Genomic DNA, 414,724 nt, shown 5'->3' with positions numbered 1-414,724 from the left:
GTCGGAGTGCGCCGACTGTATGAGGGAGTCATCCGTTCTCGAGTCCTGTACGGGGCTGCGGTGTGGGCAGAGGATCTGATGAAAAGTCGACGCAATCTACTCTTGCTGAGGAGGCTTCATAGGACGACTGCCATCAAGATCGTAAGGGGATACCAGACGCCATGATATGCGTCGGCGACTGTCCTGGTGACGTCTCCTCCGATAGAACTCCAGGCCTTGGCGCTCCGACGAGTGTACGAAGACCAGAGGAGTCGAAGCTCAGGCTCCTTGGGGGGGGGGGGGGGAGAATTAGACGAGAGGTGATCCGGTCCAGAGACCAGATCCGGGACCACCGAGCCGTTAGATCGGTTCTGTCAAACTAAGAGGCTTGGAGAGACTGCGGAGGGCTTCCACTGTCCTTCCGGATGACGCAGATGCTCGCAGGACATGGAGTATTCGGGGAATACCTGAAGAAAATCGGAAGAAAGGTGACGAGCACCTGTCATCACTGCGGCGAGGGCGAGGACACGGTCCAGCACACGTTAGAATTTTGTCCGGCGTGGGAAGCCCCACGTCGCATGCTATGGCTGACGATTGGCGAAAGATTAGACCACTCGTCAGTTGTGAAAGCGATGCTAAGGGGGCGACATGAGCTCCTCGCAATACGCTCATATTGTGGAAGCGTAATGTTCGTAAAGGAACGAACAGACCGAGAGAGGGTGAGAACATCCCACTCTTGCAGGTTCCGCACCAAAGGACGGCCCTACGCCGTCCTAGGTGGTCATAGAGGCCGACACTACGAAAAGGATCTCCTCAGACTTGCATGTCGGCCCAGGGGATAGCGTAGAGAGGGGTGGTCCCTCCCAATGCCCGAACTAACCAAGGAACGACTTCCTCAGACAGGAAAAGACGCAGGAGTGCTCAGGCAGTAATCCAAACATTTTCTGGGTCCCGGGCATCCCAGCTGAGCGTCGGGCGGTCCACCGTGGAGTTTTAGTCGCTAGAGTCAGACACTACCCCGCCGCTTCCAAGCGTCGGGGGGGGGGTGTCCATGAGGATTTCCCCACGTATAAAAAAAAAAAGGTTTCTTGCTTGGGAAATACGAATTTGATATATTCAGTGAAAGACAACATTGAAAGACGAAAAGAGGTGAATCGTACGAAATATAGTATTTGAGTCTCACCTCCTGGAATCATTTCTCTTATAGATTTTTTACTAAATTTTGGAGAGTTTGAGTGTGTTTCAGAATCCATCGCCAGACCACCAGAAGAAGACACGTATCTCATATTATGCCCCATTCTTTCCCCTTTATCATATTTAGATCTTTAGATAGGTAGGGTCCACAAACAAATTTTTAGATTTTTAGATAGGTAGAGTCCACAAACAAAGTTTTAGATTTTTAGATAGCAGGTTTCATCAACAAACCTTTGGCTTGTGAGGCAGATAGAACAATAAATCTTCAAATTTGTATCTAGGTAGTATTCTATAAATAAACATTTAGGTGTCTAATGCTCAGAGTTTACAAAGAAATTGTTCAAGTTGGTTGTAGGTAAAAGTTTATAAAAAGAAATCTTTACTTGTAATTGGCAGAACTCCTACAGAAATCATATAATTTTTATGTAAGTAGAGACGACAAAAAAATCTAAGGTTTTGATGAAATTAATTTCAATTTACGTTTATTTCATGAACCTCTACAGGACCAATGGAAAGAAGATATTCTCTTATAGTATAATCAACATATTCAACATATTCGAGATCAAGGTATTCAGTTGTGGAAGATATATTAATTCCGTACTTAGACGCAATATTTTCTCTTCAATTTTATTTACTATATTGAGATATTTATGTAGATAGGATTCATGAAAATCTTTGAATGTTTGAGAGGCTGGTTAAATTAGATTTGTAATCAGGTAGGAAATTGAAATTTGATTTTTACTGTTAGGTAAGGCATTTGTGAATTAATTTTATAAATGAGATCTATGGTTAGGTTGGTCATTCTCAAATTAAAACCCCAACTCAGAATTAGGTAGATACTTAATAGAAAACCTAATAATGTTAGGAAGCACTGTGTCTCTGTATGTGTATGATAGATAGATAGGTCGTTTTGAAATTAAAGATGGTAATAGAAATGTAAAATTACTGATAAAGATAGGAAAAAGAGTCTCACATACAATTATACGATTAGTTTATGATTTAATGTAATTTTTATTTTCATGATTATCTTAAGATCTAATTCAATTTTTAGTTTTAGGTGGGTCTCCAATCGCAGCAATCTCCACTCAGCGAGACCCGGATGATCATATTAATATTTAATATACAATTTCTAATTGCATCAATTAGTAGCCATGATACAATTATGAATTGTGTAGTAAATGATAATATGAGCTGATTGGCTGCGATCGCGATTAGTTTTACATAATTATGTAGTCAAAATTTATTTATTATTACCTTTTAAAGGATAGTTAGTAATTGCCACGATTTACATTCCAAATTCGTTCGTAAGTTAATTAACTTTCACTCTGCCCACTGTTCTCAATTACCACGCGTCTAACCGAATTCGTCTTACGAGTGCAGCGTTCAATCTATGGCTCGTTGCAAATTAAGCAAAAATACGACAAATCTAACGGTCTTTTAGCTAAATTGACTTTTAGCTAAGTTAAGTTTTTTAGTTAAGGTAGAATTTCAGGAAGAGATTAGGGTGATATAATAGGTCATTGAGGTGATTATAGGAGTTGTGTGACGAGCTCTTAAATAATTCTGCAAATTGACGATGTCCGGATAATACATTTCTTCAAATTCATAATTCTGAAAATATAGTATATGCGTCATGGAATGATTATAATAAGGATGAGAATATACCTATTATCATTTCACTTATTTGGATATTTGATATCGATCAGTATATTAAAAAATGCCCAAAATATTCAAAGTGAAGTATTCGTCGAAAAATTGGGAGGGTGAAACATATCTTTATTTAGATATTATTTCTTTAATTATATTTGTTGAAGTAGTCACCATTTCTAAGAAAACCCTACATCTGGTCTTTTTAGTTTTCTCAAGCACTGAAGCCATTGACAGCGTATAGACAAAAGACTGCGACGAAGACAGACCATAAACAGTAGACAGGCGACGTTGGCTTCGGGGTTTTCAGTTATAGGGTAACACTGCTAGCGTGCGGATCTGGACCAGCTCAAATTGTATTCTTACTTATAATTACATTTCTGTATTAAAATATATTTTCTACCTTACAATTTATCCACGAGTTTCTCTGTTTATACATCAAATAACCTCAACATTATTCATAAAAATCTTCAACCTATCGATCGAAATTTCCAATTACCGTCAATTTTCCTAACTTTTGTTCGGTTTGTTAGCAGAAAGCTAAGAATTCGCGAGATGTCAGATAGAATCTTCAGTGTACCGATTACATGAACGTTTCTAGAAATTCATTTGCGTTGCCATTAGTTACAAATAGAACCACAGTATCTGTGGATGATTGGCTTTTGGTATCGAAGTAAATGGGTGGAGTGCTTGTTAAATAACTTTTCACTGATGACCTATCGAAGCCCGAAATTCATAAATTATCCAGGTCTCCAAGGTTCTATACTGAATCTTGATTCTTTATTGAATCATATTTGAAGTGACTTGAATTTCTAAAGTATCGTTGATCTCTCAATTGTTTCGAAATTATCATTCAGACGTTTATTACTATCTACGATTCCATCGTAATCGCGTTTCGATTTCTATTCGGAAGTAGTACTCAGATAGCATCAAATTTGCTACATCTACTATTTTTACGCTCGCTTGAACTTTACGATCTCCCGACGTTCTTGCATTCTCAATTATACTCGACGCTAATCCTCCCATTTGTTTGACGGACCGATGTTGTCGAATTAGAAAGTTCATTGTCTAGCTGTGACTTCTTAACTTTTGTCTTCCTTCTTCCAGCTATGCGGAATAATGACGAGGCGATGGAAAACGCGCACATAGGGCGTAAAATTCAAACTACTGGTGAGAGAAAAGTTGCGTTTTGTTTATGCAGATGTTGATGCTCATGCGGTTTAAGATTTACTGAGAGTATTCGCGATGCAGTGGTTCGTTGATTGGGGTCAAATCTTGTGAACGAATGGCTTTATTGAGTAGTAAAATTATGCTTCATAAATTTTGCAATTTTTTCGAAATAATAAAAATGAAATAGCTCTAATGAATTATATATTGTTGGAAATTTAACATTGAAAATTTTCAATTATTAACATGTACACGTTCTTACTAACACGTTGCTAATCTTGATTTATATCTTTATGTGTACTTTTAGTTGGGTGACAATCCATGTCTCCACAATGTATGGAATAAGACAAACATTTGGACTACGAATTAAGGAATTATTTAGTGAATCAATTAACGAATCATAGATTTCCTTCTCGACAACATGCTTTAACAATGAAGGTAATTTAATAAATACATTCTCTGCATCATTATGAACCTCTTTTTAGTCACCGCAAGTGTGAATACGTAACTAGGCTACGAATTTGATGGCTAAAATGCAGATGTTCATGGCAAATGAACACAAATCAGGTAAACAAAGAATATTAAAAGTAAATTATGTAACGTAAATAATAAATTGTATAAGTAAATAATTAAATAAGTAATAAAAGTTACAAAATTTAGAAGATACCACATATCCTGATTCAAGCTTTACTTCCACGTTATTCGTCGTTAAGGCGCTTATCAAAGATCTCACTTCATTTAGTCCAGTGTGATAAAATAATGACACAAAAATGCAGCTTAGAAAGTGAATGTGGAACATATTTACCTATGTCAATTGTCAGAACCTTCGTCGTCCGAGGATTAATCCTTTCACTGTGGATTAAGATGATTATGCGCTGTAATAACTGTGTTGTAGAACTTAAGAAAAATTATTTTATATGGATTTGATGTATACTCATTTGGCTATTGATTAGAACAGAAAATACATAATCGCCCATGTGTTGCAACAATTCTAAGCCTTAACAGTTTATATCGTCGTTAAAAAATTTTGAAAGCAGTTTAAACATCACAGCATAACGTATATGTAGAACGATAATCCGAACAAGACCATCGTTCACGATAAAAGTGCCCCGTCGATAAGGCGTTAATCGACTCTTGTAGATCTCTCTCGGGGCTCATTTTCTCCGCCATCGTCGTTCAATTTGGCGGTTCGTAAGCGTGACCGGCGTCTCCTCCGCAAGATGCAAAGAAAGAAGCAAATGGGAAAAGGAGAAAAAAAAAGCAACGTGGGAAAGAGAAAGATGCGAAGAAAGGGAGTAATTCCTCCAGTGGGATCTCGGCGACGTAATTCGAGAATCGGTCGGTAAGCGAGTCGACACGAATATCTCGGCGGAGACGAGTGAGACAGCTGGAAGGAGAAACAGACTTAGCTCATGAATGTAGGTCCCCCGATCGCCACCTATAATACGAACCTCCCACCTCGAGGGAGTTGTGCCACTATCTTACAGCTTCCTTCAAGAACCGTGCCCGTTCCATTGTCGAGTTCATTCAGTTCAGCCCGGTCAACAGGTGGACCACCTTATCGGGAGACTCGAAGCAAGGCTGACTTTAACAGGAATGTTCCAAGAGATAGAATCTTGAACGCGTACAGGATGTTTCTAAAATCGCGTCGAGCAATTCGTAGGAGATGGGATATTTCTCTGCTTCGTGGGCGGCAACGAAGGGCGGCATTAGGTTTTTCTTTATTGATTTCGACGTTTTTATTGGGATTTTTATTACCACTTTGTTGGTTCAAAAGGAAACCGAGGTTCTTAGTTGGTCGTATATTGGGATTTTGGTGATTCAGAAGGATATTTTGATATTTAAGAAGCGTAGAAGGTAAATTGAATGATTCTGTTGATGTAAAAAGATGTTTCGATTTTCGGAAATCTAGATACTTTAAACGATTCACTTTTGAATCAGTATTAGTACATAGTTTTTGTAAATACAAATTTCCTTTTTAAATGACATGACGTATTAGAAGATAGAAGATCTTTGAATAAAGAAATTGTTGTATTTAAGAAATTCGAACGATGAGTTAAATGGGATTTCTCAGTAAATATAAGCTTATAATCTGGCTTTTATTGTGGATTATTGCTATTATTGAAGAATCTTTAGAAAATGGAGTAACTATTAATCAATTAATATATCATCTACTTTAATGTCTAAGCCAATAGCATTCCTTTTGTAATAAATGGCGTTCCTACGGTGACAAAAATGTTGCTATAATATATTAAATATCTTTTCCATTTCTTCGATTAAATATCACAAATGCTTTCTTCGCTATCATTTCTTACTTCAATTTCAAATTCGCTTTTTCGATGAATGTTTATTCACTCGAACAGTTTATAGTGAAATCTTCGACCGAATATTTTACATGAAACTTCGAAAGAGATACCGCATAGGAGGGTCTTCGTTTCGGCATATATTACTGTTCTCTTTTAGAAAAAGTAAATTGAAGATCCATTATTTTTGAAAATAATTTTGTTAAGAAATATTCATTTATCAAACACTCGTATTCTATAATTACCAGACTTACGAATATATATACATTTTAAAATTAAAAATTTAATAAGTTAAATATTGTATACATCAAATAGATAAAATACTCAAACATAATCAACATATAGTTCAATCTTCAAATTGGATCTCTGAGAGTACTATTGTCGAAGGAATCAAAACAACTACCATTCATGCTCGTCGCCTATCATTTTCTCAACAATTCAGCAGCAGTTAATGGCGAGCTTGCGGTTTATCGTCACGTAAAATGATCAGGAATCGGTTCTTCAAATAGCAAAGCAGAGATTTGACAAGCAAATTAAAGCGAATGTAACAGCTGTGCCGACGTATTAAGTCACACTACTGCACCGGCTTAAATTACCACATAACGGGTGGTCCTGTAACACAACTCGAAAGTGGTGAAGTGGATAACGGAACGACTGACACGAACGACGGGTGAGTCGCGAAAAAGACGAAAAGGAACGAATCTCGCTGCACGAATTAATCGAGCAACTTTCTTCCGGAGTATTTTCCATAGTACTTAGCTACATGATGTTTAGTCTTTAATCGTACACAGATCTTTTCTGGAATTCTTTTTGATTCTGGTCTTTCGTTAAAAAACTCGTAGAAAATTTTGTACGAGATATCTCTGATTTCTGTGTACTTAAAATTATTCACTTTTCAACGTTATACCATTTCCACATTTGTATAGTTTCCAATTCCACGGCTACTAAGTTTCGATTCCAATATTTGTATATTCTTTTAATTACGCTATCTCTATGTTTTCCCAGTTCCCAATTTTTTCATTGCTCTTGTTCTTATTATTATTTCTTCAATCCACGAAGGCATTAAGTTGTAATATGAATTTGTCTCGCCTTCTTCGTTCATGTGGTAAATATACTATCATTTACACATTTTTCAACATTTCAATTTGTATACCGAAAGCACATTTCTTTAATTATATATCTTTAATCCCCATTTTCGTCGCCCAATAATTACATACCCACATGATACAGATCCTTTCGATTCTCCTTCAAATTCCTATCCCCCCCCCCCATTCTTTCTGCATCACCAAACTCCTACCTACTTCTACTGTCGTCCTTCCAAGACAAGGGTACTTCAAAGAGATGATATGCAAATATACATGCTCACGCGCAATTACAATGACAATAAAAATCTAACAAAGAGGAAAGTATAATGCGACAAACGATTTTTCTCGCCACGAAGAAGATGACGATAATGAGAATAAGAAAGAACCTGACCCACGGTACATCCGAGAAAATTTTAGTCTAAATAAAAGTAGCTCGGAAGTACTTTCGAAAAATAATTTATTGGTTTGGTTGACGACGCCTCCAAATCGTATGGTTAAATCGTAGATCCACAAATTTCATTCCTGTAAACTCAATTCGATGAAAAGCTAAATTACGCGCCAAGGATAATATTATTCAAATAATCATTTTCTAAATATTTTATCTAAATGATCCTTATAAAATTCCTACGATCTTATTAGTGGTAGAAAGAAAAACACATAATCATGTGTATAATCTACCATTCTATCACAGAGCTCCTATAGCGACAAATTTTATTCATTCTTATTCAATTTCCACTTATTCAATTCATTCAGAAGTCAAATTACTCAACAAAAGTTAATAACTTACTAAGGTTTAGGTTTCGTAAATATTTCATTTAAATATTACGTTATAATATATTACGTTATATAGTATTACGTTATAACGTATTACGTTATAAAGTATTAGGTTATATAGTATTACGTTATAAGGTATTACGTTATATAGTATTGGAGTTATATAGTATAGGATTACGATATGTAGTATAATATATAACGTAATGCATTAAACGTAATGCATTATAACGTAAGACTATATAACGTTATACATTATAACGTAATATTATATAACGTAATTCATTATAACGTAATATAATATATCGTATTATGATATAATATTTACGTAATACATTATTACGTAATAGAATATAACGTGATATCATATAACCTGATATCATATAACCTAATATAATATCATTATAGAATATAACGGAGTATAATATAACGTAATATAACATAACATGATATTACATATTTTAGTATAGTATGACGTAATATAATATAACGTTATATATTATTACGTAATATAATATATCGTGATATGATATTACGCAATACAATATAACATCATATTCAAAAGAAATTGGTATATTCCACAACCTCATGTTCGAATAAAGGATATCGCCTCATCGTTTACAAGGCTGCCATCGAGAGAATTTTGAAATATTGCTGTAAACCGTACGAGTCGTCCTCAATCGTAGGATCAGCGATGTTCTGTTGACAGAATACTAATGCAGATTCTTATATTCCTTAGCGCCATCGATAAATAATGACCCCTTCCCCAGGATGTGTCTTGTTTCTATGAAAAATCGCAATCTGGAATCAATCTTTCAACGCATGACATCGAACAATGGGATTTCTATTTTATTCATCGTCTACCTGAAATATATTAAAGGTAGTATCTGCAATCGTCAGAAGAAGACGAATATAGCAGAATATTTTCCTCCCTTGCATAATATTTAAATATCTCAGCGTTCCTGCCGTTATAGTTAAATATTTGCTCTTGCGATGTTGTTATCTTTTCTTTTTGTTAAACGTCTCGTTACGCATCGCATATCAAAGGATTTGCGTAACAATAGTGTGATAGAAATTTCTCGTAGAACGTATCCGATTATCGATGTGAATGTTGACGATAGCAAACATGAGCTCTGATTGATTCAAATGAAATGCTGCTGAAATGATCGAGGATTATTTGTTGCCACTGGTAAATCGAACGTAGATTACGTTAAGATGATCAATAACGTTTCGTAGTTGAAAAAGTTACGAATTTATATTCTGTATAGTAATAAAGTAATTAATCCGCCATCTATAATTTATAACACTCTATAATAGTTTGATTCAGAAAATTTCGTTGGTAACATCGTTTTCGAACAATATTTCATAAGTGAAACTCGAGTATAATAGATCCCCGGGAAACCATATGCATTAACAATTGATGAAGCATCTAGTACAGTTCTCGTGGGAATAGAGGTATCCCAAAGTGGATAGTGAAACTATTAAGTAGTTAATGCCAGTCGACACTTTTTGAACGAAAAACCAGAGGGACACGCGGTTCGATCGATCTCGCATTGTCTGAATTACGATTGATTCACCAAAAGTAATTCCTTTATCCGCGTTTTACGCTAAACCCGTTTGAACGGAAGCAAGTGGAATACAGGGATCTAGATGCTGTTAGGTTAATATCAATACGATAATGACTTTGTGCATACTAAAGTGGAGTTACAAACCTCGCGAAAATGGAATTGCAATTAAATCTTCGAACCTGGCTTAACGGTGATCTGTCTGGCCAACTGTTTCTTTTATTTAACAATCGATCGATCTAAAAGATTTAGTCTATATATTAGCACTGGCCTCTACCTTCTTTTCATTAGAAAGCCATCGAAGTCTAAAGAGAAAATTCGCAAATATGGAAAAGATAAAGATTACTTATTTCCATAAGATTATTTACATTCGGCACGTGATATATGTAATAATAAATTCTAAGGTAAAAAAGGAATAGTGTTTATAATATTGTCATTCTTTACTCTTCGTTTTACAGAACTGATCGATTTCTGAACGGTTCATATAATAGCTTACTGTAATAATGGAACATCTGGTTCTCGATAAAGCATCTTTAAGCTTTAAAGAAATTTTGAGATATTCGATATATTTTGTATATCGACACCGTCTAATGTACCGTATCTCAACGATTGTATCGTAATGGCTACACCGTAAAAACACTATCGGATATTAAATCTTAATGCACGCTATCCCATAAACCGACAGCAGATGACGCAACACACGCGGACCGTCTCCGTAACGGCGGCATTATGTCGACGGTGGATATCTCCATCCAGTTTTTCGATCTATCGGAACCTATTGGAACTCATTCCGGTGGGAATAATCAACGAATGAAACGAGATGGAAAAAGGAGGTTACAAGGGGACAATAATAACGCGTGTTTCAGAAGAAGCATAAAAAGGGAAAAGGGAAAGGGAAAGGGGTGCTGGTGGAAAGGACTGAAATACCCGGAAGCGTTTTTCCTGTAGAAGAAAAGAATGCCGCCCGTCGTGGCAGGACTTCTCTGCTTGGTTGAAAGATCGATGAACTTTGTTCTTACAGCGGTAACAAAGGGAAAAATAGAGAAGGAGAGCGTTGGCGTTTCGGGGGTGGAAAGCAACAAGCGAGAACTCGGAACCGGAAAAGAAACACAACGAAACTGGCCCATTGAAAGCAATTACTCCCGTGTATTGCGTTCGTGTGAGAACTTGTAATTTATTCGCACACTCACGCGTATACGTTAACGTAAAAAATGCGTAAATATTCGAATATAATCGAGCAATAAAGTAACCTAACTGCATGAAATTTTTTAATATCTTTTCTACATGAGATATTCCGAGAAGTAATAAGACAATGTAACTTGATAGCATCGTTTGAATCTTTTCTGCCCAAGTAAATGAAGAAGGATTGATCTAATTTTGTAACATTTGCTGCAAACTTTTTGCATAAAACAAGTCAAGAATATATCGCGAGAATGAAAGATATTCAGTCTGGATACTCCGCAGTGTTAGAGATGTTGAAGAGAACTATTTGGATTATGATTGAGATCATTTTTGCTAACGGAAGATTCATATCCATCTTTACATCTTTAGAAGTAACAACATCATACAGATGCCAATGTACTTGGTTGAGCCTTAGCGATTGGAAAAATGCATGAGCGAGATAATTGAAAGTCGTAGTGTAGAGTACACAATTAAAAATAAATAGCTGTGAACGAGGATATGAAAATTTAATTTTTTTTCTGAATTTGAGTCTTTTCCAACGACGAAATAAATTGATGTATTTTTTTAAGGGATGAAGAATAAGAAGAGTAGACAGCAGAACAAAGGGAATAACAATGAAAGCATGTATGAAATATTGAGGCAAAAGATTGGATTGTTTCATGTGCAATAATCGTGAAAGGAAAACACTTATGATTAAACGCGACAGTTTTCACAAGGTGACGCGTATATGAGAAAAATGCAAGAGTAGTATTTGCGAAGGATTCTCGTCATTTCGTACGCAACGGTAATTGCAAGCTGTAAAAGGAACGGCTGTAAAACCTTATGGATCAAAGGCGCAGTTTAATATTGGTCACAACCGTACGAGGATTTTCTGTAAAGGAAGGGTAACGTATAGTAATAATATTTTATTTATACATACGTTTATTAAAATCCATCGACGATTAAAATAACTCTTGTTTTTACACCGTTCATTAACAAATACGATATTCTTTTCACGTTTTAAAATTACATATGTAAACTCCATGTTCTTCATAGAGGAATTTAGTCTTTCAAAATCCAGGAGTAACTGTTACGTCACAAGAAATATTACAAGATCGCGATACTTAGAATCTCAGAATCGTTTCCCTTAAATTCTCTCGTATTACCGCTATTATTTAGAAGTACATTTCTAGGTTCATGCGCGGTAATCTCGACGACAATTTTCCTAATTTCCCACTTAAGTAGTGGTAGGACGGATATGAGACTGGATTTAAGCGCATTCCAATTGAGGCGGCGAGAATGAGGTATCCTCGGCCAACGTAATAAACCTCGAAACCTTACTAATGGAATTTTTAATCGCAGTCGGTTGATCGCAACTTTACTCAGATGTGTTTCCTATTACAGCGTCCAATTACAAGGTGCAGTATCACAGTTTTTGTCGAACATTATCTTTGTGCCGGTACGGAAGAAACGCGATACTTCGTAATTGTTATTCGTTTCTTATTGGCATCGACGTTTCGCTCTGCAGTGATACCGTTGAGCTGTATCGCTTGCGAATTATAGATTTGTTTCAATGGATTATCGAGTATTTTCGCAAATATCCATTGTTTGTGAGAATATACCGTAGAGGTAAAATGTGTCGTGAATATTTTAAAAAATCGGGAAACGTTTCAGAGTGGTGAAATATCAAATATACGTTTCAGACAAATATACGAGATACAAAATTCAACAAGGATTTTTTCTTGGATGATTTTCTGTTTTCACCCGCGACGGTAAAAAACATATGCTTTAATTTTGAATCTCTAATTAACAGCTCTTTGTTTCAATACGCTTTTCCCCTTTATTTTCGTGTTCACGAGACAAGCTTTTATAGCAGAGACAATGTGAAACCAGAGGAACGTTTCCAGAGAAAATTTTTTTTAACGCGCGGAGAAAGTATCTATTAACTGTAACGTTGCGAAGAAACAGTTTCTGTTGTTTCTAACGACAAAATATTTTTTCGAAAGCACTTCACTTGCAATTACAGGGCAGCCAATCGCAATTATCCGTATTTAGGAATAAAATTATGACGAACACTTTTATAATTGCATTACGTTTTGTCAAAAATTAATAAGTGTTTCAAAAATCATTCGCTCGCATATCCTTTACAGACTGGACTGTACGGTAAAGCAGTTATTAACCTATGTAATTATTTTTACTTGAAACAATTTGAAAAATATCATACACCCTGAAGTTCCTGTTACATTGATTACAAAACATGTTCATGCAATAAACATGCAATAAATTGCCCTCTTCCCCTTACTCCTTTAGATATTGCTATTGGCTCGCGCTTTAGTCCTTCGGTTCAATCATAAACCGTTAGCGATATTTTCTCCTTTCGATCAATGAAATTTTCCAACCCGTATACCAATCTTCTTCTGAATTCACTTAAGATTCTTATAGTTCTGCCGCTTTTATCAGATAGTAAAAAAATGTGAAAGTTTATTCGCCGCGTGATTCACGAAGGACGTTTTACAGGCCTGAAATTTAGATGGAAATCCATCGTACTGGATTCACGTTTCTCTCGCGAGAGCCAACTCCATCATCCATTATTCTTCGATAGGTACAAGAATTTCTTAGCGGTGTCACTTTACTGACATTTCGTTCATAGTGAAAAGAACCAAGGACAATTTCATGCTGAAGTTGTGCCATTCGACGGAAGAAGGGAAGAAGGCAAACGGAGCAGCATGTGATTCAGGACGAATTGCCTGTCGGACGATAAATCGTGGATTTCGGGATTTCATCGGTGAACTAAATCGAAGGAGCGCACGTGAATTTTGACATGGAGCATTTTGTCGATGTACGATTCGACATGCGCGTCGACTGGCCCGGTATATGAGCTCCATATTTGCCAGAGATGAAGAAACGCGGATTGTAAAAAAAGAGAGTAAAACGCTTAAGAGCCAAGCGATGCAGTGAAAGGTTATGGTCGCCCGACTGGTATAATACCGCTTTTACCACGACCTGGTATCATTCGACGAAACGAGACCCACCTGCTTCATATCTGGCGTTTCTCGCGAGAGAAGCACGTCCCTAACGTTTCACAGATTCAGCAAGATTTTCGTTCTAGTCAGAGAACTTTCCGTGGTTTCATTATGGTTACGTGGATTATCCTTGGAATCGTGTGTCGGACTCTCTGTACACACGAAATCGTTACTCTCATGACGATAAGTGTCGGGACATTTTCCATTTCTCTATTAGTCTTTGTCGGCTCCTTCCACTCGAAGAATTTTCTAATACGATCGGTCAATAACTTTAACATTTACTTACAACGAGATTTTTGAAAATTAATGGGATATCGTCGCTTTAGTTCTTAACTGTTCTATCGCCGCTAGATTGCAAACTCTCTAAGTAAAATTTTCGTTATATTATCACTGATTTCTATGCTTTATATCAATGTGACGTACGTGGTTTGGTTAATTACATTTTTTTGATAAACGCAGTTAAAACAGTAAAAGATTGGTACGAAGATATGGAATATAAAGGTTTATAGGATTTACAGGGTAAATGAGAGGTTTGGAAGGAATAAAATTTTAATGAATATTAATCATTCGTACTAAGCCACTACTTCGTACCCTCTTTCATCTCCAAGTTCCTATTCAGTCAGATTACCTTCCATGAATTTAGTTCACCTTAAATTGAGTATCTTGTAATTATAAAGTTTACATACTTCTCACGAAAGTTTGTAAAAAATTCGAATTAACGAAGGATTAAAGGAGCGAAGATTAAAGAAAATGTGTAATAGATGTCATACATGAAAACGCTTTTGCTAAAAGTTCAGCAGATTATTAACGAGAATTCCGTTGGTCAATGACTATCTTGATAATCCTGACTTTTAAACGAACTCAAGCCAACCTTAATTCGTTTCGAACGTAATGCACCCCGATCCGACGTTCAAGTACAGGTCCAAGAAGGCATAATTTACGTCACGGCATGCGCAAAGTATTCGATGGGACCCTCAATGTGCGACGAGTCACGCGACCGAAGAGACGCGAACGGCCTTGAAATTTGCGATGCAAATGGAACGTTAGTGGGAAGAAATTACGCGAAAGAAAAGTAAATCGCGTAACGATAAAACGACTGTAAAATAATCGACCGTCTAAGGATCGTTACACATGAAATGCATTGTGTGAGTCGCGCCAGTCTATTTGCTTTTCTGATTCTATTCGACTACTGATTGACGCCTCAAAAGGTCTCGCAATGATCCGGTGTTCCTCGTTTCATCTACCTCGTCTGCATATTGATTTCAAAACAAAGAAATAATTATGCATCAGATGCTTCAGAAATTACGTGACGAACGTTTTATGAGTTATTATACATAGCTACAGTATGTTTCTATGTTATACAGGAATTCTCACTGGGTTCATATTGTTATTAAAACTAAACAAAAGATGATGAAAGTATTTCCGAAAAGAAGTTACATTATTATTATTATTATTATATAATAAATGTGATAATAAATTATTACATATAAATTTTATAAAATTATTATGTAATAGAGATTATTTTCTTACCTACAATAACGATGGAAATAATTTGTATATTCAGTTTAAGAGGGTAATTTAAGAAAAGCACCAATAATTATCTCTATTACATAATGATTTCCAGTTCAGTGACGGCCTCGCTTTACATGACGACGTGACGCTGCATAAGCGGAACTATGATTTAGCGTCATATGATTGCACACTTGCGAATGATATATGTATCTGTTCGCATCAGTTGACTATGTAACGTACTTCATTCGTGAAACCAGAGAGTTGACATATACGTAGATGCGGAGTAACGTGCAAAAACATAAAATGCGGGACAATCAACTCGATTACGTTCCATTCCATCAGTCAGTTTATTAATTACATTATTTAATATAGGTACCGATTTGTATGCAAAAACGTAGGTGAACATTAACTCAGTAGAGTATACATTACCAGGAAATTAATCCAATCATAAATAATTAAATACTTGCTTTTGATTACCTAATAAGACTGCAATGTTCAAATTGAAATAAAGTTTGTGTCATTTTAATTAGAATAATTACGTGTATTAACTGAAAAATGGAGAACTTGTTTAAATTTGTTATTTCAATTATCGCACCAAAAGCATCTTAACGTTAGATGTACAGCGTACTATTTTTTTACGTAATAATAAACTTCGCAAATTTTATATGTTAAAATAAGGCAAGTAAAAACTGTGTCCTCTTGTATTTTCGCAATTATTCGAACGAATTTCAGACTCCGTGCAAACATGAACAGCTAGGTTCAGTGTTAACAAAGGCAGGAAATGAAAGAGAACGATAAAGAGTAAAATCAACAGCGATGAGAATGTTTATAGAACAGAATAGCTATAGTCATGATGGAACGCTCTTACGAGACGTAGTTCTTTTGCTAGATAAATTCGCACGCGTGAGGTTCTTCATTAGGCTTCGCCGCCAAATTAAATCAATGAAAATATTCCGTTATTGTCCCGAGCGGATGACAAACAAACACATTGCTGGTCCTACGATCCATATCCATACGATATCGATCTAAAGATATTAAAAGATAATATTTATCTCATGTATAGTCGTTAACGGAAATTTATTGCCATCGTAAAATATCGTAACTACGAGACGAAAGATTGCAGTCGTTTCTTCGATTCTTTACGAATCCCTGATTTGCACAAATTAATTAATTGCCTGCCCATTTTACAACCATGCTCGCAAAATCACATTTATGGAATTATTTATTCGCGAAACAGGAGAATGAACCATACACTCGCCATGGATCAATGTTATTTTGATGAAAATTTATTTGTCCCGTGGTACAATAATTACGGTGGGCCAAATATTATCTATTAATGGCTGGCTTCGTTAAAAGCAAATAGCGCGCGAAGGCATCAATCCCTGTCAATCGACGTGCTGGCAGTAGCATAGAAAATTTGTGTTACCATAAAATTACGGAGTTATTAATAAGCGACTATATTGTTTGTTATGGTATCAATAATACAGTATAGTCTACATTCGATGTAATCAGTTTACTTCATCGACAAGATTTAAAACGTATGTCGTCCGCAAAATTCAATTCAAAACCTTAATGTTAACTATTGGCTTTTATTAACCATCAATATGAAAGTGAGTTAACATTTTCAATCAGTCCCTGTATACTTAACAAATATTGCATTCAAACTTGCGAATAACGAACGATTGTTTATCGATCTTAAATTTTGACCGCATCTATTAAGTTGTGACATCGTTTCGTTAAATTTATGATGGATAGAGAGGTCGCAAATATTTCATACTAAAGTGCCCGTCGCATAGTGACGTATTATTAATGTGTAATATTAAGGTATAACCGCCTCGTGCATAATGTAATTGCTGATGTTGACTAGTTGATAACATTGTTTGGTGCCATATTTTCTAGCAAGACGATTATTTAAACCGAAGGAGATATGTACGACATAATGGTGTTGTCTTCGGTACTTTCATTATGTTTTTAAGAAACAGAGTTTAAATCTGACGTACGATACTAACGTTACAAATGCCTGAAATGGAAAACAAATCGCCTTTAGGCGATCCTTATTGTTATTTTCACCGCCAGTCAATCTTTTACAATTACTAAGGGAATATCAATTTTACAAAAACATTGTTCTCGACGAATACTCTTTAAATTACTTAATTGTGAACAAATTTGGGAGTGGTACAAAATCACTTTTCGTATTTGAAGATTTTCGTTTCTATCGATTTACAAAAGGAATCATGACGTGAAAGGTCATGAAGCGTAGAACGCGTTAATTAGTTTCACACAAAATACATTGTTCGGATAGACAATACGTAACAGATACCCGCTTGAAAAGGGAATTGTTCATTTTGAACCATACGATAGTGAGACGTGACAAAACCGAATATTACTGGGTAGTTAATTTCTTTCTTTTTTTTTTCTTTTAAGTGAACTGTGAGTGAAACAACTGAAAGCGATTTCTCGGGATTTATTTGGAATAAAATATTTTATAAAAAGATTAAAAGATTAATTAGTAAAAATTTTGCGCAGAGATTGCGATTTGTTCATAGAAGAATACATAAAAGAATAAGGTTATTTCAAAAAAATTCAATTTACTTTCAGATAATATCTATTATAATTTTACATTTTTTACTACTTCTAACACAAACATACAAGCGGTACAAGTTTTAGTTCTTTAGTAATCAAACGATAATTCTTCACTCTCACCCCACTGCATCCTGTTCGGTGAAATGCATTTCTTCGTTCCTTTAAATCCAGTTATATTAAAATCCATTTACTTGTAATGTAACCGAAAACGTACCGAACGTAACTGAAAACTAACTTTTCCACTTTCAGCGTTTAAGATATTCTTACGTTACTCTCGAAGTAACTTTTCTTGCTGCTTACGCGCTCATTTTCGGCGAAAACAATGTAATTCTTATCGCACAGCGTCGAACGATAATTTTTAAATAAAGGACGCCACCATGTTCATGAAGGCACCGAGAAAAAGTTAGGCTTAAACCCTTGGGAAAATTGAGGGAAATTTGTCTAATCCGCTGCCGCTCCACGAAACGTTTCCTTGAGCTCAGATCGGAACAAAAATTCGATGAATCCAGTTTTCCAGATATTTTGTAATCAGAATACAAGCGTAGAAACATTGTTACTCATCTCGAAATAAAATATCAGAATGTGCAATACGAAATTTGGACAAAATAGGTAAAGGAAAGGTATTGCTGAAATGCAAAAATGATTGAATAAATAAATCGACTTGATATGAATATGGAATGAGTAAATTAATATTTTCATCGCAAGGGAGAAAGCTCGTGGCGATTGTCCTGTGGAAAGTGACGAAAATCCTGCAATTCTCGGTTTACAAAACGTCACGTAGTAAGAATAATTTTCAAGCTTTGAATAACCCGGATAAATTATAACCTGAATTAACCAGCGAAAATCGTTGTTCCGTTGCGAAACGTGTGAATTCGCAGCGCTGAAGCAGTTGTTGATTGTCGTTCGTTATGATCCTGTTGCTGCACGAAGGATGGAATTGAATTACTTATTCGGCTAGTGGAAGTGACATATATTCTTGATCGTGTAATCATTAGTGGGATGATTGAATGACTTCTACCCTATTGAGCTTCGACATCGCCCGGTTGCTGTTTCAAGATCACGGAAGGTATGGTTTGGAATCGAAATAGAACGATGAAAAATGGCAGAGTTGCATAAGCGTTTCGTAGTGACGTATTTAGGATGTTCCGTAACCGGTGGAGCGTGCTTCATTTTCTACCGTAAATTGATCTTTAAGATTTTTTATCGTGAAATTTTTTAATAATGTTGGAGAATCTATTTCACTTACACAGAAGTATCAATTTGTTAGTTTACATATGAATAAATTTCCTATTCCTTGTCATTCTATATGAAAAAGTAATCAGAAAACACAGAATAAATATTTCTCACACGAGGGTTATTTTCTAGAAAATTGATCTAAATATTTATTGATAGTAAATAATAATGATTAACAATAGATTGTGTGGTGCAGTGTTAAATAATAAATAATTATAATTACTATGTTGCGTGCGGGATAAAATTATGTAGAATTGAAACAATGTAGCTATCGTATAACGCCAAATACTAAACTATGGAAAACTAAAGTATTAAAAACAGAAATGTTCTTAATACTTTGTGTGATGAATGTGATTCTTGTTGAATGTGATTCTTGTTGAATGCGTTTCTTGATAAACACTCATAAGGAAGACAAATTATAAGTGTGTTTAGATTATTATTTTTCTGAAAAATGTAAGTACATAACCATAAGATCATGCACTGTGAAGTTTCTCGTTATCAAAAGAGGCATATTACTGTTCTGCTGGGAGAAGTGCAATACGTGCACACGAATAACTATGCTTTCTTGCTTAATAAGCAATTATCATTTCAAGTTTCTTTCAGCTTTGACATTTACATATGTGGCAGTTCCTTCTTGTTAATGAAACTTGTACGATATATAACATTCAGTTTCGAGGAAGTTTGAAGTAATAACAAACCCTTCTCTAATCTTCTATGCTACTATACATTTTCTCCTCTTGCACTGTATTTATAGTTTAATTTATTCTGGGAGATCAATTTGCAAAAAAGCTGTACCTATCAACTTTTTAATTCGTTACAAACCATTCTCTTTATCCATGATTTTACCAAAAAATAATTGGAAATCAATGACAGTTTATGCAAAAATATTTCTAATCAATCTAACGCTATGTTAAAAGTATAAGACTCATTTATAAAAATGTACGAGAAATTTTTAGAAATCAATTTACTATCTTTCGCAGTACACAGTTTTATGTCAGTTATCGCGTTTCCTGCATCAGTTAAAATACGTGCTAATTCGCGGTATCACTGAAATTCTATGTCGTTCATAATAAGTAGCCACTAAACTAACCATCGAAAACCTGTAGGATTTCATGTAACGACGTAGCATTACTGTACGTACAGCTTATGAACGCAGCTTACAGCAACATGAACAAAAATCGCGGAGAAAGCGTAATATTTTTCGATATCTGGCAATTTACCTGTATTTCCTGTGAATATCTACTGAGTTTTTATATAACTGTTACTCGCAATATTTTTGAGCGTTTTTTATTAGAATTTTTAATTAGAATTTTTTTTACAAAACATCAATTTTTTTTTATCGCATTACTAAAACGCTGTAATTATCATTTCATTGAATTTATACGATTGGTGTGTAGTATTTCGGATTACAATACAGTTACAATACAATTAATATCGTTGAAAACTCTTTAACTTATTGTATAAAGATGACAGGTACAGCAGCACATTCACGATACTGTCCTGTCATCTGAATATTTCGATGAAAATCAGAATCTTGCAATAGGAATTTAATACAACAGCGGAAGTATCGCACATTGGAGGAATAGAATACTATATGTACATAGAAGGAGAGCCGTGCCACCAGCTTTCGTTATACAATTCTGTTACATGTGCTTTCTTAGTAATAAAAGTAGAGAATAACAACGAATATTGACGAACTGTTTAAGAAAAGGACATGTTAATATAAACATGGTGCAGTAATGAAGACATTAGGCAAAGAAAATAAGCGTTCGTACGGGACAAAGTTATAGGACATTAGTTTCAATTATGTGCCTTTAGTAATTATGCTTTAAAGTTATTGGGATCACAGAATGACAATAGATATCTTTGTAGAGGAAGAAGAATAATAATTTGAACAGGATGATTGTACTTTCCCATTTTAAAACGCTCGTTTTCTTAGGAAAGCTTAATGAATTATTAATTAATTTTATAATACATATATTATTAACAATGGATTATTTATTATATATTATGTATGTAAATAGAATAATTTAATTTCTTTCTAAACCTGTTATCCATTTACTTTGTATCTTTATTATTTTTAAATCACAATGAGTTAATTAGAGATTTCCAAGGTGTTAGAATTTCAATTTGGCGCGCGGCGTTGTATAGAACGCACACTGATCTCTCCACCAATTAGAAATTCGCATGGTAATGCCTCTGTAGAGGGCTACTATTCCGTCGTCAACCGTCGTTGCGATGAGACGTATTTCTTCGTGTCAGATCTGTAGCGTAATCTAACCTTTCGATGGCGTCGGTTTTTCATTACTATTGTATTACTGTTTATACGTTGTGATTAATATTGTTTAATTAATGTACGTTTACTTTATCGTTTACTAAACATTTTGGTACTAAAATCAGGTAATCACGAGACTTATTTTGTTCTTTTTTCTTTGATCGTTTATTCGATTGTCAGATTTGCCAGTAGCTTCTCGTGTCTCCTTGCAAGATAGTAATCTAGATCGGTTATCGTTTCATTTTATTATAATTGCTATTAATATCATTTGTTTGGTTAATTTCTTGGTTTTTTAAATATATAGATTGTTGGTTGATTGCTGTTAACTACAGAGATGTCATGAAAGAAAATGAAGCATAAAGAATAAACACCCCTGTCTTTTTCATGCAGATTTGGAAATGCTAAATTTATTAATTAAATAGTAGTTACAGATGTATGTATACTTTTTCATTAGATTATTGATAATATTATATATGTTTATTTCTTGATGTGCTTGTCATGTAATTTACAATTTCTTTTTCTTTTTATTAAATAACTTAAACGTAATATTTCATTGCTTCAATTCATATCATAAAATACAGTTAGAAAAGATGAAATAATTTATTTTTACATTTTTCTGCGTTTCGAACCCGACACTCTGCGGTAGTATTGATTGTAAATATGTAACATTTTTTCTGTCGGAAGAGTACGAGGTAACTGATACGTTCAAACATGTTTCAGCCAATGCAAGACCACACGCGGATTTTGCGTAGTGTTATTATACCTTGAGGCATGTTTTATTTTGGAATTTTGATTTCTTGCAAACGTTCTTGAATATTGTTAACGCGCGACATAGTTTATTATTACGAATCATGCTCTACACGTCCAAACTTTATAATTCATACAAATCAATCGTATTACATTTGCGATATTTCTGAATATTTGCAATAGTAGAAAATACTTTTTAATTCATAAATAATGTTTTACATATATACATATATATTTTTTATTCATACGTATATTTATGATATGTAGATATGTGAGTACACGCACACACACATATTCTATTTTTTAACAATATTTATAATATTTCTATTAATGGAATATGAAAAATAATCACATATTTTTAAAAAGGGGATAGTATTTCCCTAACAAACGCTCAAATACAAATAAGAAGGAAGATATGAAAATATTTTTTTACTTCTTTTTCTATTACATTAATTTACACTAATTCAGTTTTATGTCCAGAGGATTTTTATGATCGCGCGCAATATAATTGGTAGAATTACTGATTGCTCCGTAATAGATCTTCAAATATTTTTCAGAGCACACTAGCTCTAATTGATTATCGATTAGCGAAACTAGTTTTCAAATTTTATGAAGTAAATAATTTGTATGCGAAATGAGTCATTTCGCATACAATAAATGCGCGTGTTAAAGTCCTTTATTTTTTATTTTTTTAATATATATTTTTTTATAAAAATTCCTTTTTGAAATTAGAATCAGTGCTTCGTGCAAAAGGATTTAGTCTCTCCAATATTAAAGAATATAAGTATCTTGAATATCGTGCTTATTATTAACACTACTTTTTCTAAGAGCAAGTTAAGAAGAAGTAATTTATGTCTTGTTACAGACTTATTATCTGAATATCTACTTTTTATTATCTGAGAGAATCTAGCAATGCTTCAATATTTAAAAGCGTAAATATCTTTATACATTGCATTTGAATTAATTTTATTTTTTTTTTTTATAATCAAAATTTTCTAATAGTCAATACTGCCTTTAGAAATAATTTATAATATTTCATATTTTGTTAAAGATGGTCGACATACTCTACTTCTTCCTATCTTCTGGTGGGAATCTAGCTATGCTCCAGCAGCCGAAAGTGTAAATATCTTTGTATATCATATTTCAATTAATATTATTTCCCATCTTATCATTAAACTTTTCCAATAATCAACACTATATCTTTAGGGATAAATTGTAATATTCTGCATTTTGTTAAAGATGTTTCACACCCTTCTGTGCTTTTTCCTATTCTCTGGGGAGGATCTAATGGTGCTTCAGAAGTCAAAATTGTAAGTATCTTCGCATACTATATTATATTTCAATCAATCTGGCCGAAGTTTTTCTATTGATGTAGAACTCTCTGAAATAATTGACATTGTACATTTAAGAATAACTGTAACGTTCCACATTTTTTTAGAAATTTTTCACAGCCGTCGTCCTCGTCGAATTTGATGGTCCATGCTTGATAACGACCATCGTGATGATTTCTTCTGGGCTACTGCAATATTGATGGTAATATCCTCGGTGTTCAATGGTGAGTCGCATACATTTTTATTCTTCCAGTCATTTAATCATGTCGTAGGATGAAAGATACGAGTCGACACGTGTGATTGGCTGTATTTTTCGTCGAATTTTTTGCGAGCATACTGACCGCTGGTATTTATTGTACCCATAAATAATAACACATAGTTTTGTGATTTATTTATTAGTTCAGAATAGGTTTTGTTGCACATCGCGGTTTTTGATAGTTAATTCAAACGCATGTATTTGAGAATTTATAAAATTAAAACGTGTTCAATATGAATATTTATAAAAACTAAATATTCATGCAAATATACATCTATATAAATATAAATGGTAAAGTAAGCTATGAATATAAATCTAAAATATGAAATAAATATGAAATATCAAATATTGATGTAACTTCATTTGAGTATTTAGCAGCAGGGAAATAGGATACTTTCCGACTTCATTACTATCAAAGCTGCAATTATTACACGATAGCAATAACAATAGACACTATCGTTATTATTGGATGTAGTAAGTAATTTTCAATTTCATGTTTCTGTTTTATGAAACTATTGAGTTATTTAATTATTTGACTTCTACATTGTAAGCTTCAATAGAATTGAATACATAAAGATATTAAAGTTCAATTTCCGCCACACGAATGTATGATATTTTAAGTACAAGAAGAAATTTCGCGACAGCAATCAAAGCAATAAGTTTGAAAATTTCTTTTGTGTCTTCGAAAATGTACTTTAATGAGAAAATTGCCTGAAATTATTTTTATCAATATTAAATTTAGTATCAATTATCTCACTGATATTTGTCCTTCTTCTAATAAGTATATTTCTTACTTGCTGCTAATTTTTTTCAATTAAGTGTTAAAATTTCAATAATATAATAAAGTAGATGTAATTAAGTAAAATTAATAAGTTAGAGTTATTACAATGTAAAATAAAGTAATAAAATACAAATTTAAAGAATATTAGTCTGCCAAATACAAAGTATAATATAACAGACAAGCCAATCAGCTTTTTAATTCAAGATTTTTAGATTTAACCGCTTCCGTATCCGCTGTCAGGATCTCACTCACGTGTCCAGATGCTATTTGAGTGGGAGAAAGACCATAGGTACGATGATCATATATCGAATAATTTGCTAGGCCGATGATGTGTTAGTGTATCGTGCACGACATATTTTCCACATGTGTATCTGTGGTTAGATTATGGAATTGTGTCATTTTGACTTTTAATTCATTTACTATAATTTCAACCATAAAATAAGATTCATACAAATAATAATCTAATTGCAATGTGCAATAACAGTATCAGATCCAATATTAAATAACCAGATTACAGATAGCGATATTATTAATCGTATTATTATATTTTATATCATTTGTGTCAGTAATATAATTTTCTTAAGAATATGTATGAATACTTAGAATTAAAGTAAAGGTTTACACGGGTCTTATCATATTCCTTGCAATGTTTACTAGCCATCGTCAGTCGATTACAGGAAATAGTACGTGCATTAGAGTGTGCAAGTTGTTTGTTAAACTCGACGACTGTCGGAGGCGTCTTGGAACGTCTCTTTAATGAAAATCCTTATGCCCGGGCTATGTGTGACAACTATAGAACGAGTGTATTGCTGTGTCTGTCTCTTGCCATTTTGTTAAAAATAGGACTGAATGGGATACATAGCATACTTTCTAGTATGAGTGTTAAATCATAATTAGGTAGGGCCGGGCAGCCGTAGTCTTTGTTCTAGGCATGCTTTCGCGTGTCCAACCAGTCCCAGGAAATTTGAAGGTGAAGCTGGAATGAATGGTGCATGCCACTCGAATTTGGCTTTGCCCATCGATTCTTCGACTTTTGCGATCGTGGTCGTGAGTAGGATTCCAAACTAATGTTTATTTATTGCGCGAGCGTGCATGTGCGAACATACAGCGATCATTATGATCGTTGTTCGATCATGTGTCTTTGAATCGGTTTTCACAATTTATATTTTTATTCCTACTTTATAAATTATTTTTTGTTTCGCAATCAGAAAGCTTCGAACTAGATTTAAGTTTCAGCAGTCATTGCACCCGAAGAAAAAAGAGGCTACGACCCAAAGAGACCCGAAAAATTTTCCATAGAGGAGGATTTTGGATCATGCAAAGCATGGAAAGCCATTCTCATTACTATTTTGTTACTATGCTCGTTTTTAATATCTGCAGTTGTAGTATTTTTCTTCTTTTTTGGAGGAGGGGGGGGGCAATGTATATGTCTCTCTTTGTTTTTATATTTCTATTTTTTTTTGTTAGTGTTGTGAAATATGATAAAGTGTGGATAAAGACACATACACATGTGTATCTCATGCTATATCCATTTACCTTATTGTATTTAGATTCTTAGATAGATGAAAACCTTAAACAAATTATTAGATTTTTATAAAGATAAGGTGTATAACATTTTCAGATCTGTGATAGGACCTATACAATATTTTAAGTTGACAGAGATCCATGGTATTTCAGGATATACAGAAAGGTAGTCAAGCTTAGAAGGTATATTAATCCCACACGACACCCCTTTCCTTTTTTCTTGTTATAATTAGATACTTATATATATATAAGACAGTTCGGATTTATTGTAAAATAAGGATAAATTTATGGTTAGGAAGGATGCTTTTGAGTTAGAAGGCTAGTTATTTTATTGGTAGATGAGAATAAATTTAAAATTAAAAATTGAGATAGGTATTTTTTTGCTACAGAGTTGCTTAATAGTTACTTTTTAGTGGAGATCTTATATGATATGTATATTGTTAGGGAGGGATAAATTTACAGTTAGAAAATCTGTTTCTGAGTTAAGCAGTTAATGAATAGTTATTTTTTAGTGAAGATTTTATACGATATGCGACACGATAACTACTATTGCTATCTACTAAATACAATAATTAATTGTGTATTTATTTATGATATATTAATAGCTAAGTGCATGTGTAATTATTGATGGTTAGCATATGTAGTTAGTAACTAAGTAATGGAGTAATGTAATAATGTAATAAAGTAGTTAATAAATATATAAATCATTTGTAAAACATTTAATTCTGTTTTCCTTATCTTACACTCGTTAATTGTCAGTTACTCTATAATTTTTTTAACCGTGTATGAAACAGTATCTCATATAGAATTACATAATTAGTTTAAAATTTAATTTTTAGATTAGTTTTCCCTGTCAGTTTTCCTTGAATCTTCTTTTATTGCATGTTTTGCATAACGATCAAGAGACTGAACGTTTTGCAAACGCACGCTGTGAAGAGAATTTTTTTACATACTAATGTTCCAAATTTAGTTTCGATGTTTGCTCATAAAAGAAAGATGGATGGACCAGTATATCGTTATCCCAGTAAGCCCTTCGAGAGTCTCAAATCGCAGTACCTTCACTTGGTGAGACTTGGGCAATCGTATTATTACTAACACTATTACTAATTGTGTCATTATATGCAACCGCTTCCTTTAAGTTTATTAACTTAATTTTATGAAATAATAGTATTATTTCTCACTTTGTCAATTTCGTATCATCGCATTTGATGGGAAACTTTTTGTTAGAGATTATGGTTAATAGCCATAATACAATTAGGCATTTTATAGCAAATAATATGAACTGATTGGCTACGATTGCAATTATATTTTTATATAATTAGAATTCAGAATTATTTAAATATGTATTAAAAACCGTGAAGATTACATCAGTTGTTAATTAATTTCATTTCTGCAACTTTCGCCCCACTTTCATTCCAATATACTTCCTATCTAGTAAAATGGAAGTCACAGCAGAGATGTAAAATACGAAAACAACGGTAAATAGGATAGCATGTTGCTTCCTAGATAATTTACGAAGCTACTCGTGCAAATCGTTACCTCGATTCAAAAGATTAATGAACAAGCTTCGTCAAATTAGTTCCTCCCCATTGTATCCGGATAAACAGAGAAGATATAATTAGTTGGGCCGAAATAACACAGCCTTCGGGCGTGTAAACTTCTATTAGTCTTGCTGCTTTATGTTAATTAGCATTTTGTGTAATTCTACCGTGTGACGTATTCGAAATTATAAGGTTTTTCGTTAGATAACTATCGATGTAATCGCTGGAAAATTCTGTACCTTTTATACAACGTTTTCACGACGAAAGTTTTAGTTCCCTAATTTTCAAAATTTCATTTCATTCATTTATCACGATTCGTTGAATATCTTTTGAATATCTTTTCTTGTATTAGTTAATTAATATCCTCTTTCGGTATACACGGTAATAACATAAGATGTAGAAGCATAATAGGGAATGTTAATAGGAATAAACAGAAATATAGACAAAATAGAAGTTCGAAAGAGTTCAATAAGTATCATGGAAACGATACTTCTATTAGACACAGAGAAATGGAAGGTAATATCAGTGTATAAAAGAGGTGTAGCAACAAAATTATCGGAAATATTAGAAGAAATAGGGTAGCAAAAAGATACCGAAGAAAATCTGTTATTCAGAGGCGACTTTAACGCTAAAACGAGAGCCCAATGGGAAGTACTATGGAACGGTGAGAAGGAGGATAGACTCCAAGGAGGAACTCCAAAGATAAACACGCGAACGGCCAAGGAGAACAGCTCATAAGATTAATAGACAAGATGGGTTAAAGCATCCTCGGTGGTAATATAGAGGGTAATATTGACCGAGATCACACCTCTGCCGTGATAATGGATACCTCGGCAATAGATTATGGAATACCGAATGAGGAAACGTGGGAAAAGATAACGTGCAGAAGAGTAGCGTGCAGAATAGAATCGTTTTCATTTAGAAATAATTGCGAAGACGTTCATAGAGAAGAAAAGGGTGGAAGAACATTTGTCGGTAAACGGAATCAAGAAATGCAAGCAAAGATCAGAAATATTAAGATTCGAAGAAAGTGAGTTTTACAAGATGAAATAGCCGAACAAGGAGCATATCGATATTTAAATATCGTTGGACAAACAGCGTATAAAATAGTTGTAGGTTAATTTCGAATACCTATAAAACTCAATATATCTCCTCTATAGAAAATTGTTTTTCCAACAACTTTTCAAAATATTATAAAGCGATAGAGCTCGTTAAATAACGCTAATAACGAATCAAATCCACCATACGAATTTCATGTAAAGAGGAATGAGCAGATAGCACAGAGTGTGCAAGAAACAAATTGCATTTTCAGATTTATCCTCAACGAAAGAAGTGCTGCAAACAAATGCGCATCACGAAACTAGAATGATATTTCTGCGGATTCACATCCATTCCCACCCTTCAAAACAATCCCATTCCCGTTGGAAGAAAAAACAATGAGATAGAGAAAGCTTAATCTTGCACATAAAACTCGACCGCTTGCTCACATATGTACATATATAGAAGGAAAAATTCCCTCACCTCAGTGAGCAGCGGCAAGAAAGCTGCTTTGCATCGAGTAGAAATCCAATTTCGAAGCGGAAAAAGCGCCCGGAATCCGATTCTGCGAATAACAGATCGATAACGCGACGCCGGAACAAGTAGCATCTCTCTTTCACTATTACGTATCCCACTGATGGAGGACGAAAGAACCAGTTTTAATCTGGAAGGGACGGATCAAGTGTGATCGACAAATGTCCGATGGTGAAAACGTTCACACCAGGTTGGATTAGCGAGATTAGTTAAATTCGGGGTAACATGTGTCCCTCCTATCGAGTCCCTGATCACGAATGGTAGATGTGGAAATCCAAGTTTGAAAGCATATGTAACAAGAGTAAAAGTCAAGCAACCAGAGCAACCATACAAAAAAATTTGGACATAGTATGTAGTAAAAGATTGAGTTTTTTCATTCAATAGACAAATTATGAATACTGGGCAAACTTTGAGTTATCGTTTTCATAATTTAATAAAAAAGGTCGAATATAGTTAAAGGTTAAGATTCTTTTTATTAAATAAATAAAATGGCATTAAGAGTACTGGAAAACCTTTTAGTAATCATTTTTATAATTTTATAAAAAAAGGTCGGTTGTAATTAAATGTTAAGATCTTTTTTATTAAATAAAAAAATTGGAATGAAGAGTATTGAAAAACTTTTAGTAACCGTCTTTGTAATTTAATAGAAAGGGTCCGGCGTAATTAAAGATTAAGATCTTGTTTATTAAATAAACAAATTAGAATTACGAATTTGGGGAAACTTCGAAGACTTCGTCGAAGATACAAGATTCGTCGAGACTTTCAAACGTCATTTCGAAAAGTATCAAATTTTTCGCCACGTGTGTTCACATTCGAAACGTTTTAGAGCGATACGTATGTGCATACTGTTATTTCCGATATCGTGTAAATCGGAAATAATGAATGTAGATATGGAAGTTTGGAGAGATACGTGCCAGGGGTGAAAACCGTGAAAACGAGATTGCAACTGATCCAGATTGCGCCTAGGGACGACATCGAAGCTGGGGTATTTGGACTGAACGCGAATCACGTGTCACCAGTCAATGGCAGAATTCATGAAGTGTATCTGTAAACAGTGGGTGAGGGACTGAGGAGAGCTATCAGGAAGACGAAGAAAGGTGACAAAGGAATTGTAAGATCGGACGAAATAGTGAGGTAGAAAAAAGGAGAGGAGGGAGGAAAAAGAAAATTCGGAGCGATAAGTTTACGTAGGCAGCTGGAAAAGCACGCTCGAATAGCGGAGTCAGGAAGTTCGGAAATTCCAACAAGGTTTAAGTTACCCGAGATTTGGCCAAGCTTGACGGGAATTTTGATTTCGGCGAGCAAAGGAGGTGGGTTTCTTTTGACTCGACGGAAGCTGCTGGACAGAAGTTTCTCCTATGCCGAGGGTGAAGGATGGGATAGAGGTGGATAAGGAAGGATATCTAGTTAATCAGTAGGATTTTAAGTTCGGGTAGTTGCATGGAAAGATAGGGATTCTGAAAGCTTCTAAAACAGTAATTGTGTATTCTAAATTCAACATAGAATTTGATAGCGTTTTATTGTTTAATTGCCGTTTCGCGTAATGGCACTATTTTTCTTTGGAACTTATAAGTCTCTCAAGATGTAATATTTCATTCAATTAATGAAAAGTATATCGAACCAGAAAAGAATTTTAGTGAAAGCTTAAACTCAGGAAAAAGTGAAATCACATGCCAGAGACATAATTATAGTACGAAGTGCTAATTGTGAATTTATTGGTTGTCAGTTTGCAATATTATAACATACAGTTTCACCTAATAATTCGGTCTAGTGTGACCGAATAATTGCGGGTTGAAATTACAACTGAAATGTCGGTAATTAATTAATTTAAATGAGGTAACAAGCGGAATAATTCATGTCAAATTGAAATTCATTAACGAAATATCCTTCTTGCCGCAGAAATGGTTAATTTACAAATGTGGATTCGTTTCAAAATTCCCAAAGGTATAGATCCGAATTTGCCTTAAGCCACGAGGCAAAAATCATATGATAATGTGAGGTCCGCGCGGTCTTCTTTGTCGATACATTCATCGAACTTCTTGAATGCGCTTTAAACTTTTGGAATTTGTCGATCTCGGTGATTTGTCCTCAATCCTCGTTGCACAGCTTTTAACACCAGAATCACGTCTTAGAAATTCTTGAATAATTGCCAGCTGCTTCAATTCCGTATAAGAAATTAGAATTTAAAGGAAGGTGCCGAGGAGCCGCGAGTGTCGTAAGTATGTAAACTTCTAACGAAGATCTAGCAATAGCAGGAAATGCTGTATGCGTGTGTATATGCTCTGCTTCGAAACTTTAAAGAGCAAAAATAGAAGTATGAAGAATCGGATAATGAATATCGGAGTGCAATGCCGAAATTACGATTCTTATAAAAAAAAATGCTAAAACGCACGCGTTTTATTACATGAGTTAACTGAGAAGAAAGGATATTTTTTCGCAGTGTGCTAATTTTAAAGTTTCATGATGGAATGTAGTCATAGAAATTCTAGGGGAACGGTGATCGCTTAGATGAAAGCACAAAAGAAATATCTGATTGACAGAAGCTGTTCGTAAAACACGGAATCGAGTCAAAGACCTAAGCTTAGGCTCAAGGCAAGCGAGCCAAGTTAGTTTTATGTTTCTTCCGGAGGTAGTAAAGCGTAGAGAGATACGAAGATTGTTGTTTGACAAGTTTGATTCTATTGCTATGATTCGAATGCTATCATATGAAACGAAGAAAGTAACTCAGAATAAAAAAAGTTCCTCATATTTAGTTTTGAAATTTCATATATATAGATAATTTTTCCAATGAAACTTTCTGCACTTTTAAAAAGTGAATACCTACAGTAAAGTTTTTTAAACTTCATTCTTTCAATGTTAATTAAACGCTTTAAAAGGTCGTATCCTTTTTACATCGAAACTCTTCCACCGAAGTTTTTTTCGTCTTTCTTTCATTTGACTTTATCGAAATATTCTATGAAATTAAAAATCAATCAATCGTACAGTCATAAGCTTCGTTAAAGAATTTATCGTCAAGAGAACATTCATTAATGCAGAATCCCAAAACACCAATTGCCAACGCCCAGCTCGATCGTACCATTTTTCTATCAGGTTTTAATTGTACTTCCCATAGAGAGAATTCATTGGGAATTTATGAATACGATTCCTTGCAGGCAATAAAGTTCCTGGAGATTCCGTTACGACGCGTAAAATATAATACATTTGATGAAATACTGAAGAAAATACCAATAACTTCTTCAATTTTCTCTTATAACACAGAACTTTTTCAAAAGTGTAGAACGTTGTCAAAATTGACTAAAGGGTGTGCGATATTCTTCAAACTTCTCCCAATAAAATGTTTCTAATCATGTAACTAGTATGAGTAGAAAACTTTTAATCCTTGAAGATATATTAACAAGATATATTTGAACTTTTGTTCGTATAAGTTGATATTATGAAAGGGCATTGGAAATATCAAGTAAAATGAATTTTTATTCAAATATTTCACTTCTAAAAAATACGTATAATATAATTTATTGAAGGATTAAACTGAATACTCGAAATTTATATTTCCGAAATAGCCAAAATTTTAGTTTTTCTACAGTTTTAGTTTTCATATCGCATGTTTATTAGAAAATATAGAAAATTTTTTTATATTGCTTCCTATAAAGTTCCACTCGTATTGTTATAACGGCATATTTCCATTTTTCCGCTGCCTCGGGAAATTCCATTTCTTTTTAAAATATTGTATCAATCACGCTTGTGTTTCAGAAATGGGATTGTAAAATATGGTAATAATAAAATATTTTTACAGAATATTACAGTAACGCAGAATAGACGATTTGGTGAGTACCTGCAATTTTTTTAAAATTGTAATATATTGAAAAGCGCTGTTTGAAAGTTAAAATATCATTAAAAGGTGTCATAAATAATTCTAGTGACGTGCGTTCAATTTTACTTTAAAACTAAAGCTGAATCTAACTTGAAACTAACTGTTACGTCGCGTAACACTCTACCTAGCCTAGGCCACACACCGCGGGCAATATGGCAACCAGATGTCTTCGGATACTCACTGCGTACCCTCAACAGTCTCAAGTACCTTTCATAAATCTCATAGATTTCCTAGTAGAGGTCCTTCAAACCAAACAAACGTGTTTCCGAAGAATTTCCAAAGACTATTGTCTACCGCGGCTTGACAAGGGAAAGTTAGTTTTTCTCACGTATGATGCAACTTTCCTCCCACTAACCACTTTCTCTCGAGGGCGGGTAAGACCCTTCGTTTAACCAATTAACAACGAAGCCTATTCCCTCACTCTCTTAACTAACATCGGCGCCAACAAATCCGATGGTCCCGTGCGCTAGACACACCCATCCTTAGCTTTCCTCCGACACAGCATCGTCTCCCAAGACAGTACTGATTTTACATCCTTCGAACGGTCAACATCCTTCCACCGGGTATACACACCCGCAGATCAGTCACTCGCTCATCTCGTACATACGCATCAGCGTAACTGTCTTCGTTATAAGTTGTTGGAATAAACGGTGAAATATAACTTACTACTGTGTCATATTCATTTAACCACCTCTGTTATCTTAATCGAAACAGGGGAACGACTACTTCGCGGCGTCGATTCACCGAATCGTAGCGAGAATTTACGCCTCTCGCTGACGCGTTTTCCTCGCGACCGCGTCTCTCCGCGAACGGTCGTAACACTAACTGTATAAACGCAAACTAAGAAACAGAGATCCATTAAGAAAGAAGTTCAATTTAATATTTCCTAAAAATCAAAATCCAAAAACCAAAAATAACGAATAAAGAATGAATTAAAAAAGAGGAATTTAGTAATCAACCGGATCGTTACACGTATCTAACTCATGGTTTGTGCTCGGTAGTTTTATTAATTTCTTTATCATAATTGCGAATCTCACTTATGGTTTAAAATATATTATGGATTCTTTTTTGTGGCGTGTTTCCTACATTGTGTTTAGGTTTGCCAGGTTGGCACGAAATCCAGTACGGCTTCCGGAAGGGACGCTCGACGATTGACGTGGTCAGACGCGTGCGGGCACTCGCGGAGGACATGGTTTCTCGGGACGGCGTGGCACTGGCGGTCTCTCTGGATATCGTCAATGCGTTCAACTCCATGCCGTAGGACAGGATAGTGGCGGCCCTGGAGCATTTCGAGGTTCCCAGCTACCTCGTTCGGCTGATCCGAGCCTACCTCGACGACAGGTGAGTATGCTACGCCAGCAGGGAAGGGGAGGAAAGGCGGCCCGTCGAGCGCGGCGTTTCGCAGGGCTCGGTGTTGGGACCGATCCTGTGGATCATCGCGCACGACGAGGTACTGCGATGCCCGCTGCTCCCGGGCGCAGCCATGGTGTGTTACGCGGACGACACTCTGGTCCTGGTCGGAGGTCGCGAATGGCACGAGACGTTGCGCATAGGCGAAATCGCAACGGCCTGCGCGACTCGTGCTGTGCGCGGACTGGGCCTGAGGGTCTCCCCTGCGAAGTCGAAGGCCATCTGGTTCTACGACAAGAAAAGACGAGGGATTTCTCCGCCCGGTCTGAGCATAAACATGGCAGATGAAACCGTCGGGGTGGGATCGCGGATGAAATACCTGGGTCTCATCATCGACAGCAAGTGGACGTTCTAGCCGCACTTCGACTCCCTGATTCCGAAGGTGTCAGCGGCTGCCAATGCCTTGTGCGACCTGCTGCCGAGCATCGGAGGGGCCGGGAGTCGCGGTGCGCCGACTATAATAACGGCGGAATAACCGCCATCAGAATCGTTAGGGGATACCGAACAGTGCCTCACGCGTCGGCGACCGCTCTAGCCGCCCCCCCCCCTGCCCCGTGGGAGCTTCGGACACTGGCGCTCAAAAGAAGATACGCCCGCTGGAGAATATGGGATCCGGGAGAGAACTTGACCGAGCAGGAGGCCCCAAACGTCCTAGGAACCACCGAGGAGGACGCGTGGGTCCAGTGGCGATCCCAGCTGATCAACGAAGGAGGCGAACATCGAGGTGCGGAGACGGTCCTCCCAAACTTAGGCCTGTCTCGGGTTGTCTTTTCGAACGCTTCCTGCTTGCAAATCACGGATCTTCCATTTAGATTTATGAATGCTTTAATAATCTCAAATAATTAAAGCGGAAAGAAAACCGCGTAAATGGAAAGTTATTGCTCGTGGAATGCGAAAATTATTACAATCTTTCGCTTTTAAAGTACCTACACGCGGCACGGTTCAGGGATTTCCCACTGCCCATTTCGTGTTTTCTGGACTTGTGGATATGCCGCCACTTGTTTGTTCTACTCGGCCCAATTCGTTCATCGAAACTAATTGCTGTTTACTTATTACGAAGGGTACGTACGCAAAATCGCGATTAACATTGAACCGTAAATGTCATTAAAAACAGTCTAAATTTTTACTTCAATGCCACAATCTAATACAGTATCCAGAAATATTTCAATACATACGAAGAAATAAATATTCAAAGTAAATTACCCATTACGGTGTAACGGTATTTATAATATGATAACCTATATACGGTATTGTAGTGATGTAGTATTATAAAATTCACATAGTGGAAGAAATAAAATTTGAATGAAAGCTTGCGCTTTAAAGTTTGTGAAATTGTATACCGTGAAATGTGGTCGAGCTTCTGCTCTGGAAAAAAAGGACGTTTAAGCGAGGCCTATCATTATCCTTTCTCGCCGAAACACGACGTCCCAAAGCGGTTTAAATGCAAATGTGTTGTAAAGCCGACATGGTTCCGACTGCCCCGTTATTTGCACGTGAACATTGTTCCAATTTTAGTTTCAATCACGACACGTTATTTCTATACGTTTTTTAGAGTTACGATGAAAACGTTGAACGTTTACGAACAATGAAATTTTTCACTCTTCTCCTTAATTAATAACGAATATCAAAGAGAAAGGTACGACGGCACGCAGAAATTCACTTGTGCATTTCAAAGTGCCATATTTGTTTTTTGAGATTTTTGAAAGTGTTATTAAAGAGGTTTCATGATTGTGTTTCTGTGGTTGGAAACTCGGCGATTAAAATTTATACCGTTATTCATTTCCCTATACGAGTTTGTGATTAGTTTATAATTAATCCTTTGAGCTGTTAGTTTATAGGAACGAGTTGAAAAGCGTCAGAACATTTAGTAAACACATCGTACTGTTAGCCTGAGATGCTTGAAATAAATAATTTACTTTACCAAATTAATTTTATTCATACGAGGTATATCAGAATGATGTAGAGATATGTACATAAGAAAACAAAATTACAAAAGGAACACGACATTAGTGGCTCATCTGGAATCGGACGGTTGTTGAATTCGCAACTGCCAACTATAATATCGGCTTACCCAGACGCACGTTTCAAACAACAAACGAACATCCAGCTAATATCCCAAAAGTAATCTAGCGACAACCCTAAAAACGAGAGATTCCTCCCCTGATTAAGCGACGAAACAATCCCTTTAACGCTTTTAATCTTGTGGATCACACCTCCACGGACCAGTCCCCTGACATCTGACCATTCCATCTCTCATCGGCTGTTTATATTCGAAGATTAAACGCATTTCTTCTGTGCGAGAGGGTTTCGAGAGAAGGTAGTTTCGATGTCTCAAAGGAAATCTCATTAAACCCGTAATTACAATTTCGCTACCTTTGCTGTTGTAATAATAAAGTACTTGGTTACCGCATAGCGAAACGCGGCTTGGAAATCCACCTCAGCTTCTCTATTTCCATCCTCGTCTCTTCGTTCGTCGTTTTCTCCGGTTTCGTATCGCCACGCTCCGTCTCTTTTCCTCTCTTCTCCTTTCCTTTCTCTAATCCGGCGTTGTTTTCTTCTTCATCCCCGTAGAATAGTTTTTCTCAAGCTCATTTCAATTGGCGACACTGAGACTCGCTTTTGTTACACAAAATGACTCGTACTCCACCGATATTTCAAACTAACGTAAACGTTCGTATTTGCCATTAGATGAATAAATTGCAATCCGTATAAATACTAATGGCGCGGCCGCGTGGATCGTGGAAATAATGAAGCACATTAATACGCAATCAGGCAAACGCCGGATATCTCTAACGTGGTCTGAATAACATTAATTTTGTACGGCGGTAAGTGTCTCGGCAATTTCGTGATTTTTATATGCGAAAAATAGTAGAATTTTATAGGAAAGCTAGGAATTGATGGAATTTCGTTATGCTGACGAATTTTGGAAAATGGTAGAAGTTTCATTAGATTTCATTTTTGCAAAGTGATAGCATTGAAAAAGCTGTAGGATGGTAGCAATTTTATGACGCTGATGCATGTTCAAAATTGATGGAATTCTGTTGAACTAAAATTTGCTAGAATTTCTGGAATTATTTCTGGACTAATCTAACAAATCGTTGTTAGATTTCAATTGTCAAAAGTTTCACTTTGTATCGCGTTATAGGATTAAAGAAATCGTTGGGTTATTAAATCGTTGCACGTAAGCTGTAGCGACATTTTCGGTTATTCTGCGTTTCTTGGTAAAGCTGGACGATAATAGAATCTAATAATACTGGAATGCGTTAGAAAATGCTTGAATCTTATAGATGAGGATTTCATAATGCGAGAATTTCGAGTGAAAAAAATGAATGTTGTCCTGCTTCTGGAGAGGAAATATGACTCGATGTTGTGACGTTGAATTCACATGTTTACTATTTAATTAACAGTATGTGAAACTCTAAACTAGATCATCTTCCTCCGCTCGGACGACTTTAATCGTCGTTTCAATTACTACGTATTATCAGACGATATCGAAGCTTATCCATTACCTGAACATTAAATGCGCTTCATCAGAGCAGGACGCTTTCTACCAACGCACAAAAAAAAAGCCGAAAGAAATAATTTTTCTTCCGATCGAAGATTAATTTCCACTCTTGATTGCTCATAAGCGTCTATTTAGTCCTCGTCCTGACGCTTCTACTCTTGTCCTTGTTCTGACGCTTCTACTTTTGTCCTCGTCCTGACGCTTCTACTTTTGTCCTCGTCCTGACGCTTCTACTTTTGTCCTCGTCCTGACGTTTTTACCTTTACTTTTGCCAGACTTTTTTTATCATTTGTGTAAACGCGTGCCATTGTATTGCAATTATTACTGTAATTACTATGCCGATACCAAGAATAATGATTCTTGGAACTATTTTTCAAATCAACGGAAAGATAAGGATAGAAAGAAAAAACGTAATTTATATACATACATACGATGGGACGACAATCGTAGTACTATCGGCCAGGGAGCGATTCTATATGAAAAGATAAGTCGAAAGTATATAGATAAAATATTTTCCTACGACGCTCTCTTTCAGAGAAAATCGAGTCTAAAAATTTGTAAAGTATACTTTAACTTGGCTAAATACCAACTAGGTTGAATAAACAATTCACAAAAGGTTATTATACATGTGAAAATGAGTAAAAAATGTAAAATAAAATTTTTCTGTTTAAAGACTTATCAAGAAAATAAATTTTAAACGTGTTTAATTACGAACTGGTCTGGTACACGCACATGATACATTTTCAAATTTATTTTTCTTAAGAATAAAGCATCTTATGAAAAAATGTTATGCTACATTTGTTACTTATTTTCTAAGTTAGTTTGAATTTTTCTCGACTATTTATTCTTGTTCAGTTCGGAATTAGTTAAATTTTGTCAAGTTGATTTTCTCGAAAACAAAGCATCGAATGAACATATGTTGTAGCTAATTTATTTTTTATTTTTCACGTAGAATCACCACATGCTCGGTTGTACTACGATTACCACCCCACCCTGTATTTTGCTAAGATCACAATAAAGTTTGACATTTATTAATAGTAATATTAATAATATTCATTTATTTTTTATTCATGTTAATTGATGTTTAATAATAAAATTTACATTAAAAATAAATGGACGCATTCACCAATGAATTCCTTTTGAAGTTTCTAAATTTTCTGACTCGGATCCTCTGTCAATATTCTTTTCCTACCTATTATTAGATTGAAACAATCGAATGAACTCGAATTTACCGACGTATTTCAAGAGATTCTCGATATTTTCACGTCCTATACGTAGTATTTTTTGATTCTGCTTTTCGCAGAAATGTTTGAAAAGCTGGGATTTCGTTCCACTGTTGATTCAATCTACAAATCGATCTTCGATAATTACTTTCTACCGTATCTGAAGTACGTTTTACGCGTGAGGCGTAATTATTCAAAATTTCTGTACGAACAACTGTTTTGCAACTTTCCAAAACCATTTGCAATTGGTTTGTAACTGGGAATATTTGGCTTTCATAGAAGCGTTCACCGAGAGAGGCGGGATAAATGGCACGATCTCTTTGGGTAATTTCCAATTAAAGTCGATCTTCCCCCTTTTAGTGGCGGTTTTTGTGATGATAAATTTAGTTGGCAAGCGGCAGCCGCTGGAATGCGAGCTATGTAGATCGTAAAATTGCAGTGGCTTGGTGAAGGCCACGAAAGGGAAAGGAGAGAGCGATTATAAGGGTACAAGGAGCTTTCAGTGATAACATCTGGTCCCGGTATTTAGTTTTTCCGGAAACGCTCCATTTATGAAAGTGAAAATATTTCATCACGGTTTGTACCACTCACATTTAAGAATAAATAAATCTAGTGGAAGCGCATCCTTTTCGTCGTAATTTCAACTTCTTTGACTTGATATTAAATTGTAGTAATTTTTTCTTTCTAATTTTGATTTAGGAAATTCATCCTTTTCAGAATAATGTATTGGGATTTAATCTAGTTTCGCAATTAATCGTAAGAAAGAACTCGTAAGTCGTAAGAAAATAGGAAATGTATATTTTCCCATGAAAATAGTAGAGATATGACCCAATGGCTGAATTTGAGCGAAAGGATGATTAAGATCAAATAGAGCAGAGGGGTTGTTTTATTAAGAGACGATTATTCATTTAGTTTATTCCACTTCCACTACCTATAGAATATTTTCGTGTAAAAGACCACCGGTTGAAGGATATTGATCGGCCTGTTTTATAAACTACCAATTACCTCGATAACTTGCACGTGGCACTAACTTTCCACTAAAATTTCGAGAACTGCATCTCGCTAAAGCTTTACGGAATCAAAGAGCAGCCTTTGCTGAATTTTTATATAAACATCGTCTGCTCCTGTTCTGCACCTAGTCGAGATTATAGTTAATTTATGAGAATTATAAAGTAGGTGGAATATAGGCAAATGAAATATGTTAACACAATTGTTATTTTCATCTCTGATATTTTCTCATTACTACTCTTATAAAAATGGCTAAGAAATAGAAATAACGCAGCAATCTTTCGAACATTTTAGTATTTTCGTGAATGTACGGCCTTTCTCGACGTCAGTTACGTAAGTAGCAGCGATCCTGAAATATAATACGTGCTACTATATTCCACCCCTACAATATCCAAGGACTATTCTAGGGAGAATCGCTGGAATTTAATTAATAATTCGAGCATACGGGAGGGGGAGGGATTATCCGCAGCGGCATATTCGCGTAAAGATATGAGAAGGTAAGGGGAACAGCAAAACCGCAGAGGGGAGGGAGATGTCTTGTTGACGACCAAACGCGAAAGGAGTACCCTAAGCTTATCAAATTTCCATCAACCAAACGAAGTTTTCTCTGATCCTCATTTTCCTTCGTTCTTGAAATTCCTTTGCCCATCTGAAGTTTATTGAATTATCCTAAAAACACAACCTACCATCGTTTCTAGAGATTCTCTTTAAAGATTCCGAAGTTTTGATGAGAACATATTCTTCGCACATTCTTTCGCACAATTTTTGTATGTCGTTTACACCTTCGTATCGAAATTCCTTTTTCATAAATGGCAACTAACGAAGATATGTAGTGCTCGTTTTTTTTTTTTTTTAAGGAGATATTAGGAGGTTTGAGGGACCTGAATGGCTTTTGTTCAATTTAATAAAAATTCTTGTGAAGCGTGGTGTCTTTAAAAGACTCGAGCCCTTAGTTCTTTGGCTACCTTTTTACAGAAGAAAAATGTTTTCTTTTTGAGACATATTTAAAGTTCGAAATGTGTGTCTAATTGTAAATTGCTTCATAGAAAGTAAATACACGATAAAGTTAAAGTTATGAAATACAGTCGCTTGCCACGATATGGCAGAGAATGAAGAATCAAATTTACAATTTCATATGTAAACATTATACGTAATACAGCAAAAATTAATAATGATTCCCAACTATCAGCAACCTATAATTCAAAAATAATACTAAATATTTTAAAAATATTTAACGTGGAAAACATTGCTGTTTATTGGGTGTGGTTGCAGATGAAATGTTCGGTCCGCAACGTGTTAAGCGCTTTATCCTCAATGGTAGCTCAAATGCTTCTGCATCCGTGTGTTTCCGTACACGTACACAATACTAAATTCCGAATTACGGTGACCACAATCTCCTGCAGCGAAGGGACACGAAATGGAGCAGGGAAAAAATCGGCCATTGTCGACAGAAAAGAGGCAAGATAAGTGAATACCAAGGAAGTAAGAGATCGTGAGAACGCAAAGGGATGAACGGATCGATCCCCTGAAAGTCAAAGAAGGAAAAGGGCGGAAAGTCGAATTTTCACAAACACTAGGCCAAAAAGGCTCGATTTGTGCGTTTATCACGATCCATGGAACTAGGAACACAGGAGATAAGATCGAGAGTAAAAAGAAAAGGAGAACAGCGACGCACAATTAAGCAGACACAGTTGGAAACCTCGTTTAGATTACTAGAATTCAAGTCGCTATAAATCGTTTCACTTCGGCTGGATAGCTAATGAAAAATCGATAATTGATTTGGTTTTAAGAAAGCAATATCAACAAGCGTGTATCTAAAAATGACGTTACATTTACTAAGCAACATTACAATCTTGGAGCCAAGGAATAGTTGAAAGGATCTCAGTTTTACTTGAAACTTGACAAGTAAAAGTAACAAGTTCACGTTAATAAAATGGTTTTAAAATTGTCAAGTATAAACGACTTGAAGTCGGGAGACTCGAATAATGTGGCGAAGCTGAAGGGCCAAATATTCCGTAGCATTGACGAAACAGAGATTTATATTCGGGAGAGAACATTTGGCGTTCGCATGGAAGTCGCACGAACGAGGCTTCATTAGAAGATAATTGAGTTTCGTAATCGAGCTGAAATGACGAAATTTAATTAGCTGTGAACGAGATCGTATTTCGTACTCAATGATTCGGAATCGACCGGGATTTCATACATTTCCACATGACGTACCCTGATAAGGAACTTTTTGTGATTATGGTAATTTGATTCGGAATAAAAGAATAGTTTTCTCCGTTTCTTCTCTTTCTTTTTTCTTTTATCGAACCACTCAATATCCCGTCGCGTCGTTTCATCTAATATCGATCATCTCAGCTAATTAGCCGAGGAAATGTTGCATCGCTTTAGTTTTTAGTAAATGGAACTTATCCGAAATTCGTAATCTTTGTTACAAGGACAATGTCAATCGAAAAATGTTTTCTTTTCTCGCGATAAAATTTTATAAATTTTTTACGGTCCCAACCTGAAAATTGCAAAAACGTTACTTGATCTGCTTTTATCAAGTATATTTATAAATTTCTTTTCGTTCGTTTCATAGACGTACTACTACTTAGTGACTTAAACTAGGAAGAAAACATTCGAAAATTGTTAAAATCAACAGAATATCCTCGACGGACGTATTAATGGTTATTGTATGCTTTCTAAGCTTCTCTCTTATTACTCTATTCCTAACTTTGGCGGAAATGTACGAGACTTGTTAATTTTGTAACATTATTAACGATCCTCCTGGAGACCTATTGCTATGTTTGCCAGTTCGTAAAAACTCCAGGGAGCACTAAAAGCTTGTGGTAGTATGTTTGCGGAGTCGTATAATAATTCTCCATACGCAATAAAGGGATCGACCATATACATTACCGTAGAAGAAATATTTTCCCCTGTGAATTAAATATGTCAAATAATGTAAAACTTGTGGAAACAATGTGAATGACAAAAGGATATCCTTCTTCATTTTTATCTGTGCATCGTGTTTTCTCGACAATCACGGACAAATAGGAAATCTCAATCCTTCCCGTCGATTGTACCATCAGTCAATGTCCATAGAAGAGAATACGACAAAATTGGGAACGTTTTAATCTGTGGATAGATTGAATTCGATTGCCCTCACAAGGAAATGAATTGGCGTCGTGAGAAGAATGGCTTAGAAGGAGAACCGCGAATTATATGGATGTGACAAATGAACTGCTGCAAATATATGCGACGAAACAATTCTCTGCGTTCTAATAACCAGGAAAATTATTCAAAATCAAACGATCAAGAGTATTTTCTATGCAGAAAACGAATGTTCATAGGTCGAGACAGATGACCATGGGTTTTATGATTTTTCTGCCTATAAAATCGTGAGTTGAATGACGCATTTCAGATTCATATCGACACAGTTTTAAAGAATTTGCACCCCTGTTTATTTGCGATAAAGGAAGCTTTACTTTACACAAAAAAAAAGGATCATCCTCAATTAGTTTTTGTGTTTCCTGTTCGATGATAGATCATGCCAGTAGGCATATGTCTAGCTTTTTCGCTTCCAAGCGATTCGAGAAATAGATATTTATCACGTAACGTACGATTTCTTTGATCTCATCTCTTCTTACCGTGTGTGTGGAGTAATGCGGTATCTTTCGGAGTCACTTTGAACACGCAATGCCATTGCTATCAGTTCGTATACTGCTTCTAAAAGCGTGTCGAGGTTTCGACTGTGGCTTGTTCCAAGCATTCAGACACCAGTGAAAAGACATAGGGTCCATTTGGTACAAAGCTACGTCGTCAATAGATGTCTCAAGACAAAAATTTCTTAGTAGAAAGTAATATTAACACCGGACGAAGGTACTCGGATTACCCTCGCAGCGTTTCTAATTAAAATAAGACTTCGAACTTTATAATATTTATATAATGGACTAAGAAGTTCGTAGTGAATTAGTTACTTGAATTTTATTTGCTAAATAATCGGCTCTACCAATTTTGGGAGAGTGAACACAAAGTGTAAATACATTGGCTGCTGCTTTTTATCAAAAAAACGTTAGCAGTGGATAAGCCTCGACATAATGGAGAGTGGTGGTGACATGAATCAAGAGGCTTTAGCTAATACGCTGGATATTAATCACAATAGAACCTTACTGTTCCTATGAGTAGAAGAATGGAACAGGGTTTGTAATCTCGGATGCTGAGCTGGTGTGACGGTATTTCGGATGTAATTGTTCCTCCTAAGGAAGATTAACTCGAGCTCGTTGGATTTTATCGTGTGACCATGAATTTAGTTACTTATCAGTAGTTTAATATATCCGTTTACACACTTCGGCGAGATGTCTTGCGACTGCTTTCCGTTTGACTAACATTGTATAATTACAATTTTCTTATTTATTAATCTATCAAGAACATTATACCTTCAATTCAATTTCATATTGCAACATATTTCAATTACAATATAGTCGACAAAACCACAATTTAGTCAATTCCAGTTTGAATAATGAAAAACACGTTACAGAGGATGTTATATATGTATAATAAATGATCCTGTAACAAATTAAGAAACTGGATCAACGAATAATATAATTGCAAACATATCGGAACACGTGGATGTATAATGTTGATGCGAATATAAGTACGTCATTTAATTATTAAAATAGCTATCAAGCATTTAATCTGCTTACATGGGAAATTTGTTCCATATTACATAAACTGTTTATCTGTGCCAACGAAGCATGGAACTCAAGCATACTTTGAATAATTATTTGCCTCTTTCTTCATTTTCTAATCGAACGAATACTGTTTCCAATACTGTGTTTGACAATACTGTCGTAATTGGTCAATGTAAAACCTGTTGAATTACATAGTTTATGATCATAATACGATAACATAGTAAGAAGACAAGTTTTCCGGATGGCGAAATATGTAGGACTCTCGAGTTTGAGGTTTTGAGACTGTTATAGATTGTCTTCCTTCCTGGAGAATAGGAAACTCAGTAATTCCTTGTTTCGGCACGATCAAAGGCTTAGGCTAACAATTGCTTTACAGCAAGACAGTTCCTGGACTTTGATGACGCTCATATCGAAGGGATGTAGGGGGTGTTTGTATTATCAAACCTCTATACGTCAGTGCCCCTGTATATTGCGCGAATTAATCATTGATTTCATTACCAACTCTGGCTAGCTTCGACGAAATCTGCATAAATTTATTAATGTTGCTTGTATGTGACATCTTTATTCAGTGGCTCGCTTTCAAATTCCTGCTTGCTTCAGTTATTAAAATCGAATAAAATGTAATTAAAATCTTATAAAATTACGTGAAATTTATTTCTGGTTAGTGGAACATAGATTTTTAAATATTCAAGGAATGAAAATGCGAAATGAAAATTTTTAATATCCATTACATGCAATGAAATCAAATTTTAATATAAATCGCATGAAAATCTAATATAATAGATTTCAATAAACGTAGAGCTTAAATATTAATTTAATAATATTTAAAAAGAGTTTTATACACGTTCGCTACAATAAAACTCTTTATATCTTTTCAGTGACCATTCACTATTTTCATGATAATTATCGAGCAAGTTAATTGAAAATGTCAACAACTGTGAATTTGAAGTGCAACGAGAAGTTTTTATTGGTTGCGCAATGACACTGAATTTTGACGTCAATCTTTTTATAATTATATTTTATATTTTTAATGACCCCTAGATACCGTTAAACTGCTTGAAACCATTCACGCGAAATATGTAGAGCTTTCCAAAATAATCGTAATATAGATTTTGTCAAATTTCTATTTAGCTACAGTTTCATTACAAAGTGTTTGTTAATAAATTTACGATTCGTTTCGATTAACTAGAAATTGTTTAGAAACGTAGCCGGTAATAATACCAGTTAGTATGTCTTTTACTACAACTATTTCATGAATGTAGAATAACTATCTACAAAATTCATCAGTTCATACAAGGCATGTGCAATGAAAATTAATATTCTGCATTTCCTTTATTTATACCGGGAAGAGTTGCTTTCGAACAATGCATACCCGCATTTCATCTCTTTATTTCACATTTCCGCTTTAGTAATTATTATGTTAACAAACACAAACGGGTTTAATCAACTTGGAATTCTTGTATTTTGTTTTCCATCTCGCATTTGTTAAATCCTTTGGTATCTCCTGTCATTTGTGTCACCTAGTGTTTGTTAATCATAACTCTGACTTCACAAATTTGTCGTGCCTACACACGTAATATGCGCAACGATTTCCGAACAGTGATTTACATCAAATTAACGAGGCAAATCTCATCTGTTTGGTACATAAGCGACAAGATGAAGAAGTATCTCAATGGCAAATAACACAGATTCAGTACAACTCATTTGCCAGGATATGATCTGTTTGAATCTGATGATTGGATCTCGTATGACGCTGTTTATAGTTCGTGTTGAATAGAATATGAGTGGACTTCTCTGGTCTATTTACCATGATCAGTGTAGTGGTCGAATTTTGTATTTCTTGGAAAGTGAGATATACTATCGATTAAACTTGAATTAGAGGTAAGGATTCACGATAGCGAGTAGTAGATAGTATAAAGCGATAGTTGATAAATTTATGAAATATGCTATCATGAAGGAGGATCAAAAACATTATAGGCGATTTGCAGCCGATACAATTTTTAAGTTGTCCGATCAGTTCGAACTCAAAACTTTTTATCGTTGGTCGATAAATCAGTTAAATATTTTCTGTTGTAAATATTTTTGAGTATCTTTCATTTCGAGTTCTTTGATTTCAGTTTTACCAATTTTTATACGTTGTAAATCGTTAGATCTGACGTTGAAGCACTTATAACTATGAATCACTGTTTTTATATCGGACAACGAAGGAGCACGACAACAGGAGGCTCACGAACTTTATTCCATAAGCTTTGATGATGGTCAGTATACATAAATTTGCAACTCTGCTCTGTACGTTAGATTCTCGTAATCCCTGGCAGTAACCTGCGCAACGACCGAATCGTGAACTTTATAATACAAGCTTATGCTCTCATCTGCAGTAACTTTCGAGGTTCAGAGTCAACAGGAGTTTATCTCTTTGGGTGGACCTTCGTTCACCATTATGAACATACGTTTATGATTGCACTTAGGCATAGTATATCTACCCAAACAAGATGGACACAGAAAACATTTGCTTAACACATTTAGAGTTACTTGAGTTGGAATTCCAACAAATGTTCTTGAAATTTTCATCGGATTTCTATGAATATTTTAGTGAATTCGAAATTTTCTTTATAAATTTGTGAAAAGGCGTATGAGTTAGAAGTTAGATGTTAAACTTCTTTTAGATATCGCCTTTCCAATATGACGTTAAATATTTATTGTGATCAAAAACTCATGCACGCCGTTGTACATATATTTTCTATGTATTCACTTGCAAATGAACTAATGACATCAACGTCATTCAGCTTTTGTTTCAAATATTTTTACGTGAAAGAAGTAATTTTCGTATAATTTCCTGTCATTCGCATAGTTATTACCTGCATTTCACGTGCCAAGGAACAATTTCCTGATGCATCGTCAAAAGGAAAATGCTACCTCTCTATTAGAGGCTAAGAGACAAAAAATACTGTAAATAAAGTTTAAAGGCTAAGGGGCATCGTTCAATTTTTCAAAAGAACGAAGAATAATATTGGACACGGGGGATGAGTGTGCGATTATATTCCCAATAATCGGTTATTGGATTAAAGCATTTCATGAAAAGAAGCAGGAGCTTGGGATCATGGTTTTGAAGAAAATCGATGCAGCAGAAGCTTACCCCTTCAGAATGCAAACAACGAGTGCCGTCGAGTTTCAATCTTGGCAGCGGTTTACGAAAACAGATCGGATGTTGAACTTTATCAAGTTCTCGAAAAATGAATGGCTCTCTGCGGGTCCAACGACTGATCAATAAATTCAGCGGATGGCGTAAAAACATTCAGCGCCAAGTTTACCAGCGGAGAAAGTTTTAGGCACGTGTAAACGTTGGCCAAATTGCAAATTCTGAATAGTAGTCGAGTGAAACTTTGTCGAAGAATAAAGCATTTCAGCCACACGAGATATGGGATTAGTATTAAAATTGAGAATTAGGACACGTTTCATGAGACTTTAAGAATTTATGTCGTTGTTATTTTAAAAAGACGATTGCTTCCAAAATATCGAAGTAAATATATGTAAATTTCTGAACTTACCTCTTCAAAAATAGCAAAGCTTTACTTTACCAAGAAGGAGATTTATACCACAGTCGGCAAAAAAATGCGTCGTTTGGTTTTTACTTTGATTTACAATTTTCACTTTAATCCGGTAAGAACGTCGAACAGCGTAGATTTAACTGGCATTGGTTCTTCCTTAAAGGGGATAGAACTTTTCACTGTTAACGAAAGTTCCGCTGTATTCCACTCTGTCAATACTATAAAACACAGATTGTACGCTTTCACGCAAAAATGTCGACAGTTTAAAACATGTGTTACAAGGTAACAATGCCATTTCGTAACGTTCTAGGACGTGGTGCGCAATAAATTGTCTTGTCACAGATATCAAAACCTTCAGTATGAAATAATTAAAATACTTTTTAGTACCATATAAATGGTGAATATTAATTTTTCTCTTTCTCTCTCTCGTAGTATTCATTCCTTTTAGTGTGTTTCACTGTTGACATTTTATCATAAGATAAAACCGAAATTTTAATAAAATGTTTTATATAGGATCATGTATGCTATGACTATGACCGTATTTATTTCGAACATTTTTGACGACAAAAATATGTTTCCAACAAAAGTTAATCAGTTTTCAGTCAACTACAAATTGCAATATAAGAAATTTCCAAAAAACTGTTGCGATAAAAAATCAACATTACACTGGGTTTTTTTATGACACTGTGTATTTTTGGCTTCACGATGTCAACTTTTACTTGACATTTTTTTATCAAATTAAAATCAGAAATTATTCGATACACAATTTTCCTTCTTAGTAATTATTCGAAAATTATTGTTTGAACCGTTCATTTATTCTACTTTTTATTCATTATCGTTCAATTTCACCGTTATTACCCTGACACTACATTTTCCTCGCGACGTAAGCTAGGGAAACGACGTTAAAAGCGGAAACTCTTTCGTTGCGAGAATTTCTTTTTTTCTTTTTTTCACGTATGCACACACGTTTGCAGCCAACACGAAAGTGCTCAAAACCCAAATCTTTCTCCTGAAAGCTGAAACGCATCTCCCGTTAATGGTACCGTTCAATTTCGTGCGTCTTGATTCTTTGCTGCTTGCTCAGCTGTAAATTTCTCGTTGCTACTCGGCAGCTGTTGCCAGTTGTTCTTTTTCTCGGGGAACCAATCTTCCTGGCTTGTTTTGACTGTTTACTAGCGAAGAGGTCGAAAAAAGGGGGAAGAGAATTTTTGGAGTATTTCCTTAGCACACTGATCTTGGAAAAAATCTGAAAAACAATATGCTATGATCATTTACACTCGAAGGATCATTTCGTTTCTCATTGATTTGTGGAAAGCGAGATAAACTCAGGCAGCTTCTGACCTTATTTTTTCATTGGGTTTAACTCGGCGAGAATAGTCGTTTTACGAAAAGAGAAGTTTTGTCGAGAATTGTGCAAACTTCTCTTCTTGGAGGCCAGTTTACTTGATCTTCTTGGAAAAATCCGTAAACTATGATACTCTTTATCACCCTACGAACCAGTTACAAACTGTTTGCTACGGTTGCGCATATTCCGCTATTAGCTTTCTCTTACGTAGAATGGATAAATGCATTGTCATTAATTTCTATGTAGAACTTTGTGGAACTTTCCGAATCAGATGTGCTTTGTGCAGTTGACGGTGCAGTCTTTAGCTGTTGGTCGGATTGCTTTACTTTTACACTCGTGTTAACGATAATGGCGAAAATGGACGTATTTTACTGAGAAAAGGTAGCTAAACGAAAGTTAATTTCATGCAAATCTGACGATTTCATGGAACGGAACTCGTTTTAAAACATAAGATTTCGAGGTAACGTTATGTAAAAGCGGGTGTTAGGAGATGGAAATATAGATTGAGGTGGTACGGCTATAGCTGTAAATCACTGTTCGCGGCAAATAGGGGGCGAATTTATAGCGTTCGATTACGTTCATCCTTGGATAGGAGGGTGCAGCCTTTCCAGGAAAACCGAAATTCGTTTGTAAGGAACGTTCTCCTTTATTCACACGTTAATAATACACGCCAAATTGAATCTATCAGTGTCCCCTATGATTAACCTAGTGCCCTAATTGAGAAGGTAAGCAATGGAACTGGGTTGTTCATGAGCGAATTTCGTTCATAAGATTGATAGCTATTTAATCTGTTATGAAAATTTTCTAGTGGATTGTGTCCTTGTTACGTTCAAAAAGTCAATCTAAATGAAGATGAAAAATAGAGTAAAAGATGGAGTGAATAGATTTTAATAAAGGGGAGAAATATAACAAGTATGAAAGTGAAGCGTTAAGAGCTCGAACTCGTTCGAAATGTTACAAGTATAAAGTTTCTTCGTGAATAAAACTTCGAGAAAGTAATTTTGTACTCTTTGAATAAGAATTCGATTCATGAGAAATTTATGTTTTTCCTATAAAAAGAAAATGTCAAGATCTGGTTTTTGTTAATCAATAAATACCACCAGTTCTAAATTTACGAAAAAGTATTTATTTTTATGTTACGATGGAAATGTTTCAAAAATTTCACGAAATCATCATTTCGTTTAATACTTAACGATATCAAGTATCATCTTAAAGTGAAGATTAAAAACGTAAATAAATTCCAGTTCAGTGTTTGTAATTCTAATATTAATCAAATTATTAATCCAATTATTATTATTAATTAATTCAATGTAACGAATATAGATTAAGCAAGCAGGGCATGCGTTAAATGCTGTACAAGCTAACGTTCAGGGAAATGTTTTTATTCATTGAATGCATAAAACGATGTTCCGAGGAGAAATAGGGTAAATTTGAAATTTAAAACAATTAATGCTAAGAAAAGCGTCCGTGTACACATATATAATTGTCATCATTCTTAGTCTTAAGACGTGAAACAAGTTTTCAGGATTACAGAGATCGGTAAAAAGGTGTCGTTATACTCTTAAATCCTTTTCAATATCCTCTCAGCTTTCCATAAGTTTCTCCACTCTTTTAAAGAAACATAAAACCCCCAAACATTTTCTTAATTTTGACTATCGCGATACATTTCATTAGTACACACCATTGTACTAGCACAAAATAATTTACTTGTTCTCATTAGGCTGTTGACATTTATGCAAACTTGTATTTTATTTAATAACTCGTATTTAATATTTTTCTATACATATTTCCATACTTAAGGTTCCTATATTGCAGAATTTATTGTAATGGACTATACCTTTTTTTTCCTAAACTTCAGTTACAGCTAGTTAAATTTGGAAAAGCCAAAATTCTATGAAATGAAGAAGTATTGCGGAGCTTAATTGAAAGCCTTACATTTGGCAAAAAGAAAAGGGAGAAAATGAGAAGGTTTGTTGTTATTTCTATGAGGATTATGAGATATAAACCAGGATCAGAAGAAAAGTACCGTTTTAATTAAACAAATTGTTTCTCTTTGTACGTGTTATACGGATTTAAATTACAGCGGAATTTCCCGTAGCTTTTCAATGAAACGAAATCATCCTGAGAGTTAACGAAATTAACTCTGCGCTTTTATTCAGCTGCATGGGTTTAATCGAACATCGAGCAACGAGGCAGACCATTTTGATTGCACCTCCATCTGGTCGTATATTCTTTCAAACATCTGCTAGAATTAACTCGGCCGTACGTTCGTCTATTTGATTACTCCAAAAAATTGCGTTACTAATGAGTATAACAGAGGAATTTGAATTTTTCCAAATTTTTCCTCAGTTTTCATTTTGAATCAGAAAAAATATATTTGTCGGTTAAATTTAGTTTACGGCACGATCTACAGTTTATTGTTCGTCGAATATACAAAAATCCTGTCTTTCTCATGTTTAGAAACATAAGGATTCCTTCTATTACGTACCACGTGGTTTCTTCCATGGAATGCCGTGGAAAAATTGAGATCAAATAGCTATGAGCAAGGAATGTAAGCCGTTCTTTCTTCTGTCATCCTATTTATTTGCCTGATGCCGAACGAAACGTCACTCGTTATAAGATCGTAATGAAAATTCCGTACCACGATCATCGGTGCTTCTTCTTTACAGTTTTGGATCTTCGCTTCTAAATCAATGAAATTCTGGGAGACACTCTTTCCATTTTTCGTTTCCTATTTCTTCGTGGAATCCGATGTGGATAGAATACAATCAAGCATATTTCGTTCAAGATGCGATGTGTTTGTGTAAAGAATCGATAAGATAGAATGTTCTTCGAGTTCTTCAAATTTTTTGTCATTTTGTTAAATTCGATCTGAATAAAAACTTTATAAGTGTCTTTTATAAAGTCGTATGACATATTCTTATCTTTAATATTTTGGTAATTAATTGTCGGTAAATTAGAGAAATTATTTAAGTAATGAATAATAAAATGTCTCATTTCAAAGTTTCGTCCATCTCTAAAGTAATTTCAGACTGTTTGTTTAACTCTTTCAAACTCTTTGCTGAGAATGGATATTTACATCGTCCTGCATCCGTGATAAATGACGGTATCCTTCTGTGCTCAATGGATAGAGGTTTCCTCCTTCAAGAGAATTTATTGCCCGTTTTGGCCCGTATAATGTTGAACGCGTGCGGTTCTTAACCACGCCGAATGACTGAATTTCGTGAAATTCTAGGGAAATAACAGTTGAAATATGAAATAATAATACATCATGTTCGAAAACATGGAACGGCACAATTTAGCGACATTAGGACTTGTAACTTGTTCTTCGCCTGTTGTAACTTGTTGAATTAGAAAGTTGCAAATACTCTTTGTAGAGTTCACGATAATGTAACGATTCACTATATAATTTATTCTTGACTTCTCGGCGAGACTTGCAAGTTTTAATTAAGACGAAGAACCCCATTGTAACAGAGAATGTTAAGCGCAAGTGAGGATAATGTTGCTTGCGTCATTATGCGCCCTGTAACTGTCACGTCATTCCACTGCACCGGACTTTATATAACTTGCGTTTAATAATTTCCATGACAGAATATTATAATTTAAAAAACGAATATTACATCTAACAGTGATCGATGTTATTTATGTCATTTTAAAAGGATGTATTAACAAAATAGTTGGTAACATATGAACTGATTTTCTATAGAATTGTTCATAAAGTACGGATAAAATTATTAGACGTAGAATTATTAACAACATAAGTAGAATTCTAATATATGATGTTCTTAATGAACTCTGAAGCAAAGCATCCGCAACTATTCATGCACCGTTTTTGCTAACTTTTTGGCCACGCCTAACGTGAAAAGTAAACAAATATTTTTAACTACATTAAGTGGTTGGCAAGTACGTTGCAATCCTCGGTATGTACGGTCGAGTGATACTCGAGAAGCAGAGGAGAAACATTCTTTATTGTATGATACAAATGGACGTATCAACGCCAACGCGCCATAACATAGGGATTCTCGGAAATTTATCTCCGCGAAGAAAAACGCAAGGAAAAAGATGCACACAGTTACGCGGATTTTCGCTATTTATAAATGCAGGAAAAAGGTGTTCTAATTTTCCATGATTTGTGGCATGTAAGATCTTGTCACAAGTTTGTTACTCTTCTTTCTGGTATCATAACGCTGCATAATGCTGCATAATGCAATAACGCAGTTTATTATACGAAGCAATACACATGGTCTCGGGACAATATCATTCTTTTTCCAGAGATATGAAAGGCACGTGAAGCACAGCGACGTTGTGTCTTCGTGGTTTTACGGCTGGCGATAAAAATTTGTAACGCGCGCGACAATGTTGCGAACTCTCAAAAATAAACTAGCCAAACACCTGCAAGCTTCGTAAAAGATCACGGGGAAATTTGTACGATCGAGGTAAAAAGTTGCTAGAAATTTATCAAAAATGATAAAAACTTCTTTTTGTTGTCAGTAAATTCAACGAGCATTGGGTATTTATTAAAAGGAACTATTTCTAAGCTCACGGCTTAACTAGAAAATGTAAATTGGTCTTAATTTGATGGAATAACACTTATTAGGGAATAATATTTCATTAATATGCGTTAACAATAAAAATATTTATTAATTAAAGGAACGATAAGCGCGATTCATTTACACTTTGCAATTATTGAGCAACGATGCTGAGCGAATTCATAAATCGAACGTGTATTCATCACGCGTGTATTTTGTCGCGATGTAACGCAGCGGCAAACAGCATACTGATGCAATTTAATTCATATAAGAGCATCTGTGTGATATACATGTATATGCGCATCGTATATCGATTCCACGAGCAGAACGATGTGGTCATGCTTGAACTGAATATTTTCTCGGAGCTTTAGTCGTGCACGCCACAAAGGTGCATAAAAATTGTCGATCCGTGCAAAGCTTTTAGCACAAACTATGGCCGACGCGACGGGACATTCTTATCCTCGAATGAAAAGAAAAAAGCGAGAAAGATATCGAAGAGAGAAAGGGATCCTCTTGTATTATAAGGGATTTAATCCATTGTTTTTCTTCAATTCTTCAACAGCATTAAACGAGGGACCGCAGAATGGGCAGGGAGTTTTTCAACCTTAATACTTTCTAACCAGCAAATAGCTTCCACGAAGAACAAGACAGTTTAATTAACTCAAAGCAACCCCATCGTTCGTACACGTACACTTTGAAATTTATAGATTCTGAATGTAGAGAGAAACAAAGCATCTAGAAAAGTATTTGACTACTTTACAAGAAATAAAGACGTAATTTGGTAGATTTTATTTCTGGAATTCAACGGTGGTTGTTGATAATCGAAGAGAGGAGATAAAAAATGTTTTTAATTTTCATTTCGTGGATCATCCAATTTTCAAGATAAATTTAAGTACAAAACTTCAACAATTCAACGAATATAAACATTTCGATCTTTACTACTTGCAGCAAAATGTTGGGAAAATCTGCCAGCCATTTTCATCAGATTATGGAGCTTGTCGTTTCCTATGTTTATTCGAAAAATTTCAGTTGACAACAAGTCTCACCAATGCGATTTTTGCGTGATTTAAAGAATTAAACGACTCGACAATGAACAAAGCTCGTGATGCAGGAGGAAGGAGAAGCGACGAATGAAAATACAAAGACGTTGTGATATTCGCGTTCAGATTCGAAAAAAAAGGAATAAGAATTTCTGAGGCAAGAGCGAAAATTGCTAGAGAAAAAGTATGGCCTGACCGTCGGCTGTCGAACAATAGCTCGCCACCGTCGCAATTTGACGTCAAAATGGCATCGCTTCTGAAATTGGCAAACCGCCTGGTTCTAATGTATCGCCTTGGCCTATTCTTTCCAGTTCATTACAAATAAACAAAAGTATAGACGTGGACGAATAGAAAATTATGCGAGTTGTTGAATGCAAAAAGGTAAATAATGAATATAAGTTATATACGATAGCTAAAATACGGTATTTAAACTTGCCACGTGGTATACAATAATTACTCGTTCGAAAATAAGGACAATGTTTGTAAGTCTTTTTCACTAGATTAGCTTTCTGATAAATGTTGCGTTTTGCATAAATAAAATGGAGAGGTCTTGAAGTAAAATTGCTTTTAATTGCAAAACTAATCTCTTTAGAAGCCTTGAAAGATTAGAAATTAAAATTTTACAGAATTTAAAATATTACTCTTTTCGAGGAATTGTTTTCCTGACTTTTACAATTCTCAAAATTGTAAGAAATTATAGATCGTTTTCGTTCAAGGATATCGTGGAAACTATTCGTTCCTTTTTCTTGTTGCTCGATTTTCTTTTACCTCTTTCGTACACGTGATATTTCGTCTCATTGTTCCTGTACTATTATTCCACTGGAATTTTCTTCTACTTTCCTCTCTAGCGTATTTTTCTTTTTAATCTTGTACTGTATTTATGCTGCTGCCTTTGTTCGTTGAATTTTTCGTAATGTTCGTACTTTTTTCTTTTTTTGTTACTAGAATATCTTTATTCTTAACACCCCACATCGTGCTATTCTCCCGGTATTTTTGAACAGCTTCTTGTAATTTTCGGATAATCCCCTTATCTGGTACCTTGCATCTTGTTCTTAGGATTACTACATTTTTCTTACTTGGGAATCTGATCTCCGTTTTCCTTCCCTCTTTCCTTCCCTAGATTCTTCGTATCTAGCGAGATTGCTTCCTCGACTATGGAAAATTTTTCGAAATCCGAATTTCATCATGATAGAAAGAGGGCAGTAAACCCATGGCCGAAGGGAGGAAAATGTTCGAGAAGTGATAGATTATTTCCCTCCACTGATCCATGTGATGGTCGCTCTTCATGGAACTACTTGGAACCGAAAGTTTCTGTTACTCGTGTCAGGGATGATTTTGGAGAGAGTTGGTCGTAGAGATAATAGCGGCTGACCATTGATTGACTGAAGGGTGAAGGCATCGTCAACGATCAATAGCTGGATCAAAGGGTAGTTGATTAGTATAGAAGGGTAGTATAGCTATGGCCTTGAGCACTTGCAGAAATCGAAAACACGGTAATTGGATTGGAACCTTATCCGTCAAAAATGTGTGCACCTATCGTTCCGTGAATCTCGACGAACGGCGCTTATCTTGTGATAATTCGTGACTGGCGACACGTACTTTGACAGTCGAGCCGATTTGCCTTTAACAAAGTGTAAGTAGCAGTAGCAGTAACATCTTAATTGATTTCGTATCTCGGCTTGCATACGTAGTATGTGCCGATTACTGCAGATCGCTGTATTAGCCAATCGCTTTGACATTGAGGAAATAATTAATAAATCGATAAATGAAGTACACGGAATGAACAGGATATGAGCGATAGAGATACTCGAAACTTTATGGTCTTCACAGAGAAGTTATGTTTCAGTTTCTACTAAAAAGATGACTGTTAATAATAGTAATACTAATATTAGAATAATAGAGTATAAAAATAGTAGAATTATATTATACTGTTAATATAGTAGATATATCCCGTATTACATGCTTCTTAAAAAAGGGAGGAAATACAGAAACGTAAAAAGAATCCAACTGCTAGAAGCGATAAAAGTTTCTTACTTAAAAGTCTCCTTAAGCACAACATCGCGATCCCTGCTTTGCTGAATTCCATGGAGACACGAGGTAAACGACTTCCTTCCCCTTCAAACCTCTCGTCTGCTTTCTTTTTCTCACGATGCAACTTAGCACGAATGCAAAGCACATATATGCATTTAAAAGACCTTACACCTTTACGGAACCTGCAAACAGTTGGAAGAGATTGTCTCGATAGAATAAATTACGATGAGCTTCTCACGCGAGGGTTAAGTCACGTCGATATACTTGCTTGCATCGTTTGAGTCACGAATAGAATCCTTATTTTTGTTACACTGCATTCGCGAAGTTGATCGAATCAAAATATTCAACAACGAGAGAAAAATATTCTTAACGGAGAGATTTATGAGATTTATGAGATTTATGAATCGAACTAAATTATTTAAAAAGAGGGACGTTATAGAAGGTAAAATAAAGAGTTTGCCTTAAGGGCCATCATGGTCGAGCAAGATTTTAAGGTCGAGGCATTACGGATAGAACCTGCCTTAAAATCGCGCTCAAAGCTTTCTTCAGAAGTAGTCTACAGCTGAAGGAGCACTTTAGTTATAATGTACTTAGATTCAGGTGATTTAGTTGTCGGAGACAGACTTGCAGTCTAAATTCTTTAACTTCTTAATAAAGCTTATGCCTTGAGAATAGAACCTGCGTTACATCGAATGTTGAAATACGTGCAATCGATTTTCTACCGAAATCAGTTCACATTGGTAATTTCCGAGAATGGATGATGGCACAGATCGCCGCGATCATGTCGTAATAGAGGTGAGTCGAGGAATTTATCGTGTCATCGAAGCAACGTCGATTTAGCAAGAACCGTGTGTCGCCTAAAAACTTTTCACGGCGCGGCGCACCCGTAAGAGGGACTGATATTTTATCAATAACGATCTCCAGTGTACACAGCTCTAAAACGAATCCGCCTGTTTTATATTTTTATAAAGTCTACGCGTCGTCGTTGCTACGATTTTTGGAAAATTTTGTAATACTCGATACGTTAAAGTTGATCATTAGCGAAATTACAAGCTTTAAACGTCATCAAGCAAAAAGTAAGCGATTGCAGGCGAATAAAAATATTCATCGAGCATTGAACGGAGATTTTGAAATTTCTCTTACTACTTTTAAGTATTCGACTTTTAACGAAATTCAAACTCTCTGCGACGTTTCTCTTTTAAAATAGAACATCTTTGGAAAATATGATTGTAAGCGTATCGCAAACACATACAAATATCCATTCAACAATGAAACTCTGGGGCGATTTCTATAGAGAATTTTCTTTAATAAGAATACTTGCAGAAGCTATGAATGCTCTTATTAAACCGGGCAAAACTTTTCTTCACCACACAACCTCAAGATTTCTTGAATTACCTACAGAAACTTAAATGCCGTTCAATTGTAGTAACTGTCAGTTCACGTGTTATTGGAGCTAAAGCAAAAGTAAAAATCGTAAACTGACGTATCCTCGTCCGCTGGCTGATACAGTCACTTGCATCTGCAGGGTAGTTTCATAATATCCATAAAGAAATCTTAATTTCCATTTGAAAACGCCTGAAAGCGTCCTGTCGCAAACAGACGCTTCGGTCGCATTGTTTCCATCGTAACGTTGCCTGATTGGTTTCTGTGCCGTCGGAAAAGCCTGATGTGAAGAGTTTCGGTAAGAAGTTTCGTTAAAAACCATTATTTTACCGATTAGATATCTTTAATAACTTCGTCATTTGACAACTATTCATAGACGGAATGCATTGAACAATTTTTATATCTTCGTGATCATTTGATTTAATTCGACTCCTTTCAAAATTTTTCACGTTCCTAATTTTGTTCGTTACTTTTACTTCTCAATTTGTTTAAAACATATGGATCTCCTCATATACGAATTTCTTCATATTCTTGGACGAGACACATACACAGGTACACGACACAAAATATTGGAATATGGTAATAGTCCCTGAGAAACTGAAAGGTAGAAATGAAACGAGGAGAATAAGTAAAGCAGTTGGGAACTTCGAGATAGATCCCGCACTCATCTTATTTACGCTGTTATTGAACGAGTTCTTGCACTACATTTCGAAAATCATTATACCTACAACACGAAATTGTCAAGCGTTTTCAAACATCTCGCGATAAGTGTCGAGTTCATTGGTTGAAAGTAATTCGTACTTTCAGAGCGTAAGGCAATTGTCTTTCCGAGCGATGCGAAGCGATAACTCTACCTCGAGTAGAAGGATGACGTAAAGATCTTACAGGACTATTAAATTTAACTCGGTCGTGTTACATCACGTTATTGTGCAATCAACACAGTACCTTGTGAAATACAAAAGAATAGAAGATCATAAATACGTCCTCTAATCGTTCTATATTATTCGAAAAATTAATTAACGCTTTATGAAGCCGTACAAAAAATCAGAATTAAAATGAATCCTTAAACCGAATGTTTTCTGTATTATTTGCAAAACTAATTCAGGCTCCGTGAAATCAATAACTCGGTTTAATTTAAAGTCGAACATCGAAACATATCGAACATACGACATACCGGACATACGATCTCAATTTTAATGTCATAGTTGGAACAGCACGAATTGTTCGAAAAATGCCACGTACTGTGATCGTCCTACTCACAAAATTGCAACTGTACCTCTTTTAGTCTCGTTTGCTCAACTCTTGATTTCAGCAGAGCGATATATTAAAACAGAAGGCAAGAATATCCGTGATGACATAGAAATTTTACAGGGGCGTCTTCGATTTCGTCGCAAACGTAACTCGACTTCGTTTCACTTTATGATGAAACAAAGTTACTAAAACCTCCGATGCTATGCTTAATGATCAGAACGGCTTCCACTTTCTACTAATTGCAAAAGTTTCATATGTCTGTGCGCAGATTGAACGGTCTGCATGGTGGAAAGTCATATGTTTGTTTTCGTAAAAAAACGTAGAGTGTCACTTCGTAAATTGTTGCATTCGCAAAAATAATTGCAATACATTTAGAAGGAGCAAGGCGATGACACGTTCCGATTTCAATAACGAAATTAACGATAATACCGGTAATAATAATAAAACTACCCAGTCACTGATAATGGCTACAATATATGACTACATACCTTGTCTAATTTACATTATTCGCAAACAAAACACGTTCTGGTGAAGATTAAATGTACTACCTGACCCAAATCACGTGATATCGTCCGAATACACTAACACTGATGATACTTACATTAAAATAGCGTTCTACGGATCTTCGTACGTGAGCCTGTCATCCTAATAATCTTTTGTTTCGCACGATGCAAATGTCGAGTGAAACATACAAGAAGGAAAAAGAGAAGCGGCAAATTGATTGCCTCGATAGGTAGAATTTTACTCGAAGAAACTAACAATTACGCGGAAACTGGATTGAATTCTAGCTGTGACATTGTACTATAATTTTGAATTTCCTAAAAGCGAACAGTATTTACAGAAAAGTTCAGTTTATATTCTAATTTCAATTTCAGTTCTCCGGAATGAGGATCACTTAATAAAAGTTATTTATAATATTCCAATATTTTGCATCTGATGTGATGTTAAAGCAGTTAATAGGTTTTTAAACTATTGAGAAAGTTCATATACTACGAATAATGCTATAAAGTAAAGGTACATAAATACGATGAAAAATTTTCGATAATTTGTTTTTTTGCGTGATAGATTAATTTAGAAATATAATTGAATTTCTCTTCATTCATCTGCTCAATTAAAAAGATTTAAATGGGAAAGACGGATGCAATTGAAGTTAAAATTAGCGTAGTAAAGAATGAATTAATATTTAATAAATGAAGTGAATTTATTTAAATATTTAATGAATCAATAAATTGTTTCTGTATAGGAGAGCTTCTAGTTATAAAAGGAAACAAAATTGACATTTTATTGAACTTTATTTTTTATTTAATAAAGAGATAGAAGAAATTATCATCGATGCCTGTAGCACTAATTCCGAATTAGTATCAAAACTCGCAGAAGATTCATATCTATAACTAGGAAAACGATACCAAATTCAGAACTTCATTAACCGAAACTTTGCGAGGATTAGATAGTTCACCTGGTTAAGAGTTCTAGCTTAAGTTTCCCGCTATCTATGATTTCTCGTTGGAATACGTCGAATTTTGGATTCAACGTGCATCATTTCGGTTAATCAGGCATTAACTAAAATTTCGTTCGAAATAACTGAACCTCTACTGTTCCTGATCGACTGTACGTAAAAAATTAACGCATTCACACCACGTTTGTCATCTGTCACACTTTAGTAAAATTCCAATAATTTTCATACTTTTTATGTGACCGACGTGACACGTATGTTAATACGAAGGAAAAAAGAATTTGTTTCAAAACGCACGAAGGGACAAAAAATGGGAACAATATTTCTAGCTATTCATAGAATGCATAGGTATGATAATTCTCCCAATACTCGTCAGCAATTCACCGGTTCAGTACTTATGTGGTGAAGGGTTGGTTGAGAGCATGCCGCGTCGCAGAACAAGAGAAAATTGTCAGCAACTAATGACAACTATTCAGAGCATAATACTTAGCTCAGTTTCCGTTTACGAAACCGGGTTCCCTTACCGAACACGAAATTTTAACCGCTGAAACCATATCAGTCAGATCTAGCATACGGATTTATCGGTGTTTGATAATGGCTATGTCACACACGCGTCCACACCACAATTTGTAGAATACCACTGGTACTTGCAATCGAGATGCCTGTTAATTACTATGGCTTGTCGTATCCGCCTCCGATGTCGGTTTCCGTTAGAGAGACATTCACCTTGATTGACGAGAGATCTCATTTCCATTCGAGCCACTTCGAGTCGTTTCTGAACCGCCGTAACGGAAAAGCGAAAAGAGTACCACCTACGCGATGTATCCCGGCTTCTAAGAAAATCGCTTCCGTTTCCAACAGCCCACCATCGATTTGCATTACCTTCGTTCACCGTTCTCATCTACACGAACGTAAATTCGTCGTAGAGAGTAACGAAAGTTGTCGAACAACTGGGGAATCGAGACACAGGAGACAGCAATTTTATCGATATTGGAAATTTTTCATGAACATTTTGTTCGAACGTTTAATCTTCAAAGGGACGTTTTATTCGAAATGAGTTGATATTTTGAAAATCAAAGATTTGCATTTAGAAATACCTACCGGGCTTTCATTCTTTCCAAACGTGAAAAGAATTTAGATGATACCGGCGAAGGTTTTTATCTGTTGATAGCTTCGCACGATCAAAATTTACATGCACGTGTTTCCGGAGGAATTTCATCAAACTCAATCTTCTTGAGAGCAAAGTCTTACGTGAAACAATTCCAGTCCAAATTTCCGATTCATCTTTGCACGTGAAGCGAGTTTAATTTTGATCTTACCACTTCTTGTAGAACATATATCGTTGGTGATCGTACATCATGTAACAAGAAGGAAGAATGTATAAAATACCAGATATAGAATAAATTATGTAAAAGCGAAAGTCGGAAAAAATCGTAAAAATCCACTGAAGTAAATGAGAGTAAAATATCAATGGCTTTTATTAATTTTATCACGATATCTGTGTTGTAGTAAAAATGTAAAATATTAGATACAAGATAAGAGATATAAAAGCGAAAGTCAGAAAGAAATCACAAAAGTCCACTGAAGTAAATAAAAGTAACATTTCAAGGGCTGTTATTAATTTTATCGCGACATTTGTGTTGCAGTAAAAATGTAAAATATAGAACAATAGATACAAAAACAGAAGTCAGAGAAAATCACAAAAATCCATTGGAGTAAACAAAAGTAATATCTTGAGGACTCTTGTTAATTTTATCGCGACATTTCTGTCGCCGTAGGAATGTAAAACATCAGATATATAATAAAAGATACAAGAACGGAAGTCAGAAAAATCATAAAAATCCACTGAAGCGCACAAAAGTAATATCTCGAGAATCTTCGTTATTTTTATCGCGACATTTGTATTGTAGTAAGAATATAAAATATCTGATATAAGGAAAAAGATATAAAAACGGAAGAAAAGATCATAAAAATTTGCTGCGGTAAACAAGTAATATCTCAAGGATTTTGTTTAATTTGAATTTTTCTTAATTTCGCGACGTATATATTGCAACAAAAAGGACGAGAAAAACAACATTTTTCTTCGTTCTCTAATTTCTGGAAAGATTTTTTTATCCCATTTCATTATATATTAGAATATTTATTTCATTAGTTGTCATCGACACGCTACTTGGCTTATAATCCACAAAGTGTTTAAATATTGAACAGCTTGTGTAATTTGCTCGCCACACGGGCTTATACTATACAATGGCATTATCGTGCATCTTGTCTATAGCAATAAATCCTCCCCGTCTACCGTGTCATTAAAATAATTTTAGAAATTGCCGATGATAAGACTAATTATTTCGTGGTATTCTTGCACACAATCAACAACCTATGACTAAATACTAACACACGTATGAAATATAAATATATAAAACATTTAACACTCATAAATGAATGCAGTTTTAAGTCATACCAATTTATCTCGCGTGGAATATTTATAAGCTAGCGGTACACTTGGAAAAATGGTTAGTGATTCTATATCGATAAAAATCATCGTGTTAATTTCTCCAACAACATATTTCTAGTAACCACAAAAATAAAAGATCAACAGCAACTCCAATTTCTACGTACTCGTTTAGAAACAAAAATACTGTACTTGACAAGTGTGAGTCATAATTACCTCGTACGTAAGACACAGGCCAAGTACGAGTAAAATATTCAGACCTTCCGTTCAGCTAGAGGTGCTCTGAATGTCGATTTTTGAGGAAGGCGTCACTTCCAGGAAGGTACTCGAAGGCTATTTACCGTAACATTCGGAACAGGAAGCTGAAAGTCCTTGCCGGATATGTCACGTCCTCGCGTCTCTTCGGCGAACATCTTCCATTTCACGAAAGAAGAAAGGAGCCACGATTACGATCCTGAGTTTTCAATTGAAGTATTTCCTGCTAACGCCAGCAGCGGAATAATACATAGTGTTGATGGCCCCGATGATCGTTATTCATCGAACATCAGATTGCATCGTTGTAGGTACATCAAGTAAAATGTATAAGATGTATGGATTGAAACGAGGATAACGACGAGAGAATGATTAGTAGACATCCAGAGAACGTATTTGTGATGCCATTAATCGATATAATTTCACGTTGTATGTTTTGCCTTTGATTCATATTCCAATTGCGTTGCCTTTCAGTTAGTACAGATATTCAGAATGGCTGACAATAAGCTTTGAAATAGCAATATTACGAAAAAAATAGAAAAAATATTCTATTTAAATGAAACGTGTTCTATAGTCTACATTTACATTTCGTTATAACTTCGCATGGTCGTGGAGAATAGTTTGATCTCTGGAACGACAGTTTCACAGGAAAATATAAATTCCTCTGTTTTGAATCGAAAACGGAAGTTAACACGAACAGACTCGCGTGAAACTGTCACGTTGAAGTATAACGTCGTGTCGTTGGTCATAACGATTCGTCCATTTTATAACGAAAATCGTATTCCACTTTGCCAAGCTCGGATTCTCGCGTCTCTCTTTATGACAAATGTACCGCCTTAGGAAAAATCAAAGCCGGGTTTGCGTGGCGAATACGAGACGTGTGTTTTTATCGTACCGAAAGGAGCGCGAAAGCTTTCCCTCGATATTCCATAAAAATCACTCGCGTCTCGCTTCTCGATGCGATTGAATTTTAACTCAGCTGTTCCCTCGACTCGATTCAACAAGCTGCGTACGTGGCCCTTAACAGGCGAAATCGGCTCAACTGTAAAGAAATACGAAGTAGCTGACTCGAATGTGCAAATTCTAATCTTTCGAGATCAATAACAAGTGTGCACGCGTACGAAACTAGAGGAACCAGTATTACAAATTAAATAAAAGAAAATATCTAGAGAATATTTACTATAACTACGAAATTTGTAAATATAAAAATCCTCATGGCTGGTGAAATAAAACGAGGAGTATTTTATGGTGAAATAATTCGTAACAGGCAAGTACTTTCCAATTTAAATTAATAATATTAATAATTAATATATAAATATATGAATATATATGTATAATGATAATAAATAAATAATAAACAAGTATATATATAATAATAATTCATCTTAAAATAATTACATGTGTTTATTTTGCAACGTATGTAATAAAACACCGCAAAAGTGAATCTAGCCACTTGATATAGAACTTTTCGTGTACAACGAAATCTTGGTAAACAATCGAAATTATAAGGGGGAAAACTACCATAAAGTTTCCAGGAAGGTTAACCACTTTCTACCCCTCTGTTAATATCTTGAATGTTCGTAAATTACATTTCCAGTATCGACGCCTGAGGTTGGACGAGAGGGCACCTTTCAAACACATCGTAGATTTCGACCCTATACCAATCTTATCAGATTTCGTGCTGCCGGCATACGATAGGTTGAATATATAGGTTGAGCGTGGACATTAGAAGTTGAGAACTTTTTAACAGTGATTTGCCGCGAATATTTCACTAGCGCTGTAGCTACGAATACCCGAACACCATAGTTTATCGCGAAAGCGTTTTACCGTACGACAAACTCTCGACAACGACCAACTCTCGACCTGAACATCGAAAAATATAAGAGGAAAGCTTCCAATTTTTCCGGATTTATATTGGAAAATTTTGTATTTTTTATCTTGACTTTTTGGTGTACGTGCACATTGAAATGTGACGACTCTAGAATTGCTTGCTATTCTTTTTTTTTTTTTTTCAACCTGCTTTTAGTCTTTCAAAATTACAACGAAATCACAATTAAATTATAAAAAAGAAAAAAATAACATAGAAACGTTGTAACTCTTCTCTCGATAAAAAATAAAAATCTGGACATATTGTCGCGACACGAGAAGATTTCGAAATTTGGTTATCTCAAATAAAATTTTGTTATATTCCAGCCTGGTGGTTCAGCATTCAATGTAAAGATAAATGACAAGGGAAAACAGAATTTGGAAGGCATCGACTATATGGCAAAGTTGGACAATATTAAAATAAAAATCTGAAGTTATAATCTACAGTATTGTCACAAAACGAGAGGATTTAGAAATTTGATTAGTTCGAATTAAAGGTTTTTATTTGTCAGCTTGACGGTTCGTTAAATATAAACGTAAATGACAGAGAAAATAGAATTTGAAAGCCGCCGACTACATGGACAAGTCGGAAAATATCAAACACCGTGTGCCTTATATCACGATTGAACAGGCATGATTGTAATAATGATCCGATGTCCTTATGTAAGATTTGAACAGCTATCATGTTATTAAGAGTAATGCATCTTACATAAGATTGGAATTTTAAATGGCAATGCATCAATTTGTACTCGAAACCGCGTTTATAAATTTCAACATCGCCACAATTTATCTATGGCATCGATTAAAAATTAATTACAATCCTCTCGCGAATCAATAGCATAATTGAACGAAGATAAAACCGATGAAATATTGCAACCAATTACGAGTGTCAAACATTAATTTCAACGGCGATTCAAATTTTTCTCGTCACACATTTCACGTTGCATTTTTATTGTTTTTCAAACAAAGCGCACTATTTCACAAGGATGAAGTACAAATTATTCAGCCAGAGTTGAAATATGTTTGCAACACATTGTTGTAATGTTGTTACGTAACTCCGTTATATTATGGTATAACCAAATAATAAATGTAGGACTACAATTCTTAGGAAGTGTTACTCCAAGTGTTGTTCATACTGTGCATAATTTCTCAGACACTGCATTTCTTCGGCAGCTTTATTCCAAACGTTGTTAATACCATGCATAATTTCTCATAAGCTGCGATGGAGCATACTTTGTTTAAGGACGCTTTAATTCCGCTGTTTATTTTCAGCCATGATCTTCTTCCGCCAACGGAACTTGGATTAAGTATGCATTAGAAAAAGCTCGTCTCGAGGGATAATAAATAATAAATAGGACAATTATCATTCTACAATAACATCAAATAAGCTAAAAACTACTTAAATCTGTGTGTTTTACGTTAAATATTCCAAGGTTGCTTCGTCACTTTTTCCTAGGAACTTATACAATATTTGTAGTCAAAAATTCCCACCATATATTTGTCCATGTTACCGTAACATCCGCCTATTTTTCTATAAGAAAGAAATCAAAACTGACGGTACTGTAATTCCTTGAATGCGACCACTTAAAAAATGTCATCCTCTGTATTCCCTGAAATAAACTTTTTCTCGTGAATAAAGATAAGTCCGGTTGCAGAAAGTTGACTTGGTCAACTTTGTTCATTTTGATCTTGTGGTTCGTGCCAAGAACGTATTATTCATCGAGTGGCGTTTAGCAACTTAAAACAGATAGCTACAGCCGTCAGCTATATATTAGCTGTGATAAATAGCGTTTCCTATAATAAATTATTTTCAATTTTTTACGTAACAAAGAACACTAATTGACAGTTCAATTATTCTACAAGCATTCATCGTAAATAAAACAAGATTTATCCGAAGAATCTCGATGATTATCACAAATTTGCTTATTAATGTCTAAACCGTTACTGTTTTCGTGTGATTTACATAAACGTTGGTTAATTAACAGTGATTCTCCTAAACATAGTGTCAGATGTATCAGGTAAATGTCAAATAACGACCTTTTTACGCAAGAAATTATGAATCGTCATCGGATAATTGCTTGAACAGATAATTTTCTAAATAAAATAAACATTAGATTTGGGATATTGATTGATAATCGCGTTGTATTCTATTACGACAGCGTATGAGATATTATCTGCTTCCCTATAGGAATAATTCATTTTTTCTTCCTAATCTGAAATTCGTGAGCGATATTTACATGATTTACTATTGCAGTAATAATGATTTACTGTAATATCTTACACTCTGACATAACGACAGTGTAAAACGCGGCCACAAATAAACATTCTGAATAGCGTTTGTAATTAATGTAATCTAAAGAGGAAATGTTTGAGCTATCTGGAATACGTGAGCTGCTTTACGGTGCGAGGCACATGATAAAAACTAGTAAATGTTCTCAATAACGATGTTGTAACGAAAAAGATCGAACAGAATTTTGAAAAAAGTTTGTCGAAACGAAAGCGCCTTTGGTCTAGGAATCCGATTGTAAAACGTGGAATTAACACAGTTATGAAGAGTATGAGCGAGATATCAACTGCAATACATTTCATTTCACTGTATATTTTCTGACAAAAAGCAGATGACGGAATAAAATTATTATCTATAGAATTATTTATCTTTCTTTAACGAATTCTAAAGAAAAATAAAAAGTTCCTTATTCTATAAAATTATTATGTATCTTTATTTTCCAATCTTTAGTAAAAGTGAGTGCTAGAGTAAAAACGAGAGATGATTTAGGTATTTCAGTGCCTTAAGTTGCATCATCGATTCGAATCACGTATGGGAGCTTGTATTAAATCGACCGTAATTCGCGGTGCCAAAAGGGAGATGTCGAATAATATACAATTATTTACGTAATGCGCATACGTTCTCGTTAAGTAATGTTTAGTTTCAATTATGTATATTTCACGGACAAAATTAGAGGAAGACAATATCCGCGACCGTGTATGTAATAATAATAGGAATTAATCACAAAATTTGCCATTCACGAGTGCACGAAACATAAACAACGGATGTTTATGCATTAATTGGAAAAATCGAAGATACCCAAGTGGCTAGAACGCACGCGATACACCAAAATAAATAAATTACTAAAAATATAGTACTTGCAATATTTTGCGAATGAAATAAATTTCTGTTTAAGTTCTACTACTTTAATGCTACCTATGAAACTATAAATTTGCATAAATACCAACAAACTGTTTCTTAACTTCCAGTTAAGTGTAATTTGCGATACATAATCACATGTCAACTAAAATATTGGGTTATTCGTTTATTCAAAATAGAAAATTTATTCGAAGGGGAATTTAAAAAAAAAGGCGCTTATCAATGGTAATTGCGCACAGAGAACATGTAAAAACTACTATTGCAGATAAGGCATAGAATATTTAGACAAGTATATAAATTGTTGATTATTAAAAATGCTTTGCATGTTTCGCAATACGTCACAACAAATTTGTTTATCTTTTACGTACATCAAAGGAAAATAACTTCTGATTTTGTATTCGTTTCTACTTCCAAATTTGATGAAAACTTAGAAACCTACTTAGAAAATCATCGAAGAATATTAATTTTGAAGTAAATGTACTGTCAAATCTCTTCCTTTAAAATCATCAGTGAAATTTTCGTGATTATTAAGGTTCCGGCGGCGTGTGAGCGCACTAAAGAAAAACTCTAAATCTGTTCGTAATGAATGGATGCAACTAGCACAATTTTCCCATCGTTCCCGTTGAGATTGTCTAGTATCTTCTCGTTGACACGCTTTGTGGTTACTTGAATTATTCATGGGGATAAAAAAGATTTCCATGAGGTGAATGCAAGTTGTCGTGGAACGATCGCTTTTAAAGAGCAATTTGTTTAAACAGAGTAAATTACGGCACAATGTAGCAAACACTTTTTACAAATTACAAAGTACAACAAATATAACAAACGGTAATAAATTTTATACCGTGGGAGATGCCTTCGTTCAAGACTTCTTTTTTTATGGCAACTGAAAAAGAATCTAATTACGTCTAATGAAAAGCTAAATCGCCTGGAATGTCTTCTGTGAGTCTTGTTGGAAGAAATAAACACTTATACGGCAAGTTACGCGTTAAAATAGTTGCAGTCATAAAAAGACAGAAGAAAGAAGAAAATTATTCATCGTTCGAGAATATTTTTAATAGAAAAGTCGACTCGTTAATTTCTGTTCCCGTAGCACAACGTTCCTTGAAGCGGCGTTTCTAACTCGTCTCCAACGAAGCGTTAATCAGATGATATGATAATAATTGCAGTTCATCAGCATATAAGAAAACGAAATGATATAGGAGCAGTAATATTATGAGAGAGATCACGAAAAAATTTAATTTCCTTCCGTTCCTTAATAAACGTCCTGTAGCGTTTGAAAAGATTTCTTTTCACAAGAGTCGTTAGTCTTCTACGTTTCATACTTTTTCGCTTTGTACCCGGTTTTTCACATGTTGGTGAGAAGAGTCAGAAAAATGTTAAGATGAACGCGCACGTGACTCTTACGAATCGAATTTAGGTTTCGATAAATGACGAATTTGTTACGACACATTTCAGAAAAACGATGTCTGATGTAGGTAATTCTAAAGTCATTATCGGATCTGAAGAATTTTTAAAGAATTCTTAAAGAATATTGGGTCGAGTTTAATCAATAACAGCTACCCATATCTTATCGAATCAAACCAAACAAACTTTCGAGTTTTCAGTTAATATCAATGAACCGATTATTATAATCATCCAACTTTAACCCCGAAAGACAGTAAACATCATAGTATTTTCAGGATGTGCAATAATCATACTACACGTACCTATAGTAAAATCACTTAGGTCATCTGAATTTGATACTAGAATTCATTTATCTAAAACCTAGAGAGTGATAATTTTGTGCATCATTTGTCAAAGGCTGAAGTAATTGACGTGTTTTAGACAAAATTCCACACATAGTGAACTGTTACGAATAATTACAAAACATGATTAATGATTTTAAGTGGTGACATAAGGGATAGAAACCATTCATAAAATTCGAAAAAATTTCAACGTTCGCACGAAAGGGCAACAGAAAAAGTGACAACAGTAAAAATGACTGTGTCCAAGATGCAGATATTATCAAGCACAGTAATCATTCCTTGTCTCATCAGGGCCTGATCAAAATTCCCCGAAGGAACATTAAGACAAATTCGGATGAAAGAATCACGGACGATCCTTACGCGAGATCCTTGCACGATCGATCACAAATCCTTGTCACGTGCTGGCTAGGAAGAACAGGCAAAAAACTCTGCGTGAAGCCTTTCGCCTTGGTCGCTTAGAAAGATAAACGGATAGTCGTCGCGGTCGCAAAGTTAATCGACAGCCAATCAGGCTGGGGGAGTATTCCGGTGTCAGACCAATGAACAAGCGACTCATTATCAACCGACCAGACTCATATAACCGATCGCGACTTCCGTCAGTGTGCACAAAGGGTTCGGAAATTGAGGCTCCGTCGCGGGCTTCTTTCTCAGCGTTGTTGACCATCGTCTATTCTTGAACGATAAGAAGTGTAAAGTCGCGTGTCTCCGTTTACACATTGGTTGGTCGCTTTCGACATCAACAGTGTCCGAGCGAGCAGCCGTTTGCACCACAGTGTGTCTCGCGTGCTGCAACCGCAAGTAGCGAACTGTCAGCGGAAGGCCAAGCGCGATCGCCAGGAGCCGTGTTTGTAAGTGGCGCGCCACGCGTATCAGTCGGTCGGCTGATCGTCGAACGATTCGGCTGCGTGCTGTTGCTACTGGGTGAAAGAGTCTTGGGCTTGCTGGAAATCATCCACAGGCGTCAGAGTTGAACCAAGGGCCGAAGAGGTTCGTCGACTTTTAACCTGAGCTCACCAGCCGTGTGTGACTCCTTCCAGGAAGCACTATGCCAAGTGGACTTTTGATCGCTGTCGGCGTCATCGGTCTGATCGCTGCCTTGACCGATGCCGCCTCGATCGGACATGCCAGCGTCAAGGCCACGGACTGCTATAGGTGAGTGAAAGGGAAACAGCGAGCGTGTGCAAGGTGCCGCTCGAACCGCCTTCTTCCTGCCTGAAAAGCCTGCTTCCCCCATCGCGTAAGACTGCCAGCGCATGGTATACGCTCTTGGCCCATATACGCTTCCTTTCTTCCTACTTTCCCCCGATGAAGACTCGGTTTCTTTGTTCTTCCCTTTTCATTCCTTTCCTTTTCTTTCTTCAATCTTTTGTCCAGTATCTTTGTTCCACCACGTTTTCTGTTCTTTGCCAATCGGGAATGAGGATTTGGAAAAGGGAACGTGGATTAGGCTCGAAAAGTCGCGTGTACTTCTCGATAGATCAGGTAGAAGAAGAATTTGGGGTGGTCGATCATTCGGGCGAGTATTTTTAGATAGAGTAGGCGATTGTCTTGGTAATGGCTCGTGGGTTTTTCATCGGTTTGTAGAATTTCTGGGTATTTAGTTAAGGTGTTTCGTTCGGATTTACAAGGCTCCTGAGTTCAAGCGATTTGCTATCACTTTAACAGCGTATAAGCTGTTATTTACTTGGATAGAAACACGCTTGTAAGATTTTATCCTTATCCTTATTAATTAGTTGAATTAAGAATAATTATGCGTAGAAATTCATGCATGCTAATAACGATTACGAATTCATAAAAATTGGAGTCGGATTTACGCATAATTCTCATTCAAAATGTCGAACGTTCGATTAATTTTCATCTGTAACGTTCGTGTTTGTCAGTAATGTAAATGAGTTGACTGGAGCGAAAATACTACTTGTTCATTTGCATCGACGCAATCAATTATCGATACGAAACGTAAAGTCCCGTTCCTCTTTTATTAAAAGAAATATATATATAGATATTCCATTTTAATTTCACTTGAATCGTATCAATACTGGGTTTAAACAAAGAGAAACGAACAAAGTCAACGTCCCGTAAATACAACGATAATACTTGAAAGCGTATTTAACACAATAATATGTTTACATCAGTTTGTAATGCCGACTGTTTCTATATTTACGAGTGGTACTTTCCTTTCACCTTACTTGAAAAATATTTCGGCTGTCTATCGATGTGAATTTTTCTTACTCACGAATGGAAATCCTTTAACATCTACAATAGTATACGATACAAAAGAATAGACAGGGGCAGTCATTGAATTGCAATACATTGCCAATAAATCATCTATCTACCCCATAAATACACTAGTTCATATCGTAGTACATAAAATACAATGCTATTAAATCGTTTCTTAGAAAAATTTTGTCGAACGTAGAATTTAAAGTAAAATAAACACAAATATAATTTTACTGGATACGGCTAGTATATATTGCATGCTCGTACATGCTGGTTTAATTACAAACGATAATATTCGCTTTGCAATTATTATACAAGAACGATGCAAATTTCCATTTTTTCTAGTCTTTTTAGAACGAACAAAAGTTCCAACGCGTAGTACCGCTGAAAATTCATATCTAAACAACTTCACTTTGCATTAGTACGAATTATCACTATCTTATTCGTGGCCTCAGCAGGGAAAGCACTGAAACCTCAGATAAACTTTGTTAATCTACTTTTACGTACGTGCACGAGCCTGATTGGCGATAAAAACAGAAATTCTGATATCATCGAGATACTATGTTTTATAATGATGTGGGAAGTAATAGAATATGGTCAGCACTTGTGTCGATTGCTATGAACACACACCATGTGCATCATCCTTGCATTCATATATTTTCGTATTCTTTTTTTTCTTTTTATTAAGGTAAACGTAGCGATTTGCAAATTTGTTACTAATAAATCCGCACGTGTTTATATTCCGGAAATATTCTGAAAATTAAATGGATTTATTGTTCCAAAAATTTTCTTGAGTTGTTGGAACTTACAAAAATTTCAAACATGACGGTTCTGGAATTTAACACAGATTTATAAATTAAAAAGAATTTTCTTTCTAACGTACATTTCTTTGTCAAATCAATCGTAAGGTGAAAATAAATATCGACTCGATAAAATCAATTTCTCGTAATCTATTCTTACGATCGTAGTTCAACAAAAATAGAACTCCGTTTCAAGATTAGTTTCCTCTTTCAGAAATTTGATGAATGAATTTAATAGATTCCAGTTTTCTTTAGAACGAGTTAATTTACGATTTATTTATTGCATACTACGTCGATGCAAGGTTGGCATCCATTCCAATCCCGTAAATGCACGTTCGTTAGGAGCAGCATACTTGGTTATCTTTTTTACGCAATCGTTTCACGCATCCACGAGTATCATTATGCTCGGCTTTTTGCCGACATTAAACTGTATGGGAAAACAACAAAAAATGACGAGATAAGCGGAAACAGTATGAGTAGGCTAGTGCTAATGAGATCGATAAGATTACAATAATTTCTAGCGAAAGTACGCTTTGTACGCACTGCTCGTGGTTTTGAAAAGCCGCGATGATCGTTGTTGGACACCTGTATTTGTACCGTATGATGATGCAAAACAGATACACGATTTCGTTTATGCTCGTTATGAACACGAAAACTAAATACTGAGAAAATTTTTGTGCAATTTGTAGCTGTAAAAGAAAAAATTAATATTATGATATATTTGAAAAATTTGTATTTAAGTTCTCGTTATTTTATGTATCGCAAATCTGTTCTTGGAAAAAGTATTTTGTTGTAAAATACTGTACATTTCTTGATAATACCGTTATCGGAAAACATACTATAATTGATACAAATATCGACCTTATTTGTTTAATTCACGAGCGATAAATTATGCAATGATGCATTTTTGTGGAGTCATAGACCATTGGTATCTCCGTAGATAAAATGTTAGTAATGACTGCACAAAAGTGGCAGGAATAAAAATTATCATTAATATTTATTTTCCGGTATTATACCGGCAAGATAATATTTTCAACGATAATTTATTCAGTTCTAACTGAACAATGCCGTATAGTTATAAGGAAACAATAATATTTCTTCAAATGTTGTTCCTGATAACAACATATTTTCAGTCTGTTCTAAAACTTTCGAAAACACGTGTCCTTAAAGAACTCCGAATGATAATTTTTCTTTTATGCTGCCAGCGATTACTGTATTGTTAAACTGTTAAATTGTGGCGTTAAACTGTGTTGTTTAGAACTAGAATAGTCAATTACTCCGGAATAGATAAGCATACCATCTTCATCAATCAAATATCCCATCAGATCAATCGGTATGAGCAGCTCATTTTAATGTAACGCATTTCGAGCACGTGCATAGTATTTGACCATTCATGCTTGCATGCGACTCCTTGACCAAGGGCATGATATAAACGTTATCAATTTCGAATGCAGACAAATTATCATTAATCGTACGCCTCTGTTTATCTGTATTATCGCTTTAATGAACACATCGATGTTGCAAACAAAGAAATATTTTTTAATTCGTCCCCTTTTGGTTAATCTCCGCGACTTTATTACGAGAGATTTAAAGTAGTATATCACTTTCTTCCTTCTAATTGAATCTACTTTTATTCCTCGCTAATCCCATTCTTAATAAGAGCTCTACAACAATATATTTACCAAGAGAATTAGGTTACCCTTATCTTCGCAAATAAATCGATAATTATCGGTAATATGTCGTTTCTTCATTTTTATTTTTAACGATGATACTTCTTAGTCGCACATTCGTTTCGAGAAAAATTATTTCTTCAGTCGAACGATTGCTCCAATTCGATTCAGAATCTGATTTCTCCGATCAATGATCGAGCGAAAGAAACGCGAACGAGAAACGGCATGCGCGAAAGAACCGTAGTAGACTCGTTCACCAATGCAAGCTAAAACAAACGAGAGGCACTGGTACAGCACTTTCGACGCTATTAGATATAATTGAACCGACCTCATTATCGCACTGTGAATTCAGTTCAATGGCTTACCTTCGAGTTTAAGATTAATTCATAATTCGTTACCGACCTAATGCACGGTTTTCAACTTTTTCTTTTTTCACCCGTTTTGCAACTTTGTAGCGCAAAGGATACAAATTTCCTACTCTCCCGCGAGCAGTTTTAAGAGAATCATCGCACAATTCTACTTTCTTATATTCGATGAAATAATCGAGGACTGCAATTTAGTCGATATAGACTCTACAATCAGCATTTTTTGGCTAAGATATGACATTAAACTTATTTTTAACATTGACTTAGACCATCCCTATTTCACGTTAAAGCAAATTTGCATTCCTCTCTAAATCAATTTACCTTCGAATAGAAGTTTCTCCTAGCAAACACTGTACGGAAACATAAGTCCCAAAAGGCAAATGTATTCTCCTTAACATTGATTGTACGTAAGCTCGTTGTATTCTCCTGGAACCAATTTCTATTCCCCTCTGATTATCGATTCGCTCTCGAACAAAATCGTCCTTGTTCCTCGCCAACGAACACAACACGGAGACATATCTGTTTCCCGTAAATTTAAAAGCAAGTATTGTTCTTAAAGCATTGATTAAGATCACCCATTGAGTATTCACGAGAATTTTGATTCCCCTCTGGACATTCGATTCGCCTGAGTATTCGCTGAGCCATTCAACCGAACCGCAATGATGGTAGAAAGTTGGAATCTCGGATTTCCAGAGATTTCAGAGCGGGAGAATGGCGTAACTTCTTCAAGTCATCGTAGAAGAAAGAAGAGGTAACTTGTTCAAAAAAATTTCGCGTCGTTTCAACGGTTGAATTGGCGGCAGGATTTGAAAGCATCCCGGTTTCTCCTTTCATTTTGGTAGCACGAGACGTCATTTCCAATGGAAGTACAACCATTTCGGTCTGGTATAATGTCGCCATAAAGGGTCAGGTTTACGATCCCGATGAAAGCCGGCTCGTCGATATCCCATAAATTCACGACACAGGTTGTTGCCAAGGCAAAGTGTCCAATGATAACGGCACCGTTCGTCTCGTTACAAGTCAGATTATAATCTAAGAACCTATAGAATTTGTGTTTAATTCCGTCAAATGGATCGTAACACGCAGAAAGAACAATAAATTCGGATGATTCAACGCATGAAAAGGATCGTGACGAATAATAGTTATTAACGATAATAAAATTGAAAGGATTGATTACGATATTATTGATATTGGTACATGGTGATAGATATTGATTCCTTGGAGATGTACGGCCCCTTTCGCGAGGATTGGAGCGCTGCCATGAATTATTACGTCGTTTGAAATGAAATATTCATTATTTTATGACACTTCGTGTTCATTATCTTTCAACAGAGGGAATTAATTGAGTAGTTAATATTCTCAAGTATTAGTTGTAGTTGTGATATTACGTGCAATATATATGTATATATGTATATATGCTAGTTAAGAAGTATGTAATACTTCGCGTGCAAAGCATTCGAATAATATGGTTATCATCGGTATAGAGAAGGTGTGTGCATTTATATAACCAAGAATAATATTCCTTCTTGAAAAAAATTTGCCTCTATTATCGCGTAAATCACGCACTCTCTAAACGAACATATACCTACTTCATAACAGGATTTACTTTATATAACGCAGCTTCTCAAAACTCGATATAAGGGGTATTATTAAAATTCGAGGAACGACGTTCGCGAAACATTCTTTTTCAGGAATACATACTTTAGCAAGGGAAGAATACGTATCAGCTGTATAAACTCTTTACATAAATTTTTGTGCAAACTCGTGATATTTTACATTTATTCGAGAATCTTAGACATTCTTAGATGAAGAAATACCTTGGAAAAATCGAATATTCTTCTTCTTAAATGTTGGAATTCCCAGAATGATTGGAATAATTGCATTTGTAAAAAAAAATACTATTTGTACATTCGTGAATCAGTCTGACAAAATAACCTTTCTTGAATGCTTAGGCAGATATTTCCTTGTGGCTTGATATACGCTCGCTACGTACTAACGTAGAACAGCAATCATACGTCAAACTTTTCTCCATAAATTCACCGATTTGCTAACATTCAAAGAGATACAGGAAGGAATGTATTCATGTCGTCATGTATTATGGAAGAAAGCGATGAAGAACGGATTGAAGGTTGTTTCAAGAGGTGCGCACGAACCGCGGTATTTTCCTCGTAGGATCAAAGATGCGCCAATAAAAAGGACCAAGCACGAGTACATTGAAATTCTTATTACGTGACGAGCTCTTATACGCGAATATCTGTTCCTTTGTAGGGCGTTAGACTGTTAGAAATATATCGCGCGTCGGAAGAAGAAACGGAATGGACCGATGAAACGTGAGAAATAGAATGGACGAATTTTATTGCTTCGGCATGCTGAAGATATCGGTGGAAATTATTTCGCAGCTGTTCGAGCTCATAAAAACTTGCAGATCTATATGTCTTGAGCAATAAGCCGGTACTAGCAGTAAAATATGGTCCCAGCTGCATAAAGTGTCAAATTTAAATGAGAGCACAGGCAAATAAATATTATCGAGAATTTTCTCTTCAAGTTTCAACGTTACAGTATTTCGTCTATCTTCGAAGTCTTCCTGCTCTCCGAGATCTTGGCTGTGTAAAAATGTTTATAATTATGATTGTGAATCGATCAGACATCTAAAGAAGTGAAACTACAGGCATGTCCTTGTTATGAATTCGTTACGAAACGTTGCTTGTCCTACTCAACATAGGTAAGCAGCCGATAATGGCGTTTTATATTAGATTGTCTCTTAGAACCAGTCCATTGCGACATATAACGGCCGTTAATATATACTTGCACAAAGCTTTGTGTTGCTTTAATTATCCAGGAAATAATCAGAATCTCCCTGTGCTAAAGAATTTTTTCTTGTTTTACTTGATTATTTAGGAATTGCTTGAATCTTAAAACATTCGTGCGATTCGTGGAAGCTGCCAATATCGGAATTCAGAAATTAATTTAGAAGAATAACAGTATTTATATGTACTCACTTTAAGTCGATAATATCAGGATACCAAAATCCTGCACAATTTGCGAGGAATGTAACTAGGTTCGTCAAACGAATCAGGTTTGTAGATCAGATTTTCTAATAAGAATCTAGCCACGTATTAACACTCTGGAACGAGATCCATGGCAATTCCTGAAAATAGCGTTGCTCCAAAATGAGGAATATTTAAAGGGAACGTGATAAGGGTGCACCGAATGCCGGAAAATTGCTAGGACAAAATACAGGCTGCGAAAATAGAACGAAGATAAAAGCGGACGGTTAAAAAAAAGCAAAAAGAAAGAAGTAATATGAACCGTTGATTCTAAACCAGCAAGGACAGTTACTAATTTCTTGCTGTCTCTGTCGGTACATAAGGAGGCATAGTCGTGCAAATTTTTGCTAGGTTACGAAAAGTATCGAGCTTGAAAAATTTTAGGAAGCTTGGTTGACGCTTGGAAATTTCCCTCGACGCTTCATTTCTATCCGGCTGCTCGTCGTAACTGAGCTATCTGCTTTTCGATATACTCTTCGCCTTTTTGTTCCGCTGATAGGAATAGTTTCGAATATTTACACCGCTCATCTGTCCTTCAATCGAAATAACTTCCATTCAAAAGTCGGTGATCATTTAGATTTATCCGTATCGAATGTTGAATAATTCCAGTAATCAAATGGGAACCAATTTCCTTTTTAATGTTTTCAGCGTGATTTATTTAGATTTATACATTTCATCATTTGCAATTCCTGCTTTCAATTATAATCTTTATGCACTCTGCATACCATTTTTGAAATTCATTTCGTGCTCCGATAGATACGAACGCATGGAATATTAAACGATAAAGAAGAGCAACGAAAAAGAGATACGTGGATGAGGAAAGACTCCGTTTGTGGAAGAAATTTTCCATCCCGTGTAGCGGCGAAGATCTTGCTAGATCAATCTGTTGAGACTTTCGTCTGACGGTGGTTGATGAAGACAGAATAAATCGAAGGAAAATCGTCGCAAGAAGGAAAACTGAAGGAGAAATAGACAAGCGCGATCGACTCTTCAATTGACCCGTGAAACCCCGGAATAGTTCAATCTCGTATCGAGAAGGTGATAAGGCAGGGTGAAAAGGTCAAATTACTTCGATCAAGAAATCAATTCGATTTGCTTCTTGCCCGAGTCGATTCATAAAAAGGAAGTTAGTCTCTGGAGAATCTCGCTGACGTTCGATCGACGTTCGATTCGAAATTCGAAAAAAGCATGCGAAAACTCTTTAAAGAAATGTCACCAACCAAAATATGAAGGACCAAGTTAGAAGGGACTTCTAGAAAAATGATCGCTTCTTTATTGCAGGAATATTTAATTATGCGTATCTGTCTCGTAAATAATAACGCGATAACAATTTAATTACACACAATGATTCTTACCTTGCACGATAACACTCTACCTACGACAGTAATTCAATAATTTTTATTTTCTCTCTCTAAAAGTTCTGCTACTCACTTTAAGCTCTAACTCGACTGTAGAGAATTTCTCTTTTTGTAAAAAATCGAAAAGGAAGAGCAAAAAAATGATAAAGAGTACTTATATTATGCGGTTTTTTACAGTTGTCGTGAATTTTACGGTATATTGATTTGACCTAACAGCCCCGTGAACTTCTCTCAAAGTAAAATATCATTGGCAGCGAACGTATCGAATTCTATTATCGACTTAAATTTCTCAGTATTTTACCTGTTGCTCCTATAGATCCAGGTTTACCTGTACGATAAAGCACACTCAACTCACGTTACACACGGTGCATCTTTGAAACGAGTCTGGCGACACTCGAGCTCTTAAAGCTGAATATACAACTTTGTCGCGTTTTACTTGTTTTTCTTTTTTTTTTTTTTCAGCCACCCGATTCCTCAAAGACATCGTATCCGGGAAATCGACGTGCAAACAAAATTACAGAATTCTACCGAGCAAATTTACAACCATCCAATCGGATCGGGTGCTGAATACCGACCGATTACAAACGATAAATTTTTCGCGTGTCGCAAAATTATCCGACGAATGTAATTTCCACATTATCGATAGCATATCTTGTGTCCCTTTTCATTGGCGTCAAATTGCAAATCTTGCAAACAGAATTGCTCGAAAATTACTTCTACGTACATACATAATAGCGAATGAAATCGCTGCGATATAAAGCTTTCGCGAAGAATATTTGTTAAAATACGATTCGAAAATGCTTTTCCGAATTATGTTCCGTATCGCTGAGAAAATTAACGCATAATCAAATATAAATGAAAATTCCAACGTGTTTCATATAAAGTAATGTTATTTCAACGACGTACAAATTGCGTACCGATTCTCAAAGAGAAACAGCGAGCTTTACGTTTAAAAGGATTTCCGTTACGTGAATGGATAGCTAGTGTCCTAGGACACCGTTTCGAGAATTGTTCTATCAACGCTTTTATTCTCCGATTGAAGATAGGAGAAGATTCCTGATCTTGACTGTGTTCGGTAAAATCAGCGAACGATACACCGAATGAATTCTGCGAACGAACGAATTTCTGCTGTATAAAAGCACGCTTACCATAGAATCTTCATTACGGAAATTGAAAAGGGTGGCAAAGCTGTTGAAATTAAGTACCATACGACTAAGTTGCGCTAAATAAAAGCATAATTGAATGATTAATATCACGGGCTGGTATTGTGGTGTTTCGCAACGGTTTGTGTTGAGTTACTCAATTTTTGTGTAATTTATATTCTATTTGACCTGATTACCATTTTTCCACTTGTTGTATGAAAAATATGCAATCCGTGTAAACATCTTGACGTTTGGAAATATGTAGAGGTTGTTTACAAGTAGAATAATACTTTATCTGCAATTTTGTGATTAATACGTACTACTTCATAATTCTAACTATGTAGCCATACGACAATCGTGGAAATTGCCATTACCACAAGTGTACGTTCGATTATATATATACTTGCGTTTTAAGATTTTTTACAATTGAAGCTATTCAAACGCTGAGATCTTCCATTGCTATCTCCGTTCAACGTGAGATTAATCGAAACGAATACGAAACATATTACAACAGAATTCCCGAAAATGGAATATAACAATATAAAACAATACACCGGTGTTATATCCCAACGCTTTTTTCCCTATCAATCTGCTGCCACCCTCGAATCACCTTGTTTCTCTGAAATATATTGCCTTCTAGTTAGCAGGTAAGCCACAAAACCATTGTTCTTCGTGCAATTTACTTGGCTTACCAGCCAATTGGTCGCTTTAGAGACTTCCAATTACGTGAACAGTCGCTGTTAACCCTCCGACTTGATCCAATTCAGTTCATAGTTTTAATCCTCGCCAATGCTGGATATATTGATCTGTGTACCACCCCAGGATACTCTTAACAATAATCCAGAAATCGGTAATGGTTCCTTAGGCAAAGACCTTAAGCGTGTACGCATTATCCATAAATACGTATTATCCGTTAAATGAAAATAAATCTCGCTGTCCGTTTCATTGGTTTGTTTTATCATTCTCCATACAACGATGACGATTTACGAAACGTCCCACGAATTCGATATTCGGACGATATTCTGTAATTAATGGTACAATTAATAGCTTGAGGTTATGGAATAAAATTATTTTATAGGAGGTTTTGTTTTCAAGTAAATTCACTTAATGCTTGTCTATACGCTTCATTATGCCCTGATTTAGGAGTTCTCGTTGTTAAATGCTATCTCTATATACTTCTGCTTGTGTTTATTGCTTTAGATAATGTAGAACAACGCACGATGAATTTTATTAGCTTAGAGATTATTTAAACTGTTTCTATTCTATCGAATACGTGATACTTTCCAGTGCGCACCTTATTTTATCTCGATGCTTGTACTTTTTTCAGGATATACAATCGATTTCCTATCAAGTCGAGTGATAGCCACGATCGTCCAGATCGTCAAAAAAAATATCAACGAGGTAAAGCGAACATTAAAGTTGATTTAAAGAATATTATATAGCCAAAACAATTACAACTTTTGGGATCATGGAAGGAGAAAGTTTAATTCGTTTTAAGGCGTGAATCTTGGTAACTTGAAACGTCTATAGACGTTTCTGCAAGCAGAAAATTACGTCGTTTCGTGGATCGTGGATCATTTTACGAGGGAACGCGAGATTACTGGAATTCCGGTTTGATCGGAGTTTCTTAACGGTCCTGGATCGAGCTTCGCACTTAATTGACCGGTCGTCTTGTTGCTAATTTACGAGATACTTTGCAGAATTTGATGGTCGAATAAGTATGGTTTACACGAGTTGTCTGTGATTCGCGTTTTCATGGCGATTCGCCAAGAGCTTTTGCGTAATTTATGTCCGTGAAATTTACGATATCAGCCAGATTTGGTTTCAAGTTTAATCATTTTGAGCAAACGACTACGATTGACTCGCCGTTTGATACTCTGATTTCGATCAGACCATCGCTTTCTTTCAGTGGTTTCATGGTTTTCCAGATTGGTAGATAATTATCGTGGTAACAGGACTTTCCCTTAACTTTCTATCGTGCGGACTTTTCGTGAGAAATCAACGTCCCAAATTCAACAATTTTTTGAGGATTCTGTAACGAAATAACTAATATTATAGATATTAAATATTATATATTGTTCTGGTACTTATTATTAAATTCTAAGTAAAATTATTTATTTAAATAAGATTTTATTGTGCCCCCAAAGATAATTTTTAACTTTGGAATCGATGTAAATCAGAAGGATATTTTTATAAAATGCTTTTCCATTTCTAAGATTTAACATGATTTCCCGTCTTTCTCCCAGCTTGTCGTATAATAGCGTCGTGGGAAAATCCACCTTATAATCCCATAATCGTAATCACGGTCATTACAAGAATATATGAGAACGTGCGAGGTGTTTAATAAACGGACATAATAGCGTTATCGACCGTTTAAACACGGAAACAACCATAATTCAACCCCTTTGATACTTTTGTTTTATCGCAGCTAGAATTTCAAACGTCTCATAGGTTCATCTCCGGTGTTATATTACTTCGTTTGCATATTATTTACAAAATCACCTATCATCAAATGTGCGTGCTATGCTACTCTTGCTCGAACTTTCCTATCGTCTACTTCCAAGGGATGTAAAAGTATACAAAAGTCGTGATACTTGGCAAAGTTACTTGGATAACTTTGAATATTATTTACGATACTGTATGCATAATATCTTGACACAGCCCGCTGCATAATTCTTTAAACAGGAATATTTATCCCTTCTTGCTGGAAATAAGGTCATCTCTTACTGACGTATGCGCGTAAAATTTATTTTAGTGAGAAAATTTTTCTCTGACTCTTCTTAACTGTTAATCTTATTTTCAACTTTTTAAACGCAGATTTAACCATTTTCAGTCGCAATAAGAATACATGGCTCGACATTTATCTTTTTCAGAATTAATCTTATCAATTCGATTCCAGTGTATCTTTTAATGTTTACTTGCTTTTTCAACAATCAATAATATAATTCAACGATCAACAATATAAGAATCTCTTATGGAATTTGCAATACATACAAACATAGTACGTATAAATACATACAAAAGTACCGTGGTATTACCGCAGGCCAGTTTTAACCTTAGTCTTTACCACTTTTAGGTCAAGTTTTCATCATCGCTATCTATCATTCTAGATTCATGAAATATAAGTTGGCGACGCGTCTAATAAACATATAACCGAGTTCCTCCCGATCAAGGTAACTGACATAATTTCCTTGAAGGAAGTTAGCTACTCATATTTCAAAGTTTGAATGTAGTTCGTTGTTGAAAAGTACATTCCTGCCTGACCTTAAGCGGCGTTTCTCTGACAGAGAGCATCATCCGAAATTCCTCAGAGGCGAAGAGTTAGTCGCAGCGTGGAAATGTTGCGAGGGCGTGTATCTCAAATTACAAGGGAAAGCAGATTTAGTTCAGCGAGCAACCGTGAATCCTCATTCGCTGAAGATGTAACGAAATTTGTTAGACACGCGAAACTTTCCGAGATACTCGATTCAAGTCTACAGATTTGTATCTCGAAATTTGCCTTTAGTTGTTATTTAATAATTGCCTTCTCTCTTTCATATTAATTTTCTTTATTCGCTCTGACCGACGAGTATCGCGAAACTTTATCGATGTACCGTTGATAATAGATTTATAGAGGCAAAGAAGAAACGATCGAAAGAAAGAACAAGTCAAATACCCTAACGCGAGTAATTTGTCTCTCCAGTTGAAAACCATAATAAAGTGGACTGATAAAATATATTATATACAGTAACAAGCCAATTTTCTTGATAATTGTCATATGATATATGTATAGTGGTAATAGTGTATCACAAATTCTATGTAATCCCGATTTTGATTAATTTATTTTATACATCTTGTACGCTTTAAGTGGTAGAATATTATAAACATACTTCATTTCGAACCTCGCAAGGGACTCGAATTTAAGAGGCAATTTATTCTGGATTATATCCCACGGATCCAGATAAAATATGTGTGTGTGTGCGCGCGCGTGTGTGTGCGTGTGTGTGTGTGTATCAGAGAGAGAGAAAGAGGAGTGTTGAATATGTCGATTGAAGGAACCCCCGAGGAACCTTTTTTAAAGCGGAATTCACCATCTTTTCTCTGCTTGAAGCTCGACTGATGTCGATTTCACGAAATAACCTTAATTAATTAAGGAGAGCTCTCGAAACATTATCAGCCGGGCAAATAGACAAAAAAGAAACAAAGAGCCTGGGGGAAAGACATAATCGGGGCAGGGCTTCGTAATGATGATTCGTCGTTTGTTTTTTATTCAAGAATATCGGTTATCGGTATTGAAGGGCGATGGTTTTACACGAAACCATGCAAAACCCTTAAGAGCTCTCAGAAAATTGAGACAAAACCTGAAGGGAGCTTGCTAATCGAACATCTCGCGTTTCCTAAAGTTACTTTATAAATTTTCATACGTAGCTTGAGGGTTCATGAAACATGTATAGGAATTTTTATGACGGGATTGCGAAGAAATTTCGATCCCAAACGGGTGCATAATTCTCTATCGGACATTCACGTACAAGTTTGACGAAGGTACATCCGGCCAAACGATAAAACGATAACAGAAGAAGCAGGTAGCCTCTAAAGAAATTCATGGCTCGGGTGAAACGGCTTGCCTTATCCGAAATATTCTCGAAACGATTGAAGAAGTGGTTCCTCCATAGAGAGGTGACCACCCCGATATGGAAAGATCGTGATTTGTTTCATCGTCCACCTTCTCGTAGTATCCTCTATATTTTTATCTTTCTCTCTATAATTTTACATGTTCTACGCCGTATAATATTTTCTTACATTTCCCGAAGACTGTGGACTGTTAATAACGAGTTTTAACGCTTTGCTATTTTCAATCAAGAAAAATATAGTACCACGACGATAACGACAAAAGATACAGGAAATCTAGCATTACGTACATTTACTTTTAGGATTAGTACGTCCCATGGGAGAAAAACGCTTGGATACACGTATATTTTAACGTGCACACGTATCTGTCGAACTGTGAAAAAAGAAAAGTGTGTCATCCATTAGGAGTTTTGAAAGCTCGAGCAACAAGATTCCATCAATCAAAAGTAGACTTCCGATAGCTTTCTCTGAACCAAAGCCAAAGATAAAACGCTCGTATATATCCGGTAGAAAGGGAAACTGTAACAGAATGACGAAGGTCGACAACCTCGACAGCTCCGTAATATCTTTTTTTCTTCTTCCCTTTTCCTTTTTTCTTCTTTTGTGACTCGCGGTGGTTAGTATGAAATCTAGGGTGTAGCAACCAGCAGTAGTTACGTTATCGTCGTTGCTCTCTTTTCATATTTCGAAGGGAAGAGAGAAAAAATGCAATGCAAGATCAAAAAAGATAAAAGGATTTCGAAAGCTGAAGAGGTGGAGGACACTCGGTTTTTTTATTTCTTCTTTCTTTTTTTTTTTTTTTTCAAACGAAAACGATAACGTCAGGGAAAATCGGGCGATTTTTCTAGATCTCGGCACAGGATTCTTCTGTTTTCTTCTCTTTCAAGGAAATATTAAATTAAACAAGAAATATATCAATTGTACAGTGACAATGAAACGTTCATTGACATGGACCGGACTTCTCTACGAACAGAATTTTATAATCTCGAAATTTACCGTGACTTGTAGAAACAAACCTTTTTATTCTAGTGCGCGTGCATGCGCCGTGAAATTCAACGAATCTCCGGTTGGATGGTCTCGTGTGATTCGATGGAAGCAGATAAAAGTTGTTTCCAACGGCAATGTATTCCATAAACACGATTCTCGAGGTTTCGCTCTTTAAACGTCGTGTGATAAAGCTGAGATAAGACCGCAGATCGATAGATAAAACGAGCATATTAGTCGGAGGTAGAAACAATAGTTTTCTACCGAGATTGAATTGATCGCGTCGTAACACGAAAACGTATGTCGTAACACAAAATACTTACATTTCGTGTTTATAGCGCAATTATTCCCCATAGGGCGTCAATTATATGCTATTAAAATGTTAAATCATTGCCTTTTAACTATCAAATAACGTCAGAATCAGAGTCACGAAACGCAAATTGATTTATGTTTTATATATGCGTATGTGTTTCGCTAGCCTTTACGCGTATATACATGCATGTGTTCATCGGTAATAGCTATATAAATGTCATCTGTTTAATGTACCGTGTGTACGGTTGTAATAAAATGGAATTTGATTAGGATTTTCTAATAGACTTTGTGTTTATTCCTTGCCGAATGATCTTTCAATACGACCAAAATCGGATCGCGAGTTAATCGGTTTAGCGAACAGTTGATCAATGTAATCAGATTATCGATTCATGCTATTGTCTACGGCTGCGGCGATAACTCACTATAACTACGTTTATAATTCTGATATTACGTTTGAGAACATTGTTATCTAAGAAATTATGTAAGAATAGTACACAAGACAAATACGATGATTCCAGATCGATAGATTTGTCATTTATTTATTTTTATTTTCCAGTGAGATCTATTGTACCGGAGAACTACTGAAAACTGTGCAGCTATCTAATATCTACAGCGACAGCAAGACATTCGTCGATCTTCAACAGATAAACGACCCTGAAATAACTCTCGCCAAGTAAGTTCGACCAACGATTTTTTTAACGCAATTAAAACTTGTTGCTATCGAACAGAATTTCTTTTAATATCGTAAACGTTCCATCGAGTGTGTCGTATAATTATTATCAACTCAGCATAAATCAGTAATAACATTTCATTTTTCTGAATAAAAGAATACACACAAACGAGACAATTGCTCGATATTTTGTGATCTTAAATAGTAGAGTGAGCTTCATTTCACTTAACACTAGGTTTACGGGACCCGTCAATTTGACGGATTTCGAACTTCGAAATGAAATATCTCAAAAACCATAGCACCAATTTTAACCATTTTGCATCGTAAATTAATCATTTCATCTAAAGAATTTATACACAAAATTATTTTTTCCTAGGCTTTCTAATTTTCGAAATCTGTATCATATGTAGTATACCTATCTCTACGGGACCCGTCAAATTGACGGGTAAATGAAAATACGCATTTTTCTCTAAAAAATCGATTTATTCAAATTAAGTCAGAAAGGACAATATTAGGCTTCACATTTAAATAAATTATTAATAAATAAAAAGTCTTTTTTTAAATTATCACTAAAAAAATAACAATAACATTAACGGTACAGGGTAATCATATGTATTGAGCACATTTTTTGCAAATATACTGAATGTTGTTTGTGCATTTTCCGCATATGATCTTTTTGCAATATATACAATAATTATTACTTCTATTTTTTGCAATAACCCACTTGGCAACTTTTTCGCACTTCTGACTTTGAAGATGACAGAAATGAAGCGTCTGATCTTTGGCAAATGTTTTTCTTGTTTTCTCCAGCTAAGTCCTCGGCTAAACAAAATATGAATTCCTTTCTGAATAATTTCGATCTGATGCACTCTCTATATAATATCCACCCGTTTATCGCTGCCAAATCCAAAATATTGAAAAAGACTTGAAGGGGCCATCGGAAACTCCCTGCTTTCACACTATATTTGCGTGCCATTTGGTCAACGACGTCCACACCAAACTTTGTTTTATTGTAAAAAGCAATGGTTTCTGGAACACGATTATAATTATCTTCTCTTCGTACACCTGTATGTTTGGTGCTTAGAAGGAGGACTTTTACTTTAGGTTTACTTTTATACACAGTAAGCGTGCAGTTTTCTGATTTATATAAATCTGAGGAAAACAAAGTCATCTTGTCCTTTTTTTCCTTCGCTGGTTTTGCCAGTTCTCTTTTATTCGACCGGATGGTCCCAACCAAAGTTGTTTTTTGTGCTAGCAATTTTTTAGCTAGCGGGATGCTTGTAAAGAAATTGTCTGTCGTTATATTTCTGTCTCGTTGTAAATATGGTTCGACTAATTTTAGTGTTACAAACTCGCTCAACGGTATTGAGCATCGAGTTTCATCTTTCCTCATATAAGGGAAATCACTCAAAATATACTTTGTTTGGACGTCAACTGCTAACCAAAATTTAATGCCAAATTTATGGGGCTTATTCGGCATATATTGTGTAAATCGGGCTTTCGTTGGAAATAATTGCTCATCTATCGAAATATTTTCATATGGCTTATAACAAGCCTGGCTATTACTTATAAACCTGTTCCATAATTCGGAAAGTGCAAAATAGTTAAAATTAATGCTATGGTTCTTGAGATATTTCATTTCGAAGTTCGAAATCCGTCAAATTGGCGGGTCCCGCAAACCTAGTGTTAATGTTATTGTTATTTTTTTAGTGATAATTTAAAAAAAGACTTTTTATTTATTAATAATTTATTTATACGTGAAGCCTAATATTGTTCCTTTCAGACTTAATTTAAATAAATCGATTTTTTAAAGAAAAATGTGTATTTTCGTTTATCCGTCAATTTGACGGGTGCTTGTAGAGATAGGTATATACGAAACACCCGTAAACCTAGTGTTAAGGTAAAATTCCAATGTTCCTTCTTTCTTTCCGCGTAACATGAATAAGCGGCACAAAGCCGTCTGCAATTTACGATCGCTCCGAAAACGAAATCACGGTGACCAGACGCGTTTTTAAATTGTTCCTACGTTAAATCACTCCGTTTACTGGGACTTTTATAGTATCCAGTTTACGATACTCGGCTACGTTCGCTTTCGTCCACTTCCATCGTAGCGGATTACTCCGTGAACTTATCCTATCGTCGAATGCAGCCCAATTCGATCTTGCGATAACCATATCTATTAAATAACCGCTACTGCAAGCGAATAAAAGTTTTACCCGATAAAATAACAAGTACTTGGGGAAACTATAAATTCCTGCGATTATGAGATAGCTGAAACGTGAAATTTTTAAGATCGTTAAAATTAATTGTCTCGATAAATCTATCAGCAGTCCCCAGTTTTCTAAATATTGTCCTCTTTAACAATTTTCCCTGTCTTAACTCTGCCGCGATTCTGGAATCTTCGATATTTCAATACCTCTGTTTTAATTCGAACCAAGGAAAGCATTTTTAACATTTTAAGAAAATTATTCACATACGATGGAAACAAGTAATCACGCGTATCAATGATTCTTTCAAATCTTTCTCAAGTTGAAAGATTTCTCAACAATGGAAGAATACGATTCGGTTGAAAACGACAGAAAGCTTGTTGCGGCGATGAATGCACGATCAATCAATCTTTCTTCTCCATTCAACGATGAAACGTTCTCACGACATTGCGTTGCCACGAGAAAAAAGTTTGGAAATGCATAAAATTCTTACAATTCGCTACTTGTAGAATGTGGAAGAACGTATCGAGAACTATAGAACGTCTGCACCTTTTCGCAATTTTCTTGGTGATCAATTCGTTTTCCGTGGTCAACCCACCGACATAAAGCGAACATCATTTTGGGCGAATGTCTCGTTCGAGAGATACGGTTGGCAATTTTCGCTGGCTCGAACGAAACGCGAAATTCTCTCTCGTTTTATGAGCATTGTAAAGCGAATTCGGGAAGAACGTAAAGCTCATCGTAAGGTTAGTGTTAACGATCAATGGAACTGATCGTTCCTGTATCAGGAGCAAGGCTAAATTATGAATATATTAGATGTAGATAAAAGTTTTATTTTATGTCTTATACGTTTCTGCGAACAGAAATATGTAAAATGGAAATTTATAACACCAGCATGGCACTTCAATTACAATCTCATCCATTGCAGGTCATTAATTATTAGACTGTGGATTTTTATGCAAATTCATACTTTTGAGAAACCCAGTTAAAAGATAGAACTTTGATAGAAAATTGGTTTACCTACTAAATATTATGGAAACCACTATACTTTGGATGTTTTTTATATTTTTTCATATTATGTGTATTCTGTGTAATTTTCCACATTCCAATTTCTCAAAAGTGCATAAAAAATCTGCAGTTTAATAATTCTGGAGTTAAGGAATGCTATTTTCTCTTGAAGCGATCTTTTAATAAAAAAGAATATTTATCATCAGCATTATACTAGTGAATCTTTCTGATAGATTTTCTTTACATCTCATTATTATGATTGCCTAACTAGACGATCGTGTTTCTTTTCACTCCCTACAGCTTCTACGAGTTGATGAAAGAAACAAACAACAAACCGACTAAAAGCCAGCTGACTCAGTATGTTAATGAAAATTTCGTCGCGTCGAACGAGCTAGTAAACTGGACACTGTCAGACTGGACGAATAATCCCTCGATCTTGCAACGCATCCAAGAACCCAAGTACTACGAGTGGGTGAAAGATCTGAACGAAATTTGGAAGAAATTGGCGAGGAAGGTGAATCCTGAAGTTGCCAGGCAGCCGGATAGGCATAGTCTGATTTACGTGCCCAATGGTTTAATAATTCCTGGTGGTCGTTTCAAAGGTAAAATTTTCCAATTTCTAATACATTATACAGATTCCAGTAACTTTTACCGCTAAAGACCTGCTAAACATTAAATTATTTATTTGTCAAAAAGTTACTTCGTTTAGTAATTAACCGATCGTCTCTTTTTATTTGCTTGTAAAATATTACATTTGCAACAAATATTTGAATTTTAGTTTTTAACTATGCCTATTTTGTAATTGTAATGAAGATAAAACTTGTCGTCCATTGTACTTTGTGCAACTCGATACCATAGGTTCAGCTGTATGTTTCACTCTATTGTATTTCATGTTTAACATATAATCCGATTGACTCGAACGATCAGCTGATATACGACCGCCAGCGAATATATTAATAATAAATCACGAACGGTATGCAAATTAAGTAGCGGTACAAAGTATGGTATTCCGAAGTGGTCAGTTTTGAAACAAATTACCAAAAATTTGAAATTTTCACCGATGCAAAAATATACTTGATTTGACCCCTATAAATCGTAAGATTTTAAACGCGAATCTGTAAAAATGCCAGAAGTACTAAAATATACTTTGACAATGTTCTTTTATCCCGACAGAGTTTTACTATTGGGACAGTTACTGGGTGATTGAAGGGCTACTGTTATCCGACATGTATCAAACTGCCAGGGGAATGATAGACAATTTCTTATACATGGTGCAGAAATATGGGTTCATACCCAACGGTGGTAGAATTTATTACCTCATGAGGAGCCAACCACCCCTAATACATCTCATGGTACGTCATACCTTTCCATATTGACTTTAAACTCGTTTTCCTCTCTCAACCGTGTACATATGTACGTAGCATCCCAAATATGTAGGATCTATCAAATCGCAAACAGATTCGTTCTTTTCTTTTCTTTTTCTTTTTCTCCTTTTTTTTTTGTTTTGGCCCGTTAGCCATCGTTTTAACAATAACAAATATTTCTCATAATAATTTAAGAGAAAAAATCGTGCAAAATGTGATGTACGAATAAACGAACGATGCAATACACGTAGTTCGCTTAATTTTTGTGATTAATCGTAGCAACTTGTGCATTTTGTATTTTGGAATTTCTGTAAAATTACGTAACAGGTAACAGCCCCCTCGTTCTACTCGAAGATTTGTTTTCCCCCCGAAAATTCGCTATAACTACGAATCGACGAAAGGAATTATTTTTTTCACGAAAAATAAATCTGCTCGACCGCCAGGTCGAGTGGACGCCACTAAACGATAATGTTGTTTGGAATGTCAATTAGCGTCGGTTTTCTATCTCATCGAGACATATTCCATCGAATTTGAAGGTCATTTGACCGCGGCAGATAATAGCTTGTCCTTCGAAATTTCTACGAGCGACGCGAATGATACAGCATCTGAGGGTTATAATAGTCGAATCCTGCACTCGGTTTGTCGCAGAGACTTCGCGGGAACAAGAATTTTAAAGTTGCCTGAAACTCGACTTCCTCGAGGCAACATCGGCTAAAAGTTTTCGTATTTCCTTTCCTGTGGTGTGGCGAGACTAGCACTGGAAGATTTCCACACAATTGAGTTGGGGAAACTCAATAGTCGGAAAATGTCTGTAATTTAAGACCGAGATCGATATAGCCATAGTGGTCCTTTCATAGTGAAATTGTTGAATTTTCCTGTTTCTTTCTCTCCTTGGTGCAATGGAGTACCGTGAAAAAGATATTAATATCTCGCGGTTGACGAATGTCGGCTCGCTGCTATTATTATCGGTTTTGTTGTAGGTATAACGTTGCAAGGATTGAAATGAAAGAGAAATTAAGTTTGTCGGACTTCTGTTATAGGGAATTCAATAAGCGAACTTGGAGTCGAGTAATCTTAGTCGAACAAAGGATTTTTTAATTTGAAATTCAATTTAATTATATAAGAATGGTGAAACATTTTTTACCGCTTACCTTGACAAATAAATTTGATATTACCAAAAACAGAGAAATAGAAGTTGTTTGCACAGAAGCACGTGAACCGAATAACTTGAACAGGTCTTTGCATTTCTAGGAAATAAACGCGGCCTTTTATAAAAATGAGAAAAGGAGGAAAAGAAATATGGTTCGTGGCGAAGAGTCTAAGTCGTGAAATTTAGAGTCATTCTCGGTGCATTCGTTTGAATAAACTCAGAAAACCCGCGAGAGCCACGAAAATCATGCTTGTGCAAACTCTTTTAGTTCACGCGGAGAAAATTATTTCCCTCAGCGTATGAAGATTTCAGAATCTGGTAAAAAGATTGCCGTGAATGTATACGGTTCTTCCAACCAACTCTTTGACAAGACGAAGAGCATTCCTCTTGGAATTGTACTTCGGATATTTCATTTTTTATTTTCAGAATCTTTTAAACTCGATCGAGATAAAGAGGTTGGTCTGAAATTTTTTAACGCGATCTCTGTTGGATGTTTCAATTAAAAATATCGAGTCGTTTTACCAGAAAACGCTAATCGAGTAAGATAAATTTGATAGACTTTAATTTTTATAATTTTAAATGTTAATGATTCTTTGTAAAATTCGAAAACGGAAAATCCAGAGATAAGATAGTTGACGAGTTAATGTATCAAAATAAAAAAGTTCAGGTAACAGTGCTTTTATGGCGGGAAGAAGTGTTTAGTGAAACAAACCCGCTAGCCAAGACTATTGTAGTCTATGACGCGCGTTTCGAAACTTTGTTCCGTAGTACCGCACTCGAAAAGTTCGATACGGCAGAATTTCTACTTCCAAATGTCAGCCCCTCCAATGTGTTTTCGGTAAGAATAGTCTGATTGCAGCTACGCCTGTTTATTCCAAAGATATCGAAGTTCTGAACAACAATCGCAAATATCGCGGAAGTTTGCTGGACATGGACATATACCAACGTTTATAAATTACGATTTTGCTCGATTTATACTGGAGGCGCCCGAGTAGCGCTCAAATTACTATAGTAACCAGTTCGAATACTTTGATCATTCGTAATTCGAACTCAAGAAATGTTAAATAGCTCTAAAATATATATTAATTTATTACATATTTAGTTATGTATATATATAATATATATACATATTATATATATTTAAATATATATTTAATATATTTTTATATTTTATATTATTTATTATATAAATATATTATAAATATATATTTTATATTTTTTAATATATATTTTAAAAACTTTTGAAATAATTAAATGACCTTATAAAGATTGACGTCTGCAAGTGCCAATTTTGTTATTGCATAGTAGGTTCTACAAATGAATTCTACACTACAATTACGTTCTGTAAAAGATATTGTACATATAATAATGTTTGATTTTGACTGATAGGTATCAAAATACTTGGACTTTACTGGGGACTACGATTATCTGCGCAAAGTTATACCGACCTTGGAAAGTGAGTTTGCTTTCTGGCAACAGAAAAGGATGATCGACGTAAAAAAAGACGGGAGAACGTACAAAATGGGACACTATGCCGTCAACAGCACGAGACCTCGACCGGAAAGTTACAGGTTAATTTTTAATTTCATTTGAGATCGTTTTGGATATTTACATTTCGTGTATAAGCATGCATGATTCCTAATCTTAGATAACGAAAACCACGACGTTGCCATAGATAAAAATACAGTTTATCTTCCATAAGATCTCGAATGTAAACTTTTCCATTAACGAAGTATTTAATTCGATAAACCGACGTGTTTTTTTTTTAATGTATGTCATCTTAAGTTCGATCTACTTTCTTCCAAAGATAACGACATGACTTAGAATGGAGTGATCAATATGAAATAACATCCTACACGTCAATTTTATTGTTTCAATGTCAATGTATAGAAATGAATTAACTTTCGAAATGGATTTGCATAGTGGTAAACGAAATTACATTCAAAGCACGTACACTGGTATATAAGCTTCGAATTTGTTACGACAAATGCACACCCTGAAACTACAATGGAAATTATTCAAATGTTTCAGCTCCTTAGAACTGTTAATATGATGCGGCATAATCAAATGCAAATAACGGATTCACGAGTTATGGCCATATTCATGCTCCTCATACATGAATTTCGAATGCAGTTGCGTTCAAAGTTTGCCAAATTTGTGTTTGTATTTCGCTCACGTGGAAACGATGATCTTATACAACTTAGCATTTGGGAGAGAGTACTCTGAAACTGCTATACCTTTGACCTGATTTACATTGATGTTTGGCTTACGTTGTCACGACATATCGCGAATGATTATGATACCCGACGCGTAGCTGTGTTTACAGTGAAAAAATGTTTGATGGAAATCGAGGACTAGCATCTTAAATTTTGATCGATTGCTAAAAAGATGGTTTTGTTTTCTCAGTAAAGAATTATTGGCGATTATTTATCAGTTCAAGGAAATTCGTGAATCCGCCAATCCTGTCACCTCGGTATCTCTCGATTCTTCGCACTGTCGGCATTGGAATTTTTTGATTTTTCGATCTGTCCATCTGGGAATCCTTTGATTCCTCGTTCTTTAACCTCTTGATCCTCCGATCCCTCGATCCTTCGATTTGTCTATTTTTACTCATACATGCGTGTGCTTGTTTTCTTTTTTTGATATCAGGGAAGACTACGAACAGGCGCAACTACTACCCGAAAAGTCTCGGGATTTCTTCTACAACAATATAAAAGCAGGCGCCGAAAGTGGCTGGGACTTCTCCAACAGGTGGTGTATAGCGGACAACAATAACAGAACGCTCAGTTTACTGAATATCTCTACGCAGCACATTATACCTGTCGACCTTAATGCGATTCTGCAACAAAACGCCCGGCTCCTCGGCGAATTTCACAGTCTGCTTGGAAACAATGCGGTAAGCCGTGGAGCATTCATTGCGAAACCGAGCTTTGTTCAAATTCTCTCCATAAACTCGCCTGCCCGATGTTGTTCTAATATATTGGTAGAGTTCGAAGGGCTCCAGAGAAGCCTAATCCAGAGAAACTTATATGACAAGTGGATAAACCACCTGTCATAATCTGATTATTTAGAAATTTTATCCCAATGTAAAGAATCTAGAGAAATTATCATCATTAGAAATGTGATAATCTAAAGACTAATCTAAAGATACATCTAAAGAACCTAAAGAAGAATATCTACAAAAATTAGCTCTAGAAATGTTCTATTTACTGGAGTGAGATTATCATAATTATCCAATAAAATAGGATTATGTGGAATACACATACATAGAGGAGATTTCTTTACAAACTAACGTTGTTTGTTCATTATGTGCATACGTAGTAGTTTGTTCTTGAAATATGTAATTAAAAATTCTAACGCCATGTCTAGTATATCACACCTCGTTAAACCCGAGAGTGAAATGAAGAATGAAAATGGTATGCTAATTAAAAAAAATATGTGAAAGGAACGTGGACAAAAATGTTAATGGAAAACGTTAGATAAAACTGATTTCTATGCAAGCTTATGTAATATTAAATTTCTCGTGGTTGAGGTTGGTCGATATAATTAACATAATATTATAAGATCGTTATCTGAAACTAATTGAAGGGGAATGTGTTCGCACTCGGTTAAGTAAATTTAATCTTCTTTTGCTTCGTACTCTTTTTCTGATTGCAACCAATCTTTCTTGTAGAAACTGTATCCAATTTCTCGAAATAATTGGATTTATGGGAACTGGACGAAATAAGAAACAATAAGCTTTCTAAAGGTTTCAGTCATCTTAGGTCTTGTTCAACATACAATTGTACATACATTCTTTTTCTAGATATAAAATGTACAATGCGATGTACATATAGTATGGTATTTTTTAAATCCGCTTCTTTTATGATACACACGATACAAAAAGACGAAAATAATATATAACGTAGAAGTCAATAAATATTTATATAAATTTTGTATTAGATTTATATTAATATATAACTTGTAATTTTCTAGAAATCCCAGTATTATCATAAAGTAGCGTCGCAACTCCAAATGGCTATCGACAATGTTCTATGGAACGAAGAAGAAGGAACATGGCTGGACTACGACATGAAGAACGCGAAACCTAGGCACGCGTTTTATCCGTCGAATCTTGCGCCACTCTACACTCGAAGTTACAATCGCTTACAACGCGAGCGCTACGCGTTATCCATTGTGAAATATCTCAAGACACAGAATATCGACACTTTCTTGGGTAAGTTTTCGCAATTAAAAAGTCGAAGTCAGTCGCATAGGCTTTTATAAACGTTCGGTACTTCAAAGTGGAAAGAAATTTAACGAGTTTCATTCGTGTTTCAACCTTTTCGATGAATAATGGCACGCATCTTCTGGTGTCCTCCGCTTAAAAGCGTAAGGGGAAAGCGGCAAAGAGAAAAATACGAAGAATGCTTTTGAGGGATTTCACGGTTAAAGGTTTAAAAGTTTAAAAGGGAAGCGATGAAAAGGAAAATACAAAGGATGCTTTTCGAGGATTCCGTGGTTAAAGGTTATTTCCTATACGAATGAAATCGAATGGAATTGCGATAAGAGATAAAGAGTTGCATGCTTTTGCGTCTTTGGTTACACAAAAAGGAAAACCTTTATCATTCGTAGAATGCGCGAACAGTATTGTTAAACGTCGGTTTAGTCAGCCGCACACTGCATGTCATGCATCGAATATAGTTCCCTAAATTCTTTCTCTTATTTACTGTGTAAATTTAATTTTTGCGATTTCGTTCGAAACGGGAATATTTCATTTCTCCCTGCTCTACTACGATCATAATGAATTATTCGCTGCACGAAATGCACGTCGCTCTAAGCTCTGCAAATTATCATAATTAACAATTCAACCCGCGATTTCTGGTTAGTTACACATCACATTCATGCCGACACACCTTCCATTATCCAGCTTAACAGCTTCGGCTTTAAGCTTGAAAGTTCCCCGTTTCCAATTTCCAGTGGAAATACGTACGAAGGAACTTGAAAATTTTTGGCAAAAACCATTCGGCAAAATAGTAAAAAGCATGCCTTTGATATTGCTTTTTGTTTTACATCGATATTTCAATACCAAGATAGATAAGTTTAAAGCGTTTGCACTTAAGCCACGAGGGATGCTGAATCATAGCCTAATTCGCAGAAGCGTAATCTATATTTTTTTGTTTGGAGCGTACGTATGTCGGTTTGCGGTGGTAGTAAAAAGATGCTTACATGGCGTTTGTCACTGACCACCCTACAGGTAACACACGTGAGACAGGTCAGTGATGCGTGTGAAAACGAGAGGTCCGTACATGGTGCGAGACAGATACAAAAAAAGAAATGCACAAAATATTGGCTCGCTTTAACGACGATGTCTCGGGAACGAAGAGTCATATCGACATGAAATAGGAACGATTCTAAAGTGAAAGGTTTGCGTTTTCTTGCGAAGAAGTTTTATCAGAGTCGTGTAAGTACTTTGGAAACAGCGAGTGGTTAAAGTTCCAGTAACTTTAATAGCTTCAATATTGAAGATTCGCTGGATGTTTTCGATGTTTTGAATTCTATTTAATTTACTAGTTATCCTTTTTATTTACTAATATAGTTATGTTCGGTGAAACATGTATTTCTGGTTACAGTTTTAGTTACGTGTATCGCGCTATAAAGATTTTAATATAACATCGTTAACGGTAAAAAAGTACAGGACATTTTGTTCCTTCATATATAGATGTAGCAAATTATTTAGTGGCTAAAGGTAAATAATAGCTTCTGCGAGTTATCGTCATAGAGTTAGGGCAGCTCTATTAAATTGAAATTATTACGTTCATTTCAGTATAAAGGCAAATAAGGTTAATAAGACCGTGTTGATTAAACTTGTTTTCATTTCTTCCCCTGCAGGAGGTACACCCACATCATTAAATTACACGGGAGAACAATGGGATTTTCCGAACGCGTGGCCACCGTTACAATCATTTATTGTAATGGGTCTCTACTGGACAGGGGTTGAGGAAGCGGTGAACTTCGCCCACGAATTGGCATTTAGATGGCTTGGCTCCAATTACGCTGGCTACGTAGAATATAAGGAAATGTTTGAGAAGGTAAGATAAATATACATATCGATAGACGATTTTCTTGAAAAATGATGGAAAAATATAAGAGCTCAACGTAAAAACAAGTAACTCCATAATTCCTAAACAAAACTGAATAGATAATATTTTAAGTTTCTAAACTTCAGAAGGAAATCGGTGCACTTCTTGAACAAAAATAAAAGGTTGTTACAATATTGTCTATTCTCTTGTATTAGCGCCACATTTATTTATCTAGATAAGAACTCTGTAAATTTTAGAAAGAACTGTTGTTTTCTCGGCTTCCTGTCGGAATTTTAAATCTTAATTGTTAATCCTAGTTCCAACTAAAATCAGGAACAAAAGAAAAGTAATACACATCAGACCATGACTCAGAATATTGAAAGAGCCCTCGCTAAGAGTGATTTAATCAAAGCACTTTTTCACAATATCTGCGATAAAACACGAAGACTTAAGATAAGACAGTCCAATCTTTTCTACTCGAGCAGAAAAATGTTGTCCCGTAAAGCACACAAGGAGGATTCTCACACGTTGAATATCACCAACGTTTTCATTACTGTCATGACGATATAGAACATAAAATTAATTTGAATAATTCTTGGCATGGATCTGCTACAATCTCTCCGTTCGCGGTTCGCTTAAAAATAATTCCTGCATCAAACAATTTTCTGGATAGAATAGAGAACATATTCAACCTTTCCAATTGAATTTTACGTCTTGTTTTGATTCTGAATTTATTTTGATTAATAATTGACGATGAAACAGTGAATGATATTAACATGCCATATTCAAACTTCGAAGGTACAACGTTCCATTTGTCCCAACCAAATACAAATAGACACAACCTGTTCAATTTCGTTTCCATAAACGAAGCTTCGCGTCGTTTTGTTGACTGACATACGTATATCTGGCTCCAGAAAAGGGTCTATCAGATCCGCAAGATAGATGCATAAATTCACGTTCAAGTATTCTCCCTCCCTTCTACCCCTGTGAAAGAAAACACACTGGCTGCTCGTATACGTTCGAAAACGGAATGAATCACTGTCCATCATTTTTCACCCGTGGCTATGAATTTTCACGTAGTCAGAACCAGTCAAGCCTCGTCTCTTTCTGTCCGTTTTTTCTCCCCTATACGTTTCGCTCCTTCCCTCTTTTTGCCATCCATTTTTATATCACACGATCGCGAAAAAGATACTGGAACCGACCGCAGGAAACATCATAGACTAGAGAACCATGGAACGTCCCATACCTCATTTCGGCCATGATACCGTGACGCAGAGGGAAATTTATGGAGCTTGTTCGCAACGGGCAGCTTACCGATGAAAAATATCGATACGTTTTTTTGCCACGCATTTCTTTTTTGCACGTCGGGCAAGACAGTGCCAAGCTTAGGCGGCTGTGTTTCAAAAGTTTTCTTTCAACGGTTAACCGGTTTATTGATTCGAACATTGTACGCTCGAAAAAATAGCGAATTGTTACTCTCGCCTAGCGAAAAAGATAAAGAAAAAGATAAATTTGCAAACCGGTAGAAATTTTTCATATACAGGGTGGTTGGTAACTGGTGGTACAAGCGGAAAGGGGGTGATTCTACGCGAAAAAAGAAGCCGAGAATATAGAATAAAAATTTTTCGTTTGAGGCTTTGTTTTCGAGAAAATCGACTTTGAATTTTCGCTCGGTACGCGCGCGGTACGTTATAACGAATCTCACTGTAAATCGTTATCTCGATGGAAAAATAAAAAAATAAAAAAATAAAAAAAACATTTTTGTTCTATATTTTCGACTTCTTTTTTCGCGTAGAATCACCCTGTATATTTTTCCCGAACATAAATCGCTTTTGAAAAAAATATAGGAACACTCAAACTTTGTAAAATTTTCATTCTTTCAAGATTTAGAAAAGGGACTTAAGATTTAGAAAAAACCAACTGGTCAAACAAAAAATTCAAACAGTCACATTTGAGAAAAAAGAATGGCTAATTTTTTTCAGAATAATCGACTGTTTTCTACGGAGACTGAAATGCGCGAAATTTCGCAAACTTTTCGTCTACGTTAGTTGATATTCTTTCAGTTTATTTCGATATTCCACAATTTCCCACTTTACGCGTAAAATTTTCAAAGTAGAATATATTTCTCTATACATCTCCGAATCAACTTCCCAATAGGGAATTCCGAGGTAATTAATTGACATACATTATCGCTAACTATAGGCAGTTAACACTGATAAGTAGAAACGCAAAATTGAATCGCAGTTAACGACCAAGATCGTTACTTATTATGGAGGAGAACGGAGGAACTCTTTGTATATTCAATTCTGTGAACGCATATTGATTTCTTCGTGTGAAGTAGTTCAACGACATTGTCGAACCGTGGGGACAAAAGGAAATAACGAGTGAAGGAGAGAAATTGAGATACACGTAAAAGAGTCAGATTTTCGAACGTGTCAAGGACGGAAAATTAACGATAATTTAAAACATTCGTTGGAAAGATCGAGTGTGCCTCGGGCTATTCCTTATTGTAGCTGACAGAAAGGAATAGAAATAGAGAAGAAAGAGTCGAATGAAAATAGAGTAGAGTTATATATGCATACTGAGAGAAAGGTCTTCTTCTTATTGAAATCTAATGATTTCAAAGTCTTTAGAAAACACAATAGCTTGGAAATTTCATCCGATTGAAAATTGAAGATTTTCTAATTGCTGTGAATTATACGAACGGCATGATGATATATAACGAGCGTATAGTATCATGAATATCATCTTTAAATTGAAAAGCTTTCCGTTGAGTCGAGTTGACGTTCGCGTGGTCTTTGCCGAAGCTATATCGAATCGCGAAAGAAGATTTAATACTATACCATGCCATACTATAATTGCAACGTGCCACGATCGACAATAATTCTGAATTACATTTAAGAAATATCAGGAATGATCATAAACATTAATCTAATTGAACGAAATAAAACTATTAACTTCAGAGAAAATTTATCGAGAAATAATTGACTATTTTTACCGAAAATTACGCGAGTCACTATCTAAGATCGCTTTTCTTCGACAGAAGCTTATATCTGTCCGATAATCTGTAAAATATGAAAATCGAAACTAAAATCGGTTAATTTGTGCTACTTGCTAAGGATGTTTAATATGCGTTTGAAGTTTTATCTAGAAGACGAAAAAGAAGAAGAAGAAGTATGTAATTAACACATTCTTAAAATATTCATCTTTCCTTTCTCATAAAACTTCCAGTACATTCTTAAGAATTAGATTTGCATCTTAATCCGACTCTGCCTTTCCTAGAACAGCTCTTTCGCGAATTAAACGCACTTATTTACTTTTAAGCTATAACAACTTGGCGTAAAGAAATGCAAATGACATCCGAAGGACTAAAACATTCTTGAGCACCCTCTGTTCTTGAGTAACGCTAATTGAAGAAACATTCGCACATTTTGTAATAATTCGCAGTGTCACAAAAATTTAAACATTCATATTCGTTTAAATACCTTATTCTAATATTAACCGCTGCTAATTTATTTAATTTTTATCATTCTTTAATCCATTCAATATTCGCCTAGTTTGTTGTAATTCCCAATCTATCTGTTCATTAGAAACTCGAAAGCATTCTTTTAAAATTCCTTTTCCTCCTCGCATTTAAATTTGAAACGTGACTCATCCCACGCTCAAATGATTAATATCACTTTAATCCCGCTCTCTGGTTTCAAATTTATCAAACAATTACTCAGCAACCAGTATAAATACCATCCACAAATCGAAGGGTAGTTTCTGTCTCCTCTAATTATCTAGAATTTCATTAAAGGCGAAGATGGAGTCTGCCGAACTGTGAAGTTTGTTAACTTTGCTTAGCTGTTATTCGTGATCCTCTCCACGAAACATTGATTAATATCGTCGACAATTAGAATACTGTGATAAACTCGTGGCAAGGCATGTTCGAAACTCGACGTTCCTGTAAAATTGACTAAGAGTCTAAGACAGCAAGTAGATCCGGCGCAAGTTAACAAGGAAGATCTCTGTCGATCACCCGGTGACTTAATTATCCGACCGAGGGCTGGTCGCTTTGAGAAACGAGAACGTGTGATTACTAGGTGTAATTAGCGTTTTAATTGCAGTACGACTCGCTCACGCCGGGGAAAAGTGGTGGCGGAGGGGAGTACGACGTGCAGTCTGGCTTCGGATGGACTAACGGCGTGGTCTTGGAATTCCTTAATACCTTCCCGAACATCAAGGTGAAGGAGATTAGCTACATCAACGACATAAACACAGAAATCAGACAATAGCAGGTGAGTACGGCAAGCTGGTAAATTTAAGAAGTAAATATTAATATTATAATAAATATTAGTTATTAGTTATAGTTATATAAGTAACATTATTTGCAATTAGTATGTGGATGTTTATGCAAATTCATTCTTTTACGAATAATTTGCCACTTATTGATATTAACATTCATACGACTAAAGACGCAGAACTTAAGCGGAATTTGTTTCCTTCGTTAAATATTGTGTAATAACGAGTACCGTAGCTTTGACATTTTATATTTCTAAATGTTGTTAAATTTTGTTCCAGGTTTCATTGGTGATGGTGCAACGCGTATTTTCCAACGAATCTAGTCTACACGGAAAAACAGGGCAGCGCGTTTTATAAAAACCCACCGTTTGTTCCATGTGAATTAACGTGTATATTTTTTTAAGAAAATTTGCCTTCGTCGTTCACGGATCGTTTCTTTTTCAACTATCATTTTCGTTAATGTTAACGATAGTTACAATGACGACAGTTTTATCTTGGACCAAACCCACAGAAGAAGATTTTACATGAAACGTTTGTACAATACTAGCTGAGATATAATATTATTATACGTGTAACGAAAGAAAACTTAACCGACACTAGTTAATTTATTGTTTAGTATTTTTAATCGTTGAAATTTCGTCCATCCAGAGTGTGTTATAGAGTTTAAATAATTGTTAATGATCGAATAGAATAATTTAGAAATGTCGTTCATAAGGAATATTAGAGTTTGCTAAATTTATATCAGTCAAATATTCACATAAAATTTGCGAAAATTATTTTTCAGTACAATCTAAGGATATCATGTATCAAGGTAATAAGAATTATCTCGATGTCAACGATATTGAATGTCAATTATATTTTTAATGGACCTTGATAAATCGTGTACATCGTGTATGCGAAATGTGGGCACAGAAGGTATAGCAATTACGTATGAAACTCGTCAGTATTCTAATTTAGCCCTAGCTTTAACGATAGTAGTGTGTGTTAGAGAACTATAATTGCATGCATCTTTGTTCGTTTCTCGTGCAGGATGACACTGGCGACAGAACTCCGATACCTTAAGTTTTTCGTATATGTATTCTCACAAAATGTATCGCTTTTTAGACAATCGTGTATAAGCTATTGACCTAATTCAGGATTGATAATCGCCTTAATCGCCTTTATCAGGATTGATAAAGCCAAAAAATCAGGGAAGATCGTTTCAGAGACAATAATATGTGTATATATATATATATATATATTTAATACAACATCGATAAGAAGTTGTTTCCAGTGGAACAGAAACAATAAGGAAATTGCATGTGCATAAAAATGTAAAAAAATACAAGATCGATAAGAAAGAAGATTTATTTATTTTTATCCTATCCTTCCTAGGGATCCAAATTAAATCGCATAAAATTGCAACTGAAGGTATTCCTATCTTTTAAATAATTAGAAGAAATTCATAAATAAAATTGGGGAGAAGAAAAAAAATAATTTTTCAAAATAAATCTCAGGCGTCATATTTCTCAAATGGTAAAGTATACACGCACGAAGCTACCTGTTCTTTGTTTTAAATTACTCGTTACGTATTAAATTCGAATTTAATTATTTAATATTATATATAGTCAGTCGGTCATACGTGCTAGAATTATTTGACATTAAATATGGTTAGTAGTCATACGTTGTTTTTGTTCATATCGAGTTACTTCGGATAAAATCCGATAGTGGAGCGTGATATTCATTAAAATTTTCTCTTAAAATGTAGCCGTATCTCATTGCCATTTTCTTAATACGGTGTAACAATAATTCTTTAATGCAACGACTGAATACATATAATTACACATGTATAGTATCTTCCGCTTGGGGATCATTTATCGAATGTCATTCTATGTTACATACGTAACAATTAAGATCTACGTCCTTGTTTACAACGGAGAGAAGAACCATATTTCTATGCTCTCCATTTATCTTTAATTCCCTTCGAATGTTTCGACCATTCATTTGCAATATTTCGAGTGCATGAGCGTGCCGGTAGCGGAAAATATCCGTCTTTTTGAGACATTTTCCTCTTGTACCAAATTCCTCTTGTTGTGTTTACGAAGAAAAATGGAACGACCGTAATTTTCCATTTATACTCATTTACATCGGACATACTATTCCAAGGACAACTTTACTCGATGCTGATGTTTCCGTCATAGTTGATATTTTATTTTTGTATGGATTAATAACCGTTGTTAATACATATCTCTCTGGACAAATCAAATAACATAATTTTTTGGAACAATTGACATCATAATTTTCATTCTATTATCGAAGTTTAACAAGTACACGTATAGCAAGGTTCCTACCTTTTTAAAATAATCTAACATTTATTTGATTCGATGTGTTTTAATAAGCTCGGCAACTTACAGAAATTTGTTCTGAAATTTTAATTCGGTTTTATGAGAATAACCAGCGCCGTATCAAAATAGTAAAACGATGTACCTTCTCGTTCATTATAATCTTCCGCGAATTCCTAATTAGCGTGCAAGAAACATTATCGCATCCTGTCTCTTGGAATTCCTTTTTCCAAATGATGCGTATTTTATAGTTTCATTTTACTTGGAACTTTACAACAATGTCTGCAACGACTTTCACGCGCGCGCGATTGAATTTATGATACATTAAGTATACCGTTGCGCCTGGAGTTTTCCAGGAACATCGTTTTATAATCGTAAATTTTGCGTGCCGGTAATTCAGCGCAGTCTCCTGCGATGGGACAAAGTTGAGAGAACGCAAAATATACACGTTGTTGCACAAAAAAAAGAATCATGTTATTGAATAACCTTCCAACAATGTAGCCTAAACTCAATTTTTTCCATTAAAAATACCCCGAAGCTTATTTTCACATTCCGATGTAAGGTTAACATTCCCGGATTATGAATCCTTTTCGCGTCCTATGTTTCTACTTTCACGTTCAAGTAAGTAAAAGAAATAATCGCCCAGTATATGTAAATGTTATTCAACAAATAAACCTCAAGTTCAAAATAAAACAATTACATTAAACTCCTTTTCTGTAGTATACGTTGTATCCTCTGTATATATTGGCTTATTTGATTTGAAATTATAATGAATAATTCAACACACACATATACATATATATATCGAAACACAAATAGGGTTTCAAGATTTTCATCGGATCCACTGTGACAAGTAAATCTTCGCATCCCCTACGAATTGGCGACGGTGACAAATGCAACTGGATGAAAAAAGTCTCTCGGGGAATTCCATTAAAAAATGACCATCGAGAATACCTTGGTTCGAACGACGTTAAATTACTACAACTTTAGCTATTTGGGGGAATTCGTGTTGCACGTTAGCTCCGTGCTTGTCAGCTTTTCGATCGGCATTCCGTAGCACGTGGCGTTCGATGGATTTTCACAGCGAAACGGACAAAACGAAATTGCAAAATGCGTCATTCTTTTCATTTCACTTGCCACGCCTGTGTATGATGTCCTGCTTGCGAGTGAAGCTCGCATTTACGCTTGGCCAGTCTTGTGGACATTTGCTCACTCTTCCAGAAAGCAATAAATGAGAAGGAAAAATAACGCGTGCATTACCAATGCTCCTATGATGCACGTATGATTAATTCGTTCATGTTGATCCATCGTTCGATCAGCCGATTATAGGGAAATTTACGTAGTTACCCGTTAGGTGAAGCGTTTTATTAAATAGTTATCTCTGGTGCAAATTACGTACTCTGATTAATGCACGATGGAAAAATGTTAGAAAGTAGAGAAATCTGGAGACGGAAAGCTATCCAGTAGGAAACTGGAAGATTTCCATAGGAAATGAAAGGAGCTACGTTCAATGTACAATGGCTCGTAAAAGTATTCGTACGCTTACTATAGAAAACTTTTACGTGTGTATTGTGCACGTTATGTGGAGCATTTTGAAATTTTGTTAGCACTATAATGAGACGCGACTGCCATATATATATTGGCAAAATTTGAGCTATTAATTATAGATAAGATATTTGTTTACTAAAAACTTATAATTAATAAAATATTAATATATATGTGAATAGTTTCCTTAGAAACGTATAGTGAACATTAAAGACGATTACATTGAATATTGCGGATGATTGTCTACTTAAATACTTTTATGATATAAATAATTATGTTAGTTAGGTATCATTACAGTACCAATGAAATTTGAAAATGTTTCATATAATCGAACACATGATATGTTCATAAAACTAGTTGACAAGTGTACGTGTAATTTCACCAGCCAATATGCATAGAAATCCTGAATTCCTTGATAAAATCTATACCATTACTCATCCAAAATCTAAACCACTTCGTACCAATTTTTGTTTCGCAAAAACTTAATGGGTCATGCTACAGTTATTAGAATCACATAATCTTATCTGAAATTACGAGCCTGTTGCTAAAGAATACATAGATCACCCGTAGGGTTTGCCATAATTGCGACAGCCGTGTAAAGAATTGAGTATTAGCCAGGAGTAGTTGATACGGACGTCCTCGTAAAACCCACAAAACATCAATACGATATTGGCGGAGGCGATGCCTACCTGTTCAATTTTACACATTTAAATTATCTTCACTTGAGATTATACTTCGTATTGTTTATTTTTCTTACGATAATTGCGCGGTTTAATCTAAAGGCATCAGATATTCTTCAGTCGTTGCTTCTTAATTTACATTTTACTCACGACATTTTCCTACGGTGTGTACCCATAGTTTCATTAAAATTATCGTGCTCGTTTTAGCGTGAATAAATTAACAAAATGCAAGTCGAAGCGTCGTCGCGCGAAATGATTTCTTTTCGTTGCCAGGAAATCTCGTTGTCTCTGAAACTACTGAAAAACTATAAGATATGATAAATGTCATCGACAATTCTATATTGCTGTTCCTGTCTAGTTTATCTTTTATTTCAGGCAGAAAACAGAAACACAAAGTGATTTGCTGAAGCGATTCTCACACTCTGGCAATGGGAGCATCGTGATATCGACAAAGGGTCAAAGAAAAATTGGTAGAGCGACATAGTTCCCTCCTCTTTGTACAATTACGGAAAACGTCGTAAAAAACAAAAAGGGAAAACAAAAATACAACACAAGAGGAATTACTTGCTCGATTGATGATGACATTCATATATTGTTTTATGTGATAGTGTAAATATTTCTTTTCAAAGAGAGCGAAATAGGCGAGAAAAATCCCCAACATATGGAAAAAATACCAAATATATTCCAATATTATTTACAAGTTACAATTTAAGTTATAAAACGTTAAACATTCTTTTAACCACATTTGGTGTTACGGATCGATGAAAAGGTTAATTCATCGGTCAGTATATACGACACTTTTATGTTACACAAAGACTCGCTCCTCGACAAAATATTACTCACTCTCACAAGTACATGTTCGATTTCTAATTTTAATTAAACATTGCCTTTTCATTTTTCACAAATCTAGTCGTTCGTTTTCAGGTCTGGTAAATAAGATACATCCACGAATATTTACTTGTAAATTCGCGTCACGGTCAAAGAAATATAATTCGAAGAAAGATGGCACGAGATACGAAGCCGCAGACGCGGGAAGCAAGAAGGAAATATTAATGTCGTAATCGAGGACGTTTTACGTCGGCCAACAAATCTCATTACTTGTTACGTTGCTCGCCATTGTTGTAGCCCAACTTGAAGAAATCTTTCAGCACCACGTTGAATGTTACGGTAACAATACCTTCCACTCTCATGCGCGTGACTGCAATTATAAAGAAAGTTATTACTCGGGGTCGCCCATGATGCGTCGGCTTGCGAAACATCAGGTGCACGTAGCTTTCCAGCACAGTTTATGGCGTCTCAGAGTCGCGGGATTCTCGTGGCGACTGTTTAATTTGAACCACTTTATTCCAGGTCATTCTTAAGAGACGCGAAAATCATAAAATGCCTCTGCAACTGGAAATCGTACGCGATCGTGCCTGCACCCACGAGCGCGTGTCTCGATGCAGTTAGAATGTAGATGCATATTTCTATCGGAGATATTTTTGAAAAAAAAGAAGAAAAAGAAAACTGTAAATCTCTAATCGTGAAAATGGCACGTTTCCAGTTACTATGAATGCGTCATGCGATTGACGTAACGAGTGATATAATTCTCAGAGTTGAACGTCGAGTTCTCGAAAGTGAAATAAAGCATAGACAAAGTTTAGAAATAGAAAGCAAGGTATAATTAAAAATAATTGGCTAATACGGTAACGAAACTTTTACCAAGATACACGTACGTATCTCGAACCAAAGATCGTGGAAAGGTAATATTCTTAAATTCGCCGAAAATGCTACAACTTGGAATATATAAATAATTTCGAATATTTCCAAAATTCCTGCGATCACCGATAAAAGTTTCGTACCGCAAACTTGCCTCTACCGTCTACATATTTAAAAGCACAGAAAGCAACAAGCATTTTCATCGATAGAAAGCTGAAAAAGTAGCTATCGTCAGCAGTTTGCGAGAGTAACCGGAAAAAAACAAGAGATCAGCTACGTCGCGATAGCAAACTGATATCAGTAAAATTGGACGTATCGATTAAGTCGTATCGGAGGATTCGTGAGACTCTTAATTCCTTTCTATCGACCGATACGAGAATGACGTAAGTTGACACTATCGACGTAACGACTGTCCTTAATACGCGAGTCTCGGCTGAGCTCGACTAATTTAACGTCAGGAAGAATCGTCATCGAGAGACGTGATATGCTTCAAAATATTGCCTTACGTTCCCTTCCGTCACCAGAAGCCAATATCGCCGGATCAATTAGTTCTGGCCTTCTTCCGGTTAACCAGGCCGCAAATCGTTGCAACGTCGAGGAGGACTCCGGCACGTACACGGATATTCTGCATAATTTCACAGACGTTACAACAAACGTCGTTAACAAACGATTGCGTGTGACTAATTAAATCACGTTTGATGTTGAGCAAATTGCTCGTAATCGACTCTACGTTACGGGCTAATGAATTCTCGGAGTAATTATTCACGGCGTGGCAAATAATTCGGGGAATTTGAGGGATTCGATTAGGCAAGAAATTAGACTATGTATCACTGTAATGTTTTATTGTCTTTCTAGGATGTGAGGAAAGGGAGGCTGGATTTTAAGGTACGAAATGTTTCATTTGTTATGTGTAAACTGCGATGAGAAATTGACTTTTGTGTTTTTTTAGGAGTGTAATTCTGTACTGTGACTGTATAATGTAACAAAATGACTTGTAATCGTGCTGTAAACTTTACATTTTTAAAATCGTGCGAAAATAAGTACGTCCCATATCTGGAGTTGTTGAAGAGCGTTAGAAAGTAATTTAAATGCAGCACAATCGCAATAACTTAGATTAATCTAACACGGGGCATTATATTGACATAATCCAACAAAACTTAGGTAAATCTGAAAAATATGCACTAAAGTTCCAAAAATATTGATCGTCGTATTATTGATTTTACAATAAAATTCCAATCATAGGAAGAGGTCCTAATAAAATTGCCATTTTTAGCCATCGAGTAACGTCAGAAATAACAAGATTAAATACAGATCTATTTATCTATGTAGGGTTTTCCCCTTGCAATCTTCATTTATCTTTTGGTTCGAGATATCCTAATTTGGTGTATTGTAGTATGATGATAGACAAGATCGTAATTACACGACGTTACATCGCATTGTGAAATATTAAAGAATTTTTTGGTCATAATCTAATATAATACCTTTTCTCGTGTTGACCTGTTTTCAGCGGTAAATGACACACTCCATATCCTCTGATGACGTCGTGGCCGAAGATATCCAAGCCATAAACAGACATTATTAACTGTGGCCCTAAGACACCATTTTACAGATGATTGGTTATATTTCACGTGTTTAATAATATTTCCTAGTTATTTTAGGAATTTTCAATATTATGAAATCCTTTGATCCTACCATTCGCTATATTTTCTATTCATTATATATTATAATAAGACAATATATAGTACTTATATAATTTTTCCACTTTTTTAAGAAGAAGAATTCAGCAACAATCAACATATTCTAGAACGACTAGAAACCAGAAAATAAAATTAAAAAAGTACAATTTATTGGTTCAATCGTAGCTTTGGGGCTTCGATTTCCTCAAGTACGTAAATCGAGTATCATTGAATCCACTTACATCCATGCGGGTTAGTACTCTTGAACGTGACTTCTAGCGGAAAATTCCAGACTGCCAGATTTCGTGGATCGCTGCTGCATTTGCACATCTGCGTCAAACCTTCCTCGATACCCTAAACGGGATTGCACAAGTCACTAAACGATCGACGATAAAATTCCGCCGTTGAAATCGATAGAACACTGCGTCTAGTCGACGCGACAGCGTGTCAGATAGGTAAGCAGAATAACTCACGGCAACTACGCTCCATTCGGGACCAAAGTGAAATCCGTATTTGCAGTAGGCGTTGTCAACATCGTAAAACTCCGCGTGTTCGATGGATCCTGTGATCGAGAGGAAGAATTCACCTTCGACTGACATGACCAACTTACGTAGGAATCTAATCGAATTAGATTTACAAACTCACAGAAAGGGAAACTAACTTAGATTCACGATATTTGTTTATTCCTAGTATCGTTAAAATACATCGACGCAGTACAATCATTAAAAGGTACTCGAACACTTATCAGAGAAAATGTTTATTTCTCTAATTATATCTCTGATCAATATAACTTCGTTAGGATGCTGATGAAATTTCCAAATCTTTTGTACGAAGCACGTAATATTCACAGAAATACTTTTTATAATCAGAGTTCAATTATTTTAGCGAGGAAGGTTCTATGAACGAAACATGACTAATGGTAGGCTTATTTGTGCTGATCGGAGCTTTGTGTACGATTAAGCGAATTGGTTGTCGTGGTAACGAAGCATGCGCCTCCATTTTCCATAGCATTTGGTTCATTTCAACGGTCAAAAGACGCGGTTACTAAATATAGATGGGATCTTCCCCTTTAGTATTCAGAAAGCGTCGGCTATGTTATCTAATATCTACAACAACTTGCATTATTCTGGTAAACGTAGCCTTGACATGGTATGAAATATTAGGAGAAATTATAAGGTACTTTAATTCACGGAGAGACGAAGATGCAAATTAATTTGTTGCTGTGTGAACCTATTTAATTAGAGGAATCAAATTTAATGTCGCCAGGATGCAAGGAGGGTTGATGGGAAATCTGAGAAGACAAATAAGATAAGTCCGATCAGAAATTTGTAATTAAAGTTGAACGTTTGAAATTGAATTGGAACGGAGATCCTGAAATTAATAGAATGTCAAAGAAAAATGTGTTTTCCTTCGAAAGTATTATCCAACTAAATGCTAATCTTTGTAAAAGAAATTGACTGCACGAATTTAATTAGTAAACCATTTGAATATTTTAATGATATCAGATAATCATACGTGAGAATCCAATAATTCGTTTATTTTTGACATTTACATATTATACTATAATATAATATTGTAAAATAATGCTCATTGTATATATGTTTTTAAAATATAGAATTGATAAAAACAGAGGAAATGAGTGCTCACGCCCATAGATCTAGTTGTTTCATAGTACTGGTGCTGCACCATGCGGCCAAGTGCCAAAGAGCATGAACGTTAGCATGTACAAGAACCTATGTATTTAAGCTTAATGTTCGGGATCTGCGCTGTTTGGCTGTACATTAGAATAGACAAGAACCTATTGAGTTGTACGTTACAAGAACTACTTAACCGCACGGTTCTACGGAAAAGTTCATATCTTCTTTTCCATCCGAGATGGACAAGTATGAGAATGACAAAATCGCGCAGTAATGAAAATAATTGTAGATTGTCTAAGAAAGAGAAATTAATTGTTTGCTATATTTCTTTTAGAAAAGAAAAGAAAGCGTATCCCAAACGATAATGGATCAGTGGAATGATGTAATAATTATAATATTTTTCACACACGATTTAACATTAATTCTTAGTACTTGATATGTCAATTGTAGCGACATAAAAATTTTTTTTTTGCAGCCACGTATTCTTTTTCCTTAGCACGTACGATGGTGTTCGTTGAGACGAATTCAAGGATCTTTCATATTTGATAAAAATAAGAATTATGCTGGTATCCGAATATTTTTATAATCATGAATATAATTATAGGCTGAGAATTTACTATTATCACGGCGCATGCTTGAACGTCTGACGATCATCGATCGATCGTTAACGAGAAAATTAGTGATGTAATATATCGTTCATTTCTGTTGACTAATTTCCCTCCCTTATTAGGCCATTGAGATCTATCTCCAGCCTACCTTCATCCTTTTTGTAATAGGGTAAGTGACTTTATAAATATTTAGTATTTTAATTCATATTGGAGATGGAAAGAATGTTGATTTGTGTTAGTTTCGAGGTTAGATGAATTTATTAAATAAGTACATTGAGTCGTGAAAATATTATACATTGTTTAATACTTACCTTCTAGAGTACTATTTAAAATTTTATTCGATATTTTAGAATATAAATTGCTAGAATCATTTAATACATGATAAAATGTTATTATCTTAATGCTTAAATGTGTTTATTTCGTCTGCTGTTTTCTTGTTTCGGCAATTTAAAAATTCAGTAGGCAATTATTCTGGAATGTTTTTAATGAATTAAAATAGTTTTATCCTCAAATCTTATTGGTTCATCATTAATTATAACGACGCTTCTATAAATCTTCCGAAAGAGACCTATCTATATGTAGTTTTCGTCTTTAACAGCAAATGATATTAACACGAATATTCAATTATGGTCTTCATAAACAGTACTAAATATTTATGTATTTTAAATGTCTGGAACATTAAATGTAGCTTATGAGACCAAACACAAGCTATCAAAAGTTTCGAATACCAATCTTTCCTGCTATTAAAAATTAAAAGGTAAATATTTCTAATCATTAATTTTTCCATCTAAAACAAACATTAAATGGGAATTATATAAAACATTATTCAACAAATTAAACACGAATACATGCGATATGAAATAAAGAACCCACAACGTTCGCTGTTCAGTACAATTTTTTATTCCTCGAGTAACAATAGCGAATCTTACATTTGATCGAATCAATCATAAATACCTAGAAAACGGTATAACCACGATGTGTCCTACATTGCGAACAATATATAGTATGTACAGAAGATTCCACCGAGGTAGAATAAATTTCTCGTCCGATAGAAGCATGCAATCTCGGCGTGCCATTGTCGGCTGTACACGATTTAAAAATGAACACGTTGGCACGCGTGAGTTGCACCGCCGCCTTATCTACTCATGGAAATTTCCTCTTGCACTTGTACGAAACTCGAAGAATCTGTCGACGCGTGATTTGCATTGCGATACATGTAATGAACAATGAACGATTCGAATAATGTTTACAGAACGATTCGATCCGATTCGCTTCTTCTATGATTTAACTGATGCGCGCTAAAAATTTGTCTAAAATTATTCTTCGTCGTTCGACTTTCACCCGATCATAGTTCATTACCATTGCTTTCTTCCGTTCTTTTCTTCACTACAAATAATACAGCGGCATTGTCACGAAAAAAACGTGCGCTGTTCGTTTTTTCCATTTCTTTTATGTCCTTTTTTTCTCTAAATAACCCTCTCTTTAGTTTCGAAACGTCACGTTGCGCAAAGCAACGACGACAAATCTCGCCATCACGATTTTGTTACGCAAATCTACCTGGAAGATTAGTGTGTTATACCGTAACAGTCTCTGTTCGTGTCTTACTAACGATATACACACAACGAACTACGAGATCGTGGCACGTCTTCTCAAAAAACGATGACGGTTTCGCGATTCTGATAGACGAACGTGTTTTACTTTCCACTAGCGAGCTCCTTCATCCGATTCAGAGCCGACCCTGCTTTGAACCAGGATATTTGTTGCTCGTTCATGGTGTGGTTCAGGGATATAGCGTCCACTTTGCCATCCTTGTGCTTGATTTCTGCTTTTACTGGCTGCAAATTAAAAGGGAAAATTAATCTTCTTTCATTGATTGTATAAGAAAATTTTTCCCTTGGTTGCTAGCCAAATGTTTACCATCTAGGAACGGTGTAGTTGAAATTAAACATTGTTATTCTGGAATCAAGGGTTACGTGCTCGAATACTTCAATGCTACGCATCAGCAATGATTATAATAGTATACTCGATATGTTGCGCTATCGCAAGTGCTATCTTAGTGCTACCTTTGATCGTCTATATTTAGCTGACTTTCAGATTAAAGTAATTATACTATATGTCATAGTGATCTAATAATAGTTAATTAATTCTCAAAATACACTCGACATAATACAATATAGTGCTCGATTAATATTCCATAAAAAAGTTCTACCATTCAGAGATAGCAACCAAACAATCAATCTAAAACTTTAAATTTCCATACAAGATGTCTTATCTAACAAAAGAAATAATTAATGTCTTCAACAAAAGTGTACCTTGCCAGGCGCCAGATCGTTCAATCCCAGAAGACTGATTTTATCGGTAGGCTGGATCTTATCGTAATCACTAGGATTGGCGAAAGTCAGAGGCAACAGTCCTTGTTTCTTTAAGTTGGTCTCGTGGATACGGGCAAAACTCTTGACGATAATGGCACGGCCACCGAGATGTCTTGGTTCAAGAGCTGCGTGTTCTCGAGACGAACCTTCTCCGTAGTTTTCGTCACCAATGGCTACCCATTTGACGTTATTTTTCTTGTAATGTCTGGCAACATCCGGAACTTTTCCCCATTCACCATTTAGCTGATTCTTTACCTTGTTCATCTCGCTATTTTCGGCATTTACAGCTCTAGAAAATGTATGATAATTTTTTAGACAAAATTTAGAAAATTGTGAATGCTATCACTTTTACGATATTCCAGATTATGAAAAATTTACCCAATGAACATGTTGTTGGAGATATTGTCCAAGTGACCACGATACTTCAACCATGGACCAGCAGCCGAAATGTGATCAGTGGTACATTTTCCTTTGACTTTGATTAAAATAGTCATGTCGGTGAGATCTTTGCCGTCCCATTTGTCGAATGGTTCTAATAACTGTAATCGTTCGCTCGTCGGGCTTACGTCGACCTTGACACTGCTACCGTCAACTGGAGGAGCATCGTACGTCTCCATGCCAGGGTCGAAACCGCGGCTTGGAAGTTCATCACCTAAATAAAATTTTATTTATATTTATTTTAAAATATCAATTAGGCAAGTAATGTACAAAGTTTGTTATCAGTGTTTGAGAAACGTATGAAATGTTTCACAAATTCACTACATCCGAGTTCCGCTCGTAAACAGATTTTATCATCGAAGATTGTCGCATTAGACAGAGATACGGAAGAACTTTGTTCTTTTCATAAAAGACAAAAACATACGGACAGGCGACAGATTCACGAACACTTTATCACTATCTGTGCACGAAGCAGTCTCGCATAGTTAAGTAATAAACCACTCTTAACCTCAATAATCAATTTCAAAGGCGAAAGTCTACGTCCAATATTTCACAATCGGATATCCAATTGGATCTTCGATTTAATCTCTGCATATTATTCTTAACCTTGTAATTATCTAGTACTGGGCACGATAAATTATTCGCAGACATCTCTATGAAACAATCTCGTTATGAAACAGATATATACCATATGCTGTGATTCATGTTTAATCGTCTGCAAATTAACTACGATCTTGGTTACCTTTTTTTATGGTTTCATACATAATGGCAGAATATTTGCATTAATGAGATAATTTGATAATCATAAGAAAATTATATTTACCAAACGGATCTTTGAGAAGGAATTCCTTCCCATCCTTGCCCTTGAGTTTATCGGTAACAGGGTTAAAGTCTAATCGGCCGGCAATCGAAAGGGCAGTGACGAGTTCAGGGCTAGTGACGAAAGCATGAGTCGCGGGGTTGGCATCGTTTCTTCCCGTGAAATTTCGATTGTACGAAGTGACGATCGTGTTCTTATCTCCCTTCTTGATGTCTTGACGATCCCATTGACCGATGCAAGGTCCGCAAGCATTAGCCAATACAGTGCCGCCGAAGTTTCGAAGGATCTCCGCCTAAATCAAGAGGATTAAAATTTTTTTTAGTATCTCAGTTACGAGATATATTCAAGGGAATACTAGTGAAATTTAGAACAACTTAAATATTCGTAGGGACTTGAAAGTTTTGCTACATCTTCGCAATATATTTGGGACTTTTTAATTTGTAGATATATTTAATAGCTTGGAAGTTCGAAATATCTATATCTAATATTTTTGGCATTTCGAGTGTTTACGAAATCTGTAGTATTTTTAACACAAAAGTCTACAATATCTCTGATATTTTTTTTATTTTGAATAATTTTGCGACATTTTTCAAACAATTGCAATATCTCGCTTACTTTTTGATACTTTGAACATTTGCAATATCTGTGATATCAATTTAAAAGGTGAGAATATCCTTCAGTCTCGTTACATTGTCTTACAGTCTTGTTACATTGCTACAATGTTCTAACAATCTTCATCCCTATCTTTAGCGATGTATTGTTCTAGATTGTATTCTAAGTCGATTTCATTGTCATCTAATGATCCCGTCATGTGAATCGACAATTTCTATTTTTTTTACTGACACTGTCAAAATATCGAAGCCAAATTAAGAATTGGCGTAGGTCGCGTTACTTGTTGCTAAGTAACATGTACCAATGTTTGGCACGGTTCCAAAGAAACTATGCAACTTTGACTTTGGTAGAGGCTTTGAATTCTAATCAGAAACTATTATTTTAGAAATTGACTTACAATTCCATCGCGTTCGATGGTAGCACGGATCTGTTCAGATCCTGGTGTAACGTTAAACGCAGATTTTGCTTTCAAACCGTGATCGAGAGCTTGTTTGGCGATGTTCGCACATCGGCCCATATCTTCGTAAGAACTGTTTGTGCAGGAACCGATCAGGCCAACCTTGATCTCGTTCGGCCAGCCGTTCTTCTTGGCAGCATCACCTAGTCGGGGTACAAGTAATGAATGTCCCTCGTTCAATTTCTTTGATGAATTTAACACTGAAGTTTTTCTAAACTTTGTACTTTCTTCAAATATGAGATCAGATACAAAGTTAAGAGGATATTTTTTGAGTCGATAAATTTCATGTTCTCCGGAGCTACGTATTATCTGAATAGATACATATTTTCTAGACTTTGCAGTTTTTTAAAGTACAAAGCAGAAAGTTGATATTATATTTACTATATTTTTCCAATCGAGTAGAAAAATATTTACGTAAAATATTTGGAAATTATTTGCACATCCCGCAAAAGAATATTCACAGTCAAATGCCATCGAATTTTAACAAAAATCATATTTAGTTTATCTTCTTTTAAAGCTTTTCAGAATTAAAAAAAATTAGTATTGTAAAATCTAATCAGGCACGCCTACCTTAACTACGTCGATCATTCACTCCACTTACCCAATTTTGAAATGGGATGAGCGAGATCAGGCGTAAACGGTCCATTGACATGTGGTTCCAAGGTAGACAAATCCAATTCGATCAGTTGATCGTATTTAGCATTAGGATCGGCAGTTAAGAGACTTTTTTTATGCATATCCGCGGCAGCAGCGATGTCAGCTCGTCCAGTGGCCTTCAGATAGTCTTGCATACGATAATTGTACGGGAAGATTGAGGTAGTAGCACCAATTTCTGCACCCATGTTGCAAATAGTCGCCATTCCGGTACAGCTAATATTGTCGACACCAGGCCCAAAGTATTCTACGATCGCTCCAGTTCCTCCTTTGACTGTCAAGATACCAGCTACCTTCAAGATTATGTCCTTAGGGCTGGTCCATCCTTTCAAGGTTCCGGTCAGTTTCACTCCGATGACTTTGGGGCATTTTAATTCCCATGGTATGTTAGCCATTACGTCGACGGCATCAGCACCACCCACGCCGATGCACAGACAGCCCAAACCACCGCCATTAGGTGTATGAGAGTCGGTACCGATCATCAATAGACCTGGGAAAGCGTAGTTTTCCAGAATGATTTGATGGATGATACCGGAGCCTGGGTTCCAGAAACCAACGCCATACTTGGCACCAGCTGTCTTCAAGAAATTGTACACTTCCTTGTTGATGTCTTTGGCGCGTTTCAAGTCTTTCTCGCCACCCATTTGGGCTTCGATCAAGTGGTCACAGTGAATAGTGGAAGGTACGGCGACTTTTGGTAGTCCTGCAGAAAATTAGCAACTTTGAGTAAAGGATTAAAAAGTACCATAGATGTGTCTTTATTGTTAAAGTCAACTGGAGATTTCTGTGAAGTTTAATCGTTTCTAATCTGAATTGTTTCTCGTAAGTGAAAAAGACATTTTCTTATTTGGATATGGAATCCTATAGTCGGGGAGGATTAATGCTAAGTAATTTAATCTGTTCATCTCAAATGACAACTTCATGGTGACATCACATACTATATCATATTTCTTGAAATAATTCCTGCATACTAAAATAGAAAGATATAGTGAGCATCTTATGATTATCATCATATAGGATCATCTTACAATTAATAGCATTTTGTAAATGCATTTTGTTTTGTGTACATTTATATGATTAATGTAAAAATTGTTTCCGGTCGTATCATGTGACTGATTTTTGCCAGACAAGCTTGTAAAAAGCGTTAATACCTTTTGTGTAAGATAATATGAAAAGTTTTCATATCATCATTAATAACGCATTATTGGCTTAGAATGGTCCAATTGGAGAAATTGCACAATTTATAATAAAATTACTACATGAATCCTTATTTTTTACTCAAACGACAGAATATAAGAGAATGTCTTCCTAAAAAGAAAAATAGGAGTTCTTTTTAATTAAATTACAAATGCTTTAAACCATACCAGAACTAATAAATTGCAACATGGCCATCTGGGCAGTGGCATCTTGCATAGCCACACGATCAGGTCGCAACCTGAGGTAGCTAGTACCACGGACGATTTCTTGTTTGTCGGGTTCATCGAGATGGGAATACAAAACTTTTTCGGACAGTGTCAGCGGTCGGGTCAACCTACAAGTATTTTATCATATGTTCGATTAGGAAATCAAAAATACTGTGCTTGATTATGCAGACATCTTATACTCGCCTTTTCTTCACCACTTTAAGTTTTTCCTCTAATTTGTCGTACGGAAGGTAGGTGTCCTTATCGAATTTGGACATTGCCACCTTGTTGGCGGCAAAATTCAACGCGCTCACGCTGAAGCATCTTTGCTGGATGTCTATCGCAAAGATAGCGAGCTTCTACAAATGAAATTCACTAATTAATTATCGTACCAATCTTTGAATATCAAACGAGTAAGAAATTGAATTTAAAAGATATGGAAATGATGTTTCAGAAAAAGTAAAGAATGCGAAAGTTATATCTGCATATCTTAAATTAGGTCAACTCGGGTATGAATTTCAGAAATAATTTATGATAGCATCTAACTTGTGAATAGTATACACAGTTACGCGCTATACCTGAGCCTGATGTATACTAGCGTAATTAATGTTTATTGACGATAGTAACGTTTCGCTTGCAGATAATGCGAGCTTAACATCTTCGTAGATATGTTTAAAAGTAATTTTATTGTTAACAACTCAGTAATATTTCCTGAGTTCAAGTGGAAAACTTACGCCTATACGACAAAAACACGATAGTTGAGAAGAAGATTAATGATAATGAAATAGTTTAGCTATATCTCTACTTTACTGTGTCCTTAACTTGTTACGTATAAGTATGTACATGTGACGAAATAGTATGAATAGATTCATCTACATACAACAGTTACGTAATTCTTTTATTTACGAAGACGAAAAATTTGCTCAACTTCTCGCGAAATATTTTGGAAAAAACCATATTCCGGAAAGTATATAAAGCATCCAGTGTAATTATTCTTGATTCAACAGCACACGCTCGTTATTAGTTAGTATATATATTCTTATCATATAAAAATTTATCGGACGTCTCGAAGAAAAACCAACGGATCGAATTACCGATTGATGAATATTTTCCATTCATCTTTGTCTGTCACGCAGCCCTGGCGCAATGGCCGCAAACCTAACCTCGAAATCTCCTAAAAATGTACTTGTTATATGCAATAATTTCGAAAGATATTATGTAACGTGTCTGTATCGTCTTATTCGGTCCATTTCCCTAATCACTCGTACATTGTTATTATCGCGATATATCTTTCTCTGCTGCACTGTCTTAAGTGCTCCAAATGCGCTTTGCTTCCAAAATACCGATTAAATGATTTCGTCCGATGATTGTCACAAAACCTGGCGATCAAATTATAGAGTACCCTCGAATGTCACAATGAAAATGTAACACGATCATTTTCAGTTAAGATAATCAAATGTGCGGCGAATACTCATCACTTGAAAGATCATTGCTCTCACAGACCATGGTTAGTTGATTCAAAAAGAAAAAAAGTGGATTTTTGTCAACATTCAAATCAATGATCGATAGTTGGTCACTTCAACATGACACGATCGACCTTGATAATGGGGTCGAGCGGTCAAACTCAAGGCACAGACTGATTTCATATCACTGATTCAATTTGATATTCTTCGACGATGAAATTCTTTTGGTATACAAAACGTTGAAGAAAATTAAACATACCTGATCCCGAAGGATTCGGGTGCAATACGACATTCTCGTGATAGGAAACCTCCTGGTGACGTCGCGACTCGTGAAGTGGATTCGTAGGCGAAGAAAAGCGCAGGCGCGAGACGAGGAACACTAACAAACCGCGTCTTCTCTTGTGGCAGCCCTTCTCAAACCGGCCACTAGAGAACTGAGTGAAATTCAGCTTAGCTTCCTCGTGTCAATGCAGAGAAGTCACGCATGCGCCCCCTTTCTTCGGCCTATTTAGATACGAATTTTGTGGGAATGAAAGACAGGCGCCCTCACTGCATCGACAACTTTCCGAGCAGACGTTGATACCATTAACGAGCCAATAAGAGTTTTGACAGAGGAAATTTTAACAGCTGTTCATTCAACCTCATGTGGCGCAGTTATCGCTACCGCTGTACAGTTTGATCAATCAGTTCTGGTAATTGCGCGGTAGGAAATTGACGAGAGTGGAAAGAAGTCAAAGTTTAACAAACATCATTTGGAATAACAACACGTGAAACTAGATGTTAAAGTATAGAATTTTAAGAATAAAGTATCATTCAATGCTGCTAACCTAAGGAATAACGAATAGAAAAATAATAAATACAGTTTTAGAGTTTATTCATGAATAACAAATATTGGCACTGTTTAAAGGATTTATCGTTAGGCACGAATAAATCTGTAATGTTGTGAGGAATAGATATCGCAAATAAGCAGCGTCGTTTGATTGGTATCTATGGAATAAAGAAAAATCTTCCTCGGATAGTATACATTCATACATGTACAGAATGTTTGAATTTACGACGCAGCTAACTAGTAAACTTATTGATTAAACTGTACTGAAACGTAGTACGAGCAGTTTCTGGGAAGCAGCGCGGCTAGCGTTGCTGAATGGAACTGTGAGAACCGGCTTGTCACTGATAATTCAGGGAATATCCTGAAGGGGGCCTCAAGCTTGTTATCGATCGATGTTTACCGGCTTAGAGTAGAGCAGATGTGGGAACTTTGAATATTGGACTGACTTTATTTTCAGACTGTAACATATTTATAATGGTACTTTTATAAATAGATTTCCACATTTTATGTCTATCTTGTTTGAGCAACGAATTGAATAACGCAGAATAGAAGAAGGGTGATTTCACATAGATATCTTTTATATCCACTAAAAATGTTATCTCTAATATTCATAGTCACGCCAAAAAGAATGAATTGTAAATTAATGATGAATAACGATAATGAATATTTAAAAAAATACTTGAAGAAACTCGATTGGATTCTCAGGAAATATCAGTACCTAATTCTTTCTTAAGTCAATTAAGTTATCTTTATAAATGACGTCGTAATATCAGTTTATCAGTTACTCCGACGTAAGCATTATTTGCAACATATCTATCAAAGAAATAATAAAGCATCATACATTAGTATGAAAATATCTTGAGAGTGATTTCGTTGTTGGATTAAATTTTTAATTTAATTTATCAATAAAATTAACATAAATTATTATTATGCACTGGGCGATTTCAACAGCACCGCAATCAATTTCATCATCGTTACATACGTTTCACGCGTTTCAGAAGTACGTGAAGATAGTACGTAAATTGTGTTCCAGATTATTTTTATCTATCAATTAATTCCATTGTTGTATGAATTCTGGCTAGACTTTCGTGATAGTAATGCAAAGAAAATTTGTAATATCTTTGTACAGATGGAACTTATCAGAAATTACGAACAAAGTAACGCAACTCTGTGAAGTGAGAAAAAAAGGAATTTTTTTTTTTTGTCTACAATTTGATCGTCAATTCTTTTAGGAAATTAACAGTTAGTAATGGCCAACTTTTTTCTGTAAAATTCTATTTTGCATATGATTTCTTCAATTCTATGTATTCTATTAACTATAACGTATATTTACTAACAAAAATAATTCATTTTACGTGATACTCTTTCTGATCCATAAAACGTAATCGCACCGTATCAAACACGCCTCGTCTAATCTAATCAGTCACAATGACAGCAAGTTCGAAAAAATCAGGACACTTTTGCCTTCACGATCTGCTTATGTCACGAAACGGGTATGGTCGTGTTTATTCGACTTACGACCGAATGTTGATAATAAAGGAATAAAAAACGAGAGTAGAGTGGCGTGGTTGGAGCATCGACGATGATCTTACGTTCGAAGAATAGGCTTTGCAAGTCGTCACTGTGGAATTTACAGATGTCAATCGAAATTGATAACTCTTCGATTGCGACTTTAAAACCGTAGTGATCTTATCTGAGCGACGATAATGCGATTATATGGAGTCTATGGAGACTTTATTCGCTTACGTAACCGATTGAAAAATCTGGTGAGTCTAAGCCAGAAACTTTGACTGAAATTGCTCGAAAATACCGATTGTTTCAATGTAGAAGCGAATTGCTCCAAGTGCAACCGATATTGAAAAGAAACGCAGTATTTATATAATGGAAAGGGGAGCAAACACGCGGATAAGCTTTGTTAGATACAGTAATTAAACCAGTAATTAAACTAAAAGGCAGCTGATTACTTCAATAGGACTGGATTGCTCGTTCTTCTTCCGAGACATCGCAAATGATTCATCGAAGCTGTCTGAAAAAGATCAATGAGGAATCTAATTGGTGCTCAGAACCAGGAGAATCGATCATGGCAAAGATTGAAGATCGAAACACTATCGTAGATACATTACAATATTGCAAAGTTCGGTCATCGATTATTTCTAAGCCGTCTTATTACGACGTCATAAAATCAGATGACATTTCACTGTTACCATTGTTCTGCAAGCCTGGATCAGAGGGTGATCTAAATATCCATCCTAGGAACAGTACGATTGTCTTGTATCAAAGAAGAGGCCGTAATACTTTTTTCTGGGAATGCGTAGGAACAATAAAAAATCAATTTCTGAGTAGTATGAAATCAGTAATCTGGAACACGAGAATTACTTCATGCATGAAGTAAAAATACAACTATATTAGTTACGAAAGTATAGAATAAGAGTGAAATGAATATTTTTCATATCTAAATTCTTCATTTCATATCTAAATTTCATATCTTTCATTCATTTCATATCTAAATTTCATATCAATTCTACATTTCATATCTAAATTTTCATATCTAAAATCACTCTAAATTCTTCCGAAAGATAATACGATTTAATATTATAATATCCAGTTTTCATGTAAAGTTTATCATTTATGTCCGTGTACTTTTATTTTGTCCGAAAAAAATAATAATCGCGATTTAGAAAATGCTAAAATTTAATCCCTGGGATCTTGATGTGTCGTAACGCAATTGTCAACGTTGGCACGCGTCCGAATTCCTTTAAACTCATTATCATTAAACGGATAAGCGAGAGCCGAATAAAATTGATTCACTGGCGCCCGCGCGTAGGGTTAAGAGGGTATTATAACAAGATTATACGAAGCGGAGAGAAGGCTGAATGGGTCCTTGACATGATTAACTCTTGTTGTAGGTGGACCATGTTTCGACACGCTCACGTTGATCCTGCTCGTTGTTCCACGGACGGATCCTTTCGTTTTCATTTTGTAGCAAACAAATTAGCCAGTTTACGGTGTAACACAATTTCGATATTGATCCTGTTCCTTACACGATACTTGAACACGCATGCTTAATGTTAAAACTCCTTTTAAGATTAAAAGGTTCTTGAAATAACACAATTTTGAAGTGAATATGATTTTTTCCATTTCTTTCTCTGAATTTTTTGTTATCTATTTTATTATTATTTTATCTGTCTATGGTGCGTATGACATTTTTCAGAGATATTTGTGTCCATTGTGAAGCACAATTATATAAAGATATAAATAGAAAAAGGAATGAAACCTGTTGTAATAGGTTTTTGTATAGATGCATCGGTAATATTGATTTTTACAGTTGTACAATCCGCGAAATGACACCTTTGTCATATAACAGGTAGGAAGAATTCTTAAGAAGCGAAGGACTTTCGCGTGATGGCCAGTTACTCGCGATAGAAAATTACGAAACACTTTGTTTCAAGGGTGGGAATAAACTTCGTTTGTTCTATAGAAGGCACTCGATATGTCTAATGTCGAAACAGAAGTGACACACATACTTCCTGAACATATGCTCCATTCTCACTACGCAAAGTATATGTAACTACTGTAATTTAATATCACTCGCAATTATTATTCTTCTAATCATCCCGGCAATTTCTTAGAAATTGTACCCCTAATAGAAGAATTATTATTCAGCTATATTTCAACCTTATCTGCTATTCATCTTCCTATCTTACACATACTAGCTTAATAATAAATTTATAGCATTAATATGTAAGTACATTGTTTCTCTTCTTTTGTACGTCTACCTGACTAACCTGTCTTGTAATTTTTATGATTTTTTAGTTTCTAAATTTCTTCGTTCCTTCCCAATACCTTAATCTTAAATTTATTACATTCTTCAATGTCTTCTCTTCCCTCTACAATTATGAATTATTTTCTTTTTGTTTCTAAGTAATAGAAATTTTCGGTACTACAACGTAGGAATGTATAAGTTACTCTATTAACGTTTTTCGTTTATCGAATCTTTTTACATAATTTCATCGGCTGGTCCTTAACAGATTTAAACGCAAATTGTAATCTAAACGATCCCTCACCCTCAGAACTCGATTTAAAAAATACAGAACTTCGCACATATTTCTCAAGGCCCACCGTAGATAAAGAATCTCTCGTAACGTGAGTCGAGCAGAGCAGTACTCGTAAACCAAACGAGTTTCAACTTATCTCGCGAAGGTCTGGGTTAGGCGTGCGCCAACAGAGCGCGGCCTTGTCGATTTGACAATGCCGATACTATACGATGGACCAAGTTGCCAAAAATGGGAGCACGTTTAAAAATCTGGCGCCAGGGTGAATTGCATCACCTTTAAAGTCGTTCCGGCTTTACATGTACTACCTACCTACAACGTTTCAACTGTCGAATAGTGGATCTCTCAGCTAGTCAAGGAGCAATGCGTTAATCTTCGTTTACACGCGACGTAGACGAAGGATTGCTTAATTGTGCCGCGTGAATTATTCAACCAACAATCGAAAGCCTTATGTGCGTCGATCTTAAGCCCAGGCCCAATGAGGCAATTCAGAAGGCACTAAACCTCGCGAACAATGCCGCTTCTCGAATCACTTAACGAGAAATCGTAATTTCCGCTGATGAGATTTAACATTATGTAGTTTGAAAATACCGTGACCATTTTGAAGCATTAAATTAGTAGTAAAAATGGTGAAAGTTAAAATGCTTGGCTCTGGCCTTTATATCGTACGGGGTGTCCATGAAAAAGATCCTTCGGAATGGTGATAGAGGGGATGAAACGACAACATGTCCTACTAATATCGTGCCGAATATATGAATATATTGGTTAAGAAGCTGTCAAATCAATTAACGTCATCTAGAGTGCTATGAACTAATTAATTTATACAAACAAGGCTAAGAATCAGGAGGAGTTGTATAATTCTGCACTATATACATTGCAAAGAATGATCGATAGATCTAGAGAGAAACGGCAAAGTTATCTAACGAACATTTTTTGGAAGTTAAAAGATTAGTATTTAAAATTTCGTAGTAATTTTGTTAACAAAATGATGATTCATAAACCTGAATATCTTGACGCAGAGGTGGAATGGCGTTTTCCATGCCCTGGGACGGAATGCTTTCCTTGGAACTGTTGGAGAAAGGAGGAATGCTCTTAGCTACTATTCAACCTGGCTGACTAATCGAACGATTGAATGTTGAAGAAATTTAGAATCGAGTCCATCTCACGGATCAGTAATACAATACGATGTCAATTCCACTTGCTGAGTAAGTATCTTGCGAAGTTGCTTGCATTCGAACTAGGACCTACGTAATGGCATGGAGAATGTGTCATAGTTCTAAAAACAAATGAACATTTGCACGATACTCGGAATTCTATTATATTCCAATCTTCGATCGAATATTTCATGACAAAATTGTCGTAAATAATTTTTTTCTAATTTTTGTTATTTTATATCTATGACAATTATCGATGATGATTCATACTCCATGATAAAACACACATAAGAAACAATTCTCAAACGAAGTCGTCCAATCAGCCGCCTTCTCCTTTCAAACGTCAATTCCCTCGGTCAAACTTTTTTTTGCCAACTATCGAGACCATTCCCTAAGGCCATCCTATTACAGACATAGCCCGCAGCGTCATCGAACGGCAGCAATTAAGAATTAAAAAAATAAAGATCAACCAGACCAATCTACATACATCAGAGTCTCTGTTGGTTTCACCCGTGCAATTTAAATAATCGCCGTCCACGCTCCTGTCTTTTTTATCATATATCTAGAAAGTCGTTCTAAACGCTTCGTTATTGAACTGTTTGCACTCACATGCGAGCGAAGGGATGTGCTCATTCTAGTCATAATAAAATACAAATTAATTGTCAGTAAACGCATAGCATACAAGCATATAAGATTAACTTATTGAATTAACGGCAGATTTGCTATGATCGCTAGATTATTGGACACAATAATAAGAGGGTAAACCAGGTAATTGGCAATTTAATGACTGAGTAATTTTGTTGATCGTTGAATTTATGTACAGCTGTAGATCAAGGTGACTTATTGACAGTGGTGTTCTGTGAAGCATACCGATTGACCGTGGCAGTAGTTCGACCATGACGAACCATTCTACAGGAGTATCAGAGAACTGCGAATGTGTAACGCGATCGTAAATTAGGTAAGTTGTATCATGGAGGGTAAAAATTTTATGGAATATCTGAATGTAGAATAGAAAGTAAATTTGCACATATGATATGCTATTGGATTAAAATGCAAATTCGGTGATCGTCATTAAACATAACGTAGTACTTTTTAAGAAAAGCTGTGAACTCTTTACAAACTCTATTAATGCTCAATAGATTGATTAATCCGCGAAATACGTGAATGATATTACAAACGATTGCATACCATAGCATATTTTATCGCGATGGCGACGGTAGGGTCATCATGTACATACCACCTTGAAATTCGAAAAAGAGCCAGTGGATTAATGAAAATCGGATGAAACTTGCGTTACCGCCCTGAATAAAATTCCAAGTTTTTATCTCCTCATATTTCTGTCAATGAGCCGGTCTCAATCTCCGAAACATGTTTGCTTTAACACCCGATTGAATTTACGAGCTCTCTGTATCGTTTACACTCGGTATACAAGCTGGTTACTTGCAACGTGCAATGTAGTTGAATAACACGAAGAATTGCGAGTTTTAATTTTAGTACACATACTGGTTCTCCATGAACGAAATAAAGGACATCGTATGGCATGTAATTTGACAGTGAATGTAACTTTGGGTAAGGAATCTGACGAAAAAATAAATTGCAACTTTTCAACAAAGACAAAGTTGATAAAGTTCATTTTACATATAACAATTATATACAATACGTATATAAAATTTCGTACGTTCGAAAAAATTGTGCTTCGAGCTTTAAGAGAATCTCTTCTCTGTGAAGAGCATAAATTATTAATTAAAAAATCGTTATTCGTCCGATTCGACGTTCGCAGATGTGAGAATGAAAAGAACGCAAAATATTCTTTGTTACAAATGGACACAAGTGTCCACACATTTTGTCAACTTGAACTTTCGCCATTCATCTGCAGCTATTGTTCCTTAATGGTGCCTACTCCCTTACCAAAACGGTGGACGATGCTTCACAGTATCGTAACTTCATGAATTATGCAAATGTGCACATCGTACCGCATAAAGTTTCGACTAAACGATTTGATTTATGATCCTCCGTCCTATAAAATGTTCGATTAAATTAATTTTGAACCGTGTCGCGAATGATCAATCTCAGTTTTCTGGAAAACTGACCCATTCCATTAAATTCCCACCCTAAATTGCTGGAAGATCTAAGTTGCTAAGAAGCACTTGATTTACTTGGTAACAGTAGACAACACCGATTGCACTACATTTTGGACGAGTTTACGGATAAGGCCAGCGAATTCTCAGCTGACGCATCGATTTGTAGTTAGTACACGTCTCTATTTAAGTGGCAGTTCTGTCACAACTGTTTCCAGGAAGAGTTCTATAACATTTATCTCATTTAATAAAGAAAAGATAATATTTTCAAAAATTTTCGTATATTCTCCGATTGATTACTGAATTATAGCATAGCGATTGCTGAATTTAAAAAGGTTCGAAAATGTCACCTTTGACATCGCAAAATGAAATTTTTCGTTCGAAAAATTCCACTCAGTATGATTTATTACTCTGTTTACTACTTTTTTTACATTCTTATGTGGATAGACTGTTCGTCAAACTGTTACACTTTTACTTCCGTGATCTATAGAAAGTCACGGGGAAGATCGGCATCGTTTTTCGATATCTCGATCGAACGTGGACTTGACGTCACCGTGACTGCTAGCTACAAGTTCACTCTCGTTCCAGACTCCTTTGTGATTTCTAAGCGAACTAAAGACGCAATGTGTGTGTTTCGAGACAACTTTCTTTCCTGTCTACGATCCTTATTGAAAACTGGATTCCTCCCGCGTGGTTTTATTTTCTTTCCTTTTTAGCGTGGGCCGTTAACGCGGGCTAACGCCGATTAAATTCGGGAACGTCGCATTTCCCGCTCGAATCTGTTCTGCGTAATCTTTCTAACTAATCGATATTAAAGAAACAAAATGAAATTGGCCCAAGAAAAGGAAGAATCGTGCAGTCTTGTATAGTGAAATAACTATGCAGGCTGTTTTTTTTTTTAGGCTTCTGAGTACAAACTTAGAGAAATAATGAAGCCAAAATCAATTTCTTTTGGAATGAAATATCATTTTATAGTTGCAAGCAACTTATCTCGTGATGATGTAAATTATGAAACGATTTCTTGATACAAAGAATTTTGGCAATATTATTCAAATCGCTTAGGTAATTCAAGTATGTCTTTCATCGATAAAACATTATCAGCCAAATGTCATATCGTTCATGAGATCATATCCGACAAAATTTATGACACACAAAGATTTAAAAAGATTGCGTGTTCGCGAGTTACGAATACCCAATGACAGTGAAATTGTTCTTTCTCCTTTCTCGTTCGTCCGATGATCTGAACGAAACGATCACTAGATCACGAACGTAATTTCACGCGAACGATTCAAGGCCCGGTATCCCTTCCCAGCGAATAAATCTACAATAGTTCAAATTGCGTGTGACGTAAGGCGGGCGCGCGATTACTTTTAAATGACTTTGCGAAAACGAAGCTTTTGTGGCGGCGTTGGTTAAAATAACACGGATTAACACCGATAGCACGATATAGGATGAATAGAATGAGTTGATTAATGGTCAAGTAACAATGATAGAAAGAGAAACTACAATATGGTTTCGTAAAGAAGACCGTGGTGCTCTGTTAAAAGTAACGAGCAAGAAAGATCCCTCGTCACACCGAGTAAAATTATAAAATACTTCAAATAAGTAACGATTACATCGCACGTGTTCTTCTCGAAATATTTTGACATGTGAAATTTTATGCGATTTATTCTTTGCGAAACGATCTTTCCCGAAAAATACTATAAATAAAATTCGCTCGTGTGGAATATGGCGCCTAAGTTACGCTTTTATTGGAGATTTTATTGAAGAATCAAAGCAATAAAAATAAAGGAACGATATTCCGTGTTCTAAGTGTCAGTAAAGTCAAAGTAAATTTGACTGTACTACTTTTTAACCTCGCGCATGCAAAAATTTCCATAGGATACCTATTACAAAAAAAATCTTACACTTCCATATTCATTTATATTTCCATATTTCCTTCGTCTTTGAAAAAGCACGCGATGTTTCACAGCTTTGGATGTTTAACGACTTCCCTATTGCCGCTAATATTCAACGGATTCGGCTGACGAAAATATTTACTCGATATTTATGCGCGTGCCTGTGGCAGCGCCGAAAGCAACCCGCAGCTGTAGGAATGGGGTGCCATGGGCCAGCAGCGTATGATGTAATTCTGGAGAAAGTGGAGAACATGGGTCTTACGAGCGGACATCTTGGGTGCTACCAACGCTGGAATGCGAAAAAGCGAAATGCGTTCGGAGGTGGATCACGGATCGATTACGTAAACCGATTTCGGCCGTGTGTATAGCAGGCGACGATTTAATAAGGTGAAGTTACGCGAGGACGAGAATGGATCTGTTCCCTTGTAATTGAAGAACCATGTAAAGGAAACGAAATCTCCAGTGAAATTAGTTCGCTGTCTTTGTTATTTCTTTTTTACTTTTTTCTTTCCGGATTAAGTATCGTTAATGAGTAGGCTGCTGGTGTCTATTCATATTTGTAAATGGTGTAAATTCATATTTTTATGGACAAGAATTTTTTCACTCGTTAAATGATATAACGATTAATTTATTTTGGATGTTTTGTATATTTTTGTTTATTATTGGCACTCTATGCATCTTGTGCATTTATGCAAATTTTAATTATCTAAAAGTTCATCAACACTCATGGTCTACTGATCAGATTGTAACGAGTAGAAAAGATAGAAAGAGTGACAAACTTACCAGCTTCGAAAAGCTTGTGAAAAGTCTGGCGCGATAAATATTTGTTTACTGTAATTACTGCTCCCTCGAATATGCACGAATTCTTAAATTTAATGTTCTACATTGCAAAATATCTAAAGTTTATAAGAAAATTGTAGATTGCAAACATTTCTAATTCATGGAAAGTAGAAACAGTCAGATTGAATTCTAATGCTTTCCTTGACTCGTGTTTCACACGGAAATAACGGAAGAAGAAATTCTTGACGTTGAAAGAAGGTACATTCTGCGACGATGAGACCTAATAATTTCGCAACTCGCGTCCTTCGAGTGCGTAACACCGTTATGAAAAAAAATGACTTATTAAAAAACCTTCGTCCTTCCTCTTCAAATCTAATTGCTTCCTTTAAAGCTACGTCCTTGCACATATGAAATTGCAGCCACCTACGACTCAAATTGCGAAACACGAAAATTGCTTTTAATTGTCCGCTTGTCTGTAAAATTTATCATAACTTATTTGTACGAAACTCTTTCCATTTATTTTTTCATCTTCGTATTTATGGCAAGAAATTTGAGGAATTTATAATTGGTTTTAATTAAGATACATTCGGTTTGGCGATAAATTTAGTAATAATTCCTTGATGAACGATAAGCGAAAATTATGCCATACGTCACAGCCATTGTAATGAATTTACGTTCAAATGATTCCTCTTCACCTTTCTCTAGCAAACGCAATTAAGGTCTATACACGTTCCTTAATGTGGTACGTAATACGTGACATTTCAGAAAATGCAGAATTTTCCATAATATTTATATATTCGGAGGTCGTGTAAATATAAATCAATCGGTAACCAGTTTGCGTTCATTTTCGATTACCTAATATACTTTAAAGGGTAATCGTAATTTAGTTCCTTTCGAGTCATTTAGAATTGCATTTAATTAAGAATACGATTTTTAAGCTTCTTTTTCAAATCTAAATGTATCGTGCTCGACTTATCTATTATAGTTATTTAGTTTATCGTTGATCCGCATTTATAAAATAATTCATTCTTATGTGGAAAATGAAAATTCTGCATTATGATATGGAACATAAGTAGGATCGAATATGTATAATAATCGTCGTGCATTACAAGGCAAGTATACTTATACACTGTAAATTATTCCGTGAAATTCTTGTTTGATTGCGTCATCGAAGGAGTTGTCAGGACCTTGACAATGCAGAATCGTCCACAGTGTTACTAGTTTACTATACTTCATTATTATTATTTCCATTATCAAATAATGGAACTACTTTACCAATTAAATTTTCATCGCTTTCAATTGGAATTATAAAGCCTAATTACTCCTCAATTACAAGTGTCAATTATCAAGCAAAATAATATGGGGAAACTGAAGTTAAAACTTTTACTTGGTCATCGTAAAGTTTTGCATGCACGAAACCGATAGAAATTGATCTTCACAGTCGAATAGTCACAGGCGAGTTGCTACACATTTGGTCGAAGGTGCGATCCTCTTTTAACCGTTCGCTTCGGCTGTTATCGAATGCAAATAAGCTCTCTCCTGTCGAGTATACTTTCGTGTCACAAAGGAATCGGCTCGTCAAGAATCCACTTACCTAAAACAAGTGGTTCAAAAGCCTGGGGCTTATCTCTGACGTACTTTTGTCGACATCTTAGAACTCACGATCCATCCTTTTCCTGTCAAGATGTAGAAATTGAATTTCATAGCGAACACGCTTGTTATGGTCTCCGACGTTTCGGAAACTTTTTCATCTTCGAATTGTTAATTCCATTATTCAAACTCCATCGCGTATTTTTCCCCAAATAGGTATTAAGACAATTTTAATTAAATTTCATAAATATTTATCAAACGACAAGGTCAAAGGAACTACGCAAAGATTTAAGAATGGTCGCATCTGTTTCAAAAACAATGGGAATACGTACACGATTTATCTTTATACGTTTATTGTAAAGCCTAAAAGTAGCAACAAGCCCGTTCTCATGATATGTTACTCGTGAATTTGCATACGCTTCTTCTATATCGAATAAATTAATCGTAAATTTGTTGCACAGCGTAATTTGTCGGCAAAGTGTCGTTTTAACAGATGCAAAGATTTCATTATGTGGTCATAAATTCTTTTTACATTGAGCTCTCTATAATCTTACGTAATACTTAATTCCATGCTTATTGGACAACCGTTTTTATTATTAATGAGTACTCTTGGATTTAAAAAAAAAAGAAAGAATCTTATTTAAATCAACTGCGTCAATGGTATTGTATTATTTATCATCCTCGTAAAATTTTTGCTTTCTTTTCTTTGTTAATACGAAATATTAAACATTGGCGAAAAAGAAAGGTTTATAGCTGGGATTCGTAAAATTGAACTTGTAAAAGAATGCAAAAGGAGAAAAGCAATAACCTTTTATATTATACACGAGTAGGAGTGTGGTTGAAAATATGGTTTATGGTGGCACCGTGGCTTTGTCACCCCTTACGTAACCGCAGGAACTTTATACCCACCTCGTGAGGCCCTCAGGTACTTGGGTGTGGTCCCTTTTTCCACATAAGCTCCATTTATCGAATGATCGCCGCAGATCGATCAATCCGCACGCTTTGAGAGATATAGACATATTTCTTCCGTGAAACGGAACAGGAACACTTGCCCGTTTCCTTTCGACATTTTAATCTATCGACAACGCGGTGCTACTGAATATTTATGCTATCTCTGATATTTATGCTGCACGTTCAAAATAGATAGCCCGTTTATGTCGCTACGTAACATTTCCTCAGGATTACTCTTACGCTAGCTGCAACTGCGAGGAAAAATTATTACCCAATTATAAATTCTGTAACGTGGAATAAAGAGGTGACCGTTATTTTCACCCTTAATGTAAAATTATCTGACGCAACTTCAAACGTCTGTAGTGGATACATTGAAGTGGAAGAATAGACACGAAAACTACGATCAACGCGTGACTTGGAAAATGAAATCGATCTTTTCTATCAAAAGTGGCATATTTATTTGAAACATTTAGATATACCCGTGTATGTTTCGAAGCAACAACAATTCTTCTGCCTAACATTTCTGGTTCTGCACAATTGATGAAACCTTTTAATCAAAACATAGACATATTAAGATTAAGAAGAAGTAAGAATGTCTAATCTACCAAGAAAGGCAAGGGAACAGAAAGAAAAAAAGGAGACGCCGGTGCGGTATTCAACGTGCATATTCGTGTAATTCAGCTAGTCTTACGTCCGCTTTCCTGACCTTGCATGTCCCCGAAGTCCTTTTATTGTCCGGCTTATACGATATTTTGGCAAGCGGCGTGCACGAAGGCCGATTCGCGTGTAAATTACGAAGGAGAGAAAAGGAGTGGTTACCCAATGTGACACGAGCAGACCGATTTCATCCTCGGGCTTTGTGTTTTGACAGATCATTGGTATGATAAGACGAAGGCATTCCCTTTATTTTCAAGTACAAGCTTTTACGTCGTCGCGCCAAATAAATTTGTAAGCGCCTCCTAGAGGTTTTCCCGCAACGTGTTGTGCATATCTGTCTCTGTTCCACTTCAAAATAAAGATTCAGGGATTTTCGGACGTTTTATTACACGATAAATCTCCACTTTTTATTACGTAATAAGTTTAATACAATCGTGGGTGTTTCTTGTTTTTATTTAGCTGATAATAAAAATAGCAAATATATTATAAATTATAATAATCAAAAATCAAGTAATGGTAAATTAAAATAGAATAATAGTAATGTTCTTGTGAGTTTGTTATCGTTATAAAGACCAATTTTATTTATAAATTATTCATATGCCATATACCATGGTATACACATTTCCAGGAAAATTGTTTTCTTCGAGCTAACCATACATATTTCGATTGATTTACAACATATCATCCATTCCTTTATAGAATCATCGGCCATTTAATACTATTCTGTCATCTAATACGTTAATACTATTATCCAATGCAATAATAGCTATAATATTACATATCTGTTTAACGCATATTTCTCTAGCAATCAACAAATGAGCAATGATATTCCGCAGCCTATTAAACTCTAATTTCATCTAGCTTCATCTTCGCAAAAAGACACACATTCATCGTCCATAGATAATCAAAAATTACTACAATTATCAGAAGTACTAAGAATAACTCCTACTTATAAAATCAGTATGCGATTTCCGTGAAATTGATTATCGAGCTTGTGCCAAGACAGATCGAAATCGACGGTCCATCGCGTGGAAAAAAAATATTTTCCCTATCGCGTAATGCTACGTTTTGAGTCGCGGAACGTGCTACCAGTGCGTCACAAAGAAACCCGCGGCACAAGCAGAGTTTGTAAAAGGCGGCACGGCCACCTAGACGCCCACAAGGAGGTAGGTGTCTCCTTTTCAAGTTGATCGCAGCCTTTTTACGGTCTCGATAATTTTCTAAAAGGTTCCTTTCCCTGCGTGGTGCACGTCCCAGTGCGTGCATTGTTGCCTGGTTGCACCAGATCGCCCGAAGCGTGTCAGTGATGGACGCGTGCCGCTTTTCTTTCGTCGCCACCGCGGATATACAGCACTGTATAAAAGTTTAAGATCACTTTGTGTTATCGGTCTCTTAATGGCTAGTCAAATATACTTGTACGAAGTATCTTTACGTGTTTTGTTTTTTTTTTTTTTTTTTTAAGAAAATGCGTTGTATAGAAATGAATCTTTAAATATTCTATTTGTCACGTTGATATTTACGATGTTCTCCGGTTTATACATTTTGAAAAAACGCTACGATAAATACAATCTTCGTCTTCGTAAGTAATATGAGAAACGGAAAGACATTACAAATGAATTAAAATTTCGTTTAGTTAATGATTTGTGATCTTTGCACGGCGCTGTAGAAGCAGTATAAATTCTCGCACAACGATTGATATCTGTCGGACACTGAGATTTTATTGCCGGAGGCGTATACGCAGGACGGTTTTTATCGTAATTTGTTTAGTCAGGAATACTATGCACCACTTGTTTTCCTTTTTTTATTATTTAAAAGAAATCTAATTTATTCAGTTTCTTCAGAGAGAGATTCTACTTTTCTTCCTTTTATATAAATGATGGAAAAAAAAATCTTTTATCCATGTAAAATTAAAGGAATTGTAAATGTTTGTTTCTCGTTGAAAGATCGATGAGTTTGAGCGACGTGTTCCTACGGATCGGAGAAGTGAAGGCTCGTAAATAAAGGTAATCACAGGAAACGGATTCTCGTTAAAAATCCGGCGTCGACGAAAATGGCCAAGAGCGCCGAAAGACCATTCTTTCTTTCGACACGACGCAATATTTCATTGAAAATTTATCGCACGCGCAGAGATGTCGATACTATGTGGCAATCATAAAGTCCGGCACGGAAATCGCGACAGTGGGACCGTTCTTCGTCGCTCTTCTGGAAAGTGACGTAATTCGTAGGAAGAAACTGCAATAACGCGATACACGTATGCAGACCTGGATATTCGCGAGACGACCTTATCGACGATGATTCACCTGATCATCCATCTTGTTTTCAGTGTGGGCACGCGATATTTTATTGGGAGGAAATCGGTCCTGCTGAAATAACGGCACAGGGAAAAATGAAAAAATTTCCCCTCGATTATAAATATTCCCGACTCCTGCATTAGGAATCGGCGTTCGCCTCTTTACGATACTGAAAAATTGAAAAAAATTTGGAAGTTTGAAAATTTCAGATTTGAAAATGAATAAATTTTAGTTTCAGGTGAAAGGTCTCACGATCAGAATCTTCAGAATTTTTAACATCTACAGAACATTGAAACGTTGATTTTAAGTCTTTGAAAAATTCTTTATTTCTCTATGGATAATAAGTGGATAATAAAATTCGCGTTTCAAGGAACTCATTGCTATCCGAAGAATTAGGAAACAACTTCGATTGTATTAACCTTTCATTGGTCAACGCAAATATCGGTCTTATCACGAAACCAAACTATCCGCATCGAGTCGCCAATGATTTTCTACACCCTTTCTCGGAACGTAGTTTTCTCACGACTCAATCACTATGTCGATGACGATCTCCTTTCAACGCTCGACCTACAGTCAGATATCGACCCTTTTTTGGTTATCACCTCGATCGATCATGGTTTAGAAAATTTCTGGAACATTACCTTCATAGTTATCCGATCTCTGCGCAAACGTATCATTGTTCCCATATAACAATGACCATTTATATTTTCTAACAAACTATAAAAAAAACCCGCTCAAACCATGAGAACATAAAAAAATTCCAAGCTTTACGAGCAAAGAAGTAGTAGGAATGAAGTATACATAATATAATATACGCAAATGTATCTATTTTGGAATCAATCATCCAATGTAAAAACCAGCGATTTGTTATTAACAACGGTCAATCATGAGCTGGAGAAGGCGCGATGAATGTGACGCGCGTTAATTCGTAATACCTTTCAACGCGAAGTAATACGCGAAACTTTCGATGACGTAACATAGGTACGTGCAACGGTGATCATTGTCGATTAGCATACGTCGCTGATTAATCCACCGGGCAACTGAGTTTGTCGTGGATGCTGGATACCGGATAGACCGGTTAACACGTGCAGCATTATGAAAAGGATGATTCGAAATGCTCCAAGTACAGTTGGAGCGAAGCTGTCGTGAAGCGTGCTTCTGGTCAGCTGTGAATCAGGTACAAAGGACATGTTTTTTCCTCTGAAAATAATCCAGATCGCGAAGCGTGAAATAAAACTTCGCAGGCGGCGCGTTGACTCACCGTCGCAAGAACGCGTTTCCTCGTCCCTTTCTCGTCATCTCGCGAAAGAATTACGATGTTTCATCGTACGGCAGCATTGTACTCGTTGCAACTATCTTTCGAAAGGTCAAAAAAGATTCTGTAAGGATGCTCAGGCTGTCCCAGATTACAGCAGGAGGATCATCCCTGAGATGACAGCCTAACGAATGACAGTGTAAACAGCGTGTCGACGAAAGTGTTAAAAGCGCTTGGCAGTTCGATTGCAGAAGCGGAATCCTGCTTATCCTAACTCGGCCGTTTAATAAGACACTAATCTTACGCAGCATGGTGTAAATCGTTAACAATAGTAGGATTATTACTGGAGAAAAATTGATTCGATCTGTAGTCATCGTGAAAAGTGATGCAATTTCTTATTTTTAAAAGGCACTAGCACATATATATAATTTTTCTATTAAGTTTAACAAGTTCTTCAGACAAAGCAATTTTGTTTGGGCGCAAAGGTAAGATCGAATCGTGTATGCTTGGTATAAAATGACATTTTTGGGACAAAAAAGTTGCCTTGGAAAGGGCTAGTCGAAATCTGATACGTTTGTACATCCAGGTTTCACATGGCGGTAGCCCATTGTAACATTCAACCAAGGCCAACGCAGTAACGTCAAAATTTGCATAAAAATCGTTGAATCTTTCCTTTGTTATTTAAAACTCGCCGAAGCCCTGAAATTTAGTCACCCACCGGTTTGTTAGATCAAAGAACGGGCCCCATCTTCATATATTCAACGAGATTTCGTATCATATATATTTATGGACGCTTATAGTGCATCTTTTCATGTATATATTACGCAACCACGTTGCTTTGATTCGCCCACACAAGCAAGAAGCATTGCTAAAAATAACACCTTACGAGATAATCGAAAAACCCATCGTATCCTCTCTAAGTGCTTCAATCACTATTGTCAACAAACTCAGTGTATCCGCGAAAAATTCTTCAGACGAAGTCTCGAAGTTCGTCTATCGAAAATCATTCGAAGCTCGCTATGCATTCACCTTGATCCGCTGACACGGAATAGGTTGTATGTGTGTCGATCTACGATGAAATAGAGAGAAGGATCGATCGAAGGATCAGAAGGTTCATCTTTGACAGTGATTCGTCATTACGAAGCTCAGCGTACCTATTTTTACGCTTGAAATTAAAATCTGATTTTCACTCTTACGAAATAATACATTTTTTCATGAGAGAAATACGTGACCTAGCTTTGCTATCAGCTATTATTTAGAGTAACCAAGTACCATAAACGAAGAAGTAATAACATCCAGTAGCTATTATCATAGTATAATATTCTCCTTTTAAGCGTGAAGGCATGAAAGCATTAGTTATTTACTGGATTGCATCAAGACAATTGACTCTGGGCAACGTATATGTCAGTAATAACGAAAGAGCTAAGTTAACTTGTTTCTTGAACCCTCTGCGGTGCCATTTGAAAACTTGCAAATTACATATGTATATAGCCATGCTCTTTAGGCCTTACATTATTAACAATTATTAACTCCTAGTCTTTAGATTCAAATAAGATGATTAAGCAATCCCAAATCTTTTTCTCATAGTTGTACAACATTCTATTTAACTAATTTAACGATCAGTTTGTGACACGTTGACATAAACTTTCTTACCTTACTACACTTACCATATCATGCCTAAAGGCAGTAAATTATTATTGCCAGAATATTATATTCTACTGACTTTTGCCATTAAATCTCCACAACTTCTGCGGTTTTTACAATACGCACATGTATTTCAAAAATATCGGAATTCAATTATTTCGAATTATATATTAAAAGGATAAAACCGTCAAAGCGAGATTTCAGAATTTGAGAAAGGAAAATAAGAAAAATAATTATTCCCTACTGTCTATTCGTTTTATCAGCGTTATGCGTTTAGTAAATAATTTTCGTAAATTTCCAAATAGTTTCTTATTTTTTCCTGAAAAATTTGTAGCTTGTGTTCGGTCTTTAAATACACACAAATTACTATCTCTTTTTCATAATTTGGCACTGTAGAGAAATTAAGAAGCGAACAAAATCTAAAGTTGATCAGTTTGACTTGCGAGTTCCTCATTTTTGACATGTATATATAGGACACGAAAAGGTAGTGAAATTCAAACCGTTGGGCAGTAGTGTACGTGTAACACGGAAAGTGTTCCGATCTGGGCCAGTCCGCGTCACCCCACCCGGCATCCGGTAATCCGGCGGTTCGGTGTTAACCGATCTCTCGTCTCCCCCTCGATCACTATATCCCTGCGGCTCCATCTCCCTCGGTATTTGTTCCTCGGCCGCGCTTCTATCCGATCGGTAGGGTTTACTAAGAGAGCACGAATCCTCCGAAGGTTCAGTGCGAAACGCGCTCTCGAACTCGAAGGATCCTTCGAGCTTCCTTTGATCCCCCACCTCGGACGTCAACCGGACGAAAGACGGAAAGAGAGAGGCTTTCCTTGGCTACGAACAACGCAACATCTCGTAGACGCTGTTTTGTCGTCGCTGCTGCTGACTCTAACGCGGGAAACATCTCCATCGGCTCCTTCCCCGAAGAGTCCCCTCGATGAGCGACGATCTTGGGGCTCGAGCGTCGATCGTTTGGATTACAGTCGCGGACCGGATCTAACGGATCTCGGACGACACTGAACGCAACAGAGGACTGGAAAGTCAACGGGATGATCAACAGGACGTGCTTGGCGGTCCTCATTGGGCTGCTGGGTCTTGCTTGTGGCTTGCGTAAGTTTGATTTTATGTTATGTTTTTGAGGAAATTCACAGGGGTTGCTGGATACGCACGAGGCACTTAGAAATCAGACCGATCTACCTTTTTCCAAGTTTCTTAGTTTGAATAGCAGGATATGTAATTCGTGTTTAGTTCTTTAGAAATAAAAAGCTTAATATCCGTGTAGTTGATTAGTTTGATTTTTGTGTGGCTCATACGTGTAAATTCGAAGGGTGTTTTTAGAAATTCGTAGAGTAGGTACCGGTTGGCTTTTTGATTTAAAAATTTGCAATTTTTTTGTGGCATGTTACTACTTTCGTACAAAAATGTTCGATGATTATGGAAACATAAGTAAAAAAGCATTCTTCTATTTGATTAGTGGACCAAATAAAGAAATCGGTATTTTCGGCAATCCTATATTAATTTATTACTAATGCATGGACCGTAACTTGTTTAAATGCTACGAGAACAGATAATACTGAAAAATCTACGAGCAATTATACTTTAATGAGTATAGCTATACTTCAACTTAAAATTAATGAATGAAATATATCACAACATAGATTGATCCTTCACTCATTTTTTACTAAATTCATCGTTCATCTTGTACTAGTTGATTCAGTCTAAAGAAAGAAGTATGTGTCTGATGTGCTCCTTTCAAGACGCAGTCACCGTTGTCCGTGATTATGAATGAGAGCGATAAGTGGAAAGCACATAATGAAGTGTAACTGAAGTGTACACTGCTCTACGTAAATAACACGTATTATTCACACTATTCATTAAAATTTGCAGCGATTACTTACAAACTGTCTGTTCACAAAATTAATTGCTCTGCACATTACAAATGCATTTCCGTAGTCCCGATATTCCACGACAAGATTCGTTTCCCGTGTCTTGACATTTCAACCTATTCTCACCTAATTCTCATTTCTATTCTTTCTTTTTCTTTTTTTGTCTTTTTTTGTTTTCCAATAAGTTCATAAATTCCAAGTACACATTACCAAAACACTAACAGCATCACTTAATTACGAACATTTAAAGTAATTAAAAGAATCGTATGAAGACACCAAGGTTATGCCGAACGATCATATTCAGAGCATTTCTTCGTCTCTAACATCTGCAGAACGGCGAGTTACCATTAATTCTCTCGTTAATTAAACCGATCGCCATGTAAGTACCTACAATGATTGTGCGGCATCTATCGTCGCTCCCTGATCTTCTTCTTATTTCACGCGATTTCGCGATCGTTTGATATATCGGGAACGCGTTGTCCTCTAAGGTTAGATTGCGCCATTCACAACTGGAGCAACGATCCGTACAAGGACGGTACACCATTTACGCTGTTAAATCCGGTCGATCTTCACTCGTAGCACGTGCAAGAAGCTCCGAGGAACGGATTCCTCTGATGGGCGGTGCATACGTTACCCTATCTTTCAGACAATCGGTAAACATACTTTCGTTTTCGAACGCAGTCGACGATCACGCGATTTGAGAAAATAAAAACGATCCACCGTACTTTCTCCGCCCGATCACCATCTTATTGAATTGGCAAATTTTGTTAGGCAGTCTAATATAATCTCTGACCTTTTACTGACATTGATCGGTTAGATCTTTGTTTCCTGCGATAATATAATACATTAGAAATAGCTATATGAATATTATAGATATCATATATATGTAGAAACAAAATAAAAGTTTGCAATCCTTGGAATCGTGAGACAAAAATTTTTTGCAGCATTCCTAATGCTTCGTATGAAATGAAAATTTTTGACGCTTAATACTGCAAAATAAAGATTTCCAATCCGTGGAATCACGAAATAAAAATTTATAACATTTCGTATCGTAAAATAATCGTAAAATAAAGATTTGCTACCGTTTGTATTCTCCATTTATAAAACTTACAGAGATTTAAGAAGTGTGTACCAAGTTTAGGTGATCGACACTTTTCTATCCTTCTTCATCGTGAGAATGCTTTCCTCGTAGTCGCTATAACAAACCCGACATTAACTGCAGAATTTATTAATAGTAAATGTCGCTAGCTAATCCGCGAGTTGTTTTCTCGTGCGGAGCATCCTTTGCACGATTCTTCTTTTTCTCGTCGACGAGTCGCAAGGCTGCGTGGCTATGTAAACGACTATTATAGCAACGGTTGCATAGTGTACGCGAAGGATGATGTCAACGGTAACGTCCAATCAATGTACATAACAAACGCATCTCTCGAAGCTATTAATTTTTGGCTCGTTTATATTTTCCTATGCACGGTCACGGAAAATTACGGCTTGATCCCGTTAATTCTAGTTCGTCTTCTTTACAATGTAAGTCACCTCGAGCACGTTCGTTAATGGAATTGCAAACATGATATTAACAGATAAGCTCGTTGGTACTTTATTAGTATAATTTTATGGTTTATCTCATAATGATCCAACACGTATAATTTATACCATTAATGATATAGGTTTATTATATATTAGCGTTATTATAATAATATAAATGATAATATGAATTTAATAAAATAAATAAATAAAATAATGATAAATTTAATATAAATAATATAATAATATAAATGATCAAACTGTTATATTTTTGACACTGGATTCATTAACTAAATTTAGTAGCAATATCGAGGCTTAAAAAAACTATATTGCTTCAAAATAATTTACATAAATTAGAGAAGAACATAGTCTCTTCATTTATTTTTCTTATTGCGCTATTTATTTCTTATGTAAAACAAAGCTATATTAATTTTTTATTTAAGTATCATTGCGCATCAATAATCTTTTGTGTGATTGAATAATTGTTAAAATAGATGCTTAATCAATTTTTTAATCAATTTCAGAATGCCCGAAGCAAAAGCTATCACCAGGCAGAGAAGTAGTATGCTACACTTTCGTTTCCGACGTCGATCAGCTAACGGAGGCTGTGTGCAAATGCACCTCTTTGGTACAACAAGGCTACGACGTGCGAAATCTCTCGGTTTCCGGTAAGTCCCAGACATATTTCATTAGCGATATGATCGTCGATAATCGTATGCAGTTTCAAACTAATGCGTTAATTTTAACGTAAAATCACGGCCGTTTGAAAGACATGTCCCTTGATTCGCGATAATCGCGACGATCGAAGCTAGACGATTATGTCAGACGATTTCTTTATCGATATGAACAAAACAAAACGTGCAGAAGTCATCATAGTAACGTAATATATCCGGAAAGGAACATTCTTGGAAATGGATGTTTTAAAAATTTCAAACGATTAAGATTTTTCAAATTGATTAGTTTTAATCGTAAATCATAACGCAAATCGATAAATGTAATAAGATAGAATGTGCATACGATGAATTAGAAATTCACTAATTAAAGAGTACGTGTTATCTTAAACATTTATTCCGATCATATGAAAAGACCGCAATGTCGAAGGTAATTACAATCGTTAAGTGGTTTAACTTGGAAGATTCTGTCGAAGGTAGGAAAAACTTTCTAGAAAGGAAAACGAGATAGTCTTAATAAAAGTGGCGTGGATGGAAATAAGATTCCCCTTAATGTCATGTCGAAACAGCGAGTAATAATTTTTTAACGTATTTTTCAGATTAAATATTTATCGATAAATACGCGTATCAAGCGTTTAACGGTGCATAATTCAAATGATTATACGTTCTGCGATTGCGTAAATGCATACCATCCATATAAATACATCTGTATCCTTGCACTTGCAACAGGATATCGAAATCCAACCACAACGGGAGGTATATTTTTACGTCTAGTGATATCGTCAGCGTTGAGAAATCAACTCTCGGTTTCCGTCATCAAAACTTGTGTAGATGCGTAATATATAATAATGATCCTTCTATGAATCTTACTCGTTTCAATATGAAATTCCTCATTTTTCAATCAGGATGACCAATTAACATATATTAGCTTGATTATTCGACGATAAGCAATAAGAATGATTTACATTGTTGTATAATTGACGGTCATCACATCGTTTCCTGTTATTTGAGACGCTAAAAGAGAATAGTTGCATGATTACACGTGCTCGCGTCGGCTATTTTTGGTGGATCTTGCCATCTTTATTATCACGATTAACGATCGCTTGTCATCGTTTTAATAAATGATTTAATACGAGTTCGTTGGCTCTTCGCAGTCGGCTACCACAGATTTCATCGATAACCATAGTAGTGATCGCTGAATATTTAGAAACAATGTTAAAACAAATCGGGAATTGATATGCCAAATTTATGTACTCAAGACTTAATAAATGAATGTCAAAGATAGACGCGTTAAAGTCGAAAGGAAATTCTAATCGCAAAGGAAACAAAGTCAAAGACTTCCCTTGAACCGCATGGACAAAAGAATCTAGAAGGGAAAATCTGCTTTGTGTCGAAGTGCGTCTAGAATGTATAAAATCGAAGCAGAAACGTGTTTGACACGGGACGTTGCATTGCTAAAATATTCATACGAGACAATGCTCGATGAATATTCAAGCGTGAATAAACGATGTTAATCCTCGACGAGTATCACACATTTTACACCCTTTTATTCGTGTCAAAAGTTAAGTCTCGAAGGTTCTAATATGCCAATTAATTCGCACCTTTGGATCAACAGAATCGCAACGGAACGATTACATTACATAATCTCAACAAGCTTGTCACTTCGATCTTCTACTGTTTTCCAGGGACATTTACTTACTTAACAGAGGTGTCGAAATAGTTGCAACGTTTAATCGATTGCTTATCAATCATATAATTAACGGCGCTCGAGGCTTTCAATTAAATCTCTCGAGTTCTTGTAAAAGTATTTTCACTTTTACGTACACCTGCGTTCAAAAGCATGAGTATACTTAAAATTTTCAGTGCAATTATCCAGTATAATTTTTATTTCATATGGAAGGTAAAATATTTATTAGATTATTTATCACATATTTCCTCTGAAGTGATACGAATGAAATATGTAAAATTTAGTAATATTTATTATAGTTAAGCAATTACACCGTAATACTTTTTAACAGGGATATATCTTGTATCTTCGTACCCTTCGATCATCGTCGAATAATTTATATTTTTTCCCAATTAATTTCCCTATTAATTCTGGAATTTTATCAACAAGCATGTCACGTGGCTATATTCAACATTTCATTTAACTACATAGTATGTTATACCATGAAGAAATACATCGGCATGAATTTTCTTTTTCCTTTCGGATATTTATCCATATGCAGTTCGACTTTTCGACTGGCACGCGTAATGAAGTCAATGCCATTGTTATTAAGTGGTTGCGACAGCGTTGTTTGTCCCCATAAATCTCGCCAACTTTTTGCAACCGTTAAACCCGCAAAAATCGGACGGCGTGCGAAGCACCGTTAAAGCACCATCTGTTGCGCAACACGAAAAACGCCCCGGTGAAAGAAGACGAAGAAGAAAAAAGGAAGGAGGCTGGTTTCGAAATTTCACCAAAATCAATTTGTTATGCATAACAGAGCGGTGGTCGGCTGACGACGGTATGTCACGCGTGAAATTCGATATTCGTCGTGCAGACCGCGGATCACGAGATCGAGAACGAGATGTGTAAAAGGAGAAAAAAAGAAAAATAAAGCGAAAAAAGGGAAGAAAGAGGGGGAAAAACTGAAAGAAACTCAAAAAGGAACGAAAAGTTCGAGATGTGAGGAAGAGAGACGAGGACAGAAGTGTCTACACGAATCTCACGTTTGTGACATAATCGCGCGAAAACGAGCTGCGTGCTGATCCTCCTTTTTCTCTGGTTGGTGTACCCTTGCCATGAATGGTTGCGACCGACCCGCCTCGTTTCGTGGAAAAAAATATCTTTTTGATAACGACGGAGCCAGTTTCAATTAAACTCGAATGGCAGCAACGAATTGGAACGAGTTTTAATGCGAAACTTCGTTTCTTCGTTTTGTCTTCGGCCAGTGTGCTAATTGGTACGATTGCGTGTTTCGTGACAATATTTTTAGACACCGAAGGATTGACTTCTTGTCGATACAGGGTGTTCAAAAATAAGGATCAAGAATTTTAAGGGTATAACGAGAGGAGCAAAAGTGTTTAATTTACAAGAATTAACAGATTTTAGAACGTAAGGTCAATGCTTCAAGACTTTTGTTTTTTTCCTAACATTGTACGTTCGTAGAAAAATTGAATCGCTTTCACTGTCTATGAATATAGATTCGTATCGCCATGCAAAAAAGAAAAAACTGTTCCTGCTATATGTGTTTGGATAAGTTTCGAAAAACGTCGCATGTCCATACCAAATTCGTGCATGGGTGTGGCTAATGAAACGCGAGGACAGTGGCGTTGAAAGTGGTTCTTATAGATGATCCAGATGTAACAAATATCACTTTCCCTCGAGCGCTGCTGAATCTTATTTTGCATGTCAGCGTCCGTTCTTGTTTCTTTAACATCTAGTCTCTTTCTTGTCTGACAAATATTCCAAAGAATAATAGGATATTTGCGAATCTTTTTTTAATTCAACGCTTTCACTCGTTTGTAAGAATGAATAACAATCAAGATACAATGTTCGTGTATCGATACAATTATCGTGTTTCATACGACTTAACCTGTTATGCGAGTATAATTACATGTTGTTAAAATTACTAAAAGGAATCCATCATCGGACTTGTAATTGATCTGCCTACGTATTACCAAATTTCGATTAAACCAGTTTCCATGTCCTCCTTTTTATACGTAATTTCAAAAAAAAAAAAAAGTTAATTGAAATTATATGTCGCCAAACTCTTACGCGACGTACTTTGGTAATTTTACTTTGGTACTTTGGTCTATTAACATCATTCCTGAATGTAATTTGTTTTTTAAATATTTATTATACGTAATGTTTGAAGGTATATATGAAGTATTGATAAACGAGACATATCGAAGAATGATAAGAATCAAAATTTTAACTATAAGGATGCTATACCTTTACAAGGGAACTGGTAATAGGAAATAATTTTTACGGTCATGGCCAATTACAAAAATACGTGAAAGTTCGTGATTAACTATATTATGGAGACAGAGATTTCGTTTCACCTAACAGCATCGTGTCGTGCTGATTGTGCGACGAAATCGACAATCACGTGGAAAGGAAGGCGGAACTTCTAGCGGACAGTTCTTTTTATTTGTAAGCGTTACTATCGCAAAATCTGCCTCACAACTAAGCCACTTTTATGAAAGTATACCTTAGGAAATGTGAACTGTGAAATTCAAGGAACATAAGAAGACGACATGGTAATGGAATTGTAAAGAAACAAAAATCGATAGAAATGTAAAAAAAGTTGCGAAAATAATTACTTGTTATGTTAAAAATTGGTCGTCATACCTTTTATTCTTTTCTCTCTTTTTCTTCTTTGCAACCATCTATACATTTTACGTATTTTTCAGGATTCGAAGATTTTCAGAAGTCGTTGAAGAAGATTATTCCAACGCTTCAGTTCGTGGTTTCCGTGGACGACCCTGGAAAAACACTAAGCACTTCCGGCACAGTTCGTCAAGAGATCACCGCTCGTTTGATCGGAGTTTTGAAAGAGGCAATTATTTATCCATACTATCCGTCAGTTTAACGATATTCTGCAGTTCCTCTCTAAAGAATTTTGATCGATTTCCACAGGTTGATGGAATCGAGTTAAATATGACTGCAGGATCAAAGGAACGTTTGGTTCACTTTGTAAATGGTTTGAAAGACGAATTGGTGAGAAAATCATACGATAAGAGAATATTCCTGGTTCTACCCACAAAATCAGAGGAACTGGCTAAACAATTCGATCTGAAAGAACTGACCAAGTGAGAACTTTTCTATTTCGTTTAATCAATTTATTTAACATTAACAAATATTTCTAAGAGCAGTAGATACTTAATATTTTGCATTAAATTATGGTTTGCTAGAACCAAACAAGAATCGATCCTTTTCAAGATTAGTTTCCCTTTCATGAATTTTAATGATTTCGATACTCTTTCTTTTACACAAGTAAATTCGTATATAAATAATCAACATATTACCTGTGTGCATAAAATGTTTCATAAAACGTTATAGCGATCATCCATCAGAAAAAAATCTCATTACGGCAATAAATATACTTAAAGATGTAATCGCTATTCGCTACTTTTCTATAATTAAATATTATGACACTCTTCGACTTTCCATGCCTTCTGATCTTCTGTCACAATCATTACCTTTTGTGCGTCAAAGCGCGTTACAAAATCTCTGTACACGCCTAGGCCAGACCTGAGCTAGACACATTCTACGAATCATGTACCGGCTACATTTAAGTTCATGAATTATTGACCGACAAGTTAAGTGAAAACGGATTTAGTAAAAACTACTCATCCATGTTCGGTGTATCTGCCTAACCTTGTGCCAGTTGCCGGCTGGATAGGTTGTTAGGAATGCAGCGACGAGTCGATGCACCACTTGATCGTACGATTGTCCGCGGATTTTCACGCGCCTTGCAATTAACGGAATGGCCGTCAGACAGTCGTCGTACCGTTCGGTATTTTTTCATTGAATATGGATAAGGGATCAGGTGCAAGGAACGAGACGACCGTGAATGCGAATGAGATCGAAACGACGACGAAAGTCATCCGCGTTGAAAAGATCGTGACACAGTGGGAACGTCAACGCGCGAAATGATCCGCTCTTTTGTACGCGTTTTATTGCTAACTAGATTCTGAGACGAAAAGTCTTTTCTGTTTTGAAAAGTATCAAGCAAATGCTTTCTCTGATTTTTTATAGACTCTGTGGTAATCATTTCTCTGTAATCTTTAACTCGTATAATTTCTTTTCGTATCTCTCGTGAAGTAATAATGGAACTTTGAGAGTTTAAGGGTAGAGCTTCGCACACGTATCTGTATTTGAAACAATATTCCTTAGAAAAGTGCAAAAAGAAAAAGGATCGACCGATTTGTTCATAAACCTATGACAAAATATTCAAATTACAGACCTAAATAAGTAAGCGAGTACATAAATGCTAGACAAACCATGCCCATAGTTCGCATATAATACACAGGATGTTTCATTGAATATGGATGACTTGAGAGTATTCGAAGCTGTTCTTGAAATATAAATGAGATCGCTCTCAATGTGTTCTCTAGCCGACACTTTGAGGCAATTGTAATCAGCTTATGAGACAAGCAGCACGTTCTATGGGATAATTATGTTGTTTCGAAACACGAATATGATTCATAGAATTTAATAAATCGAGTGGCGATTATTTATCTAATTTTTCCCTTTTGCTTTTTTGCTTTTACATCCGTAAACATATTGATGCAAATGACGATGAGAGTTCCGTGTTTTTCACTGACAGATACGTGGATCTGTTTACGGTCCCGACGCACTACTTGGTCGAAGATGACGAGGCCAATCACACTTTTCATCCGTCAAGATTGATGGGTCTCTTCGACATGTTTAACGCCGACAGTTTGATCGACTTAATCAGCGGTTTGGGCGCGCCTAAGAGAAAAATTCTGGTATCAGTACCAGCCTCTGCGTACAAGTTTACGCTAAAGGATCAGAACGATAATGCCCCAAGGGCGTCAACTGAGGAGATGCAACCTGTTACCATTGATCAGAAGCAGGTGTGACATCAATGAATTGTTGCGAACAAATTTTACTAACACTCGACTGATAAATAGAACGTATGGAGATTATAATAACTGCGTACGATTAAATTTATCGGCTATTTTTTCAGTTGTGCGATTTGATGAACAACGGAGAATGGACGGTGGAAAGGGACGAAGATCTTACTGCTCCTTACGCTTTCAAAGATAAAATGTGGATTGCTTTCGAAGATAGAATATCTCTATCTATAAAAGTAGGGACTTTTCACTTTTATTATTGAGTTTTGGTTTTGAGCATTTCGATAGATAGTTTTGCGACGAATTGTTCTTTTTCTTTTTTAAGGGAAAATATGTACTGCTTCGAGATCTTCCTGGATTGGCTGTGCATAACGTAGAGAATGACTTTAAAACTAATTGCGGGATGCCTCTTACACACGAGGTTCATCGATCGTTCTCGAATTTCAAGAGGAAGTCGAGAGCCGCTGTTTTGAACGCTTTGGAAGATGATCTACACGTAAATAAATATATTTATAATAATTATACTATATATTATATTATATTTTATGATGTTAGTTAATGTTTATCGATTGAAGAATCAGAATGTTCATCAGTACGCCACCTTTTGGTGAAAGCTCAGATCACAGACTGATCTGTACTGATATGTACCAGTAGATGGCAACGTTATTTAAATTAATTTCAGTTTAGATCAAATTTCAAAATTAATAGAAGTAAATTGTTATTTCTGTATGCTTTATTAATAGTACACAATTAAGTATCAGTACTTCGTTTCTTTATTAGTACAAATGTTATAAAGTGTTCGATTAATTGTTAAATGATTTTTAATTTCAGCAAAAAGAGCTTGAGTACTCGACTAAAGTTAAGTCATCCGATTTTCGAGTTGTTCGCGTAGTAGACACCGAAGGACACATCAGAGTTGTTCGAGAAAACACGCAAACCGAATTTACTTGCTCTAGACAAGGATACTTTGTCCATCCTAAAAGTTGTAACAGGTACATCACTATCCGCAGCGAATTAATCATTGCTCGAATATTGTTTCGTTTCTTGTTATAATGGAAATGTCCTACTTGCTCCTATAGATTCTATCGATGTGTTAAATTCAACCAAGAAGTGGAAGATTACTCCGTATTCGAATTCGACTGTCCAGCAGGTTTATCATTCGACGAGCGTACAGAAGTTTGTGTTTGGCCAGGCTCCATGCCTGAGGGATCGCCATGTCCTGGAAGTAGCGAAATTGCGCCAGTAACTCGAATAAGGTTCGAATGTCCTTCCAAATCTGGCTACTATGCAGATCCCCAAAATCCTCGTTGGTTCTTCGCCTGCATCGACCTAGGTTTATATCTTGCGTTGAATAATTTTTCAATTCTGTTCGAAACATTTCATTAATTAAAAATTCTGATGACAGGAGGTCCTGAAATAATGGCTTACGAATTTCGTTGTCCGTTCGGCCTGATCTTTGACGAGCAAAAATTAATTTGCGAGTGGCCTTGGTTGGTAGCAGGCTACTCTGGTACCGGTTATACAAGATCAGAATATGACGGAGGGTATTATGGCACTGGAACTACTGCAGGTACTGGTGGATACTATACAGGAGCATTACCTCATGGTTACACGGGAACATCAGGAGGAGGAGGGTATACTGTTTCTACTGGGTCAGGATTTTCTGGAGCAGCTGGCGTTGGTCATGGATCGTCGTTTGGACAAGGAACAAAATATACTGGAAGTGGGAAAGAAAAGGGATACAGTGGAAGTGGACAAGGAGCAGGATACACTGGATCAGGTGTAGCTGGTCATGGAACTTCATATGATGGTCAAGGAGCTGATGGTTACTCTGGAACAACTGGAAGTGGATATTCCGGAGCAGCAGGAGCTGGTCATGGAACCACATATAGTGGTCAAGGTTCTGGTGGTTACTCCGGAACAACTGGAAGTGGATATTCCGGAGCAGCAGGAGCTGGTCATGGAACCACATATAGTGGTCAAGGTTCTGGTGGTTACTCTGGAACAACTGGAAGTGGATATTCCGGAGCTGCAGGAGCTGGTCATGGAACCACATATAGTGGTCAAGGTTCTGGTGGTTACTCTGGAACAACTGGAAGTGAATATTCTGGAGCAGCAGGAATTGGTCATGGAACCACATATAGTGGTCAAGGTTCTGGTGGTTACTCCGGAACGGGAGTAGCTGGTCATGGAACCACATATATTGGTCAGGGTTCTGGTGGTTACTCTGGAACCACTGGAAGTGGATATTCCGGAGCAGCAGGAGCTGGTCATGGAACCACATATAGTGGTCAAGGTTCTGGTGGTTACTCTGGAACAACTGGAAGTGGATATTCCGGAGCAGCAGGAGCTGGTCATGGAACCACATATAGTGGTCAAGGTTCTGGTGGTTACTCTGGAACCACTGGAAGTGGATACTCAACAGGAGGTGCTGGTTATGGCACTAAATATACTGGCCAAGGATTTGGTGGACATTATGGAACAACTGTAAGCGGATATTCTGGAACTGCAGGAGTTGGTCATGGGTCTACATATAACGGTCAAGGGTCTGGTAGACATTCTGGAACAACTGGAGGCGAACACGCTGGAGCAGCAGAAGCTGACCATGGAACTCCATATACTGGACAAGGATTTACGGGAACAACTGGAAGTGGGTACTCCAGCGCAGGAGCAACTATAACATCTGGTCATGGATATTCCGGAACTGGCACGAGCTATACTGGATCGACTGGTAAGGCAGGTTATGGAGGATCAACTGGCACAGGATATTCAAGAGGAACTGGTACAGGTCAAGTATCTACTGGCACTGGATTTACTGGTGCAGGAATCATTGAACAAACAGAAAAAAGTGGAACAACTGGTACAGGCTATACTGGATCTACGTATTCTGCTGCTGGATCTACTGATGGAGGATATTCAGGAACAAAGGAAGGATCTATTAGTGGAGGGTATCCAGGAACAAAGAGTGGGTCTAGTGGTGGAGGATATTCAGGCGCAACTGGAGGAACTACTGGAGGTTATGCAGGGCCAGGCGGTATTCATGGTGGATCTACTAGCGGAGGATTCGCGGGATCTACTGTTGGCGGATATACAGGAGCAGGAACAACTGGTGCTCATGCGGGATCTACTGGAGGATATGCAGGGCCAGGTGGTATTCATAGTGGATCTACTGGCGGAGGATTCACGGGATCTACTGCTGGCGAATATACTGGAGCAGGAGCAACTGGTGCTCATGCGGGATCTACTGGAGGATATGCAGGGCCAGGTGGTATTCATGGCGGATCTACTGGCGGAGGATACGCGGGATCTACTGCTGGCGGATATACAGGAGCAGGAACAACTGGTGCTCATGCGGGATCTACTGGAGGATATACAGGGCCAGGTGGTATTCATGGTGGATCTACTGGCGGAGGATTCACGGGATCTACTGCTGGCGGATATACAGGAGCAGGAACAAGTGGTGCTCATGCGGGATCTACTGGAGGATATGCAGGGCCAGGTGGTATTCATGGTGGATCTAATGGCGGAGGATTCGCGGGATCTACTGCTGGCGGATATACAGGAGCAGGAACAACTGGTGCTCATGCGGGATCTACTGCAGGATATGCAGGGCCAGGTGGTATTCATGGTGGATCTACTGGCGGGGGATTCGCGGGATCTACTGCTGGCGGATATACAGGAGCAGGAATAACTGGTGCTCATGCGGGATCTACTGGAGGATATACAGGAACTTCAGGAGGTTACGGTGGAACTTCAATACCTGGTCAAACCATTACATTTGGTACTGGACAGTCACGAACACCAATTTTTGTTTCTTCTGGCACAACTGGAGCTGGAGTAGATCATGGTGTAACCAGTATATATTCACAGACTCGTAAGTTTATTCTATAAAACCATCTTATCTTTACTCAGACGAAATTAAAATATGTATATAATTTATTTTCATTTAACTTATAGCTGGGCCTATTATCGTGGAGAAACCTGAGAAACCAACCTGTCTCACGAACCTGTGTTATGGGTCTTCTCAACCATCAGGTGGTCAGACTCTGGTAACAGACGACTATGTTTCAAGCCACGGAGCTATTTCTGGAACAAATGTTTACCAAGGTACAACTGGATTCCCTGGAAGCTTGAATGTTACTTTTGGAAGCCACGTACCTTCCATTGGAGGCGTTACGTATCATGGAGGCGTCACACCCGCTGGTGGCTATACAGTGACAACAGGTACGGGTGCTATCGTGACAGGACACGGTATTCAAGGATCGATCATCACTGGAGATTCCACTCCAGGGACGCTCATTACCCATGGAGCTACCCCTGGCGCAATCTTCACAGGTTCTTCTGACCAAGGCACCATAATAAGTGGAGGAAGCCATCCAGGATATACGAAGACTGGTCTAAGTTCACCTGGCTATGTAATTAGTGGCGGAGTCAAGACCGTATTCCCAGGTTCAGTCAGTTCTGGAACGACAGTTTACGGAACACCTTCACCTGGTGTCATAGTAACTGGAACACCTTCACCTGGTGTCGTAGTAACTGGAACACCCTCACCTGGAACTATTATAAAGGGCCAATCGAGTCCTGGAATAATTCTTACAGGACAAACAGCTCCTGGTGTGTCTATTGGGGGATCTATTGTGCCAGGAACAGTCATTGGTTCAGGTTTTTCAACGCATCCAGGGGCTGTTACCCCAGGATCTCCATTTGGAACTAAGATTGGAACCACACCATCGACTTATGTCACCGGCTACAAAACTAACGAATACCATGACAACGGAGGACGTGGTACCATTAGATTTAACAATGGCGATGTGACCACCAAATATACAGAAAATGATATTCCAGACTATAGACCAACTGGCGGCAATATTTTGCCAGATACTCTCATTCCAGGAAGCAAAGGTATTCCCGGTGTATCGCTATCTAGTGGCTTCACTAAGACTGGACCTACCAAGACAGGCTTTACCACTGCTACTTTAGGTGCTGGTGGTAGTTACGTAATTAGCACTGGAAAAACTAACCCCCCACCTAATCCTGACCATATTGGCGCCAAAGCTTTCGAAGGCAACGTGGCAGGATATCCAAAATCATCTACCGAAAGTAGTGCCAAGACTTATTCAGGAACATTCTCAACTTATGGTCCAGGCTTCAGTCAGAAACCTTCGAAGGGCACTGGATATTCCTATCCCACACCTAGCATTCCATTTGATACAGGAGTGACGAAGAATTTGCCTATTTCTTCGACAGAGAGTGGCATCTTTAGTGGAACTACTCCAACGCCGTTCTTGAAGGTTGAAGTGCATAATACACCAAAATTCGGTGAGGCCGGATTCACCAGTTCACCTGTAGTTGTGAATACGTATCAGAAACCAAGTGGCTTTACGCGTGCACCATCTCCAACTGGAACACCTGTGCTTTATACCACTGGTCCATTGGAAAATTACAAGACGACTGTCTTTGAAGCGGCTAAAGTCCCAGTTACCATCTCTACTATTCACCCAGTGATCGATACCGGATACCAGACTGTCATATCGTCGACGCCATTGCCTGTAACTATAAGTCAAGATAAATTTAGCATTCAGACCAAACCTCAGTTTGGTTTTGGAACAAAGACTTCTCAACCTGGTATATTCGGAGATCGAGGTTACGTTTCTAGCACGACACCAACGACTGTATTTAAAATATCATCGAAGTATCCTTCTGGAGAACCACAGGTATGATTCTTTACAATTTTCGTACATAAAAATGCAATTCTCTTGTTGTATGATTTATTGTAATTCTACGGATGGAATTTTTTAGTATGATTATGGACTTACCACTCCATCATCTGGTTCTGGATACTTTACAACTTCGAAGAACGTGTTTGAACATGTGACACCGTCTGGAATCTCAGAGTCACCGAAACCACAGGTGAGATTTTAAGAATAATTATACTAAATCACTGATTACTAATTATCAATATTTACTAAAAAAATATTTCCATTTCAGACTCAGTACATACCTGGCGAATCTATTTCGCCAGCCATTGGAGTAACTTACAGAAAGCCATTCCCATTACCTGGCGTCACTTATCAACAAGAATTCACACCAGCATCTGTCAAATCGTACACCACTGCTCCATCGGGCATAGGATCAGGTCCCGGCTACAAAGGATCGCCTACGAACATAGCAATTCCCAGAGATGAAGTCGGAAAGCTCGTTACCAATTACAACAGAGGCACCACGAAATATGTTCCAAACCAATACGACGTTTACACAACAGGATCCGCAGCAGGAGTCGATTACTACCAGTCCCAGACGAAGTTCAAACAGGGTTATGATTCATCGACACCATCCTCGGTTCCTAGAACACAGTCACCTCTCACAGTGACGACTTACACCGGAGGATACTCGAAACCATCTTCAGGTATCACGTATCAGACCACTGCGAAGTCTACAGCCGTAGGTAAACCTAAAGTGATCGTGAAGTGGAGCGATCTGCACCCTCTTCTCCTTGGAAAATTAGGAGCAGAGTGTACCTGCAGAGGAGATCCTTTCGCTAATCTCAGAGGTCCTGGCTCCAAGTTGATCAACTCGTCAAAGGGCAAAGTGGACTTGTCTAATTATGACGAGTCGGAGATTTATGTAGATCTTGAGAAGGAAGGATCCTACGAAGATCAAGATTACCAAGTGACCAACTACGAATCGTCTTCGAAACAACCAGTTAAGATCTATAATGAACTTTCGAAAGCTCTAGGAGCTACGAGCATTCAAGTTCAAGAAAAGCCATCGTCCACGTACTTACCAAGCGTTACTCCTTCCGTGGGAGTAGGAGGTCGCACTTCGGGCCTTTCAAGTCATGGATTAACTGCCAATTTCAGATCTGGAAAGAGTCTGAGCAACGTTGGATCTCCTATCAACTCGATTGGAGGTGGTAAAGGTTTAGCTTCCACTGTGGATCATTCTGTCATTGGTCCTATCGATGGTTCTGTCAATAGTCCTACCGACGATTCTATCGATGGTCCAATCGATCGTTCTGGAGAGTATGAGGATAGTGTATCGGAAGAAATCATCGATGGAGCTACCAATTGCGCCAGACCAGGTCTGTTCAGACACCCTAACTTCTGCAACAAGTTCTATGCCTGCCATTGGGACGAGTGGAAGAAGAAGTTCACGCTTCACACATTCAACTGCCCCGTCCATTTAACCTTTGACAATGGCGCGGGTGCTTGCAACTGGCCTAGTATGGGCCCCGCTTGTCAAGACAATAACTTGTTAGTTTAGATGGTTCACTGTTGATGGGGAGGTCTTATGGATCTCGCATACCGCGGACTTCTCGTGACACCTTCCTTTTTGAAAAACTGCAGATGGAAATTTGAACGCAGAGAGTTCTTATTATAAAAGTTTCTGAAAGAGGATAATTCTATGAATTTTGTAAAATTTTTTATATAATCTTAGATTAATTTGCTATGTTTGAATTTTATACAATCGTTATATATTTATTAATCTTCTGATGTAATTCTAGATTTCTATTACGTTTTATACAACAACAATTATTTTATAGAGCATCGTAGATTGCAATTATCAGTGTACACACTTTCAGCATTATTTGTAGAATATTAGTCACACTAAAGTAATAACACGAAGTTTAAAAATATTATTTTAATGGCTGAACGTTCAAGTTATGTGGCAAGGCATACAGAGCATGTGAGGTAACATTTAATTATAACGTAGTAACGGTATACGCTCAGTTTCTTTTTAAACTGAAAGACGTGAAACGAGCATAAGAGAATGCTTTTCCCGAGGTAACGAGAATGGAGACAAGGAGGAAGAAAGATCCAAGGCGATCGAGGTGCCGCGATGCGAAAGCACACTGTCCAGAGTGAAAGTCAAGCTGCACTCGCCGATTCGAATCGCGCGAAAGAAGTCGATAATGTGTGCGATTCCATGTCCAAGACGAATTATTGTATATAACGTGCCCTACTCTTCCAAATTTGTAAATAACGACGAATTACCTTTAAAAAGAAGAAGATATGGAAAAAGTTTACAAAGTTACAGAAAAGAAATTTTGTTTAAATAAGACGAAAGAAAAATGTGAAAATCAAACTAACGAAGCAAAAAATTGGTTCGAAAAAAATGACGAAGAGATATTTCCAATCAATTGATATTATCGTTTCTGTTGATCGTCGTTGACCTGTTGCTTTGATCAAATTTTTTTTCTTTTTTTATAATTGTGTCATTGACGATTTATATTTGTATATATATATATTTTAGATATCGATAACGCGATTTGCATAATTGACGTATCCCTTGAATTCCTTCACTTTCTTTTCCGGATTTTTCGTGCTTCCTGTTTAATACAGGGAAGTTAATTTTGAATATTCTTTGCGCACTGCTTAAGCTTGCCTTGATTCTGTGTTCATCTCGTTCCTATCTCTATTTACTATTTTTCCGCTTCTTCCCGATGCAATTATTATTTATTTGTCGCTTGTTACTATTGTACTAGAAGTTAAGGGTATATTACGACAAAAATCCTTGAGCGATCAACGATCGTTTCTCTGCGTCGATAAGAATTTCTTTTTATCATCTGTCTTGCACACTTAAATCGGAGCTTCGATAATCGTGCCATTTTATCGTGGTTGTCTAATGTAATATTACGAACTTAGAATAAATATGATAATTGTACAAAATATGATAGAAGATAATTTCAAACTAAATTTTTCCTGGATCCAACCATTTTCCGGATCTACTTTCCTTTTATCTTTTAACTATCGTTGCACCTATATTCTAATTCATTACGTTTATTAAATAAGAAAAAGAACGCGTTTGTCATTTGTTGATATGGCCTGAGGCTAAACTTTCGTTTGTTTCATATACGAGAGGTGTGGTCACCTTCCACTTAAAAATGAAAACGTTCACAGTGACCTTTCGAATGAAATTTTCCATAAAAATTAGTTATATGACAACTTTTAAATGAATTGAATTATCATATTATTTACATTCTTCGTAGCTAATTACTTTTGCAATCGATAGTCTTGCCATGATCTTATTACACACTTGTAAAAAATCAGAAGTGATAATCCTTGATGATGAAATATTTGCAATAATTAAGCGCAGCAACACTGTATCCTATAACCTAGGTAGATGGAAAATTATGTCAACCAGACAGCCATAATTCATACTCGACGAAGGGCATTGAGTAGATAGATAATAATGAATTCTATGCCGGATTATCCTTTCTCTTTCTCTTTGATTAAATTAGGAAAGTCTTTTAAGGAACGTGGGAGGGCAGTAGTCATGGCAGAAGTGGCTTAATTCGTTCACAAAGTTCAACGTGTGACTCTAATTGATAGTTTCAATAGATGACTCGTTAGCATAGAAAGCAGTTTGCTAAATGAAAAAAGAATGTGGCCATAAAATCCAGTTTCTCTGCGTTAACCGCAATTGACGCGATGATGAACTACGATCACACCTGGTTGCATGATTTTCACCACTTATACCGATTCGCCTTTTCAGTGTTTAATGGCCAGATCAACATCAAATTTCCAGTTTATGAGAGAAATCAACCACGATGGAAATATCTTGTGATATACACGATTATATCTATCGATCTATTTTTCTCCACAATTAATCAGAGAGAATAGCGAGAATTGTGCGATGATTCTGATGTGTAAAATTCTACCATTTATTGTGCGGTTGAGAAATTGAAAGTATAAAATAACTGAATTATAATTTTAAGGCAATTATACATATTTGTAAGTAATTAAATAATTATCGTATCATGCGCGAGCGAATGTATCATTCTACGGAATTATACGAATGTAATATTGTTCTCTTCAGAGATTGATATTCGAGTCGATCTTTGTAACTTTAAAGATGTCCCATTTCCCATAAAAAGAAATGGAGAGTTCGTGGAGGAGGAGGAATGAAAATGGAGGTCAGTGGAAGTAAACTCTATCTCAAGTGACCCACTGATACATTTCCATCGGCTTCATAAGTGGGTAACGCGGCATACAAACACATTAATTTCGTTTTATTCCTTATTTGTGATACAATTGTTTAAAAAATGCAAAAAAATATTCGCCTTTCTCCACAGAGGATTTTTTCGTTTATTAATTTCTTCTATTTCGTCGAATTCAAATTCTTAGTAAATTATATTTACGTAATAGTAGTGATTAGTGGGTGTCAGATAGCGTGTTTGTTATATAACAAAAATGTCGTTATGGAGAACAAAAGAAAGAAAGTTTTTGAAAAGGAAGAAGGAGAGCACGAAATGCTTATAATTTGTAGAATTTCCTTTAACAACGAGCTCCCATATGAGCTACTAGCTACGTGATCACCATAATCATAACTTCATGCTTTCGGGTCCTTTCTATGTAATTCATGGATTGCGCAAAACTTGCACATTCTCTCAGAGAAAGAGCAGTTGTTTGACGAGATATGGCGAAGTATAATATTCTTTCGACATATTTGTCAACCACGTAATATTAATGAATTAGCATGACCAATGCTTGATCACTTCACTATGTCGAGAATTTATAATTTTATTCTTATTTCTGTAAAACTTTAACAGTATAACCGCAGTTCTTTGGTAACATTTGTTAGAATTAAAGCAATTTATTAAAAAAAAAAAAAAGGAAAGTTATGTGGTTATAAGTAACGTGGTTATAAATTCCTGTATTTCTATATTCCACGTTATATTCTACATGTGTTAAGACTTCGAGAATTGAGGAATTTATTAATTTCTGTCATAGAATGTAGTAAGATTATACGTATCATATGTTTGAAGGCGATAATGATCGCGACCAGGTTGTTTTCAAGAATCGGGAGTACTTTCAAAACCGTGTAGAACCAGTATACGCAACGTGGAACCGAGGAATACGTAGTTTGAAAGGAATACCTAACTAATAAACCAAATAACGCGAACCGAAAGCCAAAGTGAAAGTTATTTTTAATGACACACAGAAATCGATATATCGTGGGCGCTGGAACTTTATTCTGATGGAAGATTAGCCACGCCAATTCTTGCATAAATTTCCATACGATTTTAAATAGGAAAATGTTTCAAGACTAGCTGTCCAGTGGTATGGAATAAATTATTCGCTAATTGCATAGGCGCACATACAAGAATGGGATTGAATAACCGATGTTCACGGAATTGAAGTACCGATTTACAATGGCGTCGAGGAAGTGAGCGAATTGCTGGAATTCAAACGACGTTACTGTATGTCAGAAGAGAAAATTCATTTCTATTCGCGTTCAGTTTGCCTATAGAATTTTCTAAGTAATTAAGAATGAGCAACGAATCTTGTGCATAATTGAGATAATACATACTAAACAAACGTTACCTCTAAATTGAAATATCGCTTGCAAGCCCAGGAACACGGTCGACCGAAGAAGAAATTTACTTATTGATTATGTACACAAGTTTGAAACCAAGACTGGTCGAATAACTATGCACTTTTTTTGTATCAAATGTCATCCATTGTATACTGCAGTCCAATAATTTTTATAATAATATAATTACTGTGATAATAGGCGTATGTAAATATTAAAAAATACTGATATTACACTTGATTTAAAAAAAAAGTGTGAAAATTAAAACGAACTAAAAATTTTAGCATTTCTAATTTTCTAATATTTCTCTCTTTGTATTATTTAATATTTTTTTTAATTAAGGCTAACACCATAGTAATAAACGCCAGATTTCCATCTCCAGGTCTACTTAACTTCGTATCGGAAAGCTTGCCAAACCAGCCTTCCAGTAATCCGATTGTTACTATCTACGCTCGGTTGTCCCTAACTGAAGTTAGCAGAGAGTGAGAAAGAGAGAGGTGGGGACTTAAGATCGAAGCACTTGACACGAGGAAAAGAAAGGAACGAGACGTGAGAGCACAGATATTGGAGGTGGCGTCAAGACCAAACTGTCCGGGCTCCAAGGTAATATAAAGGCGTACGTCGACTTCACCTGGTTCAACTTACCTGGAACATCGAACAGCTGCGTTGCCCAGCACGATTGAGAACGTTCGCCACTGCCACACCACTTTCTACCATCATGTGAGTCCCTTTAAGTGCTCGCTTTTTAAACCGCTTCTATTTCCTTAATATTGTATATTTATTAAATTAAAATTTTGTTGATATTTTTGATCGATTAGCAACGTGGATGTTTTCTGAATAATTTATATTCAGTTATTTATGCAATTCTATTTCTAATTGATCGAATAACTGGATAGTAAATTTGTAGTTGTAGAATTTGAATATGTTGATTAATATACCTTTTTTTCTTTTTTTTTTTTATATTATACTAGTATACCGATGACGAAGGATTTATTAAGAAAACCTAAAAGGGACTTTGAAGAAGCTAATTTTTCGATGCGATAAAATTCCTGTAATTTTTAGTTTGATATTCCTTTAAATGTTCTATAATAAATCTGTTGTTTTAAATGATAAATCTTAGTATTTAATGCTGTTACTTAAATTTGGAATATTTCAAAATTTAAGCCAAGAATCATTCTTTTGAGTTGCTTGAATATTTAATTTAAGAGCAATCACAAGTTTAAAAATGTATTTCAATATTTAAGTACTTATTCATATATAATATCCATTTGTAGTCGATATATAGCATTTTTAATTTAATATAAAGATTCGAATAGTCCCGACTGTCTTTAAAAAAATAGTTTATCAAAGTTATAATGCAATAAGACGACAATAATGACGATGAATATACCTTACTCTAGAAATAAGAATAATTTACATGTCGTTAGCGTATTTGATTTTATGCGTCGAAGTCGTATTTCAACCTTTTAACTAATGAGATGATTGTTAATATATTTCGTTTTCGTTTATTGGAATGAACACTGACACAAGATGAGTGAAGTACGTCAAGAAGATCATTCCGCATTCAGCCGTACATACATTATCTCTTTAATTTATACTCCGTTATAAATGGATCACGTTGCATATTATATTATGATGTATGCAGATCCGTTACATAAGATGAGCAACATTACGTCCTAACACGATTTCAAGATTTACATAAATCATAAGTCTTCGTATTGCATTGCATTGCATTGCAATTGTTACATTTAAACGTTGCAGCATTTAAACGTTCTATAGAGAACTTGAGAGAAAAAGGAAATAATAATAAGAAATAATAAAGTAGTTCACCTATAAAATTATGTAAAATATTAGCGACCTAGAACAAGAGTATAAAATAGTATCTGAAAAAAATTCTTCTGTAGCAAAATTTCAATACCCAAGTAATTATCTCCTCAATTATTCGCACAAGTTTACAGCTGTAGGTATTGTTCAATCATCGTGTTCCCAAATACGTAAACACCTAAATGGTTTCTACGTAAAGAATTGATCGAAATCGTTTCTGCGAACTGCAATAAAATTCCGTAACGTAATATCGATAATCACGTAACAATAGTCTGGTATAATATATTTTCATAAAATGGGCAAAATTGAGTCAGAGAATTCAATATGCACGAACAAATTGTCTTTTCATATAAACTTAATATGGAATATATTATTAAATTATTTATACATATAGATTGTTAATAAACAGATCATTAATTAAATCTCTTATAAAAGTTGAGTTGTGTGAATTGATTTCTCTGGTTTCATACGATTCTTATAGATGCAATGTATTAGCGTAGTTGTTAAAATATATCATGAAGTCACGAATTGTCTCGTTTATTGTTATTCCGGTTAACGTGGGCGACAGAAACGTGTCGCACGTGAGATCCTCGCCTTGAAGCCCGTGAAAGTGAAAGGATTTCTGATTTTATCTTGCACAAGTAAATGCGATTCAGGGGTTAAAAGTGCATTGCGATCGTTGTGTACGCTCTAAACCATGTAGTTTATTTTTATCCTTTATCTAGACTTATTATTAACGTGTTCGAGCTAATTGAGAAATACTCCAGCATTACTTTCCAATTATGATAACTTAGATAACGTGTTGTTTTTCTTTGCATATTAATTAATACGAAACATTATTCTTAAAGAATCGTACAATTATCATGTTTGTTAGTCTTGTGATCTCGGTAACTTAACAAAGTTAAAATGTTACTAATTAAACCACAGCTATAGACATTTGTATCCGAGAGAAGACTGAATTTATATTTTAGGAATTTTGGAAAAAGGAGCATTAATAATAAATATTTAATATTGAATTCACTTCTATAATACAGTGACTTAATAATTTATTGAAAGAAATTACCAAATAGTCTGAGACATTATACGTCTATGGTAATGACAAAAATACAGGTGTCTTTAGTTGGACGAAAGATTAAACGAAGATAATAATGTTGGTTTAATTTCGTGCTTAAATGTAGGATAATGAATATTTAAATGATGAATATTTGGAGCAGTCCAGACTATTGAAAATCAAACAAGAAACGGTAGAATAAAAGAGAATTAAAGATAATGTTGATATAACGAAGCTGCAAAACACGACTTTCTCTCGATACAAACTAGAAAGTTCAATGCGATTGGCGTGGTAGATTGCGCTTGACAAAATGAATGCTTCTTTTTACTTTCGTCGCACGAGTTATGCGATTAATAGAGCGAGACCAGAAGCTGTGGTAAATTTTCCGCTCGATTTAATAAATCACCACCATACAAAATTACTATACGCTAACATCACAATATTCTATTTCCCACGCTCCATTATAATTCTAATAGAAACTACCTAAATAAATTGTGCGCTTAAAAAATTCTGACCTGATTAACATTCTACGGACGTTGCTTTTGTCTCTGATATTATTTAATATCAAGAGTCTAATAAATCCCATTCAACTTTGTTTGCTCCAAATATGAGTTCTCAGAATTTCGCTGGGAGTAATATCTGGTGCAAGGCAAAAAGTAACGATTTCACTAAAGAGATAACCGAAACCGGTACGCCCGAAAACGAAAGCAGTCGGAGATAGGGAATGATCAAGTGAAATAAGAATAAAAAAAGAAAAATGAAGAAGGTGAAAAAGGTGAAGCGAGCGGAGAAGTAGCCGTGAGCAGTGAAAGTCACAAATCGGGTTGAACTTTGCCGAGAATGGTCAGGTTGGTTATTTAATGCGAGCCAAACGAAACAAAAAAAAAAAAAAAAGAAAATAAACGAGACGAAATTATAAAAATCCTCGAACGCCCACTTGAACTCTTACGCAAGAACGAATCGTTGGTTTATTTTTCAACTGTAACGATATTAGCGCGCGACTTCCATAACTACTTTTCAGCTTCCCTTTCTTTTCAACTTGAAAGTTTTCATGAAATATTGCGAATAATTTGACGAGATTCGAAGATGTCAATGTTCAAAGATACTAATTCTTTCGATTTTGTTTGATCTCTTCTTTAATGACTCTATGTCTAATCTAGTTTATGTAACTGGATAATCAATGGAAAATTTTAATAGTCTACATCATTATACATAGCAATTAGCTGTGATGAGTCACTAAGATACGTTTTATCAATTAAATAGATCCTTCCACTACATTGAAATAATTAATTCGTATTTTTTTAACAAACAATGATTTCTTAGTCTACTTATTTTCTTTTACCTTCGAGTTTTTATTATTATCAACGTTATGCGGTATTGCATTTGTTATAATGAGTGAGTCATAAATAGATAACATTTTTACTGGATTTGTTACGAACTACGAAAGTTCCCATTTCTTTGGTTTGTCTTGGTCGCAATTCCTATCTCATACTTATTGTTAGCCATTACTATATTACATATCATATATCCCCCTCCTTGGTGAGTCATAAATAATTATCTATAATTGCATTGAATGCATTGAAACACGGTGAAGTATTGTCATTAGTCTGCAAGCTGTTCATGGATATGGAAAATAAAATGTAATTGGGTCGCGACGTTAATGTGAACACTTATAATTTTATAAAAAATTCTGTTGTAGGGTGGTGTGGTTGGTGATGTTCCTAGCAGTCTCCATCCTGACGGAGGCAGCCATACCGGATCCACCAACTTCCGGTATCACGACCGTCGGCTCGTTAAAAATAGGAACAGCTGCTGATTGTGCTGGTGTTGTTGCTTTCTCGGCTACCCAGGCTTCTGTCGATGTGAGTCTAATTTTTAAACGAGTTTCAAATAAAAATACGGTCCGGATATTTCAACACAATAAATATAGAAGCTTTCGTAGAATTTTAAATGACAGCAGAATTAACTGAACTATTTAGAGAACTTCAATGGAATGTTGAAACAACATTCGTCTAAATTAAAATGAAATTTCGCAGTTTCTAATTTACGTAATAACTTGTACCAATATACACTTGTCAACTTATCACTGTGTCAACATTTATACTTGAGTTATAGCAATTTGAACGAAAAATTAAAAGCTGTCGCGAATTATTCACAATGTTTATAAAATGTAATAACGTTTAAGGATAGTAATTCTTGAAATATTATCTCATCCATTAGCATGCCAAAGTGGTATTCGCCGAGACATTGGTCGACAAAGGCGTGGGTTACGTCGCCCAAACAGGAGTTTTCATCACCCATTGCCCGGGCTTGTATCAGTTCAGCTTCGCCGGATATGGCAGCACCGACCTTCGGCTCACTCTGAAAAAGAAACTGAATAATTCCGATAGCTGGAGACCCGTGGTCAGCACTGGTGCAGGAGGTGGTGCTAATTTGGTCTTATTGGACGTCGAAGCTGGAGATCATCTCGCTGTTTTCGTCGATGCAGGAAAAATATCGGATGGCGTCACGTTCTCCGGATATCGAATAGCCAAAAAATAATCGACCAGAATTCAGATAATTCAACCACGAAACGACAATCGTTTCCTGAAGTAGACAATTTGAAAAGCTCGGAATTATCGATATGAATCCAGTCAAGACGAAACTGAACCAAATTTCTGGCAAATCAGTGGCAGATTACAACGACGACGTGGAACTGTTCATCCAAAAGACGCTGCTTCGACAATCAGCAGATAAATTGAAATACTCCGAAGTTAATTATTAATATCTTTGGAAGAATTTGAAATCGATCTGATACTAAAAAGTATAAAATCGAGACTCGTAGATGAATTTGATGATAAATTTGATGAATTGGAACTAAAAGTTTGAATTCGTTACGCTTTTCTAAATGATGAAATTTTGGATTTGACGGCGTTCCTAATTGGGAAACGTTCAATCAGAGCGGTTTTAATCTTCTCCACGAACTTAACGCTCTGTGATAGCTTCTTCCCTACGTCTCTACTTTTCGAGGTCTCGCAATTTTACTGATCTCCTACTTTAAACATTTAAATCGCATTGGCACGGATCATTAAAATTGCGAGGCAAATCGGTACACTATCTTCGACATTCATTTCTTCTGTATCTTTTTCTTCTATTTCTTATCTTCGCCTTTTCTTGAACTTCTTTTCGCTTTGTCTACTATCTCTATCCTATTCTTTGATACGAATTTCTTTTTGTATTGCACACTCTGTTTCTCACTTTAATTAACACTTTTCTCTTCTCTTCTGTAGAAACGATCTTTTTATTCTGACGCTACGATCTGATACTCTATTACTTCCGTTTCATTTTCTTCGTGATTCTGTTTTTGTCTCTTTTCTCTAGAATGCTACTGCTCTAAATTTGTAATTTCTTTCTTTCTTTCTTTACCAGACTATTCTATCTTTATTTTCACACTTTTCTCAAGTACCTGTCAGTATTACAATGTCAAAATTTGTTGATCTTGCCATAAATTGCTTTCCATCTATTTCTTACGATATAGATAAAGCTACTTCTTCTTGTTTTCTGTCTCAAATCTATCTTGCCTCGCATATCTCGTATATATTTTACTTTCTCCTACAATGCTGCAATTATAAATAGTAGGTTATTATAACTAGTCCCTGCTCTCTTTGAAATTTTTCTCTTTTAATGACGGTCTTTCTCTTCAATTTTCATATCTCTTTTCTGTTTCCCTACTGTACTATCTCCACTGTAGTTCAGTTAGTAATTTTATCCCTTTTTACGTGAACTCGAGAATACTAAAGTACCTGAAATTTAATACATTATAGCACTTTACCATGTTTCCTAGGTGCTACTTTATTTTTCTCCAATTTCTCTGATGATTTATTTTTATAAAATATATCTATTTTCGTACTATCGCTGTTTTTATCTATTTTATCTCCTTCTGTAATCGTATTGTCTTAAAGTTATTTATATTCTATCCTTGTAGCCTCATTCTGCTCTGTTCTTTCTGTATACCTTTACTTTATTTTTTATCTTATTTCGTTGTACTCTAATATAAAAATTGTTTTCCTAATTATATTCTTCCTTTTGTTTTCTACACTGATCTATTAAGTTTGTGACATATTCTATTTTTATTACATGTTATTTAATTTCTTTTTCAATTCCATATCTTTCTAAGTTTTATCAGCTTCCAGCATTGTCTTCTCAGTTTCTTCTGTCTTTTCTCCTCTTTCTGAAATTATTTTCTTATATTGAATACTATTATACTTCACCATATTTCTTTTTTTTCTATTTAAAAGTTTAACTACTTTCTCTTCTTGTCACTCTTTGGAAATATTAGTTTTATCCTTTCTCTTCTTCTATGTCGTTATTTTTTCACTATCAGCTTGAACTTTTCACAAAATCGTATTTTGTATTTTCTCTGTTTATTGTATATTCGATACCTTTTTTTTCTTTTCTGAATTCTGTTTTCTTCTCTACATTTTTTTCAATTTTGTAAATATCTCTTGAAACTTTCGGTCTGCCTATTTTTCGTCTATTTATCTGTTTACTATACTTATACAACTTCTTTTGGTTTCTTCTGTTTTCTTTTCTTCAAACTTTTCTTTACCCCAAACTATAAATTTTCTTACAAATTTAACAACCCTACTGTTTATACGAAAAATCGAATAAAATTCTCTTGTCTTTTTCCATTTTTTAAAAAAAACTCTACTTTTATCTCACTTTTCTTTTCTGTCACTTTCCAATTCTTTATTCTGCTTTCTTCTATTCTTCAATTTCATCTTTTCAATTTCTACCCTCTACTTTCCTATATTTAAACCTTTCTCTATCAAATTTTCACCTTTTCAAGCTTTCCCTTTCTTCCACTTCTCTCTTCTTTCATTTACTTTTATCTACATTTCTCTGTATTCTATCTGTCTGAGAAACTACAGTGAACTTCGTGCTTAAGCTTACACATAGCTGAATTTCACAAGTTGAAAGAATAATCTAAGTATTTTACAAAAGCATGACAAAAGAAAAATGAACGCGTAAAAGCGAAAGTGCACAGGCCGTGTCACTTTCGACCAGGAAATTGCGTTTCCTCTTGTCTTCTCTCACTTCTAGTCTAGTCTTCCCACCTATCGTTACCTGGATCTATCATAAAGTAAAAAAAGCTATATACGAGAGAACAGTGCGTAATTCTCCTAATGCTGTGATTCTCAAGTGCTATAGTTGTTTATGCGAAATCCAAGCTATGTAATATACACGTTACCAATGTTGTACTTTCCACTCTGCTACATCTTTTCGCTCTATATTTTACGATTAAAACAGCCAATTATGTCCCGTTTCAGGGTAAAGCTACTTTTAGCCTCTCTTGTAAAGTATAACAGTTGCTTAGTCGACTTTAATCACCTGCATCTAGTATCCTTTCAGATATGTTATCTGAAGAGAAAGAAATGTACATTTTATTAAGATTCTTAAATGTAGATTGGAAAAGTGAATCGGTGATTAAGCAACTGTTATTCACTATGTTTCAACTATCTGTTTACAATAAACGATCGGTCTCTATATTTCTGCCTTTCTTTTTATACTCTACTGTACCTATTCTCTTCACCTGTCTTCGCAACTTTATCTTTCTATCTCTTATTCTGTCCTATTTCTTCCATTTAAATGTAAATATGAAAATTAGCGTTTCTTTTAAAAAGTCTGTATTTCCTCGTATTTCTTTGATTTGTCTACTCCATCTTCACTTGCTATCACAGCAGTTACGTTGGCGAGAAGTTTCTAATTTTTCATTCGAGTCTCAAAAGCAAAATCGGGTTTTCTTAACGAGAGAAAAACGTTGAACGTGGAAAAAGCGCGCGCGTAGCTGCGAAACAGTGCACTTTATGTTTCTTCTGTTTTATTCAGTTCTAATCTCTGTAAAGTTTACAATACTAACACACGTAAAAATAACAGACAACATTTGACGAAACTTTTTATAAAACATTTATAAAAGATCACTTCCTTCCTTAGAGAATAAAAAATCCTATTTTTGTTGGATCAAATGTTGAGTTCCACCTTTTCGCCTAAAATCCCTTTGTAATTCTCAAGCACAGGATTGACTTCTTCTTCTAAAAATTCGATAACCTGTTGAGGTGCTCTACCAACGAACGTACGCGGATCCAAAAGATTATCCAATTGATTAAGGATCGGGGCAAAATATGGATCTTTCTTGATCCTGTCCACTAGATCGTTGTTTTTGCCGTGTTGCTTCACCTGTGCACCAGCTTCTTGAGACAGCACTCTTATTTTCTCGTGGCAAACCTGTCACGGAAAAGAAATATTAATTTATTGGATTAAAGAAAATGTTTTTAAAAAAATATTCTTTTTTTCTTGTGGGTTCTTGTTTTAGAACTCTACTAAAGTCAGATTTCCTAAGCGTAGAAAGGTAAATGTTTTCATATAAAATACAATTTTGTTTCTGTTATGAGTGTACAATAACATAAATCTTACTTGTCTATCGCCTCCTGCTTTTACCATAGCCATTATTATATTTTCCGCAGTCATAAAAGGCAATTCTTGTGCGATATGGCTGGCGATAACTTTGGGGTAAACGATCATGCCTTCCGTAATATTTTGAAGAGTCATTAGGAGCACATCCGCTGACAAGAACGCCTCGGACAAAGTAATTCTTCGATTAGCAGAATCATCGAGCGTTCTTTCCATCCATTGATTGGCTGCTGTTTGTAGAGCATTATTGGCCAAAGTCATCAAGTGTCTTGCTATACTACAACACCTCTCTGAACGCATTGGGTTTCTTTTGTATGGCATTGCACTTGATCCAATTTGAGTGCTCTCGAACGGTTCCTCGACTTCTTTCATGTTCGCCAGTAATCGAATATCACTACAGATCTGTGGAACAGAAACTAATAAAGCAAATCTTCAAAGGAAGTCTTGCATTATGTTTTTATTTTATTACTATTTTCCTATTTGCTTCATTCAATAATTTCATTTGGATTTTTACCAAATAAATAATGGACAGCTTATTTCTTTTTTTAGAGAAGGTAGTTTATTGACCTTGTGGACAGTAGAACCTAAAGAACTTAGAGCATTTAAGCATTCCACGTCGACTTTTCTGCTGTATGTTTGTCCTGTTACAAGATAGTGTTTATCGAAACCAGCCATTTTAGTTACCAGTTGATCTAACTGCTTAACTTTCTTATCATCACCTGTGGAAACGAACCAAAGACGAAAGTGGAATATTTTTAAATATATATTATATTATATAATAATTATAGTTTTTACAATTATTTAAGATACACACTCACCATTAAATAATTGAAGGAACGAAGCTTGAGTGCCAGTTGTACCTTTCACTCCGCGAAACTTCAAATCGTCTCTAGCTCGGCAAAGAGTTCTCTCATCCATCAGAAGATCATGAAGCCACAGCGTAGCTCGTTTACCAACGGTCGTAAGTTGTGCTGGTTGAAGATGAGTGAATCCCAAAGTCGGCAAATCCCGATGTTCCATGGCGAACTTCGCGAGACGGGACAAAACGTTCGCCAATTTCGGCAGAAGAATGTTGAAACCTTGACGAATAATTATTAAATCCTTCGAAAATCAATACAACTACCATGAATAGGGTATTTCACATGCATGATGCGTATTCATTACAGGAAATGATATTAATATTACCGTGTTGTCACCGACGTAGCAACTAGTTGCACCTAAATGGATTATTGGAGCAGCTTTTGGACATTGGTTTCCAAAAATGTGAACGTGAGCCATTACATCGTGTCTGGTGGCTTTCTCTTCCTCTGCAGCAGCTTTAAAATCTATATCGTTCACGTGAGCCTCCATTTCCGCGATTTGCTCCGGGGTGATAGCTAAGCCCAGCATCTAAAATAAATATTGGACATTAGAAATATTTAATAATATTATTCGTAAAAGACTCAACGAAAGACTATATAAATCAGAACTGAAAATTTGTAAATTTCAAGCTTGATACGATGGTGAATGCTAATTAACGTCTAGTCACTAATTTCTTTTTAGAAAGTACATTCGCATAATGATTTACATATTTTACGGTATATCTTTACACTGTTTCTTCAGGTAAAATTGAATTTTTAAAACCAAGTTCTATTCAAGTCAATTTTGTAATTATGTGCAGTGGAGGACTTTTAAGATAATTAGGTCAATGGCATTTAAAAAAAATGGTCAGGGATAAGAATATAATAACGTTTCATGATAATTTTATTGAATTAATCGTATGAAAACAAGCATTAAGAAAATAAAATAACAATGAACGTTATATTTCCAGGTATATTATCGTTCGTTTTCTACTGGTCTTATCCCTCTGTCGACGTACGCTGTATCATCTGATTAGATAAAGAGGGCTTGGTACCGCGTCGAAAACAACCAGCACGCTTTTATTTCAATTAGTTCACCTGTCCCAAGCGTGAAGAGTTCATATAGAAAAAGTAATCATGGTGTCTTTAGAAACTATTGCGGGTATAGCGATAAAAGTGCTTAAACTGGTGAGGAGAACTCTTTTATCGTTCTCTTTATTATCTAATTATATTTTATTATATGCATATTTATATCAAGGTGAAGCGTGCCGAGTCAATAATTCGGAAACATAAAACGGGTAGTGAAACTGTGATTCTAAAAATGAAGTTGTGTGACGAATAATTAAGATGATATACCGATCAAAATTTTGTGATTTTTTATTCATTCTTTCGCGCGTGCACAAAATTGAAATTCTCCATTTGGTTTACAATTTATTAAAGTTACGACAAAATATGGACAGTATAATACACTTTCGATATAACTTTTAGGACAAAATTACGTCAATTGGATGAAACGTTCTCGTTTCGTGCAGCAATGGAAATATTTTTCACCTAAAGGTGCCTTGCAACAATAGTACTATTGCAAAATCACGATTAATGGATGTCGCATTGTCATTGTAAAGTTGATTCTTATTTATGAAAAAATTGCGGCAATTTCACAGACGTTTAAGTCATATCAATCGCGTGTCGAATCTGATTAATAATGCCTGGTCCATCAATTAATGTTAGGTTCCTACGTTGATAAATCATTGTAACTAGACTCATTCAAGAAACATTTGTACATAATTGTATGATTCATTTCAGTTATCGATGTACGATAAGGATATTTGTAAAGCGATACCATATTACGGTATCGTGGGGCATCAGAGTACTATTCTTTTACTAGAGTTAATTCCTTATGAGCAGCTAATAAAAAGAGACGAAAATATCGAAGAACTAAGAAATTCCGTTATTTTTATACACGAGGACATTACAATTTTCAAATATGTATCACGTTCTATTAAACAGATCTTCACGAATTGTAATTTATTGTTGCAAGTCAAATCGATCTTAGATATAAAACTATTTTATTTGTTAAGGTATATATGTCTTGTTTAGGCTGTTGATTGTCCTTTCAGGTTATTAATCTTATAATCCTGATCCTGTATCGAACAGGATACCAAGGGGAATTCCTGGGTGTTGGAGGAACATGGAACTTGAACGAAGACAAAAATCCGGACGCAGAAATCGTTGCGTCTGGAGTTTTAGTGGGATTTTTCATATACACCAGCGTTGTTCTAATTACTTATTGCTTTGGCAACTCGTCTCACAAAAAGACACTTGTTGTAAGATCATTTTCGCTCCGATTACAACTTTATACTTAGGTTATTTATTTTAGAACAAAAATCTATTAGACGCGGGATCTATAAATAATTCAGATTAAGATCTATAAATAATAATTATCGGAAGATATGAAATTGTTTGACATTAATGAAAAATATTGACTTTTAGGAAATTATAATGAACTTCGTTGGAACCTTCATGTTCATCGCTGTAGGTGGCACAGCACTCCATTATTGGCACGGATATCAATCAGAAAATAAATTCGATACGATTGTCCAGGAACGACAGGTAATCTTTAATAATCTAATTACTAACTATTAATTAAACAATGATGAACTTTATAAAACATCTCTGTCTTCATCGATTCTTTATTGTAATTTTACACAATAGATATTATTTATTTTATCTAAGTGTTTCAATGTACCTTGTCATTGTATTGACACAGAATAAAAATTTTTTTAGGTCGGCCTAGCTGTTGGATCGTTGTGCGTTATCGAGGGTGCAGCGTATCTCGTCGATCTAATATTAAGCGTTCTACATTTTGCAAAAAGCCACGATGAATATTTAGAATAAAGTCACGTTTCACGTAACATATAGAATAGTAATCTCGCCACATTTTTTTCCAAACGATGTCATAACAGAAAGATAAACAAATCCTCCGACGTTTGAAATAAAAGTTCAGTATATGTCTGTCATCTGCATAATGTCAACATAATTTATCTAAGAAAGGAAGAGGATTAAAGTTAAAGTAAATCGTTGTTAAATTAAAAATTAGATTACATTTTTTATAATTACAATTATAATTACAACTTTGTACTTGAATTATCGACAAGATGTACTACTGCATATACAATCTATATGATACCTGTCTATATCATAGATAGTAAAATGTAGAAAACAGTCTTTAATTTTTATATAATGTTGCTACAATCTTGTCAGTAATTTCGTTTCATCATTTATACGACAATTTAATATATCTATTTTAACGAATTTTCCAAATCAGTTGTTTCAAATCTTTTCTCGAAAATATACGTATATTCTTTACAAATTTAAGAAAAGAATTCTATCCAACGAAAGAGATTAAAAGAACAACTTTCGAAAGTTCTACAATATACGTCCACGGTTTGATAATATGAATAAAGTAACTTATCCGGAGAAAAATTATTCGCAGACAATTCAGTACATATCTCGATATTAAGATCGATTACTTTCATCGAATTTTAAAGCGTCCAATGATTAGTTTATTCTATGATTTAATAAACATGCCTCTTACTCAAGTACCTAGACTTTTCAAAGACTTCAGTTTTCTTTTGAAAGTACACGAAATGGTAATACTACTTTTTATCGAAGAAATTGCGAATACAAATCGAAATCGAAACTACATTTTCTTGGCCGTTTAGATCATAGCTGGTGTTTGCATCCACGAGCTGTTAAACCGCAAGGAATTCACGACACCAAGATGGTTATGGGTCATTTACTGCATCGACGCGTCCACGTACTTTATCATCTATTTTTCCATCGCAATGACTCACGTTTTTGAAAAACCTCGCAGATTACCAGTTAGTTGCACATGAGCTTTCTTAACAACGTAAACTTTCCTAATAACGTAATTGAATTACGGAAATGTGAGGAAGTAAAATATTTAGAATTCTAAGTAATAAGCTCAAAATGTAATTAGACACAGAATCCGATATTAGACGTGAATTTATTTCTCAACGAATATATAACGTCTCGCGTGATCTTTTCTCGTTTATCTTTTCCTATATTTATTTATAGGAATTCACCTTTTTTTCGCTCGGAGCGATATTCCATTTCATAGGTGGCACAGCAGCTCTGGTGAGGTCAAATCACGAAAATTACACGAGGACCGACATTCCACAAAACGAATTAAAAATTGGCTTGCTGTTAATGGGTATATATTCTTTTCGCAATTTTCCTTACCACTGTAAGGAAAATCTGTAGAATTTCGTACTTTTCAGGTAATTTCATCATACTATTTTGCGAAACCGCTTATATAGCCTATACAGAATATAAAAAAATGAAACAATCTCCTGGAAATGGTTCTTCTAGGAATGTTGAAACGTAGAACGATAGTTAACGAATAAATATTTTCTATCAACACATAAATTATGTTTCATTCAAAATGAATAAATTTAAACTTAAAATATGTTCGTCAGTCACATGCTTCGATTTGCATCGCGCGATTCGGTCGAAAAAGAAAGGTCGATTGTTCGAGCGCTGAAACTTCCGGCACGTTCGATGAGAACATATTTTGAAACAAAATATCGTCGTAAATTTATTATCGATCGGAAGGTTCTGTAAATATCATGATTTCGATAGAAGAATAATTCTCGAGAAAAATGGGCAACGTACCGGTGCATATTAACAACTTCACAATAAACGCATTGGTTCTCGAAAAGAAGTTGCTGATTTGGAGAACATTGGCCATGGTACGATTTTAAATACAAATTTTACAATGTTTGGTTAAAATGAAAATACAATGAAAATTCGAAGGCTCGTTTCTATCAGTAAAAGCCTTTTACTTTTATAGTCTGCCTGCATAATAGGTACCGTAGTGTACTTGCGACCATTGGAGCCATATCTCGAGGTTCCAATTTTCGGGGTTTTAGTACCTACCTTTATTACAGGCTACATGTTCGTGCATTCGTCAGATATCATACTTCTGGTGATGGACAAAGACTATATATATCTCGTGAGTAAGTGAAAGGCGAAGTATAATCCATTAACTGGTCGAAGACGAGAGTAAAAGTTTGTATAAAAATGTACAACTGTTTAGGAAACGTGGCTCACTGTAATTGGCGCAATCGGAAGTCTAATTTGTGGCATTTACCAGTTTTACAAGTGGGTCGATTGGATGATCAATCCTTCCCCGAATCCTGACGGAGACTACGAGTACGTTTGAGTTCACTTTCTATGGAAATTCGTAAGATTAAAAGCATGAACCCACTTGATTCGAATGAGAGATGTTTGAATTTCTCTCTAAGTTTCGAAACTGAAGGATTTGGGACTGTCAAATAAAATTCGAATTATTTCAGTATCCCCGAATTAGTGCTGGCTTTAGCTCTCATTTTCCATTTTATCTGTTTATGTGCCGTGATCGTTCACCGTGTTCTTGAAATATATCCAATTCGTGTGAATCGCAGAGAGCCATAACGTCTTAAAAGAACCCAAATTGCAAGTAATATAAAATTTGTCTCCGTGTTGCGTGCAAATAACGTATAAGATAGTAAAATAGTCTTCCAAGAAACAATGAAGAACTTCTCCTACAGCGAATATCAAGAATATTTAAAAACAATGAATGGGTGGCGAGAATAATGAGTCACAAATGAAGACATCGCGGACTTGTGTATAATGTCACGAATATGTAGCATGCCGAGTGAAGTCGAAGAAGGGTTGCAACAGCGAACATGATATGCATCAATTAGTCTACTTGACCCGGTAATCATCGTGAATGACCGGTACAATCGTACACCCACGGTCCGGATACATAATCGCGTTAATTAGCAATGCTTCTGGTAATTTAACTTCTCAAAGCGAAACCCGAGTGATGTTAGAAAATGCGAAACTAAATTGAAATTAAAAAGAAGAAAAAAATTAGAGAAAACCATAACGAAGGATTGAAATAAAATATAGAAAGAATAGACAAAAACACGAAAAAATCAATGTAACAAATTTTTCCTCAATAAAATTAATATCTAAAAATTCTTCCGTCAAATTCTTCAGGAACAAAGGCAGTGAAGCGTGAAATTTGAAATTCTAATCGTCTAACATATAGACAGGATGAAGTAGTATTAACGTTTCGGTAATGTGATTTGCCAAAGCGGAAATCGTAGCGCATAGTTGAAGATCGATAGGAAGATCGCATAATGATTGATGAAGACCAGGCCGCACCTACTGACCTAGTGAACACGTGATCTTCTATCGAGCACGTTTGTGAATGCACACCCTGATATATAATGATGTTCACACCTGCATGAATGATTGTATTTAGATACGTTACGTACATGCGCGTAGTATAGTTTTTCTGTAATAGGAGTAACTACGCATTAAGACTATTACGCAATTAGAAAATAATCTACCGTTGATATAAGTTGGGTCGTACACGATGCTTTAATACTTTTTTTTCTTCGTTATTACATTACGGTCAATTAAAATCAAATTTTCTACGCTTTCTCTGCTTAACATTGTTCATTGCGAAAGTTAGTTTGCTTCGTTTCTTAAATTAATCGATATTAGATTTAATCGATATTAATTGTACAGGCTTGAGCTTAGTGTGTTTGTTTGACTGGAACTTATTTCAGGTAGTTTTCTTCTTGTTTAAGTATATTCCTACCACTGGGTTGGAAATTATAGGTCGATATCGGATGTAAGAAGACAGTTGACAATAACGTTCCATATTTAGTGTACACATAGATTTAGCGATTCCTTTCTGTTTGTTTTAATATTCGTATTGCACATTTATCGTGTCATGGTCGAAAAAGTTATAACTTTCCATAAGTACGTAGTGCTTTTTATCGGGCATCGTGTTACGAAGAAAAATCTTAATTCTCTCTGAAACTTTGAATTATTACAAGCTACTTTACTTTGCTTGTTAAGAATATATTACTGCATGGACGCAGTAAGTAATATGATATTCTGTCTTTTTACTTCGTCTCTCCCAACATGAATCTACTTTTCTCAGTTTTATTTCTATAGATATTAAATATTCAATAACAACCTATAATCATACTTAGATATAGTCTTAAAAATTTATTGTAAAAGAAACTGCCGGGGAGAAAAAGCAATTCAAATAAACAAGAAATACAGTATTACATCGCTTTAACAAGAGCACAGACGTTTGTTAAATATATTTAAGAAAATGTGTTGCGTAGGAAATGCGATACACCGCATGAAATCAAGGAAAAAGGAGCAGTATAGAAATTATTTCACAACATTACTCAAGAGTAATACGATTCAAGAGGCCGGTGTACGAACCGATTTCAGATCGGTTCAGGAAGGAAATATTCGCCGTGGCCCTTTTATTCTGGCGCTCTCGACCCGATCCTGCTTTCGTTTATACGTGTTTAAACGTGACGTGGAAATGGCCAAAGCTCGATGGTTTTTGTGCACGTGTACACATCCGCAATACGTTCACGCAAATTATACATCGTGAGTCACGTGAAGTCCAGCATGCACCGATGCATACCTTTCGATGTATCAACAACACGTGTTCGTGAATTAAATGCCGCAGTTACTTCGCCCTTCGTCACAGGCTCCGATTACCGGAGTCTTTTTCCAAATCATAACTTGGGCGTCTAGCAGTCGAGGCATTATTTAACTACGTGGCAACATGATCGACAAGAGAAGTTTACAGATACAGTGGAACCTCGATTATCCTCGAATAATACGGAAAGGTCTATTAGCGTTCGTAAATCATATAATAAAATCATAGAAAGCATTTTGATAATGTTATGCTACGTGTATTTAGGTTGCTTTCAAAGAAAGGTTTGTAGAAAACACTGTAGATGTCAGAAAACCAATTTTTCAGGGGGAAGAGAAAGAGTATTACGTTGTAATGTAGTCCATATTCATGAAAAAAGAAAAGTGTATCTGTAGAGAACCATGTATGTGGCAACTTTTATTTGTAAACAAAAGCCGAGAAACAATTAGCTGACGTTTATTGCTATATTTTATCTTGCTGTTTTTCTCTAGAGGCGACGTTAGAAGTAACAGTGATACCATCTTCTAGCGTTACTAATAACTATTTAGAATAGGAAATTGCACTTAAATTCTATACTACAGTATTTTGATTAGTATGATAAAACATTTTCCAATGAGACAACAACGTTTCTCAATGTGGACACTTGCAGTATTTTCTACAACCATTCTTCGTTTATTTAATCGTAAATTTGTTGAGTGTTTGATTAACTGCTTTCACGATATCTGACTATTCGCACGTTCATACTCTCTGTTAAAATTTCGAAAAAATGAAGTTACGGCAAAGTTCAAACTACTTTGGATAATACAGAACTTCGGTTCAGCGGGACTCGGATAAGCGAGACTCCACTATATGTACAATCATGGAGAAAGGAGTTGTTAGTTTTTATTCAGAAATAATTTTATTCCGACTTTGTAAGGGTTTAGATTGATTTTTCACGATTTGTGAATCTTCAAACATAATAATTAGTAATGAGGTGCGATTACTAAATTTTACTATGCAAGCACAAAATGCAAGGAAGTCCTAATATCTGATCTACTGTACACTGTAATTTTATGGGACATTGGGAATTCAATAAAATAATTTAAGTTTGCAATTGCAAAGATCTGAAATTCTATTTCTAAAGAAATAAAGAAGAAGAGAAGTCCTAAGTTTCTGTCGATGTTTTTAAATTCGTATCTTACTATAATACTGATATTTACAACGATTACAATACGCCGACACAACGCCTGTCTTCCCAGTATTGACCACATAATGACACTGACTGCGACGATCATTCGAGGAACGCATCTAATTGTTAGCAGTCCGTATGTCGCAGACATTCTCTAATTTCTCAAACATACCGTGAAATAAGATAAATACATCAACTAAATCATCATCATAAGACGAATTTCGTTCAAATCGTTCTTCGTCTCGAGCAATTTAACCGAGAAGAAGAAGCCTCGCCCACAAACCCAATTATTCTGCCCTCTACGATAAAATATCCCACCCAAAGCTACTTAACAAAAGCAATGACTAACAACTGCTCAGCATTAAAAGTAACGGTACCATTCTTTCCATAAAGAATTTCCACGGCCAAGAAATAGTAGAACAAACAAGAAATCCACGGTAATTGTTACGTAATTCTAGTTTCTTCGCGGTACCTTCCTCGCCGGAAGTAGAAGTAATAAAAGGAGAGAAAGAAAGAAGTTCTTCGTGACAATCAATTTGATGCATCCATTCTGACGGAAATGCGTCAATTAAACGAATTAGAAAGTACACGAGGATCGTTTTCGTGAAATTACACGGCAATGACACGTACAGGAGCAAACGAATGCGACACGGTCATACGGTGAACCTGGTTAACAGAGTCGGCAGACCGCCTGCGCAACTTGCACGTACGACGCGTAGCCTCGCAGTGTGTCACGCTTGACGTTCCAGTTTAAGTTTGTCCGCCACACAGCGTGCAACTGCATGTTTCTCCGACAATACCACACTATATCGCACGATTAGCGTGGCTGGACTTCTAACAACACGCGTCCACTGCATCGATCGTAACCAATCTCCAGGATCTTCCCGGTTGGGTTAGCCTTGGAATTGTGATTCACTCGAGCGATTTAACTGTGAAGGATTTTGTGATTAAAATTACAAAATATTTGCGTAGAGAAGAAAGTGCGACTAAAGATAGTGCGCGGTGCGGTGGATTCTTCGACTGGAAGAAATTTTGTGGATATTAGTTCACGTGGGTGGAAGTGTCCACGAGGAACACGTTGAAAAAGGTATGTATCTATTGTTTGGATATTTATACGGTGCTTTTCAGGAATTTTTAAAACTTACTTTTTCATTAAACTCTTCGGTTGATTTTCTCAACGATAGTTTACAAATAAGTCGTAGTGAAATAAACATTTCTGTAGATTGGTATAGAGTACTCTATCATTGAGTCATGTGTCTGTCTATGGTTGTGTAATACGTATGAGTCAAGAATGTTAAGAACGCTAATTCTGTGTAAGGATATCAATTCAGGTATAATGAGAGAGATAAACTATTTGCGACGTTCCGCGCGATTTCAAGATGCAATAATATAGTAAACGATTTAAGCTGAAATATCCAACGTCGTCAAGTATCTTGGGAAATCTTTCAGAAATTTTCGAAGTGGAGTAATAATGGAGAATAAACAGAGTATGAATTGAAGTGTACGTGAAAGCAGAAATCATGAAATCTTTATTCAACATGCAAGCTACCTCATGTGTCTGAAACCGCTTTTCGCGTCCATTGGTCTCTAATTCATGTACACGTTCTCCTCAGTAATTCAGATGCTTATCGTGCTATTTGCTATTGCCAAGGTTTGATGTGCTTGAGGGGTGGAAAGAATTGATCGTGAAATAAACCCAAAATCTTCCAAACTGGGTGACGGCAGAGGAAAACCCCGTAGAGTCAGAATGGCAGATGATAACCAGCAGGAGAGCCAGCATGTTCATAAGGAGCTGAAAGTGGCGAAGCTTATGCCTCTTGCGATGAAGCTCTTGGAAATTGTAAGTACTTATTTAATCACGACAAAATGACGAATAATTCAGTGAACAAATTTTAGTAATTAATTCGTGTTCTTCTTCGAATGAACGAATATTTGTACTTTATGGTTAATAACAATCCAGTTACAAATATTTCTCGATGCGTTAGCATTTGAAATTTGCATTTGACAGGTTTTAGCTGTGTTCGCTATCGGATTAGTCGTCGATCCGTTAAATTCGTTCCAGAAGATCATGATTAGAATGCATTTCAAGCTTGACGATGCCGCGATGATTTACATCACTATTGCTGGCTACCTGATAATCAACACGCTTTTCATCATTTGTCAACTATTGGGAGATCGAATACCGAAAAGAACCGTAAGTTCTATTCACTTAAAATCGTCAGTATAGTTTAGAAAACGTAACAATAAGCGTGCGTTTCAAAGATAGAAATTCATAAAATAATTCGTACGATGGAATAATCTTTCATTTAATGTAAAGAATAAAATATGTAGACATTCCTGTCGTAAATTATTTAAAAACCGATCGCTTCAATTAATTTAACGCGAGATTCTGCGAACCAGAAAACAGATTACGTGACAGGTCTAGCGATAATAAATGGGTGAAGCGTCGCAATCAAGGGATCGCGTGACGATCACCAAAGGACGAATAGTATCACGTCAGTTTCATTTCCCATGTTTAGTATTTTCGACATAAATCTGTCAACAAGGTCGGAGTTTCCGTCGTTTTATTGGTCTCCAGTTAGAACCCTACCCATTTGCTAAATCATCATGCAGAAACTGCATATTTAATAACTAACAAACGTCCTTCGTGTCTCCAGAAAACTCTTCGTCCTCGTTTGCAAAATTATTCGCACGTTTTAGTGTAAATCGACAGTCATAATCACGACTGTAATTTATGAATGAGAAATCTATTTTAACAAATTGTATGTTGAGACAATTTTTTAAACAGTACAACAGCTTATTTTTAGAAGTATCGCGTTCATGATTATTATTTGTGAATACATTAAAAATTTTCTCCCATCAAAAAGGACAAGATATTTGTACTATTTTCAGGACGAGATTGTTAAGTATTCAACGTAAGGTAGCCAAGATTCGCTTATTTTTCATAGCTCATAAATGACAATGAGACAGCAAGTGGCCTCTAATATCTGTATCGATCTATCTTCGATATTATCTGTAAATTGTAATTTTCTGGGGCACTGGAAATCCATCCAAGAGACCCAAAGCTAATTTAATTTTAATACTTAGGTTATTACAATCTACGACTGTTTCTTTCGTACTAGTCTGTCAAGTATTAAAAATATATCACGATACCAAGCTTCGACTATTTCCGAGCTGACTAAACTGTTCGAAACCATGCACGTGTTCCGTTCTAGTTTGATTAAAATTCATAACTTATCAACGTCCAAGTCCCCGTACTGTTTATCGATCACCTACTTTACAACGTCTATGTTCACGAAACGATCGGAACTTACAGTATCTAGGACTGGTCGCTTCGAGAAATACGATAATTAGTGTCGTTCGTGTCTCACAACTGTGATAACACGTAGAATAATTGCGAGGTTCGGCGCAAAAGTGAACGACTGCGTGACCTCCTTTGAACGATACAAGGAATTTTAGAAATAGCATAATTCGTTCCAAGTTTCGAACGTGTGCTCGGCGTAATCCACAGAAAATTCTATTTCTAGGCAATTTATTCGTAAACTGAAAATTTTTCTCTAAATATCCTATTACATGACAGGACGCGTTTCTTACATGGCAAGACCAATGAAACACTTAAGAAATAACTGAAATTAATGTTTCAGAAATCTACGAGTTTGTCATGCTAACTTTTTTCTTCAAATTACTCTTTGAATATTTAAAAAGACACTATGTTTGAAGTTACGAACTGCGCACGTTCTCTATGTTTATGATTATTATCCTTGAAAAATGGAAGTAAAAGTAGATCGCCGATCTCGATACATTTTTGAGTAACATCGATCTGCTCTGATTGCAGTTGATATTGTTCTCTTCAGTCGGTGGGCTCCTGCACATCGTCGCTGGAAGCATAATTGTCTATAATTGGACAAAGATTCTCGGCCCTTACTACAGCAACAACGAATTGTATCCCAGCAAACAGTACATGGATATGTTCATATCAGGCGCAGTGTTCACATTTATCAATGCTGCGGTTTTCTTCTTGGAAGTATTCTTCATCATTTACTCGTCAAAAAGCATCGAGTAAGAAGGAAAGATACGGCGTAACGGTCTTTAGATTAGGAGAACGAGTATGAAACATTCGTGAGAATTATACTTACAAATGCCTGCTTGATGTAACTAGGAGAATAGGTTGTCAATAAGTCAGTAAAAATATGAATATTTAATGTTATGTAAATTTTGAAAAAAATGTCGTTTCTATGGAGAAAAAAGAGATAGCTGATGTTAAATATGTCACGTATTTTATAAAATGGCTTATCACAAGAGGTGATGAAAGAAAAGAAACAGAAGAATCGTAAAGAGATGGTTTCCCACCGAATGTGTTCTACATCATATACTGAAAAATGAAAAATGTAAAAATAATGTACACTGATATAGGCCCAAAAATAATTCACGAGCCAAATATTCAAAGATTAGTTGTAAGTTCTGATTCCGTCCAATCGTCTTAACGACGATCTAGTTAGGTGTTACTTGATTATACGCGTAGGTTAGAAAAGTAGATATTTATAGGAAATGTACAAATCAAATGATGCAGTGAATTGTATACTGTAGAAAATAGTTTTAACTGATAGATCAGAATAATATTTTGGATTAATAGTTTCATAGAGTTCTTAGCTTTAGTCTTTCCTTTTAGCAACGTAGTAAATTTAGCAATTAACAAAGATTAATCTCCAAAGATTTTCTACATATATGGTATATTTTATGATATATACGGTATATTTTTCATATTTTTAAGAAATCATAAAGATCCATTAAACAATATATATATACATACACATATATTGAATATTATTTATAATCGAAAGTTTGGATAACTAGAGTAGTGTTCTTATACGTACGTATAGTATAATATATGTATAATAATATAATCTGTAATCTCTGTTTCTTACTTGTTGATATCATACATTTTATATATGCTACAAATCTCAGAATTGCCATGAATATTTTTAGATAATTAGTGACAAAAATTATACTTTTTATATTAATAATTGTAACTATGATAAGACCAAAAATTATAATTCGTCTTTATATACATTTATCAATTTATAAATCTATTATATAGATTTGACAAAAATTGATGTGTCTTTATCAAAATACATTCCGTCCAATTTTAATACTAATCGACATCTTGTAATACAAGATGTTCACGAATTAATATTTCATATCGATAATCCTTTGTTATATAATTTTATAAGCCAAATGTAAAACTTATTATAAAAGAGAACGAAAGTATATAAAAAGATGTATTATAATGTACGCCATATAATACATGTACAAAATAAGCGTTGGAAGAATAACGTGTTTTATTCTTCAATTTTCAGTTCCAAGTCCCATATCCATTGCTTTAATAATAGCGGATTGTAATTCATTACACGACACGTTTTAATCAACATTACTAACAACAATCTCTCTGTTGCCTAATTGACACGACGAGATGACCACACTCTCTTGAATATCGTCGTAGAAGAAAATTTGCAAATCTATCGATACGCGACGTTTCGATATAACATAACATATATCATAACAATAAACAAAATGTAAAAAGCGATGATAGAGGTTCGCCCGATGACAGGAAGCTGATATAAAACTTCCTAAAGTCAATTGATCATGGAGCATGAAGGTTTAAATTATCTTCCAACCATCCTCCTTCTACGAGTTTTATTTCTCCTTGCAACACGAAATCTTTTTTCCAGACTCAAATAATTTGTATAAAAGTGTATATTCCTCAGAGAGCAAGTCAAATTCTAAATTGGAAACGAAGAAATTAAACAGAATCAGCGCGTGCGTTCGATTAGTAATAAGACCTCTCAGAATATTCCAATTCGTGAGTATTAATTACAAACATGATATTGCGATACACTACTCTAGCTGATATTACACTCGAGGATATTCCATCGAAATTAATTGAATGAAAGTGGTAATTAAACGAGACTTTTTGATTAATTAGCTAGTGGTACTACTGATCTTTGTACTTATCATTTACACGATATCACTGGGTGATTCTACTTTACCATCTATAACGTGTATTTTACTGATCGTGCTTGCTGGAGTGTACGTTTTCGTCTTGTCGATCGATCTAATTAGTCAGTTCATCGGAGGAGAATTGAACACGATGCCGGTAATCACTTGTATGAAGAAAGTTTCCACGAAAAATTAACATTAATTTTTACATCGTATCTATCACAATAAAGATATAAATTAATGTCAAAGAGAAGCATAAAACATTTTTATTGCAGATGTTTCTTTTTTCCTTATTGGGCACGATATTCTTCGCAATCGCTGGAATCCTTCTATTATTAAGTTACTCTTCACCATGGTACATAATAACAATGGCGTGTCTTTCTCTTTTCGCGTTTATCCTCTTCATAATCGAAGTCTCATTGGTACTCGCGTAAGTCCCAAGTCGAATAAAATTTTCCAATTCCGATTTTCCTATCAGTGAACTATGTGTTCCGTGTCAGATTTTGGAAACGTACCTGCAATCTCTGTCGGCAGTGCTGTTACGCGAAGCCGACTGAAGTATTGTTTCAGAAGGAAACCTGCGGCCCCTTGTCCGCCGAAGTGAGTTGAAACATTGAACATAAAACTTTATAGAAGGATAGAAAAGTAGAAAGATAGAAACTTTGCTTCTGCTGATTTCAGAGTTCAAGCAAGAACGATGCATTTCTAGATAAAATCTATTTAAATAAGATCTAATAAATAGTCATCTAAGACGAATTTTACAAATTATCTACCGGTTGATAGGTCAATTTCATAATAGTATTATAATATTAATAGTAAGTAATCTATGTTCCTGGAGTGTAACGTTTCTTTTAAGGTATCTCTCTACAATCTAGACGGTCAAACATGACCTGATGACCAGCGTCAGCAGCATCAAAGTACCTTTCGGTGAGGAAGACGTAGTCGCTGATCACAGTCACAGAAAGGTTTCATTTGGACGTCGACGGCAATACGTCGATTGTCCAACAAGTGCACGGAGCTTGTGCTACGTAGAAGTTGCTGATGTTCAAACAGATCATCAGCAAACATTGAGCAGACAGTGCCAAGTAATGATACAAATGCGCGCTATAGAGCGCAGTAATTAAACTATAAAGATATTTTCTCGATGTAAATTTAAATACAATAACATTTTCTTTAAACATATTTATCCCTTAATCTTGTTCGCAATTAGTTATTGTTACGTCAAACTCGATTACTTTGCTAATTACGAAGATTTAATCAGACTCAGCGAGAAGTAAAAGAGATGCCTGTGCAAACTGTGAGCAGATGCGAGCTATGCAATCGCGCTATACAATTTTTCGCAAGCTCTTCAGCTGTGATGCAGCCTACGATTCAACAAGCTCCTTGCGTACCTTGTCCTGCATTTTTACAACTTCTTAGAGGATCAACGTGTTGTACAAGGTTGATATCATTATGCTGCATTTATAAATGATTGGCACAATTGACGTTACTTCGATGAACGAATGAAATATATTTTAATCATTTTTATCGTGATTAGTTGTAGGTGTGTCACAGGTATAATTCAAGTATCGCAGCAAAGTCAACAGCAGCAAACGCAGCGGGTAGAGCAATCGAAGCAAGATAAGGAAACAGTAAAGGAACAAACGGACAGAGTGCAAACGGTGGAGAAGAAATCCTACGATATGTTGACGAGTGAGAAAGCTCGCCTAAATCAGGTTGCGAGTACAGGAGTTAATTTGACAGCAAACGCGTGATTTTTCTTAGTTCTAACAGTATAATCATCTTCCAATATTATAAAACGTTTTAAATTATGGTAAATATACGGATAAAACGTAGAAAAGTGATTATTTCTTCGGTAAACGAGAACAAACGAGAACAACGCAACGTTCTATTGTGCCACAGAAAATGCTTCGGCTATATATTGGATGTAGAAAAAATTTCACGTATTTCCTTTTAGTTTTATACTCCTTTCTTATCTTCCTTACATCGGCGTATCTATAGTGCTGCTATTTAATTTCTTAAATTAATCACTAGACATTACCTTTTTCGAAGGCACCCAACACGAAGCGCAAGATCCGAATTTAAGAGGAGTCTCGGAAACGAAAATCACAAAATTCACTCTCGGTTCTTACTGCGTGACGCCGAAAACTCACATATCGTGCCAAACTGCCTCGAAAGCGACGTAAGCATATTTTATGTACATAGCTTTGCCATGAGAGAAACACAAACTTCTTTTATCTTGAATTATTATTTCATCGACTTAGTATATGTATGTGTTAACAGGAAGAAAGGTGAATCAGAAGAAGTGAAGAAGGTAAGGGTAAATGCAGCGAAAAAGGAGAAGGAGGCGAAGAAAAATAAAAATGAGAAAGATGAGAAGAAGAAAGTGAAACCAACGAGTAGGGCGAACAAGTCGAAATCTCCACAGAAGACAAAGTTAAATAAAGATGTGGAACCTTCTACGGACAAACCAGAGAAATCTTTCAAGGAAACAGATTCCATATCTAAAAACCCAACGGTATCCCCCACGTTAGAAACGTCAGATTCTGTTTTGGAAGCTACAGACAGCCGATTGGAAAATATCCATAAGTTGAATCCTGTAGAATCGAAGGTGTTAATTCCCCCACCATGCCAGGTAGCAGAAATGATAAATTGTACACAAGAAATCGAGAATCAATCGAGAACGAAACCAGAGAATCCATCGATATTTGAAGGTAATAAAGAAGACGATAAACAACGGAAAATTGATGCTGATCAGAAAGATGAAAAGAAGAGTACTCTTACTGAAGATTCGATCAACATGGACGAAGCGTTAAACTATACACTATGTCTGAATTTGAAAGAAAATGTAAAAAAGCCTAAAGTTTCTAATGATCGATTGAAGAATGATAAATCAACTGTATTGGAAACTGATTCGGAATCTCAATCTCAAGCGGAAACACAGACGTAAGAAATACTTCGATTTGGATTAAATAATAATATTGTTAGGTACTTTGTTTCCTTTTTTCGTTTAGATAATAGGTTTCTACTTGGAAAGAATGTGATAAGGAATGAAATTCTCTGAAATGCGAATAACAAGTAGAAGAGAAAAGGATGGTTTTGAATTTTATTCTGCATTTTAGATACGAATAAGTTATTTTTATTTTTTTATCTTTGCATTAAGGAATTATTCTATCGTAGACCTTTCAAAAAATTAATTTCATCTTGTGTTTCAAACATGAATAAATATACGAGTCAAGAGTGGACGTAGTAGCTCTTCTGCAGATTCTGTTTAACAAAAATACCAAAAAGATGCATCTTACAATAGCATATAAATAAGCTTTACAAAATACTACCTTAATCCCAATTTTATCAGCACAGTGCAGGGAAATGCTATCAATCTGACTTTAAAGTGAAACGCGTTGTAAAATGCAACTGTGACCTGCATATTTCCTATCTTGTTTAACCGTAATACACAGCTGATAATACACCGGAAATTGTTTGCATTTATTGCTTTAAACCTACTTCTGCCGCATAGTTCCATAAATAATCTTTCTTCATGCCTTTATTCCCTAGTACTCATACGGAAATGACCAATTCAGCTACCAGAACGAAAAGAATGTATGGGTTCCGAAAAAACAACAAAGTTGAACCTACTAAACTGTCGTAAGAAAATAATATATCATTTTAAATTCGCTTCTAAAGTAGATACACGATTTTTCTCTAAAAACCATGAATATACTTTTATTCGCATTTCAAACAATATTTTCAGATACACTGAGGTCGATATCCAAACTCCTGATTATAGTGGGAGTTCTAATCCCAGGAAGATAGAGACAGCAGAGGTAATCGTACGACAAATTAATTAAGAAAAATTCTAGAATAATTTTATTTACTAAAAATACATAATACAACTTTACAAATAATAACGCAACTTTATAAAATATTTTGTAGGGACTTATCGAAGAGAAACAGACCAATCCTGAACGAAAAGTTATAAATATTTGTCCAGTTTGCGACAGGACACAGGTTAATTCTTGAGACTTTAACATTAAATATATATGTATTTAATGACATGTTTTATTTTATTATTTGAGTTAACGTTTTCCCAGGTACCTGTATCGCCTAGTTCCTTACATTATACTGCTTATAGAGACAAGCAAGGACGATTCTACTGTGAATATTGCGCGACTCCAAATACGATAAAGGTAAAAATCAGAGGAATATTTTACATATTATGCATAGATAGCATAATATCAATAATATATACAATATATATAAAAATATTGTTTACAATATCTTAGGGATTATGTAAAGGTGAGCAAAAACGTTTAAAATGCACTGGATGTGGCGAGTATCTACATACGAAGAGCAGTCAGGTAAGAAGTTCAGTTTTGTTGCATGGAACTTCTTTAGTAATTTACGTTACGCTTATTTTCATTTTCAGAGCACTCGAAATAAATCCGACAATTGTCCACAATGTGCTTCAATACCAAGCCCTGCACAATCAAGTGTGCCAGCATAATTTTTTCAAAAAAAAAAAAAAAAAAGAGAGAAAAACAGATAAAATGTGTTCTTAGATGATTAAGGAAAAATATTCATGTACATAAATGAAGATTGTATGTCGAACGAATTAGTAGGAAACAGCAAACAACGTAGACATAAATAAGTTCACTCATTGAAATTTGTCTATATATTGTAAATAATCATTTTATGATTCCTAAACTAGCAGGGCGTGAACATTCTTAAACTTGTCAACAACTAAAAAGTTATTAGCTTATATATAATATTCCAAAACATTATTTATTTCATTAAAAAGGTGTGAGATTGTTGATTACAAGAAAAAAGGTTTTTTTAACAATGTTATACGGTCAGCGACGATTGTAAAATATTATAATGTATCATAAAACAGCATCGTATCTATCTTAACATCATTTCTAGTGTTTAGAATAAATTGTAATTTTCGCTTGGAAATTATGCTTTTCTTTGAACATTCATTGTACAATTGCATCGCAACGACATAAAGCACTTAGTTATATAAACGGGATACAATAAGCAATTATACAGAGATCGTTTAATCTCACATGAAGATCAAGATACAAAGAATCGAAGATAGAAAGAGTTTAACAATTTGTTGAGCTTTGAAAAAAAGGAGCATCACTACAAGTACGATTAGAAAATAAAATTATATAAAGGTTGATGTAGATTCTGAGAATTACAATAATAAGAAATAACGATTGCCATTAGTATAGATTATTCTTTGGTATAAAACGCGTTTTACTTCACATTATTAGTATAATAGTAAATCTTGAAGTGATAATTAATCATTAGGAATTTCGGCTTATATAAATTACGAAATTTTCCATACTCCATGTTCTATATTTAAGATATAAGTTTAAAAATGAATAAGTATATATACTTAACAAACAAAACTGTGTCACACGATTCAGGACATAGATTATAAAAAAAGGCGAATCACCAAACCTTCTTTCAAATACTGATTAGCAAAACCTTTCAATTCGGCCATAACACACGTATTATAATGTCATATAACAATCTCGAATGTTAAAAATTTTGATCACAAATTTTTCCTCTTACAAATCTCTATTTACGAAGATTAGACGATTCTGTTTACGAAGACACAAATGAATCTATGAAACTCAAGATACTTTTATGAAATATTAGCATGAATTCAACTTATCTGTGTTTTCTTAACTTTATATTACAACATAACGGCACCCAACGAAGCAAAGACTACAAAATTATATAACTTCCTGATATGATACTCGATGATCCTTATAGTTAATCTCTTGGCAAGATAAATCCTCAAAGTCTTCGAAAATGCTCTACAAACTGTGGTTTATCTTTTGCAAACATCGCGCCTTTCGGATATATGGCAGGATTCGCAGCGTTTATTGGATTTTTATGTACGAATCTCCCATTAAACTTTGATATAGGATTCAAAAAAGATTCGTAATTATACTGCTGCGAATTGCTGATCATCTAATTATTGTTCGAATACTTGCAATCGTTTACAATTTTGTTAGATACCCCTGAAATGTTTACAGATTCACGACGGTACACTTCCATAGGCAGAAGTTCAGGAGAGAACCAATTAAAATTCTGATTGATCATCATAGGTTTCACATCACTCAATGGAAATTGTTGTGAAAAATGTTCACGATTTGGTTCCTGACGAAATGCAGTTAACTCTTGGACATTTTGTAAATCGGATAACACATTTTGACTTGGAAATTGATCGTAGGTTGTTCCATTAATTTGTTCTGCGGTATTAATCGCAAAATTTTGATAGCAATTATTGTACTGGTGACCATTTGCAAGTTGACGATTAGATTCGTTCAAAGGGCGAGAATGCAAACAATTATTCGATACGTGGCGAACATTAGTTTCTACAGGAATGTGTTCGCTTTTATAAATACTTCTATGCTCTTGTCTGACACATTTTTTACTATCACTTTTGTTTGAAATGTTTAAGGCTTTAGAGAAATCTTTCACGAAACTATCCGTCGAATTCCAGTTATTAACAGACTGGAAATCGTTCGAAGATAGCGTTGGTAAATTAAAACTACCATTACCGTGAAACTGACAATGACAAGAACACTCTAATCTATAATTGTTAATTAGATCAGAAGGAATATTCTTTAGATTTTTGGAAAAATCTTGAATACTACCTAAAGCATCGTTTGAACATCTTTGCAACTCGTTCCATTTAGGATTCTTCAAGCGTTTTCCTTTGTTTAAATACGTTAAATATGTACTAATCGCAGGAAGAACTGCTTTCGAGTGATCCAGTTGAGCGCAATTCTGCTTGGAATGTTCGTGCGGTAAAGAATGATCTAAACTGTTTCTCAGATTTCCATTGATGTCACACGCTCCATTTGATGCGTACTTTTTCCTTGCAAGTTCCACCAACGAACAACAATTGTAACAAACTAAACTTTTTGATCGACATTTTTCAAGTTTGCATTGACTTATTGGATTATCGTGACTTTTCAACGAATTGGACGACGCAGCTTTTATGGGTCTGCCTTTGTGAACTGACGTATCGATTGATTTTTGCATTCGTTGATTGTTTATTATGTTAGATCGTTTATTGACGGCCTTCTGTTTCGCACGAACCGAGATCTTTTTAGTTTTAACTGGTTCGATAAACGTTTCTGTTATTACTATATTGCCTTCTTCGTCACATGTTCCACTTTCTTCATACTATAGTTTGTTAATAATTCAAAGACTTATTTTAAACGAGAAATCTAGAATTTCCGATAATTGAAATTTAACAAAGAGACGTCCTGTGTTTGCAAAATCACAATTTGATCAAGTTAGCATATTTGTGAAACGCACGATGAACTATCGATAACCTTTGAAAAGATATATTTTCGAAACTGTAACTTCCAATTGTAAACATGGTGTTAGCAATAGGATGCAAGAACATAGCAGAGAATAGAAAAATAATGAGTTATCTAAATTGATACCAGAAAATAGCTAAACAATGCTGTGATATAAATATTATTATGAATAATATTTCTGATTACACGAAAATCATTTACGAATAGTTAACTCTAATGCCTAATGGCTACATGTTCGTATATTATTTTATTAGGAGAATATAAATTCGTTATCTTGTTTTTGTCTTAACAAGCAAAGCAAATGAGGTACCTATACATGCAGCTGCCGGTAAAATCGAAAAAAACTGATTATTTTCACATGAGGCTACAATACACAGAATAAACTGGTTATGATAATTTTGTTCGACAGTTACGAACCATCTCTGCCTTGGCCAAATAAATCCATAGTTTCCGCCATGTGCTGAACTTATATTGATCGCTGAAGTTATAGCGCATTTCCTTCGAAGCGTATCTTATTGCCAAGGGACTGCGATAGTCACAATATTCACTATTTTCGATCGTTGACGCACTCATTTTCACCGCCTTTTTTTATTCGTCCAGTTAGTAATGTGAATCTCAGAAAATACTTCGTATAACACTTCGTATAATATTTCGAGAAAGAACGCGATCAGCTGATTTACTGGGCACGTTTATCGTTGTGCGCTGTGCATTTTCTTTACTGAACGCCAACGCTCACAGTGCCTCTTGTGAAGGAAACATGAACTAGTTGACTTAAATGACCTTACTATAATTTGAAGTAATGTTTATTCATTTTGAATGTAATTTTAGTTCGAAAAAAGGAATTGTTCAAGATTTTTAGTACGGAAGAAGAATTTGTGTATACTGAAGTCTATAATTTGCACAAGAGTATATAAAAATAATCGGATCTTGAGTAAACATTTGGATAAATAATTAACAGTACTATTAAATTAAATTCTTCTTTCTTGAATAAATGTAAATAAAATTGAAAAATCTATAGCTAACTATAAAAGAATTTATAAAAGATTGAATCACGCTTGGTTACCATGGTTATTATTCAATAAACAGGGAATGATTGTCATTTTTTTCTTAAAAGCGGAAACTGAATTACAACACGATATAAATTGCAATAAAAGCTCGAATATTGCAAGGTTTTTTATTCTACTAAATCACAGTACCATTTGCAGAGACAACTTAACAAGGGAAAGTACCCACGTTCCATTTTCTCATGGGACTATAATTGACCGATGTCATTGTTCTTTTTGCGCGAAAGGAAAATCGTATTGTTACTGATGACGATTTGCAAACACCGATCTCTCTTTGCCAAATTCTTATCGTTCTTTTAATTGTCTTATGCCAATAATCATTACTTAAACGTGATGATAGCTTTCAAAATTAATTAATATCTACATAGCTTTTTTAGCTTAATTACAGAAAGCTCCTAAATTTAATAATTGTTATACGTACTACGTTAAAAGGTGTCATGTTCGCATTAGCCCATTCTATGTTGACCTCGCAATTTTTAAAAAGCATGGCCGATTCAGGCACCAATCTTCTTCTCGCCATGGCGGCACCTCGATGGGTTTTATACGAAACCAGAACATAACAAACGAAGCCGTTGAAATTTCTATAAACGGCCACTTTATCGATTTCATCGGTCATCTCGTAAATTTTCTAAAAAAAAAAAAAACAAAAAACAAAAATAAAAAACAAAAATAGGAAGATAAAAGGATCCACCTCCGATAGAATAAAAAAGTCGATAGAAAGCAAAACATAATAAACCAGAGGACATTAACAACGAACCTTGATAATTGTTTTAGAATCGAGATTTCGAGGCAGCTGATTAATATAAAGCCGACAATTATTTGTGCTTGCAACAACACCGATTCTTTTCCCAGGATAAATTTCATACTGATCTAATTCTTTAACAGCACGAGCTGCCTCTTCTTCAGTGGTGTACATAATAAAACAGTAACCCCTATTTATGCCAGAAAATTCCATCATCAAGCGTAACTCATAAATCGTTCCTACAGTACTAAATATAGGAACAATTTCCGGTTCGTAATAATCTCGGGGGATACTGCCGACAAAAATCTCGCATTTTGGACCAGGAGGAGGTCCTGTCCAGCCAGGAGGTGGACCGAGCTTCCTCTGACCATTAACTTGAGTTAATGTCAACTGGGAATCGGCTACGAATTTTAATAATTTTAAATTGCTTTCCATTTGTTCCTCCCTCAAGTCCTGTACTTTGCTGTCGGTTCGTGACTGTATGGCCGGCCGTCGATTGTGTAAATATGCTGAATTTGATTAAAAACGATTGTTATAATACTTTTTTAACAATGACAATATTCCGATATGAAATACGTGTGAGTTTGGTATGAAAAAAATATACTTACGTAATATTGAAAAACGTACTTTCTCAAAAAAAAGTATTAATGGAAAAAAAGTAATTATACAATTGATTTGATATTTCTGGCCTCAGACATTATATTTCCAGAACAAATGACAATTGCCAGGAGATGATAGGACTTCCAACGATAATTTTATCTTTACAATAAATAGAAGAATAAAATAAAACACGACCATAATGAAATAGAATTCATCGCACTGGTTAATCTTTGGATATAAACGACTGAATTGAAATGAAATTATCAGACAACCACAGCTGGTTATGTTATTACGGCGAATCAAAATATTCGAAAATCCTGTCGTTTTCTATAAATATCCATCAACATCACTTACCCAATTGTTGTTTTATACCGTCTTCTATGTTGATTTTATTGAAGGACTCATTTGATTGTTGAATCGTTGACACAGACACCATTGTTCCCTCTTTATTGATTCGAACGTCGTCGTTCCTATTATTAATTGACATTTGTTTTCCTTTGTTATTATTACTACTAATCACACTGTCGTTAAACCGTCATTTTGGCAAAAATTAATTCTATCTTTAATCATGACAAACACGAAGGGACAAAATTCGATCTGTTGGATATCTTTCTGAAACAGAAAATAGGTACCGACCAAAGTCGAGGGATCGATGATTAATAAACATACCACCACGGTTTAAAGAAGACTGATGCACGAGCACGCGATGCACTAAACCACGGCTGTGTTATGGGCTATGGGTTAAGTGTATGAGATCAGATGGCGCTTATTTCGGACTGGTTGCCCCCCCCCCCCCATTGGGTAGATTTATTTTTTATTTAATCTTTGGAGGGGAGATGATATTCGTCTCTCCCTTCATTCTGCAAATCCTTTTTCCTCTTGTCACGCGTCAACGCTTTCTTATGTTTTTCCTTTCACGACTTCTTCGATTGCATTCTAGAACATGTGGATATTTGGAGATGAATATCAATTTACATATGTACATACATATATATAAACTTTTCAAATATTCTTCTCAATGCTTCTATTTAATTGTTTTCTTTATTAGCAATTATTTGAAGTGAAAATCCTTTTTAATGGATATTTTATTACTAAATCTACTACTTACTATCTACTACTTAAATCTATTACTTACAAATTTAATTATTAAAATCTCTAGAAAATAGTATTTCTCTTAATTTTCGTTTCACAAACTTAATGTTTCTTTCTTATTGCCGTCTATGTGTATATCTTTTTGTATAAATTTTAGTTCAAATTTAACTAAAAGCAAATGTAATTAATTAAAATATTAAATGATCTGATTAGACTATGTTATATGAATCTCTACTCTTTAAAATATTATTTACCTGCTTGTATTTATCTCTCCTTAGACGGATATGAATTCATAGGAATTTTCCATACGCAGCCCCGATTACTCAAAGTATTTTAGCTTCGTCGATGTTACATTGTCTTCTCGGCAACTTGTTGCCCGCTCGAGAATCGAAATCAATGAATGTCAACAGCTGGCCGTTCGGATAGAATTTCCAATACAATGTATGCGAGTCGGGATTGGAAAGAAAGAGAATGTGATTCGATTAAAACGTTTTGAAAACTTGTAGAACTTTTTATTCCATACGAGTTCTAGAAAAATTTCACTCTTCAAGAATGACTCTATTTCTGGTGAAATAAATCGTAGTTTTGCAGGTGATTCATAATAATTACACGTGACTCAAGAAGAAAATTATGTTACACAAGATTACAAATGAGTAATTTATCGTACCAAAACGTCGTTGCAATTTGTTTACGGTATCCTAAGCTTCATCAACGTCGCTGTCACGTTACATTAAATGAATCATTTTGCGTTTTTCATGCATGATCATTTAGTAATTATATTAATACGTAAAGACCAAACTCAAACCGCCTCGATAACAAATTTTATCCTCTGTAGTGAGCTACTCCTTTCTAAACATTGTCCGTTTTATCCATCTCAAACTTTTTAACGTTGGGTGCTTTCAAAATCTCTGAACAAAATTCGCGGTTACTTATCAATATTTTTGCTTTGTTACTCATTATAATATTCGTATATTGAAATATTTCATTAATTTTATCAATTATAGTAGACAGCAAATAAATAAGGACTGCATTCAAAGAAACGAACGTTCTCTGAAATTTTCCCTATCTTCGCCGGTCGTTGTAACCTTATCGAACCGGTTCAAGGCATTAGCGGTTCGTTAACCATTTCCATGGTATTTATTGCGAAAATTCACACCGTACTGCGCCAATGCACCGTACGATAATAGCATTGTTACCTGCAGTACGCAGACCTTATTACGTGACACTACGTAGCCCGTGCAACTTGAACCACGATCCTCTCTATCTCTTCAGTTGTCGTTCGACGCGCGCCGCGGTTCGTCTTGGAACCCCATCGCTCGAATTTCACTAACGAGTAAGATAACGCGACCCCCCACATGCCCGTTTTACCGATTATTATATTAGTACAGTTGATCACGAACTAACTGCTGGGATAGATTTAATCATTCGCTTCTTTTAAGTTCTTAAATTCGTACCTTTTTTTTTAATTTTACAGATGCAGATAGATTTTATATTTAATAATTTTTAATTTATGATTTAATTTATGATTGTATTCCTTTTCTTGATAGTATACCATTTGTGCAATTCTTCTGAGTCTACTGAATGTGAAATGAACTATTCTTATGCGGGTTGTGATAAGTGAAATTGTATGATGAAGCTTTCTACTCGACGTTGTCCCAAATTCTTGATGACAGTTTGAAAATTTAAATACGTTAACAATGGTTGAATGAACATTGTAAAATTGGAAATTGTTGATAAACAAAGTTAAATATGTGGAATCGCAAGGTATTCATCAGGATTATCGAAGTGGTGCGTAACAATGGAAAAATTGTATATTTATTTTTGTACATATATTTGTTTTGATATTGTAAGCTACTTTAGTTACATATTCATACATGATAGTGAACGTTAATGTTTAAACAAAAATTCTAGCACAATTTACATTTCAATTATATATTACTAATTGCTCTTATATCAGTGTTCTCACAATACGAGATAAGGATTCCTTTGAATACTCCCACAATCAATTATTTGTAATTATTCCTGCGAACGGAACTGAACGCTAGATAATTGGATTTTAATTCATTCCTTCTTATTAAATTTTGCAACTATGAACATTCGTGTTGCAGATGCTTTGCCTTGCCTGCGTGGTGGCACTCAGGGTAACTGATGATGAAAGCCGAAGAGTGTTTCATTATTTGAGAAGTCGTAGCAGAGAATGGTCCCTCTTGAATAACGTCACATGGGGCGCCATAGGTTCAAAAATTAATATCTATTACTTTATACTTTTCCTTTTACAAGAGCAAAATTGACCCAAAAGGCCTACTAATTTTTATTACTTTCTTGAAACGTTTATCTCTATAGTTTGTATTACGCCATAAATTAGGAGAAGAATATTTTTGTATTGCTATCAGTTAGTTTTTCTATCTTTCAGAGTTACAATAAAAATTCTGCAAGCTGTCTAGCAAACATTTATCAAAAATATTTCGTTACATAAATACTTTTAAGATTGTGGTCGGATAGTGCATTATTCTATGTAGATTAATTTGAATGGAAATTTATTTTATGCTTTATAGTAATTGATGTATAAGTACTATAGTATATGTTGGAAAAAGGAATGTAAAACACGCAACAACACACTTTTCTTTTGTTAATCTAGGCGCCGCTCTTGCAACCGCGACTTGTGGTGGTTACATAATAATCACGACGGGTCTTCTTATTGCTGCTGCGACAGGAGAGCTAGATGGTCGAAAGACGGTAATTCTTTCCGTTTTTTTGTAACTTTTTTTCTTTAAACAGTATATGTCTATGACACGACGAAAAATTCGATGTATATTTCCCGAACTTTTAATTCACTTCTTCCTTGACAATTGTACAAGTCGACATATTTCCATAATAGTCGCATTGTTTGGACTTTTCAAGGTATTCTTTCTCTTTTACGGAATACTGTCCTTCGACGAGGCTGATTTTATCGTACATTGATGTATCTTTCTTCTTAACCAACACCCTGAATGCATAAATTTAAATGTTTCTTAAAAGAAACAATAATTGTAATTGAATTAACTACTGGAAAAAATGCGGGATCTTAAATTGCTATTGGATATAGTTAATGATTAGAATCGATGGAAAATCATAGAAATTTTCTTACACTAAGTGCGTAAAAGAATATTCGTTAAAATTTATTTGTGAGGTCAGGAATACGAGGAATTAACTTCGACAAGTTTCACCAGTAAAAGTGACATGAAACAGATAAAGACTCCATGACTGATCCATTAACGAATTATATTAGTAACTGATTGTGGTGTTACCTTTTACTTATCCTCGAATTACGAAAGTTACACGATTATCAGTGCCTCAATAAGTTTTACAAAAATATAAAACATTTTCTGCATGATTTTCGGTAGCCGTTTTAAATGCACCAAATAAATACACGAAATACTTTCGCAATTAATACCAACGATGGAGACTATAATAAATTTTCAAAGCAACATATTCAAGACTCCCACGATATTAATCTTCAGCATGAACGCATTTTCAATATCTTTCCTGGTTGCAAATATTTTCCGGCGGACACACCTCGTTCATTAGTCAATCGTCATTGCATTCGAAGTTACGATGTACCGATCTGTGTTAGCAGAGCTCTTTTTACAAGGTTGCTTTTTTTCATGCTTCTTTCAAGTTATGCAGATGGACTCTTGAAACGACAAATCGGTTAAATATAGAGCACGTGTTTTAACGATAGCGTGAGAACTGTCGTGTCCAGTTAGCACTGTCATTGAGGGGCAAGGTTAAAAGTATCCTTCGTATGAGCAAGCTACAAGAAGGAGCACGTAACAACATCCTTACCTTGGTGTATGGCAATTGAGCACGTAATACGTACGCTACTGTGACTTAGTTCTTAGTTAATGACTCATAACTGAGGCTAGGCAGATCGCAATGATTTCCACATGCAGATCTACGCGTTCATCAAGACAGAAATTTGCATTTAAAATAAATTGTTGATATTCTTAATTCTGAGCTGAAATTCTTAGCTGTTTGCTCGTAGATGACATAAAGGATGATTTTTATAGAAATATTTCACTGAAAGGCGGTACAATCGCTATTGTAAAGAAATCTTGAAAAGAAATACGAATTATCGAATTGTTAATGGTCGTAAACGTGTGAAGGTTGTTTCACGTTTATACTTGAATTTTATGAGACAATAGGGGATATGAAAGGTCCCGAGGATTTTAATGAAGATTATGTTAAACAGAGGAAGTCATTAACATTTCATTGTTCTGCTTGATGAGTGTACGAAGATCTTTCTTTTCTATTTAAGGAAATATTCTTCCTTGGACTTGGAGTGATTCTTTTCGGTATCGTCGGCGCTTTATCGTTGGCGTCTATTGAAAACGTCCCTGAGGATTTGATAGACAACGCCGCTGTTTTTGGGGCACTGTGCTTGCTAACAGCGTTAGTTTTCATCGCTGACTTGTTAATGAGCACGCCAAAGAAAAAGGACAAGCATGGCATGACAGAACTTCTGACTGATAAAGGAGGTATCATACATTTTTGTTAAGATATAAAAGGAAGTGTTAAATATAAATTAAGGAGACAATATATAAATTAACAATATATATAATTGTATATATATATATATAGTTGACTTCCTTTTTTGATTGATATATAATAGCTAAACGACAAATAACGACGACTCTGGCCAGCGAAAAAGAAACAAAATCCCCAAAAATAAGCAGTCCTCAAGTTTCCAAAAACGACGACAGTGGCACTATAAACGATGGTTTTGAGAAATTAGACGAAAGACATCAAAGGAGTTCAGGGCAAGAACAGTCTGAAGATCCGCGAAAATGGGAACAAAATCGTTCCTCCAAGCAGCGTTCGAAAGATTCGTATGAAGATGAAGGAACTGGCGATTTTAATCGAGAATACGGAGAACCAAAAGAATATACGCAGAATTTTGAAAATGGGAGAGCTCTCCGAGACTCGAAAATGTATCGAGATTCTGAGATGCAAAAAGCTATGAGAAGGGACTCTTATAGAACGGATCATGGAATGGAAGCGCCTACTGTGGTTTATAAGGTTCATGATATTTATCAACGTCCAGTAGATGAAATTGACACGCCTCGTTTTCCAACCGAGACGAATCATAAAAGCGAACCTATATTCGCGAAGATCGTGAATCCTAGTGTGAAGATTATGAAGGTTGAGCGCGATGTGGACGAAGCTATCGAAGGTTACAGGTAGTTGCACAATGATCAGTTTATTACTATAATATTAGCTTCGTTAATATCGACGAATTCGTTCTTTGCATCAATTCTCATTGGTGCATTAATTCCCTATTATATTATAATTATTATTTTCATAATCTCCAATTACCTGTTATCATTTTATTATTTTCTTAAATTTCTTTATCTTATTTCTTGGTCTTCTAACATTAATAGATATTCTGACACTAGTCAGTACGACAACGTGCCAGTTCGAATGAAAGGAATGTCGCCGAAAAATCAGAAAAAAAATCGTGATGTTTCTTTTAATATTCCGCCGCCGCCAAAGGGTTATGGAAAAGAATTCGACCAGAGAAAAGACGAAATCGAAATACTGGAAGAATGCTTTACTTCGCTCCGAACAGCGAGCACGGGGACACAGACACTCAACGTACGAACACCTTCGTCACCCACTGATCCTGGATATGTTAAACATACCGCCAGTAATTGGCCTCATGAAACGAAAATGAAAACACCTAGTTCGAGTCCAAGTCGCTCGAAGAATTGACATATAATGCACAAAAAGTTATTAACTTGTTGCTTTATGATTTTTTAACGACTTCGTGTGACTGAATGATTGCTTGAAAAATAAATTTACAAAGCTTTTTCGTAAAGCAACAGGTTATATGATTATAAGTAGATTAGAAAGGCTCTGAGGTAGAATAATTTAGAATGATATGCATATCAAAACACAGAGTGTAAAATCAATTTCTCTTTACTTCTATCTGAGTATTTCTCTGTGTAATTTCCTCATATTTAATAAAGTAATACTAATTTCTTCAATTTCTCTAATTTCAAAAATATGATTTATTAATTTGATCTATTAAAACGTCATCATTATTATCTACTGCCTTTTTATATGTTTATATATATATGTTTTTGAAATGGGAAGGAGAAAAAGTAACTTGAGAGGCATACAACTATTTTCGTATAAGTAGAAATTTTTAATATAAAGTTTTAACATCTCCGTTCACATCGATACGCATACGTACAATTATTAATAATAATGTATCCTTGTGATAAACATGTAACCGCAGTTTGTTAGTCGCCATCAGAACGTACTCGTTAAAGATATTAGCATTTAATTGGATTTACATTAACTTTTACGTGTACCGTATCGTTTCTTTTTCTTACGCTTTTTATATAAATAAATCGATCCTATTCAACGTCGAAAGATGTCATTTATTTTCCTTATTATTCAAGGTGATCGGCAATTTCTTCGATTATTAAAAAAATGAGAAGAAAATTGCCCTCATTGAAACTGAAAGAAAAAGAAATCAACCGGAAGACGCAGCAGCCATCGAGAGTATCGACGTGTTCTGCCATCGAACCCTATTAAAAAGCTACTAGTGAGCCATGTATCGACATATTTCATTTTACAGAACCGTCGTCCTCTCGTTGTAGTTCTCTCTTTCTCTAGACGTTTCTAAACGCGTATTTACAGAGTTGAGAATAATTGCTTAGACACTTGAGCATTCGTTCCTCTTCTTCTTTTTCTTCTTTTCAACGGTATGTATAAAGTTAATTCTCCTTAATGAAGAAGATTATCAGATATTCTCATTCTTAAGACTGTTGTGTAACTAGATAGTCTTATTATTTTATGAAACGATAGTTTGAACATTGCAATATTGTTGAGTTGGTATCTTTATAGTGCGTTTGATCTAACGCGATATTCTTGATGATTTACTTTCCCTTTGAATCGAGGTATGTACTTGACTTATTTGTTAAGTTTGTTACATTTTGGTGTACTCGTCGAAGTTTATTTCTTAAAACGAGGAAGAAACACGAGAAATGCCTTGTCACGATTTGTCACGATTTATCTGTTATAGTGTTACCAGATGAGCTGTGTTTCAATTCTGTTCGTTTCTCGCTCTTAACTGGACATATTTACAAGTCAAAAGATTCTCAAACTATATTCTTCGCTTAATTTGCGTATTATAAAATCTCTTAAAAAATCTTAACCAAATCTTCTGCTCTCTGAATAAATAAATAACGAAAGAGTAAACGTAATTTTACTGACAATTCTTTGAAACTTTCGAACTTTATGAGCACTTTACGATATATTGAATTTCTTTTTCTTTCATCAAATTTCCTTCAAAGATGTCTTCCTTTATCATGACGGAATCGTTTCTCTTAAATATGTATTTACAGCGCTTCTTATTCGATTAAACAATACAAAAAAGATTGTACGCCTCTAAAATGTTGATCTATATGATTACTATAAATTGAAAGTGCAGATGGAGAATTTTATCTCATGCCAAACCCAATGCTAGCACCTTGAGCATTGGTGGCTCGTTGTTCCATGGTGATGTATTGTCTAATTAGTCGTGAAATTTCATGGGCTTGTTCAGTCTGAAGTCGTGTGATGCGTTGTTGCATTAAATTACCGCATTTCATGTCAAGGTACAGAGTTCCTTCTTCGGATTTTACTTTCCTCGTGGATATTACCTCGGAATAAGGGTAGTGGTACAGGGTCTCCTAAAAATTTGGCGTCGGTTTCATTGAATTATCTATTGCTTTTTTACATAGAGGCAGAAAACGGGGATTGAATTACTTACATGTGTAATTAAATCAATAAAATGCACTCCATGCCTGTTGAGCGCCAAAATATGATCACCACCCTTCTCTTTTCCTTCAGGCACCCTCTTCACAGCGAAGAAACTAGACCCGAATAATGGCCACTTCCATAAAATTTCTAAAAATAAAGTTAAACATTATTTTCATGATATAATGTTTTATTATATTATATTTATTATATTTATTATTTTATTATATTATATTATATACTCGCTAATAAGAACTGAGACACGTACCAAGCACCTGTGCTTTACAAGCAGCAACTGTATTGTGTTGCACATTGTTCCATGCTTGTTGGACCATATTTGACCACTGTTGTGGTCGTGGTTCTCTCAAACTGAGCACTGGTTTTGGTAATAAATATTTAATTTCTTTCGTTGTTGGTTCGTGAGTCATATCTGCTGCCCTATGTAAAAGAGCAGCTATTTGAGCCATATCGAACTAGAAAGAAAAGAGAAAATATATTAATTAAAAACTCCAAACAATGTCAATATATTATTTATATAAAATAGCAAAGATAGAAAGACTTACTATGACTTCTTGAGGTAAATGTTCACCAGGTAAAACTAGTAGAAGACCTTCTAAGTAATCTGGAGCAATCTGATTGAACACGACTTCTATATACAATGGAGCATCCAGTCTGAGAGGATAATACCATACAGATCTAAATTGAAAAAGATTGTATTATTTTTGTTCTCTTATTTGCACTGCTTTCATGAGAATCGATAGGTTTCTTTTCAGATAAGTCCTTTTATCAATGGAAAGAAATATACCTGCAGAATATTAAGTAGAAGACTTGATGATTTTTATGTAACTCCGTAGTTACGTCTAGTACGTATTCATCCCTGGCTAAAGGCATCGTAAACGCATCACCATCAACAATGCAATATAGCGAGAATTCGTCCATTTCATGAGGGTTTCTTACAGATATTATATTGCACATCTCCTCGATAACATCCTACCAAAAAAGTTAAGTTATTAACAAATTATTAAGAATTAGTCATTATACCTGTATTATCATATATTTAACAATATATTGCAATTTGACATATCTTGACTAGAATTTATTAAAATATAACAGTCCTAAACTCAAAGTACTATTAAATAAATCAATACCAATTTGTCTTTTGCAATTTATTATTATATATGTTATTACATTATATAGGAGATATTTTCATTGATTTTGTCTTCTCTTCAATGCTATACCATTAATTTTATGTTTCTTATACTAAACAATTTAATTTATATTCAATAAATTTTACGAATATGTATTATAGAATGGTTTACTGAGATTTGAATTTGAATCTTAGCGCACATTAGCCGGCATACGGAGCGTACTGGCGTCGATGAATTGAGAGTGTTACGAAAAGTGAAAAATTGATAAGAATGTCATTAGAAATTCGGTATGCTTTCTCATTTAATTTATGTTAACTAACTAATTATGGTTATTATTATTTGTAAGTAAAGTTGTAAAGTATGTTGCATAATTGGTGAAATTTTTACGATTCTGTAATGAGTATGTCAATTTGTGAGGTTACGTGCTACTAAATTGGGTTGCTTGGAGCTTGAAATTAATTGTAGTATTCTACGCATTAATAATTAATTATTTACGAGTATGTGTACATAATTTTGTACTATAACATTAATATGAAGGTTTTAACCTATATATCATATATATCATATTATGTATATCATACTATATATAATTTTATTCACTCTGATGACTACATATTGGCACAAATACATTTTTTTTAAATTTTGTACATGCTATTGTTTGATTATTAGTAATATTTTTAATAGAACCTATGTCACAACTTAATTTTATAATTTTTGATATTTTTTGTATATTTAGTATATGATATTTACTTGTATATTTAAGCATTGTAGCATACTTCTTATATAATTATTAATTAATTTTTTATGAATTTGAATCTGAATATCATAATTTCTATTTTGATTCGAATATCAATTAATAACTTTCTGTTATTTTATTTATATTCTTAAGACAGCCTTCCAAATTGAAATTTATTGGTATGTAGGTCGTTGTTTGAAATATTGTCATTAGAGTTTTGTTTTATTTAATTGACATGCTCTTGTGTTATAAATTGTTGTTTCTTTGTTATCTTTAAATGTAAATGTTTAAAGAATCTTCTGCAAATTATATTGCAATTGTTTTGTTTGTCAGCGCTTAGCTACTAACAGCCTTATAATACAATAGATAATCCAATAGATTTTCTAATTTGTTTCATATATTACTTGCATCTATCCTGATCCTTTGTCTAATTAGATAATTTGGAGAAAACTAAACTTACCTGTACAACAGTTGTACATTTGGTGTTGATAACTCTTTCTGTTCCACCTGGTAGTCTGTAAATCTGTCTCTTCGCATTTCTACCTGCACTAATTGCCATAATTTCATCCACGCTTGGTACGTTTTTCCTTCCTCCATATTTAACTGTCTTCCTGAGATTTTGTAAACACACTGTGGCTGTACCATGGTAAGCTCTCCTCTTATCATAAGCTGCAGTTTCCAGATATTTTGTTAAATAAGGCCTCAGACCATCACTGCAAGTGAAGTAAGCAGCAACAATGCTAAAGATCCTCCAACCACGTTGACAACTATCTGGATTTGGGCTCTTATTGTTTGTAGTCTGTTTCATCAATTGACAGTAAACTTCATCACGAAGTAATTCATACTTATGACAATGCTGTAATTAGATTGAAAGTAGTGAGAATAATGTCCTTAGATGTTAAACTAAGATTTTTCTCAGTAGTTTATGGAGAAAGAAAGTGATGATTTCACTCTTTGCAATTATTTTAGAATATTAAGACATATTATAAATATTATTTTTTAAATGTAAGACTTTTTAAAAATATATGAAAATAAATTAGCGATATAAAATTTATCTTCTTGTTCTTAATAAATTTATTACTTTAGTGATGAAGGATTGTTAGACATCCTTACAAGGCAGTACAATATTTTTGATAACAATAAGCCTGAAAAAATGGAATGAAGTTTACATGCATCATTTGATGAAAGTATTTCAAACGTTCTCCTTGGAGAATGCATTATGAAGATGTATTCATCTAGGAGAAATCTTTAATGAAAAGAAGTAGCAAGTAAAAGGAAATTCAAATCCTTCAGCGCTAAAAGTAGGTTGTCAAATTATTATCCTTCATCATTAAATCCTTGACCCCAATACAAATTATCTCAGCAAATTTCACCATGTTTCTTCATATAATTGTATATAACAACGTCATTGTACAGAATATTTAAAATTTTTATCATTTTAGCTTAAATCATACAAACTAAGAATATAAGAGACATAGGATTGTTTTCTGAGAGATTGTTAGTTCAGAAGAGAAACATCGTCACTTACCATCAGAATGGTGTAAACACATTTTACTTCGCTAGTATCTGGAGGCAAAGGTTGATCACCCATGTACCTCATCAGACACAAAAAGCATTCCACTGCCAAGGCACTTAAATCTGCATCAAGTCTCAAAAGACTCTGTTCTATTGGCACAGGAGAGTATTTTACAAGATCCACTTGTTCTTTCCAAGTCCATTCCGCACCATCCTGTTGGCCTTTATTCTTTTTATTCTTCTTTTTACTCTTCAAAGATTCGATCACTTTAAGAGATCCACTTATAGATCCATCTGCTGTCTTCAACATCTCAAACCTATAAAATTAAATATTTTGTTAAAACTTTTGTTTATTAAAACTCTGCTTGTTATTATAGGAAGTTGTAACCGCGGGAAGCGACTGTTAGAATTAATTTATCGAAGGAACGGGACTCGGGGGTGACGTAAGTAATAGCCTTCCAAAACGGAAGACATCTCCTTGGAGGAGTACGTGGCCGTAAAGGAGATTTCCATTGCAGGATGTTGCTACAGAGACAGAGGAAAAAGTCCCGTTCAGAGTACTGGCCGGGTGGCCGTCACTTGTCAAAGTCATGTTTAGGAAGTCTACACTCTAGTTAGGCGTTTTAATGATTCCCCTTCGACTTGGTTGAAGGTTGATCCTTCTCTTAGTTATTGTTTTTTCGCCGATTCTTTTCTCGTTTTACTTTGATACCTCGTTACAAATGTGTTTGCTGTGTAAAACCATGGTTGAATATTTCTTTCTAAATCTCTATGAATAATGAATACCACACAATGAATAGTGAAAACTCCTAATTAATTTTAATTACTTGTACACGTTGGTACAGTTAGTCGGTCACTGAATAGCAAAGACAATTAAGATACATTTGCAATGTCAATTCTCACTTCATTTAGAATTTTATACATTCAATTAGAATTTAATATTGTAACCTTACGTACATAGTTTTTAGAAATCTATTCATTAGCGATTCTATTAAATTCCATCTAGATCTTTCTTCTTCGACATAAGTTTCTTCAGTAAGAACGAATTGGTAGTAATTAGAAAATTTGATAGAAAATTTTATGTGAAACGAATATATCGAAGTTTCCTCGTCAAGTTAGGAAGCACTTTAAAACGGTAACTCGCGAATCACGGAATAATGCCAAAAGAAGACGAGCTGTACTCGTTAGCCGCGCGTTCACCAAGATGGTCGATGTTACTCTGAGAACTGCAGTGCGTTATGCTTTCTCAACACGGCTAGCTCTTGTTTCTTGCGTAAGAGCGACCAATTAGTCCTTAACATTAATTTCTCCTTTATTGCGATGCCTCGTTTTGGTAAAAGTGTTTTTTTTTTTCAGAGCAAGGATTTGTTTTTTATTGGGAGATATATTGTTTGGTACTTACTGATTCAAGTCTAGAGCGTACAGCGTGCAACATGTTGCGAAAGAAAATACATTACAATCTTCATTTTTAGCATTACTAGTGAAATAGGTTTATCAAAATTTTATTCTGCAAAAATAGAAGTTTTAATGTATTTTCTAAACTCGATTAAAAGTGAGATATTAGAAAAATGAAGTATAATGATGAAAAAGTTTATACTTCTATTAATGCAAGAGTTTTCGAATTTTATATTTGCCATCTATTTGAGAAAAATATATTATCGCATAAAACGAACTGTAATAAAAACAAATTGTATAACATTATGAATTGGAATAAGTAGAATACTAACTTCTCTGTGCTTTGTCTAAAGTTGAGCATGGCGTACTGCAACAGAGAGTGTTTTCCGTCGTTGACGACCGGCCCGCTCTCATAGATGCCATCTTCTTGCAATCTGCCGTTGTCTTCCGGTTGACGCCATTCCTGATTCGGGCTAAGTCGCTGGTTCTGCTGGTTTTTCTGGTGATTCGTCTGGTTTGCCGCTGACACGTGGTTCGGCACACGACCGGCAGACACGTGGTTCTCGTGATTCGAGATAACATGATTAGGCTGACCATGGGATTGAACGTGATTCGACGCACTGTGATTCGCCTGTGACTGGATCGATTTCGTGATTTGAGACACGTGATTCTCATGATGGTTCGGCTTATGCAGCGGCTTCTGATCCACCTGTAATCGTAACGTACCATTTTATTTAATTATTATTATCATTCAGTTCTCAATTTACTTGATTTTGGGAGCTTGAGGTTTCCATTATTGGGATATTCTGAATTGAAATATTGAATCTGGAGTCCTCAAGTAATTTAGTAACGTAAAATTTTATTATATTAATTCATTTATTTTTGTTTAATTTAATATTGAATACTGAGAGATAATTGTATTATTTATCGACCATAATTCTTTTTGGGATCAGTTATAACATCCAGGAACTGTAAAATTTTTGTTCAGAGATCTTAAATCAGAGCGCAACCTAGATCGCGAAAATCACGAATACCTACTTTGATTATTATTATTCTTAATTATATATTTAATCTACTGCGAAATCTATCAAGCATTTATAGCTGGGAAAGTTGCTCTTTAAGCGAATAGTGACATCATTTATTCTAATACACCAAATTAAACTTTCACATGATTTTCAGGGGGGGGGGGAATTGTCGATCTAGAGCAGAGGAAATCGTTACACTTTAAATAAAAAAAGAGAAAAAAGACGATAATTACAAACTGGATAGAGTTTCATAAATCACCAATAAAAATTATACAAATATCGTCGATTAAACTACTACTTTTCACTTCCCGTACAAAGGGACCTGTTCTTTATGTACCGTGTTGGTCAGAGGTCGAGATTTTGTGTTTCGTGAACGAGTGTCTTCCGTTTTTTTATCACAATCAAAAGATCAAGAAATTACGTTCGGGTGTGTAAACTTCCTGTGTAAAAACCTCGTGGGCGTCACGTCGCCCTGGTTTCGCGAGTGATTTACACGACGGTTTCTCGACCTTTTCTATTATTCATTTTCTCTTTCGGCTTGCATTTCCTGCATTTCACCGACATAGTCGCGGGTATCTCGGATCCATCGATCGATCTTGCGAACGAGAAAACGAGTTTCCTCGCACGCCAGTCAGAATCATTATAAGAATTCGAAGAATGCACTATGGTGTCTAGGAGTCTCGTAGAATATTTTTCTTTATAATATTCCGTTTTCTCTTTAAAAGAAAAAGAAAAAAAGAAAAGTAGTAGAACGCATATATTGGAAGTTTTTTACTTTCGACTATGAGCAGAGTAATAATATGTATCTGTTTAATTAAATATGACTGATTATACATGACCGCTCCCAAACTTGTGGATCGTAATGTAAGTACATTCAATAAGCTTCTCTTCTAATTTATTTCTTTTTTGTTCAATCGAATGGCAGTTAATCGAATGGATGAATGAAGCATGCAAATTAATAATTTGCAAACGATTTACGACCGACTTCTCCCGCGTGTTACATCCGCATAACTGGTTTCTTAGACGATGTAGAAACTAGATTCTGTATAAAGTTATTTAATTACTAAATGCTCATGAATGATAGTTTAGTTGGATTCTGTAGAAGAAAATCGATAGCATCCGCTGTACGCGTTTTACACTTTTCCGACGTTGGTAATGTCGTGAAAGTCGAAGTGTATAGCTCCGTATGATTGCCATTATTATTTCCACAGCTGACATATATTTAGTAAATTGTGATTTCTTTCGTCTGAAACTGTAATTTTTCCACAGTGCCATTGCAGGAATGATATTGCAATAACGTAATTCTCAATTTGCCATAATTTTCAACATAATAAGTGGCTATTACTCGAAAAATAATAGAACATATAGTGCATTGTCAATTTTCATGCCTACTGTAATTCTTTCCTCTGAGTGTAAATTGTTCTAGAAAAAGAGTTAATAGTAGTTCAATTTTCTATCAGACTTTTTAAAATGTTAAGTTCATAAAATATTTCTCGTATCTTAATCCCAGTTAATTCCGTGTCAATAACAAGATGACTATTGTAACTATGTATTTTGTACTTTTTAGCAGCACTGATCGCATCTAATGATATTCTTTTGTTAGAGGAGGAGACTTTTTTATGTTCAATTTTCTGAACTGGTAGAAAGATATAAATTCCAAATATTTTTGGGTCTTCCTACACATTTTCCTAAGGAAGTCGTAACGTAGCACCCGATATATCGATAGCTGATACCCTGCTGGTAAAACCTGAATGTACCTGAGCGAGTGAGATAAGCAGATGTTGACCCTGACCCACATAATCGTTAATGTATCCAGGTACGATGGTAAACGTGAGCATTCATAGTTACTGTAATGGTATTAATAAGAATAACCATCCACTTGATTCTCTCCGGCCTGTTTATGAAATAAATTGCTTTACAACTCTATTAGAGATTCTCGTGTATAATTTTTCAAACCTATGTAGGTGAGCGTTTCATTTTCCATGCTGAAAAATTATTCTGCATTTCCTCTCGAGATTGATATCAATTTTTCTGGCTTTTCTCGTCTATCTACTAATTCAAATAAGACATCGACCAAATATCAGGCAATATTGAGATGTAAACTTAGAACTCCTGCCACGGAATGAGATATGCACGATGTTTTAGGCGTCATAAAGCCTTGATTCGTTGTTCGTTAACCTTAATTGCTGAACGAAGGATACCTTCTAAGGTGGCACCATTAATTCTCTTTAAACTTTTTAATGATCACGCTCGTTACACTCGACGCAGCCTTCAATTACGGTAACTTTACCACCGGCAGCATTTTACTAATATCTTGGCACAGTATCGATGTAAACAGGGTCGATTATGCGAGTACGCCGCGAATGCAATCTCCTGCATTCCTTTTCGGTACTTTATATCGTCCGCCTAACGGTAAAAGCTTTTTCACCTCTGACAATTTCTCGCCTTTGGAAATTGCTTCGACATCCGAACCACTTCGCATCTCTCCGTTTCGGTAGTGAACAATTTTCATTGAAAATTGATTTTCATACATTATAGAATCATGAAACGAGCCGTTGTCATCAAGGACAACGCTGATCCCGATTAATAGCAAAAGGAATTCTTTATTGCTCGTAAAACATACAAGTTAACGATCCTGTTCCTCTCGGTGCCTTTTCTCGGCAAGCATAAATCATTTCGAAGGAAAACTGTATTTAATGACGGACGTCGATCGTTGGCGTACTAAATTACGTATTATCAAGCATCGAAGGGTGTTAGCAAAATCGTTTCTCGATCAGTCACGGAGGAAACAATAATTAAGCGCCGTAGTTAAAAGATAATATCGTTAGTTTAACGTTGGTAGTTGTTTTTCATGGATATCTGTTACCCGACTTTTTTCGCTATTTAAATTTTTTCTCTAATAATATTTTCTCTAATTAAAATATGTTACGCATACTTGATAAAAATCGTAGATCTCAGATAACGAATACTTGTGTACGCTTGGTTGATAGGTATTACATAATTAAAATAGTTCTGATCTCTTCCTGTGTTATATAATTTGGTAGGAGTCGTTGTCCGGCTAATAATTGACTCGAAGTATGTTAACTAGTAAGAAAAGCGCCGCGAAACGCTCGTTGTACGCAACATAACAAAAGAGAGCATCATTAAACGAAATACCCAATTTGCAACTAATTAGTTGTGCAGTTCTTGCGCCGCAAAAAGTTGGTAGAATAGCAAGTGCAATTTTTAAGATATTCTATATAAAGAGGAATCGATTCTATATAAATGCCGTGCTCACCTCGTTTAAATGATTTATCATTTTTATCAGCGCATTTAGTCGTATTAAAATATGCGAAAATGATGAAAGAGTAAAAAGCATACGATCGTTGAAATGCGAGTATTGAATTTCACTGGGAATCGAGTAAGATTTACGGAGTATTTATTAATCGAGGACAAGAATCTTATCGGGATCATGACCTGGTAGCTCTTGACCTTCTCGTCGAGTTTCTTCAAGGTCTCTTGTATCGTGGTGAGGGTCTTGTCGCTCGACTTCTCCTCCACTTGCGTCTCGTTCTGCGTCCTCAGCTCTTCGAATCTCTTCAAGATCTCCCTGACACTCAGTTTGCTTCCATCCGCATTTTCTTCCGTGATCGTTTCCATTTTCGAAACCTTCCGTTCCCCGTTCACTCGACCGACGATCTGATCGCTATCGTAGAAATCTTGGATCAGTTCGTTCATCTGAATATCCTCTGCGTTTTGATTCTGTCTAGCCGGAGATTGAGCTCGATATTTCGTCTCAATGTTGTCGTTATTATTTCTCAATGGACCAGACGGACTCGAGTTTCTCGAATTTCTTAACAGACAACCCTCTTCAAGCCTCAATTGTTCGATCGTTGGTTGAGGACGATCGGTATTGCTCGAGTTTGTCGAATTAACCGTTGCTGTTATGGGGTTTAGAAAAGGCTTCTGATCCAGCTTGGACACGTCGATCCTTGGTATATTCTCATACTCGAATTTTTGTTGATTCACACCTTTGGAATCTTTCTTAGTCGATTCTATGATTCTCGAAATCTGCTTAACATTATTCTTGTTCACGTCCAAATGACCAGAGTCTGGAGACGCCTTCTTATCTTCCTGCTTCTTCTTTCTTTTACATTCGTCTTTCGCGAAAAATTTAATGAACCTGTTTCTCTGCTCGCCCTTTGGCCCCTTTTCACGGTTGGAAGCCTTCTCTAAAAACGCCCCGGAGTCGTCCGTTTGTCCGTACTCGTCGCTGCTTAGATCCGACTCCGAGGACTTCACTAAGAGGCTGTCTGGAGAGTTGGTTTTTCGATCTTCGTCGGAGAAATTCTTGTGATCGAACTTCCCGACGAGATTGCTTATACTTTTTCTCCGAGGACCTAGCTTCGAGTCATGATCATCGTAGTGTTTCCTATAATCTTCGTCCACGCGGGAAAACGAGTATTCTGACGATTTCTTGTCGATCTTCGCGTCTCGTCGATAATCCACGTTCTTCCCATTTTCGTTCGTTTCCAGTTTACGCAGAAATTCGGATCTTCTCACGATTCTTTGAACGTTATTGAAGGGTTTAGGTTCGATTTTCTTGGTCTCGTTCTCAGAGATTTCTGAAGGATCGACGAACTGAGAGAGAATCTCTGGCCGATGTTTTGTCTTCTTCCTCAGGGTTGTTGGCAGCTCTGCCCAGTTGCTGGACAGTCTTTTAGAGAAGATCCCTTCGGTATCGGAAACCTCTCTCTCCATTTTGGTCAGTTGATGATGGACACTTTGTTCGTTGACTTGGTTGAATACATCTGAATCTGTTTAGTCGACATATGAGTTAACCATCTTCTCTTTTCTTTTTAATAATCACGAATTTGTTCCGGAAGATGGTTCCATGAATGTTTAAGCGTTAAGCTGATTATTAAATACGTGGAATTGGTTCTTGAATGTACCGTGCACTGTCTATCGTTTAAAAATTGAGTTGTTCAAAATTTATAGTAAGCCTAGAGTATGTGTTATGTAAATTGAAGTACTTTGTAAGACGAAGCCTAAACTTGCATTCCACCGCTGTTTAAATTAATTATTCTTTATCATAAGGAAATTTATTATTCTTTCATCATAAGGAAATATACTACTTGTTGGAAATCATTTTGGCTAAAAGGATTTAGGATTCAAAGGTTGATGAATTTTCTTAAGTGACTTAATCTTTCTTTGGTCTTGATGTCACAGAAATAACTGCTGACATAAGCGACTTTTCTCGTGCCGGTTACAGTGCAATAGAATATCAGACGACACCGCAATTCGAAACATCGTGTTACGAGCAAAGTCAATGAAGGAATACTTTCCAGCTCAGTTTCTGCATAGTACAGGCCATCGAGCACGACGAATGCATAGAAATTACATTTCGTAGAATATAATTGACCTTGATTCCCCGAACCAAAGATCTTTTACGCATGGCGACCGTGAACTTTCTTCGGCCACCACTTGAAAGACCTCTAATACTAATTAACAAGAGAAAAGGAAACCCTGTGAAACAAATACGATATCAAAAATGGAGAAATTCGAGAATAAGATATATATTAAACATCGCTAAGCTTCGGTGATAGCTTTCCTCGTGTGAAATTATTAATAACATCAAAAAAAATCACGGCGGTATAGCAATTAAATTTCGAATAGAAAGGGGGAAAAGATCACATTCGAGAAATGTACGTAAATACCCGTAAGATAGAACCGAATAAATTATCACGCGGAGTGCCTAAAAAAATTAACTAGACGATAATAAAAAGACGATAATAAAAATTTTACCACGATTTCGTCAGTGTTTGGTGTTCTTTATGCGTGTTCTTCCTTCGATAACGAAGCCGAATTTGCTTGAAAAAACCGCAGAATTGCCCTCGTTACGGCACGCAATGCCGAATGTGGATCACGGAAGAAGGACCTTCTTCAGGGCCTCGTGAGAAGATCGGCGAAGAAGCTTGTCGTGAGACCAAAGAACAATGTGCACTTTTCATTGTAATTATTTCGCGCTAACAAACTCTCCTTCGCTCTAACAACGAATGAGAAAGGCTTCTGCTTTCTTGGATACCTAACTTCTCCTACCTATTAAAAAGGGTTGTCTTCGCTTTTCATGAAAACTCGCTTTCCCCATTAACGGTGGATAAAGTAAATAGAAATTTAGTAAACAATTCGTAAACATATTCATCTTCTAGAATACTGCATCTCTTTAAGTAGATATTACAAGAAGATTCTTAATTTTCTGTTAACTTAAATAATGTACGTTGGAAGCACAGTTGACTACATAAAAATTCAATTTCTATGCTACACGCTACTATGGCCTTGAAATCAGTCGGGATATTTTAAAGAATGTCCACCTGTCCTCTTTATCATCTAAGAATCTCTGTAATGTCGAACCGAGAGGGGAGAGGATGCAGAGATTTAGAACCCAGATTCAAATGGAAGGCTAGTCGGAACTCGATGGTCAAGGAAAAAGTAGGAAACGGAATCCAGTCATTCTTAGTCAGTATGTCACTATACTAATGGAATGAGCATCTTCTGACCTACAAAACGTCTATCGTTTTACTTTAATCCAATCGTGAACGTGCAGATGAAAGAGCATAAATGACGCGATCAAAGTTAATTCATCTTTGCGCTGTAACTTCGTCCTGTAAATCTCTAGAGGATTATTTAAAATTATAATTTTAGCCTTGAATGGTACTTGTCATGTACCTTTATCCGTTTTATCGTTCGTGTTTCAACGTTTCGCGATGGTTTTCGAATCATACATCGAAGACAAGGATATTTGTCTCCTGGAATAATTTATTTGCGTTTTATGGAACCTGTTTTCAAAGGGGTAATCATTTTTTAGAATTAAATTCGAGTATCTCTCGCGTAGCAACTATTTTCGTAGATGATCATCGATGAAAAATGTGCTTTCAAGGATATCGAATTAATGAAGTTTTTTTCTCTTTCGGCAACAGAAGAGAATATTTCTGGATAGTCGTTCCGCAAAAGGATACAGAACAATCGGCGAAGAAACAGCTAATTAGCATTGTGTTGTTCTGCTCTGTTGCATGGCTCTAATTAAATGACAAGCACTATGCTTTTACACAGACCATGTTTCAGCTAACAGGCGTTTGTACAAAAATTATCCTCTCGAAAAGTACTTTTTGATTAAGATATATGATTACTTTGATTAATCGAATATTAATAACAATGATACGATACTATAATACTAATAATACTGATATAATATTTCTTAGATTCTCAAAGATTTACATCAAGATAATAATATCGTAAGTAAAATTAGTAAGAAATCTAGATTTTTTAATAAATATTTTATTAGAATTGCTGTGTAGTATAATTTTTTCGCAACAGAAATAATTTAATAATGTTCATTAATTTATGTTATTTTTTGGGACGATGCGGTGTTGAAACGAGTTTATGGTTAATCAATGACTATTATTCCCAGTTCGATTGAACATCGATATCTCGGATGGAGGCTAGTTTGGTATGCCGGTAGCGACTACGCAACTATCTACGGAACGCGTAAACTTGCGTATAGGAGGATCGTTAACGATCTCGTATGAGGTTGTTAGGCTTGCGTAAGGAAGATCACGATCACATGCCTATTTTTCTTTTCCCGTGGTCGCTTCTTCATCGAGAAACACCGATAGAAAATAGACAATACAGGCAGTCCTTTGTAATCTCGCATATAGACATCGTCTATACTTGGAGGCTAATTCCAAATGATTTTCGAAATGTCTGCTTGTAACAGAGTTGTTATTAATTCACAAAGATTGAACAGACTGGTTTCGTGGTTAAAAAACTTAGTTGTAATATGAATGAATTTCATTATCAATTTACAAGAACTGAAAAGATGGGTTTCTTTTTTTTTTTTTAAACTTCGTTACAAGGTAAGTTGATATTCATCCGCAGGTAGAGTTTTATCTATTCTTCAGAATTATAAAAAATAATTGCGTATGTCTTTCGATAAATTTCCTCGATTTCTTCTTCGGACTGGATCCACTTTCGCCGCTTAGCGGTGCAAAATAGAGGATCCCTGTGGAGCGATTAAAGCGAACTTTCGATTCCTTGACGAGTCAAGTATGACAGATCGCGAGCAACTTCAACGAAATATCTTCACTTTTTCATCTCTACATATGATCCTACAACTGTTCCCTTAATTTCCTCTTTTTTGCAGTCATTTCAGCAAAACAGTTTCTCGCAGCGAAATCTCAGTCCAATAAAAACAAGCCTACTTATTAATCTCAGATGAAAATTACACGCTACGAAAATACCGAATGATGGTTCGCAAAAACGGCTCCATTAACAGTGCCACAAAAATGTATTATGATGACCTACTTCGAAACATTTCGAATCATCGATCCGATGGATTTTCGAATCAATTTTGAATGAATCTCGACCTCGCCCAGTTGTGATTATCGCAACTATCGCGTCATCTCTTGTTTTGCCATCGTGGGATCTAGTCAGGTGAACGCGTGGAATGTTTGCGCGAGGTCGTAACGAATATTTTAAGAAAACACAGGGCCCGCCTCATCCCGCGAGCAAATAATTATCGAAGGTGTGCGATGTATTCTCGGGAACAAGCGGAGAATAATTTCTTAATGGGTAGGAAAGGTATGTTGCGGCTGCGAGTCGAGGTAAACAACGATTGCCAGTCGTAATTGAGCCTTGGCGACACGAATACCGAGATTTCGCCATGACACTGGGGCAAGCGAAACCGATTTATTGCGACACGATGGCGATCGAGATCGAGACTGTTATCTTCGCGGTGCTTGCGAGGCCGAAGCTTGGTCTGACGCGTGACATTGCTCGGAAACAGGGTGTAGCCTTCCTTACTCGCATCGCCATCGATAGTCGTTCGTATCGAATGTTGCAGAATTTCCTTATATTTTATTCTTTTTCTGTGTTTTCGTTTATTTTATTTACGATCAAGGAAGATTCGTCGATTATTTTCGTATTTGATTAATTAATTGTAAATATTTGCAAGAATATTCTGTGTCAGTTTTATCAGAGAATTCTGAAAATTGAAGGAGTTATTAACGTCATTAATTCCAGCAATACCATTATAAACATTCATACGTTTCAATATTTTCTAAGCTATATTTATACAGTGATAATTTACATTCATTTGATGGAAATTTTTATTCCCATGGAAGATGTCTCCTTCTTACAAATTAAAGAACAGATGTTCTATACGGTGTTTTGGACCGTATTTTTTTATTCGAGTCATGCACTATTAATTATGAGACCACCTGCTGATTTCATGCTACCGTACAGTTATACTATTATACAACCGTGTATATGGAGCCTGATTTTGAGGATGATACACAGTATCGTGATAATTCTCTGTAATCGAATGATTACAGCAAAGAGCTGCATTAAACGTGGCTATCTTTAATGAGTTTCTCTATTTACGAGCGGAGTGCGACTGTATATAACGAACAATGTACCTGTCATTTGCTAAGCAGCGTGAAAATGGGACGAATTTAATATTTTGTGGTAAAATAATAACGAATTCCTTGAAACTGATTAACTTTACAAAAGCAGATAAAAAATATTTAAAAGACTCTCATTTCTACAAAAGCATAACTCTAATCGCTCGAAGAAGGCAAGATACTATTTTTCAGTGAAGACTGACATAAAAGAACGTAATTTTTTACAATTATGAAAGGAGGTAGAGGTAATTTGAATATTCAGGAAGCGTCGATATTAATGTACTTTTTCTCTGAAACTTGAAAATTGTCGCAACGATTTTAACGTATGCAAGAAAACAAACGGAAGAAGAAACGCGTGTTACGTAAAATACAAGAAGTTGGAATGATTAATGCAAACAAAACTACGCAAATGGAGAAAAAAGTTGCGATGTGCGTTTAAACGGACGTCGTCGGGACAAGAAATGGACTGTGTTGATTTGACAGACTCGATTGGCAAGCGTTTCCTTCTTTCTTTTACCGTCACACTTAACGCGGCACATTCGTAGAATTCTCCTGTTAGTTACGCAACACGTTTCTTCGATACTTTTTCTACTCGGTGTTTTTGTCGAACGAGTGTAATCAGAAATCCAATAGCAGGCGAACCAGCTATGGAACAGACTAATTTCTCCAAAGTTTAATACTCGTTGGTTCCTGATGTAATTAGTGTGAAAGCAATTACTTTGAAATCGTAAATGTCGGTATTACAGGTGCTTCCAACAAATGACAGAGGACAACTGTAAATATCCTCATTATGCCTCAAAGAAAAGACGGCAGTTGGTCTATGAAGACGAGCAAGTGCATCGTCTCGAGTTTGCACAGTAAACTAACCACAAAATATCATCCAATTACTTTCATTATCCTCGTTATCCATTAAGCGAGTAAACACCCACAATGATTTTTCCATCTTCGTACTCTCGTATTAATATTTTTTAATTATTCCACGAAATCTGTTAAACTCAGTAGATTAGTGAAACATGTACAAAATTTGTAGTTCGATATGTTCTTTAATTATTTCTCAACGTCGAGTAATTATATCGTCGATCATCGTATTCCTATGATTTCCTAAAATTCATCGAACTCTGTTCACCAATTAAAAAATTATCTAAAAAAATTCGTCGATCTTGTATTCCAACATAAACTTCATCAAGCTTCATTAATTTCATCATAACTTCCACAATTCTCATCGGCTCCTAAACAAATATGACGATCCTTGAAAAATAGTGCGACTTAAAATTTGTCAAAGTGCACGGTACGTTCAAGATAACAAAATAAATCGAAAGAAACGGCGGAAGAAGGGCTCACATGTCACTTTTACCGTTGATTCTCGAAGCTATCTAGGATCGAGTCACTGACACTCACCGGTCACACGGTATCAACGCGATAAGAGTATCCGCGTGCGCGATCGCAAAATTTCTCTCGCCTGAAGGGACGACTAGCGGAAGACGCACGTACGGCGTACACGGAAAGATTACCGTGTGCAGCGTTGCACCAGCGTGCACCGCGCAACGACAGTCGATGAACTGAAGAGCTGTGCGGCTTCCGATAGACAGCGCTGTTCCCTGCTGGCTGCGCTCTGACTAGCCGGCACGTTCGAAACACCGATATCTGGGTCGAGCCTTTCCACACACGGTGTGTACTTGCGTACGTTTTGCGCAGTAATGGGCATTCGACACACGGTTTCGTTTGTGTTTCCAAGTGAATCGCGTGGCGAAAAGATGGAGGGAAGGTGGTGACTTACGCGGGTCTGCTTTTTTCGAGGTGTGAGAGATTCGCGAAAATGACTCGCGTACATGCAAAGAGCGAGATAACGAGAATGCCAATGAACGCATATGGAATTCGGATATGGTCTTTGGGGAAAAGTTTCAGTATATGTGGGTGCGATGGGAGAAACATAATATTGGCTCGGTCTTTGTATAATAGCTATCGCAACTGGATGCGGTGAATTTTGGAAAGGATCATAGCAGAGCGATGGAATGCATTTTCGATATATTTATAACACTTTCATCGGAAAGGAGAGCTGATCATTTGAATAGTATATATGAGAAATGTAGAATACGCGGTACCGCCATATCATTGTATACACATTACACGATAGGGGTGTTTGTAAATGATTTTTGTAGTCTTAGGACTAGAAATGTTGAGTTTAAAGATGAAGAATGTCGTAGACTTGTCGCACCCTATCGACGATGACAAAATCAAGGCGTTAATTGAAATATAAAAAATGTGTGCCCACGAGTATCTAATTTGGGTATCTAAAAGTTAGCGCAAATTTTGTATAGGACAACCCTATAGTGTTAAGGAAAGAGGACGTGTGTGTGAGAAAGATGGAAGAAGATGAAGAAGATTCCTTGGTGTATATGGAAAAAAAGGAAAAAATTGTACAAAATTCGTAAAACCAAAAAACACGAATGGAAGGAAGTTTATGGTTTGCGGTTTGGTCCACTTTATGTCGAAGATTCTGCATTCTTCGAGGATTCTTTGTTAGAAATCGTTCGATAAAAGATGGAACGTATTGAAATGTATTTCGATCGACTCAGCGACCGTCGAAGTATCTCATTCCCACTACTGATTCCATGCATTGAGAACATCCTATCTCTCTCTCTCTTTCTCCTTTCCATCGTTCCCGTTTTTATTTTTCATTACGCACCGACCAGAATGCGCATAATAAAGTAAGGAATGTAGAGTAAAAATCTTTTTCCTTAATTCTCTCGAAAGAACGAACGGATAACCAATAAGTGGTTTAATGAATAGGAAGATCGAGGTGGGTCAGATCGATTGCGTTATTGCCCGTAATTTCGTAATGGAAATGTAATTGTTACCGTTAGGAACTGTTAGGAAATTCTTGGAGAGTCACGAACAAGTTAAGAGATTCCTACCAGGATACGTATGGATATTTGAAACGATGCTCAGCAACCTCTTTATGCACAAAACAGCAACGCTGTCTATATTTTTATAACTAACTTACACACGTGCAGTTTCTGAGATTTATATGATCAGTTTCTTTTTGTCATTATATTTTCAAGATACACTGATAACTTTGACATTTTTCATTCAGCTATGATTATCGTAAATTGTTTACTGGCCACGAGACTCGCGACGCCTCTGTATCTTCCCTGAATTTAATTTTCCTAATTGGTATGACAGTATGGTATTGGATATACAGTTTTCTTGTTACGAATGCATACTGCGTGCACGCGAACTAGTAGGGTATTTAGCAGTCAGTGGAAGAACGAGAAACTTAAAGACCAATTAACATAGGTCAGTGATGTTTATGACATAATAACGAGACTTTCGTTCCTTCGCGTCACAATCCCGGAAAAATTTATCTCTATCAGTTGCTTCGTATTCTGTATACTCGATGAGCTACGATTTCAATTATTCATCGATTCATGAAGTATAATCTCATTGACCATCAATAAGCAATATCCTATATCGATACACGTTATATTATTAAAAATGAGAATTAGAATATAAGAAGGTTCCACTTAGTTGATGCAGGAATGCCCATTTATTTCGTAACTGGCGAGTGAAATTTTCTAGTCGTCCTGTTTCATTAAACACCATCTGTTTTGCTTCGATTCGAAGCAAAGAGTTATGAAGACGTACTTTCATTAATATTCATTAAGTTTCCTTTATACTAGAATTACTAGAATCACCAATTCATAAGTGTCACCAATTCCAATTCGTAAAAATTTCATAAATTTACAATGGTATATTTTTGGAGATTTGAATAATCTTTGGTAAAAGTATTTAAAATTCATTTCATTTTTGTTTCTCTAGTACAAATTTTCTATTTTAGTCGTCGTTCGTGTTTATTAATTCGATATTTCTAATTTTTATTTGTTAAAGAAGAAACCAGCGATATCTGTCAATATTTTTGTTCCAAAATGTATTCGATGTGAGTACTTCGAAGCGTTGAATTACAGTTTATTGGTAATTTTCGTTCCATCGAATCAAGGAGATGCTTTTAATTTCTATCTTGAAAAGTCAGTTACTTGTAATATAAAATCTTCGTTTGTGTATAAGACGAAGGGTCGCCATAAGTTTTCACCAGAGACAGCCGCTTAATGACTCTTGCTGTCGGTAATAAGCGAACGTTGAGAGAAGAGGAGAAATCGCAAAGAGGAAATAGGAAGTAAATTAAATCTGGTCCGAGGAAAATTAATTGTTTCGGTGTTTCTTTTTCTACCGGATCGATAAGCGATCAAAGATTGTTTGTACAATATTGTACGTAATTAATAATCGATCAAGACGTTAATTCTATTAAGTAAGATAATTCACGGTTACTTGTTTTTTCGTGCACAAAATAAAGTAATAAACGCGACAAACAATTTCATGTAGAAACCGTGAATAAAATAGAAATCAAAGACGGAAGGGAAAAGTCGGAAGTGATAGTTGGATACCAGGAATGATTGTAATTTCTTCGGTCGATAGATATACATACTTGGTAAAAAAAATTCCTGCTCGGGAAAGTAACTTGCATATCTTTTGATATTTAAATCTACTCCATCTATTGAAATTAATTATTTTTCTATACACTCGATTACAATAATAATAAACTCCTTCGTGTTCTTTCTTCGATATATAAGCGAAAGAATTCCGTCCATTGTAAACAGTCTTTTGTAAGAATACAAATTCGTCAAGAGTATGAAAAGACGAAGCCCATCGCTTGAAATTTTCGATCAGAAAAGAAGCTACACAAAAGATATACGTGATTCATGCGTGTCCGTGTAACAGCAGGCGCACCTGTCGTTAACGGAAACGACCGATTACACTTGGGACCCTGGAAGGGTCCCATAATACGTGAGTCCGGTCGAGAAACATCCTGCTCGTTAAACCGTAGCCCTATCTCCATTTCCAAAAGCCACGATATCCTCTTTTTCGTTCTCAGCATTGTGTTTTGTGAGTTTCGGGTATTTATATATCACCTAAGAAATTTTCCTAGAAATTTTAGAATATTTTGGTAAGTATCAAGTCTGATTAGGTCTCCCGAAAATGTATCTCGAGCGTCGATTCTCATCCTCCGCCGGAAGGATCTTTATACGTTTCGAATCTGAAGACACGCGTTCCCACGTTTCTACATACGCGACCTTACAACCTCCATCTTTCTCTTTTTCTATGCTATGAAATCATTGATGATTTAGCAACCACGATGAGACAGGGGATTCGTTAACCATTGTACCCTCCTCTAGGGAGGACTATATAGCGAATTAGCGATAAAATGAATTGCAATTGGCGATTTACTTCATGTCTACAGGCTCTTCAAATAAGAAACGCAATTAACAGATCATAGTTGCAGGTCAGCTAGTAAATTATATTTGTTTCGTTGAAGCTATTTCTAAGGAATATCCAGAGAAATTATAGACCCTTTTATAAAAGGAGAATTATGAAATTATATACCTAAAAAGGAGTAGTTTCTCGTGGCTTCGTTCAACTTTGATGAAACAGCGATTTTAGTGGCTTCCATTTTAAGGAAACTCGATCCAATTTCCGTTCGACTCATCGTGAAACGTTCTCAACGCTTTCTCGCCTACCGTTCCCCCTGTTCACAATTTTCTAACGACTCGCATTTTTCTTGGACTTTTTTCCCCTGGTGATCTCACCACGAGACGTTACAATGTGGCGAAAAGTGCGTGATCGAGGCGAAATCTGTTCTCTGAACGCGATCGACCGCTGTAAAAGGCACCCGTCATGACCGGAAAGACTAGTCGACTTAGAAAACTCTCCCCTGTTTCGCGATTCGGAGACACATTTTCCATTTCTAACGTTCGATCTATCGCAACTTCTGTTTCTTAAACGCTGCACGTCTACCTTTTACGAAAATGAAACGCAGCCATCGAACACTTGCGACACTTCTCTCGTCAAGCCTTAGGAAAAAGCCTGACACAGAATGGTAGAAATCTAAAGAAGACAAGTGAAACTGTTCATGAAGATTCGCCTTAAAAAATACAGAGATTCTTTAGCAATGCAACTGTTACGGCTTCTTCGATCTCATACGCGTAAAACACTACATGTTATTAGCTCTCTGAGAAGAGACGTTGCGAGATGCTTAGCTAATGTCTTTTCGTACTTCCGACAAACTTTCCTTTGCTGCATAGATATTCTCTAACATGGTGCCTAGGAAATTTCACCGAAATTATTTCTCGTTAATTTCTTCCTTCGTGCCGTTTCGTCACTTATAGCATGGATTATGGTTTCCATTCAACGAAGGCATTTGCCAGAAATGGTTAGTTTTAATTCTTCAGACTTGTCAAGGGGACAAACAGTTTATATAATTAGAATTCCTACTACTGAGAATATCTGTTGCTCTCTCTCTTCACGCAGTATATCTAACATTCCTAATAATATTGTAAATTTCATAGTAATAAAATAATTTATATTCAAATTCTGATAAGGCAAGAGATTAAAAAGAAAATGTAATGAGCTCTCAAATTTGTTGTGTCTCAAATAGCTTGTACAGGACACGATACACTTTACTGCCACTATTGTCGTTGTACCGTACGCTCGACCCTTTTGCACCCTTGCAAAGATGATTCACCGACGACACGTGATGGTTCAGGACACCTTGTAGATCTGGAAGGACGTCGCGAGAGAATTTAGGCCAGACCCCGAGTGTCAGTGGGAGATAAAGATCGTTGCCAGGGTCATTAGCAATTCAAACGGCTTCCGGTCTCCAAGCTGGTATCGTGTACGCGAGAAAGAAGGTGTTGCCTCCGGTAAACACGAGTTGCTTGAACTCTGAATCGCTTGAAAGAAGCCTAAGTAGTTGCGCGCCTGAACGTTACGTGGCTTTAACTCCTTCCAGCTGGGGAATATATCCAACGTAGCTGAGCTGCCACGCATGCAACGATGTGCATCCGATCCGCAAAACTGCCTCGAATAAACGAAAAGAGGAAATTCAAGTTTTCTATGATTCGACACGTTTCTTCGAAATTTCACGTGGCGGCTTAATTGTCGACGTGCACGTCGCGGCGATCCAACGATTCCTTCGATACGCTGCTCTGAGCATTCGCCAGGATAGATAGCCTGGGATCGAAATGTTCGTTTCGACATGGTTCTAACTTGGATTCTATCTTCGTTGTTTGCTAATCAGGAGAGATTCGTACAGAGTACCGCTCTCTGTTCTTGTCTAGTTAGCGGTGCTTACAGTTATGTTTTGGTGATTCTAGTAATTATATCAACTTCCCACTTTTCGTATCAAAGGGAACAATTTATCAACGATTTTCTATTATAGTGGTCAAAAGAAGCTCGAAGCTAAACTATTTTCTAAATCAAGGATTTACTCTTTTAATTCCTTGACATCGAATAATATCTTTGATATCCTTGTGACGTAACTATGGCATGAGAAATACTGGACGTGCCAGAAACGTGTCATGTATTGTCAACGTTTCATTTAATCGAAAGTAGAAACGGGCTCGTCATGATACGATTACTAATACAGATAGAAGAGAGAAAGAGAGAGAAACGACTCAGTTAACAGCTGATTATTACAATTCCAGTCTATCAGATGACAACTACACGTAAATCAGCGCAAGAATGCAGTTAGATTCGTTTATTGAAAGAAATTTATTGCGATAAGAGGCGGCTTGCTCCGTTGCGGAAGGCGAATCGCTTGACTCCAACCGGTTCGATGGTACCTTTCCTCGTTGTGTAATTACACAAGCACGTCTGTACAACAGTTGATTTTTTATTGAATGGTGAAACCTATAAACGGAGAGATCGAATTTCTCGTAACGTATGCGCCGCGCACTCGCTCACCAATGCACCTGTGCACAGGAATGACACAGTGTTTACAATTGGTCGAGGAACTTCTTATTGCGTGGTCGCGCGAATCGAGAGAAAGAGAGAAGGAACGATAGACTCCGGGGCAAGACGAATTGACATTTCCTACGCGCCGACAGGGTCTCCTTTTTTCTTTGCCCTCGCTCGTAACGTGGAATGTAAAGATGTGATTGGTATATAATGCGACTTTGAATTGCATCGTAAATCGTGCAACATGGCATAGCATTCGTAAGTGCTACTCAATTCTCGGAGACTCGCTGAATCCTCAGCTTGGAGTCTTCGAAAATACGCCACTTTGTTGCCTCAGTTACAATTCCTCGAGTTTATTTCACGGAACAGAGTTTTCAAATTGTGACACAAGTGGAACGATGGACATGGGGTCGCAGTGAAAGTTTTCCAGTAAACGTGGGCTCATCGAAGGCGGAAAAAACATTGGGAAGGTGCAAAACCGGTAACAAATTGTTGTTTGCCTCTTTTGTCACGAGCGAAGTGACGACATCGTGCACGAACCGCGACGTTGCGTACTTTCTTACAATGGTCTAGCTCTAGCTGGCCGGAAGAAGTCGCCGTCTTCGAAGCCTTTATACCGATGCTTTTTTAAAACACGCATGTTCCGACAATCCCTCACAATAATGGTCAATTATATTCCCATTCTCATCGCCCAACGTGTGACTAGCGAGTTTAATGAATTTAATTATACTCGTCGATCTGTTCTCCTAGCGACAAACGTTAACGACGATTACTGACAAATGTAGAATTGTGTCTTCCGAATTTCGCAGCCAACTTTGTACGATACCTTTACCTTTTCTTCGTGTTATCTTCTTTATGAAGAAAATACAATCAGAGTAAGTAGGAAGTATGGTCTACGCCCACTAAATGACTTCAGTATTCAGTAAATCTGATTAATGGACAAATGTAAGTTGTATCTCGACTCAAATTATACAGCTGTAAATCTTTTCTCTGAATTGCAAATTCTCTTTAGGAATACTTAATGTATCCTGGACCATTCATCACTGGAAGAAAGTTTTCGTTCAATTTCGTGTCTGTCTTTGAATACGAATAATTCGAACGAGATGTTTTATAAACATTCTCGCGCTGCACCTGTTAAACATCAAGGGCAAGTATGTAATTGATGATCGATCTATCATTCGTAATTGAGTGCGATCAATTTTCAACAGTAGCTCTAGAAATCGTGATATATCGTTAGTACTGTAATCTGTTTCTTTTGGAGCTTTCTATCGCGAATTAAATACGTTACATTCCTTAGTAATGTAATATTTCTTTTAACTCCATTATCTGCAGTAATGACTTCCCTTTCGTTGTGACAGTAATTCATCGACGGCTCGATAAATCTTCGATTAATTTTCGAATTATGCGAGGAATTTATATCGCTGTTGAATTTCAACGAAACTTCCACGATTTTTCGTACCATTAAAAAAGTGGATCAAATACTGTATTCTGCTTAAAATTCATTTAATCCAAACGGCTAACACGAGCCGTGAAGCTATGTACGGCCAATAAATTCCTGTCTTATTCAGGGAGACATTTATGAGGTTGAAATTTATTACAAGTGTATTCCAGATCTCGGGTACTAAAACAGTGCTAAAAAGGTAACAGCCTGTAAAATTGTGCGTCATAGAAACGCGAAATAAATAAATATTATCTGGTATCGTGTGCTTCTTGTGCAACGTTCGTCAAAGGTAAAAGAGAAACGAACAAAGAAGGCGAAGAAAATATGTCACGACGAATTCCATGTGACGTGCATAAGCTTCTTTCACGGTTGAACAGAAACGGAATTGAATCGCACCTTTTTTCTTGAAAGCCTCTTTTCTTTGCTCTTGAAATGGCTACACACAAGCGGTCGAACCGCAAGCGATCGCCCAAGACCAATTAACGACGATCGACTTGGAAATTCTAACGGCATGATACTATGTAATGTAACGAGGCAACCTCGGGCAACGCCTAGTGTAAATTACGTTTCCAGTGAGTGGTCATATATGCTGGCCAATGCCTCCTTCTTCTTTTCTTTCTCGCCGCAGAAGAGAAGATATCGATGGCCTATCATCAGCGTAGACAGTTCTCGATCGTCCCTGATAAAGTGCCGATGGATAACGACCTCGTTTTTGTAGATATACCTCACAGTCTTTGGAAAAATATAATTTCGTTAAGAATATTTACAAAAAGGTTTGCTTTCGTTGTAAAATCAGTAAGATTTTTTTTTAATTTGTATATTTTCATAAAATGTACGGCTCAAAAATTTTGTACAAAAAATAATTGCCTGATCAGTGGTCAAAGAAGGTTTCACCTTCGTTATGGAGTCGTTGAGTCTGTTTCTTAATCATATGTTTTCTTGAATCTTTGCGAGAAGGAAACAATTTCTCTCTATGGAAATGAAGAAAAAATAAAAAAGTGATCTGCATCGAGGAAAAAGGGGAAGTGTAAATCGAAAATAAAGAAATTAAAACGTCCCCCGGAGGCGCTCGATGCCTCATTCTCTTTTGCTCGAGCGACAGCTGTAAGAATATCGCTGCGCCACTGATCTCAGAGGTAAAATGATAGGACTGATCGATTGACTGGACCGACGTTCGCGGTGAGCGTAATAAAATTCAATACTTGGGTACGTGGTCTGTGTCTTCCAATGGATTCGTCTCTATCCGAATCGCTTTGCTACCCTTTTTTATGGAGTAAATTATAAATTACAAAAAGGGGGACAAATTGTCAAAGAGTAAGAAAGACTATTTTCGTATAAAAATTAGCTAATTTTTGCCACTATATAGAGCCATTCTTTAGCATGAGATAATATGAGCAGTGGACGAGGAATAGATGGCGATACAAGAAGATTTCGGTGTAACGGTTATTCGAAGCATCAGACAACGGTTTTTAAAATATCCGACTATACATGACAGTTGACAAGATTACAAGCTATTGTTGCGCCCTGTTTCACAACTGCCAGAGTTCTTATCGCGAGCCGTTTCTTTATAACTTTGATAACTTCTATTTAGGAATGCTGTTGAGTATTTCATAACAGGAATGATTTGAATATGACGTACAAAACTCGAGAGGTATACAAATGTTTTGTGTTTTAATTATGCATATTGGTAAAGAATAAGTAAGTTCGCTGAATCGGGAAATTGATTGGATTCGAGGTATTTCGGCAGAAAGCCGCTGCTTAGAACACCGAAACCAGTTGAATTAATACACGGTTTATTTCATGGCGAATAATGGCTACTTTTATATTGACTCTTTCATTTTATCTCATAAGTCTCGTAAATGTAAAATTTATTCTTCTGTTCGAACCATTCAGGTTTACCATTTAATTGGTTTCAGGTTTACCATTAATTTGCGATTTAAAATTGTATGAAACACACGCGAGTCATACGAATTTTCTATTTCCTTTTTGATCGGCTTCAGGGTTCGTCACTTACTTTCAGTATTAATATTTAAATGATCCTTAATAATGCGAATTAAAGATGCGAAATCAGGATTGCGTGATCTAATTTCATGGTTCGATACGATTTAACTTTTTTGTGGTGGTAGAAAATCGTGGTTGAAACATGAATCGAGATGAAGTATTCGTTTGATGCAACGTTACCTGAACCAATTATTAATCTAATCATGCCATCGAAACATTCCTTTCTCCTCGGACCAAATATTTCAGGTAACTGTTGCTCATACATTCCTAATGAGTAATTAGAGTTAGTACAAGATTGATTAACCTATTAACCCAATCTAGAAACAGTTCAGTGATTATCAGAGAAGCGCAATACGCGTTTCATCAAGGGATCGCGCGGATTCAAATGTTAGAAAAGAAGGATGCAAAGAAAGAAGAGAAGTAAAGAAAAAGAGGAAACAATTAGAGATAAATAAGACAGACTTCTAACTATCAAAAGCCTCACTAAATTTTAATCAAAGTATAGAACTTTCTCTTATACCTAATGCATATGTACTTCCCAGCTCCTCGATTATTCATATACTCTTTTGATTAACAGCGTTGAGACACAAAGAAATCTAAAAGAATAAATAATATCAGGTTTTTCAAATATCTAGGTTTGCAATTCTAAGATTTCAAAACGAAATTGCATACACCTAATCGCAGCTTGATCGTCGGCAATCCAACCGAAGTAAACGATCGCAGAACCGTCGCGCAAATTATCTCACAAATGAACGTAAAACCAGTAAACGCATCAGTGGACGTAAATGACAGAACGACAAGAAAATGAGAAAATCGTAGGAACATCCAGTTCGTTTCAGGAATGATTGATCAACCCTATACACGTCTTTGCTAGCCGGAATATTAGGCTGAAGGTTAAAACTCATCCTAACGGAGCTATCAGGTATATTATGTCAAGCTCGGGGCTATGATTCCGTTTTTCTACGCTGTAGCGACACGCGTAGACATTTCCCCCGGGACGTCGTTATCCAGGATCGTCTTTTCTCGAGGAAATCGTGGGTTTGCTTTCCGCTACCCACGCATTATCGCGGTGGAATGCGATGTCTGTCGTTGGTGTTGGACGCACGGCCCCAGGCTTGCCTTTCCTCGTCGTTATCCCTCGTGGACCGCTTATTACAGCCGCGTACCGATTTCCACACGTGCGATCGCGTTACTTCACCTAGGCAGCGTGTCTGCGATTAATTGCGCAAGTTCCGAACACAGCCGCCGACCTTCGAGGATCTCGGCAGTTTCGTTCTGCTACCATGCACGGGATAACGAATGCAAAACCTCCTTCAGATTAGTCAAATTACTTCGCTTCAAATTTGTTTTCATACTAATCGAGTTACTTGGTCTGAAGAAAAGTATCATGTTTTACATGTAGCAAACATGTGTTAGATTACTCGTCGTCAAGTAGCTTGATGAATGAGGATAAGCATAGAAACCTCGAAGGATTTTTGTTCAAGAATTGATAAAGTTGTCTTTATTTCGAATCGGGTAATTTGAATAATTTCAACGAACCTTAAAGCAATTAGCTCTCCGCGATAGAGCGGGCATAGTGTTGTGAAGATCGTTAATTTATCTGTTGAATGACTGTTCTAATGAATACGATTGAATAATTAAAGCTGTACAGTGACAAGTAACAGCGTGGAAGTGTTTTGTGTTTGAACCAGAGGTAAAACGAGAAGATTGGAAGACAGACTTCAATTAAGTTCATTAGATGGATGAAGACGACTTAATGGAGATTTTTAAATATTCCTGAATCTTGTAGTAGTTGAGTTAGGGAACGAATTAGAAGTTTAAAATATATTTGCCATTAATTACGAGATTCGTATACTGTAGAATTAATCGTTACTTGATCTATTCAAATAAAATTAACCTACATCCATAGAATTCCATAGAATATTGCTGGAACATATATCTATATGTGTTTGAGCATTTATTATAACATATTGAACGCAATGCTTTTGTAGAGTAAAGTAAAAGAACTGAACGAATGGTAATTAGTTCTGTACGAGTTGCTTTTTACTCGTACAGTGCAAAATTACTCGTAAATATGTACAGATCTACACTATATGAGTATTTTAAAACGCAGATTGATGCAAGTAACGGTTACAAAACATACTTTCTGTCTGTATACTTTCTGAAAGAAAGATGTAATTAAATGATAAAATGGAAGTCGATCAACCGTGATTTACCACACAAATTTTTAATTTTCTCTTATCTTTTTTTTTATGTACAGAATGTGCTGCTTTATAGAAAGATCGATTCTAGTAAAAACAATGATTACGTTGTTAATCTCGTTACGTTATATGAATTTAATTATATATAAATAATTAATTATATAATAAACGAAATAGAAAGATAGAAATGTTAGATTAAAAAGATTTTACTCACCATTCTGATGTATGTGCTAATCATCTCTGTCAGCTGTGGTGCTCGATTTGTATGTAAGGGTAGCCTGACTCCAGATGCAATTTGCATTATACATACTCCAACCCTGGGAGAACTCACTGACACAATATCCTCTAGAGGTAATGTCTCCAAAATGATCAAATCACCATTCGGGGTACGTTTTATGAGTCGAAGACCATGATGGGACACTGCCACGTGTTGGGTTTCCGGATGTTGAGGGCCAATCTGCATAGAATATCATTAAACTAAATTACTAGCTAATTAAACGGATTAAAATAAATTTCAGTTAACATAGTAGACAAAAATGATACAAATGACAAGAAAACATTCTAATATCTTTCAACGATCATACTATTTCACTCTATAGCACCTCAGACTTCAGCAAACAACGAAACCTTTGTGCTCCAACAATCGGCCGAACGATTCTAATTCAACCGATACATTTTCTTCTCGTGACTTTCCATTCGGGAATGCCACGTGTGATTAGCCATGTATAAACATCATGCACGATAATTATTATGTGCAACTAGCCGAAGCTAAAAAGTGCGAAGCGAATGCACCAGACTTTCTGTTCATTCCGGTTCGTAGTAAATCGTGAGAGAAATAGTTTACTCACCGATACTGGGAATATCCTGGCAAAGTACAGTGGCCATTGTTTGGCCATATCAACGACGTTCTTCTTTATAGTAATCTTGTGCTGAGTGCTCTGCAGGTTGTCCAAGTTGATACCATAATTATCCAACATCTTGAGCATATTCTGTCTATCCTCCTTTGTAATTCGAATACTAGATGTAGCAAGAACGTCGTAAGCTACTTGACAAAATACTAGATGAAGTGCCAGAGGGCTGTTTAAGGTTTCGTTAGGGGCGAACACCTCTTTCTTTACCCTCAACGTCCATGTGACTCTGTTATACGTAAAATGAGCCGTGGACGTTTGAGGATAGAGCTTCGTGTTGACGACTTCTTGAACCTTCTCTATCTCTGGCTTCTCTGCCGGTGGCATTACTGGTCTGAGGAATTCGGGCCATTCCTCGATTTCAATCCTTTCCATTTTATCAGTACGATGAGTCGAGGCGACGCTGGATCTTCTGTCCACGTCACGATCCAATTTTTTGAAACTTTGTCGAACAGCAGCGAAAGATTCCCGCGTATTTGGCATCAGACCAAAGTCTCGCGACGATGGCATGCCAAAGCTGTCTCTCGACTTTGGAGAAACGTCTCTGGTCATTCCAAAGGGGTCTCGCTTAGAACTCGTGTTTTCGAATATGTCTCTGGCGTATTTGGGATCGAAGATGTCGGAATTCAAATCGCGACGAGAGTCGAAGTCGGAACTTCTGTCTCTGGCAGAACTGGCTAGGTCAGTGCTATCCTTTCCATAAAAGTCTTTGGACTTCTGATCTTGGGACCTGGACTTATCAAAGTCGTTTCTGTATTCGTGAGTTTCTCTCAGATGCTGTTGGGATGCGAATATGTCTCTGCTTTGACTAAACATGTCGCGTTGAGTCTTGGAAAAATGTTCGAAAGCCTCCGAGTCGGGGGATGTTCTGAAGGAATCGCGAGCTTTTGGTTCCACTGGCGCTGGAGGCGATCTGGGCTGTGGTACTCCGGATTGACTGATTCAGGAGAATATTTGAATAAAATTAATTCTGTATATTTTAAAAATTATAAATATTTGAAATTGGATTTAAGAAAATCGTAAAATCTTAACTTGGTGCTGCAAAGGATGTTAAATTTTTGTATACTGAAAAGACCAGTCGATAAAGGCAGAAATGTTGAGTTTCAAGTGTGAGGCAATATGTTAATAAATACCGCATAGTAAAAAAAAAAGAAAAGAATACCTATTGCTATACATGCTTCCACCTCGGGGACTAGGGGGTTGCGGAGGTGTCACCGGAAGCGGAGGTGGGACAGGTCTCTCCATTCTTTCTATTTGCGTCCTGACAACTTGCGCTTGAGTCATCATGTCGGTCGTACCTTTCGAAGTGACGCTTTGCGTGTCATCAGCTGTCGATGCATAATCGTCCCAACGTCCTCCTTTAGCATGTCAAAGAATATTACCAAATCATGCTTATTCATTTTCTAATCATTAGAAGAATTTTTCAAAAAAATACCTAATTGTTGTTCAAGCAGAAGCTTTCTATTGTCCTCCAAGCGTTTCACTTTACCATCTTCGCGTGGAAGAGCTGGTTTCTCGGTGGTTTTCGTAGATCTCACGCTATGATTAGCTGTCACCTTTTCCAATCTTTGTCTCATCTCCGAGCTGAGCTTCAATTTTCCAATACTTCCTGGCGATGGCCTTTGTGCACCTACTTCTAACGCGGATCTGAAGAAATATCGATTGAACGTCAAGGCTGATTATTAAGTATAATAGAAAATTATATAATCAAGAAAAAGCCATCGTACTTTGACTTTTTCTTTTTCTTTTCCCCTTCCTCTTTGTATCCATTCTCGTGTTTCGTGACTGGAGGTGGTGCGTGATTCATCACAGTCTTCTCATTGTTCTCGACGATATTTTCAATTTCAAATTCTTCCCATTCTACGCCACCCTCTGTGCTTGGCTCACCGTCACCTTGATTGTATTCTTGATACTGTGGTGTAATTTTGCGTTGCTGTTGCTGTTGGCGCATTTTGAACTCTATGAAGCTGTCTTGACTTTGATTCTCGTTCGAGTCACTCGGTGGAGGCCATCTAAGATGAACATACAAACGAATAATCAGCAAAACGAACGAGAAGAAAACAAAAATCGAATATTATCTTCGATTATGTAAAATTATTTAAATTATTCACCTCCATTTGCCAATTCGGACGGTCTTAGCTCTTCCGTAAGGATCGAGAAAAGGCCTCGATTCGGAAGGATCATGGGACTCCAAAGGTGGTGGCATAGGTGGCGGGGGTGGCACACCTTTATTATTACTTGAGCTCGACAAATTACTGTCGACGCTGCTCTTACGATTTTTTAATTCACTCAACACGTTCGTGAAATTACTTTGTACATTGTTCTTGTTGGAATTAGGTCTCTTAGGATCCGTGACACCGGGTGACTTTTTATCACCAATTTTTCTGTCGACGCTAACTTTTCTCACCGCGTATTCCACACTGGTCTTCCTGACGATTTCTGAATTCTTTCGTGGTGGACTTTGAGATCGATGAATTTGAGCTTTCACCGTCATCTCTTGTCGCTGATTGTTCGTCGACGATTGTGGCGTTCCTTGTTTCTCTGTCGACCAAAGTTCGCCATCTTCTGGTTCTCTAAACGATACCTAGCAATTTCAAATGCCATTCTGTAATTCTTCTTTCTTCCATTACTCGAGTAGATCTATGTTACAATTTTCTTTAGACAGTTCCCAATTAAGTTAACGATCATTTATAAAGTATTATACAACGTAATTATAAACATGCTCGAAATGATCTTATTTGTGGTGCTTATGTACAGTGCTGTGAAAAATTGTAGACTCGTACGAATCTCGTGCATTTCCAGTCCAATATTTCTTTACTGATAATATCTTTCACGTAAGAGAAAGGTGAATGCAACTCGAGAATTGCAAAGGAAAGTGACTCATCATCGGATGGATTTTATCTCCTTTTTAGACCAACGTAATACGACCTTCTAATATGAGTAGCAAGTAATTATAGACTAGTTGCTTCTATTAAACTACGTTGGTCATTAACCACTTGAAGAATAATCAAATATAATAACTATCCTTCGTAATGCGTTATTATTGTACTCGAGCAACGAGAGTTTCTTGAACCCACGTCCTCTCACACCACTGTACCACTCGACTTAATCAAATTTTTCCCACAACCAATTAATTTCTTTTAACATATGTTACAACATTTAGAGATACATTGATCTATCAACAAATCGTTCAACACTATGACGACCGGCTAGTTTCGAGCGTAACTTTCACCAGTGACCGGCTATTTCCACCAAGAATGAACGAAATATGATTTTTTTATTATCTCGAATATGTTGAGAATAGGAAGCTGAAAGTAACAAATAAATAAATAAATCTGTTAACGTCGATTACTTAACTAAAAATGAACGTTTCACGCGTAAAAAGATCGATTTAGTCTAACACGCGGTATAATTCTGAGAAATTGAAATAGTAAACAATGAAAGCGAGAAAAAAGATAAAAAATTATTTTTTTAGTTCGAAACAATTTTAATATTGGAATGACGCAAATATGACGCACGAATTAGGTATTGATAGCTGAGATTCTCAGAAAGCAAAATAATCATGTTAAATTTCTCAATATATAAGTGACATATTTTCACGAATTCCATAAATTCGAAGGCAAATTTTAGGAAATTTACATTTGTAATATCATTCATTTTTGTTAAACTTTTTAATTTATTGGGTTGATTAGAATTATCAATCACGACGCAATTGTTGCGTCACCGGTCGTCATAGTGTTTAAGTATCGTCGAAGTTATCACTGGCGTGAATCGATCGACTGTTTTATTCGTTAGATGAAATCAGTAGGTACCTTGGAGTAGCGTCCAATAGAATCATTAGGCCCCATTTGGGCACCGTTTTGAGGGGCTGGGGGGACAAGATTCATACTGGAGGGGCCTGCGGACAACGCCGTGCCCTGGAAACACACACCCATGCCGCGATGCGGCTCAAAAGCCCACAGGATCGTCCCAGAGGGACATGATTGTCTATTGGTGAGTGATCGCAAACACTGAAGCTGTTTGTGCAGTGTTGCGCAACACCGGTCGTGTTAGTACTTAGTTATGTGATCGTGAAAGTGACGCACGAAAATGACGGCTATCCATTCGCTGTGATGACATTTAACATGCAATTCTCAGCTTATATAGATGTTACGACATCCGTCAGAAATATTGTGCGATAAGGTAACGCTGTGTTGGGCCAAGATTTAAGTAAGTATCAAAGTTTGTCTGTACAGAGAGTGTGTAATCTTGTGTTCGAGATATATTTCATTTCTATTTTCACGATTATTTTCTGGGACAAGTCTATTTGTGGTACCTGAGTATTATACTTAAAGATACACTTATACATGCAGTAAGCATTAATACAAAATTAATTTTCACAAGGGAATCGTCATTTTTACTACTAAATTAAACCAATAATACTGATTGAATTTCGATACTATTTTCAACGGAAATCAAGTTTATATAAAATTAACGATCCCACAGAGATAAGATGTCTATTTACACGCGTAAGAAATACCTTAGAAAATATCCATTCATTGCCCCAGAAAATAATCGAAAAGATCTTTCGTGTCCCAACATGTGTCATTATTAGACAACAGTAATTTATCAGACAATTTCTCACCGGTTGTTGCGACGAGTTCTGAGGGCTCTGTACAAGCAGCTGTTGAAGGGCCTGATTTTGTGCCAGCAATTGCTGCTGAATCTGCATATTCTGCGCCATGGCACTCTGCAGGAACGCTCGTTGCAGATTCTGCTGATAAGCCATCATGTCGTTGCTCTGATTAGGCGGTGAATTTGGATACTGAGGAAGACTCAGTCCTTGCATACTGTAAATCGGTATTGGCATGAATCCAGGACCCATGTTCATGTTAGTACTCTGCGCTGGTGGCACTTGTTGAGGTGTACTGAACATTGGCATCATCATAGGCGGCGACATCATTCCTGGTGTAATGGCACCAAAGTTAAAATTCGTGTTCTGATTCGGTATATCCATATTACCCCCGCCTTTGATCTTCCCAGACAATTCTTTCGCTGTGATGACTTCATTTTCATTCCTCTTTATGATCGATTCGATGAAATCTTCCACAGTTTTGAGTTCTTTTACTTGGCTGTCGAGCTTCTCTAAATTCTCAAGGATTATGGCATCACTCTGGGACCTGTCACCCTTTGTGCCTTTAATACTAGCCGCCAAGCTTCTGGCGTCAGACAACTCGTCCAAGTTTCCATCCAGAACTGGCATAAACAACTCGTCTAAGAACTGATCCACGTCCGACGCTTGACTAGGTACCCTGACTCGTCTCACGTGCGATGCCAAGGAAGGAGCTTCGCTTGTGTCAGACATGGCCGAGGATTTTACGCCGTATTCACTCTTCTCGATGTATGCACGACTCGACTGACTGCCGGGCAGCGCTCGTTTACCTTTAAAATAGAGGAATACTTTCCTTTACTTGTTCTAAGCAGAAGATATTCTGCTGTTAGGTAAATGTAGCGGCACATGAGTAAGAGGTCAATTCAAATCGCGGAAAATAAATAAGTGGACGCAATCGCAAGGAAATGAATTACAGTCAGTTGTCGATCAGTTATCAACCAGTTCTAATTAATCTAATTAACGAGTCATTGCCGATCCTATTTTACGACTTATACACTGTCTTAGCGAATCGGTTAGTACGAGCGTCTTTGCGAACATTATCTATATACTAATTTATTATTTTAAATATATTCAACTGATTCAACAACGAGCAATCTCGTCCTTTAAACCTCACGTACTAACTATCCCCCACGTAAGTATAAAGAAATGTAAATGTTGGGCAAGTTTAAAACTAGAATTACTAGAAAATTCAAAATAACCAGTTCGTAATTTTGCATATAATTACAACGAAGTATAAATTTGCGACGGTGTATTTCTAAAGATTTGAATTATTTTTGTTAAAGTATATGGATGAAGGCTTTTGCTTTGCTTCATATGGTTTTTCTTATATCTGCCACTCTGATTTCTTTGATACAAATACTATATTTTAGTAGTCGATAACTGTTAATGCAAATAATTTTTAATGCCTGCACTTACCAGGATATTGAGATTTGATGAACCTAGTTTGCGATCTAATGTAACTGCTTTTATCGTCTTCAGATCTGCCGGTCTGACTAACAGATTGAATATCGGGATACTCGAAGTCGATCGTTAAGTCTTCTTCTTCGATGTTTGGTTCTGTTGTCCTAGTTATTCTACTGTATTTCCTCTCTTGCGTGATTTCACTCCTTGACATATACTCCGCGTTACTGACAGCAGACGTTTCACCAATCCTTTCAAGACTGTGATAGCGTTCGTTCAATTTCGACGACGATAAACCAAGATTCGCTAGCTTCACTGGAGGAGATACCACTTCAGGTTGGAGTAGATTGTCCAAACTACGGCTACGTTGCTTCTCTTTTTCGAAGTATCTGTCGTTCAAAGCGGACTTTCGCGATAGACCAGTCTCCGTTGTGCTTTCCAACATAGCTTCGTGAGACTGTTTCCTCGCCTAAGCAATAAACGTTAAAAGTTCAGTAACAGAGTTGTAATAGATCGCAGTAATTTCTTTAATTAGAAATTTGAGAGCTATCAATTAATATAAAACGATCGTTTAGTTCTAGTTTAATAGGAGATCATAAAATACTATACTAAGTAAAGTATTATAATAAGTATAGCCATAAACAACTAAACTAAAATCTCATACAACGTAAACGCGTAACTGATTTCATGTTAACTAACATGACTTCGAGTCACGAGCCAATATAGAAGGTTAATAAATATAGTGATTTTTGGTATCTTTTCGAGATTCATATTACTGGTCTTCCATAAATTTCCAATCTATAAAAGATCAGTATCAGATCAGTAAAAAGAATTTCCTTGGCTCGAAGCGATATCGTTCAATAATTTAGAGTAAATCAGGAACGAAATAAAATTTACCGATGGCTTCGTGACAGGAGGCTGTGGCGGAGGAACGGCCGGTCTTCTAGGCGATTGAATTTCTGGTTCGACAGGTTTATCCATAACCTTCGATACTGGTTTCCGCTCAAGGGGCTGGAAGGTTTTTAGAACCGGTGGTTCTATTTCCTGCTCCAGCTCACGAATTATGTGCGCGTGCTAAATAAACCAGCGAGAATTTTATTATACCATCGAATACCAGGAAACTGATTACTAAAAGCACTCGGTCACTCACTTCACGCTTCTTGATGGGAGGAAAGCTGTTCTTTCGTTGTTCTAGGAACATGTGTTTAGCAGCAGGGAACGCTGGTGCTAGTTCCATTTCCGAAATTAAATCCAGAACGTAGTCGAAACCGTTGGTTTCAGTTACAATGGCATCGGGACCGTCCAACTGGTTCCACAGAGTGATAGTCCATCCTGAATTATCAACGCCATGATTGTGAACAGCGAGATTGGCTAATTCTTCACAGGTTGTCCAGGAGTCCACTGCACAGGTCACTGTTTCGCCTGGAAATAATTATTACTTGTTAATTCTAACAGTCTTAAAATATCTTGTAATTTAGTAAATTTCAAGTTTAACTTTACAAATCGAAAACTTTCTTTCGTCTTCCATGGTAAAACCGTGATACTGAAACTTTATTTTCTATTTTCAAGAGTTGAGATTATAAATAAATTCAGAAACTTGTTCCTTTCAATTTCTTTTATTCAGGGTCAACTTACCATCATAAAATCCTACGCTCAGTGCCATGTTCACGCGATTTCTGTTCGCTCTCCATTCCAACACGCATGGAGGATAATTTCTTGGAACGTGTTGAACGATTTGTTGATTGTTACTCATTATTCTAAATATCGTTCTCTCTCCTTGCAGAAGTTTCCTTTGACAATAAGCTTTGTAGCCGTCATACGCATGATCAGATACATATTTTAGAAAATATTTGAATAGAGTGGGGCTGGGTTGAAAGGCTGACAAGCAATTCGATAACAACAGCCAGCCTCTCTCCTTATTAGCATCGTTTTCATTTTTCCACGTCTGATTGGCCAGTTGACATAGGATCTCGTCTCTCAGTTTCTCATTGACGATTCCTTTGTTCACGATATAATCACCTAATGCCTGTTCTCTTTTACCACTCAAGTTATTCTCATTCATGAAACGAAGAATCATTTTGAAGATCATCAATGAATCTGTATAATCTTGGTCTCGAGCTTTCGCCAGGAACGGTGTCTTTATTGGTTCTCGTTTCATACCGAAAATATGACTCTTGAAATAGATGTTGGTAAATTTGGAAAACTGATGCTGATCGATGTCGTTTGGCAGACTATAATTGTGATGCATGGGTATCACTTGACCGACAACTTTTAAAAGATTCCTTTCTGTATGCGTGGGCTGCCAATCTGTAATAATAGATATTGAAGTTTAATCATTAAAGTAAAATTAAATAAATTTAAATTTCATCAGCTCTTTTTTATTAACACTTGCTATTCATGGAATTGAATTTAAAGCTATAACAGCAAATATAAAAAAGGACGAGCTATCATACAATTATTTTAACTTCTATGTTTAGTCATTTTTATGTTTAATAAAATTAAGTGAATATTTTGATAAATACCGTCGAGTTTACTATAGATGAAGGCTAGTTCAGCCGGGATTTCTAAATGATTAACACCAGCCACAGCTCTAGAAGTCCTTTCTTGTTCTTCTCTTTGTTGTTTCGCTTTAGCTCGTTCCTTACTGGCACGTTCGATCTCTGCCCTCTTCGCCATTTCCTCCTTCAGCACTCGGAATTTCTCACGCTGTTTCTTCCCCCTGTATATCTTCTGCGCCATAAGTACACCTTTCTTTAACGCCTTGAACTTCTTCCTTTCGTGATAGCCACGATAAACAGCTTGGATCAACACCGTGCTTCGTGAGATGTTGAGGAATCTTCTTCTCGCGAGGAATCCTCTCGTGTACCTGCACTCATTATCAGACAATTCATAATTAAACATAATTATACAATATTATATCATCCTGCAACGGCTCACTAATTTTTATGTTCCAATTTCACTCTCGTTCCAGTGAACAAGAAGTCTTTCAATGTTTCATCAACTCGAGCATAAAATTAGCAATGATTCTTTTATTTTTTTTTTTGAAACTTAAGAAACCGTCTTTTAAAAGAGAAAAAAGGGGCATAACGCAATTATTTAAATTATATTATAAATTTTGAAGCATTCAAAAATTAACTATCAATATTCGTCTTTCATAAAAATTAAATTTTACTGAATACTTTACCTTTGAACGGTTATGGCAGCTCTTTCCAAGATCAGTGCTCTGTTGTATTCCAAAGTTCTTTCCAAGGACTCCCTCAAGAATACCCTGGTGAGTCCAAGTTGATATTGGGATTGTGCATCTTTTGGTGCAGCTTTGTCCAAAATGATGCGACAAAGCTCCTTATTTGGTGCACCTCTAGGCAGGTGCGTGGAAACGAGGTATCTGTATCGGTCCACGAAGTGTCCAAAAAGAAGTCGAACGGGGTAACCAGTTTTCCGAATACGAATCGTCTCGAGCATTCCAGTGTAACGCAATTGTTCGAGCACGCAGGGCATGTCGAATTTCATTGGTGCCTTCTCCGTGTTAGGTTTGATGCATCTAACGAACCATGGATTACATCTGAAACAAACGATCAAACAATTAGAAGAACAACAAAGAGAAAAGTACAACTCCACCCGGACTTAATTTCCATAATCATACATTTATCTAGAAATTCGAGGAAGTGAAATCTCGTTAAGTTTAATATCTGCTTAACGCCACGAGATTAACCATGGAAATTTTTTCGTGAAAGTCTTGACAATGTAAATCACTTGCATGATATTTCTAATGCTTCATTGCTTATCCGAGAAGTAGAGCATTGAGCAGAGTCGTAACTTCGTTGATGTAGAGTGATATTTTATATATTCTTACTGAGACATGGAATCCAAAAGTTGCTGTAGACTATCGTGAAATCGAGCTGATACGGTTGGTGTCCTTGGTTTCATGGTGACGAATCTACCATTTGGTTTATTCATGGTTTTATTGGCTTCGTGAGCTGTCCTTACATGTTGGAACATCTTGCTAACCATCTGAAAAGGAATCAGTCGTTGATTGAAACTTTAACGAATTTCATAACGAACAGTCGTTTCCCTGGAATAGAGAAAAACTTACGGATATTTTGCTGCTTATTAGTAATTCTACAACGTCCGGTCTCAGCGTGTCTCTATTTTTATCCAAGAAACCTTCGACGTTGTACCAAACTTGGCCAGCGTAGTGTTTAATTGCGAACTCTGCGGAACTCATTCTTGGTCTCGAGTACAGTTCGCTCAAAGCATGATTGTAATGGCATTTTTCTAGGAACGAATGATCAGTCGCTTTAGGAAAATTGCTCTCGTCATCAAGGAGATGAAGAATCCCGACTGGTTTCTTCGCTATAAGATGTATGACCGGCAGATTGTCCTGTATAGGTATACAACAAAAGATTCCTTGGTTATGAAAAACAATAAAAAGTTGAGTGATTAATCACTGCCTCGTATCGATTTCAAGCGATCCAAGAGTCGTATTTTTCCCGATAGAAATCCATCAGCTTATTTGTCTAAAGATAATCGAACCAATTAATCGACACGTCGAGGCAACTTTCACTCACAGTATAATTAATCGTCGTCCAATCGATTTTTTCCTTGGCGTATTCTTGCTGCTCCAACTTGAATATATGCTTGTTAAAATAGAACTGAAGGTTCTCGTTGGCGTAATTGATGCACAGTTGCTCGAGGCTGTTCTCTGTGAAATTCTCGAACCCGAATATATCGAGTATCGAGATCGCGGCGGTCTGTTTCGTTCCTTTGTAGACGATGTGATTAACACGAGCGACCAACCAGGAAAACAGCGAACTGTACAAAGCCTTGGCGAAGGCATCTCTGGCGTCTAGAGCCTGGTCGATATTCAGCGCCGTGAAAACTCTCTCGTTTCTCGCTTCCTACAAAGGAACTCGATTATCTTGGAGTTAAATAGAAATCCAGAGTAAGTATTTTCTTTTTTTCTTATTTTATTTTATTTTCTTACTTACCGTCGTTTTGGTCGTGAGTGCTCTGATGATCCCATCGGAATTGACTTGAAGAAGATGAGCAGCCCAACGAATTTCGGCGTCAGAGCCAACTTCCACGCCTTCTTGGCCGTGTCTCATCTGCTTTCGGTGAAAGTACACGTTTCCAAGGTGTAACACGCTGGCCAGGATTTTGAAAATCGTGTCTTGTTCTTCGGACGTGAATCCCAAAACTTGCATGGCGGATAAAAGAGCTTTGAAGTCTTGAGTGTCGCTCTTCCCATCGATCTCGCAATTTCCGCCCTGGTAAATCGACGTTGTCGTTAGATTTATGTGTTTCAAAAAAATGTTAGTTTCGTCTAAATTGTGATTTTCGATGCTTTAATCACCTGGTTTAAATAGAAGTATTTATCAGGTGTCAGCAATCCGTATTTATCCCTGAGCTGTTGATCGAGACCAGCTAGGAGCTCGTAGAATACGTGGTAGTTCCTTTCTTCTGGCGCTTGCGTGACTATTCTACTTTTTTCTAGGAGATACTGAGTTATTCTTCCCCCTACTATCACTCCGCTGAAAATAATTGGTGAATTAATTGAATTAAATCTTCAGCGGATAATTTCTCTTTATACGTACGATTGTGCGATAAATATCTCTCATTTTCTAACACAGCCGCTTGGATTTTGTTAATATCTTAATTAGGTTGATATTTATGAACTTTTAAATATACGGGGTGTTCAAAAATTATTTATTGCCAATATTTTGCTTTTTTATTTTATTTAAATTATACGCCTTTGAAGTTTAATTTGTATATTAAATTTCCAACTACTTACTCTCTAAAATAAACTTCTAAATATTTTCCAAATCTGCTGCTGTTATCGTTCCTGGGAGTTTTTGCATTTCCGAAGCTCTCCAACAGGGGCGTCGCCTCGAGAATTTGCTCGGTAACGAGATTGTTTGGCGCGCGATTAACAGCGGCTAGATATTGCATTACGAGTTTCGTGGATTCCGTTTTTCCTGAACCGGATTCGCCGGAAATAACGACCACTTGATTCGCGCTAGCATTATTTGCAGCAGTTACTTGACTGTACGCCGACGAACCCACGGCAAACAGATGACTGCAATTACATCGATGTGAAATTGTTTCTATTAATACAGAATATCGTACAGTAGGAGAAAAATGAAAAAAAAAGATATCGTATAAATAAGACAAGAAAGATTATTCCGTAAAATTGAAATTCTGTTGGAGATTGAATTCATTAGAGTGTGAAAAGCCATTACTTTCTTATTACTCGAGTTATAAGTGGAACGTTTGTAACTCACGGAGGCAATGTGCCAAGTATTCGTCCTTCGTAAAGTTTTACTTGGTCCAGGCCATAAATATCGAACATTTTATAAGGATTCACCGCCACTAAGATGCTCCCCGTGTATGTCTGTCGTTCAGGAAAAATATTCATTGAATTTATAATAACGCTTGGTGTTAATGAGAGGAAGGAATGAAAAGAAACATACGTATATTAATTCCTTGTCGTAACGAATCTTGAGATTCCATAATAGAGAAGCTTCGTTTAAGTCGCTGTAATTACAATGGTGCTTCAGAGTAACGCAATTAATTTTACCCGACACAGAGAATTCATATAACAGTGAATGTAATAAAACTCACGTTAATTGAATCATGTCTTCGATTCCATTCTGTCCAAGATCCTGCCTTGGTTTTACTCCACTTAAATTAGTGAGGGTGAAGATTTGAGGCTGAAACATAACAAGACCAATTAACGAATTGTTATTCGCATAATCATAAACGTTCAGTTTTCTTAAATAAAACAGTATACAGCTTATAACGACTTTAACCTCGATCACCAGCAATTTCTAATTTTTTGGCTCTACTTAGTCTTTTCGATGTTAAAGAACTTTGATACGAGAAGAATTTTCTCCTTCGCGTTGTTTCAAACGATCTCGAATATTTTCTCGCACCGCATTACATTTTCGTCGATCACACGGAGGCAGAGATACGTCAAGGTTCCCGGCGTCTTCTTTGTCTTCGGCCTCAAGATTGCTTCGTTGGCCCTCGTTCTTCTCCCCGTGCCTTGTCTTCTCGAAAACCTGCTACTGTCATTGCTTTCGCCATCCCTCGGATAGAACCGTAAAAACTCGCAAGAAAACATGGACGAGGCCGTGAAGAAGTTACTCGAGCCATCGTGAGATTCTTCGAGAAAATCTTCTCTCAGATTCTGACCATCCGCGACTGACTTTAAGTTCTTCAACAACGACTTCGTCATTTTGTAATGTCCCTCAACGAAGCCTTGTCGCGGAGTGCACATGCACACATCGTCGTCCTTACGGCTGGAAACACTTTCCTTCGAGCGTAACCTTGACTTTTGAACAGGAACATCATAGCTCGGCGACTCCGTAGCAAATTTCTGACACTGGCATGTAGAATGTTTGACCAGTTCCCCTCTTGAATCGGAACAGAGCTTGTCTGTGCAATTGCTCTCTGGATTCACTGCGTCTGTATCTCCTATGTCTGAAGCAGCAGCCACGTACGAAGACGATGATTCCGATTCTTCATAAATTATAGAAACATTAGGATTGTAATCTGCTACTTCGGCCATTAGTAAATTGACGAGAAAACTAGTCGTGAAATAATTCGCAGAAGAACGTTTGTTGACGTATGTTACTTGACGATTGTTTTTCACTATTCGTAGACGTTCGAAAGAGAAGTTCCCCAAAGTTGGTTATTTTGATCCATCGGTGCTAGAAGTTTCTCGACAGTGTGTTTCTTCGAGCAACTTTTTGCCTGATTTTCTCGACGGTTGCGACCCGATCTTCGGAGAGAATGCACGATAAAAAAGGAAGATTCGCGCGTATTCACATAAGACGCGAAAGCCACTCACATGAGACTTAACCGGATACCGGGTTGCCTGAGTTTGCAGTTGCAATTCCATTGGCGTCGCCGCGTTACGATTACGAGGGAACGCGATTCAGCGGAAGGATACGGAACGTTCTGCTGGCTTGATACGTCGTAGTAAACAGAAACTAATTCCGTTACCAGGTTTTAATGAACTCTCGAATTCTTCATGGTGCTATGAAGATGAATTGAAAGCGTCCTTTCGCATGCTAGTTTAAGAGAACTTCGCCGCAGCAATAGGAAAGATATCAAAATATTTCGTCATTCATTCCAAGATCGACTTTAACCACCGAGATCGTGTTTTTCCTCTTGACATTTTGTGACCTTAATTACAGATGTACCCTAGAATTAATTTTCAAATGGATATCGGGTACTAAAGTTTCATACTAATTGTTTCTTTACGAAAAGATAGTAAATCGCGTCAAGTAATTAACAGAAGAAGGAAGCGTATCACATGTTACAGCTTATTTTTACTAGCGTATTTTTTATTAGCATATCACAACATTGTGCAATGAATCATTGTTATTACCAGACGCGAACTGGTAATATTTGCGCAATTAACAGAATACAAATGTGACACTATTACGTAATGTCTATGTAATAAAATTATAAATGTCTCATTTCTACGCCTCTGTGCATCGTTATCTATAATGGGACACCGTTGAACTGGACTCCGCTACCGATGCACGACAATGCATCGAGAAATCGAATACAAGGCACACGAGTGCATAGAAAAATAATCGATACTAAATCCAGCTGCTCGTCTACGACCTACGTTTGTCGTTTGTTGTGAATAAAATTGCAGAAGATCCTGATTGTCCTATCCTTCTTTCTACAGTCAAGAAATTCGGTACGTTGTGACTTGACGTATCAATTTATCGAAACTTGTAACGTCGAAGTGAAATAATATCTAAGGAGAACAATGGATGAGATTTTCGCTGAAGAAGAAACTTGGCAATTTCTTTGCCGGTAGCAGACAGGGTGTGCAATTAACTCTGTGCGTTGAATACGTCAGACTTAAACGCTTCCCAGAGACGATGCACGATTTACGATTGTTATCACTGACAGCGCACTGTGTAGTTCTATTTTACATTTCAGGGAAAAACACGTTAACGACGAACAAACTTTTCATATGTTGAGCACGATCATAAACGAAAAGTGGACTAAAGTGAAACTGATTATTATCGACACAAAGAAATTAGCGAATCTAACGTTCACAGTATGTGCAAGAGACTACCATCGAGTTACCTCATCGAAACTATCAAATCATTCTTTTAACGATGCTAGTGAAAGAAGAAACGCGAATTCACGAAAGTGAAAGACTGAGACGCGAAAAACTCGGAGACAAGATTGTTGGCAATACGGTGTCCTTGGAGCTTGAAAGTGCAAGAAGGTGTTGCAAGCAGCCGGCAATGCTGCCCCTTTTCGTATGCACTTTCACGCAGTGATCGATACATCGTTCTGTCAGCCGGCAGACTTAATTTTCCGAGATACTGTAGGCCACTTTCACGGAAGTATTTCGCGGTATTTCACCAAGTATGCACGGCATTCGCCGCTTGATTCGACTTTCTAGCCGAGACCCGACGTATTTGACTACTGCATCGGGTGTCCACCATGGAAACTCTCGTTTCTCCTCGAACGCGTTTCATTTCTCTTCCTGCGACACGTTTACGAATGTGGTACAACGTTGTCTACAACTGTGTCTATTGTTTGTAACATTCTTGAGAGTTGTTGATCAACTTAATTGGAATTTATGAACGAGTTTGTGGAATATATTCTTCTATGACTAAGCGATGAAATATTGTACCTGTTACGTTTCTTTATTTAACAACGTTGTTCACATTTTCGTTAGTTATATTAATGACGATGGACTTATTTACTCTTCATCGAGCACTATATTTTCTTTGTTTGTTATAGAGGTAGATCCAATGTTCAAATTGCGTTTATTAGAAATGAAAAAGAGTTGTAGCTTTGTGGTATACAATGAAAAAGTTCGTCCTTTAGCTGAAATTGATTAACTATGAATTTATCCAAGCACGTTAAATAATATTCTTTGACTCATTTACATCGCCTGAAAGTCGTGCCAGCTCATAACCGCAATCCATTCGATTCCATAAATTCAACTATTTTCAACCACCCACGCTGGAACCCGGGTCAGCGCAGTTCGCAGTCACCGTTTGCCATTGTTACTGCGCCAAATTACACTAGCAAAAAGTCAATGGAACATAGTAAGAATGTCGACCGACCGCCCGAAGCAAGACTCGCTTTAAGGAAATGCAGAATAACCGGTTGTTCCTTGGCCTCGAAGTGGCCAACTAGTATTGTTGACTAGCGTATACTCTCTAACACACGTCTATGGGGTTTCTCTGGCCCTTGGTGATAATAACGTGGAGCGTAGTTTCATTGTTAACCCGTCTACGGGACAAACGGTAAATATCTGATATTTCTATTCAGTCATGAAAGAAAGGAGCGAAGTCAATCACCGAAGTTGAACGTCGACGCAAGGAACGCGTCTCTGCTTCATGCATCATAATCGAGGTTGTGTCACAGATCTTGCATAACTTATCCGGTCGATCGTTTGAATCGCGAATAATTTACGCTTCGAGCTTGTCCTGCTCCCAGTCGTCATCGCGCTCGAAGAACGGCTCATTCAGGTAGTAACGTACTTTTTACAAGAGTAAATTGAGTAAATTGATTTCGTACCTTGCCGGCGATTACTGCCTGCACGGAGAGGACGTTGGCAGCCCTGTGGTATTCTAAAACCTCTCCTGGCAACACGTGGCCGACACCAGGGTCGAACCACACCAACTCACCCTGAAAAAAAGATAATTTTGTATGAGACCGGTTGAGATAGAAAATGTATGATCTCGAAACACAGTTTGTTAATAAAAGTCGCGTGAAAAAACGTAGGAGAAACTGAACGTTAGAAAATGTATTCCAAGAACAACGTTGTAATTTTGTAATTCACTTTTTTGCTATGACTGCGTTTCATAACATTTCTCAGTAAAATTTTAGCCATCCAGGTATAAGTAGGAACCAAATAATGCTGAATATTTAAAGAATTTCTTCGAGGAAGGAAATAGAAACATTAACAATTTCTTCACAAATACCATGAAGAAATTCCATCGATACAATCACGTAGATATTATTCAGTGTAATAAAATGCCAAGAATCGTGCTTAGAATCTCAGGAATTCTCCGTACCGCAATCTCGGAGGAGGGATCAAAAGAAACACGTAATTATTGTCACAGATATTTTTGTCAAAACATTTCTAAGCGATGCTAACCGTTCCCACGTTCCACGTTGGACACATCGAAACACTTTCAACCTTCGTTGTGTTCGACGAAGATTGAACTTTCCTTTTGCCGGTGCAAAATCCAAAAATCGAGGATGTAGTGACCGGTGAGTTGGATCGACCGCTGTTTGCGTCGCTGTAAGTCCTAACATGACTACTCGCGGACTTTTTCACGTAGTTTGATCTCTCTTTGCTCTGTTTCGACGAGATACCCGTTTCCTTGGGCAATTTTTTGTGACAGTCGATCTCTGGCGGGCTTTCGGTCGAACACTTTCTCGAACTTTTCACATAACTTGGAAGAGTAGTCGCCAACCTGGTCGCTGCACCGATCTCTCGTTGCGTTGAGCGAAAGTTTTCGGTCGGTCTGCCTTGAGACTTGGATCTGTTCTTGGTCGCGTCCTTAGACTTCGTCCAATTGCTCTCTGCTCGAGAATCGCGTCTATCGACTCCACTTTCTCCACTTACACCCGCGTTTGTTTCTTTCGATCGATCGACGTGGATCTCATCCGATTCTCTCTTTCCACGCACGTCGAAGTTCTTGTTCTGATACGACTGACTTTCTGACTGAAATTCTGCTTGAATTTCGACAGAGTCTTCGGTCTTCGAGCTGCTACGCTCTCCGTAGGTGTCCTTCGTATTCTCGATGATCCTCTTGCGCGACATGGTCCTATGACCGATGTCTACTTCACCCTCGATCCTATCATCAACACCATCTTTCGAATCAGTCTTGTTATCGTTATTCTGAAGGCTCTTCGACGTTTTTCGAGACACTTTGGCATAAATCGCATTTCGCTGGGAATTCGTTTTCATGTCAACGAGAGGCAGCGTCGCTGAATAATATGGCGTGTCAGGAACTGGATCGCGAAGATGTCTCGTAGTCGTTCGAAACTCCACGTCCACGGCTCTTTCTCTCACGTGTATGCTGCCAGGTTTGGGATACCTGGACAAGGTGCTCAAAGACGCGATTGAACCCCTTAGAGTGCCAGTGTTGGATGGCAAAGAGGTTTTTCTTCTTCGTATTCTTCCGTAGACCGGCGGCTCCTTTCTCACCGCATCCTTGGCCAGCCTAGGGCTGGCCCAATCTTCTCCGATTCTAACAGATCTCGACGTGTGAATTATCTTGGGCAAGGTCGATGGTCTCGGCACAAGGCCGCGGGTAATGTCCTGCAGCTTGCTAGTGACTGCCAGGAAATCACAGACTGACCTGGACTCTCTCTCGTCCTCTTTGCCCCACCCAGGGTTTCTCGGCCTCGGGACATTCTTTAGGAAACTGGAGGAGGATTTCGCTGTGGCACCTTTCACCTCTGAACTTTCTACCTTCTCCTCACCGTGACTTCTTCCTCGAGAAATGCCTACTGGTACATCCACGCTCGCTCTTCTACGTAATATATCCTGTCTGGAGATCTTTTTGAATCCCTGCGTCGCTTGAGCCGTCTTGGTTGCGTCCTTGTGTGATCTTTTAGCGATCGAAGGTAGCGTTCTTGGTCTTTCTTCTTGATCCTTATCGAGATCCACGGTACGTTTCCAACGATGACGCAAGACTTCGGAAATTTTTGAAGGATTTTCGTGTTCCTTGCTGTACCTTCGCAAAATCTCTTTTCGAGACACCGCGACGTCTCGTGGAATGGTGTGACACGCCTCTTGTCCGGGCGATTTGCCAAGTTTGAGGGCGGATTCCGGCGTGGCACCTAGGTCCAGATTCTTTGGACGACCGGAAGTCGGATGCCTCTTAACGCGTTCCGTCGATCCGCTGGAATTTGGAGCGGAATTTGTATCTGGGTCTGGGCCGGTGGAATTATGCAATGCGCGTCGAACGGATAACGGTTCCACGTCGGCGTAGAAAGCTTCCGAGCGCGTGTTTCGTGACGAAAACCGATTCTTCGAGGTCGACGATCGCGTAGACCTGCGCTCGGCTTTCTTGTTGCACGCTATCGCGGGCTCCATGTTGCGCGTATACCGGTCAGCGTTCGATTTTAATCGACATTATCGACTTTCTTCGATGCTGACCGCGCAAAATCCCAATGAAGGCGAATCGGAAGCGAGTCCAATCGTTCAGGGATCATTCAACCGGCAATCTTCGTCGACATCTTCGAATTTTCTTCGCTCCAACGATCCGCGCGATGAACTCCAAGTACTAACGAGTTACGCGGAGGCTTGTTAGAAGTCATTTGATAGCATGGAAAGCTCTCGTGAGTCATCCAGTTTGCCACTTTCTATCCCGAGGAGTGGTAACTGCTCGTAAAACACTGGAAATGGACAATCGACTCGTTTCGACTCGCGGTTAGAAACATTCCAGAGACAACGGTATGCTCTGTTGAAGACATTTTTAAGGACTACGCTAATGGGAACGCCAATTAAATCACAAACAGGCCACGAAGCACGTAATTCACCAACAGGGGTTTCAACGCGTGCTAGTTTCATTTAACGCCGATTAACAGCCGGCTACTGGGAATTCGCCTGAATAAACCTGACCTTCTTATCAGATTCGATCGTACGAGTTTTGTTAACAGTTTCTCGTCTGACCGGAAACTAAGCACCAGCTCCTAATATCGTGTAGTATGTATGTAGTTGTAAATCGTCCATATTTTTATCGTGTGAATATTTTTCTATTGCAAATCAAATAGCAAGTTAGTTGCTCGAGGTAAAGATTAATATAAAAAGTCACAAGTTCGGTTCGCTTCGTTCATTTTATTTGAGGTTATATTATTTGTATTTTCTTCGCGTCCTGTCTCTCTTTACCGCAAGTAAATGCAAACTGCTACAGGGTTCAAGGTTGGCAAACAGTTAAGATCCCTGTAGAGTATTCTTTCTATTTGCAGAAAGCTTGTGCAAGCATGACCTGGCTCGTAAAGTCGTCCCTGTAGAATACCATCTAGTCAAAAGCAGACGTCAGTGACCTTGCTTCCATTCTGTGTCAGTATCATCACGATGATTCGAGTATCTTCTCGAGACAGACTTCCTTAGGAATTACCATAAATCCTTGTTATTTATTTTTGTTGTCAGAAATCATGTGCTATTTTTCCAATAGACGAGACGAGCTATCCGTAAATGATGCTTGAGACAAGCATTGTAAGAGACTATTTATCATTGAATGCACCGTTTGAGCGACAAAGTGATTATTGAAAGACACGAGTAGTCTGAAGTTGGAGTCGTTGGAGAATCTACACACGTACGGTCAAGATTTGAGACAATCACCGGGCACAATACCGTCACGCATTTTCAATTCAGTGTAAAGAAGTCAGCAGGCCACTGAGACGATTACTATTGGGCACATTGGGTCATCAGTCTTGAAAAATCTGTGCTGTTGCTTACATAGAATGCGTTAACGGTCTTCCAATGGGACGTTTTGGGAATACGTGCACGTAGATGTTGTCAGCCTCAGAAATCTTTTATACACTTGTCACTCGAGATTTAAATAGCTATGAATCTATTTAGTTCCTCGATCGTTCTTCTTAGATCGTTCTTCTTTGTCCTTTTTATTACATACGACATCGTAATTAAATACTTTCCAACACGTGTCTTTCAAATCACGTTTTAAACACGTCTGACATAGATACTTCAATTCTACACCCTCGTCGGAAACAAAAGAACAAAAGAATGGAGCTATGCACTCTGCTATTGACAGTTCGTGGAATTTTCTATTTGCAAGCGCAACTCCTCCGCGACAGTCGTCTCCACGCGTCCCTCCTCTTCTCGATCCCGCTGTCCTTCGACTCGTTTCACAAGCTAGTTTCACGTACAAACACGTTCCACCATATTCGTCGATAAACATCGCAAACTATACCCTTCTCGCTGTCACACATCCACCGTGAACGGAACCCGAAAACCTTTTGAAAAACTTTTACTCTAGGTCGGGGATTTCCTCGATCCGCGCTACTATTTCTCGATGGAAAACCTATCATCGAAACGGGGCCAAACGGAAACTTTACAAAACCACTGCCTTGAAACACAAATTACATGTTGACGAACGATAAAATAAAGTGGTGGCGACGGCCTAAATTTTATTCACCCTTCGGTACGCCAGAGGGAGGTAAGGGAAAACTTGTTGGTTTAAACGAAAAGGTATCGAGTTCCACGATCCGGACGCGAGGATGTTCGATGCAACACTGGAAGTTATACGCCTCTTCTCCGCAACAATTGCTGTGTATGCACAGTGGCGTATACTTGTTTTTAATTAAGCCACCGGATAATTGGCCAATCGTGGCTACGTGTCTCCGCGAAACCGTTCCTCCGGTTTTCCTTTCGACGAACGGTCTAAGACGATCTAACAGGCAGCTACGCGGATAAGCTGAAATATTGCGAAACCATGACGGTTCGAGCGAACATTTTTCGTCCACTTTCCATGGAAACAGAGGCGAAAGAAGAGGTGCTGGCGCCAGTGGATCGAAGTGCTTTGGGGTGGAACCAAGCGTGCCTCTCTTCTTATATAAATTACGCGCTAAATACGCCTACGCCTACGTGGAGCTAGGCTACTTGGATATAGGCTTTGCCCGCCGCGAACGGGAAGCGATTCTCTAACTAGCCACCGTGGCGAGTTGCAGAAGCGGCTTCGCCTGTCGATGGTAAAAACCGATTGTGTTCGCAGAACCGTTCAAACCGCGTTCATACGAGTTTATCGTAGAGAAAACCGATCGAGATCGCTCTGAAGTTGTTTCACCGCGATTCTTTTCTTTCTTTTTTTCTTTTTTCTTTTTTTTTTTTTTAATATTCGTCTAGCAAAGTGTCTACTCGAAAGATTTTTGTGGTTGTTTATTTCTTGTATTTGATGTGTTGGCTCCGTTGCTGACTTGTTGTTCTGTTAGTCACGTGTGCCTCATTCAGTTAGAATATTTCGGTGTTGGAAGAAACAGTGTTAGTAATTACGATGAGTAAGTGAAACTACCTATGTGAAGTTTTTTTTTTATTGTATAATTTAGATTTTAAAAGGTTTCGAGTTGGATATGTGATGCGAGTCGTGAATAATTTGCAATGGAAAAGAATTTTTTTAAATTGTTCTCCTCTTCCTTGATAGCAAAAGTGAGGTAAAGTTAGGTACGCTGTCGGAGAGAAGAAGCTCGTTGGAAAGTTTCACCGATCGCGATGGATGAAGTTAATGGAGAAGCGAGGCTGTTACAAATATTCGAAATAATTTTCTCCGGGCAGATTCACCCGCGTTCTCACTTTTATTCGAGTCAGTATTACACGGGTCCAATCATGAGTAATGAGCCCAAGAATAATTGAGGAAGGCATCGTCGTCGACTAGCGTAACCAATATCATAGGAAATTGAAGTAACGTAACAGAGAGGAGAGACTCATCGGTTCAGCCTCGATAATTAATACGCCACATTTCCTTTTCTGATCATTGAATATTATACTGTGGACTTGGTTTTATCTTTTCTCTTCTCTAGATGGTACATCGATCAGAAAATTCCTAGTCTCTAATGATCGATATATTCTGTCGTATATTTCGTGAGACTTGAATATGAATATTTACCACGAACTTTCTTAAAATAATGGAAGCATGTATTCGATGCAAAGTCGATAAAAGATATTCGACCTTAGTTCGAAAGTTCGGTCTTATTCAGCTTAGAGGTAACCTAATTCCAATTACTTAATTCTAGTCTTTACACAATGTTTTTAATAGTTTAATATAACATATAATAATATTTTATAGTAATAATATATAAATATTACGAAGGAATTCGTTGGTGACAAAATTTTAGACAGTTTTCGAAGAGAGACTTGTCATATTTTTAGTAAATGAAGAAAGTTATTGGAAGCACCGATACGTAGATTATTTCATAAAATGTCCATTCCATTGACATACATTACCTTCACGTTTTTCTTATATTTGGTTACAAACTTTCCGATTAATTCAATACTTTCTAATAAATTCCTTCTTTCGAAACGAACGCTTGTGTTACTCTTCAACAATCAATTCAAAGAATAAAAACGAAAACTGCTTTTATCGTGTTACAGCGGAGCATTGTGCTCGATTATATCTCTCACGAGCGATTGGAGCATGCAGAATTCTTCATTAAACAATCGAGCTCCATTTGTTCTCCGGCTGAAAGATATAAGTTACACAAGCTGTATAGTTTCACGTGAGAACCATTTCTCTACTATACGATCCGCGAAATGTTGCATGTTGGTAATTTCGTGGAACGTTTCGTTTTTCATATTTTCGTATTGTCCGTAGAGCAGCGAAGCGAGAAGCAAATTATATCGTAGTAAAACGTATCCGAATAGGAGTTGCGAATAGAGCGCGACTAGGTCGCCGGACGAGGCAACGCGAAGCGCAAAGGCATTCGAAAGTGGCTGGCTTGCACGGCGACGCAATTGCGTGTGCACAGATCATTGACTCCAACCACGCAACAATCCTCGCTACGATCCTGACCACGTAAACATTGTGCAACCACGCAACAAACAGTATACACCGCTTCTTTCTAATGAAAAAATCTTCGTGCATTTTTTAATCGCGTTTTATTCGGTAATTGTATTTTAAATAGGTTTGACCACACAGATTAGCGGTTCTAAGCACGCAAAGATGATTATGTAAATATCTTGCAACATAAAAACGGAACACGAGACGGTGGTTTAAAAGAAAAGTATCTCGTTGTTTTGTGACTCGGGAAATGTGTTTTAAGACTATCGGATTAAGAGATGATTCTGTAATCGTTTTGCATTGAGTTTGTGATTCAAAGAACTACAAAAAAAATGGTATGCTGAAATTAGACAGGCAAGGTGTAGTATATAAAATGTGACTCACCTTTTGCCACTCGGCGTACATCTTGAAATAATGTTAAAGAACTGTCCAAAAAGAATAAGCTACCCTCATTTTGCAACGTTGCAGGTGAGGTTGTTGGTCTCTTCCTGCTGTAAACAAAAAAAAACGAGTTCTGTTATTATTGTAGTTCGATCAAGAAGATAAGAATTATAAAGAAACTAAAGAAGATACATAATTAATGTTTGCAGCTGATTGAACGAAACCGATATAATCGTTGTTTCATAGAAGGTAATTGCAGTACTTCATTTTAAATTATACTTAACCAAATAGATAAAATGTAATCAACTGTAAAATATTTGTAACAAAACGATCTCTTGCAACTGCTACAAAAGAATTAAAGACTTTACTGGTTTAATTGCGAAGAAACAGGATCGACTAAAGCGTAATTGCTCGTGGTACATCATTCTTCGCTCGAGTCCTTTTAAAACTACAATCATCCGGTGTTTTGTAATGTATATTCCATTTTTGTACAAATTCTATTTATCCTCTGTTCACTCAACTGTGTAAATTGCTAAAGTTCTAAAAGTCGTCCAAGTCGAATAGACATGAATACAAATGGACGAATACTATTAACGCTAATTTTATGTGCATGAATGGTTGGAAATCCAAATTTACAAAGCAAAGGAAACTAAACAAAGCTTCGAAAGCTTGGATTATCTAAATTTTATTGGAAAGAAGAAAGCGTTCTTCGCGCAACGACATTTTTCTGCCGATCAGTTATATCAGAATACGAGAATCACAGAATTGACGCACAAGACGAATCGTAAACGAGCCGATCGACGTCATAAGCTCTGCAAACGCGTGATCGGAAAGAGTAATACGTTTTTACGAACCGGAAGCACCTTGCAGCGGTTGATTATTATTCGAGTTCCGGTGTCAATGGCAGTCAACGCTCGAAGCAGCGGTTTAAGAAGAAAAATTCGATCGGAGTTCGAACTCTTCCATCTTCCGCTTCAACATATCGAAGAGCGATTAGGTACACGGCTCGTGTCTTTAGATTTTAGGATGTGGAGGGAATATAAAATGATCGCACGTTTGACATCGTATTTACTACGGAGAAGAATCGACGAATTCTACCATGGTCGCTGGTCAGCTCACGTTGACCTTGAATTATGTTCAACCAATTGGAATGCGGACTTTTTGAGTCTGTGAAATCTGTTAGCACAATGAAAAAAAGCGGTTGGCAGATTCATCGCGCGTTTATTATTTTCGAAGCAGCGTTGGACAATATCTAACTTTCAATTACTACGATAAAATGGAAGGAAATCTAGTTTTTAATAATATATTACGTATTCATATACATAAAATAACATATTAATTGCATTTGAATCAAAAATTAATAATTGGTGACGATCGGTATTTTCAATTAGCGGATGATTGATGGCCAGATAATATTTCTAATCACCGGTTGATGACTAACGTTATCGATCGATTAAATGAATCGAGATGCTTTACAATTAATTTCTTTCATATCGTAGTCCATTAATCAATCGACCAATCGATCAAATTAAAAATTTCATCACGCTGCTGAAGAATTTGACATTTTGAAATTTTTCTAAATTTTGCGACATTGATGCAGCTCTTCAGAAAATATCGTTCGCGTGGTAAGTCATTGATATCCATCGCGTGGCGTTTCAGAAACACCGGAAATGTCGCAAAGTGTTTTGTATTTGCGTGAAGAAACGGTAGCTCGATTCAGAAAATTGAGATATCACGTTACGTTTGTATGAATCATAATTTCTGCTGGAAGAAGGAAAAAGGTTCCCGTTTTCCCCTATGCATTTGGAAAGCGATCACCACTGAAATCGATTGAGTCGCGTTCCTGGAATACCGGAACTGTCGCAAGAAAATGATCTCCACCGTGAATGACGAAGAAACGACAATCGGTTCTGCCTTTTTTCCTCTCAGTCTGTGTCGATCATAAACGAGAACGATAGCGGCTGAAATACTCTATGCTGTTTATTGTTAAGGAGAAAGTGGAAGAAAAGTTTAATCCACGATGCGTAAAATTTCCGTACGCTGATAGAATATTTCAGCATCGCAAATTGAAACGTCCGAGTTGCCTCACAGATTTAGTACATCCGTGAATGGAATGAATGAATTTTGGAAACGTTACGAATTGGTAAACTACCGAAATCTCTTTTCACATCAACGCAAGAATACAAAAAGTTGTTGAATATTTTAGAAAACCAGATATCAAATTTTAAATTACCAAGTGACAAGTCTGAACGCGGGAAATTCAATGTTTCATAAGCGCAAATTCTGTTTTCAATCTTGTATTGAATACGAAGTACAGTAGTACTTCAAACCGAGATATTTCACCGCCTCGTACCATTGACATTTTATTCTCGAAGGATCGTGTCTACCATTCGTTTATCATTTAGTTTGCTATATAACTCAGAAAACGATTGTGAATACAATGGCAGCCGATAAAGTCTTCGCGGTGTATTTTAATACCAAAGATATACTGAAGTTGTTGTCCTTCTTATCGATACCGTAGCATGACGAAGATAACACGAAAATTATTGGAGAAAAGATTTCAGAAACCACAGGCACATACCAGTGTTTCGAGAAATACACCTAAATTACGAACAGCTTTTGGAAATAATTTATCGCATTTAAATCAATTGATATAAAATGCACTGTCTACAAAAATACAGGATTCTGTTTGTCGCCCGATAGAAATCTGTTTTGCCAACTACTATTCATCTAGAATCTTTCATTCCACGCTTCTCGTCTTGATCCAACGTGTGCCACCCACGATCGCACGAAAATGTCTTTCGTTGCAGCACTGATTATGTTCATCAATAACTAACTTTCTATTACGACACAGACTGGCAGCTGGTTTACGTTACCGATAAAACGGATTGTTACCACCTACTACCTCTCGTCGTTCATCCAACGATCGGTCATAAACATTTCAATGTCAGTGTAAAAAGATATTTGCACGTAACAATCTTCGCCATTTTCTTCGTCCCAGTCAATGGGACGCGTTTAAGGATAGAAGAAAGGACAATGGACAATCGATGGTGTCGAAAGGCCAAATTGCCGCCGCTATTGTTCCATCGTTTCGTCTCGGCTACGCCTCCTTCTATTCCATTCTCGGTTGTATACCATACGCGACGAATCTTCGTAGACACGAATCTCGAAGAGAACCGAGTGACCGCCAGGCTGACTAACGAAATTAGCATAAGATTGCAAAATACATTCCAGCGTGAGTACCGCAGAAGGACACCAGGAGGTAGTACTTTTACTCGACGATTTGTTCGCATGATCGATGCTCGCGACCGTGTGCACACGCATCTGTAGTATCTGCACCTCTGGCTAGCTGCTAGAGTTAACGACACGTTATGAATCACCCGTATCAGAGTCGTCGATTCGACTGTTTTCTATGTTTGCGGAGCGAATATACGAGCCTCTCTGAATTATTAATGAGACGAGTCGTGTAAAGAGATTGTTTGGACAGGTGCGAAGAGGAGAAAAGGTTTTGTTCCTTTCTTTTCGCAAAAATTGTCCAAGGTTTAAGCGGGAAGTGAGATGTGCGATATTTGTCAAAGTTGTTACCGATCGTCGAACTCTAACAGGATCGAAATGTGCATTTTGTTGACAGGGGAGAAAATTTTAAGATATAGTTTTGGTTAGACTGAGGAAAATTTGGTTTACAAATATCCGTAATATAGTGCAAACACATATCAGCTAATTTAAATATTTTATAAGTGTCTGAGAAATTATGATTGTATGAAACAATGTGACATATATCGATATGGAGTATTATCTCTGATAAAACTGATGGAGTTGGGAAATTTCTAAGAGTGAATCGTGTGATATATTGCGGCGAAATGAGTTTCTAAATTTAGTACTAGCAGTTTAGTAGGTGTATCTAGTTCCTGTATACTCGGTAGTAACCGTTATGTGCGGTAGATAGCAGGGACGATATTGCAAATGTAACAGGTATTATATCAAATTTAAATTTTATGATCTAGCTTAATATTTTCTATAATATCGAGTCGATACAATCGACATTTTTAGGAAGATTACTATACCTTTTTCTAATCTAGTGATTTTTCAATCTGCAACTTGCAAAATCTTTATCGACTAATATTAGATACTAAATTTATCATTTCACTGTTTACAGTAGACATCCCATTAGAAATCATTATGAGTTATGGAAAATTCTTTTTTGAGAATGATGACCACGCGATATTAGAATCAGAAGGTCTTTACGTACAACGGTAGACCCGTCCCAGAAAATGATACGAAATTACAGCGACAAATCGTCATTGCAGCTACGATACGGTGAAATAAGTTTTCAGGGCACCGAATAAATTGCCTTCCATTTCGTTGAAATGGATAATTTGCTCCTGTCAAATCGTTCAGCAAGACAAATTGTGCGTCACAAAACGCGAACGTTGCGGAACAAAAGCAAAAAAAAAAAAATGTTTTGTCGTTCGTTACAATATTGTTCCATGGTAGCGTCTCGTTATTCATTGTTTCGTGCACTGTACTTTTCTTCTCCTCAGTTGAAAAATTTATATGATTCTGAGAAAACATAGACAAGTAGGATAGGTATCTTTCTTCCGAAACAATGAGTCGATCTTTAAAAAATCGTCGTGAAAAAATATAAAATCCTTTATCATTTTCCTTTCGCTGATTTCTTGTGCAGTGCTAACGACATTCCTACGCAACTCTCGTGTTTCGTAGCTCATAGCATTATTCTTGATACAGTTATTAACGACCAATTACATACAGCCTGATCGTGATGAAGGTAGATCGGCGGTGTATTGTCTTTTGTTTGCTTTTGACGTACGCTTCGATAGCTTGAGAAATATTCGAACCTTAAATTACTCGTTGATTTCTTCGCCGATATAATGTCTTGCGTTGTGCGGGAATTGTTGAAAATTTCACATGGTAATCCCGGTTCATGTGTCAAACGTATTTAATCGCGTCTGGTCACATACTGTATATTCAAATTTCATACTAATGAATATTCATTGTCGAAACTAGCGCGCTGACATTATCGTGTTTAGACGAAAAATAAAAGATCGGAACACACCTTTGATTTCAGCTTTGGCAATAAAGGTGAGACCGATCTTATTTATCTTGTCAAGCCGTGAAAGATTTCTTGCAAAGGTGGAGGTTGAGGCACGTTGTTGAATCAAGCATTCAAGAGTATCGAACGGCAGATTTTTTTCTGAGGTGGAGGCACGAAGCCGAATCTAACATCGAAAAGAATCGAGGTCAGACAGAGAAAGCAGCAGCTCGACTACGGTGATACAAGGATCTTATGTAATTCATAATCGCGCCTCTCCTTTATCGAAATAAAAGACACGCAAGAGATTACTTATCTCCGTCGGTATCGTTGTAAATTACAAGTAGAATTTGAAGCAATTTTGTTGGAACAGAAGAAGAGGAATATTTAAGCATTCCTTGCATGAAATAAAACGTGACATTTGCATTCAGAAGTTCGAAGGATTTAGTTATCAGAATGTTAAATATATCATGAATATCGTCAATTCGTGTTGATTGATGAAATTCGTTAACGAAAGACCGTCTATCATATTCCACAGAAAAACTGTTTTCGAATTTTTATTTTTATTTTCATCGGATTACACCTTCGATTAGATCAATGTTCCATTGAATAAATCAAAACACCGTTGAATTGGATTCCTAGGAATTAAGCCAAAGGCTGAATTAGTTGAATAGTAGTTTAATATTGGCTGAAATGTTCGAACGGTTTAGTTAGGTACTCGGTATTACTTCCAATTAATTCGAGCAAGATTTTCCAATGCCGCGGGATTATTTCGCAAATATCGTCGACGGTTGTGCAAATATTTGCAGTTATCCGTAATTGGGAGAAGTTGGTATGCCCGTTCGTTGAAAGTTCGATTGCGAGTGATATGAAACGAGTTAAAATTCACGGTGAAAGTACTTCCTAAAGTCTTACTTTCTTATCGATGCACTGATTGGAAGTTTTAAGAGCGACAAGCGTAACAAACGTAATTAACATCCACTCGGAATTTCCTAATTCACTATCGCTATTGGATTGAAACAATATGTTCTACGAATAACACTTCTTCGAGTGTTTGATTTATTCACAATTATCTGTTATCTATGCATCTGTTATCGCTGCTGCGTTGATTTCTTCATTTATATAAACAGCGTGATCATATTCCTGAGCGCTGAGAATAAATAAAATTCGTCAGAGACAGGCAAGTCTAGTTATACTGGATCGATCGAATAACAGCAGGTTCAGAAGAAAAGATCGTAAAAGCAAACTGTGTATATTTTATCGGATTCTCTTAACATTCTGAATAAATAGGGAGGGAGAACTTTTCGCTGCATCGAATAGCAGTTCATTAATTAACTACTACTCCGTTTGCTAACATCTTTTCAACGCGTTCGAACTTCTGCGTGACATGAATGAATGTTAATAACGGGACACTATCTTTCTCCAGCAACAGCGGGAGGTCACACGATTCACTGTCCTTGAATACTTTCGCCTAATCTGGCATCTACCTCAAACTGTATCCTGATCATGTTACGAAAAAGTTAATCGAAAATATACCAAATCCTGTTGGTTGATTTACGAGACACAACTTGAATATTCCTGCTCGACTGTGTTCAAGTTTTCGGAAAATAAAATGTTGCTCCAGATGTTTTCAGCAAAAATATTCAATTTAATTCAATGGGAAGTCTAAACTATATTCGGAAACATTGAAATGTTTAAATCCTGTAACTGAAAAAATTTCTCGCCCCAAAAAACATTAGAATTCATTATCCAGCTTCAATTCCATTATCCAGCTAGCATCATTATAAATAACTGTGATCACAGCGTGAGCATTAGCTATGACTCAGAAGACAGTCGGATAAACAATATAACGAGGATTGCTTCTTCGATAATCACCAGCTATCGCCATGGTAATTTACTTGTACGCTTCCTATACCTGAATTCCATAAAATCTACGTATTCTGTCTACTATCGGGCATCTTTATTCATCGACGCCCGATTCCAACGAACCGTTCGTTCCCTTTCCCCCAGCAACCATTTTACAACAACCTCCACTCGTAAAACGAATAATCTATCGTAGCATGGTGTGCGTGGTGTATGCGAGATCGTGAGAATTCCGTTGTCTCCGGACGAGGAACTGGTCTGCCTCGATCGGCAACGTGACACAGGGAGCGTGCTCGAAACTCCATGTTTATGGCAGCGAAAGGATACGGGCCTGGAAGGCACGTCCAATGGCATTCGGACTGGCTCACAGCATCCGGACGACCGAGGAATACCTGGCGTAGCTCGAGTGTCACGGGTGCACCGCGCCATTTTAAAATCGATCAGCCAGTACACTGGTCTCCATACGAATATACATCCGTAAATATAGAAACGGGGAAGACGTAAATGAGAGAAAGAACGCGTAGAAAAGTCCCACGCGGTAAAGAACGCGTTGCGGACAAGGGCGCATGTCTCGACCGCGCATCGATGTCTCCAAGCGGCATACCCGTGTAAACGATGTTTCTACTCACTTTGTTAGCTTCCTCGGTGGTCCAGGTCTCCCTGATCCGACTTATCGACGCAATCCCTTCGATACAGAACGATGTCACGAGAATCGTTTAAAGCACAGGGAGACAGAGTAGTTGGTTCACCGATGATGACGTGCATGCGATCACGAAGCAGAGCCACGAGGATCCCTCGGAGGATGGTACGGGAGCGGTTAACAAAGGAGAGGAAGGTGGAAAGGAGAAGTGATACAGAGAGGAAAACGAAGGCGCGACCGGTGCGGGTACCGAGGAGGATCGATGGAATCCTCGAATCAATCAGGATCACACGTTTATTTTCACGAGTATGTCACTTGAACTTGCCGCTGAAAGCGGTGGACGTCGTCCTTCCAGGACACCTCGAACGTCTCGTTTCTCTTAATAATTCGAGCGTTCCCGGACGACCGGACACCGACTGCGTTCTCAACGCGATTCCGGATCGTGGTATGCGGTCGCTCGACCTCGCCTAAGAAGACTTTTAGTTCGCGTCGCCAACGATCGGCGCCACCGTACACTCCTCCTGTACCGTTACACACATTACAGGTGGCTCGTGGCACTGTCGACGCGTGGATTCGTCGGTCCCCTCTCGTTCTCCATAGGTGGCTATGTTTTACCTGTTCCTCGGGTGTCGTTGGGTTCACCGACGAGACGATCGTTACAGGTGTGTGCAGGTGCATACTTGGGACTACCTGCGTTTCCCAAATATATACGCCAGTTCTCTCGCAAAAGGAACACCCCAAAGAGGTCGTCTAATCGGCGGCCATTGTCCCCGTATGGGACTCCTGAGGCCGTGCTCGGTTTCCAGGCTGCTTTTCACTTTTGCTCGAACCGGGTCTCTCACGAGCACGTGTTAACGAAACGGTGTGGGGTCGAGCTCGAGAATCGGGGAAATGGGTAATGCTAATACGACGCGTCGATGAAATCTTCTGTTCCCCCTTTTTTTTCCTTTTTGATCTCTGCAGAAAAGTAGCTGCAGGATTGTTTGTATAGGATAATGACGAAATAACTGTATTTGTTTGCGCAGAACTTGGCAATTTATCAATTTCACTGTTGACGTTAGAACTTGAAATTTGACGAATGGTTCGTACTTTTGATCCGTGTAAATATAGATAAGCAAATTGATAGTTAACGGACAATGGAATTTCATAATTGATTCCACGGATTCTTGTGTTTTTAGTAGATGTATAACCTACATACTTTGTTTTCTAAAGAGGTCAATAATGTACGTTATTATTAGGTTATTCTATGTTAATACGGGTATACCCTTCGTGCGTCTATTTGTAGATCAGAAATGCGAACACCTGCAACACCTTAGCATTGATATGTGACTAATGTACCTTGGACTTCCACTCACGTCCTTCCAGTTCCATCCGTATGATTTCTTGAACGAAACATTTTATATGCTCGTAGATTTATTTTCCATTAATAAAAAAATCTGATACAAATTCTGTAATAAAATATTTTGTCATTATAAATTATATCCTAGTTTATCGTTGGAAATCGTACTATTTCATACACAGTTAGCTGATAAGTTTGTTTTGGAATTTTCCTTGAATCCGTTGTTGATATTGGAAAATTATTTTGGACTGTTTTGTTCACGATTAAGTATACAGTAACCTGTAAAAAGCTATTATAACTACAGAGGATATAAGTTAGCCGTATTGGTTGCTAACAAAGACGGACGTTTGGTCGTTTAGTTCTCATAACGTTTGTTGGTAAGGTAGAAGTCTAAAATCCCATACTATTGGAAAACTGCTGAATTCTTCATAGAAATTATTGAATATAAAAGTTATTGCACAGCATTAAATATTTAAGTCTGAAGTATTTGCTTTAATAGTAGTTTAAGTAAAAGAAGATAAACTATAAACTACAATAAAGAAATAGTTGAATTTCAATAAAGGAACAGCAGTGTATGAATCAAGTAAATGTAGATGACGCCCGTATGAACTATCTAAAATTCCTATCATACATCATTTGAATATATTTACATATATAAAACATTAAATTTTCTCCATTGTTTAAACAAATTAAAGATACCAAGACACATCGCGATTCATTGCAGTTTGACAAAAACAAATCTTTTCAAATACCATTCAGTTTCCTTTTTCTGATAAGATTATCAAACCGTTTATCAGGGACTTTTCAAATATTGAGTGATTCTTCAGTGAAAATCCATGCACGTGGGTGAGCAAGATAAAATTAACATCGAATTACACTAACCCACCAAGTGGCTTCGTCCATTTTAATATCCTCAAGGATAATACGTATTAGTCACTTTTTCATTTATCTACCAATTCTGCAATAATTTCTTCATTTAAAACTATCTTGAGACACTATTCTCAAATGTTTATATTTGTATTTCTTCGATGATTTCTTTGGTCGGTAAATCGGCTGTACCGTACTTCTGTCAGAAATGGATTTACTTATGGAAATAAGTCGAAGGGAAAGCTACAGAGTTGCCAGAGTGCGTGTGTATTTCATGTAGCCTGACAATTTTTCTATAGATTCAAAGAATTATTGTAATTCAGCTACACGAAGCGCGATACCCTTCTTCGATTGATATGGATGAGACGGCCCGACTTTTGATATACGCTCGATTTGAAATGGAAAATCATGCCTGGATTGGATTCGCACGTGAGCTGAAATAAAGTTACATCGGCAGGTTTAAGCCCCGCTATATTTGCCTGTCCTGCGTATCGATACTAGTTCGGCATAATACGTGGGCTAGAATTTATATGGTGCTTGTTACAGGAAGCCCAGTATTCGACATGCATAAAATTAATAATCGTCCGATGAACCGGGTTACTATTTTTATTCAGTTCAACGTTCTTTCTAAAAATGGGAAAAGAAACTAGAACGTCTGGTCGAAGAAATGTCTAAAGAAACTTGCATATTACTAACCAACTAAATAAACAGCTTCGATATCAATTTTTTGTAACGAAACTTGTAAAATCACAAAATCTCCACGACAAATTGTTAAAAAAGAAAAGAAGATCGAGGTAAAGAGAAGAGAAAGCGTGGTCGTGAAAAGCGCAGCACGCGACGAGCTTTATTCCCCCAGAAACTTCACTTCTCGCCTCGGTTGTTTCACCGACATTGCGTCGAACTAATTTCAAAGTTACCCGCCGTTGGCCGGCATAAAATTAAGAAAATCTATCCGCGAGGCCGGAAGTTCCCATCGAAAAGAAGCCACGGCACCACAATGAATATGAATACCAAGTTTTAGAAGAAAACCGTAGGTATAGCCCACTGATGGTGAAACTCAAGGGGAGCAAAAAGGGAGAGGTGGTAACAGAAAGAGAAAAGAAAGGCGAGCGGACGCGAGCCAGTCCCTGGCAGCAACTTAAATTGACTCGATAAAAGTTCGCGGAATAAAGCGGCGCTGGGCTTCGCCACTATATCAGAAACATCTGCCAAACGTTATTACAACTTTGAATAAAGAACGGCGCCGGACGGGGGCGCGGAGGGGGTGCTAACCGTTCGGAGAAAGAGAGGAAACTTCCTTTTCTCGTGGCAACGACGACGACCGCGACCAGCCAGAATCTCGCCCTCATCCCTCGCCGTGGCGAAAACTTTTTCGCTCCTCGACCGTGAGAACTTCCACGATAAATCAAGCCGTTATTTTAATTTTTCCAGAGGGGGGCTGCGTATATTAGCCACGGCACGCCATCCGTTGCTTGATGTCGCCATTCCTTTTAATTTCCACGATACGGTCTACCATTCCTTCGTCATTTTTGTATCGCTTCTACGAAGACGAGCACAGAGGGTATCTATCGTTCATTGGTCGCTTGTTTCTCAAGTGCGTGGAACGATATGTAGATCTGTATAATATACTAGAAGAAGACGCTTTGCTTTTGTAACTTACGGTGTTTGATAGATGAGATTGGGAAGGTTCGAAGGCGAAGAGACGGTGCACAAAGATATTTATATAGTCATCGTCATCGGGTATAATACCTTGGCAGCTCCGATTCATAGGGGGTTCTCTATTGAAAGAGGAATTTTTTCCACAGAGGAGATAGCACGACTAACGGTATGAAAGATTGAATAGCCTGTTCTGATTAAACCTCGAACGATCGTTGGAATTGCAAGAAAACGATTCGTGAAGCGAATCAATTAAAACCTCGGGCAACTGGGTGTCGGCGGATGGTACGATCGGCCGAGGTAGAAACAAACAGACGAGCGAGCACCGATACCTTGTATCTCAATTTATAATACAATCGCTTCTTCCATGGAGCTTTTCAATGGACCCGTCGATCTCCTTGGAGCGACCATTTACGACGTGAAATCGTGGAGCCTGACGATTTCACCAGAGAAGAAGCGAACGAGAGGGAGAAAGAAGGAGAGAAGGGAAGAAGGAAAAAAGGAGAAAGCAAAGGGATCGTAAAGAGAAGAGAAAAAAAAAGAAGTACGCCACGTTCGTATCTGTGCTGGGATCTTTTGTGGTAGCTTCTGGTCTTGGAAGCATCGACGAAACTCCTCGACGTTCAAAGCTGATATCTTTTGATCGGCTACCTTCCTTTCAGCAAGATATAGACTTCTCTCTTGACTCGTCCTCCTTCGATCCTCCCGTTCCTCGTTTCTTCGCTCTCTTTAACGTTCCTCGGTCACGTCCTCGCGGTTTTGTTCGACAAACAAGCCGATGATTGTTGCGGTCGGGCCTGCGCTCCTCCTGGTGGCACGCCATTTCGCGGTTACTGTGAAAAATCCATTATCGCCGCGTCTCGGCCGAGAAACGCTCCGCTCTGCTCGCGAGATCATTATGCCCTCACATTACCTCGATGAAAATTGAACCGCTTTCGGGCTACTGTAAACGAGGAGATTACGGAAGGAGATCGAGCCTGCAAAATACCGGAGGAATTTTAACGAAATATGGAATCGATACACGTCCTGATAATTGTAATGTAAATTATTTTTCCAAAGATACAGTATCTATACGGCATCTATAAGAAGACGAAAGAACATCGGTCTAGTCAAAATGGACATTTTCCGAATTGGTCTTCTAAGTTACATCGTTGCGTTAATTTATAAAAATTACGAGTGTCTTCTCGAAGTAGAAAAATAAATGTCAACATAAATTCTGAAATTGTATACTTGATAACATTTTATCATCTTGTAATTATGATTAGAAAGTTGCAACGCTAATCAGCGATGACATCAGTACACACCTCACGTCGCATTTCGTAATTCAATTAAAATAATCCAGAAAATCTCGGACGCCTTCGAAATACCTTGAAAAAACATCAGAGTCGAATTGATATTACCGAACGAAGTTCGAAGAAAGGCGAGATTGAGAGGAAAGTAGCGAAGCTTGAACAGTAAACCGGTGGAGGTGCGCGTAGAGACCGAATCGATCGGAATTAATCGAATCGACGGGGAAGAGCGGCAGGTTAGCCAAGATTTCTGACGATTTAATTCCGTGTGCCCGAGTTTCCATCGTCGCCTGGCAGCCGGTGGAATTCTGCGTTCCCATTCCCTAGCTCCGATCCGGTTCAATTGCATTGGACGCGAATGGCGTTGCGGGCACGTTCGATCCTCGGAAGTCGAGGATTCCGCGGCGGCCATTAGTAACCGAATTAATTAGGCAAATCGGTAGCCACGATGCAGTTACAATTAATCTGCAGCGCGATTCCGCGTGCAGCTATTCCGAACGCTGTACATTCTGCGGCGGGTAATTGTGCGGTTCCAACATCGACCGTTCCTGTAGCTCGATAACAAAATAGCCGAACTTCCGGCCACCGCCAGCCGCTGGTCCGTTGTTTTTGTTAATTATAGTCGCCGAGGTAATTGAGATACGTTTCGAAAATCCGTACCGTGTATCTCACGGAGCTACCGCCCGCCGCCACTACTTTATCGAGCTTCTCTTTTTCTGCTCGTTCCTCGCCGCCTGATTGAGGCGAGTCTCTTGCGCAGTTTGTTCGGGAGCTTGTTTGTCTCGTTACTCGGTGGATAGGGGAAAAATGCCTCGTTCTATTTTTTTACACGATTTATCGTCGTAGTATATTACCTCTCATAAGATATTCTGAACGATTTTTTGGTGATAGTAGCTGAATTTTATCGGAGTAGAAATTAATGGTAAATTAATGTAGGTTGGGTCTGCGTGGAGAAATATTTCTTACGGTGAAAATTATGGAATAATAGGCAGACGTATCGATCATAATTTGTGTCACATTTTCTTTGTCTCTCTCACACATCCACGCACACTATTTGCATTGCAAATCGAACATTCGGATTCACATGCGTTATTACAGCGTGATTTCCTTATTAACGACTAGAAGAAGCATTTACTATTTGCTTATGCAGTCAGCTGGCGCTATAAATTAAAATTATCTATTAAAGAACCTACCAATAGTAGTATCTATATTGTAATAAAATATGCCATTTGTCCATGTGATTAATGGTTTTAAATACGAGTGTCTCTTGTTTGAATCGATGTCAGTTGTCTATGAGTTTAGAAAAGCCTTGTACATTTATAAGGATAAAGAGCTTCACGAGCGATAAAACAGGTTCCACAAGAGTTGACCAATTACGAACCTCAATTTTATTATTATACAGCCAGCGTTTAAAAATCAATTTCATCATTTCATAATATCCTAATATATCATAAAGAATGAACTCATAGAAGATACTTTCATAATTAATTTTGCAATTAAGTAATATCCTATCAAAAAGAAAAGAAAAAGGTATGATTACTTTTAAAAGTAGATAACACATTAAGGTTAATAATATAAATTATGTAAATTGAAAACGCTAGCGCATTAAATTGTATGAGAGCGATATTGCTGTTAAATAGAAATCGATGTTAATTCATCTCGCTCCTCGACACGGTGCAAGAGAATTCGCAACGATTACGATCATCATTACGAAACAATGAACAATTCTTTGCGGTGTGTCCATTAGAAGGCAGATTAAAACAGCGACGTAAGAAGCGTAAGAAAATTACCTTTTCCCCAAACAAATAGAAAGAACCGTTAGCAGTTATAAACGGAACGCTGATCACATTAAGCGAATATTTATCTCGTGTTGCCATGGACGACGTTTCCGTCGTCGTTATTTCATCGTTATTTCCCAGTTATATCCGGCACATGGTTAAGCGAGAATTATTACGAGCGTTCCTGGTATCGGCCAGACACGATCCACAGTCGCGACGTCGTCTTTCTTTTTTTTTTTTTTCGATATAAACAACCAAAAATTAAGTTACGGACAGGGATTATAAGCACTTCTCGGGTAATCTTTGTTCGAGTCGGAGGAGAGAGAACGCGCGGGGAACGAATGGTACGATAAGAGTTTCACGGCTAGTTGATTTTCGCGCGTGTGTTAAAACATCGGAAGATGAATTGGAAAATTACTCCGCTTTGGGAAACGTAGCGTGCGCGTTTCAGAATTTAATTTAACCCTTAACGCTCGACAATTTTTCTTCGTTTAGGTTGCGCTATTAGTACTCCTACAGTTGCGAGCGTTGTATTTAGAAGCCCAGATCTGTGTGATATAAATTAAACATCCGCTGGTCTTGGATGTTAATATCATTATTATCATTATTTGAAGAAATCGGAACAAAAGAAATACATTTACTTCGTAGAGGCTACACCGCGAACGAATATCGATTAGATCATATAAAATCTATGTAAATTGGAAACGTACAATCATAGCACCTGCCTAATATGCCCATTATTTTTAAAGGTGAAATTTTATTTCTTGCGAGTAAAATGATTTTAGTTCGACGCGAAATTTGCACGATTTATCGGTCGGCGAAAAAAAGATATTAGCTCTGGCTCGAAAATGTACTTGGAATTCTTTTAAACACTTTAGAACGGTGTGATCAGAGACGATCGTAAAACAGATCGAAACGATTAATTATCGGCCGCGCAAGAGGCTCTCGACCATAATCCGGCCGAGTTTAAATGTCGAACGGGGGTTCCCAAATCGCGTCGGGGTGTGATTTGTGGCGAACGCTTAGAGGACGAAATTGCACCGCAGGACCAAGCAGGATCGGTTCTACGTCAGGGTGATTAGACGTTATTGATGCCCAAACGGCATTGCAGCTTCGTGGCAATGAGCATCTGAATCATTCTGCGCAACCGTACTGCTTGGAATTACCGTTAAATCCATATTCTTTCCGTTAACATAGCTGTTAACCATGTCGTAATTGACTGTAAAATTCTCTACCACCTCGTAATTGAACGGCTAAAGTCCTGATAGACAGTTTCGCGCATTTTCTGTAAACGTTTTACCACTAATTAGAGTAAAATGTAAATTGCATGCAAAATAGAAATTTCACAGAGACCTCTGCTTTCCATTAAGGTTGGATGTATTTGTCTATTTTTCTGAAAGAAACGATATGTGGAAATTGAGTATTACGGTTAATTGTTCGTGCAAAGAAATTTTATGCAGCACTGGTGATTTCTTATACAACCGTACACTATATTACACAATAACATTACCATTGATATTACATAGTCGTTAATAACAATTAAAATTAATCACACTATATTAATATTACCTAATATCGCACCGTTGGAAATTACAGTTAGATTAAAAAAAGATGATCACCTAACTATTCGTATAATATTCTTCAAATATGTCTAGTAAACGCTACAAGACACTATTCGTGCATTGTAATCTGCCATTTCGAAGATATTTGTATTAAAATATGTAGGTATCTATTTACGTATCAGCGGTGAAATAGTAATCACAGTTAAATATTTTCCACGATCACCAGATGCAACATAAATATCCGCAAGACATCTACGACACTCGTTAACCAGGTAGGTGTAGCAAACAAGATTGGTTAGCGACTATATAGGGGGAACAATTAATTAAGATAAACGAGAGAAAAGTCGAACGAAGAGTAACATATAATTAATAACGACGTTAATCTGCCGCTGTAATCTTGCCGCGAGATCGATCCTCGATCTTTAATCTTTTTCCCCGAATTGTTAATTGGCGCCGATGGAGAATAAAAAATAAAGATGTAGATAAGAAGCGACGGAGAGATGGTTCGGCTGTCTTAATTACCGTCTCTTTCGCGTCTGATTCGTTTCAGATAACTATAATTATGAGTTGCCTCGTGAAAAAGCGTGCCACTACGAATTGGCGTCAAACTTTTCGTTTTTCCCGCGGACGAACGATCCAGGTGCGGAATTCACGCTTGTAACGGCGGTGTTTACGTGGTGTTACACCTTGTACTAGGGATTTTCTGATGCTTTATGCCTCTTCTAGCCCTTTGGAACAGCAGGAATCGTTGTTCCCTGATCGGCCAGCCGGGAACGATAAGGGAAACATATTTATTTCCAGGTGAACCGAGGCGAATAGCGGAGACGTGATGCGGAAACGATATCTGGATGTTCGCGGAAATAACACAGGCTTCGTATACAGTCCTCCTAGAAAGTTTATAGCCTGTCGCGATTCTACCTATCTTGCTGTATCAACCATCGTAACTTAGTTCTTCATTTATTTATGTACACAGTGTATGATAATTGAACGTAATATACTCAACGTCTTAATTCCATATCGTATATTTGTTAACGAAATTTACACGAGTTGAAAAGATAAGAAGCGAGATATTGCACGTAACACGAAACATAGCAGAGTCACTGTCGCAACGTATCGAAGTACGATCTTAATTCAATTAACGTTATTAAAAGTCGTTTAACGCGTAAGATACCGCACGAATTGTTGGCGAGGTTACCGTAATTTTTCTATAGAGTGTACGGAATTTTTCATTTCGCTTGTACGTAAAGTTTTATATTCGAAGGAGGCAGTCGCGATGCCGTACATCTTTCTGATCTCCAATCGAGCCGTCGCTTAGCGGAGCGTGAAACACATTTGCTCGAATCGCGGTACCCTTAACCACGCAAGCTCTTACACACACCACCTCCTTAGGTGTGCTAAAGTAAAACTCGAGTGGAATACGTAGCCACTATTCAACCATATTCCGGGAAACATTTGCGGAATACTTTTTCCCCTATTCCCCGCGCGGATCGTCTAAAGTATTTAGGGGATCGGTGTCCCAGTCTGGTGTGTTTGTGCGTGTTTATTTCACAGCCATACTTTTCCACTCCATTTGTGCGATTCAACAACAGTAGCGCGACAGTACCGGCGATCCAGTGGAAGCTGATTTAACTAATTCCTTCTTTCTGAAATTTCATATTGCCTGTATTACTTTTGTCGCTTCGGGGGAATTCTGTTTAATTTATCGACGGGATCGGAAAGCAAAGTTACATCTTCGAGTTTCCTCTTTTCATACAGAAACTCCACAGCATCTTCTTTCCCATAAAAAGTTCAGATTTATCAATAGTTACCGAATCGGACACTAATTGGACGAGAGAGCGCAGCTGCTGATAAAAGGTAACATTCTATGTAACAGCTCGCCTCGTCCCTAACTTCTTCAAGCTTCAGACGTGACGTTCGTTCAGCTCTCCATGGAACAATTAGTCAAATTAAGCCGATCTATAAATAAAATGGTTCAAGTGCCAATTATAATTCGCATCCAGTTATATCGCGCAACAAATCTACACACAATAGGTACGCGCCGTCTATTTGACGCAACGATCTAGCAATCATCGGTTGGAGCGGTGTTCGAATTGAAGCCTATTGACTGAATCCAATCGTATAATCCCAACATCAGCGCAGCCATTCGAGCTTTCCAAATATGACTCAGCACCGGAGCTAGCCAAAATTACACACTGAGCACCAATAACCATCGATAGAACACCTCGGCTCCAGCTAACTTAGGATATACCAATTGAAACCTGCTTGTAACGGCCGATCTACCAATTTCCCTTACCCTCGGCCCAATCTATGAACTCTTCGAACACGTCCGAGACATCGCCAAACAGTCAGCCCTTGCTCTTCGAGGCGGCTACAGGGTGAAAAACGAATTGAAGGCGGAGAAACGTCGGAGGATCGAGGATCTTCTCGCGACTCGGGACATTTTTATTCAGCAGAAAAGATTGCAGCGCATCCGGCGGAGGCACCGCGGCCAAAGAGATACATAGAACTAGCACGAGTGGAATTGAGCGGCGGATAATTGTTTCGAACAATCCCGGGCGACGCTTTTCGTCGGTTTCCATGGCGACTTGCGCCAGGCGAACGTTCGCTACGTCGGTTGGCAATCGAAGCACACCAACAGTGGGGAGTTTACCCCTCTCTCTAGGGGAATTCTGGTGGGGGCAGAGGACGACGGAGGCGTAGGCGGGGCAAAAGTTGGACGAAGAAGTCGCGTTCGCTGGAAACGCCTCTTCCGCCCGCGTGCCGTTGGTTTCCCCTCGCCGCGTCCTCCACGCTGCAGGGGCCCGAAGCCTCCGCGAAATCGTTTCGTTTTTATTATCGCTCTTAAAACAGTCGAGCCACGACGTTGGCAGGGCACATCGATCCACATTAGCTCCTAATTTCACGTTATTACCCCCACCAGAGGCGAAGCGTAGCGCGCGACCCGCGCCGAGCCCGGGACCCTTGATTTTTCAGTTTTACCACCTTCCGCTTTAGATCCGCTCGAGTCTACCAAATTAACCGGCTGCCCCGTTCCCGCGCGCGCGATCTCTCTCTCTCTCTCTCTCTCCCTTTCTCTCTTGCTTTTTCAATCGCTTCGCTCGGCGGCATGACGATTAGCAGCTGCGAAAAGGGACATTCGATATTCTCGTTGGATGGTTTGATGGATCTTTTCCGATGGAAGCTGTGGGGTTGGTGTTGTTCTATGTTAAGTATATTCAGAGTGGATAATAGACGGTATATGATACAAAATGTAGGAAATTATCTTGACTCTGATGTTTAGTGTGATACAAGTAAATCCAGTGTGTAGTTTGTCAGAATTAATTCCGACTGCTCTTATCGTAAGTTGAGGTTGCACAGTACGCGTGTATAATAAGAAAAAGGAAAAAGAAATGCCAGTGGAGATTATTTTAAACGAAATGTTTGGAATAGTAAAAGTATAGTAAAAAATTCTTGGAATTAATTTGAATCGTTTGATGTCGAACGAAGTCAACTTTCCAAGCGAACGGGATTGAGGCCGTACTGGTTAGACAATCGATTTATAGAGTTTCTGGTATTTGTACGCGGTGACAGGCATTTGAGAGATTTTTGCGAAGTCTTATATCGATTAATACCGAACATTTTCCTTTATTAGAAATTTAAAAAAACACTGTCATTTATATAAAACAGTATATTATGACTCGTATATCCCAGCATTGAACGCCTAGTACAAAGTGGCATAGACAAAACATCCGCAATCAGTTCTACTCGCAGATTTCTCTGTTACAGTTATCGGTACTGTTCATCTCGATTAATCAGAACCTGAATAGCCTTCGTAATATTTTCGATACGGTGCAACGTTGAATATTCGAAACTGAAGGCTGGATAATCGAGTGATGAGGTGTTATCAGCCGGTAGCTCGATCTATCTCTTATCCTCGTTCGTTTCACAGTGTTGTTTTATCTGTCGTTTCATTCTACAGCTTCTCTATCATACTCGACTTGTCCTACCCCTAAACTAAATACTGGTTTCCATCGGACTAGCGTCTACGCTCGAACGTAACGCGTAAAAGAGAAAGAGAAACGTGCAACAACGATTTATCACGTCAGCCTATTTTACTCATACAGTTGGAAGAAACTTTGCTCGATTCATCGGACAAAAGTCTTACGACCCCTTCTCCGTTTTAGCGCTCGCTTCCAGCCTGATGATTTCCTCGATACACTGTGTTACATTTACGATGACTCCACATGTATTTCTGTCCAGTTGTACACGGTTTTGTCGACTCGTTCAATCTACGATTCCATTTCCGCCTCTTTCATCGACTTCGATCGTTCCGATCAAAACGAGCTGTACGATTAGATTAACGCTCATAGTATGGGGCAGCGACGAAAAATGCAACCAGGGAGCAATCGTTGGATGGATGAATAATCAAGGTGCAATCGGATTTCTCGTGGTTGCGATCAAAATAGAAAGCACGTCCTGCGCGAATCTATCGTGCGATGTCTTCGCGCTATCAATGATGCCATCGTCTATGGGAGCTCTGATAGGATGAAACATACGGGGACTCGATTACACGCGCATGTGCCAGTAGGCATATATCGACATTTATTGCCTAGCACGGTGGTCGATAATAGGACACGTGATGCTTGGTTATCAGTTTACCTCGAAAACTGGTAAATTCGCCTCTTGTAATCGGCTCGATTAACGCAACAGATATAAATAATATTCTCGAATTCCACTCGATATCGTTTCAAATATTTTCCAATGTAGTAGGCAATATAATTAACACCGTGATGCAATCGCAAATGACGAACTATTAGATATTTCTATATTTTCATATCTTCGAAGTTTGCGGAACGTTAAGAAAAATATGTGCTGCCCTCAAACAAACCGAACAGTTATGTTATATTAACAGTAGTACCCTCGGACATAGTCCAGGAAAATATGTTTCTCAATTTTTGTACTCGTTCAAAGTCGTTTCTATCGAAAACGTACGAGATGTCCGAATCCATTGACGTGCACACGCGATGGTGTTTGTTGCTCGCGAAACAGAACAAATAGTGGAAGATAATTAATTTACGTGGACAAAGCCAGTAACACGTTCGGCGCATGCAATCTACGAGCGAGGAGACTGTTCCTCGCGCGATATCCAGTGATATTCGTACGAAACGCAGCGTACATGTTGACTGGTCTTAATAACCCTCCTCCGGTTTCCTCGGTTGTCGTGTTTCGTCGTAGGTGTATCGACTCTGCCCACGCTTGATACTCCTTCTCTATATCTTTTGATTTATTGAAATTAATCAGCATACTGTTTCAGCTTTAAAATACCTTCATTTCACTCTTAACTTATCATACGAAACTTCTACTGAAAATCAAGTAAAATAAGAATAATCACTGTTTCAAGTTGCTTTTAAGTGTGTGGTAGGTTGATAACGTACGAAATGTCCATTTAGACACTACGAATTATTCATGTAGAAACGAGCATGGAGAAATATATTGTTTATGAGCAATCTGATTTATATGGAATCGAATTTCAATTCGTACCTTTTGGTTTTACGTATCTTTTGTTGGAAACCATTCAGTGCAAATACTCAAGAAATTCGGGTGATTTATATTTCTGAGTTTTTTCTAATTCTTCAATCGAACCTGTATGTAATGAAATTTTTGAAGTGTTGAAATTTTTCACTTTGAAATTTCATAGCTCCTCAATCGCAAAGTGTATGTGATGTTCATACAGTTTCTGACAAAGGTGACGCTATGTAATCAACTATTCGTCGTTGTCAGTTTTAATTTTATGCAATTGAAATTTGCGTTACTTTTTGAAAGTAGTATTAATACTAATCCAAAAAGGTGGACATTTCATACGTTACGACCTAGTGGAACAATTCACGAGTAACACCATATGTTTCATTTTCAGATATTATCAGCACAAGAAAAAGGCGTATTCGTCGAAAATACATGGAAAATTGATCGGACGAAATTACACAGATAATAATGAGGATGCAATTAAAACGCTGCACGCGGGGCGCATGTGTCAAAGTTGGCGCGAAAAGTGGGACGTGTTTCTCGTGTTCCTGCGGAGAAACAGCTGTCTCTATTCCGCGGCGAATCCCTTGGCAGCAGGAAAATTAGGTACGGATTCCTCTAGTCTCGATCGGAGATGCCCGTCACGAATTAGCATTTATATCACCGTGGTACCGTGCAACGAGGTGGAAATGGAATATCCAGAACGCCGTGATAGAGACTCGCCCGGTCTTCCTGCCACGAATTAATATGTCCGTGTCTCCTCCAGCTGGAATCGATCGTCTTGTAACAGGTAATTATGCCGATGTTAATTAACGCGACTTTTAATCGCCCACGGATGTTTCGTTCTCATGTTATCTTCCACGAACAGGCTAAATATTCTTTTAGAGAATTTTTACTACTACTTTTACTATCCTCATTTTGATATCGCGTTCGTTCGGCTCACTGTCAGGTTATTTTATAAACAATGTCGTCTTTCGTTTTATTTACGGTATAATTGAACAGTAATTACCAAACCTTACAGTTAACAATTAGAATAATCGAAAATAGCGTTATCTGATACAGGAAGCAACACTCAATAAGATAAAAAAGTATAATTGAGAATCGTTATTTCGTTCGTTATATTTGTCAAACTTGGCATTGATTTTCATTCAGTTTGATTACTTACTGAAAAACTATAGACAAAGAACTCGAAAAGGCAGTAGATGAATACCTATTTCTGGAGTCTGCTTAAAATCTCTTACAAACGTTGAATCACTCTAAAAGACACTCTATTCGTCTTTCTATTCGCCCGAGTGGTCGTCAAAGCACAAGTATGAAAACATGGTGGCGCGGTTAAGAGTGATCGATTTCGTGTCGCCAATAAACGCGTATCATCCTCGTGGGGGTTCGGGAATCGAATAACACGCCGTATGTCGTAAGAGCTGCTTGCCTTTACCCGTGGTAGACAGCGCGCAAGAAAAATGAATCGTTAATTACGCGCACGTATCGCGCATCAGAATGCTTACGTAAAACCGTTAAAACACAACGTAGATCAGAATTTGCGTAACATGATTGATGAGGATTGTCTTTCTAATTAACGTCGAGGCAACGCTTTCCTAGTCGCTTTTCTCCCTACACGTTCGTCTCTGTTTTCTCCGAACCCTCACGATCGAACTCTCGGTTCTTGTAGCACTCTCGCAATTCCTTTTCAGCGACAAACATCGTTCTTTCAACTACCATAGCTATTACCGATAATAATTTAATAAAACTTTCTCTGAATACTATGATCTTCAGCTGGCTAAGGTGCGCGGGTATCATTTTCCTACTTTTTACGATTATTGCGACGCGAGACAATAGGTACAAGGGGCAATAAATTGTTAATTTGGTTCTTGGTACTTTCCAATTACCTTTCGAAATTGACTTATTAAAATTAGTACTTAATCTTTGACTACTGAACGATATCAGACGTAGAAAATTGATGACGCGCCAATTACAAATTATATCAATAAACTCTGTTACCGAAGTATTATATCACGTATTAATTTAGAATTTCTCGGAACATGTTAATGTCCCGAAACAAAAATCAAGTATCCTGTGTTCGAACTCGCACGTTGTAAAATTCCCTATGAAAATCCTTGCGGTAGAATATTGTCAAGCTCGTTGTCCTCTTTGGTCATCGTTATTTGCTAATTCGCTATTAGGATGTTTACGTTGGATTGCGCGTAGATTTGAAGAAAGCACGTGGAACAATGAGTTTGTAAGCGCGGGTCACGAAACGTCCCCGTGGTGGCTCGTCAAAGAGGGACACGTCAGCAGTACACCGGGCGAGTCCCCTTTTTCGGTCCTGTGGGATGAACACGGATGAAAGATAGATGGAAACGATAAGGAGAACGTTTTTGATCGGCCGCCACGTCGCGTTAAGAGATGAGCACGATGATCAGACACGTTAATTACGCGATTCCCTCTTTCGGACCGATCCTATATGACGACAGAAGCTTTGTTAGGGGTGATTTGTCACGACCCGATGCCGTTTACGTGGATGCTATAAGTTGCTTGGCGACTGATCAAAATACGATTGTAAGAACGTGGGTGGAATCGTTCGACAGACTCTACAGGAGTTTAAACGTTCGATTGTATTTTTGTCGGAGATAATTGAATTATAATGTATACAAATTTGTCATATAGATTTCTGATTTCGAAATTTTTTTTTGTTTCCGATGTTTACGCTTTGTCGTAACTCTGCAAAGTATTTACTGCTTTTGGACTCGTCCCTCGAAATTCTAAACCAAATGTGTTAAAAAGTACAATTGAGCCAAACACACGGTACAGCTTCGAGGCTTACGAGCGTTTACAATACGATCAGTATTTCACACGTTTGCCTGAGAAATCGACTAGACCTTTCTACTATCTGACTTTTCTTCACACATAATCCTTTACCGAGTCTCACGCCAAATTATCTTACTTTCCACCATCGAATCACAATTACTCACCGCTAATACGCAAAAAATGAGGCATTATTTCATCGGCGATCTACGCGCACGGTAATCACGTTGAATTTCCAGCGCGAAAAGCGAGGCATCGCAATCGCAGATGAGCGCCTAGCCTGGTTCGAACGAATCCATGACTCACTGCTCACGGCTGTGGCAAACGGGAAGATCGTGCCGGTAATACTTTCAGCGTTGGCCGGCTCGCCTCTCGTTTCCTTTTTTCCTCGCCTCCGTGGTCCCCTTCCAACGCCGTGGACTTCCTCCTGTCCGGGCGTCCGCTTTTCATTATCACCCAGCACGGGATCGCGCGCGTTCTCTCCTCTTGAGTGAGACATAACCACCCGAGAACGGGCCGGGGCACCTAACAAGACGTACAAAATAAATTGAGAGACGCGAGATTAATGAAACGCCCGTAGGCGGCGGAGGGCTCGAAAGGAACGCGGCTAAAAAACCGCTTCGAAACGAGAGAGATCGAGTGCTACCTGGCTCACGGGAAACGAAAGAGAACGGAGAATCTCGTCGCGGAATTATTGCGTGGCTGAACACCGATCACGAACCGAGTCTACTCGACTGGTTAGTCTAATTTACTCGTTTTTAATTAGTCTCCGCTTATCGTGATCGCGATCGCCCTCTTTTTTCGCCGGCTTTACACTTTTTTCCTCTCGCTATCTCTTCTTTTTTTTTCTTTTTCTTTAAATTCTGGTTTAAGAAAAAAAGAGATTGCGACAAGTAGCAGGTAGCTGGTTCGACACCTTCGTAACGTGTTCGCGGAAATTTACTCACGGCAGAAAATTTAATAAGATTGATATTGATGTAATGAGGTATCGATCACGAAAGAGGTTATTATAGGATAAGTATCGAGGAGAGGTGTTGATTCAGTAAAAGGAGAAAACCTTGGCGGGCGTCGTGAGCAACTGATCAGGAATGTTTTTCATGAATAAGCAAGTGGACGTGGTTTGAGAAGAGTGATTTATGTGTGGAAATGTTCGGGAGGTTTGTAGTTCCTGGTGATACAAAGGCTTCGGTAGCTAATTGGTGTAAGGTATTCTATTTGATTAACTCTTGATTATCGTCGTTGATTATCTAGGTAGGCTATCTTGATTCTCATCGAGCCTGCTTTTTATCTGACTTGTAATTCCAGATCTCTGTCATTCTTCAACACGTTCATTTTTTACCTTAACAGCATGGGAGTAATTGGATATTAATCATATTCCTTGAGCAATTAAATTATGAAACATTAATGATTTCCTTGATTCGAATAATTTTTAATATGTTTTCAATTCCTTTCTGAATATTGATTATTTCGCTCGAGCAATTCAATTATGGAACTCCATATATTCCATTATTTTGCTATTCCTAATCATTCGATTGGCGAATTTCTCCAATTCTCTTCTCAGTGTCGATCTTCTCTGTGAAAATGTCGAAAGAAGATGCTGCAATTTTCTGGAACCTAATAATTCCTAATGTATTTCCACATTCTTTTTTCTTTCGCTATCCAAATCAAACGCTTTCGCGAATTTCTTCCAATCTAATCGTTCCCGACATTCCCCCAATTTTCCTCGTTTTCCGGAACTTTCGCGCGGTCGGTGGAAACGCGAAAAAATCATTCATATTCATCGATGATTGTTTCGCGTGACGTTTTTTCCAAAAGCAATTCCGCTCTTCAATGAACGAACGCCCGGGTTGTCCCGCGATCAAATGGAAAAGCCAAAATACCGGCCCCGGAAACCCAATCTACGAGACCGTCACACCAGCCACGGTGGAGAGCTCGTTAAAAAATCATCACCGAATTAAATCGAGTTGCCTTTCCACCATGTAAACAACCACCCTTCGCATATAGATTTCGAAAGGGGGATACGGAGAGAGAGAGAGAGAGAGAGAGAGAGAGGGAGGGAGAGAGAGAGAGGGAGAGAGAGAGAGAGAGAGAGAAGGGAGGCTCGACTTTCGGGACAGTGGCAGGCCGACCCTCGATAATAGATGGCACCCCTGGGTACCGCAAATGAACCACGAAATGCTGCCGGTGCGCAGGACCAACCTGTCATAGGTCCTGCCGAGACGCTGCACCATCTGTTCACCGCTGTGCGTGCGGATGCAACGATGCACTTGGAGAGATAACGCGAAATTCGAGGCTGCGGCTGACACGTACGCTTCACGGCCGTGTTTAATGTCGTTTCGTGCGATCGCTTATGATGGACGAGGCGATGAAGGGTGAATCGTCGGGGGTTGACCGATTAGGAACACGCCAAATGCCAGACACTCGACAAATGTCGCCGTTTTGTCCACCAGATTTCGTTCGCTTTTTAATCGACCTCGTCGAATCGCGATGGGGGTTGATATAAGACATGGTTAGATAGCATCGTTCGAGTTACCTGCGCTTCGATATTTTTATATTTCATTTCGAATCTTGCACGGAATAATCAAACTTGTACAATTTAACCACGAGACACCATTAAATTTAGTACTATTTATATAGTAACGATAGAACGTGAAATTATCGCACACTTTAAGCCCAGTGAGAAAAAATATTAGCACTGAGTAAACGATTCCGCGAGACAATGGAGGCATTATTGGAATTAGGACGATTCGCCAGATTTTGTAGCCAATCATAAAACATAGAGATTATTATATTCGAAAGATACAACTTTTAAATTTTGCGATCTTTGATCGTGAAGTCTTTTCATTGCACGCTGTATCGTAACGAACAATGTCGCGATCGCGATATAGGAGGGTGGCATTGTGTATAAGGGATTGGCGGTTGTAAAAGCGCCAAATGGCGGTGGTGTGTAAGCGGGGCCGCGGATAATCGAGCGTGAAATTTGAAAATTTTCATTATTGCTGAACGCGCACGCGGACCTTTCGGTTGGCTGAGCGCGGAATGGAATTTCGAACTTTGTGTAATGTGCCTCTGAAGAGTGGTTAATACGTGTGACACGTTTAAACACGCCGCCGCCGCGCCAGTTGCCACGTTTGATCGGTTTTAACGATGATACGTTGTTGGTTCCTGAAGCTGTTAACGTGCACGAAGAATAATTTCTAGTGTTAAATGAATCCGATGTGCAATTACTGGAAATATCTATCATAATGTAGGCAAAGATATTGGATAGATATCGAGAAAATTTCTATAGTTTCTGACACGTATCGATATTAATCTCTCAAGGGATAACAGTACACGAGTGGACGTTTGATCTTTTTTTAACTTAATGACCATGTAAATGTACGTTATTTTTCTCAAGGACTTCGATATATTTTCCAAGCTACTATCTGTCTCAATCGCTGTTTTATAATTGAGAATTTATTTCCTTGGCAATGTCGTAATTTGCATTTTAACAAAGAACAGATAAATAATGAGGGCTCCGCAGAAGGGACGAAGATTTCGAAAGCGGATCGTTTAATCGCTTTTACCACTCATTAGGCTACCGCGGCACTTATGTCCCAAGTATTACAAACGCGATGTTTTAACAGAAAAATAATGCCATCCAATTACAACGGCGTCCCAATTAAGTCGCCCTATAATTTTCGCGCCGCGGTACTATTCGCGCTTGGCATACCTTTTTGTTTGAACAAACAATTCATCAAGAGCTGGCGGCGCGACGCGAAATTTGTCGCTTTTAAAAATAATTGCAAAAACGCGTGTTCAGGAGCGAGCGAAGTCGTTTTCGGGGCCATTATGTCACGTCCGCATAATTAACGTTCCTTCCTCGCAATTTTCTGCACGCCCGATTACACGACCGGCCTGGCTAATTACAATTTTCGCCGGGTAATTTAAATTATTTCAACGTTAACGTCTAAACGCCGGCCAGAACCATTGAAAAAGCAGCCGTTGGACCGTGCTCGCCAAAAATCCGCATCGTAAATCCTCCAACGCGCTGCCAATCAACTTGATGGAGAATCGCTGTTTTTTGTTTATTCGTTGTCCCGAAACAGTACATTGTTAGCCTGAATGTGTGCTACCCCCGGTGCACGCTCCACGGATGTCGAGGGTTTCACGGAGCGTGGGAGTGGGGGGTAGCACCTTCCCCCTTTTCCGTCGTTAGCTAGCGTTAAATTAGAACTGTCATGGCGGGCCGAAGTGGAACAGGGATGAGGCCACAGCAAGAGAAAGAGGCACGAAGGAAGAGAAAACCGTGCTTTCGAATATTTAAACCGACCACCCTCGAAAAACGTTCAAGTGGCTCGTTTCACCGGAAGTTTCCTCGTTAAAGGATTTTTCCTGGTGCTTTCGACGCGCTTCGGCTAAGGAAGACTTTCCAAGTCGATGAACTATGGATAGCGATGGCCAATCGTCGACCAACTTTCCAATGAAAAATTCATCCGCCCACGCAGACCCACAATTTTAGTATCTCTGCGAGTTTCCACAAACCGTTGCCCTCGGCAATTAAGCAGAGTTTTGCTTGGAGAGTGATCTTTGGCGAATCGTAAGGAAGGTTTCGTTTGGAGATTCATTAATGTGACTTTTCTTGTAACAGATTCTAGTGATAAATTTATTATTTCGTTATTTTCAGCACACTTATGATACCCATATCTTTGACATACCATAGAATCGCGGTTTTTACATCATTTACAGAATTTTCCAAAATACCGTAACTCCAGTTTTCCAATTTGCAGAAAGTATGAGAAGACCCAAAGTTATCCAAAACTTAGAATCTCAGCGAAACTTTAAATTTGAAAGATCTAGATTTCGTAGAAAATCTATAACTTACAACTCCTGAAACTTGGAAATCCAAAATCCTGCATTTCCCGAAAAACCTAGAAACTGTAATTTCTAAAGTGCCTAAGGTCAAGAAAACTAATCAAGACCATGCGGCTCTACTTTACCTATCAAGAACTACTCTCAACCGCGAACCTACAAATTTCGATTTCCTTCGCTCGGTACAGAATGGTTCGGAAGGGGTTGGTCAGAGTTCCGCGCGTTTCACGGCGCATACGACAGCCGGGGTTTTCGAAAATTCCGATAAAATATCGGCGCGTCATCGATACCGTGGTCGAGGAACGCGGGTACACGGGGACGTGCAGATACAGACCGCTGATGCATTTTCGTCATAAATAACGGGCGCCGCGGCGAATAAATAAATGCCCGCTGCGTGATCACCGTAACTCACAATTATGGCGGGCCGGTTTTCACGGTGCCGATATGCAACCGTGCACAATACACGCCGCTCGCCCGTCACTTTTAATTTCGCGGCCGGCCCGTTTGACACGTTTTGATTTGCGATTTATGACCACGTTCGATATCCCCCGGGAGACCGCCCTCCAACCCCCTTGGCTCGCACCCTTTGCCCGTCCCGCCCCCGCCCAATGATTTGTGCCTCTTTCTCCGTGACTTTTTTTTTGAGTTATAGATACTTTTATCACTATCTGTGCTCACCTATGCTGTCTGCCGGAATATACGCCGGGTGAATAATAATTCGTGGATTTTTAAGGCTTGCAGATGCAAAATGCTGTTCGTTGTTCGCTTCTTGAAAAATGGATTCTGTCCGGCAATTTAATGCCACGCAATTAGGAGGAATATTTGTGACAGATTTCGTTTGCATTGAGAACAAAATTCCGATATTTGAGATTATCGTTGTTATATGTGGAATTGTGTATACTGATTTTAACTAAATACGTTGGAACATTTCGCTTGTAATTTCAAATGTATCATCCATTAGCGTTCGTTGTTCATTTCTTCAAACACGGATTCTGTCGGGCTATTTAATGCAACGCAATTGGAACAGAAACTCGTGATAAATTTCGCTTCTGTTATTGTACTACTAAATAAAAATGATTTTTGTGCAAATTCTATCCATCCGAGATAATTCGATTACTATCGATATCATCGCAAATTTTAATTAAACAAATTAGGATACTCCTTTCCTAATTCTCGATGAATCCTCGAAACGTGTTTACTCACGACAAACAGTTTGGTGGAAAGCATAGTTAAAACAGTGCAAAGCGGAACAACTTCCTATGAACGCTTAACCAGATTAATCCCAGGATGACAGACACTGGTCTGGGAGGAGCGGTTCTTCCACGAAGTAGAACGTCGAAGTACGAAAGAGGATGGGGGTGGTGGTGGCACGAGGTCGACGATAGGGGTAAATGCCAGGGGGTAGAAAGTGTTGCAGGCGTACAGGTGCCACCAGGGTGCCGTTACTTTGCCGTGCAGAGCGGCGGAAAATTGTTTACTGGATTGTTTAAACGAAATTTACTAAAGCTTACTGATTTTATATCACGGCAACGGAGCCCCGGGGAGCCACCCCGGATTATACATTAACGAAGTTAGCTGCGGAATAGGGGCGTAGAGAAGGCGAGAGCAAGAGAGAAAGAGAAGAGAGAGGACGAGCTCTCAGCTAGTTGGGAATTAGCTTTTCACTATAATCGTCCTGTTATAAAGTCGCAGTTAGCGGCAACTGTAAAGAGTAAACGCGAAAAAACGACGGTGGTGAAATTGGTCGGAATACAAAACTGCAAAAGAGTGCGGTGCACCACCCGATGAAGTATTTTTAGTAACTCCTATCCACGGAATTCGCGAAATAGCGCGGTATATTAAAGATACGTTTCCTTGGAATACTACTCCTCTTCGTTGCAGCTTGGTTGTTTCATGGTACTGAAACTCCGTGCACTCGAAATGGAAATGTGGTTAAGCGGATGTTTTAAAATATGAAACGCATGAAGATTTAGAAGATAGCCGGTTCTTCCATTAAGAATAAAGGATTCAAAGTACCATAAAGAACAATGTAAGACAAGAAAAAGAGATTCTGCGGTAAAGACACGGTACTTCTATCCTTGGAACACGATCTGAGCATTTTTCTTGAAACATTTGCAACACGTGTCCTGTTTTTAAGATCGGTTGGGATTCCTCTGCCCTTTCAAGATCATGCCTTTGGTGCCTGAAACGATTTTCAGCTTTTTCGCTCGGAATTCGAAGAATTTTTGAAATTTTGCATCTCACAGAAGCTGTAACGACGTTGGCCACGCTAGTCACGAAAATAGAAAAAGAAAGAGAATTTCAGAGGGTCTAGTGTCGATGAGCAGGAAGTTTGAAGAATATTTATGGGGGTTCCATATGCCGTGGCGCGAATCGCCACCGAAAACGGACCGATAGACCCATCTGGTCGAAGTGGCGATCGTAATGTCCCGTCGGTTATCACCTATAATTTGAGGTAATATATTATCTGGTAATTCACTGCTCATTGGTATAAGATGTAATTATGAGCGTAACAGGCGCATCCCTCGTGAGCACGTTTCACGTTCGCCACATGTTTTGTGGATGATCAGCGGCGACTCTCGATCGGCAATTTTTGATTTCGATCTCGCTATGCCTAAATCATTTAAGATGAGGCCACCTTACGATCGATATAACTTAATCCGGCAGGTGAACCTCCACCACTCTTTTATTCTCTATATTCTCCTTTTGGCATCAGCTTTGTTGTATTATTTTTTCCATAGACTGTTCAATATTGAAGTCATGGTAAAGTTTGATAAGTCGGCAAAAATAGAAAAGCAGTGAGAATTAACGTTAATGTTTCATAGTTATCGAAACCTTCTTTCAATGTTTCATCAAATCAAACATAAAATTGTAATAAAAGCTTCCCTCTAAATTCACACGTAAGTTCAGAAATCGTACTGATAAATTTCATATCTCAAAAGTAAAGAAACATAAAGAAAAATATAAAAAGTGTACGAGAAACAAATCTTCGTTTCGATTCCATCTCTTTAGACGTGCTGGGAAGAATATGAATCTCCATAAACAACCACAGTCCAGTAATTTCGAGGCTTATAGAAATTGAAGTTGAGAAATATTTCTTTCTTGTTTCTTGAGAAATTTGAAAAGAGACAATTAGCTTCGGGGTTAAATACCTGCCTCCCTTTGGCCGGCACCGAGATAGATTAGACTCGTAATAAAGTGCTGGGGGTGTAGTCACGTTGGAAACGGTCCACGAGGGAGCCACTAAGGCACCGCTCGTTGGAAACTGGTCTGAAACAGATTTAAACTCGTTTCCTCGGGGCTGCCGCGAAAGTTTCTCGCGTTTTAATTAGCCGACCGAGCACCGCCGTAGAATCCGCACTTTGAGCGTTTGAGGAAATTTTAAATAATCTTCCATCCTCTTCGATTTACCACCGGTTCAAGGCCAACAAACGACGAAGTGGAAATAACGATATTCATTTTCTTTTTTTCATTTTAGAAGTCGATCGAACTTTCTGACAAGGGTCTTCCCCCTTTTTTTAAATTAAAAATAATCCTTATATATTTATGCGATACGAATGGGTGATCGGTCGTCCATGTTCCTGTTGAAGCAAAATACACAAAAATTTAACTCGTTCTTGCAATATATAAGAATTTTTGTTACAGTCTTTTAGGAATTGTCTAAACCTTCTTAAAAAAAGGAAGGAACTAACGTAGGACGATTCATTTGTATTTTAATATTTAATTTCTGTAAACGAAACTTTTTATCAGATTTTTCATCGCACACCCATGAATTGCTTCCACGTATAATTATATCTATACCAAGTAAAATTATTCAGTCGCCCTGCGTCTGTAAACGATCGCGAATATCCAAAATCTTTTACCGAATTACATCTCATAAACATTCGAACGAAAGGCGATTCAGAAAATTACTATCCCCACAAGAAGAACCACGGACGTGCACACTATGACACGCAAGAACATCAGCGATGTTCCGAATGAATAAGAACGGGCGAAGAAAGCATAAGAAGAAATTCGTTCAGTCAGCGGGATGGAGGTAATTCGTGAGGAGAAATTACTTAACTCTCGGATGATACATAAATTAAGTCAGAATCGTAAAGGGGTCCGTGGCACAGTCGCAGCCAGTTAGCGTGAGGGTGCCCCAGGGGGCAGTACACCCCTGCCACCGTTCTTTCTCCTTCCGCCTCTCTATCTGTCTGTCTGTCTCTCTCTCTCTCCAACTATGCTTCTCCCCTCCCTCTCTTTTTGTCTGTCCGTCTGTCTCTCGCTCTCAACCCTTTACGATGCTACGCCACTGCCTAATAGAATTACCCTCGGAGCTGAAGTTAGTCGGGCTGGATTGAAATTGCCATCGCATTTTTAAAATCTCGTTAATTAAGGCACACCGTGGCCGCGCGACGAGTTCCTTCGCCTCTCGTATGGATTAATACCAACGACGTTTCCTTTCTCCTTCCTGCCTATCTCCGTGGTTTCTGCCCGGATGTGCAGGATCGTTTCATTCTCGCGCGGTCTGATTAACATGATACCAGTAATTGTATTATCTCGTTCGTGGCGCGAATTTTTAGATCGCAGCACGATCATGGGGGAGATTACCTCGCAGGGAGAGGCAATAGGCTGGCGATTATTTTTTCTCTTTTTTCACTTCTTTCGATTTTTCCCAACGTCTTTCGTGTAAAAGAATTAACTGATTTCTTTAGAAATGGTTTTGCACGTTCTTGAATATCAAGTTACTCTAATTTTTTATTTAGGAATTCTGGGTTTTTATTTTTGTAGAACTTACAATCAGGGGAAAGATGGTACGAGTCTTACATTTGGGAGAATTGTGATTTAGAGATTAGTATGCTTTCGTATGTTAAAATATTTCATTCGCGGCGATTACAACATTAAAGGCCTAACAATTGATAAGAATATTTCCTAGGTAAACACATCCGTCAAAATAAGATTGTTTTGCTTACAGTACTTTGTCTTACGACTAAATAATTTCCATAATTTACACTTTAATTACAAGGTTAACTTCCTCCGCTCTGACAGTGAAATAAAACATCACCCAGCGAATATTCCCAAGAAAAGACTCTGTGAAATGGTCCCACGTCACGCGAAGCGCCCTCCCGTCAAAAAGCTACCCCACCGTTGGCCGTTTCGTCCCACGTCACCCTGCAATCTCGTTACCCAATTCAACCTCGACGACGTCAGTCCTATCAACCTTACACGCTCGCATCTTGTGGTCGCGAAATTACCACGATTTCACGCGTTTCACGTGTTCCTGTCCGTCTTTCTCTCCCTCCGAGTCGGAAACAGGCCAACAGACACGTATGGGGTGACCAGGTCCCGGCAAAACACCGGGCCAGGAAGGAGAGGGCCAGCAGTCCATTAAACCTTAAGTCCCGTGTGAAGCGATGCGTCATTGAGATACATGAGGATCTTCGTAATAATAATTCGCCTGGATTCGCGTTCCACCCCTGATGGGGTTGCTCCGGCATCGTGTAAGTAGGGTAGCCGAATATTCGGTCCCATATCTATCGCGGATTACGAAATATGTTCCCTAATCCGCGAACGCACGCCCACCGTGGCGTGTAGCCGGCTTCTCTCATGGGAATCGGGATTATTGTCCGCGATAAGCTAATTTTTCCTCTTCTTGCGTGGCGTACCGCGCCGGAGTTCGCTGGGGCTTTGGGGAAAATTGGAAAACGACGCCGTGTCGTCGCTGCACAGTAATAATCATGGTAATGAGACACAGGGAGACGATGGAAAGACGGCACGATCCCCGAACAACACCGAATTGTGTGCGCTAGCTCGTCGAATATCGTTGGTTAAGCTTGGTTCGTGGTTACTTTTTTCCAGCCGGATTATTGAATCGTGCACGGATAAGCTGGAGATGGTGAGATAATTCGTGTTAGGAAATGTGGATGTAGGAAGGTAAGGGGTTACTGGGAAAATTATAGAGAATGATTTCTAAGGATAACGTTTGGGATTTAAATATGGAATTGAAAGATAGATTTAAGGGATAATTCATATATTTTCCTTCAAAAAATAAACCTGGAATTAATACGTTTTCTGAAAATTTAAATAGTAGCGCTTTATAATACTTGAAAATTGTTTCTTCTTATTACTATAGAGGACTTAGGTCGGTTAAATAGATTCAAGTAAAAATATCATCTCTTTCAATAAAATATACAATGCTTCTATTAGACGCGTGAAGCAAGTATTGCGTAAAAATTAAATAAACAGAGTCTGAATATCAGGTTACGTGAAGCAGAAACAGAGAGATGGCATAATTGCCAGCGATTCCCCGCGACGAAACTTTTTCTCTATGAAAAAAAAAAAAGAAGAAAAATCCCATGGAGCCGCGATTTCCATCCAACCAGGGAAAAATGGCGACGATCGGCCGTGGATGCTCTAACTCCTTATTTATTCCCGTCTAAAATCTCATTCCCGCTGAAATATTTGCTCTATACCCAGCGGTACGTGCATTCGCCGTATGATTTTTCATTAAAGTGTCTCTCGTTGCTGAGATATGGCCGGCACATTGAATGTAGCTACTCCCATGAGCAAGAGAGACCGGTGTATGGGAAATTCACGGGATAAAGCGCGACCACGGAAGAGAAATATAGCAGAAGCAACGAGGCAAAGGCAGAGGATCAGAGAGAGAAACGTGTAGCCGCGTTTTGCACAATATTGCGCCGGTGATCTACGGCCAGCCTGGTGTTCCCACGAGTGCGATAAAGATGGTGCCATGCAAAGTTATGCAGCACAAAGAGAAATGGCCGAATTGCTCTCCGATTTTCTTGCAAAATTCGTTTCGCCATTACCGGCCTCCCGCTTTTATTTTTCCACTTTCGAGTTTCGACGTTAGAGGAATAGTATATGTGTTCTTCGGTGCTTTTAGTTATTTCTATGATCTTTGTTTAGAATTAATCCGTAAATTATTAATTATATCTAGTAATATTAAAATTTAAATTATTTTCTCACAATCGAGCAACTATTAAGGTTTTAAGACGAAAATAGTTTTCTATTGAAATATTTGTTTCCCTGTTGCTCGTAATAGGTCTGCACGAACTTACAATACTTTAATCATAGAAACACGAAATAATATGTCAGCAGTCGTTAATACATGAATTAGAATAATCGGAAAATTTTATTAAAATTTTATTAAAAGTTTGTTGAAACTTAAACTTAGCTTAACTTCGATCACTTAAATATAATTCCTGAAAGTTCAAAATACATCGTAAATTCACCATTACATCTAGCCACTTATGGCACTATGCCAGCCTCCATACAACAGTCAAAATACTTGCTCATCACGAGCAATCGTCATTCGGCGACAATGGTTCTTTTTGACACAGGAAATATCGAAAGATAGGCCCTATTCGGTTGACAATAGAGGGTCGAGAGAGCCACTCGACTTTCCCATTTCCTCGGCAAACGAGGAGCAGCGCGAGGTGCACATGGCGACAATAGACTCTCATCGACGTAGCCCCACTTTGGCACGCTCGACCGGAAGTCAAGACTAATGTGTTTGATCAGGACGACCTGACACGAGCGGAGGATCCTCCGGCCTCGTTAGCGAGAACTCGATATCCGCTTAGCCACGCTCACCACGATTTCTCACGTTCGAGCGTTACGAGCAGAAATACCTAACGATACAACCAGCTGATCGATATGTTTCTCTCCACTAGAGGTTCCAGGTGATTATTTTACGAGATGAACGCGATTGGAACTAATATACTCGTGATTCGCTCTTTTGATATATTAAACGGAAAATGTACTTTCCTTATATGATAGGTTTAATAAAGTCGGGATTAATAAAAAAGAATGCCAAATACCGGAATTTAAGAAAATGATGGAAGTAACGTATAAATATAAGAACCTTGAAAAATAAAATAAACAGCATGTTGCAAAACTCGTTTCCAAGAGAATATTCATATCATACTCTAAAACGTTAAGTCTCATAAGAATCTATATGTAACATAGGAAAAATAAAAGATCAAATAGAAAACTTCCAATTCTTTGTGACACATAAAAAAGAAAATGTAGAAATTTCCATGGGAGACAAGCAAGATTCTTTGCAATTCTTTCAACAAGAACCATCAACTTTTATAAGTTTGCCGATTATTCTGATTCACAAGAACACTTAATTTCGCATGAAGCTCCTTGAAAAATAAACTAACCTATAAAATGGCGGGATATCTTGGAGATCATCGAATCGTGGCTTGCGTCTCCCCGAAGGCGGCCGGCAGATCGATCATCGAAATTCCCAGGCATTCTCACGCGTGCGAAAAGGGCAGGAAGAGAGCGGGGCCTGGAAATCCATTGATTCGCGTATCATCGTAATTTCACGGCGCGTTACCTACGCGAAATAACTCGGGGGACCGTGGCCTCGTCGACGTCCTATCTGGCTTCGGCTTTAAACAAGCCACGAAATTGGTTTACTTTTGAGCTGGATGCCACCCCATCGTCTGGCCGGGGCGAGTTTTCTCCATAAGCGAAGAAGGGCGACAAAGGGAGGTCGGAGGAGGATCCCACGGGCTTCCGTCAGGGAATTAGCCTTTTAAATTGGCTCGCCTACGCCCACAAACTCGATGCTTTTCGTGGATCACACGGCTACAAGCGTACATGGAACTTGCAACTTAATGGTCTTTTTTACTAAGTGCTTCGATTACGCTCGCCATATTGCTGGAAACAGATTTTATCGTGGTGAAGAAACTCGAAACTCTGCTGATTGATTCTTGTTTAACATATGAGAAGGCAAGTATTTTTTAAGAGGATTTTTTGGAAAGAGAATTGGAACCACTTTTAGTTAATTAGATAACTCTGGTAGAGAAATGAGCATTGTTCTCGAAGTTAATTTCTTTAGGACACCAAATATCATATTTTTTATAAGCATAACTTGTGCGATATATGTACCTATATTTAAACGAAAAATTATTATTTTTACTGGGGATTCAAATTATTCAATTCGATTGAATTACCCTGTATCATTTAGAAATATATTTCATATCCTAGTATTTTGTTGCAATAAATTTGCGAATCAGCTTTCGAATATTATTTCCAAAGTAACTCGTCACAGTATCTAATAAAAAAAGCGTCCAGCGCCAAAAATTTCCAGCAAATTCGAGAAACCCGTGTTCCTTGTTTCGCCCCGAAAAAAAGGCATCTCCAGAGCGCAGCGAGGTCAGCCCGGCCATTGGAAAATGGTTCAATCTACCGACTCGTAAAGTAGATTCCATGACGATCTCACCCCGCAGCTAGCACGTCGTGTTCAGGAATTGCGGCGAACAGAGAGAAGAACGAATCCCAAACATATTTTCGCCAGGTTGGCAAATTCTCTGGCTTTTGGTGTGCGGTATCGGTGGCTGACCGCGGGGCTGGTCACCTCCCCTGACCAAGCCTCTCCCTGGGGGATGTTATCCTTGCGGTCTTGGCAGGACTTCGACCCACAAGTAAACGCATTCTGAGTGGACGAAAGAGAGGGTAAAAGCGAGGGAAAATCGAGGAAAGAGCTAGACGAAGACAGGATCAAGCTGGACTATGAACATCGGATGGATGGAAGAAGATGAACAGAGTAGCGAAAAGATTATTGGAGTGGTGAAGGGGTGCCATCGAGGTGGGACTAGATGGCAAAAGTCCACGTGGAGAATCAGCTTGAAAATCCCGTAATACGTGTATCTACATAGCCATAGAGAGGGTCGAATTCGTTGCGTAGCCCGCGGCCGAATTCCCATGGGTGCCATAACGGGGCGTCTCTACCCTCCTGACACCGGGACACTAGGACCACGAGAATAACGGATCCCCTTTGCTGTTATCGCGTACGAGGCACCAGGACCATATGGACAAGTGCATACGCGTTAAAGACAAACCCTCCCCTCTCTGTCTCTATCTGGTCTCCGGTTGCTTTTTAAACGATTTTATACGGTTCGGTGTTTGGATGCCGCGCGTTTTTGATCTCGTTAACGGCTGTGTTAAAGCTGTGCTCGTCGCAGTGACGAAGAACGTGATTACGTTGAATCGTGGGATTTTACGTGGTTTCGTGTTTTTCGTATTTGGGTGGAATATTTAATTATTTCATCTTTTTATGTTTTATCTTGAACCGGACTTCGTAACTGAATTTGTTTTATGACTATCGATTACCGTTTTAGTGAACGAACTAAAAGCCAGTGACTGTTGTAAAGTAATAGTACAATAACGAAACAAAGTTGTGCTATAGTGAAAAGGGCAAAGAAATAATTCTTGGGAGCGTTAAAATGTCCTCGAAAATAATATAAAGTGTCAGTAAGAAATAAGTTTCTGACGTGGCGTAGAAATTATCGAGAAATGGAAATATTTCTGGTAAGGAAATATCTATAGAAGAGAAATAGACCATCGAGAAGGAGAGAAGAAAGGGAGGAAGAAAGAGAGGAAAGAAGAAAGAAAGAAAGGAAGCGCGACGATTCTTTCTGATTTCGAGTAGCAGGGTGAGAAGACACGAAAGCGATATCGCGTATACGCATCCCTCGAGGGGTGCGATGGTTATTTTTATTTATGAGGAAACCACCATGAAAAGGGAGCCACCGACGGGCGACAAACCCCCGTGGCAATCTGTTGGGATTTCCACAAGTTGAATTCGCTTGGTCGGCATGCCCGGGGCGTGTCAAAACTTAACGATAATCGTATTTCCTTTTTCTTCGTTGGTCAGACCTATAGAAATGGAATCCTTTGGAAACGGCTACTTTCGATTTGGAAATTCCATATAAATTCTATCATTTCATTAAACTTCGTCGGTCGTCCCGTTGGCCCGATCGTTTAATGGAACACGAAGTGTGTGTGCCTGATAATTGAAAGTTCGCCGCGCTGGAAAATATCCCAGTTAATTATAACGTTAATGAGACGCGTTTAGATATCGGATCGAGGGTAGCCTTTAAGCCTTTCGCTGTTCAAAGTAAAAAAAAAAAATATATATATATACATAACATGGAACATTTTAAAACTATTTTTCATTATTTTAGTTAACAACGAAAAAGTTAATGACGATCCCTTGTCAAATCGCGATTACGACTTTTTCATTCTTGTTAGGACCGTTTCTTAACTATCGTACAGGGATGCTTTTTATTTTTTGTTCGTATGAAAAAGTGATCAAGAAGGATATCATATTTTTCTCTGGCTTATCTCTGTACCTCTCGCTTTAAAAAAATGAGGCTGACAAATATTTCTTAGTCCGTAATCTCTGAAGAACACTCTGTCGTCCCTATAGGCTGTCCTGTTATCAGATAACAGGCTAATTAATTTTGTTGCTAATTGCCACGGAACACGCTCGTGTCAGCATTAATGGTGCGCCTCGTTATGTTTCAGAACGTCTCGAGGAATCTTAAAAGAATACTTCACACCCCACCCCCGCACAGTTTTGATCAAACTAAATAAAATATCAACCTATTTAATTCTGTTCAAAGTTTTCTTCCTGCTATTTTTAACTTTAGAGAATCGTGATAATAGTATTTTCTTATCGATTATATCATCGATCATACACATTCTTATCGATTATATACATAATCTTTTTCTTTCATCATCGACTGATGTCGAAAATCGAAGCAGTAGCCGCCGCTTCTCGAACCAATTTTCTTCGTCGGAGAATATCGTCTATGAGTTAGATAAGACTCGCGTTTTCACTGATCCTATCGCATATGAAATATTCGCGGAAACTCTGACGAGAATTCTCGCGCGTCTCCTCAGGATCGCGTGCCCGTAATTGGCTCTTCGCCAGCTCCTCTCCTCGAGCTTGGAAACCGGTAACGAGGTGGAACCTTTTCGCGAAAGCGAACGATCGCTCTCTCGTGCGGAGATAGCCGAGAGATGCCTTACGTCGAATCGGCCGTGGCTCGCTCTATTTGCGTTTCAGCGCACGCCATTATGCGGTGTGTTTGCACGTAGAAGCGGATAATTTAATACCGGCCCCCGTATCATCGAGGGGTCGACGAATCACCTAGGAATATGGAAATTAGCTGCTGACGATAGTCAGGAACATATGGAAAATCGTTCCCTTCTCGCTACGGAAGTATCATCCAATACGCTTATTCAAAAAATAATTTTTCATTCACTGAGCTGAATCACTTTTCTGAATCACTATTTCGTAAAAGGCTCGAGTATCCTTGAAAACAAATATGGATAAATCATGTATCGATCTCTTAATAGGAATTTTACATTTAAATGATACTTATGAATTAAATACTGAGGATATCGATGAATGAATTTCTTGCGATGGACAGATTCAATTGGCGAATATTTATGAGTTTCTTACAGATTGGTTCCATAAAATTTGCAACAATTTATTTCTACCATCGAATTAATTCAAAAATCTAGTTTCGTTGACTGATTATGTTAACGATATTAATCATTTGATATAAGAACGATGTCTGGATGTTTATTTTTTGCAAGGACGATTTAATATCAGGAAAGTTGACAATAAAACATAATCCGTTTACGATACGACATTACCTACCCCATTGCGTGACAAAAGCGTCGAATTCCGCTCTGATTCCTTTATCCTGGTATCATCTTGGGAACCATAAGGAGTCGAGTCGCTCGATACGATATAATGTCATAGTCTAGTGTATCGAATGGAAGCTCAGAGCGGCCCTGATCCGCGTGTAATTCGTCGTATCATCGAGGGTGGGTATGGTCGTGCGGTTGTTCCGGGGTTACTGGCGTCTGGCAGGGCTCGAACGTCGCCATCTATCCTTCTATTTGTTAGCGGGCTTAGCAAATCATCCGAACGAGCTTACCGTTGCCTGGAACGAGGGTGCTAAGCCGTGCCTTTTGCTCGTCTCGCGCCTCTCAAGCGTTTCCTTCGCAATATCGACGTTAATTTCGACTTAAGCTTGCGATCGTTGTGACGTTGTGACGTTGTAACGGTGACTTCCATTAGCGTAAATGTTGTTCCATTTTTTCTCCATTACAGATAAATCTGATCTTCGAACCGACTATTATTCAGTATCTTATATTGTTGGAATCGTTACCTCTTCCATACGGACCAGCATATTAAAAAGAAGGAATCAATGTAGAATTCGTTCGTCTCAGAAAAATGTTTTGCCCATAGATCTATTAAGATGAAAGAAGGTAAGAAGCGTCTATTCGAGATTAAATACTTTTTTTTTTTATAGAATTTAATATCGAGAAATCTAGACATATAAACAAGGATGAAATAAAAAAGGAAAGGGAAAGAATTATCTCCTCCACAGCGATATTCGTATTAATAATCTCCGAGGTCGTCAAGACGGCAGGCCATAAATCCACGAAAAATCGCGGCGTTCGAAAGTCACTCTGCCCGCCTCCTCGCCCGCCGTGATCCAGTAAATCAGGCCGTAAAAAAAACCACGAAATTTCACGGTGCGGAAACCTCTTGGATCGGGGCAGCGTGGTGGCGCGAGGCCGCCAATTTAAAGTTACAAATTCGGCCATAAAAGGAACGTTGTTCGGTGTGCTTGGGTCACGCGTATCATTTAGAAAAAAAAGAAGGAAAAACAGAGAAGGGAAAAAATCATAGACGAGGGTGAGACAGAAAAAAAGAGACAGAACAAAGTTCATAAAGGAGACGCTTAAAAAACCAGCAACCACCAAAGAGAGGGGGAGTTATAGGTGGAGTATGTAAGAGAGAAAAGGACGAGGAGAATTTCCACCCTCGCTCGACAATCGAGCTCGTATTTTCCGATTAGAGGGTGGCATTCACTTATAAGCCATACCATAACACTTGTCCGCCGGCCGTTATGAGCCCTTACAGGCCGCGTACAAGGGGTGAGCAGCGCGCTCTGCTCCATCGTGTTGCCGACGCCGCGACTCTACTCCAGGGGGACAGATTTACAGCCACCTTGGGTACTGATTTACTCGAGGTTACTTACGAGGTGACTCCTGTCCGAATGGGCCGCATTGCAACCCCCGAAATACGCGAGTTTGCCTACAGACGCTGCGCCACATGTTACTTCCACGTGCGTTTTTGTAACGCGAACTTGTAAAATATGTACAGTGTATGATTTATAGGAAGTTTTAGAAAGTGATTTAGGTTTTTTTTTTTTTAAAATTTGGCATTTCGGAAGGTTCGATTAACGCTCTGTTATTTGTAAAGTCGGTTTACTTAGGAGGGAAAGGCGTTGTAATTCATTAGAGATCTGCAGCCTTGTAATTAGTACAGAGTCAAGTAGAAGATATAATAGAAAATATAGAATTATTATATTATTGAACAGAGATAGGTTGTTTAACGTTCGAAGCAGCCAACAAGATAATTATTCGATTTTACCTAATTTTTCTGAAAGTGTCTCGATATTTATGGACGAAGGTGTATATAAACACGTTTGTTAACTTTCGCCATAAATAATTCTTTTGCTTCTATAATTACGCTCTTGTGAAAAAGGGCAAAATATGAAACAGACGACGCAACGTTTGACATTGCGATTATCGTTCCTACGTTAGGGGGTTTTCGAGCTCGTTAAATTTAACCAAAGTGCCTGATTTAAAACGTTCCTTTGTGTCTCGTTCTTCTTTTTAACTTTTTATTAACGGACCATTTCCGAGGAGCATGTAGGATTTCGGGAAGGTAGAAAGAGACGAAACGACTTCTTTTTTGCCATCGGCTCGCGAATAATCATCGATCGGATGATTTATGTTATTTCGAAGCCTGCTGTTTTATCATTACACGAACCATCGGTTGTTGCTTAAATATGTAATATGCCAGCTTGGTAAAAAGCAAATTACAGTGAAACGTTGGATGCGATTATAACTGCATCCTTCACTCCTTATGATTATGTCAATCCAATGGTTACATGTGCTTTGCATACGCTTAAGCGTGGCCCCTTGCATTGCTGGTAACACAATTTACGTAGCGGTTTCTCGAATCATCCGAACGATGGTCGTAGCGAATTTATTTTTCAACAACCAACGTGTATAATATATGTCAATTTCAGTGTAGAAATTCTTATACTAAATTCGGAATTAAATTGAACAATTTTCTTTATTGCATTTTGCAGCACGAAGTACAATTTAACATCTTTATCTTCCACTTTTCATAATGTTTTGTTTAACGATTGACGTACAAAGTATATAATTTTCTGATTAACTAAACTACTGGTATATATATATATATTGCTGTAAAGATAACTATTGGTAAGCAAAAAATATCTATTTGCTTATACACGGTAATACAAATTTTATAACTCGAAACTGGACGAGATGGTAGAATAATTTTTCCTCGTACAATGCTTCGTCCTTTAGACAAATATGTTTCTATAAATTGTAAGGAGTTTAGAATATGCAATAAAGACTCTTTCATGGACAGTTACTTTTCCCCTATCAAAGAACAAATATTTATGTAACTAAAAGATACAACGTCTATCAAATTTTTTAACGCTTTCTACCATTTTTGGATTTCTTAATCATATCTGTTACCTCCACCACTAGAAAATTTCCTTCGTAACTTCATCAGAGAATTCCAACTCAATAAGACTGTATTATCCCAAGTCAATAAGCCATCTTGTGGAAGACATTCTATTGGCTGGAAAGGGAGGGAACGAGGGGGTTGATCGGTGTAAATTCGGTCGAGCTCTTTCGAGCTTAAGGAAGATTCACCGTTTCACGAGGAACGACGAGTGGACAGCGGGGCGGGAGGGGGAGGCCGAGAAGAAAAGAGGTGACCAAGGGTAGAATGAAAGGATGCTCGTAACAAATGGTCGTTTCCTCGAGGGGTGCCATGCTCCAACTCGTCTAACAAGGTGTCGGACGCCCCGGGACGCTCGGCTTTCATCTCGACCGACCGGGAATCGACTTTATCTTCATCTCGATGCCAAGACTCACGCCGTGAATCCCGAGTGAATCACGTACTCGAATTGATATTACCGCTGGATTCCGTCTTCTTTGTCGTCAGGTGTCTCTATCGTACCCTGCTAAATTATTCCCGGACATAATCGACTGTCCTTAGCCGGCTGGTCATTATTCCGGCTTGATTTATTTCATAGCCGGATTAACGCTAATGGTGTAACGCTGCTTTCCCTCGCGATGCAAATGGCCGATCGTCGTTTTCGTCTGTTCCTATCGAAACGCATTAGCGTCGTGAAGAATCGACGTCCTCTACTCTTCCTGCAACCTTCTACCTCCTTTTAATTTTGCGCCCGACTGATTACCGGATTTCTTTCGTACCGAAGTTGATAATGAGCGCTGTGGTTTCCGGAACATTTTAACTTAATGTTTTTTGAGGTGGGATTGGAAGGATGTATTTATCGTCAGTAGCCTTTTACCTCGTGTTAATTTACATTCAAGATCATTTGTAGGAATTGTTTCTAAAGTAGATATATGCGTGATCTGGATATTTGTACGTTTCATCGGTTGCTAACGTGATTGCGTATATAATTAATTCCTGTTCCACCGCTGTTCACTTTGTTCCCAGCAGATTGTTCCAGGGAAAGAGATATGATAGGTATATTAAATACCTGCGATTGTTGCAACTTGATTTTATCTCGACAATTAGTTTAATTTAGAATTTCATAATGAATACGGCTTCATCAAATTATCGAACCAAATTTTATTTGCGGCATCGCGTGCATAAGTTATTCCCAGGTCCCGTATAAATTACAATCGAGAATTGATCCTTGTTTTCATAACACGAGGAGTACGCATATTTGTTATTCAGTCATATCTCTATCAAATATATGGAACACACGCGTATCTATAAAAAGTTATAGATTTTCTATCATTTTTTTCATCAAACTCATCTTTATCGATATAGCAAGTAGAAGATCGTTAACAAATTATAATGACAACTGCGCTCGTAAATCGAGGTATTGAACAAACACTGATTTATGTAGGTTTCATTTGGAAACCAAAATGAATTCTTCCACTTTTGTGCCATTAATACAGCTTATTGGAGAAGATTAACGATATAAGATCAAATTTAGAAAAAAAATCTGACTTTTTCCATTTTTCCATTTTTGACTGCAATGCCGCAATTGTATATCAACCCTAAGCTCGCGCCATATTCTCGATGCAGGCCGCAAAGTTGCTCGTCGACGAACCGCTCGCAGAATTGTCGGCTCTGCGAGTGGTCATCCGGGGCCGCGAAAGGGCTTAAATAGCACAATAAAATTCGCAGAGAAGGCCGACGGTAATAGCGAAGGAACGGGAACGAGAAGGAAAGAAAGAAAAGGGTAAAAGCACGCCTTCTTGCCGCCGTTTATTTTAATTTCGTGTATACGCGGTACCGACGGTCGTTCCTTTGTTCTGTCCGACTATGCCGCTTTTATTTCTCCTCTTCCTTATAGTTTTTCTTTTCATCCTTTTTCCCTCGGTTCACCAACACCAGGGAGATACAGTTCTTCTTCTTCTTCTTCTGGCAGATGTTATTTTAAGACTCAAATCGACGATGCTATTATTCATCATCAATTTGCTTCAATTCACGGGAATTCTAATTCCTCGGGATCTGGCTAAAGTGATTGTCACAGATCTCGATCCGATATGCATTTTCTTCACATACGCTATCACGAGTATTAGAACACGAGTGTTTGATCGATTTTTAATAGCTTCCATATGATCTAATTTATAGGAAGCAGTAAGGAATGTTAAATACCTCTTTCGAGTCCTTCGACGTCTTATGAAATGATGTCAGTGCTCATAGTTAGAGATATCACATATAATTACACAGAAGTTTCATCGTACGCCCGGGTAAGTGGTTCTTTCGTTGTCGAATTGGTATTCCTGAAAATATTTGCTACTGTGAGTAATTTTCACGGTGTAGCAATTTCTTTTATGCGTTCTACGCAAGCAAGGTAGATATCAGAAGCAAAAATAATGTAAATTAATTAAATTTTATACTTTCTAGAAAATATTGTCCTTAACCCCTTAATCTACGATTTACGTTCAAGAATTTTGGTCCGAAAACGAAAACAAGCTATTATATATCATATTATATATTATATTTGGCCCGATCATCGTACTGCGGTCTATGCCCGTAATATTTACGTTTGGTACGATCATCTACCACGGGCTATGCCCGTAATATTTACGTTTGGCCCGATTATCGTACTACGGGTAATGCTCGTAGTTGTAGGTTAAGGGGTTAACAAGTATTTGTCAGAATATATTTGAACATAGTTACCAAGCGTTTCGAACAAAAGTTGCTTTAAACAGATAAACGATAATATAACTGAGGACTTGGAAGGTTAATACACGTCTTCTCTAACATTTGTGCTTCAACCCTCGCCTACGCTTCTCTGAAGCCTATTATCAATCCCCTCGTTCGACGACACCCTACCTCCCCCTATTCATCATTTCTAGCGGTCTATCAATCATCATCGTCGACTCGAAAATTCCCCAGAACGAGCTTCGGAACACTCCACGTTGGTCCCTTTGAAGCACCCACCAGCATCATCGGTGGATCACGATGCGGTGGCCGCGTAATTGCCACAGTCCAAGGCCGACAAAACGGACGTAATTAAAGAGCACGGCCGCGAAATCTTTCCACGTCAAAGAAACGATATTTATACGGTGCTTCCAGCATCCGTGAAAAGCCGCTGGTGCATTGTTGGCTGGCTCGTAGGCCTCGGTGCCTCGCCATGAGAAATGCGACTCTGGAGCTGCGGCATCGACTCGAAGGGGGCCGTGAGAGGGATGCTACGAAAGAGAGGGACGAGAGAACGTGGGGATGAACGGTGGAAACGGTGGAGCAAAGAGAGAGTGAAAGAGAGAGAAAGAGAGAGGTGAAACGGGGGTGGGGAGAACGAGCCGCGCGTTGCCGGGGCATAAAAGCTACCGTAGTGGTGCCCGGACGTATAACGTTTAACATTTAAGCCTTTAGAAGGTTGTAAGGTTGGCTCCCTGTAATTATCGGCCGAGGTGCGGCGCCTTGAGGTCTTCATTATGGCGAGCATCCTTGTTATTTCTCTCTGTACCGAGCATGTACGCGCGAGCACGTCCAGTCTCTGTTCTGTTGTGTACACGGCATGTATCGCAGGTATGCGCGCACATACAGAAAGAGAAAGGAAGAGAGAGAAAAAGAGAAAGAGAGGGAGAGGGCTGTAAAGAGCAGTAGGCTCGACAGAAAAAAGCGTTTTGGTTGGGCGTCGTAAAGCGGAGGACCGAGGAGAAAAAAGAAAAGGCACGTCTTGATTCCTCGCGTTCCTTTTGCTTGGTCGAGGCGAAGTGTCTCTTGGAGGTTGAAAGGAGATGGTGAGGAGATTGCGGAGGGCTTGGAGCGAGAGATTCTATGGGAAGGAAGGGGAGATATATCGAGGCGCGTGTTGTTTACAGGTTTGTTAATTAAGGGACGTTCAATTTAATTGGTTCGTGGTGGGTCGTTTTTTGGATTTCGTTTTTAAGAGTAGAATAGTGGTGATTTTAATTTTTTTTAAAGTAAAGTAATTTTCTATTTTTAACGATCCTCAAAGGACGATTTTTTCCATAGAAGGTTGCGTTTCACAGGGTATGTGGGACTGTGGAACGATGCCGGCGCGGTTTGCCTAGGAAAATCATGTTCCAGCAAGCGGCAGGAATTCGTACGGGCCGCCATATTTCAGTTAAAGCGCGCGGGGGTGGCGTTCAATGCCTCCGCTCCGCGTTGCCATGGCAATTAATTACCTTCATCCCTTCCCGGGGCATAGGTACGCCTATAACGGGTGTACTGATCACGTTCGAAAGATATCCGCATCTGTCTCGGCGAGAGAGAACCGAGAACCCGGCAAATACGTTAATTACCGCGGACCAGTTTCCGTGCAAATTACTAATGAGATTTTCGCCTCCCGTAAGAAATCTCCTCGTAATTTCAAAAGCATCCTACAGGGGTGGATGCGTCAAAGGCTGTCGTCGGTAATTTTGGGGAAACGATTCGGTTAACTGGCCTCGCTCGATTATGCTCCACTCTTTCCTCGAAGGGGTGGCTGCTGGAAATATATTCGCCAGACGTTAGTTCGTGATTTGCCTTCCGGTTCTTTGGGAATTCGTTTGTGCCTCTGCGGCTGATTCGAAGTTGGTGAAATTTTCAAGTGATTTCTGACGTGCTTTCTTTTTCATATAATAAAGTTTGAGATTTTTAAGCTAAGGTTGATGGAATTGGGGATGATGAATTTGTAATGATATGCAGAATTATTGTCTATAGAGATGAGTAGATAACGAGATAAAATGTTTGGTGTAACATGTACAATCCTTTTCTTCATGGATAGGAAGGTGATTGTGTGAAACACCCGGTATAAAGTAAACGCAACAAACACAATCGGGGCTTTTCCCCATAGCAGCTACTGGAGATAATAGTGTAACTGATAGTAGTGGCTAACTAGAATTCCACCCTCTCGACTTTCCGCGTTCCTCTTACCATTTTCAGTTCTGTCCCTTCTCCTCGACTAATTTTCGGTTTCCCAGAGCTATCATTATTGACCAAAGAAATCGCCCGCTCTATTCGTCTCCGTATCTTCTTCAATTTATCCCTGACGTTTCATTTAAAATTTAATGAAATGTCCACGTACTCGACGTTAAAGAAAATGGATACAATAAATTTAGCAAATTTTCTCTTTAACCAAAAAGCAAGGAAAATAACAACGAACGTCACAATTAAACAAATCCATCCGTCATCTGGTATCCGTGTGTACGTGTGTTCCTCTTCCACAAATCTCTCAGCACACACTGCACATTTCCGTGCAACCATTACATTGTAATTAGCCCATCCAGCTGTGTCTTCGTTAAATAGATTTAAGAGATACAAACAGGCAGGCGCAAACGCTTTATGAATAGCTTCATCAGAAGGTACTGCTCGAAATAAATAGAAGATCATCCATGTGGATGGCGTTATCGCTCAGCAGGGTATCCGTCAACCGTATAAATCAGATATTCATTTAAAAAATCTCAGCCTGTTAAACACGAGCGTCGCCGTTCCTCCGTTTTATACGCTCCTGTCGCAAAATATTTCTCGCGGTTTCTCTTCATACATCAAAACCGTGATCTCACTCTCGCTTTTGCGCATCGTTTTACAGAAACTCGAAGCGGATTTCTACGCCGAACAGGGGCCCGATCAACAAGCTGCTCGTTCCTTCGGCTTCTTCTCGACAAATGGATTGTACCTGTTTCCTCTGGACGCCTGTTTCATCAACCACGGCGTCAGCGTTCCGTCTCAATAATCATTGCGGTCTTTCACGTCATCGCGAGCAAGCGTAAAATCGTAATCCAATTTGTCTGCGGAGGCCGCAACGAGCGAACGAAGGCGACGCGGCCCGGTCGAATGAAGTCGTCGCGCATCCCTGGCCTGGGCCGCCCGTTTAATCATCATAAATTTCGCGAGGAAACCGCAAACCATCGTTCTCCCTTACGTCCACTTTGTCCCGGGGCCCGTGAGGCCGCTTCAAACGTGTCACGACGTTCCACGCGTGTTTCTCGTCGTGGTTTCACTTTGGACAGCCATCCACCGCTTCGTTTTTGTCGCGATGCAGGTGTTAGAAGGCTTGGTTGCACGCAGATCTTCGTTCGAAGCGGACGTTCTACAGAAAATTTATGACGTGAGTGTTTTTGGTTAATTTCTTTTTGTTTTTTTCTTGTTTCCTTTCTCCACAAGCGCTTCTGTTGTTAATTTAATAATCGCTATATTTCTTTGTCTGCTGTTTTCTGCTTTTCCTTGAAAAAAAATTAATTAAGATTCTTACGGATCGTGGATATCGCAAAAATAACAAAAGAGCACCTTACGTATCGCTTATAGAATTAGAAAATACTTCAAATAGTTATATATTTCAATAGATCTGTTTATTATCGATGAATCTTGAAACTCGTTGCCCGAAGCCTGCATTGCTTTTTGCGTTATTAGCGAAAAGTAGGTAATTCTAATCGTCGTTCATTCTCGTGCGTAGTCGCTGGATTCCATTCACTAATGCTTCTATTAAATAAGTAATGCTCACCTGTCGCTGGAATCAAATAGCTGATTAATAGAGTGGCTCGCAACGGGAGAAGAGAGAGAGAGGAGAGAGAGAGAGAGAGAGAGAGAAAAGCTGCCAGCTGAGCGAGAAAAAAAAAGTGTCTTCGCCACTATAAAACACACTCGCGGGAATAAACCAACAATAATTAATGAGCGTAATTTATAGAAGTATAATTAGAAGAATGATTTATAGAAACTCTAATTTGCTGCGGGCAGTCGGCGGTAATTTGTAGCGCGGGAAACGTGTATAGCCGGTTTGAATGTTTAAAAAACAACTGCTCGAGCCCGGCAAAAATAGATGTTCCACTTATTTCGCGTGTTTGCGGGCATGCCTTAAGCTCGATATTCACCGTACAACAGGCTACGACTCTATCATCCAGTACGTACTAATTATTCAGTCATTGCTGTCTATCCGCCAATCATCGTTTTTTTCTATACCGTTTAAGACACTTCTAAAACTACACAGAAGGCATAAAGCATCGAATTTCCAAGCGGAGAATCTTTTTTGATGGAGGTGCTTATTAACTTAATACATTGTACGGCGCACGTCAGCCAGCATCGTTTAATCGACGCGTCTTCGAAATTTGACTGGCATGAAAAACGCTCGAAACACTCGAAAATGATAGGTTTATGGTAAAGCAGTTAATACCATCGACATCGACGAATCGACGCGGCGCGACGGTTAGTCGTTTAGTGTGAATAATACACTACCGTTCATAAGTATCGGGACACTTTGGTTAATCCATGGTAACAATGTATGAATTTTTCTGAAATTTACGACTTAATGCACAAATTATCCGTAATTTTAAAATGAGGGTAAAATTATATTCTGTCAAAGTCGTAGTACTACTAGTAGTAGTAGTATTAGTAGTAGTAATGTATCATAGGTTTGTATTTCAGTAGTAGAAGTGCTAAATAACTTTGCAAATCAGGTTTTTCAATTTTTACTCTAAACAGAGTGGTGTATGAGCTACTTCATCGAGGTAAGTGTAAACGTTAAGGATATACGAATCGATGATTCAGGTACATAGAACTTACTTACACTCATAGAAAATATACAATTCGCAGACGGTTCAACAAGTTCGAGCATCGACATAATTAATAAACTGGCGGCTTATCATTAGTTAACAGAACGTCGAACGGAATTACTAAGATGAACTTTGGAGGCTAGGGTTGGCCGTGGAACGAAATAATGCTCGTACAATTTTTTCCACGGTCGATGTTAATAACACGTTCGTTATACCGCGGTTAATTGCGAGGATTCCGTGTAATTACACCTTCGGGTAACTCGACTGTCAGTCAATTTGTGCGCACGTAAGACTTTCTCGCTCTAGGAGGAAATTAATTGTTTTATTCGATCGTTCGTGTCGACTCTGCTAATCGTTCGTTAAGAATAGTACCTTATAAATAATCTCAGTGATTACTGTGGTCAGCCGTATCTATAATCCTAAAACGCTGAAGCTTAAATGAAAAAGAAAAGGTTTACTGAAAATACGGTTAGAGAGGGCGGAAGGAGGGATAAGATAGAAAAGTAAGATACAAAATTCTCATACACAGACAATAGGTATTACAGATAATTATATTCGTAATTTTGAGTTCACAGAGAATCTTACACTTTCGATGTCAAATTTTTGTAGAAAGAATGAAGCATCTCTAAAGCATAAAAGGTTTAATAGTTTTGGACGTGCTAACCATTTCGCAGGTATTTAAAGACTGTATTTAATTCTAATAAATTCAACAAGGTCTATGTTTATAAAAAACTTAACATAACCATATAGCAGATCTTAAATGGAAACAAAAGAGATTATTTCGTGAAAGCATGAAATTATCATGTGATAATGGATGCAAGTAATAATTACTCATAGGCATTCGCGTTTTTAAATTCCTTACATCTCCGATCCTGGTCTGGAAAAATTACTTCGAAGTTAACTACAATATCTAATTGGTACTTGAATCCTGAAATTAAGAGAACCATGTACAGATATTACTTTTTCCTTTTTTTTTTCACACAGTCGAATAAAACAACCGTAAAATGGAAACTAATCTGCAAAGTAGAATCTAGCGGAAGCGATGCAAGTACTAGGATGTAACGACGTTGTTCTGAAATAATGGCAAAACGTAATCATTTAAGTGGTTACACGCGAGCGTGACGGTTTTCTAACCAGACCAGAGGTTTTAAGACGTTAATACGCCATTGAGAATGTAAATCAACTGGGATGTTCACGATTATATTTCAACGACACCGTCGAAAGAATATTATCCTGTTTACCAGTAGGATGGTGTACACTGTACAGCAATCGTTGTGTGGTAAATGTGACAAGGAACGAGCAGGTAGCAAGAACAAGCACTAAAAGTCTTACTTTATTCCACGTGCGCTGGCAGTGAAGATAATTTCTGAAGCTGATTGGATCATTACTTATCCGTAGTTAGAAGTTGCTCGCACGGAATCGAGTTCTAGCTAAAAAGAAGCACACGCCTAAATAGACAGGACTCTGTAATAATAACAACGAGGTGAAATATTCTAGTTTATGCTCTTGCAATTACATTGAGATATTTTTCTTGCAATTTCATTGAAATATCCTTCTTCGGTAATTATAATAGTCAATGTCTGGTTGAAGATGTTTTTAGAAATCGTATGAGAAAAAGTTACAAATTTTACCTGCCTCTGACTGCAATTTCGCGTGTTGATTTCCAAGCAAACTAGAGATCGTATAAATATTTGTAGTTTCGTAAGAAGTACTTACCTCTGTGGCGTAATTAAACGTAATACAGACTTCGAATTCGAGAACGTCCGTTCTCGGTTTCATAAAGATCCTGAAAACCTTACTATTTCCAAGCATGCGAACATTCTCCGCGAGCTTATTCGCGAATAATTACGGTCATAATTCAAACTTGCGCTCTGAATATCACTCAACGTTGATCTATGGCGCTTTCGAAGCATCATAGGGAATATGTAGAGCAGATCTTTCCACGAAATGTAAAAATCAACGTAAATGAGATATATGCTTGTATAATGAAAATTATCTTTTAAATAAAAAAAATTAAAACGAAACAAAAATGAAATGAAGTAGTGAAGGATGAGAGAGAAAGGTTCGTTCCAAGAGGATTAAACCCATGAATCAAAAAATAGAAAGGCACAAGAATTTTGTATTTTGAATCATCTTCCCATCCTCTGCCTACTAAAATATTTCTAAACTATTTACACAGTAAAGAGAGAATTGATCACAAACGAAACATAAAAAATACATCTATTGACTAGTAATACATATTTGTTCTATTTCAAATCATATCCTATACGGACTTGAAACATTCCGAAACAATTTCAAACCTACTCATAAGGAGACAAAAAGACAGAAGTGAAAGAAATGTCATTAATTTTGAAAGAATCGGACATTTTCTTGTCATCAAGCTGCTCCACCATCGCTGAGGACGAAGCAGTGGCGTAAGGCCAGTGGCTTACCACCCCGTCATCGTCCAGCTGTAAATTCCCGGACCATTGACGGGCAAACAAATGATTTCTCGAAAGTTTTCCGCGGCAAACGTGCCGACTATAGGCGGACAGCGAAGGAACGGCTCGCCGTATCAATCTAAATTACAAATTCCATCGAACAATAGACCGAGGATCCAGAGGGCCGGGAAGGCGTTAATACTCTTCGCTTGGAGGGAGATCGTACTGGTCGAGCGTTGGAACGCATTAACTTAATTTATTTGTCCTTTATTTGGCTGTCAGCCACGCCGCCAGACGTCCGCCAGTGGCGTAGACACCGGTGCAGTATGCATTCTTAGGAGTGGCCTTTGGCATTATACACCGACGTCCGCGAATATATTGCGATTCGAATGACCTCGGAGGCTGAATTATGATTCGATGCCTCCTCGCGTTGACACCGGATTGAATTAATTACCGTGCCTACGATAGATCATTTAGGCACGGTTTGGTTCATGGACCAAGATCTATAGACATGGGATAGGTGTTTGGATTGGTTGGAAAAGGTACAAGTGGATTCGTAGAGTCATGGTTTATTGGAGAAAGTTTAATGGCAACTGTATAATTTTTTGTTAAAGATTAACCCTTTGATGTCCACGCAAATGTACTAGTAACTTTGATTAATAGACGGGCGTCTTTTGGTAAAGAAATGTCAAAATCGTAAACTTTACGTAGAGGGTCGATAAGTGCGTGACATCAACGTGGAGGATCATCGAACACTAACGTTTGACTTGCATTTAACAACACGTTAATGCCACCAGAAATTGCTAAGATTAATCAGAAATTTGCAAGAATTACAATTTCAAATATTCCTCATCACAGACACGATAGTAAATATTGTGGTGTGTCCTTGTATCATCCTCTCTCTTTCCTACATGTAGCGTAGACGGTTAAAACATTGTGTGTGGGTGTTCTTAAAATGATGATGCATTTAGTGTATAAGAAATCCCGTGAATTTTCACACCTAAATCTTCACACATTCTTCTTCATCAACCCGACAAGCAGCAATCAAATTTCCAATCTCTCTAATGCTCTCACCGATTCTAACTAAGCTTCGCCATTAGCTGAAAACTATTGTAATTAGAAACAACGAAAAATCAGTATCGTAAGGATGATAAGCGATTGCAGGGGTGGCCTAATTTCTTGGTTGCTGGATGTCTGGTGGTCGTGAACGAGCGGCGTAGGGATGAATAAGCGAAAACCCTCGGCAATTCCGCTGCCATAAAAGTCAAGTTCATTCCGGGGCGATAATGCTTGTAATCCAAATATAATTCTTGTCAGAGGGGCGAAACCCGTCGAGTTAGCGCTCTCTCGACAGGGGTAGGGAGTTAAAATCATCCCGTGGCGTGGATGTATCTGCAGCCACCATTTCGTTGTTGCCGCCAGTACACCCCTCTACAGGTCTCTTTGTACACCCCAGAATCATAGAACCCACCCCTACTTACGACCGCAAACACCGTCGGCCACCCTCGGCTGAGTTAACGCCAAGTCGAACCTCTCCTGGTTATTATTGCCGTGGAAACCTCTTCATCCTAACTAAGCTAAATTTCCTCTCGGAGCTAAGTTCGCTCGTACAAATTGTTTAGACTGCCGCAGGGAGAATAAAATGTGATTGAACGATATTTTAACTTGTCTTGTGTGTGAAAATTGTTGTAGTAAGTGGATTTAAGATTTTTATTAGACGATTGAATATTTTTATTATGGTATATTGTTTAAATAAAGATAGGCAGGGAAGGGATAGATTGTCGTTAATTTTGTATCTTGCAACTTGACAACTAATAATTATTGTAATAATGCTATAGGTAAGCATTGTAAGTTATAGGTAATAGTATATACAGTGACAGGAACATGTATATATATATATTAGATGTAACTTTTGTGTTACGTCATGTTACATGGGATTAAATATTCTAAAAAAGATTGCTGATATATTCACTTTCTTTTTTTGCAAAAGAATTGTTAATGGAATGGAACTTTTTATCTGCTGATGAAATACTCGTTTCTGTAAAATATTAAAGATTCGTTAGGTTTTCAGAAGGAAGGGATTCGATACAGGTGAATTTCATAGAAGTTTTAGTAGAATAATTAGAATACGAAAGTTTTGTACAAATTTCGAATCTTTATGATAATTTTCTAAGTTAAGGAGAATATCGTAGAACACTAGGGGGCAGAATTCTGCGGATTCTGCGAAATTGTCGCACAACGTCTGTACCTTAAATTATACAGAAAATTCACCCTTTTGGTCGAAGTGGCATTTAGCTTTGAATCATGCTGTTTCTAATTAATGTAGGTTTGGTTTATAATGCTGTAATTAGCAATCTGAAGTAGATTAACAGATATTCGCATAAAACTAACCCAGTTAATACAGCAGACATCCCATTAATCATTTTCCATCTTGCACAATATCTTCTGACCTCGCTTCTAATCTTGCCTTCTGCATTTAATTCGCGCTACCATTTATCTCAAATCCGTTGCACTGCTATTTCCATCATTTGCATTCATTAGGTCTCGCGTAATTCACGCTCTGAACGTAAAACAATTAACTTTAATTATCGAACTTCATTTCCTCCAGATTTTTATAAAATTATACTATTCGCTTAGTTTCTTCGTTTGCAATGCTAACTGTAAGTGTAATTATTGCTCGGTACACTGCACATAAAGATTACAGAAAATAATCAAATTTTCAAATAACATATACACGATAATCATTCATCCAGAAATTTACAAACGAATTATCTTTTCACCTTATCGCCGCGTTCTTCCTTCGCAATCCCCGAAAAAACATCGCCAGGTCGATCGATCAGGCAAAATTGTCGTAACGTTTAAAAGGGAGGAACGTCGAGGAGGAACGAAGGGAGAAATAGTCGATTCAAACCTGGGAGCCTTTCCTTCATCCACGGGCACGTGACTTCGTCAACGTTTTGACAGCGTTTAGCGGCCTCGGCCTTTCAGTCTGTTCGGCATCTTGGAGGCCCTTTAAAGGGATGATAGATGCTTGGCACGCGACCGACACGCCCACGACGCCCGATCCGTGCACCCTGCCACCCAAAGCCGGGGTTACGTTGGATATTTAGGACAATTTATCCGTCGAATGGGCGTCGAGCTGTTAGCACAGGCATCCCGGTGATATCAAACAATTCATATATCTCCTGGTTGACGTTCTGAAATAATAGGGAAATGAATTCGCGCAAAAGATGAAAATCGCCCGGGCGATCGGGCCATGGGCAGGAACAGTTAGGATCATCAGTCATTAAGTTACGATCTCGAGGTGGAGCGGGGCCAAGCCAAATGGATTTACGGGCCGGATCCTTTCTGTTTTTTAATAAAAGTTTGACGCTCCTATCGGAAACTCGACGAGAAGCTCTAACGACGCCCCTGAAAAATCATTACTAGTTTAGTTCGATTTAGTTTGCTTGTGCTGGATCATCGATCATCCGCGTTCGTCTACCCCTTCCGGAACGGTGGATCGGTTAAACGATTGCTCGCGGAGTAATCAGTTTCGCTGTTTTATTCTATTTTAATGAAATGTTTGCTCCACTGGGAGAGAAGCGACATGTAATTCTGCCAGGAAAGGTGGTTAACGGAGAAGTAAAAAGGAAACGGGGAAACGATGAAATATATTTTAATTTAAGATGGGAGTTGTCGTGCCAAAAATGACATGCGAGATGTTGATGTGGTTTTTAGCAATTAGTATCATCGTTTTGTTCCGTTACAATGGGACATTTCGTCTGTGTAGTGGGGGGGGGGGGGGAGGGAGTATGGCAAATCAACGAGATCAGGTACTCCAAAAGAGGCAAAGAGCAATGAAGATAATGAAGAGTAAGTTAACTGCAAGTCATACCTTTGACGAAAGAAATGTACGAGTAATGTTTAGTTGATTTCCTCGTTTTGTTTTATGCTAGGTATTACTAGCTTCATTACAAATAGATACAAGGATAAGAAGTTGATTTATCCAATTTCATTTTGCACTAAAACTTTTCGCCTCTTGACAAAATGTTTAAATATACACAGCCGAGCAGACACAAAAAGGTAAATAAAGAAACGGGAGAATATCCCAACGATAAATCTTACATCCTACAAGTATACCATCAACTTGATTCTCTGCGTCCGTTTTAAAGTTATCAATTTTTTAGTACAAAGAAGAAGAGAATGGCGCAGGCAATTTGTGGGTTCCCTTGTACAAAAGCAAATATAATTACGTTAGCGAATTTCTCATTTTCCCCGTTTATTATTCACTCCGTCGCTTATCTGGAATATATGTAATTTCCCGGCAGAAAGCCGGCGAATAAACGCAGCCTCGCGAACGTTCCATTTCTGCCAAACAAATTGCCCTCCCACGCGAGCGGGACAAAGGCTCGCTGCAGCATTACAAGCTCATTCAAGAATCGTGGCGGCAAGATACAACCTGGACATCCATTAGTGGTTGAACGGTGGCTCGGTAGAAGAGGAAACGCGCAGGTCCCAGCAATCCCAGAGCTAATAAATTCGCGAGGCTTTGCACTGCCTCGAGTGGACGTTAAACCAATATTCTCAGGGAAATTCGTGGACCGTTTCAATTTGTTTCTGATCGAGCTAGTTTATTCGTTTCCAAAGTAATTTCCTCGAAAAACACCCGTTTCTCTTGGCCAACGACGTTATTCTTCTTTATCGGCACCGATGAAAGTCGATTATTTTAACGTGTTCAGCTTGACAATTTGATTGATCGAAGGTTTCAAGGCCTTGTAATTCTTCTAAGAATTGTGATATCTTTGTTAATAATTCTTTTATTATATGTTTATTATTTTTCTATTACCATTTCTATAAAGGTATTTCAAAAGAGGATGATTTAACATACGTAATTACCATTTTATTGAGGATGCTATTATTCTTTCAATCGATTAGAAAGTTCCACCGAGAGAATCACACTACTCGTATTAAATGTAAATTAATCACAATACCAATCCTATTAAATTTCCATTTTAATCAAATTCATCAAAGCAGACAAGAATTATTCAATAAATACAGTCGTCTTAAGATAAATAGGATTTTCGCAATAGAAATTTTAACTACTCAAGAACGGAAGAGTAAATCGAAGGAGACAAAGAGGCCGAGGTTAGTTCGGAACTAATAAATTCGCGAGATTCTGCAGCGCCCGGGGCAGAAGTTTTTTAATCGCGACGCATGAACCGTCGTCTGCCGGAGGCAGTCGGCTGTGAGACACTGCACTCTTGGGATAACCCCTGCGCTGGCCTGGAGCGGTTGTCATTTTAAATCACTGCCAGAATGCCGAACAACCCTGATTTTCGAGCCTCCGCAACCCCGAAACCCTTGGTCAAGTCTCGAAATCGCCGGAATTAAATTCTCCTTTTGCTTGTCCTACGAAAAGTGGCCTTTTTGCGCGCGGAAAAGAGGACACATTTCACCGAAATGCTGCGCAAACGTGCAATTTTTTTGCGCGGTCTTCTGGGAGTAAATTACTGCTACGATGAATTCGTGCTGTCTAGGTACGTGTAATTTGGAGTGGTTTTTTTTTTTATTAAGGGAATGTAGTATGTAACGTTCGCAGAAGTAGTATCAACTACTTAACAATATAGTTAATTAATTCTTTCACTGTTATCCGGTTAGGAACTGAAAATATTTTTGCTATACGTTACATATCTTTCAGTCTTCTTCTCAATCATAAACATCGATTTACCAAAAAATTTGTAAGAAGATTAAACTTTTCTCGTTAGGGAGATAACTCGAAGTTTAAGAAGAAATACTTAATCTTCAGTATATTTTAATCTTATTCAAATTTGAAATGTATCCTTTTTATTCGGAATACTAACAAGACGTTTATGAATGTTGATACGTGTTCAATCAAGAAACCAGCAATTTTCCTCTCTATGTAACTCAACTCGAACCAAAAAGAAGGTTCCGCTTTTCCAAGACCGTCGATGCATATTTACAACTGAAAAAAATCCTTGGAGAACGTGATCTTTTTTCCATGCAATATTTATCTGAACTTAAACACATGCAACTCATGCATAGTCCATCTAAGAAGCAGCTCCTGTAAACACGGAATATCTAGCGGAACATCCGCCCTTTCCTTCTCTTTTTTTTTTTTTATCTTCCCTCCGCTTCGGTTCCATCAACTTTCCACATCTTAAGCGATGACTTTGAAACTTTGTGGACGAAGACTATCAAGCATCTTCCGTGGCATAGCGACTAGTTGTGATACGCGTGTTCACCGTCGCGATTTTCTTCGAGTTAACAGCTTCTGTAATTAACTGTACGCCGGCCACGACTACCGGGCTTAATACAATAATAAGGCGAAGGTAGCAAGCGCGAATAAATTACTGGCAAAGGGGTTGTATAGCTCCCACGTGCGTTGTATTTACGTGGCGCGAATGCGCGCCGGGGACGAGCGCTAATTACGAGGATGAATGAGCCGCGAATGGATGTCGTTCATCTTACTGAAAACGCAGCTTCCTCTTCCGGTGTACAGCCACCCCCATGCACCACCTCGTCGACTTAAGCCCAATTTGCATCTGTCGCCCGACTCGCGGATGCAATTAGATTGGAATTATCGCTGCCCGTTTGTCCGCGTATAATTGCAGTTAATCGCGACTGCTTTCCCAACGTTCCAACCGATCCGATTTTCTACTCGCGTTTGCCAACCGAAATAAGATTTTCTGTCGTATAAGATTTTGGAATCATTTTTGGTATTAGTCGATTTGGAGAATTTTGTAATATAATCTGTGGGTATTGATCCGTTTCAATATTGATGTTATGATTGTACTATATGGTTCTCGAAACTTTTCCAATTCCAATTTCGATATTTTTAGCGTTAGTAGAGCAGCTCTGAATGGAATTATTTACTTAGCGGGTATTTTTGTCATAACAATTTCATATAATATTTGAATATAGATTAAATTTTTTTGTGTGAATTATCATGAAAAGTTTCCTCAAAATTCTATAATTTTTAATTTGCATCCTGACTCCAAGTAGACGTTATGCGCAGCACAAGTGTTAATCGAATCACAGAATTTTCATCGTACAGAAAATTAAAAGCCTTCGAATGTTTCCCCTGAAGCATCGGAAGCCTACAAGTATTCTATGAAAAAGGAATTCGACTATCGATATACCGCCAAAAATTTACATTGGAGATTGTACATCACGTTACGCGATTGAAACTGGGAATTGAATGGAATCTGAATCACCGAAACCATTGAATGAACGAGAGACGATGACCCATTGAACGCGCCGAGGAATCAATGGCCCGTCTTGATAGAAGATTTACGGATGCTATTTCCGTTTTATCAGCAGCTCTCGTTCCGTTTAGACGTCAGCCAAGCTAGGGAAACGTATCTGCTGGCCAATTAACGGATTCGTTGCTCCAGCGTGATTATCAGGCGGCATAATTAATATCCCATACGGAGCGGAACGAGGGGTAAACGATCGAAGAAACGAAAGAAAACCGAGGAAGAGGAGGAGAAGGTGGTCGCAGCTGGCTCGACCGTGGCAGACTTTAAGACGCCGCTATCAAAGGAAGTGAGGTCGACCTCGAAGATGGTTAATGGTCGACTGGGCGTGGGACAGGCTTTCCACGATCGTGGATTACGGTCACACATGGATTTTCATATTCAAAAACAACGATAATCATCTGAGAGTTTGAAGGTAACATCGAGGAAACTGATGTATCAACGGAATCTCCAACGAATGTGGAATAGTCCGTGATCATCGTCCCAGTTATTCATCCGTTGGTATCGCTGGCGCTGCATTTCTGATTTCAGTCGGCCTTTCATTGAGTTATTATGATCTAGAATGTAATCTGGCCGTTGATAATTTGGTAACGAATGTAACACATTATCTCGTGATTCGTTTGTCTCATATTTTTCAAAGTGGTAAGACCCTCTCGTTAGACAGCGACGAGATTAGCCGAGTTGAATTTATGAATGGCGCAGAGTGAATGTACCAATTGTGTAACAAGTTGAATGACGGAGTAAATATGATTCCATAATTAAGATATCGCTAACTGTTGCGTGATATGTCCTATTCGTGTGTAATAGACTTTTGAGACGGTCTGATTAACTCCGAAGTGGTCATATTATTACAGAATGAAATACTCAGCGTTCTGGAGAATCCATTAATGAAAATGTACTTACATAGCAAGTCTCTTGTTTAAATTGTTGTCACTTGGCTATTTCCAAGTTAATTAGTCGCCGATCGGAGCGGTGTCGAACACAGATCAACAATGTTAAACTTGGCTCTTCGTCGTTTCAAAGCTTCGAACCAATTACATTTACATTCTGCACACCAGATCAGATGTTCAGTGAAATTATTGAAACTTGCAATATCCAAGGCAATTGAGCTCACTCAAAATCGATAGAATCAAACTCAAACCACCAATCCGAAGCTTCAAACCCAGACTCGATTCAATAACGTTGGAATCCAGTGGATGACCAACCCCGTCAGTCCAGTTGAAACAGCAACCCCATACCGTATCCCCGATCCCGTTCAGCGTTACGATATTCCCGTTCCAACCCTCTATTTCGATAAATCGCACGGGTTCGCAAATACTGGCGAGATAACGTACGATCCCATCTAATTTCGATAATTGCACCGACTGGTATCAGCCCGCGAGCAGGATCTTTTCCCTTGTACCTGCGATAGGAGGCACGAAAATCGGAATCGAGCGGTGGGAAGGGAGTGAAACGTCAGCCAGATGCGTCGCACGAGGCGTGTCGAATTCCCCTATGGGCCCGGAGTCGGCCTGCATTCCCATATTAACATAGAGATACGGTGTTACGATGGTTGGCACGAGGTTCGCGGCGCGCGGTGCCGTTTTGTCCTGTATACTTTAGGATGGTCTAATGGAGGCTCGCCACGTGGCGCCACGCGGCTCCGGGTTAAGCAAACTATCGATTATGGGATTTCACGCTAAGCACCTATAGGATTACCACCGGCGATGGACGATAAAGCCACTGGATTTGTTGCTCTTTTCAAACAGAGGGAGAAAGAGAGAGAAAGAGAGAGACAGAGAAAGAGTAAGATCTTGGTGTTGCAACGGTCGGTCTATCTGATCGGTGCACTGCCTCCTCGTTGCCTGCTCCCGTGGTCCCCAAGGTCCACTCGATGCTCCCTTTGCACAACCTGACTGTGCGAAAATCTTGCCTCTACCATGGCTCGTTCGAGGTTTATGGACTCGGTGGCTTTTGGTTTCGAAAGCGGATAATGGTAGAGAGTCAACGCTGTTGGGTTCTGTGTTGAATGGCAGAGAATTTCTGGAATGTTAAGGAAATTGAGAATGATCTGGATCTTAAAACGTACCTAATGAGATCATTAAGTTTTGTATTTTATTCCTGAGATTCAATATTCTTGAATGAATTAGCTATGTATTAGGTGTCGATGTTAATTCACTATCTTTTTGAACGAAATTTATGTACCATTTATGTAATTTATGTACTATTTATGTATTATCTACTGTCCTTCTATTCGGTATTTTCTATTATTTTATTCCATTTCTGGCTGAAATACTCGGCCCCTTCTTCTGCATATAAAATACATAAAAGCTGAAATAAATGCAACAGCGTACAAATATTTTCTTATCCTGTGTATATGCAAGAGAAAAGTTGCAGAGAATTTTTAAAGCGAGCCAAGTTTTCTCATGGCACCGGTGTTCTGTCGTGTTAAATAAGCTGTCAGGCGGCGTGCTTCTAAATATACTTTTATATAATTACCCGTGGCTGATCAGGGACACCGTTTTTTGAAACGATTTTTACGGCCATTAGAACCAGGGCGAGTCGATGTGCCGTGGCAGTCTGTTCCCATGACGTAGAAACGAGGTGTATTTAATCGTGTGTGCCAGTGATTCGACGCGGCCGGTTTGCAAGATGGCTAAATGATTTGGGAACCACCCACTGCAGCTTGCGTTTTCTCATAACGTTACGAACCATGTTCGAATTAATCGTCGATCTTTGATCGTTTTCCTTTACGCATTTGTATGTTCCTTTCGTTCTTCGTTATTAATATATTACAGTAGGGAAGTATCGTTAATTATTTGATATCGGTGGGGTAGTAAATGAGAGTGTGATTAGGTTTCATTGAACTTTCGATAGTGTAATAAATTGTCTGCCGCTATATTAATACACTTCGATTCGATATTTCACTCTAGATAAAATTAATTTTATATTTAGTTAAATACCAATGTGAGAAACTACAGAATCACGGACATTTAATTTACATTAAATCAGTTCTTTGTAGAAGTCTATTATTATTTTTACATCTGAATAATTTACATATAAAATAACTGAGAGGAAAAGAGAAGTGAATCAGATTTGTAGAATTTAAAACGTCCATCAAATAGAAATCAACGCGTGATCATAATTTTACCTGAGGTAATAGAAAATGATCAACTTCAGAATCGAAGTGGATTGATCTATTTTTCGAAGAACAAAGGGTCGTTGGCCTCCCACGAATCGACGAAAGAGGAAGCTGCGCCGGACAGAAATAACGAAGCAGGAAGTGGCGAATCGGAAAAAGAAAAGGGGTCGCTAGATACGAGACGACGCGACGATTCGTTGCTCGGTTGGTTCACAAGGCGTGAGTATGTCGAGCGTGCATATCGAAAGCGTGGTGAGAGGAAGAAAAGGAAGGACAAGACGCGGAGGGAAGAGCGAGGGACCTCAGCAGGAGATAAGGCCTTTGAATATAGCCGCAAGGTCAGCATGGAACTGACCCCAGCATCCTGCCCGACTGAATTCGAGTTTAATGAATAACTATTGAATCCCGCCTCTATCGCTGCCAATAAGAACAAAACGGAAGCCATGCCGATGGTGAACTGATGCTCAAGCTGGAACTTGCCGAAGGAAGTCGTGTCGGGCTCCTGTTTATGTGAGATGATTTAAAATAATCGAGCAGATCGATTAAAACCACCAGACATCGTTTTCCATCGTTCCTATTCGTGGAACGATGCCTTTGTTTCTGAGCCAGATAGAAACCGTTTAGAAAATAAACTACGGAGAATGTGGATTAGAAAATTGTTTAGCAGGGTATATTTGCGGTTTCTGACTCTTTTTGCGTTTCTTTCGCGATATTTTTATAGAGAAATAAACTTGTTGCGCTATCGATTTGTTTCTTCGTTTCTTATATGATAGACTCGTTCAAAGAAAGCTTAAACAACAATGTTGAACGCCATCTTTCTTCAGACGTAATATAATTTACGCATTTTAATCGTCATTGATATTGTGGTAGCGCACAAGACACTTTTGTTTCCACTCAGAAGTGGAACTTAAATTTTCATTCGAATCACAGCGAATTGAAAAAGGCGAGAAAAGTTTCACCTTCCTGAATAGGATAATCGCTCGAGGCAACAGATTTTGCGCCCCTCATCCGGCAGGTGCGTCACGAAGCGTCATCGCTGATCCGTGGAAAATGGCGGAGACGCCTCGAATTCACCGGTGTACGGTGGGAAAAAAAAGTACGAAAGAAGAAAAGAGACGAGGGAGTAGACATGCGAAAAGGGGAGAAGGTAGAAAGGGGTAAGAGGAGGATCCGTAAGGAGGAATGGGAAGGGTTAGCGTAATCTGTATGGTGCTGTGGCATCGGTGCCATCAGGCCGAGAGACTAAGTATACATTTTATCCGTAACGTGTTCGCCATTACCCTACGACGCCGAGGCCACGGGCTAAGTAACGGCTCGTGAGGGTCGAGAACGGCCTCGTAATGCGATGTGTGTGCAACATAAGTGGCCATCAGCCAACATAAACAATCGCCATGGTAAGTATATGGTGCGACGATACTTGGCCCTCTCCCTCTTTCATTGTCTGCCATTTCTGTTCACCTTGCGCCGGTCGTTCTTGGTACATCCTCGTCTCGCCGACTCGAGTGGCGATCATGGAATCGTACGGGGTCCTTCACGGGATACCTGCTACGTATACGGGGCCCCATTGGAGACGGTGCAACGTAATGGAGCCATTATCGCTGGATAACTTCATCATCGGCCATTGGCGTAGGCCGTTCACCACGCGGTGTACGCTCTCTCTCCGTTCTTCCGCTCGGTATCACGATCGACCGATACAAAACGATTGCCGGGTACGCGGGGAGGGGCCATCTTATCGATGATGGGAATTGTGCTTCGTCTTCGTTCCTTTGGCATCGTGTACCGATATTATAGCACATATTGAAAATTCTACATAATTTAATGTGCCCTCGTGGACGGATATGGGCTATGGTTCTTGGAACAGAGCCGTTTATAATCTGGCCCCGATCGCGTTTTAACGTCCGCGCGGACCCGCGCAACTTTCAGCATCGATACACCGGCCATTCTTAATCAACGGGCAAAAAATAACACGCTGGAATCTTGGAAAAATGTCTCGACGATCCGTATGCCGGATAACATGGAAAATTTCCTTCGAATCACTGATAAACGTTTCTCGTTCGTTCGTCGAACGATCTACAAGTTAATAACGTAGTTGGAGACGTAGCAATGTCGTACGAGAGGCAGTAGAAAAATTCTTTGGAACTTTAATGGGTTTAATTTCACTGGAATTTACATCGAACTCCGAGTTTCAACAAAGGAGAAATAATCTCCACATCGATTCAATAACTCGAGTATCTCACAAAGACCGTGAATCATCTCGCCATCATAACGCCGAGATTACACCCTAAGAAGCGTTAACTTGGCGCAAATCTCCAAATAAAAAGGTTCTCGCGGCGATGGTGGAAATAATGATCGAAGGAAGATGGTCAGAAGTTGGCGTCGAAATTCGTCGAACTCGTCTCGTTCGGAAGGAAATTCAGAAGAGAATTTCAGCCATATAAAACGAACGACGCGCCGTCACGAATGTAACGCGGACGAAAATTGCAGCGTGGTGGAGAAAACGAGCCACCATGATTCCTAGATACCTGTTCGCATTGTCCGGTGAAATTTACCGTTTCCGGTGAATACGCAGACCCAGTGTGTACACCATGGACGGCAGAGGATCACGATCAGCCGCGAGCACACACGTGCTTTCGAAGCATCGCGGCCTGTGTGTGCACGCAGAAGAAAGATATTGATATAAACAGGGGGCAGGGCCAGAGTGGAGCGTGCTTTGTAATCAAGCCCCCATTACTATCGAAGGTGGTCAATCTTCTCCGTGGACGTTGGCTGGAACGACGTTGTTCCAAGCGATACGACTTTTAGCACGGTTTTCTTTTCTCTTTTTAATCCTGTGCCCGAGATGCGTACGGAGTTTGCTGACACCGGTCTTGTCTGCCCAGCCACCTGCCCGTTTCACTTGTGCAAAGTGTTAAATTATGCCAATTAAGCTGACTACGGGCTGATAGATTTTCAAAATTTGTCGCCGTTACCAACGCTACGTGCTTTATATTCTCGAGTCTTGTCTAGCAAATATGATTCGTAGTATTGCGATAATGGGATGGAATAAGTCAAGCATTTTTCGTATCAATATCTGAATAATGTGTAGTCAAAGTGATAGAAATACGATATAGATTTCTCGCTAAACTTTCACGAAATAATATTTACTATCGAAATTGATAGAAACAGAAAAACAGAAGCTTCGAAAGATTCTTTTAGCGATTACTCTCAAGGATGAATCAATTTCGACATTTTGTTGGTTACTTTGTGAAGTTGATAAGGTCTTGATAAGGCCTTGACTGAGAAACAACCCACAACGATTGACCAATCCAGATTGTTTCCTGAAGAAGTGAGTCACACGTTACTTCGCTGTACAAACTTTTTGAAACTCTCAACAGAATTAAGACGGAATTTTTAAGAAATCTACACCGAATTTCAATTAATAATTTCAACTTCAAGACCTCTTGCAATTGTTTCTTTCCTCATTATCGCGATAATCAGTAGATGTTTACAAAAAATTGTTCCAAAATTTTTTTACTAGCAAGCCTCGTTTCATTTCATGAGCATCCATCCTGTCGAACGTTCGCTGTTTGGTAAAGGAATCTCCGAGAAAGAGATTCGAGGTGGCTTTGATGGTGGTTGTTTCTCAAAATACAATCCAATCCATGGCGAATTTCCCGTAGCTAAACCGTTTCCAATCGACCAACCGGTATTTCCAGCTGAAACCACCCTTCTCGGCTTGATCTCGAGACTTTTTTCGAGGGTGATCGCGTAGACGGTACTACTGGCGCAGAAACGAGGGTTTCGAGGCGGAAAAGACGGAGTCAGCACACCATTCGCAGAGAACATGGCCGGTGAAATAAAATGTATCGTCTATTTTATTCGGTAGCCTCGTATTGGTCGAGTGGACATTCCACGAACCCCTGGAAGTCGCAATTTCTGGCAACCTTCTTTTGTACCCGGGCATTCAATATCCTCCGTGTCGTAATGGAGCTTCTTTGGTAATTCGAATTGCTTTGTTGTTCTTATAGTCGACACGTTTGCGAATCTTTAGGAAGATTGAATTTCTCGAAACAAAGAAGGCGTGATGCCGAGAATGATGCTTGGGAAGTTAGATTATTTTATTTTAGTTATGTTAGTTTATTTAGTTTATTTTAGTTATTTTAGAGGATGATAGAGATAGGTACTTTGTGTATAGAAATTTAACGCTAAAATAGTATTATAAAAAATATTCAAAGAGAATATTTCGTGTCTACAAAAATATGTGTATAAAGTTACCGAATATTTAGCAAACAATGAATGATCGAACAATTTACTATAACAACAAATTAAAAAGAATACCATTTCACAACAACATAACAAGAAATCTATATGTCCGACAAAATCTTTACTTAAGTCCTACCAAAAAGTACTAACACATTGACATTGTCGAATAAAAAATCCCATCAAATTAAATCACCTTTCCAATCTTCCAATCAATTTCATATGTATATTCAGCTCCCGAACATCATTCTCCGGGACAGGATCGATCAATCATCTGTGGAAATCAGGACGAAAGACGAAACCATCGCGACAATATCCCGTTGGTATACCACATAAGATGTCCACCGTTCCACTTCCATGCAGCAATCAAAGAAGAGTCGGCGTCCAATCAGACGCAGCTGGTCAAGAAGGGATCCTAGGAGCGGGCAGAGCGGGTTTGAAATCTTGGCAGGAGCCAGGGACAAAACATTCGCCGCGATGCCGCGGCCAGAACGTATAATAAGAGTGTGATTAGCATTATTTACGGCCGGTTAACTATTAACCCATAAATCAACCGGAGGACTACATTATCCGACTGGTGTAACCGTGTGTTGGTGCGTGTCTGGTCGTCTCTCTTGGCTCCTCTCTTTCGAGCAAGAAAAATAAGAAAAAGAAGAAGAAGAAGAAGAAAACGGTACCGTACCGAGGTGTGCAGACCTCGTAGATCGTACGAACGATAAGCGACGAGGATTCGTGAGCCGACGAGAAAGGAAAAAGAGGGGTGAAGACGGGGGTGGCAAAGAGGAAAGCTTCGATGGAAGAAGAAGGGGGAACGGCAGAGGCGGCCAGCCATCTTCTTGGTGATTTAGGAGGACGCAGTGTGCCTTCTTTCCTTTATCAGCCGCTCCTTTCCTTCTTGTCTTCGCTGGATCTCTCGCGCGAGTTTCTAGCGGATTACGGTGAATCAGCTCGACACCCCTTCGTAGACGTGCTCCGATCGTGCCGCACTTTCGGTGAGTGTATCTTATACCGTATCACGAGGTTTGGATCGATTTGTTGAACTTCGAACATGTTGTATGCGAGTGTTGCGTGAGATGTTTTGGTTATTCGTATGTTCAAGGATAGGCGACTTCGGGTATGGAAGGTTTGGAAATGACAGAGATACGATATTAGTGGAAAAAGGGAGCTGGAACAGCATCTTTCAGAAAGTAGATCTTTCACGAAGGAAATGGCATTTATTTTGACAATATGTGTATTTTTGTAGAACTTTTTACATTATTGAGAAGGTGTAAGATATCGTCGTTTGAATGTTGTCCCTCCTTTTTGCGAGACAAAGCCGAGTTCTTTATAGCGTTGAAATTTCTATCCGCGACAAAATGTGCTGCGCAAAAAGCATTAAATTCTCGTTTCATTTTTATTTGTGGAAATGAAGGGGCATAAAATTACTATTTGGCCTGCCCATTCTCCTAAAATTTTCAGAAATTGACTGCCATCTACCGTGCGGTTTTTGTACGTAAATTGGAAAATAGGTCGATGATACATCCTGCCGGCTGTTTGGAAAACCGCGCTGGCTCGTATTATTCAATGAAGAATAAAATAATTTGTTCGGCGATGCTTTTACTAGCTGCATGCTGATTGTTAGTTATGGTATCATATATCCGCGTTAAACTTAATCATTTGTATCGGCACGGTGGGCAATTTAATCGGAACATACTGACAGGAAGATCCGTGCGCTATATGTTTTAATATTCGATGATAAACACACGTAAATGACTAATTAATTTAATTACAGCGTCGGCCGTTACAACGGGAAAACTCACTGTTTAATCAGCGACCGTGTCACGATGTAATTTCGCTGTTAATATAACCTCGCTTTGACGATTATCATCGCCACGATTTTTATTCGGTGGAAAAAGCGTGATCTGTAGAATTCGCGTGAGATACCGTTCGCAAACAGTTTTAAATATATATATGTGTACACACACGATGTAATTAGATATTATCTACACACAGTAGTAATATAAATATGCGAAATAAGGTGCTTTCATGAATTTTATTAGGTTAAACCACCTACGCATAAAATAATTAGTCTATTTAAGTATATCATTCAGATCCAATAAATCACATGAGATCTCGAACGATCCTCCTCCGCTGAATTTCAAAGCACTGTATAGTACTTAATTACATAATCGCGAGACCAGGTAGCTATTCGAAATAAGAAATCGCGTGTGCGCATCGCGTTTTCATTGCAGTGGCCGGGAGATATCCGCAGCTCATAGAGGGCCGAAGGGGGGGGGGCTGCTCGTGTAGTCACCGTAGATCCCTCTAAATAAATTCCCATAAAGCAGCGCCGGTGGCTTGGTCACGTTGGCCTGCTCTTGCCACTTGCCGCGTACACGGTCTGCTTCCGTATTCGAGACACGAGATCCTGCCAGTGGTACGTCATTCGCCCTGTCGCTAATCAGAACTAACCGCCGACGCGTGACTCGAATCCGCTATCGACGAAACGAACGAAGGAGGAGAAGCTGGAAAAACGCGAGAAGACCTGCCAGACGGAGGGAAAAAACGTAGAAGAGAGGAAGAGGACGAGAATGTGGAAGGAAGAAGGGGAAGAAGAACGAGAAGAAGAAAAAGAAGAAGAAGCGTAGACACGTCGTTTTGCAGCAGCCATCTTTGCATCTCCCTTTCACCAGCAACCCCATTTTTGCGCTCCTGTTATGGCCGTTCCCTCGCGAACTACCAGCTAAGTCTCCACCTTGAATATTTCCCTCCCTCTTGCACACCTTCCTTCGCGTTTCTCTTCGCTGCTCGCGATCGTGCCGGCAATTAGACTTGCAAAGCAACCGCGAATCTTGCGGAGATCCTCCGCTTCCGGAGCGAAGAGAGACATTTTTGTTAGCTTCTCCACGAGAATGTTCCGTGGATTGTGGCTTCGAGAAGTTCGCTGCAGAGTTCGGAGGTGTGGGTCCTAAGTTTCGGGAATTTCTTTCCCCTGGAAGTTTGAAAGAGAGGGGGGGGGGGGCTAAATATCGCGGAAGCGATATTCGAATTTCTGAGACACGATTGATTTCAACTTTTCTTTTTATTTCTGCGTCCTGAAATAATGATATTAATAACAATGGAATTGTTGAAATATATTCTCAACACGTTCAAAGTTTTCGTTATAGGTTTAAAATTCTGAAAAGTATAGCGAAAGGGGTAAAAGAGTTTCATTCCAAATGATCGAGAATTTCTAAAATTTCCTCAGCGAAATTGATACCTCGATCGATAGTTTAATGTTTTCCGAATCGTTGTTCGTTCACGAAATATTACGTAAACGTAGATAGCGCGTAATGGTGACTCTCGCGATCAATGGATCAACCCAGCTCACGAATTGAAATTTCTCAATGCAAGTACGGTCACGACCCCGTTGGCCAGTTAACTGACGTTTGACATCTTTATCGCGTCTTGATTGTGGAAAAAAGCGGGACGATCCATGCGCACGATCGGCTAAAAGAAAGAATCGACAGATTAGATGAAGCGTCGGGGTTACGAATGGGGTACGAGGCGCGTTCATTAAATCGCGACTCGTCATCGTCACGTTTCCTTGTCCTCGTTCAATTTCCGCTGCAGCTCGTGACGTTTTCGTCTCGACGATTTTTTTATTTCTCGCCCCTTTATTTTAAAAATTTGGAAGCTGCGTGCTCAATGACAAAATTTCTATATTCTAAGCTGTTCAAAACTCCAAAATAGGATCACGGTAAAAGCAATGAAATTTATAACAATTCACAGTATTTACTCTTCGATGGAAGTTTGATAAAAATGTTCTAAACACAATCTCGCAAAAAAATATTTGCCAAGTTACGTAGACTCACAAATTAATCAATGTTTCTCGGCTACGCGGCATTTAAAAGACGAAATTGTGCGATATTTAGTTAATCATTTTTTTATTCCATTTGTGCAGAAACCATTTTTGCTTATATTTTTCATCATCGCATTTATGTCAATTCAGAGAATATCGTTGCATCGAAATCGTTGCGGGCTATCTCAAGTTAACGTAGTGCCTGTGTAGCACGATAAAGTCTCGAAGTAATTAGTCTGATGTTTACACAGTTTAACGTTTCCCTCGTATCTTCGGTTCTCCTCCTACGCGGCTCAATTAACTTACGGCGTACTTAATTAGTCGTCCTGGCTCTTGGCACGCGGCAACAAACCGGCGAGGCGTTCTCGAATCGTTGGCGCCCGGTAAATTCTTCTCCTCGGCTCTTATCTGAAAAATAATTATCTACCGGACCGCTGTAGAATTTTTATCGAGCCACCAAGTTGTAAATAGGCTAACCAGACTGGTGTAACCGGTAATTGAACCGGTGTTTGGGGCGCGCCGATTCTTTCTCGGTTGAAAAAGTTTGGATTGTTGAACTATTGGGAGAAATAAACAAGGAACTTAATAACTAAACTGAATAAAAGTATTATGCCGTTTCGGAGATTTTCATTACTCGATAAAGGTAGTAGAGGAGAACAGAGGATTTTATAGTGTTGGAAAAGTAAGGAGACGTGTTCAAGCAAAGAATTTTAATAAGATTTATTAAGTATCGGTAAATTTGCAAGTATTTGAAAGGTTAATATCCTGTAACTGGAATTCTGTTTATTTATCAGAGAAGAAATTATGGTCGATTATACTTTTTCACTTTAATATTACCAATCATAACGTTAGGTATAACTACCTTGCTACCTAGATGGATATGATGATATTCGTATAGATGAAAATAAATAGATATAATAATCATATTTCTGGCTCAGTAAATATCAACATTAATCGTTCCAGAGTAGCTACTTTTAGTGGGTAATTGTGAAAGTATAAATCTGAAATGCATCAGTTTTACGCATTTAATAGTTCTGGCACTGATTTGAAAGCTAGGGATTAAAATAATTCTCGTGAATAAATTACTCACTCGAATCAAGAGGAAATTTAAAAGAAATGGGTTCTAAGTCACTTAATATAATAAAGGCCAGGGGAATCGAATAACAGGACAAATCGAATTATCCACAATGTCTGTTTAAATTCTCGCGATTTGTAGCACTTATGATAATGCAAATGTTAAACACAGAGAGGATTGCGGCAGATTGAATGAATTATAAATTGAAACGAGCGGAATGCGTTGATGCGAGGAGAATCGAGTGCGTGTTGAGATTCTAATTTATCAATTAGTAGGTAATTATTAGGAACGCGTGCACGCGTCCATTTGAATTGAATGTATTTCTCCCCATCGTGGCGTCACCGCGTAAAGAAAATCTAAACACGTTGCTTGCGTATGTGAACCGTATCATTATATCATTACGTGGCTACTCGTGTACGCGTATGATAGAGGTTTTCAAGCGTACAATATCGCACAAAAAACACTCCCGGTAGTTAGTGTTCTCAGGTGGCAATAAAAAATTCCAGAGAATAAGTAATACACGCGGAAAATAATTTATTAGCATATTTATTCGCTTTTTCTTTTTCCAGCGATGTTCTTCGCTAATGAAATCCAAACACTCGTCGTTCGTATGTACGTCATTACTTAAAAACGAGTAATAGCCGGTGTCTTTAAGAAGAGATAGCTAGACGTGTATGTACGTGAGAGGTCTCGCTCGTGTTACTTTAAGCCTACGAGAAGGAAATCGCAATTAAAAAATGACAAATGGTTGGGAAAGGTGAAAGTCTGTTTGAAATTCCGAGGAAAGTTCTAATTTATCAATCGAGCCTGTTTATTTCCGAGAAAGCAATATGTCAGGTTGTTATTCAAAATAAATAAGCAATTATCGTAAATAAATGCGAGTCTTGTAATTAAAACTTTCATGCGCGTTTCGGGCTAAGCGAGTATAATAATTTCGAGATTCATAAATCAATCTTAGAACAAAGAAAATCGCAGCTCTACAATCAATGGCGAATAAAACTATATCTTGTCAAGACCTGCTTTTTTATAATAATTCTATGATAAATAATTCACACATTCGAAGTAAAATATCTTTATAACAATCTTATCCTTAATTTCTCCCATTAATCGAATTCTTTATTGCCATCTTAGACATTCTGTTTTGAACATGAAATCTTTTCGTAATGAAATAACCGTGTGATAACCAAATAGCCATAAATATAATTACCGAGAATGCGCGAATTTATATTCACCCTCAATCTTAATTCTTGTAATTCGTTCGCATCATCAGTAATTTACAGGAGCAGTACAAGCGATTATAAATAAATAAAGAAACAAATAATGGAAAAAGAAGAGAAAGAATTTACCCACAATTAAAATGAGTTTCGAATTTCCGATAAAGAGTCTTCGAGTTACATCATCCACGATTATCTATCCTCTCGGAAGAGTAACTAAATGAAAGTTTGCAAACTGAACGAAAGGAGCGGAGGACTCGCGATGGAATTAATCATGACCGCGTCACGACGATCATGTCGGGATAATTTGTAAAATCGCGGAAGAGGGTTTTCAAATTTGCAACGATCTCGTGGCGAGTCGGATGAGCCAAGCACGCCCCGGGGAAGAACTTATTCATAAGATTATTTCCCATTTTCGTCATGGCGCTGCGCTGTATCGTTATTTAAGTTTTATATTAAAGCACCGGCCCCCGCCACTCGTTTGCCGCGTTTTTTGATGGACGAGCGGTGCGTGTCCTGCTTTCCTTCAACGGATTCGCCTAAACGTGAGATATCGTGCCCGATCAATTTTTCATAAGACTCGGTCCGCTCTCGCGAAAACCGCGCCACCGCCCACGGAATTTTCACGCAACGTCAGGGAAATTCGCCCCGTCGCTGCGCCCGTTTTTCTTTATTACGAACGCGAACAGAGATGCACGCGGCAAGACGCTGCTTTTTTTATCGGCTAGACGATCGCCTCATATGTCCTCCGATCCGATTACCGGACGCGTGACGATTCTCCTTGCACTATTCGGGGTAAGATCGGAAATCTCGAGCACGGAATATCTCGCAGTTTTTCGAAAACTTCGTGCAATTTAGAATTTTACATAGAGTGAATACATTTTTCTTAGAGCTTGCGAGGATTTTCTGCGTTTTTAACTTGATGTTTGTGGAATTTAAGATGGTCAGTAGTTTTAAGATTTTCCAGGCATACGTCACGAAGCAAAATATATCTCTTTAAGTGATAATTTACAATTAGACGATTCTGATAGTATTATCATGCTTTCCTTTGTGGAAACAGAAATCTTCTTCCCTTGGAACGACAAATTTAGTTCAACCAAACCAAAACTCTCTGTTCCATCGCCAGAAATAACGAATCGACATGTTTTTCAGGTACCTGCAGCTTTAAATTCCTCGGAATCGAAGAATTGCCACCGCAAAGATCTGGCAAGCTCAGAGAAGCTGATTCCGTGAAAACGGAAAGAATCCGGGGGCTCCGCTTTAATCAAGGTCGAATGTTCATTCTCCACGTCCACGGTCGGGCTATCAAATACAATCACCGAACGTGCGGCGTCTTTTTCCTTTTCCCGTAGCGACCGGATGCACAGTCTAACACACACCCTCTTCACCTACCGAAGCCAGAGTCGATTCGTTCTCGCTCTCACGAATTGAATCCAGCCCAGTGGTGGTGAAGCAGTTTCTGGAGGGAAGATGAAGGAGCGAGAGAAGGTTGCCCTGGCAACGACAGAGGGTTTCTCGACGTTGGTTGCCCGGGCAACCTCTAACCGGCGATCCCTAAATATGCGCCAGCAGGCCAGAAGTGGCGTGAAAGAGGGAGGGAAAAGAGGGTGAGAAGAAGAGGTCGAGCCTGTAAGAAGAGGAAAGGGAGAATCGGGGTGAGAGAGGAAAGATCCTCGCCACTGGTTGGCAGAAGGAGCATACCGGTGGGTTGGTAACTGTTACCGCGGAAGGTGAGGAGACCCAGTTAATTACTAAAGCGTTTTAATCGTCGGCAAAGTTCCGACGGCACTCAGGAGTCTGGACCAAAAGGGCTTCGGAGAATGTGGCGGCTGTGTAAATTAGGAACTCGCCAGTTTCCCTCTAGACTGTGTACACGAGTTTGTCTACCACGTTCAAGGAGCAAACCGGCAAGTTTTCACGGGGTGGGACGCGCGGTACGCGAAGCAGTCGAATCTTTATTCCAATCGTCTTATGAGATTTTTACATTATTTTCTTACAAGAAACGAACGATGCGTTTGGCGGGTCAATTTCAATTCATCGATCTTCAGAACATTTATTGACGTTAATGAGCATATTTATAATTCGATTAATCAATAGGCAAAACCTCAAAGTGCTAAAAATATGCTCACTGTTGATTCCTCGATTCACGAAGCAACAATATTCGTCAATGTATTACTTCGCGCTTGACCCAGCCAAGTTTACGTAAAGGTTAAACAATTTATCAAATTTCTTATCCAACTTTACTTGCTGGGAAAAGCCATTACATCATTTCCGTAATACAAAGTAACAAAATACGAAGCAACAGACGATGCCATGGATCTTCAGTCAGCACAAGATCGTTGAAAAGCGTCGAATTCCGGCGTCGATCGGCGCAATACGTTCACCTATTCATCCAAATAGACGAGGACACGTCGGTAACCAAGCTAGCCCGACGTCCCGCGTTAAATAACTTTGCTTAACAAGGTGCTGCCGCCACTGTAAAAAGATTACGTAAGCGGTAATGGCCGCCGGCTCCTCCTAAATTCGAGTACGAAGAGTTCCAGCCACGGAGTGCACCGAGTCGAGAAGCAAGGCGCGAGAAAGAGAGGATGATAGAGGCTGAGGGGGAACAGGAATGGCGAACGGGAAGGAGGAGGAGGTGTAGGAGGAGGGAGAGGCGACACGACGCCCGGTGGCGGGGGTTAATTTTAATTTCCTAATTTTTCCCACCCCGAGGCACAGGTAATTTCCTCCCCAGAAGAGAATAGATGTAATTACTTAACGCCTCCGAGCTCAGAGCTCCTCTTATTAAAAGAGGATCGTGCCCTCGAGGGCTGGAGGGGTGGAAGATACTCGTCTGGTGGGGGTGGGAGTGGAGTGGTGGAAGCACAACAATCGTCGGAGAACGATCGCGAAGAAAGGGAAACGTTGTCGGGCTCGTTCCCTCGAAGATGAACAACGGCGGAGATCAAGCTTCATCGTGCTTTCGATCGTCTCTGGCTTTCCCAGAATATTTCTGCGTCGATCTCTTCAAGTCTGTATTCGTGAAATCCTCCGGAGGACAGTTGCGAGTTGTTTAATAAAAAAAAAAAAAAAAAAAAAAAGGAGAAAAGGTGAAAGAATAAAGGAAGAGAAATAAAGGAAGGAGGATAGTTTTCTGTGGTGAAAAAAATTTGAACTTTGTAAAAGTGCGCATCTCGTTGACGGCATTAGAGGCTAAGGTCGACGCTGCTGCCTAGGCTCCACGACAGGGGTGGTTTGCCGAATGCTGTGGGGAAGGGAGGAGCCATCTTGCGGCTGCTTTCAGGGCAGCCACCAATTGATTCATCCCCACTACGGCACCACCATTACTGCAAGGAAGGGGCGTCGATTCAATTCCAGGGCAAAAAAACCGTCTACGAGGCGGAGTTCGCTCCGTAATCCATCCGTCCTCATTGGCCAGGAATAGAGTGGCACCCGTGAACCCACCATCTGTCCGACCAATCCAAAGCCTCTGGGTGGCGACCCAAACCAGTTTTGACTCCGTGGACAGAGGGGAGCCGTTGACTTCACTCTCCAGGCAGATAGTGCTGTGCCGTTGGCTCGTGCCGTAGTGGTCCTAACACTAACAGGTCCTTGCCAGCAAGGAATCCCTGGAATCCGTTCCGTTGCGCGCTCGAATTCACCCCACGGACTGCCAAATACACAAATACGACCCGTGCTCTTCTCTAATCTCGTCAGCTGATCGGTGTTTTCGTTGCTGCTGATTGCGTAACCTGATGTCCAGGTACGACGACACCGTCACCTCTAAACAGTTTTTAACAAGTGTGATCGTCGACCAGTGCACCGTGGACTTGTGTTTTCAACGATGGCCCAGTTTCCCTAGTGACTTTTGCGGTTTTGGCGGGTTCATTCGCAAAATTGACGGAAACATGAACATTCAGGGTGAAGATTAGATCCCGGATGGAAAGTTTGATTTCGAAAAGACCGACAATGAGAAATCGTGGCGTGAAACTGGAGTGTTAGTTACCGAGACTGTACTCGCGAAAGGACTAAATGGACTCTCGAAATACGTGTTTCATGAAATTCTGCTTGACTAACTTGGTGGGATTATATTTTTTGGGATTTGGGAGAAAATCGTCGAGGACTTTGAATATTAGATAAAAGACTGAAGCATAGAAGCTGAAAATACTGGCAGGAAGAATTTACATGGAATCCTCGATGCAAGGATTCTTTTAAAAGGCAAAAAGGTCGATTGCCATTGACGGAAACCTCGAATCACGCCTTCCGACGGCTGTCGACTTACCACGAGCACGTTCACTCGCTAACACATTCGCCATCCTTCCACCTCCACGACTACCGATCTTCAACAAACATGATCAATCTCGCTGCATATATCTAAAAGGAACCTCTAAATTCCATCAATCTTAAACTTAAATCTTCCATGTAAGATGTAAACAAACGATTTCTTGGTACATCATCGAAAACTTATCTCACGTGCGTCATACTCTGAAATTGAGGTGTCCAGACCTGCAACAACTGTTCTCGTCGAATGTCAGTTCCCATGAAGTTGAGGAAACTACGACCGTCGAAAGTATAGCGTATCGAGGATAGAGTAGAGGGATATAGATGCAAAATAAGTGAAATCTCTCCGGTGGAGAGACAGCCAGTCGTCAAGTTGGTCCCAAACATGGTCCTGGAACCAGGAGGTGGTCTGTCCTTTCCACTGCCTCCTGGTAGCGGCTCTACTGGTTCCGGTGGTTCCCTCCTGACTCCGGCCAGACTGTTTCAGAGGGCGACACCCGTGTTTCCGTTTCATCTGACAGGATGGCCACCACATCATCCGGTCCTCGGACAGGTTCAAAGCCAGGTACAGCAGACGATGCAAGCTCAGCATCAAGCAGCCGCGGCCGCTGTCAGGTTCCTCAGTCATCATCATCCTCATCATCCGCATCCGGCACTAGGGAACCACCCCCTGGTGCCGGCGATAACTAGCCACCATCCAACCGCCCATCATCTTCATCACGGTGCCGATCACGCGGATGAGGATGACGAGAAGAAAGGTAAGTGGCTTTTTTTCGCGTTACACTTCAAGCTAAGCACCTTGAAATAATGAGCGCAGCTGCGAACTATCGCCGCGAGGATGGCCACGCTTGTTTGGCTTTCGGTTGTTAACATCTTCTTCCTGAATTAACCTTAGGACTGTCAAACATGTCAGGATGAATCAGCTTTACGGTTTTTATTTTTTTTTATTGCCGACAGTACGCAGGTGTTTTCGGCAAAATTGCTGTCTTCCTCGCGACATTAACGTTGGAATTATCGAATATGTTAGAATGAAGGGGTTCGGATCTTTTATCTTTGAGATAAGCTGAGAATATCATACGATAATGAAAGCGATCAGTGTATTAACAATTTTACTAGGAAATAAGATACCGAGGTTCATTAAAAGTAAAAAATGTCTTATACAAGTTCCGAGTGAAAGTCTGTCTTGTTTATTTTCGTGTCAGTATAATCATAATCGCATAGTATATTCAAATACGCAGTACAAGTTCGTAGCTTCAGTTTTAATGGAGTTCGGAAAAGTTAATATCCTTTTGCAGTATAATTATTCTTACGATTAAAATCGACCGTGTTCCTATAGTGATCTTCTCGAACGCTTTAGTTCTATTGATGGAATGATTGTTTGACAACTTTGTATTAATATTCCTAGTTTTATTACGAGTCTTTCTTGCTTGTGTTATTCTTAGATTCGTTACTGTATATGATGTTTTGATATGTTCTATTTTAAGCTGCTATGTTTATAGAGGAAAATGCAGAATGACTTTACGAGAGATATCTGATCCACTTTTGCACTAAATTGAAACACAATTTCGAATTCATTGCCACGTTTCCTTGCTACGATAGTTTGCATACTTATAGCACGGTAAGCTGCAATTTTGAGGCAAGTAAGATAGTAAACTAGCAGGTTACTTGCTACTTTGTTGCTTGATTTACAGTGCGAATTAAACCCCATGTTATTCTCGTGCTTCTAATCTTGCTCTATATTAATAAGATTAGAAACTAGCCTCTTTACGTGTCTGATAAAATCACGATCAGGTTCACATCGAAAAATTCAGTTAACAGTATAATTGCGAACGAATCCTTTTTATGAACACCTTACATTTCATATATTCTCTAGATTCTTCGATTGAAACTTTCGTCCTAGTAATACAATAGTAATATCAACGAGCCTTGTTTTTCCTTTCTTTCCTTTCTCAGATATTTAAGTGTATAACGTACCAACAAGAAGAGCAAAAAGGTAGTTCGAAATTTTAATACAGACTCGCGTATTTCTACGTAATAAACGCAAAGTAATTTCATCCATTACAGCACGCTGTCCTACGGTTGTTTATATTATTCTCCTCATGAAGTATAACTCAGTTGAACATTTTGCACGGTGACATAAACGTTACTGTTACGCTTCTGGCCGCGACTCAGAGCACAGTTAAGTAATTATCATAAGCTGGGTTATTTATAATACGTAAATACACCGGAATATCTCCTACTAATATTTAACATCAACTCAATATCTAAAACCAGTTTACTCCTAAAACCACACCGACAAGTTTACACGTTGCAATTTTCGCCATCTCAAAGTACGTTTAACAACCAAATATGCTCGATTACGATACAGCTACTGTTCACCCCAAATACCAGAAGCCTCGCGTTCAAATCTAATACCGGCGATGCATGTGCCGTTTGGTACCGTTTCTTCTAGATCAACTGAGCCTTTGACTAGAACGTATTTTCGAGATACGTTCGGAAAATGGTCTATAGGGAGTGTCGTAACACGGTCAATCATAAGATCGTTTCTGACGAGCCCCTGGGATCGCTTACAGGGTTAGCCCCAATCCGCAACGCCCTTTTTCCACCCTTCCTCCGAGCTGACGGCCTGAAATCACGTTTCGTGTACGAGATCGAGGGTGGAAATCTGTTTTTTACGTGATCCCATTCATGTCCCTAACGCTTGTTTATGCCTCGAAGGGAGCGCCACTTAACTCCATCCCTGTCCGACTTTGGGCGCAACTTTTTCTGTCCGTTTCGTGAAAACTTGCGCAAAACCACGGCGATCTTGAAACCATGTCCTCGCTTGTACGATTTCTGTCTTATTTATCGGTGGCAGATGAGTCGTCGTTTTAGAAAACGGTGCTCGAATCATCATAGATTTACGAGCGCCATATAGATTCAGAAGCAAACTGTTTCCTTTTTTTAGAGGTAATTTTGTTGTTAGCGTCCAAGCGATATTCTGAGTCCTACACGCGCAAATGCTTGGTAATTCTTTTCTTTGCCGCGATGAAGAATCTTTTTTGCTCGTAAATTTCCGTGGTTTTTGCGTCATAGACTTAATATTATCAATTTGTGTCTGAAAAAGTTTTCCTTATCGTCGTATTTCACTGCCTAAATACACGTATAGTGTCATGCTATACACATCAACAATCTATTAATCAGTGAAACGGTATCGCTCTTGTCCTGTTATATTACTTGTCATCTATATACTTTCTGTACTCCCCGCAAAATCGCAACATTAAATTAAGTAGCTTGCAATTATCTTCTGAAAAAGTAACGACTTTGGTTATTTCAGATTCAAGTTTTGAAGAAGTCCGCCTCATAAAATGACGAAATAGTAAACAGACGTGAAACAAATTTTCTCCAATTATTAGCTTAATTATATAATAATTATATTATTACAATACATTATTACAATAAAGTTATATAATAAAAATGTAATAACGGGCGAAATAAAATACATTTCGCCACGATGTACTGACAAAACTTACTGCAGTCAGGAAAACAATCATCCCAAAATAATTCAGCGCAAAAATTAGAAAAAAAGGACGATAGAGGGCCGCTTAAGTGATACTTGTAAGTCTTTCGAGCGTTTTCATAGCACGCGGCGCGGTTAAAATACTTCTCTTTCTAATTTCGCTAATGGGCCAACCAGCGTAGGCAAGCGCACGTAACGCGAACTGCATGTGCGCAACCTAACTAATGAGTTCCGCGAGTGTTGAACGTAACGCTGTTTAAGATAAACGTGTCACGCCTGACAGCCGTGAGAGATCTGCTCCGCGAAGTTGTCTTATTTCCTCTCCTCTTTCTTCCCTCGTATCTTTGAATGTCTCGCCGAGCCTCGTTTTCACTGAATTTATTGGCCATCGCAATCAATTTCGAATGATCTCTAGGAACCAGCATCTTGTAAATAGCCATCGATGCGCCTGAAAACGGTCGGAAAGCGTATTAAAAAAAAAAAAAAAAAAATTGGAACATTAAAGGGAGAGTATCGGAGGGAGTATTAAAAAAAATCAGAAAATACGTGATACTCGTAAAAGATTGGCAAACAGTGTCGTAATTTCAGTCAATGTAGTATAAATTACATTTTTACGGTACTTCCTTCCGTAGATGTCGAATGTAAGGTATCTTTTTAGACATTTAATTTGTGTGTAATTGATAAAATGATATAATAGACTAGAAAGTAACTGACAAGAAACTGGTAAATTATCGGGAATGCCGGATCCCATCGACATTTAATTAGACGAGGGAGTAATCGAAGTTCAGCCGTCGATAATCGTCGGTGGTTTTATTGTTGCGCCGCCGTTTTATCGTCCTTGCTTTAGTCGATTTCTTGTTGGGAAATTACGTGAAATTTTGTATTCGATCTCCTACGAGCAATTAATTCCGAGGGACTGTTCACGACGAGTAATTATTGTGAACTGATTATAGTCCACGCTCGGGAGTTATTGAGTTATTTTAGTAATAAGGATAGCTTGAGGAAATTGATCGGTTTTCGTGGAATTGTAATTGGAAGTCTGCTTTCTGATGGGCCACTGTTTGATACACGTAAATTTATTTTTATATATATTATTTTTCTGCCGAGCTTCAGAATAGTTTCGTGTATTCCCGGCCTTCTCTTAAATTTACCTTTCAGTCTATAATTATAAGAGTTGTTTATCCCTTTAGAAGCAACATCGATCAGGTAAAACTAGGTTCTTTGATCATGATTCTATGAGCTTTATCACGTCGTTGACATTAAGTTTTCGATTCTTCTATTTAAAGATCTATCCACTTTCGCAATCGGAGATTTATAGCTTCTGCAGATAGATTGAGAATATTTTTGCTTATTTACTACAATGTTGCATCGATTATGTAAGCGATCTATGTAGCGTATCTACTTCTTTCTACATTTTTCCTTTCCACTTTTCTCTCGTCGTAGATTTTCACTTCAATTACAAAATTCCTGTGGCCTCGAACGTATCGGGAATAAACGTATTCAAAATCATTAACTCTGTGTAATAATAGATCTGAATCGTATTTAGAAACCACGATTCTAAATCAACGTTCCCACACTCGACCCTCACGACTAATCTATTTAAACCGTACTATCTAATCGTCGCTATTCAACAAGCCACGAAATAGAACGTGCGGAAAATTGCGCAAATTGTTTCTATTTACTTAATCTCGCGACAAGCCACGATGCATGGCGCGTATCCTGTTGTAACTTTAATTAAATCCGCGTCGCTAAACTCGTTCGCTGATTAATGATTTCATCTTCCAGTTTTGATGTTACACTTTGCCAATATTGCATTCCTCCAACCTTGAGCGAATGACAAGAAATAAAGCGAAGAAACGTAGCGTAAGAAACAAGCTTCGCCGTAAAAAGTTACTTCTTGCAACTAAACTTCGGTTAGAGATAACAATTGAACAGAAGTCGACGCGGTACGGCGTTTAATGAAGCGATCGCGAAAGCGTTTATCTGAATCGACCGATGGAATCCAATAATTTCCTCTTTATTAGCACCACCCCGGCGCGGCGGCTAATTACAGCAAATACATTATAGGAAATTAACGTTCGGAGGATCGTCGATTCGTTGATCAGTGACAGAGGCTTAATTAATATTCCGCTCGGGAATAAAATCCAGATAAACCGGCGAGAAAGTGGCAAATCGAAAGAAAACGAGAGAAAAAATAATCCGTCGCTCCGTGGCTTCGTATACATTTCTGCGTGAGATGATTCTACTGGTGAGACCTATAATAGCTTTGAGTGTCTGCAATCGGTGAATTGGTCCAGGTTACCGCGAAAGACCAAAGTTGCGACGCGGCGGACGCTAAAGTTAGTTGTTCATTGCTGGAAACTTGAGTTTAATTCGCTCCGGTATGTCAGTTTTGGGTTTTAGACAAACACATTTAGGTTTGCCTGTTTAAACCTCGAAACTGTTCATGCTTGGGTGTTCTTAATTGGACCGTATTTAAATTTATTCTTCTAGATTGTCGCGGTGGAAGAATTTGTGTCTAGAAATTCGTAATCTTTACAGAATATGTACTTTAATTATTCTGGTATAAAATCTAACACAATCATAAACAAACAAGAGGACTTTTAGAGATTATATTTGGTATTGTAATACCCTTTTATCTATAATATTGTCATATCTTGTAACCTACTAATGAGCCATACAGAAGCTAAACCAGTCAACTCTCTTCTTCTAAATTGTGGTGAAAAAATCAGTGTTTAGAAATTCGTGATCTTCACAAAATATACGCTTTAATCATTTTAGTATAAAATCTAACATGGCGATAAACAGACAAGAGAACTTTTAGAGATCATATGATATGAAGTGATATGAAGTGTCAGTGAATCCATCTTGTAGTATACTAAGGGTTAAATGAGCTACACAAGATCTAAACCAGCCAACCGTGTTAAGTATAGTTACATAATGTCTCAAAAATGAAACTCTAAAGATCAAATCGTATAATTCACTACTGAAATTAAAATCTTTTTAAAAGAGCGAAACTGATCAATTTGACTCAAATTCGGGACACACGAGTAGATCCTAGATTATTTCTAAAAACCCAGGATCACCTTCTACGTAAATCTTCGATCGAACAATCACGATAAATCTCATTGTTCGTATTATTCGATGAAAATCAAAGTTGAGAAACCTATTGATCTGTTTCGAATCTCGATCGAACGTCTCAAACGTCACAATTAATTACACGCACGGTGACGTATAAGCCTCTAGCTTTTAACGAACGTCTTCGCCTGTGGACGCGGAGCAGCGACAATTTTCCTGGCCACGTATCCTAGATGCCGAAAAAAATTCTAGTTTACATAATTGTCTCGCGATAGGATGCTCGCATAGTCGCGTGCGTACGCTTTACACGATCGTTCAAGTTCTTCAGACGATCGTTAGAGCACCGGCGAGAAATCGTTGGCCTTTTGCCGTCGCGTCGGTACACGCCTATCCGGTGTTTGCTCCTCGAAGCTCGGCTTCTAAATCGCGGCGATCCGTCTTGATCGCTCGATCCGCGGCTACGTTCGTGGAAATTGCACGATCTACTCGGTACAGATTACGTGGAAACGCGTGAATAATGACCGGTTCGCGACACCCGAGCGATGCCCGGCCGGCTCGGATGAAGTCCTCCGCGACGATGAAAGCGGGAATGCGTTCGTTCCGATCTATATCGCGTTAATTTCTGTCCGTGGAATTGCACGTGTGATCGATGATTGATGACGTCGTGTTTCTCCTTCGCTTCGTTTTTAGTATTCATCGGTCTTTTAGATTCGACGGACTGTGGATTTTCATTTTTGCAGACGTGAACTTTTCTTTAAATCATTTAATTTGGTATAGCATTTTTAATTGTGACTAAAGGTAGTTTTGGGAAACCACGACAACGTACTTTTAAAGAATTTAAAATTATTTACGGAGACTATATACTCTTTAGTTAGGCGTAGTTTTTAAAAATTGCGATTGGGTGTTTTAATTGTTTAAGTATCGTAGGTAAAGACCAAAAGGAAAGTTGTGTGCAGCACGGATATCATTGATTTATATTGAGTCAAAAATTTCTAATTTCAACATAGAAATTAAAATTTATTTATACAGAGATATATCAGGTGTTGCTACTATATCTTCTCGATGTAATTAAAAAAGGAATTCATACACGCGAAAAGATCTGTTATTGCGTTACAGTATTAGCTTGTAAAACGTTACGTGTCTACGATGATGGATCTTTTCATCCACAGATTGAGACGTAACGCAAAGACATGTTGATAATGTGATTTATTCGAGCTTCCGTAAGCGATCTCAACGGAGGATCGTTAATTCCAAGATTATTTTTTTATATCTACCGCGATCCCATCGATTCATCTTACCCACTGCTTTCATCCAACTCGACAAATCAGTGGTTTTTGTGTCAACTCGCTTAATGCTAGTTCGTTCATTCGGTCTAATCGTAAAATAATGACAGGATGCCCCACGATAACGCGACCGCTTCTGAAAAGAAGCCGAAGTCATTTGGATGCCACGAAATAAGAAGCGTCATTCCTTCCACGTATTAGATTCCAAAACCAAACCCTAGCAAGTACCTAACTACTTCATTTAAAACAAAAAGCACAAAAACAGAAATGAAACTCAATCAACCCGTAAAATAAATTCTTTTTCCATATGTTTAACCCGTGACTGATAAAGCGAAGTCTATCACACCCTAGCAGATTTCATTTTCGCGCTACTATAGAAAATACCCGTCTTGAGACATTGAGCGCATCGGTAATTTTTACTTCTGTCGTAATTTGGAAAATACTTCCGTAAAACTTGCTAACAAATCGATCGTTATCCTAGTTACGAGTCAAGAAAACATACACGCTCTTATCCCAATATCGTTACGAATTTCTCAGGTATTCGTCGGAAATTCTCCCAGGATTCGAGGCAAGAAAGTTGAAATGGAAAAGCGATAATAGCTTTAACCCAGGCTCGACGATAAAGAGAAGGTTCGATCCCCGTCGACTCGGTTGAGAAAAACGCCAGGGAAGAAGCTGGAAATCGGCGGCGGGTTCCCTCCCCCATCGGCTAGGGTGGAGTGAGAGGGTGTCGTGGGGTCATAGTCGTGTAGAAAAGGAACAAACAAAACGGGGACGGCTCCGGGTAATAACTTAATTTAAACTAAACTACAGTTTAATAATTCTCGGCCAGGTCGGCTGTGGAAGATGCAGCGGGCAACCAGCAATTTCAGAGCCGTCGTTAACTGCCGGTCGTTAGTCCCTTTTCAAAACTTCTTTCTTTCTTTCGCCCCCTCTTCCATCTCCAATGGGATCCCTTTCGCCCCTGACTGTCTATCCCTTTCCTCCTTCTTCTCTCTCTATCCCGTCCTCTTTTCTCTCTTTCCTCTCGGTTCGTCTCGCTTTTCTTCTTCCACTCGTACGGATCACCATCCTTCGCTTCTCGCGTTCCTCTGGTATCGGCAATAACACCAGCCAACGGTGTTACTACTACTAATGCTAACGGCGTGGCTCGGTCACGAGCTAATTTTCGAGCGTGGCTTGCGTGCCACGCTGTGAATCTCGCCACGGGCCCCCAGAAACGCTCGCGCCGCGACCGACAAATTGAATCGTCCTCGGCCTTCGTCCGCTCTCCGATTCTTCGAGCTGGACGAGGTGAGTCTCTCGCACGTTACCAGCCCTGATACTCGCCAACGACGAGCTCGTTGCACGCGACTGAGTCTTCTTTAATGATTTTTCTTGCGGTCATTTCGTGGATCGTGTTGTATGGGATGGTTTAAAGAGGATCACGAAAAATGCATTATATATTAAGCGGCAGTTTGTATATAGTATAGTGTATGGGTACCTTTGAAGTTTGGCACTCGGGAAGATGTCTTTGGTTGGCGTAACACACTTGTAGCAAGTAATTTCATCGCTTCCATGAAATTGAAAGTCGCCAGAGTAAGTGTAAAAGGTAGTCGCCATACCCCTGTGTCATTAACACGTTCACTGATGCTGAACGAATTTTTATCACGGTATATGGTAACGAATAAGTTTTTTACGATCTATTTGTATATCGTAAAATTTTATATATGCGAGAACTTTTGCAATTTTTTAATAAGATATGCATGCTAAGCAAACGACATGAATTGTAGGATATATTTTAAAATATTAGCTGTATTAAATATGTAATCGAGGACTGTCGGAGACAACATACGTTATCTTATAACATTAGCGATAATCGTACGATAGTCCGTCTGAATTGGAAATCCGGTATCTTGTACTTAGAAATTCGAGACGGTAAATTTTTTTAAGCACATTTGTCTAGTTTCAATTGCTTTGAAAAATGTTAACTCGCGATTGAATTTCAATCGTCCTTCGACTTCTATGGTGTTCTAATTGGTCATCGATTGTAACTTCCGTACAATTTTAGCGGATCTATTACTTCTCGTATGTAGCTTTCCTATAGTATTTTCTAAATTGGTATAACGATTATTCTTAACGATCGCTGTGTCATGAAGTGTTTCAATTATTTTTCAGATTATTTTTTACTGAATCAGCATACTAATTAAAAGAATTGGTTGACGTCTTGAGTAATAGCTTGCGTTTTTCTCCGGTTGTTTAAAACTTGAAACAGATATAGATTTGTAATATTGCGAAACATGTTGTTTACTTCTCGTTATCGATTTCCTTTGAATTATGTATTAATATGTTTAATTTACATGTTTTATTCTCGTTATTCAGTTATCGTGCAAGATAACTGCTTGGGATTTAATATCAGTACTTTATTAAAAAGCGCATCAATAGTCGATTCTTCTATTACAAAATCTCGCGCTCGATGGCTGGAAAAGGATTTTAGGGAAGAGTACACGAATATTAAATTAACGGAGTGGGTATTACACGCAGGATCTGAAAGCTTTATATCTCTCTTGAAGATAAGATAAAAACTTATGGTTCCGGATGTTGTTCTGAAACTGGAATCACCAGATACATCGACTGTCGCTTTTAACTGTTCGATTAACGATATCAGCGTGTTACGCAAGTCCTTATCTGCGATTCTTGTCGAATTAATAATTGCCAGCAAAACGCTGACTCGAACCACTTTTGTTCTAATCATAAATTTCAAAGTCGTTAAGTTAGCACAAACATAATTTAGATTATTGTTTACTACTTGCCTATTACTACTTACAATTTCAAGTAAAAATTAAAAGAAAATTCGCTGTTACATGCTTTAAGTCAATTTATTGATCACGCAAAGAGTTAAAGTCATTTTCGATTCCAATAATCCAAACTAAGCAGCTCAAAAGTCTCAAATTTTATCACGAGTTTGATCATAAAATAGCGATCCCGATACAGACCTAAAATAGCGATTATCCGACAATTTAATCGACTGTTTTTCACTCGTTGTCGTGCGTCCAGCGAGACAAAAGGAACGTCGATTAAATAGCCGGTATTATTAGAGAGAATAACAAAGAGAGAGAGAAAGAGAGAGAGAGAGACAGGGAAGGCGAGGGATCGTCAAAGGAGCAGTGAGAAAGATACGGCCGACAAACTATAAATACGCCATGTATTTATATGCCTCGCTAATTGTCTCTGATGATAAGGATCTCCCTTTTATTACTTTCTGACTAGCTTCTCTGTAACTTTACCAAGACTCCACCTCAACCCCCGCGCCTCCTACGTCCCTTCCACGGATTAGTATCTTGCAGAACGTCGTTTCGACCATACCAAAAGGAACTCGTGCCCCAGATTCTTCCGTTAACTAAAGAAGAAACCGAAGAATCCTCGGTTTTCCGTGTACACGGGCAACTTAGCGACCGTTGATGATAAAAAAGGAAATTGTCGGCTGCACGTCGGACCGGTTTACGGAAGAAATCGCGAAAGACACGCGGTTCCCCGATCGTTGGCCACGTATATTCGACCGGCGCAGCGATCATTACAGCGATTTGTTTCACGGCATTGGCCTCGTATATTGTTTTTAATGACAGCGCCGATAAAAACCGGGCCAACGATTGTACGGACGAAACGTGTGATTCCACGGGCGCTAGATTATCACTGCAAACGGGAAGAGATCAATTTCCTCGGGGAAATTGACGGTTGCTTTTCGCTGCACGAGGCGGCAATGATAGTGCCCCCGGCTTTGATTTATTTTTAACCGATTCGAGATGTTCCGCACTGATTTTTGATATATCGATTGCCTCGTTTCGACGTTCCTGTGACTAGCGTCGTTCGAAGAGAAAGATAGAGCATTCATCGGTGATATACGCTTTTAAATGGTTTAGGGAATTGAAATATCATCACTGACAAATTTTGAAGAAACTGGTTTCATGCAAATACTTATGCATATTGTCGGAAAAAGTGTGTAATAGAGTAAAGTAGGATTAGTAAAGCATCGAATTAAGCAATCCATTCGTAATTCGCTAAATTTGCTTAGCCATAAATTCTGTATACTTTATCGAATGAATTCATTATTAGTGGTTGGATTAAATAAATGAATTGTGTAAAGATTGAATTATTAAGATGGATTAAATAAAAAAATTGCCATCGAGGAATTTTGTAAAATATTTATTCTTCCCTATCTTTCCATCTCAAAAAGTTATAATCATAGCCGCGAGGAATTTCACTTCTACAATAAAGTGGACACGAACAATAAGAATTAAGTTTGCGTGTGGAACTCAGTTTGCACTCATTCTGCGATCTGAAAATGTTGGAAGTCTTTGAACCTCGGTGTCAAAAACCTTTCTCTCGCCAATTTGGAGTGCAGGAGATCTGAAAGAAATTAAGCTCCATTATTCCTCGGGGCATCGAAGTTCCTAATTGCCCGGCCCTTTAATTTCTGACAGTCTCGCCGACGCGAGCATTTTCCATAAATCTAAATTAAATATAAAGCACACGATCTATTCCGCCGGTGTTAATGATCGTTTCTGCGAAGTCTACCCACAGAGTTGCAACATTGATAAAGATATCAAGCCGGGGGAACGGCGTTCAGGCCGCTTCTGGAATTGTTTCGCTCACGAGAAACTCTGGCTCTGATGTATTGCGAGAAAGTCCGCGGCTGCTCGAAAGAAGCCTTTAAAGGCTGAAACGTTTCTTGATCGTAATTGTGGTATGACGTTTAAATTGCAGTACAGTGGCAAAATCGTAGTACCGCGGCATGATTGCGGTGCGCTCGCATGCAACTTAATAGCACGAAATTTATGACGGATCTCCTGACTCCTCTAGCTTGCCCAACATGGACGTAGACGTTATGAATTACCGCCACGACATTTCACGTTTACAATAAATTGAATTTCCAGAGTTTTACCGATGACCGTTTCGAATTTCTCTCGTGATGCTGATTTTATTGGCTATCTCGTTCGAACTCTGATCGGAAATTTTATAGATCGTTTTACGTTTAGAATGATACAGCATAAGTAAGAGGGAGGAACGAATTCATAGATCTACTATCTTCATCATCGTGAACTTATAGTAATAGCTAAAAGCAACATTGTTTCATAATAAAACACTAAGAAAAGACGAAGAGGTAGCCGAAACGTTGCAACATACGGTAATAACGCAAGAACGCTGAACTGATCTGCGTCTAGTTTACGATGAAGTGTATCATGCAAACTTAAATACCAAACAAAGGGTACCACGAACTCAGAATTAAACTGACAAACCGTCAACAACCGGCAATCATACTCAACAAATTACCTAACGCGAAATTCTTCGATCTGCCTTTGTTTTCTCCCGCGCCTTCTTTATCCATCATTCAAGTCACTCGCGTATATCGTACGAAAATCACCGAATTACCGCTGTGGAAACTCCTTTTGTGTTCGACAAATTTATTTGTCGTTGAGCATTTTTCCAATTATTCAATCGTGCAATTTCCGTGTCATTATATCGAACGTACGCGAAATCTAATACTGGCCGCTGTTTATCGCGGTATCGGTGAGCGGATGTGAATCACCAATCATTTATCAAGACGTGTCTAAATCATGCGAGCAAATAGGCGAAACGCTATCCTCGTAACTCGCTACGTGCAATTAGTTATTAAATTCCGATTTTCTTGGATTTATCGACTTCGTTGCACGCGCTATCAAAGCGCCTCTCAGCCGGCAGAAGAACAATGTTTTTCTGGTAATTAAATTAAAATGCTCGCGACGATTAGATTGAGCGGGAATGGCGGCGATAGTGGCGCAAGAATAGTGGAAGATTGCACGGACAGTGAGGCCATTGTTGCGAATCGTATTAGCAATAATGAAATTACTTATTAGAAAAAAAGGAGACATCGTGTTTTTATGACTTTATTGATTTTTAATATTCTACTTAAGAGATCGTTGGTTATAAAAGGAAGAAAAATTGCGTTTTTGTGATTTCATTAATTTCTAGATTTCCGGGAAATATTTTTCTGAAGTTATAATAATTTATGAAATACCAAATCGAAGGATTTTTCTGATGACACTTTATGATGATACTTTATGTCGATATTTAGCATTTATTCGTTTTATTGTATTTAATCGACGTGATTGACTTTTGACGAACTCCTTTTTTAAAGAAGAGAATCTTATTGCTTCGCGATTGGCTACGACGACTTTTATTATCATCCCTTTTGTTATATGGACCTCACTCGTTAAAGTTATAGGCAAAAAGGAGTGCAAAAATTGACAGGACTTGCTCCATGAAAGGTTTGACCAGGAACACGAAGAGAAAATTGATTTAAATTACCGACATAAATTTATCTGTAGCGGAATAGAATAAAACTACAGTCTCAGCAGAAATTTTAATCTTCGTCAATTGGTCACTTTACTCCTTCCTACTCTATTATATAAACAACCGGAATTTTTTCCACTTTAAGAGAAACTAGAACCAATACGTAATTCTACCAAACCAAAAAACTAATGAATTCTATCCGCTCATAATATTCATCCACTTTTCGTAGTTAAAGTTTATTGCCACTGAATTATCATTTCTCCCTCCATAAACGAAAATAACGAAATCACACGTCCATCGACTATCTAATAATCCTTTGAACTATCTCCACGGTGAATCTCCATCTTTCCACTATCATTATATTGAAAGAAGAAAAAAAAATGATAGGAACCTATAATGCTTATGAACGACGATTTAACTACTAATATTAACGTAATCAAGCTGGAAAATAAGCTGAATCTTAATAATCTGCAACGCGGTATCTTAATAAGACGTCGTCTTTCGAGATACGTGAATCGTTTCGCGCGGTCAACGCATTAATCCGCCGTTAGACCGGTCGTTTGTCGTCGATTGTCTAATAGATTGTATCAAGCCGGTGAAAATGTTAATTCGGCTGGCAGCAAGTACCGTAAAAACGCGAATTTATTGGGCTGCTTGAATTAATCGAAGCCCAAGTTCCAGTCTCCCGTACACGCTACGTATTTCATCAGTCGTTACGAGTTCCGTCGGACCGGTGAAATATAATCTGCCAGCAGTTATTCTCTCTGAGGTCCTTCGCCTGAGGTTTGTCGCTGTTGCTCTCGAGGATTCGCGTAATTCATCGTTAGCGCAGGATAACGTGCTAACGATGCTGGCGGGAGAGAGTGGACAACCTACTTAGACTTTTGTTGTCAAGAAGATCGTGATCGCGGAGTGAACTCTACTCTTGGGAAAATTAATTTTGAATACGTCGAATTGGTTATTTTGACGATTTTTCCTGTTTTCTTTTTTTTTTTTTTTGTTACTAATGATATTGGCAATTGTTTATTCAAAGCAAAGAAATATCTTGTAACTTACGCTTTTGAGAAATTGAAATTTATTCGAAATGTAGCGCTTACATTTCTAGAGAAATTAGGTATCGATGATTTAAATGGACATTGAAATATTAAATTTTGGGGAAATTTAGAAATTTCCAACAGCTTTCAAAGTTTAAAATCTGTGAGTGCTAGTGCGAAATTTATTTGAAACGCAGCTTTCTAAAAAGAATTAATTACAGTACCTTGCATCTAATTAACTGGTGTATTTATATGGAAAAATATTTTGAAATTACGAATATGTATATGAACTCGATATTTAGTAATCTCTCTCTCTTTTCGTAACCCGCAAGATCAATGTACAGGATTGTGTAATAATGGTACATAAAATCGAAGAATAGCAGTTGTACGATTCGAATAATCATCACGAAGATCGCGCAGACCTCGACGATGAAGATATTCGGCCACGATCGACACTTTAAAACAATCGACTGCAACGGGCTCGCAGAGATCGCACGCGAAGACGTTGATACGATATTGCCGGGCAAATGACACGCCATGGGGTAACAACCCATGGTTAGTAATTAGGGTGGCGAGAGGATGGCGGTGGCTAACTATAGCCGTGGCACGCGAATTCCCATTTTTCTTCGGAGCTTTTCACGATCGCTCGTTGTTGAGTGTAAGTAGGAATTCGTTGATAAGCTCGCCTCTATCGAATTATTAATTATAAGCTCAATAGAGGGTGATAAAGTGCTTTGGCACGTAGTAAAGTTGCTTGCCACACATTTTCACTTTATTCAACGATAACATTCAGATTGTACAATTTTAATACAGAACTTGCAAAATTGTTTCAAAGATATTTTATTTCAGATAGTTTATCGTCGCGTTTTATGATTGAGTGTAATTTATTTATTTTTTATAGATTGCTCTCATGTCTCGCGGATGCTGTAGTTTCGAAAGAATTTGTTGGTCAGCAAAGAAATGTTTATCACGTACTTACTTATGTGCCATTAGCATGCAAATTGACCATACGTTTCTATCGGCTTTCTGCTCTTACCATTTTTAACATTTTCGAATAGGTATTGGTGGTTTCGTGATCTTGTAGAAAAAACTGTTTTACTAATTAAAACATTCTCGAATTAATTTCATATAAATCGATATCTTCGGGGCAATCATTCGTAATTTGAGCTTTATCGTATTATGCACGAATTATTTGGCTAATTAAAATACGCTCGAATTAATTCCATGTTATATTGCGACATCTTTATTACCTCTATCTATCTTTTAGTAAATGTACTGCTCGGAATATTCCTGTTTCTCGTCCTATCTGTAAAAATTATTTGGTAATTAAGATTCACATCCCCCGTCCCGCTTTTCTATAGATAAGTTTTAGAAATTTTATGTAATTGATGTTCTGTTCGTTCGATTATACGCGTGTTCATCAAATAACTTACATTTGCCGATCTTTCAAGTACAAACTATTCAAGTTCGATCGATCAAATTGCCAACATTTGGTCATAGTAATTGATCAAATCACCATTTGAATAAAACCTCGCCGATCTTCAGCCACGACCATTACTCCAGCAATTAAATCAGACAATTTCATAGCATCATTTTCTCCGAGTCCGTAAATACAGCTTTGGCTGGCAGCCACGCACTTTCGTTTGCATTGACATCACGTAAAATTAATTATCGTTGCACTATAACAGATCTGATCGTAGAAGCGCATAAACGCGAAATCTTGACGATTCGTCGTGATAAAATCGCTGTGAGACGACTCCTTCTAGTCACGTTCGAATCGAGCGATTCTTCGGTTCCGTTGGCGAAGAAAAACGGTGGAATCGGAGGCCAGGCGAAGCGAGAAAGTTAGGTGAGAAGGTAGAAGAAGAGAGAAACGCGCCCCCCGGTGGGATACGATTTCAATATTAACCAAAGATCGAGATCTCGATCCAGATAAACTTAACATGCGCATCGAGCTACTTATCGTGATCCACCGTACGGACGTTGGTGCTTCTTAATTTGTTTACATGATGGTCTGCTATCATTACGCAGGATATGTACAATGTTCCTCTATCCGTCGTTTATTAAGGATATGCACAGCAGGATATAATTTCTCGGCTTCCTCTACCATCGAGATTATCGAATCCCTTGATCGATCGTAGACCCCCTGAGAGCACGTTGTCTCTCAAGAAAAAAAATAATTTTCCGACGTTTATTTAACATTTCATAGACGAATCAGCGGAATGAGATTCGTCGAGATACAGTCGTAAGTAGATTAATCAGAGAAGAATCTGTGTAATTATAATCACTACATTACCGAGAACTTGGCTTTATTCAATTTGCACCTTTAATGAGAATTCGCTTTCTCGTGTTCCTTTTGGCGATGCAAATGAAAATTTAAAATGGGCATCGAAATTTAAGAATGAGAATCTTGAAAGAGAGTCGACATTTTTTACATTTTTAGGTATTATATATTATTTGTAAGTTCGGAGTTTCTTTGTTAGATTACTGTTAGATTACTGTTAGATTGGTAAATCGGCAAAGTTTGCATCGTACTGTACTTTTCTTTGTGATTGAAACAGATCGTACGAATATAGATTCTAAGTTTTCTTTTCTAAGATACGAACGCGTTTGGTTTATGACAAACAAAAATGAAAAAGAAGAAAGAAATTTCTTGAAAATCATTTCCTTATACTATACCAATACATGTTTCTCACTGCATTTTTTACGTTAGAATGTCTGTGCTCGACCATAATTTATTTCTCGTACCATTACTCGAAAAATTAGGAATTCAACATCAGAACTAGATTTACTTGTTTCTAATTATATCCGCGAACATTTAAATAATTTTCACTTTAATATGTAAATATCTGTATTTCTATTACACATGGTATTACTAAATATTCTCGGTATAAAAACTTTCCTGCTTCCAAAGTACCTGGGATTGTAATTACAGCTAAACCAATTTTTACCTGTTTAATAGCATAGCACGTTATAAGCAGCATATATTATCCCGGTTCTGATAATAACCACGAATTACTCACTGCAGCGTTGAGAATTTCCTAAGAGCGCTTTGTCTCACCGAACAAACTGTTCGATAAACAACCGGAAGCTTCCGCTTCGAATAATCAAAGATCACTCGTCCACGAGCCGGTGTTTGTCCATATCGAAATTCGATCTAAAAACCGACAGGCCAATTTAATTGGCGTTAACCGTTACAGTTTGTCGGCAATGCGACGCGAATCCACAGAAAATATTTTAATTAGCCGACATCGTGTCTCTGGCAAAATTTCAACAGGGCTGAACGTGCGTTCTTTATTGATTTATGGCGATCAACGTTCAACGTCCTGCTTTCCTTCCATTTTTTTCCTTTTTATCCCTATTCCTTTTCTTTTTCAGTCGCCTCCTCGTCTTTTTCTTCTGTTTATCACGACGATGATGAACGTCGATCTCCTCGTTGCTTCTTCAATTTTTGTAAATTATGGCTCGCAATAGTCTGTTCCAGGCATCCATACCACAATTACGTATCGATACGCGTGCGTGTGCCATCCGGTGTGGAACGTATCGTCGGTTTAATTGAAACGCTTGCGATCAGATCCATCGCAATTTCTGCGAGTATGGAAATTTGCACTCGAATTGTTACGTAATAATTGTCGTCCGATATTATAGGGTCTGTAATCGATACACGGGACCGTCTGCGTGATTTCGCATCAACGTTGCGTAAATTGAGGAAGCCCAGTAATCGGGCATTGTTTTGCTTGCGGGAAATACACAGTTTCTTAAGCGATCTCGTTGGAGAATCGCGAACCTGAAAAATTATACAGTCTTCTTCCGAGAATAATTTTAATTGGAGATATCGATCTTGCTTCCGTTTTGTTCCATCGATGTGGTTATTTCGCTACGGGTAATCTTGGAGTTAAATCGCGCAATGAAGCAGCAGGATCTGTTTTATTTTTATAGGGTATTTATCACGAGCATGATATCGATTCCTTTTACTATACTGTACTTAACCATGGTATCAAATCGCAGAAACTTTCATATACCTAACTGCCTACATAGACATACGAATGTCTAGCAATTTTGAAAAAAGAAACATTCTTCTATTTTTAAAGGCTTGATTTCCTGTAATCGCGTTAAAAGTGGCAATAGAGAATATTGAATACCTTGTTACGGGATTAAAACACGCGTGTTAAATCAGAATCTTAATAACTGCTGGCTATAATTAAAGGATTTTAACCCATGTATGTGTGAGATAAAAAGGAAGACTGCAAAAGCGAAATAATAAAAGTTACCCATCTCGTACGATGAAACTTTAATCATATCGTGCACATAATACCAGCCCTCGAATCCACGCACATCAAGAAAATGGTTATTCAGTAACACAAAGAAGCTTCGTTCATCTTCTCTCCTCGTCTGTATACCTGGTAAACAATTTTTCACTGTATAAGAAGTATAACAATTATCCGCGGCGTAGCGCGTATCAGCTGCTCGAACAGGGGAAAAACGAGAGAAGTGAAAAAAATAAAGAAGCGCGATAATTCTATTTCCATTAGATTACACTGGCCTATAATTAAAATGATCTCACGAGCGGCGCAATTTATCGCGTGATCTCGGAAAACGCATCGAACATGTTAATTATGATTTTTTAAATTAGCACTCCATATATTCGAGTTAAACAGCCCGGAGCCCATATCGTCGATTCATCACAGTGGGTTCCTGTAATTTTCGTCGGAATTCTAGCCACGATCGAAACGGTTTCGCGAATCGATATTAATCCGTCCAGTTCATCTAAAAATCTAATTTCCAACGGCAATAATAAAACGCTCCAGCGATCGCCGCGTAATCGCGGATCGATCAAAGGTTAAACGGATCGCTGTTGTAGCCTTGTTAGAGAACTGAAAGATTTTCTTGTTGCCTCTTGTGCTCGGCAGACTGTTTCATCGAACAATAGCCAGCTGCAAATTGATTGACTTTTTCCATGTTCTTGATAGGTACGAGTTAGAGAAGTGTTTTTTGAAACGGTTGTTGCTATATCGTAGTATATAACGGTTTTATTGAGATATTTGAAGGATGTTGATTGGAAAATTGTTTCTCCAAGTATTTTATATTATAGTTCAACGAAGTGTACTGTGCTACCTTCGTTTTATTTTCTTTGAATCTTGCTTAGAACTATTTGTTAGAATCTTTCAATTATAATCTATTTTCATTTGCGATTTAGCCGGGATTCAACTCAGTTCAAACCTACCTTTTCCTGCTCCTACATTCAGGATAATTAATACAATTTTATGATAATGAATAAAATTTGTCATCTCTGAAAAACCTTGTATAATTCCTAAATCCTAATTCAGTGATATATTTTTTAGTAATCAAAGTAATTCGCAGTATATTTTCCTTGTTACATGAGTTATTTCAACTAAGAATTAACTAGGAGAAATTATTTCAAAGAAAGACAATTCCACATCTAATTGCATCTTATTTTCTTATTCTTCGAAACAGCATAAATTTCCTAGTAAAAACAATATATGCCACGTCTACCGAATATCTGTGACAAAACAAGAGTCACAGAAGCGTTGGTCAGTTCCTTATCTAGTTGACTTTTTGCTCACCGGTCTTCTGGAAGAAGTGGCTTCCTCTTCCCATGCATTTACGCTGCACCAACCACCCCCGGAAGGGTCTCTGGCTTCTTAATGCTGGCTATACGTAGCCAAGGATTGCACGCGAAGGTATTAATATATAATTAACCGGCCTGGTTGTAGATCGTATCTGAAAACCTCCTTATCGGCCAGCAGGCCGCCGATACCGGGGCTACCCATATTATGCGAAGACCCTTTACGTGGCTTCGTACCTCGTTCGACGAGCTGCTGCACCGCTGCCGGCCTTTATTTTTCTTCTTTTTTCTTCAACCTCGTCCCTTCTTGCTCTCCCTTTCGTGCCTTTCCGTACGCCCGTCCCGTCATTTTTCTCTCGTTCCTCCTTTTGTTACTTTCGTTACCCGACGGAACACGATCCAAGTTCCTGCTTCAAAAATCGCGGAAAATTGCTACCACCATGTTTGTGTGATCACTAAATTTTCTAGGCATTATTAGGGTCGTTACTTTATGCCTCTGTTATTAGAACTGTTAACACTACAACTACAGGAGTTATTTTTTTTTATAAAAATTTGGTAAATTTACGACGGTGCATTTTTAGGAATTTGTAGATGAAAGTTTTCTTTTATGTTACATGTTTATTCGTATACCTGTCATTTTGATATTTGTGGTTCAAGCTTTCTACTTTCGTTGTTAATAGCTTTAATACCAAATGCAACAGAATCCTGCTAAATAGAATGAATCCTGTGTGGTTTATGGTCTATGAAATTATTCTCTGATCTTTTCTATTCATCGTTCTGATTTCTTGGAGGCGTGAATAAGCTAGCTCACAGCATCCTTCCTGATTAAATTACCAGGTTAATGATACATTCTATCTTGTCATACGGCGTGTATAAGAAAGAAATTGTTTCAGAATTCAACCTGGCCTTGTCCCAAACAAACATACGAAAGACAATATCCATCATGTGTAATAATTTGAAATACAATAACTCATATCCTGCTTATAGATGTTTAACGTTTAATCGAAGGTAGGCATTACGGTAAATTGAACTGGGCCGACTGACGTTTCTTTCTGAGACAACTGGCTCGCACCTGTCGATGGAGCATAGTCTCGTTTCTCGTAACAACGCTGTCTTTCCCGCAGTGTCCTTTTTTAATTAGCTTCCTTTAGCGCGCGAGACTTCACCGATGTGTTACAAGGTGTTGCGTGTCGCAATATGCTTCACATCTGGATTAGTTGTCACCCGATCGTCGATAAGATTTCGATCGACGATGGAACGCATTAAATCACACTGTTCCTCGCGAGAAACCGTCCGAATTTCGCGGCTATAAATTTTTCCTGGCACCCGTTTCCTTTCGTTTCTGTGTCTGGTGTTAGATATATTATTTAATTGATTTCAGAGAAGCACATCCTTATTTAGATAATATATAGGTATTTAATTGTTGAGAAAGTTCGCCCGATTAAAAGAAAAAAAGACTAACGAAACCTCAATAGAAAGTAACTCAAATTCGATTAGATTTTAATGAAAAATTCCGAATACAAATTTCAATCTCAATTTCATAGTAACAAAAATTTGTATCTGAATTTTTCTTTAATATTTTTCTTTAAAACATTTTTGTAAATATTTCAGAAAATCAACAATTAATTATTATTAGAGCGGATTAAACTCTCAAATTTAGCTATGTCAAAGATAGGATAATTCCTGATAAAAATTTCTCAAAATGAAAATATTTACTATTTAAAAAAATTAAAAACACGAAGTGCAACGTAATCTCAAAATGTAGAAAAATACATTTAATCATACGGGTTCCTGAAGAGCACCAGCCACAATACGTCGCTCGAACACTCTTATTACTCTGGATATTTAATTTAAGATCGTCCAAGTCGAGGCACGGAGAGTCGAGCAGAGAAAAGGATGAAGGGAAGGTCTGGAGGGGTTGTTGAGAGGGTTGGCGGGGCCGGGAGAGGGGCAGTGTAACCGGGCGTCAGGAGGATTGATGGCGTCTAGATGCAAATGCAGTCAGTCTGGCACGCAAGCAACGTATCCACCTACCGACGCCTTATGCCAGTTAACGCCTTACAGCTTAATAATCTTGTTCCTTGTCCACCTCTTCTTCTTTTTATCTTTTCTGTCCTTCTCCGATTTTCTCGTCTTTTCTTTCATCCCTATGTAAGTACCTATTCCTTCGTCTTCTTTCTTCCTCTCTATTTTTTATGCAATTTTATCCCATGCATCTTTCTCTTATCTTCTAATAAATTACTCAAGTTTTCTCTTATAATTTCATCTCCCCTTCTGTGCTAATCATTTTCTTCCTGTCTAATGTTCGTCGTTTCTTTCATCTACTTTTTTTATTTTTAATTTTCTACATTTTTCCCCTCTGGTTCCTCCTTTACATAGCGTAATACACATTTCCTGTAGCGTCATGCTCTCCCATATGTAAGTATTAGTTTAATTTTTCCCCCTTCTCTCTCCTTGCAATAATTCTCTCCTTTTTTACATCTTTTTTTAATTCCCAATTTTCTAAAATTTGACTCCCTCGACTTGCCAATTTCCTATTTTCCGGGCAACCGTTTCGTTACATCTGCGCTCCCACTCTTCGCCTATCTGCTTTTCTCTTTCTCACTCCCCCCTCCTTCCTTTCCTATTCCCCTCCTTTGCCTCTCTCTTTCTCCATCTGCCGTCTTTTTGGCCCGTTTTTCTTGTTCGCTGAAACTCGTTCCATCTTCCCCTTCAGACGACGCACTTTATCACTCTCTCTCGCCGGTTAAATTACTTTATTAGCCCTGTTTTCCTGCGATACCCCCGCCGGTGGCCCTTCAAGTCTCGCCACAACATGGTTTCGATGATCGAGCCGTACGGGAAGGTGGAGAAATTATCCGACGTACAAGGATCCTTCAGTTCGTTAAACACCACAGTAATGAAGTTTATATTAATGTTTTCGGTAGATCTGAGATATCGCTACCCGTTTGCACACACGATGGATTATAGAATGGCTGTTAAAATTAATTGTCGAACCAGCCAGTTGTCTGACGAGCGGCTCTTGTTTAAAATGTCCCTCGTTAGATGTTGAACCACAAGAAGTCCACTTCTGAGCGTTTCAAATTGCGTTTGCTGTGTTTCCGGTTCTTCCTCGTTTCGCATACTTTGTTTTAGCGGTGATAAATGTGGATTTGGAAAGATCGTTTCGGATGGCAGAAAAGTGACATTAAGAGTTAAATAGGAAAGGTATTTAATCTTGTTTCTTTTATTCCATTGAACGATTGATGCTAGATGACAAGACGTATAACATGCATTTAAGTATGCTATGTTTAAATAATTTTAATTAACATAGTATGGTCAAAATAACATAACGTTCGATTCTTAATAAAAATCAACATTAACTATATTGCAAAAATTGCTAAATGTTCTCACTCGAAACTTAGAGACATAGTTGAAATTATTATGATTTCTCCCACTCTAACTTCTTCTACTTTCATTAAGAAAGAACAGATTCTACCGTTAACGTTTATTTAAATACCCTCTCTTTGTGGATGTCATTAACTAGAATCTAAAATTCGTTCATGCTCCTCCCGAAATGTCCCAAAATCATCATGAATACCAGGAACCACGGAACGCAGCTGCCGATCGCTTAATTCAGTTCGAACCTACTAAGTAGCTCAGCGGAATTTCCTGGAGCCTGTAATTTATCATTATAAATCAGGCGGCGGGCGGTTCAGAGATAGCCCGGCCAAACGTGAAGAAGAAATTCTCGTGCACGGTCACCGTGGAAATTCGTCGGTGCATCCCCTTTCTGGGCAGAAAGTGGCGGTCTCACGGGTGCCAGAATGTCGTTCCTAACGCTAATGACGTCGTTGGCTCTCACTTAACAAGAGACTACCCTCTAAATGGAGGGTTGCGTTCTGCAGTCAACCGGTCCGCCTGGTACACGGCAACCCGGTGATTACGGAACTCGAATTCACTTCTAAATTACATCCGTCGTAAGTGCTGTTAAAGTACGTGCAACCGTCCACCTTGTGGGATTCGCGATGCAACTTCACTGTGAATTTTCGTCGAATCGATTCACGCTCATTGTTGCTTTAATTCACCGTGATGATCGTAGCTTGCTTTGTGTTTAGAAGTGACGAGACAATTTTGTGACATGAATATACGGTTAGAAGCTATTTGAAGATATATATGGAAGTGAGTACGTATCAGAAAGACAACAGAATCGTGTATCAACAGTTCGCTCTTTATTCCAAAAACAGGTCAATAACTCAAGCGTAAAATCTATATTTGTAACTTCTTCAACTTCTTTGCAAACTTCTCTCTTTTGCAAAGCTTTTGGCAAAGACGCCAATCGTCACGAGTCAGAATATCATGTCGCGATTGATTTACAGACAACGTTCGCCCATATGCCTTGCGGCAACGAACAAACCTCGCGAATCGGCAAGGCATGAGAGACATATTTTCCAATCAGTCACCATCGAAAGTTGACGCGGTACGGTGTGTCGAAGAGACGGGTCCAATTAAAATTTTTAATTAAGAATCGTCACGTGGAACGCGGGGACGTTCGAGAGACTTTATTAAGCCCGTACAATGTATGCAACTGGAAAATGGGTGCCGGCCTATTAAGTTTAATGTCATTATAAAGGTGTCAAGGCACGGCAGCGTCGTAAAACGCGGCACGCAATAATATTCCACGCGCGTCCTGTATTCGGCCTCCGGTTAATTACGGTTTAATTGCAGCCTACGTCGTCGCTAACAGACAGCCGATCGCTTTCTTTCATTAACAGATAGAGAGCCGTGCCTCGGGACCCGTGCTTTTATTCGAGATATAAAATCTTAATTTCGCGCTGATCCCGAGTCTCCCCGTTCAGTACCATCTTCGTTTCTGTTCGATTCATCCGAGACAGCTGAAACGCGCGTCCCCCTGGGACACGTGACGAGACGTTTCTCACCGGTTTCACGCGATTTACCGCGAACCAACTCGCGCGACGCAACTCTACGGGCAACTCATTAAGCGGATGCACCAGTGACGATGCTACTTTCGTTCTTCATAATAGAATTTGTATCTTATTCTTGAAAGGTTAGTGCTCCACATGTAGAATGTCAATAACGCTATTCTGTTTTTGCTATTTCAGACTAATTGTACGATGGATACACAAGATACGATTGTCAATAGAATTCGAAATTTATTCGTAGTAGCACTTTTGACGTGATCAGTGCTCGTCTTTCATAAATTCTATAAGTCTGTTGTCTCGCGGTAATTATGCGAATAATAAGCTGGTAGTAAAGTTGTTAATAATATCCAGAGCCTGGGTATCTATTTCAATTCGTTGGAAATTACGACTCCAGAGTCGCTATTATGTTCTACATTAATCTAACATTTAATCGGTACTTTGAAAGGGAAAGTTAAGAGAACGTAGAACTGCAAATCGACTCTATTGCAGATATTAATTAGAGTAATCTAGTCCAGCAGTATGCAATTTTTCTTACGCTCGAACCTCGAATCATTCCTTCTTTTATCGCATAAATTTAGAACACGTTACCTAACTAATCGTAATACCAATCTAAATAATACCTTTGAAGATATGCATAAATCACAAAGAAACAACAATATTTAATATTTTATAATTACGTTTCTGATCGCACAATACATGCGAAAATAATATATTGTATATGAGAGGAAGAGCCACTTTTGGCAGAATAGATCGGTCAATTTTGGAAAATTTCACTGTCTCTATAAAACGGACAGCGATGCGTTCGAGTAAATAGCTTCTTGAATTTTCAGGATAGCGTGTAATTGGCGGTCACACGTAAAAAGATAATAGTATAGACGGGGGAACGAAATTTGAAGGCGCGACCCTTTTTAACAATTGAACGATATTAATCGCGCAATTCATCAGGATTTCGTGAAAAGGGGCAATTTCGTTTTTATATCGACGAAATTAGCCTTCCGTTGATGCTTTTAAATGACAGCCCACACACATAGACGCTTTATGCCGCCGTTATTACGGTTAATGTGTCTGACGGAAAGCGAGAGGTAATCATTGTAATTTCATTCGCGGGCTGCCAGTTTCGAGAGCATTTTGGCCAACGAAACGAAGTAGTTTTCTCTTCTTTCGATGAGCTTGGATCATTCAATGACTGCGATATCGCGAGGTTGGCTATGAGATCGTGAGGATATCACCTTTCAGCGTGACAATTCGATTGAAATAAGGAAAGTGAGTCAGGTCAATGGTGATTGTAAAAAGTATCAAAATATTGGTAAACTTTTGGATATTTAAAAAGCCCCTATATGTAAAACCTCTATATGCAGTAAAGAATATAAAATATAATGAAGAACATTATAAAAGTGTAATATGATCAGTATATAGTGAAAATATAAAAGAAAGGTAATATTTAAAAACGTGGTGACGACATGGCACGCTTTTTGTGTTCTCTTTCATGCAAAAATTAACAAACGTGTATCACGAACGATACAGCCACTAATTGCGCCATAAATCTGCTAAATTGTAAGAAAAACATTTAACTTTCCATATTCAGAGAAGATTCAAATATTACGCACAGTTTTGCTCGAAGAAAATGATTATAGTCTTCGTTCAACACGCGGAAGTATTCATAAGCTACAGTAATGGAATTTTTTCCAGTGTCTATACCTATGAAGAGAATGCATTTCGCTTAATGGACAGCTTAGCTATACTTTTAATTATTTACTTCTGGTTTATTATCAATAACTCAAAGAACAAAAATTCAGACACGAATGTGTCAGGAATAATTTCTTTTTTTTTTTAAATTATCGAAAATCCTTGTTAAAATTAGGAAGGAATCCAAGTAAGAATGTTACTTGATAAAATGCAGTATCTTCCCCTTAATTTTTTTTCTTTTTTTATGGCTGCGATCAATGGCCCACCGGGCAATCTGAACTTTCGACGCGTTAAAATCTACGTCTGCAGACAGGACACGATACACGAGTACCTACGCAAAAGCATTCATGTGCAATTGGGTACAGGTATACGTGTAATTTCAATTTAATTGCGGGTCATTTTCCATCATGCATAGCCTTGTAAAATACCAGCCATTATTATACGTATTTAATCACTAGCGGATATCGGTAAATTTTATTGCTAATTTAAGCCACCCTTACGCGGATGCTGAATCAGAAGGAAAACTCATTGTCGGTAAAAATTCTTCGCTACGAAATCATCGAACGTTCAAAACAATCGACTTAAAACCCACTATAACAGAGGAATTCTCTAAGACGCGTATATAGCAACCGATCTCGATATCGTAATTTCACGAAATTACGAAAATCCGTGGAAGCTACGGTGAACTTCACGGTCCAGGGGATCGAGGATCGATTATTACTGGAAAGAGACCCGGCGCGTTTCGTGCGCGTTTATGGCGGTCCACTGGTGTATACGCGACGACCAGCTACGTTCTTAGCGTGGCGTAATTGCATGATGATACGTTTCGGCCATGTTGGGCCCCATAACGACGCACGCGACCCTACACGCAGCCCTTTTTCCTTTTAAAACCGCGGATGTCTTATTTCTCAACCGCGTGGAAATGGAAGCCAGACAGGGCTGGCCGAATTGGCAGCAATGACCAAGAATTGGTACTTAGTCCCTATTGGGCGGCGCATTCGTTCCCAGTCGCTTCTTTCGCCCTTTTTTCTCCCTCTCTCTTTTCTCTTTAGTAACGCGACGCTTTATAATCTTGAAACCCGCTCGTTCTTATTATTATTACCGTTACGACCAGTGTACACTAGGGAGATGTTAATAACAGTCCAACACGTAACCGCTTTTACGCTAAACGTTCCTTCGGCCTTCTGTTTTTCTGAAACAGTCGCTTCGAGTGAGGATCGTGGCGTAAAGACGTTCGGTCGGCTTTTTATTCGGTCATTGGATTTTGATACCTTCAGTAGCGATCCTTTGTCAGTTGCAACTGTTTCGTGATGATTTACAACTGGGTTTCGTTGAAATAAATTCGACTTGAAGCAGAATTTGATACTAGAGGCGATCCTAAGTCTGTTTGGTTTGCCGATAGAAAGATTTAAACATGAGTTCAACTTCGACTTTAAGTTTGCCTCAAATTTGAACGGAGAATTTTCAAATTTAGATGTAATTCTCATTAGCAATCATACCATCGAATATCCAAATTTAAATTCAGTTCAAATATATATCAAAAATTTCCAAATTCCAATTCGACTCAAATTTTAACTGCGAAATTCAAGTCTCCTAGATTCCATCGCTTATTTAGAATGCTGGCACCAGTGACCGTCTTCTTTTCAATTGAATTATCGCTATTTCCACCATATGGACGCGTAAATTAACTCATTCGTTAAAAAGAAAATAAATGCGGCATTTCGAAGCATCGAAGAGTATAAAAGCGATCCGTAGAAGCAAGTTCCTTAGGTTGCCACCGTGTACAGCTGGATGAATCGCTTATGACGGAGTATAGATTATCAATAATGAGCGGATCGATTGATATCCGTCCTGCTCTCATTCGGTCTTCTCGCAAGACGAAGGAAAGAAGAGGAGAGAGGTAATCGATGGATAAATAGCATCTAATTACGCTGATTAATGCGCGACCGAATAATTTTTTATTTCTCTTTAGCTTCTCGTCAACAACGACACGGCCGATTCGCGAACATTATCGTCGATTGGTAAATCTTAATTGGACAAGAGGTACCGAAAGAGAAGCGGGCGAATCGCGATGACCCAGCCTGCAATAAATAGCAGCTGGACACCGGCGGCGTCTGTTTCGGATGAAAGCAATTTATATTCGAAACACGTTTTGTTACAAGCACGTTTTAATCTTCCACCATCGCGAGAATGATCCGCTGTGTTCCTATTTCGTTTTTTATTGTTCCGATTCTCTCTTCTTACCTGAATATACGTTTCTCGATTCGATTGATTCTTCCCTGCATCTTGCGTTCTTCCTGCAACAAGTTTTATCAGTATTTTAGTAGATTTTAGATTTGCAATATTGTCTAGTGTTAACGGAGGAAATATAGAGTAAAGTATCTTTTACTGCATCCTTGAGCCGTAATTTTCCTTTCAGTGAATATTCAGTACGTCGATTATGTCGATAATTTATTCATGTTTCGTTCGATTAATTGAATAATTTCTTGAAAATGAAATACGTAATGGATAATAAGATTATCAAATATTCAGCTATTAAATAATACAAAAAAGATCTGTAGAACGAGCCAGTGGTTCTCAAACTTCTATATTGTACAACTATCAATCGTCCAAAAAAAAATACTCGACTGTACTTCAGCAATTGACTGTAATTTCACGGAAATTCGAGAGATCTTTGAGTTTGATTACGTCAAGGAGGTAGGAGTGTCTTAGAATGGAAATTACACTCAAGTCGGATCGTCGTTTGGCGAAACGATCGTAGCGAAGTAATAGTAATCGTTGGAGATTTATTAACGAAACGTGCTGATTATCGAAGTGTCCCACGGCTTGTCTATCCGTAGCCTGTTGTCTGTTCCTTTATATATGCATATAATAAAATTGCGTTACACGGTAATTCGTATGCATGCCTCTCCGGAGTATTGAATTAGCCTTTTTAACCTACGATAACCGGTGAAAATTTTTTATTCCCCACGGAACGAAGACATTTCGATCCCTTAATGATCCCTCTAGTAGAAATTGCTTCTCGCGTGCAGCGACAATTAGCTTAAACGCCGACTCCCCTCGAAGGACGAGGTTCCGATGAAAAAAGGAAAAAGAAAAGATGGCTCCGTAGACCGATGCTCGAGAGAGAGAGAGAGAGAGAGAGAGAGAGGCAGAGAGAGAGAGAGAGAGATAGTATAGAGCTATCGTAATAAATTACCCTGCCATTAAAACGATGTTGGCGCCGTGCGTAATTTGTATTCATAATCCGTCATAACGTGGGGCAAACTCGTCATTACGAAGGAGCCAACGTTCCTGAAGTTTCCTGTGACAAACATACGCATTACAGCTGTTTAGATTTTTAACTGTCCCTCTATATTCCGGTAGGGTGTACGAACGAGAGGCGCAAGGGGATACGTCAATTTCCCTGGACCAGTTTCGCCAATGTGTAAGTAGGAAATTATACGTATGCTCGTGCATAACGCGATCTCTTAAAATTGTCGACGATTGACGATTGCCTGATTGGATAAACGATTTTCATGAAAATCGCTGTCGGCGTGTTTATTTTTGCGCAAAACACCGTGGAACGTGTTCGCGTTTTAAACTCAGGGATATGATACGCGCGAAGGTGCTGGTTTGGCAGACGAATCTCCTTATTTCTTCAGTTTAAAAGAGAAGTGGCGTATCCAGGATAAATCTTGTGGATTTTACGCGGTATATATTATATGGGAAACTTGTATTTCTGAAGGGAAAGTGTATAGGTTGATTGCATGTTTCGTGCTCGAAATATTAACTTGCATGCTCCCATGCGCTGATTTGGGCCGGTTTGATTCGTGTGCGAAATATCTGCTGAGCGATATTGCTCGATTATTCGACGTCAATTTGTAAACCGGAATGTTTTTGTCTAAAAACGATAACTGGTTGTTTCCAAACGAAATTACGTGTTGAAAATGTAGTGGCACATGAACGTAGGAAAAGTTCAAGTGGAAATGTAAAATTCAAATAAGGCAGAGACCCATATTATTGTGCCTTCGAGTACTAACGTTGTTTAACTTTTTACAAGGTCTAGAGGCGAATGAACTCCGAACAGATTTTTATTGCCGTTTTTTCAGCCAGAATCTTCAGCCAGAGTTACATGAGCAAGTTAACTTTTTGTGATAACGTCCGTCAATATAAATGTATGAACGTGCTCCCTAAGACAGAGTATTGTTACCCTTTTTTCGATCGGCATAGTAGCATTGAGCGAGCGACGATTAAAACCGGTATACACTATCTCTTGTACTTGTACTTATACTGATTTTAATACATTGGACTATTACGAATTCATCCACTAGTTACATTATTAAATACACCTACACGTTTAATCCACCCAAAAAAAAGTGTAGAAATTTTTCAGTCCTTTGGCGAAGCTTAATACATACCTATGTAGAGGATTGTGTATGATGGTTGATGAAATAACGATGTAACGCGTTGTTGGAACCGTCAAGTGTATTTAAAATAATAAATAAATGAATAATTACAGATACTGTCGTTAAGACGCTCCTACTAACAAATTCGCTAAGACAGTGTATAATCGCTCGCTGATAACTCGTTGGTAACTGATAGATACTCGTAAATACTCAATAGATATGTTAAGATATAGTTATGTTCAATCGTTCCTTTCGATCAGAATTTTTAATTCCCCGAAAGGAAATATGCAAAATCCTCTACCGTAATAAAAATTTACTTGGATAATTCTGAAGAACGTCTCAATCCATCGTGAATATAATTAAATCAGGAACAATAGATCGGTTCGAGTTAAAGACTATCAACGTCCAATCAAAGCAATAAAAGTCGGATGTCAAGTATGGCGGCGAGCAATCCTCTCAATTACATATTTTGTTTCGATAAATGACGAGTAAATGGTCATGCGTTCTTAGATAAATTGAGAGATACCATTTACGGAAGCGATGATTACGAGGCGGCTGATCATTGTGTCCGAACGCGTCATGCTTGTGCCGCGGAATTAAGCGAATCATTATCATCATGTCAAGTTCATTATGCGATCGGCTATATTATCAGAAGATGGGCACTGCTTTCTCGTCTGGAAAGAGGAAAACGTAATTCTGTCCCGTTGAATGCGACGAAAATAGATTGAGAGGACGTTCGGCGATCAAGCCGGACGTGAAAATTGTTTAACTCGTTCTCTCATAAATTATTTAACGTGCTACCTGTATCATCTATCAAGTTTGATAGTCGTTTCCGATAATAATACCGTGCCGCGGACGTGAAAGAAGAAAAATTGCCTGTGTCAGGCTACACTTTTCGCCAGCGAACGCTCCAATGTGTCTCTCAACCACGAATTCCTTCTTTCGCCAACGTAAGTGCTCAATTCTCTGCGCTAATACGATTTTTAGTCATTTATCTTTGGATAAATTAAATCACGAATTAACAGAGATTACAATCTATCCCTTTTTCGATGAATTTTGTAAGGAGACGATTGATCGGAGTTCTTTTCCGAAAATTGGTCGTTCGATTTTTTTTTTTTGAAATCGAATTATCTGAAATCATTAATAATACTTGGCATTATATCGTAAGAACAAAAATTTCACCGGTTGTTGCGCAAATCCAAAATACATGAACCTTAAAATAGCATGAAAATCATTGATAATACTTAACATTGTTAATAAAACTTTAAATTTTACCTCATAAAATCCTTATCGATTCTTCCAATTCCTAACAATTTCACCAAAATATTTAGAAGGATATTAAATGTTATACATGAAGCTCTTTTCGAATCATTTCGATCTCGGGAAACGTTTCGTCTCGTGCTATTTCATTTCCCGATCCAGATAACGGCGACCTTATTGCAGAGTCAATCATAATTGCCGATCTTTTTTCAATTCCGCTCCGTCCGCATTAGCATACGTATCAGCGCATACTTGGACGGAGACGTCTGCCAAAACAATCGAGGATCCGCAGATTTTTGCTCGAGATAGGGTGGAGGGTAGACGTGAGTCCTCGTAAAATCACTGAAATTCTATGTTTATTCAATATGTCGGGATTCTGCTTCCCGGTCTTATCTGCGACGAGACGATAGGTCCGAATGATACGATAGCTCGAACAATTCCGCGACGATAAGCCTTAGTGTGTTTCTCCCTTTCACATGGAAAATGACGTCTCTATGCAATTACCAGACGTGCAGCTTCTAGGGAAATATCGCATCAGATCGTGCTTGGGAGAAATAGATTTCGATAGTATTTTTCGAGCAATGTATAGTTTGATATTGATTTCTATTAAGAAGTTTGAAAACATTTTTCTGTAGGTAATTATTCTCTATCGGAGATCTAACAGCTGTTTTCTATACTATAATTATTATTTTTAGTGGAAGTTTGTCTAAGACAAAATAAGAAGGTTGAAGTCAAATTATTAGAACACATACTGTTGAAATAAGAAACATCTAAATTCCATGTATCAACTTTTATTTAAAAAATTATCCTATTTCAAAATTCCAATAACAATCTAACGAAAAGAATAAATACCAATTTTCTTAACTTTCCTTTTGAAAAGTGAGAAAACACTCTTCAAACAACCTTCGAATCTATGTACGATGTTTTCAGAAGAAACACCGTATAATATCGAATATGTAATTGAATATTATTCTCCAACAAATATCAGGTGAAGCTTAAGATCTTAATCCCGAAATGAAAGGATAATAAGTGACTAAGTGGCTTAACTTTCTTGCTGAAAAATCTACAGAGATTCTAACGTGGGTACGTTCATAATTTCAGGCTGCGATGGTGAATCGGACGAAGGTGGAAGCAAAAGGCGAAGGAGCAGGACCAACTTTAATAGCTGGCAACTGGAAGAATTGGAACGAGCATTTCTCTCGAGTCATTATCCTGATGTGTTTATGCGAGAAGCTCTGGCTGTGAGACTCGAGCTGAAAGAGAGCCGCGTGGCCGTGAGTATATTTCGTTCGTATTTTTACAAACTCAACGCTCGAATCTTCGGAGGATAATCCCTTGTGAGGAAAACGGGTATAAAAGGCAACTCGGATCTTATGAAAAAGAAACCAGTCGACGAAGGGTTGAACGAATGGCATTAAATTTACATCCACCGAACTTTACGAAGTCGGTGAAGTTGACAGCGTGGAAGGAAATGAAGAGATTATTTGAGAATATGTAAGAGGATTTATAAGACTCTTGGGTACAAATAGTGGCAAATTGATGTCAACTTAAGTACACAAATTAAGATTACGCTTATTCTTCCCGAAAGGAAGGCTTTTACATTTTCTTTTTATTCTTTATATTCCACGAATACATTTTTAGCTCAACAACTTAAGTTGAAATTCAGAAAAAATGTAAAGCCTTCATTAGAATCAAGTCGAAGTAAAAAATCTAATTTTTGATCGAATTATGTCTAATCGAATTATGTCTAATCGAATCTCATTCCGAATTAAGAAATTTTTAGAAAAGGAGTCGATTTCTTTGCTTCCTGCTTTGTTTTCTGTTTAAGTGGCCCAATTTTTTTTTGAAAAGGGGCATGAACATCGAAAAACATCGAAAAATGCATTTTTATTGCGACCTGATTTAACGTTTGGCGTAGCATTATCTGGTGTCCTAGATCGGCTGTACCGATAGGCGAGAATTTATAGCGAATTCGTTGTCATTTTTCGAGGGTTGATGCCCGACAGAGGACGGGGGTGGTTTGATCTCGGTACCGTCGGCCCTTGAGCTACTCTCCCGGGTGTAGTTAGTCCATCTGCTCGATTCTGAGTGCGGTTACCTTAGCAAAGGCCGAGCCGTGTGCCGGTCGAATGGTGTTGGAGGGTAGTAAACTGAGGAAGATCTATCTTGGGACCCGCAGCTTCGATTCGTCGACCGTATCCATTTGAATAATGAACTGAATTTTATATGTACGTCGTTTCTTTCGTCAAGCCGTTTGTACTAAAAGAAGAAAGTCAGTAAAAATTTTTAGAAAATTTTGTTTTCTTTGATCACAAAGATATTTCGCAAATGGAAAAATTGATAATCGCATTGAAATATTTTCGAAAATGGTTGCAAGAGTTGATACTACGACTTTGCCACACGTACAATAGATGCTCTTTGAACAAAAAATGTTATAAAAAACTTCCAATATGAGAAGGTTAAAAGTTATAAATTCTTCGGATGACATTAGGAATGATGCATCATGGCGCATGCATAGAGAAACGTTTCATGTGAAAGGGCAATTCGTCAGTCGCAGGAAATCGATTTCGCGGGAAAACGTTTTTTAATGTTATCGCCAGACGGAACTCTTTCTTTTCTCCTTTAACACGTAACACGCCCATCTCGTACGTCGTGGAATAAAATAATAGTAAACGATAACATTCTCTTAATTTATTCTTCCGGAAGCTCGTGATGCCAGGATAAATTGGCGAACCACGCGAATCGTTTTCCGTGAAAGTCGTAGAATTGCATGTAACTAAAAAAACGTATACGGTTTAACAATTGTTTTCATGACTAGCGCCCGTTTCTCAAATAATTAGCGATGTTTTGCTTTTAATTGACTGACCATATTTCTGAAAACCATCCACGGTGGTTCCTTAAGTCATTGCATTACAGAAAAATGTATCATTATAATTCGAAAGAAGAACAGATATTCTCTATTCCAAGTGCAGTTCAATTCGCTGTTTTGCTACTCATCTCAAAATTAATTATGCAAAATAAGATTTGCTTCTGTTGACTCGTTATATTTCTAACAAATTATTGGTAGATTTTATTTAATAAACAAGCTTAAATATCATTAAGAACTTTTTAAAATATTGCATTGTACAATTACAATGTACAATATTGCATTCATTCGTTTATTACGATAAACGGATGAAAAGATTCGCAACATCCTTTTGCTTCTGTTAGAACTCGACACCATAATACGCTGGTAGCCTTTTGTGGGACCAACGAAAAAGGGTGGACCCTCAATTTCACGGCCCATCGGATATGAAGCTACCCTCACATCTCCCCAACTTGATAAGATATTTATATTTATGTGCTTAGACACGCTTCATATGCTACGTACTAGCCAATCGTCCACTGTTTTCTAATAATTAATCGTACCTCATTTTCTCTCCTAAATCGCACATGCAATGCATCATCTGCTCGGAATTTAGTTTCTTTAACCCATTTGAATCGAAGCTTCGTCAGTCATCGACTTTATTACAATTACACTAAACCATCTTATTAATAATCATTCCATTATTTAACATAACAATAGAAAAATATTATTATAAATACAGTGTTCATAATACGTATAATAACAATTAATTTATAATCGTCGAATTATTCATATCATATTATATAATAATTCAAATCTCTCTCTCATTTCACATAATAGACAGCGTAGCACAAATGTAGTAGTAGGTCGACACGCGAAACCAGGCGTTGAAATCACCGCGCGAAACCCACGCGATATGCGATTCGATCGCTTCTTTGCTAGCTGAACATAGACTATCCCCTTTGTAGGGCCGAAAACCGAGCGACCTTGGTGACAGGGGTGATCCTGAGATAACCCAAGCTGGTGACACGATGTCACGCTGCAGCCGGTGCGTCTTTTGGTAGGGACTGTCCTCAGATTAGATATCCGATACCCATGCTAGATAACCCCTGCGGATGCTAGTTGAGGCTTTTAAAAAATATTGTCACGATGAGATAAATCGATGACACGGTTCGCCACGGGCAACTGGAAGCCGAGGACAGCCTGGGACCCATGTCGGTTTACACGTGGGTGTCGCCTTTCGGAAAGGGTGCGTTTTCGAAAACGATCGGTATCTTACTCAATCGCAACGAATTCATTAGTCTCGTGCGAACACGAAGCGTTTTGTGACTTTAAACGGGTACCTCTGCTTCCTCGGAAGCTTGAAATAAGCGTGAGTGGGTTTCTTCGAAAAGTGAGAATCTTGGTAGTTGGTTGTATTATTCCGAAGTTTCGTCTTCTTTCGATGCACTTTTTTTAAATAATAAAAATATTCTTGTGCTGTGCTTATTCAAACAAATGCACAATAATTATTCATTTAATGAATCTCCTTAATGAATGAATGAATGAATTTCCTTAAATTACTAAACCATATTCGTAGAATTTCCATATTGAAAATATTAGATATATTGTGAATAGTAACGTAATGGCTTAATTAAAAATTTGCGATTTTGCAGTTGAGTCGTTATTCTCCTGGTTCAATTATGCGATACCTTAAAAAATCAATTATTTAACAAACTAACAGAATGCAGGAAATCTTGAAACGTTTAAAAATAAGGTCGAAAGTATCAACTGGCGGACAGCTCGTTGAAGCAGTGCCATTTTCTCGCCCACCATGTTCCGTTCCGTTTATATTTAAATGAAGGGCTACGTATCATGCTCGTTGATTGTCGATCGTTGCACGCGTCGTTGAACGATCTTGTGGTATCATTATCATATTTACTTAAAACCAGCGAACAAGCTGCCCCCTTGTACGCTTTTTGTCCTCGACATGAAAGAGGGAACGTGAAAGAAGAAGGAAGATCGGACAAACTGGTGCAGGGGAGGCGGGATGCTGCTTAAAAATCAATTGCACTCCGAACGACACGAACGATCGACGGTCTTCTCCCTTTTTCAATACTCTTTTACGACGTCGTGTCAGAACTGGTCCTCTTTGATCCACTTCGTTAACGTTGTCCGACGATTGGCATCCATTTGGGTGGAATGGGGACAATTTTAATAACCGCTCAGAAATTTTCCAAGGTCTCTCAATCCTGTGTTCGTGTTGGTTCTTTCAGGGAGATGATCCTTGATCCTGCGAAGAGAAATTTTATTTCTTTCTTTCTTCTCTTTATCTTTTTTCTGTTTATTAGGTAAGAAGGTGGAATTTTATAATTAAAATATACATCTTCATTTAGAGAGAATATCTTGAATTTCCGTTCGAGTGTTTTGAAAATTACGAGAAGAGATAATTATAGGGACAAATATTAATAATTTTCATATAACACTGAATTCTTCGAAAATTTCTTTTGCAAGCCTTTACTCTACATTTTTTGTAACATTGCTTAATTTGGTAGAACAAATACAATATTTGTGTAGTCGCGACACCTGTTGTTGTTGTCATGAGCGTGTTATGTATTGCGGCATAACCACCGAGGATCGCAACGATTCTCGCCATTCTTTTTGATTCGGCCACAGACGGATTCGGATGTACAGGCGATGTGAAATGGAAAATACGTACATACGTATCTATATCGATTAAAAGCACACATTTCAACAAACATTGCAACATTATTAAACGTATCGTATTTATTAATATTTTGAAATACAAGTTCTTTATAAATGTATGTATAAATTTGGAAGAATAATCACAGGAGAAAACTGCAACGTTGAAACAATCTCGATGAAGATGTATGTCGATTAAAAAATAATTCACTCGCTTGCCTCTGTCTAAGGCTAATTAATAGTTATACCTTTTTTATGTGGATGTTTTACGAGCGTTCGTTGTTTTGTCGGCGTAAATCGATTCGACAGAACACACGACGCGTTCTACGTTTCGTGCATACGAATTGCCGGCATGTAATAAACCGAGCGACGAGAGCTGAATATTAATTAGCACAGCGTCAGGGTAATTATCGCAGTGTTAAATTTCTTTTACGTTCAGATCTCTTTATTATTTTCACCGGTCAAAAAGTCAAAACCGTCAGTAGCTATTCTTATCGATAATATTCCAGTCGATAATCTCCTCGAAACGAAACTTTATTTTAATGTAAAGGCGCAAAAACATATCACATCGATACAACGATTAACTTAGAATACACGCATGAAAGATGTTTCGGATAGTGTATTATACTTTATGAGGCACACTTCACGATATCATCGACGTAAATCAGGTTGAGAGTGTTTTCAGCTAATTACTCGTTCTATTCGTGTTATATATTCGTGAAGATGTAGAGATACATCCTATATATTTTTTCTAGAATTTCGAGAATATCAACGTTTTAAGGCGGTCTTCTTATCCATACAGTCGTTTTATGAATGCTTCTCTGGAGAAGAAAGGCAGTCGTAAAGTGGCCAGAAAAAAATATGTTACACATTTAGCATCAGTCAAAGCACATAATAATCGATGGAGTAGCTTGTTAGCGGTTATCAGCCGGCGATAATTCCTAACGAATAGTAGTAATAATGCCGAAATAATGTTTCTCGTTGGTTGAGTTAACGTGGAGCAGCTGTAAGTCGTTCTTCCTTGATAATAATGAAAATCGAAACATCTGTGTTACAAAGACATGATCCGTGGGAAAATTTTCTAACACTTTATTCTTTTATTTTTTATTCTATTTATTTTGTTTCCCATATTACTAAAAGACACTGCGAACATGAAGCCTGGGGATTATCGTTTTATTTATGCAGACGTTATATCAACGAATTTATCACTGTTTAGGCGAGTAAATATTCCCAAGAAAAATGTATGTATGTAGATCGTAAACAATGGTTTATCTCGGGTTAGGACAGAGAATAAGATTGAATGATGTTCGACAACCAATTGACATCGCTTATTATTTCTGATAATGACATACGATTGACGATGAACTTGCGACTGTCTGATATTTTATCAAATATCGAACGGCGTAGTTCCTTGCATTGAAATGATTCACTTTTGCACAATATTATACACTAGTATGAAATATTTTAAAAATTAATATTTTAGAAATTACTTTGCTGGGACCCTGCAAACTTCTCTCTCCGAAGCTCAGAAATTTCAGTGCTTTCTACGCTTTATAATATTTCTATGTCATCTGAATAGCATAAAAATAATTTTGCAAATAAATTAAATTGCATTTCACAATCCATTATCGCGTGAGAAATACATCAATTAACTATTTTCCAGTTTTCAAGATAACACACCCTACTTTCGTTTCACCGAGTTCGAGCAAACAAAGTTCCGCCAAACTCCGGCAGAATTCGGTGAAAAATGGCCAGCTGCGCGTGGAACATTCTGATCTTTCCTCCGATTGAATCTCGTTTTCGTTTGGAAAGTAAGAAGCGAAGGGAAGAAAGGAAAGCGAAGAAAATTGTAAGGGCACGTGACGTGCAGAGGATAGTTAGAGGGGGGTTGGCGGGGGTGTATTGATCTGTAGCTCGCGTGAGAACAGCGCCGCATACCGGGCCGCAGCCACAACTAATGTCTTCATCGTTTTCAACCACCTTTTCAACCCCTTTCTCCTCTGTTTCCATGTTTCTTTCTCTCTTAGTCGAGCGGCGAAATTCACGCCGGCTTTAAATCGTGCTTTACGCCGCGAGCGTTCACGCGAGCAAAGGGTTGAAACTCACCATGAATCAAGACACCCTAGGGGGTCGTTGGTTCCTCTGCGCGGGCTGCCCTCCTTCGTGTAATTTCGATATTTAACCGTTGTGACCGCTCCACGCTTGGACGTGCTTTTAATTACTCCAGGTAAAACAGATAAAGTCGCAGTCGTCGCGGTGAAATACTGCGTTCTCCCCTTTGATCCTGCGGTATTCCATGAAACACTCGACGGTGGAATTGCAAGCATATTTAACAGAACATAGATTTTCTCACAGAAGACTCATCTTTCAAAAGTGTAAGGTCAAAGTTGAGGGTTGCTTCTCGTTTGGTTTACAGAGCGTAAGAATTTTAAAAATCCGCCCTTTCCGATGAAGATTCATCTTTCAAAGGTTTAAGATCAAAGTTGAGAACTGCTTTTCATTTGGTTCAGGAAATGTAGCAGTTTCAGAAAATTTATCATTTTCAAGGAACATTCATGTTTCGTAGGGCCAAGATTAAAGTTGAGCGTTTGCTTAGAAGAAATGAATTAAAAATTAAGAAATTTTAAATAAATTTCTAAGAAACATTGCACTTCCGAAGTGGGATTCTTTCTTAAGTTAACAAATCCGCTTTGTTTGCTTGCAGGTATGGTTCCAAAACAGAAGGGCAAAATGGAGGAAGAAGGAGCACACGAAGAAGGGTCCAGGAAGGCCGGCGCATAACGCTCATCCTCAGAGTTGTAGCGGCGAACCCATTCCACCTGAAGAGCTGAGAAGAAAGGAGAGGGAAAGGCGGCAGAAGAAATTGTTGAAAGCTCTTGAACGACAGCAGAGGAAATTAGCTGCGAAGGTAACTCCTAGACTTAATACAATCTGCGTTATCCAATAGTAAGTTACAGAATACAACGAATGTATAAAAAGCAATTGATGGTAATCTCTGAAATTGTAATTCTATCATAGATTAATTTCTAGTATCTGATTACAATCGAAAGCAATTTAGACACTTGCAAATGAATATTATTATAATCTATATTTCTATTAAAATGAAACGAATCTTATTATCTATCGAATATAATTTCAATCTTCACAGAATTCAACAGAAAAAACGTTATTACCTTCGATCAGTTTGATAGTATTTCTTTTCAATTAAAACTTACATCATATCAAGATCGTACTGTAGATTCTGTTAAAGTGGAACAAATCTTGTTATACCTATCGAATATCAATTCAATCTTCAGCGCGTTTCATCAAAGGGTAGCGATCACTTAAATAAAATTTCTTTCGTTAAGAAATTAAGTCTATCCAAGTTCCATAATATCCGCAGATTACTGCGATCCAAAATAGAAGCTCAGAAAGGAAGAACGCAATATTCTGATTTCAGGGAATCACCGTGGACCTCTCGACGCTTCGCGCCGAATGGGAGTCCCGAAGCGCCGCGGCATCCAGCGGAAATTCCCTGAACGGCAGCCTAGGAAGCTCGTTCAACCACTTGACAAACAACAACGAGAGCAGCAGCGTGTCAGGTTCCGGAAACGACGCGAACGAGGAGATTGACGTGGTGGGTGGTCTGGATTCTTGCAGCGAGAGCGGCAGCGAGAGAGTCGATTCGGCTGCGGATGGCTCTATCGACGGAGAGTGTTATCCAAGGCTAGGAAATACCAGCAACGAGCAAAACGATGCTCGGAGATCGGTGAACCAGGTCTCAGGGAGTCTTCAGAGTCCCAACTCCAGCCTGAGCCTCGATCATTTGAACCATCAGCAAGGGATTCATCATTGGGGTCTGAGCCTTCTAGAGAGAAGAAGGGAGCTAGTGAACATCAACAGTGCAGGTGGACAGCGCCATACAACGAACAGTAGCAGCAACCCTGGCAGAACATCCGTCAGGCAACAGACCAACGAAGAAGAGGTCCAAAGCAGTAGCATAGACTTGTCCGTGAAAGGGAGAGAAGAAAGAAAGAGGCTGAACCCCTTCTCCATCGACAGTCTCCTGGGCAATAACAGGACCAGCACCCCTGGAATCCACAACGAATACAGAGCCTCGACGCCAACCCTTTCTAACGGAAGGGAGTCGAGCAGCCCCACGTCGCCGATCTCCGTACCCACTTCGCCATCCACCACGTAGTGAGTCAAGAAGTCGAATTCCTTCCAGTCGAGATTTTCCGGTGACAAACGACGCGAGTTTCGGTGTTAGACAACGAAGTGATGGGCCAGTTTCGCGAGAACATTATCGTGAACAACGAGAAGGCTGAGGTTAGGGAGATTCACACGTTTAGGACAGTACCCTATGATGGCGAGCCTAGATCTTTCGTTTCTTAAAAGACTTACCACGGTTTCGTGATAGGTCGAGCAAGGTTAACATTGTTTAGCATCGTTCGATTGGTCAAGAAGAAAGGATCTTTAACGAAGGATGACGAACAGTGATTCGATCTACGTTCCACGATCCAATTGGAGATTCCAGAGAGTTTTCGCTGTCGAAGCGTGACTGTTTTCGTCGGTCGCGTGGCTCGAAAGAGACAAAGAGAAAAGCGACGAGTTTTTTGACTGAATAAAGGGAAGCTTATATCAGTTTCGACATATCTGCATCGAGTGCGTGAGTGACGTTGAGTCTATCCAGGGTGTTCGACTTTCTTCTTTGTCCTGCGTGTTCGAGTGTAGAGATCGAGACGAGAATGTGCAATAAAACAAGCATCATCTTCCTCTTTTTCGTTCTAGAACGATTTTGTTCGGGAGATATGGCGGAGGATGAGAGATAGATAGAGATAGTACAGATGCGTGTGCGAGAGAGCGACAGACTGCGCGTGTATTTAATGTAAATAGCTCGAAGTATGGACGATTTCGTTTTATTTAATTGATCGTAGTCGATACCCAAGTGTTCGTCGAGTCGCGGATATTATTTAAAGCAATAGAGATTTCGCCTGGTACGCGTGTATATAACATAGAGAATAAAAGGAAAGTTTTAGACAGTGCGTGATGGATGCTGAAAATAATGACAAGCGGTACAAAGCTGAATTGCGGGATGTTTCTCCTCTTCTTGTTTTTTTTTCTTTTTTCTTTTTGTGTCATACCAGGGTGCATTTTGAGTGTGTGTGAGAAAGAGAGGGATATCGGAGATCGATAAGGGGATGCGAAGAGGAGAAGAGAAGGACAGCGAAAGCGTGAGAGAGAGAGAGAGAGAGAGAGAAGATGTTACGAGATGCCATAAAATCTGGGATGCGAGACAGTATCTACCGTATATTCATTTCAAATATATTAATTTATTCTCAACACTATATACATAGTGTCGTGTGATGAATATACTCCATCATTCGATCCTCCTCTTTCCTGTGCACCATCCGTATCGATTTGTGTAAAAGGTAAGTGCGAATAACTTATTTCATTGAAACAAAGAAATTGGAAAAGATGAAGGATTATCGAAGAAAAAGATTAAATGAAAAATTGCAGAGAACGTCCAAATTTTTCCTTCTGTTAGCAATTATGTATCATTTTGCTTATTTATGGAGACCATCAAATTTATTTCGTAATTTATATTACATATCGAAGCATTGGTAAAACAAACCAACCGGCATAATGTGCTTTCCATATAGTTGCAAAATTTGCCGCATTCCTAAATTTATTTACACGAGTTGTTCGTCATATCGTGAATATGTTGGTGCAACACGGAATATCATATATAGGATTAATATTTAATTACGTTTAAAGATTCATCAACGTGAAAGCACGATACACTATTGTTTATTAAACGAAACGACAGAAATTAATTGGAATGAAACCGAATGAATCCTGATAACTTAATTAGCATAACTTTAGCCGACCGGTTGACCGTACGAATTGCACAATTTTCGTGGATTTCGCCAGGAGGGAAGGACAAAATGAAAAGTAACAGAAAATCGTGAAAGCTGAATAGAAAGCTTCCATTGAAATAAATCACTGTCTGTCGTTAAATCTTCCACATTATCTTCGAATTACCATGAGGATATCATTACGATTTTCCTCAATTTCGTTTCGCGAAATCCTTCAATTTTTTTTGCAACTTTATACTCTCATTATTTTTAAAGTACATGATATTCACAGCCGTGTGGTAGAAATGTTTTTCTAAACTGCAATGAAACACGATACAAAATATGGTTTATACGTATGATAAAATTGCGGCGGAAACTAAAAGAGACATTCGTACCGTTTATAAATTCGCGGAATAGGAAGAATAATGGAGCCATAGGCGTCCTCGTAAAACAAATACCGAGGCCACGTATGAATTCACGTATGAATATGCATAGAAAATGATATATCAACTTTCCGTCGTCGTATATCAAATTTACATACAAAGCGCGATCTGTTAATTTTATATATGGCACTTTATTCTAGATTACATTCCGCCAATTTTTTGCTGTTTCTCCTTTCTTCTTCTTTTTTACCTGTTCCCTTCTCTTTCTTTTTTTTCTATTCTTTCCCTTTTTATTTCATGGCAAATTTTCGTTGATTTTCGCTTGGAGGTCGGAATTCGCGTGAAAAATTCAGGCTAACCGCGATGCAATTATTATTCACGAGAAAAACGGATATTTATTTAACGCTTTCAGTCGCCTTCCCCTCCCGGGTGTCGATTATAACGGGCCGGATCATTTAATAAATATTTATGAATTTAATTCGCGACTTTCGATTGGAGCAATCGCGAATATGCTCGCTACCGAGTTCGTTCAACGTGATGGAGAACGAAATTGATAATGCACGCGGAAACTGGTTGCGTATTCTCGACATACAACAAAAATCATCGAGTTTTATTTTGTTCGTTCCAAAAGTTGAAGTTCAGGATTATTTAGTCGTGGATAATTTCTTTACGGTTGCAATAAATTGTATTTATTACAAACGTTATTACTAATTAGGTTTATGACCAAAATGTTTCAGTCATGAGATTTAGGTGTAGAAATGAGAAATATTATTGGTGCGATTGAATAATTTACACTGGTTTCGCTTAAAATTTTATTCACATTTCACGCAGGAAACTACATTTTATATCTTATCGATTATGTTGCAAGAATGTTTTATTAATCATTTCGTATTCACTGAGCAGAAACAGCTAAATTTTACCATTTAATGTTCTTTTGAGGATTTAGTATAATTAAAACACTTATGTGTTCTATTAACCGTGTTCAGCGATCCTTTCATTAACCCTTTCATAATCAGTGAATAGTAATAATCGCACGCTTACTTAGAAACCTGCATCATTACAAGAAAGGAGTTCATTTGATAGTTTCTAATTATTCTATAGTCCTTAGACAGAAATACGTAAATATATTTCATTTAGGAAATTACTGAGAATTACACGTTTTGTTCCATCAGCATTATGCTGGGAAAGTTAACAACACCTTTCTCGTAATTTCTTTTTTACTTTTTATTTTGGAGATACATATACATTAAGTAATTTTTTAGGGTGTTTGAAGAATAGATTTTGAAAAGAATATATTATCGTAGTGGAAGATAATGTTGTGGTATTATTAAGCATTATTCTCATAATATTTTTAATTACGTATAGCCTAAAGAAAATGACAAAAAAATTAAATCGAAATTGAAGAATAAAGTTTCTGCTGAATATCCTTAAAATGTCCATTAACAATACAACGATATAATCTTCGCCTGCATAGTTCTCTTCAAAACTTAACTCTTCAAAATTTCTATAATCATCAAAATAGGAAATAATTCTCATATTAATTCTATTCTAGTTATATTCTACACACACGCAATCAATCAACTATTTTAATCAATAAATCATTTAGCTTTTTCTAATCTAATCAAATCTCTTTCAAACATCGTCACGCGCACCAACATCTATTTTAATCGGGTTAAAAGGCACTTCATAAATGCACAGGCTTCTCTCTATCCGCTGAAACTCTCGTAAAGCCATAATAATCGTAGCGATGATAATAATAATAATCCACACGTGACGTACAAGTGCCTCATTGTCTGACTCCTACGTTTCCATTCTACTTCCGCTATTTATTTGTCATTTCAATGAAAGAATGTCTCGCGGGGATAAAATTGCCACGGCTCGAGCGCGGAATCAAGGGAAGTTATAATTTATTCGCGATCAGAGTACGGTTCACTGTCTTCGTCGAGATGATAACGTTTCAAAAAGAGAGAATCGGCTCTTCTTTCTCTTCCTTGTTGTGCATTGTGCGGCGTCGATGAAACAAGCTTACCCTTGATGTCTCCGCCGTTTGATGATGATAATAGTATCATTGTAATTCATGAAATCCCTGACAAACAAAGTTGATAGGCGGCGAACGCGAAACAATTAGCGAAATGATTGTTCCTAGCGTGGAGTTGATTGGCAGAAGTCTGTGACGTGATCGTGCAACTTTCAGAGGAAGTTGCACTCATGTTGGCTCTACAGAATAATTAGTGGAGGATTATGAGTTAGAGAATAGAAGTTGACCACGCTGGTGATTGTGTCGTGAAACTTTCGATTAACCTGTGTGGGACGATACGTGGTTTGGATCACTGCAATTCGTCCAGATGTGGTTTCAGTAATACGTGATTAGGGAAAATAGCGTTGCTTCGTTAACAGAGAATTCTATGGTTTTGGTAAATTTTCGTAGATTTGCGAATTCGACTGAAATTCGATTGAAAATTAAGAAATAAATGGACGTAGCGATGGATCGTGTGAAATGTATAACATATATATAACATAGTAAATATATAACACTAATATAAATACACGATCTTACTATGTCTAATTTGAATTATTTTTAGTAGCATCGGAAAAAGTGGAAACGAGGGAAAATTCTTAGCGATCTGAAATGGGGTAACTTAAACACGAACAGTGCTAAATAATAAATGTAACGAGTAAGAATAATTATATGTAATTTAACTAAATATTATCAAAATGTGAGCATGGTGGCATAAAATTTAGAATGGAAATTAACGCAAGTACTCTAGAATAGCTCCTAATCCAGAAATATCAAGATCGTCAATTTTTCACGCAGCTCGATTGTAAAGAAAAGTTCGCGATATTTTCTCTGCCTGGCGATAAATCATGAAAGTATGAAGGTAAGAAAATAAAACGGGGCGGTTTAAACGCGATACGTAGCGAGTTTCGTGGAAGCGTGGACACTTGTTGAAGGCAGGATTCATTCTTCGTTAAAATTGCAGGCGAAAGAGTGGTAGAATAATAATGATATAGTCTTGACTCACGCGCTGTCGTCGTCGCGTGGCGAACAATGACTGGCATATAAATCATAGACGAGGTCCGCGATTGCGTGTGTTGTTATTATCGTTCGCGAACAATTTGTATACAACGGTGTGGTGCACCGTTCGCTGGAAAAATCTCCTCGTTGAAGGCTCGCTTCGTACCGTGAGAATTAATAGGGGCTCATTAATTTTACTCGCGCAAGGGTGAAGTCATAGACAGCGAGAAAATGTTCCGAGTACTCGTCTCAGTTGCTAAATTCAAAGTAAGAAAGGCGAAGGGTTGAAAAATCGGACTGGAATTAATTTTTTGGTCAGGTGTATTGATTATATCTCAGAGGTAGAGTAATTTGTTAGTTGACGCTGAAACCGAAACAAGGTTCAATTTATCATGCTAGAGATTTAATTTTCAGGTTAGATTTTGAAAGCGATAGGATTTAATATAATATTAAAGCATAGAGATATTCGTCGGACCTTCTTCGTAATGTATTTTTATCATATTCGTCTTAGTGTTATATCTAAACCGTCACGATGTGATAAATAACAAGAATTTATGTAAGATTTTGTTATTTATTTTGCACATATTTATATAAATCTCCATGTTTTAATTTCTTTTTTTATCCAAAAGTACAGTGTTCTATTCTTTTCCTATTTTCACTGCTTTCTATACTATAACAAATACTTTTTCTTTTGATTCGAAATTCTGAGAAAAAGCACTTGTTTTATCACTAAGTTAGAATCTTTCCACTCTCCGCGAAAAGTTTTTCAAAGTAAGGACGCAGAAATCAAGAGTCTTGTGATCTTTCCTTAGTTCCGGACGCTTGTACCTTGCCTTCTCAGTAACTATCTTTTATTCATTAAGTCTGTTCCTATTAACGTAGTGTACGAGCATAGTCATTTAGAACTGTTCTCTTCCATGTACCGACCGTGTAATTACAAGTATGTTTCGGTTTGATATTATTAATTTATGCGTGTTATCTTACATGAAGGCGTACGCAACGTATACGTACACTTCCAATCATTGTTGCGTATACTAGGTTAGATATCTACCCATTTTCAATTAAACCGTTTCATATTCAGTCCTTTGCCTAATTGTATAAGAATGGGCCAAAATAAAGAAAAATATATTACTTCACTGAATTACTTTATTATATAAGTAAATCTATAAAATTATATTAAAAGAGTGGAGTTAGTATGGCTTTCGTCCACGATTAAAGAACATAAATTTAGAATACATGTTCTTAAAATTTGTTTAAATAAATTACTCAAAAAGACTCATGTTCACTAATGTCTTCATAAATTCAAAAAAACTATAGAATACCTTTAAGATATTTATTAGAGCCAGAGCTCAAGTCCCACTGAATAAAATATGCAGATGTATTTCTAAGAATTGAAGTAAACTTTAAAATGAACGAACAATCGGAAAACACTGGTTGAAATTATAATAGAATGCATAAAGCAAAAAGTGTAGGTTGGCTGGGTGCCTTGGCTCTCGTTGATTAAGCGATGCACACGCTTCTATTGCTTTCTTTTCATAAATATTCACCGATTCAAGGTTTCTCGAGCACGCGTAATTTCACGTGGCGTTTCAGTGAAGTTCCAGCTGGCACTTCACTCAGAAGCCAGCAATTTCAGTATTTAATGGGACGTTCAAGCGCGATTTCTTAATTAGCCCCCGTGCACAGTACCTTTTAGGTTGATATTCCGAAAGAAAGAAAAGAGAAAGACGAAAAAGGGGGCTCCTTCGGCGTTAAAGAGATAACTCCTCTCGGTAATTACTTAGGAATATCATAAATATGGATAGTCTTTAATGGTCGTAGATCGTGGAATACGAAACACTTAGGAATTGTTGCAACTTGTAACGCATACCTAAAAGGGCCATCGTGTTAACTAATTACTAGTTAATCGTACATTGAATATCTTTTCTTTCTGCGTTCTGCCAGGTTATTGTCTACGGTTACGAATATAATTAACCATTCTTTCGAACCCTGTACTGCGGACGTTCTCAAATTTCACGTCTCTCTGAGTTCTGTATGGAACGTTAAACAAAACAGACTGCTGACTTGGTTCGTGGCATGCAAAGTGATTATCATTTCCTGAATTAAGCGATATTATCCGCGAGAGTGGCGTTTGTGGATGCTTTTAAAACAAGGTTTAAATCGGCGGAGGAGGAGTTCTAAGAAATTAAACGACGAATCGCGTTAAAATGTCATTGAATAAAAAAAAAATAGAATTATTATTTCCACAAAAATAGTAATCGAAAGATTTGGAAAACTTATACACTTCTAATGCCAGACATGTTTCCATATCTTGATTAATTACACTACACTGTCTAGTTAAATAATCACGAAGTACCAATTACAACTCTGAATCTTTGTATCGAGAGTATTACAGTATCTAATATATCTAACCTAATTCCATGTACTCTAAGAATTTAGCCCATCATTCATCAAACATGGCTAATCCACGAGCCATACATTTATGAATAAATATTCTTCGTACACAGGTATTCAACTCTTACTATCTTTTCACCGATCTAACATAAATCGTGCACAACATGAAATCTCATTCAACACAAGGAATTATTTAAGAAATGTCGGTGAAGATATATCTACTTCCTTTAAGCGTACTCGTCGAACACCTTTGGCAAAAATAAAACGATTCGTTAAAGAAAACACGAAACTATTCGATTTGATTGTCTAGAGAAGCAAATTAAAAGTCACCAATTGTATCAAAGTTATATTCAAAATAATCGACGTATTAGGTTAAAAAGAACAATTAGTAGATCAAAAAGCGAAACGAGTCGTGGCTTTTCGGAAGCAAGAGCAGAACGACTGCGGTTAATAATACCGATATGGTTTATGCTATTGAAATAATGACGAGGCGAGCGGCGCGATCCGATCGACAATGAAGGCGTCTTTCCTAACGAAGCGATCGAGGATCCCATAAATCCTCGGATTATTAATACCTGGCAGTCTCGGTGCGTGAATCCGGCAGGTGGTTGGCTGGCCTCTAATCGTGATCCAGGAATAATTTACACTCGTACCGCTCGGAAGCCATCGGAATCCTTAACGACTATTGCCTTGCTTTCGTGCAGTTTCCTTCGACGAGATGAGAGAACACCAGGTGACGGAGAGTGGCCAACGATACCACAGTACCGTCGATACATCGATACAATCTGTGATTTTTAATTAGAATGGCTCAATATTACGTGGTGCTCTCGATCAGACGAGATATCGCCGCTTTTTGGTCGAATACATCTTTTCGAAGATCGTTAGACTGGTGAAAGGATAGCAAGGTAGTTGAGGACCGATGATCGATAACTTAAGATGGGATGAGGAGCTACAGTTTCGTCCTTTATATGTACATGTATTTATGTGAGGTCTAGAAAATTGCGCGAGCTGTTTCGTCTTATAAAATATTGCAAGCTTCGATTAGGAATGTTAAATTAATTATATTTTTCATCCAAAGTTTCAAAACTCTTCAGCGTTTTTTTAATGATAAAGAAACTTCGATGAATCTTTCTGAATTACATTTTACTCTGATACTGTTACATACAGTCGTACATACTCGTATATCTACTAAGAAACTCCAACTTCTGAGATACTCCACTCCATAAATTCTTCTTAAGCAAACCATACAAACAACACCCTTCGAAAACAACATCCTTCTCCAAGATTTAGCGATACTAGATCGTACTATTTAAATATCCAATAAAATATTACTGATACCTCTCTTACATCCATCTTAAAAATATAGAAAAAGAAAAACAAGAAGTGCCAAGGAAACAGACAGAAAGCAACAACTCTATTAATTCCACGATCGCTTAAAATATAGAAACCGATCGATCTCACGTATTCAGCTTTCGAACGTCCAATTGCTTGGACTGTGTCAGACACACCGGTGTTGTAGCCAGATTAATGAGTCTGATTAGTCACAATCAACAAGCACTTCCGCCTGTGCGGAACATTATAAATACTCCGATACATTTCGTCGTCCAAAATATAGAGAGGCCGATGTTTAAGCACCGGCCAAACAGAGAAACCGATAATCTGATTCTCCCCGGTCAGGAACGACGACGTTATAATTCAATCTTCGCGACAGTCTAATCCTCGTTCGGGCTCGTTCCGCCGCGCGATTCCAGACGCGAGATCGTTGATTCTAAATGACGATGAAAAAGAGAGGGAAGGAAGAAAGGATCGACCACACCGAATCTTCTATCGAGGTTCTTACGTTCAGCCTTCTCTTTCCTCGTTATCTCGCGTGGTAACCGCGAGCGGAATGGCCGAAGCTGAAAAGAACACGGATGAACGTTCGCGGACAAGGTGTAAGTCGATCGAGTTCGATCCAATAGATCAGGCGGCAGATTCCTTGCCAGTTATTACAAGAGGTCGAAGGTCGATCGCTCGCATAAACCATTTAGCCTCGATCGACTATCGATACCGATATTTCCCAGAGGTATCGGCTATCTCTTTGCTCGATCTTCCTCCGACAAGGCCCAGCTTTCTTTTCCCTCTCCCCTGTTTTAACGTCCCTTCGTTGTTTCCTGTCCCTTTCTCCTGTGAGCTCGAAAGAACGACCCCACCCACGACACAGACCAGATTAAATGCCTGGGCCTGGCCTTCTTCTTTTCTCTGGTTACGATGCCTGCTTCGACTGTGCTTTTAGTATCGATGCTTGTCGTAATGATGCGGTGGTCGTGGCAATTTGGAATTAATTGGCGGAGATGCTGGTGTGGGTTTTATAGGGTGGCCCTGAAAGAGGCTCGTTCGCGGGATCAAAGTTCGTGCGAGGATTCGAGTATCATGGAAGCATTGCATGAGTCATTCACAACCCCATAAATAGAAATATAAAGAAAGACGATGATTACAAACATTATTTTTTCCAATTTGTTATTATTTGTGCTGCGTGTTTGTGATAAACTTTACGAATGATAAGTTATTTCTTTTTTAACATGAATATTAATTACGCGCTTGGCTAATGAAATTTAAACCTTCATGAAACCTGAAGTTGATCGGAGACTCGTATAAGGATGAGATGTGAATCGGAGATATCGTAACAATTTTTATTAGCCGCTTACAATAAAATTAATGAACACGGAAGATAAAGGAATCGCCTGACAGTTAGGAATTCAAACAGAGGATCGTGCACTACATTCGATGATGAAGATGAAAGCTATAGCAGACTCGAATGCAATTTGGGAAAACAATCGCACGTTTAGTACGATAAAATCAGGAGTAGCCTTAACGCAGTCGCGAAACTGCACACGCGAAAGATATCCAGCGATATGATCATCCCATGTACATACACTCGTACGATCGAGAATCGATTTGGCAGAAAAGTGAATTCAAACGAGCCGCCTGTGGGGTCCCGATCTTCCCTGAATCGCTGATCTATATACGTATACACATGAACAAGGTAAAGAAAGAAGAAGAAGAAAGACAGAGAAAGAAAAGAGAATCGACGTCGAAGAGTTCCGTCCGCTGGCACGGATATCTGGCATCTTGGCCGAAAGTTTCCTAATAAAATTTGTTCCCGCCAGTTAAGCCCGTTGCCAAAAGCGCCTATTAATTTTTTATCTGGGATCTTCGCTTCCACCGGGTCCAGGATATCTCGTAGCGTCGTTGTAGCTTTTCAATATGGTTGACGGTGGCCATAAAACGTCGCGGTCCAGGTTGGCTCGGGATGACGACGCTTCTCCCTTTCTCCCTTTTTTCTTCTCTTTCTTTCTACATTCTGCATGTATACATGCGTAAATCGATACACAAGCCGTGTATCGAGTGAATGGAGGGAAGCGTTTGCTTGAGAAACCTTGTATTAAATCGTTGTTCGCGCAACGCCAGATAAGTTCTCATTGTGTTTCGATTTTCGACCCCAATCGTAGTTCCACGAACCCTCGAGTCGAGGATCCTGTCCGTCTGTTGGCCTTTGTCTGGGCCAATTTCATCCGACACCTGCTAATTCTTAAGTGTTTCGCTTTCGTGGAATAGCTACCGGTCGAAGGATCGCGCTAATGGCTCGAGAACTAAATGATGTGCTTCCGCTGATACGTTGAGCATCACGGATTGTTAATAATCCTCGGCAGGAAGTATGAGTTTGGTGATATTTCGGGGAACAGAGCTCGTGGTAAGGTAAGGGGTGATAGCAAGATTTCTTGGTAGAAATGGTTTCTATGGTTGGTAAAAATTTGTTTCGTGGAATTGAAAAGAAATGTAGGAAAGAAAATACTAGTAAATGAGCTTGAATTCATGCGTGAACTTATGAACCGGGCTTAATTGATTGTTAGTCTCGGCATATATTTTATACAGATGCACCTTTCCACAATAGTTAGCCTAACAGACTGTTTTAATTTCACTAGTATCTGTGTGTAAGTCAAACAAATGCAAGGAATACATTTCATAGCTTTAAAATTTTGTAATAAAATCTGAGAATTGCTTCACCTTCTTTAATTTAAATGTTGCAATAATATAATCAAGTTGCTGACAATCCTTATTTCAAGTAGCCTTCTTGCTCATGTCAGTTCACGAACCGAATATGATAAATTTGAAAGGAATAAATTGCAGTTAATTTCGAAGAATTTATTTATGACGCAGTTTGAATGATATTTAATATGACCGGGCTGAAAAGCAGATGCAGGAAAACCGGCCAGTGTCAATGGATGCAACCAAATATCTGGTTTACCCACACAGGTCATCGACGTCGGTCGATGAATTAATTTTTCTGCGAAAACCGATACTTGTTTGCCGGTTCTTGTACCAATCGACGATACGGATCTGTTGCTGATAGTCACGCACATCTTGTTTTGGGTACGACAGCAACTAATTTATTTTTTCGAGCCCGTTTCGAAGGCAACGCGGCTCCTGACGAAGCCGGCAATAACTTAAAAGATTTAGAGACCTAAATGAACAACGATGGATCGATTCTTATTTCTATTCTCAAAATGAACGTTCAAAGAGAAGATTCGTATCTTGCACGCCTAATTCACAATATCGATACTTACAAACCATAATCGAATGCGAGTGTAATTAGAACCTATTGGTCGAAAACTTTTATTACCAAATACCCCGCACAAATCTATGGCGTAAAAAATAAAACATTGCCATTGGTAAGGCAATTGGGTAAATTTCTACTTGTTGATTGAAGTGACATCTAATTCATTAAACAAAAGCGATTGATTTGAATAAAGTGGGCAACTCACACACGTGTGATAGAAAAGGAAGGGAAGATTGGAGAATCGTTCAAAGGGTAGAGGAACCAGCTCGCGGGTTCTTCTGGGCTCCGATTCTTTCTCTCTCGGTCAACGTTCTTAAACAATCGGCTCTGTTCGCGGCAATATCGTCGATAAGTATCTCAAGACGGCTCTCTCGGAGCCATGAGCTACGATCTACGTAGTGGTATGTGGTACTTTGATGGCGGCCAGCCAGAAGTAAATCTAAGGTTTACGAGGCAGTACCGCCTCTTACTAGCACCTCCTCGAGCACTCCCCAAAGTTTCCACGGGGTGTAGTATGTATCTGCGCGCGAGAGAGAAAGAAAGAAACGAAAGAAAGGAAGAAAGGTGAGTTGCACTCGTTGCACGGCCGCTCATAATTCTCATAATAAATCGCCTGGAACAACTGACGCCCGCTCCATATACAAAAGGAATCACCGACCTTAGAGGAGGATCGAGGCAAAACGGATCGACCAACAATAGATCGCCGTTGATCGCGAAACAATCGTTGTTGAGAAACGTTGTAATAACTCGCCTCCTCGTCGCTTTGAATCAACCGCAGAAACCAGCCCTCGATCCAAAGCTTCATTAATTTCTTCGATTATACGCTTGATAGTCGATGGCTCGAGCTACGCCATGTCGCTCGTCAAGGGTGAAAGACTGAATTTGCTTTTCTCTAGACGATTGCCTCAATTGATTCCTACATTGCGTTTAGCTGGTTTATTGTTTTAATCCTTGCCTATTATAGTTGACTGGAAATATTGTTGCGTATTCGAATCTTCCTGAAGTCTCATCGGCTATAAAGTATGGGCTACAAATTTTTATTGCCACGACGTTAGTCCTTAATCGGTTGATACTAAATCACACCACAGAACGACAATTTTTCATTGAAAAAAATTCGCTTTCGAAAAGGACAGCCCGAAAGAGTGGCTTTATTGCGTACGAAATTCGGGAAAGAATTTAATCAGTCGACCGGTTTTTTCAAATTTTCGAGGTATCGTGATAAATTGCTCGCATTAAGGGGAGAAGAGTGGACTTGTCGGGATCTCAATGTAGGTCGCGAATGTTTCCCTCAAATTATACCCCAATATTTCTGCTCGATACACATTGTAACACCCTTCTCCGGCGATCTTTTTTAACCTAAAGCCAGCTCCCATAAAGCGAGCACGGCGAACTGCGAGGAGGACCGTGTATAGTGGTGAAGCGCGTGGTCATAGGGTTCGATAATATAGTTATTACCGACAGGGGCCCCCTCTGGCCAGAAGAAAGCGACGAACCCCGCATTAAAAACCAATTTTTGGTCCCGAAAAAAGCTGCGCCGTTGCTCGTAATAACAGGCCTGGTAATCTATAGTAGGTTTTCTGTCCCGGCCTGAGGACCGACCCGCCAGGTCCACCTTCCTTCCCCCCTTCAACCTACAACGCAACCCCCTTTTTCCCCCTCCCATCTTTTCGTCCTCGTTCATCTTCGGGAAGTCTGGCTCTTGGGATAATCGAACAAATTGGAGCTCCAGCCTCCGCCAGGACGACTTTTTTTCAATTAAAAAGGGCCTCGATGCGTCCAACAGCTGTCGGCTGTGTTCCATCCTGTGTATATCTCTCTCCCTCTTTCGTTTTCGTGAGAAATTGGACCTCGTTGAATTTTTCTCCTACCACCGGAGTATACAATGTTTTGCGAAGGTTAGCTTACTTCCGTCGTGCTCGGAGACGGAGCATTTTTTCAGAAGTTTCTCGATTACGCCCGGATATGCTCGCCGTTTGGATGCAATAAGAGAGGATAATTCGGTTTTGGTAAGTGGTTCGATGTATTAATTTCGTGTATCACGTTTCATAGATATCTGATTCTATAATGATGAAATTTTTGGAGATTTGTATAAGTCTATTTAAATTTAGAAGAGTTTTGATAAAAAGCATTTTTTCTTTTCGTTGGAAAGAGATTATAGAGTCTATTATTTGGGAAGAGGGAAGGTATATTTCGTCTATTTATTTTTTCCCCCTTTTTTTTGGTGAATAGAGTTGTAACATCTGCGCCTTCCTCTGACGTTTTGACGAATTCGCCACCGCGTGCTACTAAATCAAAAACTAGTCGGAACCGCCAAAAGGAAGATAGGTTTAATAGATTTCGGCCAATTATCTTGCACAGGTACCCCGTTAGCTGTTTCTATTAGCCGTATTATTATAAGTATTTCATGGAAAGATGGCCAATTACGTTCGGCTTCACTGTAAGAGATAGTGCCAGCCCCTTTGTTAAAGTAGCTACCAAATATGTTCTAATTTTCGTTGAAAATCAGAGTCATTCGTTCAAATTAACAGAAATACAGAACTAATGAGCTGTTATGCTGTTAATTTCGTCCTAAATGTTTTTCAAAAATTATTCGCTTATACAAGAGAGATTAGGTAAGTTTTATTCGTAAGTAGAATATGACTGCGTTGGTCGGACATCTATTATTGTAATAGCTACTTTCAATCTGTCAAATTGCGAAGGTAGGAGCGTTATTTATGAACAAATTACACGCGAAAGATAAACTATTATGTCCGTCTAATCGTATCACATTTGTATTGATCAAAGATAATTTTCAATCTATTCTTTGCTTATAAGTTGTATCAAACTGCATATCGTAACTATACACATAATGAGATAGAATTAAACTAAAATGACAAAAATGTAAATTACGTTGATGTAATTCTCAATAAAATTCTCGCACATCTACTAGATTGATTGAAGTGCCTGAATATTTAGGAGCAAACGATGGATATTTATGCAAATCATATGCAATGTTTTTTGAGACATAACTGAAGAAATGGAATCCAATTAGTGATTTTATTCAGTAAATACCATAATGACTACTCTGTCCGTAATATTCGTATATATTTTTGCATGTTATATGAGGTCTACAATTTTATATATGCAAATTCGTATCTTTCTGAACGCACCCGAAGAAATGAAACTCAAACATAAATATATTTCATCTAATAGACATTGCGACAAATGCTCTTACTAGCAATATTTTATATATATTTGCATATTACGCGTATTCCACAATCTTTTCTCTCACATAAATTCCTATTTATAAATGCCAATAAATATATACATATATCTATTCCTAGAATATCCAATTAAACGACATAAGAAACTAGGAGTGACAAGAAAGATTGGGGATCGACCGATCGTTCGATCGAGTCGCGGAAGGAGCGGCGCGGGTCGCAAATAAAACGCATACATAGAGATGGTTGCGTCATTGGTTGTGTCGGAGCAGGACGCGGTCGATCGGCCACCAGTAAATTTCTATTAACGGCGCGGCGTTCGAAACAATTGGCCATTAAATCGAACGGTCCCGCGGCAGATAATAACTGGCAATAATCGGGCCGTGGCCACCGGTTAGCGTTGTGGACGCTGCTGGGACCCCTCGGCTCACAGTTTGCCATAGCGAAACAAGCCGAGCATCGGTAATGAGAGGCCAATTAGAACACCCCGCCGATGGAATTATCCCCCGACGCTTCGAAATTCAAACTGGTTGCCGTGAGCGTTCCTCCTAATGCCCTCGAGACACGCGAGACAGCCAAGGAAGATAGACAGAGAGAAAACCGCAAAGCCTAGGAAGGTAACAGACTCCTTTTCTTCAGTCTCTTTTCTTCGCTGCGTTCCACCAAAGATCGCATAGCTGATGTTTATATGGGAAGAAAGTGGTGGTTCGTTTGATAAGTGAAATCGTTTAGTTGTGTATTGTTGGAAAAATCCAGTTGTCTGAAACTTTTGTGGACAAGGAGTTAATATAACAAGAATTCATGAAGTGAACGTTCACTGGTTCTTTACATTAACCACGATTTTCTGTTCAAATGATAGGAGAAGATAAGGTGTCGTGATGTGTGAATTTAATCGACAACTGTTTATTTAATCAGGTTACGATTAAAATTTCGTTGCAATGAGTGGGATTTAAAGAAGTAGAATTCTACTCTGGTTGAAGGTTTACAAGAAGAAATATCCTTTTCATTCAATCATATCGTTTTCAAAGTAATCCGGCAAAATATTAATAGGAGTGTGTATTCACATATGAAGACAACATGAGAAGAACATAATATCCAAGTCCATGATTGTTGATTTTCTAACTTTTATGCCACTTAGTGGGCAAATAATAGTGCTTTAATAGGAAATAGTTGAAGAAGAGTCTGAATCGATTAGTCAAAGCAAAATTTACATGCCTGTATTATAAGTTTTCAATTTGATTGGTCAGTTTGGGCGAATGTATAATGGAAGTGGCGATTTTGAGAAGAAGTATTAGCCACGTTTATTTCACTCGGCTGGAGGACTAAATTGTTCAAGCAGGTGTGTTGATGTCTGAAATTAGACGATCGTTTTGAGCAAATTGCCCAGGATATTACCGCGTCGTCGGGTTGATATCTCTTTTCGTAGAAGAAATACAGAAGTTGGAATAATTATCTACCATAGTTCTTCATTAGGAAATTACTCGTTCGGTATAGTAATCACGTTTAGGTTTAATAATCACGATGATGTGTCTAATAATCGAGTCCAGATAAAATCCTATTTTCTTAAACTCAGTTAAATATTCTAACTACCTAACTTGATTAAAGATTCATATCTAAAACTATTAAATATTTATGGAAAAATGATTAAAATACCGATTAAAACGATTAATGCGGTAGTTCCATTACTGAAAACTATAATTTACGGCATGGAACTATAAAACATTAATTAAAAATCCTGAAGTTTTGAAAAGAGACATTTGCGTAAAATTTTATATTTTTAGTATATTAACAAAGAATAGGTAATATAAATTCCATCACCAATAAACGTGATGAATCACCCAATATATTCTTAACAAATAAATCTCGTTCTCTCAAAAATGGAAAATCACCACGAGTTTAGAATGTTACACATATAGAAATACGCATGTAGAATGTTCCCTTTTAAATAAGTCAATTTTCACGAAAACAGGAGCAAAAAGGCATCGAGCTTCTGGTTATGAAAATTACGGTAGAAAATTCACGGTGAAACGATAGTATCGCACGGAGAGGCCAAAGTCCATATATCTGTCAAACGATAGAAGCAACGAAGTCGATATTGTTCAATGATACAGAGACAGGATCGGTAGCGTGAAGAAGGAGATACCGAAGGCCGTCGGTAAAGGAAAAGAGAGGCCAGTTAACTGCGGTTCGCTCAATTTACAGCCGTGTATAATTAACCGGGGCATGAAAAACGGCCAGCCACGTGCTATCTCGCGCGTTGGGATACCGGAGATTTATAGTTATTAATTTTATAATAGACTCATCAAGTGGCGTTTGTGTGACGTTGTCGCTATCGCTCTTGACTCGGCGAATGCGTTCAATGAAAACGTAACGAATCTGCAATTCTCTTCGGTTACTCCTCAAAATGCTCCTTCAAGAGTTTTAATTCCTACCACATCCTTTTTTGTGGCACATATACTTATTTTGTTGCAACAAAGTTATCCTTTTTTATCTTGTAGAGGGCAATCTTTATCTTAGTAATTTACAATTAATAGTTCAAATAACTAAGTCGGTTGAAAAACTAAAAGTAGACAAACTAGGCTTAGTGTGTTATACTTAATAATTTCTAATATTTCGAATATTTTCAAATATATTTCCTTTTTTACTTCTCTATCGGATTAAATAAGAATAATATATTAAATATGGAAAATGATAAGTTCAAAAATGAAGTTTAAACGAAGGACGTGGAAGGAAATGCTAATTAATTTGTAGTTTACGGCATCTATACTTCACGTGCGTGCGTAATATATCAGTGTAAGTTATAACAGGTGAGGATGAATGTCATCGTAAAAACAGATTTTGCTAATATTTCGAGTAGGAATAATTTTTTTATTACATTCCTCCGCGTGTATATTCATGAAATCATTTTCCTCCGGAAAGCCGCGGATTTTACGTGGGGCAATAATTGAGGATACACGTTAAATTTATAATGTATGCGTTAAATTACAAAGTTAAGTGGCTTTTATAAATTTTGTTGCTTCTGATTGGTTCGGATGGCCGATGGTACCGGGACTCGTGTAAGCGGAAATTTAAATCGATCGACGGCCGATTCTCGATTCCATTAAAACACAGTTAAGTCATTCCCCGTATTAATTGATCAAATTTTCCAGATAGACTACTTGAAAAACGCGATTAATACCGACAATTTGTATTCATAACTCAGCAACGATGTTTGATCTCCGTTTCTCCCAAGCATCTTAATAACTTGCGTTCAACAACATGCACGAGGATAATTTGTTAATAATTTTCATTAAAAGGATAACAGCAGTGGAATATAAATGAGAGGAGTACGTTTGAGAAGTATATTTGTTTTTTATTAGGATTAAGCCGTTTTACTCGTTGACGTCTGCAATATATTTTTATGCTAACCTTATTTCCGTTTCAATGAATTTTAGAATATATTTTGTGTTAACAATTATAATTGGTTTGCTAGAATTCATATTCGAAAGAAGGACAAGCAATTAAGGTTAAAAAATGATCATGTTCAATGTTTCTTAATCAAGAATCTTTATTACCAAAAGCTTCATTGCTTTTATTATTTTCCTCTTGGAACAAAACATCTTCAAAAATATAAATTTTAAGTTCAATCATCGATTTGACGTTTGTCTTGTTATCTTTATGCATCGTTTATTGATGAAGTTTTATAGGCGTGTCTACCACGTAACCATTGTTCCATCTTGAATTCCCAATAACTGAAACTACCGCCTGTCTTTTATAAATCCAGCGAAATTTCACCACAGTAATCAGTCATCGATCATCTGTCTTTCGTAAAAGTATACAACGTCTTTCAAATTATACATATATATATTTAATAATGTGTCAAAAGCATAAAGTCTCCTTTAGAAAATTACTTTCAGAAATAATGCACAGCTATTGTATTCTAATTAACCACACTTCGAAATAATGATTTGATGGTTTTCAAATCGAAATTAATATATGTGGTTGAAAATTTTCATACGTTTAATTTGTCCACGCTTTTTTTATGTTATTATATAGCGATAGTTCGCAGTGCTTAGTAGAAACGTGATTATATAGCGATTCTTTGTAATCACGTTTCTACTAAGCACTGCGAACTTGGCGAAATTAATAATCAAAGCATCTAGTTGTTAATTGCTACTATAATTAGCGTTTAATGGCGGATTTATAACGAGAGCCATAATTTGATCCATGTTGGTCTCAATTAATTGAAAATGTAATTCGTAATTTAATATGAAATTAATTGCGAAAGTAATTACATCGTCTACATCTATTGAACGTCGCCAACGTATAAACGTAATAATTTCTATCAAATAGAAATTGATGATTTAATATTTTTTTTTTTTTTTTTACTAAAGTTAATTTCCATTAAATTAATTTCCAAGAAGCAAACGTGTCAACTAGATAAATAAGAACATAGTTTCCTTCTCCTACCATAAATTTCATAAATAGACAATTATCTCCCAAGTATCTTAATTCGATTGTTACTTTCAATGAATAAACATCAGATCATTAATGTAAGAGACGATCATCTCTGCATTTTGAGAGGGGAAAAATATTATTTTTACATTTTTCTCGTTGTCTAGAGATCCAAAAAATGGTATGATACTTACATATGTATGTGTTATGACATTATGAGAAAAACTCATTTGTTATGCGCTATACCATCTTTTACCTCAATTAAAGGATTTTTTAATAAAATTTATAAAACAATATGTTTATGTTTATTCATCATAGGTACTGTTAATTATATGTGTGAGTTGAGTAAATACACATTTAATGACAACGGAGAGATTATACCTCGGGTACTTCTTGGTGAACGATTGGATGTCTGACAAGGAGTTTGAATAGCAGCTAATTAACGATATAAGAAAGTGGCACCAAATTAGAATTTCACAAAGAGATTGGACAAATATTACTTGAAAGAAGGACAAAGGATTAGAAGAAAGGATCATTGTGATATTATTCAGCAGTTTCTCACTCAAATCAAGGAGAAGATGCAAGACTTTCAGAAATGAATTAGTACATATTACGCGCGTTCTATTGAATAAGTATTATGCACATATGTGGAAGCCTTAAGATATATTACTAGCATTATACTATTGTATTAAATAAGAATTTAGAGAATAAATTAGAATTTATATCAATAATTTGTAACGATTACTTTATAAGGACATTGTGGGACTAGCGGTATTAGTTATATAAATTAATTATAAGGTATATTCTAAAATTTAGGTTTAAAAAAATCATACTTCTTATAACATTAGATGATAGCTAAGAAAGTAAGTAGTAAGCTAGATTACAAATCATTGCAATATTTCAACACTTGTGTAACTTGATCATTATTAATTAAACTTAATCAACTGCCTAATCATTTAAGGAGCTGTACAGAACTCCTAAAATGACTAATCCCGATCCTTCAATGAGAAGTATCGAACTATGAGAAGTATCGAACTATGAGAAGTAAAGAACTTTAATACAAAGTCTCGAAAAAACAGCCCTGTTCACGACTAAATTAGTTTTAAGTTCGAAGAATTCGTGAAAAATCGTCGTCTCGTTTCCCAGAATTTTGACGATTCCTGGAAGATGACGTCATTTCCAAGAATTGCAAGCTTTTGTATCAGGAAATACTGATAACATAGGAAGTGGCACGAGTTCACCAATTTTCGGGTTCTCATCAAGATTTTCCCTTTGTTTACAAAAGTCCGTTTGTTTGTTTGGATTTCAATGCTATGTATACTTTCAATTTGTTTATTTATATTTGGTTTTATTTGTTTACATGTAAAATGTAAACACATGTTTGTTTATGACAAGTTTTGAAATTCTATGAATCGAAACTACCATGTCATGCTTCAAGTTCGTCAAATAAAAGGGAAAAGGTTCGCAGAATTCATCTTTCATCCTACTCTTCAAATTTAATCCCTATTGAAGGGGAATTATGAGCTTCTACTTGATAAAGGATACAATCCCTTAGAAGTCACTTGTTCCTTCATCTTCAAGGATATTATATCATTCTAGAAGTATCGCGTCTTTTTTCTTATTATGCGCAGAGGTAGAATTATTTATCGTAATTAATCAATGATGTATTAAAGTTACTACTAGCTTCCTGCCAAGCTTCTTTTAAATTAAGGCTAGGTTAAGTTAAGTTAAAATAGCATGGAAATATGCGTTGTTTTGGATTCAATTTTATAAAATTTGCAAGTGCCTAATAATATCTATAGCACATAACCCATCGCTTCTAACAGTTCTTAAATTTATGTATATATATCATATATCACAGTAATTTTTATCTGTAAAAAAATATAAAACGATAAATTTATGTCCCTGAATCAATGATTAATATCGATATCCTACGCGAAAGTTAATCAGAAAGAATAAGGTTGCGATTAGTGCGGCAACGTCTAAAATATTCGCAATCTTCGTTCTTATTTGGTTGTTGATTCGATCAGAAGAGAAAAGTGTGGCAGCCAAATGGTACACATAATCGTTTCACTGGTTACTGAGGTAATGAAATCTTGTCTAACCTTTTAATGAAATCAGTGATCGCGGCAATACGTAATCAGACGTAATAATACGGCTGAAAACAAGCTACGTGTTCGTATTATGCATAAATGGACAACACTCTGCTTACACGATTACAAAACATCCCATTAAATTTATTACGTATGTCTGCGTATGTCTGCGAGACATGACTAAAGCGATCTTATTAAGTCATTGATTGCCTTAATAAGATTCTGGTTAAGTCCGCGTAACCGTAGTAAAAATGAGTGATTGACAAAACAACCAAGTATTATACAATCATCCGTACTCTTCTGATTGCCACAAGAGAAAGTATGTAAATTTCTGAGCTCACATTTATTTTTCTGATTAAAAATATTACTGTTGTCATTCTGGGATTCTGAGTTCATAGTTATATTTATGGTTAATAGTTATATAGAATAGGATTTTCGATGGAAATAATGAAATTGAACAAAAGTGAAGAGATTTTATATTACAGATTTGAGAGATTCTATATTATACCATAATGTTACTTCTAATATTCTAATATATGTATATTACGATCAAACTGCGAAATTTGTGCATTTATGAAAGATTTTAAAAGCGCACAAATGCATAGAATGTACGTAACATGATAAAATACATATAGTACAACGTTTATTATAGTATTTAAAAACTGGAACGAACCACTGCCTAAGTCTTGCTTCTTTCAATTGCATTTATAAAAATACGAATTTACATAAATATTGGCAATCTAATTAGAATATTCTGTTATATAGTTAACAGTCAAAAAAGATATCGTGGCTACAAAAAAGTTAGAAAAGAAATTAGGAATTGGTGCAGAGTAGTGATAAGTAGATATCTTTCGCGGTGGTTTTATTGATAGTAAAATATATTTACCATGAATCTAGTAACTGTAAACCAACCATCTTATGTAGGTAATAGGTCAATTTATAACGTGACGATAATTATCTGACGCGACGCTTCAGTTTCAGCGGTATCGACTGTGACTAATGGGAAGTCGATGAACTATCACACTCGTAATGAATGCAATGGAATCTACTGTAAACATAAATTATTTTACAAAGACGAACGAACTATAATTCATCGATACTTTTTATTTTGAGGGCAGATGCATCCTAGGCAAAGCGGTTTTCACTCAAGTCGGTAATCATCAAGCAATTACTCGTCAGTTATGTTTCACACAAATCACGGTTAGGCTGGCGACAACAGCGACTTCTCCTTAATAAACATGAATCCTTCATAAATTGTTAGGAATAATTAGACTCACTATCGTATATGTAAATAACGATGAAGAAAACGTGACAGAATATATATTTTCCAAGTTATTGTCGAAATTATTTGAGCGAAGATAATTTTTGCAATTCTTTAAATATATAATAACATGTCAATAAGTTGTCTTAATTGAAATTAAACTTATCTAAAGTTTATAACGTTTAAAAAAGACGTCTATATTTTTTCGACTCCTTGATATATTAAAGTTTATCGGATAATTTCCTAATGAATATTACAAAATTTCATTAATCCCATGAATATTAACTATTTTGTTTTATCTCAAGATAAATTATTTCCATTATTGACCGAGGATGATGCCAGTTTCTAATAATAAATTCTCACTAAAGAATTCTAAAATAAAATCCACCTTGCAACATCACTTCTTCTTGAGGATATTATCTTTGGGCTATCTATCTTAATATTTAACCCTTGAAAGGGTTAAACAGTTGTCCAACCTACTTTCCATCACTTTCGATCGTTCTCAAGGCAAAATCGATTCGAAGGGACCAAAAGCTTGCAACATGGACCTAACGAGTGGCCAGGCTCGGCCAAGACAAATGATAAGGGCGAGTTCGATCGAATTTATCAAAGAAATAATAAAGAGGAGTATCCTTGGCGCTGACCATTCCGGACAAGCACACGGAAAAGGTGTGAACTGTTTAAGCCGAGGTGTCGGCTCGTCAGCAGTCAGGAAGGTGTTGGGCCACGATCATTTATTATCCCGAGATTGAATTTCTCCTCGGCTCGACCAGCGCCTCGGTTTAATTAAAATATCGTTATGGGTAGGCGTGGATTCGTGCCGCCGTAGAACGTTTCTGCCTCGTCTGCCTCTCTTTTCGAAAGCCGTCCGCGGTTAAACGAGCAACACACTGAGAAACCAAGGAACAGGAGACGATGGAAAGCACGGGGCTTCCGTTCCCTATCGTTCAGTTTCGGAGAAAATCGGAACACGGCTGAAATATCGATCTCGGCTTCGGAGATTAGGAAAGTAGAAATCGAGGCTGTTACGTTTTCTAAGTTGTCAGCTAATAACTTCTATTACGAAATATTTATTTAAAGTCCGAATTTCACAATGTCAGTATTAAATTTTGTCCTATCGTCTGTTATTATCAAAGTTATTATCACGTCAAAGAAAAAGAAATTTATTATAAGGGACGTGTATTAAATGACAAGAAGATTTATATGTAATGCAAATTTAGAACCTTGTTATTCATTGTGATTAATAATGAATTTATAAGAGCAGATTTTATAAAAATTGTTTTAGAAGGACGAAAAAATGTCTTTCATTTAGTGTGGTGGATATTTTAGTTCGTTTACTAATTTTTGTTACTGATTGTATGTTCTTTTAAGAAGTATGAAGTAGTACTATTAATATTTTCTTCCACTTTGTTTCGCTGTACTATACCTGATCTATTGAATCTTTTGAATAATAATATGTCTTTATGTCAACTCCTAGAAAAAGGAGAAAAAAATCGTAAAGGTAAAAATCTTACCGTATCAAGGATTCTAAATGAATCTTACTAAATTTAAAGTAGTCTTAAAATTTTTTTCTGCAATAAATAACTTGCATAGAATTACGAAAATTTAAAAACCATTTATCATAAGGGATATTGACATCCACAGAAATCTTTAAAATATTCTTAGAATCTGTTCAAGATAAAATATTCGACTTGTATAACAGCATTCCCTCTAATAACCTCTATTTAGAGCAATTACTTTCACGTTGGAATCGAGAGCATTTTCTTACGATATAATATGATTCTATATCGTAGGTGGTCGATTTCGTGGAACACCGCGCACGAATCGTGTCGTGATCGTTCCCAGAAGGATTCGTAATTAAACGAAGAGATCGCATTCCGATACACGGGGCCGTTTCTCTTGGTGCACATACAATCAGCATAAGCAATCGTCTGCGTGCGAATTCGGACTGAGAATATCGGTGCGTCTGTCCGGAGAAAAATATTGTTATAAGGCGAGCATCCCTCGTAAATATCGTACCGTTAAACTTATCCCAGCAGTTCAAGGGGGAGGAGGGCTGTTTCATCCCCTTAAATTTAAGACTAGCTATGCGCAAAGGAGCACGTATCTCTTAAATTTTCACGCCGAGTAAAATATTTTGAGGGAAGTGACGTGGAATCGGAAGAAGATAATATCTTGATTGGTGATAAATTTTATTCAAACGCTAAACGCTGGTACTCTGGCATTTATTGTATCTTTTCGTTATTTTTCACTTATCTCGTGAAACTTATGACTCGAATTGAAAATTCCAAATTTCAGAAAATGTTATTACTTTCTATGATTAGAATTCGAGAGAGCATTCAAATAAATAAGAAAGCCAGAAAATATTCGGAACGTTTCAAGTTCTTTTGATTACGAGGAATTTATACACACGGTTATTACGCCGAACGAATTAATATAATAAGAAAGGCGTTTCTTCTAGATCGATAGAAACGCTTCGGAGTTTTCTCGAAAGTACACACATTTCAACAAATCACCCCCAAAAACGCCCACCACACTGCTATCCCAATTATCCCAGTGCTACAAGAAATCTAAAAATCTTCGAAATCCTTAAAACCCCTCTAAATCTCTCAGCTACCATATCAACCGGCAAAATCAATCCTTTCACCAAAAATTAGGACCTGCACAGATCCACCACACCCACCGAGCTGTTCGTCTGTGATACCAGGTCCACGGAGCCATTAAGTGCAGACCAACGAGGGCGAAAGATCGAAGCTGGTTACCGGGACTTATATAAAATGCTCGGTGGTCAGAAATCTGGAGCATCATCTATTCCCGGAGCGGATTCCCATTAAAGGGAAGCAGGGCTCTGGATTCGGGTCGGCGCGTTTGTCGAAAAGTATTTCGCGCCTACCTCGGCACGGCTGGTCCCGCGCTGCGGGTTTAATTAAAAATTAATCGGCGCAAATTAATTTAAATGCAAAAAGTGGGGCCCCGTCGGTGGTTGGAGCCCGAGGGGGTGGAGCAGCGTTCGGTTGGGAGGCGGGGCCACTGAGTTAGGCGATCGTTACGGTGCACGGCCGGCGATAATCGAAAAGCTCCGGCGATCCGAAACAAAAGAGTTGAAGATCGCGGGGCCTCGATGGGTGCCCTCAGTGTGGTGGGGAGTGAAACGGGGCCCGGTGCGTTCGAGGATAGCCGGCACAGCCTCCTCTTGGAAACTGGTTCAGAACACCAGAGATCGTTAATACCTCGTTATCGCTTGGGTCAGGGATCGAGGTATATCGATCACTTTTCGATCAGCAGACTCGATAATGCGGATCGACTCGCTTCGAAATACCGTGTCGATTATCTGTCAACCCATCGTTTAACGGAATTACAAAATTCAAGAGACAGTGGTAGCTACATCTTTTATTAAGGGGCAAGGTGGGAGCCTGGCTATTTGTCGGTGTTCCACTGAATGATGGGATCAATTGTTTCTTGTTTGGGGGAGTGGACGGATTGCTGGAAGATTGGTGGGTAAACAGCAGGTAGATTTTCGTGGCTCGCCCGTTTCTTCTGACTCCAGAGGTGATAGTTAATTTAGTTTTCTATTTGTGGATGTACGATGAGATTTTTTAGTTGGCTGAGCCGACACAGTTTAAATCAGAACACTGAATAGACTCGGATAGACCGTGAATTGTTTATGCAATTTTATATTTTTGTGAACATGACTGAAGAAATACATTCTACTTGGAAATTTCTTTCATTTACTAAATGTTATAATAAGCGATACTGTTTGAACATTTTATATCCTTAAATTTCTCAAAAATGTACAAACATCTGCAGTCTAGTCAAGAACATTTACAAACGAGATTAAAGCTCTAGAATTATAAAAGAAGATTGCATAAACTGGTAATCAGTCCTGCTATATCTATGGTATGTTACACTACTTAAATTTGTCGAGTGAAATAACTGTATCTTTATCTCTGTTGTGCTCTATATCTACTTTTTTCCATTATCGGTCTAAGAGCACAGTTCTACCCAATTGCATAAAATATTCTGTATAGGTATGTTATATCAAATAGAAAGCACAAAAATTTCATTAATAACTGTGAAGCCATTCAGAGACACTTTAAAATACACGAACCGAATTCTGGGCATTCATTTACGGCACCTTCCTGCTTGCTGTTGGAAGAAATGCAACGCAATCGATCGCAGCAAACGGTCGATCGGGTGCAAAGGATCGCTCTGAACTACGTGCTACTGGTGCACGCAATTTATCACGTGATTATTAAACATTATACACATCCTGAATCGAAGATCTATCTCGGAGAAAGGGAGAGAGAAAAGCACATAAAATACAATCCTAAGCGGTCGGAATTAACTTAATCACACGTCGACTGGAACACGGGCAATCATGGGATCGGAAACGAGAACAACTTCATCGAAGTTGGCTGGTGCGCCTTCGGTAAATACGAGGCCGTTTCTGTCTCGCTCTTTCGCGATCGTTCCTCTCCACGATATTGAATCTTAATCCGTTCTGGAAACGATGCAAATCGGCCGTGGATCATGATCGACGCGAGATCTTGTCGGATTAAATTCCAGGGGGATAACGAGAGCCTAATTACGAGGACGACTTCCGACAGACTGTAGTTTGGACCCGTTCCCCGCAGCCGGCTCTTGTAATTTCCGCTCGATAATTTTACGATGCCACGTTTATCACGGAGTCATCAAAGTTAACGCGACGACCGATAGCAGAGGTGGATTTCACAGACCAGACCTGAAAGCCATAGTAATCAACTCTTGAGATGCGAGAGATGGCCGAGGCAGAGGAAACTTAGAGAGCCCGTCTTCGCGCAATCGTAAATCTCGCGTATGATTCCAGCTCGCAGATAAAAACCATCGTGCGTTGTTATTAATTCGACGAAAATATTGCAACGATGCGACATGTAACGGTCTTTCGGCTGTTAAAGAGCGAGATGTGATTGATGGTGGATAGACTTGTTGGTTATGTTGTGTGCACTCTGAGAAAATTATGGTTTTTAGAAGAAGTTTGGTAAGAAAGACGAATAGAGGGATAAGGGGAGGTAGCTTTTATAGGAGCGTGGTGGAATTTAGAAACTCCGAGGTATTCTTCGGAAGTTGATAAAACGAACGTGGATGAAACGTTATTCGTGTAAGAAAATTGCGAGAATATCGACTAGATAAATTCTTTATATATTTAATAGAACTTGCTCATAATCGGAGTACTATCAAGATTGCAGTTGAAAATTATAGGGGAAGACGATAATGCGGTAAGTTATATTTTTCGAGAGAATGATTATAAAATTCAGCGCGTTATTGTACACGTTATCGAAACTGTCTTTATTTTCTGGAGCTGAACGTATATTGTTCCACTATCTTCATTATTTTAAGGATATTGTCTAACGTAATATTAAAATATTTAAGGTATTAAAATGTTTCCTGTTTTAAACGATTCTTTAGTTTTTATGAAACTTCGTCAACTTATTAGCTAGTTTTAAGATGCTCGTATCTTTCGACCTAGCAATTTATTTTCATTTTCCACTATGTCGGACTAGAATATCATTCTTCAGTAACAGAATGACATTAAAAACAGAAACTTGATAAGAATGTACTTACCACGTTTTCTCCTGTGACCTTCAATTCGAAAACAAAGCTTCCCCCGAAAAGTATCAATTACTCGACGAAAGAAACTTCCTAGACCGATCCGAATTCGAGATTCCATCGCATAAATTTACTTCTAAATCAATCTGCGGGACTATTAAAACACAAGCAGCGAAACAGGGGCTCCGGAAATGTTCTGCTATCCCGTTGGATTCGTGGTTCGCGAAGATGAAGAAGAAGAAGACGAAGAAAAAGAGGAAGAAGAAGATGAAGAAGAAGCAGAAGAAGAAACAGAAGAAGAAGAAGAAGAAGAAGAGGGTCTAAGACGAGAAAGGACACGGGAGGCGTGGTTGTTGGATGATTTAACATCGAGGGTCCGTGTCTCTATTCGGCTGAACCGCAAAAGAAGAAGGCGATGCCACAGCAACAGCAACAACAGAGGGCTAAACAACGGTCCTCGCTCGCGCGCGTTTTCGGGGCGGCAGCTTTACAGCCGTTTAGTGTTTTACGGCCGTTTTATGAACGCCGTACTCTCCTTGCTTCTACCGTGCGAGAAGAGGAAGAGAAGAACAGCTCGCTCTCTCTAACTTTTAGACACCTCGCGCACCTTTTACCAGACGATATCCGGGAATCATGCATATCAGACAATATACCTCTGTGCAAGCTCTGTTCTGCAATTCTTTCGACACGCAAAAAACGACTCGGGCGGACGGAACTCCCTTCATAGCTTTTATAATTTTCAGCTGGAACTCGCGGTATTGTTCCGTAAAGAGTGAAAGTAAGGTGGGTTAGAGATGCTTCCAAGTGGATTCTGATCCTATTGATTATTTCCCGGGTTATGTTAGACTTAGATACGATTGTCCTTCAAGTATTTTAAGTTAGATAAAGAATAATTTAGATTAGAAAAATTTGTAATAGATTTAGGTGGATTTAGCGATTGAACCTCTCGGAAACCAAGCCGATTACTCCACTTTTTGTTAACTCCTTAATCCATAATTAAGCGTACTCATCATCCACAGCGGAGACTTTCAAAAAATTTAATGACCATTCAAAGTACGTTAATACTCGCCTCTCAAAATGATCAAAGCTTCATCAATAACGTAGCGGAGAATTCATCTGAAAAAATTCCATTCAACTTTACGTCAAATTTAGAATAATTAATCTCGAAGAAACACGAAAAAAGTCCATCATAAGGCAGCAAGTTCTTCCGCAGCAACTCGAAGATCCGCGGCGTGCGCGCGAGTCCGTTGCTTTCCAAGCTTCACCCAAGGAATTTAGAGACTAGTCTCCGGGCCGACAACCAATCATCCCGACAAGGGCGAGAGGGAGGCGAAGCAGACCAGGAACGTAATCTTACGTATCAATTAGCTTCACGGTCCGAGGGGCTTACCCCCCGCGGGCCTTTGACCGTGCGCCGCTTCGTCTTTCGAGGTGTGAGAACCGAGACACGGAGCGTACAGTCGTTTTACAACGTCTTCATCGTCCTCTATCCTCTGCTCTTTCTTTCGCATTATCCATCCTCCTCTTCTTGGCAGCGGGGAACGGAGAACGCATCTGGACAGGTAAAAGAGAGCCCCTGGGTTCGCGTTGCATCGAAACCGATGGCCCAATACTTGACAAGTCATTCTCACCAGTGGGTGGAAGTTTTGGTAGCTAATGGCCTGGTGTAATTTAGCTCGTTGATTGGAATTCACTCGGCGTTTGTTCCTAGATCCCGTTCAACCGGTTGTTATTAGCGTTTCTGCGCAGCCAAGTTTCGGACAGTGTCCGTTAACGAGCATCATGGATATGTTTGGCCTTTCGACGATGAATTTAATGGGATTACTCTGGGGGTTGTGAGAAGTGTTGTTTCTTTGGGAATAGGATGATGTTTCGTCCTCTTACTTGGCACGGGTTGTACGTGGACTATTACTTAGATTTGAAAGATAAAGAGTTAATGAATAGTTTCAATTAATTTCTGGACTAATTGCTTAGGCAAAATGTTACAATTCTAAGCAGTAATTGTTTTTCAGTATACGTCTATTACTGATATGTGTTTGGTAAGATTGGAAGAAATCTTAATTTCTATCAAGAATTAGAAGATCAAATTTGAGAACTATTCCCACATTTAGGTGAATATTCAATATGTAGTAATTGAAGAGAAGTAACTGAAGTTGGTGTACACTAAATGGCTAGAAGTAGTCGTAGAAATATATCCATCGTTAGACGGATTCTAAAGATTCTATTAGACAACGTGAAGACACAAACAGATAATCCTGGGATTCGATTTCGTGACTGAATAAGATGTTTGTCCGGTGGCTGACCACGGTGTTTCCGAGAGTGTTAACAAGTCCTGATCGTTTTCGCCGGGTCGAAAGGATGAGAGCTTTATGCGGCCGTGCGGACGCAGTGCCAGGTGTTGGCCGCATAATGTATTACTTAACACCCACCAAAAAGGACCCACGTGTAGCCACGGGGGGCCTAATCCATCCGGCTGAATCGTCTTCCAACTCGTATTCTTTCTTTCCTACTTTTTCTACCAAAAAGAAACTGCCCCAAAGAAGAAGAAGAAGAAGAATCATAGAACCAAATTCCAAACATTACGAAGCAACTTTATAAATTCAGCTAAGTTTATGGAACTTTTTAATAGAATTTTCTATGTTTATAGATTACATTAGAATGTTTTGTTATATTATATTATATTATAATCTGTGATTATTATTAAATTATATTATATTCTATGTTTATATATTAAATTATGAATGTTATTGCAAATTCAGATTTTTACCAATATGATTGAAGAAATGAAAAGTAAATGGAGATTTGTCTCGTTCTATAAATATTCTAACGATACTTATTTATAAGTACTTTATATCTTAACGATACCTTATTTCACTTCATATATTTTTATATTCTTGCGTACTATGTGAATTGAGAATTCATGCCTGGAAACTTGTCTAGTAGAAGGAATGCAGATCTGATTAATTTATAGTATAGTAGGACCA

General features: G+C 37.6%; 15 protein-coding genes and 4 long non-coding RNA genes across 28 annotated transcripts; 11 read left to right on the top strand and 8 right to left on the bottom strand.

Moving 5' to 3' along the window:
• The first annotated feature begins 23,304 nt into the window (after window positions 1-23,304).
• Window positions 23,305-26,035, top strand: LOC117217321. 2 transcript variants are annotated; one of them, XR_004489515.1, is made up of 3 exons: window positions 23,305-23,555; window positions 23,697-23,800; window positions 24,854-26,035. It is a non-coding gene; the product is annotated as an uncharacterized LOC117217321 (long non-coding RNA). The 2 variants fall into 2 exon arrangements; XR_004489516.1 differs by having other exon boundaries at window positions 23,684-23,800.
• A 45,536-nt stretch (window positions 26,036-71,571) lies between these two features.
• LOC117217271 (trehalase) lies at window positions 71,572-105,550 on the top strand. Its single transcript, XM_033464759.1, has 10 exons — window positions 71,572-72,132; window positions 88,040-88,156; window positions 91,669-91,970; window positions 92,542-92,720; window positions 95,272-95,453; window positions 96,532-96,778; window positions 97,858-98,098; window positions 99,754-99,953; window positions 104,054-104,224; window positions 104,508-105,550. The coding sequence occupies exons 1-9, from the start codon at window positions 72,026-72,028 to the stop codon at window positions 104,219-104,221; spliced, it is 1,743 nt and encodes a 580-aa protein (XP_033320650.1). The 5' UTR covers window positions 71,572-72,025; the 3' UTR covers window positions 104,222-104,224; window positions 104,508-105,550.
• A 3,884-nt stretch (window positions 105,551-109,434) lies between these two features.
• Window positions 109,435-112,764, bottom strand: LOC117217288 (B9 domain-containing protein 1-like). Its single transcript, XM_033464797.1, has 5 exons — window positions 112,622-112,764; window positions 112,391-112,502; window positions 111,954-112,062; window positions 110,979-111,097; window positions 109,435-109,972 (listed from the first exon to the last, which is right to left on the bottom strand). Exons 1-5 carry the CDS (start codon window positions 112,745-112,747, stop codon window positions 109,869-109,871), a joined length of 570 nt encoding a protein of 189 aa, XP_033320688.1. The 5' UTR covers window positions 112,748-112,764; the 3' UTR covers window positions 109,435-109,868.
• LOC117217296 lies at window positions 112,482-114,354 on the top strand. Its single transcript, XR_004489512.1, has 3 exons — window positions 112,482-112,603; window positions 112,668-112,877; window positions 113,034-114,354. It is a non-coding gene; the product is annotated as an uncharacterized LOC117217296 (long non-coding RNA).
• A 57-nt stretch (window positions 114,355-114,411) lies between these two features.
• Window positions 114,412-161,130, top strand: LOC117217284 (mucin-19-like). Of its 4 annotated transcripts, none has more exons than XM_033464789.1 (16): window positions 114,412-114,562; window positions 128,513-128,698; window positions 129,477-129,605; window positions 142,514-142,898; window positions 145,720-145,863; window positions 150,265-150,410; window positions 150,491-150,663; window positions 152,184-152,454; window positions 152,568-152,690; window positions 152,780-152,950; window positions 153,286-153,446; window positions 153,534-153,787; window positions 153,860-156,328; window positions 156,412-158,168; window positions 158,254-158,364; window positions 158,443-161,130. In XM_033464789.1, the coding sequence occupies exons 4-16, from the start codon at window positions 142,838-142,840 to the stop codon at window positions 159,715-159,717; spliced, it is 7,116 nt and encodes a 2,371-aa protein (XP_033320680.1). In that variant the 5' UTR covers window positions 114,412-114,562; window positions 128,513-128,698; window positions 129,477-129,605; window positions 142,514-142,837; the 3' UTR covers window positions 159,718-161,130. The 4 variants fall into 4 exon arrangements, with proteins under 4 accessions (XP_033320680.1, XP_033320681.1, XP_033320679.1 ...); XM_033464790.1 differs by adding an exon at window positions 126,348-126,448 and having other exon boundaries at window positions 128,513-129,605; XM_033464788.1 differs by having other exon boundaries at window positions 128,513-129,605.
• LOC117217285 (aconitate hydratase, mitochondrial-like) lies at window positions 115,271-123,072 on the bottom strand. Its single transcript, XM_033464792.1, has 9 exons — window positions 122,872-123,072; window positions 121,354-121,508; window positions 121,111-121,277; window positions 119,694-120,449; window positions 119,033-119,235; window positions 118,027-118,315; window positions 117,144-117,417; window positions 116,706-117,054; window positions 115,271-116,228 (listed from the first exon to the last, which is right to left on the bottom strand). Exons 1-9 carry the CDS (start codon window positions 122,902-122,904, stop codon window positions 116,088-116,090), a joined length of 2,367 nt encoding a protein of 788 aa, XP_033320683.1. The 5' UTR covers window positions 122,905-123,072; the 3' UTR covers window positions 115,271-116,087.
• LOC117217297 lies at window positions 120,536-121,104 on the bottom strand. The gene is made up of 2 exons (XR_004489513.1): window positions 120,775-121,104; window positions 120,536-120,709 (listed from the first exon to the last, which is right to left on the bottom strand). It is a non-coding gene; the product is annotated as an uncharacterized LOC117217297 (long non-coding RNA).
• On the top strand, window positions 124,799-125,884 carry LOC117217294. Its single transcript, XM_033464803.1, has 2 exons — window positions 124,799-125,207; window positions 125,414-125,884. The coding sequence occupies exons 1-2, from the start codon at window positions 125,148-125,150 to the stop codon at window positions 125,831-125,833; spliced, it is 480 nt and encodes a 159-aa protein (XP_033320694.1). The 5' UTR covers window positions 124,799-125,147; the 3' UTR covers window positions 125,834-125,884.
• Window positions 157,866-158,446, bottom strand: LOC117217295. The gene is made up of 3 exons (XR_004489511.1): window positions 158,271-158,446; window positions 158,077-158,176; window positions 157,866-158,007 (listed from the first exon to the last, which is right to left on the bottom strand). It is a non-coding gene; the product is annotated as an uncharacterized LOC117217295 (long non-coding RNA).
• A 3,159-nt stretch (window positions 161,131-164,289) lies between the features above and the next one.
• On the top strand, window positions 164,290-172,173 carry LOC117217291. Of its 2 annotated transcripts, none has more exons than XM_033464800.1 (3): window positions 164,290-164,490; window positions 168,345-168,507; window positions 168,866-172,173. In XM_033464800.1, coding segments are annotated over exons 1-3 (486 nt in total). In that variant the 5' UTR covers window positions 164,290-164,488; the 3' UTR covers window positions 169,187-172,173. The 2 variants fall into 2 exon arrangements, with proteins under 2 accessions (XP_033320691.1, XP_033320692.1); XM_033464801.1 differs by lacking the exon at window positions 164,290-164,490 and adding an exon at window positions 168,167-168,184.
• Window positions 172,174-172,406: 233 nt separating this feature from the next.
• LOC117217287 (adenylosuccinate lyase) lies at window positions 172,407-196,693 on the bottom strand. Of its 2 annotated transcripts, XM_033464795.1 has the most exons (7): window positions 196,406-196,530; window positions 174,933-175,032; window positions 174,281-174,485; window positions 173,914-174,196; window positions 173,663-173,814; window positions 173,099-173,497; window positions 172,407-172,909 (listed from the first exon to the last, which is right to left on the bottom strand). In XM_033464795.1, the coding sequence occupies exons 3-7, from the start codon at window positions 174,482-174,484 to the stop codon at window positions 172,646-172,648; spliced, it is 1,302 nt and encodes a 433-aa protein (XP_033320686.1). In that variant the 5' UTR covers window position 174,485; window positions 174,933-175,032; window positions 196,406-196,530; the 3' UTR covers window positions 172,407-172,645. The 2 variants fall into 2 exon arrangements, with proteins under 2 accessions (XP_033320686.1, XP_033320685.1); XM_033464794.1 differs by lacking the exon at window positions 174,933-175,032 and having other exon boundaries at window positions 174,281-174,484; window positions 196,406-196,693.
• On the top strand, window positions 174,957-176,850 carry LOC117217290 (protein snakeskin). The gene is made up of 4 exons (XM_033464799.1): window positions 174,957-175,122; window positions 176,052-176,258; window positions 176,425-176,544; window positions 176,719-176,850. The coding sequence occupies exons 1-4, from the start codon at window positions 175,072-175,074 to the stop codon at window positions 176,827-176,829; spliced, it is 489 nt and encodes a 162-aa protein (XP_033320690.1). The 5' UTR covers window positions 174,957-175,071; the 3' UTR covers window positions 176,830-176,850.
• Window positions 183,400-187,404, top strand: LOC117217289. Its single transcript, XM_033464798.1, has 4 exons — window positions 183,400-183,732; window positions 184,297-184,485; window positions 184,654-184,839; window positions 186,481-187,404. Exons 2-4 carry the CDS (start codon window positions 184,393-184,395, stop codon window positions 186,706-186,708), a joined length of 507 nt encoding a protein of 168 aa, XP_033320689.1. The 5' UTR covers window positions 183,400-183,732; window positions 184,297-184,392; the 3' UTR covers window positions 186,709-187,404.
• LOC117217292 (immunoglobulin A1 protease-like) lies at window positions 188,081-193,169 on the top strand. Its single transcript, XM_033464802.1, has 11 exons — window positions 188,081-189,727; window positions 189,904-190,082; window positions 190,180-190,334; window positions 190,695-190,824; window positions 190,926-191,588; window positions 192,198-192,287; window positions 192,394-192,466; window positions 192,576-192,650; window positions 192,734-192,829; window positions 192,926-193,000; window positions 193,069-193,169. Exons 1-11 carry the CDS (start codon window positions 189,536-189,538, stop codon window positions 193,144-193,146), a joined length of 1,806 nt encoding a protein of 601 aa, XP_033320693.1. The 5' UTR covers window positions 188,081-189,535; the 3' UTR covers window positions 193,147-193,169.
• On the bottom strand, window positions 193,498-199,124 carry LOC117217286. The gene is made up of 4 exons (XM_033464793.1): window positions 198,749-199,124; window positions 197,810-198,303; window positions 197,474-197,680; window positions 193,498-195,848 (listed from the first exon to the last, which is right to left on the bottom strand). The coding sequence occupies exons 1-4, from the start codon at window positions 198,879-198,881 to the stop codon at window positions 194,625-194,627; spliced, it is 2,058 nt and encodes a 685-aa protein (XP_033320684.1). The 5' UTR covers window positions 198,882-199,124; the 3' UTR covers window positions 193,498-194,624.
• Window positions 199,125-200,688: 1,564 nt separating this feature from the next.
• Window positions 200,689-205,521, top strand: LOC117217220. The gene is made up of 7 exons (XM_033464649.1): window positions 200,689-200,819; window positions 201,034-201,274; window positions 201,595-201,721; window positions 202,125-202,222; window positions 203,784-204,003; window positions 204,138-204,705; window positions 204,907-205,521. The coding sequence occupies exons 2-7, from the start codon at window positions 201,236-201,238 to the stop codon at window positions 205,235-205,237; spliced, it is 1,383 nt and encodes a 460-aa protein (XP_033320540.1). The 5' UTR covers window positions 200,689-200,819; window positions 201,034-201,235; the 3' UTR covers window positions 205,238-205,521.
• A 131-nt stretch (window positions 205,522-205,652) lies between these two features.
• Window positions 205,653-268,847, bottom strand: LOC117217218 (unconventional myosin-XV). 4 transcript variants are annotated; one of them, XM_033464643.1, is made up of 34 exons: window positions 268,373-268,833; window positions 260,834-260,940; window positions 253,494-253,604; window positions 249,546-249,634; window positions 249,395-249,458; window positions 249,206-249,315; window positions 248,716-249,000; window positions 248,278-248,455; window positions 247,913-248,191; window positions 247,493-247,822; window positions 247,018-247,305; window positions 246,778-246,935; window positions 246,109-246,486; window positions 245,447-245,790; window positions 244,560-245,231; window positions 244,075-244,346; window positions 243,822-243,998; window positions 242,940-243,393; window positions 241,497-242,293; window positions 240,685-240,789; window positions 238,984-239,456; window positions 238,600-238,884; window positions 238,308-238,519; window positions 238,035-238,230; window positions 236,813-237,809; window positions 236,179-236,421; window positions 212,401-212,777; window positions 210,687-210,990; window positions 209,619-210,014; window positions 208,080-208,264; window positions 207,838-207,970; window positions 207,543-207,747; window positions 207,288-207,424; window positions 205,653-207,207 (listed from the first exon to the last, which is right to left on the bottom strand). In XM_033464643.1, the coding sequence occupies exons 2-34, from the start codon at window positions 260,852-260,854 to the stop codon at window positions 206,977-206,979; spliced, it is 9,486 nt and encodes a 3,161-aa protein (XP_033320534.1). In that variant the 5' UTR covers window positions 260,855-260,940; window positions 268,373-268,833; the 3' UTR covers window positions 205,653-206,976. The 4 variants fall into 4 exon arrangements, with proteins under 4 accessions (XP_033320534.1, XP_033320536.1, XP_033320537.1 ...); XM_033464645.1 differs by having other exon boundaries at window positions 260,834-260,937; XM_033464646.1 differs by lacking the exon at window positions 240,685-240,789.
• LOC117217219 lies at window positions 253,934-256,703 on the bottom strand. Its single transcript, XM_033464648.1, has one exon. The coding sequence runs from the start codon at window positions 256,027-256,029 to the stop codon at window positions 254,062-254,064; it is 1,968 nt and encodes a 655-aa protein (XP_033320539.1). The 5' UTR covers window positions 256,030-256,703; the 3' UTR covers window positions 253,934-254,061.
• Window positions 268,848-282,773: 13,926 nt separating the features above from the next.
• LOC117217302 (protein zerknuellt 1-like) lies at window positions 282,774-383,286 on the top strand. The gene is made up of 6 exons (XM_033464810.1): window positions 282,774-283,166; window positions 310,996-311,514; window positions 337,253-341,121; window positions 374,511-374,683; window positions 381,641-381,844; window positions 382,376-383,286. The coding sequence occupies exons 3-6, from the start codon at window positions 340,749-340,751 to the stop codon at window positions 383,114-383,116; spliced, it is 1,491 nt and encodes a 496-aa protein (XP_033320701.1). The 5' UTR covers window positions 282,774-283,166; window positions 310,996-311,514; window positions 337,253-340,748; the 3' UTR covers window positions 383,117-383,286.
• Window positions 383,287-414,724: the final 31,438 nt, after the last annotated feature.

Source organism: Bombus bifarius, unplaced genomic scaffold, assembly GCF_011952205.1.
Source record: "Bombus bifarius isolate JDL3187 unplaced genomic scaffold, Bbif_JDL3187 scf7180000007975, whole genome shotgun sequence".
Lineage (NCBI taxonomy): Eukaryota > Metazoa > Arthropoda > Insecta > Hymenoptera > Apidae > Bombus > Bombus bifarius.
The sequence above is the reverse complement of the archived record's forward strand: the minus strand, read 5'-3'. Positions and strand labels throughout refer to the sequence as shown.

Excerpts from the sequence above, each read along its gene's own strand:
- LOC117217271 (XM_033464759.1), top strand. The coding sequence starts at position 72,026 with ATGCCAAGTGGACTTTTGATCGCTGTCGGCGTCATCGGTCTGATCGCT. Across the intron at positions 91,971-92,541 it reads TCCTGGTGGTCGTTTCAAAG|AGTTTTACTATTGGGACAGT; the intron begins GTAAAATTTTCC and ends TTATCCCGACAG. Across the intron at positions 95,454-96,531 it reads CCTCGACCGGAAAGTTACAG|GGAAGACTACGAACAGGCGC; the intron begins GTTAATTTTTAA and ends TTTTGATATCAG.
- LOC117217288 (XM_033464797.1), bottom strand. The coding sequence starts at position 112,747 with ATGTCAGTCGAAGGTGAATTCTTCCTCTCGATCACAGGATCCATCGAA. Across the intron at positions 112,503-112,621 it reads CCGAATGGAGCGTAGTTGCC|GGTATCGAGGAAGGTTTGAC; the intron begins GTGAGTTATTCT and ends AATCCCGTTTAG. Across the intron at positions 112,063-112,390 it reads GAGTACTAACCCGCATGGAT|GGCCACAGTTAATAATGTCT; the intron begins GTAAGTGGATTC and ends ATGGTGTCTTAG.
- LOC117217285 (XM_033464792.1), bottom strand. The coding sequence starts at position 122,904 with ATGTCGTATTGCACCCGAATCCTTCGGGATCAG. Across the intron at positions 117,055-117,143 it reads TCCAACAACATGTTCATTGG|AGCTGTAAATGCCGAAAATA; the intron begins GTAAATTTTTCA and ends TACATTTTCTAG. Across the intron at positions 116,229-116,705 it reads ACGATCTGGCGCCTGGCAAG|CCAGTAAAAGCAGAAATCAA; the intron begins GTACACTTTTGT and ends TTTAATTTGCAG.
- LOC117217294 (XM_033464803.1), top strand. The coding sequence starts at position 125,148 with ATGCGATTATATGGAGTCTATGGAGACTTTATTCGCTTACGTAACCGA. Across the intron at positions 125,208-125,413 it reads GTAACCGATTGAAAAATCTG|GACTGGATTGCTCGTTCTTC; the intron begins GTGAGTCTAAGC and ends TTACTTCAATAG.
- LOC117217284 (XM_033464789.1), top strand. The coding sequence starts at position 142,838 with ATGATCAACAGGACGTGCTTGGCGGTCCTCATTGGGCTGCTGGGTCTT. Across the intron at positions 152,951-153,285 it reads CTTTGGAAGATGATCTACAC|CAAAAAGAGCTTGAGTACTC; the intron begins GTAAATAAATAT and ends TTTTAATTTCAG. Across the intron at positions 153,788-153,859 it reads CTTCGCCTGCATCGACCTAG|GAGGTCCTGAAATAATGGCT; the intron begins GTTTATATCTTG and ends TTCTGATGACAG.
- LOC117217291 (XM_033464800.1), top strand. Across the intron at positions 168,508-168,865 it reads CTACCCAGGCTTCTGTCGAT|CATGCCAAAGTGGTATTCGC; the intron begins GTGAGTCTAATT and ends CTCATCCATTAG.
- LOC117217290 (XM_033464799.1), top strand. The coding sequence starts at position 175,072 with ATGGTGTCTTTAGAAACTATTGCGGGTATAGCGATAAAAGTGCTTAAA. Across the intron at positions 175,123-176,051 it reads CGATAAAAGTGCTTAAACTG|GTTATTAATCTTATAATCCT; the intron begins GTGAGGAGAACT and ends TTGTCCTTTCAG. Across the intron at positions 176,259-176,424 it reads CTCACAAAAAGACACTTGTT|GAAATTATAATGAACTTCGT; the intron begins GTAAGATCATTT and ends ATTGACTTTTAG.
- LOC117217289 (XM_033464798.1), top strand. The coding sequence starts at position 184,393 with ATGGCAGATGATAACCAGCAGGAGAGCCAGCATGTTCATAAGGAGCTG. Across the intron at positions 184,486-184,653 it reads CGATGAAGCTCTTGGAAATT|GTTTTAGCTGTGTTCGCTAT; the intron begins GTAAGTACTTAT and ends TGCATTTGACAG. Across the intron at positions 184,840-186,480 it reads ATCGAATACCGAAAAGAACC|TTGATATTGTTCTCTTCAGT; the intron begins GTAAGTTCTATT and ends CTCTGATTGCAG.
- LOC117217292 (XM_033464802.1), top strand. The coding sequence starts at position 189,536 with ATGACCAGCGTCAGCAGCATCAAAGTACCTTTCGGTGAGGAAGACGTA. Across the intron at positions 191,589-192,197 it reads TCTCAAGCGGAAACACAGAC|TACTCATACGGAAATGACCA; the intron begins GTAAGAAATACT and ends TTTATTCCCTAG. Across the intron at positions 192,651-192,733 it reads CAGTTTGCGACAGGACACAG|GTACCTGTATCGCCTAGTTC; the intron begins GTTAATTCTTGA and ends ACGTTTTCCCAG.
- LOC117217287 (XM_033464794.1), bottom strand. The coding sequence starts at position 196,561 with ATGAGTGCGTCAACGATCGAAAATAGTGAATATTGTGACTATCGCAGT. Across the intron at positions 174,485-196,405 it reads ATTTGGCCAAGGCAGAGATG|ATGCTGGGCTTAGCTATCAC; the intron begins GTTCGTAACTGT and ends TATTTATTTTAG. Across the intron at positions 173,815-173,913 it reads GTTCCTTCAATTATTTAATG|GTGATGATAAGAAAGTTAAG; the intron begins GTGAGTGTGTAT and ends TCGTTTCCACAG.
- LOC117217286 (XM_033464793.1), bottom strand. The coding sequence starts at position 198,881 with ATGTCAATTAATAATAGGAACGACGACGTTCGAATCAATAAAGAGGGA. Across the intron at positions 198,304-198,748 it reads CGGTATAAAACAACAATTGG|CATATTTACACAATCGACGG; the intron begins GTAAGTGATGTT and ends AATCAAATTCAG. Across the intron at positions 195,849-197,473 it reads ACATGACACCTTTTAACGTA|TATGAAGAAAGTGGAACATG; the intron begins GTACGTATAACA and ends AACAAACTATAG.
- LOC117217220 (XM_033464649.1), top strand. The coding sequence starts at position 201,236 with ATGTGGAATCGCAAGGTATTCATCAGGATTATCGAAGTG. Across the intron at positions 201,275-201,594 it reads TCATCAGGATTATCGAAGTG|ATGCTTTGCCTTGCCTGCGT; the intron begins GTGCGTAACAAT and ends TTCGTGTTGCAG. Across the intron at positions 202,223-203,783 it reads AGCTAGATGGTCGAAAGACG|GAAATATTCTTCCTTGGACT; the intron begins GTAATTCTTTCC and ends TTTCTATTTAAG.
- LOC117217219 (XM_033464648.1), bottom strand. The coding sequence starts at position 256,029 with ATGGAGCCCGCGATAGCGTGCAACAAGAAAGCCGAGCGCAGGTCTACG.
- LOC117217218 (XM_033464643.1), bottom strand. The coding sequence starts at position 260,854 with ATGTACGCCGAGTGGCAAAAG. Across the intron at positions 253,605-260,833 it reads TGTACGCCGAGTGGCAAAAG|GGTGAGTTGGTGTGGTTCGA; the intron begins GTGAGTCACATT and ends TCTTTTTTTCAG. Across the intron at positions 238,520-238,599 it reads AAGAAAAAGAAAAAGTCAAA|ATCCGCGTTAGAAGTAGGTG; the intron begins GTACGATGGCTT and ends ATATTTCTTCAG.
- LOC117217302 (XM_033464810.1), top strand. The coding sequence starts at position 340,749 with ATGGTCCTGGAACCAGGAGGTGGTCTGTCCTTTCCACTGCCTCCTGGT. Across the intron at positions 341,122-374,510 it reads TGAGGATGACGAGAAGAAAG|GCTGCGATGGTGAATCGGAC; the intron begins GTAAGTGGCTTT and ends TCATAATTTCAG. Across the intron at positions 381,845-382,375 it reads AGAGGAAATTAGCTGCGAAG|GGAATCACCGTGGACCTCTC; the intron begins GTAACTCCTAGA and ends TTCTGATTTCAG.